The sequence below is a fragment of the Tamandua tetradactyla genome, chromosome 5 (genome assembly GCF_023851605.1).
Source record: "Tamandua tetradactyla isolate mTamTet1 chromosome 5, mTamTet1.pri, whole genome shotgun sequence".
NCBI classification, from domain to species: Eukaryota; Metazoa; Chordata; class Mammalia; order Pilosa; family Myrmecophagidae; genus Tamandua; species Tamandua tetradactyla.
Window position 1 is genome coordinate 182,035,022 of NC_135331.1, and position 576,716 is coordinate 182,611,737.

General features: G+C 36.6%; 2 protein-coding genes, 1 long non-coding RNA gene and 6 pseudogenes across 8 annotated transcripts; 5 read left to right on the forward strand and 4 right to left on the reverse strand.

Annotated features, from left to right (window-relative positions):
• Positions 1–36,403: 36,403 nt before the first annotated feature.
• On the reverse strand, positions 36,404–362,302 carry TBC1D32 (TBC1 domain family member 32). 5 transcript variants are annotated; one of them, XM_077162779.1, is made up of 34 exons: positions 362,160–362,302; positions 361,830–361,987; positions 325,180–325,341; positions 319,317–319,494; positions 313,835–313,903; positions 310,415–310,540; positions 306,504–306,582; positions 306,270–306,373; positions 306,119–306,180; positions 304,968–305,112; positions 302,460–302,519; positions 293,653–293,743; positions 291,834–291,974; positions 289,058–289,150; positions 269,933–270,075; positions 264,500–264,627; positions 259,795–259,996; positions 258,595–258,677; positions 253,175–253,313; positions 236,171–236,258; positions 234,181–234,299; positions 219,491–219,607; positions 181,493–181,581; positions 152,814–152,936; positions 151,891–151,999; positions 150,980–151,073; positions 128,718–128,843; positions 112,154–112,237; positions 94,341–94,410; positions 91,744–91,859; positions 90,762–90,916; positions 77,126–77,266; positions 67,004–67,192; positions 36,404–46,038 (listed from the first exon to the last, which is right to left on the reverse strand). In XM_077162779.1, exons 2-34 carry the CDS (start codon positions 361,982–361,984, stop codon positions 45,898–45,900), a joined length of 3,921 nt encoding a protein of 1,306 aa, XP_077018894.1. In that variant the 5' UTR covers positions 361,985–361,987; positions 362,160–362,302; the 3' UTR covers positions 36,404–45,897. The 5 variants fall into 5 exon arrangements, with proteins under 5 accessions (XP_077018894.1, XP_077018890.1, XP_077018891.1 ...); XM_077162775.1 differs by lacking the exons at positions 36,404–46,038; positions 67,004–67,192; positions 77,126–77,266; positions 90,762–90,916 and adding an exon at positions 360,009–360,044 and having other exon boundaries at positions 91,710–91,859; XM_077162776.1 differs by lacking the exons at positions 36,404–46,038; positions 67,004–67,192; positions 77,126–77,266; positions 90,762–90,916; positions 310,415–310,540 and adding an exon at positions 360,009–360,044 and having other exon boundaries at positions 91,710–91,859.
• LOC143682915 (proliferation-associated protein 2G4-like) lies at positions 194,171–196,114 on the forward strand (annotated as a pseudogene).
• LOC143682489 (ubiquitin carboxyl-terminal hydrolase 16 pseudogene) lies at positions 286,912–288,562 on the forward strand (annotated as a pseudogene).
• Positions 362,303–382,759: 20,457 nt separating the features above from the next.
• Positions 382,760–386,569, reverse strand: LOC143683408 (RRP15-like protein pseudogene; annotated as a pseudogene).
• Positions 386,570–456,487: 69,918 nt separating this feature from the next.
• Positions 456,488–468,640, forward strand: GJA1 (gap junction protein alpha 1). The gene is made up of 2 exons (XM_077162780.1): positions 456,488–456,725; positions 465,715–468,640. The coding sequence occupies exon 2, from the start codon at positions 465,731–465,733 to the stop codon at positions 466,877–466,879; it is 1,149 nt and encodes a 382-aa protein (XP_077018895.1). The 5' UTR covers positions 456,488–456,725; positions 465,715–465,730; the 3' UTR covers positions 466,880–468,640.
• Positions 468,641–488,295: 19,655 nt separating this feature from the next.
• LOC143682916 (uncharacterized) lies at positions 488,296–506,673 on the reverse strand. Of its 2 annotated transcripts, none has more exons than XR_013175362.1 (3): positions 506,516–506,673; positions 496,320–496,429; positions 488,296–488,994 (listed from the first exon to the last, which is right to left on the reverse strand). It is a non-coding gene; the product is annotated as an uncharacterized LOC143682916 (long non-coding RNA). The 2 variants fall into 2 exon arrangements; XR_013175361.1 differs by lacking the exon at positions 488,296–488,994 and adding an exon at positions 491,455–491,567.
• Positions 489,888–490,812, forward strand: LOC143682503 (protein MEMO1 pseudogene; annotated as a pseudogene).
• On the forward strand, positions 499,571–501,351 carry LOC143682507 (neuroepithelial cell-transforming gene 1 protein pseudogene; annotated as a pseudogene).
• A 59,118-nt stretch (positions 506,674–565,791) lies between the features above and the next one.
• Positions 565,792–569,035, reverse strand: LOC143683409 (fumarate hydratase, mitochondrial pseudogene; annotated as a pseudogene).
• Between the last annotated feature and the right edge of the window lie 7,681 nt (positions 569,036–576,716).

Below are 576,716 nucleotides of genomic sequence, written 5' to 3' on the forward strand. Positions count from 1 at the left end.
TACAGTTAAGTCATAAAGGACTCTTATCTTAAATGCATCACAAGATCTTTTAACTGTATAAGGGCTAGAATAACCACCACCAAGATCAAGATAAAAATATCTCCAGCATATCATACACTTTCCATAAGTCATCATCTATCATCATTGATTAGTATTGCGTCTGTTCTTGAACTTCCTAAAAATAGAATTATACAATATATATGCTTTTGTTACTGCCTACTTTCTGCCAATATAGTATCTATGAATTTCATCCATGATGTTACATGTACCAGAGTTGGTTGTTTTTCACTGCTGCGCAGCATTCTATTGTATAAATATACCAACATGTATTTATCCATCCTCCTGTTGGTGGGCACTTTGTTTTTCCCAGGTTTTTTTTGGTATTATTAAGAATAAAACTGCTATGAATGTTTTGTCCATATGTTTTTTACAATATAGGCACTTGTTTATCTTTTTTTATAGCTAGGAGTGGAATTGCTTGGCCATAAGTTACACATATATTTAGTAGAACTGCTCAACAATTTTCCAGAGTGGTTATACCATTCTATACTCTTATCAGCAAAGTATGAGAGTTCCGTTTGCTCTATATGCTTGACAACACTGGTGTTGTCAGTCTTTTTAACTATAACCATATGTGGTAGATATGTTATAGCTCTTATTTGTGGATTATTCCCATTTTTAAGGTGAGGAAACTACAAAATTCAGAGCAATTGCTTAGCCTTCCTATAATTGAATAGCTAATTGAAGCTAAGACACCTATCTTGGGGTCCTGATTTTATATCACTTGCCCTGCACTTTCTACTATACAATGCTTATGATTTTCCTTCCTTCCATTTTTTCTTTTCTTTATAATTTTGGCATGAAAAGATTTCAAACATGAAGAAAATATATCCATAACTTAGATTTAACAATTGTTAACATTTTGCCATTTAATTCAGGCATATTTTTGCTAAATAAATTAAAAGTAAATTATCTAACCATGACATTTCACCCCTAAAATGTTTCAGTATGCATTTCTAAAGTATAAACATAATTTTTACATACCCACAAAATGATTTCACAACTAAAGCAATTAACAGGAAATTTCTAATATTAACACCCAGTCCATAATCAAATTCCCATAATTATTATAAGAATCACTTTCAGAGCTTTTTTGTTCAAAATAAGATTCAATTAAGAACCTCACATTTACTTTGTTACCTTCCAGTGATATTATTAAGAATTCAAAATGGAAGTTTATTTATTGGTAGTGGTAGCAGTAATTAATAATTCTCTGTGTGAACACATTATATTAAGCCTAAATATTTAAGGACTTTCCTTTTGATAAACCTTTTTAAAGTCTATTATAGAACATGGCATAGCTAGACATTCTTTTATGTATTTATTTAATATTTATAAAAACTACAATATGTTTAGACACTGAGTACGTCAAAATAATAAATACTTTAACTTTCTAAAAAATACCCCAGAGTTGCTGAGGTAAAAAGCTATGAAAAATTCAAGTGATACTGGACAAAAGAACTGTAAAGAACTGATCTTGTTATTTGTTCTATGAAAGGACTGCTATTCACTATCACACTCTTTTCTCACACATAATTTCCATTCTCAGTAGGAATTGATTAACCTTTTATTGCTACTGTTATTATTAGTGGGTGGATCACTGGATGAAAGAAATCTGTATTCATTCTGAATAGGAAATCAAATGGCCTATACAACTCATTGTTCTCGGTGCAAAATAGCATTAGATTTTTCTTGTTGCTCCAATTAAATTTTGAGTTTGTTTAAATATTCATGGCATACCTAGAGTAAATATGCGCAATAAAAGTTCATTGTATTTTTTGGTATCTATTTCCTATAAAAGCTTGAGCCACATGTTCATGAAATAAATATATAACGAATCTGTAAAAAAAATAGCCCCACATGTTCATGAAATATCACAGGGTTGACCAGTTGGTTTGGGACTGCTACCATTTTTCTTGAAACTGTTGATAGCACACGTTACTTCTCAATAACTATAGAGTTATTTACATTTATACAATCCTTACCATAAACTAGGTATAGGGCATGAAAGGCTTCTTCTGAATAGAACAGGAAAAGAAAAATGATTTCTAAGAAGGAGTTGCTCATAGGCCATCTGACTTTTTGATTGCACATCTGCCACCTATCTCTGTAAAGTATAGCCAATCTCAGTTTCCTCAGCATTTGCTCTTTTCTAGAATGTGGACTATGAGCACAACCAGGGCTAACCTTGCCAACGAGAGGACATGAGCACTCAGTTGAGAGGGTCATTAGGACAGCCGGCCTTGACCCTGATGTGACTGGTTCAGAACTAGATCTGAACTCAGAGAATGCCACTCAGACTCATGTTAGAAACTATTCCAAAAGCTGGAGAAAATTCCAGAAAGCAACTGTTTTCCTTATAAGAATCATTGATTCTACCTGCTGTTCAACAACTTGGTGAGAATTGGTTAGGGCTGAACATGGAGCTTCCAGGCCATGGCCTTTATTGAACTTATCTACTGGAGTTAAAATCTGTACATAATCAAATGTTTGTTACTATGACTTTTGCATCACAATTAAAATCTAGTTTTTTTAAAAGCAGTTATTTCAATCAAAACCCACTATGTCAGAATCAATAGCTTCATTGAAGCCCCAGTAACATTTACGTATGGTTAATTCTCAAACACAGAACTTCGGTTTATTGGAAACCTAATCACGCATACAACTTGCTGAAATAGAACTACAAAAATAAGGGGTGCAGGGGTAGTTCAGTGGCAGAATTCTCAATGCCATAAGGGAGACCCGGGTTCAATTTCCGGCCCATGCACTTTCCAAAACAAACAAACAAAAGAAACCAACAAAAGCAAATAAGTAACAACAAAAAAAGGTCAACAAATGGTGCTGCAATAACAGGATACTCACATGGAAAAAGAGTGAAATGTGACCTGGTAATACAGCATACAAATAAATAAATAATCAAACAAAGTAAAAAGCATTGTGATGCAAAAGAACTGCTGTATAACAGTTCTTTCCAGTGGATTCACCAACATGGGACAGCTGCAAAAATAAAATTCTTGAGATAAGAAGGAATCCAGCCATGGACAGCCCTCTTCTACCCTTACTGTCCAGAGATTTGAGGGTGTGTGAATTATCACCACCAGCAGCAACTATTGTCTAAGTGAGAGAGTAATAGCTTTACCAATGGTCCTTGAATGCATTTCCCTCCAAGCCAGTCCCTCTGCCCTGAGGATGGCTGAGTGGTGCCCAGGGGCCGTGGCCCCCTGGATCTGGGTGTTCACGACTGCAGCCCTCTGAGAACTGCCCTACGGCTCTGGTGGGAAAACTGCCTCTGTCCAGGGTTTCCAGGCGACTTTCCCAGCCTTTTCGTTGTGATTTTTTATTCTACTGAAATGCAATTAAGGCAGAGAAAGCTGTCCTCCAACATCCCGGGATATCTCACTGCCTCCTCCCGTCTCCAACCTTCCCACTCCTTTTCTACTGGAAATGTGAGTTTTTATGGGAGAAAAAGGAAGCATACTGTCCCAAAATGTTAGGAGCAGCTGGCCCAGAGGTTTAGAGGCATTTAATATAGGATCTATTTTCCTTTCTCCAGCAATGCTGTTTTTACTTATGAAGTTCCTATCATGTTGTCCTTCAATTATGGAATGTGTGACAAACATAAATCCAATAAAATGCTTTGATTCATGGTGTTTGTTTAGGACCATTACCTTTGCCCTGTCAAAGAAAAATGTGCATCCTACAATTTGAAATAGGACTTTTACTCAAAACCACATGTGATAGAGAAGATAGAGATTAAATGCTAGTGTGAGAGACCAGAAGGCTATCTGGTCTCTCCAGGCTTGACTGGAGGTCAAGCAATGGGGTATGTCAGTTACATGATGCTATCTCCCGAGTTTACCTTCCAGACCAGGTAGAACATGTTCCAGTTGGATTCTTATGGGCCAAGGTGAGAAGGTTAGGGCCCTAGAAGCAAGAAGAATCCTGTTTAAACTTTAGTCAAACTAAGTAGTTTAGAACATTTTGCTCAGTAACATAAAGGGTGGGGGGCATCTTAACCAATAATGTCTTTCAGGATTACAGGGTTCAAGTAAAATTCAACAGTGCCAGTTCAAGTTATGAAGCTCCATCTACAGTGACATGACAGCTCTAAAACAGCAACAAAATTAACGACAGATGGAAAAGTAAGAAATTGTCCTAGATTCTTTTAAGTTCACTCTGGTAAAACATGAGGTTTTGGAGACGTTCAAGTTAAAGTTTAATAGAGTGTTTCTGTTTAAAAACTCTCTGAATTCAATTAACGGCAATAAGGAAAATAAGAAATAGAAACAAAATAGCATCATTAACCAAACAAGGAAGTGCAGCCATCTATTGACTGACTAGGAGTTCCCACTTGCGCAAATACGTGAGTGATAAAAGTATCTTGTGCTTTTCAATTTCAATTTTGGGTTTGTTACAGAAGTTGTGTCTCTAATATTGTCACAGAGCTAAAAGAGCCTGAATTTAAATAGTGAGCCTGATTCTAAAGCTCATATTCTTCCTCCCACTCTTTCCTTTTTAACAACCTTTTCTAATCAACTATCAGATCAACAAATCATGAATGATTATTTTCAGACTTTTTGAGAACAGTCTACTTTTTATATATTATCTACTATAAAAGACTTTTACTTTTTTTTTGTTTAATTCTAACCAAACCATGTAGAACAGGTAAAAACCAACCCAGTAGAAATAACCAATATAACTTTGAGTTTCATCCATTTTCCTTTTCTTTAGCGTCTTTGTTAAATACTAAGAAGTTGCCACGATGGCAATAACAGTTCATTGAATGCTGCCAGCAGACATATACAAAGTTTATAAGAACTTACCTCTGCAGGTGATTTTGCAGAAGAGCAGACATTACAACCTACCCCCACATGGAAGTACAAACTTTCCAAGACCCCACATCCCTCACTAGAAGCTCAAAGCTGCCTGTGGCACAGTATAAAAAAAAATAATAAAGAAACACTAGATGCTGGATCCTTTCCCCAAAATCATCAGTAGAGAAACCATAGAGGAAAGCAAGGTATCCAGGAAATAGAGGGAAAATCATATGAAAAAAAACCCTGGGGAGATGGAAAGCGACTTGAACTACAGAACAGCCAGAGTTTTGTAGATGGCAGCAATGAAGAAATATATTAGAAAAACATCTTTTAAGCTTTACTCTTGTCTCTTCTTGCTATTGTTTGGTTGGAACCATTTCTCCATCCTCAGCACAGAAATTAAAGAGAATGACCATATGTTAGTGAAGACATTCATGATCACAATACAAAACTGTGCAAAAATTCTACTTGGGTAGAGTTTATGATTAAAATTACAGTTTGAATGGACAATTTAGGTGATCACTCTTTCACCTCCGCAGTTACAAATTCCTGGGGGTCTTAGATTATAGACAGCGTACCTCTTCCCACTACTGTTTCTTCTGCCAGTTTTAAAAGAAAAGACTTCACCTGAGGAGTTGCTTGATGGGGACATTAACGGCTTAAATAACAAGCATTTATTGTTTCATGGTTTCTGGAAGCTAGAAGTCCAAAATCAAAATGTCAGCAAGGTTATGCTTTACTTCTGAGGTCAGCAGTGTTCTTGGGCTGGCTTGCAGCACTCCTTAGGCCCTCCTTGGCTTTCAGCTCTGCCTCCCATCGCATGGCAATGTCCTTGGTTTCCTCCTGTGGCTTTCTCAGGCTTCTTTTTACAAGGTTTCCAGTAATAAGGATTAATATCCACCTTTATTCAGTTGGACGACACCTTAACTAAAACCAGTATCTTCAAAAGGGACTATTTACAAAGGGTTCACACTTACAGGGACACAGATGAGAGTTAAGAACATATCTTTATGGGGGACACAATTCAACCTGCCACACCTGATGTCTTCTGTCCCATGGCCTCTCACCTCCTTGTCCTTGATCTCACTAGGATGAAGCAGACTAGGGTCTGGCCTGAGTTCTTCTCCAATACACTTCAACCTACACAGAAACCACTAACTCCAGGTGTACGTGAGTTCACAGGCCAAGGCCACACTAATGACAATGAGCTCAGAAGAAGAAAAGACAAAGTGAAAAGCATATACTATCTGAAATACAAGTAGTAAAACTAAGTGTCTTAGCTTTCGCAGAAGCAGAACCTGTGATGAGGATTCTTATGCAAGTGAGTCCCAGAGAAAACTGGTTAAGAAAGTAGGGCAAGCAGAAAAAATGTGTAGCCAGCAAAGTACTGCAGGTTATAACTTTAAATTCTTCTTTAAGGGAACTCTAGGATGTGCTACACCTCAGAATTTTCTTGAGCCAAGAAAATGGAGCAGGCACTTTTATACCATCATATGGGTTATGGGGAAGAAGAAAGAGAGACTTTTATACCCTCATATGGGTTATAGGGAAGAAAGAGGGGAGAGAAAATTTGCAGGCCCTTCTAACACCCTATTGCAAATGGGCTCCAGTATGCACTAGGAGTACTTTGAAAAAGAGCTGCAGGCACTGGCTGTGGAAAAAGAAAACCCACAAGGCAGGGAGACACTAGGGGATCTAGGTGGAGGACTAACATTACCTACTAAAATCCTCCCCTTGTACCATTCTGATACACTTGCATTTCATATTAATTTCTTCCACCCTGTCATGGATTTTTTCAACATAGTGATAGTATTTTTCAGGGTCTAAACCACATGATGAGAACTGAGAAAGGTACAGAACTGTTCATTGTAACAGCGGATTAGAGTAACAAAGGATGGGTTAGTAAGAAGCAAAGATAATTCTAAATGACATAGGCAGGGCAGGTATAAAGAGCAGCTGAGATAGAGCCTCAAGGAAGAGCCAGACCTTGCTGGAGCGGCCACAGCAGTTCATTGCACGGCAGAGAAGTCACCGTGGGGTTGCTCAGACAGAACCTGCCGGGAGTCCTCTACTCGCTCCCCAGGACTCGTTTACAATCTGTGGGGAAAAGCTGTTCATAGTGAGCTGTTCAAAATGAAAGAAAAAGAAGTTAAAATGCATAGGGTATAGAAATAGATTGCCAAGATCCAGCTAATAAAATTGGAAACACTTTTGGAGAAAGTACTAAATAAATATATCCTGGAGGTAACACAAGATATGTGAGAAGTAAATGTTTAAGACTCCTTGGTAAATTTATTGTTATAAAAAGTATACAATTCCCCACAAATAAAATTAAAAGCTATATATATTAATAACCCAGAATGAAAGTCCTATTATAATCATGAGCATTTAGAAGAGGATAAGGAAGAACTGAAGGCATTCAGAAAATGTTAAACTTCTTATCTTGTTAAAAGATATATAAATATAAATATTAATTTTAAATAGAAGAAACAGAGAGTGGGACAAATTAAAATAAAAACGAAAGATCAAAAATGCACAAATATAGAAATAAACATTGCCATATTAGAAAAGATTGACAGAGAGAAGATTAATATGCATACATTGTTTGTATTTCAACATACCAGCAGCAAACAGAAAATTAATATTTGAAAAATACTTAGGGTAGCACCCAAATATTAAATATCTAGGAATAAATACATCAAAATTGTATGACTACAATCCAGAAAACTAAAAACTCTATTGGGATATTTACAAAATAAAACCTAAAGAAATACAGGTATGGGAAGATTTGATATAATAAAGATTTCAATACTTCCCAAATTTATCTATCAATTCAGTGCAATGTCAAACACAATCCTGTCAGATTTTTATTTGGGGGGTGGGGCAGGAATCAATAAACTTATTCTAAAAGAAATTATATATAAATTAATGCAAAGAACTAAAAATATCCAAGAAACTGTTGAAAAACAAGGAGAACAAGAGGGATAAAGTGATTGCTGTCTTTATCAAGTTCATAAAGGCCTAAGAATTGGGCCAATGTGACATTGGTGTGAGGTTGGACAAATATACCAAAGAAATCACACAAGGAACCTAGGAATGATGGAATCTCTTAAAATTTATATGAAACAGTCTCCAGGTTAGCCCATATCCTGGGCTGTAATGAAAGAGTTAAATTTAAAATGTTTAATATTCTACCAAGGATGTTCTCTGGTCATAGTGGAATTAAACTAAAAATCAGTAAGAGAAGATATCTGCAACACCCTCAAATATTTGAAAATCAAATACACTTCTGATTGACCCAAGAGCCACACGACAGTCAAAATGTAAATTAGAAAATACTAATTTTATTTCTAGGATTGGGTCATGGTTGCGTGGCGATACACTTTGTGGAAATTCACCAAGCTGTACACTGCGTTTTGTACACTTTCTTGCAGGTATTTTATATTTCTCTACAAAATGAAATGGAAAAATTCATAGAGAAATGTAATTGAACAAAGCAGACTCAAGAAGAAATAGAAAGGGGCATTGGAGAAAGACTGCAGCTGCTATGACAGCCTAGTTGGATAAAGTCCCCAAGCTCACCACAAAAGCAGAATGAGGTAGTAAAGTATAAAAAAAATAAAAAAAATAAAAAAAAACAGCCAAAAACTACAACAAAATCAAATGACATATTATCCCCATGGATTAAAAATGTAATACATGGGGCCAAACACCAACAATAATAAGACATGTTGCATCAACAAAGTGCCCAATGCAAAAGAGAGAAAAGGCAAAATCACTTTTGAGAATCCCAGAAATTGAATTGCCAAAAGGTCCTCACCTCTAAGGCAGGGTCTCTACTCAACATTAGAAGCTCAGGCTGATTCAAGAAGAGGAGACAAATCCATGGAAAAGTGCCCCGATGGGTGGGGCACAGCAGGGAGAGGTGTAGAGCCATCAGGTGGTGCTTGGCCCCATGGGTGATGCAAACTTTGAAACTAACCAGGACACTGTCCTCTACAGAGGAGAATCTGCTCAGAATAGAATCTAAATTGAGCAAGACAGGAGCCCAAGTACTTAAGAGACAGCAGAGATAAAATTGGGAACTGAGAGCAAATGAGATATCCCAGAAAGTGTCATATTTTTAAACACTTTGAGGTAACTACAGAAGAGAAAGCCTGAGAACCATGAGGCTAGGAGAGTCTCCTGCCCACACTTCCATTCTAAGAGTTTGGAAAAATCCACTTTACTCATATTTGAGAAACAGAAAAATGTCACAATCAAATCCGGAACAGTCATGTAAAGGTCTATCTTTTAAGGTTAAAGAAATCTTTATTGAATCAAGACCTTTATTAAACAGTAATGATTTATTGTTATAGATCATGTGATACCTGAGAGACTAAGATGATGTGTTGTGTGAAGCTTAGTAGCATCTATTGTTCTCAAGTTTGGGTAAAAATAACAATAATTTTCTACCAATAGAACTACAATAATATACATAAAACACAGAGAGAATTTTTGCTTAGGGTTTTCTCATAGTCAAAACACATTGCTTGGGCAGTAAAAACATCCTAAAACATTTAAGAAAACTTGTAGTAATAGCAGAGAAGATAGAAGATGTTTGAACAATGATGGATGACAACATAAACTTAGATCTATTAAATTCAAGATCTTGCATCATTAATGTCAGTAATTATTTCAAGCAGTGACTGCCCAAAGGAAAAGTGGTCTGTGCTGCCACAGAAAAAAAACATAGTAATAGCTTTTGGCCATTGTGTAGATTTACAACTCCGTGAAAACTCATTAGTTTGGGCTTTGCCATTCTTTCCTCAAACACCTATTGCGAGTATAATGAAATTGGACTAAATAGCCAAAAGACATAGGTGCTTGCTTTTACAAGGCACAGTTACAGGTAGGGCTCAGTTCTAATTGAATATGAAGCTTTTGGAGTATGTTTACAGCTGGGCCCTGAGAGTCCATTTTTTCAAGTAGAAGATTTGAAGTTTTTAGCTTACATTTTGCTTTACTTTTAAATTGTACTGATTTGTGACTCTTTCTTGGGGGGCGGGGGGCCAAGGATTTGTTTCCATTAATTGTACCATAATGAATCTGTCTAGTGAAATTGCAGAAACTTAGGTAAATGCCAAAGAAAGCCGTGTCAAAACAAGTTTGAGATAATTATATAAACGCTGATCTTAAAAATATGCACTTTTACTAGCATAAGCAGTAACATTTTCAACCGAGGAGGACTAGGATTTCATTTTTAAAATCCATGATAAATTAATGATAAAAATACAAAGATTAAAAATTCACCGTTAGGGTTTGGGTAGATTATTAAATCACTCTTTCTAACCTTTTTTTCACTGTTTTATTCCTTCCAATTCCAATTTTCTTTGAGATTTTACTGTTCAACTTTTTCAAAGAAAAATCTGTTTTCAAAGAAAAAACATAGAAGCAAAATATTTTGTCTTGGACCACTGCTGTAGCCCCTCATGGAATCTCCTCACCTCCACCCCTGCCCTGCTCAGCACTTGACCCCACTCCCTTCTCATCTGTTCTGCTTCCTGTCACATGTATCTACTCTCTTTCCTAAAATTCCATTAAAATAGTAAATGGGTACAAAAAATTTAATTCATAACAGATTTGAGGATTGGAGTTTGGTCGATTTTGTAAGACCAAAGTTCACGATGAATTTATGCAAATTTAAAGAAGGGGGGTGTTTTGACAAATAAACCAGGATTGGAGGTAAATCTTAAAGACTCAGAGGAAGATGGAGCCAAGGCAAACCTATCCCTGGTACAGTCATGGTATGGAGTCAGTTTGGAGCCAAGACAGAAATTAAGACTGATATTTTATGAAGGCTAGGAATAGCATGCACAGGAACGGGATGGGGTGGTGGAAAGAATGCACCCCAGAGTAAAAGTCTTCTCATGGGTAAATGCATAGTTGCAATCTACCTGCTTATTTCACACACACCCAAAATAAGACCTGCCAGTGGACAAAGTTAATAAATATTTGTTGAATGGGCAAATAAATGAATATAGAAGGATAATTTCTTTTATACACCAGCTATGAGGAAATTAGTGCCTGATTTGCAATCTTGGAGGTACTCCAGATCCACAGTTAGAAATATTTCAACTCTACCAACTCCTCACATGAGAACTAGAAAAATCAGAAGGGGAAAATCTCTAGCAGAAATCTTTTCCAAGGATTCACATTATCTCAAACTCCATTATCAATTTACTCTTGCCCCTAAAACTTCTACTCCCCAGCCTTAACCATTATGGCAATATCAATTACGATTCCTCTCCGGTTGCTACTGATTACTCAGTACATCCCCTGGGAGGCACAGCTCCTCCCGCCGACAGAGAGAATTCTCTCTGTGTAACCCTGATTTCATTCAACCTTAGATAATTGAACTTCTGAGCAATAAAGCCCTTTTATTCCACCCTAAGTAGCTATATTCTTCTAGGAGATTATGTCATATTCCTCAGAACCAGTCTTAGCAGCTGTGAGACACATCCAGGCCTCCCAAGTCAGGTTTTATTCAGTAACAATTTTCTTGTGTCCTGAGAGGCCACAGGTCCTTGTGAGTTTGCTGCACTCTACCCTAGTCTTGGCCAAGAGCCTTATTCTTTTTTTCAATTTTTTAAATTTTTACATGGGCAGGTACCGGGAATCGAACCCGGTCCTCTGGCATGGCAGGCAAGCATTCTTGCCTGCTGAGCCACCGTGGCCCACCCAAGAGCCTTATTCTTAATATGTGGACACATGATCAAGTTTGTCTTTCTCCTGCATTGTCTTCCAAATTGCCTCTGATAACTTACGCATAGAAGACGCCAGTGACCTACTGAAATGACCAAGAATTCCAGAAATGAATGGTCCTCTAAGGCAAACTGAACTGTCATTATCACCAGTGTCAACTCAAGGTGTTTAGAAGTCTTTCTTTTGAGTAACACAGGGACTACACAATTTTGTTAACTCCTAGAACTATTTTAGCAACATATTTATGTTTAATTCTTCAATAGCAATCATGTATAATATCATGAATATAACATTATTAGACTGGCTGATTCACATAAATTGGCCCCCTTTCTTTTTAGTCATACCATATAATTTTGACCTCAAACCACTCTCTTCTTGCCTCACTTATCTAATATTTTTCAACATCTTCCAAAGGCTACAATTGTTAAACAAAGCTAAACTCCCCATAGTTCTCAGTGGCCTGAGCATCAGTACTCAAAATAGGAACTTTTACAGGCTAACAAGTTACAAGAAATTCTGATTAAAAACTTGAGTCAAAAAAATTATGCATAGACCATGTGAATTTTGTGAATTTCTTGACCATTTTTATTCCACACTTGGAGACTTTCCTCCCCCTACCCCTTTTTTGCTTTCCCTTCTATTCATATCAGAACCCCCTGCACCCTCTACCATGTTCATGTTAGCAATCTAGTTTTTCTCCCCCATTTTTTTTGTGGTCCCATACAATGTACTGATACACATATACACACATACAAGTTAAGGCACACATATACACATATAGGCTTTGTTTAACAAAAAAAAACACTGAGCTCATACATGCGCTTTTGTGAATCTGGCTTTTTGTATTCAAGAATATTTTATGGAGATCCTATAGGTTAGCTGATAGACCTCCAGCTGGTTCACTTTGATGGCACATTGCAGTGACACACCATGATTTAGTCAGGCCTCCTAGTCCTTCCTATTTCCCATTTCTCATCATTACATACAATGCTGCCGTAAATATCTTTGCATCAGTGTCTTTCATATGAGTTGTGTGATCAACTCCTAGGAGAGAGATTCCTGAGTCTAAGGATATTTGTATTTTTAATTTTAATAGATGTTGCAAGATTGTTTCCAAAACGACCACAACACTTTGCTTCTCTGCCAACAATACATAAAAGTACTGCTCTAGAGGTTTTCCTTGTATTAAAGTACAGAATTTTAAATTTCTATCCTAATAAATTTCAAATGTCCAACATTTTAGAAAGATGAATTATTCCTGATAATAAATGTTGCTTTCCATTAAATACTGTTCAATACAAACTTTATGAATCCAAGCACTATAGTTTCTCTTAATTTTCCAATGTTATACGCACTAGCAATTTCACTATCAAATAAAAGAAAACAAAGTAACCTAAACAGATGGTCTTTCCTACTATTTTCCTGGGCACTTAATATCCTTAAAATTCAATTTACATCAAAATTACTGTAATGCTGTCTAATGTTGCCTTGCAGCATTCAAGTAAAGAATTAGCTCCTATCCCCACCTCTGCTAAAAATGCTTTCACTATTAGGGGTTTTGTTTAAGCTGAAATTAAAGAGAATGGGAATAAAATGAAGCTACCTAATAACATCTCAGACATAATGGATTCTCAATATAAAAGATGCTAATGGGCACCAGTTTTACACAGTTGTCTATATCCAAAGGCAAACTTTTGAGGACAGTCTTTCTTAATATCTGGGTACTTTTATTTTTGAAGTGTCTGTTTCACTGGGATATCTATAGAAAACGAGCAACACAGAACGATTAGATTTTCATGAATTATCATAAAATTATGTTTTCTAATTTAAACTGAAATGTATATATAGGCTTAAATAATACACCAAGTTTCCACTGACCACACAATTAAAAAAAAAGTCTTTATCATTACCTGTATTACTCAGGGTTCTCTAGAGAAACAGAACCAACAGAAGATGTCTGTAAATATGGGATTTATAAAAGTGTCTCACGCAACCATGGGTAAACAAGATTCCAAAATCCATAGGGCAGGTCATGAAGCTAGCAACTCTGATGAAAGTCTGAATGAACTCCATGGGAGAGGCTCCCTGACTGAAAAAGCAGTGAAAATTCTCTTCTCCCTTAAAAGTCTTCAACTGATTGAATTCTCTCATTGAGCAAGACACACCCTTAGTTGATTGTAGATGTAATCAGCCACAGATACAATCAACTGAGGATTTAATAAACTAAACTTTGGTTTTTCAACCAGCTATGAAATATCCATACAGTGACCGTTAGGTCAGTGCTGACCTGCCCAGACACCTGAACCCAAACATCATAGTCTGCCCCTTATCAACTTGGCAGCTACACACATCACTTTAAACCATCCTTAATCTCTAAATAGAACACAATAACAAACAGATATTTCACCTAATAATACTCAGCTGTTTTGCATACAACTGGAAACACACTATACCTGTTCTAGTTTGCTAGCTGCTGGAATGCAATATACCAGAAACGGAATGGCTTTTAAAAGGGGAATTTAATGAGTTGCTAGTTTATAGTTCTAAGGCCGAGAAAATGTCCCAATTAAAACAAGTCTAAAGAAATGTCCAATCAAAGGCATCCAGGGAAAGATACCTTGGTTCAAGAAGGCCGATGAAGTTCAGGGTTTCTCTCTCAAGTGAGAAGGCACAAGGCGAACACAGTCAGGGCTTCTCTCTCAGCTGGACAGGCACATGGCGAATACGGTGTCATCTGCTAGCTTGGTCTCCTGGCTTCCTGTTTCATGAAGCTCCCCAGGAGGCGTTTTCCTTCTTCATCTCCAAATGTCGCTGGCTGGTGGACTCTCTGCTTCATGGTGCTGCAGCATTCTCTGCTCTCTCTCTGAGTCTCTCTGAATCTCCAAAATGTTTCCTCTTTTATAGGACTTCAGAAACTAATCAAGACCCACTCAAATGGGTGGAGACATGTCATCCCCTAATCCAGTTTAACAACCACTCTTAACTAAATCTCATCAATCAGGGAGATGATCTCATTACAGTTTCAAATATACAGTACTGAATAGGGATTATTCTACCTTTAAGAAATGAGATTTATATTAAAACATGGCTTTTCTTAGGGGGCATACTTCCTTTCAAACCAGCACAATACCTCTCCAGAATAGGGGGCAAATCCTTAGATAACATTCACTCTTAAACTTGATATCCTATGACCTAAATACTATAAAGTGAACAATACAACACAGGTCCTATGATAAGAAGAAAGCAATATATTTTCTCAGTACAAATGCAAATGTACTCATGACAAAACAAGGAGGAAATACTCATGCTATCACAGTCCTCATTTCCGTAGCTGGTCACTGGGTCATAGTTCACATTTCTCACTACCTTCTTCCACCACCCATTCATGTCCCCTTTAACTTCAGCCAGCACCTCAGCTGGCAATGGTTCCTTGCCTGGTGGGAATTCCTGAAGATTCTGGGCCATTGGTAGTCCTGCCTGGAATGGGTCGTTGCAGTTTTCCATTGACTTTAATCACAGGGCGTGGTAGTACTAGGAGATGCTGAAGGGGATCTCCTATATTCCAGAAAAACTCCTCTTTACTTCCATTGGGTAGTTGCAGTCCTATTTCCCCTTCGTAGTCAGGATCACTCCCCCCAGCCAGTACAGTAATCCCCTTTTTTGACTCTTGATTCAGAGGCATGAGAAGCCCAAACCAGCCAGGTGGCAGACTTAACTTCCAGTTCAATGGAATCATCATTGTGTCTCCTGGTAGGAACACTCCTCCTTTTGTAACTAAGACCTGTAGACCAGCAGAGCTTAAAGTTTCATGGACAAGAAGCAAAATTTTTCTAGTGGATCACTAGGGATGATAGTGATGCCACTCCCACTTCCACCCCTTGATTCCTGGACCTGTGAATCCTGGCTATGGGAGAAACAGCACTATAGAGTGGATGCCTATTCAGAGCATACACAACCTCCTGGAGAATGTTGCCCCAGCCCTGCTAGGCATTACTACCTAGTTGGCACTGTAATTGGGTCTTCAAAAGGCCATTCCATAACTCTATCAACCCAGCTGCCTCTGGATGATGGGGAACATGGTAAGACCAGAGAATTCCATGAGTATATGCCCATTCCTGCACTTCATTTGCTCGTTGAAGTGGGTTCCTTGGCAGGAGCAATGCTCTGTGGAATACCATGATAGTGGATAAGGCATTCTTTAAGTCCACGGATGGTAGTTTTGGCAGAAGCATTGTGTGCAGGAAGGCAAACCAATATCCAAAGTATGTGTCTATTCCAATTAGAACAAACTGCTGCCCCTTCCGTGATGGGAGTGGTCTAATGTAATCAACCTGCCACCACTTAGCAGGCTGATCACTTCAGGGAATCGTGCCATATTAGGGGCTGAGTGTGGGCCTCTGCAGCTAGCAGACTGGGCACTCTATAGTGACTGTAGCCAGGTCAGCCTTGGTGGTGGAAGTCCATGTTGCTGAGCCCATGCATAACCTCCATCCTTACCACTAGGATCACTCTGTTTATGAGCCCATTAGGCAGGTGTGGTTGAAGAAAAAGGATGACTTATATCCACAGATGGATCACCTTATCTACGTGATTATTAAAACCTTCCTCTGCTGAAGTCACCCTCTGGTGAGCATTCACAGGGGACACAAATATCTTACCCATATACTTCTTTCCCAGACCTCTTTGTTGCCAATTTTGCAATCACGCTCATTCCAAGACCCTGAACATCCAGCCAAATCATTCATTAGCAACAGCCTAGGCTAATCTCTGCAATTATCCATGGAAACAATTCAAAGTTTCCACCTCACAATGTTGAATCAGGATTAAAAGAAACATGGATGCCCTCACAAGACTGAATCAGGAAAAAGGACATGGCTTTTCTGGGATACATAACAGCTTCAACCCAGAACATTCCACCTTCTGGACCCCCAAAAGACATATTCTTTCCATATACAAAATACATTCATTCCATCACAATATCACAAAATCTTTAAACCATTTCAGTAGCAATACAAATACAGTAAAAAGCCAGAAACAGTACAAAATCTCATCAAAGTCAGTAACAGGCATTGTCTGTCCTAAGGCAAAATTCCCTTCTGGCAAGTTATCTGCTTCCAATATGCAAGGAGGAATGGTCATGGGATCCATGCTCCCAGTGCCATAGGGAGAAATTTGAAGGAACACAGGGGTTACCAGTTCTGGAAACCTACAGGGCAAATCCATCAGATTTCAAGTCTGAGAGCCATTTATGATTAGGGTTTTAGAAAGTGGCAGTCCCATACTCTCTAACAGCTTATGCAGTGGCTCTGTTCTCTCCAAACACTGGGGTGAGGATTACAACATTGGAGTGCATTGGGGAATCACCTTTCTCTGCTCCACCCCACTCTTTTTACCAAGTTGTATTAATCAGGGTTCTCTAGAGAAACAGAACCAGCAGGTGATGTCTGTAAATATGAGATTTATAAAAGGGTCCCATGCAATCATGGGGATGCACGATTCCAAAATCTGTAAGGACGTCCATGAGGTTAGAAACTCCAAGGAAGGATCTTGACAAACTCCAGAGGAGAGGCTTGCTAGCTGAAGAAGCAGTGAAAATTCTTACTTCTCCCTTAAAAGGCTTCAACTGATTGGATCAAATTTAATTTATTGGATTCTCTTGTCTGTGAAAAACATACCCTTTGTTGATTGTAGATGTAATCAGTCATAGGATACAACTGACTGACTGATGATTTAATAAACCAGGCTTCCGGTGTGTCAACCAGCCATGAAATATCCTTGCAGTAATGGTTAGGCAGTCCTGCCTGACCAGCCAACTGGGCACCATCACCTGGCCAAGATAACACCTGAACCCAACCATCACAGTACCTAAAATTCTTGCCAAAAGTCCTTTTAATGAAGAAGGCAAAGGTGATTCATATTTTAGTGACTAATATGCCCAGGTCCTTGCTGTTCTAAAATCTAATTTGTTCAGTTGCTTTTTAAAAAGACCCAGTGGAATCTGGGTAGGGAATCATCTAAAACTTTTATCAGTCATCTGTGCCTCTCTGTGCATAAGCTTGAGTAACATGGCACAGCTTGAGTAACATAGTCTAGGATGGTCCCAAGAAGTCATTTATGTTGGCACTCCTCACCCATTTTTATACTAGAAGCCTGAAAACATTCAGGTCCTAAAATGACTACATTATTTGTTCATGGTATCAAAACTAGAATACACATTTTTTGACATTTTGTCTAGTGTTCTTACCAGAACTATGTAATACAATTAAAGCTGAAAGATCAAAGTTTCATAAAGGTTTAGACTGTGGAATATGGAACAGGAATGTTCTGGAGGAGAACAGAAATAATCAATGTAATTAGTTTCCTAGGATGGACGTAAAGAAAAGATGGATGGGTGATGGGAAGGGGTGATCAGAACAAATTCACTAGGCAGTTCTTTTGCCCAGGGCCAACACTGCAGCCATAGGCCATTTTAGAAAGAATTAAACCTATTGCCAAGACCTCTTGGAAAGGAAAAATAGTATGGATGGTGGCCTATCAAGGTTACATACATTCATCTACTCTCTACGGCTCTTTTATAGCAGTCGAGAGAATTTTGTACACTGCTTTGTTTTAGCTTTGCTCTCATTAAGGACTCATAAACTTAATTACTTAATATTCCTTAAGAAACACAGCTTGAAATAATTACTTCATTAGAAAAATTTAGCAGTGTTCATTCTAACTCTCATGAATAGGTTCGTGTTCTAGAAAGGTTGCAGGTTCTATTTGTCCTTTTATTATTAGTGCAAACCTCTCCACCTTTAGGCTTTTTATTGAAGTGTATTTTAATTACCATTTAAGGGGAAATTTTTAAAAATCTTGCATTAAGTCATTTTGAAGCATGCCCCTTATTAGCATAAACCATAGCTAAAAGAATTCTATACATGTGTATTATTGGTAAATATCATGAGGTATATGGTAGACAGTAAAAGAAAAAAAAAATTGGTTTTAAAGAAGTTGTTTTTGAGTATAGCATTTCACCCTTAATAGACTAATACATTTATTTAATAAGGTTTGTTGAAAAAACACAAAGTGTTACTAAATCAGAAATTCTTTAAAGAGAAGAATTTTCTAGAATTTAAATTAGGCCTAGAATTAGTTACTAGAATATTAAAAGGCCTTTGTTTTAAGGTTCAAGATTAATTGCCATGTCATGTTACTCTCCTGCTGAAAAACCTTCAGTAATTACTCATGACCTACAGGATAAAGCCCGAATTATTTCCCCAATCAAGCTTATCTGCCAGTATTTTCCCTTAAACAAAACCTCCCCTGTAGCCATAGGGCTTGACTCAAAGCTCCAGCATGGCTTTTTATAGTCTCACCAGTGCTCTGGCTGTTTTCATCTGCCCTCAGTGGCTCCAACCCATGTGCTCCTATTTTGCTTTATTCCCGTTCTTTCCAAGTAAGCTAAGTAAAATCTTGTTCCTCTTCTGATCACCTAGCTCAAGACAATTTCTCCTTCTGTTGAGTCCTGCTATCATCAAGGCTGTATGAATTTCCTTGAGCTGCCATAACAAAGTACCACAACTTGGTGGTTTAAAACAACAGAAGTACATTCGCTACAGTTCTGGAGGCTGTAAGTCTGAAATCAAGGGGTCAGCAGGGCCCTCTGTAGGCTCTAAGGGAAGAATCCTTTGCCTCTTCCTAGCTTCTCACGATGGCTGGCATTCCTTACTTGGTATTTGTAGCTGCATCACTACAGTTCAGTTTCTGCCTCCTTCTTCACCAGTGTGCTTCTGTTTCTGTGCCTTTCTCCTTTTCTTATAAAGACACAAGTCATATTGGATTAAGGGCCCATCCTACTAGAGTATGACCTCATCTTAACTAATTTCATGCAATTATCCCATAAAAAATGCTTTCTGAGGTACTGGGGACTAGGATATACCTTTTTGGGGGGGATATATCAATCTATAACACTTGTGTTTTCAATTGTACATGCCTTATCACTCACTCTAAAGCATATATAAGTCTTTGAAAACAGTGGCTATGTTTTTATTGATGTCTTGATAGAACAAACACATATTCTTGTTGATAGATTGAAATTTGTTTCCTTATCAAGTGATCCTATTACATGGAGAGAAAATATTTGTAATTTCCATTTATAACATGTATGAGTTAAAATATTCATCACTGCTTATGCAGTAATATTAATAAAATGAACAACAAATTTTAAAATTATCTGTAAAATATGATCACTATGATATCTAATTACAAAAATTAAAATTCTGTGTAAGAAAAAAATACAAAAAAAAATCCATGCAAGAGAAATACTGGAAAGAAATATATATTCAAATGCTAAAAGGAATTATATTTGGGTTGCAGAGTTGTAAAGACAAATTAAAATATGTATGCACTTGTTTTGCCAATAATAAATCACTATTGAAATTATAGAGTATTTTGATAATTTTCTCCAAAGTTATACTGTCTTGTCAATGATGACGGATTGGGCACATGCTGCATCTTCAGCTCCTATATCTGTCACTTAATTTTCCTCCGTCTTTGGATGTAGCTCTTGGAGAAAATTGTGTTTTCTGAAATCCTGGTGAGCTCAAGTATGCCTGAGCTCTGGCTCAGCTCTCTTCCTCAGAGTGAGGATACAGGCCTCAGTGATGTGGAGTTTAGGTTCAAGACCAACAGAGCCCAAAGTTTGCAAACTTTTATTTAACCAGTGCTAAATGAACAATTTGAGAAAGCCCTTTAAAAATTATCACGTAGGCCCCAAGGATAAAATAATGGCAACAAAAGAAATTAAGCTTTTTTGTGTTTCAGAGGACTACACATGGTAGATTCACTGGCAGTTAAGCTTCTCCTGTAATTGACTCAGCGGCCAAGAGAACCTATAATGAATAAGCAGTATCTGCTCCTGCTCAACATGGCCTCCTCATTCCTGATAAATCTCTGCATTCTTAGCTAAATAAATAAATAACTTAATCCAACTATTTCTTATCTGTGTGTGCTGTCTTCCTGCCAATTCTTGGCCCACCTGAGATATTTTTCTTCTATTTGTAGAATTGCATGCTTTTTCTGATTCCCAGTAATTTTTCAATCAGTAGCAATTTTATATTCCTAGTTTTCAATAATTTAGGAAGATTTTTTCAGTGTAAAAATGAGTAAAAGGTCAAAATGAAGAAAAATAGAAACAAACCATTTATGCTAAAAGTGATTATTTTATAGGATAATTTAAAAATGCTTAACTGTCATCAAATTTGAATTCACTCTGAGATGTGAGGTGATGAACACTGTTGAGATTGTGTCCTAAAGGCTATCTTTAAATGTTCCAACCCTAAACTAAGAAAAGTTTCCTTGAGAGTACATAGACCCACCCATTATGTCTACAAAACTGTTTGTTAACAGACATAAACATCAATGGAGGGTGCAATAAAACTTTCTTATTCGTATTTGTGCTAGAGAGCCTTGCCAACATCCATGTACACTTACTTTAGATTCCTACAATGAAAAATAATAAGCACTATGAAATTAAGAACATAACTATTCAGGCATATCAAAAAGTATTAGGGAAAGGGACAGAAATGGAAACCCAACAGGTGATAGGGTGTGTGATAACAGATACAAAAACAAACCTGCAATTTCAATTGTTTAGCACAATATTTATTTTTCCTTTAGGTTACAGTCCAACGCGGGTTGGGAGGGAGACTTTGCCCTTCAAAGTCATTCAAGGATCCTGGCTCCACGGGCACCAAGGAAAGAAAAAACATCATAGAGAAGACACAACTGCCTACCTTACTTTGGTTAAGACTGCTTAAATGTCTTGCAATATGTTTAGCTCAGGAACAGAAAACAGATTAGTGAGAATTAGCCAGTCTCTGCGCCACACAGCATTCACTAGGATGAAGAAGTTTTTTTCTGAGCAAGATTATTTCATGATAGTAAGCAAAATATTAACTTCAAAAAATTCACTCTGAGGAAAATTAAGAGAAAATTTTAGGCAGTTAAATGGGTAATACAGAGATAATTTTCCCCAAACAGCATTTTGATTTCTATTACTTGAATATTTTCAACTAAAATGCAGTTAATTACATTTCATGTTGCAATAGAAAGGACTATATTTTAGAGTTGCTCTAAAAACAATGAACTTTGGTATTTGGGGGATAGGGTAAATATTAATGTGTTATTCAATTTTAAAAAAGCTGACATATTATGATGATAGTAGAAAGTGCTTCATTCCTGGATTAGATGATCAAACTAACAGCCAACATTTTAATAACTGTTTCTCTCAATGTATCTCAAATGCACTCTATTAGCAAACATGACAGCCCAATTATTTTCAGGGTGCTTAGCATTTCACAGTGGCCTATAGCCAATAGTACAATATGGGGTGGGAAATATGCCAAAGAAGTTAACTGAGTTTAAAAGCAAATATATTGCTAGTGCTGAAAATTCAGGGTTTATGTGAACCTCTCCCCGATCCTGTTTAAACTTATCAGGATAAGTAAATTGGCACCTACTTGAGTAACAACCATTTCCCTCTATGTTCTACAGCAAAATAATAATAAAAGTAAAATGTTGGTAATATAGGTGAATCAGTTTGGCTACAAAGAATATGTTGGTAAAATTTCATACCACATAAAAGGAAACATTTGCTTTATCACTGGAGAATATACAGCAATTTGAAAATACACTGCTAATCCATTATGCATTGATCTGGTCTATATCACTAAATCTAGAGAATAAAAAATTAACCTTTCAAAACAGAAAGGAAACATGGGACAATTGGATAAACTAAAAAAAAAAAATTGTCCAACCTCGGATTATACAGGACTTATTTTTTTCTGCCATTATAACTAGTGAGAAAAATAATAAATAGGAAAGTTTAATCTATTACTCCCAGAAAAGTCTGACAAAGAGAAAAAATATTAGAAGCATACCTAATAGAGTGCCTGATCCACAGTAGGAAACTGGTAGGTATATTGAGTAACTAAGTGAATGAATAAATAATACAATTAAAAGAGGACCGAACTTGAATTCAGAAGCATTGGGTTCCACGCTATGCTATCATCAACCAGAGATGAAAGCCATACAAGAGTGAAAAATTATAATACCTATAATTTATTGAGTACTTAGTAGGAATTATTAATATTTTCCATGTATTACAGTATAACCGCATGAGTTGGCACTACTGTTATGCTCATTTTATCAACATATAAACAGAGAAGTTACAAAACTTGATGATGGTTGATTGGGATCCAAATTCAAGCCATCTCCTCCCAAACTCTCATTTTATCCACTGCATATTTCCCCTACATATAATCTTGGGACATACTCATCACTTCTCTGAGTCATAGTTTCTTCATTAGTGAAATGAAAGTTTCAGATTAGATGTCCTCTAGAGTACCCTGGATCTCTGAAATGGTTATCCTGTCTAAGGTAGATTTGAACTTACCTACGTAAGTACTAATTTAAACCAGAGGTTGGCAGACTTTTCATATAAATGGGCAAACAGTAAATATTTTAGGCTTTGCGAACCATGCTGTTTCTGTTACAAATAGTCAATGTTGCCATTAAGGCTTAAAAATAGTCACATAAACAAATGGCCATTGCATTCCAGTTATACTTTATTGACAAAAACAGCCAGTGTGCTGGGATATGTAAGCTAAGTTTATCAAGAATGAATTTTGAAATATTCCACATCATTGCACTAAGACAGACGCCTTGATATATCAGATGTCCAAGTCTTCTGCCTTCAGAACTACGTCATTTAGGACCCATGACTTTTGCTTTCCCATTGGCTTCTTTCCAAATTTGATATAAAAAAACCCAATAATCTAAATATTCAGGAAATTCAACAGATTCCTAGTATGATAAACACAAACAGATCAATACCCATATATATCCTAGTAAACATTCTGAAAGCCAAAGACAATATCTTGAAGACAGTAAGAGAAAAACAATTCATCATGAAAAATAATTCAATAAAATTATCAGTGGACTTTTCTTCAAAGTATTAAAAGAAAAATATTGTCAACCAAAAATCTTATATCCAGCAAAATTATCTTTAAAATAAGAAGGCAAAATAAAGACAAATAAACAAAATTGATTAACAAAACTGAGAGAATTTGTTGGTAACCAACTCACCTTACAAAAAAAGTTTTAAAAATTAAAATGGAAATTCTTCAGACTGAAAGCAAGTGACATGAAATGGTAATTAGCATCCATACTAAAAAACAGGGCATCTGTAATCATAAAGGTTTAGTATATACCATAAAATGCAGATATGTAATTATATAACTGTGCAATTATAAATGCATATTTAATCTTTTTTACCTGATTTATAAAGTAACTGTATAAAACAAGATACTTATAACTGTACTACTGTCCTATAGCATATTTTATTGCAACGTATTTGAGAAAAACAGCATAGTAGTAGGTAGGACAAAAGTTGTCTTGAAATAAGTAAATAACACCAGATGTCATTTGGATACATGGGACCAAATAAGGAGAACCAAAAATAGTAAATAAGAAATTTACTATAACAAAAACTATAAATATATATTTGCTGTCATTTTTTAATGTCTTTTTAAATAGACATAAAAGTTAATAATGTAAAAATTATGATAATGTACTGGGTTTGTAAAATATATAATACATAATAATAGGAAAATGTAAGGAATAAAAATGTTATAATGCAAAATATTTAATGTAAAAGAAATCAGTAAAAGAGGAATAGAAGAAAAAAGGCAAAAATACAAAAATTTGAAAATAGAATGGCAGAAGTAAATTGACTATATCAATAATAAATGAATAAGCAATCCAATCAATGTTAGATAGTGTAAAACTGAATAAAAAAATGTCCAACCAGATGTAACCTATAGGAAATACACTTTAGATTCAAATATACATATAGGTTGAAAGTAAAGAACAGAAATATATTATGCAAACCATAGCTATAGGAGAGCTGAAGCATTCATATAAATATCAGACAAATTAGTCTTCAAAAAATGTTACTGGAGATTAAGAAGGACATTTTATAATTATAAAAGAGTCAATGTAACAGGAAGATATAGCAATTATAAACACATAGGGACCCAAAACAAGAGTGTTCCAAAATTCATGAAACAACAATTGACAAAATTTAAATAGGAAATAAACAACTCAATAATAACAGAGACTTCAATACCCCACATTCAATAGTGGATAAAAGATCAACAAGAAAATGTGAAAAATAATATAAACAAGTTAGACCCAACAACTAGCTATAGAACAGTTCACCCAACAGTAGCAGAATACACATTCTTCTTAAGTGAAATGCGATATTTTCTAGAGTAGACTACTTGCTAGGCCAAAACATAAATCTCAATAAACAACACAAACCTCAATAAACTTAAAAGGATAGAAATAATACAAAGTTTGTTTTTTGACCATAATGAAAATAAGAAATTAATACCAGGGAAACATTTGGGAAAATCATCCCTATTTGGAAATTAGACAATATACTCTTAAACAACCAATGGATCAAAAACCAAATCAAAAGGAAAATCAGCAAGTACCTTAAGATGAATAAAAATGAAGGCACATGGGGTGGGCCGCGGTGGCTCAGCGGGCAAAGTGCTTGCCTGCTATGCCGGAGGACCTCGGTTCGATTCCCGGCCCCAGCCCATGTAACAAAAACGGAGAAACAGAATACAATAAAAAACAAGAAAATGTTTAAAGATGTTTCCCTTTCTTCCTTCCTTCCTTCCTTCTATCCTTCCTTCCTTCTCTCTGTCTTTCCTTTAAAAAAAAAAAAAAAAAAAAAAAAAAAAAAAAAAAATGAAGGCACAACATGCCAAAATTTATGGGATTCAACAAAAGAAGTGCTCAGAGGGAAATCTATAATTGCAAATGACTACATTAAAAAAGAAGAGCGTTGTTCAGTGGTAGAATTCTCGCCTGCCATGCAGGAGACCTGTGCTCGATTCCCAGTCCATGCAATTCCCAAAAAACAAACAAGCATAACAAACAAATCAAAACAAACAAAAATTCAACAAATCGTGCTGCAATATTGGGATACTCACATGGAAAAATAATAAAATGTGACCCTGCCATACCGCATACAAAAAAACAAAAGAAAGAAGAAAGATTTCAATTCAATAACCTAATCCTTTACTTTAAGACAGTAGAAAAAAGAAGGAAGTAAATAATAAGGGTTAGAGTAGAAATTAATGAAATAGAGAACAAAAAATAGCAATAAAGTTTTCTTTTAAAAGATAAAAAAATTGATGAATTTTAGCTAGTTAGATCAAGAGAAAAATAAAAACAAATTACTAAAATTAAGAATGAATGAGATGACATTATTACCAACATTATCGATATAAAAATGATTATATAGAAAAATATGAAGAACTGTAATTTAGATGAAATGGAATATTCCTACACAAATACAAAATTCCAAATCTGAGTCAAGAAGAAATAGAAAATATGAAGACCTATAACAAGTAAAGAGATTAAATTAATAATTAAAAAATATGTATGAAGAAAAGTCCAGCCCATATGACATCAATGGTGAATTCTACCAAGCATTGAGAGTAGAATTACATCAACAGAAGAGTAGCTAAATGAGCCATGGTATATACATATGATGGAATATTATGCAGCTGTAAGACAGAATAAAGTTATGAAGTATGTAACAACATGGATGGACCTTAAGGACATTATGCTGAGTGAGATTAGCCAGAAACAAAAGGACAAATACCATATGGTCTCATTTATATGAACTGAACATTAGTGAATGAACTTGGAGAATTTCAGTTGGTAACCGAGACCATCAGAAGATAAAAATAGGGTAAATATTTGGTAATTGGAGCTGAAGGGATACAGATTGTGCAACAAGACTGATTGCAAAAGTTCAGAAATGGATACAGTTACAATACTAACTGTAATATAATAATGTTAGAACACTGAATGAAGTTGAATGTGAGAATGACAGAGGGAGGAGGCCTGAGGGCACAAATTAAATCAGAAGGAAAGATAGATGATAAAGACTGAGATGGTATAATGTATGTATGCCTACAGTGTATAATGATAGTACTAAATGTACAAATTTAAAAATGCTTTTGCATGAAGAAGTACAAAGAAATGTCAATACTGCAGGGTGCTGAAAATAGATGGTAATTAATATTTTAGAACTTTAACTTATGAAACTAAAGCAAAAAATGTTTATTTGGTACAAAATTTCTATTTTGACTAGTGCATTTCCTAATATAACTCATGTGGACAGCTTAATTGAACACCATAAGTACATGGAACCTTGAGTAAGGCATGAGATTTTGTAGGTTTGTCCAGAGTGATGCCCCGATAAATCCCAGAGTGATCTGCACAGTGAATAAAAAGTATTTGTAAAGTCCCCTTGGGTGAATGGTGAGAAAGAAGGAAAATTAAACTTCCCCAAGTGGAGAATTCTTGATATTCTCACAAAGCAATAGGCTGCGTCCTCAATTTTGGGGTTTGTTCATATGAAACTTAACCCCGCAAAGGATAGGATAAGCCTATTTAAAATTAGGCGAAAGAGTTACCCCCAGAGAACCTCTTTTGTTGCTCTCTCTCTCTCAGCCAACACGAGAAGCAAACTCACAAGCAAACTCACTGCCCTCCCCCTCTCTACATGGGACATGACTCCCAGGGGTGTGGACCTTCCTGGCAACGTGGAACAGAAATCCTAGAATGAGCTGGGACTTAGCATCAAGGGACTGAGAACACCTTCTTGACCAAAAGGTGGAAGAGCAAAATGAGAAAAAATAAAGTGTCAATGGCTGAGAGATTCCAAACAGAGTCAAGAGGCTATCCTAGAGGTTATTTTTACCCATTATATAGATATCACCTTTCTAGTTAAGGTGTAATGGAGAAGCTGGAGGGAACTCTCTGAAACTGTACAGCTGTATTCCAGTAGCCATGTTTCTTGAAGATGACCGTATAATGATATAGCTTTCGCAATGTGACTGCGTGACTGTGAAAACCTTGTGTCTGATGCTCCTTTTATCTACCTTATTGACAGATGAGTAAAACATAAGGATTAAAAATAAATAATAGGGGGAATAAATGTTAAAATTAATTTAGTAGATTGAAATGCTAATGATCAATGAAAGGGGGTAAGGGGTATGGTATGTATGAATTTTTTTGTTTTCTTTTTATTTCTCTTTCTGTATTGATGCAAATGTTCTAAGAAATGATCATGATGATGAATATACAACTCTGTGATGATACTGTGAACTATTGATTATATATCAAGAATGGAATGATCATATGGCAAGAATGTTTGTGTTTGTATGTTGTTATGTTTAATAAATAAATAAGTAACAACAACAAAAAAGAAAGTAGAGTTAATAGCAAATTTTCAGAGTTTTCCAAAATTTAGCAGAGGAGGGAACACCTCTCAACTCATTATATAAGGTCAGTATTACCCTGATATCAAAACCAGAAAAAAAAACTCACAAGAGAAGAAAATTATAGGCCAACATACCTTACAAATATAGACGCAAAGATTCTTACCAAAATGCTAGCAAATGAAATCCAGCACCATATAAAAAAGGATTATACACCATGACCAAGTGGGATGAATCATATGAATGCAAGATTGTTTCAGCATTTAAAAATCATTTAATGCTCTAACTACATCAAGAGAATAAAGGTTAAAAAAAAACACACATGATCATATCAATAGATGCAGAAAAAGCATGTGACAAAATTCAACACCTTTCTTTATAAAAACACTTTTAAAACTAGGAATAGAAGGGAACTTTCTCAGCTAGATAGAGGGCATCTATCAAAACCCAAAACTAACATCATACTCAATGATAAAAGACTGGATGCTGTTTTCATAAGATGAACAAGACAGGTATGTCTGCTGTAGCCACTTCTATTCAACAATGTACTGGAGGTTCTATCCAGGGCAATTATGCAAGACAAAAAGTAATAAAGGGCATCCAGATTGGAAAAGAAAAAGTAAAAAAAACTCTATTTGCAAATAGTATGATTTGTATATAGAAAATGTTAATGAGTTTACTAAAAACTATTAGAACTAATTAACAAGTTCAAGGAGTTTGCAGTTTACAAGACTGAAATACAATTGATTTTTGTAATCAATTATATATTATATAGTAGCAACCAACAAAACAAAAATGAAATGAAGAAACAATTCCATTTACAATAGCATCAAAAGAAATGAATAGGAATAAATTTAACAAAGTGCAAGGACTGCACACTGAAAATTGAAGAAAGTAGTTGAAAGAAATTAAATAAATTGGAAAATATCCCTGTTCATGGACAGAAGACTTAATATTGTTAGGATGATAAAAATTCCCAAATTGATCTGCAGATACAATGCGATTGTTATCAAAATTCCAATGGCCTTTTTTGAAGATTTTGATAAGCATATCCTAAAAATTCATAAGGAAATGCAAGTGATCCAGAATAGCCAAAATAATCTTGAAAAAGATAAATTAGTAGAAGTCAGGGTTCCTCATTTCAAAACTTACTACAAAGCTACACTAAATAAGACAATGCGTGTTGGCATAAATATCAACATATAGATCAATTAAATAAACTTGAGAGTCAAAAATAAACCAATTTATCTAAGGTCAATTGATTCTCAACAAGGGTGCCAAGACTATTCAGAAAAAAATTGTCTAACAAATGGTGCTGACACAACTGGATAAATGTATGCAAAAGAATGAATTTGGACCCCTACTCACACCATAAACAAAGTTAACCTTGAACAGTTCCGACTCAAATATAAGACCTAAAACTTAAAAATTCTTAGAAGAAAAGTTTATATAGACATAAATTTTCATAGCCTTTTAGATGATACCAAAAGCACAAGCAACTGAAGAAAAAATAGAAAAATCGGACTTTATCAAAATTAAAACCTTTTCAGTATTGAAGTACATTATCAAGAAGGCGAAAAGGTAGACCATACGATAGGAGGAAATATTTCTAAATCATGTTATAAATGTCTAATATCCAGAATATACAAATAATTCTTATAATTCAATCATAAAAAGATAAATAACCCAATTTAAAAATGGGCAAGGGACTTGAAAAAGGGGCAAGATTCCTGACCAAAAGGGGGAAAAGAAGTGTATTAATAAAGCATCAGTGGCAGAGAGAGTTCAAATAGAGTCAAGAGGCTACTCTGGAGGTTACTCTAACACAAGCTTCAGTTAGACCTTGCTACCTATCATAACCTGCCAAACCCCAACCAGGACCCTTCCAGCCAATCCTAAAGAATACCTAGGGCAATTTATAAGGTTCAACAAAGGTTCCATGCACTAGAGTAACTTCCCAGAAACCTACACCTCCAGATGGGTCCCTGATTCAGATGTCTTGAAACCTAAAGGGCCCAGCCTCTCCAGAACATCAGATAGCTCCATCTCCCTACCCTATATTAGTGACAGACCCTTCCAATAGCAAAAATTTAGAATTGCCATAGCCCAAACACCCCTAAAGAGAGGGATGGAAAGATCAAAGGGGATGGTGGAGTTATATAGTAAAGATAGGATTTAACAAATGAATATGAATGCTGAATCATTAAGTTGATATCTCTTTTTTTTTTTTACATGGGCAGGCACCGGGAATCAAACCCGGGTTCTCGGGCTTGGCAGGCAAGCATTCTTACCTGCTGAGCCACCGTGGCCCACCCTGATTTCTCTTTTAATTCCAGTATTTTAGAGCAGCTAGAAGTAAAAACCTAAAATTGTGGAATTGTAACCCATGCCGAACTCTGAAATATGTTCTACAACTAATTGTGGTGCTGTGCTTTCAAATTTATTGCTTTTTTGTATATATGTTATTTTTCACACACACACACACAAGAGCCAATTGTGATGATAAAAAAATATTTAAACCTTCTAGTCTCCCATATTCTGGAGCAGCTAGAAGGAAAAATCTGAGAGGATCGTATGGTAGCCCATGACAAACTCAGACATCTGTCCTGTAACTGCTTGTTGAAGAGTGCTTTGAAAACTACTGCTTTTTTATTTCTTTGCTTTGTATATATGTTATACCATACAAAAAAAAAAGTTTAAGAAAATTAAATAAAAATGGGCAAGGGACTTGAATGTACATTTCCACCAATAAGATAAACAGATGTCCAATAAGCAGTTGAAAAGATGCTCAGTATCATCAGTCATTAGGGAAATGCAAAAACAAAGCATGAGATACTACGTTATCTATTAGACCAGCTATAAAAAAATTGAAATTAAAAAAAAAAGTGTTGGCAAGGATGTGAGAAATTGAAATTTTCATATATTGCTGGTAAGAATGTAAAATGATACATAACTGCTATGTAAAACATTTTGGCAGTTCCTCAGAAACTTAAGCATAAACCATAAGTTCCATATGACCCAGTGTGCTGGTTTGAAGCTGTTATGTACCCCAGAAAAGACCATGTTCTTTTAATCCATTCCTGTGGATACAGATATACTGTGGATATGATTAGGCTGTTTCTATTGAGATGTTCCTACCCAATTCAAGGTGGATCTTAATTCTTTACAAGGAAAAAACACAGAAAAGCCCAAGAGAAACACCCAGAGAAATTTGGAGAGAGCTTAGAGAGAGCAAAGTCCTGGAGATGCTAAGAGAGGACCCAGAGAAGCTCACAAAGAAGGCCATTGGAAGTAGAATTTGAAAGCAATGGAACATGAGGATGAAGAACCAGCAGACATTATCCATGTGCCTTGCTAGACGACAGAGGAACCCCAGATGCCAGCAGCCTGTCTTCAGAGATGATATCATCTTGTTGATGTCTTAATTAGGGTATTTTCACAGCCTTAGAACTGAAAATTTGCAAGCTAATAAATCTCCATTGTAAAAGCCAACCCTTTACCGGTATATTGCATTACTGCAGCTTTAGCTAACTGAAATACCCAGCAATTCCACTTCTAGGTATATTCCCAACACAACTGAAAACATGCTCACACATATGTTTTGTTTTATTAAGTGGTGTTTTAAATATTTATTATATTGGTTATGTATAATCCATAACAAGGAGAAAAATAACAGAAACAGATCCCAAAATGCAACAGATTATAGAATTAGAAGACAAGGATATTAAAGGTTATTACAAATATATTTCACATGTTCAAGAAAGTAGATAAAAGCAGAAGTATATAAAGGAGACATAAAGGTAGAAATAGAATTTTTAGAGTTTAAAAAAATACATGTGATGAAAAATATACTAAACAGGATTAATAAAAGACTGAAAATGCAGATGATAGCATTAGTGAACTTGAAGGTATAGGAATAGAAACTATGCAAAATGAAATACAGGAAGTCACAAAGCAGAAAACATGAAAACAGCAATAGTGAGCTTTGGTAAAACTAACAGTCATGGAATCAGAGTCTTAGATGGGGGAGAAAAAATATCCAAAGAAATAATGACAGAAAAGTTTTAAAATTTTATGAAAGCTATAAACTCACAAATTGAAGAAGCTGAACAAACCCCAACCAGAAGAGATCTGAAGAAACTACATGAAGGCAGATTATAATCAAACTGTTTTAAACCAGTGATAAAAGAAAATATTAAGGGCAGCCAGTGAAAAAAAAGAAGCATTATGTACAAAGGTAAATATAAGGTTGAGAGTAAATTTCTCATTGGAAACAATGCAAGCTAGAAGAGACAGGAGCTATAAAAAAAGTGCTAAAATCAGCCTAGAATTTGGTATCCATTTATTTATTCCTTTTAAGAGCAGAAATAATTCATCACCATCAGATAAATATTATAAGAAATATTAAAGGAAGCTCTCAAGCAATATGAAAATGGTATCAAATAGAAATCAGAATCTACATAAAGGAATGAAGAGTGTAAGAAAAGGTAAATATGTGGGTGATTACAAAATACTTTTTTACTATTTTAAAATCTTTTTAAGAGACAACAATTGTTGAAAGTAAAAGTAACGTTTCTTGTGGGGTTAATAATACACATAAGCAATGACAAAATGGTACAAAGACCAGGTGGTTGGAATTGGAAATACGTGGTTGTAAGGTTCTTATAGGAAATGTGAAGTGATACAGTATTACTGGAAGGTAAACTGTTTCAACTAAAGATGCCTAACATAAACCTGAAAGAAAACACTAAAATAAAGTAAAGAAGAAATACATATAGCTAATAAACCAGCAAAAGATATAATGTGGAATCAACTAAACGATTCAATTAATTCAAAAGAAACCAGAATAGTAAAAAGGCACAAAAAGGTTTGGGACAAATAGAAAACAAATAACAAAATGATAAGTGTAAACTGAATTATATTCACAATCACCTGAAATGGAAATGATCTAAGCACCCTCATTTAAAGACAAAATTTCCCAGATTGGGGGATAAAATCAAGACCCAATGCTTATAATAAAACTGCTTTAAATCTACAGATACAAAGAGTAAAATGATGGAAAAACATATAGCATTAAATCCGAATCCTCCCAAACAAACAAACTATAAAAAACCTTGGAGCTGCTATATTATCAAAGTAGACTTCAGAGAAAAGTATGTTATTAGGAATTAAAAAGACTCATTTCATAAGGATAAAAGTCAAGTGCTCAAAAGTATATAACCTTCATAAAGGCCTTATACACTTAATAATGGAGCTTCAAAATGCCTGAAGCAAGATCTGATATGACTGGAAGGAGAAACCAAAAATTCCACGATTATAGTAATCTCACAGTAATTGGTAAAATAGGTAGAGAGATATAGAAGATACAGAAGACTTAAACCACAGTATTAGCTAATCTGATCCAATCGCCATTTATGGACCAACCTACGCAAAAACAGCAGAATATGCATTCAGTTTAATATACATAAAACATTTACCAAGATAGAAAATATAATGGGACATAAACTTCAATATATTTTAGAGGATTAAAATTATACAAAGAATGTACTCTGATTGCAATGAGATTATACTAGAAATCAACAGTAGAACTCTATCTGAAAAATCTCCAAATATATGGTAACTAAATCATATATTTCTAAATAACCCACGAATCAAAGAAGAAATAAAAAGGTATATGAGAAAGTATTTTAAATAAATGAAAAAGAATAAACATAACAAATATGTGAATGTAACTAAAGCAGTACTTTAGGTAAATTTATAACATTAAGCCACCTATACCAGAAAAGAGGAAGTATCTAAAATAAATGACTTTAAGAACATAGAAAAAGAAGAGAAAAATAAACTCTTCTATGTAATAGAAAGGAAATAATAAAAATGAGAATGAAAATCAATGAAACAGAAAAACAATGGAGAAAACTGATGAAACTAAAAGTTGGTTCTTTGATACCATCAATAAAATTGGTAAACTTCTAGTTAGACTGATGAGGGAAAAAGAGAAAAGATACATATTACCAGCTCAAGAATGAAAGAGAGGTGACATCACTACTAAAATTCTGTACATTGAGCAAAGAACAACTTTATGCCAATACATTTGGCAACTTAGATGAAATGGACAAATCCCTGGAAAGAAACAAAATACAAGCTCACTTTACATGAAAATAGATAAAATAGCCCTGTATCTACTAAAGAATTTGAATCTGTCGTTAAAAACCTTGTTGCAAAGAAAATTCCAGCCTTCATGGGGAATTCTATTGAACATTTAAGGAAGAAATAATGCCATTTCTGTAGAAACTATTCCAGAAAATAGGAGATAAGGAACATTTCACCACCCATTTTATGAAGCCAGTATTACCTTCTTATCACAACCAGAAAAGGAAAACTGCAGATTAATATCCCTCATGAACACAGATGCAAAAATTTTTAAAAACATTAATGAATCAAATCTGACAATACGTAATTATGATAAAATAGCATGACCAATTAATGTTAATTCTAGAATTGCAAAATTGGCTTAACACTTAAAAATCAAAGTAGAAGTGAAGTCATCAACATGGCAATGTAAACAGCTACTGAAAACCTCCCTAGAGATTCACTGGAAACAAGGGTAATTCTCACTTGTCCAGAACTCTGGAGAAACATAAAGACTGGGAAAGGATCCCACAAAAGCTGAATGGAAGAAAGAGAAAAAAATCATTTTGGAAACTTCTGTCCTGGCCTGGCTGTCCTCAACCCTCCCTCTCACTTGGTCCCATGCAGCTGGGAAGTGCCCAGAAGCAGGAGGTGGGCTCTCTCCCACCTCCCACTGGGGACACAGATTATAAAATCTCTCACATCAGTGAGAAAGACCCCCAATATATCCTGATACAGAGACCAAAGCCCACAGAGTCCATGGCAGAACTTAAGCTGCTGGGGAGGGTGGAATATACAAGAGCAATAAGGAGGAGTTTCTAAAATGGAGGAATAGGGAGGGAAAGACTGAATCTTTCACCAAAGCAGAAAGCCATTAGCAGGAACTCCTCAAATCAACTGTTTTGGGATCCAGCGGACAAGGGAGGACATTTCAAGACCCAGGTCAGTAAGGGACGAAGAATCTGTGAAAACATGGACAGAGACTGTAATGCCTGGTGCCCATCCCCACCCATGAGTACAAAAGCAGTGGGTAGTCAGATCCTTGCCTGGGGGATGCGCAGACTGCAGCAGCCGGGGGAGTCCTCTGCCACAAGTACAGTGGGGGACAGAGTCCCACACTGAGCCAGATTTTGGCCAGCAAAGTGAGAGCATAAGAACCCCACAGTTTCAGCCCTACCTGGTCAGACACTGTGGGGCTCCAGGAGGTAAGCAGCCTCTGAAGACAATTAAGTCACTAAAGAGCATCATCTGCTGGGCAGGCCTGGAAAGTCAAGAGAACTACAGGGCTTTTATGAACCTCTCCAGACACTATCCCAGGCCCAAGAGAACTTGTCTAAACTCCCTGCACAGGTACTTGCCCAGTTTTGGCTGAGAAACACTGACAACTCGACTGTCAATGCAATGCTCTAACAAACCCAGGCTAACAACTAAATCCTAAATAGAGAAAAAGTGACCATCAGAATAGATCCATCAAGATAAACACAGATGACCAGATATCATCCAAAAATCACAAGGCATATTAAAACTCAAGAAGAAATGACTCCCCTGGCCCCCCTAGCCCCTGAAACCTCCCCTTCTGGCAGTTCATGGTAAGTGGGAGGCTGCATGCAGCCCCTGGCAAGCACCAAGCCCTGAGGTGCATGCTGGCTGGCAGTGGCCAGGAGCCAGTGTCAATATGGAAAGCTTGAGCTGAGCGATGCAGAGCAGAAACACCACTTGGATCTTTTCTCTTACTGTGACATCCAGAGCACCAAGAAGGTGGCAGTAAATGGCCAGTGCTCCAGGTTTCCAGGCCTCACAGCTGCCCAATGATGTGTTCCTGCAGATTACGGAGTTCTGTGGTACAAGACTTGGTTATTTTGGACAAAGGCAGTTCTATATTGCTTTGAAACTTTTAGCTGTTGCCCAGTCTGAGTTCCCTTTAAAATTGGAAAGTATGAATTCAGTAAAGGTCCTTCCTCTGCCAAGATTTGTAACTTCAAAGAATGAATAGGAATCTAACCACGCAGCCTCATATTCTACAGATTCTGAAAATCTAGGGTCTTATTCTAGTGTGATTCCTCCACCACCTGGCTGGGAACAAGTGAAAAAGGGATCCATAAGGCACAACATCATCCAGCCTCATGCACCTGTAATCCAAAGGAACCTGCATCCCTAGTCATTTTACCCCAGCAGTCCTGACCGATTCCTCTACACATGTGGACAAATCACAGCCATTATCCCAGTGAGGGAAACAGTTCAAAGGCCCTTATAGTACCAGGGCCCTTTTGGTCACCAAATGGAGACCAAAAGGTCTTCCTGCTGGTGATGCAGCGTGGTCAGGGCACTCCCCACTACTACCTCAAGAAAACTGGGTCAATTTTGCAGATACTCCACCAACCAGTACTCTTTTAGTCATGCATCCTGCTTCCATCCAGAACCAGACAACTGTAAGAAGTTTAGCCTCGGCTATAACTGCCAATGAAATTCAAAGATAATCCAGGGGATGCCTACTGACACCACTGCTATTCAACATTATGCTAGAAGTTCCAGCCAAGAAAAGACATAAAATGTATTCAAATTGGAAAGGAAGAAGTAAAACTGTCACTATTTGCAGATGGCCTGATTCTATATTTAGAATAACCCTGAAAAGAAAAAAAAAAACCACAACAAAACTACTTGAGCGAATAAATTAGTTTACCAAAGTGGCAGGACACAAGATCAACATACACAAATAAAAGGTGTTTCTATATACTAGTAATGAGCTATCTGAGGAAGTAATCAAGAAAAAAAAATTCATTTACAATAGCCCCTAAAAGAATCAAGTATCTAGGAATAAACCTAACTAGGATGTAAAGGACTTGTACATAGAAAACTACAAAACATTGCTAAAAGAAATCAGAGAAGACCTAAATAAATGGAAAGACATTCCAGTGTTTATGGATTGGAAGGCTAAATGTCATTAAGATGTCAATTCTACCCAAACTGATTTATAGAATCAATGCAGTACCAGTTAAAATTTCAACAGACTATTCTGCAGAAATGGGAAAGCTAATTGCCAATTTTATTTGGATGAGTAAGGGGCTTGAATGGATAAAAACATCTTGAAAAAGAAAAATGAAGTCATTTATAATATGACTTCAAAGTATATTATAAAGCCACCGTGTTCAAAACAGCATGATACTGGCATAAAGATAGACATATTGATAAATGGAATTGAATTCAGAGTTCAGAAGCAGACCATCAGATCTATAGTCAATCGATTTCTGACAAGGCTCCCAACCCCACCTGTTATAGTTTGCTAGCTGCCAGAATGTGATACACCAGAAACGGAACAGCTTTTAAAAGGGGGGGAATTTATTAAGCTGCACATTTACAGGTCTAAGGCTGTGAAGTTGTCCAAATTAAAGCAAAGGTATAGAAATGTCCAAATTAAGGCACCAACAAGAGGTTACTGTTACACAAGAAAGGCTGACGAAGTTCAGGAATTCTTTCTCAACTGGAAAGGCACAGGGTGAACATGGTAACATCTGCTAGCTTTCTCTCCAGGCTTTTTATTTCATGAAGCTCCCGTGGAGGCATATTCCTTCTTCATCTCCAGAGGTCTCTGGTTGAGTGGACTCTGGTGGTTCTCATGACTCTCTTGTGGCTCTCTCATGGCTCTCTCCAAAATGCTTCTTCTTTTAAAGGATTCCAATAAAGTAATCTAGACCTACCTGGAATGGATGGGGTCACACCTCCCTCTAATCAAGGTTAATACCCACAATTGATAAGTCACATCTCTGTGGAGATAATATAATCAAGATTCCAACCTATGGTGCTGAATAAGGATTAAAAGAAAAAGCTGCTCCCACAAGAGTGGATCAGCATTAAAGCATGGCTTTTGCAGGGTACATGATCCTTTCAAACCAGCACACCACTCAACCAGGAAGAACTGTCTCTTCAATAAAGAACTGGATATTCATAAGCAAATGAAAGAGGGCCCCTATCTTATATCCTGAACAAAAAATTAACTCAAACGGACCAAAGACCTAAATTTAAGAACCAGTACCATAAAACTCCTAGAAGAAAATGTAGGGAAACATCTCCAAGATCTAGTGATAGGAGACAGTTTTTTAGACTTTACACCCAAAACACAAGCAATGAAAGAAAAAAATGATAAATGGGAACTGCTCAAACTAGAATACGTCAGTGCTTAAAAGGACTTTGTCAAAAGACTGAGCAGGCAACCAACTCAATTGAACAAAATATTTGGAAAACACATGTCTGATAAGGGTTTGATAGCCAGAATGTACAAAGAAATCTTTTTTTTCTTTTACAACTCAACAATAAAAAAGACAAACCACCCAATTAAGAAATGGACAAAAGACATGAATAGACATTTTTCCAAAGAAGAAAGACAGATGGCTAAAAAGCACTTGAAAAGATGTTCAGTTTCACCAGCTATTAGGAAAATATAAATCAAAACCACAAGATAGTATCTCATACCTACTAGAATGGCTGCTATTAAACAAACAAACTGGCAAGAATGTAAAGATATTGAAACATTTATTCACTACTGCTGGGGATGTAAAATGATACACTTGCTGTGGAAGATGGTTTGGCGGTTCCTCAGGAAGCGAAGTATAGAGTTGCCTTGCAAGTCAGCAATCCTGATACTTGGGATATACCCCGATATGAAAGCAGGGACGTGAACAGACATTTTCACGCCAATTTTTATAGTGCACTATTCACAACTGCCAAAAGATAGAACCAACCCAAGTATCCATCTATAGATAATGAATAAATAAAATGTGGTATACACATATGATGGAATATTATTCTAGCAGGAACAAGAAGTGAAGTCCTGAAGCATGCAACAATATGGATGAATGAACCTGGGGACATAATGTTTAGTGAAATAAGTCAGACACAAAAGGACAAATATTGTATGATCTCTCTAATATGAACTAATTATAATATGTAAACTCATAGACATAAAATAATAGTATTCAGGTTAGAGACTTGTTCTAGTTTGCTAGCTGCTGGAATGCAATATACCAGAAACAGAATGGCTTTTAAAAAGGGGAATTTAATCAGTTGCTAGTTTACAGTTCTAAGGCCGAGAAAATGTCCCAATTAAAATAAGTCTATAGAAACATCTAACTAAGGCATCCATCCAGGGAAAGATACCTTGGTTCAAGAAGGCCAATGAAGTTCAGGGTTTCTTTCTCAAGTGGCAAGGCACATGGCAAACAGTCAGGGCTTCTCTCTTGGCTGGAAGGGCACATGCAAACAAGGCATCATCTGCTAACTTTCTCTCCTGGCTTTTGGTTTCATGAAGCTCCCCGGGAGATGTTTTCCTTCTTCGTCTCCAAAGGTCACTAGCTGGTGGACTTTCTAGTTCGTGCTGCTGCTCTCTCTGAATCTCCCATTCTCCAAAATGTTAACTCTTTTATAGGACTCCAATAAACCAATCAAGACCACCCAAATGGGTGGAGACATGTCATCACCTTATCCAGTTTAACAGCCACTCTTGACTAAATCACATCATCCAGGGAGATGATGTGATTAGTTTCAAACATACAGTATTGAATAGGAACTACCCCACCTTTATGAAATGGGATTTTGATCAAAACATGGCTTTTCTAGGGGGCATACTTCCTTTCAAACCAGCACAAAAATACAGAATGTGTCTAAAGAATGGGGAGCAGTTGCTTAACGTGTGCAGAGTGTTTAAGTAGGTTGAGCTTAAACATTTGGAAATGGACAGAGGTGATGGTAGCAGGTTACTGTGAGAATAATTAACAATGCTGAATGATGTGTGGATATTGTGGATAGGGGAAGTTTAGTGTCATGTATATCACAGAAGGAAAGTTGGAGAGTAAAACATGGGAATGTATAACACAGTGAATCTTATAGTAGACAATGCCCATGATTAACAGTACACATTTATAAAAGAGTTGTTTCATGAACTAGAAGAAATGTATGATACCATTAGAAGGAGTTAATAATAGAAGGGTTTAAGGGAAAAATAATGTACCTATTGCAAACTATGGACTATATAGCTAACAGTAATATTTTAATATTCTTTTATCCACAGTAACAAACATACTATACCAATACTATGGGCCAATAAAAGGGGGGATAGAGGTGTGTTGGTTTGAAAGGATTATGTGTCCGAGAAAAACCCTGAACTTCATTGGTCTTTCTTGAGTGAAGGTAAACTTTCATTGGTGCCTTAATTTGGACATTTTTTTAGCCTTGCTTTAATTGGGACACTTTCACGGCCTTAGAAAACTTACAACTCAATAAATTTCCCCTTTAAAAAGCTGCTCTGTTTATGGTATATCACATTCTGGCAGCTAACAAATTAGAATAGGGGGTATGGGAGGATTTGTTTTTTTTTAATTTTTGCTTCGTTTCTGGAGTAATTAAAATATTCTAAAATTCATCAGGAGGTTGTATGTACAACTGTGTGATGATACTGTGAGCCAGTGATTTTATACTTTGGATGCCTGCATGGTGTGTGAATGTATCTCAATAAAAGTGCATTTAAAAAAAATCAATGTAAGTCATCATAGTAAAAAACAAAAAATTATATGATCATTTTAATAGACACAGAAAGAGGCTTCTCCAATACAAAATCTCTTCCTAACATCGCCCCCCACCAAAATAAAATCTCACCAATATAGGAATAGAAGGGATCTTTCTCAACCTGATTACAATGTCTACAAAAAATCTACAGCTAACAAAATTGCTAATGTTGAAAACCTATTATGATGGATTTATCAATTTCTCCTTGTAATAGTTATTCTTTTTATGATACATAAAGTCATCTCCATTGAGGTGTAATTTACATACAATAAAATCCACTCATTTTAAGCATGCATTTAAAAGTTTTTGAAAAAATCACATACTGTAGTCATTATGACAATCATGATATAGAAGTTTCCTCTTGCCTCTTTGCAGTCAATCTCTTTGTACCTGAGATTTCACTTAGCATAACAGTTTTTAGATTCGGTCAGGATTTTGCTTGCTTGAGTAGTCTATTCTTTTAGCTGAGTTATACTCCATTTTATGGCTGATTCACAATTATTAATCCACAAATAAGTGAAAAAATTACGTTGTTTCCAGTTTGGAGCTATTATGAACAAAGCTGCAGTTATCATTCATGTATAAGTCGTTGTATGGCCATAGCTTTAATTTCTTTGAGTAAATAACTAGAATGGGATTGCTGGGTATTATAATTATGGGCTTAGCTTTTTATTATTTATAAAAAGCCAAACTTCCAAAATGGCCATTGCACTTTTCCTGCAAGAAATATATGAGAGTTCCACTTGCTCCACCTCTTTGCCACCAGTGTTTTGCTTGTGTGTGTGTTTTAGCTTTAGACATTTTAGTGCAGAGTGGTTATTTCTTCATGGTTGTCTGCATTTACTTAATAACAAATGAGCATCCTTTTATTGCTTATTTGTCCTTTGTATATCTTCTTTGCTTGAAATAGCTATTCAAATCCTTTGGTTATTTTATTATAAGGTAGTCTGTCCTCTATTTATTGAGTTATTAAAATCTTTATATATTCTGGATAAAAATATATATTCTGGCTATCAGATATATATTTTGGAAATCTATTCTCCTAGTCTTTAACTTTCCTTTCCATTTGTTTGAGAGTGTCTTTTGAAGTATATTTCTTTTAATTTTAAAGTCTCATTTATCAACTTTTTCTTTTACGGTTTATACTTTTTTGTGTCATATGTTTTACCTAACCCAAGGTCTCAACATTTTCTCCTATGCTTTCTTCTAAAAAATGTATGATTTTCTTTCTCACTTTAAAAAAAAAAAACTTAGGGTTTTCTTTTTTAACAGATTAGCATCCAACTGGAGGTAATCTTTTGATAAGATGTGAGCCAAAGGTCAAGTGTCTTTTAAACATGTAGATGTTCCATAACTTCAGCAACAATTGTTGAACAGTCTATTTTTTCATTGAGTTACTTAGCAATTTCGTCAAAAATTAAATGACCATATGCGTATGTATCATTCTATATTTTATATTTCACTATATGTAAAAAGTTTAGAATTATTATATCTTCTTGATGCTTTGCATGTTTTATCATCATGCGATGACCTTATTTATCCTCAATAACGCTTACTGCCATAGAGTTTGTCTATTAGTATAAATAACTCTCCAGAGTACCTGTCAGTTTGTATTTTTCTCGCATATCTTATTCAGTCCTTTTCCTTTCACTCTTTCTATGTCTTTATTTCATTTGTCTCCAGTAATAGTATATAATTGGATAATTTTTTAATTACTATCTAAATACCTGAGTCTTGTACTGGTGTGTTCATTCATTACATTAGTGTGATTACTGATATATTTTGATATAATTATATTATTTTATATATATATATTGCTTTCCTTTTTCCTGCCTTCTCTATGTTTGTTTTTCCTCTCTTTGGGCACTTAAAATAATTTTTAAATTTTATGTTATACTACTTTTCCCTTATACTGGTTTGAATTTTTATACTTTTTAAATATTATATTAGAGGCTATCCCTGCTTTTGTATCATATATATTTGATATTTTCTTAAGTTAATAAATATCAGAATATTCCTGTTGTGTGACAGACACATGGACTTGAGAACATTTTAACTCACATCACCTGCCCCTCAATTTACTACTATTGTCCATTAATTTTAATTTTTAACCCCTAAAGATGAGATATTATATTAAAATGACAATGATCATTTACCATTGTCTCTGATTTCCATTTACTTTTGTAGCTCAGATATTCCTCTTGTCATCTATCTTCTTTCCAGAGTAATCCTTGAAGCTTTTTGCTGTTGACTAATTTTTGAGCTATCTGAAACTATTCCTTGTCAAACGTTTTGGTTATTTTGATATCCAAAAACATGGTTCTCCTAATACTATGGAGCCTCAGCTCCTTCACTCACATTCTTCCAATGTTCTCAACGTCCACTCTCCCTCAGCTTTACTCTCATGGTCGCGTATTAGTCTTTTACATGCTGCTGGAAAGCAATAGACTAGAAATGAAACAGCTTTTACAAGGAGAATTTATCAAGTTACAAGTTTACAATTCTAGGCCATAAAAAGGTCCCAAACTGAGGCATCCAGGGAAAGATACCTTGACTCAAGAAAGGCCAGTCTGTCACACAGGAAAGCACAAGGCTGGCATCTGCAAGTCCTTCTTCCTCCTACCACTACTTCCAGCTTCTGATGCCAGTGGTTTCCTCTCTAAGCATCTGTGGGTCTTCACTTAGCTCCTCCAGGACAGAACTCTGGGTTCTGGCTTGCTTAGCATTTCATAGGAAGGCACACAGAGACATCTGCAGGCTCTGCATCTCCAGACATCCTTGTCTAGGCATCTGCTCTCTCTGTTGGCTCTGTCCACTTTGAACTCTCTCCAAAATGTTTCCCATTTTAAAGGACTCCAGTAAACGACTCAAGACACACCTTAAATGGGCAGAGGCACAGCTTCATCTAATCAAAATATCACACCCACAACTGAGTGGATTATAAATCAACAGAAACAATCTAATCAAAGGGTCCCACCCTACAATACTGAACCAGGAATAGAAGAACAAGGCTTTTTTGGGATACATAGCTTCAAACCAAGATGGTCAGCCTCTTCTAAAATCACAATTGTAAGCATTTTACTCAACAACCCTTAGGTCACATCTTTCTACCTTCCTCTCTTGAGCACTCCATATCAGACAATCCTTCAAAACTGAAGAAACCAAAAACAATATACACTACCAACTTTTCACTTTATCTTATATCCAATTCCCTTCTAATCTAGCTTAAATAATATGGTCAGAATATTATTAGAATTCACTTTCATATTCCATCAACTTCTTTATACCTTCCACTGAGTCATATTTTCTTGGCTAAAGTAAAAGTAGGCCAATTCACCACCTACTCCTTGTCTACCGGTATGGTGAAAGTTGACTGGAGAAAAACATACAATATTGCTAACTGGAATCATGACCACTAAATTACAATCATACATATTTTCCTAGTCTATTCATTCTCCTACTGCCCTATACAATTATTTCAAATACTTCATAGATGCTATACTCTTGTCTCTTCTGAAACCTACCAACGTTATCACCATTCTAACTTTTAACTCATGACCTTGTATCCTAATTCACTAGAATAATAATCCATAATGGCAGCTACAGAGACTATTATATTTTACCTTTTCTTCCATCAAACAGATTGTTAGGTCACTGATCATAAGCCATTTCTTACTTCTCAAATGAAAATGAAAGCCTCAGCTCCAACTAAAGTTACTTTTCCAAAATGGGATTCTTATAACCTATATCTTACCTCAGTTTCTAATCAGAACCAGCAACAAATATATTCTAAAATTAATTTATAGTTCCTTTCTCTGCATTTTATAATTGCAATTGTTGTATAGGAGCATTTAAAAAGAAATAAATGTGCTGTAAATTTTTTAGGACCAATGACAGTAATTTCAGAACAGAATGGGAAGAAATGGAACTCATATATCACAGTTTCCATTGAACAGCTTTTCAAAATGAAGTTTGAAAAGCGTACAAAGCTCAGTGTCTGGGGTCATCTTGTGCTCTCTTAGTAACTTACATCAACGGGAACTAAGATGCATAATATGTCAAATTAACTTACTCAATTTTTACTTAACTTTTTCAATGTCCTTTAGGAGCCCCATTACTGTTGGAATTTACAGCATAAAACCTGATTTTGGAAGGTTGATCTTGCAATAGTCTAAAACAGACAAAATTGAAAACAACTATAGTGCCAGTTGTTTTGTCACAATAAAGGGAAATATGAGCTTGTGAATGGGCCACTATTGATTGAAAAGGAAAAAAGGAGGGTTAGCTTCTGAAAGTTTTTAATGGTTGATTTACATTTGGATATAAGCAGTGAATACAAAATGACTTCTTTCTAGATTTAAAAACTTGTTGAAATGAACTGCTGGCTGAGAAATTAATAATTTCATGTATCTGTGTATTATCTTTGATATATTAAATGTGACAATTTTGATATAAGAAAATAGAACCTCACACAATATTTTGATCTTATTGGTGCAAGGACTTCTATTGAAATAAAACATAATGTTAGTCATTTAAAGTAATTTGGAAATCTATTCTCCCTAACGTTTTCAAATTCAACACAAATCAAATCTATCACTAAGTAAAATGCATAACTAATGACAGTAGAATGCTTATCAGTATGAAATAACCAATCTATCTTTTAAATGAACCATGCAGAGACTACATTTCTAATGAAAAATTATACATTAAGTATTAACAAACTCCTAGAAAACAATTATGTCTGAGGACAATAGTATTTCCACCACATGCCACGATAAATATCATTTGTTCCTCCACATATAAAAATAAACAGTTACAGGTTTGTCTACTTCCTTTATACATTTATAGACATAAAAATGGAGAAAATAATGGCATCTTTCCCTTGTCTCTATGCACTCTCTAAGGCTGTCCAAATAATTATTTACAATATTTCTTCCTCTTTCCAAATGTATTTGAAAAATATTTTAATCATCTGGTGAGGAAAGAGATGTAGGTTGGGAATAGCTCTTTAATATCAATAAGGACTATTAGCAAGCTAAGTCTGATTCTAAAACAACTTTCTGGCAATTAAAAAATTATAAATGGACTCACTTCATATCACAAATTGAACTAATGCCTCCTTGAAATCAAAAACTCAATACTGATTTTACAATATATATATTCACAAAACATGTTGTTATGGACACAGAAAACAACCAAACACAAGGGTGTTTCCTTTAAAAATGAATACGACATAAAGTTCAACTGTGTGCCCCCATGAGCTCTGTGCTCTGGATCTTAATGCTCCTCATGTCTCTCAGCAGCACAGGTCTGTAGTTTTGTTCCAAAATTTCCATGTATTCAAAGTAATCACTCACTCGAAACCCATGCAGTGCTTCTTCCTGTCAAAAAAACATAAAGTTCATTTGTTTGGGTAGAGACCGAATTTCAAATTAATGTATTTTTAAAATTATATGTACTTTTTTTTTATCAGTTATGGATGGTGGATTTCATGTTGCTAACAAACATGGTAATTTTTTTGATTGAGTGGGCTATATATATTTAAATATATATAACATGGTGAGAAGAAACCATGTTCCCTTGATTCAAGGTTGTCTATTATCAAAACTAAAAAAAGCTTTACAGTTATAAAAAATATATATAACATAAAATGAAATATTCTTAATTTTGTACATAATAGTTTCAGTTATAGATTGTTCACACTTATAATTAGTAAAGACCCTAAAGATTACTTACCAAAGGCCAAAGGATACTACGATAGTCCACAAAATACCTATTCAATGGATATTTGTGAAATTTCCAACAGTCTGCATTGTATAATGCCTATACTAATTTGGAATTTAACAGTTACTGTTGCAAATGAGTCACTCAATCATATGAACAACAGAAGCATTCATTTACAATTTTAGACTTTTAGAGAAGTTTATGACTATTCTCTCATCACTCCCAATACTATCTACCAATAACTGGCTTCAACGAAAAAAAAAAAAAAAAGCTCTGTGAAGAAAAAAATCATCCTTGACTGAATTTATTAAGTATTTGTTAGGAGTTTAGGAAGCTAAAAACAACTGGACAATTTATGCTTTTCAGGAGTTTATAGTTTAAAAGCAAGAGTTATTAACATAAAAAAACAAAAGCAATTCAAAATACATATCAGATATCGTGTGGGAGACAATTGGTTTGTAGATGAGAGGCATCAACATAGATTAAATTAGCTAGGAAACATCACACAATTCTCAGTAAGAATGGGTATTCTTAAACATTTTAGATGTCACAGGTTGCTTATGGGTCAGTGCTAGCTCAATCTGAAATAACTTGTGAGAACTTTTTACTTATTTTGTCACTCATAACATAAAATAAGGATAATGTAGGGGAAAGGTTAATTGGTACATTTAAAAATTATTAATACTGATCTACAATGCTGATATTATAGCTGAAGAAACTAAAGGGCATTAAGCTATATGTCTGACAAATTTACCATTAAGGCTAGAGCTAATATTTACCAACATAAAATTTATGACTTCTATTCCTAATTTCAAAATAATTGTGACATCGTTTCATCCATTCTTTCAATCATTGAGTCATTCATTCTCTTATTATAAGTGAGGTTCTAGGTTACAAACTGAAGACACAAAGATGAATGAGACAAGGTTTCTGCCCTAAAATAGGAATAGCTCAGATTATATCATGTCTCCAGTTTTACATATAATCTGAATCAACAGGAAGATGCTCAGCTTAGAAAATAAAAATACTGAGTCTTCGTAAATTTCTGTTCTAATGTAAATATTTCACTTTGTTCTTTGAGGAAAAGTTAGGATTGAAGTAAGACCAATTTTAGTCTTCAAGAATTCACTTTAAATAGTTATTGGAATCATAGAATTATTAGAAATTTAACAATTTTCTTTATTCTAATTTGAACGACATCTTTAATAATTTTTTCTGGGCAGGAATAAGTAAAATCTTTTTTAACATCTTTTAATTATTGTTCTATTTTAATACTTCAATTTTAAAACAAAAAAACACCTATGGACAGCCTTACTTTTACTTGGTTGAAATATATTTTTTCCTTAGAATGTCTTTTCTGAAACAATGGCTCCCAATTTGGGCACTAATTTTAAAATAAAGGGAAAATAGCAAGAAAACTACACAACCTTAAAGATGGGGCATAAATCTATTAAAGTCTTATTTTGCAGAAGAAAAATTTAAATATACATGTTTAAAGAAATGTTAAAGTGATATATTTCATTATTTAAAACTTGCAGGTGATTTTAGCTCTGAATAAAATTTCAAAGTCTCTGAATTCATTTTCTAGCTTCAAAAGTGGAAAATTTTTTTCTAAGTCTTTTTAGTGATAACATTTACTTATAATTATGATCATTTAGATCGCCAGCTTATCATTCAAATTATAAAAGCCCATTTCTTCAAATTATGGCTTAATTATAATTTCATTTTATTTATAGACAAATATATTAGACTCCACCTAAAAATGAATACCTGTATTCTTTAAATAGATAACCATATGAAAATATGTAACATCAAAAACTATTCCACTTTATATCAACAATGCACTTTGTTCAAGAAAAGATTTTTCTATTAATATATTACTACTGGCATGGTTTGAAGTCATGGTTAAGAAGCTTATTTTGAACGTAATGCATTTCTTTTATGTGGCGAATAATGTTTCAACCACTGTCTTCAATGATCTGCTATTTTCATTAATTTTGGTTTTCAAATATTAACTCATCAAACAGCATTGTAAATTACCATTTTCTTATTTTTCTTTTTTCTAGCTTTCCCACAATGAGCACGTAACTTTTGCAATCAGAAAAAAAAGGTAAATAGAGTGCAGAGATTACAATCTGAAAGCAACATTTAATTTGGATCAAAGACAGAGTAGCCTATTTCTTTTCTTATTTTTTTTTAGGGATGGAAGGAGGTGAGAGAGTGAGAGAGAAAGAAAAAGAGAGGAAAGGAGAAGGGAGAGAGGAAAGAGAGAAGGGAGGAGAGAAGGTAAAGTAGGCAGGAGAGCACCACATTCTCAATCTGTCCCCAAAATCTTCATCCAGATGACACTAGAGCAAAATATTAGAGGAAGCTGCATTGACTTTCCACCTAAGAATTGATCACTTCTTAGTCTATTATTCATTCAGCTTGCCTTAGGCTTGACATTGTCATCTTTACCAGAGTCATCATATCAAGATCATGCAGTATCTACCCTTTTGTGTCGGGCTAATTTCACTGAGGATTATGTTCTCAGGTTTCATCCATGTTGTCATATGATTTAGGACCTCATTTCTTCTTACTGCTGTATAATATTCTGTCATATATAAACCACATTTTGTTTATCCACCTGTCTGTTGATGGGCATCTGGATTGCTTCTAATCTTTTAGAGATTGTGAATAGTGCTGCTATGAATATCAGTGTGCAAATATCTGTTCATGTATATCACTTCTTTCAGCTCTTCTGGGTATATACTGAATAGTGGTATTGTTGGGTGGTAGGACAACTTGATGTTTAGGTTTCTGAGGAACTGCCAAACTGTCTTCCATAGAGGCTGTACCACTATACAGTCCTGACCATCAGTAAATAACTGTTCCAATTTCTCCACATCCTCTCCAATATTTGTAGTTTCTTGTTTGTTTAATGGTAGCCATTCTTAGAGGTGTGAGATGATATTTCATTGTAGCTTTAATTTGCATTTTCCTTATAGCTAAAGAAGATGAGCAACTCTTCATGTGCTTTTCAGCCATTTATATTTGCTCTTCAGAAAAATGTCTATTCATATTTTTTGCTCATTTTAAAGTGGGTTGCTTATTCTTTTGTTGTTGAGTTCTATAATGTCTTTATGTACATGGGATATCAAAACTTTATCTGGTATATGGTTTCCAAATATTTTTTCAGTGAGTTAGCTGCCTCTTCACCTTTCTGACAAAATCTTTTGAGGCACAGAAGTTTTTGATTCTCAGGAGCTCCCCTTTATCTATTTTTTCTTTCATTGCTTGTGCTTTGGGTGCAAAGTTCATAAACCTACCTCCTATTAGTTGGTCTTGAAGATGCTTTCCTGTTTTCTTCCAGAAGTTTTACAGTACTGGCTCTTAGATATAGGTCTTTGATTCATTGTGAGTGAATTTTTGTATAAGGTGTAAGATATGGGTCCTCTTTCATTCTTTTGACTATTGATGCTCAGTTTCCTCAAGTTCAATTATTGAAAAGATTATTCTCTCCCAATACAGATTTGGGAGACTTGTTGAAGAACAATTGACTATAAATTCTGTAGCCAATCTCTGCATTCTTGATTTGGTTCCATTCATCAACACTTCTATCTTTGTGTCAATACCATGCTGTTTTGATGGCTGTGACTTTGTAGTAAGCTTTAAAGTCAGGAAATGTTAATCCTCCTACTTACTCTTCTTTTTTAGAATATCTTTAGCTATTTATTTAGTTCCCTTCCAAATAATGAACTTGATAACTAGCTTTTCCAACCTATTATTCAAAATAGGTTGTTGGAGTTTGACTGTTATTCCATTGAATCTATAGTTCAATTTAGGTAGGATTGACATCTTAACAACATCTAACTTTCCTATCCATGAGCATGGGATATATTTCCATCTGTTTAGATCTTCTTTAATCTTTCAAACAATATTTTGTAGTTTTCTGAATACAGGTCCTTTACTTCCCTGGTTAAGCTTATTTCTAGATACCTGATTATTTTAGTGGCAATTTTAAATGGAATTTTTTCCTGAATTGTCTCCATATTTAGGTCATTATTTGCATATAGAAACATTTCTGATTTTTGTACATTAATCCTATATCTTGCCACTATACTAAATTTGTTTATTAACTCAAGTAGCTTTGTCATGGATTTCTCAGGATTTTCCAAGTATAGAAACATGTGGCTTCAAGCGATGAAAGTTTTACTTCTTCCTTACCTATTTGGATGCCTTTTCTTTCTTTCATCTGTCTAGGACTTCTAGAATCATGTTGAATAATAGTGGTGACAATGTGCACCTTTGTCTTATCACTAACGTTAAGGGGAAGGCTTCCAATTTCTCACCATTGAGAATGATACTGGCTATGGGTTATTCATATATGTCCTTTATGATGTTGAGGAACTATCCTATAATTCCTGCCTTTTGTAGTGTTTTTACCAGAAAAGGATATGAATTTTGTTGAATGCTTGTTCAGCATCAGTTGATATGATCATATTATTTCTCCCATTGAATTTATTAATATGCTGTATTACATTAACTGATTTTCTTTTGTTGAACCATTCTTGCATTTCCGGTATAAATACCACTTGGTTGTGATGTATAATTCTTTTAATGCATCATTGGATTCAATCTGCTAAAATTTTATTGAGGATTTTTGCATCCATGTTCATTATGGAAATTGGTCTGTAGTTTTCCTTTACTGTAACATCTCAATTCAGTTTTGGTACTAAAGTGATATTAGCTTCATAAAATGAGTTAGGTAATGATTCTTTTTCCATTTTTGATAATTTTTGAGCAGAGGTGGTGTTGGGTCTTTTTGGAATGTCTGATAAAATTCCTGTGAAGACATCCAGCCTTGGACTTTTCTTTGTAGGAAAGTTTTTGATAATAACTGAATCTCGTCATTTGTAATTGGTTTGCTAGGGTCTTCCATTTCTTCTTAAGACAGTGAGAATTCTCAAGAATTACCAATTTATCTTTCTAGAAATTTGTGCATTTCATCCAAGTTGTCTAATTTGTTGGCATATAGTTTTTCATAATATCCTTATGATTGTTTTTAATTTTTTCAGAATCCAAAGTAACAACTCCTTTCTCATTTCTAATTTTATTTGTACCTTCTCATTTTTTTTTCCTTTGTTAATCTACCAGGGGTCCAACAATTTTATTTTCTCAAAAAACCAACATTTAGGTTTTTTCTGTTTTTTTTTTTTATTAATTAACAGAAAAAAAAGAAATTAACCCAACATTTAGAAATCATACCATTCTACATATGCAATCAGTAATTCTTAACATCATCACATAGATGCATGATCATCGTTTCTTAGTACATTTGCATCGGTTTAGAGGAACTAGCAACACAACAGAAAAAGATATAGAATGTTAATATAGAGAAAAGAAATAAAAGTAATAATAATAGCAAAACAAAACAAAACAAAACAAAACAAAAAAAACCAATAGCTCAGATGCAGCTTCATTCAGTGTTTTAAAATGATTACTTTACACTTAGGTATTATTGTGCTGTCCATTTTTGAGTTTTTGTATCTAGTCCTGTTGCACAGTCTGTATCTCTTCAGCTCCAATTACCCATTATCTTACCCTGTTTCTAACTCCTGCTGGACTCTGTTACCAATGACATATTCCAAGTTTATTCTCGAATGTCCATTCACATCAGTGGGACCATACAGTATTTGTCCTTTAGTTTTTGGCTGAACTCACTCAGTATAATGTTCTCTAGGTCCATCCATGTTATTACATGCTTCATAAGTTTATCTTGTCTTAAAGCTGCATAATATTCCATCATATGTATATACCACAGTTTGGTTAGCCATTCTTCTGTTGATGGAAATTTTGGCCGTTTCCATCTCGTTGCAATTGTAAATAACGCTGCTATGAACATTGGTGTGCAAATGTCCGTTTGTGTCTTTGCCCTTAAGTCCTTTGAGTAGATACCTAGCAATGGTATTGCTGGGTTGTATGGCAATTCTATATTCAGCTTTTTGAGGAACCGCCAAATTACCTTCCACAGTGGTTGCACCATTTGACATTCCCACCAAAAGTGGATAAGTGTGCCTCTTTCTCCGCATCCTCTCCAGCACTTGTCATTTTCTGTTTTGTTGATAATGGCCATTCTGGTGGGTGTGAGATGATATCTCATTGTGGTTTTGATTTGCATTTCTCTAATGGCCAGGGACATTGAGCATCTCTTCATGTGCCTCTTGGCCATCCGTATTTCCTCTTCTGGTAGGTGTCTATTCAAGTCTTTTTCCCATTTCGTAATTGGGTTGGCTGTCTTTTTGTTGTTGAGTTGAACAATCTCTTTATAAATTCTGGATACTAGACCTTTATCTAATATGTCATTTCCAAATATTGTCTCCCATTGTGTAGGCTGTCTTTCTATTTTCTTGATGAAGTTCTTTGATGCACAAAAGTGTTTAATTTTGAGGAGCTCCCATTTATTTATTTCCTTCTTCAGTGCTCTTGCTTTAGGTTTAAGGTCCATAAAACTGCCTCCAATTGTAAGTTTCATAAGATATCTCCCTACATTTTCCTCTAACTGTTTTATGGTCTTAGACCTAATGTTTAGATCTTTGATCCATTTTGAGTTAACTTTTGTGTAGGGTGTGAGATATGGGTCTTCTTTCATTCTTTTGCATATGGATATCCAGTTCTCTAGGCACCATTTATTGAAGAGACAGTTCTGTCCCAGGTGAGTTGGCTCGACTGCCTTATCAAAGATCAAATGTCCATAGATGAGAGGGTCTATATCTGAGCACTCTATTCAATTCCATTGGTTGATATATCTATCTTTATGCCAATACCATGCTGTTTTGACCACTGTGGCTTCATAATATGCCTTAAAGTCAGGCAGTGCGAGACCTCCAGCTTCATTTTTTTTTTCCTCAAGATGTTTTTAGCAATTCAGGGCACCCTGCCCTTCCAGATAAATTTGCTTATTGGTTTTTCTATTTCTGAAAAATAAGTTGTTGGGATTTTGATTGGTATTGCATTGAATCTGTAGATCAATTTAAGTAGGATTGACATCTTAATTATATTTAGTCTTCAAATCCATGAACACGGTATGCCCTTCCATCTATTTAGGTCTTCTGTGATTTCTTTTAGCAGATTTTGTAGTTTTCTTTATATAGGTTTTTTGTCTCTTTAGTTAAATTTATTCCTAGGTATTTTATTCTTTTAGTTGCTATTGTAATGGGATTCGTTTCTTGATTTCCCCCTCAGCTTGTTCATTACTAGTGTATAGAAATGCTACAGATTTTTGAATGTTGATCTTGTAACCTGTTACTTTGCTGTACTCATTTATTATCTCTAGTAGTTTTGTTGTGGATTTTTCTGGGTTTTCGATGTATAGTATCATATCGTCTGCAAACAGTGATAGTTTTACTTCTTCCTTTCCAATTTTGATGCCTTGTATTTCTTTTTCTTGTCTAATTGCTCTGGCTAGAACCTCCAACACAATGTTGAATAATAGTGGTGATAGTGGACATCCTTGTCTTGTTCCTGATCTTAGGGGGAAAGTTTTCAATTTTTCCCCATTGAGGATGATATTAGCTGTGGGTTTTTCATATATTCCCTCTATCGTTTTAAGGAAGTTCCCTTGTATTCCTATCTTTTGAAGTGTTTTCAACAGGAAAGGATGTTGAATCTTGTCAAATGCCTTCTCTGCATCAATTGAGATGATCATGTGATTTTTCTGCTTTGATTTGTTGATATGGTATATTACATTAATTGATTTTCTTATGTTGAACCATCCTTGCATACCTGGGATGAATCCTACTTGGTCATGATGTATAATTCTTTTAATGTGTGGTTGGACATGATTTGCTAGAATTTTATTGAGGATTTTTGCATCTGTATTCATTAGAGAGATTGGTCTGTAGTTTTCTTTTCTTGTAATATCTTTGCCTGGTTTTGGTATGAGGGTGATGCTGGCTTCATAGAATGAATTAGGTAGTTTTCCCTCCGCTTCGATTTTTTTGAAGAATTTGAGGAGAGTTGGTACTAATTCTTTCTGGAATGTTTGATAGAATTCACATGTGAAGCCGTCTGGTCCTGGACTTTTCTTTTTAGGGAGCTTTTGAATGACTAATTCAATTTCTTTACTTGTGATTGGTTTGTTGAGGTCATCTATTTCTTCTTGAGTCAAAGTTAGTTGTTCATGTCTTTCCAGGAACCCGTCCATTTCATCTAAATTGTTGTATTTATTAGCGTAAAGTTGTTCATAGTATCCTGTTATTACCTCCTTTATTTCTGTGAGGTCAGTACTTATGTCTCCTCTTCCATTTCTGATCTTATTTATTTGCATCCTCTCTCTTCTTCTTTTTGTCAATCTTGCTAAGGGCCCATCAATCTTATTGATTTTCTCATAGAACCAACTTCTGGTCTTACTGATTTTCTCTATTGTTTTCATGTTTTCAATTTCATTTTTTCTGCTCTAATCTTTGTTATTTCTTTCCTTTTGCTTGCTTTGGGATTAGTTTGCTGTTCTTTCTCCAGTTCTTCCAAGTGGACAGTTAATTCCTACATTTTTGCCTTTTCTTCTTTTCTGATATAGGCATTTAGGGCAATAAATTTCCTTCTTAGCACTGCCTTTGCTGCGTCCCATAAGTTTTGATATGTTGTGTTTTCATTTTCATTCGCCTCGAGGTATTTACTAATTTCTCTTGCAATTTCTTCTTTGACCCACTTGTTGTTTAAGAGTGTCTGTTGAGCCTCCACGTATTTGTGAATTTTCTGGCACTCCGCCTATTATTGATTTCCAACTTCATTCCTTTATGATCCGACAAAGTGTTGTGTATGATTTCAATCTTTTTAAATTTGTTAAGACTTGCTTTGTGACCCAGCATATGGTCTATCTTTGAGAATGATCCATGAGCACTTGAGAAAAAGGTGTATCCTGCTGTTGTGGGATATAATGTCCTATAAATGTCTGTTAAGTCTAGCTCATTTATAGTAATATTCAGATTCTCTATTTCTTTATTGATCCTCTGTCTAGATGTTCTGTCCATTGATGAGAGTGGTGAATTGAAGTCTCCAACTATTATGGTATATCTATTTCCCTTTTCAATGTTTGCAGTGTATTCCTCACGTATTTTGGGGCATTCTGGTTCGGTGCGTAAATATTTATGATTGTTATGTCTTCTTGTTTAATTGTTCCTTTTATTAGTATATAGTGTCCTTCTTTGTCTCTTTTAACTGTTTTGCATTTGAAGTCTAATTTGTTGGATATTAGTATAGCCACTCCTGCTCTTTTCTGGTTGTTATTTGCATGAAATATCTTTTCCCAACCTTTCACTTTCAACCTATGTTTATCTTTGGGTCTAAGATGTGTTTCCTGTAGACAGCATATGGAAGGATCCTGTTTTTTAATCCATTCTGCCAGTCTATGTCTTTTGATTGGGGAATTCAGTCCATTAACATTTAGTGTTATTACTGTTTGGATAATATTTTCCTCTAACATTTTGCCTTTTGTATTATATATATCATATCTGACTTTCCTTCTCTCTACACTCTTCTCCATACCTCTCTCTTCTGTCTTTTCGTATCTGACTCTAGTGCTCCCTTTAGTATTTCTTGCAGAGCTGGTCTCTTGGTCACAAATTCTCTCAGTGACTTTTTGTCTGAGAATGTTTTAATTTCTCCCTCATTTTTGAAGGACAATTTTGCTGGATATAGGAGTCTTGGTTGGCAGTTTTTCTCTTTTAGTAATTTAAATATATCATTCCACTGTCTTCTAGCTTCCACGGTTTCTGCTGAGAAATCTACACATAGTCTTATTGGGTTTCCCTTGTATGTGATGGATTGTTTTTCTCTTGCTGCTTTCAAGAGCCTCTCTTTCTCTTTGACCTCTGACATTCTAACTAGTAAGTGTCTTGGAGAATGCCTATTTGGGTCTAATTTCTTTGGGGTGCGCTGCACTTCTTGGATCTGTAATTTTAGGTCTTTCATAAGAGTTGGGAAATTTTCAGTGATAATTTCTTCCATTAGTTTTTCTCCTCCTTTTCCTTTCTCTTCTCCTTCTGGGACACCCGCAACACATATATTTGTGTGGTTCATATTGTCCTTGAGTTCCCTGATACCCTGTTCAAATTTTTCCATTCTTTTCACGATAGTTTCTGTTTCTTTTTGGAATTCAGATGTTCCATCCTCCAAATCACTAATTCTATCTTCTGTCTCTTTAAATCTATCATTGTAGGTATCCATTGTTTTTTCCATCTTTTCTACTTTATCCTTCACTTCCATAAGCTCTGTGATGTTTTTTCAGTTTTTCTATTTCTTCTTTTTGTTCAGCCCATGTCTTCTTCATGTCCTCCCTCAATTTATCGATTTCGTTTTTGAAGAGGTTTTCCATTTCTGTTCGCATATTCAGCATTAGTTCTTTCAGCTCCTGTATCTCATTTGAACTATTGGTTTGTTCCTTTGACTGGGCCATATTTTCAATTTTCTGAGCGTGATCCATTATCTTCTGCTGGCCTCTGGGCATTTAGTCAGATTTCCCTGGGTGTTGGACCCAACAGGTTGAAAGATTTTTCTGTGAAATCTCTGGGTTCTGTTTTTCTTATCCTGCCCAGTAGGTGGCGCTCATGGCACTCGCTTGTCTGTGGGTTCCACCAGTAAAAGGTGTTGTGGGTCCTTTAACTTTGGAAAACTCTCGCCGTGGGGGAGGTTCGGCAGCCGAAGTGGCTTGGAAGAGTGCCAGCCGGCCCAGGGGTCCGAACGCGGGGAGGGTCGCCGGGCGCCGCAGCCCAGAGAGCGCCCGACCAAATTTCCTAGTCAGTCCGGGGCGCCAAGCATGGCGGGAGGGCGCCAGCTGCCGCAGCCCGGGAGAGTGCACCGTTCCCAGCCGGACCGGGAGTCACGTGTTTGGAAGGGACCCCCCCGGTCACCATTCTCCGCGGTCTGGGGATTTCCGACCCAACTCTCTCAGTTGGTCCGGGGGGCCTCGTGTGGTGGGGGCGCCAGCTGCCGCGGCCTGAGGGTATCGCCTGCCCAATTCTGCCAGCTGGCCTGGGAAGGAGGAAGCGGGGGCCTCCGGCCGCTTGCCGTCCCGCCCGGGAAAGCCCGCGCCCCTCGGCAATCTCACCGGAGCTGGTTCTCCCAGACAGTCAGCTGTTCAGGATGGGGTACGCCGTCCCTTTGATCTCCGTCATGGCTCCGGGAGCTGCTCTGTATCGTCTCTGCTCCCCCGGTAGCTGTTCTGGAGGAGGAAAGGTGAGGGTGGCAAGGCTGTCGAGGTCGGTGGCAGAGGAGCTGGTGAAGGCAGAAGAGGGCGCGGTGGTGGTTGGAGAGCCGCCAGAGCAGGAGGAGAAAGGGAAGGATAAGATGGCGGATGGAGCGCCGCCGGAGCAGAAGGGGAAAGAGAAGGGCAAGATGGCGGCGGAAGCGCCGCTGGCAGAGAAGGGGGAAGAGGAGGGCTGCTGGCTGGCGGCAGGAGTGCCGCCAGCGGGGAAAGAGGGAGAGGAAGGCTGGCTGGCTGGCGGCGGGAGCGCCATTGGCGGAGAAAGAGGGAGAGGAGGGCTGGCTGGTGGCAGGAGCGCCGCCGCGTGGAAAGAGGGAGAGGAGGGCTGGCTGGCTGGTGGCGGGAGCGCCGCCGGCGGGGAAAGAGGGAGAGGAGGGCTGGCTGGCTGGCGGCGGGAGCCAAACATTTAGTTTTCGTGATTGTTTCTATTGTTTCTTTGTTCTGCAGTTCATTTGTTTCTGCTTTAATCTTTGTTTATTTCTCTTCTTTTATTGACTCTGGGGTTAGTTTGCATTCTTTCTCTAGGTCCTCCAGTTGAGCAGTTAGGTCTGCTATTTTTGCTCATTCTTCTTTTTTAATGTGGGCATTTAGGGCAATAAATTTCGATCTCAACACTGCCTTTGCCACATCCCACAAGTTTTTGATATGTTATATTTTCATTTGCATTTGTCTCCAGAGTTTACCAATTTATCTAATAATTTCTTCTTTGACCTACTGATTGTTTAAAAGTGTGCTGTTTAATCTCTATATATTTGTAAAAGTTCTGGTCCTTTGATGACTGTTAATTTCCAACTTAATTTCAATGGGGTCAGAGAAAGTCCTTTAAATTACCATCATATATAAAAATGACTAAATTGCAATATTTTGGATGTATTCAATATTATATGATATGTACATACATTGCTACCCTCTATTGTTTGCATATAGAAATCCAGTTTCAAATATGTATCAACTGGCTTTCTTTTAATATTGAGAGATTTGATTAGAAGGGCCACCAAATTTAGGATCATATTTTAAAAAAAGGTAACCAGACAAGTCAATGAAAGACAAGTTGATAGATGAGAACGAACATGGAATTTGGATTAAAAAAAAAAGGGTTTAAACACACTATATTATTTACTAGATGTTCTGAGAAACTTCAGTTTTTGCATGTGTAAAATGTGGACAATAAAAGGACTGACCACATAGGGTTACTGTGTAGATTAAATATTTTTAAGTCTGAACTCCTTACCATGGACTGTAAGACCTTATATGATCTGACCCCTGCCTCCTCTCTTATCATTCTTCCTTTCTTTCCTTTTTCTGGCCACATTGGCCTTCTTGATGTATTCTAAGAGGGCCAAGTTCTTTTTCTTCTTTTTTTACCTCTGAGCTTTCGCACTTGCTTTCCTTATCATTTAGGCTTTTGCTCCGATGTCTTTGCATGGCTTTTTTCTGTGCTTCATTCACACCTCTGCTTACCTCTTCAAAGTGGTCTTCACTAACTCTTTATCTAAATAGTACCTCTAATTCACTCTCTATCCCCTTATCATACTTGATTTCCTTATAAGGCATATCAGTACCTGAAATATTATATATTCATTTATCTTCCAGTAAAATGTAACATCAATGTAGATAAGAACACGGCCTGCTTTGGGACTGCAAAAGTATATGGGACACAGCTTTTGCATAATCAGTGGATGAATTGGACAATAAGTGAATGGGCAATACCTGTAAAGGACTTTGCCTAGTGCCTGGCATACCATAAACACTCAAGGTATTAAAATTAGTCAGAATAATAATGAGAACACATAGTTTATTAACTGATGGTCTTTGAAATAGTTGGACTAAATCTTCTTGGCCACACTGCAGACATGTAATGTTATACCTGGAAAGGTCCATCATGGATTAGGGACTGCAGTCTCTGAACTCTAACACCTTACCACGAATATAAGGGAATCACGCACCTAAAATATTAAAATATTCTTTTCTTGCAACTTCTCAGGAATGTGCCCATTATGAAAAACAAGTTATAACTATGCTTTCAAATCTCCTTACACCAGTTGTAGCTTAAAAAAAAATAATGTGGCTATTAATTTCCAGTAGAAATGTTTCTAGAGCTACCATAAGCCCCAAAGGCCTTGCAAGTTGAATTTAAGATAAGGCCCTTAAGAATGATACATAGATACAAGCTGTAAACATGCCTGTCTCACTTTGTAATGTTTATGGCCAAGGTAAGCTATTTTCTGATATGCTCTTTCCCAAATATTAGACTATTAGTGCATTTGCAAGGTGATGGTTTTTAAATGTAATATCTCTTTATGAAATAAATTATGGAGGAAAGAAGATAAGTTTGAGTAGGCCAAATTGGAACCAAGAGTCAATTTTTATTAACGACCACCAGGAGGCATAAAAAATAAAAATTTACCACAATGTGTAGAACTTACCATACCCTGAGGTATTTTAACAAAGAATTTGCATTTCTGTAAAATCTCATATAGGACCCATCAAATTATATAGTAAAAGTCACTTGAGAGAAGGGAGTTTTATGAATATAGCTCTGCTCTTTACCCTTGTTACAACCTTTTTTGTGTTGTGCCTAACCTATCATATGAAAAGGATCTTCCTCCCAGTCAGAGACATGGAAATATAAACAACCTGAAAGCAATGTTGTTTTTTTCCCTTGGAGTGCTTCATTTACAAATTCTTGGATTCAACACCCCTAAAACTTCTGAATCCCTGATGTTGGCATCCTGGATTCTGCTTTATTAACAAATTCTAAAACTTAACAGTTTCATCCATACTAAAGGTTTCAAGCTATTTGAGATTTTACACTAAACTTTGACAACTCAGGACGCTACCATGGAAATTCTGATTTAGTACATCTGAGCAGGGGTCTCGTTAAATCAATTTTCATAAGGAATCAAGTGATCCTTAGGATCAGAGAGCTTTAAATAGATTATGTGATCAGGACAGAATATGAGGTTCTTAAACATTTTGGTTAGAGTATGTGGTTCTTAAAGGTTTTAAACCAGTTGAGGGAGACTTGGGCATATGTGGTAATGAGAGAAATGACTCAGTTTTGGTTGAGCCAATGTGAGAACCTGTTCAGATATAGTGTAAGACAACATTCCTGGGCACATCTTAAGGTTATGCTAATGCCAGGTATTATCACATGAGATGTTAAGAAGTCTCAAAGGATGAGGAAAAAGGGCAAGTGTAGTATAGCTATTGATGTAGGAGAAAATCCTGTTTCCTTGGCTGTGGTCTCCACACATCCTTGTTTTAACAAAGAAGCAAGAATAAGATAGAGATGGGACAGGAATATAGAAACTCAGATAAAATTTTTTGAAGAACTTGCTATGTGCCAAAATATGTTCTAGAAATGACTTACAGATATCATCATCTCATTTCATTCTCCAACAATCCTACGTAATAGGTACTACTTCACCCCCAATCATCCAGATTTGGGAAATGAGCTATAGAAAAGTTAACCAATGTGCCCAACCTTACAGAGTCAGTGAGTGACAGCTAGAATTTTAGTGCAGGTTCACTCAAGGACAATGCAGAAAACATATCTGCAAACTGTAGTTTGACACGGCACTAAACATATTTTATTTATTTACTCAGATAGTGAATTATTTTTAATACTATGTATATATTTTTAAAAGGCTTAATATTCAATCAGTTTTTCTCACACTGATCTCCATTTCTTAACCTTGTCAACATATTCTTGTAACAGCAGCTGTCAACAGCAACAACAAAAACTCCTTTTTGACAGGTCACTGATTGTGTTGAAATTAATATTTTTTGATAATTATAAACTGATTTTATCATAATATGTGGGATTTAATTGAAGTGTTTTAATTAAGTATTTGAGCTCTCATCACCCCTGATTTTCACTGGAAGGCAATATCTTGGCTTGGCATTTCAATGAAGTTTGTCCTCAGGTTGATTTCACAAACTAGAAACGAGATCACTGCCAGCACTTTGACATGCTGGAGAGGAATGTAATACAGCCATTCAAATCAGCTAAAACATGAACTACTATTAAAGCATAAACTACTATTAGCTCTCTTAGGAAACCTGTGTGTGTGTGAGAGAGAGAGAGATAAAATGAAAATAAAATAATCTTTACATTTTCCAGCCCACTGAGATCTTTGAGAATATTCATTTTGTGGAAGATGTTTGATTCTGCTGGAGTTGTCATGCGCACAGATATCCTGAGCCATCATTAATCACAGATAAAAATGTTCCAGATCCCAGGCCCAAGGACTGAATCCTTCAGTATATCATCAGAGGATGCCTTCTAGCTTAGTACTTATCTATGAATCATTACAGAGTGGGAATAATGCATTTAACTGCTCTATTATTAGTCCACATTTTTGTTGTATATACAAGGATACTGTGAAAAACTTAGACAACATCTTGCTGATATCAGCTTATTATACCCATGGCATTCCACTAATCTAGCATTTTAAAATTTAATTTAAATTAAAGTTAATTTAATTAAATTCAATTTAAATTTTCAGTGATTTAATCAAAAACAAGTTTTTATGTATTTCAGTGAACGCAGACTGCCTATTAGTGTTTACCATTTTCTAATCTAAGATATTCCAAGTCATCTTTTTTAATATATTGATTTAGAATCATGAAGAACTCTTCAGCGGGTTATCAGAAATATAGGCAGTGAGTCTAGACTCTCAATTACCTAGTTTAAAATCTTGAGCCTAAATCACACTGAATACAAATGGGTTGATATTTTCTCTAAACTATATGCTTCAGACAGATTTTTAATCTTATAGCAATACGTTTATCATGTAATTTTCTGTCAATACTCGAAACAAACAAAAAGTACTGAATATTTCCAATCTTCCACTATCTATTGCATTCTCTCAAGTCAAGATTTTGGAAAGTAATTCAATTTGGTCTGGTTATTTGAATTCAATTACAAGTCAGATGTCTGTTCTATTTTTACATAATGATTTGCTATTCTCTTTTTTAAAAAGTTGTTTTATTATAAAGGAAGTGTGGGCTCATTCCTCAAAAATATTAAGGAACATATTTTTGTTCCTTAATCAAAAGGAACCAAAATGGTTCCAAAATCAAACCATAAATATATACAATAAAATTTAAAAGTTTCCCGTTCTCTTTCTCCATCTCCCTTTCCAGAAGCAATCATTATTAAAAATCTGGTGTATATCCTAAGAACATTCTATTATATATATAAACACACAAATACATATACAAACCAATATATATATAGCATAACATATATATGCATACTATGTAAAAATAGAAGTTCTACACATATATGCATTATAACATTCATATATATATATATGACAAAGCAAGTTCTTCAACTTTGAAAATTATTCCCACATTTCTACATCTTCATCTATCTTGTTGTTTTTAGTAGCTATGTGGTATTCTAATCTATTTGTTCATAGACATTTAGACTCTTTTTACAAACATGCTGTGATGAAATTTCTTATACATAGGTTTTGGTATAAATCATTTATGTGTCCTAAGAGAGGAATAGATTGATAAAATCATATGTGCAATGATTATTTTGAATTCACTTTTAAAATAAAGGAGACATTCCTACCAATATTTGAGTTCCTGCTGACCTACATACAACTTTACCATCTTGAATATATCATATATGCTAAGTTGATGAGTGAGACATGGCATGTCGTTGTGATTTTACTTTTCATTTTCTTCATTAAGAATCCAATTGAGCTAGTGATAAATGAAAGGGAGGGGTAAGGGGTATGGTATGTATACATTTTTTTTGTTGTCTTTTTATTTCTTTTTCAGAATTGATGCAAATGTTCTAAGAAATGATCATTTTGATGAATATGGAAACTATGTGATGATATTGTGAATTACTGATTATATATATAAAATGAAATGATCACATGTTAAGAATGTGTTTATTTAAAAATTTAAACAATTTTTAAAAAGAATGCAATTGAGTATCTTTTCATATTCATTGGTCATTCATGTTTTGTTTTCTGCATTTTTTCTATTGGGAGATTCATCCATTTTTCCTTTTGATTGATAATAACTCAATATTTTAAAGAAATTAGCCCCTTATCATTCATTTTTGTAAGGAGAATCATTCTCTTTCCCCATATACTACTGCCTCTGCCACTCAGAAAGGAAATGGTGCTAAATACTAAAAATTACGCATGTGCTCTCAATTTTTCACACATTCCTTGCCATAGGTGGATGAGTATTTGATTTTGTTGGAAAGGTTAGGAAAAGGAAAATTGTGTATGTCAAACATACACTCCATGGTTTACTCTTTCTCAGGATTTGTCTGCCTGCAAGTCCACTGGTGCTCTTTGTTTTCTGCAGCTATATGCAGTAAGCTGTCTAGAGCAAGGCTTTCCTGCCTTAACTATTCTGCTATGCCTAGGCTGGACAATCAGTCTAATTTAAGGGGTAATTAGTAGGGTTCAGGTTTAAGCCAAATTCTCTCATTTAACTTTATCAGTATTAAACTACATTAATCCCTAAGTGACCCTAGTGTGTACTTTTCAAACAGAAATGGTGAATGTTAGCCTCTACCCAGACCCTCAAGGGTATGGTACAAACCTCCCCCAACTCCCAGTGTCTGTAGTTCTACTGAGTTTTGTGATGATTTTTAAGCTTTTATGTTGTCAATTTTACTGATCATTTCCTTTATGGTACTAGGATTTCATGTTACATTAGACTTTCCCTATTCCAAAACTATAAACATTACCTCCCCTATATGAAGCTCACTTTTTTTGGCAGAGAAGATGCACTTTTTTTGGCAGAGAAGGTTTGTTGGTTATAGAGCATTCATCTTGGGGGATTATATAAGGTAATGTTAGAAAGGTGGGTTAAGGCTGGACAATGGAGAGGACAGATGATGGACTGAGTGTGAGCGTTATCTTTTATACAATGTAGAGGTACGCTCTATATTCAGGGAATAACATATAATAAGAATATTATATAAGAATATAAGAATATTAGTTATACACAAGCCTGAGATTTTGGATTAGAGAGTATAAAACAATTGCCAAGGAGCAATCTCAGTAACTGTAGTCAACTAAGGACCCCCCAATTAGGGGAGGTCTTCCTAGAAATGAAATTTATTTCATTAATGACCATTTTATAATTGATTAACATATGGATAGATGACAATGGTGCACATATATTAATATAGTTAGCAAACAAAGATTATTACAGGGCTTAATTGAGTAGTTACAGAGGTATATAAATGCAAATTTAAGGAAACTACAAGAGAATTTATCTTACCACAAGAAAAATGAATGTCAGTCAAAAGAGAACAGTGAACTTAAAACCTACTTCCTGAAAATAAAACAAAAAATAATGTGAAGTCATAGTACCAATCAGAAAAGCATTTTTCCTAATTCCTCAGATGAATGTGAACAGCAGTAGTAAAAAAGAAGGTAGTCTAGGACAAGCGCTGAAATTAACTCTGTGCCAACATGTTCTTAGTTTGAATTCAAACCAACTTGATTCAGATTTTAGCAATTTAAACTGGACATAGGTAGTAGAAATGATATTTCTTTCCCATTTAACAACCCTTTAGTTTTAAATTGATAGCATTCTACCCGGAGCATAATGGAGTCTGCGACACATTTACAGAGGTCACCATTTGCAAGCCATATTGCAACTTTTCCCTGCAGCAGTCAAGAGAGGGATGAAATTGCAACAATCAACAACATTAATCAGATTTAAAGATAATGAAAGGTAAAGTCATCCTTCTGGCAGGGAGGAAGATGAGTGACAAACATTTGAAAAACTGCATTATTCACTGTGAATAAATTAAGTTCACTCGTATTTCCCTTTATATATATTTGCATTTTTTTTTATTCTATCAACAGATATCTGTCGAGCACCGACTATCTGCCAGATACTGCTTATGGCACTAAAAATACATCAGTAAATGAAAAAGACAAAGAAGTCCTCATGGAGATTACACATTTTACTGAAGATGGATAAAACATACATAAAATAATTTCAGGTAGTGATAAACAATATAAAATAAAATAAAGTGAGACAAGAGAATAGAAATTTGTGGCTTAAGGGGAGGGGGATATTCAGATATAAAAGTCAAGAAAATTTTCAGATTCTGAAATTCCTTTAACTGGCCACCAAACTGATGACAATATTCCTTACTGACAATGAACCCACATTTTGTCCTCAATATAATTTCAATTTTTTTAAACACTCCCTTATTATTCTTAATTACTTCTTACAGATCATTCCTTCCTTTTCCTGTCTTCATTTTCCTTCTACATGTGCAATCAGTGTCTTGGTATCCTTTTTCATGAACAATGTTCCTTAGAGTACAGTTTTGGTGACATGCATTGGAAGTTTTAAGACCTTTAAACTCAGTGTTTATGAAATAAAAATGCCGGATAATTAGGTTGTCTTAAATGATGAATGCCATTTATTCAAAAAAAAAAGCATGGTTAAATGGAAAAAAACTCTAGCAACTATCTAATGGTAAAGAATAAAGATAAAATTAAGTTACACAGAAGTTATCTGCTGTCAGAAAAAACCTAGCAAATGATACATGTTGGTTTTGGTTTACACATGCAGTGGTGAAAAGTAGTGGGGTAGGGAGCATGCTTAAAATTCAAGGAAATAGGGCCGGCCACGGCGGCCCACTGGCAGCGTTCTCGCCTGCCATGCTGGACACACTGGTTTGATTCCCCGGGCCTGCCCATGTAAAACAAAACAAACAAACAAAAAAAAAAAATTCAAGGAAATATTTTAACTTAAAACAAATACAGTTGTAGCAGAACATTTCCATCAGGAAACTGTATGCAGGGATGTGCTTATTCACCATGCATTCCAAAGTCATATTCCTGTGACAAATTAAGCAGCTTTGTCTTGTTTTAAATATTAATTTTTAAATGGTAGTGTTGTTAAAAAGTGTTTTAGTAGAATTTCATGAAAATCTTTAATAAAAATGGTAAGAAGTTGTGAAAAATCCGATACAAGTGAAGGTTTAGAAAATCACATTAAATGTTTTTAAAAAATAACAAACCTCTGTACTAACATGATAATTTGAAATTTCATTAATCATAGGAATATAAAAAGTACATCTTTTGATATACCATATTGGTTAAGAACAAAGTTTTAGATTTAGACAGCTTAACTTCAGCATTTAACTTCGTATTTTAGCTCCACTACACATTAGCTATATAACCCTGAGCAATTTACTTAACCCTGTGCCTCAGATTCCTCATCTCTAAAATGGGGATAATATAGTACCTACTTCTCAGAGCTGTTTTTAGGATTGGGTGAGTGTTTAGAAAATCTGACACTAGGGACACAATAAATATTAGTCATTAACTTAACCAACATTTTTCCATAGTGATAAACATACTTACTTTTAGGAAAACCTGCAGATCTTGAGTCTGGGTATGCTGTAGAATGTCTTTTTGTAGATGTTTGAATATAGCAATACAGATATACACTTGATAATCAGGACCAAGGAAAATACAAGTAGCAATATAATGGCAAATTTCCATCCAATCTAAATAATTCCAAAAACACTGAGTTATCCATTGTAGGCAAATCTAGGAAAAAAAAAAGTCAGTTCATTAGAAAGCTTATAAAATCATATTTGGCTTTCAAAAAGCAGTGACCAGTAACTCACAAAAACTTGAAAAGCTTAGTGTTTCAGAAAAAGTAGAAAGGCACTGTGCATAGAAGTCTATTGCTCAATGCTTGAGAAAACTCATGGCTATGGAAGTCAGTACTTAGGGGTAACTGATGATGTTCACAGTTGTGGTAGTTAGATTCAGTTGTCAACTTGGCCAGGTGAAGGTACCTAGTTCTGTTGCTGTGGACACGAGCCAATGGTATGTAAACCTCATCTGTTGCTAATTACAACTGCAGTCGCCTAGGAGGCGTGCCTGCTGCAATGAATGGTGTTTGACTTAATTGGCTGGTGCTTAAATGAGAGAGCTCAATGTAGCACAGCCCAAGCAGCTCAGCATACCTCATCTCAGCACTGGCAGCTCAGCCCAGGCCTTTGGAGATGCAGAAAGGAAACCACCCCGGGGAAAGTTGTTGGAACCCAGAGGCCTGGAGAGAAGGCCAGCAGAGTTCACCCTGAGCCTTTCCAGGTAAGAACGAACCTCAGTTGAAAGTTAGCTGCTTTTCCTCTGAAGAAATAACTAAATGAATCCCCTTTTATTAAAAGCCAATCATCTCTGGTGTGTTGCATTCCAGCAGCTAGCAAATCAAAACAACAGTGTTCAATACTTATTGCAGAATGCCTTCTTTATACATATTATCCTTCTCTTACCTATAACAAAAATCTTCTCTCTATAGAATACAAATGTTAAGAGACTATTTTAATTTGGAGTTGAAATTTTTCTATCTTACATATAATCACAGATGCATAAGTATGCAGATGACAGATTGCTAAATGTTACATTAATGTAAATGGACTCTTGCTGAATCAGAAAACAATTTTAACTAAATAGAATTACATAATATAAAAACTGGGAGTTAACATAGAGAATAATTCAAATGAGATTTTTACGAAAAGATGTTTCTTTCCACCTCCTCATTTATCTTATTTTTGCAATAACATTTGTTCAGATTACAAAAGCAGTACATGTTCATTGGTGGAATATGCAGAAAAGTTTAAGGAAAAAAATAACAGATTAACCTTGTTAACATTTTGGCCCATTAATTTCAGTATTTTAATTTTCATTTAAAATTTACAAATTATCTTACCATTGAGGAAAGATTCCTTTGTTAAACCTCTCTTCTTTAGTTTTATGGGTTATTGGGGGAGGGGGTGGAGAACTATGAAAACAAGGTAACACCTCAATTTGCCATAGACATAGAAGATATAGATATACAACTTTTCCTTTTTATTCTTTTTGTCCTTTTAAAAATATATATTCTTGAGTAGTTTCTAAGATTTGCTCTATATATTCCTAATCCAATTTTTTTGGCCTGCTGATTCTGCTCTTAACTATCTTCAATACGGTATTATCAATTTTTATTTTCCATACATCATTACTCATGTTACCCAGTAAGCTTTTAATCACAGCTATTATGGGCATATATTTTCATCTCATTTTTGGGCCACATTTCTCTATTATCAAAACGCCAACTATATATGCTCAAATGTTTACCATTTTTTATTACAATTTTGTTCTCAGGGATAAGATTTTCCTTCGCAACTGTAATATTCCCCTTCTACTATAGTCCACATTCTTTATTTAATAGAGTCTATGGTTTGAACTCATTATTGAATTAGGAGTTATCTATGGGTGCCCAATATGTGTAAACAGACAGGATTTGTTAAATTTCCCTTGGTTCTAACTTTACTACTTACTTGTCACTAATAGGAAGGAGTCTCCCAAATTTTGACCTGGAGGTTAAGTTGGCATGTAGAATTTATTACCAACTTCCAAAGATCACCTACTATCCATGCAGTGTGGCTCTGCTAGACTAGGAGGAAATATCTCCTGCTTCTACTTGACTAGACAGTTTATATTCTCTATAGTTTTGCCTTTTTCATAATGTCACAGAGTCAGACTATTACCTGCCACTTAGCAATATGAATTTAAGGTTCCTCCATGTCTTTCTGTGGCTTGATATCTCATTTCTTTTTAATCAATGAATAATGTTCTATTGTATGATATATCAGTTTAACCATTCACATATTGAAGGACATCTTGATTGCTTCTTAGTTTTGGCAATTATGAATAAAGCTGCTATTCACGTCCATATGCAAGTTTTTGTGTAGACATAAGTTTTCTACTCATTTTGGTAAATTCAAAGGAGAACAACTGCTGGATTGTGTGGGAAGACAAAAAGTTCTTCTAAAATGTCTGTAGCAGTTTGCATTCCCACTAGCAATAAAGTTCTATTGGTCCACATCAGCAGCAGCATTTGATGTCATCTGTTCTAGATTTTAGCCACCTAATAAGTGTGTTACGGTATCTCACTGTGTTTTAATTTGCAAATGTTTAATGATATATTATCTTTTTCGATATTTCATATGCTTATTTGCCTTGTCCATACACGTAGTTTTTGGTGAAGTGTCTATTCAGATCATCTGTCCATTTTCTAATTGGGTTGTTGGTTTTCTTATTGTTAAGTGTTATGAGTTCTTTATATATTTTGAATACATGGTATATCTTGGATACAGGATATGTATCTAATATTTTCTCCAAGTCTGTGGCTTGACTTTTATTCTCTTAATAAACATTATTTTTCTCACCTTTGCTTCTCTTAACAAAATATCCTATATATCACTTTATAATATTACATAGAAATATTTACAACCGCATAGTATTCCTCTGTGAATACAGTATATTCAACCAAGCCCCTATTTATGGAAATTTGAATTGTTTCCAGTCTTTTGATATTATAAATTGTGTTATAAAAATATGCATGTGCATATGTATTTTCACATTTTTGAAAGTTTATCTCTGGGATAGATTTCTTTAATGGGGGGATACTGGGTCAAAAGGTAAATGCATATGTGATTTTTCTTGAAACTGGCAAGTTCCCTTAATAAGTCTTAAAAATGTACTATTATATTTTCAAAACCAATGGGCTGAATCCTTATAGTCATTAAAAAACTATTTTTATCAGTAATTTATGAAAAGGTTTAGAAAGAAAGCGAAACTACTGAATTAAGTTTGCTTTTACAGTAAACAAATGTTTCTAAGAACTAATTATACCTTTTAAAATTTAAGTAGCCTTTTTGGCTTATAAGAAAGGAAAATCATTTGCACAATATGTATCAAAATACTCCAAAGCTTCCTAGGAAATATCTCTCCTCAATCATATTTAAGCTTATGCTTAAAATACTTTTTTAGGAATTATGATGCAGCACTGAGATATGCACATTTTATGTGATATAAATTATTTTCACTTGTATCTAGATTTAAAAAATCTTCAAAGAATTCCTTAAGAGTTAAGTCACAAAAAAATTTTGGTTAAAATTTTAATTTATGGATATCTGATTAAATCAAAAGAGCTATGACTTCTAAATGATCATGTTTTACGATTCAAAGACAGAATTTTAACAACTCTTCTGGTCTTATTTTATTTGGTCTCAACACACAAAGACTGCTAATAAAGTAGGAAAGAAAACTAATTTCAGAATGAAAAAATGTGGTGTCAAGTAACATCTATACTATTTGGGGGACCCCAGTAAGTCAACTCACTTAACTGATCCTGAATTTTTCCATCTGTCCCAGGAACACAGTTAAACTTTGAAATGAAATGACTGCAAAATATTATTTTTTAAACTTCAAGGAGTTATTATAAACATAAGGTATTATTTTTACAGACTTCTAAGTAGGACATTATGCCTGATACTCAAGGACTGGAAGATTAGTTAGGCATGTATTTCCATACCTTCAAAGAACTTCAACTAGTAAGAGAGAGGTAAGACACAAACAACTATCCTACAAAGTAGTATATATACTCCTATCAAAAGAGAGGTACAGAAGCAGTATAAAAATTCAGAGCACAATCATGAACTTGTAGATGATCCAGAAAGTTAGTATAACATTTGGACAGGTGTTAAAGGATAAGTACTTGACAAGTAAGATGGAGCAAGGGAGGGAGAAGGGTTAACTTCAAGTTGAAGGAACAGCTTGAATAACACTAGGAGAGAGGAAAGCCTGGGGGTATACACATTAATAAATTTGACTATGAACAAGAGTATTTCCATTCTTGATGACTTGGATTTGTAAAATTTTACTTTTTCAAAAAGTACTACAACACAAAATATGAAATGATGAAAACAGTTTTCTTTAATCTTGCTTTTGAAATGGGGGGAAGAAAAATTTAGCAAGTGAGGAAAACCAAACAGGTTTTCTAGAATATATCCAGAGGGCTATCCATGTAAGCCCATTTGCCAACATAATATAAAATATATTAAACAAAGTATTTTAACAAAGGAAAAAACTGATCAAAAAGTTCATTACAACATACGATTTCTGTTGATCATTTAAAAAAGAAGAATACACATTTGAGTTTCTATCTTCCTTCAAATCTTAGTTACTCTTTAAAGAAATCTCTAATCAACAAATATGCATTACTAACTATACTTAATTTCTTTTGGCATCCTTTTGAGCCTATTATTTTTACTCTAGAGATCAGTATATTTCATTTATTAGCATGCTTTCAAATTCTTCACTAATTAGTCACTCTTTTAGTGTCTAAAAATATGTAACTTTAAAAAGAATAGCTCCCAATTAAGATCAAAATGAATAAGCCTTGAAATAAAATTTTTATTCAAATAACTACTTACCTACATGTATCTATTTGGTTACTTGAAAGCTGTTTTCATATTTTATAATTAGCAATAAAATGGCAAATAATATCAACAAAGCAATGAAATATACTTCTTAACGCACAATATGGTTTAGCTCCAATACGCAGCCATTAGAAAGGTATTTTTACATTAGAAAATTTAAGAAAAATAACATTCCCCTTCAGAAATAATTTCTCTGGCTTTTATTAAATAAATTTGCTATTTGTACGCAGTTTCCCATTGATACATATAGTTACAGTGTTCTTCCTTTAATCATAAATTGGTGCAGAGGGATCTGGTATTACGTGTTCTTCCAACAGAAAAAAAATGGATTATTGAGCTTACAATAAATAGTCAAGCACTGATTTCAACAAGAATTTAAAAGTTTTTTGATTTAAGGTTCTTAGATATGTTTTAGCTACATGGAGTAGGACTAGAATTGGTTGAGAAGAGTTTTCCTTTCTGCTGCATGCAATCCCTTGCTGTATTTATACTTCTTATTTACTTCTAGAAATCTAAAACTCAACAGGTTATTACTGGTGGTAACAAAGTAACCTGATAAGTGGAATAAATGATATAAAGTTTCTTCAAAATAGTTATGGAAGTATATATCATAACGTCAAAAAGAAATATTGTCTAATTAAGGGTAAAAGATTTGCAGAAGGGAAAATCCAAGTGAATGCAAGGATAGTTTGCTATTGAGAAATCTTTCAGTATGTCATGTAAAGGAGTCAGATAAATCTCAAGATCAAGATAATCTTAATCACTTCCGGAGAAGATGGCGGCTTAGTAAGACGCGCGGGTCTTAGTTCCTCCTCCAGAAAAGCAACTAAAGCAACAGAAACAATACAAAACAGCTCCCAGAGTCACGACAGAGATCAAAAAAGACAGCGTACCCCATTCTGGAACGGCTGAACGGGTAGGGAGAATCCACTGCTGTGAGATACCCGAGGGGTGCACGTTTTCCCGGCTGGGGTGGCTGGCGTCTGGGGTCCCCTCCACGCACGTGGCTCCCCGGTCTGACTGGGAACATTGGATAGCGGGGCCCTCCCGTCACGCTTGGCGTCTCGGGCCAGCTGGGCAATTTGGACCGGCACTCCCCCAAGCCACGGCCAGCGACCCCCGCCTCCACGCGCGGTTTCCCGGGCCGACTGCCCCGCAGACAAACAACCGCCACGAGCGCCACCTACTGGGCAGGAAAAGAAAAACAGAGCCCAGAGATTCCACAGAAAAACCTTTCAACCAGCTGGGTCCCACACCCAGGGAGATCTGATCAAATGCCCAGACACCAGCAGAAAATAATGGATGACGCTCGGAAAATTGAAGATATGGCCCAATCAAAGGAACAAACCAATAGTTCAAATGAGATACAGGAGCTGAGACAACTAATGCTGAATATACGAACAGAAATGGAAAAACTCTTCAAAAACCAAATCAATAAATTGAGGGAGGACATGAAGAAGATATGGGCTGAACAAAAAGAAGAAATAGAAAATCTGAAAAAACAAATCACAGAACTTGTGGGAGTGAAGGACAAAGAAGAAAAAATGGAAAAAACAATGGATACCTACAATGGTAGATCTAAAGAGACAGAAGCTACAATTAGTGAACTGGAGGATGGAACAACTGAATTCCAAAAAGAAACAGAAACTATAGGAAAAAGAATGGAAAAACTTGAGCAGGGAATCAGGGAACTGAATGACAATATGAAGCGCACAAATATACGTGTTGTGGGTGTCCCAGAAGGAGAAGAGAAGGGAAAAGGAGGAGAAAAACTAATGGAAGAAATTATCACTGAAAATTTCCCAACTCTTATGAAAGACCTAAATATACAGATCCAAGAAGTGCAGCGCACCCCAAAGAGAATAGACCCAAATAGGCGTTCTCCAAGACATTTACTAGTTAGAATGTCAGAGGTCAAAGAGAAAGAGAGGATCTTGAAAGCAGCAAGAGAAAAACAATCTGTCACATACAAGGGAAACCCAATAAGACTATGTGTAGATTTCTCAGCAGAAACCATGGAAGCTAGAAGACAGTGGGATGATATATTTAAATCACTAAAAGAGAAAAACTGCCAACCAAGACTCCTATATCCAGCAAAATTGTCCTTCAAAAATGAAGGAGAAATTAAAACATTTATAGACAAAAAGTCACTGAGAGAATTTGTGACCAAGAGACCAGCTCTGCAAGAAATACTAAAGGGAGCACTAGAGTCAGATACGAAAAGACAGAAGAGAGAGGTATGGAGTAAAGTGTAGAAAGAAGGAAAATCAGATATGATATATATAATACAAAAGCCAAAATGGTAGAGGAAAATATTATCCAAACAGTAATAACACTAAAAGTTAATGGACTGAATTTCCCAATCAAAAGACATAGAATGGCAGAATGGATTACGACCCAGCAATACCACTGCTAGGTATCTACTCAAAGGACTTAAGGGCAAAGACACAGACGGACATTTGCACACCAGTGTTTATAGCAGCATTATCTACAACTTCAAAGAGATGGAAACAGCCAAAATGCCCATCAACAGACGAGTGGCTAAACAAACTGAGGCGTATACCTACGATGGAATATTATGCAGCTTTAAGACAGACTAAACTTATGAAGCATGTAATAACATAGATGGACCTAGAGAACATTATGCTGAGTGAGTCTAGCCAAAAACTAAAGGACAAATACTATATGGTCCCACTGATGTGAACCGACATTCGAGAATCAGCTTGGACTATATCATTGGTAACAGAGACCAGCAGGAGTTAGAAACAGGGTAAGATAATGGGTAATTGGAGCTGAAGGGATACAGACTGTGCAACAGGACTAGATACAAAAACTCAAAAATGGACAGCACAATAATACCTAAGTGTAATGTAACTAGGTTGGAACACTGAATGAAGCTGCACCTGAAATATGGTTTTTTGTTTGTCTGTTTGTGTGTTTGTATCTTTTGTTTTTGTTTTTTTCTTTTTCCTTTTTATATATATATATATTATTAGTATTATTATTTTAATTCTCTTCTCTATATTAACATTCTATATCTTTTTCTGCTGTTTTGCTAGTTCTTTTCCTAAATCGATGCAAATGTACTAAGAAATGATGATCATACATCTATGTGATGATACTAAGAATTACTGAGTGCATGTGTAGAATGGAATGATTTCTAAATGTTGTGTTAATTTCTTTTCTTTTTTTTGATTAATAAAAAAATTAAAAAAAAAAAAAAAGATAATCTTAATCATAAAGGCACCTGACAAAATTCAACATTTTCACTTGATTAAAAGGAAACAAAAACTAATACTTTATAAACCAAGACTAGAAGGACTCTCCCATGGCATGACATGGAAGAATTCTCTCCCAAAACAGCTACTACTTAATGGTGAAATGCTGGTTGATTTTCCAGTAAATCAAATCTAAAACAGTAAGCCATTATATGTAGAATTACTCTGGATAAACAGATAATTTAACAAAAAATGAAGAAGAAATAAAGTACATGATTATTAGAAAATTGGAGAAAAAAAGAAAATGAACACAAGTCTAGAAAAAAATGCCTATACATAATAAATACGAAAAAGTTAATGACTATTAACAACTAAAGAAAAAATAAAATTGTAAGAGATCTCATGCCACATTAACTAGCAATACTTTAATGAGAAATATATTATAAAAGGAAGAACTTACTATATTTCTACATGAGAAGATGGAGTATAGTAAGGGCATAATTTTTCTTAAAGTAATTTATACCCTAACATAATAATCTAATTTCACATAAAATCAAATTCTGAATTTGAACTGGGCAAACTTACATTAAATTATATCTGAAGAATCAATAGGTAAAAATATGTAAAACAAAATTTTGGGGGGAGTAGGAAGTAATGACAGATGTACTCAACTAATATCAAAGCATATTATCAAGGTACTATAAGAAAAATATATATAACTCAGGAACTGAAGAGATCTGGATAGTAGGAGATACACTTTTAAGAATTTACAGAAATCAATAAGAAACACAGTAAAACAGGTAGACAAACATTTAAAATAAAATTCAACTAGTTAAAATTATGGACATAAATTCAAACTTGTTAATGTTCAAAGAAACAAAATTTGCTAAATTTCCATAAAAATGTCTATGTATGACGGTTCTCTCTGAAATAATATTCAAGAAGAAACAAATGTTTCCTGTAGTTAAATCAAAAATTGTCATTTTAGTTTTCATAGAAGTTGATGAACATTTCTAATCAGGGAAGGAGAGTTACTGCATCCTAGATATTGAGCAGAAATCCACAAATTTCCAGTGATATGTACAGAAAAATGGCTAGGCTCATTCACTAAAACCATCATCTTATCTCAGCAAATTATTACATTCCATGGATCCCCTAATTGCTCAAGAATAACTGAATATACAAATATTAATTCTTTTAATGTCTCAAGACTTATGAAACTATTTAAAATATTGGTTACAAAGATTTTCTTATGGCACGTGAAATGCTTATGTCAAATGATTAAGGAAATAAAAATCAAGACAAATTTATTTGAAATCATCAGCAACTATATCTATGAATTTAAAATAAGCTTTGGAAATACCAGCAAAGAAAAAAGAAAAAATAGAAATGTAAGTGTTTAGCAGTTCTTATATTGGACAGTTGAAAAAAATGGATAATTACATTTTCTTTCCTTTGTCTACCTTTTTTTGTATTACGTTATTTTCCAACAGAGATACCAATTGCTAAACCAACACAACGTCAGGCTGAGGCACAGGCTAATCAGTGGGCTTTCTTGTTAAAGAAGACACAGTATCTCACATACTAGACATTTAGGGTGTGGCTAAGAATTCTTGACCTAATTCACTTCATACTTATATTAGCTTAATACTTATATTACTTAATACTTATATTAGCTGCATGAGGCAGGTATTATTATCTGCATTTACAAAGCCTACAGTTCATGGACTTTCAGATAGTATATTTCCCAGGTATCTAAAACTCAACTTGAAATATTTGAATACCAAGGATCTAATCAAAAGAAAATCTATATTATAAAGGACTGGGGAACAAAACCCAGTTTGGAGTTTTAAACACAAAAAAAGATATGAATATTTACAAAAATTATTTATTAACTAAAATGCATCTCCTAGATTTGATGAGAATGTAACTTTCTTTAAAGCTACTGAGATCTGAGAGCTGAAGGAACATTGTTCCTTATGGATTACCTGTGATGGTGCAAAACCAGACATGTGGAAAGCTGAAGACACGAGTGGCACCTCGGCCTTCAGTAGCATTTCAATATAGTGAGCACTGCAAAAATATATCGGATGGATGCCAGATTCTATAGTATCCATGGGTAGGTGGCTCTGTACACAAAAAAAAGAGAAACTGACAATTAATGAATACAGTAATTAATTTAAAATAACCAGACATATATTCATCTAAATCTTTTCCTCTGGGCTGAATTGCTGCTTCAAAATTAATGCAGTGTTCTGTATTAAGATTACCTCCTAGAAACCTAAAACCTCCAGGTGGGTTCCTAGGCCAGATAAGTCTTGAAACCCAGAGGGTCCAGCCTCTCCAAGAACATCAACTAGCTCTCTTCCCTCAGCCTATATTATGGACACCCTTTCCCAACATGAAAAAGATAGGAAGGGCATAGCCCAAAACTCCTAAGATAAGGAGAAGGAGTTAAAACACAGAAGATAGGATTTAATAAATGAGTATGACTGCTAAATCATTATATTGATATTTCTTTTAATCTCCAGCATCTTGGAATAGCTAAAGCAGCTGGAAGGAAAAACTCTAAAATTGTGGAACAGTAAGCCAGGCCAAATTCTGAAATCTGTTCTGTAACTACTTGTTACAATGTACTTTGAAATTTATTGCTTTTTTGTATATATGTTATATTTCATGATAAAAAAAGTTTTTAAAATTTAATGTGGTGCCATAACAAATTACTGAAAATATAATGATCATATAAATTAAAAAGTAAGACTATTAAATACTACAGAACAAATAAATCTAGATAAGGGCAGTGTAGGAGTTTTTGGGCTTATCTTAGGAGTTTTGGGCTATGCCCTTCCTATCTTTTTCATGTTGGGAAAGGGTGTCCATAATATAGGCTGAGGGAAGAGAGCTAGTTGATGTTCTTGGAGAGGCTGGACCCTCTGGGTTTCAAGACTTATCTGGCCTAGGAACCCACCTGGAGGTTTTAGGTTTCTAGGAAGTAATCTTAGTACAGAACACTGCATTACTTTTGAAGACATGGAAATACAGTAAACACTTTATAGTTTTGCTAACAAACTTGCTTGTGGAATGATGGGGACGGGTGTTACATGAAAGAATAAATATGAATGAGTGATAAATGCTTTACATTTCAATACTAAGTATTTTTCAATACTCTATATTCTTGGCTTTGGCCAGCGAATTCATAATGTAGAAAGGTGTTAGCTCTGTCTGCCATTGGGGGTCTTTGTCTAGCTCTTTTTTGTAAGTGGATGTTATATAACACAAATCTGAACTTGACTACTTGTAGAGTTAATGAATCTAACAAGCATATAGAAAAGCAAAAAAAAAACATACAAATTTTTAATTTTCAATGCAATCAAATTCAGGTAATTAAATATTTTCAGAATACATGTATAGGTATAAGGATTCTATGTATGGGCTAAGATTCTTATATAATATCTTTTCTATGTTGTACTGAAAACAGTTATCTGTAGAGTAGGCTAAAAGACAACTGATTAAATTACATCCATAAAGAAAACAAGCCATTATTATGCAGTGGATTCCCAAAAATAAGTCAAGAGTTCTTCTATTCATACAGATTATACCGTTAGAAAAATGATGCCATACTTTTCAGTAACCAACACAGCTCCTATCATCAAGCCTTGCGTAGAGTAGCTGCTCAACATATCATTGACTGATAAGTAAAGATACAATGATTGCATATTATAATCGTGATAAACACATTCATAATAAAAAATGTGTTAATCGATCTATTATCTGCCATTTCATAGTTCTAATTTACACTAAATGTTATTCATAATATCAAATCAATAATTACAGCTCTAAGCCACATGAGTATAACAAATGTTATTTTGAATCATCATATAATCAATGATGCCTGGTATAATTTTAGTGTTTTGACAACTTTTGTATAGTGACAACTCTCTGAAATGGTTGCTAACTGTTACCTGGAGTAGAAGGTAGAGCAGAACACATGCAGGGCGACAGCAATTTCCACACGTCTAAGTAATATATAAGCTAACACAAATTATGCTAAATGAAATTGTTAGTAAAAATTATCAGTTACAAATTTCTTCCTGTGGGACCCATGGAGGAGGCGCCCATAGCTCGTGGAGTACTTGGGCCACGTGCAATTGTACTAGTGGGATCTCCTGCAAGATGATTCAAGTGAGGCCTCAACCAGGCACCAGGAATTGGACCCAGGTCTCCAGCATGGCAGCTGAATAATATTCCACTGTATGGGAGACTTCCGGAGAAGATGGCGGCTTAGTAAGACACGCGGATCTTAGTTCCTCCTCCAGAACAGCTACTAGGCTAGTAGAAACGATACAGAACAGCTCCTGGAACCACGACAGAGGTAAAAAAGACAGCGTACCCCATCCTGGAACGGCTGACTGGCTGAGAGAACCCGCTCCGGTGAGATCGCCGAGGGGCGCAGGCTTCCCCGGGCAGGGCGGCAAGTGGCTGGAGTCCCTCCCTTCCTCCTTGCCGGGCCAGCTGGCAGAATTGGGCAGGCGGTCCCCTCAAGCCACGGTGGCTGGTGCCCCCACCACACGCAGCCCCCTGGACCAACTGAGAGAATTGGATCGGAAACCCCAGGCCACGGAGAACGGTGACTGGGGGGGTCCCTTCCAAACACGTGACTACCCGGTCTGGCTGGGAACAGTGCACTCTCCCGGGCTGTGGTGGCTGGTGCACTCCCGCCACGCTTGGCACCCCGGGCCGACTAGGAGATTTGGACGGGCGCTCCCCCGGGCTGCGGGGGCTGGTGACCCTCCCCGCGTTCGGATCCCCGGGCCGGCTGGCACGCTTCCAAGCCGCTTCGGCTGGAGAACCAATCCCACGGCGAGAGTTTTCCAATTAAAGGACCCACAGCACCTTTTACTGGTGGGACCCGCAGACAAACGTGTGCCACGAGTGCCACCAACTGGGCAGGATAAGAAAAACAGAACCCAGAGATTTCACAGAAAAATCTTTCAACCTGTTGGGTCCAACACCCAGGGAAATCTAACTAAATGCCCAGACGCCAGCAGAAGATAACGGATCACGCTCAGAAAATTGGAAATATGGCCCAGTAAAAGGAACAAACCAATAGTTCAAATGAGATACAGGAGCTGAGACAACTAATGCTGAATATACGAACAGAAATGGAAAACCTCTTCCAAAACAAAATCGATAAATTCAAGGAGGACATGAAGAAGACATGGACTGAACAAAAAGAAGAAATAGAAAAACTGAAAAAACATCACAGAGCTTATGGAACTGAAGGATAAAGTAGAAAAGATGGAAAAAACAATGGATACCTACAATGATAAATTTAAAGAGACAGAAGATAGAATTAGTGATTTGGAGGATGGAACATCGAATTCCAAAAAGAAACAGAAACTATCAGGAAAAGAATGGAAAAATTTGAACAGGGTATCAGGGAACTCAAGGACAATATGAACCGCACAAATATACATGTTGCGGGTGTCACAGAAGGAGAAGAGAAGGGAAAAGGAGGAGAAAAACTAATGGAAGAAATTATCACTGAAAATTTCCCAACTCTTATGAAAGACCTAAAATAACAGATCCAAGAAGTGTAGCGCACCCCAAAGAGATTAGACCCAAATAGGTGTTCTCCAAGACACTTACTAGTTAGAATGTCAGAGGTCAAAGAGAAAGAGAGGATCTTAAAAGCAGCAAGAGAAAAACAATCCATCACATACAAGGGAAACCCAATAAGACTATGTGTAGATTTCTCAGCAGAAACCATGGAAGCTAGAAGACAGTGGGATGATACATTTAAATTACTAAAAGAGAAAAACTGCCAACCAAGACTCCTATATCCAGCAAAACTGTCCTTCAAAAATGAGGGAGAAATTAAAACATTCTCAGACAAAAAGTCACTGAGAGAATTTGTGATCAAGAGGCCAGCTCTGCAAGAAATATTAAAGGGAGCACTAGAGTCAGATACGAAAAGACAGAAGAGAGAGGTATGGAGAAGAGTGTAGAGAGAAGGAAAGTCAGATATGATATATATAATACAAAAGGCAAAATGTTAGAGGAAAATATTATCCAAACAGTAATAACACTAAATGTTAATGGACTGAATTCCCCAATCAAAAGACATAGACTGGCAGAATGGATTAAAAAACAGGATCCTTCCATATGCTGTCTACAGGAAACACATCTTAGACCCAAAGATAAACAAAGGTTGAAAGTGAAAGGTTGGGAAAAGATATTTCATGCAAATAACAACCAGAAAAGAGCAGGAGTGGCTATACTAATATCCAACAAATTAGACTTCAAATGTAAAACAGTTAAAAGAGACAAAGAAGGACACTATATACTAATCAAAGGAACGATTAAACAAGAAGACATAACAATCATAAATATTTACACACCAAACCAGAATGCCCCAAAATACGTGAGGAATACACTGCAACACTGAAAAGGGAAATAGACACATATACCATAATATTTGGAGACTTCAATTCACCACTCTCATCAATGGACAGAACATCTAGACAGAGGATCAATAAAGAAATAGAGAATCTGAATATTACTATAAATGAGCTAGACTTAACAGACATTTATAGGACATTATATCCCACAACAGCAGGATACACCTTTTTCTCAAGTGCTCATGGATCATTCTCAAAGATAGACCATATGCTGGGTCACAAAGCAAGTCTTAACAAATTTAAAAAGATTGAAATCATACACAACACTTTCTCGGATCATAAAGGAATGAAGTTGGAAATCAATAATAGGCGGAGTGCCAGAAAATTCACAAATACATGGAGGCTCAACAGCACACTCTTAAACAACAAGTGGGTCAAAGAAGAAATTGCAAGAGAAATTAGTAAATACCTCGAGGCAAATGAAAATGAAAACACAACATATCAAAACTTATGGGACGCAGCAAAGGCAGTGCTAAGAAGGAAATTTATTGCCCTAAATGCCTATATCAGAAAAGAAGAAAAGGCAAAAATGCAGGAATTAACTGTCCACTTGGAAGAACTGGAGAAAGAACAGCAAACTAATCCCAAAGCAAGCAAAAGGAAAGAAATAACAAAGATTAGAGCAGAAATAAATGAAATTGAAAACATGAAAACAATAGAGAAAATCAGTAAGACCAGAAGTTGGTTCTATGAGAAAGTCAATAAGATTGATGGGCCCTTAGCAAGATTGACAAAAAGAAGAAGAGAGAGGATGCAAATAAATAATATCAGAAATGGAAGAGGAGACATAAGTACTGACCTCACAGAAATAAAGGAGGTAATAACAGGATACTATGAACAACTTTACGCTAATAAATACAGCAATTTAGATGAAATGGACAGGTTCCTGGAAAGTCATGAACAACCAACTTTGACTCAAGAAGAAATAGATGACCTCAACAAACCAATCACAAGTAAAGAAACTGAATTAGTCATTCAAAAGCTTCCTAAAAAGAAAAGTCCAGGACCAGACGGCTTCACATGTGAATTCTATCAAACATTCCAGAAAGAATTAGTACCAACTCTCCTCAAATTCTTCAAAAAAATCGAAGTGGAGGGAAAACTACCTAATTCATTCTATGAAGCCAACCTCACCCTCATACCAAAACCAGGCAAAGATATCACAAAAAAAGAAAACTACAGACCAATCTCTCTAATGAATATAGATGCAAAAATCCTCAATAAAATTCTAGCAAATCGTATCCAACAACACATTAAAAGAATTATACATCATGACAAAGTAGGATTCATCCCAGGTATGCAAGGACGGTTCAACATAAGAAAATCAATTAATGTAATATACCATATCAACAAATCAAAGCAGAAAAATCACATGATCATCTCAATTGATGCAGAGAAGGCATTTGACAAGATTCAACATCCTTTCCTGTTGAAAACACTTCAAAAGATAGGAATACAAGGGAACTTCCTTAAAATGATAGAAGGAATATATGAAAAACCCACAGCTAATATCATCTTCAATGGGGAAAAATTGGAAAACTTTCCCCCTAAGATCAGGAACAAGACAAGGATGTCCACCATCACCACTATTATTCAACATTGTGTTGGAGGTTCTAGCCAGAGCAATTAGACAAGAAAAAGAAATACAAGGCATTAAAATTGGAAAGGAAGAAGTAAAACTATCACTGTTTGCAGATGATATGATACTATACGTCGAAAACCCGGAAAATCCACAACAAAACTACTAGAGCTAATAAATGAGTACAGCAAAGTAGCAGGTTACAAGATCAACATTCAAAAATCTGTAGCATTTCTATACACTAGTAATGAACAAGCTGAGGAGGAAATCAAGAAATGAATCCCATTTACAATTGCAACTAAAAGAATAAAATACCTAGGAATAAATTTAACTAAAGAGACAAAAAACCTATATAAAGAAAACTACAAAAAACTGTTAAAAGAAATCACAGAAGACCTAAATAGATGGAAGGGCTTGGATTGAAAGACTAAATATAGTTCATGGATTGAAAGACTAAATATAGTTAAGATGTCAATCCTACCTAAATTGATTTACAGATTCAATGCAATACCAATCAAAATCCCAACAACTTATTTTTCAGAAACAGAAAAACCAATAAGCAAATTTATCTGGAAGGGCAGGGTGCCCTGAATTGCTAAAAACAGCTTAAGGAAAAAAAACGAAGCTGGAGGTCTCACACTGCCTGACTTTAAGGCATGTTATGAAGCCACAGTGGTCAAAACAGCATGGTATTGGCATAAAGATAGATATATCAACCAATGGAATTGAATAGAGTGCTCAGATATAGACCCTCTCATCTATGGACATTTGATCTTTGATAAGGCAGTCAAGCCAACTCACCTGGGACAGAACAGTCTCTTCAATAAATGGTGCCTAGAGAACTGGATATCCATATGCAAAAGAATGAAAGAAGACCCATATGTCACACCCTACACAAAAGTTAACTCAAAATGGATCAAAGATCTAAACATTAGGTCTAAGACCATAAAACAGTTAGAGGAAAATGTAGGGAGATATCTTATGAAACTTACAATTGGAGGCGGTTTTATGGACCTTAAACCTAAAGCAAGAGCACTGAAGAAGGAAATAAATAAATGGGAACTCCTCAAAATTAAACACTTTTGTGCATCAAAGAACTTCATCAAGAAAATAGAAAGACAGCCTACACAATGGGAGACAATATTTGGAAATGACATATCAGATAAAGGTCTAGTATCCAGAATTTATAATGAGATTGTTCAACCCAACAACAAAAAGACAGCCAACCCAATTACAAAATGGGAAAAAGACTTGAACAGACACCTATCAGAACAGGAAATACAAATGGCCAAAAGGCACATGAAGAGATGCTCAATGTCCCTGGCCATTAGAGAAACGCAAATCAAAACCACAATGAGATATCATCTCACACCCACCAGAATGGCCATTATCAACAAAACAGAAAATGACAAGTGCTGGAGAAGATGCGGAGAAAGAGGCACACTTATCCACTGTTGGTGGGAATTTCAAATGGTGCAACCACTGTGGAAGGCAGTTTGGCGGTTCCTCAAAAAGCTAAATATAGAATTGCCATACGACCCAGCAATACCATTGCTGGGAATCTACTCAAAGGACTTAAGGGCAAAGACACAAACGGACATTTGCACACCAATGTTTATAGCAGCGTTATTTACAATTGCAAAGAGATGGAAACAGCCAAAATGTCCATCAACAGACGAGTGGCTAAACAAACTGTGGTATATACATACGATGGAATATTATGCAGCTTTAAGACAGGATAAACTTATGAAGCATGTAATAACATGGATGGACCTAGAGAACATTATGCTGAGTGAGTCTAGCCAAAAACTAAACGACAAATACTGTATGGTCCCACTGATATGAACCGACATTTGAGAATAAACTTGGAATATGTCATTGGCAACAGAGTCCAGCAGGAGTTAGAAACAGGGTAAGATAATGGGTAATTGGAGCTGAAGGGATACAGACTGCAACAGGACTAGATACAAAAACTCAAAAATGGACAGCACAATAATACCTAATTGTAAAGTAATCATGTTAAAACACTGAATGAAGCTTCATCTGAGCTATAGGTTTTGTTTGTTTGTTTTGTTTTTTTTTTTTACTATCATTATTACTTTTATTTCTTTTCTCTATATTAACATTCTATATCTTTGTCTGGTGTGTCGCTAGTTCTTCTAAACCGATGCAAATATACTAAGAAACGATGATCATGCATCTATGTGATGATGTTAAGAATTACTGATTGCATATGTAGAATGGTATGATTTCTAAATGTTGGGTTAATTTCTTTTTTTTTCCATTAATTAATAAAAAAAATAAAATAATAAAAAAAAAAAACACTGAATGAAGCTGCTCTGAGCCATAGGGTTTTTTTTATTATTATTACTTTTTTTTTCTCTATATTAATATTCTATATCTTTTTCTTTTGTGTTGCTACTTCTTCTAAACCGATGCAAATGTACTAAGAAATGATGATCATGCATCTATGTAATGATGTTAAGAATTACTGATTGCATATGTAGAATGGTATGATTTCTAAATGTTGGGTTAATTTCTTTTTTTCCGTTAATTAATAAAAAAAAAATATATCAGTTACGACTATATGAGATATATTAGAAAGTGAGATAACAACTGGAAAACTTTATATGCTTTATAAAATAATGCTCTTCAGAGTATTTTACTTTAGTAATTAAAATAAAAGATATTTGGTTAAAAATGAAACATAGAGCAAACTTCTAATTTTTTTCTTCCACTTTAGCTAGTTTTGATGAGTCATTTTACTCCTAAGAAAACTATGACTTTTTTGTTGCTATGGAAATTAAGACCTTGTTAGAAAGATCTGAAACTCTTCAAACAAATTCAAACTGATCCAAACTAATCCGATCCAGTCCAGTCCAGTCCTACTTCTCTGGGGACCTCCAGGCCCCCAAGGATGGGTGAACATTACTGGCAACATTGTAGTTACCTTGTGCATCATGTGAAATAAGTCAAGGGTAAACAGAAAACTTCAGAGAGCGTTTTCAAAACTAGGAACCTATGATTCTAGACAAAAAACATGAGAAAATGGAATCTTCACATATGAATAAAATTTAAAGTCATATTCAAGAAAGAGAAGGAATTTATGTAATCTCTTTCCTACAAGTGATCTGTCATATGATTTCCTTTACTAACAAAATCAAAAACAAAACTTTCTATTGTAGTAACAGACATACAGCACAAAATTTCCCACATAATCACATTCAAGTATACAATTCAGGAGCATTAATAACATTCACAATACTGTCTTTCCATCACTCATATCCATTACTCCTATGCATTATCTCAAACAAAACTACTCACCCACTAAGCTTCTTTTCTCCCCAATCTCTCCCTGCTACCCCACCCCCCGCCCCCAGCCCCTGATAACCTATAAACCACTATCTGTCTCTATGAAGTTTGCTTCGTCTAGGTATTTCATACACTATTTGTCTTTTTGTGTCTGGCTAATTTCATTCAACGTGACACCTTCAAGATTTATTAATGTTGTAGCATGCACCCAAATGTCATCTCTTTTTCTGGCTGAATAATGTTCCATTGTATGGCTATGGTATATTTTGTTTCTACATTTATCCATTGATGGACACTTGGATTGCTTCCACCATTTGCTCATTGTGAATAATGCAAAACCTGGTATGCAAAAATCTGTTTGAGTTCCTGCTTTCAATTCTTTTGGGTTATACCAAGAAGTGGGACTGCCGAGTCATATAGTAATTCTATGGCCAATTTTCTGAGGAACTGCCAACATGATTTTCACAGTGACTGCACCATTCTACAGTGCCACCAGCAATGTATAAGGGTTCCTATTTATCCACATCCTTGCCAACATTTATTATTTTCTGTTTTTCTAATAACAGTCATCTTAGTGGGTGTGAAGTGGAATTCTATTGCGGTTTTGATTATTTGCCTTTCCCTGATGACAAGGACGGTGAGTGTATCTTCTTTAGAAACATGTTTATTCAAGACATTTACCCATATTTAATTGGGTCATATTTGTCTTTTTGTTGTAGAAAATTACTATAACTGGAAAATTCATTAAAGTTGCAGGCTATCAGATTAACATAAAAATCATGTTTCTATGCAACAAAGAATATTCTGAAATGGAAATTTTTTTAAAAATCTCATTCACTATAGGTCATAAAAGAATAAAATACCTAACAATAAATTTAACCAAGGAGGTGAAGGAGTTCTACATGGAAAACTATAAAACATTGCTGGAAGAAATAAAAGCAGACCTAAATAAATGGAAAGATATCCCGTTTTCATGAAAAGGAAGATTTAAAATTATTAAGATGCCAACACTACCCAAAGCTCTCTACAGATTCAATGCAATACCTATAAAAATCCCAGCAGCTTTTGGAAAAGCTAATTTCCAAATTCATATGGAATCCCCAAGAGGCCTATAAAAACAAATCAAAGTTGCAAAGAAAGAACAAAGTTGGAAGTCTCGCCCTTACAGATTTCAAAGTACAAAAGATACAGTAATCAAAACAGTGTGGTAATAGTATAAAGGCAGACAACAGACTAATGGGATAGAATTGAGAGTTCAGAAACAAAGCTATACATCTATGTCAAACTTCTGACAAGTACAGTAGTTGGGGAAAGAAGAGTCTCCTGATGCCAGTTTCTGGACAAATGGTGTCAGGAAAACTGGATAAACACAAAAGAATGAAGTTGGACTTCTACCTCAAACCATATACAAAAATAAACTCTAAATTGATCAAAGACCTGAACATAAGTTTTTTTAAAGGCATAAAACTCCTGGAAAAAAAGCATAGAGGGGACCTTCATAACCTTGAATTTGGTAGTGATTTCTTACATACGATGCCCAAAGCATGAGTAACAAAAGAAAAAAAATAGATAAAATAACTTTGTCAGAATTAAAAACTTGTATGTCAAAGGATAATATCCAAAAAGTAAAAAGACAACCTACAGAATGAGAGAAAATAGTCACGAACTACATATCTGACAGTGTTTGTTAGCTACTGAAAGGAGATACCATGAAGTGACTTGACTTAACAATGGTAAGTTATTAGATTACAGTTATATTTTGTTTCTGAGTGTTTTTTTGAGTCTGAGAAAAATGTCCAAGACAAGACATCATCAATGTGATGCTTTCTTCCAGAAATCTAGCTGCCTGCAATCCTTGACAACTCTGTCACATGAGAAGGCACATGGCAGTACTTGCTAGGCTTTCCCTTTTGTTTCAGGAATCACTACTGTCAATTTCTTGCTTCTGTGGTTTTCTCTCTTTGTCTGAATTTCATTCTCTTATAAATGACTCTAGTGATAGGATTAAGGCCCAACCGGAATGAGGTGGATCACACCTTCATTGAAGTAGCCTCATTAAAACTCCCACTTATAATGGGTCTACACACAGAGGAATGGATTAACTTTAAGAATATACTTTTCTGGAGTATATACAGCTTCACACCACCACAGGGTCTGATACACACAATATATAAATACCTGCTACAACTCAACCACAAAAAGATGCCTTGTGAGTTACAAGTATGCCATTTCAGGCTGATGGTTGTAAAATTTGGAATTTAAACTTAAAATTATATTTTAGTCCTATCAGAAATGCTAACCCAGTAAAGTTTCTTAATTAGGTTAAATTATTATTTTATGAGGTGTAAAAGAGGATTCTGTAATGGCTACCCTACACAGTAAGTATCCCGGGCCTTCTTGTTGAACCTTGCCACTTCGAGTATTACTTCAGCCTGATTTGTCCTCACTGGAGTTGCACGTATGCACATGTAAAATATTGTAGTTTTTATTTCACTTTAAATTGTTCTCTTTTTTCATGTTTTTATTAACAGGGAAAGTATATATGATTGTCTTTTATTATTATTATCATTTGATATCAGGTATTCCCACATGGAAATAATTAATTTTTTTTATCTTTCTAGTCTAACATTTTATTAATGCTTTGATATTAGCCAAACTCTGATTCTTGAGGAAATATTTTATATTCCACATTAAATAATGCCATCAAAATGGCAAATCTACTAAAATTTAAGCTGTTAGTTAGACTCCTGTTCCGTTTTACAGGGAAAATGCTATTAGACATATCATCTCAGCTGTTATCCTAAGCTCACCAAAGGCAGAGTTTTATGAAAAGTTTATGAACTAAAATAACATTTTTTTAAATTAAATAACTATCACTTTGCAGATTTTATGAAGGATAGTTATGGGCTAATATTTTTAAACAGAATTACGTTCTGATTGAACATAGACAAAAATTACAAGACAGAATAAAATAACATGCTTTGAAAAGAATATAGATTCAAGAAAGAAATACAACTTTAGGAAATCATGTTTAAAAATAATTCACCTGGTGACATTTAGAGCGTGCCATAATCTGAACACTAAAGTAGGATTGTGAAGACTAGTGGAGTGTAGATATCATGACTGCAAAATACTTGACATGAAAATGTGTAACTGGACTCAAAATCCGTACCCATTATCAAGAAGAATTTTCATCATTACATTTGTACATGGAAGAGACGAAGAGCTGTAAGATTTAAAATGTGAAGTATAATCTCAAGGGACAGAAACATTCAAATTCTGATTAATAGCAGAAAAATAGTTTAACTGATTGGAGGAAAAACTAATATATGGTCTTGATAAACACTTCCTCCTGTTCATGTGAACACAATGTCATGTGAGGTTGAAAAGGAAGAACTGGAAAATCTTACGCAGAATTACACAGAACTATTTCAACCATTAACTTTTAACATTTTAATATTTAATGTAAAACTTGATGCTTTGTTTTCATTTTTCTTAGTATAATGATATACTTTAAAGAACGTATAATAAATGTTTTACCTAACTCTAAACAGATACCCTCCAGTCCCATTAGCTTATCCTTGGGTTCCATGTGATTTCACTGCCCATGTGTGAAATGCCACAGAAAAGGTTGGGAAGTATTATCATAGCTTATATGGCAGTTTCCTGAAGTTTGAGATCTTAACAAAATGCAATTAATTAGTTAAAACAAAATAAATAGAAACATTAGTAAATTAACTAGGAGATAACATAACTCTAAACTAACCACTAAGATCTCATGGGACCAGTAAATTCTTTTAAAATATGTTACAGTATCATAAACAAAACAGCACAGATCTCCGAAATGTATATAAAAATGAGTCTTTTCTTTCCTTTTAGAATATGGTTATAATTTCTACTTAATAAATGATATTCTTATATTGTAATTTTAAACATCGAGAGACTCTAATAAAACAATAAAAATATTCATTCAATAGTTCTTTTTACATACAGAATTAAAGTGATTTGCTAAATGACAAGTTTAAAATTTAATAATACTTCTATTAACATTATATCACTTCATTCAGTTACCATTAGGTAAGACACCAGTATGTGGGAAAATGTCAAACCTACATTTTCAGATAGATTCAGATAGTCAAAAGCATTCCGTTAGAAAATAAATATAAATTATTACAGGGCCTACTAAAAATAAAATAGTAAGATGTCAGTGAACTGAAATATAATCTTCCTTAAAATTTATAACTATAAATTAAACAGTTGAAAAAGTCTTACAGAAATATGTAGTCTTGGCAACCAAAGGAAAGCAGAGGTCAGAAGCCTGGAGAACTGTTGAAGAAACTGGAATGTTTTCTGTCTGTCCCCCAGCATTATCATGAACAGAGAAGACACAAACCAGTCATGACCAGCATAACTCCCCTGCAGACAAACTGAAAAATATCGTTAAGGAGCTTTTACAATATTTTATCTTTCAAGATGAAATATAAAAATTACATAAATATTCATTTCAGGCTATCAGGAAAGAGACAGATGATACTCAGCCCTCATTATGTCTGCAACCAATTCACAAGCTACTGAAGTAAAATGAAGCTATTATTAATGAAAACAACATCATTTATCTAGTAACTATTTTAATGTAATGTTCTTTTACATTTCTAATGCAGGCTAATGCCACTAGCAACTGGAGGAAATCTACCCACTTTCTAAGAATGCCTTTGTTCAAGTCTTTTAACGACAGTACCATCCTTCCTCTAGTTGAGGTTTCCTGCTAAATGACCAGCAGAATCAAACAAAAACACCACACATTTTTAGAATTCAGTAATGAAAATGGCTTGTACACATTTTTTTCTTCACATCAAACCCCATTTCTGAAAGATAATTATTTCAAATGAAATAATAAATTAATGTGCATTCTTACTTTTAGTCTAGCTTTCCAAAACTTATTTTTAAAACTTTCTGTTATGTCTGGAAATATATGCTAATGGCTTCATGTAAATATTCAATTAAAAAGAATAATAACTAATAATAGCCAATTAAGTTATTATAGATATTTATAATTAACTATCATGATCCAATTTATTAAAATGCATATTTTTAATACAGAATAAATTACTATAAGGATATTTTATAACAAAATATAATCACTATATAAGCCACAGAATTATTCTATTATAAATACGTTAAGGTATCCCATCAAAGAATTACGAAAAATATATGAAGAAAGTTCAAATAATATGAATTTACTCAAAAAGGATATGAAGAGAAGATTTTATGGGAATTTGCTGCTGTTTCAGGAATCTATTGCAGTGCTTCAAAACCAAACCAAGATCATTTTCTGCACCATCTTTTAACAGGTTGAGGAACTTTCCATACCTACATTAAAAGACCCAGAAAACATATAAAATGAAAAATATCAGGTCCTGCACTGCAGATTCATTTATTTGAAATTCACTGAAGTATATTTCTTTTCAGAGCCCAAGGTTTTAAGTTTTCAAATTACTTTTAGCATGATAAGCCAATATAGAGCACTCAGGGAAGACTGAGGAACCCTCAAAACATATTTCTGATAATTATGATATATTTGGATTTCTGGCAGCATTCATTTGGTAAGTACAAATTTGAAAGGAAGATGAAGCAGTAATGAAAGAATAAAGTTTAGATACCCACTTCTGAGGGAGTCACAGACCTGTGTGTATTGGCCATCTCCCAGCCATCATTCCCCATTTCCTTTTCTATCATGTATAGATGTTTCAATCTGTTTCTATTCTGCAGCCATGGGGAGATGTTGCCTCTAACGTAAAGGCCCAACCAGACCTTAAACCCGGAACTTGTCCATAGGCAGTGGCAGGCCCTCTGGGTCATATAAATAACCCACCCTTGACAGCACAGATTTGTCTCTGTTCTCTGATGGATGCTAAGTGGAATGTGCAAAGCTGCCATCCACCAACTGTGACCTGAGCAGTTGGATCCCCCAGGGACTGGCCACCATGGGATCTCTTCCCTTGTCCTTTCAGACCCTTTGTGCTATGTAAGTAATAAAGTGGTCATTTGATGAACATATTGTATCTGAGTTTGTGTTTCCATGACGTACCATATAGCAATGCACTCCACACTCTCTAGATGAGTGGGATGGTTAACTTTATGAGTTAGCTTAGCTAGGTTTTGGTGCCCAGTTGTCGGGTCAAACACTGGCCTATTTGTTAACTGTGGATGGATTTTGTAGATAGATTGAGATCTACAATCATTTGATCTCAAGTAAAGGGCATTAGCCTCCATAATATGGGTCATCCTCACTCAATCTGTTGGCGGTCTTATCAACAAGAATTTAGAGTTCTTCTGATCTCAATAATTTGAGATCAGAAGGAATTCTGCTTCAAGACTACAGCGTCCATACCCCACAATCATATACACAGATACATGCATTCCATTATTTCTGTTTCTATAGAGAACCATAACTGATACAATGCATATTAGAAAATAATGATTATTTTTCTTAAAGTAAAATTAAAACATGAAATGATGGGTTATATTTAAAGAATGTTAAGTCTAGATGCAACTTTGGAGTCCATCCAGTCCAGTGGTTTTCAGTGGGGGTGGTACTTTACCAGGACCACTTAGATATTTATGGGGGCATTTTTGAGACTGTCACAGTGATGAGGAGGTGGTAGCAGTACTCAGTAAGTAAGGACCAAGGTTAGACACGGGACGAACCTCTACAATAATTACTTGCAGATGTCTTGCTCATTATTTGTGGATGAAAAATCTGTTTATAATTATGTGAACTGTTTTATATTGAATCATAAAGTATTTTTCCTATGTCTTATTACAAACTGCATGTAATTATGTATAAATGAAGGAAAGACAGTGCTTAGTTTTGTTTAAAATCTCACTAAGGTTTGTTATTTGAAGCATCAAAACAAAATCCTCATCAGTCTGCATTTGGAGCTGCCAAGGTCACAGTGATTCCACATATAGGTGCCAGCTCTGTCCTACACTGTAGTTGTATCCAAGCATTTCATTATAAATCACTTTTCAAATAAGATACTACATTAAATTTTAAATATATGTGACTAGACTGCTTATATTATCTATGGATTCCATTTCATAGCAGTTAAAGGGATATTACAAAATATCTGTACACAAAGGAGTACAGGATCATAAAACATAATCAAGATAATTATCTGTCTTATGTATATAGATGCGAGAGCTTTAATTAATATTATTTTCATCACAATACTATGAATTTATTAAAATAATCTTTTGAGCAGTTTTCACATTTATATATTTACACATTATTCTGAAGATGAATCTGAGAGCTGAATGGGACTTAAGCCCCTCATTTACTAAGCTAAAAAAGGAGATTTAAAAAACTCAGTTCTTTACAGTCCACTTTTTTTTAGCTTGCTCATTCTTTTCGAAAATTACAACTTGAACACTAAATATTAAAATGACAATAATTTTCATTCATTTATTTTAACTTTTGCATCTGTATTTCTATACTCATTACCATAGCTTAACAACAAGAACTATTCATATTTTAGAAAACTGAATAATTGTGCTACCAATACACTAATTTTTACAATGTTATTTTTTTATAAAAAACCTGATAGTCATACAGTCCTAAATACACTATAATTGGCCTCCGGAATAATAATGAACCATAACCGATCTACCTGCAAAGGTAATTTAATCACACCTCAATGTCTTCAAAAACCAAATTATTTCCTGAAAGATACACTCTGCATTTAGAGTTTACAAAATAGTTGGTTGTTAAAGCAAATACTATTAAGCATATATTAGGTGGATAAAACAAGTTCTAGAAATGTAAAAGGGAGATATTTCTCTATAATGTACCGGACAGTCATTTTAACGCCAAGTTGCTGCACAGATGAAAGACTTTCATTCTTCATATTTGCATCAGTAGCTAAAAATAATAGAAAACTGGGTTACAAAAATATATAAAAGTCTGTGTAATAATCACATTTTAATTGAAAACTGATGAAAGCAATATTTTTGTATATATTAATATGAATTTTGAAAACTGTAAAATTTATTCTTTTAAGATCTGTCAGTTATATTTTTAAAAGGAATTTACAGGAAATGTTTTACAAACAACTTTTATTCAAAGTATTTAAAGCATATTAAATACAAAATGACTAAAAGCAATTTTACAAAAATCTACTTTACTGGGCCCTTAGAACACAAAAGGTGTTAATCCAAAAGGTGGTCTAGAAATACTGTATTTTCATCAAGCAATACATTTATAAGATTCTGAATTACAAATATGTACAAGAAAGTTTGTTTATTCCTTCCTGACACTCATGTCTAAATCTCTAAGGAGAAATCAGCACTCTACTTGTAATAAATAACACTGTATTATGGTAGAATGAAGTTCCTTCCTTCCCGCTGGCTCAAATTTCTTTATAAAGTAGGAGTTGTGATCATCTAGCAAAAGCGAAGATGGGGTTGTATGGTACTGAACGCAGCAGGAGAGGTTGAAAGGTTGGATTAGTCCTTGAGAAAACTGAATGAACAAGCTAACAGCGTACACTCACAAACATCTCAGTATAGCACTGAGTATCTGGCTGAGACTTGAAATTTTGGGCTAAAAGAACTGCAGTACACATACACACAAACACATAAGCATACAAAATTCAGGGAACTCCAAAATCACACATCTATCTAGTGGTAGAAAGGACCAGAAGCTAGGTTCTCTGGATCTTATATCACTATTTTTGTGTATGTGTTTTTCCCTCATTGTACCCTGGTGCATCTCATACTATCAATATAATCTATTTCTCCTCTGGACTCATTCATTCAACCCAATAAATCATTTCTGATATAGTAAATGTAGAGCACTGTGCTAGAAGCTATGGTGTATAAAAGATAAATCATACATTATGCCCTAAAGGAACCTACATTGTAGTGTCAGAGGTAAAATGCATATACAGGTGTTTTAAAGTCCTAAATGGAATAAGAGTGGTATAGAAAAATGTTATGTGAATGCAGAAAAGGGAGAGATTATTTTCGCCTTGGATAGGAAGAAGTGGCATTTAAGTGGAACCTTAAAATATGGATAGACTTTGGATCTGGAGAAATAGGGAAGAACAAAAACATCACTGCTATCAAATATCTTTTTAGCACCCTTAGAGGTTACCAACTCATCCTAGTTTGTTTGGGACTTTCCTGGTTTTAGCACTGAAAGTCTCACAATCCATGAACTCCTTAAAATCCCAGGCAAACTAGGCTGGTTGTTCACCCTGGGAAGGGTGGCAGTTTTCATAAAGGAAAGAATAAAAACCAATATGTATGTGCTTGGTTAATTCCTTGATAAGCTAAATCTGAGATTTACTTACTTAAATTGGAATGAAATCTTAGTAATACTGCTATTTGGGCTATAATGTATATTTGTATAATAAATAAATAAATAAATAAATAAATAAATAAATATATAGAACGTATATTTGGGCTATAATGACAGCAGTCTAGATACAGTTTATGTAGCTTAGAGTTCCTGGTCATTTCCAACTCTTACTATACTAATAAATGTACCTTCTATCTCATCCCTAGTGGATGGTACTAGTTCTACACTCCTCCTGGTAAGAGATCCTCATCCTCTAGCAACAGTTTAGGCAAGGGGACTATTCAATATTGTTCCAAAGTTTTCAAACTGGAGTAAGGATAGAATTTTTTTCTTATTAATCACAGAGCTATAAGGTGCCTTTGGACTCCAGTACAAAGGAAAAATCCAATACACAGAGAGAGAGAAAGGAGGCAGATTCCTTGAGACAGCTTTACCAAATTTAGAAGAATCAATGATTTGGGCTCTTTTGCAGTTTAGAAAAATGAAGAAAAAGTTTTATTTGGATTTCTGTTACTTGGTACCCAAAACAAATTAATTTCACTCACACACATATGGTCAATTTTTAAAACTATCAGTTGTTACATATATTAGTCATTGTGCTGGTTTAAAACTGTTATGTATCCTGAGAAAAGCCATGCTCTCTTAATCCTAATTCAATTTTGTTGGGACAGACCTGTTTTTAGGGTGTAACTCTTGATTAGATTGTTTCCATAGAGATGTGACACACCCAACTGTTGATGGGACCTTTTGATTAAATGGAAATGTGACCCCATCCATTCAAGGTGGGTCTTAATTAGTTTACTGGAGTCCTTAAAAGTCAACACAGAATGCTGACACAGATGTTTGAAGATCAAGACAGAAATACCCCTGGTGTTAAGCAAGACATATAAAAGAAATAGCCAGAACCTGAAGAGAAGAAATCTCCTGCCCAGGAGTTGCTAAGCTAAGAGATGAAACCCAGAGTTTTGCCCTGGAGCAGCTAAGTGAGGACCTACAGATGCTTGGAGAGAAAACCACTGGAATCAGAAGCTAAAAGCAACAAAACAGGGAAGAAGGACTAGCAGATGCCAGCTACATGCCATCCCATGTGACAGACATCTGTCTTTCTTCGGAGTCAAGGTCTCTTTTTCTGGATAACTTAGTTTGGACATTTTATGGCATTAAACTGTAACCTTTGTTTTTTTTTTTTAACATAGGCAGACACTGAGAATCGAACCCGGGTTCCGGCATGGCAGGCGAGAACCCTGCCTGCTGAGCCACTCTGGCCCACCCAGAACTGTAAACTTTTAACTGTATAAATCCCCTTTATAAAAGCCAATCCGTTTCTGGTATATTACATTCCAGCAGCTTTAGCAAACTGAAACAATCATAATATCAAATTTTTAGTCTTATTAAGAGCAATTATTTTATTCAGTTATAAGTAAACACAGCATTATCATTGTCCACTACAACATAATCAGGTTAAATTCATGTAGGTACTGAATTAAAAATAAAAAAAGCTCTTTTTATTTTATTACTTGAATATGCTCCCAGATAATCCTATATCTTATGCTGGATTTTATCTTAGTTTTCCAACTTTAAATATGTAATACTTCAGTGTTGTGGTGCTGATGACATTGGCTGATTTTGTGTAATTTAAATAGCTTCAATAAAATCAACATAAAAATTCTCTTTATTCTCACAACCATGAACAGACTGTCTCCTATGAACTATCATAATGTGATATAATGACATGATTTTTCCTAAATTATTGTCAGAAAAATTTAAATTACAGAATTATAATTCTAGTACATACAAAATTGAACTGTTAAGCATGAGAAATAAAATATCTGTCATCATTGTGGGTATGTGTGCTTGAAGAGAGTAAGGTTTCCTCTCTGGAAAGTATACTACAGACAGCGATCTTAGTAGAGGAATGCACAGTGGGTGAAGGAGGACACTAGAAATGGCGACCCAATGCCATGTACTCTACTAGTCAGAAAAAGCCCCTGACCATCAGTGAAAAATGGATTAAGAAACAAGATGAGAAGAGTTATCCAAGGGCTCTGTGCCACTGGATAATATACTGAGAATCAGGCTTTCTTAGTTCTACCCTACGTAAGAAGGGAGTCTTTCCAGCATACTCAAGTTTCATGGCTTGAGATGAATTCTTTGACTTTTATGATGTTCTAAGGATAAGTTCCAAGGTCTAGCCCTTCTCTAAAAGTTTACAAGTCTGTATTTTCAGAGTAAAAACTTAGCTCTGCACATTTCAACAGATTATAGTTTCCATCTGTGGTTGTATATCAAAATACTCTGGGAAGCTTTATAAAGGTAAAGATGAACAGACTCTACTCCAGGCTACTGACTCAGATTGCCAGGGTACAAGTCCAGTCATCTGTATTTTTAAAGACCTTCATCATTTATTTCTTATGTACTAAATTGAGACTCATACATAAAGAAATGGAAATGAAATGTAGATAAATTTACAATTGGATAGTGACACCCTATCATGTGAATTTCACTTTAATAAAGATACCAGTTTAGTCTTCAAAAAAGGCTTTTAAAAGATAATATATGAAGGCAGTGAATATATCAAAAAAATCAAATATTACTTAAAAAAATCATGGATGTGAAATAAATGTAAATAGTTTTAGTATGAATAAAATCCTCCAGAAAAAAAAAATAGATGAAAAGTTTCCTAGGACAGGAATGAGGTCAGAAAACGGTTTAGAGGTATACACTGAAGGAGAGGCTTCAAATTTTAAGCTTGCATTTGATATAACTACCACAACTAAGCAAGGAAAAATAGATTCTGGGCTAAAAAGGTTCTGTGAAATAATCTTTTGTAAAATAAAACCTGGACTAAGTGAAACTAATGATGTAAGAATTAAAATCTTCAAAAATAAAATGAGATTGATAGGCAAAATAAATAAAGAAAATTCAATGATAAAAATGGATTTCTTCAGGAAATTCTGATGTATATAAAGTAACCAGTCATTTATTGAAAAGTGAGAGAATGAGTAGTGAATAGCAAAAGCAATAGTGCTTAAAACATCAAATTAGAAGTAAGGTGGAAAAGGAAATACATATGGACTTAAAAATTATTTCTGTATAATAAAATCAAATAACAAATGGAAGAAAAAACTTTCGCTCCACAGAGTCACTGTGAAAAGCACAATAAAGTAAGTTGTTGAAAAAAGGTCAAACAATGATACATGTAGTATCTCACAAACTCCACTTATTTAACAATGCTTACATCAAGCTAAGGTAGCATTAATATTAAATTAGTTATTTGAAATAACTAATTATTTCAATTATAAATATAATTGTCTCAGAACAAAATGAGTTAAAAAATTTACTTAAAGAAGACTGAAATCAGTCACTCTGATAATGCATTCTGTTCTATTTTTGGTTTGCAAAGTTTGCACACAGAGCAACAGTGGAAGAAACTAAATCTATTCTGCCTGGCACTTGGCTAATGGTGTGGAAAAAAATAAATTTTCAGAAGAGTAAAGAATTTCTCCACTGAGGACAAATTCATGGTTGGAGCAGCAATTACTGTTTGGCTGTTCACTGACTCCTGAAAGCCGTGCTGCATCAGAGGACTCAGACCACCCACAGTAGTCACTGGATTAGTATATGTCATCCTCCCTCCTTCCTTTCCTAAAGTCATTTGCAAGTATTGATGCTTTTTTTTTTTTTTAAGTATGTAGTTTTATCTATCCATTTATTTAGTTTTTACTGACATGAAATTCAAAACCTTGTGATTAAGCTGCCATTAAAAGTCTCAGCCTCTTAACTGGTATGGTCTACGTTGGTTGGATAAGGCATCTCTTTCTATATCTTTGGCTATGCAATCTTCCCTGCCTGTAAGATTCTTCCCTTCTCTCCCTGTTTCTTTCAGCTCTAACTGTCCCAGGAAGCAGCTCAGTGCCACTCTGCTCAGTTATTGCTTCCTTGTCTTATCTTTCATGATGGCACCAGTCTAGTCCACACTGGTCACCCTTTCCACTAGACACCTGTGGCCCTCACAAAAAAATAATCCTAATGTGTTCCCGGACCATGCACCGACCCCCCCCCCCCCCAAAAAAAAATCCAATATGGCAATAACCCATTCAAACAGCAACTTAAAGGCCTTCACACATTGCCTGAACCACAGTACCTACCTGAAAACTGCCAGCTTCCTTTCATTTCTTAATTTTCTACCTTACTATATGCTACCACGTACTTAAATAATCACTTAAGGTATATGCCTTTTTCCACTCCTTGAGGACAGTTTCATATCACATATTTCTGAAATTATACAACGTTGTATTTTATTCACAAACATGCTCTACTAATATAAAGTAGAAAAGAGAAGAGCACATTTGCTGAATATCCAAAGAAAGTATGAAAGATGTTAAAATGTATACATTAAAGGACAAAAATCTTTTTTAATAATAAAAAGATGAAACTGCTAAATTTTCTGATTTTTTTCAACCTTTCAAATTACTATCATTGTGAAGAGAAAAGGGATAATATTAAAATATCTACTATCCTGATAGGTCTTAAGTTAACATTTCAAAGAAGCAATTACAGTACAGGAAAAATCTCCAGTTCATTCCCAAGAATTGAGTCAACGAAAAGTTAATGTCTGTTAAGATTTAGAAAGAAACTGTATGGATTTGCAAACTGCAAGTATGCAGAACTTTATCTATTTGTTCTTTCCTTCTTTCTTTAAGGGGATAAACAGCCAAACTAATCTGATTTTTCCACATTTGCAAATTTTATAATGGATTGAAATCCTGAGGGAGATAACAACAGATGGATGATTGTGTTATTCTCATTTCAGCTACCTTAGGGTTCCCAAAGCTGTCATTTTTAAAAAGATAATCAATTTCTCATTTCAAGAAACATGAAAAAACATTGAATATATCTATCCAGCATTAGCTTTGAAACAACTTTTATAACAAAACATGGTTTTTGTCTATTTGAAGCAAACAGAAATTTTATAATAGCAAACCACTGTTCCACCAGCCAAAAAATAAATGATAAAGGATGAGGATAGCTAAAGCCTTGGGAAGAAAACAATATTAGCAACAAGTTCAACATATCACAATAATAAGTATTAAACAATCAATCAACAGAAAGTCACCATATTTTCTGTAGTACTATAAAACTCTCATTCAGCTGGAGCCTTTAGGGAATCTAAATTCACATTCAGCATTTAGCTGCCCAGATAATAAATTTAAAAAAAAAAAGCAAATATTTAAAAAACCCGAACATCTGACATCTTAACCCTCATAATTTAATAGAGGGCAGTAAATGTGTGCAAGCTAACAAATCAGTCTTGTTGAGAGTTAAGAGCGTGTATACAATGTAATTTTAATTTTACATTATCTACAGAAAATACAACCCTGTAGAACAGCATGCCAAAGAGAACTGTAGAACTTAGAGATTATTATATACGTAAGCCTCACGAGATACCCATTCTGGCCATGCAAGTCTCAGTGACTATCACATTGCAAATTTACTCTCTCTCTCTTACTTATAGACTAGATCAATAATCCTTGTATGATTTTCAGGTTCACTAACAAAGTTATAGTTTTCTTCACAAAAGTTTTTCTTCAAAATTCTCTTCACAATTTCTTTGCTTTCTTCCTTCTGTGCCTCAATCTCCTCATTTTAAATGTACTAACTATGCTCACTTTAGAGAATGGGTACAGGTTTGAAATGATGCAAAGTATATTAAGTCCCTCAGCACATCACCTGATACAGAGGAGGTGTACAAAAAACATCAATTTCATTCATCTACCTTCATTTTTGATAAATGCTACCTTGTATTTCTTCTAATCTATTTGTCTTCATTTTAAAACATTTTCTTTGATCCCTTTCCCATTTCACATAGGTATTTATAAATATCACATAGATATTTATAAATATCAACATATTTAGAATTGTTATAAAAATATATTTGTGTGAATAGATGCTTGTGTAAATGAATATATATTTAATTCAAGCATATATTAAATGCCATATTAAAGATAAAAAGGAGTTTGAGACCTAATGGAATAATTTAAATTAACCATATACAATATGGGAAATACCAAAATGATCACTGAGAGCAAATGCAATGGGAGCCCAGAGGCTCTTCTGGAGTAAAGAAGTAAGGTAATATTCCCTCTTAACTTAGTTGAATTGGACGTGATTGTGTGGCTATCATGAGACGGGAAAAGACCACTGAGAAGGATGAGGTGAAGCAAAAGTTCATTGAAGTGAATGTATAGGGTATGTTTGGGCAGTGATGGGTAATAAGGCTAGGAAGATAGGCAGGCCAACTGAAAGCATATATTTTAATATTTATGCTTTTTCTTTTTATGGAGATAAGACATAATCTCTAGCATGAATAAATAACACATATTTGAATGGTATTTCTCTAGTACATAAGTGAAGTCACATCACGGTTATGGAGAAAAGGGGAAATTACCTTTATCTATCATACTTCTATGATATCTCTTTGCTTTTTTCACTACCTCCTTGTTCATTCTCCTCAAAGTATTAGATATTCATATTTGGCAAATTTCAGTTCTGCACTACAATTTATCCTTTACACACTGTTACTGAAAAGAATCTTCCTAAGGTACAGAAGAATCAAATAAAGGTTCTACTCAGAACTCTTAAATGGCTTACTTTGTCAATTAACTTAAATATGAACTCCTTCAGGGAATTTCCAGGGAAGATGGTAGATAGAGAGCTCCAGGACTCACTCCTCCTCCAAAAATAGTTAATGGACAGGAAGGAACTGTCTAAACAACTGTTCGATGGCTCTGTAGGTCAGGGAAGCATTGTACAGCACCCAAGGAAGAGAACGAAGAAACTGAGAAACCGCAGTAAAGAACTGTGAGTAACTGGCACTGTGGTGGCTGCCAGTGCCCTTCCCCAACTCTCAAGTAGGCTGCGTCCGGAACAGGTCCCTGGTTGGCAGCTGGAGACTGAGAGGGGCTCAAGAGTCTTCTTCCCCAAGAACACGGTGTCAACATGGCCCAGCACTGACCATGGCTTTTGATCTGCAATTTGGAATGTTGGGACCCAGCTTTTAGCTGCTGTTTTAGCTGGCCCTGGTCAGGAACTGCCAAGGCCACTGCTGCAATCCTGCCCCAAAATGGCAAACCTGAAGGAAGTTTAAAGACACGTGGCTCCATAGAGCTGCAAGGAGTAGTCTGCTGAAGAATGCCATCTTCTGGACAGGTCAGGGAAGTGTAGCTTTGCGGAACTGTCAAAAAAGATTTTTTGGCATCTTTTCTAACTTTCTCCTCAGGGCTCTTTGGAGGCCTTTCTGTGGGCTCCAGCCCTGTTCTGCCCGGGAAATACAGACTTGGGAATGTTCTCAACGAGGTGAACCTCCCCCAGAATTTTCCCTAGGCAAAAGCAGCAAGAGGCAAAAAAGGAGTATATGAAAAACCACAGAGACGAAACCAAAATAAACAGAACCAATCAAGATTCACAGAGAAGGACAAAGGAAAGAAAGCTCTCTCCAGGGGGCAAAACAATTCCACACATAGTACAAACTTAAACATTGTACTACATATTCAGGGCAAGGGTCAGATGAAGAAGAGGTGAAAAAATCTGATTAGTTTAAAAGGGCAGTTCTGAAAGTCTAGAATAAGTTGAACTAAGTGTCCAAGTAGAGGTTTAACAGAAAACCAATCAACAATAAACTCTAGGCAAGAGAGGGAAATTTATTTTCAAAGAATCATCAAGATAATCAGATACCTAGCCATTGGCAAAAAATTAAGAACCATGCTAAGAAACAAGAGGATATGGCCCAGCCAAAGGAACAATTTAAAACCTCAAAGGAGACATAATCAATTCAAGATGATGGAAAATATGGTAAAAGAGATAAAGGATATTAAGAAGATACTGGGTGAGCATAAAGAAGAATTTGAAAGAAAAGAAACATAACAGAATTATGGGAACGAAAGACACAACAGAAGAGATTACAAACACCCAAGAGGCAAACAACACCAGATTTGAACAGGCAAAAAAAAAAAAAGTAGAATCTGCTAAAAAGAAAGCAAGATAATAAAAAATCATACTGACAGAAAAACCGAGAAAAAAAAGGGAAATCTTAAGGATTTGAATGACAGCACAAAGTGCACAAACGTACGTGTCATGGATGTCAGAGAAAGAGAAGTGAAAGGAAAAGGAGCAGAAAGAATATCTGAGGAAATATGGGCCCAGAATTTCCCAACTCTAATGAAAAATATAACATACATGTCCAGAAGCACAGTACACAATAAACCCTAATAAAGTTACACCAAAACACATACTAATCAGAATGTCAAATGCCAAAGATAAGGAGATAATCCTGAAAGCAGGAAAAGAAAAGCAATTCATCACATGAAACGGATACTCAGTAAGCCTGAGCTCTGATTTCTCATGAGAAACCACAGAGATGAGAAGGCAGTGAAATAATATATTTAAGTCACTGAAAGAGAAAAACTGCAGCCAAGGTTTTACATACAGCAAACTATCCTTCAAAAATGACGGGTACCTTAAAATATTCACAGATAAACAGAAACTGAGAAAGTTCATAAACAAGAGACCTGCCCTACAGGAAATACTAAAGGGAGTTCTGCAGGCTGAAAGGAAAACACAGGAGAGAGGGGCTTGAGGTAGAGTGTAGAAATGAAGATTATAAGTAATGCAACTAAAAGGGTAGACAAAATAAAATATGACACATAAAAGCCAAAGGATAAAATGGTTGAAGTAAGTATTGCCTTTTCAGTAATAACACTGAATGGTAATGGATTAAACTCACCGATCAAAAAAAACACAGACTGGAGGAATGGATTAAAAATATATGACCCATCTATATGCTGTGTACAAGAGATTCACCTTAAACAAAAGGGCATTAATAGATTGAAAGTGAAAGGTAGGAAAAAATATTCCATGCAAACAATAACCTGAAAAGATCTGGAATAGCTATACAAACATCAGGGAAAAATAGACTTTAAATGCAAAGATGCTGAAAGAGACAAAGAAAGACATTCTATATTAATAAAAGGGGCAATCTATAAAGAAGAAATAACAATCGTAAATATTTATGTATGTAACCTGGTTGACCCAAAATATATGAGACAAACACCAGCAAAAATGAAGGGAAAAATAGACATCTTTACAATATTAGTTGGAGGTTTAATTACATAACTCTCACCAACAGATAGAACATCTAGACAGAGGATCAATAAGGAAACAGAGAACTTGAATAATATGAAAAAGGAATTAGACCTAACAGACATACACAGAACCCTGCACTCCTAAACAGCAGGATGTACATTATTCTCAAATACTCATGGATCACTCTCCAGGATAGATCATGTTTTAGTTTGTTAATGCTGCAGGAAATGCAATATACCAGAAATTTAAAAAGGGGATTTATTAAGGTACAAGTTTACAGTTCTAAAAATGTTCAAACTAAGGCATCCAGAAAAAGATACCTTTCTTGTCTCAAGAAAGGCTGATCTGGGAAGGTATATGGCTGGTATCTGCTGGTCCACTGGTTTCTGGTTTCAAACAGCTTCCCTGGAGGCATTTTCTTTCTGCATCCACAAATGCCTCTGTCTGTGTCAGCTCTGAAGCAACTGTGTTTTCTCCAAAATGTCTCCCCTTTTAAAGGACACCAGTAAACTAAAAAGGCCACACCCGCATTCAGGCATGTCACATCTCCATGGTGTAACCTAATCAAATGACCACATCCACAACTGAGTGGGTCAATCTCCATGGAAACAATCTAAAGATTTCCACCCTACGATATTGAATCAGAATTAAAGGACATGGCTTTTCTGGGGTATACAACACTTTCAAACCAGCACAAACCACATGTTGGGTCACAAAACAGGAGTTGATAAATTTTAAGAGTGAAATTAGTCAAATCACTTTCTCTGATCATAATAGAATGAAGCTGGAAACCAATATTGGATGGAGAATTGGAAAATTCATAAATGTATGGACATTGAACAACACACTCTTAAACAATCAGTGGGTCAAAGAAGAAATTGCAAGAGAAATCAGTAGATAACTCAACACAAATGAAATCGAGAACACAATATATCAAAACTTATTGGACGCAATGAAGGTACTGCAGAGATGAATATTTATAGCCCTAAACACCTACATTAAAAAGGAGAGCTAAAAAAAATAAATAAATAAATAAATAAATAAAAGGAGAGCTAAAAATCAAAGACCTAACTATACATCTAAAGGAACTAGGAAAAGAACAGAAATCTAACCCCAAAAAGCAAGCAGAAGGAAATAACAAGAATTACAGCAGAAATTAATGAAATGGAGAATAAAAAAATAATAGAATTAACAAAACCTAAAGTTGATTCTTTGAGGGAATCAATAAAATTGACAGACCTTTAGCTAGATTGGCTAAGAAAAAAATAGAGAAGGTGCAGATAAATAAAATCAGAAATGGGATAGGGGACATTACTGCCAAACCCACAGAAATAGAAATTATCATAAGAGTTAGCCAACAAACTAGACAACTCAGTTGAAATGGACAACTTCCTAGAAATACACAAACAACCTACACTGACTTGAGAAGAAATAAAAGACCTCAACAAACCTCTCAGAAGTAGAGACTGAAACAGTCATCAAAAGTCTCCTAACAAAGAAAAGCCCAGGACCAGACAGCTTCACAGGAGAATTCTACCAACCATTCAAGAACAGTACACTCTTCCAAAAAACCAAAGAGGAAAAAACACTACCTAACTCATTCTATGTAGTCAACGTCACCCTAATATCAAAGCCATATAAAGATACTACAAGAAAAGAAAATTACAGACTAATATCTCTAATGAATATAGGTGCAAATTTCTCAATAAAATACTAGCAAATCAAATCTAGCAGTACATTATTATACACCATGACCACCTAGGATTTATTCCTGTTATGCAAGGGTGGTTCAACACAAGAAAATCAATTAACATAACATACCACATTAACAAGTCAAAAGGGCAAAACCACATAATCATCTCGATTAATGCTGAGAAGGCATTGGACAAAACCCAGCATTCTTTCCTGATGAAAACACTTTGAAAGATAGGAACAGAAGGAAAATTCCTTAACATAATAAAGGACATACATGAAAAATTCACAACTAACATTGCAATCATCAGAGAAAGTTGAAAGCTTTTCCTTTGAGATCAGGAACAAGACAAGGATACCCACTGTCACCACTGCAATTCAACATTTTGGTAGAAGTTCTAACTAAAGCAATTAGGCAAGAAAAAGAAATAAAAGGCATCCAAATAGGGAAGGAACAAGTAAAATATTCATTATTTGCAGAATTCATGACCCTATATTTATAAAGTCCCCCAAAATCTACAACAAATCTACTAGAGCTAATAAATGAATTCAGCAAAGTGGCAGGATACAAGATTAACATGCAAAAATCAGTACTGTTTCTATATACTAAGTACTGCTCAAAGCTAGGAGGAATCAAGAAAAAAATTGCATTTACAATAGCAACTAAAAGAATCAAATAACTAAGAATAAACTTAACCAGGATGTAAAGGACCCGTACACAGAAAACTACAGAAGATTGCTAAAAGAAATCAAAGAAGACCTAAATAAATGGAAGGACATTCTGTGTTCATGGACTGAAAGACTAAATAACATTAAGATGTCAATTCTATGCAGATTAATTTATAGGTTCTACACAATCCCAATCAAAATTCCAACAGTCTACTTTGCAGAAGTGGAAAAGCCAATCATCAAATTTATTTGGATGGATAAGGGGCCCCAAATGGACAAAAACATCTTGCAAAAGAAGAACAGAATTGGAGGGCTAATGTCTTGATTTTAAAGCATATTACTAAGCTACACTGGTCAAAGCAGCATGGTACTGACATAAAGAAAACTGTACAGATCAATGGAATCAAACTGAGAGTTCATAAACAGAACTCAATTGATTTTTGACAAGGCTGCCAAATCTACTCAACTTGGACAGAATAGTCTCTTCAACAAATGTTACAGGAAGAACTGGCTATCCATATCCAAAAGAATGAAAGAGGACCCCTATCTCACACCTGGTGATAATTTCAAGCTATTATGTACTCCAGATAATCATGTTCTTCTCTTAAAGCTGTTCCATTCCCTTGGGTGTAGACGCATTATAAGCAGTATTTTTTTGGTGAGCGGGATATTAACTTAGGATGTGACCCACCTCATTCAGGTGTTTCTTAAGGCTCTTACTAGACTCTTTTATAAGAGAATGAAATTTGCACAAAGTGAGAAAAAGCCACATAAGCAAGAAGCTGGGAGCCTCCAACCTGGGAAAGAAGGGAGAGATCAGCAGGCATTACCACATGTCTTGCTCTGTGACAGAGGAGTCCAAGATTTCCAGTGGCTAGTCTTCAGGAAGAAGGTATCATCTTGAAGATGCCTAAATTTGGACATTTTCATGGCTTCAGAACTGTAAGCTTGTAAACTAATAAATTCCCATTGTTGAAAGCCAACTCATTTCTGGTATATTGCTTTCAGCAGTCCAGTAAACTAGAATACATCTTATATAAGAATTAACTCAAAATGGATCAAAGACCTAAATATAAGATCCTGAACCATAAAAATCTTGTGGTAGGTGGTGGCTTCATAGCCGTGCATCCAAAACATGAGCAATGAAAGAAAAAATAGATAAGTGGGAATTCCTCAAAATTAAATACCTTTGCTCTTCAAAAGACTTTATCCTACTCAACGGGATAAAATATTTGGAACCACATATCTGATAAGGTTTTTATCTGATAAGGTTTTGATATCCAGAATACATAAAAAAATCCTATATAATTCAACAATAAAAAGAAAGACAACACAATAAAAAAATGGGTAAGAGACTTGAATAGATACTTTACCAAAGAGAAATACAAATGGCTAAAAAGCATTAAAAAAAATGCTCAACATCACTTGGTATTAAGAAATACAAATGAAAATCATAGTGAAATATGATTTCACATCTAGCAGAATGGCCGCTATTAAACAGGAAACTACAAGTGTTGGAGAGGATGTGGAGAAATAGGAACACTCATTCACTGCTGATGGGAATATAAAATGGTACAGGCACTGTGGAAGATGGTCTGGTGGCTCCTCAGAAAGGTAAGTATAAAGTTGTCCTACGACCCACCAATCCTGCTACTCAGTATATACCCAGAAGAACTGAAATCAGGTATACACAAAGAGACATATGCACCCCAATGTATGCAAACAAACATTTACACACCGATGTTCATAGTGGCATTATTCATAATTGCCAAAAGATGGAAATAACCCAAGTGCCCATCAACTGAAGAATGGATAAACAAAATGTGGTCTATACATACAATTGAATATTATTCAGCTGTAAGAAGGAATGAAGTCCTGATGTCTACAACAACATGAATGAACCTTGAGGATGTTATGTTGAGTGAAATAAGCTAGATATAAAAGGAAAAATATTATATGGTCTCATTAATATTAACTAATTATAATGAGCAAACTCATGGAGTTAAAATCTATAGTACAGGTTACCAGGAGACAGAACAACTATAGAGAACGGGGAGCTGATGCATAATTTGTGCAGAATTTTTAATAAGATTGATTGTAAATATTTGGAAATAGAGGTGGTGGTAGCACATTATTGTGAGTGTAATTAACAGCACTGAATTATAGGCGTGATTATGCTTGAAAGGGGAAGTTTAGGAAGGTTAAAGGATAGAACATGAGACTATATAACATAGTGAACCCTGTTGAGAATGTGACTGTGGTTAATAGTACAAATATAAGAATGCTCTTCCATGCACTAGAACACATATATGTCACTATAACAAGGTGTTAATAATAATACAGTTGGCATATGGAAAAAATACACCTAATGTAAACTATGGACTAAAATTAGTAATATTTTAATATTCTTTCATCAACTGTAACAAAGGAACCACACCAATGCAAAAAGGGGGGTATATAGGAATGCTGCAATTTTTACATGACTTTTATGTAAATCTACAACTACTTTAATTGAAAAATAATAACTAATTGTTTTAAAAAATATGCTAAGTGACTAAAATAAAGTACTATACATTGTATGACTCCGTTTGCATAAATGCAAATATAAATAAATCTAGAGACAGAAAAGAAAATAAACTCCATTCTTCATTCATTATTTCTTTCTCTTAGTTGGCAATCTTTATTGACTTTGTTATTCTAGGTGCAGAGGATACAATAATGGGCACAATATGAACTACCTTAAAGGAGTTTACAGTTACATAAAGAATTAGACGTTAAGTCAGAATTTGACAATGTGGTAGTAATATGTCAGAATATAAGAAAAACATAATGATAAAATATGTTGTTAGTTTTATATATCAAGCTGATGATTTAGTAATTTTTAATTCCAGCCCATAGCTCTACTCTAAACTCATTTGGGTGTGCTACTCTGGCCCATTTATCGAGTGAACAGAAAAGCAGATAATTTTGAGTGGGGACCTGAACAAGGGGGCTCTGCAACAGGTCCAGGCTGCTGTACAAGCTGCTCTCCACTCAGACCATATGATCCAGCAGATCTAATGGTGCTGGAAGTGTCAGTGGCAAATAGAAATGCTGTCTGGGGCCTTTGGCAGGTCCTTATAGGAGAATCACAATGCAGACCCTTAGGATTTTAGAGCAAAGCCTTACCATCTGCTGCAGATAACTATTCTCCTTTTGAGAAACAGCTTTTGGCCTGCTACTGGGCCTTAGTAGAGACTGAACACTTAAAACATGAACCACCAAGTTACCATGAGATTTGATTTTGGTGCTGTCTGACCCACCAACTCATAAAGTTGGGCATGTGCAGCAGCACCATTCACCAGTACCAAAATCCATTCCAGTCTGCTAGCTGCTAGAATGCAATATACTAGAAACAGAATGGCTTTTAAAAAGGGAAATTTAATAAGTTACAAGTTTACAGTTCTAAGGTTATGAAAATGTCCCAATTAAAGCAAGTCTATAGGAATGTCCAATCTTAAGGCATCTAGGGAAAGATACCTTGGTTCAAGAAGGCTGATGACATTCAAGATTTCTCTCTCAGCTGCAAGGGCCCATGGTGAAGTCTGCTAGCTTTCTCTTCCAGCTTCTTGCTTCATGCAACTCTCCTGGGAGCATTTTCTTTCTTCATCTCCAAAAGCTGCACAGGTTTTTCTTTTGACTCTCATCATTCTGTTTTCATTCTCTGCTCTCTCCTCATTCTTAAAAGCAACTCTCTCCAAAATGTCCCCTCTTTTATAGGATTCTAGTATACAGAATTGATTGACTCACATCTCCACGGAGATAACCTAATCAAGTTCCCAATCTATAGTTCTGAATAGGGATTAGAAGAAATCATTGCTTCCACAAGAGTGATTAGGATTAAAACATGGCTTTTCTAAGGTACATAAAGTCTTTCAAACTGGGACAGTTGATACACCACTTTGCGCAGTGGTCAATGCTGAGCTTCTAAGGGGTAGGGGAATAAGTGAGCTAAATTTGCATTTTAAACAGTATTTTGAGAGCAGTGTAGAGTACATCTGAAAAGAAAGAGACTAACCAGAGAGACCATATTAGGAAATTGTAATATCTTAGGCAAAAGGTGAAGGTGGTCTGAACTAACATAAAGAAGAATAAAGATTGATATAAGCAGATATGTTTGAGATGAATAAACAACTGAGAATTAATATAATTAGGTCATTGGGAGGGAAATGTGGACTTAAAATGAGTCACTGATGTTTCCTAGTTTTCTAGCTTAAAAGGATGGTAGATGGTCATACTGCCAATCAAGATACGCAATGCAAGTGGAGAGTGTGTATATATATATATATACATATATATGTAATGCATATCATTTGGGGGCATTTTGAGTTTTAGAGGTTCTGTAGCACATACAGATGATGTTTACCTACTAGGTAGCTGAAAATATGAGAATGAAGCTTATAGATTTTGAATGAAAGATGTAAATTTGGAAATCATCAATATATGAGGAAGTTAAAACAGTATGAACAGATGAGATCATTAGGGAATACTGGATAAAATTAGAAGAGTAGAGGACATAGATTTAAGTAAAAAAAAACTTTGAATGGATAGACGGAAAAAAGAAATCAGAAAATAATGGGGAAACCCAGACATTTATACAAAGAGCAGACTAAATGACATCTTGAACATATACAGCACCAAGTGAGAAATTTTTAGGGTGGAGAAAATTGGGGTATATTTATAATTTAGTTATACACTCTATGAAATTTTATGTACCTGGACATTGAGTATGTTTCAAAATTCAAAGTTGTTGAAAATGTACCTGTATATTCCACCGAGGGGAAGTAGCATTCAGATGGGCTTTCAGAAAGATGAAACACAAATTTTTCAAGCAATTCTACTAAAACTGAAACAAACAAGAGAGTAATTAAGACATTAAAGGTCAAGAAAAATATGTGCTAATGCATCTCTCAATCACAAACTCTCAGATAAAATTTATATGAGTCTTTTCACAATTACGCTCTAAGGAGGTTCAATTCAAAATACATACCCTTTTAGGTATTCATTACAGCATTTCTGATTCAAATTTTAATAGCTTCACTGAGAAACTATTCAATGTAAAACTGGGAAAGTATCATCTGTTATCTTTAGATACTCTAAGGATTACTTCAGAATTTGCTAACCGATTTCAATAAAGAAAGAAAATTACCACTCTTTAGGCCATAATAGCCTATCATCATTATTTGCACATATAGAGAACTTCAAGACCAGGATCAAGGCACTTGGCTCGTGTCTTCTTCAAAATCAGCACATATTATGTGTTTAATATTCAATATAAGTGATGATATCTGTTCAAGGCAACTAGTTCAAAAGTAATCTTGTCCTATCTTGCAGAGAAGTGGCAAAATGATTCTTTTCCAGGCTGGTCTGATAATGCCACTGTTTTACATATATTATCCAAAAAAAATGAGATATAAATAGGTAGATTATAATTAATATACAATAGATTTTTTTGCTGAAAAGAAGTATACCCATTGAGTAACTGATAGACCTGAACATATAGTAAGTTTCAGTCACCTTTTAAAATCATGTCCTAGTTATAATTAGGATATTAACTATGACCTATATTAACTGAATGAACAAATTTTTTCCCCTACATCCAAGTGTGTTTTAATCATACAATTCATGAAGGAAAACTAGTGTCTAACATATGAAAGATGCAAAATCATAAAAATAACATACTTTTCAACAATTATAGCTTTGACAAGCTATAGCTCACAATATTTTAATGGCTTAAGGTAAAAATGAAATCTTTTTACTCATTTAACTCTATTCAAATTCTGATTTCAAAGTGAGATAAGATGATTATTGAAAAGTAGGAGAATGCTACAGTTGTGGGCCAGAATGGACACCAGTATTCTAGGATAATTTTAAGCTATAGCTATTTAGACTGGCTTTATCTTCACTTGCAAAGGCACCTACATCTGAATATGATTAAAAAGGGAAGTGTTGGGGGACTTCCTGGAAGATGGCGGCTTAGTAAGACGCGCGGATCTTAGTTTCTTCTCCAGGACACCTACTAGGGGAGTAGAAACGATACAGAAAGCGCCCAAAGCCACAACAGAGATAAAAAAGACAGCGTACCCCATCCTGGAACGGCTGGCTGGCTGAGAGAAGCAGCTCGGGTGAGATCGCCGAGGCGCGCGGGCCTTACCGGGCGGGGTGGCAAGCGGCCGGAGTTACTACCTTCCCCCTTCCCGGGCCGGCTGGGAGAATTGGAGAGGTGGTCCCCTGAAACCAAGGCGACTGGCGCCCACACCACGCGCAGCCCCCGGACCAACTGAGAGAATTGGATCGGAAACCCCCAGGCCGCGGAGAACGGTGACGGGTGGGGGAGGCCCCTTCCAAACCCGTAACTCCTGGGGAACGTGCACTCTCCCGGGTGGGCTGCTGCCGCTGGCGCCCTCCCGCCACGCTTGTTGCCCAGGGCCGACTAGGAAATTCGGACGGGCTCTTTCCCTGGCTGCGGCGACCAGCAACCCTCCCTGCGTTCGGCCCCCGCCAGCTCAAGCCGCTTCGGCTAGCGAACCCCCAGGACGGCGAGAGTTTTCCAAAGTTTAAGGTCCCACAGCACCTTTTACTGGTGGGACCCGCAGACAAACGTGTGCCACGAGCGCCACCTACTGGGCAGGATAAGAAAAACAGAACCCAGAGATTTCACAGAAAAATATTACAACCTTGCTGGGTCCAACACCAAGAGAAATCTGAATAAATGCGCAGACGCCAGCAGCAGAAGATAACTGTCCACGCTCAAAAGATTGAGAATATGGCTCAGTCAAAGGAACAAACCAATAGCTCAAATGAGACACAAGAGCTGAGACAACTAATGCTGAATATACGAACAGAAATGGAAAACCTCTTCAAAAATGAAATCGATAAATTGAGGGAGGACATGAAGAGGACATGGGCTGAACATAAAGAAGAAATAGAAAAACTGAAAAAACAAATCGCAGAACTTATGGAAGTGAAGGATAAAGTAGCAAACATAGAAAAAATAATGGATAGCTACAATGATAGATTTAAAGAGACAGAAGATAGAATTAGTGATTTGGAGGATGGAACATCTGAATTCCAAAAAGAAACAGAAACTATCGGGAAAAGAATGGAAAAATTTGAACAGGGTATCAGGGAACTCAAGGACAATATGAACCGCACAAATATACGTGTTGTGGGTGTCCCAGAAGGAGAAGAGAAGGGAAAAGGAGGAGAAAAACTAATGGAAGAAATTATCACTGAAAATTTCCCAACTCTTATGAAAGACCTAAAATTACAGATCCAAGAAGTGCAGCGCACCCCAAAGAGATTAGACCCAAATAGGCGTTCTCCAAGACACTTACTAGTTAGAATGTCAGAGGTCAAAGAGAAAGAGAAGATCTTGAAAGCAGCAAGAGAAAAACAATCCATTACATACAAGGGAAACCCAATAAGACTTTGTGTAGATTTCTCAGCAGAAACCATGGAAGCTAGAAGACAGTGGGATGATATATTTAAAATACTAAAAGAGAAAAACTGCCAACCAAGACTCCTATATCCAGCAAAATTATCCTTCAAAAATGAGGGAGAAATTAAAACATTCTCAGACAAAAAGTCACTGAAAGAATTTGTGACCAAGAGACCAGCTCTGCAAGAAATACTAAAGGGAGCACTAGAGTCAGATACAAAAAGACAGAAGAGAGAGATATGGAAAAGAGTGTAGAAAGAAGGAAAATCAGATATGATGTATATAATACAAAAGGCAAAATGTTAGAGGAAAATATTATCCAAACAGTAATAACACTGAATGTCAATGGACTGAATTCCCCAATCAAAAGACATAGATTGGCAGAATGGATTAAAAAACAGGATCCTTCTATATGCTGTCTACAGAAAACACATCTTAGACCCAAAGATAAACATAGGTTGAAAGTGAAAGGTTGGGAAAAGATATTTCATGCAAATAACAACCAAAAAAGAGCAGGAGTGGCTATACTAATATCCAACAAATTAGACTTCAAATGTAAAACAGTTAAAAGAGACAAAGAAGGACACTATATACTAATAAAAGGAACAATTAAACAAGAAGACATAACAATCATAAATATTTACGCACCGAATCAGAATGCCCCAAAATACGTGAGGAATATACTGCAAACACTGAAAAGGGAAATAGACTCATATACCATAATAGTTGGAGACTTCAACTCACCACTCTCATCAAGGGACAGAACATCTAGACAGAGGATCAACAAAGAAATAGAGAATCTGAATATTACTATAAATGAACTAGACTTAATAGACATTTATAGGACATTACATCCCACAACAGCAGGATACACCTTTTTCTCAAGTGCTCATGGATCATTCTCAAAGATAGACCATATGCTGGGTCACAAAGCAAGTCTTAACAAATTTAAAAAGATTGAAATCTTACACAACACTTTCTCGGACCATAAAGGAATGATGTTGGAAATCAATAATAGGCAGAGTGCCAGAAAATTCACAAATACGTGGAGGCTCAACAACACACTCCTAAACAACGACTGGGTCAAAGAAGAAATTGCAAGAGAAATTAGTAAATACCTCGAGGCGAATGAAAATGAAAACACAACATATCAAAACTTATGGGACGCAGCAAAGGCAGTGCTAAGAGGGAAATTTATTGCTCTAAATGCCTATATCAGAAAAGAAGAAAAGGCAAAAATTCAGGAATTAACTATCCATTTGGAAGAACTGGAGAAAGAACAGCAAGCTAACCCCAAAGCAAGCAAAAGGAAAGAAATAACAAAGATCAGAGCACAAATAAATGAAATTGAAAACATGAAAACAATAGAGAAAATCAATAAGGCCAGAAGTTGGTTCTATGAGAAAATCAATAAGATTGATGGGCCCTTAGCAAGACTGACAAAAAGAAGAAGAGAGAGGATGCAAATAAATAAGATCAGAAATGGAAGAGGAGACATAACTACTGACCTCACAGAAATAAAGGAGGTAATAACAGGATACTATGAACAACTTTACGCTAATAAATACAACAATTTAGAGGAAATGGACGGGTTCCTGGAAAGACATGAACAACCAACTTTGACTCAAGAAGACATAGATGACCTCAACAAACCAATCACAAGTAAAGAAATTGAATTAGTCATTCAAAAGCTTCCTAAAAAGAAAAGTCCAGGACCAGATGGCTTCACATGTGAATTCTACCAAACGTTCCAGAAAGAATTAGTACCAATTCTCTTCAAACTCTTCAAAAAAATCGAAGTGGAGGGAAAACTACCTAATTCATTCTATGAAGCCAACATCACCCTCATACCAAATACAGGCAAAGATATTACAAAAAAAGAAAACTACAGACCAATCTCTCTAATGAATACAGATGCAAAAATCCTCAATAAAATTCTAGCAAATCGTATCCAACAACACATTAAAAGAATTATACATCATGACCAAGTAGGATTCATCCCAGGTATGCAAGGATGGTTCAACATAAGAAAATCAATTAATGTAATACACCATATCAACAAATCAAAGCAGAAAAATCACATGATCATCTCAATTGATGCAGAGAAGGCATTCGACAAGATTCAACATCCTTTCCTGTTGAAAACACTTCAAAAGATAGGAATACAAGGGAACTTCCTTAAAATGATAGAGGGAATATATGAAAAACCCACAGCTAATATCATCCTCAATGGGGAAAAATTGAAAACTTTCCCCCTAAGATCAGGAACAAGACAAGGATGTCCACTATCACCACTATTATTCAACATTGTGTTGGAGGTTCTAGCCAGAGCAATTAGACAAGAAAAAGAAATACAAGGCATCAAAATTGGAAAGGAAGAAGTAAAACTATCACTGTTTGCAGACGATATGATACTATACGTCGAAAACCCGGAAAAATCCACAACAAAACTACTAGAGCTAATAAATGAGTACAGCAAAGTAGCAGGTTACAAGATCAACATTCAAAAATCTGTAGCATTTCTATACACTAGTAATGAACAAGCTGAGGGGGAAATCAAGAAACGAATCCCATTTACAATTGCAACTAAAAGAATAAAATACCTAGGAATAAATTTAACTAAAGAGACAAAAAACCTATATAAAGAAAACTACAAAAAACTGCTAAAAGAAATCACAGAAGACCTAAATAGATGGAAGGGCATACAGTGTTCATGGATTGGAAGACTAAATATAGTTAAGATGTCAATCCTACCTAAATTGATTTACAGATTCAATGCAATACCAATCAAAATCCCAACAACTTATTTTTCAGAAATAGAAAAACCAATAAGCAAATTTATCTGGAAGGGCAGGGTGCCCCGAATTGCTAAAAACATCTTGAGGAAAAAAAACGAAGCTGGAGGTCTCGCGCTGCCTGACTTTAAGGCATATTATGAAGCCACAGTGGTCAAAACAGCATGGTATTGGCATAAAGATAGATATATCGACCAATGGAATCAAATAGAGTGCTCAGATATAGACCCTCTCATCTATGGACATTTGATCTTTGATAAGGCAGTCAAGCCAACTCACCTGGGACAGAGCAGTCTCTTCAATAAATGGTGCCTAGAGAACTGGATATCCATATGCAAAAGAATGAAAGAAGACCCATCTCTCACACCCTACACAAAAGTTAACTCAAAATGGATCAAAGATCTAAACATTAGGTCTAAGACCATAAAACAGTTAGAGGAAAATGTTGGGAGATATCTTATGGATCTTACTACTGGAGGCGGTTTTATGGACCTTAAACCTAAAGCAAGAGCACTGAAGAAGGAAATAAATAAATGGGAACTCCTCAAAATTAAACACTTTTGTGCATCAAAGAACTTCATCAAGAAAGTAGAAAGACAGCCTTCACAATGGGAGACAATATTTGGAAATGATATATCAGATAAAGGTCTAGTATCCAGAATTTATAAAGAGATTGTTCATCTCAACAACAAAAAGACAGCCAACCCAATTACAAAATGGGAAAAAGACTTGAACAGACACCTCTCAGAAGAGGAAATACGGATGGCCAAGAGGCACATGAAGAGATGCTCAATGTCCCTGGCCATTAGAGAAATGCAAATCAAAACCACAATGAGATATCATCTCACACCCACCAGAATGGCCATTATCAACAAAACAGAAAATGACAAGTGCTGGAGAGGATGCGGAGAAAGAGGCACACTTATCCACTGTTCGTGGGAATGTCAAAGGGTGCAACCACTGTGGAAGGCAGTTTGGCGGTTCCTCAAAAAGCTGAATATAGAATTGCCATACGACCCAGCAATACCATTGCTAGGTATCTACTCAAAGGACTTAAGGGCAAAGACACAAACGGACATTTGCACACCAATGTTTATAGCAGCATTATTTACAATTGCAAAGAGATGGAAACAGCCAAAATCTCCATCAACAGAAGAGTGGCTAAACAAACTGTGGTATATACATACGATGGAATATTATGCAGCTTTAAGACAAGATAAACTTATGAACCATGTAATAACATGGATGGACCTAGAGAATATTATGCTGAGTGAATCCAGCCAAAAACTAAAGGACAAATACTGTATGGTCCCACTGATGTGAACGGACATTCGAGAATAAACTTGAAATATGTCATTGGTAACAGAGTTCAGCAGGAGTTAGAAACAGGGTAAGACAATGGGTAATTGAAGCTGAAGGGATACAGACTGTGCAACAGGACTAGATGCAAAAACTCAAAAATGGACAGCACAATAATACCTAATTGTAAAGTAATCATGTTAAAACACTGAATGAAGCTGCATCTGAGCTATAGGTTTTTGTTTTGTTTTGTGTTGTTTTGTTTTGATTTTACTATTATTACTTTTATTTTTTTTCTCTATATTAACATTCTATATCTTTTTCGGTTATGTTGCTAGTTCTTCTAAACCAATGCAAATGTACTAAGAAATGATGATCATGCATCTATGTGATGATGTTAAGAATTAATGATTGCATGTGTAGAATGGTATGATCTCTAAATGTTGGGTTAATTTCTTTTTTTCCGTTAATTAAAAAAAAAAAAGAGAGAGAAGGGATAATTGGAGATGAAGGGATACAGACTGTACAACGGGACTGGATATAAAAACTCAGAAATGGACAGCACAATACTACCCAATTGTAATGCAATTATGTTAAAACACTGAATGAAGCTGCATGTGAGGTATAGGTTTTTTGTTTTTGTTTTTTTTGTTTTTTTTTCTTTCTATTATTGTTTTAATTCTTATTCTGTTGTCTTTTTATTTCTTTTTCTAAATTGATGCAAATGTACTAAGAAATGATGAATATGCAACTATGTGATGTTATTAAGAATTACTGATTGTACATGTAGATTGGAATGATTTCTAATTGTTTTGTTAATTCTTTTTTTAATTAATTAAAAAAAAATTACATTTATGTTGTATAATAAAGTGATGCTGATGTTCCAAAAAAAAAAGGGAAGTGTTGGACTGTATATATGGCAATATAATGAAAAAAAACTTAAGTCCATGTGACCACACTACACAGTGGACCCTAAATTAAATCATGGACTTTAATTAATAGTACAATTATAAAAATGTGCTATAATTAATTGCAACAAATGTTCCATACCAATGCAAAATGTCAGTGGTTGAACAGTGTACGGAAATTCTGTATTTTATGCATGATTTTTATGCACACACAACTTCACTGATAAAGAAAAAAGGAATTCTCACAAATTGAAAATCAAAATCTTTAAAAGGTTTTCCCTCAATGGATACACGTATAAATAATTGTTCTCAGGTGAGTGCTTTCAACTTCTATGATTTTATTCAGAAATCATTTAATATTGTTTCTTGAGATTAAAAATCTATTCAAAAAGAACAAAGTCTTGGTGAAGTTTAGATATAATCATTAATAATTTAATCACAAGAATAAAAGACCAGATATACATTAGTAACAATGATATAGAAAGATGCAAATATCCATTTAAAACTATATTTTAATTATTTTTCTTTTAGTCCGATCATAGGTTTGCTATATATCATGTATTTAAATGCTTGAGTTAATGGGAAAAATCCCAGAAGATTGCTAACGCAAGTTTTTTTTTCCTTCAATGATTTTTTAATTGAGATATAATCATCCAAATGGTACAGCGGTTCACAGCATCATCATAAAGCTGTACATTCATCATTACAATCAATTTTTGAACATTTATTGCCAAGGCAATAAAAAGAATAAAAATTAAAACATAAGGAAAAAGAACAACCAAAACATCCCAAACTCCCCTTCTCCCTCTATTTTTATTTTTTTTTCCTTACTCCTTTGTCCATACACTGGATAAAGGGAGTATCAGTCACAAGGTTCTCATACTCACACATTCATACCTTAAAAATTCTCTAGTTATTCAATCAACTTCAAGAATCAAGGCTATTGGATTACAGTTCAACAGTTTTAGGTATTTCCTTCTAGCTACTCCCACACACCAAAAACTGAAAAGAGATATCTATATACTGCAGTTCAGTTCAACAGTTCAGGTATTTCCTTCTAGCTCAACAGTTTCAGGTATTTCAGTTCAACAGTTTCAGGTATTTCCTTCTAGCTACTCCAACACACCAAAAACTGAAAAGAGATATCTATATACTGCATAAGAATAATCTTCAGAAAGATCTCTCAAGTCTATTTGAAATCTTTCAGCCACTGAAGCTTTATTTTGTTTCATTCGTCTTTTGCTAAGCAAGTTTTTATACTCTGTCCCAAGTCAGGTTTAGCAGTCAGACACAGCTAAACATTCTTCAATGAACTGAGAAAACTCATCATATCTGTGAAGGACTTACATATTATTTCAAACCTGAGTTGCCAACTAGTTGCAGTCTTTGCAAGGCACATGGTATTGTGACAAGTACTTATACATGAAATTATTTTATCAGACCAATATATTAGAGGTTTATAAATAAAATAATTATATTGAATATGCAAATATGACATCACTGAACTACAGAAAAAAGGTTTTGGATTTCCACTGATTCCAATACATCTATTCTGCCCAACGACACTTATGAACTTCCATGAATTTCCAAATATTTTAAGGGGTCGTCTTTAGTCACGGAACAATACTAAAACCTGATGGAAATGTGGCAGTTGAAACCATGACTCACTAGCCCATCTCTCTAACTAACATATCAACCATAAAAGTGTTCCTGAACTGCAAGATTACTAGGGTGGCTATTTATTTCTATATGACTAACAGCTTTACTCATAGTAAACTGACTGAAAATACCATCACTTACATATGAATAAAGCGATTCATGTCACGAAACAAATCTTAACTTCAAAAACAAGTCAACTCTAGGATATTACTATCTGGAAAGTATTCTATAGAATATTATTTTATAAATGACCTTTTCATTTTATTTTATAGGCCTGACTTGAAGTTTCTATAAAGGATTTTAAATTCTAGGTCTTCTTTCTTTAATGAAATATATTCTCTGGGGTAAGAATATAACTTTAATAAACTAGAAAACCAAAATCTGTAAAACTTATATTCTGTTAAAGGGACATGGTTGTCTGCTATAAGAAAAAGCTGAAAGCAGAGTATTCAGGGATACCACAGCATTGACTGCCTTCTCCATTTTTGTGGCCAACCACAATATCTGGTTTCAATACTAGACCAGCTTAATGTTTATAAACATTCAGGTTTTTCCTGGATTCATACCCATTTTTGTGTGAATAGATGCCAGGAATCGAACCCAGGTCTCCACCACGGCAGGCGAGAACTCTGCCTGCTAAGCCACTGTGGCCCGTCCTTGGATTCATTCTTTTTAACATTCATTTTAAATATCTTTTATCATGGGTAACATATCCTCAAATCCTATGAAACCAATTAATAGAATTTAATTTTTCCTCAATTAAGTAACACTGTATATAATCACAATATGACACTTTCTTGAAAACTTTAAGAACTAATCATGGTTCTCATCTCCTTATACCATAAAGTTAAAACTCCTCTAATGGATTTTTAAACCATTTGTAATCTTACCCCACCCAACAGTTTCTGTTTTGAATACAGATTATTATAAGAATAGTCAGTCAGACAATTCTTCTAAGTGTTCTCAAGTAGTTTACATTCATTCTTTACTCTGTACCTAATTTTTATCTTTTTAATTTTGTGGTAATTATAAACTCATAGGAAGTGGCAAAGATAGTACAGAGGAAGAGACTTCTTTGAATTGTTTTTCTAGCAACAAATTCTCTTAGTTTTCTTCCATTTGAGGATATCCTGATTTCTCTTTCATTAATGAAAGATATTTTTGCTGTATCCTTCACCCAGTTTCCCACAAGAGTTACATCTTACATAACTATAGTGCAATATCAAACCAGGAAATCGAAACTGTGTAGATGGCTCTATGCTATTTTACCACATGTGTATTTTGTGTAGTCACCACTACAAGATACAGAAAAATTCCATCACCACAAACATCCCTCCTGTCCTCCTCTTAAAGTTATTACCTACCTTACCTCTCAACAACTCTATCCCGTGGATAACATTAATCTGTTTTCCATTTCTATAATTTTATAATTTGAGAATTTTATATAAATGGAATCATACAGTAAATAACATTTTGAGACTGGATTTTCACCCAGCATAATGTCCTTGAGCTCCATCCAAGCTGTTGTGCATATCAACAGTTTATACTTTTTGATTTCCAAGTAATATTCCATTGGAATACTTGTTTAATGAGTTTGTTTACCTATTGAAAGAAATTTTGATTGTTTCCAGTTTGGATTATTATGAATAAAGTTGCTATGAACAATCATGCATATGTTTTCATGTAGATATAAGTTTTCATTTCTCTGGAGTAAATGTCCAGGACAGCCACTGAGCAAGTTTCGTGTGGATAGGACACAGTTAATTGGGTCATATTTAAAAGTCCATTTTGACAATCTATGTCTTCTAATTGGTATATTAAAGCCAGAGACATTTAATATAATTATTGACCTGTTAGGACTTAAATCTGCCATTTTAATTTATTTTAATTTTCTATTGGTCTCTGTTTTGTTGCTGCTGTTGTTGTTTCACTATTTTCTTCATACTTTCTTCTTGGAGCTTGCATGAACAGTTTTTAAAATTCTGTTTTGATTTATCCACAGTGTTTTGAGTATACCTTTTTGTGGAGCTTTTTAAAAATGGTTGTTCTGGCATTACATTATATATACATAATATCACAGTCTACTGTGTTGGCCTTTAACCAATTTGAGGGAAGGGCAGAAAATTTATCACCCTTTATGTTCATTTACCTTCACCAATGTATAATATAATTGTCCTAATATTTCCTCTATATTCAATGAGACCATATGAGGCATATTTTTTTGCTTCAACCATCACACATAATTTGGAAAACTCAAGAAGAGAAGGACAGTCTGTTGTATTTACTCATGGTTTGACTCTTTCTGTTGTTTTTTCCCCACCTAGCATTACAAGTTCTTCTTTTATCATTTCTTTTCTGTTTAGAAAAATTTTGTTAGCCATATTTTTAGGGTAAGTCTACTAGAGACAAATTCTTTTAGTTTTCCATCATCTAAGAATCTCTTGATTTCTTCTTCTTTCCTAAATAATATTTTCACTGAATATAGAATTTGAAGTTAACAGTTCTTTTCTTTCAGTGCCCAAATAATGTCACGCCATTTCCTTCTGACCTTCATCTTCTCTCATGAGAAATCCACTGTAATTTGTGTTGTTTTTTCCCTATAAGTAAGAAGTTGTTTTCCTCTTGCTGCTTTCAAAATACTTTTTCATTGTTTAATTTTAAGAAGTTTGACTATATCACATCGGTACAGATTTCTTGGGGGTTTGCTAAGATTATTGAATCCACAGGTGTATGCTTTTTAGCAAAATTTCATGAGTTTTCAGGTATGACTTCTTCATGTTTTTCAACCCCACCCTCTTTTTCCTCTCTTTCTAGGACTCGGATTACACATTCGAACTTTTGTTACAGTCCCACATGTCCATGACGCTCTCTTTTTTTTCCCATGTTTCCTGTCTGTTATTCTTATTGGCAATTTCTATTGTTCTATCTTCAAATTTATTCTTTCCTCTGTCCCTCAAATCTGCCACTGAGGCCATCCACTGAGGGTTTTTTTTTTTAATTATTATATTTTTTGGTTCTAAATTTCTTTTCGGGTCTCCTTTATATCTTCTATTTCTTTGCTGACAATATCTATTTCTTTGCTTACCATATTTATTTCGTTGCTGACACTTTCTATTTTTAAACCCGGTTCAAGTGCATTATAATTTACTCACTGAACCACCCTTATGTTGGCAACTTTATAATCCTTATCAGATAATTCTAACATCTTCATCAACTCAACTGTGTGTTGGCATTTGTTGTCTTTTCTCATTCAAAAGAGATTTTCCTGGTTCTGTGCACCTATGACTTTCTGTTGAAAACTGGACATTTAGGGTATTACATTATGAGACTCTAGGTCTTATTTAAATACAGTGTTTTAGCTGGCATCTATCCAATACTGCTACTGCCAAGGAAGAAGGCAATGCTTAAACTACCAGGAGGATTGAAGTTCAGGTTCCCCACTTGGCCTCTGTTGACACCTGGGGAGGAAGACTTACTTGTTATTACTGGGCGGATGTGGGAGTCCTGGCTCCCCACTAGGTTTCTGTTCATATCACCTTGGATGGGAGGGACAGAGGTACTTCATTATTGCAACTCACATGTCCTGCGTTGGCAAGGTGGGAAGGCGGCCTCAATACCTAGGTGGTAGTTAAAGCCCTGAGTCCCCACTAGACTTCATCTAATACCATCTTAGCTGGGAAGGGCAGGGACACCTTGTTACTGTCAGATGGGGATAAAAATCTAGGTTCCCGTCTGAGCATTGCTGGTAGAGATTTTTGTGGTATTTGGTTGGGGTAGAGTAGCCATTCAGTTTTCCCACTTCTTAGGCTGCTCTTTCCTGATCCTTTGGCTGAAAGAAGGCTTTCATTGGGACTTTTTAAAATCTGTGCCTACTGGCATTTTATCTAGGAATCTAGGTTGTCAGTTTAAGCAACCAATCTGGAATATATGAGATAAAAAGAAAACTCCATAAAATTATATAGCGATCTGGACTGCAGAAAGGTATATCTTATTTATATAATTTCAAAACTATTTTAAAATAATTTTCAAAACACTCTAAAACTAGCTCATGATTCTGGTGAAAAATAGAGCTTAACATACCATAATCTTTCCCACTTCGGAACAAATTAAATCCTGGGAAATATGCAGACAATCTTCAGCTTATAAAATATAGGCTATATATCTGCCTATACTTTAAGAAGTCCTTATTCAATCAGAAAGTGACTGCAAAGATTTCAAAGATAAGAATATGGGGATAATCTATTATAAATAGACTAGATGCTGTTATTATAAAAATGTCCATTTGATGTTGTTCTAGTTTGCTAGCTGCCAGAATGCAACACACCAGAGATGGATTGGCTTTTAATAAAAGGGGATTTATTTTGTTGGTTCTTCAGAGGAAAGGCAGCTAACTTTCCACTGAGGTTCTTTCTTACATGGAAGGCACAGGATGGTCTCTGCTGGTCTTCTCTCCAGGCCCCTGGGTTCCAACAACTTTCCCCGGGGTGATTTCTTCCTCCATCTCCAAGGGCCTGGGCTGAGCTGCAAGTGCTGAGATGAGGAATGCCGAGCTGCTAGGCTGTGCTACGTTGCGATCTCTCATTTAAGCACCAGCCAATTAAGTCAAACGTCACTCATTGCAGCAGACACGCCTCCTAGCCGACTGCAGATGTAATTGGCAACAGATGAGGTTCACGTACCGTTGGCTTATGTCCGCAGCAACAAGATTAGGTATCCTCACCTGGCCAAGTTGACAACTGAATCTAACTACCACATGTCAACTTGGCAGTTACTCACATCACCTTAAACAGGTGCAAAATATTCTCTTCTGGCTGTGGACCTGTGAATCTCAAAATAAGTCCGGTGCCAATATGCAAAGGAGGACAGTTTCCATAGGGAGAAATTGGAAGGAAGATCTGCAGGCAAACACCATTAGATTTCCAAGTCTGAAAGTCATTTATCCTTTGGCTGTAGAAAGCGGCAGTCCCACCCCTTCCAAGGGCCTATGCAGTGGCCGGCCTCTTTCCAAATCAACCTCGGGAAACATCGAGGAGACCACCTCTGGGCTCCACTCTCTCCAGGCATCAGGGCCACCCCTGGGCTCTCTGCCATTTCTGGGGCACACGCTCAACCCCTCCACATGGTGGCAGCCAGGCTCTCCCAGTCCCCCAAGGAGCATGCTACGCCTTTTCCAAGGCCCGAGGCTGCACAACTATTCCACTGCAATGAGAGGGGAGACTCATCCTCGCCCTTCAGGGTAAACTCACCCTCTCCACACATACAGGTGGGTCCACTCTCCTGGCCGAGGTTTCTTGGCTTCAGACCCGAACTTCCATGGTTCTCACTCTGCAAACTCCAATCTCTCCCTTTTGTGTCCTCCTTTGTCAAGATTGGCGGTGGTTTCATTTACACCAACAGTCTCTTCAAGCCCTCCAGGACTTCTCCATCAGTCTCCTCACAGTTCCTCCAAAGTCTTCCCCTTAGCCATCCAAAACACAGTTCCAACAGATCTGGCATTTGCAAACCGCAGCAGCACCCCACTCTCCGGTACCAAATCTGTTCTAGTTTGCTAGCTGCCAGAATGCAACACACCAGAGATAGATTGGCTTTTAATAAAAGGGGATTTATTTTGTTGGTTCTTCAGAGGAAAGGCAGCTAACTTTCCACTGAGGTTCTTTCTTACATGGAAGGCACAGGATGGTCTCTGCTGGTCTTCTCTCCAGGCCCCTGGGTTCCAACAACTTTCCCCGGGGTGATTCCTTCCTCCATCTCCAAGGGCCTGGGCTGAGCTGCAAGTGCTGAGATGAGGAATGCCGAGCTGCTAGGCTGTGCTACGTTGCGATCTCTCATTTAAGCACCAGCCAATTAAGTCAAACGTCACTCATTGCAGCAGACACGCCTCCTAGCCGACTGCAGATGTAATTGGCAACAGATGAGGTTCACGTATGGTTGGCTTATGTCCGCAGCAACAAGATTAGGTATGCTCACCTGGCCAAGTTGACAACTGAATCTAACTAACACAGATGTTATCAGATTATAAAGTTCAACATCAAAAACCATTTATCATGAAGACAGGTATTTTAAATCCTAATAACATGGTGACACTCTTTTTTACATAACTACTACTATTATTATTGTTATTCCTTGTATTTTTTCAAGGAATATTGATGTATTTCCAATATAATGTGATATAATTGAAAAGTATATATCAGCAATTATACATAAGATGCTGATTATGGAAGCAAAATTCTCCATTTAGGTAATTTATTAGTTAATTTTATCATGAATCATTTCAAAGGAGCTTACTTACTACATGTCTAGGTGAACTTCTAAACAAACATTCCTTCAAAACAATTTTAAGTCATGAGAGCTGGTATAAAAGCTAAGGAAAGATAACGTTTTTAAAAGTATCATATAGTAAGGATGTCGCTACGTCTCTGAAAACAGGCTTGGGAAGTGCTGAAGTGAGTAAGGAGCTATGGGAAGCTATGAACTAGAAAGGGAGCCAGGAGCCTAGCCCATCCTCTGAATGAAGGTAATTTTATAAACCATGAGAAAAAGGTAGGTATTTTCTCTGTTGTAAAAATCTTTATATAAAAGGAAGAACCAGTTTATCTGATCATCCTTCAAAGTAACTTTGTAACATTTTCAGTACATGACTGAATACACATGATACATATTTCAGAAACACTTTTTGAATCAAGTCAGGATATTAACAGTTGGAACAGTGAATAGATGCAAAATGTTCGAAGACATTCCTGAATTTCATTAATGTAAGTAAAAATAAAATAAAAGCCATTTCTATGAGTTGAGCTCATGTCAATTCAGATTAAATCTCGACAGGAAATTCATATTTCTATGATATTCTAAACCTAATACACAGTAGGACAAGCTATAGGGAACTTATATATAGCTCAGTGAACTATACTTAATGTTAGTTCTACATGTCTCAAAATGGTATGAGACAGAGAATATTAAATTAGCACATAGGATTTAGAATACCAATACATAGTGTTGATAGTCTTTGGTATATTCAAATGACAGCTGGTTAAACCAAGCAAACTGTTGCTTAGGCAAAGGTAGAACAGTATTCCAGCTTTTCTTACTAAGACCTTTTAGACATTTCAAAAAAGCTTGGAATCATATGGTATTCTGGATATAGCAATACTAAGCTTCAGGAAGTACAACTGCTATTCATACAATTTGCACCAAAAGAAAACAAACAAAACAAAACAATGCACTCACCTGCTCCACTGATTATATCAGGTCTGGTCTTCATCATTTTGCAGAATTGTCCCCGGCAGTTTTCTATCCATTCAGTTTGTTTATCAGAAATATTGATGCATAATAAAAGCTTGACAAGTTCATTATCTAATTAAGAAAGATAGTACATTGTAACATTATAATAGGATATGTTAGATACACTGAAATATAAGTCTTAATGTTAAGTAGGTAAAGTTATAAATTCCAATATATATATATATTTATTTCAAGGGAAAATAATTTTTCTGTAATTATATTCTATACCCATCGATTGTACCTTTCCACATTTATTAAAAGCTCATAAAATGGATTATTGATTTATTAAAAGCCATAAAATGGATTATTAATTTTAACACCATGATTTTTTACTATTCTTTCATCTTAGTATGAACAGAATTCATTATGGGAATCTGGTTTAAGAGATGGTATGGATCTCAAGGTTTCATTAAATATATTAACATGAATGAACATAACACTTACTCTTGTATACAGTCAGGTGCAATTTTATTCTTTTATTTAAGCAGAAAGAAAGCATGAATGTAAAAAATCTCTAGTCAATTATTTATTCCCGCTTCTTAAAAAACATCTTACTGAAAATAATGAATGGTGCTGAAAGAATATCTATGGTTAAAAGATAACTTTTCTTCCTTTGAAGTAAGTTCATGAGTCCATAGCAACTTCCATTTAATCAAGTAGCTTTGAAGTTATTTATTCCATGAGATTGTTTATTTTGAAAAATCAGTGGGTAATAAATAAAATAAGAAATTAAATGTTTAAAAAGGATATACATGTATGTAGACATAGAACTGTATGTAAGTATTATCACACATGTAGATAAAGTCAAGGTAATTAAGGAAAAAAAGAAATTCTCTTATTTTCCAGAAGAGTCTGAAGAGAGCAGTAGTCACAAGAACTTGTACCTTTCTCTTCATAACTTTTCTTGAAGGATATTTGTGGAATTAAAAGGGGACAAGTACATCTTGAAATTACAGGGTCAAAGGCCTGACTGCATTTCCTGAAGATGAGGATTGAGAATGCTAGCACTCTGAAATACATCGACCTAAGCTCTACCTAGCAATGAGGACACAAGCAATCTGAGACATCTTCACACTTTGGTTTAGACTCTTTACCTAAATCCCACCAGGAACATACTAGCGGACAACCTGACGCTAAAGAAGGTTTCAACTAATTCTTTCTTGTTTTTCCCTAAAATGAATAAAATTATAATAAAGACAGCTAGTCTATATTTCTCCAGGTTTTAAAAATAAGACAAATAATCTTTCTATCATAACAGAGTGATTTTACTTTCATTTTTCCTTCCATGACTTGTAAAAATCCTTTCAAAAATATGTATGGAGGTGATACTATCTGGTTATAATAATCAAGACAAATAAAGTCACTACTCTCATGAAACTTACATGCATGTAAAGTACAAGTAACACATGGGTTACAATAAGCATGCAATGAAGGTATATACACCAATCTTTTGATCTAAATTTCAGGATTTTTCAGTCCTAAAAATAAATCTATATGCCCTTACACAGTATTCATGATTATCTTACATAAAATTATATGTATGTAATTATATAAAACTATAATTTATATAAATATTTCCCTATTTGGGACATAAAGTCAACAAAAAAACTCATGTCAAACTGTATGCATAGTGTCTCAAACAAACGCATAAACATAGGCACATATATATATACTAAACATATGCACACACACAAATATACACATAAATAATAGCAAAAGTATTCCATTGTTGAAAAATGTAATTCTGTATAAAGCTAATACATTATGTTTGAATAGCAAGAAAAGAATGATAAAGAAGCATTTCACACATAGCCCCAATGAAAAGGAATAACTAGGGAAAAAATATTAAATTAATTAAATAAAGGAAAAATGATTTTTTTAATAATAAAGGCCTCAAAATCTTTAATCCAACCTCAAGAAATATCAACATAAGTGATTAATTTTAATTTTGTTGAAAATTTTAAGTTATTACTAACAAAAGTTTTAATATCAAATGTATCTTGATATGAATTAGGTAAAAGTCTTGCTTTAACAACAATGAAACTAAATTTTATTGTTACTATTTAAAATATCCACATTACTTATTTCCCAAGAACAAACTACCTAGCACCTAATATGAATCACTTGTGTCCCCATGGCTGCAAATGCAAACAAAGGCTTTTTCCATTTTTGTTTCCTTCTCTATTTTTCTCTTTTACCTGTGTGAGACTTGTTACTTATTTCCTGTGTAAGGATGCAAGTTACATGGTCTCCCAGCGTCTCCAATCTCTACCCTGTCCTTTAAAATCACTGCTACTGGTAGAATTGTGGGAAACCCGTGGAGGAGGGAGCTTGAGAACTCAGTCCTTCAACGGAAACAACTACTAAACAGGCAAGAATTGTCTGAAACAACTATTTGAAACTACAAAGGCCAGAATAACATTATGCAACATTATACAGGAAAGAGAGGGAAGAAGTGTTTGATAAATTACAGTAAAGAACAGTAAATTACTCTCTTTACAAGGCGGCTACTTTGTTCAATCTCCCACGCTTGCAGTAGACCACTGTAGGTCCAGCCCCAGGGTAGCTGCTGGTGACAGAAAGGGACATAAAACTCCTCTTTCCAAGAATAAGAGTGGGCATGGCTGATCATTAAATAAGGCTTTTTGATTAGCAAATTCAGGTAACTCAGGACCCGCTCTGAGGGTAGTTATTGCTTCAACCCACTCAGGGCAGAGACAGTGTGGTGAAGACTTAATGATGCTGCTTTTCCTCAGGACTGTCAGAGACAGTTAGGAGAAGGGCTGTATTTGCAGGGCAGGCTGGGAAAGCTCACTTTTGAGAAGCCATCAAAGAAGCTCTTGGCACCCTTCTGGATCCCTTTCCCAGGAAAATTTGGAGCCAGTCTGCGTCGTTCCTTTCATGGGACACTGTCACTGTTCTTGCTAGGAAAGACCAACTTGGGAAAAGTTCTCTCTGTTGTGCCCTCCACCCAGAATATGCCCTACAGCAGCTGGAAACAACAAAAGAAAAGTACAAAACTACAGAGGCAGATAGGCTGCGACAAAAGCCTCCAGCTTCAAACACCCGGAGAGGGAGAGCTGTCTTCCAGGAAACAGGGTACAACCAAACTACTACAAACAGGGTAACTTCAAAGCAATTAACAAGCAAAATCCCAGGATAAGACAATAGCCTGGAAAGACAGAAAATTCTGCACACTACATTCACCATGGGCAGACCTTCCTTACAAGAGGGCTGAATCTCAAGAAAATCTCTGTCTTTTCAACAGTTGGTTACGAAACTAAGAAACAGTCATCCCAGGAACTAAATCACAGAGCTAACATTTTAAAGTATTGAAATGTACGGTGTGCAACAAGAGTACAAGATAAATAAACACGAAATGACAGCACATCCAAAGAAGAGGATAAAAATCGAGAAAACACTAAGAAAGAAGAAAAGTATATACACCAAAAAAGACCTTTGAAAAAATGATCTTAAAAATGATCAAGGAAATGAAAAGAAATATGCAGAAAGAACTAAGAGATATCAGGAAAACAATGACAAGGCATACAAGACTCTTAGTAAAGAGAAAGAAATTTGTAAAAGGAACCAAACAGAACTACTGGAGTTGAAGATCTCAATAACTGAAATTAATAATGCCTAGGAAAGTTTTATGAGCAGACTAGAGATGGCAGGAAAAAAAAGCAACGACCTTGAAGATAAGACACTTGAAATGAGTCAGGCTGAGGTACATAAAGGAAAAAGGAATAGTAAAAGCAAAAATAGCCTAAGGTACCTCTGGGACACCATCAAGCACACCAATAGATACATTATGGACATCCCAGAAGGAGAAGAAAGAGGGTAAAGGACAGAAGGAATAGTCAAAGAAACAATGACAGAGAAATTCCCAAATAAAACAAAACATGTGACTATACATATCCAAGAAGCCCACAGACACCAAAGAGCATAAACAGGAAAAGTATACCCTGCCATACATTGATCATACTATCAGACGAAAAAGACAAGGAAAGAAAAAAGCAACATGTTACATCCCAGGCAGTCCCAATTAGATAGAGTGCTGATTTCTCATCAGAAGCCATGGAGGCAAGAAGACAGTGCCTTGAAATACCTTAAAGAAGAAAACAACCAACAACCAAGAGTTTAATATCCAGCAAGACACTTTTTCAAAAATGACGGAGACATTAAGAGATTCTCAGATAAACAAAATCTGAGAGAGTTCATTACTTCTAGACTTACCCTAAAAGCAAGGTTAAAGGGAGTTCTTTAGATGGAAAGGAAAGGACACTAGACAGTAGTTCAAAGCAGCATAAAGAAATAAAGATGAGCAGGAAAAGAAACCAAACGCCAGCATTATTGTAGGATTTGTTTGGTATTTAATTCCACATGTAGCTTCCTACCGGTGCTAAAATGCAAACGCAAAATAAGTAATGATAAATCCATGTTTCAGAACATACAATGTACAAATATACAAACGGTAACAAGAGCCAAAAAGAAAGATGGTGGGGTGACAGAAGGGTATAGGAAAAGTATATGTGTATGCTATTAAAATTAAGTTGGTATCAAACCAAATATGATTGTTATATATTAAGTATGTTAAACTTTAACCCAATGGTTTAACTTCACAAAGAGAGCATGGAAAATTTATACAGATAGAATGAGAAAGAACTCAACATAGTACAACACAAAAAATCAAATAAATATAAAAGTATGCATTAACGCATTAACATCAGTGAGGAACAATAAAGCTGTAAGATATGCAAAGGCTAATTATTAAAATGATGGAAGAAAGTCCTCCATTATCAGTATGACTTTGAATGTAAATGAATTAAATTCTACAGTCAAAAGGCAGTGATCGGAAGAATGGATAAAATAGCAATGATACAACCATATGCTATCTGCAAGAGACTCACCTTAAATTCAAAGATACAAGGGGGTTGAGGGTGAAAGGATGAAAAATACAAAAAAAAAAACCCACAAAAGCCATGTAAGTAGTAGCCAGAAGAGGACTTGGTGGCTATACTAATACAGGTTAAAAAAAAAAAAGTACATTAAGTAAAAAACAGTTAGGAGAGACATACATGGCGATTATATACTGATAAATGGGACAATTCAATAGGAAGATGTACAATTACAAATACATATGAACCTATATGAAGCAAATACTGACATATTTGAAGGGAGAAACTGACAATTCTATATGTAGGAGACTTTAATACACAAATATCAGTAGTGGATAAAACACCTAGTCATAAGATCAAAAAGGAAGTACAACCCTTGAATGATACTCTGAACCAACTAGATCTAACAGATATATAAAACACACCTTACCCAAAAAACACAATACACATTTTTCTCAGGCACACATGTATATTTCTTCAGGATAGACCATTTGTTGGTTCACAACACAACTCTAAACAAGTACAAATATACTGAACATATAATGCATATTCTCCAACCACAATGGAATGAAACTGGAAATCAATAACAGAGAGAGAAATTCAAAATTCATGAGTGTGTGGAAATTAAACAACATACACTTAAAAAAACCAATGGGGGCAGGCCACAGGGGCTCAGCAGGCAGAGTTCTCACCTGCCACGCCAGAAACCCAGGTTTGATTCCAGTGCCTGCCAACGCAAAAAAAAATCAATGGATTACAGAGTAATTTGGGCAGTGAATAAAGAAGTATTTGCAAAGCCCCTTGGGGAACTGGGGAGAAAGGAGGAAATATTCAACTTCCCCATTTTATGAATTTCTGATATTGCGCAAGTAGTAGGGATAACCAAATCAATAGGCCAAGCCCTCAATCTTGGGTTTCGCCCTTATGAAACTTATTCTTGCAAAGATTAGGCCGAGCCTACTTGAAATTAGGCCTAAGAGTCACCCCAAAGAAACTTTTTGTTGCTCAGATGTGGTCTCTCTATCCCTAAGCCAATTGGCAGGTGAATTCACTGCCATGCCCCCTATGTGGAAGACGACTCCCAGGGGTGAAAATCTCCCCAGCAATGTGGGACAGAAATCCCAAGATGAGCAGGGACCTGGCATCAAGGGTCTGAGAAAGTCTTCTTAACAAAAGGGGGAGGAGACTTCCAGGGCAAGATGGCAGCTTAACAATGTGCGCATTTTAGTTCGTCCTCCAGAACAACTACTAAATAACCAGAAACTGGGACTATGTCAGTGACCGGACACACAGCATACCCCAGTGTGGACCAGCTGGACCAGCTGCGAGCCCCCCCCAGAACCATGAGTTCCACAAGCTGTGGTGGCCAGCGCCCTTCTCCCACAGGCTGCTTCCCAGAGGGGAAAGGAAAGAGACTTTACCAGCAGCAGGGGCTGAGCACAACTAAGCTTCAAGTGTGGAATTAATTCACAAATTCTGACTACTAAAAATAGGCCCCCAGCTCAGGTGAACCTGGTCAAAGCAGAGGTCACTCATTTTGCCCCGGCGTGAGTGAAGGCGGCAGGGCTGACGGAAAAAGAGAAAAAAAAAAAGAAGGAAACAGAGGTTTTTGTGGCTGTGTTTCTACAAAGGCTTGACTGCCTTTGAATACAGCAGTGGGGCTGCTCAGGCTGCAACTGCCCCAGGCATAAGCAGAAACAAGCTCGTTTGGGAGCTTATCTGGAGCCTGTGCCTTCCCCAGGGGAGGGATGAAGCCCAGCTCAGGTGGCATCCCTCCCTCAAGGAATTCAGACACCAGGGCTTGGTAATTTGAAGCCATTAAAACCAGCCTATAACCTATTCTCTGTCTCCACCATGCCCCAGTAGGGAGAGTCTGCCAAAGTTAAAGGAGCCACAACATCTTTTGCTGGTGGGACCCGCAGGCAGACAAGCGCCACATACTGGGCAGGATAAGAAAAACAGAGCCCAGAGACTTCACGGGAAAGTCTTTCAACCTGCTGGGTCTCACCCTCACAGAAAACTGATGCAGGTGACTCCTTTCTCCTGCTAGGAGGCCAGTTTGGTCTGGGAAAATCCGGCTGGGGTCTATAATACCTATGTAGACCCTTCTAAGTGTGTGTGTGGGAGGAAGGCACCATACAAGCAGGGAAAGAAACAAGAAAACAAGGAATGAAAAATTCTCCTCTGTTAAATAAAATTCAGGTCCAGATAAAACTGAACTGAATGTCAAAGAACAGATAGATAAGAAATTCATCCAGCAAGAAAACCCTAGGTAAAAGAAGTGAAAGCAATCTCCAGAATAAACTCATTAAGGTAATTAAATGCCTAGATGCCAGCAAAAAATAACAAATCACACTAGGAAAATTGAAGAGATGGCCCAGTAAAAGGAACAAACCAACAATTCAAATGAAATACAGGAGCTGAAACAATTAATTCAGAATATACGAACAGACATGGAAAACCTCACCAAAAATCAAATCAATAAATTGAGGGAGGATATAAAGAAGGCAAGGAATGAACAAAAAGAAGAAATTGAAAGTCTGAAAAAACAAATCACAGAACTTATGGGAATGAAAGGCATGCTAGAAGAGATGAAAAAAAAATGGAAACCTACAATGGTAGATTTCAAAAGACAGAACATAGAATTATTGAACTGGAGGATGGAACATCTGAAATCTGGCAAGAAAAAGAAAATATAAGGAAAAAAATGAAAAAATATGAGCAGGGTCTCAGGGAATTGAAGGGCAATATGAAGAACACGAATATACGTGTTGTGGGTGTCCCAGAAGGAGAAGAGAAGGGAAAAGGAGGAGAAAAACTAATGGAGGAAATTATCACTGAAAATTTCCCAACTCTTATGAAAGACTTAAAATTACAGATCCAAGAAGTGCAGCATACACAAAAGAGAATAGATCCAAATAGACGTACTCCAAGACAAATCAAATCAGAATGTCAGAAGTCAAAGAGAAAGAGAGAATCTTGAAAGCAGCAAGAGAAAAGCAATCCATCACCTACAAGGGAAACCCAATAAGACTATGTGCTATTTCTCAGCAGAAACCATGGAGGTAAGAAGACAGTGGGACGATATATTTAAATCATTAAAAGAGAAAAAGTGCCAACCAAGAATTCTATATCGAGCAAAACTGTCCTTCAAAAATGAGGGATGGCCATTAGAGAAATGCAAATCAAAACCACAATGAGATATCATCTCACACCCACCAGAATGGCCATTATCAACAAAACAGAAAATGACAAGTGCTGGAGAGGATGCGGAGAAAGAGGCACACTTATCCACTGTTGGTGGGAATGTCAAAGGGTGCAACCACTGTGGAAGGCAGTTTGGCGGGTACTCAAAAAGCTGAATATAGAATTGCCATACGACCCAGCAATACCATTGCTAGGTATCTACTCAAAGGACTTAAGGGCAAAGACACAAACGGACATTTGCACACCAATGTTTATAGCAGCGTTATTTACAATTGCAAAGAGATGGAAACAGCCAAAATGTCCATCAACAGAAGAATGGCTAAATAAACTGTGGTATATACATATGATGGAATATTATGCAGCTTTAAGTCAAGATAAACTTATGAAGCATGTAATAACATGGATGGAACTAGAGAATATTATGCTGAGTGAGTCCAGCGAAAAACTAAAGGACAAATACTGTATGGTCCCACTGATGTGAACCGACATTCGAGAATAAACTTGAAATATGTCACTGGTAACAGAGTCCAGCAGGAGTTAGAAACAGGGTAAGATAACGGGTAATTGGAGCGGAAGGGATACAGACTGTGCAACAGGACTAGATACAAAAACTCAAAAATGGACAGCACAATAATACCTAATTGTAAAGTAATCATGTTAAAACACTGAATGAAGCTGCATCTGAGCTATAGGGTTTTTTTGTTGTTGTTTTTTACTATTATTACTACTTTTATTTCTTTTCTCTATATTAACATTTTATATCTTTTTCTGTTGTGTTGCTAGTTCCTCTAGACCAATGCAAATGTACTAAGAAACGATGATCATGCATCTATGTGATGATGTTAAGAATTACTGAGTGCATATGTAGAACGGTATGATTTCTAAATGTTGTGTTAATTTCTTTTTTTTTCTTTTTTTTCTTTCTTTCCGTTAATAAAAAAAAAAAAATGAGGGAGAAATTAAAACATTTTCAGACAAAAAAAATCACTGAGAGAATTTGTGATCAAGAGACCAGCTCTGCAAGAAATACTAAAAGGAGAACTAGAGACAGGTATGAAAAGACAGAAGAGAGAGGTGTGGAAAAGAGTGTAGAAAGGAAGACTATGAGTAAAGGTAAAAAGAAGGAAAATTAGATACGACATATAAAATCCAGAAGGCAAAATAGTAGAAGAAAGTACTATCCGTGCAGTGATAACACTAAATGTAAATGGATTAAACTCCCCAATCAAAAGACATAGACTGGCAGAATGGATTAAAAAACAGGACCCATCTATATGCTGTCTCTACTCAAAGGACATGAGGGCAAGGACACAAACAGACATTTGCACACCAATGTTTATAGCAGCATTATTTACAATCACCAAGAGATGGAAACAGCCAAATGTCCATCAACAGAGGAGTGGCTAAACAAACTGTGGCATATACATACAATGGAATATTATGTAGCTGTAAGACAGAATAAAGTTATGAAGTATGTAACAACATGGATGGACCTTAAGGACATTATGCGGAATGTGATTAACCAAAAACAAAAGGACAAATACTGTATGGTCTTACTGATATGAACTGACATTAGTGAATAAACTTGGAATATTTCATTGGTAACAGAGACCATCAGGATATAAGAAGTAGGGTAAGATATTGGATAATGGGAGCTGAAGGGATACAGATTGTGTAACAGGACTGAACATAAAAACTCAGAAATGGACAGCACAATACTACCTAACTGTAATACAATTATGTTAAAACACTGAATGAAGCTGAGTGGGAGAATGATAGAGAGAGGAGGGCTGGGGGCATAAATGTAATCACAAAGAAAGATAGATGATAAAAATTGAGACAGTATAATCTGGGAATGCCTAGAGTGTATAATGATAATGACTAAATGTACAAATTTAAAAGAATGTTTTTGCACAAGAAAGAACAAAGGAATGTCATTACTGCAGGGTGCTGTAAATAGATGTTAATTAATATTTTAAAATTTCAACCTATGTGTGAGACTAAAGCAAAAAATGTTTATTTGGTACAAAATTTATATTTTGACTGGTGCATCTCCTAATATAACTTATGTAGATAATTGGTCGAACAACAGAAGTACATGGAACCTTGGGTAGGACATGAGATTTTGTTGGTTTGTCCAGTGTGATGCCCTGATAAATCCCAGAGTGATTTGATCAGTGAGTGGAAAAGTATTTGCAAAGTCCCCTTTGGGGAATGGTGAGAACGGGGGAAAATTCAACCTCCCCAAGTAGAATTCTTGGATATTATCACAAACAGTGTGGACAACCAAAGCTACAGGCTGAGCCCCCAGTCTTGGGGTTTATTCATATGAAACTTAACCCCACAAAGGATAGGTCAAGCCTACTTAAAATTAGGCCTAAGAGTCACCCCCAAGAGAACCTCTTTTGTTGCTCATATGTGGCTTCTCTCTCCAGCCAACACAACAAGCAAACTCACCACCCTTCCCCTGTCTATGTGGGACATGACCTCCAGGGGTGTAGACCTTCCTGGCAGCATGGAACAGAAATCCTGGAATGAGCTGAGATTCAGCATCAAGGGACTGAGAAAAACTCTAGAATGAGCTGAGACCCAGCATCAAGGGACTGAGAAAACCTTCTCGACCAAAAGGGAAAGAGTGAAATGAGACAAAGTGTCTTGGCTGAGAGATTCCAAACAGAGTCAAGAGGTTATCCTGGAGATTATTCTTACGCATTAAGTAGATTGTGATTGTGAAAACCTTGTGTCTGATGCTCCTTTTATCTACCTTGTCAACAGATGAGTAGAACATATGGAATAAAAATAAATAATGGGGGAACAAATGTTAAAATAAATTTAGTTTGAAATGCTAGTGATCAAGGAAAGGGAGGGGTAAAAGGTATGGTATGTAAAATTTTGTTTTTTTCCTGTTTTTGTTTTATTTTTTCTGCTGTCTTTTTATTTCTTTTTCTGAATTGATGCAAATGTTCCAAGAAATGATCACGATGATGAATATGCAACTATGTGATGATATTGTGAATTACTGATTGTATATGTAGAATGGAATGAGCATATACTAAGAATGTTTGTGTTTCTTTCCTGTAATTGCTTTTTTTTTAATTAATAAAAAATTTTTTTAAGAGGGGGAGGAGAGAAATGAGGCAACATAAAGTTTCAGTGGCTGTAGAGACTTCAAACAGAGTCAAGAGGGTATCCTTGAGGTTATTCTTATGCATTATATAGATATTCCTTTTTAGTTTATCGGGTATTGGAGTAGTTAGAGGGATGTACCTGAAACTGTTGAGCTGTGTTCCAGTAACCTTGATTCTTGAAGACAACTGTATAAAGATATAAATTTTACAATGTGACTGTGTGATTGTGAAAACCTTGTGTCTAATGTTCCTTTTCTCCAGGGGATGGGCAGGTGAGTAAATAAAAAAGAAAGGATAAAAACAAATAAATAATAGGAAGGACAAAGGGCGATATAAATTGGGTAGATGGAAATACTACTTATCAATGAGAGAGAGGGGTAAGGAGCATTGTATGTATGAGTGCTTTCTTAGTTATTTATATTTTTTTTCTGGAGTGATGCGAATGTTTGAAAAAATGATCATGGTGATGGATACACCAACTATGTGATGATATTGTGAGCCAATTATTGTATACCATGTATGGAATGTACATGTGTGAAGATTTTTCAAAAAAAACCAGTGGGTTAAAGAAGAAATGAAACAAATAAGGATGTATCTTGAGGTGAATGCAAATGAAAACACAACATACCAAAAGTTATGGGATGCTGTGAAGGTAGTTCTGTGAGGGAAATTTATACCTCTACATGTTTACATTAAAAAGAAGAAAGACCCATGAAAAGAAAAAAGAAGAAAGAGCTAAAATCAAGGACTTAATGACATACCTGGAGGAACTTGAAAAAGAACAGCAAACTAACCTCAAAGCAAACAGAAGGAAAGATATAACAGAGACTAAAGTAGAAATAAATGAAATTGAGAACAACAACAACAAAAAACAACAGAAATAAATGTATAACAAAACTAGAAGTTAATTCTTTGGAAATATCAATAAAATTGAGAAATTAGCTAGACTGATGTAGAAATAAAAAGAGAGGATACAAATACCAAAGTTCAGAAATGAAAAGGGTGATGTTACTATTGACACCACTGAAATAAAAAGGATCCTAACAGGATACTATGAATAACTGCTCACCAATAAGTTAAATAAACTAGATTAAATGGATAAATACTTAAAAACACACAAACTATCAACATTAACTCAAGAAGAAACAGAAGACCCCAATAAATGAAGAGACTGAATCTGTAACCAAAACCTCCCAACAAAGAAAAGCCCTGGACCAGATACCTTCACAGGGGATTTCTACCAAACATTCCAAAAAACAACTCCAATTCTGTTTAGCATTCTGTAATTTATTCTATGAGGTCAACATCAGCCTCATACCAAAGCCAGATAAAAATACCACAAGAAATGAAAACCAGAGATGAATATCTCTTACGAACATAGGTGCAACAGGAATCACCAACAAAATACTAGCAAACCAAATCCAACAGCATATTAAAACAATTATGCACCATGACCAAGTAGGATTTATCGTTGGTATACAAGGTTGATTCAACATAAGAAAATCAGTTAATGTAATATGCCACATTAATAGAATGAAGGCCCAAAAAATGATCGCCTCAATGCAAAAATTTGACAAAATACAGTACTCCTTCATGATAAAAATACACAGACAACAGGAATAGAGGGACTATTCCTCAACATGACACAGGATGTATATTAAAAACCCATGGCTGACATCCTATTTAATTATGAAAGGCTGAAACTTTCCATCTATGATCAGGAACAAAACAAGGAAGTCCATCATCACCACTGTTATTTAATATTGTATTGGAAGTTCTTTCCAGACAAATTAGGCAAGAAAAATAAATAGAAGCAACAAAGTTGGAAAGGAAGAAGTAAAACTTTCCCTATTTCCATATTATATGATATACAGAAAACCCTGACAAATCCACAAGAAAGCTTCTAGAGTTAAAATAACCCAGCAAAATTGTGGGGTATAAGATCAATACCCTCAAATTAGTAGAGTTTCTATGCAAAAGTAATGAACCATCAGAAGAAGAAATCAAGAAACAAATTCCATCCACAACAGCAACTAAAATAGTCAAATGCCTAGTAATAAATCTAACCAAGCATGTTTAGGACTCATAAACAGAAAACTACAAAATGTTGTTCAAAGAAATCAAAGAAGACCTAAATAAATGGAAGGATATTCCATGTTCATGGAATGGAAGACTAAATATTTAGATGTCAATACTACCCAAAGCCATTTATAGATCCAATGCAATCCCAATCAAAATTCTAACAACCTCTTTTGCAGAAAAGGAAAAGTCAATCATCAAATTTATATGGAAGAGGAAGGGACCCCACATAGGTAAAGCCATCTTGAAAAAGAAGAAAGAAGTTGGAGGATTCACACTACCTGACTTCAAAACTTATTTCAAAGCCACAGGTAATCAACACAACATGGTACTGGCACAAAGGCTGACATATAAACCAATGGAACTGAACTGAGAGTTCAGACACCAACCCTCATGTTTATGGAGAATTGATATTTGACAAGGGGGCAAAAGAGCACTCAATTTAGAAAGTTTAGTGTATTCAACAAATGATGTTAGGAAAACTGTATCTCCACTTGCACACGCACAAAAAAAGGGACCCCCCACCTCACACCATATAAAAAACTACTCAAAATAGATCAAAGACTAATATAAGAAATAAAACTATCAAACTTCTAAAAGAACACAATGGGGCACATCTTCAGGACTTGAGTACGGCAATGGTTTCTTAGACGTTACACCCAAAGCACAAGCAACTTAAGGAAAAATAGATTATGGGATCTCCTTAAAACTAAAAACTTTTGTGCCTCAAAGGACTTTATCATGAAAGTAAAACAACTTGCACAATGGGAGAAAATATTTGGAAGCCAAATATCTGATAAAAGTTTGATAATCCAGAATACATAAAGCATTCCTTCAACTTAATAAGAGAAGATAAATAACCCAGTTTAAAAATAGGCAAAAGACCTGAACAGATATATCTCCAAAGGAGACAGAAAAACAGGCAGAAAATACATGAAAAGAAGCCCAATATCATTAGCCATCAGAGAAATGCAAGTCAAAACCACAATTAGATATCATTTCACACTCATTAGAATGGCTGCTATTTAAAACAACAGAAAATAACAAGTGAGAGGATGTGGAAAAATAGGGACATTGATTCACTGCTGGTGGCAATGTAAAATTATACAGCCACTGTGGAAGACATTTTGATTGTGCCTCAGAAAGCGAAATACAGAACTACTGTATGACCAGGCAATCCCACTACTTGGTATATACCCAAACAATTGAAAGCAGGGACTTGAATAGATATTTGAACACTAATGCCCACAGTGACATCAGTTCACAATTAATCACAATTGCCATTATGGGATACAAGCAACCCAAGTACACATCAACTGATGAACAGATAAATAAAATATGGTATATACATACAATGGAATATTATTCAGCTATAAAAAGAATGAAGTCCTGACATATGTGGCAACATGCATGAACCTTGAAGACATTATGTTAAGTGAAATAAGCCAGACATAAAAGGGCAAATATTGTATGGTCTCACTGACTTGAAACAATTAGAATAAGCAAACTCATACAGTAAGAATCTAGAATACAGATTATCATGGGAAGAGGTGGGGAGAGGGGATGGGAAACTAAAGCTTAAAATGTACACGGTTTCTATTTGGAATGATGGGAATGTTTAGGTAATGGACAGTAGCACAATAAAGTGATGGTAGCACAATACTGTGAATGCAATTAACAACACTGAAATATGTATCTGAATGTGATTAGAAAATATCCTATTGATGCCTTAATTTGGATATTTTCATGGCCTTAGAATTGCAGATTTGCAAACTGAAAAACACCCATTGTAAAAGTCAACTCATTTCTGATATAATGCATTCCAGCAGCTTTACCAAACCAAAACACCCAATATAAGGTGTTGGTGGTGGGGTGGTATATGGGAATTCTCTACTTTATGCATGATTGTTCTTTGTAAACTGGTAACTTCTCTAATAATTTTTTAATAATTGAAAACACTACTACCTCCTTCAAACAGATGCCCAAAGCCTTTTCAGAAATCACATGCTATAAATAAATTCCATTAACGTCTCCCTCCTTCCTTTTGTTCTGCACCACCTTTCTAAATTTTGTGTCTTTTTTTCTGCACCATTCTTTAGTTTTCTTGTCTCTCTCCTTTTATAACTGCTTTTCCGTTTTGCTTCTGCAACATCTCTTTTTTTACTAAAATTGTAAAGAAGACTGAAGTGGCAGATATGGAATGTACCTGAATTTATCCAGTTGGAGGAGGGTTCAACTAAAGGGCCCAGTTTAGAGAAGTGAAATCTGATTTTGAGGCAAAGCTGAAATGCTGAGCTGGAAACATAGTGACTAAGTAAAGAATCCTACAGAGATGGCTTCAGTGTACACTTTATATTCTTGGATACTATTTCCCGAAGCAATCAGTGAGAGTGTGTGTATTTCTTTTCAATTTGTATTCCTCACAATTAAAAATAGTTACTAGCTTGATATACTGTTAATTGGAAAATATGTATTTCTGTATTATTGTTCAATTTGAGGAGACCAGTACTAATTCCTTCATTTCCCCTCACATTTCGCAACCAGCTAAGAAGTAGATAAATGAAATTCAATTATCAGTGTTAGAACAGAAACAGCTAAATGAGGCACCATGGCTTCAATACGTTTCTGAATAGTTTTTGCAGTATCTCCCATGAAGTGAACATGTATTCAGTCACAGACAAAGAAAGACAGCCAAAGACCTCTCCTAACTGTTTTGTTAAAAGTGGGAAGACAACCTGAAGAGAGACTAATTTGAAAATACAGCTTGGAAGTAGACCAATCCAAGATTTTCATTCCTTCTCCCAAATCCACCTATCAATGATTTCTCCTCCTTTGAGCTGAATAAATGAGGAAATCATAGAAAAAGACAGATTACAGGTTACTAGAGGTGGGGAAAGTTGTGGAGGGGGAGTTACTGTTTAATGGTACAAAGTTTGTTTGAGATGATGAAGAAGTTGGGGTAATAGATAGTGATAATGGTAGCACAATATTTTGAAAGCAATTAATATCACTGGATTGTACATTTGAAAGTGGTTACAACGGGGAATGTTACCACAATTTAAGTGAAAAAAAAAAAAAGAGTAGAAAGTCCTATTTAACTACCATAGTTTTAGCAGAAGTGCTAGAAAGGTTATGCCTTAGCAATAGAGCTAAATTAGCCACAGAATAAATGCAACCTTTATACTCATTTTAAAAAAAAAAACTAAGGCTTTGAAAAATCAACTTGATACACAGGTAATTTAACTACCTGAACTTCCCCACTCAAAAAAAAAAAAAAAAAATCCAATACTCTATATAGGAAGACAACAAAATTCAGCATTAACCAATGTGGAATTAATAATGTCAAATATCAAATTAAAAAATCACCAGATGTAAAAGTAAAAAAAATGTGGCCCATAACCAGCATAAAAATCAATAAAAAGAACAGTGTAGAAGGGAACAAGATGATAAAATTAGAAGATAGAGACTAAATGGTAGCTATTTTTAAAGACTGAAAAAAAAAACCCCACAAGCATAACAAGTGGATGTTTGAATAAATTATGGTTTATCAATACCAGAATATCATTCAGTAAAAAGAAACAAGCTATGGGTAAATGTAACAACATGGATGAATCTTAAAACCACGATGCAGTGAGGAAGAAGCCAGGAACAAGGAATCATCTCTTAAGAATCTATTTGTATGAAATTCTAGAACAGGAAAAACTAATCTATAGCAGAAATTCTCAACTGGACAGAGTTTTGCCTCCATTTAGTAATGACATTTTTGGCTGTCACAACTGGGGTTGGGCGTGGGGGTCTTTCTACTATTATCTAGTGGGTTGAGGCCAAGGATGCTGCTAAATATCTTACAATGCACAGGACCGCCCTCCACCAGAAAGAATTACTAATTGTGCCAAGGTTAAGAAACCCTGATCTAGCATAACCGAAAAAATTCATTGCCTGCAGCTGGGGATGGAAAGAAGTTGTATGCAATAGGTAAAAGGGAATTTCTACGGGGCCATGAAAATGTTCTGTATTTTGATTGCGGTTCACCTGTCATGGGCATCAAGTTTCATGTCTACAAAATTCACCATTCATAGCTGACTATATTTTATATCTAAACTCTGAAATCTTTATGGTGAGCATTATCTTTCCATATTCAGAGATATTGTATAATTTACTTCCCAAAAGATTAGTAAACAGAAAGATTATATAGAATGGTTGAGAATATTATAGATAATGTAGAAAGAAAGACTAAAGAAAGAAGCACAAGTTCAAGGGAAAGAAAAATGTAAACACAATATAATTATAAGAGAAAATACACTATTTACACAGAAAACCTTTAATAATTCTTTCCCAGGATGTAGGTCTATAAGTTTTTGAGTGCCTATTTATACAGAACATCATGCAAGATGCTGTAAAAGAAACAAAGTGAATAGACTTAATAAACTAACCAGTGACAGATTCCCAATCTTAATTTAGTGAGTCAATCTCCTATTATCCTGCTTTGCATTTATGTTTTTACTATCTTCTCTTCTTCCAAGTAGGTTAGCCTAGTCATCATTTCAGTTTACTTTTATTATAATAAACCAGGAAAAAAAATGGAGTGATGTCAAGAACTGTACATAGAAATAATATAACGAATTTTGGCATTTTCCATCTCTAAATTGCGGCATTGTTAGGAGTTTTTTTTTTTTTTTAAACACTGTATGTCTTTAGAAGAGCATATCTACATTTTATATAGATTATTCCTTATTTTGAATGTACTATACTGCATTTCCTTTTTATTTATATTTATAACTATGCATTTACTCAAGGAAGAATCAGTAAACTTAAAAACTCAGGGATTAGTTTTCCCTTATCATTCGATGGCACATTAGCTGGTTCTCTTGGCTGCTCTAGATATGTTAATTTCAATCTTTCAATAGTAACAAGTTTTATTATTCAAAAGAAATACTTATTCTGATTTTTAAACTAAGTATTTCAGCAGCTACTGCTCAAGATTGACTACATGGGACAGAAACCATCATCTCAGTGGTACTATCAGCCTTTTCGTTAACAGAATGATGTCAAATAAAAGTCTACTACTTTTATCTGAGGAAATAAATCTTAATTTCAAGGTTAGAAACAATAAGTAAAGAAAAAAGAATGAGAAACTGTACGACTTGACATTAAGGCCTAGAGAAATGTTTAATAAAAGGAAGAATCCATTTCAGAAATATTTATAAACTGACTAAACATACAAGACATAACATGAGACTTTTAAAATCATAACAATACTATCATCATGTTGATTGCATTTTATATAGCAACATATTATTTTTCAAAATTCCTTCACAGTTATGCTTATGAGATTCTATTTTTGGTTGACTAAGGGAGGGAGTAATTCTAAAGTTTACATAATTTATCAGAATGGAAAAATGAAGGCAATTCAGCCTAGTCATTAACACAGGGAAATTTTCTTTATTTTGTTAAAATATAGTTACCATTGCAGTCTATCTCATCTTTCCTTTCCTCTCTTAAAAAGTTTATTTTCACATACCACGTAGATAATCCAATTTTTAATCTAAACTACTAGGTTTGTACAATGGCTTGTCATTCATCCATCTGATCTGGACTTACGTTCTGAAAAGTCAGAAAGTATCAGCCATCAAAACATCAGCAAGAACCATTACCAGTAAATAAGGCATCAAACCCAGCAAAGATGTGAAAATATATTAAACAAAATCAGTATAGATTAATGAAATCTGCCTTGTTAAATCAAGAATATTGTTTCAGTAACAAAATAATAGGAAGTTTTACTCAAAAGGGCTACATTTCATCTTTGAATGCAAACAATTTAACATAATATCAGCATGTCTCAATAACTGGATGGAGAGAGTGGTCATGAACTAGGATAAATAAAATATAATGATATCCCAAGCATATAAATATAATAGGCATGGATTTTATTGCACAAGCAATGAACATTCCATAACTCCAGAAACAGAAAACATGGTATTCTTCTTCTTTGGCTCCCATCCTTAATTTAGAAACTTTGTCCCACAGTATTTGTTTCTTCATTGACCAAAAATATATGGTCAATAGTTATCTAATGATTTCCTTAAACAGTACTCAGCAACTACAAAATGTTCAAAATGAACTTCATATATAATAATGTTTATCAAATCTCCCAACACATTAATACATTAACAATGTCAATGGGTTTGCATGTTCACTTGTTCTGCTATGCAAATAATGTTGATTTAATAAAGTGGCTTAGATTCGCGGTCCTTGATGCTCAAGAACATAGGAAGGTATTCAGAGACATTTGATTAACACATGGAATGTAATGATTCACGACATATTTTACACTGATTCATTCAAAGCTGAAAATTTACAAACTGTGAAAAACAAGTCCTAAGTAGTAGAAGTCACTTCAGTTTTGTATGATACCCTTCTACGTTACCGCACCTAATTTATAGTGAGAAAACTTATTTCAAGTTTAGGGGAGAAAAAGATTCTACAGAAGGATATATTTATATGTCACATATTATCAACTTAAAAATGATATGTTTTCTCACTTAAGAATAATGTTACCTAAAAATTTCCAATTAAAAATCATAAATGATCTAACTGCAAAGATTTTATTATTATTTGGTGCATTCCATGAAAGGGAATGATTATAATCATGGAACTTAGTATTTTATACAGTATTTGAAAGAGAACGTTTTGCCAGGCAGAAAATCAATTTCGCATCAGATAGGCAGAAATGGAGCAAAGGAAGCAGTAAAGTAACTTATTGAAGCTCTAAGAGACTAAATTTGAAGTAATCACAGAATAAAAGGCTATGTATTTTTTAGTTATTTTTTCATTTCAAGAAAATTAGGATGTAATGCTAACAACGTACACCTTTTACGTGCTATAAAAGGCATAAAGCACCACTTTGTAAATGACAAAATAACTGTAATAAAGATGTCTACTTCACGAATGATATATACAGGAGTCTCAAAGAGCTTTATAACTGCAAAGCTAGTCATGCTTTAGGAAATGAGTCTCATCAGAGATTATTTCAGAGAATGAGAAAAAAAATCAATTTCCTTCTGATTAGTCTAAAAGGAATTCCCAATATCCACTGACAATGGCTTAGAAGACAGAGTTTCATGATAGGAAGCATAAAAGGAAAAGAAATACCACATTTATTTATCCTTTTGTTCAATAAATATTTATGCACTGCCTATTTCATAAGACAGAACACATCTTTGCCTCATGGAAATTATATTCTAGTGCAGCAGACAGCAAACAAATAAATACATATAAGCTCACGGTAAATATAAGTGCTGTCAGAGAAATAAACAAGTGGCCTAAGAGAAAGTAGCAGGGGAGGAAGTATATTTTCAATAAGTTTGAGAGAGCTTCTCTGAAAAAGTGAAATTCTGACTAATCTCAAAAGGCTGAGAAGAAACTGCCCATGGGAAGAGTAGGAATTGGAATTTCAGAAAAAGGGAACAGTAAAAGCAAAGACCCAGAGGCAGAAATTTAATGTATCTTAAGAAGTAAAAGAAAATCTGCATGGTTGATGCAGACAAGCATGATAATTACTATAGAAAAAGAAAGGATATGGGATGAAGTGAAGGGCAACGGAGATGAAAGAGAAAAACAGTCACACATGTGACATGCACATGCCTCACTTTAGTTAACTCTCATCTGCTTCTGAAAAAGCACCAAGGAGGTGAACTTCCAAGAAGGGCTTCTGTAGGGCTCTATGTGAAAGGAGTAACTGGGAACATTCATAACCCCTTTTTCACCTGCTTAAGGCTTTCAATGAGTAGCCCTCTGATTTTCCAAGATCAGAGGAAGGCAAGGCCAAGTGGACTGGCTCCAATGACCCTGCGAGTCAGTGCTATACTTCTGCTACTTTGTTGGTCCCCATACTAGTATAAGACAACGAAAATAATCTAAAATTGACTGTGGTAACGGTTGCACATATCTTTGGAAAGTTCAAAAAGAAACACTGAATTGTATAAAGTTGGGTGAACTGTGGATATATCTCAATAAAGCTATTAAAAAATGCACTCAAAATAATGAATAGCATGATGATATATCTACATATTTCATCCCAGAACTTTTAGCCTAAAACCTATCATTGAATTTTCATTGTTCTTAGGTTAAGTCTAAATGCCTCAGCTTGAACTACACTGGCCTCATGGTTAGAGTTGGTTGACCTGTCCAGTCTTATCTCCTGTCAGCCTCAAACTCACAACCAAATTTCAGACATCTGTGAACTACTCCCAGTTCTCTGAATATAATTAGCTCTTTCTAGCCTCTGCTGTTCTCTCTGTCAAAAATATTCTTCTACTACCCAGAAAATATATACTTCTATCCCATGCCTCATTTTAGACATAATTTTCTTTGGAAGTGTGCCTTGCTCTGAACTACCTTATCAGACTACATATTTTTCTACTTAGTTTTTATCACAATGTGCAACTATACAATTTTCTCTTTGCTTGCATGCATTCTCCATGAACTACTCAAAGTGTTCATGATTTACTCAAAGGTGGGTAACACAATTTTCATTATATTTCAAATCCTGAGCACAAAGGACTTGCGTATGGATACAGAATATACTGAGAAATACTATTCTGTTGTATAAATAAATTCTACAGATCTATGACTCACCAAATCAAAAAAATCATTAATTCCTTTTTTTTAACAGAATAGCTGTTGCTATTGGACATATTCATCACATCTTAACCCCAAAAGATAATTATTTATCATATACATATTAATTTTATAAGAAATATTTTTTAATTATAGATTTTAAAGAACTAGGCATAAATGCATTCATGTTTTCATGCTAAATATCTCCATAATAGTTACCTGTTTTCAAATACAAAGGCTTTTAAAACAATATGACATATGATTGCAAACATTCTACCTTGTCTTATACCAGCATTTCGTGTAACTTTTGGAAGATAACAGTCTGGCACAGGATATGATGAAAACATTGGCCAAGAATATGGATCATTACCCTAAAAAAAGGAAGTAAGATAGATAACTTTTGGAAGAAGTTTAAATTATTTTGATTTTTAAAACTTTCTGAAATATCATTAATTTAAATTAGGTTTATCCTCTTACAAATTCTAGAGTTGTTGCCCACCTAATCAAATGCTATTGGACATTACAACTCAATACTCTAGTAGACAATAATTAAAGTGCAACAGAAGCAATAATAAATAAGCACTAAAGGTGGCCATCTGGTAATTTGTTCTCACAAGTAGGACTGATAATGATGGTTTTAATATTTTTTTTTACAAAAGCAAAATCACAGTCTGCAAAATAAACCTTTGCTTACTATATGGTTCAACACACTGTCTGTCTGAGCGGTCAGTCATCTCCATCTCATCTTTCCCAGAGTTAAAGTCAACGCAAGAATGTACTTAAGAACAACCAAATCTTCAGAGAACCAAACTCTATGAATATGGATGGGAGAAGCAGTATACGATATTGAATGAAAAACAAAAAGAATACGGTCGTATAAAAAGAAGTTAGGTATCATGAAAGAGAAAAACACATGAAAGTAAAAAATTCAAAGACACACAAGGAGAATGACAACATTTTAATAAAACAATACACTACTCTGCTACACAAAGTAGCACTCATGACTCCTGACATCAAGAATAATACTTTAGTTTGAAAGTGTTTACCTGCATCCTAAAGTTTTTCAGTAACAAAAGTTCAACTCTGTGATGTAGACATTTGGGAGTTGATGTTTTGTGTCACTTGAGCTGGCAACCCTGTTTGTAAATATGCCAGGAAAACATTCCCCTTCCTTGTCACTCTACTCACCTTCTCTAGCATCCTTGGAGGCAAATTCCGTTCTAATGGCCCGCCAGTAAGATTTATCCTAACAAGAACATGATTTCTCTCTACTGATAAAGCATCAATTATGAACTTTCTGAAAAATAAATATATCTATTTTATTTTCTCCTTAAATGAATATAATTTATGTTTAAAATAAAGTCACTGCATTGTAAAGAAAGCAAGATGAGTTCTATAGCAAAAATGTTTGAAAAACAGATTATCAATATAACACTTTAAAAAAATACAAACAGCTAAATTCACTTAATCTTATAGTTTTCTTTGCCAGAGAGAAAACAATTGACAGCGATATAACTGATAAAATGATTAACAAAATAATATCTTTTTAACAAATGTTACAGCATTTAAAGTAGTATTGAGGTTTAAGATATGCATTATCTCTACAGTCAGATCTTTAGTCTCTTAAGTTGTAGACTCAGTGCTTTAAATTAAACATTTAAATGTTATTTTTAAGCAGCCTCCATATTCCCTACAGCTATTACTTTGCTTCTACAACAAACCTACAGTATCTGTAAATGTCGCCTGGTCTTCAAGCCAATTTTCCAAGTCCTGCTAGGATGGAGGCACTTTCTCTTTTTTTAAATAGAGACACTAAAGCAATGTCAGTTATTGAATGAATACTAAATAATTGTCAACCAAACTGAGGTAATGGCAAGCATGATTTATTTGTAGGAAAAATTATCAAGATAATAACGTTAACATCATTTTGCAAACAGACAGAATTTATGACTTTGAATAACATAATGAGACTGGAGTAAAGAGCGCCTCTACAAGATATACAAAATTCAACATTTTTGTTCATTAAACTATACATAAAAGTGCCTTAATAAAATACCTATAAAGAAAACTGTTGCTATTATCATACCTTAGGACTTTTTTTTTTTTTTTACCTGTGGCTCTCAGAGGTTTCTAAGATATTTTCTTCCTGAGCATTTAGTAACAATTCAGATACCTGATACTGAGCCTCGAATAGGAGAAGAGTATCCAGATCACAGCATATCACACTTAATAACCTATATAAAGAGGAAAAATAAAAGTAGGCTTTATAAAATATATTCTAAAAAATTTGAAACTTTCTTGATGTCTCATGGAACTAATAAAAACACAGGGAACCACAAATTTGATAGGAAAGATAATGTAGCTATTCCAGACATATTTTCAACCATTTTTGAACAGTAACCTACAATTCAAAAGCTATTCTTATTGAAATATTATTTAAAGACCATGGGTGATTTCTAATTTAATTTTTTAAAAAAAAATATTAAATCCAGATGAAATGTAAAAATTTCCTTCTCAACTGCTACCTAATTAATTTAAAACTTCATCAGGAAGTTTTAGCATCCTCATAAAACTGCAAATTAAGATAACCTTTGATTCAGCAACTATTTAATTAATCAATTATGGAATGAATAATAGAATCATCATCCTAGTAAATGATCATTTGGTGAAATATCAGTGGGGAACTTGACAGTTGTTGGACCAAGCCGAGAACACCTGAACACACTGGTCTATCTTAGTATTTCTGAAAGTGAGACAGCAGAAATCATGTCTCCTATTATGAAAGCACACTGCAGAAAAGAATTAAAAAGTTTCATAGAAATTAGAGCACATCTGGAAAGAGCAAGAAAGAGAAGAGACACTTTATATATAAATATATATATTTTTACATATATATAAAGAGCAGAATGAAAAAAGTATAGAAAGTATAATGGAAATAAAGAATTTAAATTATTCATGTCTTAGAAAGAAAACAAATAATCTAATGATACATCTTTAAGGATATTAGTCAAGAAATTCTTTCTGAGAGAAAAGAAACCATGAATTTAAATATGAAAATTGCACAATATGTCCAAAAATAATATAATCCAAAAGAGTCAACACTATGAGAGAATCTAGTAAAGTCATGGGACTTAAAGAGAAAGAACCACTGGAGTATCCCAGCAAAAAAGACCAAGTCACTAAAAGAGTGAGGAGGCAGGGAAGGCATTCTCAGACTTCGCCACAACATTCCATACCAGCACAACATCGAAATGACACTGGGAGGAGGAATGGCATTATCAGATATTAAAATGTTACAAAGCTGTAACAACTAAACAGTGTAGAAATGGAACAAGAATAAGCAAAAGAAAGTTCATACATAGACTTAATGGGAATATGAACAGCAGATTGAATACGTGGTGCGAAAGGAAGAAGGAAGTCCAGGATGACTCCAGATGGTTAGTAAGAGCCATGGGTTAAATTGTCATCACCAAGACATACAAGGTTGTTAGTTAAGAAGGTTTTGGAAATAATCTAGTGACGTTTCTACTTTCTTTAGACTAATAAATCATGGATAGGTAATAAAAATGACCCTTGATGCACCTCTGGTATGTGATCTGAAAGGAGGAGTCCATAACATATAGATAGATGATGAGGTAATCTAATGTGAATTGGAGCAATTCTATAAGCAAATACAGGCCTGAACAAAATTCTCCCCATTAGAGAATGAATAAATAGAAAGTTCTGCAAATAAAGCAGACTTTCATTTCATCTCATCTTACTGCATTTCATCTAAATGAAGACTTTAAGGTTTTAAAGATTTTTATAAGTACAAGTATAAAGCTTAGAAAATTTGATCCAGAATAAATTAAAAGAATATCATACCATGACGAGACAATTTATTCCAGGAAGAAAATAATAATTTAATATCAAAATATCTCCTGATATAATTCATGACATCAATATGTAACAGAAAAGAACCCTATAATCATCTAACCAGTTGCTTAAAAGCTATTTGATAAGATTCAGCATCCACTTACTATTCCCTGGCCTCAAAAAAAACTCTAGAAAATCAAGAAGTTACTGCCTTAATTTTATTATTTAAAAAAATCTATCCCAATGCAAGAGCTGAAAGAGAAAACAAGAAAAGCATTCCCATTAAGGTGATGAGGAAGGCAAAAGTGCCCATTATTATTTGATATCATTCTAGAATTTCAAGCCAATGCAAAAAAAAGATGGGGAAAAAAAAGACATGCTATCTGAAAGGAGATATAATGTTCACTATTGGAAGCTGATGAAATTGTTTACTTGGAAACTCCCTCCAAATGATATAAAATTCAAGTTATTTAGTTCAAAAAAACAAAGGTTGAAAACCTACCAAATGCCCACCACTATTTTAGGTGCTGGGAATATACCACTAGATGCACAGAAACAACAATTTCAGTCCTCACAGAACTCAAAATACTACAGGAAGGGAACAGACAATGAACAAAATTAAAACAAAACTATAGGTTAAATGAAAACAGGGAAGGGAAATAAGGCGTTTCAAGAAGGGAGGGGTAGTAACAGATGGCTACGAGCAATTTTAAATAAGATGGTCAGGAAAAACCTCACTAAGAAGGTGACACTTCAGTAAAGGCCTAAAAGAAATGAGGAGCAAGGCATGGAGCTATCTGGGAGAAAAGTGTTCCCAGGCAGAGAAAATAGTTAGAGCAAAGAATGAACCCAAGGTGAATTTGAAAAACAGGAAGGGGACCAATGCAGATGAAGTGGAAAAGGCAAGAAGGAAGTGTTAGGAAATGAGGTCAGACTGATTAACAGAGATTCAGATCTCAAAAGCCCCTATAGAGCACAGAAGCCCTGTGACAACTCTGGTTTTCTCTCTGACGATATGAGCCCAGTAAGGTATGGTTTCATTCTGATGACATGAGAAACTTTATTAGTGTGGGATTGGAACGCTCTGATTTGTGTTTAATAGGATCACTCTGGCTACCATGTATAGAATAGGCACAGGCAGGGACAAAAAGCGGAGATATCAGAAAGCTGGAGCTTTTAATTTAGATGAAGGCTTAAAACAAGGTATTGTCATTGGAGGATGAAAGAATGGTTCTACCGTAGACAGACTTTTAGAGTGGCTCCCATGATCATCATCTCTAGGTGTTCATACTCTTGTGTGTGTGCAAAACTTGTGAGTTGTCTCTAACCAACTGAGTATGGCAACAAACATCCACACTGGGGAAACATGCAGAAGAAAAAGCTGGTAGTCTCTAGGCAGCCTTCAACTAAGAACCAGCAAGAGCTTCCAGGCTCCAAGCCACCAAGAAAACGGGCAGGCTCTCAGGCCTAAAATCACAGGGAATTAAATTCTGCCATCCACCTCACTGAATATGGAAGCAAATCCTCTCTTGATTGAGCTTCAAATGAGAACAGTCCAACCAGATACACTGACTGCATCCCTGTGAGACCGTAATCAGAGGACCCAGCTAAGCTGTTTCTGGATAGAAACTGTGGTGTAATAAATGTGTATATATTTTTTTAAGTTGCAAAGTTTGTCGCATAGCAATAGAAAACTAGTATTTAAGGTTTATACCCAAACAACCTAAAGTATGAAGTTGCCACATGGTGCATAAGGAAAAAACTAGAAACCAGGATAGAAAAGAAATATATAAATAACTATATATGAGTTATGGAGTGTGGCCAGTAACAAAATAAATACTGAAAAAAAAACCCAACAAATTTACCAATAACATAGCAGTAATATCAATTAAAACATTACCATGAAAAAAGGATCCCATTTACAATAGCAAACAAAATAAAACACAGATGATAATAAATTTAAGAAATGCATAGGTACTATATGAAGAAAACTACAACATATCATTGAAATATATAAAATATCTCAGTAGTCACACCACTGACCTGGAAGACAATATTAAATATTATAAGAAGGTGAATTCTGTCCCAATTCATTTATATATTTTAAAAATATGCATTATATAATAATTTAATCAAAAGTTTAAGATTTTTACAGAACTCAATGAAATGCTTCCACTAATAACCTCAAATATTTTGTAAGACAGTAATAAAATAATGAATGAATCATTTGTGTATCCACACTACTATAATAAGCATATATCTCTATTTATCAGATGCTTGCCATTTTCTAAATCTGGGGGGAAAGGAGAGGAGGGTAACAAATTTAATCTCCCCACAACTCTGTGAGGAAGGTGCAATTACTATTTCTGTCTCATATGTGGGAAAATGGAGGTACAGAGAGGTTAAGACCCTTGCCCAAAACACAGATAAAACATGGCTTTGCCAGGATCCTAACTTTTGCAATGTGGTTCCAGAGTCCATTCGCTTAACCACTGGCTCATATCACAACGTGGTACACGCTGAGGAGTGTAGTATAAGACTACAAAAATTAAATCCATAAAAGATGTATAAGACCTTTACGGAGAAAACTCTAAAACTTTAATGAGAGTAATTTTAAAAAGCCTATTAAATGAAGATATATACCACGCTCACAGGTTAAAAGTCTCAATAATATAAAGATACAATTCATCTAAAGATTCAAAACAGTGATACAATTTAGTGGGTTAGTTTGTGTGACAAGCTGTTTCTAAAATTCACACCGAAAGACAAAGAACAAAAAGTAGCCAAGATATTCTTGAAAAACCAAAGTGGGGGAGGAGTTTCCCTATTGTTTATTGTAGCATTATAAAACTGTCATAATTAAAACAATGTTATATTGATACAAGAGTAGACAAAAAAATCCAATGGAACAGAATAAGTTTAGAACAAACTTCTGCATACCACAAAGTTAGTTTTTAAGACACTAAAGAAAAAGCATATATATGTGTACAAGGAGACACATAGCTAATATTCTACATGTAACAGAATTATTTACAATACCCTAAAGCTGGAAACAACCCAAATTCCATTAACAACACAATAAATAAACAAATTATGGAATATTATATGGGAATGAACTGCAAATATATTCAACATTAATCTTAAAAACATGATGCTATATAGAAAAGGTCATTCATGACAGAATAGCCTGATTCCATTTATATAAAGTTCAAAAAAGCAAAATTAAAATGTATTGCTTAGGACAATTTACATTAGGTAGTAAAAATATAAAGGAAAAACAAAGAAGTAAATACAATAAAATCAGCATAATAGTTACCATAAGGGGAAAAGGAAGGAGTCAAGATCAAACTGATACACAAGTGCTAGAAAATTTTATTTCTTTACTTGGTTGTATTCATGGATGTTTATTATACTACAATTTGTTAAGCTGCATGTTCACATTTTATGTGACATTTATATTTTTAATACTCCATGCAAAAAAATCTAAAAATGCTATGCGAGGGAGAGTAATGGGGGAAAACAAAACATTATAACAGCAAGTTAAGTTTATGTGTCAATTTGGTCAGGTTATGGTATCCAGTTGTTTGGTCAAGAAAGCATTAGATTGATTGCCACTATGAGGATATTTCACAGATATCAATCATCAGTAAATTGATGGTGTCTATGGCTAATCACATCTACAATCAACTGAGGAGACTGCCTTCAACAATGAGCCAGCTTCTCTGGGGGAATTCATCAAAAATCTTCATCAGAGTTCCAAACTTGCTGCTTGCCACATGGAATTGGACTTATTCATCTCTACAGTCAACCCAATTCCTAAAAAACAAATCTCATTACACACACACACACACACACACACACACACACACACACACACACACATATATACATCTCCTGTTGGTTCAGTTTCCTACAGAACCCTGACTAATAAAACGTGTATTTAAAAGGATACGTATTTTAATGATTATGCATAAAAGTCTTACAAGATTCCATAACAACTAATGCCATTTACTACACAATTATGTAATCACTTAATGAACAATTTTAATTGATCATTAATTATAGGAACATATTTGTATAAGCTAGCAACTAGACTAAACATGGAAGGAAAAGTCACTTAAGAAAAGATTTTTATTTTTTTTTAACCTTGCCATAATATTAAGGCTAGGTTTATAAAATTAATAGAATTTTACAGATTATTTTATATCTACAAATATAGAAAAATGACCAAAAAGACAGTCTCAAACTTACATATAATTATGTATATCAGCAACAAATTATCTGGCTTAATTTTTGCTAATCTTGGACCAAATTTCCCTAAATTATATAAACACAAATGCTATATTATTCTCTACAATATTTATACATAGATTGTATCTAGGGCTGACTGCCCCTACAATCAACAAAGGAGATTGCCTTCAGCAATGAGGGGAGTTTCCTGTCTAATCAGTTGGAGGCCTTAAAGGGAGAATGAAGGATTTCAGCACTCAGAAAGAAGAATTTCTATTTGTACTTAAGCCAGTTCATTGGAGCATAGTGGCCAAGGATGTTAAATTCCATATCTAGGGTAAGAAGGGGTTTAATGTAACTAGCCTGCCAGTAGGTAGCTGCTTGTTCTCCCAGGTTTTGTGCTGTATCTTGAATCCAGTGTCAGGCTGAGCCTATGGCAATTTGGACACTCAGTAAAGCTGTAATCCAATCATCCTGAATGAGTGAATCCATGCTGTTCAACTCATGGATAAACCTTAGGCAAATTTAGCTGGCTGCTAAATCTGGTATTGTGTATTATATAATTCTCCAAAACTTAAAGTTATATGTGCACAGTATAATAGCCTTTGACCACCAACTGAAAGCATTTGTAAGATAAGCTTAAGTGGGCCCTGAATAAGCATGAATATGTGGCTCACTTCACAAGACACATGTGCTGTATATGGCACATGGAAAGTTTTCTCTAAGTTACTAGGAAAGAAAAAAATGAACCTGATTTATAGAAGGTACTTTCTCAGAGTTGCAGAGAACAGTTGGGGGTGGTATTTACGGGACAACGTATAAGAAAGCACAGCTTTGTGGGACCATAAAAGAAGCACCTGGCACCCTTCATAACTCCTACCTCATTCACTCTCCAGGGCCATTTGAAGCCTAGTAATGCTTCCCCCCTGTGGGTACCTGGCTTTGGAGAGTAAAGACTGACTTGGGAAACTCCTCTCCTGGTACACTTACACTTCTAAAATTTGCCCTATGTTCTAGTTTGCTAGCTGCCGGAATGCAACACACCAGAGATGGATTGGCTTTTAATAAAAGGGGATTTATTTTGTTGGTTCTTCAGAGGAAAGGCAGCTAACTTTCCACTGAGGTTCTTTCTTATGTGGAAGGCACAGGATGGTCTCTGCTGGTCTTCTCTCCAGGCCCCTGGCTTCCAACAACTTTCTCCGGGGTGACTTCTTTCTGCATCTCCAAAGGCCTGGGCTGAGCTGCAAGTGCTGAGATGAGGAATGCTGAGCTGCTTGGCTGTGCTACATTGCGTTCTCTCATGTAAGCACCAGCCAATTAAGTCAAACGTCACTCATTGCAGCAGATACGCCTCCTAGCCGACTGCAGATGTAATTAGCAACAGATGAGGTTCACGTACCATTGGCTTGTGTCCACAGCAACAGAACTAGGTATGCTCACCTGGCCAAGTTGACAACTGAATCTAACTAACACATCCTACAAACAAAAACAGCTTGAAAGAATCTAAGAAACAATTGAAGATGAAAGCCTGTAGTATAGGTATAATCTTTTAAGTTCAGCAGTAAAACAGCCAGGAGAGAGAGAAGGTATATCTCCTGGGTCCTGGAGGGGGCATACAAACTCCTGTAATAGGGAAACTCCAAGAGGCACTAGCAAGTAGGAGCCCAGGACAAGACAAGGAACAGAAAAAATAGGGAGGACCCTGCACTTTGCATTAGCCTTGGATGGACCACCCTGATAATAATAGAGCTGACACTCAAGAAAATCTCTGTCATACCACCAGGTAGTTAAAAACTCAAGAAACAGACTTCTCAGGGAATAAGTCCCAGAGTTAACATGTTAAAATATTACAGCATACTAGGGTGCATGGATAGTTCATTGGTTAGAGTGCCCACTTTCCATGTGGGAGACCCAGGTTCAATTCCCACACCATGCACCCAAAAAAAAAAAAAAAAAAAAAAAATTACTACAGCATACAGTGTGCAACAAAACATTACAAGACATCAAAGAAACAGAAAATGGACCATTCAAAGAAAGATGATAAAAATACAGAAAACATCAATGAAGAAGACCAGACTGTGGGCATACCAGACAAAGACTTTTAAAAAAATGATTTTCAATATGCTCAAGGAAACGAAGGAAAATACAGAATAAAATACTAGGAAAACAGTGAATGAACAATATGTGAATCTCAAATAAAGAGACAGAAAATTTAAAGAACCAAATAGAAATAGTGGAGTTAAAAAATCAAAATAACTGAAATGAAAAATTCTCAGAGGGTTTTAGCAGTAGACCGACCGCATATGACAGAAGAAAGAACCAGTGAACTCAAAGGCAAGACAATTGAAATGAGTCAGGCAGAGGAAAGGAAAGAGAAAAGGACTAGACAGAGGGAAAACAGCCTAAAGACCTGTAGGACACCATCAAACATACCAATATATACACTATGTGAGTCCAAGAAGTAGAAGAGAGAAAGGCACAGAAAAAAATTCTCAAGGAAATAATGACAAAAACTTTCCAAACTTAGAAAACTACATGAATACACACATCCAAGACACCCAACAAACACCAAATAGGATAACTTGTAAGAGAAATACACCCAGAAACATAGGAGGCAAACTTTCAAATACAAAAAACAAGGAGAGAGTTCTTAAAGCTGCAAGAGAAAAGTGATGTTTTACATACAAGGAGTCCAAATTGGATGAACTGCCAACTTCTCATGAGAAACTATGGAGGTAAAAGACAGTGGGTTTAAATACTTAAAATGCTGAAAGAAAAAAACACCAATCAAAAATTTTATATCCAGTGAAACTTTCCTTCAAAAACCAGAGGAGATTAAAACATACTCAAATGAAAAAAAGGCTGAGGGAGTTCATCACCACTAGATCTTCCCTATAAACAATACAAAAGGGAGTTCTTCAGACTGAAAGAAAAGTATACTAGATAGTGATTCAAAGTGGCATAAACAAACAAAGATCTGGTAATGTTAACCATGTGGATAATCATAAATTCTAGGGTGCTGTTTGAAACATTAGGTACCCCCAGAAAAGTCATGTTCTTTAAATCCTAATCCAATCTTGTGGGGACAGACCCATTTCTAGGGTCTGGGACCTCTTGGTTAGATTGTTTCCATGGAGATGTGACATACCCAATTGTGTGTATGACCTTTTGATTAGACGGAGATATGACCCTGCCCATTCAAGGTGGGTCTTAACTAGTTTACAGGAGTACCTAAAAAAACCAACACAGAGAGCAGAGAGATAAGACATCTGGAGATGCAGAAGGAGCTGAGAGAGTTGTTTGAACCCAGAAGCCATGATAGAAGAAAGCTCCAGCCCTGGGATATGCTAAGCTAAGAGATGAAACCCATAATTTTGACCCGGAGTAGCTAAGTGAGGACTCACAGATGCTTAGAGAGGAAGCTAATGGAATTAGAAACTGGAAGCAATGGAACCAGGAACAAGAGACAGTAGATGCCACCCACCTGCCTTCCCTTGTGAAAGACATCAGCCTTTCTTCAGAGTCAAGGTATCGTTCTCTGGATGCCCCAATTAGACATTTTTGTGGTCTCAGAAATGTAAACTTGTAACTTTATTAATTCCCTTTGTAAAAGCTGATCCATTTTTGGCATATTGCATTCTGGTAGCATTAGCAAACCAGAACAGTTAGCATCATTATACTGTATTTTTGGTATGGTAATTCCACTTCTTACTTCCTACAGGTGGTAAAATGCACATGCATGAAAGAATGACAAATCTATGTTTCTGGGCATAAAATGTACAATGATACAATTTGAAACAAGTACAAAACAATGTGGGGGGGCAGTGGAACATAGAAAAAGTGTTATGTGTAAGCTACTGAAGTCAAGTTGGTATCAAAACAAATATTACTAATATATATATAGGATGTTAAATTTTAACACCAAGGTAACCACAAGGAAAATATAAGAAAAATATATACAGATAGAAGTGAGAAAGGAATCAATAAGGAAAAATATAAAAAATCAAATAAATATGAAAGTAGGCATTATAGAGGAACTGAGGGATAAAAAAGGCATGACTTACAAAGACTAAACAGCAAAATGGAAGAAGAAAATTTTACATTATCATTAGTGATTTTAAATGTAAATGGATGAAAATCTCTAGTCAAAAGGCAGAGATTGGCAAAATGGATTTAAAAAGCATGACCCAACTATATGCTGTCTACAAGAGATTCACTTTAAATTCAAAGGCATAGTAGGTAGAAAGGGAAAGAAAGCAAATAATATATACATGCAAAGAATAACCAAAAGAGAGTTAGGGGAGCTATACTAATAACAGATGAAATGGATTCTAAACCAAAAACAGTTATGAGAAACAAAAACAGTCATTTCATACTATTGATGGTCATTTCATACTATTGAGGTCAATTCAACAAGAAGATGAAATAATTATAAATACATATACACTAACAGCAGAGCCCGCAAATAAAGGACAGATCTGAAGGGAGAAATAAACAGTCCTGCAAGAATAGTAACTTTCAGTAACAGATAGAACACCTAGAGAAAAGATCAATAAGGACATAGAAGACTAGAACAATAAACTAAATAGACCAAACAGACATATATAGGACATCACTCAACAATAGAATACACATTCTTCTCAAGTGCACATGGACCATTCTCCAAGGTAGGTCACAAAACAAAGATCAGAAAAGAGATAAATGAGATAGAGAATGACAAAAACATGAGAAAGAACCAGTAAAACTAAAAGTTGGTTCTTTGAAAAGATTAACAAATTTGATAAACTTCAGCTAAACTGATGAAGAAAAAAGTCAGAACACACAACTGACTAATCAGAAATGAAAAAGAGAAAATTATTATCAACTCCACTGAAATAAGAATAACCATAAGAGGAAACTATGAATATTGAATGCAAATAAATTAACCTAGATGAAATGGACAAATTCCCCAAAACACAAAAACTACCTACAGTGAATAAATAAGAAATAGAAGATATAAAAAAAACCAATTACCAGTAAAGACAATGAATCAATAATCCAAAACTTCCCCAAAAAAGAAAAGCCCAGGGCCAGATGGCTTCACAAAGGAATTTTACCAAACATTCCACGAAGAATTAACAATTCTGCTCAAATTCTTTAAAAATAAAAAAAAAATACTGAACAGGAGAGATCCCTCTCTAATTCATTTCTGAGACAAACATCATCCTCATACCAAAGTCAGATAAAGATACCACAAGAAAAGAAAACTGTAGACCAGCAACTCTTATGAATATAGATGCAAAAATCTTCAACAAAATAGTAGCAAACTAAATACAACAGCATATTAAAAGAATTACACACCATGATCAAGTGAGATTTACTCCAGGTATGTAAAAGTGTTTCAAGATAAGAAAGTTGGTTAATGTAATACCACATTAACAGAATAAAGGAAAAACAGCACATGATCATCTCAATTGAGCAGTAAAGTTACCTGGCAAAATCCAGTACCGCTTCTTTATAAAAACACTTAGAAAACTAGGAATAGAAGGAAACTTCCTCAACATGATGAAGGGCATAAATGCAAAGTCCACAGCTAACATCGTATGTAATGGTGAATGACTGAAAGCTTACCCTCTAAGATCAGGTACATGACAGGGTTGCCCACTGTCAACAGTGCTATTAAAAAGATAAAAAATACATCCAAATTGGAAAGGAAGAAGTAAAACTTTTTGCATTTGCAGATGGAATGATTCTATATAAAGAAATCTTGAAGAATCCACAACAAAACTCTTAAACCTAATTAAAGAATTCAGCAAAGTGGAAGGATACAAGATCAACACACAAAAATAGCAGTGTTTCCATATACTAGAAATGAACAATCAGAAGATGAACTCCAGAAAAAAATTTTTTTATAGAGACACCTAAAAAGAATCAAATATCTAGGAATAAATCTAACCAAGAATGTAAAAAACCTGTATGCAGAAAACTACAAAACATTGTTAAAAGAAATCAAAGAAGACCTAAATAAATGGAAGAACATCCTATGTTCATGGATTATAAATATCATTATAACATCAATAAATAACCCATGCAAAGTATATAATCAGTGGCTTACAGTATCATCATTTAGTTGTGCATTCATCATGACAATCAATTTTAGAACATTTTCATTACTCCAAGAAAATAAAAATAAAAAAGAACATGTTAAACATCTCAAACCCCTTAGCTTCCCCCCTGTTATTTGTTTTGTTTTGTTTTTTAACCTTTATTACTGATTTGCCCAACATTCTGTGTTGGTTTGAAATTGATACATACCCCCAGAAAAACCTGTACTTTTAATCCTAAATCTATTCTTGTGGGGTCGATTATGTTCTTTTAATCCTGATCAAATATTGTAGGGTGGGACCTCTTGATTAGGTTGTTTCCATGGAGACATGACACACTCAATCATGGGTGTAATCTTTTGGTTAGGTTGTTTCCATATGAAATGTGAAATTGTGGTGTTTGACCTTTTAATTAGATAGACATGTGACTCCACCCATTCAAGGTGGGTCTTGATTAGTTTACTGGCATTCTTTAAAAGGAGAAACATTTTGGAGAAAGCTTAGATGCAGATATTTGGAGAGGCATGGAGACAAACAAAAGATCAGGGAGGACAACCCTGGAACCAGAAGTTGAAAGCAATGAAACCCAGAAGCAAAGGGCTAGAAGATGTTACCATGTGCTTTCCCATGTGACAGAGAAACCTAGAATGTGACAGAGAAATCAGCCTTTCTTGAGTGAAGGTATCCTCTTGTTGATGCCTAAATTTGGCCATTTTCATGGCCTTAGAATTGTAAACTTGAAATGTAATATATCCCCTCTATAAAAGGCATTCCATTTCAGGTATATTGCATTCTGGGATTAGCAAATTAAAATGCACTGGATGAAGAGAGTGTCAGTCACAAAGTTTTCATAATCGCATGGTCACAATAAAAGCTATATAGTTATACAATCATCATCAAGAATCTAGTCTATTGGATTACAGTTCAACAGCTTCAGGTATTTCCTTCCAGGTTTTCTAGACTACCTATACAATGCATAAGAATAAACTCTGGAATGACTTCTGACACTATTTGAAATCTCTCAGCCATTGAAACTTTGCTTCGATTCATTTCTTTTTCCCCTTTTGATCAAGAAGTCATTCTCAATTGCACAATGCCAGGGCCAGGATCATTCCTGATAGTCATGTTTCACATAGCCAGGGAGATTTACACCCCTGGGAGTTGTGCTCCACACAGAGGGGAGGACAGTGAGTTTATTTGCACAGTTACCTGAGAGAGATGCCAATTCTGAGCTTGGGGGTGACTCTTAGGCATAATTAAAAGTAGACTTAACCTCTCCTTTGCAGTGAGGGTAGGCCCCAAGATCAAGTACTTGACTTGAATATCTGGAATTCATAAGGTGGGGAAGTTCAGTATTTCCAAATTTTTCCCCAGGTCAAGGGGTCTTTAAAAACACTTTTTTAATTTTCAACCCAAAATACTCTGGGATGTCAGGCTATTACATTAACCTGTTCAGAGTAACAAGCTTCTCATTCCCTAGTCTAGGTTCCATGTAATTACGTTGTTTAAAGAAACTGACCATACAGGTTATACCAGAGAATGTGGTACAGAAAATACAAATTTTGTACAAAAGAAATCGCTTTCTTTGGTCTCACACAGAAGTTGAAACTTTAACCACCATCATTATGATCCATTATCCTGTATTCTAATTTATCTTAGTCCTATCCAAGTCTGTTTCATTCATGTCTCTAATTGAAATTTTATATCTTTTTCAGCTTCAACAGTTGCTGTATGGAGTAATGCTGACTTTCAGCACTGCAAAATTCTAACTCTGAGTCTCAGGTGCCATCTATATACCCAAAGTTCCAAAAAGGCAGCAGCTTATACACAAAGAGCTCAGCATCTCAGAATTTAGAAACAAAAGTTACAACTCAGGAATTGATGTGACTGACTGCTGTAAGAATTTACAATCTAGGAACTTTACAATAAGACTTATTGGACATTCTGTATTCTTTGATCATCAATTGCTCAATCTCAGCCCACGTTCTATCCCTTGATAACATATGCTCTCGAATTCAATTCTGAGTTTCCACGTTATAGCTACCTTATTTAGTGAGGCCTTACAATAGTTGTCCTTTCATTTTTGGCTTATTTCACTCAACATAATGTTCTCCATATTCATTCACCTAGATGCATGCCTCACAACTTCATTCCTTCTTGCAGCCACTCAATATTTCATTGTTTGTGTATACCACAATTTACTCTTCCATTCATCCATCAATGTAACCTTAAGCCACCCCTATCCATTACCAAATTGTGAATAAATCCCAGTGTGCAAATGTCTATCATGTCCCTGACTTCAGTTCTTCCAAGTCTATACCTAATACCAGGGTTGCAGGATCATATGGAAAGCCTATGCTTAGCTCCCTTCAAAACCACACTGCCCTCGAGAGTGCCCTACTTTCCTACCAACAGTGAATAGGTACATTTCTCTCTCCATATTTTCTCCAGCACTTGTATATTTTTGTTTTTTAAACAGTTTTATTCACACACTATACAATCCATTCAAAGTAAACAAACGTTCCTGGTATAATCACATAGTTATGCATTCATGAACGTAATCTGTATGAGAACACTTACATTTCATCCACAAAGAAAGAAGATGAGGAAAAAATAAAGAATTAAAAAATAAAAAGGAGAAATAACAACAACAAGAATCATATACCCCTTCTTTATATCCCCCTCATTAACAGTTAGCTTTGGTTTTTCCGTATATCATCACATTTCCAAAACCGTGCAATACTTACATTCATTCGTTCTCTCTCATGTTAATAATTTTCTTATATTTGTACATTTAATCACCATCATTGTCCACTCTAGGTTTCGCTAAAATATGTGATTTCAACTTTTGCCTTCTATCTTTCCTTCTAGAATCATACATGCCCATAGCCTTCCTCTTTCAACCATACTCACATCCAGCTTTGTTCATTTTACTTAAAATATTATGCTACCATCAGATAGTACTGGGCTATACAAGTATGGAGCTTTACAATCAATCCTGTTGAACATTATGTACTCCTTCAGCACCAAAGGACCAATCTTTACCCTCTTTCTATCTCTTGTACTGAAAATCATCATTTCTACACTCTTATCCAAATCTCTCTCTCCAAACATTTCCTATTTGCCTGTAGTACTCCCTTTAGTACTTCTTGAAGAGCAGGTCTCTTGTTCACAAACTCTCTCAGCATGTTTGTCTAAAAATATTTTAAACTCCCTCTTATTTTTGAAGGAACATTTTGCAGTTATAGAATTCTTGGTTGGCAGTTTTTCTTTTTCTGTATCTTAAATATATTATACCACTGCCTTCTTGCCTCCCTGGTTTCAGCCAAGAAATCCTCACATAGTCTTATAAAGCTTCCCTTTTATGTGATGGATTATATTTCTTTTGTTGCTTTCAGAATTCTCTTTGTATTTGACATGTAACAATCTGATTAGTAGGTGTCTTGGAGTAAGTCTATTCAGATCTGTTCTATTTGGGGTATGCTGTGCTTCTTGAATCTGTAATTTTATGTCTTTCATAAGAGCTGGGGAATTTTCAGTGATTATTTCCTCCATTATTCCTTCTGCACCTTTCCCCTTCTCTTCTCCTTCCAGGACACCCATAAAACATATATTCGTGCACTTCATGTTGTCATTCATTTCTCTGAGACCCTGCTGATATTTTTCCATTCCTTTACCTCTTTTTTTTGTGTATAGGATTTCAGATGTTCTGTCCTCTATTTCACTAATCCTTTCTTCTGTCTCTTCAGATCTGCTGTGGTATGTCTTGACTGTGTTCTTTACCTCTTTTATTGTGCCTTTCTTTCCCATAAATTCTGCCATTGTTCATCCAAGCTGTTGAGTTCTTCTGTATGATCACACAGCGTCTTCTTTTTATCCTTCATCTCTTTTGCCATATTTTCTTTCACCTTGTTGATTTGATTTTTTATTTGATTTAGAAGATTTGTTTAAACATCTCTAACTAGTTGTTTCAATTCCTATATCTCATTTGAAGTGCTAGCTTGTTCCTTTGACTGGGCCGTATTTTGTTCCTCCTATTGTGACTTATGATTTTTTTGCTGATGTGTAGGCATCTGGTTTCCTTGATTCGTTTATTCTGAAGGTCATTTTCTCTCATTTACCTAAATTTTTTTGTAGGCTGACTTTGTTCTCTATCTGTTCTTTGACAGTCAGCTCTACTTATTCTAGATATTTAGCAAAGCTTTACTTTAATTGATCAGAATTTTTACCTCTTGTTTTTTCTGGTTCTTGTTCTGCCTATATGGAACCCTTTTTTTGAAGAGAGTATCCCTGGATATGAACAACCCCAATCAGATTTTCCCAGACAAGACAGACCCAGTTCTCAGGAAGAGGGTGCAATCAGTGTTAAGCATTCCTGTGTTCTGTGCTTTTCCTACCTTGCAGAGCAGATGGCACTTGTCAGGCTACAGCTCCTCACCAGCATAAAGTGGTACAGTACATTTAATTCTCAGCGGACTCTGTCCCTGCCAGGGACACAGCTGAGAAAGAAGTTAAGGTAGAAGTCCCGGCTTAAGCTGTTTCTATTTTCCAGTCCCTGTGATCTCAATTCTCTGAATGAGAACCACCACTTGTGATGGGTCCTGCCATCCTTTTTCTTGGGGAAGATATGCCTTTTAGGGAATTATTGCTTTCACTTGATTACTTTGTCTCTCCAACATCCCTTAAGTCTGCCCTTGCCAGGGGTAGTGCTAACAACTGAAAATGACTGAAGCTTTTTTTTTTTTTTTTTTAATGGGCTGCTAAAAAAATTTCAAAAAAAAAAAAAAAATCCTTTACAGAGCCAGGCCCCAGTGCCCAGGGTTGCCAATCAAGAGCCAGAGTTGGTACTTGGCTTTATGCTCCTCTTTCTTGGGGTACAGCCCTTTTCCAGTGTTCTGAGCTCAGCAGACTCTAAAAGCCTTCATTTGTTTTTTGTTTTGTTTTTTCTCATCATCCCCACCTCCTCTCTGCCAGGAGAGACCTCAAGGTTCCTTTTGTGCTTGCTCTGGGTTTATCTGTGCTCAGAACTTATATTCAGCAGTCTGAACTTGTTAATTAAATATGCAACTGGAGCTTGCTTGAACTCTACTTGCCTTGCTCCTAGTACAGTCTGCTTACTTTTCCCATGAGGAAGTGTCTCCAACACAGCTTGCCATTCCAGTGTGGGAGCAGTGCTAGTCTCCACGGTTTGGGAGACTTTACACACAGTTTTACGCTGTGATTTCAGCCCTTCCACCCATTTCAGAATGGTGCATGATGTGTGTCTGGTCACAGAAATCCCCCTCAAACAGTTGTTCTAGACAGTTCCTGACTATTTACTAGCTGCCCTAAAGGACTAACTAAATTCTATACCAACAATGGTTTCTTAGGCTCTACAGCAAAAGCACGTAAAACAAAAGAAAAAAATGGATAAATGGATCTTATTAAAATGAAAAACTTAAGGGAAGGCCACAGTGGCTCAGCAGGCAAGAATGCTTGCCTGCCATGCCAGAGGACTCGGCTTCAATTCCCTGTGTCTGCCCATGAAAAAAAAAAAAGAAAAACTTTAGTCCATCAAAGGACTTTTTATCATGAAAATAAAGTAGCTACAACCTACACAATGAGAGAAAGTATTTCAAAACAACATATCTGATAAAGATTTAATATCCAGAATGTATAAAGAAATCTTTCAACTCAACAACAATAGAAAAACCCAATTTAAAAAAATGGTCAAAAGATGTGTTAAGACATTTCTCCAAAGAATATATACAAATGGCCAAAAAAGTACATAAAAAGATATTTAGCAACATTAATCATTTTGGGACATGCAAATCAAAACAACAAAGAGATTCCACTTCATACACATTACAATGGCTACCATTAAAAGAAAAAAGAACAACAGAAAATTACAAGTTTTGGAGAAGATGTAGAGAAACAGGAACACTCATTCATTGCTGGTAGCAATGAAAAATGGTACAGTTGCTAGAGAAGGCAGTTTGGTAGTTCCTTGAAAAGTTAAGTATAGACTTACCATATGACCCAGAACTCCCATTTCTAGGTATAAACCTAAAAGAACTGAAAGATAATGTATTGCGTTTTCCTGGTGGTATTATTACCAACTGAAAGCAAACCACATGTCCATCAACCAATGAATACTGTGGTTTATAATTGCAATGGAATATTATTCAGCCCTAAAATGGAATAAAGTTCTGATACATGTGACAACACTGATGAACCTTAAAAATGTAATGTCAAGTGAAATAAGCCAGACACAAAAGAACAGGTATTGCATGCTGTCACTACAAGTAAACCCACAGAGTCAGAATCTAGAATACAGGTTATCAGGAGATGGGGTGGGCATAGGGAATAGGGAGCTAAGAATTGAAATGTACAGAAATTGTATTTGGAATGACGGAAAAGTTTTGGTAAGATGGTGGTGATGGTAACACAACATTGTGAGCATAATTAGAACACAATTATATTGCTGAATGTAGTTAAAAGGGAAAATTTTAGGTTTTCTATATGTTATTAGAAAAAAATTTTAAAAAATAACCCACAGAACTGAACAGCACAGAGAACTCAAATGTAAACCATGTACTATAGTTAATACTACAAATATAAAATCTTCTCTCATCAGTTTTAACATACGTACTATACCAATGCAAGCTGTTAACAGCATGGTATGTGGAATGCTTTGTTTCATGCATGATTGTTCTGTAAACCCACAACTTGCCTAATGAAAAAAAGTTATAAATCAAAGGAACAAAGTATTAAATGAAGCATGCCATATCCTGTCAAAGATAAAAAAAATAAATAAATAAAGACTGCAGTGGAAGTGGAAAGTAAATTTAAGCAACAACAGAATCTAGATCTTTACTTAATACTTTGCTTTTGTTAAAATGGGTAAAAAAAAAAATATATATATATATATATATAGTTTTCTTTTTTAATTTATTTTATTTATTAAACATAAACATACAAATACAAACATTCTTACTATATGATCATTCCATTCCACATATATATATTGTTTTCTAAGTTCTGAATCATGGTTTTTAACATTTGAAACCTGAAATAAAATTCTCCCCCTCCACTTATGCCTGGGTAAAAGTCTCAACCATATGAAATTGGTATTTTTACATACATAAATGGAAATGTTCTGTGGAACAAATCAAAGTATAGTCAATGAGAATTTCAGGGAAAGAATTATAACCAGAGTTAAGTCAGATTCATAAGATTTGTAGGATTTTTCTGAGAAACATGAAGACTTACAAAGTGACTCCAATTAGCTGTGCTTTTAATAGGAGCAATATATTGTTACATGCATATTAAAAGTATAACAATGGTAATCACTGCAGTTTGACCTCTTAAACTTTCATGATTATAAGTTACATATGTACATTGTAAAATATAAATACACCAATTAAGAGTCTCTCATCCACTGGGAAAAAAAAACACTCTTAACATGTTTTGTTTTATAGCTCCCAATAATTTACAAACATCCAACTTATCATTATAATACTATACACAACTGCACAATGTGTTGATACTCCACAGGTGACACAAAAAATTTTTGCGCATGCACCAGTTTGCAGAGCTAGCACAATCCAGTTAAAATTAAAAGAAAAGTCCATAGCAGACTTTTTTTGTTATCAACATGGTTAGGGTATAAGGTGAACCAACTCATAGTAACCATGTTGCAAGCCTTCTATGAGGTGCCCAGGCAGTGCTAATAAAGATGCTAAGAGAGCCAGAATGGTAACAGTTACATACCTGATTTTTCTGCCCAGCTGCCCAATTATTGACAAGGAAGACAAAGGCAAGGTTTTGCCAGATAGGCAAAAGGAACTCCCCAATTCAGTGTGGAAATGGGTATTTTACAAAGAGCTGGATTTTGAAATACCACACGTCATATAACTTCTCTGTCCTTGCCACGCACGCACACACACACACACACACAAACACACACACATACATACACCACAATCTTCTTACTCCTGAGTGATTTAACATTTGAAAAGTCATGATTTAAAGGTCTATAATTCCTTCTCTGAAAATCATAGAACCAAGAATTTAGAATTTTTTGGCTTTTAACAACAAAATACAGAGCATTCAGAGTCTGGGATAGCACTCTATAATCAAACTCATTAATATTTCTTAAACAAAACAAGACATTCAAATTAGGCAGGCTAACTAAAGACTATAAAGAGCCTCAAAGCATGCGAGGTCTGACTAGGTTCAGGTATCAAATAATTTGTGAAAAAAATATTTCCATTTCTCTGAATTTTTTTTTGGATTTTAGGATTTTGGATCAGAGATTTTGGCACTACAAGCAAGGTGGTGCCAAAATAATACTCATAATAATATTTATAAATGCAATATAATTCACATCTTTAATGCATGAAATATAAAAATTTATTTTTTAGGTGCAACTAAATACTTTCACAGTTTGCCAGTGAAATTCTCTGTAAGCAATAGAGAAGGAAAAGGGACTATGGAGAAACTGTTCAGTTCATATTTCAGTTTTAATAGGAGGCTATATAGGATCCCCAATAACTGGAGTTAGAGGGTTTCTCTAAGTATGGATACAAAGTATGGTTTTTGGACATACTAAGTTTGCTAAACTAGCATGGTATACAAATTCAAATGTTCAATAAAAGTTGAAAATATGCTCGAGAAAAAACTCAGGGATAGATATGCAGATGTAAGGTTAGTCAGTAGACAAGAATAGAAACCACTGCAGAATAAACTGAAAGAAGACTGAAGACATAATCTAGAAGAGAATTCCCAATGAAAACATAGACATAGGAGGAGGGAGAAATTTCAGCAAAAAACAATTACTAAAAAGAAATCAGAAAATAGTACAAGAACAAATTCACCAAAGTCCCAAAGAAAACTGTGTCTAGCAAAGTGCAGCACTTAGTAGGGATTCAATAAATATTTAGGGTATTCAATAAATATTTCCTGAATGAATGAAAAAGTGAATGAAAGGAAAATATTCAATAAAGGAAGGAGATATAAGCTACAGAAAGATCAATTAAAAGTTCTAAAAAGAGGGCTTATAGAAATATGTAAGGTTTGAAAATGTGCCTTTGACTTAGCAAGTCCAGTTCTAGAAATACTTTTGGACCTGCAAAGGCTTATCTATAAAGAGGAATGATTTTTAAAAATTAAAAATAAACTAAATGTCCAAAATCACAAGACTGGGATTCACCCATTTACTGGGATACTGTTCAGTTCTTTAAAATTATAGTATAGATGAATAATGATAAGTATAAAAGAATAATTTAAAATACTGCAGTAAAAAAATAAGCTTCAAAATAACAGGCTAACACACATTACTCGTGGATTCTGTATTTGAAAATCTGCCCACTCATTAAAATTCGTTTGTAACTCCCAAAGCAATATTTGTAGCACTTTCTTGGTCATTTGGGAGCATGTTCCCATGTTGAAAATTTTGAGTTTCCTGACACTCATATTCACAACTGAGGTCAAACAAGGTGATGCTCTACCTTCTTATTTCTATTATCACACTGTAAATGAGCACTCTTTTCATAGCATATTTGGTACCATGTTTTTCATATTTAATTTTTGTTGTTGTTGTTAGTGATTTCACTGTTTAATCTGTATCCAAGTATCACATTGAAGTGCTGCCTAGTATTTCTAAGCATGAGAAGGGTGTGATGTGCCTTACAGAGAAAATGTGTGTGTGTGAAGCTTCATTCAGGCATGAATTACAGTTCTGTTGGCCGTGAGTTCAAAGTTAAGGAACCAAAAATATATATTAAGTAAGGTGTCTTTAAACGGAAAAAGACCAAAAACAAGGTTAGGTTATCAATCACTTAGCCAAAATGTTGTGACCAGAGACTCAAAGGAGCCTAATTCTGTATTTCCCACTCTGTGGTTCAGTATTTGCTAATTAACTGTTTTGACTTTATAAAGCATAACTACTGTGAATAACAAGAAATAATCGTAACTATTACTTTTCAAAAAATATATATTTGTAGCTAAAGGTCAAAAAAGACAGGCATGAAGGAGTTAAAGGTGGTTATCTTTGAGAGGTAAGACAGTGAGTGTTTTCTTTTCGTTTTTTGGTATTTCTAATTATTCTATGATAAAAAATAATTCTTTGCTCAAATAAGGATTTTGAATTAGTTACTAACGTCTTAAATTAGTTATAGATCACTATATTATTTTCCTCAAATTAATAGAAGAAAATGAACACTGAAGATATATATAAGTACGTGTTTCTGTGTGTGTGTGTATATATGTGTGCATGTATTTATAAAATCCAAAATGTGGACAGTTTTCTAGTCAGATTATATTTTAATTTATGATATTTAAAAATGAGAGGGTAATTTTTAATTATTTTTTATTACTGATGTAAATCAAGCAACTCTATTTAGCATTTGGGTCATGGAATAATTAAATTGGTGAACTGCTGTGATGAAATATTAAAATTTATGTATATTTGTTATTTGTTAAAATTAGCAGCTGTTCCTAATTTGTACTTATTTTTAAACAAATATGTGCTTTTTCTTTTTCTCTTAAAGTCATCTTGCAGGTCAGACTTCAATGACATTGATTTTACATAAAACTGTTACACTATATATAAAATGACTGCTTGTAGGTAAATGTAAACTAACTGAAGCAAGTAAATACTTTTCAAGACTAATCTGTAAGTACAGATTTCTCAGTTTTATTTTGAAGAAAATTAACAATAAATAGGCCACATTATAGTTTTAAACAAGGCAAAGAAGGATTTGGCTTTAGTAGAATTATATTAACATTTAATTAACCATATTAAATTTTAATGTGTATAATTAGTACGACAGAAGATTTAAGTTGTGACAAATATACAATTCTAAGACTGTAATTAAAACTTAATTCACAGTTTGATAAAAAGGAAACTTTTAATATTGGATGATAGTATAATTCTTCCCCCATAAAATATGCAGTTTTTATATTGAAGTAAAATATCCAAGGAAAAAGTATAACATTCTTCTAAAACCAGTTGGGAAAATCTTAAACTGCAAAACCTTGCTACACTGGTTTACAGGTATTATGTACCCCAGAAAAGCCATGTCTTAGTCCTGATTCAGTCTTGTGGAGGCAGCTCTGTCTTTTAATCCTGATTCAATATTTTAGGGCAGAAACCCTTGATTAGATTATCTCTACAGAGAAGTGACCCCGCCCATTCACGGTGGGTCTTGATTAGTTTACTGGAATTTTTTAAAAGAGGAAACATTTTGGAGTGAGCCAGAGACAGCAGAGCTGACAGAGAGATCTGACATAGATGTCAACACAGAACAGAGAGATGGATGTTGGGAGATGTCTGGTGCCCAGAAGACGTTGCCATGATATGTTAAGCAAGCCAGAACCTTGAAAGAGCAAGGAAAAGCCAAGAGATGAAAGCCAGACCTGGAGAAGCAAAATGAGGAACTCTCACCAGAACAGAAGCTGAAGGCAATGGAGCCCAGGAGCAAGGGACCAGCAGATGCCAGCCACGTGACTTCCCAGCTAACAGAGGTGTTCCTGACCCATCGGCCTTTCTTGAGTGAAGGTAATCTCTTGCTAGTGCCTTAAACTGGAACTTTTCACTTCTTTAGAACTGTAAACTTGTCATTTATTAAATTCCTTTTTAAAAAGCCATTCCATTTCTGGTATATTGCATTCTGGCAGCTGGCAAACTAGAACACTTAGCAAGGACAAAAGTTTCCAAACAATTGTCTTAATCAATCAAAAGATTCAGCAAGTAAATCTGAACCAAGTAATCAAAAAGCACTGTGACAATGTGGTGGCATGAAAGAATAAAATGATACTCCTTTGGGAAGTTCTTATCTTAGAGAAGAGAAAAAAATTAAATATTAAATCTGTGGAAATGACTATAAAGGCAAGAAACATGTAGAGACAAGATCAGTTTGGCTGCAATAAGTCATGGCAGAAGTAATTCATAGAGGAACCCTTCCTTTGATGGATGGTACTGAGTAGTCTATGTGGATAGAAATAAAGGGAGTATTCAAGACATAAAAAACAGGTACAGAGTCAATAATAAACACCGTACTTGAGGGAGATAAAGAGTTTAACCTACCCAGAATATAGGTTTATGTTGAAGAAAGGTGAGAAATAATGCACTAATGTACACAGGGAAGGTGGACTTATATTACAGAATTCAAGGCCAGACAAAGGAGTTTAGAACTGCCAGTAATTTATGGAGAGATAGAGAGGGTAAGGAGGGAGAAAGGGGAGAAGGAGGGACTTTGTTCGAATGTTTCTTTCCTCCATTAGTTTTGTGGTGGTTTGAAGCTGTTATGTAACCCAGAAAAGGTCATGTTCTTTTAATCCTTTCCTCGGGGTCCAGACCAGTTGTGGGTGGGAACTTCTGGTTAGGTTATTTGAATTTGAGATGTGAGCCACCCATTCACTGTGGGTCTTAATTCCTTTACTGGAGTCCTTTATGAAAGGATAAAGGACAGAAAAGCCCAGAGAGCTTAGAGAGCAGCCCTGGAGAAGCTGAGAGACAAGAACACACAGAAAGCAGCTGAAGCCAGACGCTGAAAGCAATGAAACCCAGGAGAGAAGGACCAGCAGATACAAATCATGTGCTTTTCCATGTGACAGAGGTGTCCCAAATGCCTTCTTCAGAGAGGCTATCCTCCTGCTAATGCCTTAATTTGGACATTTTCATGGCCTTAGAATTGTAACTTGTAAGCTAATAAATCCTTATTGTTAAAAGTCATCCATTTCTAGTATATTGCACTTCATTAGCTTTAGAAAACTGAAACAAGTTACCTCACAAGTTTTGTGATTATTGCATGAACATGTGATTCCTCACTAGGGACTGAGATTAAATAGAATGAGCACCACTTCTGTTTTACTCTTCCTTATACAATCTCCCACCCCTAGCACAGGAATAGCTAATAATAAGTGCTCAATAAATAATGGCTGAACAAATAAAGTAGAGAAGAGCATATTTTTAAAATTATTAATCTTATTCTCCAGGCATATATACAAAGTACTAGATACTTTATTCAGTGCACTGAGGAGCCCGGATTAGCTTAATCTCTCTCCTGCGTAGAGAGGAAAATAGGATAGCTAACTCCCGAAGGCAAAATAGGAAGCAGGCAAGGGAGCATCCCCACTATGAATAATGGCACTTTATGAATTAGGAGGAATTTCACTTAATTTATCATGCTTAACTGTCCACATGCGTTAATTTATTTATAATAAAAATAAATTACTGATTGGAAATCAAAAATATATTTTTTAAGATGACTCTTGGGTCAGGACTGAGCAACTGAATAGATGGCTGGGCAACTTAATGAGATGGAAGCAAAAGAATTATTTTGTTTGTTTTGTTTGTTTGTGAGAAGAGAGACTGGAAATCCATAGGTTCAATCTTAGACTGAATTAAATTTGTGGTGCCTGAAAAATGTATGAATTTAGATGTCAGGGAGGCAGTTGGATATATGAGTCTGGTAGCTCAAAAGAGAGGTTGATCTAGGGACATAAATTTGGGCATCCATTGGAATATAGATAGCATTTAAAGACAAAAATCTAAGTGGAATCAATTAGGGACAGTGTATATAGAAAAATGTGAGCTCAGGATCAAGTCCTCATATCCAACATCTAGAGGTTACTTAAAGAATGCAAAGGAGAGAAACTACAGCCATAGGAAGAGTATGGTGTCACAAAAGTGAAGAGAAGAGAATTTTTTTTACCCAGAAAGAAATAATCTGTGTTCTAGTTTGCTAGCTGCCAGAAAGCAATATACCAGAAACAGAATGGCTTTTAAAAAAGGGGAATTTATTAAGTAGCTAGTTTACAGTTCTAAGGCCATGGAAATGTTCAAATTAAAATGTCTATAAAAATGTCCAAATTAAGGCACCAACAACAGCTGAGTTATTTTAACTCAAGAAAGACAATGAAGTTCAGGGTTTCTCTCTCAACTGGAAAGACACATAGTAAACATGGTTATGTCTGCTAGCTTTCTCTCCAGGCTTCTTGTTTCATGAAGCTCCCCCAGGGGTGTTTTTCTTTAAAGGTCTCTAGCTGTGTGGGCTCTCACGGTTCTCATGGCTCTTTTGATGCTCTGTTGTTCTCTCTGAAATGCTTCTTCTTTTAAAGGATTCCAGTAAATTAATCAAGACCTACCTGGAATGAGTGATGTCACATCTCCCTGTAATCAAAATTAATGCCCACAATTGGGTGCTTCACATCACCATGGAGATAATCTAAAATCTAGTTTCCAACCTAACAGGAATTAAAAGAAATGGTTGCTTCCACAAGATTGGGTCACAATTAAAACATGGCTTTTCTAGGGTACATAATCCTTTCTTTCAAACTGGCACAGTCTACTATATCAAATGCTACTGTTTGTTACAATAAGATGAGAATTAAAAAGAGAAGAGCTGACTATATTCATTAGCATGAACGTTATCAGTGACCTTAGGATGAGCAGCCTGAGCAATTTTGACAGAGTACTGGAGTCAAAGTCAAATTGAAGTGGCCTAAAGAGTAAAGAGAGGTAGTCAAGTGAGAGAGCTTGTGTAATTAGGCTTTGCCATGGTGAGAGACAGAAATCAGACAGTGGCTGGAGGGAGAACTCAGATTAAGGGTATATAGGAACATAAGATTATTTAATGCAAAATTCTGATCTGAATTTCACATCAATGACAAATGCCAGACTGAAATTAGCAGAAAATAAAAGCAAATTAACTAATTCAAGTGTGTGACTTAAAAATATACCTGAATTAAAATTTATTATGAAAATGAACTTCAAAACACGATGAAACAAGTATCTTAACAAAGAAAAACTTGTTAAAAAGCATGGAGTCAAAATACAAACTGTTCCTTAGAAAGTGACTTTGTCATTCTCCTTGTCTAAATGCAAAGGATTGTAAACAGAAAGGTACAAGGAAGCATGTGGTAAAAGCCAAACATATTTTATAGTAAAACACAAAAGCAAAAAAATATATAGCAAGTATATATAACATGAAGTACTACTACTAGCTAACATTTTCACATTGCTTGCTATGCATAATATACTGTTTTCAGTCCTTTTAATTTTTAATATGTAATTGTCACAATGACTCTATGAGGGAAATACTATAAGGGAAATACTGATTTATAGATAAGTAACTGAGGCGACAATTCATACAACTTAGTAAACAGCAGGTAATCAGACTCCAGGGTCCATGTTTTTAGCCACTGGAATGCATTGTTTTATTGTATCTATCAACAAAAGGATGGTAAAATTTCTGGACCTCAGAGGGATAGTGCTCCAGTCAAACGCTATAAGAATGAATGCACTATGCAAATTAATATATTTTATTTCGACGGGCATTTAACTTCTAGGATTGCTTTTTACATGACTTAATCAGAGTCTATCATTAAATTAAATCATTTTCCAAAAGAGCAGTAGAGAAGAATATTATTTTATATGGGAAAAATATTCAAGGAAAAAAAGGGACATAAACCCAATACATCAGTAATAATAGGCCAAATTTTCTGCTCAAAAATTACAAAACTCAGAAACGTACTGGCTTTGCAAAAAAGCAGTACTACCAAATGGCTTTTTCCTAATATTCCCCACTGATTAATGATGTATCTGATGCTATACACTGAAAGTTAAAATTTAATGTAAATACATATTTTGAGGTAAAGGTCACGCCATCCAAAGAACTATAACAGCTGCAGCTTTTTGTTTTTTTCCAGCTTCTTTGAACTAGAATGCTCAAAATCAAAGCTTAGCTATTACTGAATGGTTTAAAAAAAAAAGTTTAAGGATGCACAGGTGGTTCAGTGATAGAATACTTGCCTTCCATGCGGGTGACCGGGGTTCAATTCCCAGACCATGCACCCAAAAAAAAAGTTTAAGATCTTTAGAATATACTACCATCAGATAATTACAAAAGTAATTGCTTTATTTCTTAGCCAGAGCATTCTCATTAACCCTTTCATGCCTGAAATTGTTATTTTCTTAGTAGATAGAAAAAAAATCATGAATTTATGAAAACTGAAAATTCCTTTAAATCAACTATTTATAAAGGTAGTAATTTGTAGGTGGGGAAAGTAAGTTATAGGTATTGATTAGGTCTACTAATCAACAAAACATTAAAATTTTTGCAAGTATCTGTAACCAAAACACTTCTATTCCTTTTTTAATTTTTTAAATTTGAACATGCTAAATAAAATGCCAAGGAATATAAACTCAACCAGAAATAGTTCAACCTCAAGACACCTAAAATTAAAGAGTAATTACTCACATCATGGAGCAAAATTTGGGTCACAAGATGAACTGTCCATTTCCAGGCCTCTTTCAATGCTATATTATGGCAAAAGTCTAATTAAGTACCAACCCAGGAAAACTCCTGTTCATTTCTGAGTGAGTTCAATGAAATAAACCCATGAATGTTTGGATTACAGTGAGCAAAAGTGGAAGACACCGTAATAATATAGAACCTAAGTGATAACAGCCAAATGGTTACAATTTACTTTACCTACAACGTTTGCAGAAGACAAATTACCTTTGAACTTGCTTTTAAAATTAGCCTATATTAACTAGTTTTTAAAGAGTATAAAACATATGCTTAAAGTTTCTGCAAAATATAAAATATACAAAGTAAAATACATCACCTTACCTTAGACCAAAGATGTGTGATTGTTCATAATTGAATAAAGCACGAATCTTAGCTTCAGTATTCAAAATTATAAGTCTATCAATAATATCCTGTAAAAGAAAGATTTAGAGTAAGACAGTGTTTGATCAAAAGAAAATCAAAACAAATATTTATTTAGATTAGAGTGGCTCTCAAACTTGGTTTTAATGGAATTACCTGGGTAGCTGTAAAAATATATAGATTCCTGATTCCCATCTCCAGAGATTCTGAATTAACTGGTCTGGGATGTAATACAACATTCAGTTAAAGTGGAGAACTGCTAATTTATATCCCATTCAGGGACTGTATGAACAGTTTCTACAGCCAGATAAATACCAATAAAACTGCCAGATATGGGAACTACTTTGAAAAACAAAGATGAAATCCACAAATGTGAAATATTCAGTGGATCTGAAAATGTTTTATCTAGTAACTATTGAGATTTTGTTTACAGATATTCTGTGTTCATGTGAATAGTGGTTTTCAACCCCAGCTGAGTACTGGAATCACCTAGGGAACTTTATAATATATATAGATGCCCAGGCTCTATCCCAGACCTATTAAATCACTACCCTGGGGGTGAGACTCTAGTGTAAATATTATTTTAAAGCTCCCTTGGATGTTCCAAGGTGTATCCAGGGTTAAAAATCTCTGATGTAAATGCAGAGAGAAACTGATGGCCTGTCCTAAATACCATAGTGCCTCAGCACTGGCAATTGAAAGCTACCACACAATTCTGACACTCTCTAAAAGCGTTTCTTTCTATAAAATCTCCTGCTTTGGGGTATACATTCAGGTTTAGGTCTAAGACATTTATTCATATACAAACTGTCCGGGATTGAAGGCAAGGTGGTAGTTTAGCGAGGTGTAGGATTTAGTTCGTCCTCCAGAGCAGCTAGTAAATAGCCAGGAATAGTACACACAGTGTACCCCAGTCTGCACCAGCTGGACTGGCTGCAAACCCTCCAAAAACCATGAGTTCCCCAAGCCACGGCAGCCGACACCCCTCCCCCACAGACTATTTTCCACAGGGGAAAGGAAAGAGACTTCACTAGCAGCAGGGGCTGAGTGCAATAATTAATTAAAAAATTCTGGCTACTAAAAATAGACCCCCAGTTCAGCTGAACCTCAAGTAAAAGCGGAGGTCACTGGTTTTTCCCCCAGTGTAGAGGGGGCTAGGGCTGACAGGGAAAGAAAAAAGAAAAAAAAAAAACAGAGGTTTTTTTGGATTTGAAAAGGTCTGAGCCCTACAGGAAAGGAGGGAGCACATAGGATCTGGAAATACACAGAGCAGCATACCAATTTAAGCTCTTCATTGGCAAACCCAATTGGGGTCCTGCTCTGAAAAGGGTTTTTCTTTTTCTCTTTTGTGGCTGTGTTTCTATGGATTGATTACTCTCTAGATACAGCTGCAAGGCTTCTCGGGCTCCACTGCCCCAGGGACAGGCAGAATTGAGCTTGTCTGAGAGCTTGTCTGGAGTCTGTGCCTTCCCCAGGAGAGGGGTGGGGCCCAGCTCAGGTGGAATCCCTCCCTCAAAGAATTCTGATCCCAGGGTCTGGAACAGTGAAGCAATTAGAGCCAGCCTACAACCTCTCCTCTGTCTCCACCATGCGCCCAGCAGAGAGAGTCCGCTGAAGTTAAAGGTACCGCATCACCTTATGCTGGTGGGACTTGCAGGCAGAAAAGTGCCACATACTGGGCAGGACAGGAAAAATGCAAAGTCCAGCAGTTTTTAATCTGCTGGGTCTCACCCTCAGGGAAAACTGATGCAGGTGACTCTTTACTCCTGAGAAGAGACGAGTTTGGTCTCGGAAAATCTGACTGGGGTCTATAATACCTAAGTAGACCATCCAAAGGGGTGGGGAAAAGGTGTCATACAGGCAGGGCAAGAAACAAAAAAACAAGAACCAAAAATTTCTGATCTATTAAACAAAACCTAAGTTAGAGGACTAGAATAAGCTGAACTGAATGTCAAAGAACAGATAGACAACAAATTCATCCAGCAAGAAAATCCTAAGGTTAAAACAAAAAAAAAGCAAAAACAATCTCCAGAATAAACGAATTAAGGTAATTAAATGCCTAGATGCCAGCAAAAAATAACAAATCATACTAGGAAAATTGAAAAAATGGCCCAGTCAAAGGAACAAACCAACAATTCAAATGAGATATAGGAGTTGAAACAATTAATTCAGAATGATCGAACAGACATGGAAAACCCCATCAAAAATCAAATCAATGAATTGAGGGAGGATATAAAGAAGGCAAGGAATGAACAAAAAGAAGAAATTGAAAATCTGAAAAAACAAATCACAGAACTTATGGGAACGAAAGGCACAGTAGAAGAGATGAAAAAAACAATGGAAACCTACAATGTCAGATTTCAAGAGGCAGAAGATAGGATTAGTGAACTGGAGGATGGAACATCTGAAATCCAACAACTAAAAGAAAATAAAGGGAAAAGAATGGAAAAATATGAGCGGGGACGCAGGGAATTGAATGACAACATGAAGTACATGAATATATGTATTGTGGGTGTCCCAGAAGGAGAAGAGAAGGGAAAAGGAGGAGAAAAACTAATGGAGGAAATTATCACTGAAAATTTCCCAACTCTTATGAAAGACTTAAAATTACAGATCCAAGAAGTGCAGCGTACCCCAAACAGAACAGATCCAAATAGACGTACTTCAAGACACTTACTAATCATAATGTCAGATGTCAAAGAGTAAGAGAGAATCTTGAAAGCAGCAAGAGAAAAACAATCCATCACATACACAGGAAGCCCAATAAGACGATGCATAGATTTCTCAGCAGAAACCATGAAGGTGAGAAGACAGTGGGATGTTATATTTAAGATACTAAAAGAGAAAAACTGCCAACCAAGAATTCTATATCCAGCAAAAGTGTCCTTCAAAAATGAGGGGGGGCGGGCCGCGGTGGCTCAGCGGGCAAGAGTGCTTGCCTGCCATGCCGGAGGACCCCGGTTCGATTCCCGGCCCCAGCCCATGTAAAAAACAAACAAACAAACAAAATAAAATAAAACAAGAAAATGTTTAAAAATGTTTCCCTTTCTTCCTCCCTTCCTTCCTTCTCTGTCTTTCCTTCCTTTAAAAAAAAAAAAAAAAAAAAAAATGAGGGGGAAATTAAAACATTTGCAGACAAAAATATCCTGAGAAAGAAAAATGAAGTTGGAGGCCTCACACTACCTGACTTTCAGGTGTATTATGAAGCTACAGAGGTCAAAACAAAATAGGCATATTATGAAGCTACAGTGGGATAAAGATAGATATACTGATCAATGGAATCAAATAGTGTTCATATATAGACCCTCTCATCTATGGCAATTGATCTCTGATAAGCCAGTCAAGCCAACTCACCTGGGACAGAACAGTCTCTTCAATTAATGGTGCTTAGAGAACTGGATATCCACATGCAAAAGAATGAAAGAGGATCCATATCTCACACCCTATACAAAATTAACTCAAAATGGATCAAAGACCTAAACATTAGATCTAAGACCATAAAACTTTTAGAAGAAAATGCAGGGAAATATCTTATTAATCTTATAATAGGAGGCAGTTTCCTAGACCTTACATCCAAAGCACGAGCACTGAAGAAAGAAATAAACTCCTCAAAATTAAAAACTTTAGTGCATCAAAGAACTTCATCAAGAAAGTAAAAAGACAGCTTATTACAATGGGAAACAATATTTGGAAATGATATATCAGCTAAAGGTCTAGTATCCAGAATATATAAAGAGATTGTTCGACTCAACAACAAAAAGACACAATCCAATTACAAAATGAGCAAAAGATATGAACAGACACTTTTCAGAAGATAAAATACAAATGGCCAAAAGGCACATGAAAAGATACTCAACTTCCCTGGCTATTAGGGAAATGCAAATCAAAACCATAAGGAGATATCACCTCACACCCACCAGAATGGCCATTATCAATAAAGCAGAAAACGACAAGTCCTGGAGAGGATGTGGAGAAAGAGGCACACTTATCCACTATTGGTGGGAATGTCAAATGGTACAACCACTGTGGAATCAATGTGGGGGTTCCTCAGGAAGCTAAGTATAGAACTTCCATATAATTTGGCAAAACCATAGCTAGGTATCTACTCAGAGGACATGAGGGCAAGAACACAAACAGACATTTGCACACCAATGTTTATAGCAGCATTATTTACAATTGCCAAGAGATGGAAACAGCCAAAATGTCCATCAACACACGAGTGGCTAAGGCATATACAAACTGGCTCTGACATTGTTCATTTTCCTGACTAAGAAATTTGCTAAATTCTTGGAGTTTAAATCCAAGATATTTCTGTGACCACCAGGGCAAAAGGAGGAAGTTTTTCCTAGGGAGTAAAGTCAGGTAATATTTACTGAGGCTATGTGGATAATGGTAAAAAACACTGTATCACCACATTAAAGGGCAAAGGAATGAGTTTTTTAGGAAAAGGAAATAATGAATAACTCAAAATTACTGTTGGAAAATACTAATCAAAATATAGAGAAACTAGATTTTTGTGTTTCAAATTTAGCTAGTAAAACTTATATTCAAAACAGGAATCCTACATTACCATTTGTGGTAGTTAGATTCAGTTGTCAAATTGGCCAGGTGAAGATGCCTAGTTATATTGCTGCGGACATGAGCCGATGGCAAGTGAACCTCATCTGTTCCTGATTATATCTGCAGTCAGCTAGGAGGCGTGCCTGCTGCAATCAATGATGTCTGAGTTAACCCGCTGATGCTTAAATGAGGAAGCTCAAGGTAGCGCAGTCCAAGCAGCTCAGCATACCTCATCTCAGCACTCGCAGCTCAGCCCAGGCCTTTGGACATGCAGAAAGGAATCACCCCGGGAAAGTTGTTGGAACCCAAAGGCTTGGAAAGAAGGCCAGCAGAGATTGCCCTGTGCCTTCCCACATAAGGAAGGACCTCAGCTGAAAGTTAGCTGTCTTTCCTCTGAAAAACTAATGAAATAAATCCCCTTTTATTAAAAGTCAATCTGCCTCTGGTGTGTTGCATTCCCGCAGCTAGCAAACTAGAACATCATTCTATAGATAACTTGCAAAAATGTAAAAACAATACTAGCACAAGAGTTTACAAAACACAAATATTAAATAAATTGCCTAACAATGAAGAATAAAAAAGATTACTATCTGTTAAAAATGATCTGTCATTCTTGTTTGCATCTTAGCTGGATAGTCCTTATTTCAAACATTATATAAAACCTGGGTAAAAGTAACTCATATTCATATTCCCCTGTATATTCTAATTCATATTCTCAATAACTGCACCCCTTTCCCACTTTCTCTTTTCTTTTCTCTCTCTCTCTCTTCCCTCATCTCTCTACTCTGGCAGTTAAGCTATACAGGTGAAGTCACAATCACAAGAGCTCCAACTTGCCTAGTAGGTTTTATAGTAGATAATGGGAAGACTTGTTTGCTACATAGTTCTTCAAATAACTGGACTTTTTACTGCTTAATAACTATAATTTTTGAGCAATGAATAATTATTGTCATTATTTTTACAACAGTTACTCTTCACAGAATATTCTAAAATTGACTATATATCACTGATCTTCCTATACCTGAGAGAGGCTGCCAATAGACTGTACTCATAGTAGTTTCTGAAAGGATCATTAAAGACTTTTTCATCATTAGAAAGGTAAAATATAGGTGACTGAATTTTGCACACCTATCTGAATATAATACTTAACTTAGACTATTCAATATTGAGTGACACTTTGTGACTCTAAAGCCCACGTTCAAATCTAAGTACTAGATACTGCAGAAATAAAAAGATAGAGAATGTATAACCAACAAGCTAATGGGGGAGTAGATTGCAGCAATCTATCAATGATAATGCATTTTCAGAGAACAAATGTTGCAGTAAATAATTTTTTCTTCAAAGAGGATTACATCGATGGATCACCACTTAGGGAAGAAAACGAAACTCCTGGGAAGTCTGCCTTATGGAGAGCTTCAGTTTCCGAACTCTGCAATGCATATCAACAAGGCAATTGGCTTCCTAAATCAAGAAGAAACTTCCCAGCAATGGGCTTATGCAAGTAAGGCCTGAGACTCACAAAAAGTAGCATGAAACCTTGTGTCTTCTCGAAAGATACTGCCCAGCTGGAGAATACGTTTAATAACCTACTAGGCCAGACTGACCCCCAGTTTGGAAACATAAAGAACACTAATCTATATAAATAGATAGATATACATGTGAGTGCCTCCTCTGTTTATAATTCATGCAACAGGCATGTCTTTGCTATTTGGCCCCTTTTTCTTAAGAAACAGCCAAATGAAGGGTGAAACATAGGGGATGCCAATGATAATGCCCCCATTATCCCTGTACCTGCACTTGTAGGAAAACTGTGAAATTAGTTAGGCCACGAACAAACCAGTGAAGATCCTCGGGATTTTTCAAACTGGAATAGTAGGAGGAAAAACCACTCTTCCGCTAAGTGTTACATTAGATTGAAGGGTGGCCCTCTAAAAGATATGCCCACATCCTAATTGTGGAACCTGTGAGTGTGACCTATTTGGAAAGGGGGTCTTTGTAGATGTATTTAAATTAAGGATCTCAACATAAGATTATCTGTGAGAGACCTTAAAATCCCACAAGTGTCAAGAAAACAGCAGCGGGAAAATTAAGGCAGAGAAGAGAAGTAAGACAGAGAAGAAGAGAAGGCCACGTGAAGATGGAGTCAGAGACTGGAGTCACCAGAAGTTGGAAGGGGCAAAGAACAGAACCACCCCAAGAAACTTTGGAGAGAGCACAGCTCTGTCAACACCTTGTTTTCAGATTTTTGTCCTCCAGAAACGTAAGAGAATACATTGTTGTTGTTTTAAGCCACTCAGTTTGTGGTAATTTGAAACTAATACAAGTGAAGAGGGTAAATATATCAGCATAAAGTAGCAAAGAGTCACATGCTGTGAGAATGCTATCTGGAGAAGAAAATACTGCTAAAGATAAGAATATTATTATAATAGTAAACAATTACATAGCACTTATTACCTGCCAGGTAGTAACATATTTTACATTTCAGTTAATTCAATACATTTAATCCTCATAACGACCCTAAAATACACTATACTACCTTTTAACAGAAGAGAAAACTAGTCTAACTTGCCCAAGGTCATACAGCTAGCTAATAAGTGCTGGAACCAAGAATCTAATTCAGGCAATTGGGCTGAGAATGCAAACCCTTAAATATTACACTACGCTTGCTTCTCAATGAAGTCAAGATGGGACGCAAGAATAGAAGAGAAAGAAATGAAGGAAAGAAGGAGAAAGAGAGGGAGAAAAGGAATGAGGGAGATTAAGGAGGAGTGAGGGAGGACAGGTAGAGGATGGATAAAAGGAGAGACAGACATGGGCCTGACGACATTCGCAGCCCTGTTAATAGACACCCCTGCTTTTTCTGCAAGTTAGTTATGCAGCTCAATAAATTTCCTCTTGGCCTAAAATTTCCAATTTAATTTCTCCAATAATCAAAAGGATCCTACCTAATATACCACGTATAATATGACGGAAAGTTAAGTAACAGAAACTGAAAATCAACTGAAAGTTGCATATGGTTTGGGGAAACAATATTTTGTGTTATCCACTCTTAATTTAACACCCTTAATCGTTATTCTTGGGATGAGGGGTAGCATTTTGGTAGAGACTCCATAAAAAATAAGAAATCTACAGAATTCTTAAAATTGAGAAGAGAAATAACAATAGAAGAATAGGCAAAAATATATGAAAAGACACAATAGAAGATAAACACCAATGGCCATAAACATATGAAAAGACATTCTGTTGATGATCAGAAAAATATAAATGAACAATTCTTGTGTATCATACAGAAAAATTTAAACCTCTGACCACACAGCCTCCTTAGTAAAGCTGCCATGAAGCAAGCACTATAATATTTAAGTGGGAATGCAAAAGGATTATTCTGTATGAGGGGAAATTTAGCAAATATTCCAAAATTACATAAGAATTTACTTTTCAACCCAGTGGTACGACTTTTAGGAATCTATCCCAAAGACACAGTGGTAAACAGAATTCTAAAATGGCTCCCCAAATTCCCAGGCACTGTACATTAATACGGGCACTGCTGTGAAAGGATTTTGCAGATGCAATTGCAGTTACTATTCAATCAGTTGACCTAAAATAGATTATTGAGTTGCACCTGACCTAATCCCATGAGATTTATAAAAGCAAAGTGCTTTCTTCAGCTAGTCAGAGAGATTAAAAGTACTGGAAGGATTTGAGGCTTTCCATTGCTGAAATAAATAAGGCCACAGGGCAAAGACTAGGAACTGGGAGTAGTCTCTGGTAAACAGCCAGGAAGAAGCCAGATACTTCAATACTAAAACTTTAAGGCAACGAATTCTGTCATCGGGAATGAGTCTGGAAGTAGCTGCCAGGCAAGCACCCAGTCCAGGTGATATCTTGATTTCAGCCTTGTAAATCTGAGCTGAGAAACCAAAAATATCAAGTCAGATTTCTGATCTACAGAACTATGAGCTAATAAGCAGGATTTGTTATAAACTGCTAATTTTGTAGCAATTTGTTATGCAACAATACAAAACAAATACAGATACTGGCAAATACAGCATAATTTAAACCAAAGATATTAATTTTTGCTTCATTTATAACAGCAAAACACTTGACAGAACCGAAGTGTCCATTAATAGGAGACTGACTGATTAAACTCTATAGATACAGAAAATGGAGTACGACGCAACTATAAAAAAGAATGAAGCATCATAGGAGAATGAGGAAGGCTTCTTGACTAAGATGGGGAAGAGAAATGAAGCAAGGTAAAGTTTCAGAAGCTGAGAGATTTCAAATAGAGCCAAGAGATCATTCTCAAGGTTATCCTTATGCAGTATATAGATAACCACTTTCAGTTTTTGGTGTATTGCAGTAGCTGGAGGGAAATACCTGAAGCTCTTGAACTGTAATCCAATAACCTGATTCTTGAAGATGACTGAAAAACTACAGAACTTTAAGGTTGTGACCATTTGATTGTGAAAACCTTGTGACTAGATACTCCCTTTATCCAATGAATGGACAGATGAGTAAGGAAAATAAAAGACAAAAAAATAAATGAATAATGGAGAGGAGGAGGGTATGGGATGTTTTAGGTGTTCCTTTACACTTTTATCTTTACTTTTATTCTTTTTTGGAGGGGAGTAATGAAAATGTTCAAAAATCAACTTTGATGACAAATGAACAACTATATGATGATGATGTGGACCAACGACTGTACAATTTGAATGATTATATGGTATATGAATACATAATATATCTCAATGAATTTGCATTTAAAAAAAATGAGGAAGAGTTTTATATACTGCTATGGAGTATTCTCTAAGATACAGTGTAAAATAAAGAGAAAAAATTGTAGAGAGCAGAACAGTATTCATAGCATGCAATCCTCTGCTTAAATCTGGGGATGGGGGAGAAAAAAATCTATTCATACATACTTTTTAAAATATTTTTATTGATAAATCTTCACACACAGACATTCCATACATGGTGTACAATCAATGGCTCACAATAAAATTATATAGTTGTGTATTCATCACCACGATCATTTTTTTAGGACGTCTGCATCACTCAGAAAAATAAATAAAAAGAAAAAAGAAAAAACTCATATATACCATACCCCTTACTCCTTCCACTCATTGACCACTAGTATTTCTATCTAACCAATTTATTTTACCCTTTGTCTCCCCTATCATTTTTTATCCATATTTTTTCACTCATCTGTTATTTACTCATAACCTGGATAAAAGGAGAAACAGACACAAGGTTTTCACAATCCCACAGTCACACTGGAAGAGTTATATCTTCATACAATCATCTTCAAGAATCAAGGCTACTGAAACACAGTTCAACAGTTTCAGGTACTTCCCTCTAGCCACTTGAATACACTGTAAACTAAAAAGGGATATCTATATAATGCATAAAGTAACTTCTAGGATAACTCTTAACTCTGTTTGAAATCTCTCAGGCACTGAAACTTTGTTTTTTCTCATTTCTCTCTTCCCCCTTTTGGTCGAGAAGGCTTTCTCAATCTCTTGATGCTGGGTCCCAGCTCATCCCAGGATTTCTGTACCATGATGCTAGGGAGATTTACACCCTGGGAGTCACGTCCCATTGTGGGGAGGGTAGTGAGTTCACCCACAAAGTTGGCTTAGGGAGGCCACATTTGAGCAGCAAAAGAGGTTCTCTAGGGGTGATTCTTATACCTAATTTTAAGTAGGTTTAGCCTATTCTTTGCAGGAAGAAGTTTCATAGAGGCGAACCCCAAGATCAAGGACTCAGTCTACTGATTTGGTTGTCCCTACTGCTTGCAAAATATCAGAAATTCTCCAAAAAGGGAAGATAAGTATTTCCTCCTTTCTCCCCAGCTCTCTAAGCAGACCTTGCAACTACTTCTTTATTCACTGCCTACATTACTCTGGGATATATAGGGCATCAAACTAACCTATATAAACCAACAAGATCTCATGGCCTATTCAAGATTCCACAAACATCTTTTTTTTTTTTTTTTACATGGGCAGGCACCAGGAATCAAACTCAGGTCTCTGGCATGGCAGGTGAGAATTCTGCCACTGAGCCACCATCATACCACTCCACATACTTATTATTTTTTAAAGGAACATTGAAAGTATACAAACACTAATAAAAATTCTTACCTATAAAGCAGCACTGTACAATAGAACTTCCTGCAATAATGGAAATGCTCTTTATCTGTGCTGTCCAATGTGCTAGAAACTAGACAAGTAGCTGTTGGACATTGGAAAACTTTAATTGTGGCTAGTACTCTAAGGAAATTAATTTTTTATTTTATTTTATTTAAATTAATTTAAACTCAAATTTAAATAAATGTATGTGGCTAGTCACTGCCATATGGACCAGTATAACCTATAAGGAGAGAGAGTAGAGGGGATTAAGATGGAAGTACATTCTGTGACTGTGCCTGGTTATATATTGGTAATGCATGGTTGTTGCCCATAATTTAAACGACAAAATTAAGACAAAAAGATAAAAGCAAAATAATTTCCCTAAGTTTAAAACCTTACGAGAAAACTAATCAAGTTAGTGATTTAATCAGACTAAGAAGAGATTTACATACTTTGAATGAATTTAAAACAAAGATTTTGTCAGTAAATCTCAGTGACATATATTCTTTGGACAAAAATACCTGAAAAAAAATGTGTCAGTCTGTATTCACTGATATATTTTTAGATTATTATATGTACATTATACAATAAAAAAAATAAGTAGTTCTGTTCATGTGATTAGGAATCAAGCCTTTCAGTAAAAGAGAAAAGAAATACAAGCATATATTCAAATAAGATTAACCATAATACAATTCATGACAAAACATTTTTCTTAAGAAACTATTTATTCCCCTTGACTGTACATCAAAAGCCTAGAAAATATGACAACCCTTAACACTGAACATTCCTAGTGTCCAGATTATAGTTTCTAAATATCACTTCCTACTAAATGGAATAAGGACTCTTTGAAGAAATGGCTGATTCAAACACTGATCTGTGCCTGCCAAAAGGAATCAGTAGTCAAAGAAGGAATACTATCATGAACAATAAAGCAATAATGACTGCATTGGATTGAAACATACATGTGAAAACAAGAAGTCCATAATGAATGAATTTAATTTCAGAAAAACACCTTTCCTACTGGAGATCAAGAGAGCAACAATTCAGCACTCTGAATATTTATAAATAAATGGAGAGTCAGTATTTATTTTGATATTTCAGGGTTATACAAGAAGTTGAACAGAGAAAGTTTTTTCTTTATAAAAGAATTAATACCAAAAAGAATGACAAAATTAGAATTGCGCTTCACATCTCCTAAAGAAACAGTGAATGAATGCAGCAATCATCAAACGATCTAAAACCAATAAATGAAAGGGAAAGTTCATAACGGAGGAACTAGACTGAAAACAAATGAAACCACTGATCAGTCTTAACATCATTAAAAGAAGGAGAGCCACATATTATGTGCTTCATGATATGACACAGCAGGAAATACACAACTCTTGCCAAAACAATTAAATCCTAATCTAATCAAACTTCAAGAGCTAACCATCAGTTCATCGGTATTACAGTGTATATGAGAATTATTCAACAATTCCACAAGGGAGCCATCAGTCAAATTCAGAAGTGGAACATTTTATAGGTCAACTACAAGTTCCTTCAAAAAATTAATAGCATGGAAAAAAGGGGAGGGTGCATGGCTTTAGAATATAAGGGACTTAAAAGAGCATAACCACCAAATACAATATGTGAGGCTGGCTTGACCAACAATAGCAAAAGACATATGTGAGACAATGAAGGAAGCTTCTATATATAGACTATATATTAGATTTTAAGGGATTACATCTAATATTTTAGGTATGATAAAACTACTTTGGCTTAAATTATAGTAATGAAAGTCAAAACAAACTTAAAATGTTCTTATACATCCTCTCACCCACCAGCTCCCTTGCTTGTGCACGCTTTCTCTCACTCTCTGCCTATGGATTGAGGGGGCTCTGGCTGAAGGGAGGCAGAAGAGGCGACTCAGGGGCATCAAGACTGCAGTAGTGGTAGTGGGAAGACGCTGGGTAAGGACAAACAGCAGGAGCAAACCATCACCAAGGACCTGGTCATGACCAAGTATAAGATAGGGGGTGACACTGCTAGCTTCTTTGGTGGAAGAATCCAGCTCAGATGTGTCGGTACTAAGCCTGTATGAGAAAGGTGATGCCATGATTATGGGAAAAACAGGAAAAATCTTCAAGAAAAAAAAGGAAATGAAGAAAGGTATTTCCCACCAGCATTTCAGTTATAACTGTGAATGTCACTCCTGCCATTTGAAGAGCGACCAGGACCATATTCTCAAAAATGGTGACTTAGTAAAAATTGACCTTGGGGTCTATACGGATGGTTTCATCACTAATATGGCTCATACTTTTCTGGTCAATGCAGCTAAGGGACCTAGTAACAATACAGAAAACAAATATCATTAAGGAAGTTCACTTTTGTGCTGAGACCTACTCAAACCTGGAAATCAAAATGGACAAGTGACAGAAGCTTGGAACAAAATTGTACACTCATCTGATGGCATGCTGTTTTAGTTTGTAAGCTACCAGAATGCAATATACCAGTAATGGAACGACTTTTAAAAAGGGGAATTTATTAAGTTGCAAGTTTACAGTTCTAAGGCCATGAAAATGCCCAAATTAAGGGAAGGCTATAAAAATGTCCAAATTAAGGCATCTGAGGTAAGATACCTTGGTTCAAGAAGGCTGATGATGTTCAGAGTTTCTCTTAGCTGTGAGGGCACATGGCAATGTCTGCTAGCTTCCTTTCCTTATTTCATAAGGCTTCCCCAGGGGCATTTTCCTTCTGCTACAAAGGTCTCTGTCTGCATGGGCTCTGTTTGTTCTGGTGGCTCTTAAGCTTTATCCAAAATGGTTCCCTCTTAAAGGGATCCAGTAAGCAACCCCATCTTGAATGGGAAGAGACACATCTCCATGTAAACCATCTAATCAAAGGTACCACCCATAATTGGGTGGGTTATATCTCCATGAAAACAATCAGAAAGATTCCACTTAGCAATACTGAATGAGGATTAAAGGACAAGGCTTTTCTGGCATACATAATAGCTTCAAACAGGCACACATACCAATAATAAGGTTTACTGTCACACCGATTAAAGCAGCATGTCATCGATAGAGAGAAAACCATTATCCAGAACCTAGAGATCAAGAGAAGAAGGACCACAAAAAAGCTGAATTTGAGGTTCAAAAAGTATGTGCCCTGGATGTTCTTCTCAGGTCAGGAGAGGGCAAGGCCAAAGATGCAGTACAGAGAACCACCAATCACAAACAAGATCCCTCTAAACAATAAAGGTTGAAACTGAAAACTTCACATGACTTCTCTAGTGAGATGGAAAGTTGTTTTGATGCCATGCCATTTACTTTAAGAGAATCTGAGGTTGAGAAGGCGGACCAGATGGGTATGGTGGAGTGCCCCAAACATGAACTGCTACAACCATTTATTGTTCTCTATGAGAAGGAGGGTGAACTTTTTGCATGATTTAAAATTATAATTCTGTTCATGCCCAATGGTTCCATATGGATAACCAGTGGCCCCTTGGAATCTTGAACCCTAGAAGTCTTGAGAAGTCCAGGATGCAGAGCTAAAGGCTCTCCTCCAGAGTTCTGCAAGTAAGAAAACCACGAAAGAGGGGGAAAAAAAAAAAGGAGGCCTCCAAGACTACAGAGAATGTGACCACTGGGGAAACACTTAGAAGAGAATGAAGCTGAACACTGAGGTATGGGTCCCAAGTCCCCAGCTTGCCACTTGTGCCTTATCCCCTTCCCACCACACACAAGCCTGGGCTCTGTGAATTACATTTCAACTTCTCCACCCAGGACTGCCAGCCAAGTGAGATCTTACTGGCCACATCTTGGTCTACCAACTTACCCCCTTCAAACAAACATCTCCGACTGACTCTGGTCTTGGTAGGCCAGACTTCCCAGTCAGCAAAGACTACTTTAAATAGAAAATAAGCATAAATAATATAATTAGGAGTCAAAATCCATCCTCTTGCTAGCTTTTTCTAAGACTTTCTGCTTGGTGAAGGTTTGTGGCCCTACAACAGAACAGGGAGGAGCCACCCTGTTCAGCCACCACCACCAAAAACTCAGCTGATATTTTTATACCATTTGGTATAAAATGTTGGCATTTTCCCATCTAAAAAATGAATAAGATACCTTTTCCAAAGGTGAAGAAAACTTTTTTAATTAAATTTTTAGTGTTTACGAGGGTTTTGGGAGTTTTTTTTTTTTGTTAGCAAAAAGTAAAGTGAGGCAAAAATACAATAAATATGAAGGTATAGTACTTCACAAACTCATCTGGTCTCCTTAACTTTGCCCTTTAACCACTGAATTGTGAATGGTTAAAAGCCCTATGTTTGCGTGTTTTGTGCAACGTATTTACCAAGAAAAAGAGTTCTATGACTACAGAATACCTCCATACCAGGTCAATTATTTGGGTTATTTTGGCATTTATTACCTATGCTAGAGAAAACTAAAACTAAAAAAAGCTAGGAGTTCTGAGAAGATAGCAGAATAGGGCGGGTCAGTTCACCCCTGTTCCGAGGAACAGCTAGAGAAGGGATGCAAAGCCAACTGAGATGGCGATTCCAGGGTGTAAGTGACCTGGGAGAGTCTCTGCACACATACGGCAGCTCTGGTTTCAAAAGCTGAAGAACTGAGATGCAAAGAACCGGAGACTATCTGGCTGGTACAAACAGCCTAACACACCCCTTTCCAAACGGAAGGCTAGAGCCCTCAGGAGTGCATGGATGGGAAGACAGGGACTAGGAATTAAGCCAAGCTACATGCCTTGAATGTGCTACCCTCACGAGTGACTCACCTCATACCCCACATACCTGAACCCCGTCATCTACCCCCCTCCTCAAGCTCCAAGTATCCCTGCCCTGCTAACTGCCACCCCCTCCATGCATACTCGCCCCAGACCCCCAAAACAAGTGCTCACATGCATGCACCAGCCCAACAAACCTCTCCTGTGCAAGCGCAGTCTCACCCACCCCTCCTGAGACCCACCTCTGTTCCCTGGACCCTGCAGATGGTCACCAATACATAAAGGCTGCAGATACTTATCTCCAAACCCAGGCAACATCCACCCCCAGCCCACACAGTCACGCAACGCCAACCCATCCCCCTGAGTTCTGCACACATGTAGTACGTCAGTTAATGGCCGTTCCAGATAACATGCACAGCCCCCAGTCATGCCCCACAGCTCTGGGCAAGCGCTGACTTGAGCAGCTGCCCCAAATTCATGTAGGCAAAACCCCGGTCCGCTGCTCCTGAGCTCTGTGCATGCAAGCACAAGGGCCCTGCTTCCTAGATCACTGCACAACAGGGCTCTGCCCCACAGATCTACACACACACACAGGCACATCCTCCCCACTTCAGGACACCCACACATTTGTGCACTGACTTCCTGACCCCTGTATTCCTATCCCCTGTCTCACAAATGGGCATACTTGCCCCCATCCCACACTTGGCAGGTGCTCACGGGCAAATCTGTGCTACATAACCCCACCCTGCACTTGTGGCCACCTGCTCCAACCCCCTCCACACCTGTATAACTATGCAAGGGCACCACCCATCTGGTGCCAACTACCCCCACTCTGACAACCGACCTCACACAACCCCAGTGACCTGTGCCCACCCCTACACACTCCCACATCTGCATCCAGGGCCCTCTCGACCATTCCCCCTGCACAAGGAGACACCACCACACTGCCCCTTACCCCGTGCCCTGACCTCTATGGCACCCACCCTATACCCTGATACACACAACACAGCGCTCCATGTGCCGACCCACATGCTACCTGCGTACCAGCTTCCGTACATCCACACAGCCTCCCCATTCACTTCCCACCATGCTCTACTGATAAACATTGGGAAATGCTTATGCTCCCAATCAAGGAGTTGCAAAGTATGAGACAGACATTTGTAAAGCTGAAGGGAGTGATAAATGTTTCAACAATAATAGTATCAGACTTCAATACACCACTCTCCTCTAAAGCAAGAACAACAAGACAGAGGATCGACAAGGAAACAATGAAGTCAAATAATTTGATAAATGAATTTAGACCTAAAAGACATATATAGGTCATTATACCTCAAAAAACACTGGGATGTGCATTCTTCTTCAGTGCTCATGGAACATTCTCCTGCACAGATCATATGCTGGGGCACAAAACAGGTCCTTATAAATTTAAAAACACTGAAATTATTCATAGTGCTTTTTCTGATCACCATGGAATGAATGAAGCTGGATATCAATAACCACTAAAGAATGAGAACTTTCACAAATACATGGAGATTAAATAGCACACACTTAAACAACCAGCAGGTCAAAGAAGAAATTGCTAAAGAAATCCATAGCTATCTGGAGATGAATGAAAATGAGAATACAACATATCAGAATGTATGAGAATACAACATATCAGAACTTACGGGATGTGGCAAAGGCTGTTCTGAGAGGGAATACAGGATACATAATGCCCATATTAAAAAACACGAAAGAGCAAATATCAAGGACTTAATGGTTCACCTAGAGGAACTTGAGAAAGAACAGCAAACCAAACCCAAAGCAAATAGAAGAGAAACAACAAAGATTAAAGCAGAGTTAAATGAATGGGAGAACAAAAGAACAATAGAAAGAATCAATAAAACCAAAAGTTGGTTCTTTGAGAAAATCAATAAAATCAATGGGCTACTAACAAGGCTAACAAAGAAAAAGAGAGAGAGGATGCAAATTAACAAAATCAGAAATGAGAAGGGGAAGGGTATATTATCACAGACCCTGAAGAAATAAAAGAAATTCATAAGATGATACTATGAACAACTACATGCCAACAAACTAGACAACTTAGGTAAAATGGACAAATTTCTGGAAAGACACAAACAAGCTACACTGACACAGGAAGAAAGAGAAGATCTCAACAAACCAATCACAAATAGATTCAATCAGTCACCAAAAATTTTCCTAAGATTCTCCTTTGAAGCCATCTGGCCCTAAATTTTCCTAAATCTCTTTATGAAACTTTCCAAAAAGAACTAACATGAACCCTGCTCAAACTTTTCAAAAAAAACTGAGGAAAAAGAAACACTACCTGACTCATTTTATAAAGTTAACACCATTTTAATACCAAAGCCAGGTAAAGATGCAGTCAGAAAGGAAAACTACAGGCCAATTCCCCTAATGAACACAGATGCAAAAAATTCTCAACAAAATACAAGCAATTCAAATCCAACAACACATTAAAAGAATTATACACCACAACCAAGTAGGTTTTATACAACAAATGCAAGGATGGTTTAATGCAAGAAAATCAATTAATGTAATGTAGCACATTAACAAATCGAAAGGGAAAAATCACACAATCATCTCCATTGATGATGAAAAAGCATTCAACAAAATTCAACATTGTTTTCCGATAAAAACATTTCAAAAGATAGTAATCAAACTCCCTCAACATGACAAAGGGAATATATGAAAAACCAACAGCTAGCACTGAACTCAATGGAGAGACACTGAAAGCTTTCCCCCTAAGATCGGAAATCAGACAAGGATGCCCTCTGTCAGCACTATTATTCAACATTGTACTAGAAGTCCTAGCTAGAGCAATCAGGCAGGAAAAAAGAAATAAAAGGCATTAATTTGGAAAGGAGGAAGTAAAACTTTCATTGTTTGCAGATTACATGATACTATACTTGGAAAAATCCTGAAAAATCTACAACAAAGTCACTTGAGGTAATAAATAAATTAAGCAAAGTAGCAGGATATAAAATTAATGTGCAAAAATAAGTAATGTTCCTATACATAAGCAATGGCCTAACTGAGGAGTCTGTTAAGGAAAAAATTCCATTCAACATAGCAACTAAGGTTGCCATGGTGGCTCAGTGGCAGAATGCTTGCCTGCCATGCTGGAGACCCGGGTTCATTTCCTGGTGCTTGCCCATGTTTAAAAAAAAGCAACTATAAGAATCAAGCACCTAGGAATGAACTTAACTAGAGATGTAAGGGATTTGTACACAGAAAACTACATAACATTGCTAAAAGAAATCAATTAAGTTCTAAATAGGTAGGAAGATATTCCCTACTCATGGATACGAAGATTCAATATAGTTAAGATGTCAATTCTACCCAAATTGATCCACAGTTTCAATGCAGTACCAATCAAAATTCCAACAACCTACTCTGAAGACTTCAAAAAGCTAGTTACCAAATTCATCTGGAAGGAAAAGAGACTCCAAAAAGCTAAAAGCATTCTAAAAAACAGAAGAATGAAGTGAGAGAATTAACAATTCCTGATTTTAAAACTCATTATAAAGCCACAGTGGTCAAAACAGCATAGTACTTGCATGAAAAAAAACAATTCATCAAATTGAGACTGCAGAAACAGATTACCAAATCTATGGTCAACTGATTTTTGACAAGGCCCCCAAATCCACTGACTGGGACAAAACAAGTATTTTCAATAAATGGGCGTGGGAGAACTGGATATCAATAGCCAAAAGAATGAAAGAGGACCCTTACCTTACACCTCATACAAAATTAACTCAAAGTGGATCAAAAACATAAATATAAGAACTAGTACCATAAAGCTTCTAGAAGGAAACGTAGGGAAACATCTCCCAGACCTAGTAATAGGAGGTAGCTCCCTAAATTTTACATGCAAAGCACAAGCAACAAAAGAAAAAATACATAAATGGTAATTCCTCAAAATCAAATACTTCTGCATCTCAAAAGACTTTGTCAAAAAGGTGAAGAGGTAGCCAACTCAATGGGAAAAAATATTGGAAATCACACATCAGACAAAGGTTTGATATCCTGTATACATAAAGAAATCCTACAACTCAACAACAAAAGAACAACTCAATTATAAAATGGGCTAAAGAATAGGCACTTCTCTGAAGAGCAAATACAGATGGCTCAAAAGCACATGAAGAAAAGATGTTCATTTTCATTAGCTATAAGGAAAACGCAGATCAAGACTACAATGAGATAGCACCTCACACCTATAAGAATGGTTGCTGCTAAACATACAGGAAACTATAAATGTCAGTGGGGGTGAAATTGAGACACTTATGCACTTGTGCTGGTTTGAATTTGTGGACCCGGAAAAGCCATGACTTTTAATCCTCATTCAGCATTGCTGGGCGGGAGATTTTTAATTATTATTTCCTTTCAGATGAATTTGGTAACTAGATTTAATAAGTGAGTTGTGATTCACCCAATTGTAAGTGGTAGCTTTTCATTAGATGCTTTCCATGGAGGTGTGTCTCCACCCATTCAAGGTGGGGTTGCTTACCGGAGCCCTTTAAGAAGGAACCATTTTGGAAAGAGCTACAGAGCCCACATAGAGACTTTTGGAAATGAAGGAAAATGCCCCCAGGGGTACCTGTTGAAACAGATGCCAGGAGAGAAACCTAACAGATGCCACCATGCTCAACCTTGTGCCTTTTCAATTGAGAGAGAAATTCTGAACATCATCGGCCCAAACTAAGGTGTCTTTTCCTGGATGCCTCAGATTGGACATTTCTATAGCCTTGCTTCAGTTGGGACATTTTCACAGGCCTTAGAACTGTGAACTTGCAATTTAATAAACACCCCCTGCTAAAAGCCATTCTGTTTCTGGTATTTCACATTCCAGCACCTAGCAAACTAGAACTGCACTGCTGGAGGGAATGCATAATGGTACAGCCTCTATGGAAGATAGTTTGGTGGTTCCTTAGGAAACTAAATATAGAGTTACCCTATGACCTGACAATAGCATTCATTACTTGATACATGAGTTGAAACCACAGACATTTGCACCCTGATGTTCACAACAGCATTATTTACAATCGCCAAAAAATGGAAACAATCCAACTGCCCATAAACAGACAAGTAGATTAACAAAATGTGGTATATACATACAATGGAATATTATACAGCAGTAAGATGAAATGACATCCTGAAGCACATGATAAGATGGATGAGCCTTGAGAACATAATGCTGAGTGAAACAAGCCAGACACAAAAGGGTATGACACTAATTTCATGACCATGGTAAAGGTAAAATCAGAGGCTTATAAAACAGAATACAGGCAACTTAGAGATATATAAAAACTAGAGATGGGTGAATGGTTAGCTAATGAGGTTGAACTCAAATGTAAGGGAATAGATAGAAGTGAAGGCAGTTCTCTAGTGGGCCCATAAGTAATATTACCATATTGAAGGTGAACATAATTGAAACTTTGTATACCACTGATTAACACTAAAAATATAAATCAGTTTCTGCATGAACTACTTCAAAGGCATGATTCTTATACAGAGAATTTTTAAATTCAGGGTACAACAGGAAAACTGCTATTGTGTGCTATGGGCTATGTTTAACAGAAAAACAAGAGCAGTACCACAGCAACACCAGGGGTAAATATTGGGGGAAGGACAAGAGTTAAGGGGAGGTTTAGATTTCCTATTTGGCTAGGGTGCATTGATTGGTTATTTTTCTCTTGGGAACAATGAAATTATCTAAAATTGAAAGAGCTGATGGACTGTGGACTTCGGGCATTATACATGATGCCTAATGAATGCAGGTGGCTGAAGGATGCATTGAATGAGAAATAGATTGGCGAATGATGGTGTATACATATGATCAAATATTGTGCTGCTAAAAAAAGGAATGAAGTCGTGAAGCATGCAACACTATGAATGAACCCATGGAACATTGGTTGAGGCAAAATAAGCCAGAAACAAAAGAGCAATTACTGTACGGTCTCCTTTAGAAAACGATTAGAAACAGGGGCCTAGATTATAAGCTCTTACAGCAGTCACATTCAGTCTGGAGTGGCAATTAGTATTTCTGGATTTTGAGAAGTTGCTTTATATATGTATAACCTGGTATTTAGAGATAAGAATGCAGATGAACAGGTCAGCATTAAGGTAATTCAGAACTCAGGGTAAGGAAGACATTGTTTATATTTTAGAACTGTACCTAACCTTTGAGACCAAAGGAAGAAAGGTTTATTTGGTCTGGAACCTAAATTTTCTGTAGCACATAATCTAACCCAAACTGTCTGGATAGCTCATTTAAACAATCGAAACACAGGCAGCCTAAAAGAATCCTATACAGCTTCATGTAATGCCTGGATAGATCCAAGAACATATTAAGCAGATAATCAAAATGTATTGGCAAAGTCCCTTGAGGGACAGGAGAAAAAATATGGAAGTATCAAACTTTACCACCAGAGAAACACCTGATACTGATATATTAGGGACACCCAAATCAATAGGCCAAGCTCTTGATTTTGAGGCTTACTCTTGTGAAGCTTATGTAGGTAGCAGAGACGCTTAGACTACCTATAGGTATTGTGGTAGTTAGATTCAGTTGTCAACTTGGCCAGGTGAAGGCACCTAGTTCTGTTGCTGTGGACAGGAGCCAATGGTATGTGAACCTCAGCTGTTGCTGATTATATCTGCAGTCAGCTAGGAGGCGTGCCTGCTACAATGAATGGTGTTTGACATAACTGGCAGGTGCTTAAATGAGAGAGTGAAACGTAGCACACACCAAGCAGCTCAGCATACCTCATCTCAGCACTCGCAGCTCAGCCCAGGCCTTTGGAGATGCAGAAAGAAATCATCCCGGGGAAAGTTGTTGGAACCCAGAGGCCTGGAGAGAAGGCCACTAGAGATCGTTCTGTGCCTTCTCACGTAAGAAAGAACCTCAGATGAAAGTTAGCTGCCTTTCCTCTGAAGAACTAATGAAATAAATCCCCTTTTATTAAAAACCAATCTGTCTCTGGTGTGTTGCATTCTGACAGCTAGCAAACTAGAACAGGTATGCCTAAGAGTTACTTCTGGAGGACATCTTTTGTTGCTCAGATGTGGCCTCACTCTCTCTATGCTGAACTCTGCAAGTGAAACCATTGTCATCCCCACTATATGTGACATGACATCCAGGGATGAAAGTATCCATGGACCCCTGGGAGATGACTCCCAGGGATGAGACCAGCCCTGGCACCAGAGGATCAACAATGCCATCCTGACCAAAAAGGGAAAAAAAGTGCAATAAAGCATCAGTGGCTGAGAGAGTTCAAATAAAATCAAGAGGCTACTTTGAAGGTTACTCTTATTCAAGCTTCAGTTAGACATTGCTACCTATCATAACTTGCCAAACGCCAATCAAAATCATTCCGGCCAATCCTAAGGACATGCAGGGCAATATATAAGATTCTACAAAGGTTCCATGTACTAGGGTAATTTTACAGAAATGTACAATCTCCACACACATCCACAGACCAGATAAGTTCTGAAACCTAGAGAGGTCAGCCTCTCTAGAACATCAGCTAGTTTCATCTCCCTATACCATATTAATGACAGCCCCTCCCAACATTAAAAAGTTAGAATAAACATAGCGCAAATACCCTTAAAGGGTGAGAGAAAGATCAAAGGTGATGATAGAGTTATACAGAGAACGTGGGGTTTAACAAGTGAGTATATCTGCTGAGTCATTAAATTGATATTTCTTTTCTTCTCCAGAATCTTAGATCAGCTAGGAGTAAAAACCTAAAATTGTGGAATTGTAACCCATACCAAACTCTGAAATCTGTTCTACAACTAATTGTTGTGTTATGCCTTGAAATTTATTACTCTTTTGTATATATGTTATTTTTCAGAAAGAAAAGAAAAACAAATGTTAATTGTAATGATTAAAAAATATATATTTATTTCTTTTAGCTTTCAATGTTCTCGAGCAGCTAGAAGGGAAAATGTGAGATGATGGTCTGGCAGCTCATGAGAAAATCTGGGATCGTTCCTTTAAGTTACTTATTGGAAAGAGGTTTGAAAATTATTGCTTTCTTCTTTCTTTGCCTTATATATCATATATTATACAATTTTAAAAAGTTTTAAAAAAATGGAAAAAGCAAGTTGTTAGTATAAGCTCTATGTTTGAATAAAAGTACTACTTAGGGAAAACTGCCACCTGTGGGGTTCAAACTACACTTGTAAATCCCTGTTTTATTGCTTGAATGGAAATATATACTTTTGTTAATACATAATTGCTCTTTTATTAAGAGGTAATTTCTACAGATAGGAATGTATTTTGAAAACACTTAGCTTCCACAGCAGTTCTGTATCCATTTAAGCTAATCTTTTATCAAAAATACAATCTTGCTTCATTATTAAAAAAAAAAAAACAGAGGGGGGCCAAGATGGCGGCTTGGTAAGGTGCACGCATTTTAGTTCGTCCTCGAGAGCAACTACTAAATAACCAGAAACAATACAGAGCAGCTCCCGGAGTCACGACAGAGGCCAAACGCAAGGCCTGCCCCAGTCTGGAACAGCTGGACCGGCTGTGAGTCTCTGCAGCGATGAGTTCCCTGAGCCGCGTGTACTTCCCCAAGCCGCGGCAGCCGGCGCCCCTCCCTAACAGGCGGCTTTCAGGACCGACTGCGAGTCTCTGGACAGGCTGCGAATCTCGGAGCAGCGAGTTCTCCAAGCCATGGCGGCCAGTGGCCGGCGCCCCTCCCCCACAGGCAGCTTCCCGGAGGAAAAGGAGGGAGTCTCCAACAGTAGCAGCGACTGAGTCTGACCAAACACCAATAGTGGCATTAATGAACAAATTCTGACTACTTAAAATAGGCCACCAGCTCAGGCGAAATTGATCGGGGGGAAATCGCCTATTGGGCTGGCTGGAAGGGAAGAAAGGGGATGAAATAGAGCCTTCTGCGGCTGTTTCTACGGAGGCTTTGTTGCCTCTGGACTCAGCACCGGGATTAAACAGGCTGGAACTGCCCCAAACGCAGAAACAGGCTGCTTTCAGGGCTGTCTCCCATCTGACCCTTCCCCACGGGAGGGGTGAAATGGAACTCAGGTGGAATCCCTCCTCAAGGAATTCAGATCCCAGGACTTCGCAATTTGAAGACATTAAAACCAGCCTACAACCTTTCCTCTGTCTCCACCATGCCCCCAGCAGGGATAGCCTTCCAAAGTTAAAGGAGCGACAACATATTTTGCTGGTGGGACCCGCAGACAGACAAGTGCAACATACTGGGCAGGATAAGAAAAACAAGAGCCCAGAGACATCACAGGGAAGTCTTTCAACCAGCTGGGTCTCACACTCAGGGAAAACTGATGCAGGTGATTCCTTCCCCCCAAAAGGAAGCCAGCTTAGTCGGGGAACACCCGGCTGGAGTCTTTAATACCTATGTAGACCTTCCTAAGGATAGGGAGGGAAAAGGCAACTTACAAGGAGACAAGAAACAAAAAAATAAGAACTGAAAATTTACCTTCTGTGAAACAAAATTTAAGCAAGAGTCCCAGAAAAAGCTGAACTGAAGGTCAATGAACAAACAGACAACAAACTTATCTAGCAAGAAAACCCTAGGGAAGATAAATGAAAGCAATCTCCAGAATAAACTAATTAAGGTAATTAAATGCCCAGATGCCAGCAAAAAATAACAAATCACACAAGGAAAATTGAAGATACGGCCCAGTCAAAGGAACAAACCAATAGTTCAAATGAGATACAGGAGTTGAGACAACTAATTCTAAATATACGAACAGAAATGGAAAACCTCTTCAAAAACCAAATCAATAAATTAAAGGAGGACAGGAAGAAGGAGAGGAATGAACAAAAAGAAGAAACAGAAAGTCTGAAAAAACAAATCACAGAACTTATGGGAATGAAAGATATAGTAGAAGAGATGAAAAAAACAATGGAAACCTACAATGGTAGATTTCAAGAGACAGAGGTTAGAATTAGTGAACTGAAGGATGGAACATCTGAAATCCAAAAAGTAACAGAAACTATAGGGAAAAGAATGGAAAAATTTGAGCAGGGGCTCAGGGAATTGAACGATAATATGAAGTGCACAAATATACGTATTGTGGGTGTCCCAGAAGGAGAAGAGAAGGGAAAAGGAGGAGAAAAACTAAAGGAAGAAATTATCACTGAAAATTTCCCAACTCTTATGAAAGACCTAAAGTTACAGATCCAAGAAGTGCAGCGCACCCCAAAGAGAATAGATCCAAATAGGTATTCTCCAAGACACTTACTAGTTAGAATGTCAGAGGTCAAAGAGAAAGAGAGGATCCTGAAAGCAGCAAGAGAAAAACAATCCATCACACACAAGGGAAACCCAATAAGACTATGTGTAGATTTCTCAGCAGAGACCATGGAGGCAAGAAGACAGTGGGATGATATATTTAAATTACTAAAAGAGAAAAACTGCCAACCAAGAATTCTATATCCAGCAAAATTGTCCTTCAAAAATGAGAGAGAAATTAAAACATTTTCAGACAAAAAGTCACGGAGAGAATTTGTGACCAAGAGACCAGCTCTGCAAGAAATACTAAAGGGAGCACTAGAGTCAGATACAAAAAGACAGAAGAGAGGGCTGTGGAGAAGAGCGTAGAAAGAAGGAAAATTAGATATGATATATATAATACAAAAGGAAAAATGGTAGAGGAAAGTACTACCCAAACAGCAATAACACTAAATGTTAATGGATTGAACTCCCCAATCAAAAGTAATAGACTAGCAGAATGGATTAAAAAACAGGATCCTTCTATATGCTGTCTACAGGAAACACATCTTAGACTCAAAGATATACATAGCTTGAAAGTGAAAGGTTGGTAAAAGAAATTTCATGCAAATAACAACCAGAAAAGAGCAGGAGAAGTGTATACTAATATCCAACAAAGTAGACTTCAAATGTAAAATGGTTAAAAGAGACAAAGAAGGAAACTATCTACTAATAAAAGGAACAATTCAACAAGAAGACTTAACAATCATAAATATTTATGCACCAAACCAGAAGGTCCAAGAATGCGTGAGGAATACACTGCAAATACTGAAAAAGGAAATAGACACATCTACCATAATAGTTGGAGATTTCAATTCCCCACTCTCATCAATGGACAGAACATCTAGACAGAAGACCAGTGTGCTGGTTTGAAGGGAAGTATGCCCCCTAAGAAAAGCCATGTTTTAATATGGATCCCATTTCTTAAAGGTAGAATAGTCTCTATTCAATGCTGTGTATTTGGTACTGTGATGGGATCATCTCCCTAGTTGATGAGATTTAGTTAAGAACGGTTGTTAAACTGGATTAGGGGATGACATGTCTCCACCCATCTGAGTGGGTCCTGATTAGTTTCTGAAGTCCTATAAAAGAGGAAACATTTTGGAGAATGAGAGACTCAGAGAGGGCAGAGAATGCTGCAACACTACAAAGCAGAGAGTCCACCAACCAGCGACCTTTGGAGATGAAGAAGGGAAATGCCTCCCGGGGAGCTTCATGAAACCAGAAGCCAGGAGAGTAAGCTAGCAGATGATGCCGTGTCTGCCATGTGCCCTTCCAGCCGAGAGAGAAGCCCTGATTGCGTTCGCCATGTGCCTTTCCAGATGAGAGAGAAACCCTGAACTTCATCGGCCTTCTTGAACCAAGGTATCTTTCCCCAGATGCCTTTGATTGGACATTTCTATAGACCTGTTTTAATTGGGACATTTTCTCGGCCTTAGATCTGTAAACTAGCAACTCATTAAATTTCCCCTTTTAAAAGCCATTCCATTTCTGGTATATTGCATTCCAGCAGCTAGCAAACTAGAACAACCAGTAAAGAAACACAGAATCTGAATATCACAATAAATGAGCTAGACTTAACAGACATTTATAGGACATTATATCCCACAACAGCAGGATACACCTTTTTCTCAAGTGCTCATGGATCATTCTCAAAGACAGACCATATGCTGGGTCACAAAGCAAGTCTCAACAAATTTAAAAAGATTAAAATCATACACAACAATTTCTCAGATCAAAAAGGAATGAAGATGGAAATCAGTAATTGGGAGAGTGCCAGAAAATCCACAAATACTTGGAGGCTCAACAACACACTCTTAAACAACCAGTGGGTCAAGGAAGAAATTACAAGAGAAATTAGTAAATATCTCGAGGTGAATGAAAATGAAAACACAACATATCAAAACCTATGAGACACAGCAAAGGCAGTGCTAAGAGGGAAATTTATTGCCCTAAAGGCCTATATCAAAAAAGAAGAAAGGGCAAAAATTCAGGAATTAACTGTCCACTTGGAAGAACTGGAGAAAGAACAGCAACCTAACCCCAAAGCAAGCAAAAGGAAAGAAATAACAAAGATCAGAGCACAAATAAATGAAATTGAGAACATGAAAACAATAGAGAAAATCAATAAGATCAGAAGTTGGTTCTATGAGAAAATCAACAAGATTGATGGGCCCTTAGCAAGACTGACAAAAACAAGAAGAGTGAGGACACAAATAAATAAGATAAGAAATGTAAGAGGAGACATAACCACTGATCTCACAGAAATAAAGGAGGTAATAACAGGATACTATGAACAACTTTATGCTAATAAATACAACAATGTACAAGAAATGGACAAGTTCCTAGAAAGGCATGAACAACCAACTTTGACTCAAGAAGAAATAGATGACCTCAACAAACCAATCACAAGTAAAGAGATTGAATTAGTCATTCAAAAGCTCCCTTAAAAGAAAAGTCCAGGACCAGACGGCTTCACATGTGAATTCTATTAAACATTCCAGAAAGATTTAGTACCAACCCTGCTCAAACTCTTCAAAAAAATTGAAGTGGAGGGAAAGTTACCTAATTCATTCTATGAAGCCAACATCACCCTCATACCAAAACCAGGCAAAGATATCACAAAAAAAGAAAACTACAGACCAATCTCTCTAATGAATACAGATGCAAAAATCCTCAACAAAATTCTAGCAAATCAAATCCAGCAACACTTAAATGAATTATACATCATGACCAAGTAGGATTCATCCCAGGTATGCAAGGATGGTTCAACATAAGAAAATCAATTAATGTAATACACCACATCAACAAATCAAAGCAGAAAAATCACATGATCATCTCAATTGATGCAGAGAAGGCATTTGACAACATTCAACATCCTTTCCTGTTGAAAACACTTCAAAGGATATGAATACAAGGGAATTTCCTTAAAATGATAAAGGGAATATATGAAAAACCCACAGCGAATATCATCCTCAATGGGGAAAAATTGAAAACTTTCCCCCTAAGATCAGGAACAAGACAAAGATGTCCACTATCATTCAACACTGTGATGGAAGTTCTAGCCAGAGCAATTAGGCAAGAAAAAGAAATACAAGGCATCAAAATTGGAAAGGAAGAAGTAAAACTCTCACTGTTTGCAGATGATATGATACTATACGTTGAAAACCCTGAAAAATCCACAGCAAAACTACTGGAGCTAATAAACGAGTACAGCAAAATAGCAGATTACAAAGGCAACATTCAAAAATCTGTAGTGTTTCTATACACTAGCAATGAACAAGCTGAGGGGGAAATCAAGAAATGAATTCACTTATAATTGCAACTAAAAGAATAAAATACTTAGGAATAAATTTAACTAAAGAGACAAAAGACCTATACAAAGAAAACTATAAGAAACTGTTAAAAGAAATCACAGAAGACCTAAATAGATGGAACGGCAAACCGTGTTCATGGATTGGAAGACTAAATATAGTTAAGATGTCAATTCTACCTAAATTCATTTACAGATTCAACACAATACCAATCAAAATCCCAACAACTTATTTTCCAGAAATAGAAAAACCAATAAGTAATTTTTTTTTTATTAATTAACGGAAAAAAACGAAATTAACACAACATTTAGAAATCATACCATTCTATATATGCAATCAGTAATTCTTAACATCCTCACATAGATGCATGATCATCGTTTCTTAGTACGTTTGCATCGGTTTAGAGGAACTAGCAACACAACAGAAAAAGATATAGAATGTTAATACAGAGAAAAGAAATAAAAGTAATAATAATAGTAAAAAAAAAAAAAAAAAAAAAAAAACCTGTACCTCAGATGCAGCTTCATTCAGTGTTTTAACATGATTACTTTACACTTAGGTATTTTGCTGTCCATTTTTGAGTTTTTGTATCTAATCCTGCTGCACACTCTGTATCCCTTCAGTTCCAATTACCCATTATCTTACCCTGTTTCTAACTCCTGCTGGACTGTTACCAATGACATATTCCAAGTTTATCCTTGAATGTCTGTTCACATCAGTGGGACCATACAGTATTTGTCTTTAGTTTTTGGCTGGACTCACCCAGCATAATGTTCTCTAGGTCCATCCATGTTATTACATGCTTCATAAGTTTATCTTGTCTTAAAGCTGCATAACATACCATCGTATGTATATACCACAGTTTGTTTAGCCATTCTTCTGTTGATGGACATTTTGGCTGTTTCCATCTCTTTGCAATTGTAAATAATACTGCTATAAACATTGGTGTGCAAATGTCCGTTTGTGTCTTTTCCCTTAAGTCCTTTGAGTAGATACCTAGCAATGGTATTGCTGGGTCATATGGCAATTCTATATTCAGCTTTTTGAGGAACTGCCAAACTGCCTTCCACAGCGGTTGCATCATTTGACATTCCCACCAACAGTGGATAAGTGTGCCTCTTTCTCCGCATCCTCTCCAGCACTTGTCATTTTCTGTTTTGTTGATAATGGCTATTCTGGTGGGTGTGAGATGATATCTCATTGTGGGTTTGATTTGCATTTCTCTAATGGCCAGGGACATTGAGCATCTCTTCATGTGCCTCTTGGCCATCCGTATTTCCTCTTCTCGTAGGTGTCTGTTCAAGTCTTTTTCCCATTTTGTAATTGTCTTTTTGTTGTTGAGTTGAACAATCTCTTTATAAATTCTGGATACTAGACCTTTATCTGATATGTCATTTCCAAATATTATCTCCCATTGTGTAGGCTGTCTTTCTACTTTCTTGATGAAGTTCTTTGATGCACAAAAGTGTTTAATTTTGAGGAGCTCCCATTTATTTATTTCTTTCTTCAGTGCTCTTGCTTTAAGTTTAAGGTCCATAAAACCGCCTCCAATTGTAAGATTCATAAGATATCTCCCTATATTTTCCTCTAACTGTTTTATGGTCTTAGACCTAATGTTTAGATCTTTGATCCATTTTGAGTTAACTTCTGTATAAGGTGTGAGATATGGGTCCTCTTTCATTCTTTTGCATATGGATATCCAGTTCTCTAGGCACCATTTATTGAAGAGACTGTTCTGCCCAGGTGAGTTGGCTTGACTGCCTTATCAAAGATCAAATGTCCATAGATGAGAGGGTCTATATCTGAGCACTCTATTCGATTCCATTGGTCGATATATCTATCTTTATGCCAATACCATGCTGTTTTGACCACTGTGGCTTCATAATATGCCTTAAAGTCCGGCAGTGCGAGACCTCAAGCTTCGTTTTTTTTCCTCAAGATGTTTTTAACAATTGGGGGCACCCTGCCCTTTCAGATAAATTTGCTATTGGTTTTTCTAATTCTGAAAAATAAGTTGTTGGGATTTTGATTGGTATTGCATTGAATCTGTAGATCAGTTTAGGTAGGATTGACATCTTAATTATATTTAGTCTTCCAATCCATGAACACGATATGCCCTTCCATCTATTTAGGTCTTCTGTGATTTCTTTAAGCAGTTTTTTGTAGTTTTCTTTATATAGGTTTTTTGTCTCTTTATTTAAATTTATTCCTAGGTATTTTATTCTTTTAGTTGCGATTGTAAATGGGATTCGTTTCTTGAGTTCCTCCTCAGCTTGTTCATTACTAGTGTATAGAAACACTACAGATTTTTGAATGTTGATCTTGTAACCTGCTACTTTGCTGTACTCATTTATTAGCAATAGTAGTTTTGTTGTGGATTTTTCCGGGTTTTCGACGTATAGTATCATATCGTCTGCAAACAGTGATAGTTTTACTTCTTCCTTTCCAATTTTGATGTCTTGTATTTCTTATTCTTGCCTAATTGCTCTGCCTAGAACCTCCAACACAATGTTGAATAATAGTGGTGATAGTGGACATCCTTGTCTTGTTCCTGATCTTAGGGGGAAAGTTTTCAATTTTTCCCCATTGAGGATGATATTCGCTGTGGGTTTTTCATATATTCCCTTTATCATTTTAAGGAAATTCCCTTGTATTCATATCCTTTGAAGTGTTTTCAACAGGAAAGGATGTTGAATGTTGTCAAATGCCTTCTCTGCATCAATTGAGATGATCATGTGATTTTTCTGCTTTGATTTGTTGATGTGGTGTATTACATTAATTGATTTTCTTATGTTGAACCATCCTTGCATACCTGGGATGAATCCTACTTGGTCATGATGTATAATTCATTTAAGTGTTGCTGGATTTGATTTGCTAGAATTTTGTTGAGGATTTTTGCATCTGTATTCATTAGAGAGATTGGTCTGTAGTTTTCTTTTTTTGTAATATCTTTGCCTGGTTTTGGTATGAGGGTGATGTTGGCTTCATAGAATGAATTAGGTAACTTTCCCTCCACTTAGATTATTTTGAAGAGTTTGAGGAGAGTTGGTACTAAATCTTTCTGGAATGTTTAATAGAATTCACATGTGAAGCCGTCTGGTCCTGGACTTTTCTTTTAAGGGAGCTTTTGAATGACTAATTCAATCTCTTTACTTGTGATTGGTTTGTTGAGGTCATCTATTTCTTCTTGAGTCAAAGTTGGTTGTTCATGTCTTTCCAGGAACCTGTCCATTTCATCTAAGTTGTTGTATTTATTAGCGTAAAGTTGTTCATAGTATCCTGTTATTACCTCCTTTATTTCTGTGAGGTCAGTAGTTATGTCTCCTCTTCCATTTCTGATCTTATTTATTTGCATCCTCTCTCTTCTTCTTTTTGTCAATCTTGCTAAGGGCCCATCAATCTTGTTGATTTTCTCATAGAACCAACTTCTGGTCTTATTGATTTTCTCTATTGCTTTCATGTTTTCAATTGCATTTATTTCTGCTCTAATCTTTGTTATTTCTTTCCTTTTGCTTGCTTTGGGATTAGTTTGCTGTTCTTTCTCCAGTTCTTCCAAGTGGACAGTTAATTCCTGCATTTTTGCCTTTTCTTCTCTTCTGATATAGGCATTTTGGGCAATAAATTTCCCTCTTAGCACTGCCTTTGCTGCGTTCCATAGGTTTTGGTATGTTGTGTTTTTGTTTTCATTCGCCTCGAGGTATTCACTAATTTCTCTTGCAATTTCTTCTTTGACCCACTCGTTGTTTAAGAGTGTGTTGTTGAACCTCCACGTATTTGTGAATTTTCTTGCCCTCCACCTATTATTGATTTCCAACTTCATTCCTTTATGATCCGAGTAAGTGTATAGTCTATGTCTTTTGATTAGGGAATTCAGTCCATTAACATTTAGTGTTATTACTGTTTGGATAATATTTTCCTCTAACATTTTGCCTTTTGTATTATATATATCATATCTGACTTTCCTTCCTTCTACACTCTTCTCCATGCCTCTCTCTTCTGTCTTTTCGTATCTGACTCTAGTGCTCCCTTTAGTATTTCTTGCAGAGCTGGTCTCTTGGTCACAAATTCTCTCAGTGACTTTTTGTCTGAGAATGTTTCAATTTCTCCCTCATTTTTGAAGGACAATTTTGCTGGATATAGGAGTCTTGGTTGGCAGTTTTTCTCTTTTAGTAATTTAAATATATCATCCCACTGTCTTCTAGCTTCCATGGTTTCTGCTGAGAAGTCTACACATAGTCTTATTGGGTTTCCCTTATATGTGATGGATTGTTTTTCTCTTGCTGCTTTCAAGAGCCTCTCTTTTTCTTTGACCTCTGACATTCTAACTAGTAAGTGTCTTGGAGAACGCCTATTTGGGTCTAATCTCTTTGGGGTGCGCTGCACTTCTTGGATCTGTAATTTTAGGTCTTTCATAAGAGTTGGGAAATTTTCAGTGATAATTTCTTCCATTAGTTTTTCTCCTCCTTTTCCCTTCTCTTCTCCTTCTGGGACACCCACAATACGTATATTTGTGCGGTTCATATTGTCCTTCAGTTCCCTGATACCCTGTTCAAATTTTTCCATTTTTTTCCCGATAGTTTCTGTTTCTTTTTGGAATTCAGATGTTCCATCCTCCAAATCACTAATTCTATCTTCTGTCTCTTTAAATCTATCATTGTAGGTATCCATTGTTTTTTCCATCTTTTCTACTTTATCCTTCACTTCCATAAGCTCTGTGATTTGTTTTTTCAGTTTTTCTATTTCTTCTTTTTGTTCAGCCCATGTCTTCTTCATGTCCTCCCTCAATTTATCGATTTCGTTTTGGAAGAGGTTTTCCATTTCTCTTCGTATATTCAGCATTAGCTGTTTCAGCTCCTGTATCTCATTTGAACTATTGGTCTGTTCCTTTGACTGGGCCATATTTTCAATTTTCTGAGCGTGATCCGTTATCCTCTGCTGGTGTCTGGTCATTTAGTCAGACTTCCCTGGGTGTTGGACCCAACAGGCTGAAAGATCCTTCTGTGAAATCTCTGGGTTCTGTCTTTCCTATCCTGCCCAGTAGGTGGCGCTCATGGCACACGTTTGTCTGCGGGTTCCACCAGCAAAAAGTGCTGTGGGTCCTTTAACCTTGGAAAACTCTTGCTGTGGGGGAGGTTCGCCAGCCGAAGCGGCTTGGAAGAGTGCCAGCCGGCCCGGGGGTCCGAACGCGGGGAGGGTCGCCGGCCGCCGTAGCACGGGAGAGAGACCGACCGAATTTCCTAGTCGGCCCGGGGCGCCAAGCGTGGCGGGAGGGCGCCAGCCACCGCGGCCCGGGAGAGTGCACCGTTCCCAGCCGGACCGGGGAGTCATGTGTTTGGAAGGGACCCCCCCGGTCACCGTTCTCCATGGTCTGGGGATTTCCGACCCAACTCTTTCAGTTGGTCCGGGAGGTCTCGCGTGGTGGGGGCGCCAGCCGCCGCGGCCTGAGGGGACCGCCTGCCCAATTCTGCCAGCTGGCCTGGGAAGGAGGAAGGGAGGGACTCCAGTCGCTTGCCGTCCCAGCCGGGAAAGCCCGCGCCCCTCGGCGATCTCACCGGAGCTGGTTCTCCCAGACAGTCAGCCATTCCAGGATGGGGTACGCTGCCCTTTGATCTCCGTCGTGTCTCCGGGAGCTGCTCTGTATCGTCTCCACTCCCCCAGTAGCTGTTCTGGAGGAGGAAAGGTGAGGGTGGCATGGCTGTCGAGGACGGTGGCGGAGGAGATGGTGAAGGTGGCAGAGGTCACGGTGGTGGTTGGAGAGCCGCCGGAGAAGGATGGGAAAGGGAAGGATAAGATGGCGGATGGAGCGCCGGAGCAGGAGGGGAAGATAAGGGCAAGATGGCGGCGGGAGCGCCGCCGGCAGAGAAGGGGGAAGAGGAGAGGTTGCTGGTTGGTGGCGGGAGCGCTGCTGGCGGAGAAGGGGGAAGAGCAGGGCTGGCTGGGTGGCGGCGGGAGCGCCGCCAGCGGAGAAACAGGGAGAGGAGGGCTGGCTGGCTGGCCGCAGGAGCGCCGCCCACGGAGAAAGAGGGAGAGGAGGGCTGGCTGGCTGGCCGCGGGAGCGCCGCTCGCGGAGAAAGAGGGAGAGGAGGGCTGGCTGGCTGGCGGCGGGAGCGCAGCCCGCGGAGAAAGAAGGAGAGGAGGGCTTGCTGGCTGGTGGCGGTAGCGCCGCCCGCGAAAAAAGTGCCAATAAGCAAATTTATCTGGAAGGGCAGGGTGCCCCGAACTGCTAAAAGTATCTTAAGAAAAAAAAATGAAGCTGGAGGTCTCACACTGCCGGACTTTAAGGCATATTATGAAGCCACAGTGGTCAAAACAGCATGGTACTGGCATAAAGATAGATATATCCACCAATGGAATCAAATAGAGTGCTCAGATATAGACCCTGTCATCTATGGACATTTGATCTTTGATAAGGCAGTCAAGCCAACTCACCTGGGACAGAACAGTCTCTTCAATAAATGGTGCCTAGAGAACTGGATATCCATATGCAAAAGAATGAAAGAGGACCCCTATCTCACACCATATACAAAAGTTAACTCAAAATGGATCAAAGATCTAAACATTAGGTCTAAGACCATAAAACAGAGGAAAATGTAGGGATATATCTTATGAAACTTACAGTTGGAGGAGGTTTTATGGACCTTACACCTAAAGCAAGAGCACTGAAGAAAGAAATAAATAAATGGGAGCTCCTCAAAATTAAACACTTTTGTGCATCAAAGAACTTCATCAAGAAAGTAAAAAGACAGCCTACACAATGGGAAACAATGTTTGGAAACGACATATCAGATAAAGGTCTAGTATCCAGAATTTATAACGAGATTGTTCAACTCAACAACAAAAAGACAGCCAATCCAATTACAAAATGGGAAAAAGACTTGAACAGACACCTATCAGAAGAGGAAATACGGATGGCCAAGAGGCACATGAAGAGATGCTCAATGTCCCTAGTCATTAGAGAAATGCAAATCAAAACCACAATGAGATATCATCTCACAACAACCAGAATGGCCATTATCAACAAAACAGAAAATGACAACTGCTGGAGAGGATGTGGAGAAAGAGGCGCAGTTATCCACTGTTGGTGGGAATGTCAAATGGTGCAACCACTGTGGAAGGCAGTTTGGCAGTTCCTCAAAAAGCTGAATATAGAATTGCCATATGACCCAGCAATACCATTGCTAAGTATCTACTCATAGGACTTAAGGGCAAAGACACAAACGGACACTTGCACACCAATTATTTACAACTGCAAAGAGATGGAAACAGCCAAAATGTCCATCAACAGACGAGTGGCTAAACAAACTGTGGTATATATACATACGATGGAATATCATGCAGCTCTAAGAATAACTTATGAAGCATGTAATAACATGGATGGACCTAGAGAACATTATGCTGAGTGAGACTAGCCAAAAACTAAAGGACAAATACTGTATGGTCTCACTGATATGAACCAATATTAGCGAATAAACTTGGAATATGTCATTGGTAACAGAGACCATCAGGAGATAGAAATAGGGTAAGAAAATGGGTAATTGGAGCTGAAGGGATAAAGACTGTGCAACAGGACTGGATACAAAAACTCAGAAATGGACAGCACAATACTACCTAATTGTAATGTAGTTATGTTAAAACATTGAATGAAGCTGCATGTGAGGTATAGTTTTTTTTCTCTCTATTATCATTTTATTTCTTTTTCTGTTGTCTTTTTATTTCTTTTTCTAAATTGATGCAAATGTACTAAGAAATGATGAATATGCAACTATGTGATGATATTAAGAATTACTGATTGTATATGTAGAATGGAATGATTTCTAAATGTTTTGTTAGTTAATTTTTTTAACTAATAAAAAAACAAAAAAAAACAGCTAAAGTATGAAGAAAAAAGGAATACAGGACAAAGTGACCATAAAATTTAAAAATAATGATGAACAATAGAATTTCAGTATTATTAAATATTTTTTTACTAATCCTTACATGCATGTTTCTACATGTGTATGTGTATTTAACTTGTAAACTTACCTAGAAAAAATAAAGTAAATAACTCTGAATGATAAAAACAAGCTACCATTCTTGAAATATGAGTATGAAATAAGCCTCAAATTAAATAAATATGCATATACTGCCCTCATGGGGCATTAACACATCGTTCATAAAAATAAAACCAGGATACATTAGGAATAAATTTATTCCTATTTATTTATTTATTTCTAATTGTACTAACTATGAAGAAACAGCACTGACGTATCTAAGACTGTAATAAATCACCTAAAAATTATTCATACACAAATACCTACTTATGCCAAGTCTCTCTCCTGGTTAGGAAGAGTTAACCTTGTATTCAGATAGGTAGAGGGCCTGTAAGGGAGCCCTTGATTCCATTCACAGATAATTCACAAAGTTAATAACTCATATGTGAATAATCAAACCAGACTATGAGTGTCATTAGTGTTTCCTTTAATTTTTTTTTTTTTGGTTAAATTACATTTTTACAACCAACCTGAAACAGTATCATTTATAAAAGTGAAGTTTAATGCTCCATCGGTTTAGAATTTCTATTTGGGGTGATGACAAAGTTTTGGTAATGGATTGTTGTGATGGTGGCACAATATTGTGAATGTAATTAACATCACTGAATAATGCATTTGAATGTAGTTAAAAGGGGAAAACTTAGGTTGCATATATGCTACTAGAATAAAAATTTTTAGAAAAAAACTATAGGATGGTATAATACAGTGAACTCTAATGACAACTATAGACTATAGTTATAATTATAATAATACGCTTTCAAGTATAACAAAGGTACCACACTAATTAATACAAGGTGTTAATAATAGGAGGAGTGCATGGGAACTCCGTATTTCAGGCATGATTTTTCTGTAAACATACTTCTCTAGTAAAAAAAAAAAAAAAAAAAACTGTATTAAACAGAAAAATAAAGTAACTTACAGTAACACATGTTGGGACTTCACGAAGAGAATATTCTGTTTTAGTAGGAAGACCTTGATTGCCTACCAGCTCATAAACAGCAGGATAGGATAACAAGTTCACCAGTGCTAGAAAAGACTAGGGGAAAGAAAGAGAATAATTCATTTAAATGGTTCATTTTCTCAATTACATCTACATAGTGACTAATGCAAAGTTTTATAACTATACCTATGATGTAAGGATTAATGTATTTGTTTTTGGAGGAGGGAGATCAGTGTATTTTTAAAATAAGCCTAATTAAGTCACATCAATGTAAAATATATAATATACAAGCACAAAATAGTTAACATTCACAAAAATTATGCATGCGCTGACAATGTATTATATGACAACTATTACAGAACATAGATCAGAGTTGGAAAATGTTTTAAAATACCATGTATCTCTTGAAATATTTGGTTCTGAGAAAAATGAGCTGATCCATTTTCATCATTCTTTGCACTGCTACATCCAGTGTGTAAGCAAATACAAGAGAATATAGGGGTGCAAGGGTAGTTCAGTGGTAGAATTCTCACCTGCCATGTGAGAATTCCCCGCACCCTCCCCCCACCAAAAAATGCAACAAATGGTGCTGCAATAATGGGATAGTCATTGTAAAAAAAGAATGACATGTGACCCCCACCATATAGCACACAAAAATAAAAATAAAAAAGAATAGTTCTTAGGGGCTCTGGCAAGATAATTAATTCTTACTCTCAGACCACAAGGCTATCTTAACTGCATTCATTGGATATTCTACTAATCTAGATATAAAGTTAATTTTAAAGAGCCATGACTTTTCCAATCAAAACCAGCTCTTTTTGATGCAATCTTATCAAATTAATCTTTCCATGATTATTTTATCATTTTATCTTATTAAAAACCACTAGAATATTTTTCTCTGGTACATTTCATTCTTTGGTTCCCTTGCTCAAAAACATACAATGGTTGCCCATCATTATGCATCAAATCTAAACTCTGACACCTTTGTCCTTTCCAGAGTCTTTAAAGTCTCATTTCCCATTATTCCCCAGTTTGAAGTCCCCACTTTAGTCAATCAAATCTGCTTTGTATACAAAATTTTCTTGTCCTACTAACATGTTCTTCCTGCCCTCCCAATTTACTCATTATCCCACTAATTCAGCTTTCAAGTTTGCCAAAAAATATTTTCTGAAGTACTTCCAATTAATTTCATCCCTCTTGAGAAGCCCTATATTATGTTAATACTATTATGTTCAGTTTGTATTATACTGAATTGTAGTTATTTGTAACTATTAAGTTTTTTACTTGTTTTTTAAAAAATGTTTCCATAGACTCAGGAAATTTCAGAATGAGAAATATTGAGAACCATAAAATTGAGAAAATTTAAAAATACTTTTGTCATGGTTAGGGACATGTGTCAACTTGGCCAAGTTGTGGTACCTGTTTATCTGATTGGGCAAGTGCTGGCCTGTCTGTTGCAGTGAGGACATTTCATAGGATTAGGTCATGATCACGTCAGCTGCTTCCACAGCAGATTCCATTTGTAATCAGCCAAAGGGGAGTGTCTTCTACAATGAGTGATGCTAAATCTAATCATGGGAAGCCTTTTAATGAGGACTCAGAGGAGACAGGTTTCACTTCTGCTTCGGCTGGTGAGCCTCTCCTGTGGAGTTCATCCAGACCATCCATCGGAGTCATCGGCTTCACAGCCTGCCCTGTGGATTTTGGACTCTACGTTCCTGCAGTCACATGAGACACTTCTATAAATTTTATATTTGCAAGTGTTCCCTGTTGATTCTGTTTCTCTAGAGAACCCTAACTAATACATCTTGGTACCAGGAGTGGTTCTTAAGAAACAGAATCTTAAAAATGGGTTTTTATGAATGGTTTTCTACTCTGACTGGACTCAGAAACACTAAGGACTCTGATTCCCGTAATCAGAATGACACTCCCGATCCATGGACTGAGTTGGCAAAGGAGATAGTCAAAATATCATCATTCGATTCTCCTAATGCTTCGCTTGTACGAAGCCAGACTCTGAGGGATAATGTTTTTGACACCTTTACAGAGTTTTGTAGAAATAACAGTTATAGAGATGTTGGTTGGTTGTTGTTAGATACACTGGCTACATTAAGCGGTAAAAGGGATGGGCTTAAGGCTTCAAACGAGAAGATTAAGCACCGTATGAAAGATACAGACGTATCTATGAGTATCCTGAAGCAAAATCTTATTTCCTATAGCCACAGACTTGAGATCTCTGAAAATCAGATGCAGAATCTTATTGTTAGAGTAGCAACTTTACAATGTAAACTGAAATCTCAGTCTTGTATGGTGTCTGCCGTTAAAGTGAGGGCATTGATTGGAAAGGAATGGGACCCTGAAAAATGGGATGGTGACATATGGATTGATAATGATGTTGGGGGCGAGGTTGAAACCCTAGGCCATGCTGAATCTTCTCTAGATAACCCTATAATAGTCTGCCCTGAGGACATAGCTGCCCCACCTCCAGCCTACCTTGAGGAATTGGCCACCCAACCTCCTCCTGAAGGGATTAGCCATAGAGTTATTAATCCTGTTTCACCAGATGAAACTGCAACTGAAGGCCCTGAAGCAAATGGCTTGGAAGATATTTCTAATTCTTTTCATGACCCACCCCCACCACCTCTCATTTCTTCTAGACCTATAACTAGACTTAAGTCCCAACAGGCCCCTAAAGGTGAGGTACAAAGTATCACACATGAGGAGGTATGTTATACTCCAAAAGAACTGTGTGAGTTTTCCAATTTATATAGACAGAAATCAGGGGAATATGTTTGGCAATGGATTTTAAGAGTGTGGGATAATGGTGGGAGGAATATAAGGCTGGATCAGGCTGAATTTATTGATTCACTAAGCAGAGATTCTGCATTCAATATTATAGCTTGAGCGGTTAGAAAAGGTGTTAACAGCTTGTTTGGGTGGTTGGTTGAAACATGGATCAAAAGGTGATCAACACCAAAAACTAAAAGACAAATACTGTATGGTCCCACTGATGTGAACCGACATTCGAGAATAAACTTGGAATATGTCATTGGTAACAGAGTCCAGCAGGAGTTAGAAACAGGGTAAGATAATGGGTAATTGGAGCTGAAGGGATACAGACTGTGCAACAGAACTAGATACAAAAACTCAAAAATGGACAACACAATAATACCTAATTATAAAGTAATCATGTTAAAACACTGAATGAAGCTGCATCTGAGCTATAGGTTTTTTTTGTTGTTGTTGTTTTGTTTTGTTTTGTTTTTTGTTTGTTTTTGTCTGGTTGTTTTTTTTTGTTTTTTTTTTGTTTTTTTTTTACTATTATTATTACTTTTATTTTTTTTCTCTATATTAACATTCTATATCTTTTTCTGTTGTGTTGCTAGTTCTAAACTGATGCAAATGTACTAAGAAACGATGATCATGCATCTATGTGATGATGTTAAGAATTACTGATTGCATATGTACAATGGTATGATTTCTAAATGTTGGGTTAATTTCTTTTTTTTCTTTTTTTCCGTTAATTAATAAAAAAAAAAAAACTGGAAAAAAAAAAGGTGACCAACATTACCTGAGGCTGAAATGCCAGAAATGCTCTGGTATATATAATGTAGATGAGGAGATCCAGAGGCTTAGATAGATTGGAATGTTAGAGTGGATTTATCATGCAAAGCCTGCTTTTACACCCAGGAATGTCCAGAGGATGCACCTTTTACCAGAACAGTGAGAAATAAATTTGTGAGACTAGCACCATCATCCCTAAAGAGCTCTGTGGTTGTGCTTCTCGGTAGGTCAGATATTACTGTAGGAACTGCTGTCACTGAGCTGGAATCCTTAAACACAATGGGGATAACAGGATCCCAAGTTGGCAGAAGCCAGGTGGCAGCACTCAATCACCAAAGACAGGGTGCACGTGGCTATTATAAATAGAGAGCAAACTCAAAGGAAGCGTCAAAATTATATGACACGCAGAGATTTGTGGCATTGGTTAGTAAATCATGGGGTACCTAGAAATACAATAGAAGGGCAGTCTACTAAATTCTTGTTGGAGCTGTATAAACAAGAGTTCTAGGTCAAGTGAATAGAAGTCTAACCTGAATTACAAAAACACAGAGTCACGGCCCCTTAATGAATTTCCAGACTTGAAACAGTTTACAGACCCAGAGCCCCTTGAATGAAGGGGAGGCCAGGTCCCTTTGGGGGAGAAACCTGTTACACTGCCACAAATTTATACTGTTAACCTTCCTCTAAGTCTTCCCCAAGGAGACCGACGGCCTTTTACCAGGGAAACTGTGCATTGGGGAAAAGGAAATGATCAGATATTTCGGGGATTATTAGACACTGGTTCAGAAGTGACATTAATTCCAGGGGACCCAACACGTCACTCTGGACCACTAGTCAGAGTGGGGGCTTAGGGAGGCCAGGTGATCAATGGAGTTTTAGCTAAGGTCCATCTCACAGTGGGTCCAGTGGACCCCCGGACCCATCCTGTAGTTATTTTCCCAGTTCTGGAATGTATAATTGGCATAGACATACTGAGCAACTGGAAAAATCCCCATGTTGGCTCTCTAACTCATGCAGTGAGGACGATTATAGTGGGAAAGGCCAAGTGGAAGCCACTAGAACTGCCCCTACCAAGCAAAATGTAAATCAGAAGCAATACCAGATTCCTGGAGGGACTGCAGAGATTACTGCCACTCTTAAAGACTTGAAAGATGCAAGGGTGGTGATTCCCAACACATCCCCATTCAACTCTCCTATTTGGCCTGTGCAAAAAACAGATGGATCTTGGAGAATGACAGTGGATTATCATAAACTCAACCAGGTGGTAACTCCAGTTGCAGCTGCTGTTCCAGATGTGGTATCATTGCTTGAGCAAATCAATGCATCCCCTGGTACCTGGTATGCAGCTATTGATCTGGCAAATGCTGTTTTCTCAATAGCTATTAATAAGGACCACCAGAAACAGTTTGCTTTCAGCTGGCAAGGACAGCAATATACTTTCACTGTCCTACCTCAGGGGTATATCAACTCTCCAGCCCTATGTCATAATCTTGTTGGCAGAGACCTTGATCGTTTCTGCCTCCCACAAGACATCACACTGGTCCATTATATTGATGATATCATGTTGATTGGACCTAGTGAGCAAGAAGTAGCAACTACTCTAGATTTAGAGGATGGGAGAAAATCCAACAAAAATACAGGGGCCTTCCACCTCAGTAAAATTTCTAGGTGTCCAGAGGTGTGAGGCATATAGAGATATCCCTTCTAAGGTGAAGGATAAATTGCTGCATCTGGCCCCTCCCACAACCAAAAAAGAGGCACAACGCCTAGTGGGTCTTTTTGGATTTTGGCGACAACATATTCCTCATTTGGGTGTGCTACTCCAGCCCATTTATCGAGTGACCAGAAAAGCTGCTAATTTTGAGTGGGGACCTGAACAAGAGGAAGCTCTGTGACAAGTCCAGGCTGCTGTACAAACTGCTCTGCCACTTGGGCCGTATGATCCAGCAGATCCAATGGTGCTGAAAGTGTCAGTGCAAATAGAGATGCTGTCTGGAGCCTTTGGCAGGCCCCTATAGGAGAATCACAACGCAGACCCTTAGGATTTTAGAGCAAAACCTTACCATCTGCTGCAGATAACTACTCTCCTTTTGAGAAACAGCTTTTGGCCTGCTACTGGGCCTTAGTAGAGACTGAACGCCTAACCATGGGCCACCAAGTTACCATGAGACCTGAGTTGCCTATCATGAGTTGGGTGTTGTCTGACCCACCAAGCCATAAAGTTGGGCGTGCACAGCAGCACTCTATTGCAAAATGAAAATGGTATATACGAGATAGAGCCAGAGCAGGTCCTGAAGGCACAAGTAAGTTACATGAAGAAGTGGCACAAATGCCCATGGTTTCCACTCCTGCTGCCACATTACCTTCTCTTTCCCAGACCAGAGCTATAGCCTCTTGGGGAGTTCCTTACAGTGAATTGACTGGGGAAGAGAAAACTCGGGCCTGGTTTACAGATGGTTCAGCACAATATGCAGGTACCACCCGAAAGTGGACAGCTGCAGCATTACAACCCCTTTCTGGGGTGTCCTTGAAGGACAATGGTGAGGGAAAATCCTCCCAGTGGGCAGAACTTCAAGCACTGCACCTGGTTGTTTATTTTGCTTGGAAGGGAAACTGACCAGAGGTGTGTTTGTATACTGACTCATGGGCTGTTGCTAATGGTTTGGTAGAAATATTTTTTTTTAAAAATTCATATGGAAAGGTAAGGGGCCCCAAATAGCCAAAACCATCTTTTTGTTAGTCAAAAAGAAAAACAAACTTGGAGGATCAATATTTTCCAATTTAAAGCTTACTAAAAAAAAAAAAAAATCTTACTACAAAGCTACAGCAATCAAAACTGTGTGATCCTTGCACAAGGATAGACATACAGACGGATACACTAGAATTGAAAGTTTAGTAATATACCCTTACATCTATGGCTAATTAATTTATTTTTATTTTGTTTATTTATTTATTTATTTATTTGGCTGATTTCTGACAAGGATGCCGAGTCTACTCAATGGCGAAGTATAGACTCTTCAACAAATGGTGCTGGGAAAACTGGATTTCCATGTGCAAAAAAATGAAAGTAGGCCCTGCCTTATGCCATACTCAAAAATTAACTCAAAATAGATTGAAAGGCGGGCCACAGTGGCTCAGCAGGCAGAATTCCTGCCTGCCATTCCGGAGACCTGGGTTCGATTCCCAGTGCCTGCTCATATAAAAAACAGATTGAAGACCTACACATAAGAACCAAAACTATAAAATATCTAGAAGAAAACACAGGGAAACATCTTCCAGGACCTTTTATTAAGCAGTGATTTCTTAGACTTTACACCAAAAGTATAAGCAACAACAACAACAACAAAAGGATAAATGGAACTTCTTCAAAATTAAAACCTTCGTGCATCAGAGGAAATTATCAAAAGAGTGAAAAGAAAACCTACAGAATGGGAGAAAATATTTGGAAAACATGTGTCTGTAAGGATTTATTATCCAGAATTATAAGAGCAGGTACAACTCAACAATAAAAAGACAACCCAATTTAAAAATGGGCAGTGGAGGCAGGTACAACAGTGGCTCTGTGGCAGAATTTTCACTTGCCATGCCAGAGACCCAGGTTTGATTCCCAAAGCCTGCCTATGTCCCCCCCCCCACAAAAAAAAAAAAAATGGACACAAAACTTCAATAGACAGTTCTCCAAAGAAGATACAGAAATGGCAATAAGCACAAGAAAAGAGGCTCATCATCATTAGCCATTTGGAAAATGCAAATCAAAATCACAATGAGATACTATTTCATACCCACTAAGATTGGCTACCATTAAAAAAAAAGAAGAAGAAAATAACAAGCCTTGGAAAGGATGTGGAGAAAATGGACTCTTAGCACATTGTTGGTGGGCATGTAAAATGCCTCCACTGCTGTGTAAAACAGTTTGGCAGTTCCTCAGCAAGTTAAAAATAGAATTACCATATTAACCCGCAATCCTACTTTTAGATGCATACCCAAAAATAATTAAAAGCAGGGACTTGAACAGATATTTGTACACTAATGTTCTTAGTGAATTAGTCACAACTGTCAAGTGGTAGAAGACTGGATAAACAAAAAGAAGTATATATGTATAATGGAATATTACTGAGCTATTTAAAAAAGAATGAATTTCTGACATATTTTACACAGATAAACCTTGAAGACACCATGTTAGATGAAATAAGCTAGACACAAAAACAAACAGTGTTATGATCTCACTTATATCAAATAATCAGAATATGCAAATTCATAGTCAGAAATAACAATACAGGTTTCCAAAGGTAGTAGTGGAGGTAAGGAATGGGGATTTAGAGTTTCTTGGTAGAGAATTTCTGTTTGGGACAACGAAAAATTTTTGGTAATGGTTGGTGGTGATGATAGCAAAACATTACAAACGTATTTAACACCAGTGAATTGTATATTTGAAAACAGTTAAAATAACTATTTTTAGGTTGTATATATATCACAGAATAGAATTGTACAATACAAAAAGTAAACCTTAAGGTAAACTATGGACTATATATAATAATATAAGTAAAATAGCAATATTTCTTCAATTGTTACAAAGATATCACATTAATGCAAATTGTTAATAGGAACAACTGTGTGTGTGTGTGAGAGGAGGTGTGCTGGTTTGAAGCTATATGTACTCCAAAAATGCCATGTCCTTCAATCCTCATTTAGTATTGCTGGGTGGTATCATTTTTATTGTTTCCATGGAGATGTGACCCACCCAAATGTAGGTGGTAACTTTTGATTAGATGGTTTCCATGGAGATGTGTCTCCACCCATTCGAGGTGAGGTTGCTTACTGGAGTCCTTCAAGAGAGAAACATTTTGGAAAAACTTTAGAGCCACAAGAGTCACCAAAACCAACAGAGCCAACAGAATGGACAGAGCCCAGGGATGCTGTTAAAGAGAAAGCTAGCAGATATCGCCATGTGCCTTTTCAGCTGAGATAGAAACCCTGAATATCACTGGACTTCTTGAACCAAGGTATCTTTCCCTGTATGTCTTAGATTGGGCATTTTTATAGCCTTGCTTTAATTTTGGACATTTTCATGGCCTTAGAACTGTAAACTTGCAATTTAATACACTTCCCTTTTTTAAAGCCATTCTGTTTCTGGTATATCTCATTCTGGCCGTCTACAAACTAGAATAGGAGGTATATGGGAACTCTGTACTTTTGGCCTGATTTTTCTACAAACATATCACTACCGTAATTTTTTTTAAATCCTGTATCCTTATTCGAATTATAAATAGCAGCACAATCCTTTTATCTACCTTGTCAACAGACAAGTAGAAAATACGGAATAAAAATAAATAATAGGGGGAACAAAAGTTAAAATAAATTTCGTTTGAAATGCTAGTGATCAATGAAAGGGAGGGGTAAGTAGCATGGTATATATGAATTTTCTTCTGTTTTCTCTTTATTTCTTTTTCTGAATAGATGCAAATGTTCCAAGAAATGATCATGATGATGAATATGCAACTATGTGATGATATTGTGAATTACTGACTATATATGGAGAATGGAATGATCAAAAGTTAAGAATGCTTGCTCTTGGTGTTTTTTGGTATTTAGAAAAAAAATTTTTAAAAAAGAATGTTTGCATCTGTTTGCGGTTACATTTTTTTTAATTAAAAAATTAACTTAAAAATTAAAAAAAAAAAAAAAAAGCCATTCCAAGTGAATAAAAAAGCATTTGCAAAGTTCCCTTATGGGAATGGTGAGAAAGGGGGAAAATTCAACTTCCCCAAGTGGAGAATTCTTGATATTCTCACAAGCAGCAGGGACAACCAAAGCAATAGGCTGAGCCCCCAGTCTTGGGGTTTGTTCATACAGACTTAACCCGCAAAGGATAGGCTAAATCTACTTAAAATTCGGCCTAAGAGTCACCCCCAAGAGAACCTCTTTTGTTCCTCAGATGCGGCCCCTCTCTCTCAGACAACACAACAAGCAAACTCACTGCCCTCCCCCTCTCTACGTGCTACATGACTCCCAGGAGTGTGGACCTTCTGGGCAATGTGGGACAGAAATCCTAGAATGAGCTGAGACTCAGCATCAAGGGATTGAGAAAACCTCGACCAAAAGGGAGGAAGAGAGAAATGAGACAAAAAGTCTCAATGGCTGAGAGATTCCAAACAGAGTCGAGAGGTTATCCTGGAGGTTATTCTTATGCATTAAATAGATATCACCTTTTAGTTAAGGCATAACAGAGAGGCTGGAAGGAACTGCCTGAAAATGTAGAGCTGTGTTCCAGTAGCCAAGTTTCTTGAAGATGATTGTATAATGATATAGCTTTCACAATGTGACTGTGTGATTGTGAAAACCTTGCATCTGATGCTTCTTTTATCTACCTTATAGACTGATAAGTAAAACATATGGATTAAAAATTAATAAATAATAGGGGAAACAAATGTTAAAATAAATTTAGTAGATTGAAATGCTAGTGATCAATGAAAGGGAGGGGTGGGGGTATGATATGTATGAATTTTTTTGTCTTCTTTTTATTTCTTTTTCTGAATTGATGCAAATGTTGTAAGAAATGATCATGATGATGAATATACAACTGCGATGAAAGAAAGAATGCTCATATTGTATGTTGATTGGTTTTATTAATAAAAATTTTTTTAAATAAATAAATAGCAGCAAAAACAGATGATTAATTTTTCATTAAAAAAAGTGTCTATTCCTCTAGACTATCCACTGAAAGGCCAAGGCATGACAACTCATATTAGCAAATATTCCTAGTACCTAGCAGGATAGGCAAAATTATTTCCTAGGGGTAGGTAAAAAGTAATATACTGTCATTTTATATAAAATGCAAGAACCTTTTAACTATATATATTCATATGCCATTCTTCTAGTCCCCTGCCTTTTATGCTATAGATGTCATACTACCTCTAAAATTATAAATAGAACAATATGTCATCATATTTGAGTTATGTGTATTTCAAAGAAATTAAGAGAAAAATAATAGGTTTTTATATTCACTCAACTATTATTCCCTTTGCATCCTAGAAAACCAAATTTCCACTTGGCACCATTTTCCTTGAAATGCAACGGCCTTTTAGAAATACAAAATTTTTCTTAGCCTTTGTTCATTTCTAAATTCTTTATTTCACTTTCATTCTTCAAGAAACTTTTGTGGGATCCAGAATTCTAAGTTGACTGTTTCTTTATTGCTATTCTTTATCTTTCGGCATATCAAAGATGTTCAATTGTCTTGTTATCCACTGTTTCCAAGCAGATATCACTGAAATGTACTGCTGTTCCCCTGTATATAACCTGTGATTTTTTTTATGGCTTCTTTCAAGATTTGTTCTTTATCTCTGGTTTTCAGTATTGTGTTTATGATGAGCTTGGGTAGGTTTCCATTGTTCACATAATCATCCTTGGAATTCACTGAACTTCTTGATCTGTAATTTACATCTTTCACAAAATTTGTGTAATTGTAGCTATTATTTATTCAAATATTTTTCTGCCCATTTCTCTCTCTCGTTTCTCTGTCTTGTCCTTTCGGTATTCCAATTTCATGTATAGTCAACCTTTTGATACTGTCGCATAAATCACTGAAGGTTTTCTGTATAATTTTTACTCTCTCTTCTTTACGTTGGATAATTTCTACTGATATATCCTTCAATTTACTGATTCTTACATCATCTTTAAATCTTCAGTTAAGCCCATCAATAAATTATACATAAATAATTTTTCAGTCCTGTAATTTCACTGCGTTCTTTTATATAGTTTCTATTTCCTTGCTCTGATTTCGTTTGTTCATTCATTCATTACAGTCATATTTTCTTTTACATTCTATTTATAACAGCTGCTTTAGAATCTCTGTCTAATAATTCCAACATTCTCATTATTACAATTTCCATTCCTTCTACTTAATATGAGTCACATTTCCCCATTTCTTCACATGTCTAGTAATTATTAATTGTATCCTACACATTATGAAAGATACATTGTGAATAATTTGGATTCTGTTATATTCCTCTGAGTGCTGTTTGTCTTTGGTTTTTGGTTTTTTTTCAATCTAGCAGTTAATTTGGCCAACCTGAAACTCCAAACTCTCCAATGCCTGGAGGAGGCAACATCTGATATCTCTGTTAAATTCAATGCATAGTTCAGGAGTTATCCAAATATTTGGGCAGAGTATATACACAGAGTTGGAGTTCTCCCTCTGTGTCTCTTTCCTCACTTTCCATCTGTTCTTTAACTCTAAACCTTGTCTTTTGGGTCTTCAAGCATAGTAAATTGTCCTGCACTAACTGGTACTTGCCCTCAATGCAAAAATCTGTTAAATCTGAACACTCAATCAGTGCCACTCTTTTGATTCAGATTGATTCACCTCCACTTCTGTCTATTTTTGGTTATTCCAGTGATTCCAAGCAGTTTATTTTTAAATTATTTTTCTGTAGTTTGTAGGTACTTTCTATAGGAGAGCACAGGACTACCATGACAAAAAGAAAAACCTCTGAAATGTTCTTTTGATACTTTTATGGCATCCTTTGAAAGAAAATTGCCCAGTCAAAATTAGGAACCATGATTTCATTTTCTTTATTTCTTTTTACTAAAGAAGTTGTAGGTTAAAGAAAAAAAAATCTTGCCATAAAAAACAATCACGCTTTTGGTAAGCCCCAAAGCACACAGTTTTCTCTATTATTAACATTTTGCATTACTATGGTACTTTTATTACAATTGTTGAAAGTATTATTATAATTATACTATTAACTATAATCCACATTTCACATTAGAGGTCACTGTTTGTGTTGTACAGTTCCAAGGTTTTTACAAAAACTTTTGCCCTGGTAACATATATTCAACTTAAAATTTCCTTTTTTGATAACATTTAACTACATAATTCAGAAGTTTTAATTACATTCACAATGTTATGCTACCATCATCACCATCTATTACAGGAATTTTCTATCACCCCAAACAGGAACTCTGGAATAATTAACTCCCCATTCCCTATCCTACCCTGGTGACTTGTATCCTGTATTCTGCTTTCTAACTCTGTGAAATCATTTCATTTTACTGAAATTTGGGGAATATAGCAAATACGTAAAAATCATTAATTATGTATTGATCATGATAAAAAGTGGGTGCTTCCATAAATAATCTAGAAGAAAACCATAAAGCTTCTAGAAGAAAATGTAGGGCAACATCTTTAAGAGCTAGTAATAGGAGGCAGCTTCCATACATACTCTTTGAGACCAAAGGAAGAGAGGTTTATTTGGTCTGGAACCTAAATTTTCTGTAGCATGTAATCTAACTCAACCTGTCTGTATAGCTCATTTGAACAACTGAAACACAAGGAGCCCAGAATAGGAAAGAGGTTCCTTTAATCCTATATAACTTAATATTATACATTAAGTACTCTGGATATATCCTAGAGTACATTAAGCAGATAATCAAAAAGTATTGGCAAGGTACCTTGGGGGATGGGAGAAAAAATATGGAACTATTAAACTTCACCATCAGTGAATCCTGATACTGTGTCAAACTTTAGGGACACCCAATCAATAGACCAAGCCCTTGATCTTGAGGTTTATGCTTGTGACGCTTATGTAAGTAGCAGAGAAGCTTAGCCTACATATAGGTAGGCCTTTTAAGAACTACTTCTGTAGGACCTCTTTTGTTGTTCAGATGTGGTCTCACCTTCTCTAAGCCCAATTCGGCAAGTGAAATCATTGCTCTCCCCCTCTACGTGGGGCATGACATCCAGGAGTGAAAGTCTCCCTGGCAGCGTGGGAGAAGACTCCCAGGGATGAGTCTGGCCCTGGCACTATGGGATCAACAATTCCATCCTGACCAAAAGGGGGAAAAGAAGTATAACTAATAAAGTATCAATGGCAGAGAGAGTTCAAATAGAGTCAAGAGGCTACTCTGGAGGTTGTTCTTATGCAAGCTTCAGTTAGACATTGTTACCTTTGCCAAACCCCAACCAGGACCATTCCAGCCAATCCTAAAGAACACCTAGGGCAATGTATAAGATTCCACAAGGGTTCTATGCTTAGCGTAACCTTCCAGAAACCTACAACCTCCAGATAAGTCCTGAAACCTTGAAGGCCTAGCCTCTCCAGAACATCAGCTAGTTCTATCTCCCTACACCATATTACTGACAGAACCTTCCAACATGAAAAAGTTAGAACAGCCACAGCCCAAACATCCCTAAAGAGAAGAATGGAAAGATCAAAGGTGATGGTGGAATTATATAGAGAAGATAGGATTTAACAAATGAATATGATTGCTGAATCATTAAATTGATACCTCTTTTAGTCTCCAATATCTTGGAGGAGCTAGAAGTGAAAACCTAAAATTGTGGAATTGTAACTCATGCCAAACTCTGAAATATGTTCTACAACTAATTGTGGTGCTGTGCTTTGAAATTTATTGTTTTGTATATACATGTTATTTTTCACAAAAGAGAAAAAAGGATTTATTGTGATGATAAAAATATATATATATTCCTTCTAGCCACTTACATTCTGGAGCGGCTAGAAGGAAAAAACTGAGAGGATCTTATGGTAGCCCATGATAAACTCTGGGATCTGTTCTGTAGCTGCTTGTTGAAGAGTGCTTTGAAAACTATATTTCTTTCTTTGTTTTGTATATTATATAATATAAAAGTTGGGAAAATAATTGGGTGCTTGAAAAAAATTTTACCATATTATTCTAAATGATAGCATGTTCTGTCTGTCCCCATCTACTTTCAAATAATCCTGAGATCAAGCCCTAGAGCAAAAAGCTACTTTGCTCTTATTGTTTTGGCTATAGTTTGTTTCAGATTTTTCTCTGTTAAAAGGTCTGGGGTACTATTATACATTACTAAGGGTGAAAATTGTCATAAAAAATAACATGAAAGAAAAACATCCTTACAAAACATAATCAGCAGAGAACACTGTATTTGTATTGTTCACTAACTTTATTTTGAAAAGGAAAATAATAATTTATAAATTATTTAAAAGGGAGAACATTAAAGGCTGCTGATTTTAAATGAACAAAGATAAAGTCTGAAAAGAAGTCATTTCTGAGAGTTATATTTAAAGTCTGCTTATTATCAGACAAATCAAATCATTTCTTACCTTTTGACAGCTTCGGTCAATAGGATCCACCGGAGTAGTTCTGGGATGGGTTACTCTAACATCATCGCTGCCACATTCCAGATTAGCCCATAATTCACTTATAAGCGCACTAATAAATCCTACAAAGAATTTTATTTCATTATTACCTATCATATATATAACATGGTATTTCCTTGGATTATGGCTGTCTGGCAAGACTGTTCCATACTGACAGCATACAGACTTACTTTTTGTATAAGAAATAACCTCTATCCTTAGTAGAAATTTTAGCAGTTATTGTTAACATACCTTTATACCCCACTAATATTAACCTGTGTAATGAATAAAATCTGAAGGACTAGTTCCCTAGAGGACTTCTGGATTATGCTTCACAGCTTTTATCCTTTAGCCCAAAATTTCTCTGAGCATGTTCTTCTTAAAAATGATAAGGATATACTTCGCTCTGCAAATAAGCCAACAATGTAAGGGATCCTGAAAGATTGTATGTGCATATTTGTGTGGGAGTGAGGGGGAAGGATAGGAAAAATCTGGAGGCAGTGTAGGCATTCAAAGAATGAAAAATCTGTTTCCTTATTCCAGTAAAATTATTTTTTCATAATTTCATATGCTTAGAACATTTCTCCATTCTACACAATTTTTGCCTCAATTCAATGGTCTTTAAAAGGTCTCATGAGTTAGCTATAGCTAAATAAAAATGAGCACTAAGTTCCATTACTAAATTTCCATTAAAGAATCAAATCACATGGAAAAGTGTAAGAAGTTAGCATCTAATCATAAAATCAATAAGATCAGAATATCAATATTAGAATAGAAGGGATCCAACTGGTAAAATGAAAAAAATAGGCTCTAGAATCAAGAATATCTGGATTCAAATTCAAAATATGTGAGTTTATTACCTCTATATCCTTACACAAATCCCTTGATTTGGAGTCTCAGTTTCCCCATTTGAAAATGGAAGTAAAAATGCTACATTCGAGGGTTGCTGTGAAGTATGTATGGATAATACATTTGAAGTTCCTAATATAGTGCCTAAAACACTATAGAAACTCAAGTAGTGTTGGTCTTTCATCCTGTGCTCTATGAAAAACTGAATTTAACCCCTTCATGAAAAGTCTGATACTCTGGGACTCAGAGGTTTAATGCCTTGACCAAGTCTCCAAACGCCCCCATTAATGCATCCCTGACTACTACACTCTACTGGATTTTATTCTAAATAGAAGGAAAAAATGGTTCAGCTTAGGATAATTTCTGCAAAGAAACATGTTTCATAATAAAAGCAGCCCAAATTAATTCAGCCAAAAGTTATTTAAACACACTACAGGAAACTATTTTCAATTAAGGAGAGAATCAGTAGTAATCTCTGATGCTATGATTTATCAACTCTAAGACTTGAAAAATACAACTACAGTATCTCTATTAGATATTACATATTATCTTCGTGTCTGGTTCAGGATTCAGATAACCTTGAAATATGACATATTAAATATACAATGTTTTAACTTCTTGAAAATCCAGATAATAGCAGGTAGTCCATATCAGTTGCAAACTGAAAATAAGAGGTGAAAATTCAGTGACAAGAGAGATCATTTCAAGAAAGAGAACAAAGAAATTGTATGTATTTGGGATACCTACTAGCAAAGTAAATTGTGATGCACATAAAAGAAACTGAGAATTAGGCAACCCTGATAGATTTATAAAACAAAAAAGGATTCTTAAAACATCAAACGTCTCTCTCTATCCTATGTGTCACTGTTGTAACAGGAAAGAGAACAGGGCTACATATATCTTACAGAAAAAAATGTCTGAGTGGGATTTCAATGAAAAGAAAAGATTAAAAAGAGACCCCATAATTTTCTTCTACCTAAGGCTTAACTTAGGAAAAAGAACACTGAAGTAAATATCCTGATAATTGATCATGCTAGCTAAATTTCAGGTACCATGCTCATTTTATTTAAAATGATTAAATTTCTAACTAAAAGAAAAAAATTACCTGAATTTTGTAATGCTATTGCACCTGCTGCTGTTGAAGCCAATTGTGTAACCATGACTCCATAACCAAACTTTTTATTCCTGCAGATCTAACAATATAAATAAGAAGCACCAATGAAAAGCAAGAAAACATGGCATGTTAATATTTTATTTATATGTTGCACTAACATTACTGGTTTTTAAGACTGAAATACTAGACATTACTTCAAGTAGAGCTAATTACAAAGGCAGCTAAAACAAACCCAGAAACCATGACAATCAATGAGTTCATACAATTGTAATAGTTTTGGCAATCTCATTTTAGATCTGGTTCTTGTTCCAGCCCTAAAACTAAGCTCTAAAACGAAAACTTGACCTCACTTATTTTTCCAGGCTTAAGTTCATTTATATCTAAAATAAGAGACTTGGGTACATAGGTGGCTCAGTAGTAAAATGCTCGCCTGCCATGCAGGAGACCTGGGGTTTGATGTCCATGTACCCCTTCAAAAAATAAGAGAGTCAGATAAAGTGCAGAATTCCTTCTATTATGTTATTGTTTTACTTTATAGGTTAGTGCCATATATTTCTTCATTTAAAAATCTGTATTGAATGCCGATTTTTAAATTAGGCTTTCAAATAAACAATTTTAAAGAGAAAATAGTATCATCTTAAAAATGACTATTATTCTTAAAGGCAATATCATTTGTGTTCCTAAGAGGAGGGAATTTTATATAGACACAAAAAATATATATAAAAAGATTTAATCCTCACTTTTAACAACAGGTTTCTAATTCTATAAAGGCATTGTACAGAATCTGAAAAAAATTGTTACTCTACTAAGAAAGCATTATATATATTGCTTATTATAAATATATTATAAATATAATATTGCTTATTATAAATATATATTCTGCTTATATCTGCAATATATATATTGCTTATTATAAATATATTATAAATATATATTCTGGTAGAGTACAGAAGAGACTATATCTTAGTATAAATCAGAATAAGAAAATAAAAAACTATTATGAAATGTTTCTCCTCCTCAGATTTTGGCTAATATAAAGTCTTTATAAAATATCTGAGTTCTAGACAGAGCTAACTATTCAGAATTTACATACTTTTTTCCACTAAACAGACAGGAATTGATCTCAAATTTTTAAAATATAAACTGTAAACTCTCAGCTTTAAGGGCAAAAAAAGAGTAATTAAAGACTATGGGAATAGTTTTATTACTCCAATTTTCCACTGCTCACAAATTTGGCTTCCTTTTCCATTTTTATTCTTCATATTCCCTATTTTCCTTAATCTACAATCCATTAGTTCTGCAGTGAGATGACAGAGAAACACATAGAGAGATAAGGCAATGCAATGGTGGCTCAGTGGCAGAGTTCTCGCCCACCATGCCAGAGACCCACTCGGGTTTGATTCCCGATGCCTGCCCAGGCAAAAAAAAAAAAAAAAAAACACACAGAGATAAATATCTATCCTTTTGCTACTCCCTCCACAACAACTAAAAAACACCATAAGCATCAATCATCCCAAATAACCTTGCTGATATAGATGTTAGTGACCACAGACCTTCCCTAATTCTCACTAAGTACTGAAAAGGAAGAGGTAGAAAACTTGAGAGAAATTAGAGATGCTTTATCAAACAAAGCCATCTTCATGGACACTGTCAGACTTAGGTTCTAGTCTTACTGGTTTCAATAACTACGTGAGCATAAATAGATCATCTGATCAAACTAGCTCTCTACATTCTCTTCCGCAAAATTAAGGAAATAGCCTAGCTTACTGGCTTTCTTACAAGATTACTGAGATTCTAAATTTTTTTTAAAATGTCCTGAGTAGCACAGAGCATCATTAAAGTTTCACAATAATATGATGATAACTAAGATGGTAAATACCAAACTCTAGGGTTATAAGTTACTGATATTTTAACCATCAGGGTAATACAAAGGAAGTCTTGCTAGATTGTTTTAAAATTATCAGTGTGAAAACAATGTTATTTAATCTTGGTTATATCATCTCAATAGTAAAAGTTGTGTCTATATGGTCTCAAGCATCTGCATGAAAAAAGAAAATATCTTTGAGATGCTTCAGTGTTTTCAAATATGTAAAAACAAACAAGGAAACAACTTCTTAATTAGAATACAAGAAAAGTTTCCATTTTTCCAGCACAGTAATACAAATTAAAACAATACAATAACCATTTCATTAATGTAAATTTTAAAAGACAGAAAAATTGTATACATTCTACAGGAAGAATACATCTCCAAGGGTATTACACACATCAAACATGTTAGTGTAGTTGCCTGCAGAGGGGAGAAATGTGCAAGATGAAATGGACCTGGGAATTAGTAATGGCAGGAGAACAAAAAAATAAGTACAGAACTTCTGGGAAGATGGTAGAGTGGGGAGCTCCAAGACTTGGTCCTTCCACCAAAACAACTATTAAAGAAGCAGGAACTGTAGGGAAAAAAAACTATTTTGAAACTCTGGAAACCAGAAGAACACTGTACAGTGCCCAGGAAAATGTGAAAGGAAAAGGCTGATAAATCATGATAAAAGAAAAATTGTTGCTCTCTCCATGTGGTGGCTACTGAAGCCCAATCTCAACCCTCAAGGCAAGCTGCTGTGGGGTCCAATCTCTGGCTAACTGCTAGTCACAGAAAGGGATAGAGAAATCCTTTTCACCGAGAACAGGCGTGGGCATGGCCAATCACTTATTCTATGGCTTTTGATTAGAGAATTCAGATAGCTGGGTCCTAGCTCTGAGGGCAGATACTGTTTCAACCTATATGGACAAAGGAAGCAGCATGTGTTGATTCAACCCTCCACGGACTCAGGAATTGACAGCAGAGACTTAAAGATGCTGCACTTCCTCAAGGTTGTGGGGACAGTTAGCTGAAGGGCTGAATTTAGTGAGGAGGTCAGGAAAGTTCAGCTTTGAGGAGCTATCAGAGAAACCTTGGTGCCCTTTGCTAATTCCATTCCCAGGCCAGTTTGGAGCTGGGCCCTTCATGGATTCCTGGCTCTGTTTCGGCTGGGAAACCCTGATTTAGCAAAGTCGTCTGAGGGATAATCCTCCCCCATAATCTTCTTCCAGGCAAAAGCAGCCTGAGACAACAAAAGAAATGTACAAAACTATAGAAGCAGACAGTCTGGGACAAACACATACGGACTCCAAATGCCCAGTAGAAGGAAGTCTGTCTCATGGGAGAAAGAGAGGACAACCAAACCCCTGTAAACAGGGGAATACCAAAACAACTAACAAGCAAAAGCCCAAGACAAGACAGAGGCCCAGAGAGACAGAGAAAATGCTGGGTATGGCATTTGCCTTGGGCAGATATTTCTAACGAGAGGACTGAAGCTCAAGAAACTCTGTTTTATCACCAGCTGGTAAAAAAATCAAGAAGTAGATGTCACATAGAGTAAATCCCAGAGTAAATAATTTAAAAAATTCAAATGAACAGTATACAACAAAAAAGGACAAGACAAAGAAACAGGAAGAGGATAAAAAACCCAGAAAACACTAATGAGGAAGACGAGATATGAACATACTTAACAACACCTTTAAAAAAATAATCTTAAAAATGGGGGGGTTCCGGGTCAAGATGGTGGCTTAACAACGTGCGCGTTTTAGTTCGTCCTCCAGAACAACTGCTAAATAACCAGAAACAGTACAGAACAGCTCCTGGGGCCACGTCAGTGACCAGACACACAGCGTACCCCAGTCTGGACCAGCTGGACCGGCTGCGAGCACCCCCCAAAACCGTAAGTTCCCAAAGCTGCGGCGGCCAGCGCCCCTCCCCCACAGGCCACTTCCCAGAGGGGAAAGGAAAGGACTTTACCAGCAGCAGTGACTGGGCACAATCAAACGCCAATTGTGGAACTAATTAACAAATTCTGACTACTTAAAAATAGGCCCCCAGCTTAGGTGAACCCGATCAAAGCAGAGGTTGCTCATTTTTACCCCGGCACCAAGGGGGCAGGACTGACAGAAAAAGGGGGAAAAAAAAGAAGGAAACAGGTTTTTGTGGCTGTGTATCTACAAAGGCTTGACTGCCTCTGGATACAGCGGCAGGACTTTTCAGGCTGCAACTGCCCCAGGCATAGGCAGAAGTGAGCTCTTTTGGGGGCTTATCTGGAGCCTGTGCCTTCCCCAAGGGAGAGGTGAAGGCCCACCCAGGTGGACTCCCTCCATCAAGGAATTCAGACACCAGGGCTTGGTAATTTGAAGCCATTAAAACCAGCCTACAACCTCTCCTCTGTCTCCACCACGCCCCCAGCAGGGTGAGTCTGCCAAAGTTAAAGGTACCGCATCATCTTATGCTGGTGGGACCTGCAGTCAGACAAGCACCACATACTGGGCAGGATAAGAAAAACAGAGTCCAGAGACTTCACAGGAAAGTCTTTCAACCTACTGGGTCTCATGCTCAGGGAAAACCGACGCAGGTGACTCCTCCTGATAGGAGGGCAGTTTGGTCTGGGAAAATCTGGCTGGGGTCTATAATATCTAAGCAGACCCTCCTAAGTGTGTGGGGGGGAAAGGTACCACACAAGCAGGGCAAAAAACAAAAAAACAAGAACTGAAAAATTCTCCTCTGTTAAACAAAACTTAAGCTAAAGGTTCAGATAAAGCTGAACAGAATGTCAAAGAACAGATAGACAACAAATTCATCCAGCAAGAAAACCGTAGATAAAAGAAGTGAAAACAATCTCCAGAATAAACTAATTAAGGTAATTAAATGCCTAGATGCCAGCAAAAAATAACAAATCACACTAAGGAAATTGAAGATATGGCCCAGTCAAAGGAACAAACCAACAATTCAAATGACATACAGGAGCTGAAACAACTAATTCAGAATATACGAACAGACATGGAAAACCTCATCAAAAACCAAATCAATGCATTGAGGGAGGATATAAAAAAGGCAAGGAAAGAAGAAACTGAAAGTCTGAAAAAACAAATCACAGAACTTATGGGAATGAAAGACACAGTAGAAGAGATGAAAAAAACAATGGAAACCTACAATGGTAGATTTCGAGAGGCAGAACATAGGATTAATGAACCGGAGGACAGAACATCTGAAATCCAACAAGAAACAGAAACTATAGGAAAAAAAATGGAAAAATATGAGCAGGGACTCAGGGAATTGAAAGACAATATGAAGCGCATGAATATACATGTTGTGGGTGTCCCAGAAGGAGAAGAGAATGGAAAAGGAGGAGAAAAACTAATGGAGGAAATTATCACTGAAAATTTCCCAACTCTTATGAAAGACTTAAAATTACAGATCCAAGAAGTACAGCGTACCCCAAAGAGAACAGATCCAAATAGACATACTCCAAGACATTTAATAATCAGAATGTCAGAGATCAAAGAGAAAGAGAGGATCTTGAAAGCAGCAAGAGAAAAGCAATCCATCACATACAAGGGAAGCCCAATAAGACTATGCACAGATCTCTCAGCAGAAACCATGGAGGCGAGAAGACAGTGGGATAATATATTTAAATTATTAAAAGAGAAAAACTGCCAACCAAGAATTCTATATCCAGCAAAATTGTCCTTCAAAAATGAGGGAGAAATGAAAACATTTTCAGACAAAAAATCACTGAGAGAATTTGTGACCAGGAGACCAGCTCTGCAAGAAATACTAAAGGGAACACTAGAGACAGATACGAAGACAGAAGAGAGAGGTGTGGAGAAGAGTGTAGAAAGGAAGACTATGAGTAAAGGTAAAAGGAAGGAAAATTAGATATGACATATAAAATCCAGAAGGCAAAATAGTAGAAGAAAGTACTACCCATACAGTAATAACACTGAATGTTAATGGATTAAACTCTCCAATCAAAAGACATAGTCTGGCAGAATGGTTTAAAAAACAGGACCCATGTATATGCTGTCTCTACTCAAAGGTCACGAGGCCAAGGACACAGATGGACATTTACATGTTTATAGCAGCATTATTAACAATTACCAAGTGATGGAAACAGCCAAAACTGTCATCAACAGACAGCTGACTAAACAAACTGTGACATTTACATAAGATGGAATATTATGCAGCTATAAGACAGAATAAAGTTATGAAGTATGTAACAACATGAACGGACCTTAAGGACATTATGCTGAGTGTGATTAGCCAGAAACAAAAGGACAAATACTGTATGGTCACACTGACATGAACTGACGTTAGTGAATAAACTTAGAATATTTCCTTGTTAACAGAGACCATCAGGAGATAGAAATAGGGTGAGATACTGGGTGATTGGAGCTGAAAGGATACAGATTGTGCAACAGGACTGAATATAAAATCTCAGATATGGACAGCACAATACTACCTAACAGTAATGTAATTATGTTAAAACACTGAATGAACCTGCATGTGAGAATGATAGAGGGAGGAGGACTGGGGACATAAATGAAATCAGAAAGAAAGATAGATGGTAAAGATCGAGATGGTATAACCTAGGAATGCCTAGAGTGTATAATAATAGTGAAATGTACAATGTACAAATTTAAGAAATGTTTTTGCCTGAGGAAGAACAACGGAATGTCATTATTGCAGGGTGTTGAAAATAGATGATAATTAATACTTTAAAATGTCACCTTATGTGTGAGACTAAAGCAAAAAATGTTTATTTGTTACAAAATTTATATTTTGACTAGAGCATTTCCTAATATAACTCATGTAGATAGTTTGATTGAATGTCATAAGTACTTGGAATCTCAGGTAGCACATGAGATTTTGTTGGTTTGCTCAGAGTGATGCCCCGATGAATCCCAGAGTGATTTGATCAGTGACTGGAAAAGTATTTGCAAGCCCCCTTCGGGGAATGGTGAGAGTGGGGAGAAATTCAACTTCCCCAAGTTGAATTCTTGATATTCTCACAAGCAGTGTGGACAACCAAAGCTATAGGCTGAGCCCCCAGGCTTAGGGTTTGTTCACATGAAACTTAACCCCACAAAGGATAGGTCAAGTCTACTTAAAATTTAGGCCTAAGAGTCACAACCAAGAGAGCCTCTTTTGTTGCTCAGATGTGGCCTCTCTCTCCAGCCAATACAACGAGCAGTCTCACCACCCTTCCCCTCTCTGTGTGGGACATGACTCCCAGGGGTGTGGACCTTCCTGGCAACGTGGGACAGAGATCCTGGAATGAGCTGAGACTCAGCATCAAGGAACTGAGAAAAACCCTAGAATGAGCTGAGAATTAACATCAAGGGATTGAGAGAACCTTCTCGACCAAAGGGGGAAGAGTGAAAGGAGACTAAGTGTCAATGGCTGAGAGATTCCAAACAGAGTTGAGAAGTTATCCTGGAGGTTATTCTTATGCATTAAGTAGATATCACCTTGTTGTTCAAGATGTAGTGGAGAGGCTGGAGGGAACTGCCTGAAAATGTAGAGCTGTGTTCCAGTAGCCATGTTTCTTGATGATGATTGAACAATGATATAGCTTTCACAACGAGACTCTGCGAATGTGAAAACCTTGTGTCTGATGCTCCTTTTAGCTACTATATCAGCAGAAGAGTAGAACATATGGAATAAAAATAAATAATAGGGGGAACAAATGTTAAAATAAATTTAGTTTGAAATGCTAGTGGTAAATGAAAGCGAGGGGTAAGGGGTATGGTATGTATAATCTTTTTTTTCTCTGTTATCGTTTTATTTCTTTTTCTGTTGTCTTTTTATTTCTTTTTCTAAATTGATGCAAATGTTCTAAGAAATGATGAATATGCAACTATATGATGATATTAAGAATTACCGATTGTATATGTAGAATGGAATGATCTCTTAATGTTTTGTTTGTTAATTTTTTTAATTAATAAAAAAAGTTAAAAAAAATCTGTTCTAAGAAATGATCATACATCTATGTGATGATGTTAAGAATTACTGATTGCATATGTAGAATGGAATGATTTCTAAATGTTGTGTTAATTTTTTTTTCTTTAATTAATAAAAAAATAAAAAATAACAAAAAAAAATGGTGGGGATCAGTACATGGAATATTGAATAGGGTATGAGATTTTGTTAGTTTGTCCAGGTTAGTGTAATGTTCCAATAAATCCCAGAGTGATCTGGGCAGTGAATAAAGAAGTATTTGAAAAGTCCCACTGGGGGACTGGAGAGAAAGGAAGAAATATTAAACTTCCCCATTTAGAGAATTTCTGATATTCTCACAAGCAGTAAGGATAACCAGATCAACAGGCCGAGCCCTTGATCTTGGGACTCAGCCTTACAAAACTTATTCCTGCAAAAGACAGGCTAAGATCACTTAAAATTAGGTCTAAGAGTCATCCCAGAGACCCTCTTTTGTTGCTCAGATGTGGCCTCTCTCTCTAAGCCAGCCAAGCCTCCTACGTGAGACGACTTCCAGGGTTGTGTAAGTCTTCCTGGAACCGTGGGACAGAGAGCCTGGGATAAACCAGGACCCGGCATCAAGAGATTGAGCCTTCCTGACCAAAAGGAGGAAGAGAGAAATGAGACAAAATAATGTTTCAGTGGCTGAGAGATTTCAGAGTCGAGAGGTTATCCTGGAGGTTATTCTTATGCATTATATAGATATCCCTTTTTAGTTTATGGCTCATTGCAGTGGCTAAAGGGACGTACCTGAAACTGTTGAGTTGTGTTCCAGTAGCCTAGACTGTTGAAGACAACTGTATAAAGATACAATGTTTACAATGTGACCATGTGATTGTGAAAACCTTGTGTATGATGCTCCTTATATCCTGGGTATGGACAGATGAGTAAAAATTATGGATAAAAAAATAATAGTGGGAACAAAGGGTAAAATAAATTGGGTAGCTGGAAACACTAGTGGTCAATGAGAGGGAGGAGTATGGTGTATGGTATGTATGAGTTTTTTCTTTCTCTTTTTATTTCTTTCTCTGGAGTGATGCTAATGTTCTAAAAAACACGATCATGGTGATGAATACACAACTATGAGATGATATTGTGAGCCACTGATTGTACACCATGAATGGAATGTTTGTATGTTAAGAATGTTTTGTTTCTATGTTATTTTATCAATAAAAACATTTTTTTTTTAAATGGTGGGGGTGCAAGGGTAGCTCAGTGACAGAATTCTCACCTGCCATGTAGGAGACCTGAGTTCGATTCCTGGTCCATTTACTTTCCAAGAAATAAACAAATAAGCAAAACAAATAAAAAATAAAACAAAAAGTCAACAAATGGTGTTGCAATAATGGGATATTCACATGTAAAAAATAACGAAATGTGACCCAGCCATACTGCATGCAAAAAAAAAAAATGCTCAAGGATATGAAGAAAAATACACAGAAAGAATTAAAGTATATCATTAAAACTATGGCTGAATAATATGAGAGTCTTAGAAAAGAGATAGAAATTTTCAAAAGGAACCAACCACTGAAATTTAAGACCATAATAAATGAAATAAAAAATGCCCAGGAGGATTTCAAGAGCAGACTGACCTCGAAGACAAAACACTTGAAATGAGTCAGGCTGAGGGACAGAAAGAAAAATAAATACTAAAAGTGAAAATGGCCTAAGACGCCTCTGGGAAATCGAGCACTCCAAAATTCATATTATGGGAGTGTTCTAGTTTGCTAGCTGCCGGAATGCAATATACCAGAAACAGAACAGCTTTTAAAAAGGGGAGTTAAGTAAGTTGCAAGTTAATGTTTTTAGGCCATGGAAATGTCCCAATGAAAGCAAGTTTAGAAATGTCTAATCTAAAGCATCCAGGGAATAATACCTTGATTCAAGAAGGCCAATGAAGTTCAGGGTTTCTCTCTCAAGTGGAAAAGCACATGGCAAACACAGTCAGGGTTTCTCTCTTGGCTGGAAGGGCACATGGTAAACATGGCATCATCTGCTACCTTCCTCTCCAGCTCTCTGGTACGCGTTTTCCTTCTTCATCTCCAAAAGTCGCTGACCAGTGGACCCTCTGCTTCATGGTTCTGTAGCATTCTCTGTTGTCCTTCTCTGCTGTTTCTGAATCTCTCTTTTATGGGATTCCAACAGACTAATAAAGACCCACCCAAATGGGTGGAAACACATCTCCACCTAAACCAGTAACAATCACTCTTGACTGAGTCACATGTCCAGGGAGATGATCTAATTACAATTTCAAACATACAGTACTGAATAGAGATTAGAAGAAATGGATGCCTTTACAAAACGGGATTAGGATTAAAACATGGCTTTTCTAGGGTACATACATCCTTTCAAACTGGCACAGGGAGTCTCAAAAGAAGAAAGGAGAAAGAGGAACAGTTCAAAAAATAATGACAGAGAAATTCCCAAACTTAGCGAAAGACATTAATATGCATATGCAAGAAGCTCAGATAATATCAAACATGACAAACATGAAGAAAAGTACACCTCATCATATACTGATTACACTGACAAATACACAAGACTAGAAGGGAGTTCTGAAAGTTGCAAAAGAAAAGCAATATGTTACAAACAAGAGAATCCCAATTAGAATGAATGCTGATTTTACATAAGAAATTATGGAGACAAGAAGGCAGTGATCTGAAATACTTCAAGTGTTGAAAAGATAACAACTGCCAGCCAAGAATTTTATATCTGGCACGACAGTTTTTTTAAAAGTGAGGGCCACATTAAGACATTCTCAGATAAACAAAAGCTGAGAGAGTGCATTGCCACTAGACCTGCCATCCAAGCAATGCTACAGGGACTTCTTCAGACTGAAAGGAAATGACACTAGACAGTAGTTCAGAGTAATATAAAAAAATAAAAGACTTGCTGTAAAAGTAACCATAAGGGTAGTTATAAATGCCAGTATTAATGTATTGTACTGTTTGGTATATAACTCCACTCTTACTTCCTACAGGTACTAAAATGCAAATGCATAAAAACCAATCATAAACCTATTTTCGTAACATAGAATGCACAAATGTATAAGTAGGAACAAGTACAAAAACTGGTGCAGGGACAGAAGGGTACAGAAAAACTGTAAGTGCATGCTATTAAAGTCAAGTTGGTATCAAATCAAATTGAAGTCAAACTGGTATCAAAATAATTGTTATATATTTAGAAGGTTAACTGTTAAAGCCATGGAGAACAAGGAAAACAGATGAAAATTATATCCAGATAGAAGTGAGAAGACACTCAATATGGACAACATAAAAGAGCAAAAAATATATAAAAGTAGGCATTAATGTAAGTGAGGGACAAAAAAAGGTATAGGACCTGCAAAGGCTAAATAGCTAAATGGCAAAAGAAAGTCCTGTAGTATCAATAGTGACTTTAAATGTAAATTGACTAAACTTTCAGGCCAAAGGTAGAGACTGGATAAACAACCATGACCCAACTATATACTGTCTCAAAGTGTCTCACCTTAAGGTCAGGAATACAAGTAGGTTGAGAATGAAAGTATGGACAAAAATACACTATGCAAGCAATAACCAAAAGAGAGCTGAAGTGGCCATATTAATATTGAATAAAATAGGCTTTAAGTCAAAAACACTTTCAAGGGACAAAAATGGTCATTACATACTGACAAAGGGGACAATTCAACAAGAAGATATATATATATATGCATCTAGTAGCAGAGCTGCAAAACATATGAAGTGAATACTGACAGATTTGAAGGGAGAAACTGATGGTTCTAAACTAATTGTAGAAGACTTTTTTATAACACTCAATAATGGATAGAATAACTAGTCAGAAAATCAGCAAGGAAGTACAGGATTTTGAATGATACACTAAATCAACTAGACTTAACAGACATATATAAATCACTGCACTCAACAAAAAACAGAACAGACATTCTACTTTAGTGAACAGGATCATTCTCCAGAATAGACTATACATTTGGGTCAAAAAAACAAGTCTCAATAAAATAAAAAATATTGAAATCATAAAATGTATATTCTCCAACCCCAATGGAATGAAGCTAGAAATCAGTAACAGAGAGAAATGGAAAACTCACAGATACGTGGAAATTAAACAACGTACTCTGAATCACAAGAAGAAATCAAGTGAAAATGGCAGTGTGTAGACTTCTAGGGTTCAGTCCATCCTCCAGGGCAGCTTGCAAATAGCCAGGAACTGCCAGAAACAACTGTTCGGGGGTTTCTGGAAGCCAGAAGCAAATTGTACACCAGCCAGGAAGGAATGGAAGAAAGAGACTGATAAACTACTGTGAGCAGATCTTTCCACACTGTGGGGGCTGGGGTCCATCCCACTGACACCGTAAGTTGACTTAGGAGTAACCCCCTGGCTGGAAATAGAAACCCTCTCTCCCCTCCCAGGAACAGGGAAGGAGGATTCGGCCAAGCACCAATTCTGGCTTTTGATTAGCAAACTCAGACTGCTGCATACCAGCTCTGAGCACAGATACATGTACAACTCACCCAAGAAAGAACTCAGCAGGTTCTGTTTCAAGCCCACTCCAAGCAACAGAGGAAACAGGACTGACAGAGAAACACAGACGCTTCTCTAGGTAGAGGAGCACAGTTTGCTGAAGGCCGGCTCTACCCAAGAAAAGGTGGAAACTGGGCCAGACACGGACTTCAGCTCTTGATTGGTGAACTCGAGCTGGACTCCAGCTGTGAGAACAGGAACACTTTTTAAGCAGTTCATTAAAGAAGCAGTTCTTTAATGAAAGTAGCTGGCAGTCTCCATTTCAGTCCTGTCCCAGACAAGGATGGACATAGGGTTGACTGAGAGGTACAGTAACCTCTCAGGCAGCACAACAGGTCACTAAAGGAAAACTCTCCACTAAGGAAAGGGTGACAGGCAGGGCTCAGTGCAAGTGGTGGCTGTCATCTAAAGAATTTGGGTCCCAGGGGCTGGTATACCAGCAATAGTTTTGACCCCCAAAAAGCAGCTGGCAGCCTTTATCTCCATTGTGTATCAGCAGGGGCAAAAGTGGGGCTACTTAAGAGACTATAATCTTTGGGGCCACTAGGGAACAAGGTGATGAAGGGTGGCTTTTAACTCAAGAAAAGGAGGTGAGGCCCACCCAGTTCAGGTGATGGCTGTTATTTAGAAAATTCAGATCCCAAGGGTTGGGATATCAGCAACAATTTCAAACAAAAAGAAGCTGGCAGCCTTTGTCTTAACACGCCCCTGACAGGGGTGGAGTCTGCTGAGAATTAAAGGTACAGAAACCCCTTAGGAATCTGCGTACTAGTGGGCTGATGGGCACTGTCTGCTACATAGGACAGGAAAAACACAGCATTAGAAGACTTAGTAGAAAAGATTAGTGTCTTTCTGGGTCTCCTTCCTAAGGAAACTTGGTACTAATCTACACCCCTTTATGAGTCCTAGACCTGTCTTTTCTGGGAAAAACTGACTGGGGTAGATCTTCTCTGAGTTGACCATCATCACAGAATCAGCTCTATAGGTAAAAGTAGCTAGAGATAAAATATTAACAGATAAACAGAATCTGAAGGAGTTCCTTAATAAGAGACCTGCCCTACAGGAAATACTAAAGTAGGTGCCACAGGCTGATAGGAAAAGACAGGAGAGAGAGGTTTGGAAGAGAGCATAGATGAAAAATATCAGTAAGGGTAACTAAAACGGTAAGAAGAGAAAAAAGATAGAATGTTGAACAAAGTACTGTCTTTACAGTAATAGCATTTGACTGTTAAAGGATTAAACCCTACCAATTAAAAGACATATAGATTGGCAGAATGGGTAAAAAAACATCAATTTGGGTAGAACTTAACATTCTACCTATTCTACTATTGGTAGTCTCCCAATCCACAAACACAGTATGTCCTTCCATCTATTTATATCTACCTTGGTTTCTTTTAGCAATATTTTGCAGTTTTCTGTGTATAGGTCCTTTACATCGTTGGTTAAATTTATTCCAAATTGATTTACAAATCCTAGGCAATACCAATCAAAATTCCAACAGATTACTCTGCAGAAACAGAAAAAACATAATTATCAAATGTATTTGGAAATGAAGACGTAAAGCTTTCCCAATTTGCATATAGAAACTCCTGGCAAATTCACAAAGAGCCCCTAGAACTAATAAATGAATTCAGTAAAGTGGTGGGGTACAGGATCAACACTCAAAAATCAGTAGTGTTTCTATAACACAAGCAATGAACAATCAGAAGAAGAAATAAAAAAAAAATTGCCATTCACAATAGCAACTAAAAGAATAAAATATCTAGGAATAAATCTAACCAAGGATGTAAAGGACTTGTATAAACTATAAAACATTGCTAAAAGGAATCAAAGAAGAGCTAAATAAATGGAGGGACATTCCTTGTTCGTGGATTGGAATATTAAACATCATTAAGATGTCAGTACTACCCTAAGCAATTTATAGGTTCAAAGCTATCCCAATAAAAATTCCAACAATCTTTTTTGTACAAATGGAGAAGCCAATCATCAAATTTATAAGGAAGGGGCTAAAGCCATCTTGAAAAAGAAGAATGAAGTTGGAGAACTCACACTTCCCAACCTTAAAATTTACTCCAATGCCACAGTAATGAAAACAGCACGGTACTGGCACAAGGACAGATATTCAGGCCAATGGAATTGAACTGAGAGCTCAGAAATCATCCCACATATTTACGGCCAACTTATTTTTGACAAGATGGCAAAGACCACAAAATTGGGAAAAGACTAGTCTCTTAACAAATGTTGCTTGGAAAACTAAAACTCCATTTGCAAAAAGAAAAGGATGAGGACCCCTTCTTACACCACATACAAAAACCAAATCAAAATGGATCAAAGACCTTAATATAAGAGATAGAACTATTATACTCCTAGAAGAAACCCTAGAAAACACAGTCAGGACCTTGTGTTAGGCAATGGTTTCTTAGACTTTACATCCAAAGCATAAGCAACAACCAAAAAGAGTAGGTAAATGGACCTCTTTAAAATCAAAAGCTTTTGTGGCTTGAAGGACTTCATCATTGAAAATAAAATGACAACTTACACAATGAAGGAAATATTAGGAAATCACACATCTGACAAAGATTTAATAACTAGGATATATAAAGGAATCTTTCAACTTCACAACAAAAAAAACCAAACAACCCAATTAAAAAATGGGCAAAAACTTGAACAGACATCTCTCCAAAGAAGATATACAAATAGTCAGAAAGCACATGAAAAGAAGACAAACATTAACCATCAAGGAAGTGCAAATCAAAATCACAGTGAGATACCACTTCACACCCATCAGAAGGGCTGCTATTTAAAACATGGAAAATAACAAGTGTTGGAGAGGATGCAGAGAAATAGAAGACTCATTCATTGCTGTTGGCAATGTAAAATAGTGCAGCCACTTTGGAAAATAGCTTAGCAGTTCCTCAGAAAGTCGAGTACAGAACTACCATCTGACCTAGCAAGCCCACTACTAGGTATATACCGAAAAGAACTGGAAGCAGCAACTCGAACAGATATGGTACACACTGATATTAACAGCAGCAATATTCACAACTGCCAAAAGATGGAAGCAACCCAAGTGTCCATCAACCAATGAAAGGATAAATAACATGACATATACATACAATGGAGTATTATTCAGTCATAAAATGGTATGAAATCCTGATACATGCAATAACATGAATGATTCGTGAAGATGTCATGTTGAGTAAAATAAGTCACACATAAGAGGACAAATACTGTATGATTTCACTGCTTTGAAACAATTAGAATAAGCAAACCCATATAGTCAGAATCTAGAATACAGATTAACGAATGGGAAAGTAAAGCTTAAAATGTACAGGCTTCCTATCTGGAATGATGGAAACATTTAGGTAATAGATAGTGGTGATGGTAGCACAACATTGTGAACACAATTAACAGCACTGAATATATATCTGAATGTGATTAAATAGGGACATGTCAGATTGTATATACAGTAACAGAATAAAAATTTTTTAAAAATCCATGGGGTGGTGTATGGGAATCCTGTATTTTATGCATGATTCTCCACTAAACTAAACTAAAATATAACAAGAGAGGTACCTTGTAAGGATGTTTAAGGATAGTATGCCATGAACTGAGGCATATATATATTCTATATTCTCTACACCTGAGGTCTATTTAGATAAAACATAAAATAAACATATAAAATATATACACATATATCTGCACATACAAACCTAATGTCATAAACCCATGAACTAATGTTCCTTCATTTTATTTATAAAGAATGGTCAGGGCTCTCAATCAGGAACTATGCATTCTTCATAGGCAAAGCAACTCTGAAAAGTTGAATTATTTGCTTTTTTATAGACGTAAACAAAAACAGGAAATTAGAATTGAAGAGCGTATGAGAGAGGGTGAAAATGGTATTTGTGAACAGGCAACCTGAAGAAACAACAGCTGCCAGAGACAAGAAAGAATACGAAAGGAAAGAAATACAATTTTCACAGAATACCTAAAATGCTGAAAGCCTCAGAAGTCTGGGGGGATTTACTGTGGCAGCAGTAAGTTAATAATCATATAATATTATTATATATCACAGCAATAATACAGTGATGCTCTCAGAGATCATTGAGGTATGTATTATATTATAATATGAGGTATAATATAAAATTTTACCTCAATGATCTCAGAGAGCATCACTGTATTATGAAACAGAAAAATACCTGATTATGTGCATAGAGGTAAATTATATTGTATATTTTACTTTATAGCAATTATAGAATTCCTCTACAAATACTTTTCTCTTAAAATGTGAGGCCTGACTCTTCACTGATACAAACATTTAGATACCCAATAGATTTTTTTCTCTAGGAGTTACACAACGTTTCAGTACTTCCAGATGTTTGATACTGTATTTATAAAACATCTGGAAGATTAACTGAATTTTTCCATTCCATCTGGTTGTTTTTCAACCTGTAAAAACAGTCACAGATACCAACATCTATTCTCTAATGCTTTCCTGAAAAAATATCAAATTAAATATTACAATTCTATATGGCTATTTAACTGAGGCTTAATAACTTCTTCATGCACAGAAAACAGAATGATGTTAATGGCTTTTACAGCAATAAAAATTCCCTTTGCCTGTGGCAGACTGTAACCCATACCTGTAATTTTTTTGCATATCGGCTGAACATAAATGTCACACATTCGTTGATGGCACCTGTTCTTTGAAGAAGTAGTAGTCCTTTGGGGGTGACAGCAAAGTTTAGTAAATCATCTAATAAATTCTCTTCCCAAGCCATACTGAAACAGCAGGTTAAAAAAAAAAAAAAACATAAAATTTTCTTTAGCATATTCACAAGTAAAAAGAAAAAAATATTTCAGTTTAATACTACTGGTAATTAATGTAGAGAACAAAAAAAAAAGAAATGTAGAGAACACACTGGTTGTAAAATACTGGAGAAATGTTTAAAGAAAACATTAAAGGCACAATTTATTTGATAATGATATCTTTTAGTCTTAGACTTTCTATGCCAATAATTTTTCTTCACTGAATGAATCAAATATTAATTGCATATGTATGTTTATCATACCTAGGTCTCTCATTCATGCCTTGATTTCACTGTTTCCTATTAAAACTCGCTGTCCATTTCCCCAAGTTCCAACTCTCCATTATTTCTATACTTTCATTATAAAGTATCTATCTTCTGATTTTCTAAAGCATATCATACATACTATCTTTTCTTATTTTCATAGGTTTTTAATTTATTTTACTTTGAGGCAATAACATCATTTTTTTCTCAGAGCATATGAAAAGATGCTAAACATCATTAGCTATTAGAGAATTGCAAATGAAAACCACAAGATACCATTTCAAATCCATTAAAAGGGCTGCTATTGAAAAAACAGAAAATGACAAGTGTTGAAGAGATGTGGATAAATAGGAACACTCAGTCATTGCTGGTGGCAATGTCAAAACAGTACAGCCACTTTGGAAGACAGTTTGGCAGTTCCTCAAAAAGTTAAGTTAAAATTAAGATATCATCCAGCAATCACACTTCTATCTATATCTCCAAAAGAATTAAAAGCAGGGACTTGAACAGATATTTCAACCTCAATGTTCATAGCAGCATTATTCACAACTACCAAAAGATAGAAGCAACCAAGTGTCCATCAACCAGTGAATAGAAAAACAAAATGTGGTATATGCATACAATGGAATATCTTTCAGCCATAAAAAGTAGCGAAGTTCTGATTCATGAGACAATATGGATGAACCTTGAAGTGAAATAAACCAGCCACAAAAAGACAAATAGTGCATGATCTCACTGATATGAAATTAGAATAAGCAATCTCATAGGGTCAGAATCTAGAATATAGATTACCATGGGCTGGATGAGGAGTAGGAACAGGTAGTCAATGCTTAAATTTCACAAAATTTCCATTTGGGTTGACTGTGAAGTTTTAGTTATGAATGATGGTGATGGTAGCACAACATTGTGAATGTAATTAACAGCATCGAATTATATAAGTGATTGTGATTAAGGGGGGAAACAGCAGTAGTATATGCTACTAAAATAAAAATTAAAAGAAAAAACATAGGATTATATAAAACAATGAATGTGATTTAAAACAATGGACTATAGTTACAGTACATTTATAAAAATGTCCTTTCATGAATTATAAAATATTGTACCACACCAAACGCAAGGTGTTAATAATAGAGTGATAGATATGAACTCTGCAATTCATATATTTTATGCATATTTCTGTTAACCTACAACATCCCTACCAAAAAACGAATTAAAATATATATAAAACATACAGAATTATAATTACAATTTATAGCATAATTGTTTAAAAAAACTAAATTAAATTTTTGTTTCTCTCTCTAAGACATTAATACCAGCCATAAGAGAGAAGCTCCTTTCACCGGACATCCCATTTCCATATAGAACACAAACAAAAGTTCAACATGGCTAGCCTCTCCCTCCCTCATCAATTACTTCTCCCCAGTGCCAAAGAATGGACTTAGGAGATTTAGAGAATGACCTAAGCATGCTTGTATAAATAATACTCCTCTCCCAATCCAGTTCTGCTTTGGGATTCTGCTACCTCTAGGAAGCACATATTCTGCTCTGCTCTAATACACAATTAAAATTGTTGGTGATATGTTCTGCTCTTGAGGGAAACCTATGTCTGACCACGGCCATTGTAACTGGATGGGTAAGTCTGTCTACTTCTTGAGGTCAATCTTAGGAAGTCCATGTTATGAAGTGTTTTGATTTACTTGATGCAACTCTCTTAATTGGTTCAGAACTCAAAAGGGGAAGAACAGGGTATAATATTAGTTCCCTCATTCTCTAACATCAGAATCTAAAAATATTATCAACTGTGATGGTTGGGTTCATGAGTCAACTTGGCCAGACGATGGTGCCCAGTTGTCTGGTCAAGCAAGCTCAATTAATGTCCATTACTGCAAGGACATTTCATGGCTACTTAATAAACCAGAAGGCTAGTTTATTAAATCATCAGTCAGGCGACTGCATCTGTGGCTGACCACACTAGATTTAATCCAATCAGTTGAAGACTTTTAAAGGAGATGAGAGAACTTGCATATTTTCTTCAGCCAGCCAGCCTCTCCCTGAGAGGTCATCAACGACTTTCATTGGAATTGCCACCTAGCAGCCTGCCCTATAGAATTTGGACTCATGCATCCCCACAGTTGCATGAGACACTTTTATAAAATCTCCTATTTATATGTATCTCCTGTTGATTCTGCTTCTCTAGAGAACCCTGACTAATACAACAACCACGGTGGCTAGGAACTTACCCCCAGAAAAAACATGTTCTTAAACTTAATACATTCCTGTGGTGGGAATCCACTGCAGATAGGACCTGTTAATGGGGTTATTTCAGTTATGGTATGGCTCAGCTGACTCAGGATGAGTCTTAATTCCATCACTGAAAGACATATAGGATAGGCCATAGAAAGAGAAAATGGGAGGGCAGCCAGAAGCTGAACATCGATGGAACCCAGAAGAGAAAGGAGAAGCCAGAAGGGGCTGCCATTTACACTGCCATGTGACAGAGCAGACAAGGACCAAGGATCACCAGCAGCCAGCTATAGAATGTCACATTTCTGGGAGAAAACATTGACTTAACTATGCCTTCATTTTGAACTTCTCCTAGCCTGAAAACCATGAGCCAATAAATTCTCATTGTTATTTGCTATAGCATACAGGCAACTAAGTCATTAACACTTAGTAAAATGTGTTAAATATGTTATTCATTTTTCCTCTCACTTTCTGCCTATTTTTCCACCTGTAAGAATGTTTTCCTCTTTTAATAAATAATCAATACCTATGTATTCTTCATAACATAACTCATTTTAACAATTTCTTCTGGAAAGACTTCTCACACAATTCAGCTCTAAAAAGCCCCTGCATAGCCACTGTTATGGGTTTGTCTCCCCAAAAAAGCTATGTCACATTATTTGGAAATAGGGTCACTACAGATGGAATTACTTAAGATAAATGAGGTCAGACTGGGGAGACGTGGGCCCTAATCTAATATGACTGGTGTCCTTATAAGAACAGTATTAGGTAAGAGAAAATTACCATGTGACAATGGAAGCAGAGATCAAAGTGCTGCAGCACCAAACCAAGGAACAGCAGGGACTGTCTGCAAACACCAAAAGCTAGAACAGACAAGGAAGGAGTTTCCTCTATGGGTTTCCAAGGGAACATGGTCCTACGAACACCCACTTCCAGCCTCCAGAACTAAGGGATAATAAATTTCTGTTGTTTGAAGACACCAAGTTTGTGGTATTTTGACACAGCAGCCCTGTAAAACTGAGACACCTACCATAAAACTTAGCACATTATATTGCAACACTATATATTATATGTATTCTATAACATACAGTAAGCTCTAAGGTACATATGTATCCTCAAAACTGAACAGAGCACATCGTCCCTAGTAGATGCTCAATAAAATAGTTCAATCAATGAGTAGAAAATGAATGCATGAAGGAAAAATTTTTTTAATTATGCACAAACCATAGTAGAGGAACTCAAAAAAAAAAATCTACAAACAACCGCAAAAATTAATCACAGAAATGTTCACCTCACCTTTTCAATGCAAAGAAAAGAAGGGCAGTTAATTTAAATTTATGACAATTATACTAGAAAAAATATAAAGCAAACTTTTAAAGAACTGACTATTTGTTGAATCCTTACTCTGTTAAGGAAATATGAAGACACTGCTGGTTGGTCGGCTTGATTGTTTTTTAAGTTAAACTCTGCCTACCTGTTTTAGTTTCCTAGGCTGCTCAAAGTAAATACCATGAAACAGGTTGGATTAAATAATGGGAGTCTATTCTCTTACAATTCCCAGGCTAAGAAAATGTCCAATTCAAGGCATCATCAAGCCAATAATTTTTCCCAAATTCCAGCTGCCAGTGATCCTTGGCTTCTCTACCACATGGCAGGGCACATGACAGCATCTGCTGGTGTCTCCTGTTTCCTCCTGCTTTCGCTGACGCCAGCTTCTTCCACAGATTTTTCCTTCTCTGTCTGAATTTCATTCTCTTATAAAGTATTCCAATAATAGGATTAAGACCCATCCTGAATGAAGTAGGTCAGATGTAAACTGAAGTAGCCTTATCAAAAGATCCTAATTACAACGGGTCCATATACACAATAATGGTTTAAATTTAAGAACATGTTTTTAGCAGTGCATACAGTTTCAAAATATCTAAACGAGAAATTTATCTTCAACATTTCTTTAAGGAAAGTCTAATTATTATTTTTCTGAACTATGCTAATACTCAATTACAAAAATAAGAAGAATATCCAGGAATACGTCAGCAGCCCCTTAATTAAAATATATATATAGGGCAGAATTCTTGGCTGCCATGCCAGAGACCCGGGTTCGATTCCCAGAGCCTGCCCATGCAGAAAAACATACACACACACACACTACACCATTTATCTGACTCTATACCCTACCGCTGTTTTAAAGAAGCATACAGACATTTGCTACAACTACTAATTTACATGATTTTCTAATGCCAAAATTTAAGTAAAGTGCACTCTCAAAGATTTTGAAAAATCTTAATTTAAATATAAATGGGCTTCATTGGCATTTAAAAAATTTTACCCCAGGCCATGGTGGCTCAGCAGGTAGAGTTCTTGCCTGCCATGCCGGAGACCTGGGTTCTGTTCCAGGTGCCTGCCCATGAGGGAAAAAAAAAACATTTTACCTCCACTGAACTCTCCATTTAGCTTTTCATTTTTAATATTTGGTAATTGTCCCACTATTCTAGAAATTCTACAATATGCCAAATTTCTTAATTCAATAAACACAGGATCTTACAAGTGTAAGAAATATATCTAGATATTTTTGAAAGTCACAAGTATCATATAATCTCTTAAATTCCTCCTAGCTGCAATTTTCCTTGATCTTATATGTATAAATTTACCTTCCTGTAAAATATTTTTGCTATAGTATTCTATTATATTCTTATTTAAAAATTATTTTTCTAAATGTTAAAACAATGAGTTTACTCAATTGTACTTACATGTTTTGAGATTGCTGGCTTATTGAAGAAACAGAACCAAAACTCTCTACTGGTGTAGGAATTCTTTCTGATAACAAACTTGTCTAAAAATAATAGAGTAATTTATATTATACTCATTCTTACTGATGGCATTACTCATTTTTTTATCCTTCTTGTAAATGAAATTAAAATTAAACTACCTTCAAAATGTAAATTATTTGGTCATTAATTTAATATTGTATAAAGTATTTAAATAAGGCAAATAAAATGGAATAAAAAAAAGTTTAGTAGTCCATTGGTATAAATTATACTGAGCTATTGCTAGATTACAGTCTCCAGTACCACAACAAAAAATTCAGCTGTCACTAAAATTTGCTTAGAAATAACCTCCAAAGCATGAACGTTAAACTATGCGAGGAAATTCATCTAAAGCCTCTAGAACCAGAAGAAAAAACTTCTCAATGTCTGTCAGGTCCTAAAACTTTTCCTTCTAGGAGAGAAGGAATTGAAGTCATTCTGTGCCAAATTTAAAAGCATTACGTCTTCTAGCTATTGTGATGCTGTCAAAACCATCAAATAATTGAGCGTGCTGCCTTGGCATACATCTTGCTTTGGCTAAGCCAGTTGCCTCAACCCTGATCCCTGGCCTAGAAAGTAGGCAGCTTTCCAGCCTTAGGACACAAACTTCCCCAGAGCCCAAACCCACATGGGTGGCCAACACCCACAGACCTCACCCAAAACCCACAGCTAGTCCCAAATGGTAAGTTAACCATTCCCACTGCCCTCAGACCCCCAGGCCCTTTCCCTTTAAATGTGTTTACTCTAAACTAACCAATCCTTGACTCCCACAGGAACTCTAACCTCTAACCCTGGACTACGGTAGAAGCACAAATCCATGGATCCCTCTCGCTCTGTGTGCTCCCAATCTGCTGGTTGAGACCCCAGAGCCAACCACACTTTCCATCCACTCTCATGGCACCCCTCTCTCCCTGGGACCCATGAGTAACAAACTCTTTTCCCATGCATTATGGCTTCAGTTTCCCTGGCGCACCTGCTCTCCATCCAGATCCAATTTAAAAATCCAATTTAATTATTCGAAGCAGATGCTAAAGAAGTCATATTTTCCCCAGTAAAATATTTTATATGTAGTACAATACTACAATAGTGATTACATTTGAAGTAAAGATTTGCAAAGAGGAAAAAAGTATTGGAAATACTTACCTTCTTCCAAGCTTTTGCTATAGATTCATGTAAGTTATAAGGAGTTAACACCTGCAATCCTTCACAGGTACCATATATTTGACGACACACAGAAATAAAAGCTCCTTTAATCACAGGCAATATTTTTGATCCAGAAAAAACAGAAATATCTTCATCAAGAAGTTTTTTCGAAAACTGGGCAATTATATGAGCACCTGTAGGACTAAAAGATGATACTTCAAAGGGATTCTGAAATCATATAATCTTGACTTCATAAAGTACTAAGAAAAAGGTTAGTCTTGTCAAGAAAACTCCTTACTTCCTTGGCTCCCTTTTAGTCCTCCTCCATCCTTTCTCAGACATGTCAATATACCTGTTCCCAACAACTTGCAAACGACTTAGAAAGAGTGGTTTTAGGAGAATGCGATAGGAAAAAAAGCAACAAAATTATACACCAAAAAGCTAATACATGCCCTGGGGCCAAGGCTATTTCTAGTATTCTTGATTCTATAGTAAAAACATTATTCTAAGCTCCCCATTCCTAGCACTGGTTAACATCTTCCCCATCCCATTATGAAGACTTGGACTGATTTTAAAAGCAATAATAGATAAACCATTATAAATAAGCAAAACTTAGTAAATACTTACAATGGGCCAGACACTAAGTACTTTAAATGCAATAACTCATTTACTCTTTACAGCACTCCATGAAGTAGATATATTATTCTTCAGTCTTTACAGATAAGGAAAAAAGACTTACAAAACTTAAATAACTTGCTCAATATCACACAGCTAGTAAGAGGTAGAGGCAGGACTCAAGCCCAGCATATCTGGCTCTAGAGTAGCACAGTTTTAAATGATATTTTCTAGCTTTAAAAAAAAAATTGCATAAAAACAAAAACAGTAGATAGTTGAAAGAATAGGGTACCGAATCCCCATGTACCCCTTTATCCAGCCTCAACAATTATGAACATTTTGCCATTCTTGTTTTATCTATTCATTCCTTCCCCTCCCTTTTTTATTTATTTATTTTTTTGCTAATGGACTATTATATGGGAAATCTCAAACATCATGTTATTTTACCCAACATGGATATCTGACAAATGTTTCTATTTTACATGCCAGTATCCTACTTAACTAAATTAATAACTATTTCTTATATCTTCTAACAGTAAGACCGTATCAAAAGTCTCCTGATTGTCTTAAAGATGTCTTTTTACAATAGATTTGTTTAAATCAGAATTCAAACAAATCCATAGGGTGAATTCAGTTATTATCATTCTTTAGGTTCCTCTTTTCTTTTTTTTTTTTTTTTTTTTCTGGGATTCTGTGCCGCCACATCTTCAAGAGCTATAACTGCAATTCCTTAACATACCCTACAAGATATGGTTCATGATGCCCTTTCACCCTTACCTACTAGTAAATAAGAGATCATCAAATAAGTTTTCTGTGTTCCTCTTAAAATTCTTTAATTCACTAGTTCACTAACTCTCCATCAGTACCCCACTTCAAAATAAATATTGAAGGGCATTTTGAGTTATTTTCATGACATAATCACTAGCTTAAATTTTATGTTTATTAAACAACAGAGATTTTTTTGTATGGAGATATATTTAAAACATCTTATTTAAGTATCCATGGCTGTGTTTTAAAATTACCTAATCATGTACTGTGTATGAACATTTCACATACAAAAAAGGTCCCTCTTTTCTTGTTCTCTATGCCCATGACCGGTTTAGGGAAAAATGAGTTATTTTCCCTATTCATTATTCTTCTTTTTGGATTACTGCTTCATAAAGTATCATATAACTTGTTCCTCTAGTCTCCCATACTTCCTATAAACTGATCATGAGATCTAGAGGCTTGATTAGATTCTGGTTCAATTTCTTTATCTTTTTGGGGGTGGGCAAAATAACCTCATAGTTCATTGCTATTGCATACATCCTATTACATCATATCATGAGGCAAATATCTGATTATTCAAACTTTCAGTGATACTAAAATCAGCAGTTAGAGAGTATCAATCTAATCCTTCCAGTAGGAAGTCCCCCACCTATCTTTCTTTCATGTGATTTTATAATTTATTGATTCACTATTTCATTCGGAGTAAAAAAAAAAAAAAAGATCATTTTCTACTTATATCATTCCCTTTGCATCTATTAGCTACACTTCTTCTATGAAGAACTTTTCCTTAGTAACTTATCAGATACACTAAAATACAACATGTACAGAAAAGGTCAGAAAAATGTTTGAATCTGTCTTTTTCTCTATTCGCAAGTAATGAGCTGGAACCCTAGAAACCTCAACAGGTAGTCAACAAGTTCTATTTCTGCTTTTTTTTTTAATATCTTCTTAAACCCATGTTTTATATACTTCATGTATTTTCAATCTGTTACAGTCATTATATATTAACTCTCAAATTGCCCTTCTTAAGCCAGTACTTTAGACCCTATCCTATTATTTTTCGAAAGCTTCCTTGCTTTCTGGAATGGCAAGATATCTCATGATCCCTTTGCCCATTTCCTGGCCAAACAAGAATCAGCCATTTCTTCAATATACTGACTGCAGTTAAAGATTACTCTGAAACTTGTTTGTTTGTTTTACCTTAGAACATATTTCACTAAAAATGTTCAGTCAAAATAAGACTACTTGAAGTAATCCTTTTCTTTATGTGGGTTTGTCACTAATTTGATAGTTTGATAGCTGAGTTTACAGATTTCCATTTGTTTGCAGTTTTTAAGAATTGCGACTTTTCTTTTTTATTTACTTTTGTTTTACATTTAATATATAAAACAGTTTTATGATTCCGAAGTCATGGAACAATTAAGACACAATCACAGAGTAATCCCAGATACCTTGTGTCCATCCCTGCCTCTCTACCTTTTTCCCTTCCTTCTAAAAGCAATAATTTCCATTAGTTTTCAGTTTATCCTTTCATTGTACCTCTTTGCAAAACACAAATACATTTTTACTTCTATATATCTATTCCTAATATAAAAGATAGCATTCTATAAGCATTTTTGTGTCTTTTTTTTTTCACTAAACAATATGTACTAAAGATAACGTCACAGCAGCACACAGAAATATTCTTCATTCTTTCTGTCAGCTTCTCAGTGCTTCATTATATGTACATAATTTAACTGACCACCCTCTTGTTATGGACATTTCAGATTATTCCAGTTTTGCTAATACAAATAATCAGAACATGCACTCTGTATCACCGTACAATGAGGACTCAGAAGAAATTCTTTTCAACATTTTATGTCTTATTTAACTTCAATGTGAAGGAGACTTACTTAAGAAAAAGAGAGAAAGAGCAGAGAACCTAGAAACCACAAAGATAACAACTGGGAAAAACGTGAGTACATAAAAATTAATTCTGTATGGCAAAAAAATAATAATTTTTATAGACTTATAAGATAAAAGACTTCCATTTAAAAATAGAAGATTGAACATATACATTCATATCTGCTCTATCCAGAAATACTATAAATCAAAAGTAAATGGAATTTTCAGAAGGAATACGTATGAGAACAGAAAGGAGATGATGGCTAACAAAATTTTGGAACCTAGGAAGCAGAAAAACAAGGATTAAATTCAAGACCTGGAATATCTCAATCAGAAGCCACTGTGTGGAAAAAAAAAAAAAAGCAACCTGGTTTACTTTACAGGAACTCTTAAAAAAATTCAGTAATTGGTGCCCCAAATATCTCTAGCACTGGTTTAAAAATGGGACTGAAAACAAGAGAACTGCCTGAAAGTCAGTTATTCCTTTAAAAAGGAATATGACCTCTAGACTCCCTTCCACATTCCAAGCAGCCAAACCAGGGCAACTCTTAAAAGGTGAGCAGAGGGTAGAGGATGCCACAGAATTATATCAAAATGTTTATATTAAAGTTTAGGATCCGTCCCTATTTCTACCCAATTTCCTTCTCCCACTAGGCTTATACCCTAGGTCAGAAAAAACAGGAAACTTCTCTATGGAATCTAACCAGAATAAAGGAAAACCCAGAAGATAGTGATATTAGGGAAAGGCTCTTCTCCATCAAAGACCACAAGTGATAAGCCCTACTTTCCTGCAGAGTTTTCAATCAACTTTTTACTCACTCCTACATCTGAAGAAACCTTTAATTTGAAAGATAGGGACCATGACAAACAAATACAAAAAAGCAATTTGGAAGGAAAAGAAAAAATATGATCACATTTTTGTAAAGGATAAATGAAAATTCTGTGAGACTGTACATATGCTTGATGCATCATCATTATAAGTGCAGATAAAGCCTAGAAGTTTAAGCCACAAAATTTAAGTAAGCCAGAAGATGGAAAAGGATGAGGAAAGAGAAGGAAAGAAAGGAAAATAACTTCTCTTTTGTGCACCTTTAGACAGAGTTTGAACTGAATCAATCAATACAGTTTCAGAAATCTGAAAGGGAAAATCCAAGAGAGAGAATAATAAGAAGGAAAAAGTTAACACCTAGGGTGAACCCTCCTACTCTTATTTTGAAAATAACAGGCATCCAGACCTAATCTGCTGGCATATTCCATAATACTGATTACTCTTCAACCTCCTAAAGATCATTCAATATGTAAGTGGTGGTGCTGGTCAGGAAACATACATGTGGATTATTATCCAAATTTCCACACAAAACATGACATTTTGGACAACTGTGTATCAAAAAGAGAAAATATATTCAAAATTAACAAATTAGTTAATGTTGGCACATACCTTTCTTCTTCTGAAGAATTCATATTTTCTCCATAAAGAAGTAAAATAAGACCTTCTTCTACAGAGGCAATTCTTGCTAAAATATCAGCTATATGAATTAAAGCTGTTTCAGAATAATTTGGAGAAGCCTGTACATTAAAAAGATAAGACAAATCAAACAATTTCATGGCATATCACAGACTAAAATCCAACAATGTCAATGTAGTTTAATAAAGTTATACTAAAGCCAAAAAAAATTAATGATTTGTTTGGTTATTAAATGAATTGTCTGAACTAAATATGTCATTAGATTATATACTCTTACTAGCACAGTTAATGTGGCAAATAAATACAGATTTCTTACCCAAACCAGTTACTGTTTACTAAGATGGTTGAGAAAATTGCTGCTCCAGTTACAGTTTTAAACATAATTGTGTTGGTAAGTTAATGTGCCAATTTGATTAGGTTACAGTATCCAGTTGTTTAGTCAAACAAGCCCTAACCTGATTATTACTGTGAGGATATTTCACAGATATCAGTAGGATGATTGCATCTATGGCTGATTCCATCTACAATCAACTAAGGAGATTGCCTTCAATAATGAGAGAAGTCTCGTTGAAGTTGAAGTGCTAAAAAGGAGAATTAATGATTTCAGCAGTCAGAAGGAAGAATTTCATCTCTATTTCAGCCAGCAAGCTTCTCCTGGGGAAGTCATCAAAAATGGAATTTAAAGCTTGAGGCTCACCCTACATAATGTAGACTTGCTCATCGCTACAGAAATATGAGCCAATTCCTATACTAAATCTGAACCCTGATTAATACAATAATTGGGGTTACAAATGCAATTGTCTCCTACTTCCATGTTATTCTTTACTTCACACCCATTGGGTTTCCATTGTAATATAATTCAATCTTAGTACACATCTACAACTACAATCCTTTCTAAGGAAAATCATCCCCTCCCACATTTGACTGGGTCATAAATACACAACTGACTAGGGGCAGCCAATTCAGGGGCTGGCCAGTGGCCAATGATGTCACCTAGTAAGAAAACAGATGATAGACCAATCATATTTCCTCACTTTTTATTATAAATAAAATACTAAAAATCCTTTGTTAATCATAGCAAAATAGTACAAAACAAATATTGAAAACTGGGTTGTCATGTTTATACCAGAGCCCACCTTAAAAGCTAAGTGTACTATAGCTCCTATTCCTTATAGGATCTGCTTATTTAACTGATGGATACCAAGGCACATAGTCGTTGTATAAAAAATTTTAATGAAGGTTGAGTTGCAACCAATGTATCCTAATTAATTAAGTGGGTAAGCTTAATTAACAATGAGTCAGGTATATTCACCTAAAGAAGGGACTGTAATTATATTAGTTTTCGCTTTTCACACTATCTTAATAATAATAATGATAATGATACTCTACCTAAAATGCTTTCCTGATCTCCTCCAAAAAAAAGAAAACACATCATTTTTTAGACCTTTCTGTTCCTTTCTGTTCTATATTTGTTTAAAGTGTGCCTGCCAGCTGATCCATCATACCCCTGGAAGTGCATATTTAGTGGATATGACATCTGGTAACAATAAATTCTGTCACAAAGGAATGCAAAAGCCAACTCCAAGACTCTGCCAGAATGTAAACTTTCCATTCAGAGACTCTCCCTCTGAGTATCCCACTGTCTTCCTTACTATCCCCTATCTACTCCACATACACTGTCCTTACTTCAGTACCTCATTATATCTTTGGTCCCACATCCATTATTCTGTGTGTGTGTGTGTGTATGTGCGCATACATGCATGTGTGCTCTGTCAGATCTGTAGTTTATCTAATCAAATTATGCCGATAAAAACTTTATGAAAGTTTTTAGGAGGTAAAAGGGAACTAAAATTCACTCATAATCTAGTCCACTTTGTCTTGTAGCAAGAGTAGATATCATTATAAATTGGAAAAGGTATCTGCAGTGGGGCCTGCAGAATTCCAATACAGGGAGACCCTAAGATGGCAATCTAGTTTGTGGGGAGAGGGTCTTAAGACTGCATGTGACATTCCATGCTTAGATTTGTAAAGTTTGTCTTTTACTTGATTACAAGTTATTTGAGACACATGTTATATTAAATAACATTCTCTCCCTATCACCTGCTTTACACCATAAGCTAAATTGTCCTGAGCCCTGGGGAAACATACGTATCCTGGTGGTGGTAAAGGCAGCCAAACCAAATCTAATTACAGGAAGGAATCCATGTCTTTGTTCATTCACTTATTCATTCCACCAACACTGAGCATCAATGCTCAACATACACTCCTTGAAAAATACCAATGTGAATAAAACAAGGTTCTTAAATTGATTTTCTTTTACACCTTGGGATTTCACAGTTCTATAATAGATTTCTCCAAGGGATCATTAATTTATTTCACTTCCTCTAGAAGTATTTTTAAAGATTAGTGGAGGTAGTAGGATAAGACAGATATGGATTCAAATACTAGCTTGACTGCTTAGATATGTGATATTAGGCATATTTAACCTAAACCTCTCTGAGCTTTAGTTTATTTATCTGTTAAATGGAAATGATAGTACTATCTCATAAGATAGTTGAGTTATGCTTAAAAGAAAAACAACATAAAACGCCTTGAGTAGTACCTGGTGAATGTTAAGAAATAAATAAATGTTTGTTTCTTCTATTAAAAAAAAGTCTGCCTCCGGTATAACTGTAGGCGTCTTAAAGGCAATGAATATGTTTCATTCTCCTCTATATTCGCAATACCCAGCACAGTGTTAGTGATACAGTGATACACTATAGGTGACACTGAATGTCTTAAATTAGATACTGAACTTAATATCTGGTCCTCACACTCAAAAATAATTAATTCTAGCATAATATAAGTACAATTACAAAGGTACATAATATGGAACTTGAGACCAAAAAAAAAAAAGATATATAGTTTTACTAAGGAGAACTGAGAGGAATTTCAGAGATAAACTATGATCTGTAGAGAAGAGTTTTCCATGTAAATCACATTTGGAGCTGTAAAGTGTAAGGGAAAAGGGGTAAACACGTGAAGATAGAAAAATCTTGTTTAGAAAATGCAATGATCTGTTACAATGAGTATATGGTGAATAAAATGGATAGGAGACAAGAAAATTCAAAACTTGGTAAATGTCAAGTTAAAAGGTTTGAAATTTAACCAGCAAGCAAAGCGCAAGAAAGTATGTGGCAACCTTAGTGCATAATAAATAGGTAATATAGGCTGGAAAGTGAAAAACTAGAAGTAGAAAAACAAATAAGGAAATTATTACAATATTCTAGGAAAGAAACTGTTGGGACTTAACTAAAAAGCAGTAGCAGTGGAGATAAGAGTAATAAATGTATTTTAGAAATATACAGAAAAACAAATCTACATATCTTAATTCTAACTGAATGAAAAGAATGAAGGAGTCTAGGGTGACAATGCAAGGAAGCTTGAAGAAGTGGTGCAGGAGCAGTAAAATACTATTGTTTTGACAATGTTAAATTTGACTTGCTCATGGAATAACCTGAAAAGGTATTTAGCAGGCAGGTACAGACCAGTGTTGGAGCTGAAGAGATCTAAATTGAAGAGTCAACTATACATCTAGTCTATGGGACTGGAGGAAATCATCCAGTAAAAATGTATTGGGAGAAAAGAAATCTTGAACGATTGAGGATTCCAGGGGCCTGGAAGGTGAGCCCTCAGAGGTGACCAGGAAAGAATGATCAGAAAGTGAGGGGAAAAAATTCAGAAAGAATAATTTTAGGGAAGCCAATTAAAGGGAATTTCAAAAGATTGTTGATAGTGATCAAGATCAGGTGCATAATGGTCTGAAAAGTGGTCACTAATTTAACATTTAGGAAATACAGAGTCATAGCAATCAGCATCGTCAGTATGTGATGGAGGCAAAAATTATGAAGCAAAACTGATTTGAAAAAATAACTGAGAGGCAAGAGAGCCAAGACAACAATGGCAGCTTTCTTTGATAAAAAGCTCGAACATTGGGCGGTGTGATGGTGGATCAGCGGCAGAGTTCTCGTCTGCCATGCCAGAGACCCAGGTTCATTTCCTGGTGCCTGCCCATGCAAAAAAAAAAAGGGAAAAAGCTTGAACATTAAGACGAACATGGGATAACCAGGAGGTTCTCCTGTCCTGTCCAAGTATGAGTCATACCCCACCATATTTACATGTAAGGGGAAGACACAAAAAGAAATTAAAATTTTAAGATATATGAAAGCAGACATAAATAAAGCTAGGGTACAAGGTCAAAGGGCAAACATTTCTCAACTCTGGCATATGGCTTATATTTCACACTACTACCCATATTACAACTTTCTATATACATTAGGCAGTGTAGTATACATCCTATTTGTTTCTTCTCTGCTTATCTTATTTTTCTGAGGTATACTATAAAATCTTAAAATAATTTATTATTACATTCCTTTACTAATCTCCAAGAACTGAGATTAACACATTCACATAAATGCTTAATATATATATTTTTTTTAAATGATAAATAATGAATACCTGAATGGACGGGCAGTTGCCCAGTCCACTGAGGAGTGGAGGTAAGAGGTAGATGAAACTAGTAAAAGCATTATACAACGGAGATATGGAAAAGTGAAAACCTCTACCTTACTGATAAGCTACAAAAGTCATTTTTCTGGGTGGGCCACAGTGGCTCAGCAGGCAGAGATCTTGCTTGCCAGGCTGGAGACCCGGTTCAATACCTGGTACCCGCCCATGCAAAAAAAAAAAGTCACTGTCCTGAAGCTTTGGTTGCAGAACTAGAGGGATTAGAGGGATCAGACAGACAAAAGAATTTGCAGTCGCAGTATCAGCTGTGCCACTTATTAAATGTGTGACCTTGAGCAAATCATTCCTTTTAGTTTCAGTTGTGAGGATTAAATTATATAATGTAAAGGAATATATTGTGCAAACTGTAAAGATATATACATACACTTTCAGAACTGGGATTGTAAATAAACTGTGATTCTAAAGTAATGAATTCTTCTTAATGTAAAACAGAGTTGACTCTTCAAGAAACTAATCATATTTCCAAAGGGTATAAAATTGCCATAAAAAAATAAGAAAACATTCACAAGATTCATTAGATTTGTTAGACAAATAGCTTCTTAAAAGAATAACTTTTTTAAGTTCTTCACATCAGCAAATCTAAGCCTGATTGGGAAAAAATTTTCAGATGTTACATGTACTTTTCTTCCCATCTTGTCACAACTAATAAATCAACTAAATGCATTGACTATGACTTAATTTTAAATACAAATGTATATCAGCAACGAAATACATTCATATTTTGAAAGAAGTTGTAATGAAACATTACAAATATGTCAAGTTTAGAAATACAGTTCTATTGAATATTTATTAATACTCAGGTAAGAGAAACTCTTCTTCTCTTCAGTACATAATACCAACCTCAGTTTCTTTCATTAAATTATGAATAGGTTGAAGAAGTGCCTCTATTACTGTGATATTATATAAGCATTCAATTGCGCATTCTTTTTGATCGCAGAGTATCCGTAGAACATCAGTCACCATACTGGCAGGAGAGTAATTTTCTGATAAACAAAAAGTATTTTACAAAATGAAAACTTAAAACATTAAATACTCAAAAAATAGTATTTAAACTTTAGCTATTGCTACTCCAAAAAGTTCAACATAATGGTCAGTTGAATAATTCAAAATTCACACAATTCAGTGCCCAAAAGATGATGTTTTACCAATTACAATCTGAACTTTAAGGGACTATCAATTATCTTTAAATATCTTCAAGTTCTTTAAAAGCAAGTAAATAACACATAAATATGAATGCCAACAGACAAAGAACAAAAGCTCATTCGCTGTATGTTAAATCACTGTTGACATAAAAAAATATGATTTGAAGGAAACTCTAACTTTTTTCTCTCCCTAGCAAACACTTTTACTTGTAGTCACTATCTTTTTCTTCAATAATCATTATATGTTAAACTTGACAGACAATGAAATGAGAGTCCTTAAGACAAGAACATGAGTGGCCAAGGCAGAGAAAAGGAGAAATTTTCAGGAAGACTACTATACTTCTCCTTTTACTTTAAAGCCAATGAAAAGAATGAGCATTTGTAAGATTTTATACAAAATACATCCAGGGAAACACACACACAGATAAATGTAACACTACAGAGAGAGACAGATGATATTTTTAGTCTCATAAATTAACAATAGTGTTTTAAATGCTGAAACTAAGGAATCAAAAGATAGTAAAGTAAGGTTGTCCTGTAAGTTACAATACCAAGTTTACACCAAAATCTTTCATTTAAATTACAATATTTTTTACTTGATTACTCCATTAAGACTCCTAGTCAACAATGGATTTAAAAAATTAATAAAAATAACCTGGAAAGGCAATATCTCCTTTTCCCCAGATGAGAAACCCTGTTTGCACTAAGAGATCCTATTGATGAGTGTATGGTATTCATTCATTCACCCAATTATCTATTATTTCTTGATTGTCAACCATGTGCCAGACATTGTACTAAGCATTGCAGACAGAGACGTAAATAAGATAAAAATAGTCAACTTGATGATAAACCAGGTCATAATCAAGCTATATAACAAACAATGATTTTTTTGATAAAAGGAAGCATGGAGAATGACATCGTCAACTTAGCAACATAAATAACTACTGAAAATCTCTCCCTAGAGAGTCACCAAAAAAGGACAATTCTCACTTGTTCAGAACTCTGGAAAAAGATCCCACAAGTGCTGAATCAAAGAAAGGGAAAAACATCAGGTAGGAAACCTGCATCTGGACTACCAGTGCAACTCCTCTCCACCTCACTTGGTCCACACAGCTCAGTCCCAGAGGCAATAACCAGGATCCCTCCTACCTGCCACCAGGGACACAGACTATAAAATCTCTCAACGCAGTGAGACAGATCCCCATGTCCAGAGGGACCCACAGCAGGACTTCAGCTGTGGAAGAGGGTGGAATAAAAAAAGGGCAGCAAGGAAGAACTTCCAAAATGGAGGATCAGGGAGGGAACCACAAAACCTTCCCTAAAAGCACAACTACCCAAATCATTTGTCTGAAGACTGGGGGACAGGGTAGGGCACTTCAAGGCCCAGTTCAGTGAAGGATGAAGAGTCTGAGGAAACATGGACAGAGACTGTGTTTCCAGCCCTGGGTGCTGGGGCCCATACCCAACACGGGAGAAAACCATCAACTGTGGCCCAATCCTTGCCTATGGGATAGCTAAAGGCTGAGGCAGCTGGGGGAATCCTCCACCACAAGTGAAGTAACACATCCCCACATGGAACCAGATTTTGGTCAGCAAAGTGAGTACACAGGAACCCCTCAGCTTCAGCCCCTCCAGGGGCTCCAAGAGGTAAACAGCTTCTGAGGATGATTAAGTCACCAAACAGCACCATCTGCTGGGCGGTCCAGAAAGCACAGGGAAGCTGTAGGGCTTTTCAGAGCCTTTCCAAACCTTATTCCAGGCCCTCTAAACCTATACTACCCACATGAGAACCTACCCTGTTTTGGTTGAGAGATACAGACAATCCATCTGTCAAAGCAGTGCCCTAATACAAACCCAGGCAACAACTAAACCCTATTCAAGGGAGAGGAACAGACCTGCAGAAGAGAATCATCAAGATAATTAGATGACAAGATGACAAGGAAGGCATAATAAAACTCAAGAAGAAATGGCCCAGTTGAAGGAACTGATTAAAAAGTCAGAAGAAATACCAAAGCTGCAACAACTAATAAAAAATGTTCAAAAAAGTCTCCTGAATCAATGCAAAGAAATGAAGGAAAATGTGTAAAAACGAGATAAAGGGTATTAAGATAGAATAGCATAAGAATTTGAAAGAATACATAGAAAAATAACAGATATTATGGAACTAAAAGACACTATAGATGAAATGAAAAATATGGAGAATAAATAGCCAGGAACTGTCTGGAACGACTATTTGGGGGATATCCATGACAAGATGCACATCATACACCAGCCTGGAACTTACAGAAGGGCCGCGAGCACAGCCCAGAAACATAAGCAAATTCTTCCATGCTGCAGAAGCTGGTGACCCTCCTCCATTGGCACAAAAGGTTGACTCAGAGTCTCTCCCTGACAAGAAACAGAAGCCCTCTATACTAGAAACAAGGAAGGGAGCAATCAACCAAGCTCCAATTACAGATTTAATTAACAACTTTGGACTCCTGAATATCAACATTGAGCAAAGATAAATCTACAAGGCAAACAAGAAAGAAACTAGGATATCTATAGCAGTCATACCCCAGTACTAAGGAGGCAGGACTGATAAAAACCAAACAAACAAAAAAAGAGCAGAGGTTTCTGGAGTTGGCTGAGCTCAGAATACTAGAAAAGGGCTGTGCCCTGAGAAAAGGGGCAGAGAAATCCGGTTGCAAATCACTGTCAGTGGCGGAGGATCTTTTCCTCCTTTCTTCTTTTTTTGGCAACCCGTTAAAAAAAAGCAGCAGTCATTCTCAGTTTTCAGCCCTGGCCTAGCTAAGGACAGAATTAAGGAATGACTGAGAGACAAAGTAACTAATCCAGTCAAGGATGAAGTACCCTCAGGGGGTGATTTTCTTCAAGAAAAGGGTAGGGAGGGGCAAGGTCCAGTACAAGTAGCAGTTCTCATTCAGAGAATTTAGACCCAGGAGGCTGGCTATCAGCAGTAGTTTCATCCTACAAAAAAGGGGAGCTCACCTTGTCTCAAACACACAACAGTTTCGACCTACAAAAAATAGAACCCAGCTTGCCTCAAACATCCAACAGTTTCAGCCTACAAAAAGCACCAGCCTGTCTCCAACATGTTCCTGATAGGAGGGAAGAACTGCTGGAGAATCATGTAAATGATTCCAGTCTGCAGGGGACTGAAGAGCAGTTCCTCCCCACTCCCAGGCCCAGCAAGGATGCTGACTGTTTTTTAGACAATTGAGATTCCAGACCTAGAAATCAGAAATACTATAAACCTGCCTCCTTCAGCCACAGCCTGGCATGGTTCTGGCAGGAATGGAGTCTGCTGGAAATTAAAGGCACAGTACCACTTTACACCTGCGGGGAGCAGTGGGCTGACATGCACCATCTGCCAGACAGGATAGGAAAAGTACAGATTTAAGAGGCTTCACAGGAAAGACTGGCAGCCTGCTGGGTCCCATCCCCAGGGAATCTTGATACTGATTAAAACCCCTTCATGAGTCCTGGACCTGTCTTGTCCAAGAAAATCTGACTGAGATCAATCCTATCTGGGGAGAATTGTAAAAATTGTTAGAGGTAACAAAAGGAGTGTTAGAAACATATAGTGGCAACAAACAGCAAATCAACATTCCCTGAGGAGAAAGAGAGATTAGAAAGTGTGTTCTTGGGGGTGAAACAAACATACATGTGAAAAAAGTACAATCTCAAAAAACTTCCATGTAGACAAGAATCAGAAAAACAACACCTAAAAAATTCTGATCAGTTAAACAGACGCTATCAAGTGTATGGGTAATCAAATGAGAGTGAGGAGCTGTAACAGAGAAGATATGATTTAACAAATGATCATGATTACTGAAATCGTGATTACTGAAATCATGATACTGATATTTCTTGTTAGTCTCTACTGTATTAGAAATCCTGGAAGGAAATACCTGACATTGTGGAACAGTAACCCATATGGTACTTTGAAATTTGCTCTAAAACTATTTTGAAATTTATCACTTTTCTGCACATATCCGACATTGTCACAATAAAAGATGTTTTAAAAAAATGACAGTTAAAATATTTATACATAAACAGAAGCTCAGAGAATTCATTAATTTGAGAGAAATACTAAAGGAAGTCCTGTCACATGAAAAGACAGGTGAGAGAGGTCTGGGTAAGGGTACAGAATTGAAGAATATTAGTATGGGTAACTTAAATAATAAAAAGAGAGAGGGCGCGCCACACTGGCTCAGCAGGCAAAAATGCTTGCCTGCCATGCCAGAGGACCCAGGTTCAATTCCTGGTGCCTGCCCATGTAAAAAAAAATAAAAAATAAAAAATAAATTAAAAAAGAGAGAAAAAAATAGATCTGATGAATAAAAACCCAAGAATAAGATGGCTGAATCAAGAACTGCCTTTAAAGTAATAACTTTGCGTGATGATGGATTAAACTTCCCAATAAAAGACATAGATTGGCATAATGGATTTAAAAGTATGATCCCTTTATATGTTTTTTATAGGAGACTCATCTTAGACCGAAAAATACAAATAAGTTGAAAGTGAAAGGATAGAACAAGATTATTCCACACAAGTAGTAAACAAAGAAACCTGGAGTAGCTATACTAATACCAGACAAAATAGACTTTAAATGCAAAAATGTCATAAGGGATAAAGAAGGACACCATATAGTAAAAAAAGAGGAAATTCAACAAGAAGAAATAACAGTCATAGATAACTATGTTCCTAATCAAGGTGCCCCGAAGTACATAAGGCAAACACTGCCAAAACTGAAGGGGGTAACAGTTGACTCTACCATAACAGTGGAAGACTACAATAGACCACACTCTCCAATAGATACAACAACTAAACAAGAGGATCAATAAAGAAGCAGCGACCTAAAGAACAGGATAAATGAACTAGACCTAAAGACATATACAGAACCCTCCATCCCAAAACAGTAAGATGCACATTCATCTCAAGTGCTCATGGAACATTCTTAAGGATAAATCATACTCTGGCACATAAAACAGGCCTTAAAAAATTTTTAAAGATGAAATTATACAAAGTATTTCTCTGATCATAATGGAAAGAAGCTGAAATTCATAACAGAGAACCAGAAAATATACAAATATATGGAGGGGAAACAACATGCTCTTAATCAGTGGGTCAAAGAAGAAGTTGCAAGAGAAATCAGTGAATATATAAAGATGAATGAAAATGAGAGCACAGCGTATCAAAACTTATGGGATGCAGCTAAGGCAGTGCTAAGAGGGAAATGTATAGCCCTAAACACCTACATTAAAAAGGAGAAGGAGCTCAATTAAACAACCTAAATGAACAGCAAACTAATCCCAAAGCAATGAGAAGGAAAGAAACAACAAAGATTAGGGCAGAAATCAATGAAATAGAGAATAAAAGAACAATAGATAGAATAAAAAAAAGTTCACTCTTTGAGAAGATCGATAAAATCAACAAACGCATAGCTAGACTGACAAAAACAAAAAGAAGCTGCAAATAAATAAAATCAGAAACAATAAGGTGGGGGGCATTACCACAAACCCTGAAGAAATACAAAAGATCATAAGTGGTTACTATGAACAACAGTACACCAACAAACTAGACAATTCATATTAAATGGACAACTCCCTACAAACACACAAACAACCTACACTGAACCAAGAAAAACAGAAGACCTCAACAAAATGATCACAAACAGATCAAATAAGTCAACAAAAACCTACCAAAAATAAGGTGAGGGAACAAGCCAAGATGGCAGCTTAGCAAGGTGTGGGACTTGGTTCGTCCTCCAGAGCAGCTAATAAACACCCAGGAACAGTACAAAACAACTGCTGGGGCCATGTCAGTGACAGACACAGAGCGTATACCAGTCTGGATCAGCTAAACCGACTGTAAGCCCCCCCAGAACTGTGAGTTTCTCAAATCATGGGAGCCGGCGCCCCACCCCCAAAGGCTGCTTCCCAGAGGGGAAAGGAAAGAGACTTTGCCAGAAGGAAAGAGACTTTACCAGCAACAGGGCTGAGCACAATTAAGCTCCAATTGTGGAATTAATTAACAAATTCTGAATACTAAAAATAGTCCCCTAGCTCAGCTGAACCGCGAGTAAAAGCAGAGGTCGCTGGTTTTACCCTCAGCATAGAGGAGGCAGGGCAGAGAGAAAAAGAAAAAAGAAAAAAAATGGAGAGTTGTTTGGATTTGAAAATGTCTGGGCCCTGAAGGAAAGGAGGGGGCACATAGGACCTGGAAATACACAGAGCAATGTACCACCTAAGCTCTTGATTGGCAAACCCAGGGAACAGGATCCTGCTCAGAAAAGGACTTTTCTTTTTTTTTCTTGTGGCTGTGGTTCTATGGCTTGACTGATATTTGGATACAGCTGAAAGCCTTCTCAGGCTCCGACTGCCCCAGGCATAGGCAGAATTGAGCTTGTCTGAGAGTTTGTCTGGAACCTGTGCCTTCCCCTGGAGAGGGCTGGGGCCCAGCTTAGGTGGAATACCTCCCTCAAGGAATTCAGACCTAGGGCGGGCCATGGTGGCTCAGCAGGCAAGAATGTGTGCCTGCCATGCCAGAGGACCCAGGTTTGATTCCTAGTGACTGCCCATGTAAAAAAAAAAAAGAGGAATTCAGACCTAGGACCTGGAAAAGTGAAGTGATTAAAGCCAGCCTACAACCTCTCCTCTGGCTCCACCACACCCCCAGCAGGGAGAGTCTGCTGAAGTTAAAGGTACTGAATCACCTTATGCCGATGGGACCGGCAAGCAGAAAGTGCCACATACTGGGCAGGACAGGAAAAATACAGCATCCATAGACTTCATAGGAAAGCCTTTCAACCTGCTGGGTCTCACCTTCAGGGAAAAATGATGCAGGTGACTCTTTACTCCTGAGAGGAGGCCAGTTTGGTCTGGGAAAACCTAGCTGGGGTCTATGATACCTAAGTAGACCCTCCTAAGGTGGGGGAAAAGGCACCATACAGGCAGGGCAAGAAACAAAAAAACAAGAACTGAAAAATTCTGATCTATTGAACAAAACCTAAGCTAGAGGCCTAGAATAAGCTGAACTGGATGTCAAAGAACAGATGGACAACAAAGTCATCCAGGAAGAAAATCCTAGGTAAAAAAAAAAAAAAAAAGTGAAAACAATATGCAGAATAAACTAATTAAGGTAATTAAATGCCTAGACGTATGCAAGAAAATAACGAATCATACTAGAAAAATTGAAGAAATGGCCCAGTCAAGGGAACAAACCAACAATTCAACTGACATACAGGAGTTGAAACAATTAATTCAGAATGACCGAACAGACATGGAAAACCTCATCAAAAATCAAATCAATGAATTGAGGGAGGATATAAAGAAGGAAAGGAATGAACAAAAAAAAAAGAAATTGAAAGTCTGAAAAAACAAATCAAAGAACTTATGAGAATGAAAGGCACAGCAGAAGAGATGAAAAAAGCAATGGAAACCTACAATGTTAGATTTCAAGGGGCAGAAGTTAAGATTAGTGAACTGGAGGACAGGACATCTGAAATTCAACAAGCAAAAGAAGATATATGGAAAAGAATGGAAAAATATGAGCAGGGACTTAGGGAATTGAATAACAACATGAAGTGCACAAATATATGTGTTGTGGGTGTCCCAGAAGGAAAAGAAAAGGGAAAAAGAGGAGAAAAACTACTGGAGGAAATAATCAATGAAAATTTCCCAACTCTTATGAGACTTAAAATTACAGATCCAAGAAGTGCAGCATACCCCAAACAGAATAGATCCAAATAGGCGTACTCCAAGACACTTACTATTCTAGTTTGCTAGCTGCCGCAATGCAATATACCAGAAACAGAATGGCTTTTAAAAAGGGGAATTTAATAGGTTGCTAGTTTACAGTTCTAAGGCTGAGAAAATGTCCCAGTTAAAGCAAGTCTATAGAAATGTCCAATCTAAGGCATCCAGGGATAGACACCTTGATTCAAGAAGGCCAATGAAGTTCAGGGTCTCTCTCTCAAGTGGAAGGGCACATGGAGAGCACAGTCAGAGTTTCTCTCTCATCCGGAAGGGCACGTGGCAAACACAGCATCATCTGCTAGCTTCCTCTCCTGGCTTCCTGTTTCATGAAGCTCCCCAGAAGGCACTTCCCTTCTTCATCTCCAAAGGTCGCTGGCTGGTGGACTCTGCTTCTCGTGGCTATCTCGTTCTGCTCTGCTCTCTCTGAATCACTCATTCTCAGAAATATTTCCTCTTTTACAGGACTCCAGAAAGTTATCAAGACCCACTCAAAATGGTGGAGACATGTCATCACATAATCCAGCTTAACAACCACTCTTGATTAAATCACATCTCCAGGGAGATGATCTGATTATAGTTTCAAACATACAGCATTGAATAGGGGTTATTCTGCCTTTATGAAATGGGATTTAGATTAAAACATGGCTTTTCTAGGGGACATACATTCTTTCAAACAAGCACACTTACTAATCAGAATGTGAGATATCAAGAGAAAGAGAGAATCTTGAAAGCACCAAGAGAAAAGCAATCCATCACATACAAGGGACACCTAATAAAACTATGCGTAGATTTCTCAGCAGAAACCAGGAGATGAGAAGACAGTGGGATAATACATTTAAATTACTAAAAGAGAGAAACTGTCAACCAAGAATTCTATATCCAGCAAAATTGTCCTTCAAAAATGAGGGGGAAATTAAAACATTTTCAGATGAAAAATCACTGAGAGAATTTGTGACCAAGAGACCGGCTCTGCAAGAAATAGTAAAGGGAGCACTAGAGACAGACAGGAAAAGACAGGAGAGAAAGGTGTGGAGAAGAGTGTAGAAATGAAGATATCAGTAAAGATAAAAAGAAGAAGAATTAGATATGACATATAAAATCCAAAAGGCAAAATGGTGGAAGAAAGTACTGCCCGTACAGTAATAACCCTAAATGTTAACGGATTGAACTTCCCAATCAAAAGACATAGACTGGCAGAATGGATTAAAAAACAGGACCCATCAATATGCTGTCTATGGGAAATGCATCTTAGACCCAAGGATAAACATAGATTAAAAATGAAAGGTTGGGAAAAGATATTCCATGCAAATAACAATCAGAAAAGAGCAGGAGTAGCTATATTAATATCCATCAAATTAGTCTTCAAATGTAGAACAGTAAAAGAGACAAAGGACATTATGTATTAATAAAAGGAGCAATTCAATAAGAAGACATAACATATCATAAATATTTATGCACTGAGCCAGAATATTCCAAAATACAGGCGGCAAACACTGAAAAGAGAAATAGACACATCTACCATAATAGTTTGAGACTTCAATTTCCCACTACCATCAATGGACAGAACATCTAGACAGAGGATCAATAAAGAAACAGAGAATTTGAATAATACAATAAATGAGCTAGACTTAACAGACAAATACAGAACATTACACCCCACAACAGGAGGATACACCTTTTTCTCAAGTGCTCATGGATCATTTTCAAGGACAGACCAAATGCCGGGTCACAAAGCATGTCTCAATAAATTCAAAAAGATTGAAATCATACAAAACACTTTATCAGATCATAAAGAAATGAAACTGGAAATCAATAATAGGCAGAGGGCCAGAAAATTCACAAATATATAGAGGCTCAACAACACACTCTTAAACAACCAGTTGGAAAAGGAATAATATCTCGAGGCAAATGAAAATGAAAACACAACATACAAAAATTTATGGGATGCAGCAAAGGCAGAGCTAAGAGGAAAATTTATTGCCCTACATGCCTATATCAAAAAAGAAGAAAGATAAAAAATCAAGGAATTAACTGTCCACTTGGAAGAACTAAAGAAAAAATAGCAAATTAACCCCAAAGCAAACAAAAAGAAATAATGAAGATTAGAGCAGAAATGAATGAAATGGAGAACATGAAAACAATTGAGAAACTCAACAAAACCAAAAGTTGGTTCTATGAGAAAATCAATAAGATTGATGGACCCTTAGCAAGGTTGACAAAAAGAAGAACAGAGAGGATGCAAATAAATAAAATCAGAAATGGAAGAGGAGATATAAACACTGACCCTACAGAAATAAAGGAAGTAATGAGAGGATACTATGAACAACTTTATGCTAATAAATTCAACAATGTATATGAAATGGACAACTTCCTAGAAAGGCATGAACAACAGCCACTGACTCAACCTCAACGAACCAATCACAAGTAAAGAAATTGAATCAGGAGCTTATTATGAAGCTCTCCAAAACAGAAAAGCCCAGGACCAGATGGCTTCACATGAGAATTCTACCAAACATTCAAGAAAGAATTAGTACCAATCCTGCTCAAACACTTCAAAAAAATTAAAGAGGATGGAAAGCTACCTAACTCATTCTACAAAGCCAACATCATCGTCATACCAAAGCCAGAAAAGATATTACAAGAAAAGAAAACTACAGACCAATCTCTCTAATGAATATAAATGCAAAAATCCTCAACAAATTTTTTGCAAATCAAATTCAGCAGCACATTAAAAGAATTATACACCATGACCAAGCAGGATTCATCCCAGGTATTCAAGGATGGTTCAACATAAGAAAATCAATTAGTGTAATACACCATATCAAAAAATGAAAGCAGAAAAACCACATGATCATCTCAATTGATGCAGAAAAGGCATCTGACAAAATTCAGCATCCTTTTTTGTTGAAAACACTTCAAAGGATAGGAATAGAAGGGAACTTCCTGAACATGACAAAGGGAATATATGAAAAACTCACAGCGAACATCTTTCTCAACGGAAAAATGGAAAATTGATTTACAGATTCAATGCAATACCAAATTAAAATCCCAACAACTTACTTTTCAGAAATAGAAAAACCAATAACCAAATTTATGTGGAAGGGCAGCGTGCCCCTAACAGCTAAAAATATCCTAAGAAAGAAAAATGAAGTTGGAGGTCTCATACTACCTGACTATAAGGCATATTATGAAGCTACAGTGGTCAAAACAGCATGGTACTGGCATAAAGATAGATATACTAACTAATGGAATCAATAGAGTGTTCAGATATAGACCCTTTCATCCATGGACAGTTGACCTTTGATAAGCCAGTCAAGCCAACACACCTGGGATGGAACAGTCTCTTCAATAAATGGTGCCTAGAGAACTGGATATCCATATGCAAAAGTATGAAACAGGATCCATATCTCACACTCTATAGAACAATTAACTTGAAACGGATTAAAGACCTAAACATTAGATCTAAAACTATAAAACTTTTAGAAGGGCAGGCCACGGTGCCTCAGCAGGCAAGAACGCTTGCCTGCCGTGCCAGAGGACCCGGGTTCAATTCCCGGTGCCTGCCCATGTATTAAAAACAAAAAAAGAAAAACTTTTAGAAGAAAATGTAGGGAAATACCTTATAAATCTTATAACAGGAGCTGGTTTCCTGGACCTTACACCCAAAGTATGAGCACTGAAGAGAGAAAGAAAGAAATGGGAACTCCTTAAAATTCAACACTTTTGCATCAAAGAACTTCATCAAGAAAGTAAAAAGAAAGCCCACACAATGGGAGACAATATTTGGAAACGATATATCAGATAAAGGTCTAGTATCCAGAATACCAGAATATATAGAGATTGTTCAACTCAACAACAAAAAGACAGACAACTGAATTACAAAATGGGCAGAAGACATGAACAGACATTTCTCAGAAGAGGAGATATGAATGGCCAAAAGGCACATGAAAAGATGCTCAACTTCCTTGACTATTAGGGAAATACAAATCAAAACCAACCGCAATGAGATATCATCTCACACCCACCAAAATGGCCATTATCAAAACAACAGAAAACAAGACAAGTGCTGAAGAGGATGTGGAGAAAGAGGAACACTTATCCTCTGTTGCTGGGAATGTCAAATGATACAACTGCTGTGGAAGGCAGTTTGGCAGTTCCTCAGGAAGCTAAGTATTGAATTGCCATATGATCCGGCAATACCATTGCTAGGTATACACGCAGAGGACATGAGGGCAAGGACACAAATGAATATTTGCACACCAATGTTTATAGCAGCAGTATTTACAATTGCCAAGAGATGGAAACAGCCAAAATGTCCATCAACAGACAAGTGGCTAAACAAGCTGTGGTATATGCATATGATGGAATATTATGCAGCTGTAAGATAGAATAAAGTTACAAAGTATAACATGGATGGACCTTAAGGACATTATGTTCAGTGAGATGAGCCAGAAACAAAAGGACAAATACTGTATGATCTCACTGATATGAACTGACATTAGTGAATGAACTTGGAGAATTTCAGTTGGTAACAAAGACCATTAAGAGATAGAAATAGGGTAGATATTGGATAATTGAAGCGGAAGGGATACAGATTGTGCAAAAGGACTGATTGTAAAAACTTAGAAATGGATAGCACAATATGACCTAACTGTAATAATGTCAGAACATTGAATGAAGCTGAATGTGAGAATGATAGAGGAGGAGGCCTGGGGGCACAAATGAATTCAGAAGGAAAGAGAGATGATAAAGACTGAGATGGTATAATTTAGGAATGCCTAGAGTGTATAATGATAGTGACTAAATGTATAAATTTTAAAAATGTTTTTGCATGAGGAAGAACAAAGGAATGACAATACTGCAGGGTGTTGAAAATGGATGGTAATTCATATTTTAATACTTTAACTTATGTGTGAGACTAAAGCAAAAAGTGTTTATTTGGTACAAAATTTATATTTTGCACTGAAGGTTAATGCTACACGAATGCTTGACTTATCAAGCGCCTAAAAGGCACTGTATAGTAGGAAATATAAGTGGGATGGCATATAGCATTCTTTACTTTCTGATTCTAGCACTTTCAAGTGAGTTGTTGTGTATTGTCTGTATCATATTGTAGCTATTACAGAAGAAATGTTGCTTAAGAAAGAACACCACTGTTAATAAAGGTAGCAGTTTACTGCCTTTGATTCAACTGCTTTAAGTTCCTGTTTTCTCCAACCAAGTGCTTGCTGTTCCCAGATATGCAACAATAACCTACCCTCTCCCTCCAATGCCTCAATTGGCTTTGCAGAAATAAAGTTTTAAAATAAAATAAAGAACCTACCAACAAAGAAAAGCCCAGGGCCAGACAGCTTCACAGGCAAGTTCTACCAAGCATTCCAAGAGGAATTAATACCACTTCTACTCAAACTCTTCCAAAAAAAATGAACAAGAGGAAACACTACCTAATACATTCTATAAGCCAACATTAATATCAAAACTGGAAAAAGATACTACAAGAAAAGAAAAGTTCAGACCAATCTCTCTAATGAATATAGATACAAAAATTCTCAACAAAATACTTGCAAATAGAATCCAACAGCAAGTTAAAAGAATTATACACCATAACAAGTAGGTTTTATCCTAGAGTGGTTCAACACAAGAAAATCAATTAATATTCTACAGCACATTAACAAATTAAAAGAGGAAAACCATATTATCACTCAATTTATGCAGAAAAGGCATTTGACAAAATTCAGCATCCTTTCATGATAACAACACTTTAAAAGGTAGAAATCAAAGGAAACTTCCTCAAAATATAGGGAATATATGAAAAACCCACAGATTAACGGTGAGAAACTGTAAGACTTCCCTCTAGGATCGGGAATAAGACAAGGAAGCCCACGGTCATCACTATTTCAACATTGTGCTAGAGAAGTTCTAGCTAGAGCAATTAGACAAGAAAAAGAAATAAAAGGCATCCAAATAGGAAAGAAACAAGTAAGAGATTCACTATTTGAAGAATTCATGATCCTAAACTTAGAAAATCCAGGAAAAAAATTATAGCAAAGTTATACTTGAGGTAATAAGTGAGTTCAGCAAAGTGGTGGGATACAAAATCAATATGCAAAAAGAAATGGTATTTCTATACACTAGTAATGAATTATCCAAGGAAGTAATCAAAAAAAAAAAATTCCATTTACAAAAGCACCTAAAAGAATCATATATCTCTAGGAATAAACCTAACCAGGATGTAAAGGACCTATACACAAAAAACTACAAAACATTGCTAAAAGAAATCAAAGAAGATCTGAATGAATGGAAAGATACTCTGTGTTCATAGATTAAAAGGCTAAATGTTGTTAAGATGTCAATTCTATCCAGTTTGATCTACACATTCAGTGCAATTTCAACCAAAATTCCAACAATCTACTTTGCAGAAATGGAGAAAGTAATTATTAATTTTATTTGGAAGTGTAAGTGGCCTTGAATAACCAAAAACATCTGGAAAAGAAGAATGAAATTGGAGGTATCACATTTCCTGATTTTAAGGCACATTATAAACAGTGGTCAAAACAGCATGGTACTGGCATAAAGACAGACATATCGATCAATGGAATTGAACTGAGGGCCCTGAAATATACCCTCAGATCTATTGTCAATCGATTTGTCATAAGGCTCCCAAGCCCACTCCAACTGAAACAAAACAGTCTCTTCAATAACTGGTGTTCCAACAACTGGATATCCATAACCAAGAGAATGAAAGAGGACCCCTATGTCATACCCTATTCAAAAATTAACTCAAAATGGATCATAAACTAAAATATATGAACCAGTATCATAAAACTCCTAGAAGAAAATGTCAGGAAACATCCCAAGATCTAGTGATAGGCAGTAATTTATACCCAAAGCATAAGCAATTAAAGAAAAAATAGATAAACAGGAACTCTTCAAAAGTGAATACTTCATTCAGTGCTTCAAAGGACTTTGTCAAAAGGGTGAAAAGGCAACCAACTTAATGGGAGAAAATATTCGGAAACCACGTGTCTGATAAGGGTTTGATTTCTAGTATATATAAAGATATTCTATAACTCCACAATAAAAAGAAAACCCAATTAAAAAATGGGCAAAGGGTATGAATAGACATTTCCACAAAGAGGAAATATAGACAGCTAAAAAGCACATGAGAAGATATTCAGCTTCACTAGCTATTAGAGAAATGAAAATCAAAAACACAATAAGATGTCATCTCACACCTATCAGAATGGCTGCTATTAAACAAACAGGCAACTACAAGTGTTGAAGAGGATGTGGAGAAATTGGAGCAATTATACACTGCTGTTGGGAATGTAAAACGGTACAGCCGCTGTGGAGATTGGTTTGCTGCTTCCTCAGGAAGCTATGTATACAGTTGCTTTATGGCCAGGCAATCCTGCTACACAGGATATACCCTGAAGATCTCAAAGCAGGGATGCAAACAGACATGTGCACACCTATGTGGCATTATTCACAATTGCCAACAACCCAAGTGTCCATCAGCAGATGAATGGATAAACAAAATGTGGTATATACATATGATGGAATGTTATTCAGCAGTAAGAAATAACGAAGTCCTAAGCATACAACAACATGGTAAACCTTGAGGACATTATGTTAAATGAAATAAGTCAGATACAAAAGGGACAAATATTTTATGATCTCACTGATATGAACTAATTATAATATGTAAACTCATGGACATAAGATGCAGAATATAGGTTACCAGGATATGGAATGAGACTAAAGAAGGGGGAGTGGTTGCTTAATATGTGCAGAATGTTAACTAGGGTGAACTTAAACATTTAGAAATAGACAGAAGTGACAATATCATGTTATTGTGAAAATAATTAACGATACTGAATTGTGTGTGAGTGTGGGGGAAAGGGGAAGTTTAGAGTCATGTATGTCACCAGAAGGAAAGTTGGAGATTAAAACATAGAATGTTTAACATAGTGTATTCTGTGGTGGACAATGTCCATGACTAACTGTACAAATAAAAAACAAATAAAAAAATTCTTTCATGAATAAGAGCAGGTGTACAACACCATTAGAAAAAGTTAATAATAGAGGAGCACACAGGTAAAATACGTACCTATTGCAAACTATGGGCTATAGTTAGCAGTATTATTTTAATACTCTTTCATCAACAGTAACAAATGTACCATACCAATAAGGGTCAATAATATGGGGGGATAAGAAGTATGGGAAGATTAGAGTTTTCTTTTTTTTTTTTTTTTTCTGAAGTAATGAAAATGTTATAAATTTGATCATGGGGCTGTATACACAACTATGTGAGGATACTGTGAACCTGTGACTTTATACCTCAGATGGTTTCTATGCTGTGTGAATATATCTAAGTGAAATTGCATTAAAAACAAAAAAAAAGAAACATAATATACTGCAGAAGTATATGGTAAGAGGATGTAACCTAGTAGTTTATATAAGAAAAAAACTGTAAAGGCAGAAAAAAGTTTGAGAACCACCATTAGGATTAGTTGACTATTATTAAATGCATTGATGATATCTAATAATTTATGGATGTATTATAGCATAAAAATATGATCCTAATTACTTTCTTCTTTGATTTACTTGAAATCCTCTTAGAATTAGTACCAACATTTCTAGGGTAGCTACCAGTTTTAGAAGACAGTGATCCTACAGATCATAGAAACGTTTTGGTATTAAGTGCTTTACTTTAGAAACTTCTATTGATATTCAAAAGGAAAGATGTGTTTTTCAGAGTCACTCTGGCTTTGAACTCAGTCACTCTCTAATTGTCACTGAGCAGAGGATGGAGCTAGACTCCCAGCCCACAGTCCCATCAGGGGATGCAGTCATGGGTGCTGTCGCCATGGATTATTATTTTGTGTCATTAAGTAGTCCATGAAGTGTCAACATGGGAAAGAAATGGACAAAGGGAAAAACTGTTCCAATTGATGATTCTTCTGAATCTTCAGAGTCTATGGATTGAAGCAAGGTAATTTGAAAAAGGCTTCAGTGAACATGGAATGGAATACTTGCCAAAAATTGTTAAGACTGGCAATAAAGCAAAAGATAAATCTGAAGAGGAAATGGAAGAAAACCCTTCAGTTTGGCTATATCTTAAATGTGCTCATCAGGGCTGTGGCAGAAATTCTACAGCCACAGAAGCAGCATGCCTTGAAGCATTACCTGACACCAAGATCTGAACCTCACTGTCTGGTTCTGATTTTGGACAACTAGAGTGTGTGACAGGTGTTACATGTGCGATGATGAGGGTACAATATTGTAGTTCAAATTAATTGAGGCAGGTGTTTGATTATATTAGAAAACAAGCTGGCTTTATAACTCCAAAACAAGCAAAAAACAATGGGAACATTGACTTAAAAATAAATATGATAGGGCGGTAAGATGGTGGCTCAGCGGCAGAATTCTCACCTGCCATGCCGGAGCCCATTTCCCAGTGCCTGTCCATGTAAAAAAGAGAATATGATGGTAAAATGTCACTTAAAGAAGAAGTGAATAGTACATCCAACCATATCTCACAGAAGGAAGTTATGCATGAAGAATATTTTGTCAGTCAAAAAGATCTGAATGGCAAAGAAAAAATGGTAGAAAGTACAACTGACAAAAATCCACAGAGGAAATAGATGTGAAAAATGTCAACATGGACAAAGATCTGGAGAATCTGGCATTGTCCCCCATTGAACTTACTAGAAATTTAAATGGTGTGAAGGAAAAAAATGATGGAGGAGTAGACATTTCCAGTAGTTTTAAAAAACCTTAATTTGAGTGCTGTTCTTCAATCTGAGGAAATAAATATAGAGATTCTGAATGACAGTCATACTCCTGGGACAAAGATCTATGAAAATGAAGATCCAGAAACTGCTTTCTGTACTCTTGCAAACAGGGAAGTTTTCAATAGTGAGAAGTGTCCAAATCAACACTGTTTATATCAATTCACCCATAATGAGAAACTTCGAGATGCAAATAAACCGCTTTGTGAATTACGTACACGGAGACAATATAACAGACCAAAGGCAAACATGAAAGTGAAAGGAAACATGTTTACACCAATGCCAAAAAGTAGATGTTAATTTCTCTTGACTCCCCAATTCTTATTCTTCACTCAGAGAGATTTCAGCAGGTTGATTTTAACCTACGTGAAGTCAAGCGCATAAAGTTTCCGGAAATCTTAGATTTGCCTCCTTTTTTAACCCTTAAATGTAAGAATGTCATTGAAGAAGATACAAGGATGCGCTATTCCTTATATAGAGTTGTTGAACTCAGTGGTACTATGAGGTCAGGGCACTATACTGCCTATGCCAAGGCCAGAGCTGCAGTAAGCTCTCTAATCTTTTTCTTCACAGTGATATTCCACAAGAGTTTGAAATGGAATCAAATAAAGAGCAGTGCTTTCACATTAACGATACAAACGTACATCTACATCTAAAGTTCTAAACTCACAAATGTACCTCCTATTTTATTAAAGAATACTGCAACAATTTCAAAAAGTGCTTTCTGGAAACACATTTATGGCTTTTATAATGACTATAACAATAATTTAAAAAGTGAAAACTTAAAAAAAATAAGATGTAAAAGCTGTCTTTTAGATGACCATTTTAAAATATTTCTGTAAGCCCATCAATAGCCATAAGACTGGCAGGCATTTTACTAAAAACAAGAAGACCTAAAGCTTGAAGTTTTAGATGGTCAGCCGAAATAAATAAACTTGTCAAAAAATAGCATAAAAAGAACTTATTACTATCAAACTTCCCTTAAAATATTTTTTGAAAACATGCTGATCTTAATAAAGAACAATATTAAAATTCTCAGTGAAATTAATTCTAAATAAAAAGACAGTAGATTAGGAATGTCTTAAAATATCAATGAACAAAATTAAATTGTATGGCTTACTTTCAAGACCAATGTAATTTTTTGAGTAACACTGCATCTTAATGAAGCCTATTTGCTAAACTAGGAAAGTTACTCAAAACATCTAGACAACAGAATACTTAAATATTTTTAGATGTTTTCTACTTCTCTACTTAAAATAGAATTACCTGAACGTGCAGCTGATGTCATCTTTGGGCAACGTGGTGAATAATAGATAAATTGGGTAAACAGAACCAGCAGATCTGTAAGGGATACTGAATCTTTAAAAGGGAAAAGGAAAAAAAAAATTAGTCCATAACATTATAACACAGAAAAACTTAACTGAACTTCCATCCATTTATATTATTAAGTTTTCTTAGAGACTGTCATGCAATTAGGAAGAAGGAAGCAGTAATTCAAGATAGAAGCCTCCAGAAGAATAAGACATGTTATGTTAAAAGATAGCAAGGCAAGTAAGTACTTGTTATGTGCTAACAATCACACTGAACCAATCAACTGATATAATCCCATCATAAGAAATCTATGAATCTTAACAGATCTGTTTGAGTTATTCAATTAAGAGCAGTAAAATTCAGTTTAATGCATCTATCCAGATGTACTTCAAGTCTATCTCAAAAATATAATAATGATAGGGACTGGCAAACTTCTTCTGTAAAGAAACAATTAGTAAATATTTTAAGCTTTGTGGCTAATTGGGCTCTGTCACAAGTATTCAACTCTGCTACTATAGCACAAAAGTAACCATAGGTAATACATAAGTAATACCTATTATCTACACTTATAAGCAAATGCTTGTAAATGTTTTCCAATAAAATATTATGTCCACTGAACTTTGAATTTCCTATATTTTTCATGTAACAAAATATGATTCTTCTTTTAATCTTAAGAATTCAAAAATGTAAAACTTCTTAGCTCAGAGACTGTATGAAATAGATAGCCAAAATTGGCCAACAGTGTATAGTTTACCAATCCCTGCTATGTAAGCTTTTAAAAATTAAAAGATCCTGGTGAAAGCATTTGTGATACACATTGATCTATTCTAACAAATAGGTTATACCTCTCAAAACTGAGTTTTGAGGTGATGTGATATTTGGTAGACTGAAATGTAATGCTAAATATCAATATAAAATGCTAAACTATAATGATCAACAAAATTTAAGTTGACTATCTGTAATAACGTCACAAGTATACATTAAGTATTCTATTTCTGTAAAGCTCAGCATGATACTATAAAATGACAGCTCTTTTATTGAAAGTCAGTTCTGTACTGAGCATCCCATATGCCTAGAATATACTGTGGGAAATACAAGAGAAGTGCACAAAAGTTTATTTTCTCAAAAAGTTCACAATCAACCTAACTGGAAGAAAAAGATTTCGGCAGGTAAAACAATTAGGAAACAGAATAAAAGATTACTTAAAATGAAGACACTTTGTAGCACGGGTTGGCAAACAATAAGGCCCATGTGGCCTTATTCAATAAGGATGGCAAGGATTCACAAGCAAGGATGGTTTTTACATTTTGAAAGATGTATAAAATAAAAGATCATCTCCAGATTTGATGATTCACTAGGAGGACCCACAGGATTCAGCATGTAGTCATACTCATAGCTATAATTTATTTCAGCAAAAAAATACAAGAAAAATCAGTAAAGAAAAAGGCACATGGGGTAAATGAAGTCTGGAGGAAACCAGGTACAACTTTGCAAGAGTCACTGAAGTCATACTATGATGAGTTTTATTCCTCCAGTATCAAGTTATGACAACGGGTGTGAAATGTTGTCAACCAAGGAAGCTCATTAGAGACTCAGTGTCCATGGTTTTTATAGAGGGCTGCTCGCACGAGCACACTTCTGCCTAGTCATACTAAAATTCCAGGCTCCCAGAAGAAAAGCAGGTATTCAGCACAAACCACATTAGTTGTACAAACAGTTTAGGCATATTTAGTCACACTTATCAGATCTTTGGTTGGCAGCAGCACACCTGAAGTTCAATTCCTAGATGCCAGCCAAAGCCAACCTTGCAAGCCAGCCCTTCTAAGGAGAGTGATCTCGGGCCTGCTATGTTAACTGTTTCTTGCCTACACAAACAAAAAGAAAATGCAGAGAAGAATATGCAACAGAAAATGTAAGTGGGCCACAAAGCAAAAAGTATTTACTATCTGGCTCTTCACAGAAACAGTATGCCAACTGCTACCTATACAAGATTCCTGGTATAGGTTTAAGAGAGATAAAGGAGACAGCAGCATTAGCTGAAGTTTGATGGAGAAAGATTTTAAAATGTGACTTAGGGTAGTAATATAGTAATATGTCATTTGGTACATAATTTTATAGTTTATAAAACATTTTTCTCAAACCTCATTCCTGTGATCATCAAAAAATTCCATGAGTCCAGGACGATATCACTACTTCCTTTTTACAGATAAAGAAACTGAAAGAAAGGTTAAACAATGTACTCAAAAAAATCACAGCTAGTTTATAGGGAAACCAGAAATTAAGTGAGATCTTCTAGTTCTGAATCCAGAGCAAGATAAAGTATGTCTATGATTTTGAAAGGCAGAGAAAAATAAGGAAAACATTAAAGGCTAGAGATAAAGGGGGAAAAAACTATACACATAGGAAAAAGCAAAGACCAAAAATCAAGAAAAAAAATTAATTCAAGGTGTATAGGCATCAATAAACTAAAATAGATATAGCTCTAGAAGACAGCATACCAAATTCCCAAATTTCAATAATCCATAGAAATTGGATGATTGAACTGAATTATATATTTACACTCCATGCAAACATGTCCCACATCACAGTTCTTTTAAATTTTTTTTAAATTATACATATGCTAATTTTCTACTTAGCTCACAGAAAAATATATACATGGTATGCCTATACAACTTGTATACAATAACAATCTTCTTAAGTGAACATATTCATTTTGCTTAATTGCACTGACCTTTTCTATTCTTCAGCTTTATAGGAAATAGCTTTCTGCCTTGTGTGTAGATCAATAACCTTCCTAACAGGCACAGTGAGTGAATGAAATAAATATATTGCAATTCTCGTCCTGAGTAGCAGAAAGTTTTCTGTTTGTTCCCTTAAAAGTGAAGCAAATGAAAGCATTTATTTTAATATCATATTTCACTGTACCTGTCTTTACTTCCTTCTGAACACTAAACAAGGTAGCAATTCTATAATGGAGATGCTGTTGGTGCAAATAAAAAATATGTATCTGTTTATTTCCTTAGTATTCTTCTTACAGTTTCCTAAGATCTTTTTTATTATTAGCTAAGTTGTGGTTTTACAGAACAATCATGCACAAAATGCAGGATTCCCATACCCTCCTATTTTTTCACATCTTGCATTGGTGTGGGACATTTGTTACAATTAGTGAAAGCACATTTTTATTAATTGTACTAACTATAATACATACTTTAATTGAGGGTTCAATGTTTGTGTAGTGCAGTTTTGTGGAATTTTATTTTTTATTTTTTATTCTATTGCCATGTATAAACCCAACATTTCCCCTTTTTACCATATTTGGGTACATATTTCAGCTCTGTTAATTACTTTCACAATGTTGTACTACCATCACCACTATTCATTACCAAAATATTCTATCATTCCAAACAGGAAGTCTGTACATTTTAAGCCTTAATCTTCTATACCTAAATGTCAGAAGGAAACCAGTTATAAAACTTGGAAAACCTCAGAAAAGAATAATATGGATAAAGTGGCCAGGATAAAATAAACACCATAATATTGTTAGAATTATCATCTGTCATCATCAAAAATAACTTCAAGAGTAAACTGGAAGAGTGAGAAAGTCAATAAAAAAATGTTAGCAACTTTAATTCTAACAAACAAAAGCCAATATTACTAAAGGTCATATTTATAACCATGCTTACAAAGGAAATTAGAAATTTAAAATACCGACACCTTACACCTTTGTTCCTTCATTGATCTGTACTTTAAAGATCTGCTGAACACTTACTATATACAAAACTATGATTATTTGCTTGTGTCAAACACCCATAAGAAAAATGAAACTGGGCTTCCAATTTAGAGCATGGCAAAGAGCCGATATGACCAGAGCATGGAAAGGGCAAGTAGGAGAAACATGAGGCTAAGGAGGATAGAAGAAAGTCAAATCGCAGAGAACTTAGCCATAAAAGGAATGTGAAATTTATTATACAGACAACTGGGTGCATATTTAAGGGTTTCAAGCTAGAAAATAACATAACACTATCAAAAATGAACGGTAGAAAACTTACTGATGGCAACTTACAAGGTGGATAGTAGAAGGGCAAGATTTTAAATAATAAGAATCATTAAGAAAAATATACAAAAGCACTTATAAAAGAATGGAGAAGGGGAGATATTTTTTTTTAAGTATTTAAGAAAATGGAATCAATATGCCTTAGCCAAGGATTACATGTAGACGGTAAAAGAATGAGAGAAGATGAAAAAATTCCTCCTACTAACTTGAATGCTTGAGTACTTTGTGAATTTTTATTCTACTTGAGGAATTCTCAAGAAAAAACAGGTCTAGAAGGAAGAGAATTAGCAATTTCAGTCCTCGATATTCTCAGATTGAAGTGCCCATGTAGCATTCAGATGGAGACACTAAGTAAGCATATGAGTACATGGGTCTGGTATTCAGGAATGGGATACGGAAAAATTTCAGCCTTAAATAAGAGTTATTACTAACTACTTTTATTAATAAAATTGACCATTTTTTATTTAAAGTATATATTAGAGAAAATGTCACTTACCACAATGCTGTGAATGTCCCAAATTTTCATCAGCTTTCATGTTTTCACAGAGTTCAAAGTACTGAACACACTGCTGAACTGCTGTAGTTATCTGGTAAGATAAAAATTTAATTCCAAAAATTTGAAGCCTACAAGTCTAAGTATTAAAAGAAATGTCAAGGCCATAAAAATGATTTGGTAAAATATTGAAGAAAAAAATATTCAGAATAGTACCTTTCACGCCTCTGAAACTATCTCCCCAATTATATTTTAACTATATCATAATTCTGGGGAGCACTATGAAAATATCTGTGGATAAACAAATAAAATATTGATGCAATGTTGGTGTCAATGGACAGAAATAGACATATATTTTGCATTTCATGGTGAGAGATGCAAAAACTCTGTGACCATCACTTTAAAATCTTTCTTTTGTCAATATCTTCAGTTCTTTTACTTTGTCATTTTTTCTTCCCACCCATCCAACAAAATCTCAATTGGATAAAGGATTCATTTCTATCTCAGGTATCATATCGGCTATTAGCTGATAAATAAGAATTAATAATTCATCAACTAGTCATAGTAAAAAAAAAAAAAAAGACCTCCAATCCCTACTGTAGCCAGTGATTCACCTAAATGTCTCTACTTAGCTCCTTCTCCCATTCCCTACACCAGTGATTTCAAACATTCTCCTCTTCCGTCAGCACCTACCTACTCCTCATAGACGCCCTCTCACTCTAACTTCTAAATAAAACAGAAGCCGTCAGCGAGATTAGGACTGATGATTGTTAGATTTGGTAACAAGAAGTCTGTAAGCGATCTTGAAAAGAACAGGTTCAATGGAGTTGAAAGGAAAAAAGTCACTATAATGAATCAAGGAGTATATAAAAACTGAAGAAGTAAAGGCAGCTAGTATAATTTTAATTTTCAGGAAGGTTGGCTCTGAAAAAAGAAAATAATAAACCCACAGCTGGTACAGGAGTCTTAGAATCAAGACTGAGTTTTCTTTGGGGTTAGAAGGATATGGTAATGTTTAAATGTTATTGAGGGAAACTAGCAGAGAGGAAAACTTTGACATAAAGAAGAGAAAGGGGATGACTGATAGATTACTAGACCCAAGAGACAGCAGTGGCTAGGACTCAGACCACAAATGGAGGGAAGATTTACATAGGAGAGAATGAAGGTTGTGTGGATGGTGGCAAGTCCATAATTGCTGTTATCAGGGAAATGATGGATTGCCCCATCTCATTGATTTTTATGGCCTCAGTTAAGTGTACAGAAGAGGTGACATAATAGATCTGAGACTGATACACTTAGGCAAGTGAGATTGTAAGTTGATCCTTGGCTGGCATCTGGGAATCTGAATTTCAGATGGGGTCCCATCATTCCCAGAACTATGCCTAAACTGTCTGTACAAAAAACGTATTTTATGCTGAACACCTCTTTTCTTTCTGAAGTATGGAATTTTGGTATGTGCTAGGTAGAGGGTACCTATGTGATCAGTCTTTCAATAAAAACCTGGGCACTGAGTCCCCTAATTATCTTCCCTGGTTGACATTTCACAGGTATAGTCACAATTCCATGCCAGAGGAACTAAGCACATCTGTGACTTCACTGGAAACGGACCCTTGGAAACTGACAACTGGTTTCCTCCATCCTCCATCCCATACACCTTTTCCCTTTGCTGATTTTGCTTTATACCCTTTCATGGTAATAAATCAAGTTTTATTACTATATGCTGAATCCTCCTAGCAAATCACTGAACCTGGGGGTGATCTTGGGGACACCTTCCCACATCTATTGTCTTTTTTAAATCTAACTTAAGAGTTCCAGGTGCATAATATGAAACTGCCTCCTGTGTACCTCAAACTCAACATGACCAAATCTAAAATCATTATCTTTTCTAACAGATGTATTCTTCTTCCTATGTCACTCATCTCAGTGAATGTCATTTGGATTTTCTCAGACCTACCCCCACCCATTCAAAGAACCAAGTCCTTTAAATACTACATTCTAAATATTATACTCCTGAGTCCATCTATTTCCATGCTCACTGTCATAGCCTTGATCCATGCTTCCATCATCTTTGCTTGTATTACTGCATAGCCTCTTAGCCATCTTTTAGCTTCAACACTTATCCCCAACCCTACTCAATACCTTCAACTCATTCTCCGAACTTTCTAAAACCCTTCTATAATCACATTACTTCAGTATTTAAAACCCATCAATTGTTCCCTATAGCCTTCAGAATTAAAGTCCCATCTCCTAAATACGACACACAACATGCAAAAATTCTCAGTGACCTGACATCCATTTGTCTTACACTTCTTGTTCTGCAGATGCACAACTAACCACACACACACATATACACATATATACCTGCACACATCTACCCATGTAAAACAGGTTCACTAAAAGCCAATTCAACGTGTGATCAATTAGTCCAATAAAAAATTCTCTCTCTCTCACACACACACTTCACTGAATTTCTCATCGATCTATGGACTTACAGCAACCAAACATCTATTTGAGTATGTTTCACATTTACAACAAATTCAACACTGTTATATGCAAAAAGAAGGGACTTAAGAAGCTTCCCCTTAAATAGAACTTTTATATTTTTATGGACTTTATGTCCTACCCCTGCTCCAAGCACAAATGAAATAAAGTGAAGTTAACTAACAGACTAATTAAAGGTATCAAAAAACTTTCCAAAGAGCACCATTCACTAGATAATATTAACTTACAGGGAACTGATTTTCAAGGAATGTTTCTAATCCCAATTCATTCTTCTCTTGTCAATTTACATTCAGTCATATAAAATATTTGAAGCTTCCAAATGGACTATGTTTTTTAGTCTATACACCTTTAAGCATCCTATTCAATTGCCTTTAAAATTCTCCTGCTATTACTCTAACCATACCTCTTCCATTTTTATGAATAACACCTACTCATTAGTAACAAAAAAAAAAATTCCCCATGCTCCTAAAAGAGTAACTGTCCTACAGATGGTAACAAATAAGCATCAAAATTGAATTTAAAATATTTAGCAAATCATGACAAATATACATAACCATGGTGCCAAATATCCAACAGAATAAATGTAAAACACTTAAATCAACATCTATCAACTCAACTCCATGGAGGTACTTATGAAAGCCAACCAATCACAGAAGTCCCTTGCTTCTAAACGTCAGCCAGCAACAACAGGAAAGCTTTAGTAAACATGCGTCCAAAAACCAGTCAGTAAGCAACCATCTCACCAGAGTTGCCACTCTTCTACAGATGACGTGAACTTACCCTAACCTCTGGAAGCCTATCCACCCCTGATTTCAAACTTTCCCCAAAATCCTTTGAGACCAGCAATTTGCTTTGTCTGGCATAAGTAAGCAATAAAATCACCTTTACACATTTTTTTTCCAAATAATGAATAACAGTCTCATACCTTGACAATTCTGGAGCTTCCACAAAGAAGTTCCGTTCTATGCTCATTCTATGTCCGGGACACAAAGTGTGTTCACAAGGTCCTCCTTGAGCCCCAAACTCTAATTCTTCAGACCTGCCACAAACTAGGTCTGTTTCAACAATGATCTGAGCTCTAATGTGTTTCATGGAGCAGTCTCATTGCTGAATTTATTTTGTGGTCCTAAGAATTGTACTGAAATAGGACTTTGCACAAGGCAACCTTTTGTTTCAGAGGAGCACCATTTGGTAAATATTTTTGCTATTATCCTGTTTATTCTATTCTTCCGACACTTGTTTTGCTTTTGTTGTCTATTTGTACAAAGTTTTATTTTCTGTGTTTTGTTTTGGCGTATCTTGCATCTCTTGAATATGTAAATAAGTATTCCATAGGGGATGGAAGGAGGCATAGCACAAGAATTCTTTAAACAATCAAACCTATTCAAGCCAGCCCTGAGGATTACTGGTTACCAGCAAGGTAATCTTGCGAAGGCAACTGGTCAAACTGCCTTGGGGCCCCTACCAAAATTTCATTAGCACATATGCTAAAAAATAAATAAATAGTAATTTTTTTAAATTAATTTAAAAGAAGGACACCCACTGACTTACCAATTTATGAAAAAAGGGAGTCAATGATTATCATGTCACTGAATCACACAGCCTCTACCAAGGCTCTGGCTGGTCAAGGAATCAGAGACACCATTCATAAACATATACTTTTGACTAAAGTGTAGTGGTCTCTTTCATGTTTGCCATGAGTAAGTCTAAGTCTAAGCTGCAAACAACTCCTGACAGGATTTGTGCTTCCTGGAAGAAATGTCATTCAAAATCCTAATTCTTGCATATACCTTGATACCTTGACAACTAGCAAAAACAACAAAAATTAATTTGAAATAACTTACCATTATGGAGAACTTTTGACATGACAAAATTAATAAACAATACACTCAAGAGAACTCTGAAGAAACAAGAAATAAGAAAAGCAAACAACAGTGGGCACCTTCTTTAACTGATAACTCAAAACAGTTGTCTCTAAAACAATCTCTCTCAAAGACTCTTTAATTCACTTCTACTGAAACTTTCAAAAATCCATTGTCCTTGCATCTTCCTATCTTTATGCAGCTTTATTGGCACCACCCCTTCTTTTCACTGTACTTCTCCAGCTTCGTAAATTTGCTACCTTTTCCTTGGAAAAGACAACAATCACAGGAAAGGAAAAATCACATTACCTAATACTTCCTCTAAATTGGAGGACCAGAAAGCAGATCTGCAGCAGGTGAATTCAAACACTAGTCTACAGAGTCAAGTTGAGGGCTATAAGTAATGGTTTTCCTTAACCTCAGAAAGACAGACAAAATGCACTGCAAAATTCAAGATTTTATTTGATAGTGTAAATCTGTACCAGTCAGTTCACTTCACTGTTACTCTCTAAAGTGGGGGAAAAAAATGGTTAAAAACAGCTCAGTGGGGGAAAAAAAGAGAGAGAAAATTTAAATAACCTACTTGTCAAGAAATTTTTAAAAATGGTTTTGAGTAAGCAAGAAAAATAGGAAATCTACAACATAAGCCTTTTCAGAGGCCATCCCCATATGAGTAGATTGGACAAAGATTCAAAATTGTAAATAAACTAAAGATGAAGCAACAGATTTTAAACACAGACCTCCAAAGGCTTTTAAGCAATATTTTGGGTTGGACTAAGGCAAACTATAAGGAATCACTTGTGTAAAAGGGGTGAGGGATCTGAAATAGAGGACTTAGGGAAAAAAAGGAAAATAAAGAATAGGAAATTGCTAACTCATAAAATCTCCATCATTAATCTGAATATTTTTCAAAGGGCCTTAGAAAGTAACACATTAGAAATAAAAGCATACTTATGGTCTTCCAGAAAAGATGACTGGCCTCCAAATAAAAAAGAAGACTAAAAGGTCCAAGGTTCTCTAAGTTTTAAGAACCCATAATTAAGGACAACTGTAGATATCGCAAGCATTGGGGTCACTGGAAGAGTCACTGTCCCCTATTTTCTAAGAAACAGAAAGACGATTGTCCAATGATGTTGCTCCAAGCGAGTCAGGCAACAACACACCACCCTACCTATAAATTCCCAAGAAGAACTTTCTATAATTATAAATGACAAAATGAACAATATAGCTTTCATATGGAAACTGATGCCGCTATGCCTACCATTAACCTCATTAGCCTAGAATGTCAGATCACTAAGAGTAAAATTTTTCAATTGTCTAATAAACAAAGAGGGAAGACAAATTGACTGGTAATGGGACAAAAAGAAAAAAGTAAGTCAAAAGAGAAAAAAGGTAATGGTTTTCTCTTACACTAAAAAATGTTCCATTGTATCAGAAGATGAGTAAAAGTGATAAAAGGCAAATTTGAGGGAGTCTAGTAAATTATAAAAGTTTGAGAGGAAATTAACTTTATTTGCCATGGCTTACTATTTTACTAGATTACTAGATTACTAATAATCTTAAATCCTTTCTTATTAACTGATTTGTAACTGTTACTTCAGGACCAATTTTAAGAATATTCCTTCCTTCTCTGTGAGGAAAAAAAAAAAGACAAATTTAAAAGGCAGGGATCCACTTTGCAAACAGAATTGCCAGATAAAATGTACTGCCATAAGACTAGTTTTCCTCAAAAATATAAGTTCCCCCAAATCATCACCCACCTGATCTAGGCATTAAAATGTCTACACTACACATGATTCAAGAAATATCCAAAGACCTAGCTTTACTCCCATTATTCCCATTGGTAAATGACAGATAAACAGAGAATAGAAAAGAATCCATAAGAATACAGACTGACTTTTCCTATGTAATCACATACCTTTTTAATATATAATGGAATATTTGGCTATAGGCCATGTTCTAGAGGGTAGTAATTCAAAAATATGGCACATATTAAGGGCTTATCATAACCTAACCCTTGGTCCCCATAGACTTTGCAAATATAGCCTCAGCTAAATTGGTCAATACATTTTCAAATCTCATATAGGGTCATCTATACATATCATTGCACCAGATGCAGTTTTAATCTATAGGGCTAACTGAAAATACAAAATATTTTTGCAATTGATTATGAAAAATTATTTTTTCCTTCCAATACTCCATCTACCAGTGTAATACTCTCAATCCAACAACTCCATTACCCTTACTAAGTAATAAAATCTCAACTGTGTTTCTGAAGTTCAAGAAATGTTTTTGCTCAGAACAGATGTTTTGAACACTCCCATCCCCTATCTTGACTTAATGGGTCTTATCTTAAAACTGAAAATGGATGGTACCAAGTTGGTATTGAAATAACTATTCCAGAGACCGAGGTTTTTACAGAATACAATCCTTTACCAGACGTTAGACTGGCTCAAGTGGCTAAACATGTGGCCATTTCTAGGTCACAATGTCAATGTCATTGTTAAAAATAAAAAGTTAAATATATATACTGATAGCCAAAACACTTTAAAACTAGCTCATGACTTTTCAACATAATGGAAACAAAGAGGTTTCTTAACTTCCTCAGATATCTCTATAAAAAATTAACAGCATGTACATAATTGATACCTTCATGCTACCCAAAGAAACTGCTGTCCTGATGGTAAGGGAGACAGACCAGCCTGCACTGTCAAATACAGTAGACACTAACCACTTATGGCTATCTAAGTTTAAATTAATCAGAATTAAATAAAGTTAAAAATTCAGCCTCTCAGTTACACTAGTAACATTTCAAATCCTAATAGGAACATCAAATGCTAATAGGCTAGTGTTTATCTTATTGGATAATGCAAATATTTCATCACTGCAGAAGGTCTATTGGCCAGCACTGTTGAAAAGCTAGAAGAAATGATTTAGCACATAATCATGCTGAACAGGCAACTCTAAAATCCAAGGAGTAGTTCAAAATTTCCACCAAAACATAAAATTTCATCCTCAAGTCTGAAAAGAAACAATGGGAACAAATGGTTCTTGCATTCATTTTTCCCAGTGTTTCTTTTCAAAAGTGGCACCACATTTATTTTAAATTTTTTTTCCATAAATAAGTTTAATAAATTCTATAAATTTAGGACATTGAGGTTCATGTAAAGCATTCTGAAGAAAATAAGATTTAAGATGAAATCTCTAGTTTGATCAATATGCACATGAGATAAACTAATAAAACATTAAGTGATTTGTAATTAAAAAAAAACTATTTGCAAGGCTAAAATTGATTATGGTATAGTTCACTTTTCAAAAAGAAACAAATTTTAAGTGTTATATTTGAAATACTTATACCTGGTGCTTCTGATATAGCAACAGTGAGTTACTACCTGAACATCAACTACAGGGAAAAAAAATCATCCAGTACTTTGATTTTCCCCTTTCTCTACTCTAGCAAGATCATGTGTCAAGTCTATGACACATGAAAGCAAAAACAAAGTATTTAGAATGGAAATGGGAGAGAAACAAGATGTAAAAAGACTATTTCAATTCAGCTTCTCTAAAGATTTTTAAACTCTTCTTACCTATACAAATAAGTTCACAACCTATTATTCAATATTCCTATTATTCAATATTGCTGTTTTCTTCTCTTCAATCATCTCGATTCTCAAATACAAAACAATTTTTGTTCTCTTTCTTTCATTTTCTGTACTGTTACTCACCCAAAAGCTCACTATTTCAAGAGTCTTTCCCTATACCTGATTTTTAACCTCAAGATTTTATCTAACTACGTTAGATACTTACCATTTCAAAGTTATATTAACCCTACTTACCATTTCAAAGTTATATTAATATCACTTTCTAAATATTTTAATCAATTTTATGCATTTTCACATTTATTTCTTCGAATTACTGATTTATTTTCAATTCCTTTAAACTGTCTTATACATTTTCCCAATATTAATGAATACAAATAATATTGCTAATATGTTTTAAAGTATTGGTCTATATTTTTTGTAACTCAAACCAATTTTTACAAATGCAAAGGCATTTATCATTCTGAGTTTTTCATGCAACTTCCACTCAAAAACAGGTGTTTTTCGTGGAACTAACACCACGATTAACATCTGATCTGAATCAAATTGCATGATAACCTTTAAAAATATGGCTTCTCTCAAACCAGCCTACTATTTATAGGAGCCCAATTTACTATGTACATGTAACATATATATGTATATACATTAATTGTTATCCTGACTGCATTTTAAGTCTCTACTTTTATCCTTTTATGCTTCACAGCTGGTAGTTTAAATATCACATAATTAAGGATTGTTTCATCATCCAATTTTTATTATCATAGCACAACTTTGAATATTCAAGTTATTACATCATATATCTTTTAGTGATATTATCCCTCAACATAATACAGAAGTACAGACTTACCAGAGATTTATACTTCTTTTCAAGAAGTCTTAGTATTGCAATCCTGCTATAATGTGCATGCTAAAATTAGGGGAGAAAATGATATTTAATTTAATATTCAACTTATTCCATTCAAAATCCATTTTTCCTGCATCATTTCCAGTAACTACATCATTGATTACAAAATAAATTTCATTTGAAATGACTGTAATCAGCACCAAACAGGTTTTTCCGTGTGCATTAGACTAGGACCACAGCAATCACAAGAATGCAAATGATAGTAAAAATACTTGTGGATCATTTAATGATAAGCCAGTAGAAAAATATTCTATCTCTCAACTGTGTCCAATTTCCACACTAAGCTATTTTAAAACAACCATCAAAAAAGCATATTTGACTACCAGTGTATGACAGAGCCCAAAGGAAAGATACAGAAGTAGAAAAAACATAACAGCCCTTATAAGAGGAAAGACCGTGTATATGCAGAAATTTGCCAAGGTCTGAAATGCTCTGAAGGGATAGTATCCTAATCATTTCCTGCCTATTATATTTGAAAAATGCTTCAAAGTGCAAAAAAAAAAACTTGTGTAAATCTGTCCTTAGAAATGATCATGGATGGGATTAATATGCTTTTTGTGCATTCTACAAAGCTAGAAGAAAAAACAAACAAACAAACAAACAAAATATATATATATATATTGTTTAGCTGATTTATGTTAGATATCATTAGTGTTCAATGCAGTTTATTTTGCAATAAGATCAATTAAAACTATTAAGTAGAATAATTGCCAGTAAAAACCCAATCAGAATCGTGGGGGATGGAGTTTTTCAATTAATTAAATAGTGTTTTGGTTAATTGAGGATTAATCAGAATTCGGTATGTTTTAACACTTGCAGTTTAAAATATTTTCAAAAACTATCAGTCCCTTTTTCAATTTTAATAAGAGAAATAAAGTGAGCTACATTTAAACTATTTTTCATCTTGATGATGGTCATACCTTCAGAGCCATTTTTTTAGAAAAGAAATTCTCATAGTATGTCCCTTAGACCATGTTCAGCAAACTAAGGCCCTAGGGCTTACTCTGGACAGGGATTTGACTTGGTAAATACATTTTGTTTCAACAATCACACTGATTCATTTACAGACAATGGGAGAGCCAGATATCTGTGACAGAGACAGTACAGTCCACAAAGTCAAAAATGTTTACTATCTGGCCCTTCTCATAATAAGTTTGCTCACTCCTGCTTTAGATGCAGAAAGTTTGGGAGAACATAATGAGTTTACATTACTACTTGGAGAGCTGATTTTTAAATAATTTTCTTTAGTTGGTTTACTTATAACCTGCCTCATTCTCTTAAGAGTCAAATACTGGCAATAAAAACTCTAAGTGAAAAAAGTGAATTACAGTTAATAGAGTATGATTTCATTTTTATTAATAAAAAAAGAAAATCTAAACAGATAAACTAAAATATATGATAAACAGAATTACATAAACCAAAATTTTAATAATCATACCCCTGTATTATAGAATTATATTTAATTTTATTTGTGCTATTAAGAATTTTGCACATAGTTTTACAATAATGGTGAAATTTGATAATCATGAAATAAATTAATAAGAAAAAGCCAAGTATAAGATGCGAGGAACAAAGTTCAGGGTAAACTAATTCAATTAAATTCAGCAAACATCTATCAAGCACATCTATCAAACACACCTATATACGTGCTTGCAAAGGCCAAGCAGTGGACAGAATTGTGTTCTGGTTAACTGGGCATTTATTATATAGTTTAGGCAACAAAAGGCAAAAAGGCCCACAGCTAGACAATTCCCAAATTGAACTGAGCAGTAAATGAGCATGCCATATGCAAATCACGGCCCCAGCCCTTCCCACCCTCCCCCTGTAAAAAATGCCCTGTAGACAAAAAGAGAAAGACAGATGTCAGAACACAAGCCATCACAGCTGTGACTGCTGGACCCAGACCTCTCATATCAACAGTGAACAAGGGAAATAACAGCATAAAGTTCTTTCTACTCTTAATGTTAGTTTCAGTTCTGGGACAGTGGTAAACTCAATAGGAAACTGCCACCATTCAAGGATTAAACGCATTTCCCAAATTACAAGTTCAGGAGGAGGTAGATGAAGAGATATATGCACACTGTATCTGCTAAACTAGAGATAATGAATTCCTAAATTCTATCATATCTACTTATAAAATGCTTTTAAATTAAAGAAAATCAGGTTATGAATAGGTCATCAGCTTAATAGATTCAAATGAATTATCAATTAAAATTCTATCCTGGTTCTGCCACTTACTAGGTAAACCATCTTGAACAAGTTACCTAACCTCTCTATGCCTCACTTGCTGCATCTCAACACCACCTACCACATAAGTTGTTATAAAAATTAAATAACAGATGTAAAAGCAACTAGAATTCTCAGCACACAACAAAAAATAAATGTTAGCTATTTTTTAAAACAATATAGCAATGCACTGAAAGGTATAAAACATATTCTATTTTTCCTTACCATCCACTTTTTGAACCATACAGCTTTGGTATCAATTAATGCAAGAAAGTAGATCGGATCCAAAATCTTTTGTGGGACAAGGTGGCTTTGATCATGTTTAACTGATAACAATGACAAAGTACTGTCCACAATTTCCTCCATATATCTTAAAGTTTGAGAAAGAAGAAATGATTTTAGGAAAAAAAAAAAACAAAAATAACATATACAATACTGGTGATATAGTTTATATTTATGGAAGGATGAAGTGATATAATCTATCAAAACATTTTTATACTTAACTATGTGGCAGAATTGAGATTCATACATAATATTTTTGCTTTAAAAAACTATTGGACATATTTCTTTTCAGGTTTTGGTGTACTAGAGTAACTAGAGGGTAATACCTGAAACTGTTGAACTGTAATATAATAGCTTTGATTCTTGAAGATGACTGAATAACTATAGAGATTTTAAGTTGCGACCTTGTGATTATGAATACCTTGTGACTTACACTCCCTTTATCAGTATATGGAAAGAAGAGTAAGAAAAAAAAGACAAATAAAATAAATAATGGGGGGAGGGGGTTTATGGGATGTTTCAGTTGTTCTTTTGATTTTTTATTTTTACTTTTATTCTTTTTTAATTGGAGTGCAGAAAGGGTTCAAGAATCAATTGTGATGATGAATGCACAGCTATATGAAGATGCTGTGAATCACTGATGATATGGTATGTGAATAAAATTGAAAAAAGAAAACTATTGGGATTCATGCCTAAATTTTTTTGCTTTAAAAAAACTTTCTACTACGTCACTGTCTCTCCATATTTAAATTTCCTTCCTAGACTTACAGATGCCCTTACAATCTTACTAAAACTGTTGAAAAGAAAAAGTCTAAAGAACACTTAAGGAACTTGCCCAGGGTAGAAAAGACCAATAATGAAAACTCTTTAGGCTACCAAATCCTCTTTTTACCTTGCTGTAAAAATAGCATAAAAATGGTACTTGATTCACATAGCTAAGTACAAAACATGAAAAGCTAAGAAAGTAAGCTTTATTAATCCCTTCCCAACTACGTAAGTCAAATAAGATTGTTTCTACCTTGTCTGGGTCTCTGAAATGTATGTGAGGCAATAATATCCTATATTTTAAGTTGGTATAAATTAAGGAGACTTACTTCTCTGGGTGACGAATCCAGAAAGATGGAACCTCTTTCTGATATTCATTTAAAAGACGAACCTACAAAGAAGTGAACAATTTTCAAAGTATTAGAATTCTTAAATATAGTATTTAACTAAAAATAAAAGCATATTATATCAAATGGATACCTTTTTAAGTAAACGGATCATATTAGGATTAGCTGTATCTATACCAGTTGAAAGAGTAGGAATATGATTTTCTCTAGAAAGAAAGTATAACTCCAAATGCTTAGCTGAAAAAAAAGACAAAATATAACATAAGTAAACTATTATACTATTTACTGACATTTTCAGAAAAAAGTTATCTCCTATCCATACTTCTTAAGTACATATAAACATTTTAAAGTGATTTCATAAACATACCTAAGCTTATATAGATTTCCTTGGTCATGTGTAATGGTGAAAGAGTAAATGTCTGTGCATAGAATTTTAAGATCCGATCCTATGGAAATAAGCAGAAGATTTGCATCTAAGATTCTTACAAAAATATAAGAGTTAAAATAAATATTTTTGTACACTGAAAAACTCAGAAAATAAAACAAATGCTTAGAAAATAAATAATTCACAAAGCTGACAAGAATACATTTATAATTAAAAGGAACATTCTTGTGTTGGTGTACAAAAACGAAATGACCAAAAGTAATAGTAAATCAGCAGCAATACAATGTAAACTCTGGTAATAGTAGGTACTGACTATTAGAATGAAGGGAAGGGGAAAAGTGAAGCTTTCATAAAGGAAGTTACAATGTAAAGGTGTCAATAAATAACAGAACATGGTAGGCAGTACTAAATTTGAAAAGGATTCCTTTCCAAAAAAAAAGCATTGCTTTCCAAATCCAAGTTTGTTTGTTTTTAACATGGGCAAAGTTTCAGTAATTAGACATTTAGGTCTCCTTCACATAATTTTTTCCATTACTAAGAAAAAATATTACATAATTGTATACTTCGAAAATTCTACATTATTAAAATTTAATATATGAACTATCTCAAGGTAAATGAATTAAACGGGATAACAGATGTAGTTAGAATAGTGTCTGGCACTAGTAAGTAATTAAAAACTATGACTATTATTATTGTCATTGTCATTATACCAACTTTACCACTACAATGAGATTAATGCTAATAGTGAAATCCAACATTCCATTAAATAAAAACAAGATAAAATGTCCTCAAATCTTTGCATATGATATGGCATATATAATCAGTTAACAACCCTGCCTGTATCATAGGATAATAGGGCTATAAAAATGGTTCCTTAAGTGACTAAAGATGGCTTCTAATTATCGCTCGAGATTCCTACTGAACAAATGAATACTAAATACATTGGGGAGGCAATTTTTATGGTTAAGAATCCACCACACTTATCTACTATTAAAGGTCCTCAGTCCCATCTACTAGTCCTCTAGAGTAGGAAATGAAGAAATAAAGTGAAAAAGAATTTGGTCAAGTAAAAATTAGAAATGCAAAGAACACTATGACTTGTGTTCTAGTTTGCTAGCTGCCAGAACGCAACACAACAGAGACGGATTGGCTTTTAATAAAACGGGATTTATTTCATTAGTTCTTCAGAGGAAAGGCAGCTAACTTTCAACTGAGGTTCTTTCTTACGTAGGACAGCACAAGATGGTCTCTGCTGGCCTTCTCTTCAGGCCTCTGGGTTCCAACAACTTTCCCTAGGGTGATTTCTTTCTGCATCTCCAAAGGCCTGCGCTGAGCTGCAAGTGCCGAGATGAGATATGCTGAGCTGCTTCAGCTGTGCTACATTGAGCTCTCTCATTTAAGCACCAGTCAATTAAATCAAACATCATTCATTGCAGCATGCTCATCGCCTCCTAGCCAACTGCAGGTGTAATCAGCAACAGATGAGGTTCATATGCCATTGGTTCATGTCCACAGAAATAGATCTAAGCACATTCACCTGGCCAAGGTGACAACTGAATCTAACTACCACAGCTTGTTTTCTATTCCAAATGATTGGTTCCTTTACCATTTTCCCTGCATAATAACGTCTTCTAATTTTTTTTAATGTACATGTTGACATTACTCTTGCTAGCCATTATCTACAATGGCTAAATAAAGCAACTTATACTTACCTATTAGAATCAGTACTACATTTATAAAGATATCATATAATTTTAATAATAATAAAAAAAGTCTATCTAGCCAACATTCTATCTTTACTAAGAGAAAAAATATATAGGATAATCTACAGTTGACTGTCTTGTTTGAGAATGCTGAAAATGTTAAGGTGAAATCTTTTTCTCCCTCAAAGTTCTCAGATCAGGATTTTTCCAGAAGTCTGCAACACCCTCAGATGTTTGTAAGGTTGAAGTGCATTCAAATATTAGGTAAATACCTTTTCCCCCTTAGAAAAATCACAAATAATGGCTCCCAAGCCACTTCTATTTACCAGAATAATTATATTTCATTGTATAGTTTTAAATAGGCAAATACATTGAGATACCGTATATTTTTCTATAACTATTTGTTTGCTATCCATCTCCTTTACTACAATATAAATTCCATGAAGGTAAAGACACTGTCATATTCCCAGCATCTAACTAGGGCAGTACACATGATGAGTAATTAATAAATATTTGAATAAATGGCAAAACTGAACTCTTGTGCTAATGCCTTAAAAATATTCTGTACAAATCATCATATAAATTTTAAAGCCAAAATTTTCTTCACAATGTATCAATTATGAAGAACTAGATAAACACTTTTTAAAAATCGAATTTGTATTTAGGGAAGGCCACGGTGGCTCAGTGGCAGAGTTCTTGCCTGCCATGCCAGAGACCTGGGTTCAATTCCCAGTGCCTGCCCATGTGAAAAAAAAAATCCAACTTGTTTTTAAAATGTGAAGCTTGGATGTAGCTTCTATCTTTTTATTTATAACTTACAACACAGAATCTATCTATAGAAATACTGTACTTTTTAAGATAATCTTATTCTTATTTTAAATAAATGCTCCTGTAAAGTCATATGCAAAACAGTTTTTACAAAAATTAATCATATATTTCTGACTGCATAATTTAAAAATTTTATTTGCTTTATGATTCATTTCACATTATCTTCTAAATTCTTAGCTTTACAGCTTCTCTTTTTGAGTAATCTCTTAATAAACCAGAAAAATCCTTAACATAAAATTCTTACTTTTAAATCTTTTAAAATAAATCCTTCATCACCTTTATGTTCAAACATTCACAAATGTGCTGGTTTGGAAGGATCTACGTACCCTAAAAAAGTCATGTTTTAATCCTAATCCAATTCGGTAAAGGCAGCTGTTTCTCCTAATCCTTATTCAACACTACATGTTAGAAACTTTAATTAGATTATCTCCATGGAGATGTGACACAAGAGTCAGTGTTAAACTGGATAGGTAGAGATGTGCCTCGACTCATTCCAGGTGGGTCTTGATGACTTTACTGGAATTCTATAAAAGAGGAAACATTTTGGAGAAAGCAGGAGATTCTAAGAGAACAGAGAATGACACAGCCACGAGAAGCAGAGTCCACCAGCCAGCAATCTTTGGAGCTCAAGAAGGAAAATGCCTCCCAGGGAGCTTCATGGAGCAGGAGGCCTGGAGAGGAAGCTAGCAGATGATGCCGTGTTTGCCATGTGCCTTTCCAGATGAGAGAGAAATCCTGACCATGTTCACCATGTGCCTTTCCACTTCAGGGAGAAACCCCGAACTTCATCAGCCTTCTTGAATCAAGGTATCTTTCCCTGGATGCCTGAGATTGGACATTTTTATAAACTTGCTTTAATAGGGACATTTTCACGGCATTAGAACTATAAACTTGTAACTTAGTAAATGCCTCTCTTTAAAAGCAATTTCATTTCTGGTATACTGCATTCCAGCAGCTAGCAAACTAGAACAACATATTAGAATTATTTTTAAAACATTTCATTAGTATTTGTAAATATTTTTTAATTCAGAAATAATGATACAAACATTTGGGTTCCTTCTACATGATAAAACAAAGTACATAAGGTAAGAGGCTATTTTAATTTTGCAAGAAAGTATGATATTAACTATACTTTGAAACTAATCTTACTAAATTCCCCTACTCTCACAGGCCCCAGAGGAGGTCCTACAGATTCCTTCAAATTCCTTAATTCCTTTAAAGAAAATTTTGAATTCACAAGCTGAAACTGAAATCCCATAAACATGTGAGGTACTTTTAAAATAAAACTATTATATTCCATTTACTTCTAGAATTGTAGGAAAACAGAAATTACTTTTACTATTTCTATAACCATTTCCTTACACTAAACACAGGATCAGGATCTGCAAGGGACAATGTCAGTTTTTCACAGAGAGTGGTCCAATTTTCACAATTCAGCACATCAGATGGAGGAGCTGAACATAATGTTTGCAAGGCTTCATATCGCACCTATAATATATAATAGAAAATTTTTATTAATACTGAAATACTAGAAAAATACCTATTTTCCATTATAATTATTAACAAACTATGGAGAGGCAAAGTCTGGATAATTGTTTTAAAGAGCCTATGTATAAGAAATCAGAAGCTCTTTTATAAAATAACTCAAAAATTCATTTTTTAAACTAAATCTAACCACAGAAAAAAATAAGCTGCTGTTTTGCGTAAAACAGCCATTAAAACACAGTTTATTGAGAGATTCTAAGTCAGGTTTCTAAACAAAAAAGAAGGAAGGATGGTGGGCTAATCAGATTCACCAACGCAATATTTCCTAATGGCCTCATCCCACAGACTCCCTCACTCTCACAGGCCCCACAGGAGGTCCTATAGATTGAGGGGTTTAATTTTTAAACATTACATTTCAATTCCAGAACATATGAATAAATCTCACAAAACAATTAATTTGAACTTGTTTTTGCTGCTATACCATATTTTCTGACCTTCTAACCACAAAAGTAGAAAAGAAATCATTTAGCACTGTTATGCAAAATGAATTTCTGAATTTTCACAAAGCATACTTCCTAATCATTCTTCTCAGAATTCACTCAAAACATTATGACCCAAGAGACAGCAGTGGGGAATAACTGCACTTTGAATAAGAATCAAGTGAAGCTTTTCCCCAAATCACTCTCAAATAAGCATACTGATTCCACCTTGTTCCTCAAAATCTGATCATTTACCCGATGAAATAAATGAAGCCTTCTAATAAAAAGAGTGAGAAGTCAGACACAGGAGCTAAGACCTCAGGAAACTGGACCCAAACAACTGGGTATCAACTTTAGGTGAAAAAGAGACTATACATGCATTTGAAAATGTCTAGAATTCACATGAAAGGAGAGTTCTTACATACAAACTTTTTTTGTGGTGAGGATCAGGGGAAATAAGGAGAAAGTTTATAAAACTGGAAATTCATTTGCTACGTTAATAATTTTTCCTTTTTGGTTAGTTTTAAAGACAAAATCATACTAAGAGCTTACTAATTTGGGAAGCACAAAAAAGGATATTCTGAACAACTACTGATTTCCAAGAATTCCACTTAAATTAGACACAATAAAATTGTTAAAATATATATATCAAGTTCCATTTTCAATATCCTTTGAATCATGTTATCAATTATTTACTGAGAACCCCACAATATAAATCAGATGCATAATGCTAAGTGTAAAAAAAGGGTTCTTCTCTGAGTTTTTATAAGATTTCAGTAAATCACAATTATTCATTTAGTTTAAAATAAAAAGTTTAGATAGAAATAATTTCAAAAATTAAGACCAAATGGCAGATACGCACAAAAGTCTTAGATACTTCAAAATAGGATACTTCCTATCCTATTTTCTATTTCAGGCTGACTTTCAAATGAAATAAGATTTCATAAACAGTAATTTGTACAATCTTTTAAAATCTAAATTGTTTTTCTAAAATCCTTTTACAAATAAATGAACAAATGTGTTAAAATTGCTTAAATTTTCCATAAGTAGAACAAGGATTAAGTGAAGTTTTTGCTCTTCCCAAACAAATCAACGAGCATATCCCATACAAAATAAGAGTAAGGGAATAGTTTTAGGGACAACTGCCCATACTGTCATCTCATCAAAACTGAAACTAGAAATAAAAATTTCCTCTTACAAACCATGGCAATTCTCAAAGGAATGCCTACCTCACTCTGCAATCTTTCATTTCAAAACTGGAAAGTCTATCAGGGATACCATTCTAGGATTTCAAATAAATAATTGTGATTTACTGAAATCTTATAAAAACTCATAGAGAAGAACCCTTTTTAATAATAAAAGCTTATCTTCTAAAGAAATAGTCCAGCTGCTACTGATTATAATCTAGTATATTAAAAATATATGAGGGCGAAGTGACTAACTGTACAAATTTTAAAATGCTTTTGCATGAGAAAGAACAAATCAATGTCGATACTGCAGGATGTTGAAAACAGATAGTAATTAATATTTTAAAATTTTAACCTACGTGTGAGACTAAAGCAAAAAATGTTTATTTGGTACAAAATTTATATTTTGACTACTGCATTTCCTAATATAACTTATGTAGCAGCTTAATTGAAGTACATGGAACCTTGAGTAGGGCATGAGATTTTGTCGGTTTGTCCAGAGTGACGCCCCAATAAATCCCACAGTGATGTAAACAGTGAATAAAAAAGTATTTGCAAAGTCCCCTTCAGGGAATGGTAAGAAAGGGGGGAAATTCAACTTCCCCAAGTTGAATTCTTGATATTCTCACAAGCAATGCAGACAAAACCAAAGCTATAAGCTGAGCCCCCAATCTTGAGGTTTGTTCAGATGAAACTTAACCCCACAAAGGATAGGTCAAGCCTACTTAAAATTAGGCCTAAGAGTGATCCCCAAGAGAACCTCTTTTGTTGCTCAGATGTGGCCTCTCTCTCTCCAGCCAACACAACAGGCAAACTCACTGCCCTCCCCCTGGATATGTGGGACATGACTCCCAGGGGTGTGGACCTTCCTGGCAATGTGGGACAGAAATCCTAGAATGAGCTGAGACTCAGCATCAAGGGATTGAGAAAAATCCTAGAATGAGCTAAGAATTGACATCAAGGGATTAAGAGAACCTTCTCGACCAAAAGGGGGAAGAGCAAAATGAGACTAAGTGTCAATGGCTGAGAGATTCCAAACAGAGTCGAGAGGTTATCCTGGAGGTTATTCTTATGCATCAAGTAGATATCACCTTGATGTTCAGGATGTAGTGGAGAGGCTGCAGGGAACTGCCTGAGAATGTAGAGCTGTGTTCCAGTAGCCATGTTTCTTGAAGATGATCGTATAATGATATAGCTTTCACAATGTGACTGTGCGATTATGAAAACCTTGCATCTGATGCTCCTTTTATCTACCTTATCAACAGACGAGTAAAACATGTGGAATAAAAATAAATAATAGGGGGAACAAATGTTAAAATAAATTTAGTAGATTGAAATGCTAGTGATCAATGAAAGGGAGGAATAAGGGGTATGGATTGTATGCATTTTTCTCTGTTTTCTTTTTATTTCTTTTTCTGAGTTGATGCACTTGTTCTAAGAAACTATCATGATGATGAATATGCAACTATGCGATGATATTGTGAATTACTGATTATATATGTAGAACAGAATGATCATATGTTAAGAATGTTTTTGTATATATATTTTGTACATATATTTTTTTATATATGTATTTCATATATATATAAAAGTTCAGTTGACTGAACTTGACAGCTATCCCTTAAACTTACCTCTTTAGGTTGTCCAGGATCCAACTGGTCTAAAATCAAATGCAATCTTCCTTGACAAAATTTGTAACTCTGTAACATAATTGACAGAACTTTCATTTATATAGGAGCCTTTCAGAAGTATTGCTACAAACGATTTTCTAATATAATTCCAAGTACAAAATGTATTCTGAACAAGAAAAGGGAATGATCTATCTTGCTCAGGCAGTGAACTTACTATTCGTTTCCCAAGGCATTTAAACAGGAACTGAATGTCCCAGTAGTACAGTGTACCTTCATGTAAATGAAAACTTTAATATTATTTGCCAGGCAATTGTAAAACATAAAACAATATAAAACTCAAAAATGTTAAGCCATAATGTTGCGTATCCAGGAAACATGAATAAATGAAACAGAAAGCTAGAGCAAACAACATAAACAAGTGGAAAGTCACCAACCGTACCCTAGGCATACTAAAGTGCTACTTGAATTTTTTTGTTACCTTTTTCTTCTATACATTTACTTTGGCTTTATACATGCCTAGTCTTTCATGAAAAATTGCTGGAGTACAAACTTCCACTGAGAAAAAGATTTATGTAGCCTATAAGCTATTCCGGAGAAGAAAGAAGTCTTCAGCTCCGGCCTACACCCTAAAAAAAAAAATTTAATCATCTAAAAAATAGCGATAATATTAGTTGCCATTTATTGAATATATATTATGTAACACATCCTCTACACTCACAATTGACAATGACTGTGAAATATAAGAAACATGAAAACCTAAGGGGTTACATAACTTCAAGTTACATGGCTCTCAGAACTCAGATTACTATCTATGTAAGAGACACTTTTCTCTTTCTTATCTTCTGAGATTGCTTTCATCCACTTATGATGACTCTCAAATGTTTTTTATGACTCAAATTTATATGTATTTTGATCTCCAGACTTATATATCTAATTATATCTAACTATCCTTTCAATATTTCTATTTGGATGTCTAATAAGCACCTCAAACTTAACATGTCAAAATTAGAATTCTGGATTTGTTTTCTAAACTCACTCTTCCCTCAGACTTTCCATCTTGGCAAATGGCACTATTCATCAAGATTTTGACTAACTAAAAAGAGTCAACCTTGACTCCTCTCCTTCTCTCACTTCCTACATCTAATCCATCACTAAGCCCTGCAAAACAATCTCTAAAATTCACATATCATAAATCCAACCATCCATCACCAGCTCTCTGTAAAACTCTAGTCTGAGGAACTATCAACTCTAGTCTGAGGAACTATCAACTGTACTAACTACTTCAATTCATCCTAACTGTTCTCCCTGCTTCTACTCATATCCCATCCTACCCCACCCCACTATCCATTCTCCAGCAATAGTCACAATTACAAATCAAATCTCTTCACTCCCTTACGTACAACCCTAAAAAGACATCCCACATTACTCAGAACAAAATATAAACACATCTACCTCCCAGCATCACTGTAAGAATTAAATGAGATAATAATTGTAAAGCCTTTCACCTTGACATTACTAAAATTTTATGTAAATCTCATTTCCTCAGAAATTTTTCTGTGAAAAAATAAAAGTGAATAGCTGATTCTACACTACAAACAGTCTATTCAAAATCAAGCTATCTAAAGCCAGAAATGAAAGAACAATTATTGTATGGTCTCCTTTAGAAAATGCTTAACGAGAAAACAGGAGACTAGATTGTAACCTCTTATAGCAGACCCATTTAGTCAAGAGTAGCAATTATTATTTCTGGATTTTGAGAGGAGGTTTTATATATGTATGACCTGGTATTTAGAGATAAGAACGAAGATGATCAGGGCAGGATTAAGGTAATTCAGAACACAAGGGTAAGGAAGACATTGTCCATATTTTAGAACCACACCTACTCTCTGAGACCAAAGGAAGAAAGGTTTATCTTATCCAGAACCTAAATTTTCTGTAGCACATAATCTAATTCAACCTGTCTGGATAGCTCATTTGAACAACTGAAACACAGGGAGTCCAGAATAAGAATGGGGGTCTATAATACGTATAGCTTAAGGTAATGCCTGGATACATCCTAGAATATATTAAGTAGATAATCAAAAAGTATTGGTTAGGTCTTTGTGGATGGAAGAAAAAATATTAAACTTTACCATTAGGGAATCCCTGATACTGTGTCAAACATTAGGGAACCCCAAATCAATAGGCCAAGCCCTTGATCTTGAGGATTACTCTTGTGAAGCTCATGCTGGTAGCATAGAAGCTTAGATTATCTATAGGTATACCTAAGAGTTACTTCTGGAGGACCTCTTTTGTTGCTCAGATGTGGCTTCACTCTCTCTATGCCCAACTCTGTAAGTGAAGTCATTGCCCTCCCCTCTACGTGGGACATGACACCCAGGGATGAAAGACTCCCTAGCAATGTGGGAGATGACTTCCAGGGATGAGTTCAGCCTAGGCATCCTGGATCAACAATTCCAAACTGACCAAAAGGGGGGAAAGAAACATAAAGAATAAAGTATCAGTGGCAGAGAGAGTTCAAATAGAGTCGAGAGGCTACTCTGGAGGTCACTCTTACACAAGCTTCAGTTAGACATTGCTACCTATCATAGCTTGCCAAAACCCAACCAAAACCATTCCAGCCAATCATAAAGAACAGCTAGGGCAATAAATAAGATTCTACAAAGATTCCATGAACTAGGGTAACTTTCCAGAAACCTAAAACTTCCAAATGGGTCCCTAGACCAGATAAATTCTGAAACCTAGAGGGCCCAGCCTCTCCAGAACATCAGCTAGTTCCATCTCCCTACCCCATATTTTTCACAGCCCCTTCCAACATGAAAAGAGTTAGAATGGCCATCACCCAAATACCCCTAAAGAGTAGGACAGAAAGATCAAAGGTGATGGTGAGTTATAGAGAAGGTAGGGTTTAACAAACAAATATGATTGCTGAATCATTAAATTGATACTTCTTTTAGTCTTCAGTATCTTAGAGGAGCTAAAAGTAAAAATCTAAAATTGTGGAACTGTAGCCCATACCAAACTCTGAAATATGTTCTACAACTTACTGTGGTACTATGCTTTGAAATTTACTGCTTTTTTGTATATATGTTATTTTTCACAAAAAAGTCAATTGTGGTGATAAAAAAATATTTATTCCTTCTAGCTTCCTATATTCTGGAGCAGCTAAAAGGAAAAATATGAGATGATGGTACAGATTCCATGACAAACTCTGGGATCTGTCCTGTCACTATTTGTTGAACAGTGCTTTGAAAACTACTGCTTTTTTCTTTCTTTGTTTTGTATATATATCATATTATACAATAAAATAAAATTTAAGAAAGAAAAAGATCAAGCTATCCAAAAATGTAATTCAAAGATTCCCATTACAATCCAGCCTTTTTTCCAATGTAGAAGCATGTTCTACAACACCCCTGATAAATGACAAGTAAGCCATTATTTGAACAGTCTCAGTTACAGGGAGTCCATATTTGGTGAGACAACCCAGAATATATCAAGTAGAAGTCAATATAAAAGGTATCTGAGACTCAGCTTTTAGTAGAATTCATTCTCTTAAACAGTCCCCATAACAAAGACTCCATTTTCTAGTCTCCTTATGTAGAATAGCCCAGGCAAGCAACCCACAATCTCTGAAAATGGGTTTGCCTTTTATTTCACAAAAATTATTGAGACCAACCAACATGGTGATCCTTCAACCTTTCTCCTCTTCCCTTCACTCTGGTAAACTACTGGACACCAAATCTAAAGAACTTTTCTTAGTTTTCATCTTCACTGACTTCCCTCTAGCTATCCATTACGGCTGATTAAAAATCCCTCCTCCTTTAAACAACATGCATCTTTAGGCTTCTACACAGAACACGTTGGTTTGGTAATTTCTTTTCTGACCCCGTTCTTCTTTCGCTACTGGCCCCCTGAAAATGTGTCTCCTAGCACTTGACTTATTTAGGTGATACCAGCAACGTCTCTGCACAGATGACTTCTACAGTGTTATCCTCAGCACTAACCTTTCTACCAAGTTAGTCCTGCATTTTCAAATGCTGATTACTCCACAGGGATAACTTTCTGTTATTTCAAATTCAGTAAGTCTAAAATTATTAAACTCACCATATTCTCCACACTTAATTTTCCTTCCCAATTATGGTTTATAATACAATCTTCCTCCAGCTTCCTCAACCTCAAACCATTGCTAGGCTTCTGACTATACTCTACCATTTGCACCTCACCAAACCTTTGCATTTCTTCAAAGTGCTAGGATCCTAAAGCACTGGGAAAATTCTAGCATTTGGGAATTAGTGACCTCTTAATTGTCAAGTACTCAACTTCCAGCTACTATTTAGATCTGAATATTAAACTTTTTTGAATGAATTAATAATGCTCTATTTTTTCTCTTGTGTTTCAATTCAATGTGTTCAGATGGTTCAACAATAAGCAATAAATAAAAAATAAAGTATAATCTTATGAGCCAGGGGAGTACTAAAGTTGCGTTTTTCTGTGCATTTTAATTCCAGAAAGTCCTTGATCTATAGAAGCACCTCAATAAACCTACTGAACAAGCCATCTGATTGCATTAAACTAAAATCTCTATACCCTAGCTTCTTACAAACAGTCCATGAACAGAGAAAGAGTAAAGACTACAGCATGAGGAAAACACAATCTTGGTCATTTCCTCTTTCATGTCACATAATCCATCTAACTTATAAGGTTCACAACTCAGCACAATACTTCCTTCTAAATGATAAAGTAGAGCACAGCAACATCTAAATTCTGAGTGAATACTTCAAAAGCCATTTTTTCCTTTAATTGTGCAGTCTCAACTAAGACTTTCTTGTCTCACCAAAATTTTTCAATTTCCTTTTTAGTATGTGGTTAGGATCTACTAGTCCTTATGTGGTAGCTAATTTGGTGACACTAGTCTAGCTAGTTTACTTTGTCTTCTATTAAGGCTACTCTAGCCAGTGGCCTACATTTATCTGAGCTCTGCAATAGCCAAATGATAAGAATTCTAGTATCAGAAAAATAGAAGGGCTCAAATCTGATATTTCATAAGGTTTAATGTTTTAAAACATTATAATATAATTCATAGCAATATTCAACTCCAGAGGCTGTATGAAGGACATATTTTATCTCTATACCTCATGTATAACACAAACTTTGGTTAATACGGATTAATTAGGAATAAGATGCTTTGTTCAATTAGAACTTAAGCAGATCTGTTTACACTCTGTTTTTCTAAAATTCCAAAATACAATACTTATTTCCTTCCTTCTTTAAGAATTGTCTCAAGTATAACGTAAGCATTCACTGAATATACAATTCTATAAGATGTTATTTCATGGACTAAATCTTAAAATTGGGTTACTTTATTGTTTTTTTTCTTCTGAATTTTAAAACTAAAATGAAAAACAATCTGACAAAGAATTTAATGACACTAATGATTATTAAACACAATTTTAAGACACACATGCAAAACTAAACAACACACCTGACTGAATGATGAATCACTATCAGAGCAATTGTCTGTGCAATAACTATTGCTTTTCTCTTTTTGGATTTTTTTCTGTCTCTCTTCACTTCGTATTTCATCTTCTTCAAACTTGTTAATCATAGATTCCACCACTACCATCATGACGTTCTTCAGGGAATACATCATTTCTTTGTACCTTTAAATTCAAAGTATTCTGAATAAGAGAAAAACTGTCAGAACAAACTAAAACAGTCAACTCAATTAAACTATTTTTTCTATAAAAAAGAACAGTCTTTTTCTGTAAACCTACAACCTCTCTAATAAAAATAAGAGCAGTTCCTTTAAGAACTTTTAAGAAAAACTGACTTAGATTTTCTTTAGAAAAAACAAATAGTTCAACAGACAAGAATCAAAATTACTTGGAAAGCCAAAACATGTATTATTACCTAGGTTTTTCATCTGGTTACACGGACAAAGGTAGTGAAATTAATAGAATCTAAGGCAACAAGTTATAATGGCACAGATTCCAGTAGCAACACAAAAACTGTTAATATCATACTATCAAAATTCAGACTATTTCATACTTCACTTTTTAACCCTCTTCTTATTTTGATCTCTTTCTCTATCCTCCCTTAATCTATTTTCTTTTCTTCCATTCTCTCCTGCCTATAATTTTGCTGTGTACACTCAGACCTAAATAAGAGTTCAGACACCAGTAGGTTCTTCGAAATAAAAATTCATTTTCAGGGATATCAGGAAAGTGTTTCCTGAAATTGGTAAGGAATTTTGACTGGATAACTGCTAGGAACCCTTCAGCTCCTTGGGTCCAGAATTCTCAAAAATAATTTCTAAAAATTTCTCCATTTATTAAGTGCAAATTCTCAAGCATTCATATTAATATTAGACTGAGATCCCCCAAAATTCTAGTAACAGCATTTTGAACTTTAAGGAACCATAAAAATAATCTAATCCATGATAAGGAATACACAACTATATGATAACACCATGAGCCAGTGGTTGTAAACTCTGAATGGATTATATAGTGTGCAAACATATCTCAATAAAACTGCATTAAAACATAACAAAAATAATCTAATCCAGCCCTTATTTTGCAAATGAGGAAGACTTTACAAATGACCTAGGCCACTGAAATCTCAATATTTAAAACAAAAAGACATAAAGATTTAAATTAACATAGTGAATAAAATACTAAATTTGAAATCCAAAAACCTGGGTTGGAATCCTACCCACTTTGTCATCATAAGTAATTCTCAATTTTCTCAACTATAAAATGATTTAAAAAAGTACAATCTAGCTGAACTATTCCACATGACCGTAGCAAGAAAAGTGAGTATATATGTATTTGAAAGTATTTTATAAATTCTAAATTACTATGCAAATTTTTATTATCATTATCCATCATTATAATATAAATAGTATATATAATATAAAGATAGAAACTTCCCGTATTTATACTTTCAGATAATAAATCAAAGGAAGGATAGGTAGTATCTCTCATAAGAGCAGTGAAAACATTCTAGGAAATTCTTCTGCAAGAAATAACAATCAACTGACCACAGCGAGAGAAAAAAATAATAATTTTTAAAATTAAATTAAAGGTGCAGCAACTGTAGAAATCAGTTAGCTGGTTCCTCAGAAAGTTGAAATAGAATTACGACATGACCTAGCAATCCTACTTCTTGGTATTTGCCCAAAAGAAATGAAAACAGGGACTTGAACAGATATTTGTACACCAATGTTTACAGCAACATTAAATACAATGTCTAAAATGTGGAAGCAACAGATGAATGGATAAACAATATGTGGTATATACATATAACGGAATATTATTCAGTCATAAAAAGAAATGATATTCTGATATACATGATACAACATGGATAAACCTTGAGGACATCATATAGAGTATAAGACAGAAACAAAGAGCATTGCATGATCTTACTTATAAAAAAGACAAATTTCATGGAGGTAGTTATTGTTGTATTAATATTTTAAAATGAGTATTTAAAAAAGTAACAGACGGGCGGGCCGCGGTGGCTCAGCGGGCAAGAGTGCTTGCCTGCCGTGCCGGAGGACCCCGGTTCGATTCCCGGCCCCAGCCCATGTAAAAAACAAACAAACAAACAAAATATAATAAAAACAAGAAAATGTTTAAAAATGTTTCCCTTTCTTCCTTCCTTCCTTCCATCCTTCCTTCCTTCTCTGTCTTTCCTTCCCTTCCTCCCTCTCTCTTTAAAAAAAAAAAAAAAAAAAAAAAAAAAAAAAGTAACAGACAATAAAATTTTCTTCTTAACATTAAAATGCTTTCATCATAAAGAAGTATTTGCAAAGTCTGGGAATGGGGAGAAAGGGGGGAAAATTCAACTTTCCCATTTGGAGAATTCCTGATATTCTCACAAGCAGTGGGGACAACCAAATCAACAGGCTGGGCCCTCAATTTTGGGGATTGCCTCTTTGAAACTTATCCCCACAAAGAACATGCTAACCCTACTTCAAATCAAGCCTAAGAGTGACCCCTGAGAACCTCTTTTGTTGCTCAGATGTGGCCTCTCTCTCTCTCAGCCAACACGGCAAGCAAACTCACTGCCCTCCCTGCCTCTATGTAGGACATGACTCCCAGGGGTGTAAATCTCCCTGGTAACGTGGAACAGAAATCCTGAGAAAAGCTGGGAATTGGTATCAAGGAATTGAGAAAACCTTCTTGACCTAAAGGGGGAAGAGAGAAATGAGACAAAACAAAGTTTCAATGGCTGAGAAATTCCAAACAGAATCAAGAGGTTATCCTGGAGGTTATTCTTACGCATTATACAGATATCCCTTTTCTAGTTTATGATGTATTAGAGTGGCTATAGGGAAGAACTTGAAACTGTTGAGCTGTATTCCAGTAGCCATGTTTCTTGAAGTCATTGTATAATGATATAGCTTTTGCAATGTGACTGTGTGATTGTGAAAACCTTGTGTCTGATACTCCTTTTATCTACGGTACGGACAGATGAGTAAAAAATATGGAAAAGAAATAAACAAATAATAAGGGAAACAAACGTTAAAATAAATTTGAGTAGATTGAAACACTAGTGGTCAATGAGAGGGAAGGGTAAGGGGTATGGCATGTATGAGTTTTTTTCTTTTTCCTTTTTCTGGAGAGATGCAATGTTCAAAAAAATTATCATGGTGATGAATACACAACTATGTGATGATACTGTGAGCTACTGATTGTACACCAGGTATAGAATGTTTATATGTTTGTTGTGCACAATAAAATATTTTTAAAAAATACTTTCATCAGACTGAAAAAAAAATTTCAATACATCTTTTAGAATAACTTTAATAATCTCTAGAAATAGACTATGAGAAATTATATCATACGAAGATGGAGATGAATCCATTTTTTTGTTTTTTCATCAAATCAAGAAATAAATCATCTTAATCTCCATGGCTTTTACTTAATAAATAGTGATTTGTGTCTGCTAAATTTATAATAGCTATACACTGTCACTTTGTTCAAGTAATAACACTTTTATTTAAATAATACAACCAGTTCTCACAAAAAGGAAGAGCTCTTGCCCAACATAAAAACCTTTAAAAGTTTATTTTAAAATAAATCAGGCTTTAAGCTGCTATAGGAAGCAACCATGATGGCTGAGCATGGAAAGAAACTAGTGCTAAAAGCACCTAAAGAGATCACACACATTCAAATCTAGAGACCATAATTAACAAGGCAAACAACGTATGTCCAAATCATCACCAATCTAAATTTGTGGGACCCAATCTAGAAGTTTTTACTATGAATAAAAGTTATGTGAAAAAAGTTTATTAGGATAAAAAATCATTACCATTTAGTTTTAGAAAATTCTTAACTATAAATAATACTAATATGTATACTATTGCTATCCTAGGAATGAGAAGAATTAAACTAAAGAACAGAGCTAGATTAATAAGCACAAACTAAGGGGAAAATAGAAAACCATTCTACTTGCCCATCCTGACCTTTATGGCCCTAAAGTGTTATGTCATATTCATGTTGGAGTTAAAAAAACAAAAAACAGACCATCAATCATATGCCAAAGTATGAAAGATAATTAAAATGAAGTTTTATTGGAACATACACATGCTTGTCTATGGTGGCTTTCATACTACAACAACTTACAGGCCTAAAATATCATGTGGCCCTTTACAGAAAAAGTTTGCCAGCCCCTGCCTTAATATACTGGAACAAAATAAAAGGAATCAGAGGTCCTGGACAGACATATAAGGCAGATCTGCCTATCCATCCTATACTTATGTACTTCTGAACTGTTACATAAAAAAGAAAAAAATTGTCTTGTTTGAGCTACAACATTTTTACATCTCTTAGTTATAGCTGCTTGATCTGTACTCAAATATACCCGTCCTCTATATTACCATGTGACCTTTGCATAATCATGGCCCTAACCAAACTGTACGGAAACTTTAAATTTCAAGTTTATATATCAGTGAAATGTTAAACTCCCCATGACACTATGAGTTACTGGGAGTAGAAGGTATATTATTCACCTCTATAGCCCCAGAACCTAACACCTAACATATAGTAGCTGCTTATTAAATATGTGATGAGTAGAATATTGATGAAGAATAAAAAGAAGGGAAAATGATTGTGGTGGTATAGAACTATTTACCCCCAGAAAAGCATGTTCTTAAATTTAATCCATTCCTTTGTGTGTGTACTCTTACAAATAGGACCTTTTGATGAGGTTGCTTCATTTGTGGCCCAGCTGAATCAGGGTGAGTCTTAAGCTTATTTCTCAAGGTATTATAGGGAAGGTCATGGAGATAAAGAGCCAGAGGGAAAAGCCAGTGGTTGAATGTCATCAGAACCCAAAATAGAAGAGAGAAACTCTTCTATTGGAATGGAGGCTGCCATTGCTTTGCCATGTGACAAAAAAGCCAAGGACCAAGGATGACTAGCAGCCAGCCCCAGAATGCCACAGGCTTCTAGGAAAAAGTATTGCCTTGATAACACCTTGATTTTGGAATTCTTCTAGCCTCAAAACTGTGAGCTATAAAATTCCCATTGTTTAAGCCAATAGATTACATGGTACTTGCTTTACCAAGAAGAAAACTAAAATGATTTATGGCTAACACCAGAATTATTTCAAACATCAGTTGTGTAAAACTGTATTAAAAAGAGACAATTTCACTGATTAATTCAACAAACACCTAGTAAGATCTGAGATGTGTTGGGCATTTTCTAGGCACTAAGAACAGAGAAATAGACAAAAAATAAATTATCTGCCTTTATGGATAAAAAAAAAGATCTGCCACATATACGCTAGTGGGGAGCCACTGAAAATAAGCAAACACATATGTTGTACTTTATTAATCATTAGCAACAGGTGCCAAGAAAAAAAATAAAGTGAGAAAGAAAGTAAAAGGGAAAGCCTACTATTTTATGTAGGGAGAATGGGGAAGTCAAGTCCTCTCTACTTAGGTGACATCTGAACAGAGACCTAAAAAAATGAAGGAGCAGATGACACAACTATTTGAGAAAAGGACATTCTGGGTAGTGGAAGCAATGTAAGTGCAAAGACCCTGAGGAAGGGCCTGGCTTGGCTTGTTTGAGAAAGAAGGAGACCAGTGTGGCTGGAGTAAAATGAGAGGGAACAGGGTAAAAATAAGGTAGGGGAGAGAGAAGAAAGCTCATGTAGGGCTTGCAGGCACAAAAAAAAATCAGGATCTTATGCTACTCAGGAAGGCTTCAAAGAGCTTTGAGCAGAAGAGTGATATCATTTAAAGACTCATTCTAGCTAATGTGAGGGAAAAGGTATTGTCAAGGAGCTCTAATGAGAGAAAATTTACTTTAAAATATTATTATGGGCATACTCACTCTTTAGATTCCTGAGTTCTTTTAGACACATGCTGCACAACTGTGTCATAACCAACTTCTTCACTCTGATTCTGATTAGATGTGAATTTTTCCATTTCTTCTTCAATCATGGACCCCAAAGCACTGCATATATGTTGTCTAAGGTATTTCACAAATTCATAGCTGAAACAAATATTCAAAAAATAAATGCTTAAGAAAATGAAAAAATAAGCTATATACTTGGATAAAGTATTTTCAAAACATATGTCCAAAAGGTACAAAAAACTCTCAAAATTCAACATAAGGCAAACAACCCAATTTAAAAACAGACAAAGATCTGAACAGATACCTCATCAGAGGATAAACAGATAGCAAACAAGCATATAAAAATGCCTAACATCATATGTCATCAGGGAACTGCAAATTAAACAGCAGTGAGATACTACTACACATTTATTAGAATGGCTAAAATCTAAAACACTGGCACCATCAAATGCTAGTGAGGATATAAAACAACAGGAACTCTTGCTCATTATCAGAAGGAATTCAAAATGGTACACATTCTAGAAGACAGTTTGGCAGTTTCTTTAGCAGCCAGAGTAAATCTAAGCTTACTACATTATCCAGCAACAGCACTCCTAGGTATTTACCGAAATAAGTTGAAATTGTAATGTTCCACACAAAAACCCATTCAAAAATATTTATAGAAACTTTATTCATAATAGGCAAAAACTGGAAGCAACCAAGAAGTCCTTCAACAGGTGAATGAATAAATTACATCCGCACAATGAAATCTCAGCAATAAAAAGAAATGAGCTTGCAGGACTTCCAGGACAATGGTAGAATAGGTTAGGCAGCGCTAACTCCTCCACTACGCAATTAGAGAAAAGGTAGATAACAACCAGGACACTGGTTCTGGGGTACAAGCAGCCAGAGAGGGACTTCTACACTACATAGGGAAGACCTGTATGAAAAAGTGGAGAAAATATTACTGAAAGGACAGGCCAAGTTCACTCAGTGAACACACCTGGGGCTGACAGCTACATGCTGAATAGAGCCAGTACCAGAGGAGTGGCATACTCGCACACACCCACCTCCAGAGCCAGCTGGGGAATCATCTCACAGTCCTATAGCTGGGAATGTGCAGGAACCTTGGAACCAGGAGACTTATTTTATCCACACACAGAGACCTTGCTGCATTGCCTAGTGCCTAACCCCCAACATTGAGGCAGCCCACTGTGGGTGCCTGGTTTTGTAAGAGACTGGGGAGCCTCAGGAGGTGGGGGGGATGCACAGCAAAGCTGATCTGACAATTGCTGGCGTAAGAAAGACTCTGAATCCCACTCCTACAACCTTTCTCCACGGAGGCCTGGAGCAATCACATGGATAGAGAGGCAGGGACAAGGGAGAGAGCTGCACAGCCACACCAGAAGCTCTTTCTTCACCCCAGAGACTTACAAGTGCATGCTGGCCTGGATCTAGCTGGTCGACAAAAAGCAGGACACCCCAGAACTGGCTGCAGGCTGGTGAAGGTGAACCTTTCAGTCCAACAGCCCAAAGTCATTTCACCTGGAGGCCTGGGAATCACCAGACCCACTGTGCCCACAAGTGGATTCTCCGTCAAGGTGCACAGTGCCCATGCCTCACATTTGGAGCTGATGACTTTCAGTACACATGGAGATCTGGTTCACTGACTAGACTTTCAGCTAGTCTGGAACCTTCCCTACAGGCTTGAGGGGAAGAGCTGGCAATCATCTTCTGAGAAGACAGAGAAAGTGTACTCTGGCAAACTGCATTTTTTTGCCCAGTCATCAACAGATTTCCAAATAAATGTGCATCTCCCACAGAAGGCCTAAGCCTTGGTTTGTTTGGGAATTATTGACAAAACAAGTGCAAAAGGAGACCTTCAATGCAAACGCAAGCAACTACAAAATCTTAGGTGAGCAAGGGAAATCAACTCTCAAAATATTCAAATGCCAAGAAACCAACTGAAAATCACAAAGCACAAAGACGCAAGAAGATATGGCCAGATGACTGTCTAATGATACAGCTTTTACAGTGTGACTGTGTGAGTGTGAAAACCTTGTGTCTGATGCTACTTTAATCTAGAGTATGAACAGATGAGCAAAAAATATGGATAAAATAAACAAATAATAGGGGGAACAAAGGTTAAAATAAATTGGGTAGATGAAAATACTAGTGGTCAATGAGAGGGTGGGGTAAGGAGTATGGTATGTATGAGTTTTTTTATTTCTTCTTCTGGAGTAATACAAATGTTTTAATCAAAGTTTTACATTCAAATCTCCTAAATCAATTCAATACGTTGGCTAAAGACATAAAGGATATCAAGAAGACACTAAAAGAACATAAAGAAGAATCTGAAAAGTAAATAGAAAAACAGCAGATCTTCTGTAAATAAAAGATATTGTAAATAAAATAAAAATATACAGGAGACACACAACAGCAGATTTGAAGAGGCAGAAGAAAGAAGAATGAACTAGAGGAGAGAGCAACTGAATTTGAATGCACAAAAGAACAAATGGAAAAATTTGCACTGGATCTCAGGGAAATGATTGACAACACAAAGCACACAAAGATAAGAATCACTGGTGTGCCTGAAGGAGAAGAGAGGAGTAAAGGGCTAGGAAGACTATCTGAGGAGATAATCGGGGAAAATTTCCCAACCCTTACAAAAGACATAAATATGAAAATCAAAGAATCCAGTGAACTCCAAATAGAATAAATTCAAATAGATCCGCTGTAAGGCACATACTAATCAGACTGTCAAAGGTTGACAAGAAAGACAGAGTCCTGAAAGCAGCAAGAGAAAAGCAACTCACCACATACAATGAACGCCACATAAGACTAAGGACTGAATACTCAACAGGTACCAGTGAAGTAAGAATGCAGTAAAATGATATATTTAAGATTCTGAAAGAGAAAAATTTCCAGCCAACAATTCTTTATTCAGCAAAGCTGTCCTTCAGTTAGGTCTTTAATTTTAGCTCATTCTTCTTTTTTACTATAGGTGTTTAGAGCCATAAACTTCCCTCTCAGTATAGCCTTCATTGCATCCAATAGATTTTGATATTTGTGTGTTAATCTTCATTCATCTCCAGATATTTACTGATTTGTCAGGCAATTTCTTCCTAGATCCACTGATTAAGAGTATGTGGCTTAGTTAAGGGGGGATGTGGTCAAGATAGCGGCATAGCAATGTGCGCATTTTAGTTCATCCTCCAGAACAACTACTAAATAACCAGAAACAGTACAGAACAGCTCCCAGAGCCATGTCAGTGAACCGACACAGACCGTACCCCAGTCTGGACCAGCTGGACCGGCTGTGAGCCTCCCCAGAATCCAGGGAGAGTCTGCCAAAGTTAAAGGTGCCACAACATCTATTGCTGGTGGGACCCGCAGGCAGACAAGCACCACAGACTGGGCAGGATAAGAAAAACAGAGCCCAGAGACTTCACAGGAAAGTCTTTTAACTTTCTGGGTCTCATTCTCAGGGAAAACTGAAGCAGGTGACTCCTCCCCCCTTATAGGAGGCCAGTTTAATCTGGGAAAACTCGGCTGGAGTCTATAATACTGATGTAGACCCTCCTAAGTGTGGGGAGGGAAAAGGCACCATACACAAGCAGGGCAAGAAACAACAAAACAAGAATTGAAAAATTATCCTCTGTTAAAAAAAACCTAGCTTTAAGCTAGAGGTCCAGAAAAAGCCGAACTGAAGGTCAAAAAACAGAAAGACAACAAATTCATCTAGAAAGAAAACCCTAGGTAAGAGAAGTGAAAGCAATCTCCAGAATAAACTAATTAAGGTAATTAAATGCCTAGACTCCAGCAAAAAATAAATCACACCAGGAAAACTGAAGATATGGCCCAGTCAAAGACACAAACCAATAGTTCAAATGAGATATAGGAGCTGAAACAATTAATTCAGAATATATGAACAGACATGGAAAACCTCATCAAAAACCAAATCAATGAATTGAGAGAGGACATGAAGAACGCAAGGAATGAACAAAAAGAAGAAATCGAAAGTCTGAAAAAACTAATCACAGAACTTATGGGAATGAAAGGAACAGTAGAAGAGATGAAAAAAACAATGGAAACCTACAGTGGTAGATTTCAAGAGACAGAGGTTAGGACTAGTGAACTGGAGTACAGAACATCTGAAATTCGACAAGAAACAGAAACTATAGGGAAAAAATGGAAAGATATGAGCTGGGACTCAGGGAATTGAATGATAATATGAAGGCACAAACATACGTGTTGTGGGTGTCCCGGAAGGAGAAGAGAAGGGAAAAGGAGGAGAAAAACTAATGGAAGAAATTATCACTGAAAATTTCCCAACTCTTATGAAAGACCTAAAATTACAGATCCAAGAACTACAGCATACCCCAAAGAGAATAGATCCAAATAGACGTTCTCCAAGACACTTACTAGTCAGAATGTCAGAGGTCAAAGAGAAAGAGAGTATCTTGAAAGCAGCAAGAGAAAAACAATCCATCACATACAAGGAAAACCCAATAAGACTATGCGTAGATTTCTCAGCAGAAACCATGGAGGCGAGAAGACAGTGGGATGATATATTTAAATTAAAGAGAAAAACTGCCAACCAAGAATTCTATACCCAGCAAAATTGTCTTTCAAAAATGAGGAAGAAATTAAAACATTTTCAGATAAAAAAATCACTGAGAGAATTTGTGACCAAGAGACCAGCTCTACAAGAAATATTAAAGGGAGCACTAGAGACAGATACGAAAACACAAAAGAAAGAGGTGTGGAGAAGAGTGTAAAACGAAGGAAAATTAGATATGACATATAAAATACAAAAGGCAAAATGGCAGAGGAAAGTACTACCCAAACAGCAATAACACTAAATGTTAATGGATTGAACTCCCCAATCAAAAGAAATAGACTGGCAGAATGGATTAAAAAACAGGATCCTTCTATATGCTGTCTACAGGAAACACATCTTAGACACAAAGATAAACATAGGTTGAAAGTGAAAGGTTGGGAAAAGATATTTCATGCAAACAACAACCAGAAAAGAGCAGGAGTAGCTATACTACGATCCAACAAATTAGACTTCAAATGTAAAACAGTTAAAAGAGACAAAGAAGGATACCATGTACTAATAAAAGGAACAATTCAACATGAAGACATAACAATCATGAATATTTATGCATCAAACCAGAATGCCCCAAAATAATGAGGCAAATACTGCAAACACTGAAAAGGGAAACAGACACATCTACCATAATAGTTGGAGACTTCAATTCCCCACTCTCATCAATGGACATGACATCTAGACAGAAGATCGATAAAGAAACAGAGAATTTGAATATTACAATAAATGAGCTAGACTTAACAGACATTTATAGGACATTACACCTCACAACAGCAGGATACACCTTTTTCTCAAGTGCTCATGGATCATTCTCAAAGATAGACCATATGCTGGATCACAAAGCAAGTCTCAACGAATTTAAAAAGATTGAAATCATAAAAACCACTTTCTCAGATCATAAAGGAATGAAGTTGGAAATCAATAATAGTCAGAGCACCAGCAATTCAGAAATATGTGGAGGCTCAACAACACACACTTAAACAACCAGTGGGTCAAGGAAGAAATTACAAGAAAATCAGTAAATATCGCGAAGCAAATGAAAATGAAAACATAACATATCAAAACTTATGGGATGCAGCAAAGGCAGTGCTAAGAGGGGAATTTATTGCCATTAATGCCTATATTAAAAGAAGAAAGGGGAAAAATTCAGGAATTAACTGTCCACTTGGAAGAACTGGAGAAAGAACAGCAAACTAACCCCAAAGAAAGCAAAAGGAAAGAAATAACAAAGATTAGAGCAGAAATAAATGAAATTGAGAACATGAAAACAATAGAGAAAATCAGTAAGACCAGAAGTTGGTTCTATGAGAAAATCAACAAGATTGATGGGCCCTTAGCAAGATTGACAAAAAGAAGAAGAGAGAGGATGCAAATAAATAAGATCAGAAATGGAAGAGGAGACATAACCACTGACCTCACAGAAATAAAGGAGGTAATAACAGGATACTATGAACAACTTTATGCTAATAAATACAACAATGTAGATGAAATGGACAAGTTCCTAGAAAGGCATGAACAACCAACTTTGACTCAAGAAGAAATAGATGACCTCAACAAACCAATCACAAGTAAAGAAATTGAATCAGTCATTCAAAAGCTTTCCAAAAAGAAAAGTCCAGGACCAGACGGCTTCACATGTGAATTCTAGCAAACATTCCAGAAAGAATTAGTACCAACCCTGCTCAAACTCTTCAAAAAAACTGAAGTGGAGGGAAAGCTACCTAATTCATTCTATGAAGCCAACATCACCCTCATACCAAAACCAGGCAAAGATATTACAAAAAAGAAAACTACAGACCAATCTCTCTAATGAATACAGATGCAAAAATCCTCAACAAAATTCTAGCAAATCGAATCCAGCAACACATTAAAAGAATTATACATCATGACCAAGTAGGATTCATCCCAGGTATGCAAGGATGGTTCAACATAAGAAAATCAATTAATGTAATACACCAAATCAACAAATCAAAGCAGAAAAATCACATGATCATCTCAATTGATGCAGAGAAGGCATTTGACAACATTCAACATCCTTTCCTGCTGAAAACACTTCAAAGGGTAGGAATACAACGGAACTTCCTTAAAATGATAAAGGGAATATATGGAAAAACCCACAGCTAATATCCTCCTCAATGGGGATAAACTGAAAACTTTACCGCTAAGATCAGGAACAAGACAAGGATGTCCGCTATCATTCAACATTGTGTTGGAAGTTCTAGCCAGAGCAATTAGACGAGAAAAAGAAATACAAGGCATCAAAATTGGAAAGGAAGAAGTAAAACTCTCACTGTTTGCAGATGATATGATACTATATGTCAAAAACCCTGAAAAATCCACAGCAAAACTACCAGAGCTAATAAATGAGTACAGCAAAGTGTCAGGTTACAAGATCAACACTCAAAAATCTGTAGTGTTTCTATACACTAGTAATGAACAAGCTGAGGGGGAAATCAAGAAACGAATTCCATTTACAATTGCAACTAAAAGAATAAAATACTTAGGAATAAATTTAACTAAAGAGACAAAAGACCTATACAAAGAAAACTACAAGAAACTGTTAAAAGAAATCACAGAAGACCTAAATAGATGGAAGGGCAAACCGTGTTCATAGATGGAAGACTAAATATAGTTAAGATGTCAATTCTACCTAAATTGATTTACAGATTCAAGGCAATACAAATCAAAATCCCAACAACTTACTTTTCAGAAATAGAAAAACCAATAAGCAAATTTATCTGGAAGGGCAGGGTGCCCCAAATTGCTAAAAAGTATCTTGAGGAAAAAAAACAAAGCTGGAGGTCTTACACTGCCTGACTTTAAGGCATATTATGAAGCCACAGTGGTCAAAACAGCACGGTACTGGCATAAAGATAGATATATTGACCAATGGAATCGAAAAGAGTGCTCAGATATAGACCCTCATATCTATGGACATTTGATCTTTGATAAGGCAGTCAAGCCAACTCACCTAGGACAGAACAGTCTCTTCAATAAATGGTGCCTAGAGAACTGGATATTCATACACAAAAGAATGAAAGAGGACCCGTATCTCACACTCTATACAAAAGTTAACTCAAAATGGATCAAAGATCTAAACATTAGGTCTAAGACCATAAAACAGTTAGAGGAAAATGTAGGGAAATATCTTATAATACATATACTTGGAGGCAGTTTTATAGACCTTACACCCAAAGCAAGAGCAGTGAAGAAAGAAAGAAATAAATGGGAACTCCTCAAAATTAAACACTTTTGTGCATCAAAGAACTTCATCAAGAAAATAAAAAGACAGCCTACACAATGGGAGACAATATTTGGAAATGACATATCAGATAAAGGTCTAGTATCCAGAATTTATAAAGAGATTGTTCAACTCAACAACAAAAAGACAGCCAATCCAATTACAAAATGGGAAAATGACTTGAGCAGACACTTCTCAGAAGAGGAAATACAAATGGCCAAAAGGCACATAAAGAAATGCTCAACGTCCCTGGCCATTACAGAAATGCAAATCAAAACCACAAGATATCATCTCACACCAACCAGAATGGCCATTATCAACAAAACAGAAAATGACAAGTGCTGGAGAGGATGTGGAGAAAGAGGCACACTTATTCACTGTTGGTGGGAATATCCAATGGTGCAACCGCTGTGGAAGGCAGTTTGGCAGTTCCTCAAAAAGCTGAATATAGAATTGCCATATGACCCAGCAATACCACTGCTAGGTATCTACTCAGAGGATATTAGGGCAAAGACACAAATGGACACTTGCATACCAATGTTTATAGCAGCATTATTTACAATTGCAAAGAGATGGAAACAGCCAAAATGTCCATCAACAGATGAGTGGCTAAACAAACTGTAGTATATACATACAATGGAATTATTATGCAGCTTTAAGGCACAATAAACTTATGAAGTATGTAACAACATGGATGGACCTTGAGAACATTATGCTGAGTGAGACTAGCCAAAAACTAAAGGACAAATACTGTATGGTCTCACTGATATGAACTGACATTAGTGAATAAACTTGGAATATTTCATTGGTAACAGAGACCATCAGGAGATAGAAATAGGGTAAGATAAGGGGTAAATGGAGCTGAAGGGATACAGACTGTGGAACAGGACTGGATACAAAAACTTAGAAATGGACAGCAAAATACTACCTAACTAATACAATTATGTTAAAACACTGAATGAAGCTGCATGTGAGAATGGTAGAGGGAGGAAGGCTGGGGACATAAATGAAACCAAAAAGAAAGATAGATGTTAAAGACTGAGATGGTATAATCTAGGAATACCTAGAGTGTATAATGATAGTGAAATGTACAATGTACAAATTTTAAAAATGTTTTTGCATGAGGAAGAACAAAGGAATGTCATTATTGCAGGGTAATTAATAGAAAATAGATGGTAATTAATATTTTAAAATGTCACCTTACGTGTGAGACTAAAGGAAAAAATGTTTATTTGTTACAAAATTTATATTTTGACTAGTGCATTTCCTAATATAACTTATGTAAATAGTTTGATTGAACGCCATAAGTACTTGGAATCTCAGGTAGGACATGAGATTTTGTTGCTTTGTCCAGAGTGATGCCCTGATGAATCCCAGAGTGATTTGATCAGTGAGTGAAAAAGTATTTGCAAAGCCCTCTTCGGGGAATGGTGAGAATGGGGAGAAATTCAACTTCCCCAAGTTGAATTCCTGATATTCTCACAAGCAGTGTGGCCAACCAAAGCTATAGGCTGAGCCCCCAGTCTTGGGCTTTGTTCATATGAAACTTAACCCCACAAAGGATAGGTCAAGTCTACTTAAAATTTAGGCCTAAGAGTCACCCCCAAGAGAACCTCTTTTGTTGCTCAGACATGGCCTCTCTCTCCAGCCAACACAACAAACAAACTCACCACCCTCCCCCTGTCTACGTGGGACATGACTCCCAGGGGTGTGGACCTTCCTGGCAACATGGGACAGAAATCCTAGAATGAACTGAGACTCAGCATCAAGGGCTTGAGAAAAATGCTGGAATGAGCTGAGACTCAGCATCAACAGATTGAGAAAACCTTCTGGACCAAAAGCGGGAAGAGTGAAATGAGACAAAGTGTCAATTTGGCTGAGAGATTCCAAACAGAGTGGAGAGGATATCCTGAAGGTTATTCTTATGCATTAAGTAGATATCACCTTGTCATTCAAGATGTAATGGAGAGGCTGGAAGGAACTGCCTGAAAATGTAGAGCTATGTTCCAGTAGCCATGTTTCTTGAAGATGATTGTTAATGATATAGTTTTCACAATGTGAATGTGTGATTGTGCAAACCTTGTGTCTGATGCTCCTTTTATCTACCTTGTCAACAGATGAGTAGAACATATGGAATAAAATTAAATAATAGGCTGAACAATTGTTAAAATAAATTTGTTTGAAATGCTAGTGATAAATGGAAGCGAGGGGTAAAGGGTGTGGTAGGTATAATCTTTTTTTTTCTGTTATCGCCATTTCTTTTTTGGTTGTCTTTTTATTTCTTTTTCTAAATCGAGGCAAATGTTCTAAGAAATGATGACTATGCAACTACGTGATGATATTAAGAATTACTGATTATATATGTAGAATGGAATGATATGTTAATGTTTTTGCTTGTTTGTTGTTAGTTTTTTAAATTAATAAATAACAATAAATAAATAACAATAAATTAATTAATTAATTTTAAAAAAGAATGTGTGGCTTAATCTCTATTTATTTGTGAAAGTTCTGGTTCTTTGATAGTTATTGATTTCCAGCTTCATTCCATTACAGTCAGAGAAAGAGCTAACTAAACAACTGAAGAAACCAGAGAAAGAACAGCAAACTAACCCTAAAGCAAGTAGAAGAAAATAAATTCAAAAGACTAAAGAAGAAATAAATGAATTGAGAATAAAGAGAATCAACAAAAACCAAGGCTGGTTCTTTGCAAAGATCAACATGACTGACAAACCCGTAGCTAGACTAACAAAGTCAAAAAAGAAGATGAAAAACAAAATAAAAAATGAAAGGGGGGTCATACCAAAGCTTGAAAAAATTTTTTTAAATCATAAGAGGATAGTATGAAAAACTATATGCCAACAAACTAAACAGCTTAGATGAAATGGAAAATTTCCTAGAAACACATGAACAACTATATTGACTGGAGAAGAAATAGAAGACCTCAACAAACCAACTACAAGTAAAATGATTCATCAACAAAAATCTTCCTACAAAAAAAAGCCCAGGGCAGATGGCTTCACAGGGGACTCTGACCAAACATTCCATAAAGAAGTAACACCATTCCTGCTAAAGTCTTAAAAAAAAAAAACTGAAGAAAAAGGAACACTATTGCGCCTATTTGAAACTGTTGTATAACCAAGAAAAGCCATGTTCTTTAATTCTGATTCAATATTGTTGGGTAGGATCATTTTGGTTAAATTGTTTCAATGGAGCCGTGACCCACACAATTATAGGTGGGACCTTGTGATTAGTGGTTTCCATGAAGATGTGTCTCCAACCATACAAGGAGGTATAGGAGCTAAAAGGTTAATGCCTAACTTGAAATTGCAGACTTGGTTCACAAACTATGACAAAGTGAAGGCATACGTTTTGAGAGCATGAAACTTCAATAGAAACTTAGATGTGCAGATAAAGTACGACATGCGGAAGAGACTTGCTTAAAGGAAAAGAACATTCTAACCTTAGAAGTATTTATTTCAACTTGTTTTTGCACTATACGCTTCTTAGCTTTTGTACGCAAACAAAATTTACCATAGTTCTTACCAGTATATAAATTGTGCACCTGCCTGAAATAAACTTGTCTGAAGACTGATGTCTCCAGATCCTCTGATCCCTTTCTCTCTCATTTTACTTGAACATTCCTTAGGGTCATAGCTGCAGCCAACAAGGTGGGATTGCTTAGAGAAGTCCTTTAAGAGGTTACTATTTTTTAGCTTAGTTGAACACCATAAGTACATGGAATCTTGAATAGGGTATGGGATGTTACTGTTTTGTCCAGGCTAGTTTGATGCCCCCGTTATATCTCAGAGTAATCTGGGCACAAATAAAGAAGTATTTACAAGTTCCCCTTGGGATACTGGGGAGAAAGGAAGAAATATTCAACTTCCCCATCTGGAGAATTTCTGATATTCTCACAAGCAGTGGGGACAAACAAATCAAGGTTGAAGGTTGAATCCTCGATCTTGGGGTTCACCCCTATGAAACTTATTCCTGCAAAGGATAGGCTAAGCCTACTTAAAATTAGGCCTAAGAGTCTCCCCAAGAGAACCTCTTTTGTTGCTCAGACGTGGCCTCTCTTTCAAAGACAACTTGTCAGGTAAACCCACTGCTCTCCCCTGGGACATAATTCCCAGGAGTATAAATCTCCCTGACAACATGGGACAGAAATCCTAGGATGAGCTGAGACTTGACATCAAAGACTTGAAAAAGCCTTCTTGATCAAAAAGAAGAAGAGAAAAATGAGACAAAATAAATTTTCAAGGGCTGAAAGACTTCAAACAGATTCAAGAGGTTATCCTGGAGATTATTCTTATGCATTATATAGTTTTCCCTATTTAGTTTAGGTGTATGGGAGTCACTGGAGGGAAGTATCTGAGACTGTTTGGTTGTATGTCAGTAGCCTTGAATCTTAAAGACAATTGTACATAGATATAACTTTTACAGTGTGACTGTGGGATCGTGAAAAACATGTCTGTTGCTCCTTTTGTCCAGTGTATGGATGGATAAGTAAAAAATATGGATAAAATTTAAGTAAGTAGACTTCCGGGAAGATGGTCAAATAGAGTAGCTTGAGTACAGCATTGCTCCATGAAAAAGTTAGAGAAGTGACAGGAGGGTGACAGTGGCGGCAATTCAGGAACGCGGCTGACCTGGGAGAGCCTTCTGCACCACAGCGGGCAGCCTGGTTGTAAAGGCTAAGGAACTGTGAGGCAGAAGTCTAGAACCTGGCGCAGAGGTATGGATCCTGCAGGAGTGCACGGACGAGAGCACGGGACTAGGAGGTAAGCCATGCCATGCTCCAGGCACCAACACCCCACCAGCCCCCAGTGCACATACCTGTCCCACACTCCCAGTACAAGTGTGGCCCAACCCACCTCTCCTGCCCAACTCCCAAACACTACCTCACCCTCCCTGTCCCTCCAGGCTGTTGCCAGCACATAAAGGCTGTGGGCACTAACCTCCAAATCTAGGCTATACCTGACCCCGTGCCCATGGTGACACACAGTTTCACTCTGCCCCCTCTGAGCACTGTGCATCTGTATCCGTTTATGGCACTCTCAGGCCCACACATGTGCACGGGCCCCCAATCACTTCATTCAGCTCTGGGAACTGCACTCTATAGCAGTCCTAGAACCATGCATGTCCACGGCCCTCAGCCTCAGTTCCCAGCTCCGAGAAAGTGCCAACCTGTGCAGCCAGGTCACATCTGCCCCCAATCCATGAAGGCATAATGCCAACCTGCTGCCACAGCTCTACGCATGCACACAAAGGGCCCCATGCCTTAGAGAAGCACATACCATGGTTACACCCCCCAGTCTAGTGCACCCACACAACTACATCCTTCTTGGCTGTAGCAAATCACCTGAAACAAATTTGTTTCACCTGCCCTGAAGCAAATCACCTACTGAATGCTCCACCCTGTGCCCTGCTCCCTGCTGTACAACCATCCTACAAACACAAGGCCTTAGACTACTGAAAGAAATCAACTCCCAAAGTAAATCAATCAAGATATTTACAAGCCACGAAGACAGCAGAAGATCATTAAGCATATCACAATGCAGACAGATATAGCCCTACCTAATGACCAAATTAAAACACCAGAGGAGACACAGACATTGGAACTAACCAAAGATGTTCATACAACTCTACTTAATAAAATAAGTGAGCTAGCAAATGACATAAAGGAGATCAAGGAGACAGTAGAACATAAAGAGGAATTTGAAAGAATAAATAGAAAAATAGCAGATATCACAGAGATTAAAGACTCTGCGGAACAAATAAAAAAAATACTAGAGAAACACAACACCAGATCTGAAGAGACAGAAGAAAGAATAGGTGATATAGAGGACAGGATAATTGACTTCGAAGACTCGAAACAGCAAATGGCAAAAATGATGGAAAAAACTGAATTGGAACTCAGGGAAATGATAGACAAAACAAAGTGAACAAATACAAGAATCACTGGTGTCCCAGAAGGAGAAAAGAGGAGTAAAGGGCTAGGAAGAGTAGTTGAAGAAATAATGGGGAAAAACTTTCCAACCCTCATAAAGGGCATAAATAGACAGGTCAAAGAATCTCAATGAACTCCAAACAGAATAAATTCAATTAGGCACTCCCCAAGGCACATACTAATCAGTTTGTCAGATGCTGAAGAGAAGCAGAAAATTCTGAAAGCAGCAAGAGAAAAACAATCTACTACATACAAGGAAAACCAAATAAGACTGAGTTCAGACTACTCAACTAGCACCCTGAAGGTGAGAAGCAGTGGTATGATATATTCAAGGTCCTGAAAGAGAAAGACTTTCAGCCAAGAATTCTGTACCCAGTCAAATTGTCTTTCAAAACTGAGAGAGAGATTAAAGTTTTCACAGACAAAGGAGTCCTAAAAGAATTTGTCAAATGTCAATACTGCAGGGTTTTGAAAATTGATGGTAATTCATAGTTTAAAACTTTAACTTCTGTGTGAGACTAAAGAAAAAAATGTTTGTTTGGTACAAAATTTATATTTTGACTAGTGCATTTCTTAATAAAACTTATATGGACAGTTTAATTGAACACCATAAGTACACAGAACCTTAACTAGGGCATGAAATTTTGCAGGTTTGTCCAGAGTGATGCCCCAATAAATTCCAGAGTGATTTGAACAGTGAACAAAAAAGTATTTGCAAAGTCCCCTTGGGGGAATGGGGAGAAAGGAGAAAAATTCAACTTCTTCATTTGGAGAAGGTCTGATATTCTTACAAGCAGTGAGAACAGCAAAATTAATAGGCCAAACCCTCAGTTTTGGGGGTTTGTTCACATGAAACTTATCCCTGCAAAGGATAGGCTAAGTCTACTTAAAATTAGGCCTATGAGTCACCCCCAGAGAACCTCTTTTGTTGCTCAGATGTGGCCTCTCTCTCAGCCAACACAGCAAGCAAACTCACTGCCCTTCCCCTCTTTACACCGGCATGATTCCCAGAGGTGTAAACCTCCCTGGCAGCATGGGACCGAAATCTTAGAATGAGCTGGGACTCAGCATCAAGGGATTGAGAAAATCTTCTCAACTGACAGGGGGAAGAGAAAAATGAGACAAAATAAAGTGTCAGTGACTGAGAGATTTCAAATAGAGTCGGGAGGTTATCTGAGGTTATTCTTATGCATTATATAGATAACCCCTTTTAAGTTTAAGTTGTATTAGAGTGGCTAGAGGGAAGTGCCTGAAACTGTAGAGCTGTGTTCCAGTAGCCATGTTTCTTGAAGATGATACAGCTTTAGCAAAGTGACTGTGTGATTGTGAAGACCTTGTGTCTGATGCTCCTTTTATCTATAGTATGGACAGATGAATAAAAAATATGGATTACAAATAAATAAATAATGTCACGGTGGCTCAGCAGGCAGAGTTCTTGCCTGCCATGCTGTAATTCCAGGTTCGGTTCCCGGTGCCTACCCATGCAAATAAATAAATAAGTAATAGGGGAAACAAATGTTAAAATAAATTGGATAGAGGAAAATACTAGTGGTTAATGAGAGGGAGAGGTAAGGGTTATGGTACGTATGAGTTGTTTTTTTTTTCTTTTTATTTCTTTTTCTGGAGCGATGTTCTGAGAAATGATTATGGTGATGAATATACAACCATGTGATGAAATTGTGAGCCATTGATTGCACACCAAGTATGGAATGTTCATTAGTTAAGAATGTTCGTGTTGTATGTTGATGGGTTTTATGAATAAAAATTTAAAAAAAAAAAGAATTTGTCAAAAAGAAACCAGCCCTACAAGAAATAATAAAAGGAGTTATGTTGGCTAAAAAAAAAAAAAAAACAGGAGAGAGAGCTCAGGAGGAGGGAACAGAATTGAAGAGCACCATCAAGGGTAATTTAAAGAATACAAAGAGAAAGAGGGAAAGGAATATATATATCTGACAAATGAAATTAAAAAGATAAGATGATGGGATCAAGAAACACCTTTTCAGCAATAACTTTGAATGTTAACAGACTAAATTTACCAATTAAAAGATACAGATTGGTAGAATGGATTAAGAAATATAATCCAGCTATATGCTGCTTACAAGAAACTCATCTTAGACACAAGCATACAAATAGATTGAAAGTGAAAGGATGGAAAAAGAGAAATAACAAAGGTCCAAGCAGAGATATATGAATGAGGGAACAAAAGAACAACAGAAAGACTCAACATTGTGCTAGAAGTTCTAGCTAGAGCAATCAGGCAGGACAAAGAAATAAAAGGCATACAAATTGGAAAGGAAGAAGCAAAACTCTCATCATCTGCAGATGACAAGATACTATACTTGGAAGATACTGAGAAATCTACAGCAAAGTTACTTGAGTTAATAAACAAATTCAACACAGTAGTGGGATATAAAATTAATGCACAAAAATCAGGAACATTTATATACACCAATGATCTAGGTGAGGAATAAGCTAAGGAAAAAATTCCATTCAAAATAGCAGCTAAAAGAATCAAATACTTAGGAATGAAATTAACTAGGGGTGTAAAGGACTTGTACATAGAAAACAACGTAACATTGCTAAAAGAAATCAAAGATCTAAATAGGTGGAAAGACATTCCCTGCTCCTGGATACGAAGGCTAAATATAGTTAAGATGTCAATTCTCCCCAAATTGACCTACAGATTCAATGCAGTACCAATCAAACTTCCAACAACCTACTCTGAAGACTTGGAAAAGCTAACTACCAAATTCATCTGGAAAGGAAAGAGAGCCCACAGCTAAAAGCATCCTAAAAAGCAAGAACGAGGTGGGAGGATTAACACTTTCTGACTTTGAAACCTATTATAAAGCCACAGTGGTCAAAACAGCAGGGTATTGGCACAAAGACAGAAGCATTGACCAATGCTCTAATAGTAAAACCTAATAAAGACACTAAAGAAAGGGGAAAACTACAGGTAAATCTTCCTAATGAATATAAATGCAAAAATTCTCAGCAAAATACTTGCAAACTGAATACAACATCACATTCAAAGAATTATACACCATGACCAAATGGAATTTATTTCAGGTATGCAAGGGTGGTTGCAGCACAAGAAAATCAATCAAGGTTATATAACACATTAATAAATTAAAAGGCAAAATCACATGATTATCTCAATTGACACTAAAAAGGCACTTGATAAAATTCAGCATCTTTTTCTAATAAAAATACTTCAAAAGGGAGGAATTGAAGGAAACAGCCTCAGTATGAAAAGAGCATATAAGAATAACCCACACAACGACTTCCTGGAAGATGGCGGCTTAGTAAGACGCGCGGATCTTAGTTTCTTCTCCAGGACACCTACTAGGGGAGTAGAAACGATACAGAAAGCGCCCAAAGCCACAACAGAGATAAAAAAAGACAGCGTACCCCATCCTGGAACGGCTGGCTGGCTGAGAGAAGCAGCTCGGGTGAGATCGCCGAGGCGCGCGGGCCTTACCGGGCGGGGTGGCAAGCGGCCGGAGTTACTCCCTTCCCCCTTCCCGGGCCGGCTGGGAGAATTGGAGAGGCGGTCCCCTGAAACAAAGACGGCTGGTGCCCACACCACGCGCAGCCCCCGGACCAACTGAGAGAATTGGATCGGAAACCCCCAGGCCACGGAGAACGGTGACGGGTGGGGGAGGCCCCTTCCAAACCCGTGACTCCCGGGGAACGTGCACTCTCTCGGGCGGGCCGCTGCCGCTGGCGCCCTCCCGCCACGCTTGTTGCCCAGGGCCGACTAGGAAATTCGGACGGGCTCTTTCCCTGGCTGCGGCGACCAGCAACCCTCCCTGCGTTCGGACCCCGGGCCGGCTCAAGCCGTTTCGGCTAGCGAACCCCCAGGACGGCGAGAGTTTTCCAAAGTTTAAGGTCCCACAGCACCTTTTACTGGTGGGACCCGCAGACAAACGGGTGCCACGAGCGCCACCTACTGGGCAGGATAAGAAAAACAGAACCCAGAGATTTCACAGAAAAATATTACAACCTTGCTGGGTCCAACACCAAGAGAAATCTGAATAAATGCCCAGACGCCAGCAGCAGAAGATAACTGTCCACGCTCAAAAGATTGAGAATATGGCTCAGTCAAAGGAACAAACCAATAGCTCAAATGAGACACAAGAGCTGAGACAACTAATGCTGAATATACAAACAGAAATGGAAAACCTCTTCAAAAATGAAATCGATAAATTGAGGGAGGACATGAAGAGGACATGGGCTGAACATAAAGAAGAAATAGAAAAACTGAAAAAACAAATCGCAGAACTTATGGAAGTGAAGGATAAAGTACCAAACATAGAAAAAATAATGGATAGCTACAATGATAGATTTAAAGAGACAGAAGATAGAATTAGTGATTTGGAGGATGGAACATCTGAATTCCAAAAAGAAACAGAAACTATAGGGAAAAGAATGGAAAAATTTGAACAGGGTATCAGGGAACTCAAGGACAATATGAACCGCACAAATATACGTGTTGTGGGTGTCCCAGAAGGAGAAGAGAAGGGAAAAGGAGGAGAAAAACTAATGGAAGAAATTATCACTGAAAATTTCCCAACTCTTATGAAAGACCTAAAATTACAGATCCAAGAAGTGCAGCGCACCCCAAAGAGATTAGACCCAAATAGGCGTTCTCCAAGACACTTACTAGTTAGAATGTCAGAGGTCAAAGAGAAAGAGAAGATCTTGAAAGCAGCAAGAGAAAAACAATCCATTACATACAAGGGAAACCCAATAAGATTTTGTGTAGATTTCTCAGCAGAAACCAAGGAAGCTAGAAGACAGTGGGATGATATATTTAAAATACTAAAAGAGAAAAACTGCCAACCAAGACTCCTATATCCAGCAAAATTATCCTTCAAAACTGAGGGAGAAATTAAAACATTCTCAGACAAAAAGTCACTGAAAGAATTTGTGACCAAGAGACCAGCTCTGCAAGAAATACTAAAGGGAGCACTAGAGTCAGATACAAAAAGACAGAAGAGAGAGATATGGAAAAGAGTGTAGAAAGAAGGAAAATCAGATATGATATATATAATACAAAAGGCAAAATGTTAGAGGAAAATATTATCCAAACAGTAATAACACTAAATGTCAATGGACTGAATTCCCCAATCAAAAGACATAGATTGGCAGAATGGATTAAAAAACAGGATCCTTCTATATGCTGTCTACAGGAAACACATCTTAGACCCAAAGATAAACATAGGTTGAAAGTGAAAGGTTGGGAAAAGATATTTCATGCAAATAACAACCAGAAAAGAGCAGGAGTGGCTATACTAATATCCAACAAATTAGACTTCAAATGTAAAACAGTTAAAAGAGACAAAGAAGGACACTATATACTAATAAAAGGAACAATTAAACAAGAAGACATAACAATCATAAATATTTACGCACCGAATCAGAATGCCCCAAAATATGTGAGGAATATACTGCAAACATTGAAAAGGGAAATAGACTCATATACCATAATAGTTGGAGACTTCAACTCACCACTCTCATCAAGGGACAGAACATCTAGACAGAGGATCAACAAAGAAATAGAGAATCTGAATATTACTATAAATGAACTAGACTTAATAGACATTTATAGGACATTACATCCCACAACAGCAGGATACACCTTTTTCTCAAGTGCTCATGGATCATTCTCAAAGATAGACCATATGCTGGGTCACAAAGCAAGTCTTAACAAATTTAAAAAGATTGAAATCTTACACAACACTTTCTCGGACCATAAAGGAATGATGTTGGAAATCAATAATAGGCAGAGTGCCAGAAAATTCACAAATACGTGGAGGCTCAACAACACACTCCTAAACAACGACTGGGTCAAAGAAGAAATTGCAAGGGAAATTAGCAAATACCTCGAGGCGAATGAAAATGAAAACACAACATATCAAAACTTATGGGACGCAGCAAAGGCAGTGCTAAGAGGGAAATTTATTGCTCTAAATGCCTATATCAGAAAAGAAGAAAAGGCAAAAATTCAGGAATTAACTATCCATTTGGAAGAACTGGAGAAAGAACAGCAAGCTAACCCCAAAGCAAGCAAAAGGAAAGAAATAACAAAGATTAGAGCACAAATAAATGAAATTGAAAACATGAAAACAATAGAGAAAATCAATAAGGCCAGAAGTTGGTTCTATGAGAAAATCAATAAGATTGATGGGCCCTTAGCAAGATTGACAAAAAGAAGAAGAGAGAGGATGCAAATAAATAAGATCAGAAATGGAAGAGGAGACATAACTACTGACCTCACAGAAATAAAGGAGGTAATAACAGGATACTATGAACAACTTTACGCTAATAAATACAACAATTTAGAGGAAATGGACGGGTTCCTGGAAAGACATGAACAACCAACTTTGACTCAAGAAGACATAGATGACCTCAACAAACCAATCACAAGTAAAGAAATTGAATTAGTCATTCAAAAGCTTCCTAAAAAGAAAAGTCCAGGACCAGATGGCTTCACATGTGAATTCTATCAAACGTTCCAGAAAGAATTAGTACCAATTCTCTTCAAACTCTTCAAAAAAATCGAAGTGGAGGGAAAACTACCTAATTCATTCTATGAAGACAACATCACCCTCATACCAAAACCAGGCAAAGATATTACAAAAAAAGAAAACTACAGACCAATCTCTCTAATGAATACAGATGCAAAAATCCTCAATAAAATTCTAGCAAATCGTATCCAACAGCACATTAAAAGAATTATACATCATGACCAAGTAGGATTCATCCCAGGTATGCAAGGCTGGTTCAACATAAGAAAATCAATTAATGTAATACACCATATCAACAAATCAAAGCAGAAAAATCACATGATCATCTCAATTGATGCAGAGAAGGCATTCGACAAGATTCAACATCCTTTCCTGTTGAAAACACTTCAAAAGATAGGAATACAAGGGAACTTCCTTAAAATGATAGAGGGAATATATGAAAAACCCACAGCTAATATCATCCTCAATGGGGAAAAATTGAAAACTTTCCCCCTAAGATCAGGAACAAGACAAGGATGTCCACTATCACCACTATTATTCAACATTGTGTTGGAGGTTCTAGCCAGAGCAATTAGACAAGAAAAAGAAATACAAGGCATCAAAATTGGAAAGGAAGAAGTAAAACTATCACTGTTTGCAGACGATATGATACTATATGTCGAAAACCCGGAAAAATCCACAACAAAACTACTAGAGCTAATAAATGAGTACAGCAAAGTAGCAGGTTACAAGATCAACATTCAAAAATCTGTAGCATTTCTATACACTAGTAATGAACAAGCTGAGGGGGAAATCAAGAAACGAATCCCATTTACAATTGCAACTAAAAGAATAAAATACCTAGGAATAAATTTAACTAAAGAGACAAAAAACCTATATAAAGAAAACTACAAAAAACTGCTAAAAGAAATCACAGAAGACCTAAATAGATGGAAGGGCATACCGTGTTCATGGATTGGAAGACTAAATATAGTTAAGATGTCAAGCCTACCTAAATTGATTTACAGATTCAATGCAATACCAATCAAAATCCCAACAACTTATTTTTCAGAAATAGAAAAACCAATAAGCAAATTTATCTGGAAGGGCAGGGTGCCCCGAATTGCTAAAAACATCTTGAGGAAAAAAAACGAAGCTGGAGGTCTCGCGCTGCCTGACTTTAAGGCATATTATGAAGCCACAGTGGTCAAAACAGCATGGTATTGGCATAAAGATAGATATATCGACCAATGGAATCGAATAGAGTGCTCAGATATAGACCCTCTCATCTATGGACATTTGATCTTTGATAAGGCAGTCAAGCCAACTCACCTGGGACAGAGCAGTCTCTTCAATAAATGGTGCCTAGAGAACTGGATATCCATATGCAAAAGAATGAAAGAAGACCCATCTCTCACACCCTATACAAAAGTTAACTCAAAATGGATCAAAGATCTAAACATTAGGTCTAAGACCATAAAACAGTTAGAGGAAAATGTTGGGAGATATCTTATGGATCTTACAACTGGAGGCGGTTTTATGGACCTTAAACCTAAAGCAAGAGCACTGAAGAAGGAAATAAATAAATGGGAACTCCTCAAAATCAAACACTTTTGTGCATCAAAGAACTTCATCAAGAAAGTAGAAAGACAGCCTTCACAATGGGAGACAATATTTGGAAATGATATATCAGATAAAGGTCTAGTATCCAGAATTTATAAAGAGATTGTTCATCTCAACAACAAGACAGCCAACCCAATTACAAAATGGGAAAAAGACTTGAACAGACACCTCTCAGAAGAGGAAATACGGATGGCCAAGAGGCACATGAAGAGATGCTCAATGTCCCTGGCCATTAGAGAAATGCAAATCAAAACCACAATGAGATATCATCTCACACCCACCAGAATGGCCATTATCAACAAAACAGAAAATGACAAGTGCTGGAGAGGATGCGGAGAAAGAGGCACACTTATCCACTGTTGGTGGGAATGTCAAAGGGTGCAACCACTGTGGAAGGCAGTTTGGCGGTTCCTCAAAAAGCTGAATATAGAACTGCCATACGACCCAGCAATACCATTGCTAGGTATCTACTCAAAGGACTTAAGGGCAAAGACACAAACGGACATTTGCACACCAATGTTTATAACAGCATTATTTACAATTGCAAAGAGATGGAAACAGCCAAAATCTCCATCAACAGAAGAGTGGCTAAACAAACTGTGGTATATACATACGATGGAATATTATGCAGCCTTAAGACAAGATAAACTTATGAACCATGTAATAACATGGATGGACCTAGAGAATATTATGCTGAGTGAATCCAGCCAAAAACTAAAGGACAAATACTGTATGGTCCCACTGATGTGAACGGACATTCGAGAATAAACTTGAAATATGTCATTGGTAACAGAGTTCAGCAGGAGTTAGAAACAGGGTAAGACAATGGGTAATTGAAGCTGAAGGGATACAGACTGTGCAACAGGACTAGATACAAAAACTCAAAAATGGACAGCACAATAATACCTAATTGTAAAGTAATCATGTTAAAACACTGAATGAAGCTGCATCTGAGCTATAGGTTTTTGTTTTGTTTTGTGTTGTTTTGTTTTGATTTTACTATTATTACTTTTATTTTTTTCTCTATATTAACATTCTATATCTTTTTCGGTTATGTTGCTAGTTCTTCTAAATCAATGCAAATGTACTAAGAAATGATGATCATGCATCTATGTGATGATGTTAAGAATTAATGATTGCATGTGTAGAATGGTATGATCTCTAAATGTTGGGTTAATTTCTTTTTTTCCGTTAATTAAAAAAAAAAAAAAAAGAGAAGGGATAATTGGAGATGAAGGAATACAGACTGTACAACGGGACTGGATATAAAAACTCAGAAATGGACAGCACAATACTACCCAATTGTAATGCAATTATGTTAAAACACTGAATGAAGCTGCATGTGAGGTATAGGTTTTTTGTTTTTGTTTTTTTTGTTTTTTTTCTTTCTATTATTGTTTTAATTCTTATTCTGTTGTCTTTTTATTTCTTTTTCTAAATCGATGCAAATGTACTAAGAAATGATGAATATGCAACTATGTGATGTTATTAAGAATTACTGATTGTACATGTAGATTGGAATGATTTCTAATTGTCTTGTTAATTCTTTTTTTAATTAATAAAAAAAAAAAAAAAAAAAAAAAAAAAGAATAACCCACAGACAGTATTGTACTCCATAATGAGAGACTGAAATCCTTCCCTCCTAGAAGATAGGAAAACATCTTCAATGCCCAGTGTTAAGAGGTAGCCTCTTAGATCTTACACCCAAAGCACACTAAACAACACCACCATAAATCAGATAAATGAGAACTCCTCAAGACTGAACACTTCCATGCTTCAAAGGACTTTGTAGAAATGTGAAGAGATTGCCAATCCAATGGGAAGGAATATTTGGAAACCACATATCTGATAAGGGTTTGACATATATATTAAGAAATCATACAACTCAACAACAAAAGTACAAACAACTCAATTATAAAATGGGCAAAAACATGAACAGAAATTTTCCAAAGATCAAACAGAATGGGCTAAAAAGCATATGAGATGATGTTCAGCTTCATTAGCTATTAGGGAAATGCAAATTAAAAACACAATGAGGGCGGGCCACGGTGGCTCAGCAGGGCGGGCCACGGTAGCTCAGCAGGCAAGAGTGCTTGCCTGCCATGCCCGAGGACCAGGGTTCAAGTCCCGGTGCCTGCCCATGTTAAAAAAAAAAAAAAAAAAAAAACACAATGAGATATCATTCCACACCTATAAGAATGGCCACTATGAAACAAACAGCAAACTACAAATGTTGGAAAAGATGAGGAGAAATTGGAACAATAATTCAGTGTTGGTGGGAATGTTAAATGTCACAGCCACCATGGATGACAGTTCAGTGGTTCCTCAGAAAACTAAATACTGAATTGCCCTACAACCTGGCAATTCCCCTAGTCAGGATATATCCAAAAGATCTGAAACCAGTGTCATGAACAGATATTTGCACAGTGATATTCATAGTGGCATTATAAGTAATTGCAAAAAGATGGAAGCAATACAAGTGTCCATCAACAGGTGATTGGATACACAAACTGTGGTATATTCAAATGATGGAATATTTACAGCAGTAAGAAGGAATGAGGTCCTGAAGCATGCAACAACATGCATGAACCCTGAGAACATAATGTTGAGTGAAACAAGCCAGATACAAAAGGACAGTTATTGTATGATTCTACTAATATGAACCACTTAGAAGATGTAAACTCAGAGTCTTAAAATGTAGAATACAGGGGCTCTAGAGATAGAAAGAAGTTACAGTAGGGGAAGTGATTACCTGATATGTACAGAATTATTAATGAGGTTGAACTTAAAATGTTTGAGAAAGGATAGAGGTGATAGTCATTCATTATTGGGGTTATAAGTAATAGTGCCATATTTAAAGTGAATTTGATTGGAAGGGGTTCTTAAAGTCATGTACCAACTACCACTATACATATGAGTAAGTTCCTGCATGATTACTACCAATGTATGACACTTGTACAAAGAGTTAATAATAGAGTGTTATATGGGGGGAATTATCTATTGCATGCTATAGACTATATGTAACTGTAATATCTTACAATACTACACCAATACTAGGGATAAATAATCGGAGGAGATAAGGGATATTGAGTTTTGGGTTTTCCTTTTTTGTGTGTGGTTGTGTTATTTTTCTCTTTGGAGCAATGAAAATTGTCTAAAATTGAGAGTGAGGATGACTGCACAACTAAGTGAGGATATTGGAGACCTCAGAGGATAAAAAAAGGAAATTCCAGGAACAATCCTAATGGATTAGGAATCTTTTCACATTTCTTTTTTATGCTTCTATTTTAACGTGTAATGCTTAAGGGTGAGAAAGCAGTTGTTAACTACTTTCATAATTATTCAAGCTGATAAGAAAAAACTGACTAGAATAAAAGTAATTACGAAAGAATAAATAGGAAAAGGTCAAGCTCTGATCATCAAAACAGAACAATTTTGTGTACATTTTGAAATGGAAACTCTGACCTGATCAGCTCTTGCTTGACTGGAAGTGTTTCAGACAATTCAACACACAGGTCATTTTCTTTCTTACTGCCAACATTAAAATTAGTTTCCAAAAAATATAGCAAATATGAGAAGGCAAAATTTCTGCAAAGTAAATAAATGATAGCTAATTGTTCTATGAAACATAGTTACTGCAAATAAGGAGCAGTAATTATAATGAATATTAGTCAGAAATGTTAAAGTGTTTATGGTCTCCCACATGACAAAGATAAATTGCAATGGGCAAATATTTTTGTAAATGTCACTATTTTCAAGACTTTCAGTTCAAAGATATCACTGTGTAAGGGCCTCACACATATGCAATAGAAGAGAGCAAAAAATCCCTGGGTCATATACTTATGGGTCAATCAAGGTACCCACCATATACTCTTCAGTTCAATATTTATTAAATGACTCAAAGTCCTTCAAGAAACAGTCACCTTGGCCAGGAAACTAACAGATTTCTTCTTCTATTTTAACTGTTGCTGACTGGAATTTCCTCCCCTGCCTGTTTCTCCTCAACTCTGAACAGATCACTGCTTCCTGGAACCCACATGGTTGTTCAGTACTATCATGGCAGGCCTGCCATAGAGAGTGCAGGCCACAGAAGTAAAGTAGAGATACTAGGCATGAAGCACATGGTATTATAGTCAAAGCATAGGCTCAGAGTCAAAAAAGGCTTGTTTTCTGACTCTAGGTCTACCACCTATTAGCTGTGTGATCAGAGCAAGTCTCAGTCTTCTTATCCGTAATTTGGAGATGATCATCTCGACTTTGTCCCATTATTTGAAAGAATTTAGAGACAAAAAAGTTAAACTTTCTAAATGTAAACTACCAAATTAAAAGGAAGGACTTTGAATAATGTGTTCTCTGCTCCCATGGCTTCAATTTCAGGTTCAATAAAACAGGTGATTCCTTTGGCTTTTTCTTCAGTCTTGACTTCTTCAGAATGCCAGACCAGTATATCAACTGCCTGCTTTACACGGTCACTTTATATTCCTCAACCATGTCAAAGTCAAGATAGCCAAAGCCAAACCTATTGTCCTACCCATTCACACACAAACCACCTCCTCTCCTGACTTATATGCTTCTGTTAAAGATAACATCATTCAGTCAGACCCTGTACAGACAGTCACAACCATCTTTAACCACAATATTCTTTCATATCTCATATCTGATTGTCAACACACTCCATAATTCCGAAATTCTTCCTCTAAAACTTGTTTCCCTTTCCACTGCCACCAGATTAATGTTCACATCTTCATATACTTTAGCTAAATAATGGCTAAAGCATCATATAAATCAGTGGTTCTCAAACTACAGCATGGATCAGAATCATCTGAAGGGTTTGTTAAATTCTTGTGGTGCAAGAATTTACATTTCCAACAAGCTCTCCTGTGATGCTGCTGCTAATGCTGCTAGTGCCAAGACCATATTTTGAGAACCACTAGCAGTACAGAAGGATTCTGTACTCAGATTGTTTTAAATTATCTAAAGATCCTTAGAACTCGAATCACCAGATTTCTACTGAAAGAAGTAGTCTTTAACCAAAATACTGGTAAATGTAATATTTTGCTTTAAATTAAAAATGTTTTAAATATTTAAGTATCATATTTATGATCATTTTATGTCCCTCTGCATTAGATGACTTCTCTACCAACAGACCAAGTACCAACCCCAATGACATGAATAAGTAGATCCTGCTGTAGTTACAGAGTTAAAGAATGAGCTTTTAATTTAACTCCCCCACTTTACCAGCTGTATGAAGCTGCCCAAATTACATATCCTCTGTAGGTTTCAGTTTTTTTCCATCTATAAAATGCAGAAAGTATCTATTTGGAAAATCATTATAAGGATTTTAAATAATACATGCCTTGCACCTAACACAGGGCCCAACATAAATTTAACAATTAATAAGTGGTGGCTATTGTTATTTTCATTATAATTAAATTTAAGACATTTTGTCATTAGCATTTAAGCTTAGACCCTAATTCGTCCTACCTGATTCATTCCCATTATGACCCCATACCCAATATTGCCCAGGTTCCCTTTTCCTCATGCCTGTGATGATGCTATTTCATCCACTTAAGACTGTTTTCCATGTCCCCTCTTTCAGTAAGATCATCCTCTACAACTGAAAATGCTAACACCTTGATAAAACCCAATTCTAATTTCCCAAATTCTGATATTCTTCTTCTTCCCCAATAGTACATGGCCCACTCACTCTCAGCACTCAAAATATCCTGGCTTGTGTGCAGTCATATAAACTGCTCAATCCTCTGTTTGGCTCTTCACCATGTCTATACTCAGATTTTTATATCTCTGAGAACGAGATAGACTCATTGTCCATGTATCATCCACAATACTGTACACATAGAAGAAACTTCATAAACACTTGGATTGAGATAGAACACTGGACAAAAGTTTATCTCTTCATTTCCTCTGAGGTGAGTATCAGTTTGATCCTGCATATCCTTTCTAAATATTCGCATTAGTGGTTAGTTTCTTATTCACTCTAATGCCTCTTAATAATTTAAAGTTATGCTGTAATTACCTTGCTCCACATACATGGTCTCTTTATCTTCCATTATTCACTTCTCTAAAGGAAAAAAGAAGGGTAAAGAAAAAGAACCCTGCTCTTCCTAAATACCACCACATTTCTGGAACTAACATTATCGATTTTCAGAACTCTCAAACTTGACACTATAGAATGCTCTCTAACTTCTCCATCTCCTGTCCCTCACATCCATCCCCTTGGCCGTTACATCCATCACCAATACTTGTTAATGGTTCCTGCACATCTCTTGACTTTATCACTTTTTCCTTTTTTCCATTTTTTTCATTCAGTGGGAAGCCACATTGCCGCACACAGAGAATACAGCAGCAGCCTTCTTGCTTGCCTTCTCACTTTCACTTTCTTCATTATCATGTTTATCCTAAACATTATAATCATGCGGACCTTTGAAAATTACCAATTTCATTACTTCTTTCTGAATTAGAAACATTTTGCTTACACCAATATCTCTCACTATGTAATGCACATAACACCTCAAAAAATATGTGCTGAATTGAATTTAAAGTTAAGTATTGGTTGCCTGATATCTTTAATGGTCAAATACAACTCCCTTGGACTGGGATTTAAATGCCAATCAATCCCCTCTACCAAGGCATCGCCTTTTAAATGAGGCTACACTCAATACTCTCAACAAACCACAAACCATGTCAATTTATATATAAGCATGTGTGGGACTAACTTGTAACTACCATGTTCTAGATAATGTGTTAAGTACTTTATTAATATTATTTTACCCACCATAGAAGATAGGTAAAATAGATGAAGACATTCAGATAAAGTGATTTGTCCAATTCACTATTTAAGGTCCACCTTCCTCCAAATCCCTTGTCATTTCTAAAACCCCACATTCTCCAAAAAATATAAAAATCCCAGAAATTTTTAAGTAATAAAATGAAACTTTTTGTACTGGTAAACTGAGAGAGGAACATAAATAAATGTAATACTCATATTTTTACCAATTCATATATTATTTAAATTTCTTTCATTTAGGGAGGTTAATCTATTACTTCCTCAAAATTATTAGTGGCATATTAAATTTGAAAGTGTAATCTGCCCAACCAAAATCATTCCAGCCAATCATAAAGAACACCTAGGGCAATCTATAAGATTCTACAAAGGTTCCATGAACTAGGGTAACTTTCCAGAAATTTACTACTTCCAGATGGGTCCCCTGACCAGACAACTCTTGAAACCTAGAGGGCCCAGCCTCTCCAGAACATCAGCTAGTTCCATCTCCCTACCCCATATTACTGACAGCCCTTTTCAACATGAAACCATTAGAATAGCCATAGCCCAAATACCCCTAAAGAGAGGGATAGAAAGATCAAAGGTGATGCGAAGTTATATAAAGAAGGTTTGTTTAATCAACAAACGAATATGATTGCTGAATCATTAAACTGATATTTCTTTTAGTCTCCAGTATTTTAGAGGAGCTAGAAGTAAAAACCTAGAATTGTGGATCTGTAACCCATAGCAAACTCTGAAATCTCTTTTACAATTAACTATTGTACTGCACTTTGAAATTTATTACTTTTTTGTATATACGTTATTTTTCACTAAAAAGAAAAAACGAGTCAAAATTGTGATGATTAAAAAATATTTATTCCTTCTAGCCTCCTATTCTGGAACAACTAGAAGGAAAAATCTGAGTGGATGGTATGACAGCCCATGACAAACTCTGGAATCTGTCCTGTAACTACTTGTTAAAGAGTGCTTTGAAAACTATTGCTTTTTTCTTTCTTTGCTTTATATACATATTATATTATATAATAAAAATAGTTTTTAAATAAGTGTGATTTGCTCAAAAATTTAATTAATATACCTATCCAATTCACTTTAAAATGTTCAAAGTTTATACTCAATGTTTTAACTACTAAATTCTATGATTTCAGGAATTTAGTGTCTACTGAGTACAGCAGAAAAGGAAAGCAGATATTTTGTTATCTAATTTTCAGAAATACAGTTCAAGAAAAACAAAACCCAAAATTTACTGATTCATATGCCACAGGAAAAGCAGCCTCTAATCATCCTACTTTCCAAGCTATCACTGTAAGTAGTTTTTGATTCCTCTGGTAATTCATCATTACCATATATATATTTGACGATCAGCCCATACACAAGCCAACTTCCTATTCATATTAAATCTTATTTCTTGATTTGTATATTTCTAAATCTAAACCAAGTCCTCCATATTCTGCACAAAGTGGTGAAAACTTTATACAGACAAAAAGAGGAATTCAGAGACTAGTGTTCAGAATAAATATGGTAGAGAAGAATGGGCAGAATCCTTAAAGATGTTCTTAATTTTGTAACCTGAGATGTATCCTATATGCTTTCACACACCCCGAGCTGGGTTTTCCAGCTGGCTCAGAAATAGAAGTGGCAGAAGTGCGTGATGAATGTGAAGAGCCAAAATGGCTCTCACACAACCACCCCTTTACTCCCTCTGAATCAGAGATCAGAAGAGCTGAAGTTTCAATACCATAAAAGTACCACTGTTTCTTTGAAATGTCTTTGAAAATGAAATGGATCCTGTCATGGATAATCCTTTCAGCCCAGCCACAAGGACTTCACATCCAGTCCTCCCTACCGGAAAAGGAAGAAAAAACTGAATGTGGAAGAAAATACAGAGAGGAAATGCAAGATTCTAAAACAATCTGACCCTCTTCATAATCCTGCTCAAGGTTAGGTAAACACAGGAGTTTTCCTCAAGCCCTCTGCCATATTCAGTGGGAAATGGACGATGAGCCTAGCCTGAGTTATTTGCCAGAAAATGAATGAAAAGCTTCTGTGAAAATGGAATTCTATATCCTCCTAAGGAGGCTATATAAATGCCTACTAAAGAAAGGCAGAATTAACCTTATTCTTTGATTTTATCGGCCCCATCTCTGTCCCACTAGTAATACAGTAGGGAGAAAATAATATTTAGCTGAGAAATATAACTTTTGTGTGTACTGTTACAAAGCCCAATTGGTAGGCAACACAAAAGCTATTTTCATATCTAAGGTAGTGGGGAAGTGTAACACAAGTTCACCCACAAAATATCTTCAAGAAAGTTAAGAGAACATCATTCAAAAGTAAAAGACACATCATAAAACAAAATTCCCACCATTTAGCACTAGCTGTAAATAACAAATATACTGGAAATATTTTAAATAAACTCTTTGGAAACTTGAATAACCACATGTTTTTGTCTAATGCCATCATTTTTGCCTATAACCACAGTAGTAACTCCCAGAAGAACTCATTCAAAATGCTTCGTGGTTTTGGTTCATCTTCCAAATTAAATGAACCCAAGGACCCCAAGGTTGAATACTGCCTTAACAAGTTACTGGTCTTTTCAAGAGAATCTTATAAATATATATATACATATACACATTAATACATACATACATACACACACATTCTGAGATGGTAAGTTCCTTTTCATGTGAGTACTTACTGCCAGGCTGTCTTGGCCCTTAGCATGCTCTACTTACTGACTCACGGGGTTGTTCTGTCACTCCAGCGTCATCAATAATTACAAACGTCTGACAGCCTCCAATCTCAAATTATTAAAGACAGTCATTTTTCAAGTGTTCCTTCTGCTCTTCAGGTACGAAGAACACAAGAGTTCAAATTCTCATTTGTCAATTCATTCTGTGTTAGTGCTTATAGCAGCTTAATTCATAGTAGTACCCCATAAAGTCCAAGTTGGGACTTTATGGAATCCTGGGGTTCCATAATGGTGCCCTTGGATTAAAAATTATTGTTGCAGTGCAGCTGGAAAAAATACTTCTTTAAAATTAAGTACTGTGTTACTTACACTGCAATCCAGATAGCACTGGCATCATCTACTAGCCCTTATGAAGTCTACATCTAATCCAAGGATCAATGATTAACTACAGATTTTTAAATCAAGTATTTTCATTGCATTGTTTTTAGAAATTATTCTGGAGTTGTAGCACATTCTACTCTTTTTATATAAAAGTAAAAGTCCTAGATGCCTAAAATAGACTTTCCAAAGGTCTGTACTTGTTCCAGGGACTACAGGCTCAAATGCTACCTGGGCAGACAAGTAAAGGAAAGGAAACCATGCTGAAGTGAGAAAAGACTAGAGGCTGTGGTGAATTGAAGAGGACAGGCCTCAGATGAAGGTAGAGCTACTTGTTGCCAAGTAGGAATATAAGCCTGGTGCTATCTTTCAATGCTCTAATAAAAGCCAGAACTGATTTTTACACAGCATCTTCCAATTTTTAAATGTTGTTTTAACTTCTTTTTTCTACACCAAGCCAAGCAAAACAACTCCATAGACCAAATATGACACCAGGATGTCAGTTTGACCTCTCAATACCCCTTTTCCCTTAAGCACTAAAACACTCTGATAACTATGGGTCAAATCTCTGTATTGAAATTTTCTATTTAAGAAATATAAAACTTCCTTTTAAAAGGCTATAAAATGCATAAAACTTTTATTTTAGAACATTCTTAGTAGGTTTAACTTATATCAATTCACTACAATTCAGGTCCTTTTATTCAGTCTATTTGTAGCAGACTGTTCCATTAACATTTTCAGACTCAACACATTCTAACTGTGCTGAAAAGGCCAGCACTGTAGAAATTAGCAGCTCTAACTCTCATGGACTAGAAAAAAAATACAACTTCCATTTATTCATATTTCAACTAAAAGCTACTAATATTCATTGTTCTAAGAGATGAACCATTGGCTTTATTTTAAATTTTTGTAACAGGATTAGTTATAGTTTCGCTTTTTTGTTGTTGTTATAGTTTTTAAAAGGATATGATCTATATCCTTTTAAAAGATAATAAATGAAAGATAAACAATGAATAAAAAGGCTTAAAATTATTATATTATACTATACTAGATCTATGAATCAAGTTTGCTTTAGGTTTAAGCTCTAAATCTTAGACTGACCAACCCTGCAACCTTAGGCAAAATACCTAAATCTCACTAAGTTTCATTTTCTCATTACATAACGGTGATGATAATTGAAATGTGAAATGACACTATTATCAAATATATGCAAAATGTCTTTTTCAAAATATTCCTCAAAGAGGGACATTAAAACCTAAGAGAACACTTGTTTGCTGCTAAGGATATACATGTCCAACTCACCACATTTCAGAAGTACCTCAATTAAAATACATATTTTTGTTCCTGATCATTTTGCTTTACTACTGATAAATAAGAAAAATTTTCACACTTACATTGAAAAATTTTACCAAGTTGAACAAAAGAATATTCATTTCTTCATTCTTTTCTCTCCAGTTTTATCACCTAAATTTTCCAAAATAACATGATTTTTTCCTATGAATTTTTGGCATGTTCAAGATATTTTTAACAAAATATGCACAGATACAGAGATTACTATTACAATATAAAGATATAAAAAATCTAATTAGTACAAGTTTGTTTCAGAAAATCATCCTTTCAGCTACTTAAACAAGCAAGAAATATTTTAATCATATATAAAAAAATTATCAGTAGTGATACGTTTAAAAAGGTATTTTATTAATGGCTAGTATTGCGCAAAAAAAAGTATGTGCATAGGGGAATCTTGTATTTTGTGCATGATATTCTGTAACCCACAATTTCTCTTAAAAAAAACAAAACTGTAATACCGTTGTCATGGAAATGTGAATAAGCATGTTTTCTAACTTTGGTTTTTCAACCCTGGCTGTGCATTAGAAGTATCTAGAGAACTTTAACACCAAGGCCCAGCTTCTACCGCTCCCCTTCTCTCATGACCCGGATTCCCCCAGGTAATATTGACTAATTTGTGGTATTTCTTTTAAATGACCCCCAGCTAACTCTAATGTTGCAAAGGTTGAAAACTAGTTCTTTGTTTTATTGGGAGCCAGTCTGAGTGCAAAAATGTACACAACACACACACATAATTAAAGCAATGTGTTCCCTACATGTCCCCTGTCCCACAGGTCTTAACTCCTTGCTATATCTTTTCAAGACTATGTACTGTTTTAGTTGGAAACACAGAAGACACTATGGAAAGCAAAGATAGGTTAGGGCTGCTGCCACAGGACAAATCCCCAGATAAGGCTGATCTGCCTTTGCTGTGGTTTCCCCACAAATTACTGGAATTTTCCCCGTATTATTTCATTATACTATCTGAAATTCCACTATTCATGGACTTAATTGTCTTAACAATCCTTTTACAAAAATGTCAACAGTGTAGAAACACCAGTTTCCCCTACATGTCTGTTTTTAAAAAATTATATTGTTCCTAATATTAAGACATCATGTGGATTTACAGAATCAATGTCCTGATAGTGGAGATGGAGAGATGGATAATTCTGAAGTATGAAGCATTTGGGGAACAAACATATACCTAAGTGAATCAAAAATATTAAGAATTCAAGGAGCATTAGGGCAGCGAAAAGAAAGAAAAATGGAAATTCAAGCACCGGAGCTAAATGACAGGATTATAAATCTTACTTTTAAGATTGCAAACTATCATTGGAGTCTGTATGGATTTCTTCAGCACAAGTAAATCTTTTTAGTAAACAGTAAACATTAACTATGCATGTTAATCAACAAGCATTTAATCTATTTAATGAACTGTTTAAGACGAATAAATTGCACTATTACAAGAGTCAACTGATTCCTGAGATCAACTGCAACAATTCAACTTTAACTGGGAAACCATTTTTAATGAAATGCAGCCAAAGCAATGCTAATAGGGAAATATGTAGCTTAAACACTGATATTAAAAAAGAAAAAACCTGAAAATTACTGAACTTAGCATTCATCACCAAGTTAAACAAAACAAAAAATAAACACATCTCGCCTGCCATGCTGGAGATCTCACCTGCCATGCCAGAGACCAGGGTTCAACTCCCAGAGCCTGTCCATGACAAAAATAAAAAATAAGTAAGATAAAAATAAATACATACTAGAAAGAAAAAACAAGGCCAAAAGCTAGTTCTTTGAAAACACTAATAAAATTAATAAATATGGCAGATCAAGAACAAAAGAGGGAAGACAAAAAAAAAAAAGGATAAAAAAAAAGCATGACTACCAATAACTGAAACATTAAAACAATAACAGGATAGTAACAAAAAGCTTTATGCAAATGAATTTTAAAATTTAGATAAAATGGATAAGGTTTTTTGTTTGCTTGTTTTTTGTATGCTGTATGGTAGGGTCACATTTCATTACTTTTCCATGTGAGTTTCCTGTTATTGCAGCATCATTTGTTTAATTTTTTTGAGTGTTTGTCTTTGTTTTTGTTGTTTTGTTTTGTTTATTTGTTTTTGGGGAAGTGCATGAAAATGGAGAAACTTTTAAATATGATCCTACCAAAAACTGACTCAGTAATTTAAAAATTATTCAAGCAACTATTTGCACATGAGATAGAAACCAGAAATGAAATCCCAACCTTAATGCTTGATATGGACTTGTGTGAGGTAAACCAGCATTACCTGAGTTTATAAAACATTGATGACCAAACCTGTTCTGAGAAAGCTGCGATTTTTTCTACATTTCACTGTTTAAGTAAGAAATCAATAGCTAACCAATAAAAGTTGTTCTTTGGTATCACCAAAATAAAGAATACTATCATCCAATAACAGCTATTAGTGGATTTATGAAGGAAATAAACAAGAAAATCACAGAAACACAAAAGAACAGTATGTATAACCAAAAATATTAGCAAAATAAGAAACTCCCTATCAACAAGAATTCCTTCCAAACTTTTAAAAACTCCCTTGAGAATCTGATGAAAACTATAAATGCTCTCCACATAAAACTGTACATAAACACTAACTTGGAGCAGAATTCCAAAGGGCTCAAGGATCCCCTAATGCCTCTATATGAAATAGGTAGGAATTTCAGATAAATAGAACTTCAGGGTACACAGAATCAGCAAAGGTAAGTAACCAAATAAAAGTTCAATATCATATGAGAGATCAAAATAATACGTAATTACTGGGTTAAAGTACTACTAACAACAATGAACTAAGGCACTTGGAAGTAGACATTTTAAAACTGAGAGGCTTAAATTATAAGAACCAAATCAAAGGGGGAAAAAACATCTCTAAAGAAACATATTCAGATGACCCCTCCCTGGTTAAACTTTTGCTTTCCCTAAGTGCGGAGCACTCTAAACCTCTCCTACGGCCCTTATATTCCCGACGCGTAGCACAGACATTTGGGTCTGTGCCTTACCGTTCCCAGGAACCTGGCAATTCCAGAGCAAGAGAGCCTCTCACTGCAAGGGTGCTTAGGTGATAATTGGCGTGCCCATTGTGGAATGGGAACAGTAAAGGAACGGAGATCTTGGGAATTCACTGCTTTTTGATATGATGACTGTCCTCCCTTGAAATAATAGACTTGTTCTAAAAAGAAAACGAATAATTTACGATTGCTGTTACGGGGGGGGGAGAGGGGGCGCGGGAGAAGAATCAGAGAACTAAGATACGTTGGTGGCAGTAAATGCAGAGAAACTAGAAGCGATGGTAGGTAAAGAGAAATGACATGTAAATTCAGTTTGCGTAGACAAAACGAAAAAAAAATGAACCTCCAACGTGGGCGTTATTTTAATAGTCAAGGGACCATTCTTTATCTGCTATCCTTTGACCTTTCCGAGGTCAGCCGGTTAGTTTGCTTAAGACATCAAAAGTTATTTTACTTGTGAAAATTTTCATCCGTTTCCTCGAGATGTAAGAGGACCTCCTCGGCGCACTCCAGGGAGGGAGCACCTGTGATTTTCTCCTTCACGCTCTGGAACAGCTGCCGGAGCATCGCCCGCAGCGCCGCCTCGTCCTCGCGCGAGAAGTGGGCCATCACCTGTCGCAATCAAACGCCCCCCGCCTCAGTCGGGTTCCCAGCGAGGCCGCGACCCGCGCACGCGCATGCCCAACCCAGCCGGCGCGCAGCGCCGTTCCCCGGGAGACCGCGGCGGGCGCTTAGGGGTCGAACCCGGCAGCCCGCACGTTGTTCTGGAACACAAGCCACTTACTTCAAGGCAACAGGGTCGGCGAGGCCCCGCCTTTGGTACTCGTCGTTGCCAGCCTCCGCTACCACAGAGCTCAGGCCGCCCCGAACTAACGGCAAAGGAAATCCAGGAAGGCTCTGAGGATGGGCGGGCGCGACGGCGGCTGGCCGGCGCTACGCGTGACGTCATCGCGTTCACGTGGTTCCGAGTACCTGATGGTTCCCCTCGCCCACAGTAAGGGCTCACCTGTGCTCTCTGTCCCTAACCTCGGGGTGGCGGGTGGGTTGGAGAAGAGTAGAAAGAAAAAGGGGGCTATTAAAGAAAGATAATGAAAGTGAAACTGAAAGCACCCTGAAAAACTTGCAATGAATAATGAATGGTAATAAAATGTTGCAATGTTGTTTCCCTTTATGTCAAAGAATCCTTTAACAAGACACTTTACTAGGAGATGTGAAGAAAAGGAGGCCCTCATGATCTAACAGACGCAAAAAGAGATGAGGATTACAATGCAGTGTAATTGAGTGACATGCTAAAAAGATGTGCGAGGTAGGTGCTGTGGAAATCCAGGCTTACCTTTTTATCCGATAGAGGAGGAGAGGAAAGAAGCACACAGAGCAAACGGGATTTGCAAAGGAGAGGGGCCTGGAGAGTGGCATGCTAAGGGCTTTGAGTTAGTAGGGTTAGAAAGAGGAGGTGAGAAAGCTAGAGAAGTAAACTGTGTTTGGCACTTTAAAGTATCTGAGATTTATCCTACAAGCAGTAGGACGCATTTGCACTCCAAAGAGAAACCAAGATGTATAATGTATAAATATCACTTCGCACAAAGTTGCAAGGGATAATCATGGCCTCTTCAGTTTCCAGATTTATATTCTCAGATCTAAATCCTACTGATTGATAGGTAGACAGGTTCCTACTGAGGACCTTTCAACATCACCACAAATATAGATGGTAAATATGCCTGGGCTCTCCCCCAAGGAGACCAGTAGACCCTCAATATGATCTTCCTAGACTCTCAGCACTTTTGTCCTCATGAGCTCCTTAATCCACAAAAAGTACATAGATACATTAAAAATTGTGTTTAATAACTACATTGGTAGAAAAACAAATATATTCCATGTTGGATTCATTACCATATATAGGTGACATTCATATTTTTCTTCTGATTAAAAAAATTTTAGCATTATCATAAGCCAATGAAACTATGATGGGCTGCAATACTGTGCTTAATGGCTAAGTCAGCACAGGTGACTGGTAGCCACTCACTAGTGTAACTAGCAGGAACATGCCGTGACAAACCACCTGGGAACGAATTCCAGTGCTTTCCTCTTCTTTTGTTGGTTTTTGAAAATCCTTCATAAGGTCACCAACACTCTAGGCTGCTTTCCACCTGTACTGCTCCTGGGAACGTCGTGATCTTTCAGCCATTGCCACAGATTGATGTAAGTCAGGAGCCCTAATTACCACTCTAGTCTTGCTACTCATTACTATACTTATGGCCACATTGCCTCTGACTGCTGATGTTATGTGGGCTCTGCCTGTCAGTAATCCCTTCATCCTCATTGGTACTAGAGAGCCCAATTCCATGGCAGTGTCTCCCAGGGTCAAAAAAACCTACTGAGGACAGCCACAGCCAAGCTTCTCAAAGATGCCAGTGACCTTCAAAGATACCAGTGACCCTTTTACTACTGAATTCCTAAATGTCTGTGATAGATACACTCTAAGTGACCCCTAATGAGCCAGGCCCTTGTACAATCACTATCTTAGTTTCCCAGGGCTGCTATGACAAATACACTAGTTGGCTTGAACTTCAGAAATTTGTCTCACAGTTATGAAATTTAGAAGTCCAAAATCTGGGTATCAATAGGTCATGCTTTCTTCAAGGTCTATAGTGTTCTGGTGGTAGTTTTCTGGCAATAGAACTTTGCCTTCTCACTTGGAGTCAATCTCTTACAGTCTTCTCTGTGACTTCTACTTCCATTCCAAATTTGCTTTGCTTATAAGGACTGATAGTAATATTGGAACTAAGGCCCAGCCTATTTCAGTGATGCCTCCTCTTAATAGGATCTTAAATGAGTTCATACCACAGGCCCAGGGTTTAGGGTTTAAGCATGCCCTTTTAGGGGACATGATTTAATCTACCACAATTACCTCTGTATGAATGAGGGTGGAACCTTTAACTAGCTCCTAACCAATTGAATACAACAAATGGGATGAGATATTACTCCCTTAATTAGGTTAGATTTTATGATGAGGATTATGTTTTGTTATAAGATTCCATTTTAGAAGACGAGAGAGAGAGTCTCCTGCTGGCCCTTAGAGCAGTCTATAGCCAAAGTCGTAAATAACAGGAGTCCTTAGTCATACAGGCATGACAAAAATGAATTCTGCCAACAGCCTGTGCTGGAATGAGTTTGGAAGTAGATTCTTCCTCATTTGTGCCACCAGATGAGAACACAGCCTGGCCAGCAACTTGATTGTTGCTTTGTAAGACTCTGAGCCAGTCACTTGGCTAAGCCATTTCCAGACTCCTGACTCACAGAAACAATGAGATAATAAATGTGTGTTATTTTAAGCCACTAATTTGGTGACAATTTGTTGCATCAGTAGATCAATCAGTAGAGAATAATGCATTGTCCTGGTGCAAGGAATGCACCTCTAGGTCCTCCCAGGTAAATAAGAAATGCATTCTCTTGTTTCACATAATATAGTCATTCTAGTATTCCACCACCTTGAGCTTTCTGACCTCTTCCTTGATATGATGCCACAAAATTCCAACATCTACACCTCACTATAGGTCAAGGCCATGTTCAAGCTACAAGTAGCCGTCTCAGCAGAGTATTAAGATCAGATCCTGGGGTATATCAGAACCTTCAATCCCAATTACTGGTAAATGATTCCATGATAATGAATTCTCCACTATCCAGCCTTCTATTTTATTCACATGGCCTTGCAACATCTGAGACTGTTCACATGATTTCTTTGATGTCTGTGCTGTTTCCTCCAGGAGCGAAAGTATAATGTATCTTCACCACATATAACATCAGGTTTCTTCATAGGGTGATAAAAAGTTTTAATATTGGATAGTGGTGATTTACACCAAATTGTAAAGCAACTAATGCTGTTTAATTGTACATTTAAAATAGTTGGAATTTATGACAAACTATCAACCACAATAAAAATATATCGTATATACCCAGAAGAGCTGAAAGCAATGACACAAACAGCATTTGCACACCAAAGTTCATAGCAGCATTATTCACAATTGACAAAACATAGAAACAAACCAAATACCCATCAACAGACGAATGGATCAACAAAATGTGGTATATACATACGATCATATGCATACATACGATGCAGCAGTAAGAGAAAATGACATCCTCATGAAGTACATGACAGGATGGTTAAGCCTTGAGGACATAATGCTGAGTGAAATTAGCCAAACACAAAAGGACAGAAACTGTATGATTTTACTTTTATGACCAGCATAAAGATATAATCAGAGGCTTATAATAGAAAATATAGGGAACTTAGAGATACATAGCAGCTAGAGCTGGGTGAACTGTTAGGTAATGAGATTGAACTCCAATGTAAGGGAATAGATGGGAGCAAAGATGATTCTGTAGTGGGTCAAGAAGTAATAGTACCATGTTGAAGATAAACAATATTGAAAGGGGTTGTACAGACCTACGTGTCCCACTGACTCACACTAGAAATATGAATTAGTTTACGCAAGAATTACTTCAAAGATATGATTCTTGTGTAAAGAGTGTTTAAGTCCAGGGTACAGGGGGAAAACTGCTGTTGCGTGCTATGGGCTATGTTCAAAAGGAAACCATCAGCACTACCACAGCAACAGCAGAGGTAAATAATGGGGGGAAGGACAAGAGTTAGGAGGAGGTTTAGATTTCTGTTTGGTGAGGTGGTGTTTATTGGTTTTCTTTCTCTTGGGAACAATGAAATTATCTAAAATTGAGAATGTTGATGGACTGTGGACTTTGGGCCCTCTACATGATGCCCAATGAATGCAGGTGTCTGAAGGATGCACTGATGAAGAAGTAGTTTGGTGAACAATTGTATATACTTATGAACAGAGACTGCACTGCTACAAAAAGGAACAAAGTTGTGAGGCATGCAATGATGTGAATGAACATATGGAACATTTGGTGAGACAAAATAAGCCAGAAACAAAAAAACAACAATGGTATGTTCACCTTTAGAAAACGCTTATAAGAAAACAGGGGCCTAGATTGTAAGCTTTTAGAGCAGATACATGAAATCCGGAGTGGTGATTATTATTTCGGGATTTTGAGAGGCTGTTTTATATATATAACCTGATATTTAGAGATAAGAATGAAGCCGAACAGGTTGGGGTTAAAGTAATTCATAACATAGGGGTAAGGAAGACAGTGTCTATATTTAGGAACCACACATACTCTTTGAGACCAATGGAAAAAAAGGTTTATTTGATCTGGGACTGAAATTTTCTGTAGTGCATGATCTAATTCAACCTATCTTCATAGCTCATTTGAACAACTGAAACACAGGGAGCACAGAATGAGAAAGAGGTCGCTTAATCCTATATAGATTATTGTAATGCCTGAAAACATCCTAGAATATATTAACCAGATAATCAGAAAAGTATTGGCAAAGTCCCCTGAGGGAGGAGAGAAAGACTATGTAACTATTAAACCTTACCATCAGGGAATCCCCTGACACTGTGTCAAACTTTAGAGATACCCAAATCAATAGGCCATGCCCTCAATCATGAGACTTACTCTTGTGAAGCTTATGTAGGTAGCATAGAAGCTTAGATTTCCTATAGGCATGCCTAAGAATTACTTCTGGAGGACCTCTGTTGTTGCTCGGATGTAGCCTCAGTCTCTCTAAGCCCAACTCTACAAGTGAAATCATTGCCCTCCCCACCCCCTACGTGGGACATGACATCCAGGGGTGAAAATCTCCCTGGCGGCGTGGGAGAGGACTCTCAGGGATGAATCCAGACCTGGCACCATGGGATCAACAATTCCATCCTGACCAAAAGGGGGAAAAGAAGTGTAATTTAAAAAGTATCAGTGGCAGAGAGAGTTCAAAAAGAGTTGAGAAGCTATTCTGGAGTTTGCTCTTATGAAAGCTTCAAGTAGACCTTGTTATTTATCATAACCTGCCAACCCCCATCCAGGACCATTCCAGCCAATCCTAAAGAACACCTAGGGCAATACATAAGACTCCACAAGAGTTCCAGGCACTTGAGTAACTTGCCAGAAACCTGCAACTTCCAGATAGGTCCCTGGTCCAGATAAGTCCTGAAACCTAAAGGGCCCAACCTCTCCAGAACATCAGATAGTTCCATCTCCCTAACCCATACTATTATATGACAGACCCTTCCAATATCAAAAATTTAGAATGGCCATAGTCTGAACAACCCCAAAGAGAGGTATGGAAAGATCAAAGGTGTTGGTGGAATTATACATAGAAAATAGGACTTAACAGATGAATATGAATGCTGAATCATTAAATTGATATTTCTTTTAGTCTCTAGTATTTTAGAGCACCTAGAAGTAAAAACCTAAAATTGGGAAATTGTGACCCATATCAAAGTCTGAAGTATGTTCTACATCTAATTGTGGCGCTGTGCTTTGAAATTTATAGATTTTTTGCATATGTGTTATTGTTCACAAAAAAAGTCGATTGTATGATAAAAAAGTAATTAAGCCCTCTAGCCGCCTATATTCTGGAGCAACTAGAAGGAAAAATATGAGAGGATCATATGGTAGCCCATGACAAACTCTGGGATCTGTCCTGTAAACACTTTTTGAAGAGTGTTTTGAAAACTATTGCTTTTTTATTTCTTTGCTTTGTATATATATATGTTATACTATACAGTAAAAAAAGTTAAAAAAAGGTGTGTATGTATATATATATATATATATATATATATATATATATATCTGAAATAAACACAAAACCTTATGGAAAAGAAACAAGGAAATTGGAAATCACACAAAATGCAACTTATAACTAAATAGCATTGTTTATAGTTTTATATCACTAGTAATAATAAAGAGCTATTACATACTTCTGAAGTGTAAGCCACTAATTTGGTGGCAATTTTTTACACAGCCACCAAATTGTTACAATTTGTTTCAGTGTATGAAACAATATTTGAAATAATCTAAACAGCACCGAGTTTGTGTGTTTATGTAGTAACTGTAAAAGTCATCTTAAAAAGATATGAATTATTTCCAAATTTGACACTATTAATAAATTTGAATTCTTATGCATTCCCTAATTAGCCCAGATATTAGTGTTCTGTTTAGAAACAGGTTTAAGGAATCTTTGTGTGGTCAGTTCTCAAACTGTATTGAAATCTAGAACATTAGAGACTGTTGATGTTAAATTCATGCATCAACATATACTAAGTTATGGTATCTGGTTGTATGTTCAAGCAAGTACCCACTGGTTGTTACTATGAGAGTATATTATAGATGAATTTGTATCTATAATCAGTTGATTGCACCTATAGTCAACAAGAGATTGCCTTTTGCAATGTGGAGAGTCTCTTCATCTAATCAGTTAGAGATCTTAAAAGCCAGGACTGAAGATCTCAGAAGACAAAAATAATTTCTAGGAAACTCAACTTCACCTTCATTGGAGTTTCTAGCTTGTGGCCAGACTTAAGGAGTTCAGATGTGCCGGATTTCCAAATCACCTTTATCAGAGTTTCCAGCTTGCAGTTTGCCCTATGAAATTCAAATTTACTAATCTCAACAGTTGCATGAACTAATTCCTATAATAAATCTCTTAATATAATCGTATATATATATATATATACATAACATGTTGGTTCTGTTTCTCTGGTGAACCCTATTGTTTTTGTTTGTTAAATGCTGCTAGAACACAATATGCCAAGAAACGGAACAGCTTTTAAAAAGGGAATTTATTAAATTACAAGTTTACAGTTCTAAGGTCATAAAAATGTCCAAACTAAGGCATCCAGTGAAGGATACCTTGACTCAGGAAAGACTAATGTCTGCCACATGGGAAGGCACATGGCTGGTGTCTGCTGGTCCCTGTTCCCAGTTCTGTTGCTTCGAGCTTCTGATGCCAGTGGTTTCCTCTCAAAGTGTCTGTAGGCCTTCACTTAGCTCCTCCTGGACAGAACTCTGAGTCTGGCTTGCTTAGCATCTCATCGAAAGCACATGGTGATATCTGCTGGGCTCTATATCTCCAAACGTCTGTGTGTAGGTGTCTGTTCTCTCTGTTGGCACTCCAAGCATCGCCAAATGTCTGTGTCTTGGTTGGCTCTGAAGCAACTATGTCTTCTCCAAAATGTTTCCCCTTTTAAAGGACTCAAATAAGCTAATCAAGACTCACCTTGAATGGATGGCTTCACATCTCCATCTAACCATTCCCACAAGTGAGTGTGCCATATCTCCATGGAAGTAATCTAATCAAAAGGTCACACCTGCAATTGAGTGGGTCAGTCTCCATGAAAACAATCTAATAAAATGTTTTCACCTTACAATATTGAATCAGGATTAAAGGACATGGCTTTTCTAGGGTACACAATACTTGCAAACCAGCACACCTATTAATACAAAATTTGTATTAATTTTGGTACAAAAATTCTGGTACTGCTTTTACAAATGCCTAAAAATATGGACGTGGTTTAAGAAGAATTTTGAGATGCTTGATATAAAAAGTCCTATATTGTTTTTAAAAGTCTATTGGTAGAAATATGGAGATTAAAGGTGCTTGCAGTGAGGCATTAGAAGGAAATAATGAATGGGTTATTGAAAACTGGAAGAAGGCAAACCTTGTTAGAATGTAGCAGAAATTTTAAGAGAAATTGTGCTCTGATCTCAAATGGAGGGCAACTAAGTGATGAACCTGGATATTTAACTAAGAACATTTCCAAGCTAAGTATGGAAGTTGCAGCCTGGTTTCTCCTTGCTTATAATAAAATGTGAGAGGAAATGAATAAACTGAGGACTGTGCTCAAAGGAACCAGCAATTGATGATTTGGAAAAGTCTTACCCTATCTGGAAAGCATGTTCCAAGACCAGGACCAGAAACAGCTATATCACGGCCTTCCCTAAGCTCCCAGTAGGTGAGGCCTCAGAGAATAAATCTCCTTGTAAGGGTTTAGCTAAACCACTATTCACTAAGGAGACTGAGCATATGATTCATGAATCTAGTCAGCCATCTCAGAGGATTCAGGTTTGGAAATGCATTTTTCCAAGAAGTTTCTGTGAAATATTATTTTGTCTGATGGTTTGTAACCCCTTGCACTTCATGCAAAACTGGAAAGGTTTTTTTATAATTATGTACAAGCAGATGCACTCTCAACTTGGACTGAAAGAAACAGAGACAGGATAACATGAAGAAAAGATAACTTAGAGTGCAGAACCATGGAAGCAGTGGTCTAGGCCAAAGATATTTCCTCAGACCAAGAGATAGGGGCTTCTACCTGTGCCTTTAGATAGGGCAGGGACAGGCCTTGGAGGGAACAGGCCTTGCACCCTGTATTTGGGGAGAGTTCAGTCACCACTCCAATGCTGGAGAGGGTGGAGCTACACCCCAGTTTTCTGCGACACCATGGCCACTCCATTGCATAGAGAGGACAGGGCCTGGGTCCTGGAATTGACGGAGAGGATGGCCACTGCCCAAGCATTTGGAATTTGGAATGGGTGCCTACTCTAGCAGGCTCCAAGGACAAAGCATTAATCCACAGATGACTCTAAAATCTTGGAATTTAATGGAGTTTGCCATGCTGAGTTTGTGGAGTTGTTTGGAACCAATTAGCCCTTTTTACTTCCCATTTTCCCTTGCTGGAATAGGAATATCTATCCTCTGCCTGTCCCATCATTGCATTTTGAAAGCAGATAACTTGTTTTCTATTTCTCATAGGCCCACAGATGGAGAAGGATTTTGCTCAGTACAAACCATATCCATAACTGATTTTGATGACTCTTTGGGTTTAGAGTTACTGAAATGACTTAAGACTTTTAGGAATTTGGGGAGATGGAGTGAATGTATTTTGCATGTAGGAAGAGCATGCTTTGGGGGGTCAGTTTTTGAAAGGCAAAATAAATATGTGACCATGCTCCTAGTTTTATTTTTAACAACATTATTTATCCTGAAATTGTTTGCCTTTGGACTTTAAATTAATATCTAAAACACTTTTTGATATATTAAAAATTAAAATTAGTGATTCACCCAAATATTAAACTAGTAAGAAATGTAAATATTATGTTGTTCTAGTTTGCTAGCTTCTGGAATGCAATATACCAGGAACAGAATGGCTTTTTTTTTTAATTTTTAATTTTATTTTTTTAAATATCAAAAAACACCAAGCAAACGCAAACATTTCTATTTTGATCATTCCGAGAATGGCTTTTAAAAAAGGGGAATTTAATAAGTTGCTAGTTTACAGTTCTAAGGCCAAGAAAATGTCCCAATTAAAACAAGTCTATAGAAATGTCCAATCAAAGGCATCCAGGGAAAGATACCTTGGTTCAAGAAGGGCAATGAAGTTCAGGGTCTCTCTCTCTCAAGTGAGATGGCACATGGTGAACACAGTCAGGCTTTCTCTCTCATCAGGAAAGGCACATGGTGAACACAGTCAGGGTTCCTCTCTCATCTGGAAGGGCACATGGTGAACATGGCATCATCTGCCAACTTCTTCTCCTGGCTTCCTGTTTCATGAAGTTCCCCGGGAGGCATTTTCCTTCTTCATCTCCAAAGGTCACTGGCTGATGGACTCTGCTTCTCATGGCTTGGTGGTTCTGCTCTGTTCTCTCTGAATCGCTCCCATTCTCCAAAATGTTTCCTCTTTTATAGGACTTCAGAAACCAATCAAGACCCACCCAAATGGGTGGAGGCATGCCTCCAGCTAATCCAGTTTAACAACCACTCTTGATTAAATCACATCTCCAGGGAGATGATCTAATTACAGTTTCAAATATTCAATACTGAATAAGATGAGAAGGAACATCTGCCTTTACAAAATGGAATTAGGATTAAAATATGGCTTTTCTAGGGTACGTACATCCTTTCAAACCAGCACATATGTAATAGTGAATAAAAAACATGAAAGAATCTTCAGCCACCCTGATAATCAAAAAAATTCAAACTAAAACAAGATAACCATTTTAAACTTAGAAATTTAACTCTGCTTTACAGCACACAAATATTTAGGGCTGAATAATATGAAATGATATGATTAATCTCTTATACTGCTGTAATGAGTACAAATATGCAGGATCATCTTGGAAAGGAAATTGGCAATATATATCAAAAACTTTGGACTCAGTAATTCCATTTCTAGAAATCTACTCCAAAGCTCAGAAATGAATTGATGATTTATTATAAGGATCTTTGCAGATAGGTTATTTGTAACATTACAAAATTGGAAAACTTTCTAAATATTTAATAATAGGTTGGAAATTAATAAGTTATAGTGTAGCCATCATCCACTGTTAACATTTTAAAAAGTAATGTTTCCTACAAAAACCATTTTAAAAAATAATATTTCCTACAAAAGCTAAATAGTGTGGAAATATTCACAGTATTTTAAGTGGAAAAGTTTGAGTACAAAATTATATACGTTCATTCAATATATGTTTATCGAGTTTCTGTACTATGCCATGCATGATAATGTAGTAGGCATTATATATACTAATATCACAATTATGGGTGAAGGTATTTTCATGTAGAGATATGCAATGTGCATTAATGGAGGAAAAAAGTCCTCAAGAAGATCCACCAAAATATTCTTTATACTTCTATCTGTTTTCACAATTTCCTCACAAAGCATATATAATATTGTTTTCTGGGTTTTTTTTGTTTGTTTGTTTTGTTTTTTGCATGGGCAGGCACCAGGAAATGAACCCAGTCTCCAGCACAGCAGGCAAGAACTCTACCTGCTGAACCACTGTGGCCCGCCCTATAATATTGTTTTAAATATAGTTCTATAAAATGGTGAAGATTCAGTAGCTTTTGACAGAATTTGATATTTAAAAAATTTTCCCATCAACCTTCAATTATTTTAAATAGTGTACCCTAGCTTTTAGAGAGTTATAGCAGTGTTCAAGCAAGGAAAGGCTAAAACATGGGAGTGTATAATACAGGGAACACTGTTACGGATGATGACTGTGATTAATGGTACTAATATAAGAATGTTCTTTAATGAACAAGAACACATGTATGTCACTATTACAAGGAAATAATAATAGAATGGTATGTGGGGGGAAATGCATCTAATGCAGACTTAGGATAGAATATATAATAGAATATATTAGTAATAATATATTATTTTATTAATTGTGATATTTTAATATTTTTTCATCAGCTGTAACCAAATGTATAACCAGATGTACCTCATCAATGCTGAGGGTCAATAATGGAGGGAGGAGATAAAAGGGGTGGGGTGTATTTTTTTTTTTATGGTGTAATGAAAATGTTCTAAAATAGGTTGTGGTGATGAATGGACAATTCTGTGATTATACTATGAACATTGATTGTGTACCTTGGATAGCATGATGTGTGAATGTATCTCAATAAAATTCCTTAAAGAACTATTCAAGGACTGGATGTAACAAAATCTTACTATAAGAAGTGTATAAATATCCAAAATCTTCATGCATTATAGAAGAGAGGAAAGCCAATGGATAATATCTAAAGCTGGTAAGTCAGTAAATGATAGCATAGTTGTATTATATTGGATTAATGAAAAAACTACCAACACAATTAAAAAACAGAAACAGTTGAATGTGGTCACCTCGGAGGAGTGAAATTGGGATTGGGGGAGGAGGGATGAAGTAGAGGCACTTGCTTTTCATTAAAAGCCCTACTATACAATTTGGCTTTTATTAATATATATTTGTGCATTTTAAAATGCAGAATTCTCTTTTAGAATTTGGTGGTGCGCCCTCCCCCCTCTACATGGGACATGACTCCCAGGGGTGTAAACCTCCCTGGCAACGTGGGACAGAAATCCTAGAATGAGCTGGGACGCAGCATCAAGGGATTGAGAAAACCTTCTCGACCAAAACAGGGAAGAGAGAAATGAGACAAAATAAAGTATCAGTGAATGGGGGATTTCAGAGTCAAGAGGCTATCCTGGAGGTTATTCTTACGCATCAAATAGATATGCCCTTCTTAGATTAAGGTGTATTGGCCTAGAGGGAAGTGCCTGAAACTGTAGAGCTGTGTTCCAGTAGCATGTTTCCTGAAGATGATTGTATAATGATATAGCTTTCGCAGTGTGACTATGTGATTGTAAAAACCTTGTGTCTGATGCTCTACGGTATGGACAGATTAGGAAAACATATCAATTAAAAATAATAAATAATGAGGAACAAATGTTAAAATTTAAAAATATATATCTTGGATAGATGGAAATATTAGTGGTCAATGAGAGGGAGGGGTAGGGGGTATGGTATGTATGAGTTTTTTCTTTTTTCTTTTTATTTTTCTGGAGTGATGCAAATGTTCTAAAAAGTGATTATGATGATGAATATATAACTGATGACATTGTGAGCCATTGATTGTACACCATGTGTGGAATGTTTGTATGTTAAGAATGCATATGCTAAAATTTTAACTTGTGTGTGAGACTAAAACAAAAAATGTGTTTATTTGGTACAAAATTTATATTTTGACTAGTGCATTTCCTAATATAACTTATGTAGACAGCTTAATTGAACACCATAAGTACATGGAACCTTGGGTAGGGCATGAGATTTTGTTGGTTAGTCCAGAGTGATGCCCCCATAAATCCCAGAGTGATTTGAACAATGAATAAAAAGATATTTGCAAAGTCCCCTTCAGAGAATGGTGAGAACGGGGAAAATTCAACCTCCCCAAGTTGAATTACTGATATTCTCACAAGCAGTGCTGACAACCAAAGCTATAGGCTGAGCCCCCAGTCTTGGGGTTTCTTCACATGAAACTTAACCCCACAAAGGATAGTTGTTCTAGTTTGCTGGCTGCCAGAATGCAACACACCAGAGATGGATTGGCTTTTAATAAAAGGGGATTTATTGTGTTGGTTCTTCAGAGGAAAGGCAGCTAACTTTCCACTGAGGTTTTTTCGTACGTGGAAGGCATAGAATGGTCTCTGGTCTTCTCTCCAGGCCCCTACGTTCCAACAACTTTCCCCGGGGTAACTTCTTTCTGCATCTCCAAAGGCCTGGGCTGAGTTGCAAGTGCTGAGATGAGGAATGCCGAGCTGCTTGGGCTGTGCTACATTGCGCTCTCTCATTTAAGCACCAGCCAGTTAAGTCAAACGTCACTCATTGCAGCAGACATGTCTCCTAGCCAACTGCAGATGTCATTAGTAATAGATGAGGTTCACGTACCATTGGCTTATGTCCGCAGCAACAAGACTAGGTATGCTCACCTGGCCAAGTTGACAACTGAATCTAACTAACACAATAGTCAAGCCTACTTAAAATTAGGCCTAAGAGTCACCCCCAAGAGAACCTCTTTTGTTGCTCAGATGTGGCCTCTCTCTCCAGCCAACACAGCAAGCAAACTCCCTGCCCTCCCCCATCTACGTGGGACATGATTCCCAGGGGTGTAGACTTTCCTGGCAATGTGGGACAGAAATCCTAGAATGAGCTGAGACTCAGCATTGAGGGATTGAGAAAGCCTTCTCCACCAAAGGGGGAGGAATGCAATGAGACAAAGTAAAGTGTCAATGGCTAAGAGATTCCAGAGTCGAGAGGTTATCCTGGAGGTTATTCTTACGCACTAAATAGAGATCACCTTGTTAGTTAAGATGTAATAGACTGGAGGGAACTGCCTGAAAATGTAGAGCTGTGTTCCAGTAGCCATGTTACTTGAAGATGATTGTATAATGATACAGCTTGCACAATGTGTCTGTGTAATAGTGAAAACCTTGTGTCTGATGCCCCTTTTATCTACCTTATCAACAGACAAGTAAAACATGGTATAAATATGAATAATAGGGGGCATTCATGCTAAAATAAATTTAGATTGAAATGCTAGTGATCAATGAAAGGGAGGGGTAAGGGTATGGTATGTATGAATTTTTTTCAGTTGTCTTTTTATTTCTTTTTCTAAATTGATTCCAATGTTCTAAGAAATAATCGTGATGATGAATATGCAACTGTGATGATATTGTGAATTACTGATTATATATGTAGAATGGAAAAAAAAAAACTTTCAGTTTACCAGTGAAAGTAGAAATGTAAAGGGCATACTCTTTTAAGTACTTCGGTTTACTTCTGTAAAGTCTGTAGAACCTGAGAAGTATAATATCTTGCAAGTAGCCACTTTATTTCTCTAATAAACATTAATAGGAAATAAACACACAAAAAAAGAATGTATGTGCTTGTACATTGTTGTAGCAATAAAAATTAAAAACAAAAAAATTTGGTGGTGCATATGGCCCAATAAATAATACCCCTTTATCCCACCCAAGGTCAGATCTGAGATGTAGACACAATAGTTAGACAGTTAGATCTCAAGGTATCAACTTTATTAGAAGTTGAATTAAAGGGTGTGATTTTTATATGCAGCACAACAGGCTTGCTAATATTTCACCACTGAATTAGCCTTTACCTACCCAGTCACTTGCATAGCTGGAAAAGAGGAGGCCACTTCCACAGAGGCAGGCTCTTTAGGCCTAGCAGAGAGCAAAATATAATGCATGTATCCTGTGCATAGGCTAGGTCTAAAATGAAAAAGGAATTGAAACAAATATACTGTGTTCCTTCTTCCAAAGTCATTGATTATCTCTGTAAAACACTCCTTTAGCTCTCTACTTATCAAACACATATTCAACATCTGCAAACATATATGTGACATCTGCTCTGTGCTAAACACTTTACTACCTGTTAGGCTAGGCTCAGTGAGTAGTAATAGAGGTGAAAACAAGTTTGCTGCCCCTAATACTTCAGTCTGATAGCACCTCTTACATGTAAACATGTCAGCACTTATTTGGATAAGATATTACATATGGTTTTGAATGATCCCTCCAGTTCTAAGAGTTTGTATTTGGAAAGACATGTCAGTTCATCAGTTATTCACTCATATAAAGTTAGCAGCTTTGTTGATTATCATTTAATCCTGACAGATAATACTTACATTGACTAAGTTAACCAATAATAGTCTAATTTAAATTCTTCAGCTAGGCTATATTTATCTCTTTGCCGCTTTTTAAACCTGTTTTTCACTGCCAGTTTTTTCTTACAAAGATTAAAATAACCTTTATGTTCTGCAATATTTAATATTTTAATGGTAGCTTTTCAAATTTCTTCATATATGTCTCTCAACAATAAAATTGATCATATTCTTGCATTTCCCAAATACCTTTCCATTGAAAATAACCATAAGCATTAGAATTATCCATTCTAATGATACCAAGACACCAAAATAACATTTGAATTGGAAGAGGTAATCTACTTAATAAATTTTGGTAACTTGAGTTGTTCCATCTGTAAAAGCTGAATAATCTTTTTTCCAAGGCAGATATTTATTAGTAATACAACTCAATAATGCTCACAATATTCTGGAAAATTACAAAATTAGAGTAAAATGTCAAAAGTACTGTTAGACTACTAACAGTAAGCACTGAGTAATTTTTAAAGCTTTCTTTTATCATTTCAAGAAATAATATTAAGCAGTCACCTGTACAATATACATTTGTTATAGCTAGAAGCACCATATCAGAAACATTTTAATGGTTTTTTATGATGTGAAAATTATTTGGCCTATTAAATACGGCAGTTTGAAAGCATGCACTTATTTCATCTCCATCCACAAATCCCACTAAAATTGCAGTAAAGAAATACAAAAGACATAAATACACAAGAAAGAGAAAGTGAGAAGAGATAACAGAAAACTTGATTCATTCAGGTGTGGAGTGTGTAGATGATCCATAGGTTAGCAGGTCCCTGGAAGAATCTTATAAGTGTGCAGGGAGTTGTGGGTGAAGAATTAGCTTAAAGTTGCACCTCATCCTGTACAAGCAGGCACAATTTAGGAGGAAGACTTATGTATACGATTCATGCAGGCAAGAATTTGTCATAAGTCAAGCTAGCTCATACAAGAAGGCAGAGTCAAGGGAGAGGCCTTGTGTGTGTACCAAGTGTGGGTGAGAGTTTAGTCACAAGTCAAGCATTGTTATACCCTAGGAAACAGTGAGACGCTTAAGTGCGGGTGAGGGTTCATTCTATTGTCAAACCTCACCAGACCTGGGCAGAAAGACTCAGAGGAAAAGCATTTGGTGTGTAAGGAATGTGTGTGCATGGATTTAGTGAGATGCCAAGCCTGACAAGACAAAGGCAAACGAACTCAAGAAAGAAACCGTATTAGTTTAGAAAGAGTGAAATGATTCAGAAGATAGCTCACCAAATTCAGGAAGCCACATCCTATAAAGACGTAATGACCTATGGCTTTAGAATACCAAGTATACCATGATGACTAATTTTTATCTCCAATCCTAACATTTCACCTTTACCATACTCATACACATGCTTAATGGACATTTCCATCTGGACAGATTCAGGCTTCTCAAAATTTAACACACCTACAGAGTCGAGAGGCTCCTCTGGAGGTTGTTCTTAGGCAAGTTCCAGTTAGAACTTGCTACCTATCATAACCTGCCAACCCCCAACCAGGGCCATTCCAGCCAATCCTAAATGACACTTAAGGCAATATATAAGATTCCTCAAGGGTTCCAGTCACTAGAGTAACTTTCCAGAAACCTACAACCTTCAGATAGGTCCCTGGTCCAGATAAATCCTAAAACCTAGAGGCCCTAGCCTCTCCAGAACATCAGATAATTCTATCTCCCTACCCCATATTTGGAAGGTGATAGACCCTTCCAAAATGAAAAAGCTAGAATGGCCAAAGCCCAAACACCCCTAAAGAGAAGAATGGAAAGATCAAAGGTGATGGTGGAGTTATACAGTGAAGATAGGATTTAACAAATTAATATGAATACTGAATCTTTAAATTGATTCTCCAGTATCTTAGAGCAGCTAGAGGAAAAAACCTAAAATTGTGGGATTGTAACCCATGTCAAATTCTGAAATAAGTTCTACAACTAATTGTGGTGCTGTACTTTGAAATTTATTGCTTTTTTTATTTTTTCACAAAAAAAGTTTATTGTGATGATTTAAAAAGTATGTATTCTTTCTAGCCTCCTATATTCTGGAGCAGCTAGAAGGAAAAATCTGAACAGATCCTGTGGTAGCCCATGACAAACTCTGGGATCTGTCCTATAACTATTTGTTAAAGAGTGCTTTGAAAACTATTGCTTTTTTCTTTCTTTGTTTTGTATATGTGTAATGCTATACAGTAAAAAAGTTTAAAAAAAAAATTAACATGCCTAGATCCAAACTTTTGAATCATCTCTGCCTTCTCTTCTCTCTTGATTCTTCTTCATCTCTGTAAATACCTCACCCACCTCACCTCCTCCACCAGTTTCCAGTTGCTCAAGCTAAAATTTTGGAATCATCTTTGACTCTGCTTTTTCACTCATATCCAAAACCCAGGCTATCAGAAAATCCTGCCAGATCCAATCAAACATGTCCAGAACGCCTGCATTTCTACTGCATCCTGTGATAACCACCATGGATCAAGATACCATCTGATCCCTCTGATTTTATACCCAATTAGTCATCCTCCCCCTCCCCCAGCCACTCTCATCCTTACAGGCCATTTTACCATTCCTAAAACACATTAAGCTTCCTCTTACCTCAAGGACTTTGCTTTTTTTATTCCCTCTGGCTGGAGTATTCTTCCCAGCAGATATGTATATGGTTTAGTCCTTCATTTCCTTTAGATCTCTGCTTACATTTCAATAAAAAGAGATCTTTACATTAAAAAATAAATAAAATGTCTTTTCCCAATCTTCACAAAGTTCTCTCCAGGTTTCATACCCTCTGATTATTTACTAAATGGTTAAATGATCATGCAAAACTTTTCAATTCCTCCTTTAAAAATTTAAGTATTGATTTTAAACTAGGCTTTGAAATATGATATAGACTGTACCTTGGTGCCTCTGTGGAAACTTCCATTTTAACTTTTTTTTTTATGTCATGCTCCTTCCAATAGAATATTAACTCAATAAAAGTAGGATTCCATCTTTTTTTTTTTAATTTGTATATCCCCAGTACCCACATCACTTTCTGGTATATAGATTCTTAGAATACCTTTGAATGAATGAGTGAACAAAGAAGAAAGACATGGGAGTGATCTGGATGTTAGTAAGGGGAAGTATCAAAATGGCAGATCTAGAGAAGAGCCAAATTAGAACTTAACGCAAATTAGTCGTGGAATGATTTCTATAAACCCAAAATGGCAATGGTAGATTAACTACATTGAGATGACTTGCTTAAAACTCTCTTTAAGATTTTTGTGAGAATTAGTGATAGGAACATAGAAAAGCAGTCAACAATTTAAAAAGGCAAATATTGACTCTTGGAAAAGCAAAATATTGTACAAGAAATGTAACAATCATAGTATCTATGTGGCTTGCTATTGAGCAGTAGCAAGCCACATGTCATGTCATTGTAATAGAAATAGACACTGAGTTCACTTAAAATTGTGATATAAATATAAAATCAGAATTGTAGTGGGAAATATATGTGTTGATATGGTGCTACATCCTTATTGTTCAATATATATACTAAAGATTGAAAAATCAAGAAATGGCAGTATGAATGCAGTACTTAAAAATATTGGAGGAAATAAGAAAAAATCAAGTATTAAGTGTGCTTACTTCTCAAAGAAATCACATCTCAAGGATAGAGAGAGAGAGGGATAAGAATTGGTGCTTTTTATTAGAAACCTTACACTATTTACCCTTTTAAACCATATACATGTATTACTCTTAAAATAAAATTATATTTAGGGTGGGCCACGGTGGCTAAGTGGTAGAGTTCTCGCCTGCCATGTCGGAGACCCAGGTTCAATTAATTCCCAGTGCCTGCCCATGCAAAAAAAAAAAGTTAAAAAAAAAGTATATTTAACAATATATGTTTTGAATTATCAAATAACCAAAAAGAATTTTGAAAGATAGCATATGAAATTCAAGTCTGCTATAGGGCAAGTATCTGTAACATGCTGAGCAAGGATGGAGCTCTCAAAGCACTTTCAATGAAATTCAGTGCCAAATAAGTTTACAATTTCCTAGCAAAGCCATACTTAGAATCCCTACATTTATAATAATCATTCTTATGCTTTTCTTTATCTTTATATCATCAAACATTGGATCCATAAACACTGGGTTGTTTAGTGTTGCCTGGATTTGACTTTATGTAAATGAATCTACCTGTATATAGTCTTCTATAACTTGCTACTTTTGCTCATATATATATTTGTGAGATTTATCCAAATGGATTTATAGTTGCCATTAATTCATTTTCACCACTGTATACTATTCTATTTTTTTTTGCCTATATTGCCTTTTTTGTTCAGTCTATTCTTGATTGACATTCAAGTTGTTTCTGTGGATTTTGGTGTTGTTTTTTGCTATTACAAACAAGAACTATTAAGTCATATAGAATTATGATTGATTTTTTTATTTTTTTGTAAGAGAAAACTTTTTATTATGGAAGAGTGAAGAAAGGAATGGATCTTTAGAAAAATGGAACAGATCACTTTTATTAAATAATTCCTTTATAAATTTTAGATCTTAGACCCAACTTCACAGAAATCTTGAAATGATATTAAACAGTTCTCTTCTCTTTGTTTAACAAGTAGATACCAAAATTCTCCCAATTTAATAATCTTTAATGCAATAATATGGAATCAAGTCTCTAATCAGTTGCAGTATTCTGATATAGTCAGCCTGTGGATACTGACTCCACCATTTCACTGGTCATTCCATAAAGATAATTTCAGCCAACTCAAATATTCAGGAAAAAAAAAGAGATTAACTCATGTCAAATATACTTCCTAGGAAATTATGTTTCATTGCATGACTCAAACATGAGTTTTATCTCATCAAATCTCTCATACAAAAATAAAATAACATTTAAGATAAATCTACTTTTCATTTATAGTACTCAGGATATTAAAAAAATACTATAAAAGTAGAAATTTGGAGTATTTCTTAAACTAAAATATTTGCCAGATTATCTAAAAATAAAATCACCACTCAAAATAAAAAACACTGTAACTTTAAATTTTACTACAGCATTTTTCTCAATAGCTCATCAAAACAAACACACACCAACCCTCCTCCCCCAAAACTATAAAATATAGATCTATCAATTGGAAGGCAGAGAAGTATTAACTTCAAATAGTTCATTTTAATTATGAATTGATATCGCCATTTCTAGAAACATTAATGATGCTGTACCAATGCACCAATATCCAGGACTAGTATGTAAATTTGTAAGATCCTGGCAATTGCCTATCTTGCTGACCAAGTGGAAATATTTACTTTTATGAAATGTTTTGAGAAACAATGCTAAAACACTGAAAAATATTAACAAAGTTTAATGTGAAAAAGGGAAACACCAAAATCTGTAGAAGTCTTTTGGCTTTATTATAAGTGGTACCCATATAATTCCCCATCTTTCGTAGAATGAAGATTTTTTCAAAGAAAAACAAAATGATTTGCTTCCTATATAACTTCACATGTCAAAGTCACTTCCAAATCCGGGTCCATCTGACCCATCATCTTTGTCCCAGTCTTTCATAGGTGCTCCCAACATGAAATCATCACGTAGGATGGTCCATCCTGGGCCTTCTTGCTGATTTCATTTCAGACTGTTTGGCTTTGGGACTCCTCCCAGTAGAACTTTTCTCATTTGTACTTCCATCTGTTCCTCTAAGAACACTGCAGAAATCTTTTTTAGAAACTGTTGATATCAACTTAGCTCGCTTTCTGAGAGAGATTCCAGCTTCTTTAACCTTCTCACCAGCATTCTACTGATACTTCTGAACAGCTTTAAATATTTGCACCACACCCCTTGTTGTTATTCTCTGAAGATTTGTCATTCTCTTGCTGCTTCTTTGTCTTTGACAACATCTGGATTTACTCTGCATATCATTTGCCACTCCTGCTTCTTATCAAACTGTTTTCTTTTCTCTAGTCTCTCTTGCTTTAACTTTCCTTTTTCCCTTTTTCAGCGCCTTGTTTTTGACCAAAATGGTGGGTTTACTTTCAGGAGATTTTTAAGAATCTTGCACCTGCCCAGCCCTTATTAGTTCCAACAGCAGATTTTGCAGCATTCTCATTTTCTTTGTCACAGGATTTACATCATTTTGTCAGCTTCTATTGCTTCATCAGAAGAAGAAAATTGATCTTTTTCTGATCCACAGTTTCCTACAGAACCTCTGCTGTTCGCAGTGTCTTTGTTTTCATCTTCCACCCCCCACTCCCACCCCCACCCCTGGCTCTGATGTGCAGCCCTAGCTACCATTTTCATCTTCTTTTTCTTTAGGAATTTTTCATCTTTTTCCCCTGCAGTCACATGTGATTCCTTGCAACTGATTTTTGCGTATTAATTTTGTATCCAGCAATCTTACTAAAATCTCTTCTTAATTCTTGTAGTTTATCAAAAATGTTTTACTATTGTATGTCCATTCATAACATCTGAAACTAATGACAGCCTTGTTCCTTTTCTCCAATCCACACCTCTTTATTCCTTTTCCTTCCTTACTGCAATGGACATCCAGTATATAGTGAGCCTGAGGGTTGGATTGTGGTTCCAAATTCTTAGTATGCTTTTCTCCCTCAGTTTTTCCCCTCCTCAGCACATACATTCAAGAAAATTTATTTTCCTTATTATCCTATGAGATGGGGGGAGCAGGTGTAAGTCTAGCCCACCCTTACAGAAGGGTTTAGCCATTTGATATCCCAGTTTTATGGGGGAGGGACATCCTCACACTATGTCTCCTGTACCCAAAATTTGCAAGGTCATAGACAAATGTGATTAGGAAAAAAAGCTAGTGCCACTACTCTACTTACCTTTCTGAGTTCCTAAAGATAATTATCTGAGTTTGTTGTTTGTTTACTTTATTGTCAGCTCATTGAAGAAATTAAGAAAATTGGGTTAAAATATTTTACCAGAAATGTTGAATTTCTATTGGAAAGTCAATCCAGACACCTAGACTGCCAGATTATCAGAAACAGCCAGTGGTGTTTTAGAATTTTGAAAACTAACTGGGTTGTTGATTCTTTAGACAAGGTACAATCTCTAGGTTAAGTATACTCTTTGGAATGAGACCAATTTACAAAACAATTTTGAAATTCTTTCTCAAAAAGTGATAATACCCAGATTTTTTGTCCTTTATCACCAACAACCATATACTGCAATAGATTGTGGAAATGTGGGAAATAAAAGAAAGAAAAAGAAAAAAGGGTGCCTTCACTGTACTCCGAGGATATTTCTCTTGGTGGATACACTATTACATTCTTCCAAAAAAAAGAAAATCTCCAAGCCCATAATATTATGCCAGCTACTAACACATCAAGTTCTGAGCCCAAAACACCTACACAATGTTCTTCCTGACTGGTCCTCTGAAAAAGTACAACAACACTGTGGCATTCATCAGAATTCACATTACTGTTCTCTAGCCCCTTTGATTTACATTTCCAGAATACCAAATCAAAAACCTATAATGTTCAGAATTTGTGCCAAGTAAACATAGCTGAGTCAGTTAAATAATATTATTCTTAAAGACATATTTGCCAATTTCTTTAGAGTGATGAAAGGGCATTCATGAAATTTTACATTTAATTTCACTTAGTTTATTCTATAGGTGGGACCCTTTACTGTATACTTTGCTATTTAACTCTGCATTGGCTGTAAAGAATGACAGGAAATGTGAGTGCCATTTTATTGTATGGACTATATCTGAAGTTGTCAGATTTGACTCACTTGTTCAGAAGAGGATGAGTCACTAAAATAAATGGAATGGATGGCAATCTTCTAAACAGCTGTAGAATGAATTGTTAAAAATATATATTTTTAAAATTTTAAAACTTATAATACTTTTTCTAACTCTGATTCAAAAGGAGAATTCAAGTATGCATTATTCTCAAACTGACTCCATGTCTGTGTTCCCAGTTCAATTCTAAACATAGAGACTTCAAATTAAATCCAGTTACAAATTGTCAACCTCTCCTGGGATCACATGATGCAAACATAACCAACCAAGCCCAGCATTTCAACAAAGGCTCTAACAGGGAAAAAGTTTCAAGAATTGACTACTGTTGAAAAGTTATGTAGACTTATATATGTCATTTGATAACATTCCATACTCACCAAACTGCCTTTTCATTGTTTAGTTTACCTTGAAGCTCCCTACTGTGGAAGAATGAGCTGACCAGATTACTTCACTACTCATTTCTTTGGGAGTTATACTTTTTTTGTAAATTAACAAATTGACTTCAATGATATTAGCAGGAGAGAAGAGAAACAAAAGATCAATCTACAAAGAAGACAATGGAACAACTACACAAAAGGAAGTGCGAACAAAAACAAGAGAACTGCCTGACTTTCAACGTTTGGCTTTAGATACTTTACGTCCTAAATTTTGTTCCATGAGCTACCCCCTGTAGCCTGAAAATATATCATAGTTTACTTGAAATACTCTGAGGGAATTTCTGGTTCCTCAGCTATGGCACACTGGCAGAAAAAAAAATTAAAAATATCTGAAACACTAAGCATCAGACCCTAGTGTTAGACGAGAGTAAATTCCACAAGGTAATGCTGTCCTGTGAGGTCGCTTGGCACTCAGGCAACTGTAGCTAACCTTCCTTGATTTAATAACATTTGTGGATTTGAACATATATACAGAATATTTCTACTAAAAGTTCCACACTAATATCTCTACTTGTACACAGAAAACTGTACAAGTCCTGAACATTTTAATTAGCAGTAAAATATGAAATATCTCTGAGTTTTACTACCTTGACCCATTTTTTTTTTTAACTTAGGAGTAATGAATGGAAAAAGCCAAAGAATCTTTCCATGAGCTTGGTATTATAGACCTACATTTTAGATAAAGAAACAGCATGGTGATAGAATTCAAAAACCTCAATACCTTTACAATGTGTCATAGGTATCACACGGCTTCCTATTTAGTTTTATCTGAATCACCTCTGGGCATCACTTTTCAAACGTCAAGGCATGAAATACAACAGAAGTCAGCAGGCCATACTCTTTCCAACCTCAGTAGCCTGCGGTAGGTATAAGGGAAACAGTGGTAGCATGGGATTGTATGTGTTTGTATTAAAGTAGCTACAAGTCAAGCAGATAGAAAAAAAGCTTTATAAGACACATAAAGTATAATGGGACCAATTTACTAACTGAAGACTCAACACTTCCACAAAAGAACTAAAGAAGAAAATAGCTGCTCTTTTCCTCGCTGGCTGTCTGAGACTCACCCGCCATCATGAATGACATGGTCACTGTGCTGACCAGGAAGTTCATGGCCAACTGACTACTTCAGTGGAAACAAATGGTCACCGATGTCCTTCACCCCGGAGAGTCTACAGTACCTAAGACAGAATTTTGGGAAAAACTAGCCAAAATATACAAGACCAGATGTCATCTTTGTACTTGGATTCAGAACCCATTTTGGTGGTGACAAGATGACTGGCTTTGGCACGATTTATGATTCCTTGAATTATGCAAAGAAAAATGCCCAAAGACATACTTGCAAAACATGGATTGTATGAGAAGAAAAGGACCTCAAGAAAATAGTGAAAAGAGCTCAAGAATAGAATGAAAAAAATCAGGAGCACTGCAAAGGCCAATGTTGGGGCTGGCAAAAAGGGGTAAAGATTCTTCAATGATTTAATCTGTGATTGTGCAGATTTTTCATCAGAGGATTAATAAAACTTAAAACTTTATCTTTGGTTGTTTGATGTATATTTGAAGTTTATTAGAAGCATTATAAAATTGGTCTGCTGTTATGGCAGCTTTAGATTGATGCTCAGGGTTTACATTGTCCCATTAAAGACTCCATGAAAACTTAAAAAAAAAAATACCTGAGTTCATTGGATTCAAATGTTTAAAATGCATAAGGCACAGTAAAACTTGTGTTCTCATATTACATAACAGTAAGTATATGTCATGGTTAGGGACAGGTGCCAACTTGGCCAAGTTGTGGTACCTGTTTATCTGATTGGGCAAGCGCTGTCCTGTCTGTTGCAATGAGGACATTTCATAGGATTAGGTCATGATCACGTCAGCTACATCCACAGCTGATTCCATTTGTAATCAGCCAAAGGGGAGTGTCTTCTGCAATTAGTGATGCTAAATGCAATCATGGGAAGCCTTTTAAGGAGGACTGGGAGGAGACAGGTTGCATTCCTGCTTTGGCTGGTGAGCCTCTCCTGTGGAGTTCATCCAGACCATCCATTGGAGTCATCGGCTTCGGAGCCTGCCCTGTGGATTTTGGACTCTGCATTCCTACGGTCACATGAGACACTTTCATAAATTTTATATTTGCAAGTGTTCCCTGTTGATTCTGTTTCTCTAGAGAACCCTAACTAATACAGTATAGATTTACACTTTTTTATCTAATGTTAAATATTTAATTTATTCTATCAATGCTTCATTATTTTGTCTTAGTTTACTAGATTGGGGGGGGATATTAATAATTCATGTCTTTAATAATGTCTGTAAAACTCTAGCCCAATAGTCAGTGCTCTGGAGCTATATTGCTTTTTAAATTAATAACCAATGAAATAAGCATATTTTGTATATTGCATATGTTCTTCTGTGACTTGCTAGTTAGACTATGTCTGCCAGAGAGCCAGGCCTACTTTTTTTGTATTAATTACTATATATTACATTCTTCTCTTGTTTTATATAACTCTATTTATTTCAGGAAAAAAAATTAAAATACTTTCATATCCTCTTTTTACCCTGCCCACTATTGAGAATTCTTTTCTACCTCTAGTTTCCTGGGCTTGTTGTGCAGGTCAGTGTCCTGTGTAAAGGACACAGAAAGGTTTTCACAATCACACAGTCACACCATAAAAGCTATATAGGTATACACTCATCTTCAAGAATCAAAGTCTGAGGAAGACTCCAAGAGAAGCCAGAAGGACCCACAGTCGCTAAGAGAGCATTTTTGAAACCAACCCAGGAGAGAAGGGCCAGCAGACATCACCATTTGCCCTCCCATGTGACAGAGAAACCCCAGACGCAATGGCCTTTCTTGAGTGAAGTGTCCTGCTGAAACCAAAGCAACATTTGAGGTCCATCTTAAAATAGTAGGGGACTAGACAGGCAAATCAAGATAGAAGACGATGACAATATGAAATTTTCAATATTGCCAAAGATCTGGCCAAAATGATTCCAAGATTCACTATTTCCTCCCACTAGTCAAGACTCTGAGATTCTTCCCTTCATTAAATCTAGGAACTATCCCAAGTTATACATGACTGTTCATTTGGAAGTCCACTTGAGAATCACCAAGCTATGAGGTTAGCCTCTGTGTGGCTGGAGACATTGGAGTGACTCCATTTGCATCAATACTCAACACCCTGCTGGATGACTGGAAACCATACAGGCTTAGAAAACTGCATTTTATTTGGATGTGCAGAAACAACCAATCTTTCCATTGGTTTGAAAACTTACTCTGTATGCTGCAAAACAAGAATTGATTTGTAGGGCCTATACACATTTTAAAATGGCTATAACTGACGTTGGGGGACACATTTATGTAAATGATGCTTTCTAAAGCAAATAGCAAGGAAGAAAAACAACAAAGAGAAAAAAAGAATGAATCCATGGACTATATAATATGTAAGTTTACAATAGGTGTAAACAATGTGCTGATGATCATCTACACGTAACTTTATACACCTTATTTTAGTCCAAGGCAGGATCAATCAACATTTGTTCAATTGTGTCCCTTATAATTTAAAAACAAAAGCTATTGTTTTCTGTGCTTGCAGCTGTATCACCAAATTCAGAGCAAGTGTGTTTAAAATTAAGACACCAAAATATTTTTGTAATATGTAAGTTTATGTTGTTACTCATGTATGACTTTTATCCCATTACATTTTATAAGTAAATAATATTTTTAAAGAAAAAAATAACCAAAGCCACTGAATTATTGTTCAGCAGTTTCAGCAGTTCCCTCCAGCTGCTCCAATACACCAAAAACTGGAAAAGGATGTCTATATACTGCATACGAATAACCTCCAGAATGACCTCTAGAAATTTGATGTTTCTCAGCCATTGAAATTTTATTTTGTTTCATTTCTCTTCCCCATTTTGGCTAAGAAGTCTTTCTCAATCCTACAATACCAGGGATAAGCTCCTCCCTGGATGTCAGATCTCACATTTCCAGGGAGATTTACACTACTGAGAGTCATGTTCCACGTAGAGGGGAGGGCAGTGAATTTACTTGCCGAATTGGCTTACAGAAAGCAGCCACATCTGAACAACAAAAGAGGCTCTTTGGGATGATGCTTAGGCTAAGTATAAGTAGTTTTAGCCTCTCATTGCAGGAGCAATTTTTCATAAGGGCAAGCCCCAAGATTAAGTGTTTGGCCTATTAAATTGGTAGTCCCCAGTGGTTGTGAAAATATCATATCTTTCCCAGGTGGGGAGGTTTAATATTTCCACATTTTCCCCAGTCCCTCATGGGAATTTGCTAATGCTATTTTATCATCACACTAACCTGTACAAGTCAACAAGATTTCACTCCCTAGTCAAGGTTCCATGTAATGATGGTGTGTAAATAAATTGACCATACAAGTTAAATAGTGTACTACAGAGAATATAAATTTTGCACTAAATAAAAATTTCTTCTTTTGGTCTTATCCAGAGGTTGAAGTTTTAAAGTACAATCAATATCATTTTTTACCATTTAGTCTGATTTACCTTAGTCCTATACAGATCAGTGTCATTCATATCTCTAACTGAAGTCTGATCTCTTTTTTAGCTTTTTAAACCATTGCTGTATGAGGTAATCCTGACTTTCATAGCTGCAGAACTCTAGCACTGAGTCTCAGGTATCACACAGATACCCAAAGTTCCAGGGAACAACCAGGTTATGCACAAACAGCTCAGCATTTCAGAATTTAGAAATAACAGTTACATTTAGGAATAGATGTGACTGCTGCAAGAGCTTACAATCTAGGAATCTTTACAATAAGCCTCTTGAATATTCTGTATTTCTTAATTGTCAATATCCCAATCTCTGACCATTTTCTATCCTTTAATAACTATGCTCCCAAATTCAATTATCAGAGTTTGCACATTATAGTCAGTCCGTATTAGTGAAGCCTTATGGTATTTGTCTTGTCATTTCTGGCTTATTTCACTCAACATAACATTCTCAAGTTTCATTCACCTAATCGCAGACTTTACAACTTCATTCCTTCTTGCAGCTGCTCAATATTGAACGTATACACCACAGTTCACCCTTCTGTTCATCAGTTGGTGTACCCGTAGGCCGCCTCCATCCATTGCACACAATGAATACGGCCACTATGAACACCAGTGTGTAAATATCCATTCATTGTCCCTGCTTTCGGTTCTTCCAAGTATATACCTAATGATGGGGTTACAGGATTATATGGCAACCCTCTGCTTAGCCTTAGCACCTAAGCTTTTGCTTTGGGCTCTGTTTTTTAGGTAAACAAGTTAAAGAAACTATGTAATTGAAATCCTGCTCTAACTCTAACCTAATGTAATTTTACTGTTCCCCAATATAAAACTATAGTACATATAAAAATATCTCTTTGCAATGGTCATGATGAATATGCAACTATGTGATGAATTGTGAATTGCTGATTATGTAGAATGGAATGATCATATGTTAAGAATGTTAGAGTTTGTTTGTTGTTATATATTTTTTAAATTAAAATTTAAAAAATCCCTTTGCAATCTAGAAAATCTGAAAGTGCTAGGTTTATCATAATTTTGATAGTACTACTTCTCACAGTCTTTTCACTATTCCAAGCAAGAAAAGTATTTAGGGATGGTGTCATGGAATTATATTCCAGGAAAACTCGAATCCAGGTCTTTGAGTCAACTGATCTTAGGATTCATGAACAAGGAATAAAGGCAAAAAAAAAAAAAAAAAAAAACCAGCATATAAATACTCTACCATGTTATTGATTATGTGCTAGCAATAAAACCCTCTGTGGTAAAAGCTGATTTGCAGAATATATCTTAAATAGATCTGTCTATGTGCCACTCCCACCCCTCATCTAAATCTTACTATCAACAGTTTTAGTATGACCTCAGAGAGAGAAATGGCTGAGACCCAAGAGGGGTAAGTGCACTAATTCACAGCTGCATGGAATGAGAGGCAAGTCCAAAACTAGACTGTCCCACGGAACTAGCTTCTGCCTATATCAGAAGGTGGGAGTATCAAAAGAAAGACCATGCATGGCTACTAATTGTATTATAGGGAAACATCACCTAATGGAAAAATACAGCCAAATAAATGACCTTCGTTCTTTGGGTCTTACATATCAGATCAGCAAATCCTCCTCCCTTAAAAGGAACCAGCAAAGCGTAGAGAACGGGAGGACACTGTGGGAAGCAGCATACCAGCTCTGTCATAGGTAATACCTTGCCTACCTTTGCATTCCTCGCTTTAAGGTCTATTTGCTGTGTGGTGCTTTCGTGTCATTGCTGTCAGCATTGCCCTGGTTTTTTGTCGTTGTTGTTGTTGTTTTTGGGTGCATGGTCCGGGATCGAACCCGGGTCTCCCGCATGAAAGGTGGGCATTCTAACCGCTAAACTGCCCGTGCACCCTGCCCTGTTTTTTGATGTGGGATCGGATATTTCATCAAAATGTTCACAGCCGGAGTGAGTGCTGCCATGACATCAAAGCCAGCACAGCCAAGTACAATTGGATCTGCTCTAAAACTTAGTTTTTAAAAGTCCTGTCCATCACTGGTCTCAGTAAGATGAGGACTTCCGTAGCATGCTGATGACATTTTCCAACAATTAGGTTGGAGGATATAGCTAAAACTTTGAATAGAAGGATCATGATTCAGAAAAATCCCAAGTTGATTGATTAGCTAAAATTAATACAATGAAATGCAAGTTCTTCCTCTGAGATTCACTTGCTGAATCTCACCCTGAGGAAAATTGGACTGGAGCAGATAATGTAATAAGAAGCTAAACAATCTCCAGAGGTTATCTACTGAAATAATAGGAGTCAAGAAGCCTGAACATAATTGCCTAAGATGCTAAGTCTCAGACTTTTAGACTCCAAGGTTTAGACTCCATTAATAGAAGTGTTGAGTTAAAGAGACAGGAAAGAGTGGTCTTAGCATAACATACATTTATCAGATGGTGTCTTTGGCATTGTGTTTAATTATGGGGAATACATTTTTCATGATAAACTGGATTGTGCCAAGGAAAGGCAATAAAAATTATGCAGGTCTTGGAAACCAATTCATGCGAGGAACAATGCAAGGGTCTGTAGATATTTGTACTGAAAAAGAGATAACTTAGGAGGATATAATAATTGTCCTCAAATATTTGAAAAATATTACATTAAAAAGAGGGATAGGTTTTCAGTGAGTGTCTCTACATAACACCATTAAGATTGAAATTTCCTAGAAGCTAATCTTTACGAAAGAATATAAGGAAGAATTTTGCAACAATTAGTGTTAATCCATTGTACAAGAGATAATTTTGTAAATAGGTAATTTCCCATAGCAAGGACTATTTGTGTGAAGTCTAAAGGGCCATATAGCAGAAAAGCAAATAAGATTAGGTGGATTATAAGGTGTAGATTCTGTGACATAATTCTAGAATTATAAAAAAATTGATAATCTTAGTGTCCATCACAGCATCTATGAATTCCTAAGACATACCTCTTCCTCTTTGATCCCCAGCACATCTTTGATACCTACTGTCTAGATACACATATTTTACCAAGCCCATATTAGCACTGCCATGTTTTAAATACTGTAATAAAAGCTAACAAATATACCAAGAATGCATTATGTCTACTGGATCTGTACGCTATTGTCTGCCCCAGAAATTCCTCACCTGCACTGTTCCACTCCAATTCACACCTTCCATATTTTTAGCAAAGAAGCTAATACATCAGTATTACAAGACTTAGCCCTGGCCACAGTTTATTGGTCCAAAGGCGTCCTAATGTCAGATCAACTAATCACAGTCCCCTCCACTGACCTAAGCAGCAATTAATTTTCCTATAAATCTTGGAACTGAAATTCAGACAGAAGTTTACTCTCTCTTAGTGTACCTCAACTATAAAGCTCAGGGATGTTGCAACTTCTATTTTTTATTAAAAACCTTTTAAATATATGAAACATTTGTGTAGTGTAAATATCTATGAAAATGTATTCAGTGAAAATCTTGTGCAGCCCTATCCTGTCCATCCCAATTCTCTCATACCTCCTTCATGTCCTTCAGATAACTACTTTGTTAGTTCCTACTATTCTTTAAGCCAATTCATGTAAATTCAACTTTATTTATTAGCTTTTCACTTCACGGCTTTTGGATTTTGACCCATATGGAGTTTACCCGATGAAAGGGGCAATACCATTTACTAAACTGTTCATCATTTACTGATTTTTTTCCAGATTTTATTGAAATATATTCCCTTATCATATATTCTATCTGAAGTATACAATCAATATCGCACAATATCATCTCATAAAATCATTGCACTCAGTTTTAGATCTTTTTCATTGCTCCAAAAAGAAAATTATCAGATAGATACAAAAAAAGAAAACCCCCAGCACCTCATATCCCTTATCCTGTTGATGAAAGAATTTTAATGTTTTACTGTTTAGTTTAGCCCATAGCTTGCAATAGGTATTTTTCCCACATACTAGTATATTATTCACTCTTTATATCAGTGTTGTACACTTGTACTAGTTTATGCAAGAACTGATTTAAATCTGTAATGTTATTCTGTGACATACATGACTCTGAACAACCTTTTCAACCAAATTCACCTACAGTACAGCACTATTCCTTATATTCCCACAAGTAGCTATCTTCACTCCAAATCTATTTCCAAAAATTCTAAGTTCAATCTTTTTATACATTCTAAAAATATTAGGTAACTGCACCCCCTTCTCTAGTTTCTGTCTGTCCCCAAATATACTATATTCTACATTTTAAGATTCTGAGTTTAAATATTCTGGGTTAATTCAGATTAGTGAAATTATACAGTGTCTGTCCTTTTGTGTCTGACATTTCACCCAGCATTATGTCTCAAGGTTCATGCGTCAGGACCTTATTCCTTCTTACTGATGCATAATATGCCATTACATTAGGTCAAGTTAGGTGTTGACTTGAGCAGATGATGGTGCCCTGTTGTTCTGCTGCTGTGGACTTAAATTAGCTGCATGTGATATTCATCTATGTCTGATTACATCCGCAGTAAACTAAGGAGTGTGCCTTGGCGATGAGCAACATTTAGTTTAATCAGCTGGAGGCTTAAAAGAAGCAGGTGAGAAGAGAGCTCAGGCACTCAGACCCAGACAAACGGAGATACAGAAAGGACATGCCCCAGGGAAAGCCACTGGGACCCAGAAGCCTGGGTTTGCCCAGCAGACAGCACCGTGTGCCTTCCCAAATTAGTAAATTTATAACTAAGTAAATCCTCTTTATAAAAGCCAATCCATTTCAGGTATATTGCATTCCAGCAGTGTTAGCAAACTAAAACTGTATTATGACCGCATTTTATCTACACATCTGTTGTTGGACACTTGGATTATTTCCATCATGGCAATTGTGAATAAAGCCACTGTGAGCATAGGTGTGCAAATGCAACCCTGTTTTCAGGTCTTTTGGGTATATACCAAACCCCACTGATTTTTATCTAGGTATTCATGTGTTCTATGCATTTGCCAGAATAAAACCTCAACCTTCTGTGAATTGGATTTAAGTTCCCCCTTCTATTTTGAAATAATTACAGATTTACAAGAAGTTGCAATAGTCCAGATAGTCTAGTGTGCCCTTCACACTGCCTCTCCCAATGATAATATCTTATAACAATATCAAAACCAGGAAATGGACATTGGTGAAATCTATATACCTTATTCAGATTTCACCACTTTTTACATGTATTCATTTGTCTGTTGTGTATAGATCTATGCAATTTTGTGACATATGCAGATTCATGTAATCATCACCATAACCAAGATACAGAACTGTTCCATAGCACAAAGCCTTCTGCTCCCCTTTATAGACACATCTGTGTAACTATGGGAATGTAGAATCCAAGGTCTGTAGGGCAGGCCACAAGCTGGTGACTCCAACGAAGTTCTTCAGTGAACTGTCAGGAGAGGCTGGCTGGGCGACTATAAGAATGTAAATGTCCAAGGTCTGTAGGGCAGGCTGAAAGTGGATAACTCCAATGAGGTTCTTCATTGAACTCTCAGGAGAGGGTGGCTGGAAAATCATGGTGATGGAAAAGTCCAAATCCATAGGGCAGGCAGTGAAGCTGGTGACTCCAACTAAGGGTCTGGACAAACTCCACAGGAGAGGCTCACCGGCTGAAGGAGGAAGAGTGACTTCTCTTCTGAATCCTCCTTAAAAGCCTTCCTCTGATTAGATTGAGCATCACTCATCCCATAAGACATTCCCCTTAGCTGATTACAAATATAATCAGCTGTGTATACAGCTGATGCAGTCATGATTTAAGTCAATGAAATGTCCTCATAACAACAGACAGGCCAGCTTGCCCAACCAGATGACCAGGTGCTACCACCTGGCCAAGTTGACACATGAATCTGACCATGACACATGGGTTATCAAGTTGGGGCCTATTGTAAAGGGTCCTAGATTGTAAGTTCTTATAGCAGTCACATATATTCAGGAATTGTAACTGTTATAGCAGTCACGTATAGTCAGGAATTATAACTGTTATTTCTAAATTTTGAGATACTGAGCTGTTTGTATATAACCTGGTCATTTCGAGAAACTTTGGGTATTTATATGAAACCTGAGACTGAAGAGTTAGAGCTCTGAAGCTATGAAAGTCAGTACTATCCTATATAGGAACTGTTTAAAAAGTTGAGAAAGGTATCAGACTTCAGCTGGAGATATGAATGAAGCTGATCTGGATAGGACTAAGGTAAACCAAAATACAGGTTGAAAGATGATATCATCCATATTTTAAAACTTCAACTTCTGTAAAAGACCAAAGGAAGAGATGTTTATTTAGTACAAAATATATATTTTGGATAGTGCATTACCTAATTTAACTTGTATGGTTAGTTTAGTTGAGCACTGTAAGGATGTGAAGTCTTGAATAGGATATGAGATCATGTTGGTTTTCCAGGTTAGTGTGATGCCCCGGTATAACCCTGAGTAATTTGGGCAGTGAATAAAAAAGTATTTGCAAAGTCCCCTTGGGAGAGTGGGAAGAAAGGAGGAAATATTCTACTTCCCCATTTGGAGAATGCCTGATATTTTCACAAGCAGTAAGGACAACCAAATCAATAGGCAGAGCCCTCAATCTTGGGGTTTGTCCCTATGAAACTAATTCCTGCAAAGGAGAAGCTAAGCCTACTTATAATTAGGCTTAAGAGTCACCCCCAGAGAACCTCTTTTGTTGCTCATATGTGGCCTCTCTCTCTAAGCCAATCTGGCAGGTTAACTCACTGCCCTCCCCACTATGTGGGACATAACTTCCAGGGGTGTAAATCTCCCTGGCAACATAAGACAGAACTCCCAGGATGTTCCAGGACCCAGCATCATGGAATTGAGAACATCTTCTTGACCAAAAGGGGTAAGAGTGAAATGAGACAAAATAAAGTTTCAGTGGCTGAGAGACTTCAGAGTCAAGAGGTTATCCTGGAGGTTGTTTTTATGCATTATATAGACATCTCTTTATAGTTAATGGTGTATTGGAGTGGCTGGAGGGAAGCACCTGAAACTTTTGAGTTGTGTTCCAGTAGCCCTGATTCTTGAAGATGATTGTGTAACCTTATGGTTTTTACAATATGATGTGTGACTTGTGTCTGGTGCTTCTTTTATCCAGAGTATGAACAGATGAGTAAAAAATATATAGATAAAACATAAATAAATAATAGGGGGCATTTCATGGTCAGGTTCATGTGTCAAACTTGGCCAGGTGGTGGTGCCTGGTTGTCTAGTTGGGCAAGCACTGTCTTGTCTGTTGCTATGAGGACATTTCATGGACTTAAATCATGACCATGTTGGCAGCATCCACAGCTGATTGCAAATGCAAGGAGAATCTTCTGCAATGAGTGACGCTTAATCTAATCACTGGAAGGCTTTTAAGGAGGATTCAGAGGAGACAATCACTCCTCCTGCTTCAGCCAGCCAGCCTCTCTGGGGAGTTCGTTGAGGACCATCATTGGAACTGACAGCTTGTGGCCTGCCCTACATTTCTTGGAGTCTTACATTCCCAGAGTTACCCAGCCAGCCTCTCCTGAGAGTTCATTGAGGATCTTCATCGGAGCTGCCAGCTTGTGGCCTGCCCTACAGACCTTGGACTCTACATCCTCATGGTTATGTGAGACACTTTTATAAATTTTATATTTACAGATATCTCCTGCTGATTCTGTTTCTGTAGAGAACCTTAGCTTAACCTTAGGACATAAAGGGTAAAAATAAATTGAGTAGATTAAAACACTAGTGTTCAATGAGAGGGAGTTGTAAGAGGTATGGGATGTATGAGTTGTTTCTTTTTTCTTTTTATTTCTTTTTCTGGACTGATACAAATGTTCTAAAAATGGTCATGGTGATGAGTACACAACTATAAGATGATATTGTGAGCTACTGATTTTATACCATGTATGGAGTATATGTGTGTGAATATTTGTCAATAAAAATATTGTTAAATGTAGAACGGAATGATCAAAATAGGAATGTTTGCATTTGCTTTGTGTTTTTAAAAAAATGAAATAAAATATATATTTTTTTTTTTTTTTTTAAAGAAAGACAGAGAAGGAAGGAAGGATAGAAGGAAGGAAAGGAGGAAGAAAGGGAAACATCTTTAAACATTTTCTTATTTTATTATATTTTGTTTATTTGTTTGTTTTTTACATGGGCTGGGGCCGGGAATCGAACCGGGGTCCTCCGGCATGGCAGGCAAGCACTCTTGCCCGCTGAGCCACCGCGGCCCGCCCATGAAATAAAATATATTTTTAAAAATATTTTTTTTTTTTTAAAAAAAGAGAGAGATAATACTCTTTTGGGGTGGTCCATACTGAAGTTTTAGCAAGATTATCTCTGTAGACATTGAAATTGAATTGCTGCTTCCTTAGGAAATTACCTAGAAAATGAATTTGCTCATGGCACAACAAACTAAGAAGTCACTTTCAAATAGTCCTAACAGGATAGCTTTGAGAATGAGTAAAAATATATTAACATTCTAAGACGATGTTCTCAAAATCACTTAGACTATTTGTATAGTTTGCGTGGTGTGTGAATGTATCTCAGTAAATGGGAATTTTTAAAAATCACATAGATTAGGCTGATTCCTAAACCATTTTTTTGTGCTGTTCCACAGGACTCCCTAACTGTGGAATTTAAAGCTCAAGAATTTTTCAATGTGTGGATGAGTTCATCCACAAAACCATTTACTTGACCCTGAAAATATTCCGTGTTTGCTTTATGAATGATTCTTTAGTGCATAGAGATCATTGCCTTATTGGAAACTTTCATAAAAATCTCATTTGAGGAGCCTGAAATATCTATCTACAGCCCATAATAATTAGTAATCTTCCCCCAAATAGATTTAGGTAAAATTGGATATTTGTGCACCTCAAAGGCTACCAAGCACTTGAGATTTCATTATTGATTGCAGTTTTGAGGCCACACACACGACTCAAAATACACATTAACTGGGTTAAAGAATAAAAGTGGACTGAAAGAAACCACAGGACTCAGAATAATTGAACTGTGTATTTCACTTTGCCCTATAGGCATAATGTGAGCAGCAAATATTGTGCCTATTCTCACAGCTCTTTTATTGTGGTGGGAAGGGCTTCTGGACTTCTAAGGTGAGTGCACAGCAGGTGAGGAAACAGCGGATGTGACCTGCTGGCGGCTTGGCCAAGGGCTCGTTGCCTCTGTCTCTCCTCTCCTGGGTTCTCGGTTCAGACTGTAATCATCCAGGGCGGCCTTGCTACATCTTCAGCCAGTATGGAGCAGCGCAGTTTCACAGGAGGAAGGCAGAGTTCCTTGACGATATCTGTGTTTTTGATAGTCAGGGCTTCCTCAACTGTTTTCCCTTTCACCCGTCATTGGCTAACGAGCTAGAGACAATCGTAGGTGCCGACAAGCTTCCTCCTTCCATCGACGTCCACTGCAGACGTCGATCTGCAATGTCATAACATCACCACAAGCTGGACCCCCACTCATCCAGTCCCACCATTTTTGGGTGTCTTGTCAAAGCACCCCACATTTCTAGGATTTTCATAATGATCACCAAGCTTCTTGTGACAGAGCCGGGTCCGGGCGGACAGCTCCCGGGGGCAGGTGCCTGCTCCGCAGTAGCAAGGTCGAGGCAGCCCACCCTGTACCGCCCGCTCCCGCTGCGGGTTGGGGGATGCGCCTATGCCAGCCCAGAACAAGTCTGAAGAGGTGAAGCCTCTTTCTTTTCTCTGTATATATGTTATATTTAACAATAAACAACATTAAAAAAATTTAAACAATTGTTTTCCCAGTATAATACACAAAAATAATTATAGGAGAATTTTACGTTCATTGTAACCTGTGAAATAATTCAGAGGTATGTCAAGATAAAATGATCACACGGCTCCTCCACCCGCCAGGGAACTATTAGTAACAGTCCGCTGAGCATCTCTGACACCAGTATCCATGTTCATAAGAACATACAAAGGCATATATAGTTTTTTAATGCATATCACTCTAAACTTGCATTTATCACTTCATAACACGTCATGGGTCTCCTTCCAGACCAGTATATAGAGCCATCTTTCTGTATAGCCTCATTCAATTCTGCGCTATGAAAGTGCCAGGGTTTGCTCACCCACTACTTTATGGATTTAGGTTTTTTCTAGTTCTCATCCTCTCTATAATTTAAGAAATATCTCTTACATATATCGTGCTATACTCATGTTTTCATTTCTATAGACAAGATTCCTTGTATTGAAAATGCTGGGTACAAGTGTGAAAGGTACTTTTAATTTAAATATATTTTCTAAGATCACTTTCCAAAATGCAGGAAATAAACATTCTGAGCAGCAAATTATATCAGTAACTTTCCCCCTATTTCTTCAACAAGCCAAATGTCTCTTTTTTTGTTTGTTTTGTCAATCCAGAGAATGAAAAATTCTATCTCATTGCTTTAATTTTTATTTTCTTGACTACTTATGAGATTGCACATCTTTTCATGTACTTACTTATCACTTTGAGTTCCTTTTGGGGGTCTTCCCTTTTATAGTCTTTGCTCACTTTTTCTTTTTCTATTGGATTGTCTGCTTTTTTTCTTAAGAGGTATTGGAGATCTTTGTATATTAGGAAGTTAGCCCTTTATGAGTCTTATATAGCATGAAGTTAATAACATGTTTGCTGCAAAGAGTTATTGTGAAAATGATTTACTACATGTAAAACACATAGAACAGTACCTGGCCTGTAGAAAGTACTAGTTAAATGTCAGCTGCTATTATTACTACTACTATTACTACTATTACTACTACTACTACTACTACTACTACTACTACTACTACTGTTTTCCCCAGTACATATTTTGCCTTTGAATTTATTTAGGATATCATTTTGCTCTACGGTGTCTTTTCAATTTTAAGTTAGTCACATGCATCTGCATTTTTTTGTGTGTGGCTTCAGGTTTCCTGTTCCTTTCTTGCTTAGGAAGATGATCCTGGCCACTTGCTTATATAAATGGTCTCATAGTTTCTTCTAATATTTTTATTATCTTTGTTTTAACATCTAGACCTTTAAACAATCTTGAATTTAGTTTTATGTATTTTATATATATGGCTTTTTCCATATGCATAGCCAGTTATAACTCCATTTATTAAATAATCATTTACTCAATTAAATAATATACCAGTATTATATTAATTCTCTGCATATACTTTGATCTACTCTTCACATTTTATTCTGTTATACTTATCTAGTTAATTTCTTCTTGACCTAATCCCTTGATTGCAGTAGCTTGATAGCAAATTGTAATATCTGGTATTACATTATACTATCGTAATATCTAATAAAGCTCTAGTTCAATACCTAGTAAAACATCATTGTTCTTGTCTATTCCTGGCTATATGTTCTTCCATGTGACTTTTAAATTAACCCTAATCCTCTTTTTCCCTCCAATAGCAGAAAGAAGAAATAATGGGGTGTGATTAGAATCACCGTTAAGGTTATAGATTAATTTGGGATGGATATTTTTATGTTAAAATTTTTGATCACCTGGGAGTATATTATGTATTTCCATGTTGTAGAGTATCATTTTAGATATTCAATAAAAATTTAAGCCTTCATGTAAGACCTGAGACTTTCCTTCATACTTGTATATATAACTTAATTTTTTTTATTTTAGGAATAGTATTAATTTCCATGTTTACAAATCATTGTGAGAAAAATAAAGTCTATTAATTATACTTTACATATTTATTTTCCCCCAAATTCTCTTTTCATTTCATCACCTTATTTAACTAGAATTTCTTAGGTTTTCTATTTAGACCAACCTATCACTGAAAATAATTTTTCCTTTATTCTTCCACATTGTATATTAATTATCTTCTTTTTCTACTTAGTACAGAAGCTTTGTACCTAACAAACAACTATGTTTTTTTTACTGGAAAAGACTTAAATATTTCACCCTGTATTCTGGCATTTGCTATATATTTTAAATTGAATTTACCATACTGAGGTAATGTTCTTCTAATCAAATTTTACTTTGAATTATTTATAGAATGATAAAATTATCAAATGCCTTTTCAGGTTCTGTTGATATGACCTACTGATGAAATATTTTGTTGACAAATAGTTGGATAAATCCTTGGTGTTGAAGCATTTCTGAATTCTTGTAATAGCATATATTCACGGTGTCTTTCAATACATTGCAGAATTCATTGTGCTAATGCTTTTAGATTTTTTTTAACAGATTCATAAGTAAAATTGACCTATAAATTGTCTTTTTTGTGATGGTAGTACTAAGGCTTTGACACTAGGCTACTGCTAGCTTCATTTTTTAAATTGGGAAATTTTCCATCTTTGTGATGTAAAGTAGACGCATTTTAAAAGTCATATTAACTGTAACAGTAAAACTGCATGTGTCTGGTGCTTTTTAGTCACCTTTCCAAATTCATAGATGCTTTTTGATAGTTTAGGCTCTTAACTACAACCCTGATAGTATTTTTTATGCATGGAAAATTTCTAAGTCCTCTAATTTTTCAAACTTTTTGCCATAGTCAATAATATGATGTCCTCTGATAAATTTTTTAACCTCTTTCTTATCTGTGACTGTAAAGTTTGTGTTATGAAAACTGACTGTGGAGCCAGACTTCCTGAGTATGAATCTAGTCTCTGCCTTACTAGCTGCATGATTTTGGCTAGTTATTCAGCCTATGTGGATGACTGTTCCCTCATTTGTAAAAGGAGGACAATATCATTGGGGTATACAATTCCATAATTACTATAAACAAAAGCAAAATTCCAAAATCTCAGAAAACTGAAAGATTTGGAGGCCTCATTATAGTATAACTTATTTGACCTGAGCTCCTGGCAGCCTGACTTCACCTGAACCTTTGTGTCTATTTATAGTCTTATTTTATCCCACTTAATATGAATAGTCATATGTTTCATTGCAAAATTCATAATGAGTTTATTTATGGAGTGCTGATGCATATCTAGTGGGAGTGCTATATGTAGTAGCATCTACCCAAAATCCACAATATTTTGGGCAAGCTAAGAGACATGCAGGAGAGAGAACCCATGTAGGAGCTGTGCTCAATCAATGCCCTGACCTTCTGTCCTTCAGTTTGAGAATTTGGGGGTCATTCTGCATGCCCATTGCTCTCCAGTCAATGGAATAATGCCTTCAAGATACTAAAGAAAAATCATTACAACCTAGAATTCCACATGTAATCAAACCATCAATCAGGTGTGAGGACTGAATATTTAGATATTTTCAGGCATGAAAAGCCTCAGAAGTATACTTTCTGAAACAAAAAATATGTTTCAACAGTTGAATTTAGAAGACAAACAACAAATAAACTTAGAAGACAAAGACAAAGGTTAAAGACATAGGATATGGGGCCTTGTAACAGAAAAAAAATGGGATTTAACAATATTGAATCACTATTGATATTTCTTATTAGTCTCTAGTGTATTAGAACAACTAGAAGGGAGAGAACTTTGGAGAGGCAGGGCAAGATGGCAGGTTAGTGAAGTATGAAATTTAGGTGTGGAATTTAGTTGGCAAATAGTAAATATCCAGGAACTATATGTAACAACTGCTGGGGGAACAACAGTGACTGGACCACATAGAGCTGTAAGTCTCCCTTGCTGCAGAAGCTGGTGGCCCTCCCCCAGGGGCACCACAGGCAGGTTCTCTGAGAGAAAAAAGAAACAGATGCAGTTAGAAACAAGGAAGGTAGCTCAACCAAGCTCCAATTGTGGAATTAATTAAGAGATCTAGTGTGCTGAAAGCAGTCCCTAACCACAGATAAACCTGGAGTAAGCACTAAAGGAACCCAGAGTTTCACCCCAGAGGAAAGGGGGCAGGACGATGGAAAAAAAACAAGCACAAACAAAAGATAAAACAGAGGTTTTTTTGAGTTGGACAGCATAAAATACTAGAAAAGAGCTGGACCCCACAAAAAAGGGGCACACAGATCCTAGAGACACAGAACTGTGTACCAACTCCAGCTCCTTATTGGCAAACCTAGGGAGCAGGGACCAGGCTCTGAAAAGGATTTTATTCCTTTTTTTTTTTTTCTTTTACTCCTTAGCAGCTCATCAGGTAGAACTGCAAGCATTTTCAGGCTGCAGCACTGCTCCAGGCAAGGACAGAATTAAGGCATGTCTGAGAGATAAAGTAACTAGTCAGGTGAATGGGAATAATTCCTTAAAAGGGTGTATCTTCCCTAAACCGGTGGATCTCCCAGAAGGTAGGTGGGGCCCAGGTCAAGTTACAGCTCCCCAAGGAATTTCAGGCTCCTGGGGCTGGAAAACAGAAGCAACTTAAGCCCACATCATACCTTAGCCTCTGTCTCAAAACACACCACTAGCAAGGAAACTTAATTCACCACATGACTTTACACTGGTGAGAAGCTATGGGCTGACAAGAGCCTCATGCTGAGCAGGACAGGAAAACCACAGAGTGTAGGGGTTTCATAGGAAAGTCTGACAACCTTCTAGGTCTCATACTCAGGGAAACTTGATACTGGTTATATCCACCTCCTGGGACATTGGCCTGTCTGGCCTGGGAAAATCTGACTAGGGTCAATCACATATGAGGAGACCTTTCTCAAAAAAAGTTGCATTTGGGAAGGCCACCGTGGCTCAGCAGGCAAGAATGCTTGCCTGCCATGCCAAAGGACCTGGGTTCGATTCCTGGTGCCTGCCCATGTAAAAAAAAAAAAAAAAGGAAATAAAGAAAACAGAATAAACTTCCATATTATATTTAAAAAAAAAAAAGTTGCATTTAAATTCCTAATTTAACTTATGTGGGCAGCTTAATTGAACACCATAAGTACATAGATCCTTGAGTAGGGCATAAGATTTTGTAGGTTTGTGCAGAGTGATGCCCCAATAAATCCTAGAGTGATTTGAACAGTGAGTAAAAACGTATTCGCAGAGTCCCCTTGGGGGAATGGTGAGAAAGGGGGAAAGCTCAACTTCCCCAAGTGGAGAATTCTTGATATTCTCACAAGCAGTGGGGACAACCAAAGCAATAGGCTAAGCCCCCAATCTTGGGGGTTGCTCATATGAAACTTAACTCCACGAAGGATAGGTCAAGCCTACTTAAAATTAGGCCTAAGAGTCAACCCCAAGAGAACCTCTTCTGTTGCTCAGATGTGGCTTCTCTCCAGTCAACACAACAAGCAAACTCACCTCCCTCCCCCTGGATATGTGAGGCATGACTCCCAGGAATGTGGACCTTCCTGGCAATGTGGGGCAGAAATCCTAGAATAAGTTGGGACTCAGCATCAAGGGATTGAGAAGACCTTCTTGACCAAAAGGGGGAAGAGTGAAATGAGACCAAATAAAGTGTCAATGGCTGAGAGATTCCAAACAGAGTCAAGAGGTTATCCTGGAGGTTATTCTTAATGCACTAAATAGATATCACCTTGTTAGTGAAGATGTAATGGATAGGCTGGAGGGAACTGTCTGAAAATGTAGAGCTGTGTTCCAGTAGCCATGTTTCTTGAAGATGATCGTATAATGATATAGCTTTCACAGTGTGAATGTGTGATTGTGAAAACCTTGTGTCTGATGCTCCTTTTATCTACCTTATCAACAGACAAATAAAACATACGGAATAAAATTAAATAATAGGGGGAACAAATGATAAAATAAATTTAGTTTGAAATGCTAGTGATCAATGAAAGGGAAGGGTAAGGGGTATGGTATGTATGTTTTTTTTTTCAGTTTTCTTTTTATTTCTTTTTCTGAGTTGATGCAGATGTTCTAAGAAATGATCATGATGATGAATATGCAACTATGTGATGAAAAAAAGTTGCATTTGGGGGGGCAAGAACCAGAAAACCAACGGCTGAAAAATTCTGATTAAACAGAAGCTATGTTAGAGGTCTAGAATGAGTTGGACCAAATGTCAAACAACAGCTAGAGATTAAAGCCAACCAACAAGAAAACCCTAAATAAAAGAGTGAAAATGATCTCTAGAATAAACTAAAGAAATTAAATGCCTAGACAACAGCAAAAAATAAAGAATAATATTAGAAAAAAAACAAAGATGTGGCCCAGTCAAAGGAATAAACCAACATTTCAAATGAGATATAGGAGTTGAAACAATTAACAGTGCTCAAACAGACATGCAAAATCACATCAAAAATCAAGTCAAAGTGTATAACTATATAGCTTTTACAATGTGACCATGTGATTGTGAAAACTTTGTGTCTGATGCTCGTCTTATCCAAGGTAAGAACAGATGAGTGAAAAAGTAAGGATAAGAAATGCACAAATAACAGAGGGAGAAAGAGGTTTAAAAAAATTTGGTTGATTGAAAAAATGGTGGTCAATAGAGAAAGGGGTAAGATATATGGGATGTATGAGTTTCTTTCTTTTTTCTTTTTATTTATATTTCTAGAGAGATGAAAAGTTTCTAAAAATGATTATGGTGATAACACACAACTATGTGATGTTATTGGGAGCCATTAATTATGTACTATGGATGGACTGTATGTGTGTGAAGTTTTCTCAATAAAAATAATTTTAAAAACCAAATAAATGAGTTGAGAGATGATACGGTAAATGAGATGATGGACACAATGAAGACATTGAGAAAACATAAAAAAGAAGTAAAAAATGTGAAAAAACAAATCACAAAAATTATGGGAATGAAAAACACAAAAGAAGAGAAGAAGAAAATAATGGTGACCTACAACAGCAGATTTGAAGAAGCAGAAGAAAAGGTTGAAGAGTCAGAAGAAAGGTTTAGTGAACTAGAAAGAATAGATAGAGAAAAGTATGGAAAAATATGAGCAGGGTCTCAGGGAATTGAATGACAACATGAGGTGAACAAATATGCATGTTATGGTTTCCCAAAACAAGATAAGAATGGAAAGGGCACAGAAAGACTAATGGTGGAAATAATCACTGAGAATTTCCCATCTCTTATGAAGACATAAAATTATAGATCCAAGAAGTACAGTATATCCCAAACAGAATAGATCCAAATAGACATATTCCAAGACACTTACTAATCAGATTATCAAATGTTAAAGACAAAGAGAGAATTTTGAAAGCAGCAAGAGAAAATATATACATATACAAGGGAAGCTTAATAAGACTATGTGAAGATTCTTAGAAGAAACCATGGAAGTAAGAAGGCAGTGGTATGACATATTTGAGATTCTGAAAGAAAAAAACTGCCAACTAAGAATTCTATACCCAGTAAAACTGTCCTTCAAAAATGAGGGGGAGTTTAAAATATCTCCAGACAAACAGTCACTGAGAGAGTTTGGGACTAAAACACTGACTGTGCAAGAAATACTAAAGGGAGCACTACAGGTAGCTGGGGAAACACAGGAGACAGAGGTTTGGAGAAGAGTGTAGAATTGGAGAATATAAACAAAAGTAAAAAAGAATTAGATATGTCATATAAAATTTAAAAAAACTAATTATAGAAAAAACACTGCCTTACAGCAATAACATTACATGTTAATGGATTAAATTTCCCAACCAAAAGATATAGACTGACAGAGTGGATTAAAAATCAGGACCCATGTATAATGCTGTCTACAGGAGACTCACTTTAGACCCAAGGACAAAAAATAGGTTGAAAGTGAAATGTTTGGAAAAGATATTTCATTCAAACAAAAAAACAGAAAAGAACAGGGATAACTATACTAATATCGGACAAATTGGACTTCAAATGCAAATAATTAAAAGAAACATAGAAGGACAAAATGTATTAATAAAAGAAACAATTCAATTAGAAGGCATAACAATCATAAATATTTTTGCATCAAGCAAGAGTTCTCCAAAATATCTGAGGTAACCACTGACAACATTGAAGGTAAAAGTAGACACCACTACCATAATAGTTGTAGACTTCAATTCTCCCTTCTCATCAATGAATAGAACATTTAATAAGAGAATTAATAAGGAAACAGAGATTCTGAATAACAGAAAAATGAACTAGACTTAACATTTACAGAACATTATGCCCTACAACAGCAGGATACATACTTTTCTCAAGTGCTCATGGATCAAGGATAGACCATATGCTGGGTCACAAAGCAAGCCTCAATAAATTTAAAAGGACTGAAATTATGCAAAACATTTTCTCAGATCATAATGGACTGAGGTTGGAAATCAACAACAGGCAGAGGGCCAGAAAGTCCAAATATATGGAAGTCAAACAAGATCTTCTTACCCAACCAGTGGGTCAAGGAAGACTATACAAGAGAAATCAGTAAAGATCTTAAAGCAAATTGTGCTGATTTGAAATGATGTATGTACCCTAGAAAAGCCATGTTTTAATCCTAATCCCATTTTCTAAAGGCAGCTGTTTCTTCTAATCCCTATTCAGTATTGCATGTTTGGAACTATAATTAGATCATCTCCCTGGAGATGATCTAATCAAGAGTGGTTGTTAAACTGGATTAGGTGGGGGCATCTCTCCACCCATTTGGGTGGGTCTTGATTAGTTTCTGAAGTCCTATATAAGAGGAAACATCATGAGAGTGAGGGATATTCAGAGAGAGCAGAACGACATAGCCACAAGAAACAGAGTCCACTGACCCTTGGAGATAAAGCCAGCAACCCTTGGAGATGAAGAAGGAAAATGCCTCCCAGGGAGCTTCATGAAACAGGAAGACAGGAGAAGAAGCTAGCAGATGATGCCATGTTTGTCATGTGCCCTTCCAGATGAGAGAGGAACCCTGACCATGTTCACCATGTGCCTTTCCAGATGAGAGAGCAAATTTTGGTACCAGAGAGTGGGGTGCTGCTGTGGCTTGCAAATACCAAACATGTTGAAATGGCTTTTTAAATGGATAAAGAGAAGATTTTGGAGGAGTTTTGAGGAGCTGAATAGAGAAGTCCTAGAATGCTTTGAAGACACTGTTAGTAGAAATGTGGGCTCTAAAGACACTTCTGATAAAGCCTTAGACAGAAATGAGGCATGTGTTATAGTAGACTGGAAGGATATGAGCCTTGTTTTAAAATGGCAGGTAATCTGGCAAAATTGACTAGCGGAAAGCAAAAAATGTTTGTTACAAAATTTCTGTTTTGACTAGTGCATTTCCTAATATAACTTACATAGATAGTTTGATTGCACGCCATAAGTACTTGGAATCTCAGGTAGGACGTGAGATTTTGCTGGTTTGTCCAGAGTGATACTCTGATGAATCCCGGAGTGATTCAATCAGTGAGTGGAAAAGTATTTGCGGGGCCCCCTTTGGGGAATGGTTGGAATGGGGGAAATTCGACTTCCCCAAGTTGAGTTCTTGATGTTCTCATGGGCAGTGTGGACGGCCAGGGCTGTAGGCTGAACCCCCAGTCTTGGGGCTTGTTCATTTGAAGCTTGGCCCCACAGAGGATAGGTCAAGTCTACTTAAAATTTGGGCCTGGGAGTCACCCCCAGGAGAGCCTCTTTTGTTGCTCAGAGGTGGCCTCTCTCTCCAGCCAAAAAAGAGCAGTCTCACCACCCCACCCCTCTCTGCATGGGACATGACTCCCAGGGGTGTGGACCTTCCTGGCAACGTGGGAGAGAGATCTTGGAAGGAGCTTAGACTCAGCATCAAGGGATTGAGAAAACCTTTTCAACCAAAAGGAGGAAGAAGGAAATGAGACAACGTGTCAATGGCTGAGAGATTCCAAACAGAGTCGAGAGGTTATCCTGGAGGTTATTCTTATGCATCAAGTGGATATCATCTTGTTATTCAAGATGTTATGGAGAGGCTGGAGGGAACTGCCTAAAAATGTAGAGCTGTGTTCCAGTAGCCGTGTTTCTTTAGGATGATTGAATAATGATACAGCTGTCACAATGTTACTGTGTGATTGTGAAAACCTTGTGTCTGATGCTCCTTTTATCTACCTTGTCAACAATGGAGTAGAACATATAGAATAAAAATAAATAATAGTGGGAACAAATGCTAAAATAAATTTAGTTTGAAATGCTAGTGATCAATGAAAGTGAGGGGTAAGGGGTATGGTAGGTATAATCTTATTTTTTTTCTTTCTTTCCTGTGTTCGTTTTATTTCTTTTTCTATTGTCTTTTTATTTCTTTTTCTGAATTAATGCAAATGTTCTAAGAAATGATGAATATGCAACTAAGTGATGATATTGTGAATTACTGATTATATATGTTGATGTTTTATTTTGTTTCTTAATTTTTTAATTAATAAATAATTTTTTAAAAATTGACTAGTGACTTTGGCTGGAAGACAGATTTTAAAAGCCATGAAGTTGGATATTTATCAGAAGAGATCTCCAAATTTAATGTGGGAAATGCAGCCTGGTTTCTCCTCACAGCTTATAGTGAAATGCGACAGGAAAGAGATAAACTGAGAACTGACTCCTTGGGTACAAAGAAAGCAGAAATTGATGTTCTGGAAAATTCCGGGCTTCCAGGAGGGGAGACCCCAGAGAATGGTGCCCTATGTGAGGATTTGGCCAAATGTGAAACCAGTCAGCCAATTCAGAGAAAGCCAGGATTGGACACGGAGTCATTGAGGAAGGACTTGTGGAAACTCCTTATGTCTGATGGGCATGATCCAAGGCTACTGCATAGAAAGCCAGTGAGAGTGCTGTGGGACCTGTATAAACAGAGCCGCTGCCAGTCTGGACTGGGGGGCTCAGAGAAGGGACACATTGGAGGAAAAATAACTTCAGAGGCAAAACCATGGGGGCTGAGGTTTGAAGTCAAGAAGCCTTGGGCCAGGAGGATGGACCCACCCAAGCCCGTAAAGAGGGTGAGTTTGCCCGAGAGGCAGAGGATGGGCCTTCCACCTCATTGCAGTGGAAGAGTCATGCCGCCTCAGGCCTTGGAGAGGGTGAAGCACATTCCTTGGGGTTTGGGGAGAGCCTGGCTGCCACCACATGGAGGGGTTAAGCATGTGCCCTGGAGACGGCAGAGAGCCCGGGTGTGGCTCCAATCCTTGGAGAGAGTGGAGCTGAGAAAAAGGTGCTCTCCCCAGTGTCCCCCAAGGTTGCATTTGGAGAGAGGCAGACCTCTGCATAGGCCCTTAAAAAAGGTGGGACTGCTGCTTTCAGAAGCCCTAAAGATAAATGACTCTCAGATTTTGAAATCTAACAGACTTTTTCCTGTGGGTTTTCAAAACTGTATGGATCTGGTGACCTCTGTGTTCCTTCCTCCCTATGGAAATGGGTATATGTATTCTATGAATGTTTCTCCTTTGTATGTTGGCAGCAAATGACTTGTCTTGGGGTTTTACAGGTTCAAAGCCAGAAGGTAATTTTGCCTTAGAACAGACTTTGCCCATAATTAACTTTCATAGGGGTTTGTACTGTTTCTAACTTTGTATTTCATTTGCATTGCTACTGAAATGGCTTACGGATTTCTGATACTGTTATGAAATTAATGCATTTTGTATATGGGGAAAACATGTCTTTTTTAGGGCCCAGAGGGTTGAATGTGCTGGTTTGAAATGATATGTGTACCCTAGAAAAGCTTTGTTTTAATCCTAATCCCATTTTGTAAAGGCAGTTGTTTCTTCTAATCCCTATTCAGTATTGCATATTTGAAACTGTAATTAGATCATCTCCCTGGAGATGTGATTTAATCAAGAGTGGTTGTTAAACTGGATTAGGTGGAGGCATGTCTCCACGCATTTGGGTGGGATCTTGATTAGTTTCTGGAGTCCTATAAAGGAGGAAACATTTTGGAGAATGAGAGAGATTCAGAGAGAGCAAATAAGAGACTGTATTAGTAAGGGTTCTCTAGAGTAACAGAATCAACAGGAAACATGCAAATATAAAATAAAATTTATAAAAGTGTTTTATGTGACCACGGGACCACAGAGTCCAAAATCCACAGGGCAGGCTGTGAAGCCAATGATTCTGATGGAGGGTCTGGATGAAATCCACAGGAGAGGCTTGCTGGCCAAAGCAGGCTTCCAGTGATTAGACTGAGCATCATTCATTGCAGAAGACACTCCCCTTGGCTGATTACAAATGGAATCAGCTGTGGATGCAGCTTACATGATCATAATTTAATTCTATGAAATGTCCTCATTGCAACAGACAGACCAGCACTTGCCCAACCAGACAAACAGGTACCACCACTTAGCCAAGTTGACACATGAAGCTGACCATGACAGAGACAATCGGAAACTCAACTTCCAGGAGAGACACCTTCTGAAAAATGAGATTTGTGGGCAACCAAATTAATAGGCCAAGCCCTCAATCTTGGAGTTTGTTCCTATGAAACTTATCCCCGCAAAGAATAGGCTAAGCCAACTTAAAATTAAGCCTAAGAGTCACCCACAGAGAACATTTTTTGTTGCTCAGATGTGGCTTATTTCTCTCTCAGCCAACACGGCAAGCGAGCTCACTGCCCTCTCCCTCTCTACATGGGACATGACTCCCAGGGGTGTGGATCTCCCTGACAATGTGGGACAGAAATCCTAGAATGAGCTGGGACTCAGCACCAGGCGATTGAGAAAACCTTCTCAACCTAAAGTGGGAAGAGCAAAATGAGACAAAATAAAGTGTCAGTGGCTGAGAGATTTCAGAATCGAGAGATTATCCTGGAGGTTATTCTTATGCATTAAATAGATATCACCTTTTTAGATTAGGTGTATTGGGCTAGAGGGAAGTTCCTAAAACTGCAAGTTGTGTTCCAGTAGCATGTTTCTTGAAGATGATTGTGTAATGATATAGCTTTCGCAATGTGACTGTGTGGTTGTGAAAAGCTTGTGTCTGATGCTCCTTTTATCTACCTTATGGACAGGTGAGTAAACATATGGATTAAAAATAAATAAATAATAGGGGGAGCAAATGTTTAAAAAATAATAATAATAGATGAATACATGGGGGAAAATGTACCTATTGCAAACTAGGGACTATGATTAACAGCAGTATTTTAATATTCTTTCATTAACAGTTAGCAAATGTACCACACCAATACTATGGGTCAATGGGGGGTTAAGGTGTATGAGAGGATTTGGGTTTTCTTTTTTTAATTTTTTAATTTTCTTACATTGGCAGGCACTGGGAAACAAACTCGGGTCTCCAGCATGGCAGGCGAGAACTCTGCCACTGAGCCACTGTTGCCCACCCTTATTTTTTATTTTTATTCCCTTTCTAGAATAATGAAAATGTTCCAAAATTGATCATGGGGATGTATGCATAACTACATGATGATACTGTGAACCCCAGTGATTGTATACTTCTGATGGTTTGTACGGCGTGTGAGTGCATCTCGAGAAAACTGTATTAAAACAATTTTTTTTTAAGTTATTAGAAACATCAACTTTGCGGTAGTAATAATCTATGTTACTGAACACTTTCAAGTTTTTGCTTTCAGGAAAATATAGAATTACAAGTGTTTTTACAATTAAAAGAAAAAATGAGATTGATGGAACACACGGCACCCTTGAAAACCTGACAGGAACTCTAGAAGCCTGGGTTGAGCCATCCCTAGTCTTCCTTCCTCGCAGACCCATTCCTGGCCATTCCTTTGTCTTCCTTCCTCGCAGACCCATTCCTGGCCATTACTTTGCTCTGCACTGTGTCTCTGAAGGCAGCGCCTCTGAGGTTGGCTTCCCTGATGTCTGTGTCAGCTCCCACCTACTGCCTGGGGCCACCGGTGACAGTTTGGAGAAGGAGAGGGGAAAGAAAAAACAGGATAGTCATTTCCTTTCTTCTCTACTTTGGGGAGCTTGTTTAGTGATATCTGTTTCCTCTTTTGTTCCAGCATTCCCTGACCACGCTCCCATGGCCCAACTCCCAGGATGCAGTAATATATGACCCACCTCTTTTTCTCTCCAGCCTAGAGGTGGTGGTAGTTTTCCTCTGTTGCTAATTTTATTAGTTTCTCTACTGCCCTCTATTTAGCTTCTCAGCTTCTCCCAGTATTCTATTTCATGCATTAAATTCTCTTTGTTGTAAATACATGAACTGGTTTCTGTTTTCCTGAGAGCCTGATGGATACATGGTTGAAATACAAAGAAGTACCTAGAAATCTAAGAAAGACAAGATAATTACTAATAGCAGGGAAAATAAAATTTGTACAGGAAAGGTGGCCGGCCACTTATTTTATGTAAATGATCAAAATAATGCAAACAATGAATATTTAACAACCCAAATCCTACAACATGATAGACCAGGTCATAAGATTTTCCCCATAATGTAGATAAGATACTCATTCTGCTCAAAATGGATAGGACATGTTTCAGCCCTACTGTATATAGAGGATATGATGTTGAGGAAGGAAAAGAAAAGCCTTTTCTGCTGGTATAAATGGAGAGGAGGTGGAAGAACAAACGGAAAAGGAGAAAAGAAAGGTGGAAAGTTGAAAAAAAAGAAGACTCCAGATCTGCTTCCTCCAGTCTTTTTTCTAGAGAAGACCCATAATTTGAGCAAACTCCAAATGCAGGAGGTCCTGACCCTTCTCTATCTTTTCAGCAGTAGGCCACCTCTCAGAACCAGAGACAGACCATTGCAAGTAACCTTAGCAGCAAGCATAAAAGTCTAGCTGGGGACTTGATAGGAGAACTAGCTAAATTGAGGATGAGGGCTTTTGGAGACCAAGGGACCGACCGTTTCTGTCTAAGGTTGGATGTGAGTCACAAGCAGACTTTGGAAGTTCACACAGCATCGGGGAGTGCCAAGGTGGATCACATTAGCGAGGGGAGAACATCAGGCCCTTACTCAGTTGAAAACAAAGAGTGAACAGGCCCCTTGCCATAACTGTCAGTGGTGAACACCAATAGAATACCCAGAAATGAAGTAAACTAGCCAGTGCACTCGTGAGGGCCAGGCTCAGGCCACGGAGCTCCTCTCGCCTTTGATTGCCTCAATGTCCTGATGTCCAACAGCCCCACTCCCCTCTCCAAATACGCCGTCTTGAGAGGAAACTAAAAGGGAGGCAGAATCCTGAAAGAACCTGAGTCATCCATGGTAACCTAGGTCACTAAAAGGGGGACTTCTGAGTCATTGGATCCTACTGCTTCAAGCTAAATTGGACTAAAACATTTTTTTCTTTTCCCTCTTACCTAGGTATGCTTTTTCTTTGCACATTTGAGTTGTGCCAGAGTCAATTTACTCCACAGTATAGAAGTTTAGCTACAAAAGGGGAGATTTTATCCACTGAAGACTAAAGCACAACCTAAATATCTTCAATAAGGCTAAAGCTGAAAACAGCAATTTCAACTTCACTTGACCCTTGTGGAAAACTTAAGCGTTCTTCAGCAAGTGCTCATTTTTCATTCCAGTCAAAACCTTTCTTTTCTCACCCCAACTTCCAGTTAATGAGTTACCTCTTTATTCTGCGCATGAACATGTGCCTGATGTTAATACTTGCAGATAGCTGAAAATTTTTATATTATTTTATAAGCAGATGTCATACAAGTCAAGGAGGACCCCAAAGTCCTCGGTAGACTCTGAGCAGACGTCTTCGGTAGAAAGAGAATGCATGAAAGAGAAAATTCCAAATCACAATCTACTTGAAGAGTTCTAACGATATCAATAAAGCTTCCCCAGTTTAAAATTTCTAAGGACGGTAAAATTCTGGTATAAACACAAGTAGAGAACATCTCAGTTGACAACAGAATATTTCCAACAAGAATAACTCTTTGACAACTGCTTGAACATGTAGATGGTCAAAATGGAAAGGGAGCTACGAGATGTGAAGGGATGCTAGATAAATGTATCCTTCTTCCCCACCCGTCATTGGACTTCCCTTTACAAATCAAGGTGCTCCGAGCATCAAAGAGCTACATAGTCCAGCAATCATTCTTTCAATGCATTTTAAAATAATTAATTTGAATCCTAGTCAATGCAAGCCTTCAATAGAAGTGGGGAGTCTTGTTATAATACTTCATAATTTATACTTTTCCTTCAGACACGTTCTTTCCTGACATTCTCACAATACTCGATGATCCAGATGAGAAATGGCTCGGAGAATTAAAGTGATTTCAACAAGGTCACATAACTGGAACATGGGGAGCTGGGATTCAAAACTGAATCTTCTGACTGCGAATCCCTTTCCACTTCAATTCCTTTCTGAATGCATCTGATTTACAGCAGGGCAATGACTTCCTAACCTTATCTCTGCCCCAGCAAATTATTCATACTTTTTCTTTATCATCAAAAAGTAGTTTGTCAAGAATCACTGTCAAAAATTCTTAATCTGGTGAACTGTATTGCCTTTCTAAATTTAACTCTATACCAGATTATACACAGACCAAGATTCCTTGGCTTGCAGCCTGAGATTCTGAAATTTCCTCTAACACTGACAGACTTTTTCAACCCAGTGCATTTAGTCACGTCAATCACATCACCTCAAAGAACACATTGTAGTGAAAATAATGTAAACTGTTTGATGTGAACAGATGTGACATGGGGCAATTAAGTTTCAGTCTAAGGACCCAAAGAGAAAAACACCTGATGTTCTCTAAGGTTCACTAAACCAAGACTCCATTGCTAACAGTATAAATACGATTTACAATCTTTGTTTTCCCAAGTGGGAGAGAGCAGAAATACAATACATGTAAATAGTATAATACATGTTTATCCACTAAGCATGGGTAGAAAACTTACTGGGTGTCTGAAATCTAATATTTCCCATTGCATTCCAGAGCCGAGTCTGACCTAGCAATGCTAATACACAGGGGGAAAAAAAGCAATGTGTTTTAGGAAATAAATCATTTCTCATTGCTATACATATAGATGAGAGCATTTCAATATACTTCAATAAATGACTTTAAGAAAAATAAGGGATTTTAGAAGATTTGAAATTTAAGCATTTTAGATGGCAAATATTTATAGGCATTTTTATTTACCAAAGATTATAATCATTCCTTTAAAGGTTTCTTTCTGTAGAGTTTTACTTCATAACTGAAGCCTATGTAAAGCAAAGATCAATCTATATACACACACATATCATATATATATATATATATATATATAACTACCAAATGTTTTTCCTGTTTTTTTCCTATTATATATATATATAATATATATACATATTTTTATAATATATATTTATATATATACATATTTTTTCCATGTGAGCATCCCATTATTGCAGCACCATTTGTTGAAATTTTGTTTGTTTGGTTTTGTTTTTGTTTGTTTGCTTGCTTGCTTGTTTGTTTGTTTGGGAAATGCATGGGCAAGGAATCGAACCCGGGTCTCCTGCATGGCAGGTGAGAATTCTACCACTGAACTACCCTTGCACCACACCCCCCATTATATTTTGAGTGCTGTAACATTTATATACCTAATTATCTTGATAGAGAAAATAATTTATCATCAAGCCAATGCTTTTTAAGCATATCTTTATTTTCCCTTTTTCTTTCCTATCTCTACTTGGCTTCTTCTCTTCTCATTTTCTCTTCTTAATTAGTTCTTTTATGAAAGTAACCCACAAGATTCCAGGGTCTGGCTCTCAGTGTGCTTGCTGGCTTAGTGCTGGGAAGCATGTGGCACCCAGAGGAAGCTCTGGGGACAGCTTTACCTTCCAGTGGCTGCAAGGCATTGCCTACGGGGTTGAATTCCTCTGGGTCTGAGAACTCTAGACTTTACATGGGGATAATTAGTTATACATCTCAAGGAATAATTTGTGAGAATTCAATGAGAATTCTGAAGTGTTTAACGTCTTTAGTAGCAGTAGATGCTCAATATGTTCATTTTTTTGTCATTAATTAAGGGATTGACAGTTTAATCTTTTTTCTTGAAGCAATAATTTTCTCTCTCAATTTTTTTTAAATCTTCTTTCTCTATTAATGTTCCAAAAAGACGATGAAGGCTGCTGGTATCTTCACCTCCTTCACTTCTCTAATTTAATTCGATGCCCCAGGAGAACTGAAGAAGAGTAAAGCAGCTTTTAGGAAGGAGAAAATCGAGACTGGCAGGGATGTGGCGGCATTATAATTAGGAGACAAAACGTTATCCAGCAAACATGGTGTTACCCTTCAAAGTAACACCATCCAAACGTGCAAGACTTGTGCTCCTCTCCGGAGAAACATGGCAGCCACATGGCAGGGCTTTCCATTTCAAACTTTCCTTTCCCTGTGCTGTTCCCCTTCTCAAACTATCAAAATTATACTCACCCTTCATGACCCATCTCAAATGGCATATCTTCCAGGAACCCTTCTCCACTCCCACCAGATGACATTACTTACTGCCTCTCCCTGACCCCACAGCTTGCTTATAATCCTAATGCACCACCAGTGTGTGTCTTCTACTACCAAATTTCTTGAAAACGGAGTCTTCTACTGTTTTTTTATCCTCAGCAAGAAAATCCAGTGTATTTTAGAGAATAAATGATGAAAATATAAGTACCTGTTCAGTAATCATCTATAGTAGTCATATTGTTATTGAGAGAAATATCTTAAGCTCTCAACATACATGAGATACAATGCTAAATAAATTAAAATAAAATATTAATAATTAATAATGGACAAATTAAATTATACTATTTTAAATAATTTTTAAGAACTTTCCTGCATAGCATCCAATTTATAAGATTCTCTTGTGGAAATGTAAGCACAGTTACTATCAAGAAGTAGATAAGTTTGGAGGAATCACTAAAATGGGAGATTAGAAATCTATTTCTGTACCAGCTCTGTCATTCATTGGTTGTATCACCTCAAGAAAATCCTTTCTTTGCACCACAATCAACTTATCTGTAAAATAAGATATCAAGCTAGAATGTTTCTAAGGTTTTTTTCAACTGTAATTTTCAGCCATTTATAAACCCTAATCCTGAGTTCTTCCCTTCACATTGCTTTCACCCAAGGGCTTACACTCATAACACTGAGGTTAAAAGAAAGTTTAAAATAAGATGAGGCGAGGCCTGCAGCCACATGAACAACATCATGAGACAAAATAAGCCAGAAACAAAAGAACTAGAATGATATGGTCACCTTTAGAAAATGTTTATAAGAAAGGGGCCTGGACCGTAAGCTTTTAGAGCAGATACATGAAGTCCAGAGTGGTGATTATTATTTCTGGATTTTGAAAGGCTGTTTTATTTATATAACCTGATATTTAGAGATAAGAATGAAGCCAAACAGGTTGAAGTTAAGGTAATTCAGAACATAGGGGTAAGGAAGACAGTGTCAATATTTTAGAACCACACATACTCTTTGAGACAATGGAAGAAAGTTTTATCTGATCTGGAACTAGAATTTTCTGTAGTGCATAATCTAATTCAACCTATCTTCATGGCTCATTTGAACAATGAAATACAGGGAGCACAGAGTGAGAAAGAGGTCCTTTAATCCTGCATAGATTATTGTAATGCCTGGAAACATCCTAGAATATATTAACCAGATAATCAAAAAGTATCGGCAAAGTCCACTGAGGGACGGGAGAAAGAATATGTAACTATTAAACCTTACCATCAGGGAATCCCCTGATACTGTGTCAAACTTTAGGGATACCCAAATCAATAGGCCATACCCTTGATCACGAAGTTTACTCTTGTGAAGTTTGTGTAGGTAGCAGAGAAGCTTAGACTACCTATAGGCATGTCTAAGAGTTATTTCTGGAGGACCTCTGTTGTTGCTCGGACGTAACCTCAGTCTCTCTAAACCCAACTCTGCAAGTGAAATCATCGCTCTCCCTCACTACATGGAACATGACACCCAGGGGTGAAAGTCTCCCTGGCAATGCGGGAGAGGACTCTCAGGGATGAATCCAGACCTGGCACCATGGGATCAACAATTCAATCCTGACCAAAAGGGAGAAAAGAAGTGTAATTAATAAAGTATCAGTGGCAGAGAGAGTTCAAATAGAGTTGAGAGGCTACTCTAGAGGTTGCTCTTATGAAAGCTTCAAATAGACCTTGCTACTTATCATAACCTGTCAACCCCCAACCAGGACCATTCCAGCCAATCCTAAAGAACACCTAGGGCAATATATATAAGACTCTGCAAGAGTTCCAGGCACTAGAGTAACTTGCCAGAAACCTACAACTTTCAGATGGGTCCCTGGTCCAGATAAGTCCTGAAACCTAGCCCAGCCTCTCCAGAATATCAGATTGTTCCATCTCCCTACCCTATATTATTATATGACAGACCCTTCCAATATCAAAAATCTAGAATTGCCATAGCCCAAACAACTCCAAAGAGAGGTATGGAAAGATCAAAGGTGATGGTAGAATTACACATAGAAGATAGGATTTAACAAATGGATATGAATGCTGAATCATTAAATTGACACTGCTTTTGTTCTCCAGCATTTTAGAGAAGCTAGAAGTGAAAACCCAAATTGTGAAATTGTAACCCATGTCAAAGTCTGAAATATGTTCCATAACTAATTGGGGTGCTGTGCTTTGAAATTTATAGTTTTTTTGTATACATGTTTTTGTTCACAAAAAAATAAAGGAAAAAGTCGATTGTGATGATAAAAAAGTATTTAAGCCTTCTAGTCTCCCATATTCTGGAGCAGCTCGAAGGAAAAATCTGAGAAGATCATATGTAGCCCATGACAAACTCTGGGATCTGTTCTACAACTATCTGTCGAAGAGTGCTATGAAAACTATTGCTTTTTTAGGTCTTTGCTTTGTATCACGTTATACTACGCAATAAAAGAAGTTAAAAAAAAAGTAGATTGTGATGAATGCACAGCTATATGATGATACTGTGAACCACTGATTGTACAATTCGGATGAATATGTTATGTGAATACACAACATATCAATAAAATTGCATTAGAAAAAGAAAAAAAATAATAAGATGACGACAGTAACTCCAAGTCCACTGGGGAAGAGCTGTCTGCAGTTGAGATGCTTTGCCATACTCTTTTTCTGGAAATTTTGGTCAGACACTGATGTGGTCTTGGCTGCTCTGAGTAACGCAATCAATGATTATTTTCCCTAAAAGCTGAACCAGAGATAGAGATTCTGGTTCAAGTGATATGTTGAGGCTATGTCCTCAGCGGAAAAAGATATAAGAGACGGCTAACAAAACAGAGGGGAAAAGCTCAGCAAAGACGTAGTCTCAGCTGAACACTAGCTATATAGTTTGATCCCATGGAGCAACTTGGGATCATAAATTATATCACAGACTTGACCTCACTGTATGGCAAGCGGGCTTGGCCGGGGGATTACTTTGTGGGACCCCCGGCCAAGAAAAGCCCCAGCCATGATGGGGACTGAGGTTAGTCTTCTGGGGAGGGGAGGTGGCACCTGGCTGGCATTTAGCATATGGTAATTCCCTGTAGAGAGAGAAAGAGAGAGAGAGAGGCAGTTTTGAGTTGTTAGTAGTTAACACTCGGTGCTCTGGAGGAAGGGCCCTGCTGCTGATAAAGGGAATCTGGGCAGGCTACCAATACAATCCTATGATTATAATTCCTTTGCTTACCAGAGTAAAAGCAAATGCCCTCAAAGGTGGAAATAATTCCACATGCGAAGACAAGTGTTAAAACTAGAATATTGTAAGCACTGAGTAGAGCCATGTGTTTACATATCCATTTATCCATATTCAATTAATCAGTATTTTTTGAGTCCTGCGTACTGTGTTCCACTGTGGTGAACAAGGCAGCTCTGTTCAAATGAGATGCTTTTGCAGGTGACGGTCTACTGAGTTTTAGTGATTCAATGTAAGAAACCATACTTGAACAAGTTAACCAGATTGAGGCAAAGACAATCTTCTCTGCAAAGGGCCACGGAGAGGTGGATGGTTAACTTAGGCTAAGATTCATCTGAATCAGAGGATGGACCTGAGCCTACCAGGAGAACCCACCACTGACCTGTGAGTGTCAGGGATCCAAGACCCAAGGATATTTCTTTTGCAAAAACACAGCTCTTGGCAGTATAAGACCCTCTAATTGGCATTTCAGAACTTGCAGGGTTTAGAATTCATGTGTGCTAAGGTTTTGTAACAAATTTGATTCTTTCTTCTTGTGTAATATTAGTTTTATTCATTCCTCCTGACTAAACTTCTTTTGGGTTATTATGGCCAGCTTGTGTGCAAGTAAGGGAGTTGATGCCAGCCTGCTTAAAAAATGCAGAGTGTTCATTACAACCTTAAAACTTACCCTGGTCCTATGGGCCACTGATGCCTCTAATATATAGGAAAGTTCATATTTAAATCACTCCCTTTCTAATGAGAATGCCTGCAAAGAATGACTCCAAGATGTATAACATAATTGACTAAGGGGTAATGGGACTAGTAAGTGAGACAGAAAATACCGGAGGAGGAGATCTGGGGGAGAAGTGTTTGAATTATCTCAAAGAACTCAGCTCCCTCCCATTCATGCAGATATCTCACAAGATGTCTCTCCTGGTAGGAGGCCTTGCTTCTTGAAACTGAGAGTCCCATCTTGTTTGACATCATTTCAATTCATACCTTTTGATCCAGTTCTTATTCTTTTCTCCACAATTATGTGTTTCATGCTGTTACTTCCTTCTCTGGCTCCCTTTCTTCATGTTGAGAGGTTAGTTGCTTTTTGTCCACTCATTTATAGACTGGAACCAATCCTATCCATTCCATGCCTGGGATTACTTTGTGGGACCCCCGGTCAAGAAAAGCCCCAGATTCCCAGTCAACAGGAAGGGAAGACCTTTCAGTCATCCTCCAAGGACTCAGGTCTTTAGGAAATCCAGGATCTCTAAGACATGGTTCTCAATCAGGGTCAAACTTGCCCCCTAAGGGACATTTTTGATCATCAAAGCTGGGGAGAAGGTGCTTTTGGTGTCTGGTAGGGAGATGCAAGGGATGTTGTGAAATATCATACAATGCATAGGACTGTCCCCACAGCAAAGCATTACCTGGTTTAAAATATCAGTGGTAACTGAGATAGAAAAACCCTGCCCTAAGGATCCCAAGCATCTTGGCCTTTCTCACTTCAAAGCCTCACAACCTGGCTCTTCCCGTCAATGGGGTTTGTGAACTTCTCTGCCAGATAGCAGGACATCCCCAGTTTCAAGCTCAGTCTACTTCTGTCAATGAAGGGATGAAATGGCCAAGTTGTTCCTAGGGCCACATATTGCGGTAGCTCTGCGCGGCCTATCCTGCCCTCTAGTGGTAAGCATTGCAACTGCATCTCAAAGGCCATTCAGAGCTATCCGTCAAGGCATTAAATATAAGGACCGGCATATTAGGAACTGGAATGAAGTGTCAAGCAGCTAACCCCTTCCCCTCAACTTCCAAGAATAAAAGGCTATTGGAAATATAATAGAACTTAAAAAAAATACGTGCTGTGACCTTGAAAGAACTTTATTTATTCGGTTACAATGTAAAAATCATGCATTTTTCATGAAGATGAAAACGAAAACCTAGTATAATTAGTGCATCCCTTCAATATTTTAGGAACCACCCGTGGAGTTCAGAGCATGAATCCGAGCTCAAATATTTATTAGCTGTGTGATCTCGGGCAAGTAACTTCTCAAAGTCCTAGTTTCCTCAACTGTTTCATAAAGCAAAACAAAGCAAACACTTTCATCATTTGTGTAATAGCTCATACTGCAGGGTTTGGTAAGGAGTAAGTGACCTGCTGTGTGTGAATCACTAAGAACTGGGCTTTGCATTGACTAAGTGGCAAATATATTGTGTAGTAAGTTATCTGGACACACGAGCCTTGGATCTACAGGCAGGCAGCATCTGTCACCTTCTTGCTTTGCAGTAGATGGGAAAATTAAGAAGTGGGCAGTGCGCTCCTTTGGCCTGTTCAGAAACTACCCTAAGTTCAAAAACTATGCTAGGCCAAAAGCCGACACTCAAGCAAACATTTTCACACCAATGTTCATAGCAGCATTATTCACAACTGTCAAAAGATGGAAGCCATCCAAGCATCCCTCACCTGATGAATGGATAAACAAAATGTGGCATATACATACAATGGAATATTATGCAGCACTAAGCAGGGATGAGGTTTTAATTCATGCAACAGAGGGATAAACCCTGAAGACATCATGTTGAGTGAAATAAGCCTGACACAAAAGGACAGATCTTGTATGATCTCTCTGATATGAAACAATTAGAATAAGCAAACTCATGGAGTGAGAACTTAGAATGTAGATTCCCAGGGGCTGGTTTGGGGATCGGAAAATGGGAGCTGATGCTTAAAGTGTACAGAATTCCTGTTGGGGTTGATTGTAAAGTTTCGGAAATGGATGGTGGTGATGGTAGTACAGCATTGTGAATGTAATTAACGGCCCTGCACTATTTATGTGAATGTGGTTAGGTCATATATATGTTACTAAAATAAAAATTAAAAGGAAAAACAGAGGAGTACATGGGCAGTTCAGTGGTAGAATTCTTGCCTGCCATGCGGGAGACCTGGGTTGAATTCCCAGTCCATGCACTTCAAAAAAGAAAGAAAGCATTCAACAAATGATGCTGCGATAATGAGACAGTCGTGTAGAAAAATAATGAAATGTGGCCCCACTGCATAGCATACAAAAAAACAAGAAAAACAGAACTGAATATCACAATGAACCTTATGTAAATAGTGGGCTATAATTAAAAGAACAACTATAAAAATGTTCTTTCATGAACTAAACAAATGTACCACATCAAACACAAGCTGTTCATCATAGAGTGGTATATGGAAACTCTGTATTTTATACATTTCATGCATGATATTTCTGTAAACCTACAAATTCTCTGACCAAAAAAAATTAATAAAAAACTACCCTATACTACTGCTGCACAAAGCCCCTGCTTTGAGGCTATATATAAAAATGCCCTTTAATGGTGACTCTTTGAAACCCCATCAAAGGCCAGACTCTACCATGCAATTCTGGCTCCTAGCCAGCTGACTGAATGGAATGACATGCTTTTGGTCTCAAGCCTGGGCAGTGTCCAGTATACCAATCAGTAACCTGGCAGGAGCTCTGAATTCCCTGGCAGCCCTGGGTGGGTTCGCTATCACTGCTGACTATACCCAACACCACCTACAATTCTTGTCCCTCCTCACCCTTTAATACACATACGGGAGGAATCCAGGTACTTGAGGTCTCATTCAGAGTCCACTGCGACGCTCAAAGGCAGAAAGGGCCAAGGAGAGAGAAAGAAATCTTTGCATTTATAGATACCAACATAGTTGGTACATTAGTCAGGGTTCCCAAAGAAATTATCATAAAAGCAGATTGTAGTTACCTTAGGGGGCAGAAAGAGAGTACGTGATGGGCTTCTGACACGCTCAGAATACACCGTCTCTTGACACAGGAGTTTACTTTCTAACGGTTTGCTAAGTTGTACTTCCATGTTACACGTTATTCTCTATATATCGCATTTCACAATTAAAAAGTTAAAAATAAACTACATCCCTAGAACTCTTTATGGCACAAAGGAGGATATCGTAAGGAAAAGCAGGACAATCAATGACTTTGAGTCAACAAGTCTCTAAAGATTTGGGTTCTTTATGTGAGGAAGTTTTAACATTTTAACCACTGTATTTTGTTTATCTTTTCCTTTTTATAATTATACATAATTATTTCGATAAATATACAATAGAAATTCTAATCAATAATACAAAGAAGAAAGGGAATTTCTCAGCTGTCTATCAGTGCGCTTTATCATTACGCCAATACTGGTGTTTCCTGGCCCAGCCCACCTCACAGAATCAAGATCACTCTCTCCAGCTGCCATTGAAGGTCTTCTTCATTCGCGGCCAGCAGACTCTTGACCTGGAAATGTCTGCCTATTCTGCTTCTTGTGGAAGTTGGTCACAATAGCTCATCTGCATCTTGGAGGCACTATCCCAAAAGATAACGTTCTCTCCTGGAGCTAAAGTTTCAGGAGAAGTGAGCCCCAAACTCTAGCCACAAGATCCTTTGACCATCAAACTCTATAACCTTCTATACCACCTGAGACAGTAGGTGGAATGAAAACTATTTGTAAACAAATATGTTGAAAATAAATGAATTCTGAACATAACACAACATAATATATTTTAACATCAATAATATATTTTAACATTCATAATGGGATACAATCATTCCCAAATTTTGCAGACAGACCATTTATGCAAATGACTTTTATTATTCCAGTTGAATGCTATTACATATGAGTATAAACTCTTCACACTCAATGACTTCATCAAAATTGCTGACATTCATTTAGCTCTTCAGTTCCTTAAAACAAACAAAGACTAATTAACATATCCTAACCACTGCAAAAAACCTGTTCACTGACCTGTGATGATTTAAAAGTTTCCATGCCTTCCTAAATTTAAGAAATTCCTTTAGGGTTGTTTTTTAATCCCTCTAACAGTTCACAAGTGGTTGGATGAATGAACAGATGAATCACTCTGTCAATCAACAGGTTTTATTTATGGCTCCTATAGAGGAGCCTTCATGAAACCAATAGAGCTGACAACTGATTTCATAAGAGACACACTGATGTTCCAGTGATGTCTGGAACATCCCAAGGATTTAAATGAAGTCGTTTGAATTTCAATCTAAATGTAAAGCACCTTTCAGCTGTTCATTGTAACATATATTAAAAATAAGGAAATTATAAAGAAAATCATATCCAGAATAAAAATTACTGCCAAAAATAGCACTCCAAAAACAGTTGTTTTGTGAATTTGAAATCTAAATTCTAACAGGTTTTCAACCTAATAATTATTTCAGATTTTCCAGAATTTTTTTTCCTCTAGGCAGTTTTTAACAGAGGTAAAACCAAACTATATGGTTTATCTTATATTCTGCCTTTATAGTATAAAATACTCTTTCTTTGTAAGTATGAGGGGTGGGCAGGGCACAGTTAAGTGGCCCTGCTGTGCAGCTCATGTGGCTTGGCTGTCAATGGGGGGCTCACTGGAGCTGTATTAGTTTATGTTGCCTCGGTTACCCACTTGGCTCCAGGAATCCCTGGTAGTAAAGTAAAATACTTGTGCTGGTTTGAAAGGATATATGGACCCTAGAAAAGCCATGTTTTAATCCTAATCCCACTTTGTAAAGGCAGCTGTTTCTTCTAATCCCTATTCAGCATTGCATGCTTGAAACTGTAATTATATCATCCCCCCGAAATGTGATTTAATAAAGAGTGGTTGTTAAACTGGGTTAGGTAGAGGTGTGTCTCCACCCATTTGGGTGGATGTTGATTAGTTTCTAGAGTCCTATAAAAAAGGAAACATTTTGGATAATGAGAGAGATTCGAGAGAGCAGAGAATACTGTAGCACCATGAAGCAGAGTCCATCAGCCAGTGACCTTTGGAGATGAAGAAGGAAAATGCCTCCCGAGGAGCTTCATGAAACAGGAAGTCAGGAGATAAAGCTAGCAGATGATGCCATGTTCACCATGTGCCTTTCAGATGAGAGAGAAACCCAAACCGTGTTCACCATGTGCCTTCTCACTTGAGAGAAAAACCCTGAACTTCATTGGACTTCTTGAACCAAGGTATCTTTCCCTGGATGCCTTTGATTGGACATTTCTACAGACTTGTTTAAATTGGGACATTTTCCCCACCTTAGAACTGTAAACTAGCAACTTATTAAATTCTCCTTTTAAAAGGCATTCCATTTCTAGTACATTGCATTCTGGCAGCTAGTAAACTAAAACAATACTCAAGGCTACACTGACTTCAGAAAAGCGCTCTTTAAAATTCCTATGGGGCCAAGATGGCGGCTTAACAAGGTGCGCATTTTAGTTCGTCCTCCAGAACAACTACTAAATGACCAGAAACAGTACAAAACAGCTCCTGGGGGCACGTCAGTGACAGGACACACAGCGTACCCCAGTCTGGATCAGTTGGACCAGCTGCGAGCCCCCCCAGAACTGTGAGCTCCCCAAGTCGTGGCAGCCAGTGCCCTCCTCCACAAGCGGCATCCCAGAGAGGAAAGGAAAGAGACTTTACCAGCAGCAGTGGCTGGGCCCAACCAAACACTAACTGTGGAATTAATTAACAAATTCTAACTACTAAAAATAGGCCCCCAGCTCAGGTGAACCTGGTCAAAGCAGAGGTCACTCATTTTGCCCCGGCGCGAAGGCGGCAGGGCTGACGGAAAAAGAAAAAAAAAAAAAGGAGGAAACAGAGGTTTTTGTGACTGTGTTTCTACAAAGGCTTGACTGCCTTTGAATACAGCAGTGGGGCTGCTCAGGCTGCAACTGCCCCAGGCATAAGCAGAAACAAGCTCGTTTGGGAGCTTGTCTGGAGCCTGTGCCTTCCCCAGGGGAGGGATGAAGCCCAGCTCAGGTGGCATCCCTCCCTCAAGGAATTCAGACACCAGGGCTTGGTAATTTGAAGCCATTAAAACCAGCCTACAACCTATCCTCTGTCTCCACCATGCCCCAGTAGGGAGAGTCTGCCAAAGCTAAAGGAGCCACAACATCTTTTGCTGGTGGGACCCGCAGGCAGACAAGCGCCACATACTGGGCAGGATAAGAAAAACAGAGCCCAGAGACTTCACAGGAAAGTCTTTCAACCTGCTGGGTCTCACCCTCAGGGAAAACTGATGCAGGTAACTCTTTCCTCCTGATAGGATGCCAGTTTGGTCTGGGAAAATCTGGCTGGGGTCTATAATACCTAAGTAGACCCTCCTAAGTGTGGGGGGGGGGAGAGAAAGACACCATAGAAACAGGGCAAGAAACAAGAAAACAAGAACTGAAAAATTCTCCTCTGTTAAACAAAACTTAAGCTAGAGGTCCAGATAAAGCTGAACTGAACATCAAAGAACAAATAGACAACAAATTCATCCAGCAAGAAAACCCTAGGTAAAAGAAGTGAAAGCAATCTCCAGAATAAACTAATTAAGGTAATTAAATGCCTAGACACCAGCAAAAAATAACAAATCACACTAGGAAAATTGAACAGATGGCCCAGTCAAAGGAACAAACCAACAATTCAAATGACATACAGAAGCTGAAACAATTAATTCGGAATATACGAACAGACATGGAAAACCTTACCAAAAACCAAATCAATGAATTGAAGGAAGATATAAAGAAGGCAAGGAATGAAAAAAAGAAGAAATCGAAAGTCTGAAAAAACAAATCACAGAACTTATGGGAATGAAAGGATATGTAGAAGAGATGAAAAAACAATGGAAACCTACAATGGTAGATTTCGAGAGACAGAACATAGGATTAGTGAATTGGAGGGTGGAACATCTGAAATCTGGCAAGAAAAATAAAATATAGGGAAAAAAATGGAAAAATATGAGCAGGGTCTCAGGGAGTTGAAAGACAATATGAAGCGCACAAATATATGTGTTGTGGGTGTCCCAGAAGGAGAAGAGAAGGGAAAAGGAGGATAAAAACTAATGGAGGAAATTATCACTGAAAATTTCCCAACTCTTATAAGAGACTTAAAATTACAGATCCAAGAAGTACAGCATATCCCAAATAGAATAGATCCAAATAGATGTACTCCAAGACATTTACTAATCAGAATGTCAGATATCAAAGGGAAAGAGAGAATCTTGAAAGCTGCAAGAGAAAAGCAATCCATCACATACAAGGGAAGCCCAATAAGACTATGCACAGATCTCTCAGCAGAAACCACATAGGCAAGAAGACAGTGGGATGATATATTTAAATCATTAAAAGAGAAAAACTGTCAACCAAGAATTCTATATCCAGCAAAACTGTCCTTCAAAAATGAGGGAAAAATTAAAACATTTTCAGACAAAAATCACTGAGAGAATTTGTGACCAAGAGACCAGCTCTGCAAGAAATACTAAAGGGAACACTAGAGACAGATATGAAAAGACAGAAGAGAGAGGTGTGGAGAAGAGTATAGAAAGGAAGGCTATGAGTAAAAAGAAGGAAAATTAGATGTGACATATAAAATCCAGAAGGCAAAATAGTAGAAGAAAGTACTACCTGTGCAGTAATAACACTGAATGTTAATGGATTAAATTCCCCAATCAAAAGACATAGTCTGGCAGAATGGATTAAAAAACAGGACCCATCTATATGCTGTCTCTACTCAAAGGACATGAGGGCAAGGACACAGACATTTGCACACCAATGTTTATAGCAGCACTATTTACAATTACCAAGAAATGGAAACAGCCAAAATGTCCATCAACAGACAGGTGGCTAAACAAACTGTGGCATATACATATAATGGAACATTAGGCAATTGTAAGACAGAATAAAGTCATGGAGCATGAAACAACATAGATGGACCTTAAGGACATTATGCTGAGTGAGACTAGCCAAAAACAAAAGGACAAATACTGTATGGTCTCACTGATATGAACTGACACTAGTGAATAAACTTGGAATATTTTGTTGGCAACAGAGACCATCAGGACATAGAATTAGGGTAAGATATTGGGTAACTGGAGCTGAAGGGATACAGACTGTGCAACAGGACTGAATATAAAAACTCAGAAATGGATGCACAATACTACCTAACTGTAATACAATTACATTAAAACACTGAACGAAGCTGAATGTGAGAATGATAGAGGGAGGGAGGCTGGGGTATAAATGGAATCAGAAAGAAAGATAGACGATAAACATTGAGATGGTATAATCTAGGAATGCCCAGAGTGTATAATGATGGTGACTAAATGTACAAATTTAAAAATGTTTTTGCATGAGGAAGAACAAAGGAATTTCATTACTGCAGCGTGCTGAAAATAGATGGTAATTAATATTTATTAAATCTCAACTTATGTGTGAGACTAAAGTAAAAAATACCTATTTGGTACAAAATTTATATTTTGACTAGTGCATCTTCTAATATAACTTACGTAGATAGTTGGTTGAACAACATAAGTAATGGAACCTTGGGTAGGACGTGAGATTTTGTTGGTTTGTCCAGAGTGATGCTCTGGTGAATCCCACAGTGATTTGATCAGTGAGTAGAAGAGTAGTTTTAAAGCCCCCTTCGGGGAATGGTGAGAATGGGGGAAAATTCAACCTCCCCAAGTTGAATTCTTGATATTCTCACTAGCAGTTTGGACAACCAAAGCTATAGGCTGAGCCCCCAGTCTTGGTGTTTGTTCAGATGAAACTTAACCCCACAAAGGATAGGTCAAGCCTACTTAAAATTAGGCCTAAGACTCACCCCCAAGAGAACCTCTTTTGTTGCTCAGATGCGGCCTCTCTCTCCAGCCAACACAATAAGCAAACTCTACTGCCCTCCCCCTGTGTATGTGGGACATGACTCCCAGGGGTGTGAAACTTCCTGGCAACGTAGGATAGAAATTCTAGAATGAGCTGAGACTCAGCATCAAGGAATTGAGAAAAACTCTAGAATGAGCTGAGACCCAGCATCAAGGGACTGAGAAAACCTTCTCTACCAAAACGGGGAAGAGTGGAATGAAACAAAGTGTCAATGGCTGAGAGATTCCAAACAGAGTCAAGAGGTTATCCTGTAGGTTATTCTTACACATTGAGTAGATATCACCTTGTTATCCAAGATGTAATGGAAAGGCTGGAGGGAACTGCCTGAAACTGTAGAGCTGTGTTCCAGTAGCCATGTTTCTTGAAGATGATTGTATAATGATACAGCTTTCACAATGTGACAGTGTGATTGTGAAAACCTTGTGTCTGATGCTCCTTTTATTTACCTTGTCAACAGACGAGTAGAACATATGGAATTAAAATAAATAATAGGGGGAACAAATGTTAAAATAAATTTAGTTTGAAATGCTAGTGGTTAATGAAAGGGAGGGGTAAGGGGTATGATATGTAAATTTTTCTTTCTGTTTTCGTTTTATTTTTTCTGTTGTCTTTTTATTTCTTTTTCTGAATTCGTGCAAATTTTCTAAGAAATGATCATGATAATGATATGCAACAATGTGATAATATTGTGAATTACTGATGATATATGTAGAATGGAATGCGCATATATTCAGAATGTTTGTGTTTCTTTCTTGTTATTTCTTTTAAATTAATAAAAAATAAAAAAATTTTTTAAAGATTCATTATAAGGCCTTGGCCTTGCTGTTTTAGGTTGGAGCTTTTCTCTTCATCATAGACTCGTACCTGCTGGTGGCTCCAGCAGCAGAGGGGTTGAGGGGCAGAGGGGCCTCCCCCCATCACTGGCATCCTGGCAGTCCTGCCCAGTTTTTACCAGCTGTGCCTTGCCTCTGTGCAAAGGCTCCTGGGCTTCCGCTTACAATGACATTCCACACTTGATGTCCAGCCACCCCCACCTTCCACCCAGAGAGGAATCACAGGTGGGGACTGAGCCCAGCTTTAAGAAGCTGGGTAGAAACTAAGGCTAAAGACTCGGGAATTCTCCAGGATGCAGATGTTTCATGAAACAATGGTCAGATTTTCTGGGTCCATCCCAAAGATGTTAACTGAGCTTACAATCAGCTAACTGGGACATGCTTTATTTTTAAGCTCTCGGCCCCAGCAAAAGCTCCTGACAAGTTTTTCCACTGGAATTGTGTCATGGGAGAACAGCAGGGTTCATTATACAGTGAAGCGGGAAGTTATTCTGTAGTGGAAAGTGTTGCCGCCACCACCTTTTGAAGACTTGAGTGTTTCTTTTAAATAGTCCTCATTGTTAAACTGCACTTGTGACAAACAGGGAAACGCCGTATGTGTAATTTCTTATTACTAAGTAATATTTATCTTGAAAATATCTAAGTATCTTATCTCCTACACTTATCTCTAACTTTGTATTCTAGGGGAGACCTTGGTAAAAGACAGTATCAGGAAATTTGGAAACCTCAAAGAGGTTTTTAAAATGAAAACTCTTATATTAAAAACAAAAAAAAACACCTCTTTCTCCCCTCCACCAATCCTTGGCCAGTTCTGATGTGATTCACCGATAGGGTTGGCAGAGCATGTGGTGTGGGTCATTCTGTCCTTTTGTAGATCAAGATGTTCTTTACATATGCCTTTAAGGGCTGGATTTTTGCTTGTTTCCTAACGAAAAGAATGTAGATAAGTGGTCACTTCAAGTTTCACAGCCCCATGTTAGCACTTTGTATTATCACAGCCTCTGCTGAAGAGGGAAAGACCCAGCCTAGTTCCTTCTGTTAGCACTTTGTATTATCACAGCCTCTGCTGAAGAGGGAAAGACCCAGCCTAGTTCCTAAGAAGGCTCGGTGTGATACTGTTTCCAATATTACAAAAAGTGACTTGCATTCAAAAGGAATTAAAAATGGCAAAAAAAAAAAAATTGACAACACAATTTTAATGGCTGCCTAAAGCATTTTATATTCCTTAATTTAAAACAATTCCCCTGTTGGACAATAAGTTGTTAGTGTTTCGTGGGGTTTTTAGCATTATAACTGAATAATTATAACATTATAACTATTTATTATAGCTTAAAATACATACAATAAATATTTACATCCAAACATTTATTACAACTTAAAATTGACTCTCGGTGGTGTGATTAAAGGAGAAATTGTGTGTACAACAATCTATTGATTTTTCCTAACCAGCCTTCATTTCCCTTCTTTGGGGGACACATCATTTTGGAGAATCCCCTCGGCACCCTCTATTAGTCCAGGTGGTTGGGGAGACAGGCCCTGCTCCTGGCTTCAGAGGGTGGGGGACCCAGGCTGAGATGATGGCACATTGTTCCCTCCAACTGCAGCCACAGGTCCAGGACCACGAGAGCTCTCGCTCAGCCAGGGTCAGTCCCGACTCTCCCAGGAACTGTCGAGCAAACGTCATTCTTTTTCAGTATGGATTGCTAACCTGGTATGACATAAGCCCAAACTCCTGGCAACTGCTGGAGAGAGCCTGCCCTGGTAGGAAGCTAACGGAGGACAGACAGAAGCCAGAGATGGAAGAGGCAGATTTCCAATAACAAAACTTCAGTACAGAATCCATCATCAAGCTAGGATACAAGAATTCCTTTTTTTTTTTTTTTGCTCAAGTAGGTGTGAGATGTGGGTTTTTGTAACTTGCAGCTATCAGAGACCAGACTAAAAAACAGAATGAAAAATTTCAAGACTGATGTTCTATTGCTAAACTGCTTTCTAAAATTAGTAAGTTACATGCCCAGGAACACTGTACAGGGGTCTCACCACACCCTTATCAGTGTTGCATATTTCCATTTAAAGATCTTTTCTAATTTATAGGAAAAAATATTAGTCCATTTAAATCTGTATTTCTTAAATAACTAGTGGGTGGTAGTTTTCTATGTTAGCCATTTTCATTTGTTCGTTAATTCACTTTATCATTGCTATTCTTTTATGCAAACTGAATTAATTTTATACTAGGTTTCTAACTTAGATTTTACATATTTTCTGAAAATGTCTTTTATTTATTGCTTGACCTTTACAAAAGTAAGATTTATACCTTTTTTCTTCCTAGAGAAATTTCTTCAACTCAAACTTTTTTGTGTAGTTTTTTAAAAAATTTTTTATTAATTAAAAAAATTACAAGAAACACAAACATTCCCAACACATACCCTCAGCAATTCATAATATCATCACATAGTTGCATATTCATCATCATGATCATTTCCCAGAACATTAGCATCAATTCAGATAAAGAAATAAAAAGACAACAGAAAAATATAACAAAAAAAAAAAAATTTTACATGCCATACCCTTTACTGATCCCTTTCATTGATCACTAGCATTTCAAACTAAATTCATTTTAACATTTGTTTCCCCTATTATTCATTTTTATTCCATATGTTCCTCTCATCTGTTGACAAGGTAGATAAAAGGAGCATCAGACACAAGGTTTTCACAATCATACAGTCACATTGTTTTCAACTCAAGGAAGAGAAATCTGATAAGAAAAATAAGCATGTTCAATCTATATTCTTGTTTAACTTGCTTAGCAAAAAAAAGTATCAGTTTTAGTTTATAGAACAGTAAGCGTTGCATCTCTTGACTGGCTCTTTTTACATATCCTTAGTGCTATTTTTAATAAAATAAATATTGATATTGTGTATGCTCATGATAATCTAAATATTTTCCTACTCTTTGTCTAGAAATAATTTATCAGAAGCGGTATTGGAATTCTCAAAGGGAGACAGTTTAAATGATGAAGAATTATTAACACCATTTTTATTAGGTCTTTAAAATTATAGCAACAAGGATTATAAAACCTCTTCTAAAAGTCAAGGACAGTGAGTGCCAGCAGAAAGAAGGGAGCTTAACTGAACCCTTTCAACTCATTTCATCTAAACTACTCTTACAGCAACAAGTTCTCCAAAAGTGCAGTCTTGTCTAATATGCATATTCCTCACTGCTCAAGAAGAGAGCTAGAGCTACCTCATGGGAGTTATCATCTTTGTGGAAGTGTGTGAATGGCTTGCCAGCAAAGGCTTGTGGCCTTCTTTACCAATTCAGCAACTTCAAGACTTGTGTTCTAGTTTGCTAGCTGCCGGAATGCAACACACCAGAGACAGATTGGCTTTTAATAAAGGGGGATTTATTTTGTTAGTTCTTCAGAGGAAAGGCAGCTAACTTTCCACTGAGGTTCTTTCTTATGTGGTAGGCACAGGATGGTCTCTGCTGGTCTTCACTCCAGGCCCCTGGGTTCCAACAACTTTCCCCGGGGTGACTTCTTTCTGCATCTCCAAAGGCCTGGGCTGATCTGCGAGTGCTGAGATGAGGAATGCCGAGCTGCTTAGCAGTGCTACGTTGCAATCTCTCATTTAAGCACCAGCCAATTAAGTCAAACATCACTCATTGCAGCAGACACGCCTCCTAGCTGACTGCAGATGTAATTGGCAACAGATGAGGTTCACGAACCGTTGGTTTATGTCCGCAGCAACAAGACTAGGTATGCTCACCTGGCCAAGTTGACAACTGAATCTAACTAACACAACTTGGCTATTATGTCTTTGGAAAAGGTGGATAGAAATTGCACGATATCAATGAAACACTGCAAGTTGTTGAAATGCGCCATTATTTATCTCTCTTACTGAATATTTGTGTGTGAACACTACACTGTTTGTTTTATTAGGGAAAAATAAGATCCCAGAGGTGCTCCAAAGCATTGTCAATGTATTTTCTTAGTGGGGAGGTGATTGAAATTCAAAAGCAAACATAAGAATGCTGAGTGGATTTGTTGGCCTTTCTCTTTCATGGGTCTGAGACTGACATTGTGTCCTCAGCACAGGGCAGCACCTAGAGCCTGGGAAGCAGGAATGATGATTTATTTTAATTAATGGATCAGTCAATGAGTGAATGAATGAAGCCAGTCCTATCATTTTGGTTTTTTATTGAAAAATAATATGTCTATTATAATGAATTATAGTTCTATGTCATTTTGTTACCAATACTAATATGATTATATTATTGATAAAATCTAACAAGTTAACTTTTACTGAGTGCTTAGGTACCAGGAACTACACTGAACACTGTACTGCAGTATCTTAATCCTTATAGCACTTCCTTGGGGCAGATACTATCATCATCCCATTTTACAGATCAACCCTCCCTCTCCATAACTTCATTCTTGCTTCTGCTACATTTCTCAATAGAGAAAGAGAAATTGCTTTAAGTGTGGTGCATCTGTGTGTCTGCAGGAAAGTATGGCGCGAGGAAGGATTATTCAATAGGAGCCCATCCCACCCCAGATCACCGCTTTCTTTTTGCCACATAAGTGACTTGTCCATGAGCACAATGAAATTAATGCAAGGTCAGCAGGATTCGAACCCAGTCTTCAAGACCATTAGCTGAAAAGCTGAACATCTTCTACACCGGAAGGAACTCAGTGTGCTTCAGAATTACCAGCATATCTTATTTTAAAAATAGATGCCTAACCTCTCCCACCCCTAGATTCAGATTCAGTATAAGTCTGGTAGATTCCAGGTATCTTCATTTTTTTTTTTAAGTTTAAAAATTGGATCTCAAAAATATCATATTCTGAAAATTTGGCAGGTTATGAAATTTTATTAAAAAGTTAGAAGGGTTCCAATGACAGAAGTAAAATCAAAAGCCTTTGTAAATAATATTTAGAACAAGAGTGAAATGATAACAGGGTCAGCTTTCCTTTAATCATGGTCCATGCCAATGGATGGAAGGTTTTCATCCATACACAAATACACCTGTAGGTGCCATGTCTTCTGTCCTTATCCCTATTTGTTTTACAAAGGAACCAATGTCAAGAATAAGACCTTAGTGGCCCACAGTGGCTCAACAGGCAGAGTTCTCGCTTGCCATGACAGAGACCCAGGTTCGATTCCCAGTGCCTGCCCATGTAAAAAAAAAAGAAGAAAAGAAAAAAGAATAAGACCTTACACAATTTGGAAACATAAAGGGGACATTGATACACATACCATATTAGAATGACACTTGTTGTAGAAGGATTTTTTCTTCTTAAACACATGATTATTAACTCTCCGAAATGTTCTACTATCAATCTTAAAACTTTCTAAATTAGCATAATAACCAGCAACCACCTTGAGGCAGGTCAATTACATTTCTGAAAACTCAGGAAATATAAAGGTTAGGTAACTTGAGAAAAGCAGGTGTGAAGTGAATAAACTGCTTCTATCCACTGACATTTATTTTCTAAATGATAGCTTTCAGATTGCGTATAACATGGGTAAAAATGTAGCCTTTTAAAACAGGTTACTCTGCGACTTGATTTTGTGTTTGTGAACCTACAGAAAATATTTTCCTAGCCTATGAAACCAATTCGCCACGTAGGAAATGCTTTAAAGACTGGAACAAATCCACTCAGAGCCTCTTGTATTTTACATCCATGAATCTTAAAAGAAGAAGAAGAAAAGAGAAAAAAATCAATTCAAAATGCTAACCTGAGAGAGAACAGACCTAGGTTCTGGACCTGGACATGCAATTAATTTATATGCCACTAAGCCTCTCCTGATCTCAAATATCTTATTAATAAAATGGGAAGGTAGAGGATGGGAGAGATGGGAAAGTGAGAGGACCTACATGATCTTTTCTGGGTAGGAGTTGGCAAATTTTTTTCTGTAAAGAGTCAAAGACTGAATACTTTAGGCTTGAGATCATATTTTATTTCTGGATGTCTGCGCACTCAACTCTGCCTTTGCAGTGCTAAAGCAGCCAGACAGTAGGTACATAAAAGTCAGCATGGCTATGTTCCAATAAAATAAAATAACATTGTATTCACAGAAAGAGGTGGCAGGCTGGATTTCTCCTGCAGTTGGTAGTTTGCCAAACCTGATTTCACAGACCTAAAACTCAACAATACTATGAATAATATGAAATCATTAGGAACAATATGAAATATACTACTCAAATATCCAGAGATACTAACCCTAGGGCAAAATTATTCTAAATATACTAACAAAATTGAATAACCATAGTTTCAATTGAACTTGCTTACATTCCTCACACAAAACATATTTATCCTTGGTCAACTTAATGCCAGTGTATCCAAGAAAGTTTTAGTGTTAACCTTTACCACTGTATTTTTCCTTGATGTTCCAGCCCAGCACAACCCCGAGACCAAAAAACTCTCTAGACAGAAGATTCCCATGGGTTTAACTAGGGGCTGACAGACAGAAGGAAGAGCTTCCCCAATGGACGCCCACTGGGAGGGGGAAGTATGCATTGGGCTTGAGGCCAAGAGAGAAAAATGGGAGGGAGAGAGGCATGCTCAGCAGCAGCTTATAGAGTTTAACAGTCTTGTGCGATTTGGTTACAAAGACTCTCCTGAGATGTGGTTACTGGGGAGGGGTTTGCATCCTTTGACCTTTAATGTCAATATGGTCAGTCCTGTAGGCAACTGTGTGACTTGCTCTCAAAATGGCAGAGGGGGCTGCCAGGGCCCTGGTCCTTACAGTCCACCCCTCACACCAGGCTACGCTGACCAAAGGGCACACATTGCACTCACTAACACTGTAAGAGACAACAGAACATTAGGAGTTCCCTACACTGAGACGAGAATTCCACAAAGTGAGGCATGGCTAATAATCATTCTACTGATAATTGATGAAACCTGTGATTTCAGTCCTAAATGAGAAGATTCTCTTCCAGATGTTTCTGATGTGCTGAATTCTGCCAGGCCAGCAGGGCATTCTATGCAGTCCAGTTCACAGGGCTCACAGTCCAAAGCAGGCCAGTGGCACTCAAAAGTGGCTGTTCAGTGCACACTGAGCGTTGCAGAAGTCTATTGCAGAAAGGTATTTGCTACAACGCTAAGGGCAGAAAGAGTACAAGCTAAATGTGGTAGTTAGGTACAGGTGTCAATTTGGCCAGGTGATGATAATTCATCTATCACTGGTTACATTTTTGGTTAGCTAAGCGGAGTGTCTTCCACAGTGAGTGAGGTTTAATTGAATTAGCTGGAAGCTTACAAGAGAGAGGTCAGAAGAGTTCAGCACACCTCATCTCAGCACTTGCAGCTCAGCCCAGACGTTTGGAGATGCAGAAAGGTACTGCCCTGGGGAAAGCCATTGGAACCTAGAAGCCAGGAGAGCAGGTTTTGTCATGTGCCTTCCCATGTGACAGAGAAACTCAGATGAAAGCTAGCTGTCTTTCCTTTGAAGAACTATACATTTTTAATGAAATAAATCCCCTTATTAAAAGCTGATCCGTCTCCAGTGTGTTGCATTTTGGAAGCTTTAATAAACTAAAACACTAAATTTCCAGCAGTAGACAGATACCACACCTTTTACCACATGCAATTGTAGGCAACTTCTTGGGGTCAAATCCACAGTTAGCCTGGGCATAAGTATCCACAGAGTTATATGTACTGTGCCTCAGGGTGCAGGGAGGGGGGTCCTGGGTTGGTTACACCCTGGCATTTTGTATATAAACTGTGGTCTAATACTTTAATTTTGGGCAATCCCAACACCCCAGGGACCTAGGATTCCCTACCAGCATGGCTGCATTGGCCAGGCCCACAGCCAATTGACCTTGTTTTCCCCAATTTCTAATGCTTGTGGCAGAGGCAAGAGCAAGTTACGTGCACTATCTCCTGCGGCTGTAGCATTGCTGGTCCTTATACCTGAACTCACAACACCGGCATGGACCCCACCTTTAGGGGCAGCAGCTGCTGGCAGCCATGAATTGAGGCTGGTGAGGGCTGAACAAAACCAGTGTGTCCACTGCTGCAGAGAGAGCTTATCACCCTTTTGGGGGGGGGGGGGGGGAGGAGTACCTAGGCCAGAAATTGAACCCTGGTCTCCCACATGGGAAACCAGGCCAATCATGCCAATCAAGACAAAGAGTGCTCACTTGTCACCTTTCAATTGCCCATTCAACTTTCCAGTTAACCCCACTGTTGTGGGATTGTAAGGCAAATGAAATGTCCAAAAGATGTCATGTTCAGTAGCCCAGGTTTGGGTTAATTGTTTGGTAGAAGGACTCCAAAATATGCAGTGAACTTTTCTAAGCTACATATTGGAACTCTTTGGTCAGTTGTCCCTACTGGGAAGGCCAACAACAGTCCAGTAGCTGTACCTGTTTTGCACTGTCAGAGAAAGGAAAGAACCTGATATAATTTACCTGCCACCTGGTGACTGTGAACCTGCTCATGGCCAATGTGACTGAGATGATGAGGAAGCATCCTTGGGCATCACAGCAAACAGGAGGGGCAGGCATCCATGACTTCTCTCAGTTGTCGTCTGGTGATGGGCAGCTGGAATTGCTGTGCGAATCTCCGCAGAGTCTGATGTTTTTCTATGCAACATAAAGCAGCCTCATGTAATGTTGGCTTCAGGCTTCAACTTTTTGCTAAACCATCTGCTTCAATATTGCCAAATAAAGAATCAGTATTACGGGCAGAGATGCAGAACATGGTTACTTTTCACTTGTGACAGGTAGTCCAAATGCCTCCCTACATTTATTTTCTCCACAAGGGGCAGCTGACCACCGTCCATTGCTCTTGCTTCCACATAGCCATTCACACTGTCAGGTCCCAGTACACTGCCTAATTGTGGGCACAAACAGCTAATGCATCTCCTGGTTCATTAACAATGACCATCCATACAGCCCTTAACTCATTCTCTTGGCTGCTTTGCATAGTCCCAGTTTCCCACCATATGGTATTCCTACTACATTGTACAACTACTGCCATCCAGGTGGCAGGCTGCCTGTGTGCCGATTCATCAGTATACCAGGCAGGCTTAGAAACCTGCCACATCCATCAACGGCAGCAGAGACAACCACCTTGGAAGGATCAGCAGGCAGGGGTGAGCATTGTTCTTCCACAGAGGAAATTGGTCTCAGGATATCATGCATCTTTGCACTTAAGGGGCTTTTGTTGAAAAATTCTGCACTGTAGCTGATAAACTTTCTACTTTGTTAACATGCTCAATTGTATACTGTCAGAGTGAAACTTAGCGACAGTGTTTCATATCCACCCCTGTGTGGGAATGGCTTCTTAATTTCATAGGGCATTTCTGAATTAGTCCTTCAACTTGCAGTAAGGCATTATAGGAAGCATGCAATTATTTTCCTAAGGGGCTATACCACAGTTTGGATCTTTTAACTCTCCTTGCCTATTGCCTTTGTCACGAGCCCCACCCAAAGCCAATATTAGCACTGGGCATGTCTAATTCACAAGGCATATCTGTGTCCAACCCCCATTAAATCTGAGCTAGCGTGATGGTCAACCCGGCTTTTTCAAAAAGCAGTCTACTGGAAGGTAACCCATTCCCAGGGACAGCTTTTCCTAATGAAAACATACACAAAGTTTTAACATTTGGGCTGAGTGAGTAACAAAAGGTTTCCAATACCCCAACAATCCCAAGAAAGCCACTAGTTGTTTTGGCATATGCAGCATAGGAAAACAATGTACCTTATCAATGTCTACAAAAAGAATAAATTTTGCCTTTTCCAACAATACAATACCCAAGAACTTGACAGGGCAGCCAAGGCATTGCAGTCCAACACAATCAATTGTCCCCCCTCAGCTGTTAAGATAAAATAGCAAGAAGCCTGAACATTTTTTTTTTTTTTCAGTTCTGGAAAAGAATTATGAGTTAACATGACAACATCAATATAATGAAATAGAGTTACATTTTCCCATTTAGTGAAATCATTTGCTACCAGCTCATGGCAGATGGTCAGTTTATGTGAACAGCCTAATGGGAGTGTGATTAAAATCCTTTGTTCTTCTTCCCAGGTGAGGGCAAAAACAGGTTGATTGGCCCTATTTAAGGGAATACTAAAGAAGTGAGTGTTAATTCCTTGTAGGAAAGGGGCAACCTTTGGAAATGTGAAATATAAAACTGGTGTTACGCCACCCTTTGGTGGACCCTAAACTTCTCTTTTTCTCCTTTTTGTCATCAGATAAAGAATATATGGGATCCCAATCAGGGTAAGTCAGGATATGTCCTCTTACTCTATATACCAATATTCTAATATTTCTAAACTCTTATCCACAAGGCATAGCCTCTCATTCAATGCATTTTCCAAATGTGCTGATTTCTCTGTCTTTCTGAAACAGTCCACTGCAATGGCCCCTGCAGACTTGCAGATTTCTCTGTCTTCCTCAAGACAGCCTGCCATAGCTGGCCGAATTACAAACAATGGCCAACTGACTGCAGTGCAGTCAAGCAAATGAGTGACCAGAGAACAGGCCACCTCATAGATTACCCCTGCAGAGTCCCCAGTCCCTATAGACAGGGATTTTTTGGTCTCCTGGCTGGCTCACCAATTGTTCCAGCCCCAAGACCAAAGAACATGCTAGACAGAAGATTACCCATGAGTTTAATTAGGGGCTTATGGACAAGAGAAAGGTCTTTCCCAATTGCAGTCAGTTGGAAGATATAAGTTTGCACTCCACCTAAAGCCAAGAGAGAGAGAGGTATACCCAGAAACAGCTTATAAAATCTAACAGTCTCATGAGATTTGGTTACAACAGCGATTCAGCAGACTCTCATGAGATTTGGTTATTAGGGGAGAGGCGTTTATATTCTTTGACCTTTAATGTCTATCCTGGTCATGTGATGACGTGATTTGCTCTCAAAATGGAGAAGGGGGTGGGACCTGGGCTCTGGGTCCTTACACTCAAAGCTATTTCTCTTAACCAAGAACATCATTTACTAAAAATACCCTAAAAATATACTTAAACATTCACATACAAACATCCTTCTAAATACCAACTGATTTGCAGTAGTCATGCAGTGTAAATAACCTTGAGCCCAGGCTTAGGAATGAAATAGACTTGGCTTTGTTTTCTAGTACCATGACTTTTGGAAAGGTTCTTAACTACCCAGGACGTGTTTCCTTATCTGTTAAATGGATCTATAATATTCACCTCACTGGGTAAATGAGGTGAAGATTAAGTGAGATAGCATAGGCATAGTAAGGGCTCAGTGAAATTTACTGTTATTTTGGGAAAAAAAACTACAACAGGATCTCCTGTGTAAATTTATGACAAAGTATTGAAAACTGACAAGTAAGAATACAACTGCAGCTTCAGCGAATGACTTTTGAGACAAACGAGGGCAAAAGCAGTCCATGTTATTTCAAGTTAACATTCTCAAATATCTGAAGAAAGTATTCAAATACTCTTCCCTTGCTATTGGTCATTTAAGGATGAGGATTAGAACCGGGGGGAGGCATGGCCAAGTGCTGACATGGCTTTTGATCAGTGAATTTAGATTGTTGGGTCCTGGCTCTGAACCCCTGTTTTAGCCCACCCTGGACAGGGACTGCTGTGACCATTGTTTCAACCCCACCCCTGAACAAGGGTGAATGTGGTATAGGTTAAAAGACCCCAGGCCTTCTTAAGGGTGCAGAGAACAGTTTGCTGAAGAGCACCATCTGCTGACCGAGCCAGGAGGACGCAGCTTTGGGGAACCTTCAAAAAAGGCTTTTGGTGTCTTTCCGGACCCTCTCCCCAGGAGTCTTTGGAACTGATCTGCACAAGGGGTCCCTGGCCCTGTTTTGGTTGGGAAATACTGCCTTGGGAAAATCCTCTCTAGAGTGACCTCACTTCCCAGAATTTTCCCAACAGGCAAAAGCAGCTAGAGGGGGTAAAAAGAGAATTAAAAAAAAGAGAGAGAGAGAGAGAGTAAGGCAAGACAAAAACAAACAGAACACATCAAGATTCCCAGAGAAGAAGCAAAGGAAAGGAAACTTTCTCCTGGGAGTGAAACAATTGTACAAATAGTGCAATCTTAAAAATTGTACTGCATAGTGGGGACAACCTAATCAATAGGCCAAGCTCTCAATCTTGGGGTTCACCCCAATGAAATGTATTCCTGCAAAGAACAGGCTAAGCCAACTTAAAATTAGGCCTAAGAGTCACCCCCAGAGAACCTCTTTTTTTGCTCAGTTGTGGCCAACTCTTGAGGTGAATTCACTGCCTTCCCACCTATATGGAACATGACTCCCAGGGGTGTAAATCTCCCTGGGACAGAAATCCTGGGATGCGCTGGGACCCAGCATCAAGGGATTGAGAAAGTCTTCTTGATCAAGAGGAGGAAGAGAGAAATGAGACAAAAAGTCTCAGTGGCTGAGAGACTTCAAACACAGTTGAGCAGTTATCCTGGAGGTTATTATTATGCACTATATCAATATTCCTTTTTAATTTATGATGCATTGGAGTGGCTGGAGGAAGGTACCTGAAACTTTGAACTGTATTTCCTAGTAGTCTTGATTCTTGAAGACGAATGTATAACTATATAGCTTTTATAATGTGACTGTGTGATTGTGAAAATGTTCTGTTTGATGCTCCTTTTACCTGGGGTATGGACAGATGAGTAAAAAAATATGGATAAAAAACAAATAAATAACATGCGGGACAAAGGGTAAAATAAATTGGGTAGACAGAAATACTAGTGGTCAATGAGGGAGGGGGTAAGGGGTAAGGTATGTATGAATTTTTTCTTTTTTCCTTTTACATCTTTTTCTGGAATGATGCAAATGTTCTAAAAAATGATCATGGTGATGAATACACAACTATGTGATGATATTGTGAGCCACTGATTGTACACCATGTATGGAATGTATGTGTGTAAAGATTTATCAATAAAAATATATTTTTTAATTATACTGCACAGCCAAGGCAAGAATTGAAAGATGTGAAAATATCTGATCAGTTAACACAGGCAATTCTAAAGGTCTAGAATAAATTGAAGCAAGTGTCAAAGAAAAGCCTTAACACAAAGTCAATGAAAAATAGAACCCTAGACCTTCAGAACAAACTCATCAAGATAATCACATGCCAACATGAACATATGATATTTTAATGTATTTCACCATGTAATAGACTAAAAAAAGAAAAGAACACATGAGCATCTAAATAGATGGGAAAAAAAGGCATTTTATAAGATATAACATCTTTTCTGATAAAAACTCTTATGAAATTAGGAATAAGAGAGAACTTCCTTGGCTTGATAAAAAGCTACAACAAAAAACCTACAACTAATATCACATTCAACACTGAATTTTCCAAACTACAAATGTGGTATATATCACCATTTATTTAGTCTTTCTTTACTTTCCCTTTGCAATATTTTGTAGCTTTCAATGTACAGAATTTTCATAAACTTAAGTATTTTATTGATTTTGATATCTTGTAACTAAAATAGCTTTCTACATTTGATTTTTATTGTTCATCAAGAATATATGAAAATACAACCAATATTGTAGATTAGTCTTGAATCCTGTGACCTTGGCAAATTCATTATTAGTAGTAGTCACCATTTTGTGACTTCATGTTGTTGGCAGATAAGATTATTTTACTGCTTTCTTTGTGGCCATTTTGCCTCTTATTTCTTTTACTTGCTTTGCTGCCTGGTTGGGATGTCCAGTACCATGTTGAATGTAATGATGAGAGGCATCCTTGCCTCTCATCCTTGCCTCATTCTTGATCTTAGGTAAAAGATACCAATTCTACCCAAATAAATCTATAGATCCAATGCCATCCCAATCAAACTCCCAACAGATTTTTTGAAATTTATCTTTTTTTTATTTATTTATTTTTGCATGAACAGGCACTGGGAATCAAACCTCTATCTTTTATTTTTTGTATGTGAAAATTAAGCTGATTTTTAAAAACCATATGGTAATGCAGGGCATGTACAACCAATACAATCTTGAAGATTTAAGAAGGATCTTTACTACCATATATCAAGACCTTTTATAAAGTTTCAGTGATGAAGAGAGAATTATTTATGCAGGGATAAACAAATTGACCAAGGAAACAGAATAGGCCTACACATTTATGGTTACCTGATTTATGGCCAAAATATCACTGCAGTACAAAGGGAAAACAGACTATAAAAAGTGTTAACCATAAAAGAAAAAACATTGATAATTTAGATTATATTAAATGTACAAACTTCTTTTTATCAAAAGAAACCCAGAAGAAGAGAAGGTATTCACAACATCTATATCTGACAAAAGTACTCATAGCAAGAATATACAAAGAAGTCCTATTAATTAATTTATTAAATGACTTGTGTCAGAATGTTCAGAGAACCATTATTCATTAAACCAAAAAACAGAAAACAATCTAAAGCCATCAACAGTAGAAAAGATAACATATGCTATATTCACAAAAAGATATATTATACAATGATAATGAACGATCTATGACTGCCTACAATAATATGGATGAAAATGAGAGAAGCCAAACACAAAGAAAAGTGCATTCTGTATAATTCCATTAATTAAAGGGGGGGGGGACTTTTAACAGGTAAAACTACTTTGTGTTGTTAAAGTGGGATAGGGTGTGGTAGTAAGATTCAGGTGAAAACTTGACCAGATGAAGGTGCCTAGTTCTGTTGCTATGGACATGAGCCAATGGCCTGTGAACCTCGTCTGTTGCTGATTACATCTGCAGTTGGCTAGGAGGTGTGCCTGCTGCAATGAATGATGTTTGATTTAATTGGCTGGTAAATGAGAGAGCTCAACGTAGCACAGCCAAAGCAGCTCAGCATACCTCATCTCAGCACTCGCAGCTGAGCCCAGGCCTTGGTGATGCAGAAAGGAATTACCCTGGGGAAAGTTGTTGGAACCCAGAGGCCTGGAGAGAAGGCCAGCAGAGATCACCTTGTGCCTCCCCATGTAAGAAAGAACCTCAGTTGAAAGCTGCCTTTCCTCTGAAGAACTATACATTAATTAAGTAAATCCCCTTTTATTGAAAGCCAATCCCTCTCTGGTGTGTTGCATTCCAGCAGCTAGCAAACTAGAACATAGGGGTAGACTTAAAGAGGAAGTAATGAAAGGAAGGAGGTGCAAGCAGGACCATGAATGCTGAGAAAGGTTCGTTTCTGTATATGAATCCTGGCTAAACAGATGTATTGAATGACTTGCAAAAATTCTTCAAACTTACATACTTAGGCTGTGTTTCTTTTTCTGCAGGTATGTTATACATCAAAAGGCTGGACTAAGTTTAAAAATAAAAGAGGGAGAGAGAGTTATCCAAATCAAAGCAAGAAGCAGGAGCACTAACTTCTAGCTTGGAATTCAGATCTGTTCACTCGCAGAGGCCAGGACAGTGAAGGGGCTGCACAGAGAGAACATGAGCAGGAGAGCCATCTGACCTCTCATTCAGGAAGAGCCTCAAATGTGGAGTCTGGATGCCATTTCCAAAGAAGATCATGTATGTAGTTAGGAGACACACTGACAATTTGAAAAGGAAAAACCATCTGATTATTTGGATTATAAAAAAACTTTAAATAGTACAGGATCATCTTGCTTTATAATGACTTAATTTCATGTTGTCTTTAATAAATTTTATAATCATAATATGAATAGCAAAATGATACAGCTCTGTTGAATTTTTGTATTAAAATTGTCGACTCATCAACATAAATATTTGAAATATACCAAACATGTTAGGGTCTGGTTTTAGCACGACTTCATTTTTAAATATATAGGAAGCCTCCAAAAAAAATAAAAGGAAGTGAACCTGATAACCTCTGAGAGGCTCAGTTTATCAGGGTTGCTTATTCATAAAACCACAAAAAAAATACTAAAATAAATAATAGGCTTTCCATAACTTTCTTGATTCTGAATCTAAAACTGCAGTTTTCATTGGCTAATTAAGGTCCAATATGAAGACTGATTTTGTGTCCTGTCTGGTTTAGTGGTCCATTCATTAAAATGTCTGTTAAAGTTGGTTCCATTAGAGAATTTAGTCTAAACACACAATGTGCTGTCCTTTTAGCTATGGATTCAATCAGAAGGTCTGATTCACAGCGCAGCAGGCTTTTCCCCACTGGGCACACTGTTCTGTAGAAAGCCAAGCTGCTGAAAGCATTTACATGGAAATTCATGAAACAAAATTTACATTGCTGAGGTATACTCATGGCCTTTACGAATACTTTGGGATTTTTTTTGAATACCCTATTGTCTATGGTAATCATAACTTGATTTCTTTCACTTTCCACATTTTTATATTTTAAATTTTAGTATTAAAATCACCGAGTATTTTCTTCTTCAGGATGAAAATAAAAGAGCTACTAAAATTACCAAAAGGAAATGGGTCATTGGCAGGAATCTCACTCGATACCCCATGAATCTCTCCAAGAAATTAAAAAGTCATCTGAACCTTCCAAACATACCAAGTCTGCTTATTTTGACTGGGAATTTTACAAAACAGGATTGTCAGGAAAACACCGAGAACGAACTATCTCTGTTGCTTGCCAGGTTAGACATTAGGTGAGCACAACCTGCCTTTCCGGTATTTCACTGTGGGCGATCCCTGCCTGGAAAACGGGAGGGAAGAAGCAGGGAGGGGAGAGGAGGAGGGGGAGGGGAAGGGGGAGGAGGAGGGGGAGGCACAAAGGAAGGCACACTGAGTTTGAATAAATCTGAACTTAAAACAATGTAGGGTTCAAATTGTTTGCAAAGTATGAAGAGTGAACACGTATTGACTTTACATAAAAGCATTTAAAACAGCCATGCTTTTTTCTGGAGTAGGTGCATAGCTTCTTGAGATGGGACCATTCAGATGTAAAATTAAGAATTCATATCCCCCAATTCTTCTGATATCTCCTTTCAATTCATGGTTTTCTTCCCCAACCTCTTACCACCAAAATGCCAGGAGTTCATCCCATGTTCTAGCAAACTGAATCACATGATCAAAGCAGTGCCCAGTTTCCCTGTGCAAGGTCCGTAATTCACTTCAAAATACTTCAGAAAAAACCCAGCACTATAAATGTGTGTGTTGGTTGGTTGAAAGTATATGTAGGGGAGCGGTGCAATGGGGGCTCAATGGCAGAGTTCTTGCCTGCCATGCCGGAGACCCGGGTTCAATTTCCAGAGCTCGCCCCTGCCAAGAAAGAAAGAAAGAAAGAAAGAAAAGCAACAATTTTAAAAGAAAAACAAGGAAGTACATGTAGGGGCAGCTGCCTACTTGAGTCAAGAATGCAGGGCCCTCTCTCTCTCTCAGCCAACACAACAAGCAAACTCACTGCCCTCCCCCTCTCTACGTGGGACATGACTCCCAGGGGTGTGGACCTTCCTGGCAACGTGGGACAGAAATCCTGGAAGGAGCTGGGACTCAGCACCAAGGGATTCAGAAAACCTTCTCGACCAAAAAGGGGGAAGACCGAAATGAGATAAAATAAAGTGTCAGTGGCTGAGAGATTCCAAACAGAGTTAAGAGGTTATCCTGGAGGTTATTCTTATGCATTAAATAGATATCATCTTTTTAGTTAAGGTGTAATGGAGAGGCTGGAGGGAACTGCCTGAGAATGCAGAGCTGTGTTCCAGTAGCCATGTTTCTTGAAGATGATTGTATAATGATATAGCTTATGCAATGTGACTGTGTGATTGTGAAAACCTTGTGTCTGATGTTCCTTTTATCTACCTTATGGACAGATGAGTAAAACATATGGATTAAAAATAAAGAATAGGGGAACAAATGTTAAAATAAATTTAGTAGATTGAAATGCTAGTGATCAGTGAAAGGGAGGGGTAAGGGGTATGGTATGTATGAATTTTTTTTCTGTTTTCAATTTCTGAATTGATACAAATGTTCTAATAAATGATTATGATGATCAATAGACAACTAGGTAATGATATTGTGAATTACTGATTTATATGTAGAATGGAATGATCATATGGTAAGAATGTTTGTGTTTGTTTGTTGCTATGTTTAAAAAAATTTTTTAATTAATAAAAAATAAGGAGCGGGCCACAGTGGTTCAGTGGCAAGAACGCCTGCCTGCCATGCCAGAGGACCCGGGTTCGATTCCCGGTGACTGCCCATGTTAAAAAAAAAAAAATGATGAAAAAATAAAAAACAAGCAAACAAACAAAAAAATAGTTAACACAGCAAATTTTATGTTATATATATTTTACCACAACAACTTTTTTTAAGTGAACAAAAAAATAAAGAATGCAGGGCCCACGAGTAAGTGGCAAATAGACACACATCAGAAAGATGCGCTCAGCCAGGGCTGTGAGCACTTCCCCATCCATGTCTGGGAAACACACCAGACATTGCCTAATTAGTATCCTGAATATCTGATGGGGATTTTCACTGGTGAAATGGATGGCTTGTTAATCAGCATAATGAATGTTAGAAACAGGCCATCCTGGGTAAAGTTAATGGCATTCGACATATATGGAAGGGCTATAACTTAGAACTTTTTGCACGAACAGAGTTTCTTAAAGCAAAATGGCTCTGGATCCAGCCATTGGTTTGGAGGATATCTGGTGACTGAGGCTGTCTGTAATGATAATGAAGTGTTCTTTCTGGATTATTGTTACTTCTGCCTTAAAAGAACTTCATATGCCAAGTGTTAATTTCAATATCTAAAAAGAACAGAGTTGGAACTTCATAGAGAGTACAAAACAAGTTGTTTGAAATGTTTGGTGCCTACTTGCTAACACATGCTTGTTAAGTAAGTATCCAAATGATAGAGGCAGAACTTGCTCTAAGATTTGTTTTATAATAAACTGGTACTAATATCCTGAGGAGTAGCCATCACATACCTCAATCTTTTGTGGTGGTTACTAATTTCTGCCAAAAACAATGTATAAATTGTACACAACCAAATTGGATTAGATCAGTCCACAGACTTCTTGATTCATTTCTGCTTATTCCCCTCAGAATTCATATCCTCAGACTTTCACAGTTCTTTTTATAAATTAAACTGTTAAGTAATTTTTGTTACTATTTCATCTTTTTTACCTTTCCATATATTTTGTACAACCGCTTTTTTATACAGTCTCTCTTTACACAATCAAAATGAATATATGTGCAAAATATATGCAAAAATGTCTAGCTTTGCTTCTGGTCATTTTTTTTTTTAAGTGGGCATAGTGATGATAGGATACTTAAAAAACAGCACACCGCTATGGACTCATAGAGAAAAAGAAAATATAGTTGCTTTTCCATTTGGGCCTTCCTAAGGATTCCACTGTCCTAATGAAAAAGTGGAAAATGCAGCCTTAATAGGGGACTGGCCAGTGGGGAAAATGGCTTTGACCTGAAAGAGCCTTGGAAGTCTTTAAGCTAGATCTTCTGAGGATGATGACACTCCACCTTCAAATGAGGCTGGCCCTGGCCTCTTGTGTCCTGTTATAGGTGATGATACACTATGACAGTTTTGGACTTTGCTCTTACATCAGTACCTGCCTGATGCTAAAGTGCTACACATTTCTGATAACTAATAATTAATTAATAAGCATACTAGAGGTCCTCTTAAAGGTCTAATGTTTTTTTTTAACTTTATTGTTCTCAGAGCTATGTGGGCTATAATAGTTTTAATACATATAGAATTTATAGTTACTATGATTTCTTAGTGATAATGGGGTTGGCTCATCCTAGCCTAAAAGAAAACTCCATTAAATTTGGTGGTGCCCATAAAGGGCATGTACTGTATAAAGCTGTCCATAGCCATCTCCATACTTAGACATACAACAGACTTAGATATACAACGGAAAGGTATTTTAACGACTTCAGTAAATGATGCTGTAACTAAGCATATAAATATTTCATTTGGGAATTTTTATCTCAGCTGACTCTTGAAGCAATGCTAAGTCTTTAACTTTTCTATGACATCAATACAACAAGATTATAAATAATTTTGTTCTTGTCTATGTTATTCTAGCTATAGGTTTGTTCCTATTCTTGATAAAGGTTATAAAAATTGTGCCCAAAAGGAATCACGTCCACTTAAAAATGCTGTCTGTATCCTTCAAACTCCCATAGCATCTAGTGCAATGCCACACGGAAAACGAGGGTGCGTGAGCGCACCAGTTGATTTTTAAATAATTAAGTAATGCTCATTTTATTTGGCCTAAAACAAAAAGATTAAAATATTTTTCACATTTTTTTTGTCAGATAATTCTTTAGACTTGAATCCTTGGAGCAAACACAGGCACGTTTTATTTAGACTGTCCACCTGTACAAAAGCCTTATGTCCTATTTATACTCTCTCTTATACAACCAGAACTAACAGATGTGCAGAATATACGCAGAAACCTCTAGCTTTGCCTGTGGTCTTTTTCTTTTTTTTTAAAGCAAGCATAGTAAAATAGGTAGCTTAAAATTAGCACCACTCAATGGAATCATAGAGAAAAAGAGCATGTTCCTTAAAAAGAAAACAACAAAAAATTAATACTCTATTTTCTTATGGTTATTTGCTTGCTTTTTCAAAATTCAATTAGATAAAGTCAAAACTCTAAAGCTGCATGAAGTTCAACCCCAATACTGTTTTTTGTCCTCACTACAGAATTTAAAAACTGTGCTAGCATCCAGTTCCTGAGACACAATAAATATTTGCTTAAAGAACGAATGCAAACATTCACAAATGCTTGTAAAAGTGAATCAAGCTTCACAAAAAGGTGAAATTATAAAAACAAATATGAATGTATTAAATGACTGACGAGTTATTTCTTGGGATGTCCATTTTCACTCTGTACAGAAGGTGGCACCAAAGACATATTTATCCACTGGCTGAAAGCCTTCCCATTAAATAAAACAAAATATTCCCTTGACAAATATTTTTTGTGTAGCCTAAAATAAGATCTGTTTGGAGTTAAATGTGGGCTATGGAAGTGGCTTCAAATTTTAACTCATTTGAGTCAAGCTTTGATCCTTAAATCTCTCAGGGATGATAGAAAGCTAAATGAATGGGAAATAAGTTTCAGTTAAGTGATACTCTGCAGTTACGAAGCAAAAGGTCAGATCCCAGAATATCTGTTGGAAAAGGATTCTAGTACAAGGCTATAATATGATGGGAAATCTTCATCATTGTGCAGAAAATATGACTGAATAACAAAGAGTTGCGTCAAGAACATAATTTCTGGCTAAGCTTTTATTTTATTGAGCTCCAAATTAACTTTTACTTTTATCTTGCTATACAGTAAAAGATAAAATGGAAAGTATGGAATGTTCATATGTTAAGAATGTTCCTGTTTGTGTGTTGTTTTGTTTTGTCAATAAAAATATAAGAAAAAGAAAAAAAGGATAAAATGGAAATTTGACTTACAGAAAGGAAATTCACTTATTCTGAAGCTAATGAAGATAATCCAAATGACAATACCAGCTTGTTTAATTATATAACAATCCTAGATCCTCCCTTTGATAATCCTTTTATCTTCCACAGCTGCCTTTTAATTCCCCCAGAGATGCTGCAGACTTAGTCAACTTTGCTTAAATGTCTTGCCTCACCTGATAACCTTACTTATTTTGTTTGAGAAGTTATCTACAAACCCTTGTCCAGACTCTCCACCTCAAAACTTATTTTTCTTTGTGGTCTGCATTCACTCTTGGGTTAAAGAATAACTGTCCTTGTTTTCAAAGCTAATAAGGGGAGTCATTATTTTACAAAGAAGCCCATGGGCCGTTTTAAGTGGCCCTTCCCTTTCTCCACAGCCCGTATTTTAAACCGTCAGATCTCTTCAGGTGGATGTGTCAGTCCTCAACTCCAAAATATTTCAAATTGAAATCATGATATCTGTTTCTGTAAATCTGTTCCTTCCCCAACTTTCTTTTCTGTGTCAGTATCGTCAGTATTTCCCCAATTAAATCTCCAAAACCAGTTTCCACAGCCCTTTTCCCTTGTCCTCCCCATTTAATTCTAATCCTCCTGCTTCATTCCCCTCTTCCTTTCCTTTCACTAACTCCCTATTGAGGTTCTTATAATTTATTTCTCTACCACCACAGCACTCTCCTAACTAGCCTCCAATCTGCAATCACCAGTTCTTCTTAAATGTCTGTGCTACTCACTCAAGTGAGAGTAATTCACCAGCTTGTGAGCTAGGCCATCAAAATCCTAACAAAACCATTCATTTCTTAAAATTACATAATTTGGTATTCTGAAACAAAGACAAAAAAAATTTTTTTTTAATGCAATTAGTTCTGACTTTAAGAAATGCTTCTCAAAATTCTCTTCACGATGCCAAAAACTCACACTTCTCAACGGCCAGAGAAGCATGGACGACACAGAGTCTAAGACCTGGCCTGCAGAGGGGACTGAGACATCCTGCAGGTGATGGGATCCATAAATAACGATTTATTCTTTAAAGAGCAGTGTTTCCTGACCCGCAAATCATATTGCATCTATTTCTTCTGCACCTAGATAAGGCCCCGCAATGAGAAAAGTTTATGGTACCAAGGCAGTGTTTATGTTAATGAAATGGCATTCGCATTTCTGGGCATATGAGAGAAAAAGAGTCCAGATTTTCAAATCTTTGCCACAGTTTTGCAAAACTTCTTGACAAAGACAAGCAAGACCTAAAGTCAGATGAATGGGGTAATTTTTTAAAATTATATTCTGGAACAAAATAAAAGTCATCAGCCTTGCTAGAGTAGGAGATAAAACGGAGAGGCTTTTAAGAGGCTTCTAGGTGCGTCCACGAGAAAACTGTCATCAATGCTCCACCAGGAGGGCCATTCACAGTAATCCAACCCCCTTGCGTGCTGCCTCTCATAGAGTCACACGTGGGTGCCAGTATTCTAAAAGAAGGGAAGATCAGATCACACAGAAAGCGCTCTTCTTCTGTGAATGATCAGGGGGAAACCATTTTGGAAGTAAAAGGCATAGTATATTCCATGTATTAAGAGAACTGATTATTTAACTAGTGGCCCGTGCTATGACAGCAAATGTGGTTCAGGAGATACCTGTGGATAATCTAATTTGGCATAAAGAAGTTTTTAGTTCTCTTTCCAACTGGCATAGAGGTATAGGTTAAAAAGGAAAAAAAGCAGCAGAATACTTAGACACATCAATATCCTTTACGGACCTAACAAAACATATTTCCAAATAAACCCGATTTTTGCTTTAAAACCCTATTGTAAAATAACCAATCGCAAGTTTTTTTTTCATACAATTAGTTCTGAATTAGTATCTGAGGAATCTGCTTAATAAAATGGATAACAGCAGTTATAATTGTACTTGATATATACTTTCACAAAAGTAAATCAAATGTTTATGTAAATTAACTGAAGCACAAGCTACTGTTTTTTTTAAAAGGGGAAACCGATTTTCTCATAATGAAAAGAATAATCACATTTTAATAAATGTGTTCTGAATCCAATGAAATAATTTTTGGCTAATAACATAAACAGACTCTTTTGAAAGACAGGACAATATAAACACAAAACCAGCAACATTTACAGGTTGCTGAGCTTGAGGATTTCCAAGTCAGCAAAGGAGGGAGCAAAATCATGACTTAAAATTGTGACAGTTCAGGTGTTTCATTAGTCATTTCAGAGAAAGTATATTTAGTGAAAGATGTCTACCAGGAAATATTTGCAATCCTTCTCTGACATTTGTGTTAGTAAGAAAAGGGTTAGGAAAATGAAGGCTGGATGAGTCGCTTTGTTTACAGCAAATAATGGCCAAGAGATTTTCCTGCCCGATCTCTGGAGCATCACTGAAGGCTGTTTATGGGGACCCGTCCCACCTCAGCCCTCTGCTGTGGCATCTGGGGAGCCCTCAAGCAGCTGCCCACTCTAAGAAAGAGGCCACATGACTCAGGCAGTCATAAACCCTAATGCAGAGTCCTGAAGACAGACAGAAGGAAGCAATGGAGAAGCACATAAAGATTACATGCATGGCCCTACTGGGTTCTGAGGGGGGGGGGGGGGTTGTCTCAGCCAAAGTCCTGTCGTTTGGGGACCCATCCAAGGCCAATTAATGTATCAGGCAATTTCGGCCTGCATTCAATAAAAATATCGCGACAGTTCACTCCAACATATTTGGTTTTTAGTGTGTTGCCATATATGGGGCTGAGATCATATTGTAAATTTTCAGTTCCCTAGAGAGCTTATAGAGATCAGCTATATTCACAGTCAAAAAAGCTGATTATATATATGCTATATATTATCAATTTTCATTCTGCTAAAATAAAGGAAACACGGGACGGATATTCACAGTGTCCTTTTTTGATGTCCCTCCCCCATCCTCACTATTTCCTTGGTTGACGGTCTCTGCTTAAATTAAGGGGAAAAGAATTCAATCCTCAAATAGTACAGCCACACCCACCTCTAACTGCACACACCTTCCCCAAGATGAAAAAATTTTACACTGGCTGTATCTTTTTCCACCACTTTTATACACTCTAAAATATTTTCCTTTTATTTTAGAAAAGGTTGAACTATTATAAAATACAGAGTTTAAGAAAAAATTGGCCCTGGCCTTTCTTGGCTCAACCCAGTCATGGCTCTCTGGAAGGAGTAACTCAACGCAAAGTCCGTCACGTCCCTAATGTCTTTTTGTTTTTTCTTGTCAGCAACTTTAAACCACAACTTTATCTGGTCCTGGCTACTGCTCTAGGCGCTTCTCAGCCACCCTTCCACGTTTCCAGCGTCCTCCCCACCCTCCTCCCCCTCTTTCCTTTTTCCCTCCCCTCTCTTCTAGCCCCTCCTCCTGCTTGAGTCAGTGGCTTGAAACTTTTAAAAGCTCTGCGCTCCAAGTTAGAAAAAAGCTTTTACGAGGTATCAGCACTTTTCTTTCATTAGGGGGAAGGAGTGAGGAAAAGACCAAACAGCAGCAGACTTTTAAACTTTAAATAGACAGGTTTGAGTGCCTGAACTTAATTTCTCATTTTACTTCATCCTCCAAGGACTTCAATCACTTGGCGTGCCTGCTTCACTTCTTTTAAGCGAAAGAGTAAGTTTTACAACACTTTACCTATTGGTTTCTTTTGCTACAAGTAAACTTTTCTGAAGTTTTTAAGTGCTAACACGTAGCTTCGATTTATGATACTGTAAATGCAATGATGAACTTAGAAAGCATTTCCAGTTTTAAAGTTAAAACTGAATGCTTATTTCGACTGGTAAAACGTTTCTATTAATGATGCAACAGGTTAAATAAGGTCCAGACTTTTCCGATTAGAAGAAAAAGCTAGTTTACTGGATATTTGGCTTTTCATTTAAAAGTATGATTTTCTTAGACTATAACTTTACTTTTTTTTGTTATCGGTAATAGTCTAGATGTGTAGTCATTTGTCTGGGGATCCGGGGATCTGAGCTGGGACTTGATTGGCAGCATCTCTAAAAATCAAAGTGCAGATTTGCTTTTAGTCTGCTTCCTACAGAACTGTACTCTTTGTGGTTCTTCATATGGAAATCTTCATTGAGGTTCTACAGCCTTGCAAAGCAAACCTTCACAAAGTGCTTTGTTAAAAACACTGTGGTTACTTGACTTTCCACGTGGTCTCTTCCTAGAATTTCTCCTCATTTAACAAAAAGGTATACAACTGGAGTTGTAAGATTAACTTGTTTTGTTTTTAAACAAGAGTGTACAGCTACTTTCTATTAGCTGCCACTATGGCAAGCTTTGAGACCCCGGGGAGAGCAAGGTTTTTCTCTCGACCACGTTGGCAATTCAGGAGATGGAAGTCCCTTGAATGGGTGGTGGTTACTTACTCACTTGAGTAGGCAGTGGAGAACAGACGTTTAAAAAAAATGTACCTCTGGGTGCGTTTCCAGAACCGTCTCCAGAAACGGGAGCTCCTAGAAAGACTAGGAAAACAAAGTTTCTTAAATAGCGCCCTTGGAGGGAGCTGAGCTTTCCCCTTTCTCTTCCGCCTACCGGAACCTGCAACAGATTTCCGAGCTCTGGGCAACTTTTTAAGAGTTAGAGCTGCCAGGGTGCCTGCACGTAAACAAAAGTTACACTGGTTTGCTGGCAAAAGGATTCGATTTCCTCAATGCTCTTATTGGTAACACACATTCTGTTAGCCATAAATGCAACCATGCATTTCCTGCCCGGTAAGGGTTTTCTCTGCTCTGTCTTGAGTCACAGACTAAAGTAATTAGCTTAAATTCTTGGCGTGACCCTGCAGTTTGAAGTTTTTGCACCAGCTTATCCCGAAAGGCAATAAAAAATGAGCCCTTTGCCGGGGCGGGCGGCCCGGGGCGCCTCCTGCCATCTTAGCATCCGCCCGCTGCGCCCGGGACTCCGCGCCTCTCGAGCCTCCGGGTTTGAGATGTTTGCAGAGATGTTTCCCTCCAAGCCATACGAGTCAAACCCGGCGCGGATCCGACCTCTGATTCCTAAGAGGAGGCGGGAGTTGGGGGGGGAGGAATGGGGGGGGATGGGGGGGGGGCTTCGAGCCAAACGGTAAAAGAGGAGCCAGGGATTAATTTAAATTTGTCCATCTAATTACCCACCCCTCTCACCCTCCCATCCGCGCTGCCCTTTTTTTTTTTTTTAATTTAAACTTGAAGAACGCTGCGATATAGACGTAGGAAAAGAAACGTGAATACCTTGGGAATTGTGCTTACATTGCACTTGCAACTCTCCTGGAAGTTCTCGAAACTTCCCCAGAGCGAGGGGGGGTGGGAGGGGTCGGGGGCGGGCGGTAAAAGTCCTCAATGAAACAAAGCCGGGGACAATGACGCACCCAAAAGCCCGTCGGTGTTTGATTGAGAATTTGGAAACCCAGACCTCGGGTTCCAAGCAGCAGAGCGGCGGCGCTCCGAGTTGCCTCCCAAATATTTGCTCAGCATCTCTGATAAAGCGGTCGATAAGGTCCCCTGCACCCGCCACATCATAGCCATTGCCCCCCAAGGCGTGCCTCTTTTTCCGTCTGCAAGGACTAAAGTGGGGGAGTGGAAGCAGGAGAACCGTAAAATGTGGTGGCAATAGCTAGGCCCCAGGTGGACTTGTGTTCCATTACTTCGGCTCTCCGAATGAAGTCAGTAATGAGATGTTGACTCTCACCTTTGAAAAACTGGGCGCGCTTGAACCCAGCGTGAGGTGCTCCGTAGCATTTAGGAAATCGACTATTAAAGTCTCCGTGTCTTCCTATGGATAGGCCGCATTCACCCAAAATCAGGAAGAGCAGGAGGCAAATGCTGCCCTGCACTCCCCACCGACAGGTCCACCCCGTGCGTGGACATAGCCACGCTTCTCCAAGGTCAGTCTGTCCCCCAGGCCTGGAGAGTGCGGCTGTGGACTGCTCTCCTCCCTGGTAAACCCCTCACCACACCTGGGCGGTCTGCAGTGGTGACTGTCCTTGGGAATCGGTTTCAGTGACCCTCGCAGCAGCCCTGTGAGAAGGGTGGCTTCTCGGACAGTCAGGGCGTTTCGTTATTTAGCTGTTGGCAGTTCCTGCATGGAGGAGGGAAGGCTCACGCAGCGCGTTCACTTCCTTTTCTCATCTGTTATCCGGGAGTGTAACCTGGGATGCCTCGCGGCCTTTGTATGGGATCCCCCGCGGCCAGGAATGCTAGGAAGGTCACCAGGGATTAATTCCTTCTACTCCGCCTTTCCTGCTGCCCGCACTTCCCCGCAGGGACCTCCGTGGTTGCAGACTGAGTTTACGCACACACACGCACCACTTCACTTCTGTAAAGAACAGCCAATACCTAGCAATGTTTGATTAATATCAATATTCAATATGGGTAATCAAGTTAATTAAAAAAAGAAAAAAGCCCAAAGTTCCTCCTCTGAGAGGTTATTTATTTTTTTTTTAATTCTAGGGATAACTGCCTGATTTCTCTCCACTTTGCCTATATTTATACAGATAGTCTTTGGCCAAAATTCAGAGACTGAAAGCATGCTGTTGTTTTCATATATCAGTGGCCTTAGAATCTCTAGAATTATTTTTTAATGGAATGTGTAAGATTCATGAGAATAAAGTGAAGTGTCCCCTTTTTTTTTTTTAGAATTTCTGTGGGCCAGATACATTCCATAGGAGATTTGGGGAGTAGTCTGGATAGAAACCACATACTTCATGGTCTTTTCTCCTTATCAGTTGTTAAAGGGTGAATGCTGTTATGGGATTGGGAAAAAAAGCAATATTGTAGTGATTTAAACAGTCATCTTGAAGACAAATTTTGGTCACCATTAGGAACATTTTAACATTTCTTAAGATGCTATTTGGCTAAAGAAAAGATGCCAAAATTAGAAAACAAATGAGCTATATCTAAAAATCTTTTGAAGAGCGGTAGCTAAACTTAGTTCTAAGAGCGTCATATGCGTGACTTATCTCATTAGGTGCTCACTGCAGAAGATAGTGCCCTTAATACTCAGGGCAGCCCTAAGGGTGAGTCTCTGATGACAAAGTAACCAGTCTGTTCAATAAAAATAGGCCATTTGGAGGTGAGAGGGGGCACCAAGAAGTGGTAGAAAATAGTTTTGTTTTTTATAAGTTCATCAGATCACAGTTGAACAATATGGCTTTAACCTGTAGCCAATCGCTAATGCAGAGATTCTTGGGTTTCTCCTCCAGTACCCCTCAAGTGTTAGGGGGTATGTTCAGTATTAGCTGAAATCCTAGGGGAGGGGGTTGCCTCTATGGGTGGGCCCCATCCTGCCTTTGGATGGAATTGCCCGCCTCCATCCCCCACTCCTTAAATCCCCCTCCCTTCTCCTTCAGTGGACACTGATGTAGATTGCCTTTGAAGAGAAGGGATGAAAGCCAGGGAAAGACTTATTAGCATGTGTTTTTCTTCAAAAGAAACTTTAGTCCGTTCAATGCCTCACATCAAATACCTGCAGAAATGTGTCATTCTTTAATCAGAAAGCCATGAGGCAGAAATTTTAAATAGAGTAGACGTTTACATGCAGTATATTTGGTGCACTACCATAAAGTTAGGCTACCGGTATGGGCATAAGGAAACAAAGGTTTGGGTATTATCTGATGAACTGGTTTTTCACTCAGGAAATATCTTCCATGGCATCCAATTCAAATCACTTACCTGCCCACATAGGCTCAGACTATATGATGCTGTAAAATTAACCAGGGTTGATATCAGCTTGCTCTTCCCTTCAGAGCTTCAGCTTTACCAATCTTAATTAACACATTTAAGAAACTATTAAAACAGCTCTTTTCTTACTTCAGTTATACTGCCTACTCAAATCATTTGAAGCATGATGTTTCCACAGAAACATCAGGTTTCAACATTTGTCACTTGAAAATTGAACAGTCGAGGCAGTATGAATGCTCACAGTACTAATTTTTATCGTGGAAGTTCCCTTTTCAACTAGTTTGAAACTTTCAAAAGTTTGGAATTAATTCTAAGAGGCCTGTGGCAAGAAGATTCACTAGAATTAAGAGAATCCCAAGAATAACCCAAAACAGGTAAAACCTGGTCCTCTTTTTTCACAGTATTTTTTTCCTACAGGCATAGTTTATTCATTCCTCAGGTAATTATTGAGCAACTCTTAACTCTTGACAGCAAACCCCTCTATGGAGCTAGCATTCCAGTGGAGGAAGGAGGATAGAAATAAATCCTGCTCATGAAGGGAGACAAACAGTAAACAAGTAAAACAGAGGGGGCAGGGGGTAGCAAGGGACAGCCTGGGGAAGGGTACTGCTATTTCATACTTGGTGGTCAAGAAACTTGACTGGTGAGGTGAGAAAATGAGCCACATGGAGGGAGCCGAGCTGTCACAGAAAGATTTAGTTTTATTGGTTAGTTTTTTTTTTCAGGTTGACACTTTTCTTTTGGAGTAGCTCAAGGTTGGCAAGCTGACCAGGCTAGTGACTTGAAGCCTGAAGTGAGTGGTCGCTGGTTGAGACAAGCTAAGAGCATGGTTCGTGTGAGAACCAGTCAATGTCTGGTTATGTTTTGAAGATAGAGTCTATAGTATTTACTGATGAGCACAGCTTCCCTTAAGAAATCCATTCCATAATTTGATCAGGAACCTCCATAAACATTTCCTTTTGCATTTTTAGACTTCATGATTTTATTTTCAAATATTAATGACTTTTATTTTATCTTCCTTAAGTGATTGCTTTCAGTCATTAAAAGGTGATACATATCAAATCTCGCTTTAGTTTTCAGTCATCCTGTTTATTTCTTTAAGTTCCCACTCTTTATATTTGTGCTCTCTTGGGAAAATCGTTAAAATTGAAAGTAAAGTATTCTCTAATTCTCCTAGTAAGTATTGGCACATAAATAACCCGAAGAGACTTGGCTGCAGCTTTGGTGCGGTGATTTGTTTTTTAAAGACCCTGGCAAAAGGAGAGTCAAGTGTACTTTTTAATTGACACTTTATTTCCAGGAAGTTTCGGGGAGCACAGAAGTGTAGGTAAAGGGGCTGTGGAGCCAGGGGTGAGCTCAGCTCTAGGGTGCCCTGAGCAGAGCCTCCCATACTGGGCTCCTTGACCTTTCTGGGCACTTTTCTGTACCCCTTTCCTCTCCTAACATTTCCCCACCCTCAAATAGTTTGAACAGGAAAATGTGAGTATTTCTTCATTTGCCTTCTTCCCCAAAATTAGCTTCAGAATCACCTAGGGAGGGCATTTGTTAAAAAAAAAACTCATTTCCCAGGTCCCACTTGCAGAAATTCAGATTTACCCAGACTGGTGAGGACCAGGAACATATTCTGTCAAGTGGCTGTGATGCAGCTCAGAGAGCACTGAAAAGGAACAGGAGAGGCCTCAGGTCATCCACGGGGACTCATGGCTTTTGCCATTTAGACTAGGGGCCCATAAAGAGCACCGGAACGTGGGACACAGCACCAGAGGGGTGCTCGGCTGCTGGCAAGTCTGTCTCTGCTCCTAGCAAGAAATTGCACAGCCGGGTTCCCTACACCTTGGTCTGCTTGCAGAATTCCAACTCGGGACCCTAGAGCTAAAGGCAGGAAGGATTAGGTGATATACTTGCAGCCACCGTGGCCTTCCCACTTCCCCAAATCTGGAATATGGTCTGGCAAGATCTGTAAGTCAATGCCAAGAATTCTGTATACATATAATATGCCCTTTCCTTGTAAAAAGGACATGAATTTTGCAACTAAGACTTCTTGGAAAAATGAAAATATGAACAGGGGTGGTGGGGACAACCTGTTGGTAGAACTTATCATTCTTAACAAAATGAACAACTCCTCAAAAAAGGTAACCTGTTTTTTTTGAGTCTTAAGCACTCTTAGCCATCACATGAAACATTATCTGATGGTCCCTCTGATAGTGGTGCTGGCAGGTAACATCTTGTCCAGATGAAAGAGTATAACACATTAATGCAGATGACTGCGCGGGTGGTTAAAGAAAAGGCAACTTTCCAATTAAATTGCCAATGTATTACACAGGAACTACAGAGAGAAGTGCACTGTGACCTAATTCACATACTATAGAACTGTGGGGCATTTTTGTGGGATCTCAGAATTTTATTTTCCATAGGATGTAAAGAAACTTAGTAATCAATTGCCAAAAAGCATCCACATGATCACATTTTTACTTTGAATGATGCTAAGTTGATAACTTCTCTGTCCAGTCATATTTCAAAACATGATAAGTCTGTCTTGAGCTCTGTTTTTGCAGGGATGTGTTGAGATGTATGTAAGCAGTTTATCATTTTATACTTAATTTACTTGGTTGTTTTTGTTGCTTATCCTGTCCCCCAACAATTGGAGTGTCTCTGAGCAAAAGCAGATGACACAGCCAAAATACAGTAATTCTCTACAAACAGAATTAGGGCCAATTTACACATCATCACATAGAAACTGTGTATTGATAGAGCTCCAAATATTCTGTTATGTTTGCTTGGCCCTCATGGACAACGCTTGTTCATTGCCAGTCTAATATTTTCTGTTAAGTTCTAGATTTTTTTTTTCCTGTGTACATTCTCACACCATCAAACTCCACCAAAGCTAAATTACTGCCCCTCACTTCGAGCCTTCCCTTGGCTTTTTAACTCTCAGACCTCCAACCCTTTGTTCTGGTCTGACCTGTTCTTTTCATACACTGAGTTCTTATCTAACTTGTCACCTTCAGAATCTAAAATGGCCCTCCGTAAAAGAAGGGTGGCTTCTTTTTTTATGACCACTGAGAGAGCATTATTGTGATGGCCTGCTCAGCGAGTCCATCCGAGATATCTCTTCAGCTGCTGATTTAGATAGCTGGTGCATTCCTTAGTTTTATAGATCAGTTATCTCTTCTTTGTTGCATCCAGGAAATCCCAGGCCAGATTTCCACTTCATTTTCTCATGGCCTCTGTAGCCAGAAATGTAATGTTGTATGGAAGGGAAGAAGGCTCCCCTGGATTTTCCTTTACTTCCCACAAAGAGAATTCGGCCCATAGTTTAACACTCCATAAGAAACTCCTTTAGATTCAGATTGTGAACATGTTTCCCAGAAACCAACATAATCCTACTTTTAGTTACACTATTTAAAATTCATGACCAAGCTCCTGGGAAGTCTGTGCTTTCTTTGTTTTTAATTATTAAATAATCTTTGACTACTTCATTCTTGTTTAAACCCTCCAATTACTACTCTCTGCTGAAAACTAGCCTATGTTGTCTATGCCTGCTACAGATCATGTTATTCATTTCTCCCAGCCTCCAGCCCTGCCTAGAATTTTATATACCAAAGAATGGAAACATTTCTAGCTCTGCCCCAGTGTTGCTGTAATTTTAAAACCGGTGTGATAAAATTTAGAAAGCGTTGGCCTGGGGCTCATGAGCTCTTGAATCTTGCGGTTCTAAGGGTAGCTGAATAGTTCCTGTACCCCTTGGAACTCAGTTTTTTTCATCAATTAAGGCGATTGTTACCAATTAAAAGTATGAATTGGTCTAAATCATTAGCTTTGGGGATTCCCATCAGCTCTACAGACTTAGTCCAATTATGGGACTGTCCTAGACTTAAATCATGTAGGTATGGGTCTGAAGTTAGATTAAATATACTGGGTGAGGGCCCAAAGCCCAGTAAGAGAACTTTAAAATGTGCAGTAATCAAAACATGAAAACGAATCAGTTTTGGCTGGAGAAAGCCCTCAAAAATGGTCTTTTAAAATTTCCCATGCTATAATTGGTATTGATTCACCTGCCATGCAGGAAACCTGGGTTTGATTCCCAGCCCATGCACCCCCAAAAATAAATATATAAATGTGTGTGTGTATGTATGTACACACATATATAGTTAGTACTGGGACAAATTCAGTTTCAACATTGTGATGTGTATATAATTTTTGTTTGGGAAGTTATATTCCTCATGATAATGACATGCTTTGTCAAAATGGAGTATTTCAGTACAACATTTTTTTTATTTTGAGACAACACAGGCTTACTGAACCTCATAAGTTATTGTGCTTAAGAAGAAACGGAAGTATAAATGACTATTATAGAGTATGCATAAAATATACTCGATACACCAAAAGGGAATGAACGATTTTGAGAAAAACTAGGAATAAAATGGTAATATGGTAATATAAAGATCGTGGTTAAGGTTTTGTGTGTGTGTTCATCAGTTCCTAGATACCTGTGCTTTGAATAACACATCAGCCTTGTGCTTAGGCATGTATCCCAGACAAAGCTCTACCAGGCAAGCACTGTCCTCATTTATCAGACAGATAAAATAAGCACAGGCACCCAGCACAGACAGCTTCTCAAGTCACATGGCAAGCCACTGGTTAGACAAGCAATACATCTTCTCAGGTTCAAATTGCAATTCACTCTGTGCCGCAAGCTCCTGCTGACTTCTAAGACTTACTTTATGTCAAGAAAACTGTGAGATCCTTTTGTGGGGCGGGAAACAGGAGAGGAAGAGTTGTCTCTTTTTTTTTCTTTTTTCTTTTTTTTTTTTTATTGGAAAACTACCAGAGGATAGGAGACCTTTTAGAGTACTTTGGCTGTCAGCTAAAATGGACTACCTCGTGAACTAAAACTGTGAGCTCTGTGATCATTGAGTTGTCTTTTTGTTTCTTTTCAGTCGGCGCCCAGGCAACATGGGTGACTGGAGTGCCTTAGGCAAACTCCTTGACAAGGTCCAAGCCTATTCCACGGCTGGAGGGAAGGTGTGGCTCTCTGTCCTTTTCATCTTCCGAATCCTGCTGCTGGGGACGGCGGTGGAGTCGGCCTGGGGTGACGAGCAGTCTGCCTTTCGTTGTAACACTCAGCAACCCGGTTGCGAGAACGTCTGCTATGACAAGTCCTTCCCTATCTCTCACGTGCGCTTCTGGGTCCTGCAGATCATATTTGTGTCCGTGCCCACGCTCCTGTACCTGGCCCACGTGTTCTATGTGATGCGGAAAGAGGAGAAACTGAACAAGAAGGAAGAGGAGCTCAAGGTGGCCCAAACCGATGGCGCCAACGTGGAGATGCACTTGAAGCAGATTGAGATCAAGAAGTTCAAGTATGGGATCGAAGAGCACGGGAAGGTGAAGATGCGAGGGGGCTTGCTGCGTACGTACATCATCAGCATCCTGTTCAAGTCCATCTTCGAAGTGGCCTTCTTGCTGATCCAGTGGTACATCTATGGCTTCAGCCTGAGCGCCGTCTACACTTGCAAAAGAGCCCCCTGCCCGCATCAGGTGGATTGTTTCCTCTCTCGGCCCACGGAGAAGACCATCTTCATCATCTTCATGCTGGTCGTGTCCTTGGTGTCTCTGGCCTTGAACATCATCGAGCTCTTCTACGTCTTCTTCAAGGGCGTCAAGGATCGCGTGAAGGGGAAGAGCGACCCTTATCACGCCACCACCGGCCCCCTGAGCCCCGCCAAAGACTGTGGCTCTCCCAAATACGCCTACTTTAATGGCTGCTCCTCACCCACCGCCCCGCTCTCGCCCATGTCTCCCCCCGGGTACAAGCTGGTCACCGGCGACAGAAACAATTCGTCCTGCCGCAACTACAACAAACAAGCGAGCGAGCAAAACTGGGCCAATTACAGCGCCGAGCAGAACCGGATGGGGCAGGCAGGAAGCACCATCTCTAACTCCCACGCACAGCCTTTTGATTTCCCAGATGATAACCAGAATTCCAAAAAACTAGCCGCCGGGCACGAACTGCAGCCTCTCGCCCTGGTGGACCAGCGGCCTTCCAGCAGAGCCAGCAGTCGCGCCAGCAGCAGGCCCCGGCCCGATGACCTGGAGATCTAGTCACCCGCCCTAGAGCAGCCACCTCCCCTCGGCAGCAGCGGGTGGGGGCGGGGGAGGTGCTGTCGGTGGGGCACCTTAGGTGTGAATTTTCTTCCAGTACAGGTGGTACTCCACAGCCTCGGTGAGAGGCTTAGAAAACAAACACGTTAGAATACAGGGGTTAATTGGGTTGTCTGGGATGGGTGGGGGGTCAGGGAGGAGTTAAGGGAGGTACATGTTGCTATTTAAAGTAGATGATTCAAAGAACTTAAAATTCTAAATCAAGATGCATTAGGTGATACATAGGCTAAGGGCTTCTTCTCCCCGACACCCCTCCCTGCCCCTTCCTAGAGTGGTTTTGTGTATGTGAAAGAGTGGGTGATAGTTGTTTTACAGTGAACTGAAATAATCTTTGCCAGGAAAAAAAAAATTCTTGCTGAACATTTTATTTCTTTTCAACAAGAAAAAGCTAGAGGATTATCCTGTGTCCCTGTTAAAACATTCCATTGTTCAAGTTTGCACTTTGAAGGTGAGCTTTCCAGGTCTGACACTCCAGGTGTCAATGGATTTGCGCTACTCTATTTTTTAGTCTTGGTATCAGCTAAATGTTCAGACAAAGCCCACAGAGAGACTTTCCATGCACTCGCAAAGCTCAGCCAGTTCTCCGTACATTCTCTCCTACATCCACTTGCATTATATCATCACCACCACTTCCCTGTCATCATTCCTCAACTATTTACGTTCATCTAATGATTTCTGTAAGCATTTGAAAAACAGTTTGGACATCACTTAACTTTTTTTTTTTTTTTTTTTTTTGAGTTAGTGTCAGGGAGACCAGCCGTGCTCAATAGTGAACAGTCACATGTAGGGCATGTGTGTTTGTGTGGAAGAAGTGTGTCTCATTTGTCATGTATTGGTACAAGCAGATGCAGTATAAACTCACAAACACAGATTTGAAATTCATGCACACACACTGTTCCGATATGAACCTTTCTCATAGATCTTGTGGTGTGGGCCAATATGGTGTTTACATTATATGATTCCTGCTGTGCAAGTAAAGCACACTTCTTTTTTGTCCCATTTCCCCCCCATCCTCCCCCCAAAATGAGTTTTCCCCATGTATCCTATTATGGATATTGGTTTAGTTGATTACAATTCTTTTTTCTGTTTTCTCTTTTTTTTTAGAATATAGCAGTAATGCTATAGCTGACATGGATGATTTTTTTCTGAAATGTAATCATTGATGCTTGAATGATAGAATTTTAGTACTGTAAACAGGCTTTAGTCATTAATGTGAGAAACTTAGAAGAAATGCTTAGAGTGAACTATTACATGTGCCTACATGAATTTTGCAGTAACTGGTATTCTTGGTTTTGACCTTATTACACCTTCATCCAGAACCTGTGTTCTGTTACAATCTTTTGGAGTGACCAGCAGCCTTGATGTTTGCACTAGGTTTTATTTGGAATGCAAGAGAGGTTGAAAGAGGTTTCAGTAGTACACATGTAACTAATTTATTTGAAATATATGCTAAAGAAATCACCAGTTTCTTCAAATACCAGTTTTAAACTCATCACAGATGATTGGTGAAAATACTGAATATCATGCTTCCTGCGAGTCAGCTGCGTAAACAGTTTTGTACAATGAGAAGGACTAATTTGTTTGACATTCCATGTTAAACTACTGTCATGTTCAGCTTCATTGCATGTAATGTGGCCCATCAGATCATGTGTTCTGGAAAGTGTCCTTTATTCAATAAAGTTTTAATTTAGTATAAAGATAGCCTCTTTATTCTGTGTGATTATTTTATTTAATATATTCAATTTTCAAAGACATTTCTGTTTATGAGGATTTGTGCGAATCCACATTTTCAGGAATCTTTTAGTACAATATCAAATATTTTCAGTGTAACATCAGTTTTTAAGATTTGGGGATTTTTTAACTATGGTGAAGTATTCAAGTGCTGAATTTGGAATATAATATTAATGGAATGGTAGGGTTTAAGGTAATATAAACCTATATGTAACAGAAGTAAGCACTGGAAGAAAAGAATGCTGAAAATTTTAAGCTGCAGAGCCTCCTGGAAATAAATAGGAAAAGGGTCAGTTTTCGTACAGTTATGTGCAGGAGCGAAAGAAAGAAGTGGACCTACAAAAGGTTCCAAGACACGTACTTACCATCTAAGGCAAAATCAACCTGTCAAAAGAAGCAGAATTATAATTGCTCACACAAACATCCACAAAGCAAGCAAGTTACTGAGCCATAAGGTCTAGTCCAGTTCCATTGCTTCTTTTGGGCATTGAGGGTGGAGGTGGATTGGGCAGGGTATAAACGGATCATGTAAATTGCCTCAAGTCAAGGGATTCAGTTTCCCAGTTGATGGAATCGGTAGGCTCAGTATTTCAAGTACTTTGCCATGGAGAAAAAATTAATGATCTCATGGTATGTATGCAAGGGGCTTATGTGCGAACAAATGAAGAAACCACCGATAAGGTGGTAGGGTGAAGGTGCAGATAAATAACTGGTATATGTGGACTGGGGGAGAGTAAGTTTGTCAGAAATAACCATATGCTACATCTTAACCATTTCCTAATTTTGGTGCTTTAAAAAAAAGTATAAATATACATGTACACATTTTTTTTTAAGGATCTGTAGAAGTTTATAAAAGGGAAAGTCAAGTTTCTCACTTGTCTCATTCTCCAACATATACGCCAGAGGAGACCTAACTCCCAAAACAAATAGTTTCAGACACCATGTATCAGGAACTGGTATCAGTAAGTGGGAGCCATAGAGTGTTCATCCAGTCCTGACCCCTTTAAGTTTACAATGCGGATCCTTCCAATGTTTTTTAAAATGATGTTCCATTCTTCGTCCTGCTTATCTAATTGCAGGTTGTCTCTAAGAATTAAATTAAGCTTCCTTTAAAATTTAGGAGGAAATGATGCAGTTTCATTCTGTAAATATTAAGCATTCCCCATATATATATACTACATAAAATATGCTTTTGAAAAATTGGAAATTTTTGAATCTAAAAGCAGTGTTGTCCTGTAGAATTTTCAATGGTGGGGCTGGATATTCTGTATATTCTAGCTACTTGCGGCTATTAAATATTTAAAATGTGGCTAGCAGTTGAAGAAACTTATTTTATTTTATTTTACTTTTGGGGCCCGTGGTCTGGGAATCAAACCCAGGTCTTGGGCATGGAAAGCGAGCACCCTACCACTGAAACACCCATGCACCCACTAATTTTATTTTTATTTTTTTACATGGGCAGGCACTGGGAATCAAACCCAGGTCTGCGGCATGGCAGGTGAGAACTCTGCCACTGAGCCAATGTTGCCCCACTAATTTTGTTTTAATTGTAATTTAAATAGCCACATGTGGCCAGTGGCTATTGTATTAGCATAACTCTAGAGTCTGCTGATATAAAAAAAATAAAAAGCTTTTTCTAACAGTGGGCAGGAACTGGGGAGAAAACTGTCGTGTTGTTAAGAGAGGAAGGATTGCAGAAAAGAAACTTTTCAAGGTCCTTTCCAGTCTTATAATTCTAACAGTTACTTCTTATTTCATAAACAAGAAACTAATTCTAAGCAAAATCTCTGCTTTTATGTGAAATACCCTAGTTTTCGTTAATCATGTATTTTAGATTACCACTGAGTTACTTCAGAATTGTATACACTAACTTTATTTGTAAAGGTGGCAGAGTAACGCCATTAGATATTAAGAAGTTCAGCTCCCTGATTTGGTTCCCTGTGTCTCATGCCAATCACCGTAGCAGCTTTTCGTTAAACTTCCAGGCCAAGGGCCTCTCTCTCACCTTATTTTGTGAACATTGATGATCCACTCAACCTGCTCAGGGTGCGAGTTCCTTGCCCACCCACTGACTCTCCTAAAAATTCCAAACCTCAGATTCCAACATGCCAAAACATCTGTGCTTTCTGCTTGGGGGATGGTGGGGTAGGGGAGGGCGGTGGAACTAAACAATGAAGTTTAGGGGCTTATTAAAGTCTTAAAGTAAGCTCTCTTTATAACAGCACACCAACAGTGGAGAAGCATGTGTTTAATCCTTCCTGATTCCAAGATTCTGTTTTTACCTTTTCTCGATGGGCAAAATATAGCTGGGCCCTTAGCATGTCAGAATCTGCAGCTGGAAATGTTCAGAACTTAAGACTGGCGTGGAACAAACACCACAGGAACATTGCTTCGAGAAGCAGAAAAAGAAGAGTGTCATGTGAAGAAGATTTGGAGGGAAAAGCCCATACCACATCTGTCTCCTGGTCTTCAAAAGTATTAAAATTTCAAGTCAGATTAATTCTTCTGGTCACCAGATATTTCTTTCAAATGGCTAAATACTTACTTGGGCTATGGCATATGGAGTAATTTCAATGCCCACACATCTTTCTACTGAATTTAAAAACAGTCCAAGAGCCACCCATTTTGGAAGGCAAACAAAAAAAAAAAAAAAAAGGAAAAGGCAAACCCTAGTCCAAGTCTTATTCAATGCAATGAGCTGTCTGCCCCCAAGTGACCTGGAATGAAAGGAGGTCCAGTATGGCTTCTGTGCTGGGGTCTCTGGCTGGTCAGTTACTCTTTACAAAACTGCTCGTCAAAATTAGCATCAGTTGCAAATGTTCCAAGAAATGATCATGATGATGAATATGCAACTATGTGATGATATTGTGAATTACAGATTATATATGTAGAACAGAATGGTCAAAAGTTAAGAATGTTTGCATTGGTTTGGTGCTTTTTGGTATTTCAAAAAAATTTTTTTTCAATTAAAAAAAAATTAGCATCAGAGGGTGCACAGGTGGTTCAGTGGTAGAATGCTTGCCTTCCATGTAGGAGACCCGGGTTCGATTCCCAGACCATTACTCCAAACAAATAAAAACAAAAAGTTAGTATCAAGAATAAGATAGTTTTTAATTGCTAAGGTATCAGAAGCTATGGGGCAAGTTTTCCTTTAAAAGTAAGTGAAGACAATTGCCAAAGCTGGAAGCAACCCAAGTGCCCATCAACAAATGAATCAATAAACAAAAAATGCGGTGCATACATGCGATGGACTATTATTCAACAATAAGAAGGAATGAGGTTCTGAAGCACGCGGCGACACAGCTGAGCCTTAAGGATATTAGGTTAAGTGAAATAAGTCAGACATGAGAGGACAAAATTGTATGAGCTCTCGGATATGAACTCATTATAATATGTAAACTCATAGACAAAATATAGAATATAGGTTAACAGGATAAAGAATGGGAGTGGTTGCTTACTATGTGCAGAATGTTTTAGTAGGGTGAAATTAAACTTCTGGAAATGGACAGACGTTTGGAGGTAATGGTAGCACGTCATTGTGAGAATAATTAACAGTGAACTCTGAGTGTGGTGGGAAGGGCAAGTTCAGAGTCATGTATATCACCAGAAGGAAAACTGAAGGTTAAAACAGGGAATGTTTAACACAGTGACTCTTGTGGTGGACGATGTCTGTGATTAACAGTACAAATATAAAAGAGTATTTTCGTGAACTAAAACTAATGTATGACACTGTTAGAAGGAGTTAATAATAGAGGGCTTTAAGGGGGGAAATATACCTATTGCAAACTATGGACTACAGTTCGCAGTAGTAATGTCGTACTCTTTCATCAACAGTAACAAACATACTACACCAAGACTATAGGTCAATAATAGGGGAGGAAAAGGGGTATGGGAGGGTTTGGGTTTTCTTTTTCCTTTCTGTTTTCCAAAGTAATGAAAATTGTTCTGAAATTAATCATGCCCAATGTTGTGTATAACTGTGTGATGATATTATGAGCTGGTGGTTGTATACTTTGGGTGGCTTGTATGGTGTGGGAATATGTCTCAATAAGACTGCCTTTAAAAAAAAAATAAGTGAAGAGGAGAGTAAGACTGCTTTTTGCTTTGAAAACCTCAGGCCAGAGTTACATGTTTTAGATATTCAGGCATGTTTATTAATTCTGAACATAGTTCACACTAATGCATAAACCCTTCCCTACGAAAGTTCAAACCAATCGTAAGCTCAATGCTGTGCAAAAAGTACTGCAATTGAACTTAACTCAAAGAAATCTCAAAGATAAAGGGTAAAATGTTGAGATTCATTAAACAAAGAGTTGGAGGCTCAACTCCAGCTGGAGTCCCAGAGTCCGCTAATGGCTTTGAAGGCTTTGATGTAATTGCAGCTCAAGTTCAAGTTCTTCTCAACTCAGAGCAACCGGGATTAAATCAACCCTAATAATTCTCTAGCATTTTAAATCCTACTCATTCAAGCTGGTCACTACATAAAGACCTACCAAGGATAAGTAAACACTACCCAGAAAAGTAAAGACAGGGTTGTTCTCAGACAGTGTCCCATATTTTGGCCAATCTTGTCAATGACTGCCTATTTTGGGGCAGATAATTATAAAATATTTGGGAGAAACTGCCTCACATTACAATCATGTGTTTCAAATTTCAGTGAAATTAAAGTAATCTGGAAGCTAAATATAACCGTATCCAGCACCCTGTCATCTGTAATTCGACGTAAGTAAAAACTATAACAGAAATTGGCCTGTTATATTATTTCCTGTATATTTGAAATGTTTTGAATTTATAGTTTAAAATTTAAAAAATAAAAAAAAATAGCAGACACAATAAACTATAATGCACCTGAAAGTATTTCTTCCCGTTTAGACCTATCTATTACGTATTTCTTCTCCATTTTCACAATAGTAGCTTCCTTGGTCTAACCTGTCACCCAAATTTTCTGATTCATGCCAGCTTAAAATATATACTTTCCTCTCACATTTTGTGCACAATGGAAGTTTCAATTCTGTAATCTGCTCCCCATCCTGAATCTACAATTAAAGCTCATGTGGATTAAAGGATATAAAGTTCTTTCTTTTTCCCATGTACGCTTAAAACATTTTTTGTTTTCTAATTTTGTTGTATCAAACACCCTTGTTATAGATACCTTGATACCTCACACTTTGCTCCCCTAAATATTTACCTTTTAACAAAGAGCTGCCAAGTTCAACATTTCAGAAGCGACTCTGGAATAATCTAGCAGATGTTTAGCTTTTGTAATTAAAGAGTGTTGTTAGAACCCATTCAAAACGTGCATTTAATTTCCATCTCTATTCTGGTCTTCACTTGTCTGGACAACTTGCAGCACTTTATAATTAAAGAGCATGAGAACTGTAAATGATGGCTATCTAAAGCTCAAAATGGGGCAAACGTGGGAATGCAGAAGCTGCTTGGAATTTGGCCAGACATTTTTTTTTTTTTTTGCATGGACAGGTACCGGGAATCGAACCTGGGTCTCCGGCCTGGCAGGTGAGAACTCTGTCTGCTGAGCCACCGTGGCCCGCCCAGCCGGTCATTTTTAGTCAGCACCACAGCCGAACTTTGCCTCTGAACTGATGATTCTACGTGATTAGTCATCAGATGTGCGGGCAAGAGTGCTAAAGAAGCTATGACATGTTACACGTAGCACTAAATTAATGAAAAATTTCAGTATGGTTATCTGCGCACATAAAATAATCCTAACCTAGAAAAACACACATACACACACACACACACACACACACACAACTCTAATAGAAAAGAGAAAAATATAGTTAGCAAGTTAACAAATCACAGAAATATACACCTTTTGTGTATGAGTGTGTGTGTGTGTGTGTATGTGTGTGTGTGGTTCACTGGCACTTTTGCCTTGGAAATAAATTATCATTAAAAGAAAAATTCACTCAATTTGTCCTGAATCCGCCTAGCCTTATTTTAAGCAACACATAGTTTATGGTGACAAAGTTAACTGACAATCAGTTCAGGTATCTAGTCAGGATTTTGTTTTTCACTTAAAATATATTGTTAGCAATCCTTTTTAAAAGGAAGGCACTAATTTTAAAAGTCACATTTCGTTAAAGTTGCAAATGTTTTCAAGAATTAGAAACATGGAGGTTTTAAGATTTTCCCCAGGACTTCTCGGGAATTTCCAACATTTGTAGAACACAATGTTGCCTCTTGAAAAGTGTGCACAAAACTTGCACAATCGATAAAAATGCGTTCTGTAGTGAGATGATATTTCAGGCAAAAATGATATAAGCAGAATTAGATGAGAATTTGTAACAAAAGGGTATCTGGACATATTTTTGTCACATTAAATAGGATTTGATCATGTGTTCATTCTCACACACTACACATTTTAAGAGATGATGCTTTAAAACAAGTCTTGTGCCCTTTATTATTTTTAGTATCTTCCAAAACCATAAATACAACCATATGTCAGGGCAAAGCTGTATTGATGGTTTGGACATGGTGTTCTTACTTTTCTATTTACCACTCATTTCCATTTATAGCAAGTAACATGTATTTTTCATCAATGACCAGATTTTGCTTATTTTTAGCTTTTGTGGGGTAGAGGTTTGAGGGTAGGTTACTTTCCTCTCATGCCTTTCAATGCCCTAACATCAAACATGAATTTGTTGCAAGTCTGTCTAGGAATACTTTTGCATTTTAAAATTTATGGTTCTAGGAATTTTTTGGGGCAACAAAAGCACAAGCAAGCTGAGATTCAGCATCTGAGGGAGTGTTGGTCAGCTCTTATCTGGGTGATCTTGAATGAGGTGTGTGACCTCTGAGCCTCAGTCTACCAACAGTAAAACAAAAATAGTAATGTGTTTCCAAAAGATTGTTGTGATGATTAAATGAAACTTTTTTTCACTATCCCCAAAGCTCTGAGTTCCTTCCCGCCTCTGGTACTTGCACAAATGGTTTTCTCTGTCTAGATTGCACACTCCTGTTCTTTCAACTGGCTAACGCCGCCTTGTCCTTCAGTGCTCAGCTGAAATCTCACTTTCTCCTGGAAATCTTCTCGGATTCCCTGGACCGCCTATTCAATCCTCTGCTCTCTCCTTTTCACTGTATGAACTGGAAATTGCTGTTCAGTAACAGACAAAAAAAAAAACCCTACTCTCTATGAAAGCAGGGCCCTTTTTGTCTTTTTCTCTGCTGTATCCCCAGTGCCTAGCATTTTCGGTGGTATAGTAATAGAATAGAGCAATATGTAACAGTTATTACCAGCCAATTAATGGATGTGCTTGTGGCCGATACAACTCTGATTCCTTGTCAGATATATCCCTAGGGAAATAAGTTGAAAAGTAGCCATTCACTTTACCAAACATTTTTCCTTTTTTGTACTCACCAAACTACTTCATATTCTTTACAACAACTCAACAAGATAATTATTTGTAACTTTACAGATGAGTAACTCCAGGTTAAGTAACTTGACCAAAGTCACAGCCCAGTCAAGTTGTGAAAGCAGATCTGTCTACCCTTAATTTCACAGGGCTCTCCCGAATGGCCGTGCGTTGGAGTGCACCGGGCCCATCAGAGAATGGGAGTTAGATCCGTTCATAACTCTAAGTCTAATTATAATTGTATGCAGGGGTTCCGTAGTTTTCATACCTGCCTCATGTTTGTAGACAACCCAAAAGTAGGCCATCTATTATTAGTAAGCTTTTTTTTTCTTTTTTGCAAAAACGTTTTCTTTATTTGTGCATTTAATTGCCATCGTTGTCCACTCTAGACATTCCTCAATTACACCGTCTGCCTTTATCCTCTGTCTTTCCTCCTGGTCTTATACGTGCCCCCAGCCCTTTTCCCTCTATCATGCTCATATTCAGTGTGCTTATGATTATTGTACTACCATCAGGTAGCATTGTGCTATTCACTTCTGAATTTGTACAATCAGTCCTGTTATACAATCTGTATTCCTTCAGCACCAATTGCCCAGTGTCTACCCCATTTCTGTCTCCTGATAGCATGTTCTTAACTTCAATTCTCCAGATTCACTCGTTGTTTGTTCATATTAGTGAAACTATAGTATTTGTCCTTTTGTTTCTGGCTAATTTCATTCAGCATCATGTCCTCAAGGTTCATCCACATTGTTACATGCTTTGTGACTTTATTCTGTCTTAGAGCTGCATAATAGTCCATCCTGTGTATATACTACAACTTGGTAAACTGACATTTGACCTGCAAAATCTTAGAATCATATCTTAGCCTGCAGTGATTTCACTAAGGTATTGTACATTGACACCTTCACTGCCCCTATATCCGTCCTTCTTTCGTTCCTTCTTTCCACATTATTTAAGAAGAGATATATCTTTTTCAACTTTTAACACAATTATAAAAGTAATGAATATTTATTAGAGAAATTTGGGGGAGAAAAAACAAGAACACACACCAAAAAAAAAAAAAAAAACCCACATATAACCTCAACATCCAAAGGAAAGAATGACTAATTATAGGGTTCTTTGTTGCAATGATTTTGAATTTATGAGTAGGTTTGCCCTTAATTGGAAAATTAAAGTGATAATTTCTATAGAAAGGTCTTACATCCTTCATTATTTTTGTACTTAACTTTCAATGGTAAGCATTTTTGCATTAACAGACTCTATTTTTAAATGTCACTGAGCACTTGAACCAATATTTATCTAATTATTCTTCTATTGTTGAATGTTGGATTCATTTTCCTTTTTTTTTTGCTATAATAAGTAACAGTGATAAACAAGAATTTTTCACTGTTCTCTTTTACTTTAATATTTGGTTCTGTAGGATAAATTCTACCAATTAGAGTAGAGATTTTAACATTTTTAAAGACCCTTTTGAACACAGCCAAAATTGAACATGATATATTTTGAACATTGCTGTTTTGATATTTGAAAACTCACATTTTTATTTTAATTTATATTTCTTTAATTCGTAGTGATATACATGTACCTATTAAATTTCTCATATGAAATGCCTTTTGCTCTTTTGTGCTCTTAGTGGTTTTTTGTTTCTTTTAATTGTTTTGTTTTAATTGAAGCCAGGTATCCAGCGTGACAGGCGAAAACTCTACCTGTTGAACCACCATGGCCTGCCCCTCTTAGTATTTTTAAGAGCTCTTTTTATAATAAAAATGTTAACCACTTGTCTCTTTTTTTTACAATTACTTTTTCCCTTGATTATCATATGACTTTAAAATTTTAAACTTAATTGGAATTTTACCTGGAATTTGTTTAATGCTATATAGTTTTATATTTTCATTTTTACTTTCAAACTTAGAAGTCTGTATCTTTCATGCGGAGATCTGTTTTCAACCACAATTTTATTTTAGCTGTTCATTTTATGGTTTTATTTTTATTTTCACTGCACATGTAAGTCTTTATTACCCTTGGATTTTTTAAGTTCAGTGTATGTTGGGTAATATATGGACTTTTTCTGAGTAGCTACTGTCTCAACAGTAGACAGTCTTAATTTTCTTTAAGGCAACAGTCCTTTATTAAGACAAAAAGCCCTACACTATGAATTATTCTGCACACCAGAACAAATCAAAAGATGAGTAATATAATCACTAAGTTGTCAGGCACCAAGAGCTAGAGAAAGGAGGCAGTCAGGTGTGGGGGTGGGGCGGGGTGAGGGGTGGGGGTGGGGCAGGGGGAGGGGATTACAAAAAATCCCAGCCCATCTTGGGATGGGGTTGGAGGCAGCCACCTCTTGGAGACACCCTCGCCCCCTCAGGGGGGAGGGGGTGCTGAGCCACATGCAGCAGTTTCCAAACCATTTTCCCTGAGGCTGTGTCAGGGGCTCTCTTGGGAAAGGGTAAAGAATGAGGCAGAGTTGTTATGGGCTCTTCTACCAGAAAAAAAAAAAATCTGCCTTTTTTTTTACTGTTTCTATAAGAATTTTATTTGAAGAAATCATTCTGAAGTCTTAAAAGTAACTTTATTATCGAAAATGTCAAACATACGTGAAAGTGGTCAGAACGGTATAAAAGGAACTCCCACACGTCAATGATCATTTGTCTTTCTTCTGTCATCTCTTTCTCCTCTGCTTTTTGGTTTTGCTGTTTTTTGATCTGGAGTATTTAAAAACAAATCCCAGTCGGGCTGGCCACAGTGGCTCAGTGGCAGAGTTCTTGCCTGCCATGCCATAGACCTGGGTTTGATTCCCAGTGCCTGCCCATGCAAAAAAAAAAAAAAAAGAACAAAAACAAATCCCAGTTATCTGGTCATTTTATCTGTAAATAATCCAGTATGTCTCCTCTCTAAATGAGGAAAACATCTTTAAAAAAAAAAGTAATTACCATGCCTTTATCACACCTAACATCAACCAACACTCATTCTGTATTCAGATTTCCCTACTGGCTCAAAGTCATCTTTTTATGATAGATTTTTTTTGAATCTGGTACCCAAACCAATCACATACCTTGCATTTTTGTGCTATCCCTTGAGTATTAACAGTCTCTTCCGCCCTTTCTGTGGCTGCTTTTTTTGAATTGCCCACCTGTTTTTCATTGAATGTGATGCCTCCTACATTCTATTATATTATTCATATAATAGAGTTACTTCTGGTCCCTCAAAACTGTTTTATTGAACTGTGTCTAGTATTATATTATGTTGGCCTTGTAAAGTGTGTATATGTGTGTTTTATTTCAGAGTAGGTTTTATTATTTAGAAGGGCATTTTAGAGTTCAGTCCATTATTTTAAAAACGATTTTTATTGGCTGTTCTTACCTATTTATTCCTCCAGATGTGACCTTAGATCCTTTTAACTTTCTAAAATGAAAAGAGGTGTTTCTAAATCCAAAGGTTTGGCTCACAAATTCTAGAATGACATAAAAGACTTAGGTAAACCAATAATTTTGGGGGTAATGTATTATTTTCAATCCTTCTCCACATCAAAAGTGTCTGAAAACAAACCAAAAGCCACGTCTGCTCAATACTTTCATTTACTTAAAAAATTAATTTAAGGAAATAAAGTATTTTGAAGTAAATGACCTGGATATCATGCAAAATAAAATAAATCTATGAAGGAGAATCAGGATGACTGTGGTTTGAGGAACAGATAGGGACACTTTTCTCTGCTGTCTTCTGAATTGAATCCAGGGAAAAGAGAGACGATGAGAAGCTGGAGGTAACAATGCTTATGAAATCAAGGTAAGAGTTCAGAAACATTTTATTGATTTAGTAATCTTGATCAAGAAGGAGCACAGTAAGAAAAGATGAGGGGGTAAGCTCATATATTTTCATTCATCCTCTAATAAATCTTTCCTTTGAGATCCACAGCAGTGGAACATCAGATGCCCAATGATTTTAGCTTTCTGCTCTACCCTGCCATGATAAGTCTATGACTTTTTTTTTAGTATCTTCATGTAACGTGGAGATCGTGAGGATGGGATTTCAAGCTTTTGCAACCTGCCTAGCTTGTTTGTAAGATGAAGTGTGATAAATTTCGACATCCAAGGCTGCTTAGGTTTAGCTGGATGATTTCTCAACTGAGGGTAGGCCAGTGAGTATCAAGGTGAAAAGGAAATTAAAGACAAATTAGCTGGATTTTCTGGGGATACTGAATCGTGGGACCCTAAAGTACGGGCCTCAAAAAAGCACAGCAGCAAAAAATGAGCACTCACTGACAGGTCATTTTAGGAAAGCTGAACACCAGGCATTTTAGTCTGTTGCTACAAAAGACTTGTATTTCCTCACTCGAATTTACCTGTGATTGGCACCTCTCGGGTGAGAAATGTGCTCGTGCGACTGTGTTCTCCTTGGCATGGCTGATGGCCCACCACCACCCAAGGCCTCCTTGGGCCAGGACCAAGTACCTAGAGAGTGTGGCCTCCTGATACCTGAGGCGGGAAGGACACAGCTGCAGATCTCTTCCTTATCAACTTCCTCTTTCATGTAATTTTATCTCTTCAGTTCTCTTTTGAACGAGGGCAGTGGTTTTCACCTCAGGCGTGATTCCACTCTGCACTTGAACTGTGGACTTTCAGCTGAAAAAATGCCTCCGAACACCTGGGAGAGCGAGGGGCAGGCCAAGACAGTGGCCACATGATGGGAGAAAAGCAGCGAGGAGCCTTCTGGAAAACAAATTATCCGCAGTGTGCCAGCACAGTCCTGAAAGTGCCAGGCCAACCCCGCGCTCCTGCGTGTGTTTTCCTCACACTCTTGGCTGACACACGTCTTGGCCTGGGTGACCGTTCATACCTTTCAAGACCTTTCCTTGGTCAGGATATCATTTCCAGAAGCTCCCCCAGTCTAGGTGGCATCCTCCCTCGTGCTTTTATAGCCATCCCTACTTCTCCCTGCCCTGGCATTTATACTATCTCACCATTGTCTATTTTTGTTCTCTATCATCACTATTTCAGCGTGGGCTTTTGAGAGCAGAAACTGGATGCTTGTCACCTCTGCTCTCCTGTCCCTCCCACCACGTGTGATACACACAGGACTTCTCAGAGGAAATGAATATGCTTTGGTTTAGGGACATTCTCTCAGTCAGATAAGGAAGGGACCGGATTCTGATTTGCCATTCAGAGGGTTCTCGGGCTCAGTTTCCATAGAGTTTTGCTTTTGTCCTAGTGAGGAAGGTTTGGAAATAAAAACTAAAAGGGGTGCTTCACTGTAGCTTCACTACGACGCTAAGATGTCAAGATCACACTGCTTTTAAGATACACGTAACTGAATATACTATGTACTTTCCACTTGTTTTCATCACCAGTAGCAGCAGGAACACCTTCTTGGTACCGGAATTCTTGACTGTAGGTGACCAAAGGGATCCAAGAAGAAGAGAGAGAATTTATTGCCACCGCCATAGTAGCAGAAGGGCCATTTTCTAAACAGGTGGGAGACATTTTGTGGAGCCCCAAGAATTAGTTGAGGGAGAAAATTTCTTGATGTAGTGTCTGGAAATCTTGAGATAATAGTTAGGAGCAAAGTGAGAGAAATGCTCTGTGAGATTATTTCTGTGACTTAATTTTATACCCTCACTGGGATGATTTAGAATGCTAAAGTCACACCCTCTAATACTATTGCCTATTCCTCTCTTTCTTCTACTCTTAACTCTTCGCTAATAGACATGGGTTGACTTTTCTCTTTTTATTCAGTTTGTAAACTCCCAAAAAGCCAAACAGCATCCCCAAATAAAGCAAAGCAAAACCCAAACTCTCTATCAAGAAAGTGTGAGAACAGTGCCTGCAATTGAAGGTCCTAAGATCCCTTTTCTCACCACAGCTGAGGTCACCTATGTCTGTGCATAATTTTACCTTGAAATTAGGGGCAAATGCTGTTAATGGGCAAGGAATTATGTTTAAGAATCATTAGCTCTATGTTATAGGATTTAGCAGTAAGTCATACTTGTGACTTCATTAACCTATCTCACGCCCCATTTTGGATCATTGTGCCCTTGCATTTTTATGCCATTCCAATTTTGAATGTTGCATAACAGACCATAGTCTATAATTTATAAGCTATATTTCTATAAACTATATTTATAAATAAATTATTTAAAAAGCATAACTTTCAGAATCGAGGCTGAGTTTGCCTGGGTGACCCTTCAGCTCCATGTGGTATTGCCGGAGGACTCAGGTTAGAATTCACCTGGTGGGTGATCTGGTCTAGAAGGTCCAAGGTGGTTTCATTTACATGTCTGCCTTGGCAGGGACAGCTGGAAGGCCAAGATCAGCTGCAACTATGACAGGAGTGCCTATATGTGTCCTCCTGAGCACAGCAACCTCAGGTTGTTGGGTTTATGACAATGCAGCTCAGGACTCCAACAGAGTGTCCCACAACGTATGGCTTATCATGGCTTAACCTTGGGAGGCACAGCTTCAATTCCACCATACTCTATTGGTTGAAGCAGTCACAAAGCACCACTGCCACCCCTGTCCCACCCGAGACTAAAAGGGAGGGATTTTCCTTCTCTGGGGAAGTTAAGGTGATTAACATACCGGTTTGCCTAGAATTTTTCTGCTTTCATCATTGAAAGTTCCACATCCTGGGAAACCCCTAAATCCAGGCAAATAAGGATAGCTTACCATCCTAGTATGCTAAAGAATATGCAGCTGTGTTTTAAAACCACCACTACTGTGGACCGAATCACCACCTTATAACTTAGTTTTGGTAAATCATACCTATGCCTCTTTTTTCTTATGGTAACCAGACAGTTCCTTCAGAAATAGATTATTTTTGTCAGTTCACTCAAGGGCTAAAGTCTTTTCCCTCAAGTCCAGTTCAGGCTCTGCTCCTTGTTGATTTATTGATGCTAAAATCTTTCTACTTTCAGAGAACAGGAAAATTTTTAATTTTAGTCATTCTAATAAGTGTATAGTTGTATCCATTGTTGCTTTAATTTGCATTCCTCAGTGACCTACAAGGTCGAACATTTTACTATTTAACATCAGTATATCTTCTTTGGTGAGGTATCTGTTCAGATCTTTTGCCCGTTTTTATTTAGGTTGATTTGATTACCGTAGATTTATAGTAAATCTTGAAATTGATAATTCCAATCTTCTGCCTTTTGCTGTTTTTCTTTGGTACTGTGTTGGCTATTCTTTTGGGGGGGCGGTGGGGGGAGTGCATGATCCAGGAATTGAAACCGGGTCTCAAACCCAGGTTGCCTGCATGAAAGGTGAGCATTCTACCACTGAGCCATCCATGCATGCTCGTGTTGGCTATTCTTTAAGAAACAGTTTGTCAGTGTGCTGGTTTGAATGTGTTGTGTACCCCAGGAAAGCCATGTCCTTTAATCCTCAATATTGCTAAGTGGGATCTTTTTTTATTGTTTCCATGGAGATGTGACCCACCCAATTGTAGGTGATAACTTTTGATTAAATGGTTTCTGTGGAGATGTGTCTCCACCCATTCAAGTGAGGTTACTTACTAGAGCCCTTTAAGAAGGAACCATTTTGGAAAGAGCCAACAGAGCCCACACAACCAGAGACCTTTGGAGATGCATAAAGAAAACACCCCCAGGGAAGCTGGTAAAGAAGACTGGAGAGAAAGTGAGCAGACCTCACCATGTGCCTTTCTAGCTGAGAGAGAAATCTTGAATGCCATTGGCATTTTTGAACCAATGTATCTTTTCTGGACACCTTAGTTTGGACATTTTTATAGCCTTGCCTTAATTGGGACATTTTCATGGCCTTGGAACTATAATCTTGCAACTTAATAAATCCCCCTTTTTAGGGTGCACGGGTAATTTAGTGGTTAGAATGCCCACCTTCCATGCGGGAGACCTGGGATCGATTCCCGGACCATGCACCAAAAAAAAAAAAAAAAAAGAAATTCCCCTTTTTAAAAGCCATTCCATTTCTGGTATATTGCATTCTGGCAGTTTTTATAAATTAAAAAGTCTAAGTACAAGATATTGGGATTTTGATTGGAATTATGTTGAATCTACAGATGAAATTGAAAAGAACTGACATCTTAACAATATTGATCCCGTCCATTAGGTGGAAAATCTCCCCATTTATTTAGAAATTTATTTTTATTAGAGATCTGTAGTTTTCCCTTTGTATGTCTTATTCAATTCTGTTAGATTTATACCTTTTTTTTTGATATTCATGTAAATGGTGTGGCGTTTTTTATTTCAAATTCCAATTATTCACTGGTGGTATACAGAAAAGCAATTGACATTTGTATATTCACCTGTTCTAGTTTGCTAGCTGCTGGAATGCAATATACCAGAAACAGAATGGATTTTAAAAAGGGGAATTTAATAAGTTGCTCGTTTACAGTTCTAAGGCCAAGGAAATGTCCCAATTAAAACAAGTCTATAGAAATAGCCAATCAAAGGCATCCAGGGAAAGATACCTTGGTTCAAGAAGGCAAGAGGTTTCTCTCTCAAGTGAGAAGGCAGATGGCGAACACAGTCAGAGTTTCTCTCTCATCTGGAAAGGCACATGGTGAATACGGCCAGGGTTCCTCTCTCATCTGAAAGGGCACATGGCGAGCACAGCATCATCTGCTAGCTTCTTCTCCTGGCTTCCTGTTTCATGAAGTTTCCCGGGAGGCATGTTCCTTCTTCTTCTCCAAAGGTCGCTGGCTGGTGGACTCTGCTTCTCGTGGCTATGTCATTCTGCTCTGCTCTCTCTGAATCTCCTTCTTTCTTCAAAATGTTTCCTCTTGTATAGGACTCCAGAAACTAATCAAGACCCACCCAAATGGATGGAGACATGCCTCCGGCTGATCCAGTTTAACAGTCACTCTTGATTAAATCACATCTCCAGGAAGATGATCTAATTATAATTTCAAACATACAATACTGAATAGGGATTAGAAGAAATGGCTGCCTTTACAAAATGGGATTAGGATTAAAACATGGCTTTTCTAGGGTACATACATTATTTCAAACCAGCATATAACCTCATATTCTGCAACTTGGCTACAATCATTTATTGCTTCCAGGATTTTTATTGTTGTTGTTGAGTCTTTAGAATTTTCCACATAGAGAAAAATGCCATCTATGGACAAAGACAGCTTTATTTCTTCCCTCCCAATCTGTGTACCCTTTATTTCCTTCTCTTCTTTTATTGCCTTAGCTAGGACTTCCAGTACAATCTTGAATTGGAATGGTGAGAGGGGACTTCCTTGTCTTGTTTTATGATCTTAGGGGGATAGCATCTAGTTTTTTTTTTTTTTTTTTTTTACCAATAAGTATGATTTAAACTGTAGGATTTTTTGTAAGTATTTTTTTCAAGTTGAGAAAGTCCCTGTCTATTCTTAGTTTGCTAAGAGTTTTTAATCATGAATGGGTGTTGGAGTTTTGTCAAATGCTTCTTCTGCATCTGTTGAGATGATAGATATGATGGATTACATTAATCGATTTTGGATATTGAATCAACCTAGCATGCCTAGAATAAATTCCACTTGGTTGAAGTGTATAATTCTTTTTATTCATTGTTGGATTAGCTTTGCTAATATTTTACTGAAGATTTTCACATGTATATTCATGACAGATATTAGTCTATAGTTGCCCTTTCTTGTAATATTGTTATCTGGTTTTGGTTTTAGAGTAATGAGGGTCTGCTAGAAAGAGCCAGGAAATGTCCTCTTCGCTTCTGTTTTTAGGAAACTTTGTAGAAATGTGCATCAATTCTTCATTAAATGATTAAATTCACCAATGAAACCATTTGGGTCTACAGCTTTTGTTGTGGAGAAGGTTCTTAATTGCTGATTTAATTTCTTCAATAGATATAGACCTTTTCCAAATATCTATTTTTTCTTGTGTGCTTTTTAGTTTTTCAAAGAAGGGGTTGATTTCATCACAGTTATCTAATTCGTGGGCATAAAGTTGTTCACAGTGTTTTTTTATTGTTCTTTAATAGGTCCATGAAATCAATAATGATGACTGTAATGGTTGGGCTCATGTGTCAAGTTGGCCAGGTAATGGTGCTCAGCTGTCTGGTCAAGCAAGCACTGGCCTACCATTACTGCAAGTGTGTCTCGTGGATTTAAATCATGAGTAAATTGATTGCATTTAAGCAGATTGCATCTCCAGTCAACTAAGGAGGCTGTCATCAGCAATGAGAGATGTTTAGTTCAATCAGCTGAAGGCCTTAAAAGGAGAGGTGAAAGGGTGAAATTCAGCAGGAGAGAATTTTCATCTCTACTTCAGCCCACTGCTTCTCCTATGGAATTCATCAAAAACCTTCATCAGAGTTGCCAGCTTGCAGCCTGCCCTATGGAATTTGGACTCTTACATCCTCACAGTTACATGAGACACTTTTATAAAATCTCATAATATTTACAGCTATCTCCTGTAGGTTTTGTTTCCCTAGAGGACCCTGACTAATGCAATAACTCTTCTTTCATTTCTGTTATTAATACTTTGTATTTTTTTTTTGTAGGTTAACATAGCTAGAGGTTAAGCAATTTTAGTGATCTTTTCAAAGAACTAACTTTTGGTTTTAATTCTTTTTCTATTCAATTCCTGTTTTTAAAACATTTATTTCTGCTCTAATTTTCATTATTTCTTTATTTCTGCTTGCTTTAGGCTTATATTGCTCTTCTTTCTCTACTTCCCTAAGTTAAACACTTAGATTATTGATTTTAGATTTCTTGTTTTCTAATATATGCATTCAATGCCATAAATTTCCCTTAAACAGTGCTTTCACTGGATTCTACACATTTCTATAAGCTGTGTCTCAGTTTTCACTCAATTCCTAAAATTTTAAAATTTTCTCTTGGGACCTCTTCTTTGATCCATTTGTTATATGGAAGTATATTATTTCATCTCCACATATTTTTGGATTTTCCAGCTATCTTTCCATTATTAATTTCTAGTTTAGTCCCGTTGTTGTTTGAAAGTATACTCTATAGGATTTATTTCCTTTTTAAAATTGCTAACATATGTTTTATGGCCCAGAATGTGTTCTATTTTGGTGAATGTTCCTTGTGAGCTAGAGAAGAAATACATTCTGTTGTTGTTGGATGAAGTAGTCTACAAATGTCAATTTTTCCACTAATGTCCTTTTTCTTTTCTAAGATCTAAGCCATGACAGAGTCTTGCATTTTTGAGTCTCTTATGGTCTGTGACAGTTTGTCAATCTTCCCTTATTTTTCATGCCTTTAACAATTTTGAAGAGTACTGGACAGGCATTCTTTTAGAACACTTCTCAACTTGTGTTTGTCTGATGTTTCCTCATGTTTAAACATGGTTTTGTTTTTGTTTTTAAGAATACCATTGAGGAGCGGTGCTCTATTCATCACAGCACAAGCATGACTTATTACTGATATTACTTGATCACTTGGTTTACCATCATGTCAGGCAGGTGTCTTGACTGTAAAGTTACAATTTTTCTCTTTCCATACTCAATTCTTTTGAAGTGAGTCACAAAGTCCAGTCCAAACCCAAGGAGAGAAGACATTAACGTCTGTATCCTGGAAGATGACTACCTGCAGATGATATTTAGAATTCTACTATAAGGAAGATATGTCTCCTTTCCCCTAATTATATATTCAACTATTTATTTATATCAGCAAATACTCATGCATGTTCATTTAATACTTTGGGTTATTATGTAATAATATGCTATTTATTTTGTCACTCAGATTGTTCCACTTTGGTAAATGGGAGCGCTTTGAGTTGATTGTGTTGCTTTGACATGCTCCATCCTTTTGTTTTTGGAGCACTTATTTTACGATCTTGCTACAAGGAAGTATGCTACAAAATGCTCCAGACACATCTTGCATTTTCTCTGCCTCAGCCTTAGGATGCCATTTCTCCTTTTATTGGCAAGTAGTTTTAGGAGCCAATATCTGGCTGCAGGTGTGCTCATGGCTACTGGGGTAACACAGCTTCAAATCTGGCCTAGTGAGCAGTGCTAGAGAACATATGGCTGCACAGTAACTGATATACTCATGCACACAATTCTGTATCCATCTATCTTTACATTTATATTAAGCTAAACATCAGTTCATACTGATTTTTCCAACTCTAATCCAAAACTACATGGCTCGTTCTAGGTTTCCCCTCCTGCTTGCTTATAATTTCTTTCTTTGACAGTGAGAAACCTGGATCCCATAATCTACTATTAACCTGTTGAACTGTTTAACCGTAGTATTGATTAAAGTATTTTCAGAATTGTTAAACCATACCCCAGTGAGAAACAAATTTACAACTTAGAGTACAATGCTTATGTATAGTTCCTTTTGTCTTTAGCCTTACAGTTCTAATCAAAATACCATTTGCCAAAGTTATTTAGGTCAGCTCCTTTTATCTACCACCACCTTTAGTGAGATTATGTCTTACATTTGTAATAAGTTACATTCATTTGTCACAGTCTGCATTTTGACCTAGATTTGGCCTGTAGGAATGACTTCAAGCTGGTTCCTGTGTCCTTTTGATATATCCCCATCATTTTCTGACCACTTCCTTACATTTTCATGCCACAGATGTTCAAGATTCATATTTAACTTTCCCGATACCTAGGCCTAGAATCAGTCATTTCTTCACAGAGTCCTGAGGGTATCATTACTTTTACATCCTTTTAGGGGGCAGATTTAGGAATAAAACAAATGTACTTGTACATAAGTGTAACTGTGCCATTTGTGTGTGTGTGTTTGTTTATATGTGTGTCTGTTCCTATGTCTCTCTTGAATGGTGGTAGGTTGAATTCTATTCCCCAGAAAAAAATATGGTCTTAATCTTAATTCCCATCCTGTGGGTATGCACCCATTGTAAGTAAGATCTTTTGAAGATGTTATCTAAGTTAAGATGTGGCCGATTGAATCAGGGTAGAATTAGCCCTATTACTGGACACCTGATAAAGAGAAAGCCATGGGGAAGAGCTGAAGCCGGAAGTCGGAAGTCAACTGCACCTGGAGAGAAAGGGGGGACATCACTATTGGAGAAGGAAAGCCGAGGAACCCAAGGACTGCTGGCCAGCCAAAATCCAGGAGGAAGCAAGGGTTTTCCTCTTGATCTGCAACCGGTTTCTTGCCAGGTGTTGTTTATCTGCAATACTCTAGTGTGTGTTCCATTGCTCCATTTCATCAGAAAGCTCTGCAGGTCAATGTTTTTTTCTTCTGGAAAATCCCTTGTTGAAAAAAAAGGGGTCCCACCTGGCAACAGCAACACAGGTGGTCACTTTATTTTACTTAACATTTCAGTTCTTGATGTACCGACTTATACTGCTCAAAACTGGTAAACAATGTGTTCCACCATGACTGTGACTGCTAAATATGGAAGAGATGTAAGGAATCCTTTCATTGTACACATGATGACAGTGATTCCAGGAAGACCAAAAGGACTTGGGCAAGGTCTCAAAACCTTAGGAAAATAAGAATTGATCTTAGGTTACCAATCTTTACTTCCGCAATGATTTCACACTACTTCTCTATTATTTTTCAATCCCAGACTCTTCCAATAGTGAGCTTTTAAAGTAGATGTACAAATGCATAAAGCAACTATACATAAATTCAATTCTCGGCCTATCTTCAACTTCTTCTTTTCTCTAGTCCCTTTCATTCAGCATATGAACATGCTCAAGTCCCTCCTGTTAAAGCACAAAGCAAAACAAACCAAAAAACCTATCTCACCACATCCCCCCTACCCAGCAACTCCCTGACCATTACCTCTTTACTTCCTTTGCTATTGAACTGCTTGAAAGAATCTCATCTGCACTCCATTGAAACTTGTCCTTACTCCTTCACCCACTGAAATCTTGTTTCTGCTGCATGCTCCAAACGAAGCATTGTCACCGTGTTCACCAATGACATACACATTGTCAAGCCAAGGGACGGGGGAGGACAGGGGGCTGCAGGGGGCAGCTTGGCTGAACCAGCCGGGGCAGGGGAGCAGCGGTGACTCCGGGGTCCGGAGCCTGGGCTTTGCAGGCTGGGTAAGGGCTCCCGGGACCCCATCTTCCGGCCGCCGGTGGCTCGGGCTCCGCGTGTCCAGCCCCGGGGCCTGCCGTGCACAGCTTCAGGGCCTCGCTGGGTGCCCTGCTGCAAGGTTGGGTTTCGCAAGTGCGGGTCACGAAAAGGCCTGCTAGGCCGTTCTTGCACTGTTACGGAGACATCTGGAAGACAGGAGTGTTTGAACACTGCCTCTGCAGACAGACAAAGATGAGCACAGTATGGAAATTCATTTGCCTTACTCAGCTAAAGCTGTGGGAAACCATAAGGATGGATTCACCATTACTCCTGTTCTGGCTGGAGAGCTGAGTCAAAAGAACAGAGGTTGGGAAACCGCCTCAGTAAATATCTAGTGGCTCTCAGTCATCAATCACAGTTACTATGACGAATCCCAGGGGGAGATTTATAGATCCATTGAACGGGTATGGATATTGTACAACAGTTAGACCTGTATCTTTTAGCAATTACCTGAGGAAACACCATAATGCAATATGTGAAGACAGCTCATTGGGTGTTACTAAATGCTGTCACAGAGCTCCAGAAGAATGGAATGAATAGGAGTTTTTCCTTTTTGAATTATGCCAGTCAAGCCAGTGTAGAAACTGGCAAGACAGCTCGGTGAGTTATGCAGCCAGGGCACTCACGGTGGGTAAAGCTCTGAGCCCTCAGGGATGCCACTTGCACACACTCAAACCCTGTCTGCCTCCCAGCCACGTGCTTACGATGATTCTCCTCCTGGTTTGGGTGATTCTGAATCCTCAAACTTCTCTTCTATTATAGTAGGTATAGTCCTTCCTTGATTTTAACTCATTAAAAAATGCTTTATAGTTTAGGGCAGTGGAAGGAAAGCAGGCATCAAAATAACATGACAATATAAAGGCCCTGTTGTGGCAGACAGTTTTCTGAAAGCAACCTGTAAAGCATTTACCATACCCTAAATCTTTACTCTCTGCGGACTTGTGCACATGTATTCTGCTTTAAGAATAATTTTGAAAATTGTACACAAACAAGAAGAAGGGTGGTAGCTTTTTAAAAAAGAAATTGCATTTATAAACAAACAAGCAAACAAACCAAGGAAGAGTATGATCCTTGGGAAGTATACGTCACAGTAAACAACTCCTTTTTGGGGGCCCAGAAGTGTCTCCAGAAAGTACATATATCAGAGGAAGGCAAAACTCACAGGTCCACGATAAAATTAATTGTAATTCCACCAAAATCTGCTTCTTACCTGGTAAACTATAACTCATAAACTGCACCACCATCTATTTAGAGGGTGGGTATAATTTCAGTAATTAATCTTTACATTTCATTACTTCATAATATGCAGATCTAATGGTATTTTGTAGAGTAGAGTGCAAAAAAAAGAGCATATTTTGTTAATTAGATGAGACAAGTTATACTTTTTTTTTTTTACTTCAGTGTCTGTGCCCCTGGCCCAGCTCTTGGAATTGTCAGTTCACTTTCTCTGCAGTTGAGTTTACTTGATGGGGAGTCTGAGGTGCATTGTATTACAAAATACTGCCAGTGGGTTCACACTGTCAAACAAAACAAAAACGTGACTCCTTAAAATCTAGTTCCTTTTTGCCTACAAATATTGTCACTTTATTAGAGTTCATTGATTTTCAGACCAATATATGTATATTGTATGTGTTCATATTTCATTCTGTCCTATTTGCTATTAAAATTACTTGGAAATATTTATCGCTATGCTAGACTAGGGGTTACTACTAGGTACTCAAAACTCACAGTAATTAGAAGAATTTTTTTCCTCTTTATTTTTAACCAATTTATATTAGAAAGGAAAAAAAAAGTCCATGTCATTGTCAAAACTCTATTAAAACATGTTTTAGTAGAGTTTTAATGTTTTAATAGAGTTTTGACAATGACATGAACAGTTTTTTCCTTTCTGGTATACACCTATATATTCTATGTAAACATTTATTTTATCCTGTTCAAAGGCAGTGTCATAGTTCCAAGCCCTCATGTCAGTTTTACTTAGTAAGAGTCATGTTTTGTTTTAATTAGAACTCTTTTCTTTGTAGCCAGGAATTCTGAGTCTGTCATGTTTTCTCAAAATTTCTTCTTCTTCGTTATTCACTATGTAGCTTATTCTTTTACCTCTTGTAGCCGTGGGGTTTCCATCCAACAAAAAGGGAAATAATTTCTATAGAAGAAGGTTGTTCAGAGAACTAAATAAAATGGCTGCATATATGCGTCTATCTTGTTTAACTGTCCACCCTGACTACAGTGTAAGCTCCGTGAGGGTAGACATTTTTGTTTTGTTCAATGCTATATTTCCAGTGCCTAGACAAGTGTCTGGTCATTAGGAGGTATCCAATAAATATTTTTTTAAATGAATGATTTACATTTGTTGGGTGCCAAGCGAGGTAACTGGTAAACATTTAATAAGTGGCATTTATTCAATAACTCACATTCAATAAAATGCTAGCTGTTACCTTTACTTTTTTTATGTTACTTTCATAGTACAAGATATTTATTTTCTAGAAAATCTCCGATAATTGTTGAGTTCACATTCATTTGTTTTAAGAATGTAAAAGGCATTGAAATAAATTAAGGTCACAGATTCCAGTGTTTGAAATTTGTGTTTTATATTACAGGATAGGTGGGGTTTATGACAATAATTGTTTTGCTTGTTTCCCAGGAAATTTCTAACTTGAAATCCTTAAAAGTTGTTTGCAAATTTTACTTAAGAAGTTCCTGTGTGACCAAAAGCAAAGTGTGTAAGCGGTATTTGTAAAGAACCTGTGCTTTATGGGGTTGAAAATGGATGGTATACAGGAAAAGGTACAATCGATGTGAGCTAGGGTCTCTAGTCAACAGTAACACGGAATATGCTTCCACTGAATGTAACAAAGGCATTGTGCCAAAACTAAATGTCAACAGTCAGGGGGCATGGGGGAGGGGTATGGATTCTTTGTGGAAGAAAAGGAAAGATCTTCATATAGATTATGGTGGCGCAGGCGTGTCTATTTACTTAGGTTGGATTGTATAATGTGCGAATAAAATCGGTTAGAAATGAAGAGAGAGGTACAAATGCTGGAAAAAATGTGGAGAAAGAGATGTTCCTATTCACTGTTGCAGGGAAGCTGAGAGGTGCAGCCCCTTGGAGGGCAGGGTGGTGGTTCCACAGGAGGCTAGGGGTGGGGCTGCCATAGGATCCTAAAACCACATCGCTAGGTATATGCCCAGAGCAACTGAGTGTGGGGACACGAATGGACAATTGCATGCTGGTGCTTCTGGTGGCAGTGTTCACCATCCACAATGGATGGAGGTGGCTTAAGGGTCCAGAGACTGAGGAACGGCAGGGGGAACTGTGGTATATAAATACAATGGACTACCGAGTGGCTGCAAGAAGGAATGAAGGTGTGAGGCATACGGCTAGGTGAATGAACCTTAAGGACAGTATGTTGAATAAAATGTCAGAAACAAAAAGACAGATATTATCATGCCTCACTCATATGGACTAACAATAATATACAAGCTCAGAGAATTGAAGTCGAGAGCATGGGTTATCAGGTTGGGGCCTATTGTAAAGGTTCCTAGATTGTCAGCTCTTATAGGAGTTGCATTTATTTGAATTGTAACTGATATTTCTAAATTCTGAGATTCTGAGCTGATTGTTTATAACCTGATCATTTCCTGAAATTTTGGGTATTTATGTGACACCTGAGACTCAGAGTTAGAGCACTGAAGCTATGAGAGTCAGCATTACCATATTCAGTAACTGTTTAAAAAGCTGAAAAAGTGATCAGACTTCATCTAGAGATATGAATAAAGTGCATCTGGATAGGACTAAGGTTAAATCAGAATACTGGGTAAAGGATGATGAGGCCCATATTTTCAAACTTCAACCTCTGTGCGAGATCAAATGGAGAGATGTTTATTTAGTACAAAATTTATACTTTGGGTAGCACGTTATCTAATTTAACTTGTATGGTCAGTTTACTTGAACACCATAATTACATAGAATCTTGAATAGGGTGTGAGATTTTGTTGGTTTGTCCAGGTTAGTGCGATGTCTTGATATATCTCAGAGTAATTTGGCCAGAAAATAAAACAGTATTTGCAAAGTCCCCTTGGGGGACCCGGGAGAAAGGAGGTAATATTAAACTTCCCCATCTGGAGAATTCCTGATGTTCTCGCAAGAAATGGGAGCAACCAATTCCATAGGCTGAGCCCTCAATCTTTTTTTTTTTTTAATTAATTAACGGAAAAAAAGAAATTAACCCAACATTTAGAAATCATACCATTCTACATATGCAATCAGTAATGAGCCCTCAATCTTGGGGCTCGTACCATAAAGCTTATTCCTGCAAAGAAGAGGCTAAGCCTACTGACAATGATGCTTAAGAGTCGTCCCCTTTGTTGCTTAGATGTGGCCTCTCTCTCTAAGCCAAACTGGCAGGTAAACTCCTTGCCCTCCCCCATATGTGGGACATGACTCCCAGGGGTGTAACTCTCCCTGGCAACGTGGGACCAGACTCCCAGGAATGAACCAGGGCCAGCCATCATGGGACTGACAAAGCCTTCTTGACCAAAAGGGGAAGAGAGAAAAGAGACAAAATAAAGTTTCAGTGGCTGGAAAGGTTTCAGTGGAGAAGTTACCCTGGAAGTTATTCTTTTTTTGGGGGGGGGGGGGGGTGTCCATTGCCATTGCAATGTTTATTTGTTAAATATTTCTTATCTCCCCAATCAGTCCATAAATCCTGCCTGGGCAGGGATTGTCACTTGCCTTTGTTTTTAATGGGGTTTTTGCGATACAATTCCCATACCACACAATTTGCCCATTTAAAATGTACAGCTCGATGTTTTTAGCATATTCACAGAGTTGTGCAGCCATAGCCACTTTCATATGCCTCCGTAAAATTGTTAGTCCCATTTCCAAGGCTTAGGACCTGATACACGGTATTTAATTACCGTGTTCTTTAGGTTTCTCCTCTGTAATAATACTCACTTCAGAGGCTAGCTATTGAGTAAGATGCGAGTGAGGGTATTAAGTATATTTTCAAATGGCAGTTTTCATGTAACTCCGATGGTAAAACCTGTGCTTTCACAGCTCAAGGTACTTGGTAATATGATAAAGTAGACTGGTTTTTTGTGCTAGCGGCAAAGGAAAGAAAGTTCGGGTTGTTTTTATGATATTGAGACGATAGCTGTCCAGACAGCCAGTTTCCATACGTCCATTGCTATTTGGGTTTTAGAGTTTCTTAAATTGTTAGAGCTGGATGGGCTTTGAGTTCATATAACACAGTGATTTTCGCTCCTTCGTACCTCAGTTCTGTCCTTTTCTACCTGAAGGTTATTCTTATGCATTATATAGATATCCCTTTTTAGTTTATTGTGTATTGGAATGGTTAGAGGGAAGTTCTGAAACTGTGGAACTGTGTTCCAATAGCCTTGATTCTTGAAGAAGACTGTATAACTATATACTCTATGTTTTTACAGTGTGGCTGTGTGATCGTGAGAACTTTGTGTCAGATGCTCTTTTTATCCAGGGTATGGACAGACGAGTAAAATAATAATAATAATAATAAGGATAAAAAATTAAAAATCATAGGGGAGATAAAGGGAAAAAACTGGGTAGATTGGGGCTGTGCAGCGGTGGCTTAGTGGCAGAATTCTCACCTGCCATGCTGGAGACCTGTCTTCGATTCCCAAGCCTGCCCATGCCAAGAAAAAAGGAAAAAAACAACAACAAAAAAACGGGTAGATTGAAATACTGTGCCTCAATGAGAGGGAGGGGTAAAGGGTATGGCAAAAGGCTTTTCTTTTTTATTCTTTTTGTTTCTTTTTCTGGAATGGTGCAATGTTCTAAAAATGATCATGGTGAAGAACACACAACTATGTGATGATATTGTGAACCACTGATTGTGTAATATGGTTGGATTGGATGTGTGTGGGTATATCTCAATAAAAACATTAAAAAGAAAAATAGAACCTATGTTTTCCCATGCTCTTGAAAATTAGGAAAATAAAAGAGTCGTTGAGAGTTAAACTAGTAAAATCCACAATTATTGAATAGGACAAATTCTCTGTGGGAGTAACCAGCAATGGCTTAAATGTTTAACAGAAAGACTTGGAGTCACCCAAGACTCGAGTCAAAGCATTCTGAGAGTATTCTCATTGGAACCTTTAGTAAATTCAAGCCTGATCAGTTTAAGAACGAATCAGACTAAAAAGAAATATTTTACTAGAAAAGAGAAAAGAAAATTGCAGTCAGATATTGGTATGTATATGGAACTGAGAGTTTGAAACAGTTTCCTTACCCCTTTGATGAAGCAATTCAAAGCAGGTCCTCAGAACGTCAACCCATTAAATATTTAAATCATAGTTGATTTCATTTTCTTGTTCAATTGTCCAGTCATAAATTGATTTCCTATGGAGACCAGAAGAAAGAGCATAGCTACATGAAAGAACGTGCTAAGCCACATAAATGTATTAGTCCAAAATATGAATATATACAAAAATACATTAGCACTCCAGTTATACCTCAGTCTCTGGAGTTCATTAACCCAAATCCAGTCAACTATGACTTCTGGATATAAACTCATCTGTGATTTTTAGGATCTGATTCTATAATATGAAGCCATAATTGAAGTAACACTACCCCGTGAAGTACTGTGAGAGAGAGAGCTTTTATTTGAGAAATCCTGGTTGCGTAATCTTTCAACCTTCAGCCAACGTTTTGTTGTTGAAATTCTGAAAATAAATATATGCAATTAAATGTTACGGAATTAACTTTTTCTTTGTCATTTCTGCAAGAACAGCACCTTTCCTGTGTAACTCTGTGAGTTTTTAAATTTTAACATTTTTATCCCATATCACAGACTGGTAACTAAATTCACACCTCAGCATTTGCTACTCAGATGGGAACTGAGCCAGTTCTCCTCACCCCGTCATTGAGAATTACCAAAATGATCTCATTCCATTCTACACACTCACCCTGAATTACAGGGTGAGAATGAAGCCCAAACATGCCGTTTCAGAACATGTCCTTTGGCCTGATTCTAATCTTGACTCTCAACATTTCATCTAGTATTTCTCGTCATTGATTACTAAAAGTTAGAAAACCAAGAGTTTAGATTTTTCTTAAGCATGTTATCCTTTGAGAAGCATTATTATCAAAATTGTGATTATTCTTCCTTTTTTTATTCCTAAATCTCAAGTTACCTATCAGGTTGGAGTCCTTTATTTTTCCTCTCCTGGTAAAGGAAATAGTTTTCATTTATTGTTTTCTAGATATTTTTCCTGTTGCTTTATATTCCATGTCAATTTCTCTAACAGTCAACAGAAGGACTATTATCCCTGGTAGCTAAAGATGTAATTTCTGTACTGCTTTTCGACACATAAAAACACCTGGGTTCTATTCAAGTCAGTCTTGCTCTCTATAAATTAAAGGGTTAAATTGAGGGCGGGTCCTGTCTTTTATTTTTGAATTTCAGACAGGACCTGCCTTTAATTTAACTCGCACACTGTGTAAATTAAAGTGGGACTCAGTGGTAAATATTTTTCAACTCATGAATGAACCCTTCCATTTTCTCACGTGAATGTAATAAAGAAAAACTGCCGGTGTTATCTGTAAGCTTTGTTTTTCTAGTCATATTTGAAACTGTAATTGGGCGACTTGGAAAGGTATTAAGAAGTAGACAGTCACATAAGAATGCGCTCCACAATTAAATATATTTTTATTTTTATTTTTCTACTTTTATATTTAACAGTTAAATAGTAGAATGAGGGGTTTATGGGGTATTCCTATGAAGATAAGTTCTATGACACTCCTTGGAAGTCTTAAAATATTGCCGTATTTGTGTTTGTGCATTCATCTTGATGTACCTAGGAGATCATCTGTTCTCTCCATCATGCTTAAGAAAAACCCGAGTTCTAATAGCCATTTAGGTGCTCTAAAAGACAATATTATTCCCATATATTGTAGAACATCTTTGTGTTTTGTGGAGAGGAATGCTTGGAAAAAGAATCTCTTACTCATCTGCTTTTTTCCTGCTGCCATGTCTTCCCACAAACCAAAATTATGCACCTTATAATAACTACTGGCAATAGTTATTTAATGTTTTCTCTGACCCAAGAACTGTTCTAAGAGTTTTATATGTAACTGCATATATTTGTTTAATCTTAAAACAACTACAATTCCTATTTTTTTAGAAAAAAGAACGGGTCAGAAATGTTCTTTGTTGAGTATAACATTGTGTTAAGTATTGCTTTTGTATGCCAGTGTCTCCATACCTCTATAGCATATATGTTACACAGAATCTCTATCATCTTTATTAAAGTCTTCTCTCAACTGGGCTGCTCCAACTTGCTCCAACATTCTTTCCTAACTTTTATTAATTAATATTTTTACTATCTTCATAAGGCATTTCTGGGCCTCCTACCAAATGTGTAAATACAACATAAAGTATTATCAACATTTATAAACTTGTTTATACACTAACAATGAAATGGTAGTGTATTGACATGACATCATTATTCCCTTGAGATGTTAATTTTTTTATTTGCTTATTATATTTCATCTTTGAGTGGTCAAATGCTTATTAAATGGAGTTGAAGTAGATTGAGATTAAATTTAGAATGCTTCTTTGTTTTTGAATAATTTTATGGTCTATTTAGCAACCTACCTTTTCTTACTATTTTAAAGAGTTACCATAATTTAATTTTTCTTTTTTTATACAACTTTCTATAGACATAGGTGATGTATAATGTTGCACACATAATCTACTTTAGGAACCTAATAATTAGCATATTTCATGTTTTCTGCAACTTTAACTTTTTACTAAATAATACAATAAGTAGTAGAGTACTTGCAAAATCTTGAAAGTTTTGGTAAATATTTATCACATCTATTCTGATCTCCTATTTCATTTTAATTGCCTTGGTTCAGTTTAATTCTATATGATTACTAAGTATAACAGTGGTTAATAGAATTTTTTTTAAGATAGCAATTTAATAACATTTAGAAGAATACTCAGTCCCGTGGTTAACCACCTCTGTCTACATGAAACAATTTTGTCTCCCCCATTCCTTAGTTTTTACAACTGAATACTTTAATGCCTGGAGTTAATTGTAGGAGTAAGGGTAAGACTGATGTTGGCCTTTTTGAGAAGCAAAATCTGATTAGGACAACCTAGAAAAAAAGCAGTAGGGAGAAGTGCCTGTATTGAGAAGGTGTTAATTATGCTAATTAATGTTGAGGCAATCTGATAAATTTGCATAGAAGAAGGTTTTAACAAGGAGGTAGATGCTTAATCCTTTCAGAGAGAGTGGGTGTATTCAGGTGTGGTCTTGTCTGCACAATCTGTAAGAATTCACCTACTGCTTTTTGAAAGTGCTCTGTGTTTGGTGGATCTAAATCAATGGAAGCACTGTTTGCTTCCTTTTCAAGTTCATGATTTTGAGATGTATCTAGACAGCCTCCCCCCCTTTCATTGGGCCAATGAAAGGATTGCATGATAATAAACAGCCTTTTCTTTTTCTTCAATTTAGATCTTTAAAAAGTATATCCATGGCAGAAGCAATTAGCTCCACTGCAAGGAAGAGACATGGGTAAATGGCTGTCAAGGGCGACTGAGCATTCAGTAGAAAAGCCTGTGTGATTCTGAGGTGATTGATTGTAGAGTTGACTCGGATGTGGGCTAATTTGAGAGATTTTAAGGGGTACTTGGTAAAGCACGGTGGTGCATGATGAGATTGAAGGTCCCCTACCTATTAAAAGGACTCTTGGAGTCCTGGATATTACAATCAGTCCTTCAGAGAACCAGAGGAGCCAAGATACAAGATACAAGAGATCGACCTCTAGGTTGGGTCACTTCCTTGGCAAATTTAATTTCTCCTGTGAGAAATGGAGCAGTTCTATGCTTTTGTCAAACAATGCAGTTATTTACCCTCCATGGTGACAACAGATCTCCGGATTCTACCCAGAAATCATATAACAGATCAACAGTCCCAACATCTACCAAAAGAACAAATAATGTACTGTGGTCAGAGATGTTAGATGTCAATATGAAGGAGTCTTTAACGACCAGAGAAATTAAACATCAGGAGGTAATATATGAAATGTCCTGAGGTGAAAAGGATTTAATTGAAGATCTCAAGCTTGTGAGAAAGGTTTACCGTGATCCCATATTAGAGTTGTCTATTAGGTCAGAAGAGGAGCTCACACATATTTGGTGATTTGGACACTTACAAACCTCTACATGAAGATTTGTTGGCAAGAATAGGAGAAGCCACCCAAGCCTGATGGAACTGTGGAGCAGATTGGTCATATATTCTTAAACTGGTTGCCAGGCTTGGATGCCCACAGAAGCTATTGTAGTAACCATTGGCAGTTAAAGCTCTTCTGGATCAAAAGAAACAAGATCCAAGAATCCAAGACTTCCTCCAGCAATGTCTTGAGTCTCCTTTCAGTAGAAAACTAGATCTTTGGAGCTTCCTAGACATTCCTCAAAGTCACCTAGTCAAATATCAGACATACTCCCAAAGACCACCCTGATGGTCAGCCTTTAGAGGAAGCTGTACTGATAATACAGGGAATTCTCTCTGATACCAACTTGAAGAAAGGCAACTCAAAATGCTAGTATTACATCAACAAACTGCAGCACATAGATGAAAAGCAAAAGGATCCTAGAATTGAAGCAAGCAGAGTATTACTTTGCCATGGAGAGGTGAAGAATAAAAACAAACACAAACTTTACATTTTCCTGTTTCAAGACATCTTGGTTTTGACTCGGCCTGTTACATGGAATGAGTGTCATTCTTACCAAGTTTACCAGTAACCAATCCCAGTCCAAGAGCTGGTCTTAGAAGACCTGCAGGATGGAGATGGGAGAATGAGAGGATCCTTTCCAGGGGCTTTCGGCAACTCAGAAAATGCTAAAAATATCTTTAGAGTTCGCTTCCAAGACCTATCTCCAGGCCAGTCTCACACTCTACATGCCAACAACGAGTTTCATAAACTGCAAGTGGTTCAATTGCTCTCAAACAGTTCTTGTTCCTTTCCCTCAGGCCACCAGCCCACAGAGTGTAAGGATTTGCCAGAGCTCAGTGAAGAGTGCAAAGAGAACAACCCCTCTGCTTCGAACATCCAAGCTCAGAGAAGGACATACACAGTTTCTAGTGTTATTCAGGTAGAAGTTGATGAAAATGCTTCAGAATGTAATTCCAGTGTTCACACAGCAGAAGACACCAAGAATATAAAATACACTGAACGGTCTGGGCTCCAAAAAGCAAGAGACAAAGCCCAGATAAGTGGCAGACAGAAAGAGACTTTGGTATAAAGAAAGATATTAGCTGGCAGAGAGACTGTTAATTTATAAGTGTGTACAGTTTTTTTCTTCTTGTGTGCATGGGAGCATTGTAAGTTTACTTTATACCAGTCTTAACATTTTCTATGTTTTTTGGTTATTGATGGATTGTTTTTTTTTCCCAATGAGAACTAATGGTATACAGATTACTGTTAAATTATAGCCTTTTATTTTTTTTTTCAAAGATAATTTTCTGGGTTATTTAGAACATGCAAACCTGGTATTTTAATCGGATGAAATATTTAAGAAATAGATTTTCTCCTAATTTTGGATCCGTCATGACTTTCTGATAACAACTGTTGTGATGTTTACAATATTTGCCAAAGCTTACAATTTTTCAAATACTGGCATTTTACCACTGTTTCTTTGGTAAATCTTATATGGAAAATTTTAAATTTTAACACTGGTGCCTAAAATCTACATGGAATATACACAAGTAGGATTTCAAAATTTACAATGAGACATAATTTCTTTGGAAAAACCATAGAATTTAAATTTTTTTCCATTTTATCAATTGGAATGCACTATATTAATTTGTTTTTTTCACTGCATATTTCTCATTTTTATCCATTAAATGTCCCAATTATTTAATTTTCTTATTGTTATAAAGTTGTTTTTAGTATTTGCTTTTATTTATTTATTTTTTTTACTTTGATACCTTTTCAAATTGGCATGTCTAAGATGTTTTTCTTCCTTGATTAAAAATGTGTGTGGTGGATGGGCCACGGTGGCTCAGCAGGAAGAGTTCTTGCCTGCTATGCTAGAGATCCAGGTTCGATTCCCAGTGCCTGCCCATGCAAAAAAAAAGTGTGTATTGATACTTGAAGACAACAATATAGCTTTTACAATGTGACTGTGTGATTATGAAAACCTTGTGTCTGATGCTCCTTTTATCCAGGGTATGGACAGATGAGTAAAAAAAATATGGATAATAAATAAATAAATAATGGAGGGACAAGAGGTAAAATAAACTGGGTAGATTGAAATACTAGTGATCAAAAAGAGAGAAGGATAAGGGATATGGGATATATGAGTTTGCTTCTTTTTTCTTCTTATTTCTTTTCTTGGAGTGATGCAATGTTCTGAAAATGATCTTGGTGATGAATACACAACTATGTGATGAAATTGTGAGCCTTTGATTGTACACCATGTATGGATTGTATGTATGTGAAGATTTGTCAATAAAGATATATATTTTTAAAAATGTGTGCGTATATATATTTTTTTTCCCTTAAATTGTATTAACTTCATCAGGCAAACCAAGCCATTCCATCTTTGAGCCAATTAAGAAAATTGCAATTTTTAAAATGAAGCATTTTTGGGTGGTGAACACACATGAAATGACTTAGTTTCTAGGTTACTGAAAGAAAACCACCTTAAGAATTTTGTTGAAAGTTTTAGCATCTGAAAAGCAAGAAGGAAGGCAAATTGACTGGCAATAAGTTAAAAAAATAAAAAAGAAAAAAAAGAAGAAGGGAAAAAGAGAGTAGCTTTGTCTTAAAGTAAAAATGGTTATTGTAGAATGAAAGAAGATAGTAAAAGCTAAACTTGAAGGTTTATAGTAAGTTGTAGAAGGCTTTGAAGGAAGTGAACTTTATTTATCTTGGTTTATAATACATGCAAGTAGTGAGCTTGAAAAGAAAACAATGAAGTGTGTTGAAAATTTAAAAGTATTAGATCATTTTGGTGGATTTATTCATAAGATGGAAAAAGACTGGTAAATTTTTTACTGTAAAATGTTGCATGAGAGATATACAGAGAGTAAAATTACGATTTAATTTCCCTCTGTTAAAAACGACAGTGAGTTCACAGTCTTTAAAAGACTAGAAATGGGGATGTTTGGACTAAAACCCTAAGTCATGACATGTTTATAATGATCAATCCAAGTAAATGTTGACTATTATGTGAAATATATTTGGCCAGTAGAAATGAAAATTGGAAAAGACTGTAAACAGATCACTTCAAATGATTTCGCTGTATAAATGTATTATACAATTAAAAGAAAAAGCACATGCACAGAAAAAAAAAAGTATATTCATTGCTCTTGAGTCAATAAAAGGAGCATATTTTGGACCAGTAGCTCTGTAGTCGTTTTTTGCAGTAGATAGCAGTAGGAAAAAGTGAATGCTTTTTGCTTGTAAAAACATTTACTGTCTCCTAGCAATCTGCACTGATGCTATGCAAAGCTGACAATAGATAAATGTTTCCAATGGTATAAAACTTTATGGCAGGAAGGTTACCTAATATTTGCCCCAGGAATTGATGTCCTGATTCTACAATGTCAGAAAGCCTTGACTTTTTTTTTTTTTCCTCGATAAGGTAGCCTCACATAATCATCAGTTATTAACAGCCACACTGACTTCATACCACATCGTCTTGTCCAACCTCTATATTTTTCACACGGGAAAACTGAGATCCGGAGAGATTAAATAAACTTGCAAAGTCACATGGCTATTTTCGTTGTAAGCAGGGACTCACTCACCCTTCTCACTTAAAATTCACTTCTCTTTCCACTATGGCATGCTATCTCATTTGCTTAGGGCTCCGACTGAACTAATGGTGGGCTGGAGAAGTAACAATTACTATCAAGAACCTGAGAAATAAATTGCATTTAAATAAAGATTTATATGATAGAATTAGCACAAATGTGCCATTCAAAGAGACCATTTCTGTCTTTTGAGCTGGAATTTAGGCATTGCCAAGGGAAAGATGCCATAGCTAGTGGGCATATACAACTACATATTTGAAAATAAAAAAAGTGGATCAGACCAGGTCAAAATTCATCACTGCAGACCAGGAGGTCAGTCTAAATAAAAAAGAGGCCAGGTGACAACTGGAGCTAATGTCACAGAAGTACTTGCATCCAGTGTTGCCAGATCTTTCTGTTTTTTTAAAGAATATTGATATCTGGATTTTAATAAACAGTGTATATGCTAAATAAAACTAGCATACAAGTAGTGTTGCCAAATTAGGCAAATGAAAATACAGGACTCTCAGTAAAATTTGTATATGTTTATCTGAAATGCAAATTTAAACAGGTGCCCCATAGTTTACCTACCAACCTTATCTACAAGTCACACACCACTTGCTTGTTTAAAGACTCAATAGGCATGTTGACTTTTTTGTGGCATGTCCCCACCTCTGAGGCTTGGCAGTGATCTCCACTTGGGTCGTCACTTATTATTCCAGACACTTTGGTTCAGAGAAGATTATCCTCTTTTTATGCATTATTTAAAATTTGAATATCATATTTTTGAGGTAGTACATTTCAAACTGAATGCCTAAGAATGGAATGTCTGAGTTTTGCTCCATCACCTTAAGATTAGGGAAACAAATTTATTGTTAGCTCCCAGTGAAGAATGATGTTTTCAATGCAAGAAACACTTATACAAAGATTTTCTCAGAGGAAACAAAAATCTCTGCGTTCCTAATACACCATAATAATAATAATAGAGGCAGAATGCTCAGCCTCCTCTCTGCTCATCAGATCAGATAGGCTGAGAACAAGCTGTCATATATCCACCAGAAGTTATAATTAACATTAACTTGAGAGAGTCATGGCTCCCTCTTAATGTTAAATTCCGTTTGATCTTAATTGAAAGGAGGTATGAAGTTACAGGAAACAGATCCTTGCATTCTAAAGGCCCTGATAATATGATTAGAATTTTCCAAAGAAACGGAAGATCTTGAGAGTGCAGGCATTTGAAGCAGAGAAGTTAAGCTCTTAACACCTCACAGTAGTCAAAACTCTTCTGTTTTACTTTGAAGGTCTTGGTTCTGAGGTTTATTTTCTTCTCATCTAACATAGGTCCAGAAACTTAATTTTGCTGTTGAAACAAATAATTCCTCACCAGGCTTTGTCGGTTTGTGTTCCATTACATGCTTCCTAATGCGGTACTCATTTTTGTGATCTTTTCTTACTAACCCTTTTTCTCAGAGAAAGTACTGGAATAGAAGCACCCTGAAGAAGGCAGTATGCTCCTGCTCTTGAGGTACCTACAATTTGAAGGGGAGGTAGAATCACAGAGGCCACCGGACCCCTGAACTCTTGGAAGAGGGCACAGGAAAAAAAACTTCGTTTTTTTGGAGGAGAGGTTTAATACCAATAGAAGTTGAATTTTGTCTGGGGTTTGGGATGCTGAGTAAGGATTTGCAGATCAGAAGGGAAGGGGAGTCATTCAAAGCAGACAGGGCAACTAGAGCGAGGGAATAAAATAATGGGGTGTGTTCAGGCGCTAGGGGGACTTTTGGGTCATGGTACGTAGACGATATGATGGAAAATTGAGGGGAGGGCCATAGACTGGGTCCAGTCTGTGAAGACTATTTTATTTGCATGCCAGTAAGTCTGGACTTAATTCCAAGTGCTGGAGAGTAAGAGATTAATTAGGAGATTGTATTTTATAAAAAGAGTCACAGAGCATGGTTGAGCAGAAAGAGAGGGAGGAGGCAGGGAGGCTGTGGTGATAGAGTGGATTGGAAATGATCCAGTCATGGACTGGGGCTGGGATTACAAGGTTAGAAACAGTAACCAGGTAAGAGAAATTTTAGCATGAGAATGGGTCCGGAATTCAGGAAGTGAGAGGGAGGCCTCCTGAATCAACTGTGTACTGGCATCCCTCTGCAAGCTAAATTAGTCTCAGTTTCAGGCTTACAGATTTGTAGTTTTTCTGTTTTTTTGTTTGTTTGCTTTTTTGGAGAAGGGAGTAGCTCAACAAAGTGTCTTGTTTTTTTCTGACTCTAGAAGCTTTTTATTTTGGAAAAAAAACTTGTACAAGGACACAATTGTACAAAAATATGTACTCTATTGTTAACTTTACTACATTTATTTTTCTCTTTCTTTCTCCTCCTTCTCTGACACTATTTATCTGTTTATTTGTTTTGCTGAGTGACCCGAAAGCAAGTTTCAAACATCTGGTCACTTCATTCCTAAATACTCCAGCATTTAGGACATTTGCCTAGAAAAATCTTCAAATCATTATCAAGCTCAAGAAGTTTAACATGGACAAAAACATTAGCTTCTCTCCTATCCATACTACCCAAGCTGCCTAGATAATGTGTGTATATGTTTTAAATTCAAGAGCCAGTTAATGACCACACATTGCATTTAGTTATGTCTAGGTCTCCTTTGAATGAAAATGTTTCCTTACCTTTGTCCTTTGTGACATTTTGCAGCGTTCATGATGAGTCTAGGCATATTATTTTGTAACTAGGACTTTAATTTTGGTTTGTCTGATCATTTCCTCATGATTAGACTTAGGTTCAACTTCTTGAAGTTGGATTGAATTGAAGCAGGGACACTGCTTTGGCTTGCTAAAGCAGCTGAAATGCAATATACCAGAAATGGGTTGGCTTTTACATGGGGATGTATTATTACCTTACAATTTACAGGTTTTAGGCCATGAAAATGTCCCAACTCAAGGCATCAACAGGAAGATACCTGCACTCTGAAGACAGGCTGCTGGTATCCAGACACCTCTGTCATGTCTTTTTTTTTTTTTTTTTGACTCCCAGATTAAAATTTAATAAGCATGTTAAATGAGGCAGATAGGTGGTAAAAATACTTGATGTGTCTGCAACTAAATAGTAGCAGTGTCTCGCTGTTCTTTAGACAAAGAGGTCCAGGGTGCAAACCTGTGGACTAGCTGACCTGCCATCCTCACCAAAACCCCCAATCAGGTAAAGCTGATCATTCCAAAGGCGGGTGCGGTGATCCACGCGTTTCAGCCCACGGTCTGCACAGGGGAAGTGGAGCCACAGGGAAGGAGACTTGTGGGTGTCATAGTGTAGAGGTCATTGCAGATGGTGTCTCTTGCTCTGGTCAGAGTTTCACCACCAAACAGCATAGCGAACGGCCCCACCACAGAACATGAGAGATGCCGTAGTTCCTGGGGCCTCTGTGGGGACCCCTGTCCACTGCTCACAAGCCATGAAGGCACAAGCCATGAAGGCTTGGCATCTGCTGGTCCTTCCCTCCCAGGTTTCCTTACTTCTAGTTTCAGTGGCTTCCTCTCTCAGCTTCTGTGGGTCCTCTCTCAGCTTCTGTGGGGCTTTTCTTATTTCTTGGTTTTTGTTTTTTTTTTATTAATTAAAAAATTAACTAACACAACATTTAGAAATCATTCCATTCTACATATACATTTGGGGCTTTTCTTTATGAGCTTCTCTCTTGCTCTCTCTCTCTCTTTTTTATATATATTTTTATTGAGAAATCTTCACACATATAAAATCCATCCATAGTATACAATCAGTGGTTCACAATATCATCACCATACTTGTGTATTCATCAACATGATCATTTTTAAAACATTTGCATCACTCCAGAAAAAGAAATAAAAAGAACAAAGAAAAACTCATACATCCCATACCCCTTACCCCTCCCTCTCACTGACCACTAGTATTGCAATCTGCCCAATTTTTTAAACTTTACCCCCCCCATTATTTATTTATTTTTATCCTTGTTTTTTTAACTCATCTGTCCATACCCTGGATAAAAGGAGCATCAGACACAAAGCTTTCACAATCACATGGTCACACTGTAAAAGCTATATCTTTATACAATTATCTTCAAGAATCAAGGCTACCCTGACACAGTTCAACAGTTTCAAGCTCTTTTCTCTAGCCACTCCTTAAAAAAAAGGATGTCTGTATATACATAAGGATAACCTCTCCACTCTGTTGGAAATCTCTCAGGCACTGACACTTTATTTTGTCTCATTTCTCTCTTTCCCCTTTTGGTCAAGAAGGTTTTCCATAACTTTCTTTTAATTTCACCCCTTAGATCTGTATCTGTTTTGTCCTCTTATAAAGGACTCCCGTAAGAGAATTAAGACCCACCTTGAATGGGGTGGGTCACATCTCAACTGAAATGACAAATCAAAAGTTCCCACCCACATCATGTCTACACGCACAGGAATGGATTGAAAGAACATGTTTTCTGGGGTACATGACAGCTTCAGACTGGCACAGGTTCACAATGTCAGTTTGTTCTGTGACTGGTGGCATTAAGTTTGATCATTAGTTAAGTTGGTAATTATCAGACTTCTATTATACAGTGTCTTTTCCCTCTTGTACTTAATTCATGATCTGTGGAGTGATACTTCAAGACTCTGTGTCTATCTTGGTCCCTAATGAGCTTTCACTAAATGATTGTAATTGGTGATTCTTACTTGATGGCAAAATCTTCTAAAAATTAGGAAATTCCTAAAAAACATCTGGATTCCCCAGTTCTTGTGAAAAGAAAAAATAAAAGATGTGGCAATGCTGGGCCAGCATTCATGAAGTGCAATCATTGCTATGAACTGAGTGGTGATTTACCCCCAAAAATAGAACTGTGCTTTTCAGTTTGCGACAATTTCCATCCCTCCCAGTTGTATTTTCTTGGTCACGTTCCACATGTTTATGGATCCTATCTCTCTCCTATGACTATTTAAGTTTTTTGTCTTTGCACTATGGTTGCTAGTTTAGGACTTCTGCATGACTCCTGATGATAAGTGATATGGAACACAGGAGACGGAGTTTGGAGAAATAGAACAACTTTGGTTTCAGATGTTTCGTAAGAGTTGACAATCCTTTTCAAAAAAGTCAGAAGAGAGATCTGAACTGAAGGTAAAATTTGAAATTCTAAGGTGCTAAATTATAGGAATGGATGCGGTCATTTATTTAATTGTTTCCTTTCAAAAGCTCTGCTTAGATTTTACTGTCAATGAAAATTCCTCTGCAAGGGCTGGGACCGTTTACTCACTGCCTTCTCCAAGTGTATCTTGTAAATTATTGGATTATTAATATATTGTCATAATATTGTATCATATAATACATTGTCCCATAATATATTGTAATAATATATCATATTATATAATAATAATGATATGATATTGTATTATAATACAATATGATTATTTGTCTACAGTCTGTCTTCCCTTCTAGTCTATTATTCATCTTTAGTCCCCAAACCTAGCATATATTAAACACTCCATACATTTTATGGAATAAACAAATAAATGAATTATTCATATGAGTGAAGGCACTCATTTGTCCAAGAGGCATTTGAGGAGGAAAATATTCAAAAGCCAGATGACATGAATCTCAAAGGATAGAGAAATTAAGGAAAGGTTGACACTGACTGTAGACTCTGGAGAATGAACTTCTTCCATTCCGTGTAGCCTCTGGTGGGAGAAACATTTTAGCGAAGGCAGGAAGTGTCTGGAGAGATTTGTGAGTAAGAGATGAGTGAAATGGGTACAATGCTACATTCATTTTATGTTACTCAGAGCACCTTGCATGGTGCTCTGCACACACTAGCTATCAAATAGATGTTTACTGAACAGAGTTGGCTGATGCAAAATAGGAAATTGTATCATCATGATGAAAGGATTTGGTGACTCAGAGAATGAGAATGGTAAGGTTCAGCAACTTCACTTTGGGGTTCACAGAGGCTGAGCATCTAGGGGAGTGCTAGGGACCCAGAAAGTAGACATCAGAAGGGTTTATTTGGGGTTCCTGAGCCTGTGTTGGTGGAAAATTATTCTATGGGGATCTCATTTCAAGTGCCTGAGCTTGGGATCAGCTTGGTCCAGGGATTCTGGCATTTGAAGGGAAACAACAGCAGCCTTCAAGAATTTGAAAGTCTCCCCTTATGTCGTAATTTGAGACTACAGTCAGGCTGTGAAAGCTGAGACTGTCTGCAGCCGGCTGGAGAGTGCAGACCCCAGGAAAGGGCAGGGCCTGTTGGAGGAGGAGGGGATTGATGGGGTCAGTCTATGGTGGATCTCAAGTTTTCTGGAGCTGCTGAGTCACCGAGGGAGTTACCTAGGATGGGTCTGATTCATCAGAGCTTGAGACAAGCCCAGGATCTGGCCCAGCAAACACTAACCCAAGTGATAGGAAGCGCCACACTGCAGAAACCCTGATTTAGGTTTTCGAAAATGTGCTCCTCCTGATGGAGAACTGCAGCTCTGGAAAAGGCCTCTGGCTTAAAAGTCAGGAGCGGTACGGAGTATTTCTGATTAAATAGCTAATTTCTCTCATGGTATTTGTACTTAAAAACAACAGCTTACTAGAAATTAAGTACAATTTTGCACACTTGGCTACATACCTACATATCAAAATATCACCTTGTTTATGTTTAAATTGTTTCGCAGAAAAGAGTGCTATGAAATTAGCAACCGGCTAGGAGCCTTGCATTGATATCCAAAGGAAAAATTCCTTTCGTGGTATGGTGTGTGTTTGCTTGTGTGTGTGTATTTCCTGATTTAGCTTATAGTTTTGTTTTCCAGAAAAATTCATAGCTAGATTGTGGGCTGTGGAGGGCAGACACTATGCTATATTCATTTTATATTGCCCATAGTGTCTTGAATTGAATGAATGAACCATTCATCATTTGTCCTCACCCCCCCCCCCCCATTTTGCTGTTTTTGAACAGCAAATTATTTCTCTTAATTTTATAGATTATAATGTGGAAACCACATAAACTTATTTAGCAAAACATGACCTGGGTCGACTTTTGGACTCCTGTAGGACTCAGAGCAATAGGTTCTTTCAGTTCATTTCAGCAATCATTGAATACCTGCTTTATAAAGGACAGGGCTGTGTCCTTTATCGAGGGGATATGGCGACAAATGAAACACACAAGTTGCCTTCAAGAAACTTAAATTCCAGAAGAGGAGCTCAAGAGGTAAACAATGATGAACAATGAACAATGGACAATGAATAATGACGGACACTGTAGTGCCACAAGGTGCAATAAGAACATCGTGTACAGGTGCACAAGCAGCCTAGTAATTAGGGAATAACACCCAGGAGGGGGCAGACAAAAGAAAGGACAGGAGCGAGCTCTCTGGGTCAAAGAGCAATCAGCTCACATCTTCAATACTTGCCTTTTACTGGCAGTGTGATAGATCTCCCTAAACCTACATTTCTTCATCTATGAAGTGGCCCTGATTCTCATACATCCGTCGTAATGTTTGAATGAAATAATAAACGTATGGCACCCAGCATGTTGCTGCCAAAATAGGACAGGGTATGCTTATCGCAGACATTTTCCTGTCCCCATTCTGGAGTTAAGCGCAGGGCCATGTTTCACTGAGACTTGACTCTCTTGTGATCTTGTTTTACTTCAGAAGCATTGCGTAACATATTTTCTTACCATAATGAAATAATTTCTTTTTATTCTCTACATGGCCGCTCATATATTTGACCACTTCTTATTTTATTTTTTGCTAACAACTATTTTAATGAGATTATTTATCCTTTATGTAAGAGCATTTACCATTTTGGGTACAAACAGTTTTTCAACCTATGAGAAATGGAAGTTCTTGAATCTTTTTGCTGGTTCTAATATAGGGACATTATCCAGCGGTGTTTATTTAAAATACCTGGTCAATGTATGCCCTTGAACTTCTCATTTTGAATAGACACAGGAGACATAACACAAATGATTTGTTTTGATACCCTGGCTGTTGACATTTAAAATATATAGGTTCTGAATAGAAAAAACCTTCAGTTCTTTTTATGACTGCCGCATGAAGGTTCTGTTCTAAACTATTCCTCCCTGTAATATTTCATATCATTATTGTTTTTGCATATTTTCACCCCAAGACTGGTCTGTATATCTAAATGTCATTTTTGATTTCCATGCAGCGTGATTACAACTATAATATCTGGTTGTAAGTTGCTAAGCAGAAAAGAACCCTGGAAAGCTGCAAGACAGACAATGGAAGAGTCCTGAAAACTCCTGAAGTTAAAGACTGTTTTTGCAAACAATGTAACCTCAAATCCTTGATATGAGCTACTGGTCCAGCCGAAAGTGATAACTCACTGCCTGGTTGGATGGACATCCTGTGCCTTTCAAAATGTAATCACTCCTTCAGAACTTTAGGAACAATGCAACATTTTGGAAGGATGAATTTACGTCTTTCATCACGTTATGTTAGTCGGTATTAGGCACTGGATAGCTTAGAACCCCATAAAGTTAATAATGATTATGAGCGACACAAGATATATGAATGTTTGGAAACTATAAAGCCAATACAGACATCACAGGAGAAAAGGTATTTTCACTGTCTTATTAATTAGATTAGAAATAGTTCTGAATAAATAGTCTAATTTTACTACTGGAGTGAGATTCTTCTCTGGGTCTAGCAATAGACTGCTAATATGAGATTTTAGTTAATATATTAAGATCAACCATGTCAGTGGATCGGCACAGCTGCCTGATATTCTTTTGAAACACGTGGTGGTGGGAACAAATAAAAAACATAATAAAACAAAATAAGTCCCTCCCTCTGTCCATAGTGACCTATGAAAACCCCAAAAATGATTTGGGAATCAAAGATTTCTAGGATGATTTCCTAACATTGAGGTAAAATTAAAACAGTCATCCACTCATTTCTTCAAAGTGGGTTTTAAGTCTATTATCAAAATGTTGATTTCATTGTGATAAACTAATGTTTCTTCCTCAAGTAGAGGCCAGTCGAGAGAAAATGATTTGAAGCTGTAGCAGAGAGGGAAAATTAAGTTAGAATTTGAGTGTACTGTGTAAATGATAATTTTATTTATTTATTGTTTTGGTATGTGGTATGGTGGGGTCTCATTTCATATTTTTCCATGTGAGTATCCTGTTATTGCAGCACCATTCATTGAATTTTTGTTTGCTTGTTTGCTTTCTGGGAAGTACACGGGTCAGGAATTGAAGGCGAAAATTCTACCACTGAACTACCTGTGCACCCCTGATATTTTATTTTTGGATGTGTTCATTGAACAACTATTTAATGGACACCTACTGTATATTGGGCACTCAGAAAGGTACTGGGGGATGGGATATTGTAGATAAAGTCACTGCCCTCAGGGAGGTTACATTTTAGTAAGGGAGAAAATAATGTGGAAATACACTGATGAGCAAGAATATTCCAGAAATGTAACATGCATTGGCCATCTGAGGCAACACTGAGCATCTTCCTTGTTTTATTGCTTTTTCTGTGGAATGCTTTCAATTTTAATTTATTAGGAAGATAAACCTGCTCCTAAATTTGTAGGTTAGAGAAAAAAGAGATAAAGTAAAAATTAAAATGTCATTAATCTGGCTTTAAGAGCAAAAGGAAATAGATACTTGGCTGAAGACGAAGTAAGAAAACTGTGGAGAAATCTTCAACAGTCACAGGCTCAGTCAGCAGTCACGCCGGCACTCGGACTGTAAACAGTTTGTACTTTTAAGTTTTCCAAATTCTGTCATATTCATTAATCACATTTTACAATTAAAACATTGCCAAAATCATGCCCTTGAAAGTTTTTCTAAGCCTTTTTTCCCTTCCTGCTCCCACCTCATAATTATTTAAATGTTATTTTTTGCAATTTTTAAAGTTTCCATTTTATAGTTGTTTTTCCCTACTGGGAAATTTGGCCTACTGTTCAAGTTCATAAAAACATTTTTCACCAGATTATTTAAGCTTTTTCTTGACCAAGCAAGGAATCTTATCAAATGTTTTCAAGCATATTTTTCATTACACTGTTAGAGATACCTATTCGGATAGAACTCTAGCAAATTGCCAGTATCCTACAAAAGATCGGAAATTTAGTAGATTGTACTTTGTAGGTTGTTTCTGATTGAATAATTAATTCATCATTACTAATGGACTTATTTGGGACGTATGGAAAGTTTGCTTTGAAATTAAGTTCAGTAGTCTTAGGAACAAAAGAGCAAATATGACAGATTGCTTTATTTTGCCAATTATTTACTATAAATTCCATCTTTTTGTCTTTATTTCTTTTAAATTCTTTCTCTCTCACTTCTTCTTCTTCTTCTTTTTTTTTTTTTTGTTTTTGTTTTCATGCTTCTTATCTGTCTGGTATCTATAGAATGCAAAATTCTTGAGGGGAGAAATTTCTCTTATTCTCTTCCCAGAGCCTACATAGCCTGGCATAGTAAACACTCAACAAGTATTTCTTTATAATCTGACTACCTACTGCTCAGTTTATTAAGCAGGCACACTGCTGATTTCTTTTGGAGCTAAAGTAAAAGTAAAATGGCAAAGTTAAGCAGACTCAGTAACTTTCATCATTATATACAAATTGTCACAGAGAGAGAAAGACTTCCATGAATGCCCTATGGATTTGTGATGAAAACTACCCCCTTATTTGCCCCTTTCCTTCTCTTGGAGCCAGGCTTTTCCAGGTACCCTTTGTCCACACTCCCCTGCCCCACCCCCTCCTACATTTTCTTTCAGAAATGTCACCTATTGTTATTTAAAATGCAGACCTTAAATCCTAATTTTTATAGCAGGTGATAGAATCACTAATCTGTTAATCTTGACTTTTACATTTCCTCATACTCAAGAAGCACCTCTCATCCTGTGCTTTAGAGCAATTCACAGGCTCTTCTTTAGGACTGGATAATGCAAAACAAGGAAATTTGCATTACTGTAAATGTAGAAAACTCTCCTTTACATTCCAAGTCATTTCTAGAATTTATCTCCTGCCAAGATAATGCTTAGCTCAAGTAGGAAATGCCTGACTCACAATCAGCAGCCTCCTTACCTGTGAACTAACAATGCCCCCTGAGTGCATTCAGTGCCATCCAGGGAACTGTCAACCAAGGGCCCCCCCGAAAAGCTGCAGCTGTCTCTGAATGCGCAGGAGACTACAGTCAGTTAGGAGAACAGCGTTCTGGGCCCACACAGGGTTTTTCCCTTTGGATGAGAGTTGCTTTCCTACTTTAGAGGGAAGAAGAGGAGTGACCGGCAAGGGAATGAGTCGTGGGGAATGAGGAGGCAGTAGAGTAAGGGGTGGGGCTTTCCCCAAAGCCTAGAGCATCTGGCCCATTGAAAAATACGTTTTTCCACTTATACTGCGTTACTTCTACGTCAGCTGTCTACTGTCCCGTGAACAAACTGAAGAGTCATAGTTTATCTAACAAAGACAAAATCTGATGACAGGATATTGCTCTAACTCGAAGCTGGATTTGTTGACACTTGAGACCAAACTTTGGAACTTTTATCTAAATAAAATTGTCACTCTATTTCAAATTAACTGAAAAAGTTATGGTTGGGGTGGAAAGGCTGTCTATGTGGCTAAAACTTCAGGCTGTTCACCGGGGAGTTTCTCTCTTAAACGCTGATGATTATCCTGTTTGGAAGAAATAGGCAGGCCTGGAGAGAAACTGGGTGAAGTTTACAAACATCAAGTGGAGAGAACCATTTAAAAACAACAAAAATCTACTTTTCAAAAGCTGTGTGCTTTGAGAGAGAAAAAACAACATACCTGGTAAATTTAGCTCCATTGACTTAAAAAGTGTTCCTTTATTTACATTCTTCAGAGTCTATGAAGGTTGCTGGGACAAACCACTCCAACTTCCTGTGTCTTTTCTCTGGTGAAAATCCTACCCCCAGAAACTAAGAGTATTTGCTTGCCAAATACAGAGCTGGTCTATTCCCTTAGAAATGATTCCTGGAGTGAGGGTGGTGGAGAGGAGTAAGGGATGCTATTTAAAAGGACATGCAAATAGAATGGTTGAGGTTATGTCTCAGTGGATAGCTCTACAGAGTTTAGGTCTCTGATTTCCAGTGTTTTGCTTACCATTCCTATTAATTCCAAAGGATAAGAGACATTTACTGATTCTGCAAATGAAACTGGAGTTCCTGACCAGAAACTGTAAATGTTCACAAAGACCATTAGGGAACAATATATAGTTGGGTCCTAGAAAGTTTGTCAGTGAATCCTGTTTGGAAGTAAGTCCTGTATTAGAATGAAAACATCACCATGTTGTGTATATAGAGAGAGATACAGAAACAATGAACGAAAAAGAACTTTTGAAATCTAGCTCAATGTATCATGTTACTGGTGAAAGTACAGCACAGAGAGACTAAGTATCTTTGTTGTGGTAGAATTTCAAAGTTTTTAGCTTCAATTCAATGTTTTATACCTATGCAGCTTGCATTTTTAAAGCTAGCAATAGAGGAATGGGTGCAGACTTGTCTTTCAAGACGATGAATTTCTGTTCCTCTCCATAGGTGATCTCTAAATCCCCTCTCCTTTATAGTTTTCTGAGTCTTGATGGATTTACTTTTTCCAATAAAACATAGATCCAGAAACCTGTTTTTATTTTACGGTTTCTCTAGCCTCTAAAATCGAGAGCCCATCTCCTCTGTACCTTGCTTCACTTCCATGCTCCCTAAGATGAAGTTGCATTTGCACCTGGGCTGTGGGTCTGCTGAGTCAGTGATTCCCAAGCTAGTTTGAAAAAGGGCCAAAATGTCATTGTGTCAGAGAAAAGGTTAACCCTCCTTATCTTCAACCCTCCTACATCTGGTATCTGAATCATGGGGAGGAGTGAAAACTAAGCATCTAAGCCAGGGTTAGTTCTACTGAAAGAAAGGCATATTGAAAAGTATCTGGAGCTGTGGGGCATAGAGAGCAGAGGCTGGGGGATATCTTGGAAGGAATAATTGTCGGAAGTTTAATATCTCATATCCGACTCCCTTTGACCTCAAGAAGATAAGGCTGACTGCAGATTCCAATTACCTCCTGGCCTTCAAATCTTCAGTGCTGAGAAACAATGCAAAGATGTTGCGTTATCCGACAGGTCTTTATCTATGCCATGGGCACAGATAGCACTGTCTCAGTCTGGTCACAACATTCTATCAGGTGCCTTGAAACCCTGCTGCTCTTAATTGTATCTGTCACAACTGATTGTCAAAATCTGTCCCTCTAGTCTCCCCTCTGTTACTATGAAACCCACATTCTGAGAGCGAGTGAGAGATGACCATTTTCTTTACAAAAGAACTTTACCAACATGATCTCTTCTTGCGCCCCCCCCCCCCCCATAAAACTCACATAGGAAAATCAAGCTGATCTTTTTTCTTTTCTTTCGAGGAGTCCATGATAAACCAAACATAGAGTATAGATTGTCATGTTTTGGCCAGTTAATCCTGAAACCCTAGCTTGAACTAGAGATTGGAATTTTGAGTCAAGGGCAGTGTTTTTCATGGTTGACCAGCAGTCTATGTGGTGGAAGCTCTTTCAGAAGCCATATTTACACCAGAGAGTTGATGCTGAACTGATTGAAGGAGACTTTCTCTCTTGGTGAATTTTTCTCTAATCAGATTTGTCCCCTAAATCTGAATGTAAGATATACAAAAGTACTCTAGAGAAGAGAGTGGCAATGAAAGGCAAAACATGTCATCAGAGCTAGCAATAGGTTGGAACCCAAAACACAGTTAAGTTGCTCTAGAGAAAGTCAGAGGAGTTGGGACATGAGCCCAGCATTCTCTGAGGGTGTACTGTATCTTCGGTTATATACCAGCACTCCAGGAGGCCAAGGGTGTTGAGACTTTTCCCTGCATTCCTTTCCCTATGTATTCTTACAACAAACCCTCAAGAGCCGTGTCAAGTTGAAAGTATCTTTTTTCCTTTAACCTGAAAAGACCCAACACGCTATTAAAAGTCTAACTGCTCCAAAATGCTGACTATACATATATTCAGACTTTCCCTTGAACAATGGCAGGACAAGGTATTTTTAAATTTCACATGACAAGGGCTAATGATAGTGCTCTTTCTTGACTCATCTTTTGAACATTGCCAAATCAGTAACCCCAGATTACAACCTTATTTGACCACAAACTGAAACACTATGAAAAAGAACTGCAGAGGCAAGAACAGAAAAAGCCACAGATATGGTTCTGGCTTATGATGTCCTAGATTTCCCTTAAGTATATTAACTGTTTCAAGATAAAGATCAGCAGATTTGAAAAGAGACGAACCACAATACTACTGGAGTTCAATTCTCATTATGGCAAGATTGAAGCATGGGGAAAAATGAATGCCTCTGTCCATTATCATCTCGATAGTAGATTTTGTGGGCTACTTTTTTTCTCATAGGCATAATGAATCTTCTGAATGCTAGTAATCTTCATGATGTGTACTCTGTACCTTCCTGTTAATTAAAAAAAAATAACATTTTATTAGCTAATTATATAATGCTTTTATAGTCTCTATAAATGACGTAAGGCAGGGAACTATGTTTTGCAGTCCCCTGCTATCTCACCAATACCAGGCGCCCAGGACCAGATGCCTCAGTCGTAGGGCCCCGTGCAGAATGCATACACGGGACCCTTTGTTCCAAAAATATTTAGAAGTTCAAGACAACAATAGTAGAGCATTAAACCAAGTGTGGGTTTTTCTGACTGCGGGGCTGTGTGCCACAGTAGAAGTCGTGGGCCTGTGAAAGAGCCCTTGCTGACACATATTTGGCACTCACTAAGTATGTGTCCACTGAACCAATTGTGAAAAAATTATTCTGAATTCAGAATGAAACTATTACTTTGAAAAACCGAAATGAAATAGTGGCAGGTCTACAGTACTGGTTGTTTTTCCAAATTTCAAAATCTCCTACCTTTAGTCCTGGTTTTTACCAACGGTCCAGAATACTGAAATTTGGTCAGCCTCAAGAAAATAGATTAACATTAATTTCAATGTTCTTTGTCATTTTATTCTTGTTCATGTACAAGCTCAAGAATTTGGGCAGCTCTTTTTCAACCACTATCTTCCAATTGCTTGGAATGCATCAATTTTAAACCTTGAAAGACCCAAATCAATAGACGAGGCAATATAAGTTGATAGCTTTTAAAAACTATAATTATGTATGCATTGCATTAGTAACAGTAAAATAACAGGATGAAAGAAAATGGAGTTACTTGCAAAACTGATGTACTTTATATCTGAGAAGTCTCAAGACACTGATAAAGACCAGATTACTTTAGGAAGAATAATAACTTGAAGCTGAAATTGACTCAGTACATCACAAATCAATGACAAATAATTGTCAGTCTGTCTCCTACAAAGTATTTTTCCTTAATTGAAGGAACAGACTTGACTTTTTCCAGAAAGGGTCTTTAATGGGCGCTGTCAGAAGAAACTTGTTTTGAATCGATACATTTGTCTACACTAATGCGCTAAATCAGTTGCTGCAGAACAATTAATTTTTTAAAATAAGGTTAATTTTTTGTTGCTTTACAGTTAAAAACAAAGTTATCTATTAGTAAGATGTGGTCATTGCCTAAGGTAAGTCCTACAGGACTTTCCTGCCAGAGTCAAGTTTCTTATTCTAGGAGACTTTGGATCAATTCCAAACAGTCTATTTTCCTTCCCCTATAATTCTTCAAAATGTATCATGGGAGTGGAAATTACATGGATTGTTCTAAGGCCCTGCTTTCCTCAATAGCGTAAAGGAAAGAGCAGTCTTTGCAGACGAACGAACTTGTATTTGAAGCTCAGTTTTCCCCGTTTCCTCTTGTGTGGCTCTAGGAAAGTTATTTAATCTCTCTGACTCTTAGTCTCATTTTCTGTAAAATGAGATGGTGCTTCTCTTGCAACATTTGTTCTAATGATTTGTGATAGTACATGGTGATATTATTATCAATTTTCATTGCTTACAGTTAATTTCCCTTTAATAACATTTTAAAATTTCTTATTATCAGAGGAATGCATAAAATTCTAAAGAAGTAGAAATGCAAATTATCCACCACGCTGTGGTGATAATAATTCTAATAATTCAGCAGACTTATATCCTGTCATTTTTTCTGGTGTATTTGTTTCCTTACTCAGTTAAGATCAAACTTAGCATGTTTTATTTTTGTTTTGCTTAACATTGTATCATAAGCAGGTGCCTATATATTAAAAAGTCTTAACAATACCAACCAGATCCATTGCTGCTCAGTAGCCTGTTGTGTGAATGATCCTTTTTTTTCCCCACAGAATTATCGTGGCATCTTCATTTCAATGACAAAAGCGCTGGAAACACCTAAATAATTATCTTGTAAATGTGGTAGTTTGCAGGAATGGGTGACTTTTGATCTTATATGCTTAGGTAAAACTTGTCACATTCCAGGCCAACTATTCTCCAGTGATCTGACTCAGAAGCCGCCGCTTGGAACCAATGAACAAAAAAGCGACCTTGCTCACTGCACGTACTTCCAAGGCAGGATAAAAACAACCACTTAAGCAAGAAGCGTTTCCAAACTGGCACACAGTCATTAGCATGCTGGCAGAAAGAAAACAGATGAGGAAGGCTTCCTAAACTCTCAAAGGCACAAGAATTTTAGGATTTGGGTGCAAGAAGAACAAATGATGAAAAGAGAAAGGAATAGAGTCAGAGTAACTTTGTGGCCCAGCTCTAGGATGGCTGGGTGGAGAGAAACTTCTGATTTGTTCACATCCGGCAGGAAGTGCTGGGTCACAGAAACATATATAAGACCTTGGATTGGGCCAGAAGCATAAAATGCCTACTTTTTGACAGTTGAGAGTTGAGTGTTTTGAAAAATGATGTGCTCAGGTATGTTGTTTGATACCATGAGTTAATGCCTCATAGTTTAACATGTGTCAGTGATAATATAATAATGAGGGTTTGCTGGCTACAGCTGCCCAAGCTAACTGTCCTATACATGTGTTTGTAATGATAGCGAATTAATGGAACTCTTAAATAAGAGGAAGTGTATGTTGTATAACAAAACGTTAAATTAATCATAAAATAAGGAGCAAATGTTTTATATACAATATTATATATTCTTTGTCCTTTCATGAAATGCAACTTATTTTTTAAAGTGGGTGACAAAATCAGGGAGGAATTGAAGCATGGGTTGCTTACAGAGAAAACTAAGCTTAATAACAAATCTGAAAGGACAAATGATAGCTGTTGACTTCTTATCAAAATGATGTCATTTGCATATCATCTCAGTAGTGGGTTCTAATTTCATTGCAGAGGCCTTGAAGTTGCATGCCTTCCAGGAAAGCTAACATTCAGTCAACAGCTAACTCTAGAAAGCGGGTATAACCAAATATTTTCATGAAGACATCTGGAAAGTTCTGAGTCATATTAATTTACCTGAGCCGCAGTATTAATGTAAGCTCTGGTTGGTACCGGTGACTTACTCTGCAGATCTTTATAGGGAGCTGCTTTATGAGTTGGTGACTTCCAGTGACTTTGAACCCTGCCTGAGGGTTTCTCTCTGTGGCCTTCCTTTTCCTGACCAGAGGGCCCTCCTTCCCCCATTCTGAGATTCTTTTAATTTAGCACCTGAGGCACCTGTTTCTGGATTAGCTTTGATTTTTTCTTTCTCTTATTCTCACTCCTCTCAAAAGAAACCAACTTTTTCACAATAAAGTGGCTTGAAAGGGACCCAAAGTAAAAGCATTGGTCTCTAGTGCTGGTTTGAAACTGTTACATACCTCCAGAAAAGCCCTGTTTTTCTAATCCAATCTTGTGGGGGCAGATTATCTTGCAGTGGGAACTTCTGATCAGGTTGTTTTCTTGAAGATGTGAGCTGCCTATTTAAGCCCATTAAGGGTCTTAATCCACTTGCTGGAGTCTTTTAAGAGGGAAATACTTTGGAGAAAGCACAGATGCTTGGAGAGTGGACACAGAGAACAGACATTTGGAGAGAGAACGTCCCAGAAGATTTCTAAGGAAGGACCCAGAGGAGCTGAGAGAGGTATTTTGAAATCAACCCAGGAGAGAAGGGCCAGCAGATGTCTTCATGTGCCTTCTCATGTGATAGAGAAATCCCAGAAGCCCACGTTTCTTGAGTAAAGGTATCCTCTTGATGCCTTAGTTTGGACATTTCCATGGTCTTTGAACTGTAAATTTGTAACCTAATAAATCCCCTTTGCAAAAGCCAATCTGTTTTTGGTATATTACATTTTGACAACATTAGCAAACTGAAAAAGTCCGTTTAAAAACAATCATTAATACTTTTCATCCATATTGGGGATGGTTAATTGTATATGGCAAAAAGAACCTGTTTGAAGGCAGCTAGCCCAAACCCTGGTGCAAGTTGGCTGACTACAGGTGATTATTTGTTTCCCCCAGCATTAAAATTAAATCTATAGGGAAAATTGAGTAAGGATAAGGGTGAGATGATTACGAAAACCTATCTGATATCATTTGGCCTTGTATTTAAATCAACTGTATTATAATGGCGAGCACTGATGTTTCTTTTAAATACATTTTGTTTTACCAGAGAAGTTGTAGGTTTGCAGATAAATCACTCAGAAAATACTGAGTTCCCAAATACCCCTCAACCCCATGCCCCACAGTTTTCCTTATTATTAATGCTTTACATTAGTGTAGTACCTTTGTTGTAATTAATGTAAGGCCATCAGACCATATATTGTTAAATATAATCCATAATTCAGATTAGAGTTCATTATGCTGTACAATCCTGCGGTGTTTTAAATTTTTATGCTAGAAACATACATAACCTAAAATTTATCCTTTTAACCTCATTCAGATATTTAATTCAATGCTGTTATGGTCATAGTGTTGCACTACTATCACCTCCGTACATTACCAAAACTTTTCCATCACCCCAAACAGAAATTCTGTACTGATTAATTATTAACTGCCCATTCTCTACTCCCACATTAGCCCCTGTAACCTGTATTCTAGTTTCTGACTCTATGAATTTGCTTATTCTAATTATTTTATGTGTGTGAGATCATATAATATATATTTGTCCTTTTATGTCTCACTTGTTTCACTCAACATTATATCTTTAAGGTTCATCCATGTTGTCGCATGTATTAGAACTCCATTCCTTTTTAGGACTGAATAATATTCCGGTGTATACATATATTACATCTTGTTTTTCCATTCATTTGCTGAAGGAAACACCATTTTGCTGCACCATTTTATGGATGAGTATTCCTATTTCTCCACATTCTCTCCAACATTTATTTTCCTTTTTTTGGGGGGGGGGGTGCAGTGCATGGTGTGGGAATCAAACCCAGGTCTTCCACATGGAAGGTGAGCATTCTACCATTGAACCACCCATACACTCTTATTTTTCATTTTTAAAATAGTAGCTATGCTAGCGGATATCAAATGGCATCTCATTGTGTTTTTGATTTGCATTTCCTTAAAGGCTAATGATGTTGTGTATCTTTACATGTGCTTTTTTTTGTCCATTTCTATACCTTTTTTTTTTTTGGAGAAATGTCTATTCAGGTCTTTTCCCATTTAAAAATTTGTTTGTCTTTTTTCTATTGAGTTGTAGGATTTCTTTTTATATTCCAGATATTAAACCTTTATTAATATTAAGTTTCCAAATGTTTTCTCTCATTCTGTGTGTTGTATTTTTGCTTTCAGGATGAAACTCCTTAATATACAAAAGTTTTTATTTTTGATGAAGCTCCATTTATCTATTTTTTTTCATGCTTTTTGTGTAAAGTCTAAGAAGCCAATGCCTTTCACAAGGACCTAAATTGACTGTGTCCTAATAGTGACCATTGATTTTTTAAAAATCCTCAAAAACAAGGCAATTTATAGAAAATCAGGCTAATCTTTAGGTTTGCTTTGTAAAAATAATGAATAGTAGCAACAATTTTATTTTGATTATCATTGCCTAAATTATATTATATTGATAATGATGTTCATCCAAATGAAAGCCTTCCGTGGTCTATTAGTAATCTGAAAATGATGCAGGACTTAAACCATGAAAGGAATATCTGGAATGGAGAGGAATTAATAGATAATTTAGTAAAATAACTGGTCATAAAACTCTGACATAGAGACTATAACTATTTGAACAAAAGGACAAAAATGTAATCAATTGAAAGAACCAGTTTGGAAAACTCAAGTTACAAAAAGTTTTTCCTTCAAAGCTAATATTTGACCCCAAAACATAATCACTCCCTCAACAATGTGTTTGATTAGAAGTAGAATCTGCCCTAGTACAGCATTACTTTTTAAATTCATGTCCAGTCTTTTAAATAAAGAATTGAATCAAATCACTAGTAAATCAAAGAATATAACACTAAGGCCATTAGTGTTCATCTCTTCCAACTTACTATTTTTATAGTTGAGAAAATGGAGAACCAGTTTTTACCTTGAAAATGACTTTGAAATCTATTGTGCCAAATACTATTTGCTTCAACTTTTAGAGGATCCATTACACAGTTCTGCATTGCCACATCCCCTACTACATTTTTCTACACTCTCCTTAACATTCCCTTTTATTATATGCTAGAGGATTTGAAACTTGATAAGAGTGATGGGCAAGAGTATAATTAAATGAATACTGTAGGAAACGTTTGCGGTCTAAGGCACAGAAAGGAACTGTGTTATTTATTGCCCCATCAAGTTCATTCTCACAGATTAACAGGGTATCTTACCATGAGATGGCCCCAAAATCACTACCAGTAAAGTCAAGATGTAATCTGTGGTTGACCCTTTACGAAGATAATGATAGCTAAAACAATGTGGTTGTGAATTCTGTGCTAGTTAAACTAGTCATAATTTGTAAACATATACCAAGTAAACTTGACTTTATTGTTTTAGGCAAAAAGTTTATATATTTTATTTTAGAGTGTTCCTCACATCTTTTGCTTATTTGTGTTTGAAAGTGAACCTGTTTTGATCAAAGAGAGCTCAGTGAGAACTCTGAAGAGGAAGATCTTTTTAAAAGGATGAAAAGAAAATTTGTTTCTCTGAATGTTGTCTGTTGAGTAGAAGTAAATTTACTTTCTACAGTATGTTGTTAAACATTTTCCTTCTTTACTTAATTCTGAGGAAATATCCATTGAGGATCACTGCTGGGCAGTACTCAGACCTTCCAAATATAATTCAGTTGAAGATTCTTAAAGAATATAAATTGCCTGTGTGAAACTAGAAGGGGCTTACTGGTTTACCTTGATGACACATTCAATCCTGGACTCATTCAGTTATTTTGCACGGAGAATACCTACGGAATGATCTTCTTCTTCGTTTTTTTTGTTTTTTTTTTGTATGGGGAGGCACTGGGAATCGAACCCAGGTCTCCAGTATGGCAGATGAGAACACTGCCTGTTGAACCACAGTGGCCTGCCTGATCTTTTTTTCAATCACCTTTTTATTATTGTGAAATATAACATATATACTGATTAAAAAAAAGAAAAAGCAATCATATTCAAAGTATAGTGTAACAAGTAGTTACAGGACAGATTTCAGAGCTTCTTATAGGTTACTTGTCCATTATTTCACGTTTTTTCTCCTAGCTGCTCCAAAACACCAAAGGCAAAAAGAATTATCAATATAGTGATTCAGCAGTCATACTCATTTGTTAAATCCTATTTTCTCTGTTATAATTCCTCCTCCTTTGTTCTATCTCCTAATCTATAGGGATCTTTGCAGAACACCCACTTTAACTTTTTCATGTTGAGAAAGGGTATTGACAATAAAGGATAGGGGGATATAATTAGTTGATAGTCTTGGAGAGGCTGGCCTAGGGGCCATCTAGAGATCATGTTTAGTGCATGAAACTTTTATAGAGTATCATTTAGAGCCCTATGTGTTCTTAAGAGTTAACAGGAATGATGTTGGTAGGGGCAGTGAGCAATACCTAGTTGAAACTTGCATAAGAATAGCACCCGAATAGCCTCTCGACTTTATTTGCACTTTCTTAGCCACTGATCCTTTATTTTGTTACACTACTTTCCCCCAGTTGTCAGGAAGGTATTGTCGGTCTCCTAGAGGCAGGGCCAGACTCATCCTTGGGAGTCATGTCCCATGTTGTCAGGGGGATTTTCACTATAGGGCGTTCTTTTTTTAAAAAATATTTTTACTGACAAATCTTCACACACATACCATCCAATTACGACGTACCATCAATAGTTCACAATATCATCACATAATTGTGTATTCATCACCATGATAGTTTTTAGAACATTTGCAACACTCCAGAAAAATAAAGAAAAAAGAAAAAAGAGAAAAGTCATCCATCCTATACCCCTTACCCCCCCTCTCCTAGACCATTAGTATTTCAATCTACCCAATTTATTTTACCCCTTTCTCCCACTACTATTTATTTTTTACCATAATATATATATATATATATATTAACTCATCTGTCCATATCCTGGAATAAAGGAGCATCAGACACAAGGTTTTCACAGTCCCATGGTCACATCGTACAAGCTATGTAGTTATACAATCATCTTCAAGAATTCAGGCTACTGGAATACAGCTAAAAAGTATTAGGTACTTCCTCCCAGCCACTCCAATAAACCATAAACTAAAAAAGGATATCTATATAATGTATAAGAATAACCTCTAGGATAACCTCTCCACTCTGTTTGAAATCTCTCAGTCACTGAGACTTTATTTTGTCTCATTTCTCTGTTCCCTCTTTTGGTCATGAAGGCTTTCTCAATCCCATGATGCCAGATGCTAACTCATCTCAGGATTTCTGTCCCACACTGCTAGGGAGGTTTACATCCCTGGGTGTCATGTCCCACATAGCAAGGAGGTCAGTGAATTCACCTGTAGAGCTGGCTTAGAGTGAGAGGCCACTTCTGAACAGCAAAACAGATTCTCTGGAAGTGACTCTTAGGCCTATTTTTAAGTAGGCTTAACCTATCCTTTGTAGGAATAAGCTTCATAGGGATAACCCTAAGTCGAGGGCTCAGCCTATTGATTTGGTTGTCCCCACTGTTTGCAAGAATACCAGAAATTCTCTCAATGAGGATGTTGAATATTTCCTCCTTTCCCCCTAATCCCTCAAGGGGACTTTGCAAACATTTCTTTATTTATTGCTCATATTACACTGGGGTAAATGGGGACATCACACTAACCTGGACAAACCAACAAAATCTCATACCCTATTCAAGATTCCATGTAATTATGGTGTTCAATTAAACTGACCATACAAGTTAAATTAGATAATGTGCTACCCAAAATATAAAATTTGCACCAAATAAATATCTCTTCCTTTGGTCTCATACAGAAGTTGAAGTTTCAAAATATGGACAATATCATCCTTTACCTGTATTCTTATCTACTCTAGTAAGCTTCCTTCATATCTCTAGTCAAAGTCTTAACCTTTTTTCAACTTTTTAAACAGTTCCTATATGGGGTACTGCTGACTTTCATAATTTCAGAGCTCTAATGCTGAGTCTTAAGAGTGACATAAATACCTAAAGTTTCACTATAGACTGTTCTTGATGGCAAAGAAGTGAAAAGAGAGATTCAACTTAAGAAATAAACCCAATTTCCAGCTCACATGAGTCTATAGAAGCTAGGAGCCACCACTATAAGAAGTTTATAAACTTTCTAACCTACTAATGTTCATATCTTATTTTGGTTTTCCCACAGTGGTTGACAGTGATAATTTTAAATTGAAAAGGGACTTTGTGCTTGTCTTGAGGGACAGCCAACCCTACACAGCCAGGAGAGGGGAAAGAGAAGACCTTGAAGAACAAGTAATAAGGAGAACCAAGGAAAGAAAGAGGTGAGACCAGAAGTTACTAGGCTTGGAACAAAGGAGTGCTCCTGGGGCTGAGAATTTAAATGTTCTGTGCAGAATTCCTTGATTACCATGGAAAATTTATAATTCTGATGCTATCTCTGTTCTAGATCAATTAATGCTAAACTAATTGACACAACCAAAGGATAGCAGAAAGGTTTTACTCTGTGTATCAGCTTGGTACCTGGCACTTATTAAGTGATCCATGAAATATACATTTATTCAGACTTACTAACTTATTAAAATTGCTCAATAATAGACATTTGTAAAGAATGAAGAAGTAAAGTGGTGAAGTAGTTTTAAAGATGTGCTTCAAAAGGCTGACTGTTATGAGAAGGGCTGTCTTAGTAAATGAAGGACCTGTTAGTTATTTGGGAGAGGACTAGGGAAGAGAGAGAAATTTTGGAAAACAGAAAAGTTTTCTACAAAGGTTGAGTAAGGAAGCATATTATTGAGACCATAGCATGCCATTCTGCAATAGGCACCCAGTTTTTTTGTTTTTTGTTTTGCATGGACATGCACCTGGAATCAAACCCAGGTCTCTGGCACGCAGGTGAGAACTCTGCCACTGAGCCACCATGGCCTGCCCTGGCACCCTAGATGGTATACAGCTTTATATACTTGTAAGTTTTCTTCTGAGTTAGTTTGTGGTGAGAAAATAAATATGCAAATTGACAGACAAATGTAGGGAAATACTTTTGGGGGCCAATGTATCTAGGAATATATCAAACCCTACTCTAGAATTCTAGTTGGTGTAAAGACTTAGTTTTTTTCCCCCTAAATGGATTATGGAGTAGGGAGATGGAAGTATCTGATATTCTGGAGAGGCTGGGCCTTCTAGGTTTCAGGACTCATCTGGCCCAGGGACCCATATGGAGTTTTTAGGTTTCTGGAAAGTTACCCTACTGCTTGGAACCATTGGAGAATCTTATATAATGCCCTAGGTGTTCTTTAGAATTGGCTGGAATGATTTTGGTTGGGGTTTGACAAGTTATGATACGTAGCAATGTCGAATTGAAGCTTGTGTAAGAGCAACCTCGAGAGTAGCCTCTTGACTCTATTTGAACTCTCTTAGCCACTGATACTTTATTAGTTACACTTCTTTTCCCCCTTTGGGTCAGGATGGAATTGTTGATCCCATGGTGCCAGGGACAGACTCAGCTCTGAGAGTCATCTCCCATGCTGCCAGGAAGACTGTCATCCTTGGATGTCTGTGTTGTTTAAATTTTATGTCATCTTGGCTAGGCCATGTGCTCAACTGTTTGGTCAAGTTCTGGCCTAGATGCTGCAGTGAAGACATTTTGTATATGGGATTAGCATCTGCAATCAGTTGACTTTAAGTAGTGGAGATTGTCTTTGATAAGGTGAGTGGGCCTCAACCAATCAGTTGAAGACCTTATGAGCAAGAACAGTTTCCTGGAGAAGAAGAAATTCTGCCTCAAGTTTACAACATCAACTATTATCTACTGGCATGCCCTGTGGATTTTAGACTCAAGACTGCAACAACTCTTGCTTACTGTTCCATTCTGCTGACCTATTCTGTGCATTTTGGACTTGCTAGCTCCCATAATGGCATGAACCAATTCTTTAAAATAAACCTTCATCCACATACAAAAGAATGAAAGTGGACCACTATCATACACCCTATACAAAAAATTAATTCAAGAGAGATCAATGATCTAAATATAACAAAACTATAAAACACTTAGAAGATAAATTTGGGCATGTCTTCATGACCTGAGATACTATGGATTCTTAGATATGAAAACAAAAGCACAAACAAGAAAAGAAATATAAATAGATCAATGGGGCGTCATCAAAATTGAAATTTTGTTTTGTATATCAAAGGATATTATCAAGAAAGTGAAAAGACAATCTACAGAAAGGGACAAAAAATTTGGAAACCTATGTGATAAGGGTTTAATACTCAGAATATGTAAAGAATTCCTACAACTAAACAACAAAAACACAAAAGAACTAGTTGAAGAAAAAAATGGACAAAGAATTTGAATAAACATTTCTCCAAAGAAGAAATACAAATGGCCAATAAGCACATAAAAAGATGCACTACGTTATTAGCCACAAGGAAGAGGCAAATCAAAACCACAGTGAGATACCACTTCACATCCATTGGAATGGCTACTATTAAAACAACACAACAAAACAAAAAACAAGTGTTGGTGAAGATGCAGAGAAATAGGGACCCTCGTACATTGGTGGGAAATGTAAAAATAATGTTGCCACTGTGAAGACAATTTGGCAGTTCCTCAAAAAGTTATATATAGAATTATATATTACTATATATTGCTGGCCATGTGGGTCAGCAACCCCTTTAGGTTTTTAAACAAAGGAATCAAAAATTAATTTGTACACCAATGTTCATATCAGCATTATTCACAGTGGCCAAAGTATTTCATCAACTCATAAAAGAATAAATAAAATGTGGCACATGCAGGGAATATTGTTCAGCTCTGAAAGGGAATGAAGTTGGGAAACATGGATGAATCTTGAAGACATCATGTTAAATGAAATATAATAGACACAAAACGACATATGCTATATGACTTCATTTATAGGAAATAACCAGAATCTGCAAAGTCATGGAAACAGAAAGTAGATTTCAGGGATGGAGTGTAAGGAGGGAGGAAGTATGGGGAGATTATGCATATTGGGTACAGAGTTTAAGTTTGGGATGATGGAAAAGATTGGGTAATGGACTGGGGTGATAGTTACCCAACATTGTAAAGTCAATTAATACCACTGAATTGCACACTTGAGAATAGTTAAATGAGAAATTGTATATATAATAACACAATAAAATAAAACAAATCTTTTTCAGTTCTGAAAATCTGATTAAAATTTATTTTCAGCTACTCAAGATTTTAATAGTGTAAGAGGGGGACAAAATAGTGGCAAAGTGAAGGGTGGAGTTTGGTTTGGCCTCCAGGGTAGCTAGTAAATAGCCAGGAATTGTATGGAACAACTGTGTGTGTGGAGCGGGGTGAGGGGAGAGTCTTCAGTGACCAGATACACATTGTATACAAGTCTGGAATGGGTGGAATAGCTGAGATCCTCCACAGAACTATAAGTCTCCCAAGCCATAGATGCCGGTGGCCCTCCCCCACAGGCACCACAGGCTAGTTCCCCAAGGGAGAAAGAAACAGACTCTATTAGGAGCAAGGAAGTTAGCTCAACCAACCTCCAATTGTGAAATTAATTAACAAATCTGGACCAGTGAGAACAGACCCTGAACACAGATAAACCTAGAGTAAACTCTAAAAGAATGGGAAGTTTTCACCCTGGAAAAAAGAGGATGGGGCTGATAAAAAACAAACAAACCAACAAACAAAAAACAGAGGTTTTTTGAGTTAGAAAGCACAGAATAGTGGAAAAGGACTGAGCCCCAAGAAAAGGGGTTGCATAGAGCTGGGGAATACATAGAGCCATGTACCAACTCTGGCTCTTGATTGACAAACCTGACGAGATGGCGTCTGGCACTGAAAAGGCTTCTCTCTCTCTCTCTTTTTACTTCTTTACAGCTCATTAGATAGAACTGTAAAATTTTCAAGCTTCAGCACTGCTCCAGGCAAGGGCAAAATTAAGGCATGTCTGAGAGACAAAGCAACTAGTCAGGTGAATGGGGATAATTCCCCAAAAGGTGTATCTTCCTGAAGAAAAGAGGGGGAGGGACTTAGCTCAAGTGGTGATTTTCCTTCAGGAATTCAGGCCCCAGAAATAAACTAAGCCCACCTTCTATCCTAGCCTCTGTGTCTTCCACACCACTGGCATACAGGGACTGCTGAGAATTGAAGGTGGCACATCACTTTACCCTAGGGAGGAGCTGCAGGATGATGAGCACCACATGCTGGGCAGAATAGGATAAAGCATAGAGTCTAGAGGCTTCAAAGTCTGTAGACTGTCAAAGACAGTCTGGCAACCTGTGGGCCTCACCGTCGGGGAAATTTGATACTGATCAGAGCCTCCTCCTGAGACATGGCTCTATCTGGCTAGGAAAATATGACTGGCTTGATCATATCCGAGGTGACCCTACTCAAAGCAAAAAAGGTTCCATATAGGCAGGACAAGGAACAGAAAAACAAGAGCGGGGAAACTCTTATCAGTTAAACAGAAGCTATGCTAGAGGTCTAGAATGAGTTGAACTAAATGCCAAAGAGAAGATTAAAAACAAAACTAACAAGAAAACCCTAAGCAAAAGAGTGAAAACAACCTCCAGAATAAATTAATTAAGGAAATCAAATGTCTAGACACCAGCACAAAATAACAAATCATACTAGGAAAATTGAAGATATGGCCTATTCAAAGGAACTAACCAACATTTCAAAAGAGATACAGGAGAATAAACAACTAATTCAGGATGTTCAAACAGACATACAAAATCAAATTCAAAAGTTGAGGGAAGTTATTGCAAAAGACATGAAGGATATAAAGAAAACATTAGGTGAACATGAAGAACTCAAAAAACTTGAAAAAACAAATGGCAGAACTTATGGGAATGAAACACAAAATAGAGGAGATGAAAAAACTTTGGATACCTACAACACTAGATTTGAAGAGATATAAGAAACGATTAGTGAACTAGAAGAAAGGACATCTAAATCCTATACACAAAAGAACACATAGGGAAAAGAATGGAAAAATATGAGCAGGGTCTCAGGGATTGAATGACAACATGAAGTGCACAAATATTCATCTTATGGGTGTTCGAGAAGGAGACAAGTAGGGAAAAGGTGCAAAAAGACTAATGGAGAAAATAATCACTGACAATGTACAGATCCAAGAAGTACAGCATACCCCAAACAGAATTAATACAAACAGAACTACTTTAAGACACTTACTAATCAGATTATGAAATTGTCAAAGAGAGAACTCTGAAAACAGTAAAAGAAAAGAAGCCCATCACATATAAGGGAATCTCTATAAGATTGTGCAGATTTCTCAGCTGAAACCATGGAGGTGAGAAGGCATTGGTATGATATATTTAAGATTCTGAAAGAGGGAAACTGCCAGTCATGAATTCTATACCCAGCAAAGCCATACTTCAAAAAAAAAAAAAAAAAAAAAAAAAAAACAGGTGGTATTTAAAATATTTTCAGGCAAATAGTCACTAAGAGTTTGTGATTAAGAGAATGGTTCTACAAGAAATACTAAAGGAGGCACTGCAGGTAGATAGGAAAAGATGAGAGAGAGGTCCGGAGGAGTGTAGAAATGAAGATTATCAGTAAAGATAAAAGAGAAAAAAAAAGGCATATAAAATCCAAAAGTCAAAATGGTGTAAGAAAGTACTGCTGTTACAGTAATAACATTAAATGTTAATGGATTAAACTCCCCAATCAAAAGTCATAGACTGGCAGAATGGATAATAAATGGTACACATTTATATGCAGTCTCCAAGACAGTAACCTTATAACCAAGGACAAAAACAGATTGAAAGTGAAAGGTTGAAAATAGATACTTCACACAAACAACCAGAAGCTGGGGTAGCTATGCTAATAAACAACAAATTAGACTTCAAATGTAAAACAATTGAAAGAAACAGAGAAAGATGCTATGTATTAATGAAAGGAACAATTCATCAAGAAGATGAAATAATCATAAACATTTACACACTGAGCCAGAGTGCCCCAAAATACATGAGGCAAACACTGACAACACTAAAGGGAGAAGTAGACACCTCTACAATAATAGTTGGAAACTTCAACACACTGCTCTCATTAATGGATAGAACATCTAGAACAGAGGATCAATAAGGAAGCAGAGATTTTGAATAATGAAATAATGAACTAGACTCAACAGATATTTACAGAACATTACACCTCATAACAGTAGGATACACATTTTTAAGTGCTTGTGGATCATTCTCAAGGAATACCATATGCTGAGTCACAAAGCAAGTCTCAATAAATTTAAAAAGATTGAAATCATATGAAACACTTTCTTGTATCATAATGGAATGAAACTGGAAATAAATAAGAAGCAGAGGGCCAGAAAATTCTTAAATAAATGCAGCTAAACAACACACTCTTAGTAAACTAGTGGGTCAAGGAAGAATTAAAAGAGGAATCAGTTAATATCTCCAGGCAATGGAAATGAAAAAACAACATATCTAAACTTACGGGATGCAGCAAATGTAGTGCTGAGAGGGAAATTCATTGTCCTAAATGTCCATATTAAAAAATAAGAAAGAGCAAAAATTGAGACATTAATTATTCATCTAGAAGAACAAGAGAAATAACAACAAAGTAACCCCAAAAGAAATGAAATTGAGAATATGAAAAAATAGAGGAAATCAACAAAACCAGAAATTGCTTTTTTGAGAAATTAATAAAATCAATGGAACCATAGCCAGGCTGACTGAAAAGAAAAAAGAGAGAGAAAGAGAGGAAGAGAATACAAATAAATAAAATCAGAAATGGAAGATGGGACATAACCACCAACACCACAGAAATAAAGGCAGTAAGGGGAGGATACTATGAGAAACTATATGCTAATAACAAGACCAGATAGATGAAATGGACATCTGCCTAGAAATGCGTGGACAGCAAATATTGACTCAAGAAGAAATGATCGACCTCAACAAACCAATAACAAGTAAAGGGATTGAATCAGTCATCAAGAAGCTCCACAAAAAGAAAAGTCCAGGACCAGATGGCTTTACATGTGAATTCTACCAAGCATTTAGAAAGAATTAACACCAATTCTGCTCAAACTCTACAAAACAATTGAAGAGAAGGAAAAGCTACCTAACTCATCCTATGAAATCAACATCACCCTAATACCAAATCTAGACAAAGATATAAGAAAAGAAAATTACAGACCAATCTCTTTAATGAGTATAGATGCAAAAATCCTCAACAAAATACTTGCAAATCAAATCCAGGCACACATTAACAGATTTATACACTATGACCAAAGTGGGATTTATTCCAGGTATGCAAGGCTGGTTCAATACAAGAAAATCAATCAATGTCATACACCATGTGCTGGTTTGGAAGGATTAGGTACCCTAGAAAAGCCATATTTTAATCCTGATCAATCTCATGTAGGCAGCCATTTCTTTTAATCCCTATTCAGCACTGTAGGTTGGAGTCTTTTGATTATATTATCTCCATGGAAATGTGAAATGCTGAACTGTGGGGATTAACTTTTTGATTAGGTGGAGATGTGACTCCATCCATCCCAGGTGGGTCTTGATTAGTTTACTGGAGTCCTTTAAAAGAGGAAATATTTTGAAGAGAGTATTCAGAGCCATGAGAGAGCATGAGAACCACGAGAGCCCACATAGCCAGAGACCTTTGGAGATGAAGGAAGAAAATGTTCCCATAGGAGCTTCATGAAGCAAAAAGCCTGGAGAGAAAGCTAGCAGATGTTGCCATGTTTGCCATGTGCCTTCCATGAACTTCACTGGCCTTTCTTGAATAAAGATAACTTCTTGTTGGTGCCTTAATTTGGACATTTTAATAGACTTGCTTTAATTGGGAAATTATCAGGGTCTTAGAACTGTAAATTTGCAGCTCAATAAATTCCCCTTTTCAAAAGCCATTCTGTTTCTGGTATATTGCATTCTGGCAGCTAGCAAACTAGAACACCTCATATCAACAAATCAAAGCAGAAAAACCACATGACCATCTTGATTGATACAGAAAAGACATTTGACAAAATTCAACATCCTTTCTTGATGAAAACACTTCAAAGGATAGGAATAGAATGGAACTTCCTCAATATGATAAAGAGAATATATGAAAAACAAAAACAAAAGCAAAACAGAGCTAATATCATCCTCAATGGAGAAAGCCTGAAAACTTTCCCTCTAAAATGAAGAACAAGACAAGAATGCCCACTGTCACCATTGTTATTTAACGTTTTGCTGGAATTTCCAGCTAGAGCAGTTAGACAGGAAAAGGAAATAAAAGGCATCTAAATTGGAAAGGACATATTGAAGCTCTCACTGTTTGCAGATGACCTGATGCTGTACCTCCAAGATCCTGAAAAATCTACAGCAAAGCTACTAGAACTAGTAAATGAATACAGTAAAGCAGCAGGATACAAGACCAACACCCCAAAATCAGTAGTGTTTCTATACACTAGTAACGAGCAATCTGAGAAGGAAATCAAGAAAAACATTCCATTTACAGTAACAAATAATCAAATAATTTAGGAATACATTTGACTAAGAAAACAAAAGACCTATACCCAGAAAACCACAAGAAATTGCTTAAAAAAAAAGTCGTGGGAGACCTAAATAAATGGAAGGGCATACTGTGTTTATGGATTGGAAGATTAAATATAATTAAGCTGTCATTTCTACCCAAATTGATTTATAGAAATCTCAACAAATATTACTGGGGGCAAGGTAGTTGCTTACTGAGGTCTGGAATTTAGTTCATCCTCCAGAGAAGCTAGTAAATAGCCAGGAAGAGTACAGAACAACTTCAGTGGGACATCAGTGACCAAAAACACAGCAAACACCCATCTGGACCAGGGAGAACAGCTGAGACCCCACGCAGAACTGTAAGTCTCCCAAACCATGCAGGTTGACACCCCTCCCCCATGCACACAGCAGGCTGGTTCCCCAGGGGAAAGGAAACAGACTTTATGAGCAGCAAGGGTTTAACTCAACTAAGTTCCAATTGTGGTTAATCAACAAATTCTGACAACTGAAAATAGGCTCACAGCACAGATAAACCTGGAATAAGCACTGATGGTTCTAGGAGTTTTTTGGTCTGGTAGAGAGGGTGTGGGGCCAATGGAAAAAAACAAAACACTGGAGGCTTTTTGAGTCAGACAGCACAAAATACTGGAAAGGGGCTAGGCCTCAAGAAAAGGGGTATATAGAGCCATAAACCAACTTAAGCTTTTGATCAACAACCCAGAGAAGCAGGTGTCAGCTCTGAAAAGGCATTTTCTTGTTGCTTTTTCTTTGTTTGACATTCAGTTCTACTTATTCTAGACTATATCAAAGAACAGATAAAGAACAAAGCCACCCAGGAAGAAAATCCAAAGTAAAAGAGTGAAAACAACCTCCAGAATAAACTAATTAAGGGCACCAGCAAGAAATAAAGTCATACTAGGAAAATTGAAGATATTGCTCAGTTAAGGTGACAAACCAATACTTCAAATGAGATACAGGACTTGAAACAACTAATTCGGGATGTTCAAACAGACATGGAAAATCTCTTCAAAATAAAATCAATGAGTTGCAGGAAGATATAAAGAAGACACTGGGCGAACAGAAAGAAGAAATCAAAAGCTTGAAAAAACAATTTACAGAACTTATGGGAATGAAAGGCACAATAGAAGAAATGAAAAAAACCAATGAAAACCTACAACAATAGATTTGAAGAGGCAGAAAAAAAGATTAATGAACTAAAGTCTTGGACACCTGAAATCCAGCACACAAAAGAAAACACAGGGAAAAGAATGTAAAAATATTAGAGCAGAGCCTGAGGGAATTGAATGACAACATAAAGCACTCAAATATACGTGTTGTGACTGTCCCAGAAGAAGAGAAGGAAAAAGGAGAAGAAAGACTAACAGAAGAAATAATGACTGAAAATTTCACATCTCTTATGAAAGATATAAATTACAGAGCCCAGAACTGCAGCATATCCTAAACGGAATAGATCCAATTAGACATACTCCAAGACACTAACTAATCAGATTGTCAAATGTCAAAGAAAAAGAGAGAATTTTTTTTGGGCTGTACTTTTTTTTTTTTAGTATTAAAAAAATTTATTAATAAAACCAAACAACATACAATATGAACATTATTTTTTTCATCACATAGTTGTATATTCATCATCATGATCATTTCTTAGAACATTTGCATCAATTCAGAAAAAACTCAAAAAGAAAACAACTATTTTCAGCACCCTGCAGTAGTGACATTCCTTTGTTCTTCCTCATGCAAAAACATTTTTTAAAATTTGTACATTTATAGTTTGAAATGCTAGTGGTAAATGAAAGCGAGGGGTGGGGGGTATGGTATGTATAATCTTTTTTTTCTCTATTATCATTTTATTTCTTTTTCTGAATTGATGCAAATGTTCTAAGAAATGATGAATATGCAACTATGTGATGATATTAAGAATTACTGATTGTATATGTAGAATGGAATGATATCTTAATGTTTTGTTTGTTAATTTTTTTAATTAATAAAAAAAGTTTTAAAAAATTGTACATTTAGTCATTATCATTATACACTCTAGGCGTTTCTAGATTATACCATCTCAGCCCTTATTGTTTATCTCCAAAAACTGTATTATCTTTTCTTCTGATTTCCTTTGTGCCCCCCAGCCCTCCCCCCTCTATCATTCTCACATTCAGCTTCATTCAGTGAGACCATACAGTATTTGTCCTTTTGTTTCTGGCTAATCTCATTCAGCATAATGTCCTTAAGGTTCATCCATGTTGTTACATACTTCATAACTTTATTCTGTCTTACAGCTGCATAATATTCCATCATATGTATATACCACAGCTTGTTTAGCCACTCATCTGTTGATGGACATTTGAGCTGTTTCCATCTTTTGGCAATTGTAAACAATGCTGCAACAAACGTTGGTGTGCAAATATCTGTTTGTGTCTTTGCCCTCATGTCTTCTGAGTGGATACCTAGCAATGGCATTGTCAGGTCATGTGGCAATTCTATTCTTAGCTTCCCAAGGAGCCACCAATCTTCCTTCCACAGTGGTTGTACCATTTGACATTCCCACCAACAGTGAATAAGTGTGCCTCTTTCTCCACATCCTCTTCAACACTTGTCATTTTCTGTTTTATTGAAAATGGCCATTCTGGTGGGTGTGAGATGATATCTCATTGTGGTTTTGATTTGCATTTCCCTAATAGCCAGGGAAGTTAAGCATCTTTTCATGTGCCTTTTGGCCATTTGTATTTCCTCTTTTGAGAAGTGTCTGTTCAAGTCTTTTGCCCATTTTGTAATTGGGTTGTCAGTCTTTTTGTTGTTGAGTTGAACAATCTCTTTATATATTCTGGATACTACACCTTTATCTGATATATCATTTCCAAATGTTGTCTCCCATTGTGTAAACTGTCTTTTTACTTTCTTGGTAAGTTCTTTGATGTGCAAAAGTGTTTAATTTTGAGGAGTTCCCATTTCTTTCTCTTTCTTCAATGTTCATGCTTTGGGTGTGAGTTCTAGAAAACCACCTCCTATTACAAATTTTATAAGATAGTTCCTTATATTTTCTTCCTAAAATTTTGTGGTCTTACCTCTAATGTTTAGGTGTTTGATCCATTTTGAGTTGATTTTTGTATAGGGTGTGAGATATGTATCCTCTTTCATTCTTTTGCATGTGGATATCCAGTTCTCTAGGCACCATTTATTAAGAAACTGTTCTGTCCCAGGTGAGTTGGCGTGACTGCCTTATCAAAGATCAATTGTCCATAGATGAGAGGGTATATATCTGAACACTCTATTCAATTCCATTGGTCAGTATATCTATCTTTATGCCAGTACCATGCTATTTTGACCACTGTAGCTTCGTAATACTCCTTAAAGTCAGGTAGTGTGAGACCTCCAACTTCATTTTTCTTTCTCAGGATACTTATAGCTATTCAGGGAAACCTGCCCTTCCAAATAAATTTAGCTATTGGCGTTTCTGTTTCTGAAAAATAAGTTTTTGGGATTTTAATTGGTATTGCATTGAATCTGCAAATCAATTTAGGTAGAATTAACATCTTAACTATATTTAATCTTCCAGTCCATGAACACAGTATGCCCTTCCATTTAATTAGGTCTTCTGTGATTTCTTTTAACAATTTCTTATAGTTTTCTCTGTATAGGTCTTTTGTCTCTTTAGTTAAATTTATTCCTAAATATTTTATTCTTTTGGTTACAATTGTAAATGAAATTTTTTTTTATGATTTCCCCCTCAGATTGTTCATTACTAGTGTATAGAAACACTGCAGATTTTTGAGTGCTGATCTTGTTACCTGCCACTTTGCTGTACTCATTTATGAGCTCTAGTAGTTTTCCTGAGGATTTTTTGGGGTTTTCAACATATAGTATCATATCATCTGCAAACAGTGAGAGTTGTACTTCTTCCTTTCTAATTTTGATGCCTTTTATTTCTTTTTCTTGTCTAATTGCTCTGGCTAGAACTTCCAACACAATGTTGGATGACAATGGTGATAGTGGACATCCTTGCTTTTTTCCTGATCTTTGAGGGAAAGATTTTAGTTTTTCCCCACTGAGGATGATGTTAGCTGTGGGTCTTTCATATATTCCCTTTATCATTTTGAGGAATTTCCCTTCTATTCCTATCCTTTGAAATGTTTTCAAGAGGAAAAGATGTTGAATTTTGTCAAATGCCTTTTCTGCATCAATCAAGATGATCATGTGGTTTTTCTGCTTTGATTTGTTGATATGGTGATTACATTAATTGATTTTTTTATTAATGTAAAATGTATTAATGTATTTAGGTGGAACCATCCTTGCATACCTGGGATGAATCCTATTTGGTCATGGTGTATAATTCTTTTAATGTGCTGCTGGATTTGATTTGCAAGAATTTTGTTGAGGATTTTTGCATCTATATTCATAAAAGAGATTGGTCTGTAGTTTTCTTTTTTTATAATATCTTTGTCTGGCTTTGGTATGAGGGTGATGTTGGCTTCGTAGAATGAGTTAGGTAGCTTTCCCTCCTCTTCAATTTTTTTGAAGAGTTTGAGCAGGATTGGTACTAATTCTTTCTTGAATGTTTGATAGAATTTACATGTGAAGCCATTTGGTCCTGGACTTTTCTTTTTGGGGAGCTTCTTAATGACTGATTCAATTTCTTTACTTGTGATTGGTTTGTTGAGGTTGTCTATTTCTTCTTGAGTCAGTATTGGATGTTAATGCCTTTCTAGAAGTTGTCCATTTCATATACATTGCTGAGTTTATTAGCATAAAGCTGTTCATAGTATCCTCTCATTTCTTCCTTTATTTCTGCGGTGTCAGTGGTTATATCAAAGAGAGAATTTTGAAAGGATCAAGAGAAAAGCAATTCATCACATACAAGGGAAACCTAATAAGACTATGTGTAGATTTCTCATCAGAAACCACGGAGGCAAGAAGGCAGAGGCATGATATATTTAAGATTCTGAAAGAGAAAAACTGCCAACCAAGTAATCTATATCCAGCAAAATTGTCCTTCAAAAATGAGGGGGAGATTAAAATATTTTCAGATGAATGATCACTGAGAGAATTTGTGACTAAGAGACTGGCTCTGTAAGAGATACTAAAGGGAGCACTACAGGCAGATAGGAAAAGGCAGGAGAGTGAGGTCTGGAGAGGAATGTAGAAATGAAGACTATTTACTCTGGTAACGTATGCAGAACTCCCAGGATGACCCAGGACCTAGCATCAAGGATTTGAGAAAGCTTTCTTGACCAAAAGGAGGAAGAGAGAAATGAGGCAAAATGAAGTTTCAGTGGCTGAGAGATTTTAAACACAGTTGACATGTTATCCTGGAAGTTATTCTTATGGTGTAAATTGGATTTGGCTGGAGGGAAGTACCTAAAATTGTTCTTGTAGCCTTGATTCTTGAAGATGATTTTATAAAAAATAACTTTTACAATGCGACTGTGAGTTTGTGAAAAGCTTGTGTCTGTTACTCCTTTTATCTAGGGTATGAACAGATAAGTAAAAAATATATATATGGATAAAGAATAAATAAATAATGGGGGGACAAAGAGTTAAATAAACTGGGTAGATGGAATACTAGTGGTGAAAGAAAGGGAGAGGTAAGGGGTGAATGAGTATTTTTTCCCTTTCATTTCTTTTTACGGAGTGATGCAAATGTTCTAAAAATGACTATGGTGATGAATACAAAACTATGTGATGTTATTGTGATCCATTGATTGCACACCATGTATAGAACATACACACATGAAGATTTATTGGTAAAAAATATTTAAAAAAGAAAAAAAGAAATGAAGACCATCAGTAGAGGTAAAAAGAGAAAAAAATTAGATATGACATATAAAATCTAAAAGACAAAATGGTAGATGAAAGTACTGCCTTTACAGTAATAACATTAAATGTTAATGGGTTAAACTCCCCACTCAAAGGACATAGACTGGCAGAGTGGAATAAAGAACAGGACCTATCTGCATGGTAACCCATGACAATCTCTGAGATCTGTCCTGTAACCACTTGTTGAAGAGTACCTTGAAAACTATTGCTTTTTTATTTTTTTTGCTTTGTATATATATTACACTATACAATAAAATAAGTTAAAAAACAAACAAACAAACAAAAGCAGGATCCATCCATATGCTGTCTACAGGAGATTCATTTTATGCCCAAGACAAAAATAGGTTGAAAGTGAAAGGTTGGGAAAAGATATTTCATTCAAACAACAATCAGAAAAGAGCAGGAATAGCTATAGTAATATCCCACAAATTAAACTTCAAATGTAAAACAATTAAAAGAGACAAAGAAGGACACTATGTATTAATAAAAGGAACAATTCAACAAGAAGATAAAAATGATAAATATTTATGCACCAAGCCAAAGTGCTCTAAAGTACATGAGGCAAACACTGAAAACACTGAAAGGAAAAATAGACACATCTACCATAATAGTTGGAGACTTCAACTCCCCACACCCATAAATGGATAGAACATCTAGACAGAAGATCAATAAAGAAACAGAGAATCTGAATAATATGATAAATGAACTAGACTTAGATATTTTCAGAACATTACACTCCACAACAGCAGGATACACTTTTTCTCAAGTGCTCATGAATCATTCTCAAGGATAGAACACATGCTGAGTCACAAAGCAAGACTCAATAAATTTAAAAAGATTGAAATTATACAAATTACTTTCTCACATTATAACACAATGAGGTTGGAGATCAATAATAGGCAGAGAGCCCGTTATTCACAAATATATGGAAGCTAAACAACACACTCTTAAACAACCAGTGGCTCAAGGAAGGACTTACAAGAGAAATCAGTAAATATCTTGAAGACAATGAAAATGAAAATGCAAAATATGAAAATTTATGGGATGCAGCAAAGACAGTGTTAAGAGGGAAATTTATTGCCCTAAAATCCTATATTTAAAAAAAGGAAGAGCAAAAATCAAAGTTAACTCTTCACTTGGAAACACTAGAGAAAGAACAGCAAAGTAACCCCACACAAACACAAGGAAAGAAATAAAGATTAGAGCAAAAATGAATGAAATTGACAACATGAAAATAGTCAAGGAAATCAAGAAAACCTGAAGTGGGTTTTTGAGAAAATTAATAAGCATCGATGGACACTTAGCTAGGTTGCCACACATGCAAAAAAAAGGAGGATGTAAATAAATAAAATCAGAAATGGAAGAAGAGCTTGACCCTGTAGATATAAAAGAGGTAATGAGAGGATACTATGAGCAACTATATTCTAATAAACTAGACAAGGTAGATTAAATGGACAACTTCCTAAAAAGGCATGAACAACCAACATTGACTTGAGAAGAAATAGACAACCTCAACAAACCAATCACAAGTAAAGACATAGAACTAATCATAAAGAAGCTCCCAAAAGAGAAAGTCCAGGACTACATGGCTTCACATGTGAATTCTAGCACGCATTCAAGAAAGAATTAGTACCAATTCTGCTCAAACTCTTCAAAAAAATTGAAGAGGAGGGAAAGCTACCTAACTCATTCTACAAAGCCAATATCAACCTAATACCAATTCTAAACCAAGATACTACAAGAAAAGAAAATTACAGATTAATCTCTTTAAGGAGTATAGCAGCAAAAAACCCTTAAAAAATACTTGCAAATCAAATTCAGCCACACATTAAAAGAATTATACACTATGACTAAGTGGGATTTATTCCAGATATGCCAGGCTGGTTCATCACAAGAAAATCAATTAATGTAACACACCATATCAACAAATCAAAGCAGAAAAACTACACGATCATGTCAATTGATGCAGAAAAGGCATTTGGCAAAATTCAGCATTGTTTCTTGATGAAAACACTTAAAAGATAGGAATAGAAGAGAGTTTCCTCAATACGATGAAGGGAATATTCGAAAGCAAAAACAAAACAGAACTAACATCATCCTCAATGGAGAAACCTTGAAAATTTTCCCTGTAAGATCAGGAACAAGACAAGAATGCCCACTGTCACCATTGTTATTTAACATGGTGCTGGAATTCCTAGCCAGAACAGATAGACAAGAAAAGGAAATAAAAGATGTGCAAATTGGAAAGGAAGAATTAAAACTCCCACTATTTGCAGATGACATGATACTATATGTTGAAAATCCCCCAAAATATACAGCAAAGCTATTAGCTCTAATAAGTGAATACAACAAAGTGCCAAGGTACAAGAGTAACACCCACAAATCAGTAATGTATCTGTACACGAGTAATTAGCAATCTGAGGAGGAAATCAAGGAAAAAATTTCATTTACAATAACAACAAAAAGAACCAAATATTTAGGAAAAAATTCAACTAAAGTTACTAAGGACCTATACACAGAAAACTGCAAGAAACTGCTATAGGAAATTATGGAAGACCTAAATAAATGAAAGGGCATAGCATGCTCACGGATTCGAAGACTAAATGTAGTTAAGATGTCAGTTCTACCCAAATTGATTTATAGATTCAATGCAATATCAATTAAAACCCCAATATCTTACTTTTCAGAAATAGAAAAGCCAAAAATCAAATTTATTTGGAAGGGAAGGGTATCTCAAATAGCTAAAAATATGTTGTAAAAGAAAAATGAAGTGGAATGTCTCACCCTACTGACTTTAAAGCATAGTACAAAGCTACAGTGGTCAAAACAGCATGGTACTGGCATAAAGATAGATATACTGTAATGGAGTTGTATAGCATGTTCAGAAATAGAACCTATGGACAATTGATCTTTGTAAAGATAGTCAAGCCAACCCAACTGGGACAGACCAGCTTCTTCAATAAATGGTGTTTGGAGAACTGGATATCCATATACAAAAGAATGAAAGAGGACCCATATCTCATACCCTATACAAAAATAAACACAAAATCAATCAAGGACCTAAACATTAGAGCTAAGACCATAAAAGGAAATATCTTATAAAATTTGCAATAGGAGGTGGTTTCTTAGAATTTACACCCGAAGCATGAGCATTGAAAGAAGAAATAAAGAAATGGAAACTCCTCAAAATTAAACACTTTTGTGCATCAAAGAACTTTGTCAGGAAAGTAAAGAAGTGCTTACACAATGGGAGACAATATTTGGAAACCACATATCAGATAAGGGTTTAGTATACAGAATATATAAAGAGATTCTTCAACTCAACAACAAAAAGACAAACAACCAAATTAAAAAATGGACTAAAGACATGAAGAGACACTTTTCAGAAGAGGAAATACAAATGGCTAAAAGGCACATGATGAGATGCTCAACTTCAGTGGCTATTTAGAGAAATGCAAATCAAATCCACAATGAGATATTGCCTCATACCCACTAGGATGCCAATTATATAGAAAAACAAACAAACAGAAAACCACAAGTGCTGGAGATGATGTGGAGTAAGAGACACACTTATCCACTAATGGTAGGAATATAAAATGGTACAATTGCTGTGGAAAGAAGTTTGGTGGTTCCTCAGGAAGCTAAGTATAGAATTGCCATACGATGCAGCAATCCCATTGCTAGGTATATATTCAGAGGACCTGATGGCAAGGACACAAATGGCCATTTGCATATTAATATTTATAGCAGCATTATTTATGATTGCCCAGAGATGGAAACAGCCCAAACATCCGTCAATGGATGAGTGGCTAAACAAGCTAGTGTATATAGAAATTATAGAATATTTCATAGCTATAAGATACAATAAAGTCATGAAGCATGTAACAAGTTGGATTAAACTTGAGGACATTATGCTGAATTATATTAGCCAGAAACTAAAGGATAAATACTGTATGGTCTCAGTTATATGAACTAACATTAATGAGTGAACTTTGAGAATTGAACTTAAGAACACAGGTTTTCAGGAGATAGAAAGAGGGTAGAGATTGGGCAATTGGTGCTGAAGGAACACAGATTTTGCAAAAGGACTGATTGTAAAAATTCATAAATGGGTAGTAAAATGCTACCTGATGGTAGCACAATAATATAAATACACTGAATGAAGCTGAATGCAAATATGATTGAGGGAGAAGGGCTGGGGATACATATGAAACCAAATGGAAAGAAAGAGGAAAAATACTGAGATGGTATAATTTAGGAATGTCTAGAGTAGACAATGATGGTGATTAAATGTGTAAATAAAAAAACATTTTTGCAAGAGGGAGAACAAATGAATATCAACATTGCAGGGTGCTGAAAATACATGTTATACAGGAAAAAGTACAATCAATGCAAACTAGGGTCTACAGTCAACAGTAACATTGTAATATGCTTCCACTGAATCTAACAAAGACATTATGCCAAAACTAAATGTCAACAGGTGGGGGCATAGGGGAAGGGTATGGATTCTCCATGGAAGTAAAAGAAATGTCTTCAAATAGATTATGGTGGTGAAGGCATATCTATACAGTTGGGTTGGATTGTATGATGTGCAAATAAAACTGTTTAAAAAGGAACAGAGAGAACCAAGTGCTAGAGAAAATGCAGAGAAAGAGATGTACCTATTCACTGTCAGTAGAGAAACTGAGAGGTGCAGACCCTTGGAAGGCAGTGTGGTATTTCCACAGGAGGCTAGGCATGGGGTTGCCATATGATCCTGAAACCTCGCTGCTCAGTATATACCTGGAAGAACTGAGAGTGGGGACAGGAATGGACATTTGCACCCTGGTGTCTGTGGTGGCAGTGCTCGTAGCCTAAGAGTACAATGATAGAGGAATGGGGAAGGGGAAACTATGGTGTATACATACAATGGACTACTGAATGGCTACAAGAGGAAATGAAATTGTGAGGCATGCAACTAGGTGTATGAACTTTAAGGACTATATGTTGAAAGAAATGTCAGGAATAAAAAGACAAATATTATGACGCTTAACTCATATGAACTAACTATAATAGATAAATTGGTGAACTTAAGTTGAGAACATGAGTTATCAAGTTGGGGCCTACTGTAAAGTTCACTAGATTGTAAGCTCTATGTAAGCAGTAACATATAGTTAGTAGTTGTAACTGTTATTTTAAAATTCTGAAATACTGAGCTGTTTGTTTATCACCTGTTCATTCCCAGAAACTTTGATTATTTATGTGACACCTGAGCTCAGAGTTAGAGCTCTGAAGCTATGAAAGTCAGCAGTACTCCATACAGGAATTGTTTGAAAAGTTGGAAAGGTGACCAGACTTCAAGTAGAGATACAAATGCAGTTGACCTGGATAGGACCAAAGTAAATCAGAATACAGGGTAAAGCATGATGTCATCCATATTTTAAAACTTCAACTTCTATGTTTATTTGATGCAACATTGACATTTTGGGTAGTGCATTTCTTAATATAACTTATATGGTCAGTTTATTTGAACACCATAAATACATGGAATCTTGAATAGGGTGTGAGATCTTGTTTTATCCAGGTTAGTGTGATGCCCCTATATATCCAAGAATAATTTGGGCAGTGAATAAAGAAGTATTTGCAAGTTTCCTTTGGTGGACTGGGGAGAAGGAGAAAATATTTGACTTCTGCATTTGGAGAATTTCTGATATTCTCACAAGCAGAATGGACAACCAAATCAGTAGGCTGAGCCCTCAATCTTGGGGTTTGCCCCTTTGAAACTTATTCCTGAGAAGAATAGGTTAAGCCTACTCAAAATTATGCCTGAGTCACCTCCAGATAACCTCTTTTGTTGCTCAGCTGTAGCTTCTCTCTCTAAGCCAACTCAGCAGGTGAACTCACTACCCTCCCTACTACATGGGACATGACTCCCAGGAGTATAAATCTCCCTAGCAGTGTGGGACAGAATTCCCAAGGATGAGCTGGGATCCAGTACCAAGGGCTTGAGACAGTTTTCTAGGCAGAAAGAAGGAAGAGAGAAATGAGACTAAAATTTCAGTGACTGAGAAATTTCCAACAGTTGAGAGGAGGTTAGTTTTATGTATTATATTAATATCCCTTTTTAGTTTATGGTGTATTGGAGTGGCTGGAGAGAAGTACCTGAAGCTGCTGTGCTGTGTTCCCATAGCCTTGATTCTTGAAGATGACTGTATAAAGATATGTGTTTTTACAATGTGACTGTAGAATTGTGAAAACCTTGTGTCTGTTGCCTGTTTTACACAGGGTATGGACAGATGAGTAAAAATATGAACAAAGAATAAATAAATAATAGGGGGAAATGGTAAAATAAATTGGGCAGATGGAAATACTAGTCGTCAATGAGCAGGAGTGTAAAGGATATGGTACGTATGAGTTTTTTTTCCCTTTTGATTTCTTTTTTTGGAGTGATGCAAATGTTCTATAAAATTATCATGGTGATGAATACACAACTATGCGATCACATTGTGAGCCATTCATTGTATACCATTTATGGACTGTATGTGTGTGAAGATTTATCAATAAAAAAACATATTTTAAAAATCTTAAAAACTTACTTTGCAGAAATAAAAAAAATAATACCCCGATTTGTTTGGAAGGAAACAGTGCCCTGAATACTAAAACTATCTTGAGAAAGGGAAAATTAAATACTACTTGACTTTATTTTGTTTATTTATTTTAAAAATTTATTTATTTTTTTAACACCTGACTAAAGTATATTACTAAGCTAGAGTAGTTAAAACAGCAAGGTACTGGTATAAAATTAGATCCATTGACCATTAGATTAGGATTGAGTGTTCAGAAATAGATACTTTCATCTACGGACAAATGACCTTTGATAAGGCAGTCAAGCCAACCCAACTGGGACAAAGCAGCCTCTTCAATAAATGGTGTTTGTAGAATGGGACATCCATATGCAAAGGAGTGAAAGAGGATCCATATCTCATATCCTATACAAAAATTAGCTCAAAATGAATAAAAGTTTATAATATATGCAGGAATTTTTATCATCTTTGGAAATGCCATAGATGAAATCATACATTGTTCTTATTTTTGCTTAATTATTTTGATAAAGAAAGATTATTTCTGACTCTGGCTTGTTTATATCAAAATGGAATTGTTGCTGCCAAAAGTAGTTTTTTCTGCCCTATGCACACAGAAGTCAGTGCTGTGACACCGGGATTTCAAGACAAAAATTTATTGTGTAGTCGACAATCAAGTAGGCTGGAGGAAAAGCCTTGGATCAGTCTTCCTGAACAGAAAGGAGCCTGGGTTCTTTTTCTGGATTCTTTTTTTTTTTTCTCATTGTCAGGCACCGGAAATCGAACCCAGGTCTCCTGCATGGCAGGCGAGAACTCTGCCACTGAGCCACTGTGACCCCTGGGTTCTTTTTATAAATTCATTTACCTTGAGATATATTCGTGCATGATACAATCCATACAAATTATCCGAGCAATGGCTCACAGTATCATCACATAGTTGTGCATTCATCACCACAATCAATTTTAGAATATTTTTATTACTTCAGGGAAAAAATAAATAAAGAAAAAAAACATGTGAAAACCCAAGACATCCATATGCCAATCCCCCCATCATTGTTCTCTGGCCTTGGTGTAGTACATTTGTTACTGTTGATGAAGGAATATTAAGATATTACTGTTAACTGTAGTCCGTAGTTTGCAGTAGGTATGTTTTTGCCCATACACCAGTCTATTATTAACTCCTTATAATAGTTTTGTACAATTGTTCTTGTTCATGAAAGAACTTTTTAAGTATTTGTGCTGTTATAATCTCAGTCATCGTCCACCACAAAATATACTGAGTTGTACAGCCCCATACCTTTTTTTAAATACCAAAAACACCAAGCAAACACAAACATTCCTCTTTTGATCATTCCATTCTACACATATAATCAGTAATTCATAATATCATCACATAGTTGTGTATTCATCATTATGATCATGTCTTGGAACATTTGCATCTATTCAGAAAAAGAAATAAAGTGAAAACGGAAAAAAAATTTATACATACCATACCCCTTACCCTTCCCTTTCATTGATCACTAGCATTTCAAACTAAATTTATTTTAACATTTGTTCCCCCTATTATTTAATTTTATTCCATATGTTCTACTCGTCTGTTGACAAGGTAGATAAAAGGAGCATCAGACACAAGGTTTGCACAATCACACATTCACATTGTGAAAACTATATCATTAACAATCATCTTCAAGAAACATGGCTACTGGAACACAGCTCTACATTTTCGGGCAGTTCCCTCCAGCCTCTCCATTACATCTTGAATAACAAGGTGATATCTACTTAATGCATAAGAATAACCTCCAGGATATCCTCTCCACTTTGTTTGGAATCTCTCAGCCATTGACACTTTGTCTCATTTCACTCTTCCCCCTTTTGGTTGAGAAGGTTTTCTCAATCCGTTGATGCTGAATCTCAGCTCATTCCAGCGTTTTTCTCAAGCCCTTGATGCTGAGTCTCAGTTCATTCTAGGATTTCTGTCCCATGTTGCCAGGAAGGTCCACACCCCTGGGAGTCATGTCCCACGTAGACAGGGGGAGGGTGGTGAGTTTCCTTGTTGTGTTGGCTGGAGAGAGAGGCCACATCTGAGGAACAGAAGAGGTTCTCTTGGGGGTGACTCTTAGTCCTAATTTTAAGTAGGCTTAACCTATCCTTTGTGGGGTTAAGTTTCATCTGAACAAACCCCAAGACTGGGGGTTCAGCCTATAGCTTTGGTTGTCCACACTGCTTGTGAGAATATCAAGAATTCAACTTGGGGAAGTTGAATTTTCCCCTGTTCTCACCATTCTCTGAAGGGGACTTTGCAAATACTTTTTTATTCACTGTTCAAATCACTCTGGGGTTTATTGGGGCATCACTCTGGACAAACCAACAAAATCTCATGTCCTACTCAAGGTTCCATGTACTTATGGTGTTCAATTAAGCTATCTACATAAGTTATATTAGGAGATGCACTAGTCAAAATATAAATTTTGTAACAAATAAATATTTTTGTACAGTCGAATGTATTAACCTTGGGCTTTCCTTCTGGTGACACATACGACTCTGAACTTCACCTATTAATCACTTTCACACACACATTCAGCACAGCTAAGTATGCTCACCACAATATGCTACTATCACCTCTATCCATTCCCACAAATTTATTCTAGATTCCACGTCTATGAGTTTACAAAATATAATTAGTTAATATTAGTGAGATGATACAATATTTGTCCTTTTATGTTTGACTTATTTCGTTTAACACAGTGCCCTCAAGCTTCAATGATGCTGTCGTATGCTTCAGGAATCCACTCCTTTTTATTCCTGAATAATATTCCAAGGCATGTGCATACCATTTTTTGTTTATCCATTCATCAGTCAATGGATACTTGGATTGTTTCCAACTTTTGGCATTTGTGCACAGTGTCACTATGTACACCAGTGTGCAAATGTGTCTTCACATCCCTGTTTTCTGGGTATATACTGAGTGGCGGGATTGCCGGATCATAGGGCAACTCTATACTTTGCTTTCTGAGGAACTGCCAGCCATCTTCCCCAGTGGCTGTACCATTTCACATTTCCACCAGCAGTGATTAAGTGTTCCTGTTTCTCCACATCCTCTCCAACACTTGTAGCTTTCTGTTTGCTTAATGGTGGCCATTCTAAGAGGTGTAACATGTTAGCTTTAGCAAACCAAGACACCTAGTTTCCCAAAGCCATACTGTGCATTTAGATTGTGTTTTGAGGGTGTAAGTTTTTTGCTATAATGATGATTCCCTGTCTTGCTGCTACAAATAAAAACATTAAAAATATGAGTTAAACAGAAAGCACAAGGGACTGTTGTTATAAATGCCCATACTTATCATCCTTTGGACTTAGAGTACAGCATGAGGCAGCTTTGGAAAGTGGTTCTGAGCACGTGTTCCAGAAGCATGGGTTCAAATCATAACTCAGCACCCTTCTTATCTGTGTGACCTTTGGAAAGTTGCTGAACCTCTCTCTGCCTCAGTTTCCCAATCCCCAAAAGCCAGATGTGGTGGCTTTTATCTCTATGTACCCCAGAAAAATACGTACTTAAACATAATCCATTCCTTTGAGCATGGACACATTGTAAGTAGAACGTTTTGATGAGGTTACTTCTGTTAAAGTGTGACCCACCTTAATCAGGACTTAATTCTAACCAGAGTCCTTTATAAGAGAATGAAATTCCAACAGAGTGAAAGCCACAAACGGAGAGTCAGAAGCTGAGCATCAACAGAACATGGGAGAGAAGGGAGAGACCAGGAGATGCCACCACGTGCCTTGCCATGAGCCAAGCCAAGGACCCAGGATCACCAGCAGCCAGCACCAAAGCACCACAGTCTTTGTGGAGAAAGCATCGACTTGATGATACTTTGATTTAGACTTTATTTTAGCCTCAAAACCATAGGCTATAAATTCCCATTGTTCAACCTGACACATTGTGTGGCATTTGCTTGAACAGCCTAGAAAACGACAAAACCTGGATAAACAAAAGCTCCTATAAAATGGGGTTACTGTGAGGATTAAATGGGTGAACATACAGTGCTTTGAACTGCGTCTAGCTCTTAAAAAATACTAGCTATAATTTTTTATACTTTCATTTATATTACGTTTATTTCCCCTGATAGAATTTAAGAGAAAGAGGGCTTTCTTTTTATTCCAATTTATTCCATTTATTCCAATTTAGTTCATTGTGTTCCTCTCCTAGGCACAGCGGCTGCTGCACAATAGCTAGGACTATAAAAAATGGGTTCAATAAACTGAATGCAGCTGATAACATTTGTTAGAATAGCAACAAAAAAAACTATGATTTTAGTGAATAATAATGTATCAGTATTGGTTCATTAATTGTAACAAATGTGCCACAATACCATAAAATATTAATAATAGGCAAAACTGTGTACAGTGGGTTATAGGAGGTGGAATTATGGAACTCTGTACTCTGCCTCATGTTACTGAATTCAAGGAATTAGGAAAACTTGAAACTGAAGAGTATCTTTTCTGAGCACCAATGCTCCATTTAAAAGTGCTATTATTTACTCTCACCAACCCTAAACAAATAAAAACTCACTTGGGAGCAGTGAAAAGCCTAATTTGCTAAAGCACTGAGCTGTGAAAAGCAAACAAACAGTATGGAAAAATTACTGATGGCAACATATGTTGCAGTTTATATTTTACACCCACATTATTCTTTCTTAAAAATAATAATTGCACTGTTTTAAGAACACTGATACCATTTTTTCATTTGTTACAATTGATGAAAGCATGTTTTAATAATTATACTATAACTATAGTCCATGGTTTAACTTTTAAAAAACTTTTTATTCTAGTACCCATGTATATAACCTAACATTTCCCCCTTTTTTTTGGCATGGGCAAGCACCAGGAATTAAACCCAGGTCTCAGGCATGGCAGGCAAGAATTCTGCCACTGAGCCACCTTCACAGGGCCCAACATATCCCTTTTAAGCACATTTAAATACATAAGTCAGTGCTGTTAATTACATTCATAATGTTATGTTATCATCACCATCATCCATTACCAAAAATTTTCCATCGTCTCTAATAGAAACTGTACATTTTAAGTCTTCACTCCCAATTCCCTACCCCCATATCCAATAATTAAAAGTTAATTTCCAGACTGAGTCAAAATTAATAGATGTCAGACCAATTCGAAACTGGCACCTTTAGTAACAGATGCCTCATAAATATTTGGTGAAGGAGTGAATTTGAACAAGGGGACTATCTGAGACTGTCAAAGCAAGTTATCTGCAGGAATCACTTTGCAGGAAAATCACAATAATTTCACCCGACGTTTTCTTCCAAACCTTTTGATCTAAGAAAATGGTTAGATCTAGTCTAACACACAATCAACTACAAGCCACAGGCTATTTATAACTAATTAAAAAGTAGCTATAGAGATAGACTACTGGAAAGAGGATGAAGTATAAGTGTAATCTGGGGTTTATTTTGATTCTGTGATTATTAATTCATGTAGAGCTTGCATTTTATTTAACATTTCCTAACATTCCCATTTAATATTTATTTAAGGGACCTGGTTTTTTTTTTTTTTCATTCCCTAATTTTTTGTGGAGAGAAAATCATGACTATCTAATATCTACTACCCAAGCATTTTAATCAGAATTGAGGTACTGAATACAAATTATGTTTAGTGTTCTTAAAGGAAACATAATTGTTTAAAATACGACCTTCCCTGACCCCTATGCAGGTTGAAAACAGTTCTGGAAAACACTCTGGGCACTGCTCACGTCATGCCATTTGGGGTAAATATATCAGACCACAGGTGTTTCTAAGAAGCCTGTGGCTTTAGAAGCTCTTGATTTTAATGTGAGGGGAAGGTGATAGAAGTCCTGGAACAATCACTTGAGCATCTTCGAAGCCCCTGCACTATTCTAGACAGGCCAGGATAAATCATTTAACTATCTTTAAGGCAAAGAAAAGGAGTAAACTCTCATGTCGTAGGGATAACTGCTCGAGCAGGGATAGAACTCGGTTTCTCTATCTGTGAGACAGGCTGCTGTGATGACTGAATGAGGTTCTCCCGAGTAGAGTCTGGCTATTTGGCCAGACCCCGTGGAAAGGAAAGGATACTTACAGGGTTAAATTTTAAAATCCAAGATTTTTACTTACAGTGGATATCTTTACTTTTCATAGTTCACTGAGAAGATTAAAATTCATCTCTGAGACTTAGTTTTATCCTCCTTAAAATTATTTTATTCACCGTATTTGCAGCCGTATCATAGCTTAAAACGTAAATTGCAAATACACAGCGTGAAGTTTTAGCTCACGTCACTCATGTCCACAGGACTTTGCCATCTGAAAATCATGATTCTTTTGTTGTATATCCGAATGTCTTTGCTTAGGTGTGAAACCAAGTACAGCAGGAAATCACTTACTGATGCAACTGCCTGTTCAGGTTCATGTGGGGATGTGCCAGAGGCGGGTCTCCATCTCCATCTCTGTTCTGACAGAGGCTTGGTATTTTTTGTTCAGAGAGAAGGATTTAGTTAGGATTTAGCTTACAAGCCATAACAAGCCTCAAACACAATGTCAAAGGTGTTTGGACATAAATTCAAGGTAGGAATTCAGGTGTCTTAATTCCTGTGAGAGTTGACGTGTGCTCCCATAATGTTTCTGAGTTTCAAGTTGTAGCAGCCAGGACCAAATTTAGGAAGAGGATTAACAGCATTATTAGTTAGTTAGTGATCAATTACACTGGTCCTCGAGGGTGAAAAGGAGAGAAGACCTTCTTGATGTTCCCTTAATTCAGGGTTCTTTTTTCTTTGGTTTGCATTTTGAAAATGAAAAAGCTCCCTGCTTCCTGAAAACAGCCACCAGCTTAGCTCCCAGCCCTTGCTCCTAAGTCAAGAACAATGACCCTGGAGAAGATTTGAGCTTAATGTGTAGACTCTCACAATTCTTTTAAAAACTGTTTTTAAATATTTGTAATGTGAAAATAATCTACTAGATTATAAGCACACAGTGGGTCACTGTGCGAGACACGCTAAGTTTACAGTCAAAGACTGTTTGAATCTGTACACGGCACCACAGTTTCTAATTTTAAAACCGTGGACTAATCATTTAGCCTCTCTGAGTCTCAGTGGCCACACTTGTGAAATGGATTTATAATAATGCTGGCATTATGTAGTTTACAGCATATTTTAATGGGGAGATATATATATATATACACACACACACACACACATATATATACACACGATAATGTACTTGATAATATTCATTGATGTATTTGAAAATATACATTATATATACATCCTAAAAGTGGTAAGGGTGATAAAATGTGGTATATAGCTTATTATTATAGTCTGAAATAAACATGACTTGGGTTGCACTTATTTTATTTAATGAACTCTAAAATGCTATCAGTTGTAAGTCGCACCATTATTTTATGGACCACTAGAAAAGGAAAAACACTGCCAACTCAACTAGAACACAAAGCTAAGAAGTATCCTGATTTCAGAAATGTTTTAAATCTGAAAAAAAAAAGTATCTTATTATACTTGATGGAATGTGGTAAATTACATTTTCACCCTCATTTGATCCACATATTTGCCTTCAGACTTCACTCTTGTTAAAATAACCGGTTCTTCATCTGTAATTTGACTATGTATTCAATTTTGAAAGTATGAATTTGAAAGAACTACACTGACAGCCAAGTGTCCTGAGTTAGAATCCACTTGTACTATTTAACCAGCTGCAAGATCCCTAAGTAGCTATTACTTTTATGATGATGATGATAATAATGATGATGATTATCATCATCATCACCATTATTGTTGTTATGAATATTATTCATGATCTGGGGCCATAGGTAATCTCTCTGTTTATGATAGGAGACCACAAGCAAGCTCCATAGACACTTGCTGGTGTTGGTCAGAGAACATTAACCCTATCCAGGCATATTTTAAATACTTTTTATGAGTTGCAGAACTGAGTGGAAATTTGACTGATTCAAGACAACCACATCTCCATTTCTGGAGAGAAGCTTCAGAACTCTCATGCTGCTGACAGAAGGTCAGAGTCTGATGGTTGGAATGTTCATCCGTACACACATGACTGCAATGTGCTAATAAATCATTTCCTCCAAACGGTGCTGCTGTCATCACGTGTGTCAGTTAACAGTGCAGTGGTGCTCCGAAAACATTTGGAACAAATGTGCACTCTTCAAAAATGTGTTATGCTTTATCCAAACCAAAAAATGTCATGCTCATTTCCACTTTATTCACAATATGTAAGTATATAGTCTATATTTTTTTGTGAGAAAAACTAATCAGTTGAAGCCAACATATTTTGTCTTCGGTAAGCCATAACATGATATATGAATGTCTACATTCAACAATAAGACCAGAATGCAAAAAAAAAAAGAAAAAAAATCCATTATCTTTTTCCTTTGGATTTGTAGAAAAGAGCAGCTTGTTCACCATCAACTTGCATATTGCGTGAAGGAGGCAAATTACTAAAACTCTGGACGTCAAATTGGTCACATAAGATACAGATAACACCAATTCAACAAAAAGTTGTAAGAATGAAACATAATATAAAAGTGTCCGGTACGTGTTCAAAATACTAGCTGCTTTACCTCCCCTTCCTCTTAGAATGATGCAGGACTTTTTCTGTTTTCATTCTGGATTCTCCAAAGTGCCAAGCCTTTCAATTGGATGTTCTTGGAGATTTACATATGGCAACCCTGAATGCTGATTTGGTAGCAGGAGTTAAATGCTCTTTTCTATGTATCTTAAAAAATATTTTCAAAATGAACCTTCAGGGTGGTTGGAAGCGCTATGAGGGACCCTTTTCTCACTCCTCTTCAAGCTTGAGATAAACATATGACTCCTTTTATGCTATGGGGCGGAGTTAGGTTTATCATGAAAGGTTACACACATCTGTGCATGGATGGAAAGGCATTCATTTACGCAAACTTTGCTCCTCAGTTTGGATGGCATTGGCTGACCTTCATTTGACCTGTTGTACAAAGTTCAAATCAACTGGGGAATGGAGGGGATTTTTGCAATGTCAAAATACAATGCTCATTCAATACTCTCTGGGCTACTCTGGGGATTGTAAGAACTGTAAATTTTAGATCTTTAATCTCTAGCCTCCAGTTTATCTCTTGTCCAGTGTGGTTTTCTGTAAAATCAAGTCTCTCAGCTTGACTGCCCAGAGTAACCACAAAAGAATGTTTATGCATAAGGGACAGTTTCCCTGGACAGTTTTCCTCCAAGGTCAGCAGCGAGCCTCTGGCCTTCTGATACTCACAGGCTCCTTATGTGGCACTTTTCTTACCAGTTAGTCAGAGAGAGGCACAGTCAGAGCAAGAGAAATTGGCCTCTGTCAAGCTGAAAGAGCTACATTGCCAGCTGAGGCAGACTTCTGGTATATACGCTTTCTCGCAGGGAGGTCCAGTGCTCATTTGGCATTGCCTAATCAGGAAATAAATGACGTTCATGATTTGCAATCATATTGTAACTTGAATAAAATGTATGACCAACAGGTTTTTTTTTCAAAACAAGATCCCATGAGCATCGATGGTTTCCTCTTAGCATTCAACTCAACTTTGTTTTTAATTGCACGGATCTCACCGCCTGGGTATGTCACCTTCACTTTTTCCTTTCCTTTCTGGATGGCAATGCATGGCATGCCCTTGTATAAACATAGCCAGGGCATGAGCAGAGTTCTACTTCATTTCCTCCACCCTTTGTTTTACTAGCCCCTCATTCTCGTAGGTCTGGATTCCCTGAGTACTGACAAATTCAATCAGCTTTATCCAAGAAGGTATTTAGAGCGATTCATGAAGTAAAGGCCAAAGAGAAAAATTTAAGCTAAAACTTTTAAAAGTAGGACATTCACTTACAATAATTGAAAGAACATTTACTCTCTAAAAATGAACAAATAAAACACATTCTACAAAAAAAGGAAAAAAAATGTGTGAATGTCTTTGAATCAGTAAAAAATGCATTTGATTTTGGCTCATGTCCTAAAAAGACTGTAGAACTCAGGTGAAATAATCAAATTAAATCAAAATTTTAATTTTTTCCCTACATTTTGTCTTTAGGTAATCTCTTGGTGTGTCTTTGAGGCTATGTGTAATAAATGTCTCATTTTCTTCTAGTGTACTTTGTGGCTAAAATTCTTAGTTCTGACTCAGAGCCTGAATGTTACGAATCTAATAAAAATAGGTCAAGATAAAAACACATAATTTTCATTTTTTTATTACATTCAAAGTACAGATTTTGAACTAAAACGTGGTACATATATTTTCCAGTATATATGATACATGATTGTATCTAACACCAAACTCAAAGCGATAATTGAAATAAGAGTAAGTGCTTTTTTGCTCCACTTCATAAGTATATTATTATGTTAATTCCTGATAAAAACTGAAGTATGCCAGGAGTTAGCTAAATTAAAATGCCTTTCCTTTGCTAGTTTGATTTTTTGCTTTTCAAATTTGCTTATTGATGAAGCTTTCTTAACTAACTTCTGGTAAGTAGATGGAATTATCTCGCATACAACCAACTTTCCTGAATGATTGAAATAACAATCTGTCTCATGGCAGATAATTAGAATACAGTTCTTAAAGTTGTTCCTGGCTTTTTTTTCTTCCAATAATATAATTTTGAGTTAAAATACCAGAAGTAAAGTCAACTGGAGATACCCATCAATGAATATGGGGTAAATGTGAATGTGTAAGCAATGCAATAGGCAGAGCAAGACAATCAGGGACTTGCCAGCAGAGACAGGACATGCCATCCTTCTGGTCCCATTAATTTCAACTGCTAAGCATAATAAATACAAGTCTTTTCATCTTCAAAGCACGTCATGAAAGCAAACAAAATTAAGCAACCTAATATTAGGGCCATTCGCATTTTGCTGATGAAGAAACCGATGAGAAAGTCTAATTGTCTTTCTAGGGCTGCAGCTGAACTTTGACTAAGCAGGGATTAAAGAAAGGACTCCCTGCCCTGTGTTCACCACGGCACTTCTCCCTGGATTGTTCCAACAGGTACGGGTGAGTCACCAAGAGAGCTGGGTGAGCTGGCTGCCACATGGAAACAAGTGAGCTGGGATCCTCTCTGGGTCCCGGGGTTGCTGGTTCAGTTGGGGTAATGCACATCTCAGCCGAAATTCAGCCGTCTCCCCACAGAAGAAAATGAATACAACCCTGATTAGAGCAAAGAGATGCTTAAAACATTAGCAGTGCCACATCAGAAAAATTCAAAACAAAGTAATAAAAGGAAAGTTGATCTGTTTGGAGCATTGCTCAGGAATGACAACGCTTTCTGCGAGACGTTGCAATCCGTCTTGTGGAGGGAAGCTGTCAATTCAGAAAAGCATAGTTTTCTTTTTTTATCTGAGAAGTTGTAGGTTTACAGAAAAATCCCGTATGAAATACAGAGTTGCCATACACTACCCTACTATCAACACTCTACATTAGTGGGGTACATTTGTTGCAACTGATGACAAAACATTTTAATAATTGTGCTCAATGATAGTCCATGGTTTACCTGAGGGTTCGCTGTTTGTGTTCAGTTCGTTTACATTGCTTTCTTAATCTTTGTTCTAGTAACATATAAACACCCAGCTTTGGAAAGACAACTTTTGGAAAGGCAACTTTTTGACTTGATTTATTTGAGCAGTTACTTTTTCCTTTAGACCTTTTGCTGCTAATTTTAAACATGGAAATAAAATGGCTTCGGGAGTCCCATACATAGTCTAACAAATTTATGGATTTTTCTTAAACAAACTAGACAGTTTGTAGCTGTTTGGTCATAGAGATTTTTTGTGTGGCTGTGAAAATTTTTGCCACCACACATGCATAAAGCACACACAGACCCTTAGGTGATCTGAGTAAATTTAACCTCCTGGCCTAACTCTCCCTGCAGCCCCACAATCCATACATGTGTGAAATTAATTACATTTCAGCCAGAAACAAAGTGAAGATTTTCCCTAGAGCCTGAAAAAAAGTTGAGCATTTTGCTTGGCTTCCCTTGAATAAGGTATTTTCAAAGCAGCATAGACCAGATCTCGCATCGATGTCATTACCCTGACTGCAGAGAGAAAAATCATCCATTAGGTAAATCACAGACACTGTGAACATGTCTCCTGCTCCAATACCTGGCCATGATTTTTCAAAAATTGTGGGTCTCTAGGAGAAAGACGGCGGAGGTTGCCGTGGAAGACGAGGAAAGAGTGTTCCTTTGCAATCTGCAGGGTTTTCCTAAATTAGCAACCAGAAGGATGTCAGAAGCAAGTAGCTACAAGCCAGCACGGTACTGCTGCAGAGTTACAAAACAGAAGGGATTCGTCCCTCGGGGGAAGCCACACCCCGGGTCAGAGCGCCTGATCCCGAGGGGTTTCTCAAGTTTCCTTTTTTTGTTATTATTTATGGAATTAGGAAAATATTTACGCAACCAGAAAAGTATTGCTTACAGGAAGAGATGTTTCTCACTGCGTTCCTCTGTTTGCCAACGCTTTGCTGGGAGGCTTGCGTTCCTGTCTTTCCATTTAGAGACGCCGCCGACTGCGCTGGGTGCAGGCGCTCCCCTAAAAGGGCTGGGCGAGGCAGCCCGGTTTGCACAGCGCAGCGCGGCCCAGCGGGGCCCAGCGTCCCGGGGTGCACACCCCGCCACCGCTCACAGCCAGCCGCGATCGCCTCGGCCCGGCCCACGCCCCTTTGCGGGGTGCAAATCACGTGGCGTTTCTATCTGACCTGGTGGTGAATAGCGAGGTTGGAAGAAAGGAAGGGAGGGAGACGGGTTGCCAGAGAGATGGGTTTCCACTGACAGGAGCTGCCAGCTGGGTGTTAATGAAAGGATGCCTGAAAACGGTCGCTGACTAGTGTTTCCCACACCGACCCCAAATCAGATTTGTTTCAGGGTTTCTTGGAGGTGTTTTGGCTTGCATCCGTCACAAACTAAAACGCAAGTAGCTGTGGAGAGCAGAGGGGATGCGCCACTTACGGAGGCATTTATAGGACAACGGAAGATGAGGCCGGCAAGAAGAAAACAAAAATGACAGAGTGGCAGAGAGTGGGCAGAAGGCGGCAGTGGAACAACCCCAGGACACATCATTTCCTGATTCTGTCCAGGATTAGTTTTGTCCAAATGAAGCAGGAGTTAAAAGCTTTCAAAAGAGCACAGGGGATTGAACTGTTCATTTTCATTGAAGGAAAGCCTAAACAACTCATAGAAGAAAGATTGCATTGAGAGAAGATACAGTTTTACACAGTTTCAACAATTTGGGAAGATGGAGGCTCATATTCCAAGCCAAATTTACAGTGTAGAGTTAGGAGTGTTCTGAAAAGCCTTTCAAATGGAGATTTCTGTCAAAGCGATCAGCATGATAAATCTATATACCAGCCAGGAGGGAACTGCCATCTTCAGATTGCTCTTAACAGCACTTGCTGGTAGCAGGAAATGTGCTGATGTGTTCTAAAAACATGAACAGATATAAACATTTAATCTTTCAATAGGTACTTGACCCTCTTCTGTTTCTATGTGAATTATAATAGGAATACCATATAAATATAGACTTTAATCTTGCATTTCAAGACCACATCCCTGATACATTTCCCTTAGTGCTTTCCTCTTTCTTTTTTCCTCAATTTAGTCACTGCCTTCTCTGCTTCTTGGCACTCTGCAGGGCTTCCATTCCAGCATTTGTTCATTTTGTTTTAAAGTTGGGTGTTTGCAGATTGCCTCCCCCATTGGGCTATAAGCTCTCTGAGAACAGGGGCCTTGACTTGCCTTATTCCTCTCCATATCCCACAGTCCTTAAATTATGTTTTGTACCCTGTAAGTGTTCAATAAATAGTCATATTGAATACAGATTATGGATTTTCTCACTAAAATTAGCATCTAAAAACATTGTAAAATAATAATTTGAATTTATAGAGTATGCCTTTTCTAAAGCCTAATTAGGATTATCTTATTTTATTTTGTTACCTCTCCATAATGAAGAAGGCTTTCCTCCTCTCATTCTTAGCAGCAGAAGCTGAAACACAGAGAAGAAAAGCAAAGGGTCAAATATTTATCAGAAATAAGATCCTGTAGTCCTTCTTAATAGAGTATTAAAAAGCCCAGAAGGTGGGATTTACCTACATATCTTTGAATGTCTTGTTTCTCACATAATGCAAACTAAGTAGCAGCTACACTCCCTGAGGAATAGCTTATTGATAATTGATGTCAACTCGTGTCTCATGGTAAAATAGAAACATACACAAATGCCACTGATTTTTGACTCTTCAAAGAGGCTGTGGACCACACAAGATCTAATGGCTAAGGCACAGAGTTGGGGCCAAATCTGGGCCAAACTAAGAAGGAGAGAAAGATGCTCAAAAGAAACAAGATTAATGAACAACTTTTCATTTCCCTAGTTTTTCCCCTTCTAGTTTTGTTTTCTGAAAAATGTTTATTTGCTTCCCTCCTAATTCTTACTTATGAAGAGTAGACGGAAAAAGATGATATAAAATGAGGCACACTGAGTATGAACCTTAGAGTATTGATTGTTGTTAATATCAGGACTGTTAATGCCAACAGTGTAAGTTTTTTAAGAGGAAATAAACAGCTTTATAAAAGTTTATAGTGGATATCTTGTTTTTTGTGGGTCCACCTTTTTCTGGTATCGTATGCTACTGCTTTATTCCCAAGGACAGGGGAGAAGTTATTTATTTATTTATTTTTCCTGGATTCATGGTTCGGGAATCGAACCCGGGTCTCCTGCATGAAAGGCAGGTATTCTAACCACTGAACTGTCTCTGCACCCTATTTATTTTATTTAGTTATTTAACAAACACCTAGAAAGTGCTTTATAAAAGTGCTAGGCACTGGTCTAAGCATTTTACAAAATCAATTAATTTGATAAATGTAATGGCCTTGTGTGGTAGATAGAATTAGTTTTTTAATTTTAGAAGAAATTGAAGCCTAGAGAGGTTGCAAGACTTACCCAAGGCCACACAGCTCATAAGTGGGACTGGGAATGTGGTGACATTAGCTGCCAGAATAACTGTTTTTTTTTGCCCAATGAAGCCTCACCTCCTTTAAGAAGTGTGCTGGGAACGCACTGGCTTGCCCAACTCATGGTGCCGGGTCAGCATGCTTTCTTTCCACTTAAACACTTACCCTTTTCTCTAGCCTACAAGAGTACCTTTCTTACTAATAGTGTACTTTTTTCTTAAATTTTTGCCCAGCTGCTTTGTTCTTTGTCCTTTGTTGACACCTTACCAGCCTATAGAATATTTAAGTTTGTCTCATCATTGGCAAGTATTTCTAAAACCTTTCTAATGGACCCTTCCTAGGAGAAAAATGATGTTTCTATGTAATTTTCACTACTCAGAATCCATCCTGTTCATGGAACAAATAGCTTCTTAATAAACCCTTTTGGAGACTAAAACGCGATTCAATTTGATGAACATTTCTAAGCACCCCCTAGCTGTGATGCACTGTGAGCTCATTTTGGTGATAGCATTCAATATCGGTATTGGGGTGTGTGTGTGCATGGAAGGGGTAGCTTGCATGGGCTGGGGATCGAACCCTGGTCTCCCTCATGGCAGGAAAGAGTTCTACCACCGAACCACCCCTGCACCCCCCGTCCAGGGCGTCTTTACACACAGCTGGCGCGTGGTGTGAGATGGTGGCAGCTCGAGGAGACTAGATGGGTTCTGAGGTGCCGCTGAGAGGGTAGAGCCCCTGCTGACCTCTCCCCTTCAGTAGCAGGGCACGAGCCGAGACTTCTGCAGGGAGCCAGGGAGAATGATGGTGAATGATGGTGTTTCAGGCTTGCGGGGTCTGGAACATGTTGCTCAGTGGGAGGCAGGCTTCTGTCTTCTTTTACTCCCATTTGGCAGGGGCACCTCATTATGTAAGTCTGCCACTGTTTATCTGCACCGTATTTATGGTTTTTACAAGGGTTATTCTAAGACTTGGCAGATACAAAGGAATATGTTATAAAACAAGGTTTGCAGTGGGCAAGACCTCAAATGAAATTTCTTGAAAATATCTAAAGTACCTTTAAATTGTTGTGCAGTCTAAGGTGACTTAAAGCATTTTTTTTTTCTGATTGGTCATATCCATCAGATTTAGATGAGAAGTAAGCTCTTTAGGCCAGTACATTATAACTACTAAAATTGAAAAACAAAAATCAAAACCAAAGTCCATTTAGTTGCCCCTTGACACCTTACCAGCCTATGGAATATTTAAGTTCAGGTGGGCCACGGTGGCTCAGCAGGTAAGAATGCTTGCCTGCCATGTGCGAGGACCCGGGTTCGATTCCCGTGTGCCTGCCCATGTTAAAAAAAAAAAAAGAATATTTAAGTTTGTCTTGTCATTGGCAAGTATTTCTAAAACCTTTTAGGCTGAGCAGATCCCAATTTTTGAAAAGTTTTCTCTTCACTGGCCAACCTGAATCTCACGATATCATTTTTAATGGCTTGCAGTTAACACCTGATGCTTATGAATGGGAGAAGTCATAAAGGTATGTTTGTGGAGATACACTGAAGTGCCAAGTGTCTACTAAGAATTATTTCTTTATTCAAACTATTATTTTACTGGGCATTTATACCTAAAGTCACACATAAATCTGGAAATTAATCAAACAGAACCCCAACACAAAAGAGCAACCATTTTACAAGTCTTTGTTCTAAAGTTGATTTAATGTCCCTGGATATAGAAGAACCATTTTACGAGCAGACCACTTGTTCTCTAGTCTATTTCCCATGACACCTAGTGTATTTTACACTTTAAAATACATCTGACTTAAGTTGTCTCCACCTGAGAGCATTTGAGAATTGCTTCTCAGTCCCAGTCCAGAAAAGTAAATATTTCCATTTAAAGGAATTGTAGCATATTAAAAGAAGGAGGTCGTAGAAGCCCAACAATTTTATGGTGTTTTCTGCAAACTTGATCTCAAATGAAGATCAGTTTCTCTTTCAGAATGTATTAGAAAGTACAAAATCCTGTGGATAAAGAGTTCAAAATGCTAACCTTACTGTATGTAAGTGTGTTTCTGAAAAACTGTGCAACAGATCTTTTATTTTATAAATAAAATTGCCTTTTAAATAGTCCCCAAGAGTTCCCTGCTATGAGTAACAAGGTAGTCTGCCCTCCTGTAAAGAATCAGCATTCAAGATATCTGTTTTGTAAGATTACATTTTAGTAAAGCAGGTTGAACTTGTGCTGCAGAATTTTATTAATTCACCTTCCTTTAAAGCAAAGCATTAAGCAATAAATGCCATGAGTTTGCAACAACCCAACTTAGGAAAAATGAACTGTCTTAATGGCACTATAATTGTCTTTGTTTTTGGAAGAAAGAAATGGAAAAAAAAAAAAAAAAGACCTTGGTGAAGATTTGCAATTGTTGCTGAAAGGAATGGTTATCATAATTTGGGCAAGCTAGAGTAATATTTTGAGTGGTATAGCAACATCCTGGTTCAAGAGATTGCTTTAGTCTACCAGTAATTTTTGTTTGCACAGCCTTCCCCCTATGCTCAGTTCTAAATGCATTTCTCTCTTTTATTTTTCATTAAAAAATATTTTATACAATTATTGTATATTACATTTGTTTACTTCACTTTGGGCCCAACATGTCCTTAGGTTTCACCCATTCATCAAACTGCTTTGCTGTGAGATAGCTAAGTTCAATAGCAGTTTCCTTTAATGTTGATCCATTTTTGTGTGCTGTTTTTAGCAATCTTTGCTGCCTTGTCATACCCTATATGAGGATTAAGAAGCTGTTATCACCATAAAGACCCATTCATTAGCTTGTTGATCCTCTCTGTGTTGGCCTGGATTCCTTTTACAGAAATACACGGTTTTCTGTAAAAGAAACGGAAACATCCCCCAGCAGTCTTGCTGAGTGCAGCACATTTTTAATCATCATTGCCTTGAAAACATTCAACTCAAAATGTCCATTGCTGCCTCCAAGAGTAACAGCGACGTGATTCCCCACCACTGGTGCTGCAACAGTAGTCATTGCTTCACACAGGGTAGGATTCACCTTTCCTGGCATGACACTGCTTCCTGGTTCATTTTTAGGCAAGACCAGTTCTCCCAGACCTGAGTGAGGATCAGAACCCAGAAAACGTGTATCATTTGTTATCTTCATAGGATTGCAAGCAGTGGCTTCCATGGCTCCGTTGAATTCAACCAAAGCATCAGAAGTAGCCAGAGCTTCAAATTTATTTGGAATTGTGATAAAAGGCAAGCCTGTGAGTGCAGCTACTTTTGCAGCAACATTTTCTGCAAAACCTAATCTAGTATTTAAATCAGTACCAACATCTGTGCCGATAGCTGCAAGCTCATCGATTCTTAGCATTGCAGCTTTTATTCTCACTATTGCATATTTCACTTGTTGACCGTAACCAGTGAATTCTTGTTCAAGAGTAAGTGGAATACCACCTTATGTATGTGTACACCCAATTTTGTTGATCTAGGCAAACTCTAAGGAGTGTGATTTTTTAAAAATTAATTCTTAAATTTTTAAGAAAAAATATAACAACAAACTCAAACATTCTTAACATATGCTCATTCCATTCTACATATATAATCAGTAATCACAATATCATCACATAGTTGCATATTTATCATCATGATCATTTCTTATAACATTTGCATCAATTCAGAAAAAGAAATAAAAAGAAAACAGAAAAAAATTCATACATACTATACCCCTTACCCCTCCTTTTCATTGATCACTAGCATTTCAATCTACTAAATTTTAAATGCATTTCTCTTTATCTAGTATCTCACAAAATGCTTTCCAACCTTGATGTAATCATAAACCTTATTATCACCATGGTTTTCCCCCTTACTAACTGTTCCTTTTCAGGCTCAAGTTCCCTTTTAGTGTTTCTGTATTTTTCTTTTTATAGCTAAGTAAATATAAGACACAGCTAGTGTCTCAGGATCAAACCAATTCTCAATAACTAATGGGCTAAGCTAACTTAATTGTAGATTGAATAAAAGGATATCTTATGTTTTTGTGCTTGCAAGATTTACACCATATACACCATGATTTAAATATAGGTATATAGGTACATATATCAAAACATCTATATAGAGCTTATCTTTAACAAATTGCTTTATAAGTGGATTTCTTTTAGTATGAATAGCTTGAAATATGGTCCAATTTCTGTCAAATTCTAAGATTTTAGCCTGAAGAGCCACAATTAGTTTACTATTTATTCAATTGGCAAGTATCTATATTGCATTTTCTCTTGTCAAGCATTATACTTATCATGCGAGATGCCAAAGTCAGTATAGCCTGAACTTCATACCTGTGAGATTCCATCTAATGGGAGGTGGAAATAGGGTTGAGGAGAAGAAATGTAAATAATTAGCTATACTGCAACATGGAAGTTGCATACACACATGCACAATTATAGAAGAATCAACCAAGAATTTTTGGAGACAACACAAACTGATAACTTACAGATGCACAATTAGTTGAGACATATTTGTTAATATTAGGTTTTTAAAGTTGAGGAGGGGGAATTGCATACTATGAAAATCTAAATTATGAAAATCCAAAAGCATAGTGTTGCAAACTGAATGTGAGGTAGTAATATATAATGATGGTAAAACAAACTATATTCAGCAGTATAAATGGAAATGCGAAAATTAGAAACCATGAGATAATCCTTTCATGAGATAAACACTTAATTTTTTTCATTTTAAATAAGCCCTTTCTTACAGATTTATTATAGTGATTTTCGTTACTTTTGGGTCTTACAACTTAAGTAAGAATTAGACAACTTGAATGACATCTAAAGAGAAAATAAAGACACATTCAAATATAGGAAAAGTCTGGTCAGGAATTCTTATGTGGTTTACAATTATTTATATGGGAGAAGGAAATATTGGGACAAATACTTGCAGTTTAAAAATATATGAAGATATATGAGAACAAATTATATCTGAGAGTCACCCCCAGAGAACCTCTTCGTTGCTCAGATGTGGCCTCTCTCTTTAAGCCAACATGGCAGGTGATCCTACTGCCTTCCCCACTACATGGGACATGACACCCAGAGATGTAAATCTCCCTGGCAACGTGGGGCATGACTCCTGGGGATGAGCCAGGACCCAGCATCATGGGATTGAGAAAGCCTTCCTGACCAAAAAGGGAAAGAGAGAATGAGACAAAATTTCAGTGGCTGAAAGATTTCAAACAGAGTTGAGAGGTCATTCTGGAGGTTATTCTTATGCATTATATAGATATTCCTTTTTAGTTTATGGTGTATTGGAGTGGCTACAGAGAAGTTCCTGAAACTTTGAACTGTATTCCAGTAGCCTTGATTCTTGAAGACAATTATCCAACTATATAGCTTTTACAATGTGGCCATGTGATTGTGAAAACTTTATGGTTGACACACCCTTTATCCAGGGTATGGACAGATGAATAAAAATAAAAGGACAATAAATAAATAAATAATGGAGGGGGTGTGAAAAAAATAGGGTAGATTGCAATACTAGTGGTCAATGAGAAGGAAGGGTAAGGGATATGAGATGTATGTTTTCTTTTTATTTCTTTTGCTGGAGTGATGCAAATGTTCTAAAAACGATCATGGTGATGAATACACAACTATTTGATGATACTGTGAGCCACTGATTGCATACTTTGGATGGACTGTATGGTACATGAAGATATTGCAATTAAAAAAATATATATGAAAATGTGTGTTGTAGAAAATAACCATTAGTTCTTTTCCATGTAAGCATAATAGAGAAAGAAGAAACCTAGAAAGCTTAAGATTTACCATCTCCCCAACTGCCTGCATTTTCTTGTGATGTAGAAACATACCGACAACCTTCATGCAAACAAAAATAAATAGAAACATATCAAATACCTGTATGCAAACAAGCAAGGGGAGAAAAAGAGGGAGGTAGGCAGGGCTGCAAGATGGCTGCTGAGTGCTTCCATAACTTCTCCAGGCAGTGAGGACTAGAAAGCATTGAATAATATCAAGACAAACCACTCTCCTGATCAACCATGGCCTGGCTTTCCTGGTCCTGCCCCTTCCCGCTCAGGTCTGGTATAAAATAGGAACCAGGCCCAGATTATCACATCTTCATCATCACTGAGAATCTTGAATCTCTCACTGAAGTTCCAATGAAACCTCCCACCTCAACCCTCCCCCACATTCTGCCATTGGGGAAAATATGGTACTTAGACTCCTGAAGACCTTCTGTTTAAATGAGATATAACTGGACTCAGGATAGAATGGCTTCAGGATTTGCTTATGTCACTGTAATGTTGTAATTGACATGAGGAGGAGACAGGACAACACCTGAGCTGCCCTCTGGTCTCTTTAGCCTTGTGACCCACAGTATAGCTTTCTCTTCTTCAGCTGAGACAGCATTGTTATTTTAGCCTTTTCTTCCAGAGCTATTTCTCAACTTTAATTATACTGAGGGTGCTTCTCCAGTCACTTCCAACTCTCACTCTGAGAACTCTTCCCAGTGACTAGCACAAAACTGCTTCTGCACCCGGGAAGTAAAGTCAGGTCCTACCTTAGGAAAACACCCAGTGAAGCTCAGGCTGCCATCAAGCAGTGGGCTTAAATCGCCCTTATATTCTCATTCCAGGCTTTGAGCGCATGGTTCTCATGTCTGATGATCTATTTTATTTTCTCTTGTAAGAAATATTCTCCCCTACCTTTAAAAATTTTCTCTTATGTCTTAGAAATGGAATTACAGTTTTTCCTCCTCCAAAAGCCTGGGCAAATGAGCACAAAGAAACTTTGCAATACCTCCTAAATGAGCAATGGACTTGAGTGTTTTGTCTGTGGATTTTTAAAATCATTGGGTGGGCTTACATTCCCAAATGATGCAAGTATCCATCATTAAAGCTTTAATTCATACCTAAAGTGGTGCAATCATCTTGGATAATGATATGTAATTAATTCTGCCTGTGCTCTCATGCTTATTTTTATCAGGGTTTCAAGGCTATTGTCAAAAAACAGCAGCATATCACAACCCTTTTTTTTTGTTAAAGCCCTTGTCTCAAATACTCAATAGGCTTTTCTTGATTCATCAGATCATCAAGGCAGTTCGTGTGGTTTGCAAAAACCTGAGCCTACGGCAGCCTGCGTTTAAAGCCACTGCAACTTTTTTTCTAGCAATGTTTATGATGCTATCATAAAATAAAAGAAAAAAGATAGATAAAGCTGGTTTACACTAAACATATTCACTACTGTATATTCCACAGACCCACATTGATGAAGAAAGTGAGTTATGTGATCTAACATCCTATCTTTCCCCCAAATATTTAATAGTATCCTAAGAGTTTCTTTCATTTTTCAGAACAGAATAGATATGTAGAGTGACTTGCTCCGAAAGAGTAGCTGTGTCTAGCACTCTTCTCACGGAAAATTCTAATAATATGTTCTAGAATAAAAGAAGTCTCTTCCTTGGTTAGCAAGTCAGGCTATCAGATTAATAGAAGCCAAGAACATAAATTCAACTCCAGTGCCATCTTTTTGTGGCAACTGCGAGGCTTCTGGAGGTGACTTGACACCAGAAGATTTGTCCAGTAGGGAATGGATTCATTAGCTTGGATGCTCAGCGTCGGGGAAAAAGAAACCTAGATGTAGCTCAAATAATGTAAGCACTTTAAAAGTACAATTGTAGTCCTCACAATTTAACGTAGTGGCACACAGAAGAAATAAAAAAGGAAAATAATTTGAATTTGCTCTCTTCGAAAGGAACTCTTAAACTTCAAAAAGTTCCTCTCTGCCTGTTCAGTATGTATCTCACAAAACACAGCTGCATTTCAAAATTACTGTCAGGGGCAAGACAGGGATATTTGTTTTCACAGATCTGGAAGTACAAAGTAAAAAAGCAAAAAAGAGTAGAGAGTTGGGTGATTTTTTTCACTTGAGAAAAAAAGTTTCATCATGAAAGAGGAGTCTGTTTTCCCTAGATCCTGGATAATTTCCCTCAGCTTTGGCTTGATTTTTGTTTTTTTGCATGGGCATGCACTGGGAATGGAACCCGGGACTCAGGCATGGCAGGTGAAAATTCTGCCACGGAGCCACCTGCATCCCACCCTAGGCTTGATTTTTAGTAATTTTAAAAAAAATTTTGATGTAAATATTTATTATCTATTCTTTCCATTTCAGAAAATAGTAATTCATATAACAGAAAACTGAGAAAATACAGAAAAGTAGAAAAAAGAAGGGAAGTCACCAAAATTACCTCTGAATAAATCTACATGACCTTGCTGTATTTCCTTGCAGTTTTTTTTTTCTCCCCCTACACATGTGTTTGATGTGCTTCCCCCAATTAGATAAAAAGTGAGAAAGTGTGTGTCTTGGCTTGATGTTTAAAATGAATAGTTTTAAACCCAGATTACAAGTTTAAATAAAGAACTCTAATTCTAAAGCTTTTTTAGTTTCAGTAAGAAATAATTTAAAAAATTCATGCTCAGTAGAAATTACTAGCCATATATTTATTATGGTTCATCACAGCATATATTAAAAGAAAGGTAATAGTATATGTTTTTTCCAGCTAAGATTAGCTGGTAAAACTATATTTTTCACACAGTTGCGATGTTCTTACTAATTATCTAATCATCCAGACAAAGACTTACAGAACCAGGCAGGTCAAGGCAACTCCTGGCTGTGGGATTCACAATCAAATAAAGACTTTTGTAGACAGTGTGACCTATTTATCATTAAATATGCTGAGTTATGTTATCTGCTGCCAATTTTCGGAGTCAGTACTATTATTCTTTTGTTGTGAATAACTACATTTAAATGAAATGCAGGTAACACTTTCCCAGGGATGGGAAGTGATTTTCATAAGCTTTTCTCCATAATCTCTTTTATTACCCTATAGTTGCATATATCAACACGTTTATTACTGTCACTAGTTAATCCTCATATTTGAAGAACACTTAAGTGTTATTTGCATTTTATAGATGGATAAAACAAGATACTAGTAAATCGGATGGCATCATGTGAACACAACTAATCCAGTGACATAAACTGCTTTCTTCCTACTTGACCTCATTTTACGTGTGTGTAGTTTACATTGTATCCTAATGTTTTATGTCTTTCTGTGCTTCCCAAAGAGATCTCTGATTCTCTCCTATTTCTGATCTCTCTTTAATAGTTGGTTTTGTGTCTTATGGGAATGAAGCTTGATCAGTGCTGTGATTCTCAGGCAGATGAGTGCATAAGAATACTCTGAGGCACTTGTCAAAACGTGGATCCCACGGCGCTGGCACTGTACTGATTCAATAGGCCTGGGTTAGGACCCAGGAACTGGCAGTTTTCATATTTATCTCAGGTGATTCTGGTGCAGGTAGCTCACTTGCAGTACCTTGGTTGTTCTTCTGGGCTGGTTTCTTTACTGTTTGACTTGGAATTTATTACAACATTTTAAGCTTTGACAATTTTTTTTTTCAGTAAAATAGAAACAAGATGACATTCCTAACTCAGAGAGACCCTCTGAATTGACTGCTTGTAAAGTGCTCAAGTTCTGAGAGTAAAGAATTTGTGCAAAGTTTTCTAGTGCTGGAGGATCAGTGTGGTCAGTGCCATGGCCATGGAAACCTCCGCTTGTGATTTATGGATGACAGTTCAAGAGTATTTTCCTAAGAACCACGTGGCATCAGAGAGAACACTAAACTGGGAGTTAGACCATCTGGCTATGTTGTAATTCAGATAATGGCTATAGCTAGTCTCCATTTCTGCATGTAGAAAGAGGGAAAATAAAATCACTCTGGCTACCCTAGAGGATCCTTATAATGATCATGTACATGTAAGTGCTTTATACACTTTACCTTGTTACAGAGTTGTAAGAATAACATGAATATTAAATGCAGGCTTATGACTTGATATAGGTTGTCTATACCTCTTAGGGACCTCTTGAACCGGGGGGAACACTTAGGAACTCTGGTTTTGAAAATAGTTTCTCATGGGCGATCAGAAGATAATTGCATAGGTGGGAGACTGAGAAGTGTTTTCCTCTGGATATGTCTCATAGACTCACTTAGTGTTCAGATGCCTACTGGGAGTTTGTTATTGGGAGGCTGGGCAGTGAAATAAGATCATGGCCTCCAGTTGGGTAAACAAAAGGTAGAAGTCTATAACATTGCATTTTCTTTTTTCTTTCTTGATCCTGTGCCAAACTTCTCGTTAACCTGTCTGAAGAACACACCTTCTCCTGAGAAGAATGGCCCCTGGAATAGCACATGGTTTATAAATCACCAAGATCTCCCAGATATATGTAATCTTGGCATATAGAACCCTTTGGTAGAAAGTATCAGTAACCAAGATGGTGTTAGAGTATACACGGAAAGAGTATCATTGGGTAATTGGAAGTTATTAAAACAGACAGAGCTCATTTCCATAACCACAAATATATGAACTGCTTAATATAACTTTTCATTCATGGAAAAGAGAATAATAGGAATATATGGAGTAGATATTAATTTTATTTTTACAATTTAGAACTAAAACTTGTGGTGCTTTGCATTGCATGATTTTAGAGCCATCTAAACATTTCTCTATTTCTATCTATCTATCTATCTTTGCCTTTGGTGCAAAGTCTCATTTAGGAACTTGACCTACTTTAATTTTTTGGTGCAGATTGAAATTATATTAATAAGCATGCATTCTAAATTTTAGCTTAATTCAAGTCTGGCATATGTATGCATTGAGTGATGAATTTACATACAGAATATATTTGAACTTTTAAGAAGAAAGAGAAATCACCCAGGCATTCTGCTCCAAGGTATATACCCAAAGAAAGTAAGAACAGAATCTCAAAAAGATACTTAGACACCAATGTTCACAGTAGCCAAAGGGTGAATGCAACCCAACTGTCCATCAATTGATGAATGGATAAACACAATGTTGTATATCCACACAAAGGAATATTGTGCAGCCATAAAAAGGAACAAGGATCTGATATATGCTATAAAATGGAGGAACATTAAACACATTCAACCAAGTGAAATAAACCAGACACAAAAAAGACAAATATTGTATGCTTCCAGTTATATGAAAATCTAGAACAAGTAAATTCATGGAGACAGAAAGTAGATTACAGGTTAACAGGAGGGGGGCAGAGAGGGGAAGAGAAGGAGGAGTTATTACTTTATGGGGTTAGAGTTGTGTTTGGGGTGATGGAAAGGATTGGATAATGGATGGTGGTGATGGTTGCCCAATACTGTAAAGTAATGAAGGCCACTGAATCATAAACATGGTAAAAATGGTAAATTTTGGGCTATATAAATGCTACCACAATCAAGTAATGATAATTAGCTGAAAGACATGCAGAGCTATCAGTGAAAACAAATGGACTTCGAGGCATCTTTTCTTGGATAAAACATGGCCCCCACAACAGCCAAAGGTGGGTACTGAGAAAGCCTGGGAAGTGTTGCCCAACCACATAGGCTTTGCAGACCTAGAGGCCCATTTTTTTTTTTTTTTTGTGCATGGTCTGGGAATCAAACCCAGGTCTCCCACATGGAAGGCAAGCATTCTACCACTGACCCACCCTGGAGGCCCATTTTCTTTTTCTTTCTATTTCATTTTAAAAATTTTTAAATTAAAAAAATATAGCAACAAACACAAACATCTTAACTTATGATCAGTCCATTCTACATATATAATCAATAATTCACAATATCGTCACATGGTTGCATATTCATCATCATGATCATTTCTTAGAACATTTGTATCAATTCAGAAAAAGAAATAAAAAGACAACAGAAAAAAAATTCATACATACCATATCCCTTACCTTTCCCTTTCATTGATCACTAGCATTTCAATCTCAATTTATTTTAACATTTGTTCCCCCTATTATTTATTTTTAATCGATATATTTTACTCATTTGTTGATAAGGTAGATAAAAGGAGCATCAGACACAAGTTTTTCACAATCACACATCACATTGTGGAAGCTATATCATTATACGATCGTTTTCAAGAGACGTGGCTACTGGAACACAGCTCTACATTTTCAGGCAGTTCCCTCCAGCCTCTCCATTACATCTTGACTAACAAGGTGATATCTGTTTAGTGTGTAAGAGTAACCTCCAGGATAACCTCTCGACTCTGTTTGGAATCTCTCAGTTATGGACACTTTATTTCATCTCTTTTCACTCTTCCCCCTTTTGGCTGTGAAGGTTTTCTCAATCCCTTGATGCTGGGTCTCAGTTCATTCTAGAATTTCTGTCCCATGTTACCAGGAAGGTCCACACGCTTGGGAGTCATTTCCCATGTAGATGGGGGAGGGCAGTGAGTTTACTTGTTGTGTTGGCTGGAGAGAGAGGCCACATCTGAGCAACAAAAGAGGTTCTCTTGGGGGTGATCCTTAGGCCTAATTTTAAGTAGGCTTGACCTATCCTTTGTGAGGTTAAGTTTCATATGAACAAACCCCAAGATTGGAGGCTCAGCCTATTGCTTTGGTTGTCCCCACTGGTTGTGAGAATATCAAGAATTCAACTTGGGGAGGTTGAGTTTTCCCCCTTTCTCACCATTCCCTGCAGGGGACTTTGCAAATACTTTTTTATTCACTCTTCAAATCACTCTGGGATTTATCGGGGCATCACTCTGGACAAACCAACAAAATCTCATGCCCTATTCAAGGTTACATGTACTTATAGTGTTCAATTAAGCTGTCCACATAAGTTATATTAGGAACTGCACTAGTCAAAATATAAATTTTGTACCAAATAAACATTTTTTGTTTTAGTCTCACACATAAGTTAAAATTTTAAAATATTAATTATGATGCCCATTTTTTACTGAAGAAATACTCTCCTTCCTGTAGAACTGTTGCCTAAGTCTTGCTAAGTCTTAGGCAACACAGTTTGAGATTCAATTTTCAGCCAATCTTTGATTACTCTTATGTATTCTACTTCTGGAATAGTCTGAAAGGTATGTCATAGGACAGCAATCTTTAATTCTTGGAAATTCAATTGCTGGCTTCCTAAAATTGCTTGACATTATTAACATCTGTCTTTTAAAGAGAAGACACATTTAAACAACAAAGAAAATGTAGTGGTGATTATACTCAAGAAAAATAATTTCCAAGTCATCTCCTGGGGTCCTTGACAGATCCAACTCACTCTCACAGCTTAGACAGCAGTCTCAAAATTACTATAAGAGGGAGGTGCACAGGTAGTTTAGTGGTTAGAATGCCTGCCTTCCATGCAGGAGACCCGGGTTCGATTCTCAGACCATGCACCCCCCCCCCAAAAAAAAATTACTATAAGACATTATTGATATGTGGCAAGATGACATAGTTTAAAATAATAAATCATTAAGAAAAGCTTGTCTTCAAATTAATTATCAGGTCCTTGAAGGCGAGGACAGTATCTCACATTTTTCCCATCTGAAAGTTTTTTGGAGTCCTGTACATATAAATTAAATTAACATGTAAATTAACACATAGATTATCTGGAAAGTAGATTTTTAACCCTCAGGAGCATCAATCAGAGTAGCAGAACCACTAAGATAGTTAAACGTATAAAAT

What these genes read in the sequence shown, in the direction of transcription:
- GJA1 (XM_077162780.1), top strand. Translation starts at nt 465,731, where the DNA reads ATGGGTGACTGGAGTGCCTTAGGCAAACTCCTTGACAAGGTCCAAGCC.
- TBC1D32 (XM_077162779.1), bottom strand. Translation starts at nt 361,984, where the DNA reads ATGGCCCACTTCTCGCGCGAGGACGAGGCGGCGCTGCGGGCGATGCTC. An exon ending in GATATGCAAAAAAATTACAG is followed by an intron (nt 236,259 to 253,174) that starts GTATGGGTTACA and finishes TTATATTGTTAG; the next exon opens with ATCTGCAGGAATAAAAAGTT. An exon ending in AAATGCTGGTATAAGACAAG is followed by an intron (nt 128,844 to 150,979) that starts GTAGAATGTTTG and finishes TTTCTTAATTAG; the next exon opens with ATAATGAACTTGTCAAGCTT.